At 39.2% G+C, this 513,708-nt stretch overlaps 1 protein-coding gene across 4 annotated transcripts; it reads left to right on the top strand.

The window, feature by feature from the left end:
- The first annotated feature begins 27,456 nt into the window (after positions 1-27,456).
- LOC149211835 (uncharacterized) lies at positions 27,457-326,696 on the top strand. Of its 4 annotated transcripts, XM_089391597.1 has the most exons (9): positions 27,457-27,801; positions 71,392-71,556; positions 71,916-72,113; positions 73,045-73,123; positions 73,283-73,425; positions 99,153-99,234; positions 167,845-167,944; positions 279,361-279,461; positions 325,755-326,696. In XM_089391597.1, the coding sequence occupies exons 1-9, from the start codon at positions 27,727-27,729 to the stop codon at positions 326,363-326,365; spliced, it is 1,554 nt and encodes a 517-aa protein (XP_089247723.1). In that variant the 5' UTR covers positions 27,457-27,726; the 3' UTR covers positions 326,366-326,696. The 4 variants fall into 4 exon arrangements, with proteins under 4 accessions (XP_089247723.1, XP_089247721.1, XP_089247720.1 ...); XM_089391595.1 differs by lacking the exons at positions 27,457-27,801; positions 71,392-71,556; positions 71,916-72,113; ... (1 more) ...; positions 73,283-73,425; positions 99,153-99,234 and adding an exon at positions 219,639-221,439 and having other exon boundaries at positions 167,845-167,921; XM_089391594.1 differs by lacking the exons at positions 27,457-27,801; positions 71,392-71,556; positions 71,916-72,113; ... (1 more) ...; positions 73,283-73,425; positions 99,153-99,234 and adding an exon at positions 219,639-221,439.
- The last annotated feature ends 187,012 nt before the right edge of the window (positions 326,697-513,708 follow it).

Raw genomic sequence — 513,708 nt, 5'->3', positions numbered from 1 at the left:
ACAAGTTCCCCTTCCTTTGATTCCTTTTGTGATTCTTTAATAAGAGAACAAGAAAAACTCTTACACCTTGGTCTTCTTAAAACTTGGAAACTCTTCTAAGAAAGCGTTAGCCGCCCAGCAGCAACCAATCCAAAGAATCCTAAGAAGTTGTATCCTAAAAATAATGGTCCTAAACCAAAAAAGGGTCCTAAGAAATTTCAGCCTCAAAATAAAAATCATTTCAACAAAATGATAAGACAAATAAAAACAAAGGGAAGAAGACTGATAAGCATTGCAACTTTTGTAATCGAGATGGCCACTTAGAATCCAAATGCTTTAAGAAGATGGAAGCCTTGGAAGCAGCAATGAAGAAGCATAACATCCATTTGGAGCAATCTTCAACTTCAACTTCATCTTCAGGAATGGCACTTTCTGCATGTGGTTGTCAAGCATCTCGGTCTGGCTATGCACTAAATGTATCTTCTTCTTCATTCTCATGAGTGGCTCATTGATTCTGGAGCTTCTTATCACATGGCCAAAAACAAAGCCATGTTTTCTTCTTTAAATGATTGTAACACCAAAAATATATATGTTGGTGATGATAGATCTCTTAGTGTTGTAGGGACTGAAACTGTTCATCTAGACAATGGTTAGTTTAATGATGTATTATGTGTTCCAACCTTATCCTGCAGCCTTCTATCTGTATATCAGATAACTCATTCAGGTGAAGGTAAAATTGTTGAATTCTCACCTCACGATGTTGTAATTAAGGACCTAAGAGATCCTAGACAGATTTTAGCTACTGGCATTGCTGATGATTCTACAAGGTTGTATAAGTTTCACAACTTTGGATCATCAAATCTTCCCTCGGTATTTGTTGCTCATAATGATGAAGTGAGAAAACTTTGGCATGAGCGATTTGGTCACTTAAACTATCGCTCTCTTCAGAATCTATGTAAAGAAAATATGGTGACAGGTCTTCCAATGGTATCTTGCAGAGATGGTGTTTGTTCCGGATGTGTGCTCGGAAAACATCATCGGGACCGTTTTGAAAAACGTGCCTCTTGGCACGCCTCAGCCCCTTTACAGCTCGTGCATAGTGATTTATGTGGTCCACTTCCAGTTGCTTCATTCTCTGGCTACAAGTATTTCTTAACTTTCATTGATGATTTCTCCAGACGCACTTGGGTATACTTCTTAAAACTCAAGAGTGAAGTATTTAACATGTTCTTGGCCTTTAAGGCCTTTGTTGAAAAACAATCTGGACATCAAATTCTTAAGCTAAGATCTGATAATGGCGGAGAATATGTAAAAAACACATTCATCAACTTTTGCACTGAGAATGGAATTCAAATGCAACATACTGTTCCATATACTCCACAACAAAATGGTATAGCTGAAAGGAAGAATCGCACCTTAAAGGAAATGGCTAATTGTATGCTTCAATCTAAAGGACTTAGTCTTAATTATTGGGCAGAAGCAATTAACTGTGCAAATTACATAATAAATCGCACTCCTACTAAGGTTTTAAAGAATATCACTCCAGAAGAAGCATGGAGCTCAATCAAACTAGATGTAAGTCACTTTCGTGTCTTTGGAAGTGAAGCATGGGCCCATATTCCAGATGAGAAACATAAAGCTTTAGAACCTAAGAGTGAAAAATGTATTTTTGTTGGATAATTTGAAGATGTCAAAGGATATAGACTTATTCCACTTAAGTCCAAAAATGTTATCATTAGAAGAGATGTAAAGTTTGCTGAAAATGTATCGGCCTGCGAGCCTAGTTCGGCGGATGTGCCACCTCTCCCTATATCTTCTACTTTTGAAAATATTTCTTCTTCAGATGATGAAAGCGAGGATGAAAATCCTCCCCCACCTTCTCAGGATCCTCCTTCAGCTCCTCAGCTTCCAAAATGGGTCCGTGCTACTCGGGATGCAGCATGTGATCTTGCCGGTGATCCTATAGATCAGCGACGTACACGTTCTCAGTTCAAGAGAGCCTCTTCTTTACTGGCTCAAGCTTCAGTGAATTATGAATCGGACACCTTTGCAGAAGCTTCAGGCCATCCAGATTGGGAAGCAGCTATGAATGAAGAATATCATTCATTATTGGCAAATGATACATGGGATCTTGTTCCTCTACCAATGGGACGAATGTTAGATGAAAATGGGTTTACAAAACCAAGTATGGACCAGATGGGAAAGTTGATAAACATAAAGCTCGTCTTGTTGCTAAGGGTTTTTCACAAGTTGAAGGCATTGACTATACTGAAACCTTCTCCCCTGTTGCCAAAATGAACTCTATCCGCCTTGTTCTTTCCCTTGCTGCCTCTTTCAAATGGGAAGTCCATCAGATGGATGTTAAATCCACCTTCTTGCATGGGGACTTGCATGAAGAAATCTATATGGAACAACCTATTGGCTTTATACAAACAGACTCCAGCCTTGTATGTCGGCTTAAGAAATTGCTTTATGGTCTCAAGCAAGCTCCTCGAGCTTGGTATGCCAAAATGGATAACTTTCTTTTAGAAAATGGCTTTTCTAGGTGTCATTCTGACAATACTGTCTACACCAAGAAAGTGGGCAAGTCTCTTATCATTCTTGTTCTTTATGTTGATGATCTTATCCTAACTGGTAGTGATCCCAACCTTATAAACCATGTGAAGTCTATCCTTAAAAGGAAGTTTGAAATGACAGACTTAGGACACTTACATTATTTTCTTGGTCTTCAAGTATTGCAATCCAAGGAAGGTATTTCCCTTTCCCAATCCAAGTATGCCTGTGATATTCTATGCCATTTTCACATGGAAGACTGTAAGCCAGCCCCTTCTCCCTTTCAGTCTGGAGTCAAACTTTCAGTCACTTGTACTTCTCCTGAAGTTGATGCCACCTTATACCGTCAACTTGTAGGAAAACTTTTGTATCTAACCCATACTCGTCCTGACCTTTCCTTTGTCATTGGCCTTGTTGCTCGATTTATGCAAAACCCACATGAAAGTCATTGGAAAGCAGCTAAAAGAATACTTCGTTATGTTCGAGGTACAGTTCAGTTTGGGATTCATTACAGTGCCGAAGCAGCTCCTCTATTGGTTGGTTTCACTGATTCCGATTGGGCTGGTGACCCTGATGATCGGAAGTCTACTACAGGTTATGTGTTCACTCTTGGTTCAGGACCTATTACATGGGCTTGCAAGAAACAAGGTGCCATTTCTCTTTCTTCAGCAGAAGCAGAGTATCGTGGTGCCATAGAAGCTAGTAAGGAAGCCTTGTGGCTTCGTCAGATCCTGTCAGAGTTTGGCTTTCAGCAGCAGCATCCGACTACACTTTGATGTGATAATCAAAGTGCCATTCAACTATACAAAGATCCAGTCCAACATCAGCGCAACAAACACATTGAACTGCACATGCACTTCATCAGAAAGCTCATTCATGACCATGTTCTTGAAGTGCAATATTGTTCAACAGATGATCAAGTTGCAGACATCTTTAGAAAGGCTCTCACAGAGGCGAAGTTCACTAAACTTCGATTTATGGTTGGAGTTCAGGAAGTTGTCACTAAGGGGGGATAGGCTCTAGTGTCTCCTTCCTTCTCCTATTGTGTCATATTTGTAAATCCTTCAATCCTATCCCAAGTTGTTCTTAAGGGGGGATGTTAGGATATTCCGACACATAGGAAATAGTTAAGTACGACTTGGTCTAGTATAGAGTTAGGTATAGAGTTAGGTAAAGTGTGTTTCTTTACTATGTACATTTTGTAACTTACAATCCCACGGTCACGATATGTAGTGATCCGACGGTTCATTCTCTCCTCGGTATTACCGACACTTGATCCGTGGCTTAACACTCGATTGGTCCATGATCTCTATTTAAAGATCATGGAGGGTCATTTGTAGGGTAATCCGTCTATGAGAGAAGCATATGTAAATTTTCATTCTTTTATTAATAAATTGCCTGAAGTGGCCGCATTGGCTCAGGCCGTGGACTGTTTCCCTCTTTGAGGGTTTTAACCATGTCAAAAGTACTGGTGTATTGATCTGCGATCTGTTTGTGAGCGGTGTCCTTTGGTGTTCTGTCTAAGGAACTTACCCTGTAAATTCCTACAAAATAAATATTCTAGAAAATTGAATATTAACTCTAAATAATTAAACTATAGTTTATGTATTTTGGATCATCTAACATATTACATGTAGAATAATTTCTTCTCACCACACTTGTACCCTTATTGTACTTGCTATCACAATTGAAACATAGTCCTTTGCTCTTTCATCCACTTGTTGATTGTGTACCTGTGGTTGAGGAGAGGGGTTAGTGAATACTCTAGTGATTTAGGTTCAAAGAGACACACCTCGTGTTGGATGCTTTCCTTTAAAGTACCCATAAATAGGTCTTAAAAACTATACATTAAAATATTCTCTACCCTAAGACTCAACTTTTGGAATTGTTGAATGTGCTCTGTAACCAGATCGACCAATTGATTAAAAAATGTATTGCTAATAATATCCCCATAATGTGTTGTCAATTCCCTGTAAAAATGGACCAAGATATAACATAATCCTTTATCCTTTCACTAAGTCATTCATACTATACATTTTGGTAAATATAGATGCAATATTTACATTTTGTAAGGCTACCACTTGGTGTAGATCAAAGTATTGGTCCATCTAGAATACCCATGTTATAAGATCATCACCATAAAACTTCCTCATGTAGATCTTAAAAAAAAAGGTAGTTCCATGATGCTAATTTTAAACCCTAATGATATGGATCTTGGATTAAAAATTCATGATTATGGTCTTTGTGATTCAATGTTTGTGCTCTCTAACTGTAATAAATAACTCCCCATAGATGATTGAGTTCCAACATAATTGTTCTCCATATTGTCATGATTTTCTTGGATCTCAATATGCCTTTTAAGAAGCCTCTCCAAGAGACGATTTCCCATGGTATTCATGGATTTTTGTATTTCTTCTTTATTTTTGTTCATCTTCTTTTCCATTTCATCCATAAGTTCTCTTTTAATGTTTTCTTCACAACTTGATAAATCCTCTTTTTTCAACATACTACCATCCATTTCATTATTTTTCTTCTCTAATTGGAATAACTTAAATTCTAAGTCTTCACTTTCTTCATGAATCTAGGATGAGCCTCCATGAGGTGTAATTGGTGTAGTAGCTTTCTTTAGAGGCATATTTGAAAATAATAACAATACTCCTTCTTATTACAACTTCTGACCACAAAAAAAATGGATCTTCTAATCAAAAGTTATGTCACTTGTAAGTTATGTACCTTTAGAACCTAATTTGGAGAATATGTGAATGGTCGAACTTTTTCTTGACATACCTTTGAGATTTGAGCCCTTCCGAATCTAAATTTTTGTTTTATAATACTCTAATATGTATTCTTTGCAATTCCAAAAGTCTGACCAAAATTTGATGTGTCAAGTTAAAGTTATGGTATCTTTCCCAAAACTTGTTAGATTTGGCCTTTTCCGAAGAGCAAACTTGTATGGTGTGCCATATGTCCAACTCTTCAAATATAATTCTATAAATTTACTTGAGACACTTCTTTATGTCTCTTAATATCTTTGAAATCTCTATAATATTAAAAATCCTAGAAAAGAAGGTATAGCAAAAATACCAAGCTGACATGTTTGAAGCTGATTTCAGGACCATTTAGAAACCCTTACTTACATAGGGCATATGTTTAAAAGTATAGAAAATAAAGGTCTAAATTTTTTACCACATGTACCCAGATGTCTCTCCTCTATCTCCTCAAAATTTCGCAATCTTAAACATCCTTGAAAATAAGTTATAATGAACATTTCAATCTGACATGTTTGAAATTGATTTCAAGAGCATTCAAAAACATCAACGTCCTCATAACATATCTATAAAAGTACAATGAACCAAAGTCTGAATTTTTATCATAGGTATCTAATAATCTCGACTTTTTCCTCTCAAAATTTCGTGGTCTGAAACATCCCTGAGAAAAAGCTATAGTGAAAATTCCAAACTGACATGTTTAAAACTAATTTAAGGAGCATTTAAGAACCCTAAATTCCTTGGAGCAGATCTCTAAAAGTATAGTGAATTAAGATCTAAACTTTTAACCAAAAGTTTCTTGAGATTCTCCTCAATGTGCTTCAAATTTCACCATCCAAAGCATGCTAGAAAAATTTGTATTGCTAAAATGCCAAGATGACTTATTTAAAGCAAAGAAACTCTAGGGTCATAAGCTTTGATGCCAAATGTTTTGAACCTTTAACCTTAAAATCGATAATAAACCAATAATTACAGTCCTCTTCGAGGAGGAATCTTCATTTTACAATGAATACAATATTTGATGATCGTATGACTAGGTCTCCTTGGTGTGTAATATATATATATATATATGATAGAATTATAATAAAATGGGACCATGATGTTGAGAAACCAAGTATAATGAAGATGGTGCTTGATTTCTCTTAACTTGATAATTACTTGTGAGTGTTTGTTGGCTTCTTATTAAATTTTATGTTCTCTTTATTAAGAAATTACCAAAACACAAGATCACAAATAGAGAAAGAACATAAGAAATTAGGCTCCAAGCTAGGGCAAAACCCCAACAAGGGTAACCCAAAAATTCTTCTTTTATAGAATCAGATAAAAATGGTATTTCCAGCACCCAAGACCAAGACTGTCACAAAGAACCCAATCCCTCCTTCAAGTCACCTCCAAAAAGTCAAATTTAACATTGGTCAAACCCATCTAAAATTTGGTCAAATCACAGAAAATCTCGGACCTATAGTGGAGGCCGAATTTTTGCCCTATAGTAGCCTCAGAAAACCGCAAAATTTTCATGTGTCTGAGCAAAATTAGGGCATGAATCACACTTTTCTCTATGCTTTGACTTCAATTAATTTTTCTTCTTGTTCTTTCATAAAAATCAATGTAATGAGTTGATGAATGAATAAGTAACCAAAAGGTTGAGTTGACTTTATATATACATGTTTAGGAGGGTCAAATAACTACCTCTTAGGGCGACTTGGTCTTGTGTTGACTCTTTGACTAAAAAAAACCTTTTATTTTTCTTTCAAAAGTCCAAATGGGACTTAACTCAAATACATTTATTTTGACTCATTATAAATTCTTCTTTGACTCTTTTGACTCTATAAGCATGAAGAACGTGCTTTGACCAAATAAAAGTAAAAAAAATAATGATTATAATAATAAGTATATTAATGATAAAAATTACATTTTATTACATTATGAAGACTGGCACTCGTTACATTTTCAACACTCTCTTTTAACTAGGGAGGTATTCATAATGACACAACATGATACTCTCAAGTTGAAATATTCATATAAGAAAGGATCCAGATTGATAAGCATCAATGATGACTTTTACATCATCATAACCAACATTTTCAAAATAGCAAGGCCTTGACTAACAAGCTCTATCTCTCCACTAGACCAGAGCACAATGTTGGGAGGCATAAATTTGGACACCACCGCCTCTCAGGCACATGCCCCACCTAGGTGTTCAAAAAGTATGTCCCCATAGGACTATTTCCTAATCCATTATCACAATATTTGATACTAGAAAATACTGGTCCTTAGGACTATTCTAATCTTGGATTAATGTACTTGACTTACGACAGTTAGTCTTGGTCAAAGTATAAATCCTCCAAGAATATTGGTCCCAGATGCTTATCCAACCCACCATTCTCCCTTCCACTGCCTTTACCAGGATTGTGATTGTTAGTCTTGGCCATAGTACATGACACATGGAGAATACGGTGTCCACCCTCACTAACTCTCAACCAGGGAGGAGATCCTCACTCCCTCTCAACCAGAGAGGAGACAGCCACAAGCCTAAGCTTGTCTCAAGAATGTTGATTCCCATAAAAAGGAACATCATCAATTCATCAACTACCTATTTTGTTAATGGAGACATATTGGTTCTTCACGACTTAAACCTGCATCATATCATGAATGATAAAGCACTTTGAACTTCCTAGCTCTCTGTCACCCTTCATGTGGCCTTGATCAATACAAAAATCAAATATGACATGTCATCAAGTAGCTCATCAAATATTATATTTCACAACTCATTGTACCAACTGCCACATCTTCTGCCTCTATGGTGCTTAGGAATCTGCTAGGTATCTTTCTATAAACCCATACCATATCTCAATCATTAATAATGTCTCTTCTTATTAGCAAACCAATTGATGTATCCTTAAGTGATGAGGTGCTCAAAATTCAAAGTTTTCAGATAAGTGTAGAACCTGAACGACCATGTAGTGCTCATCATCCTGAATCTAGCACAACTTATTTCGCGTGAAACAGAATCCATATGCTCCCAGAAACATGTTTTGTTTGTTTTCCTAAACAAGCGATCTTTAAAAAAAATATGCATGCAACCCAATTAGCAGTTCATACTGTTGACGTGGCGCTTACTGGGCATGCCTATGTGGCAGGGTGACTGTGCATATGATTGTTTTCCTCTGGTGAATTAGATGGTGCCAAGTGGCACGATTTTATTGGTGCTGATTTGGGTGATTTTGATTGGTTGGTTGGTGGCCAACCACAGGCTGCCACGTGGCCCAGCCAGGGGCCACCATGTGGTAGCTTGAGGGCCACCAAAAATTAGGTTAAGGTCTAGGAAGCATCAGCAGGGGTCAAACCTGACCTCTAAACTGTAAACTCCAAGGGCCAAGTCTAATATATATTATTACTTTATTTCTTATAATTATGTATGTCGCATGTATTTAAATTGTAAGTTGTCTGCCATCTAGAAAAGGGGCCAGCCCTTGGGCATGTGCCACCCAATAGGACTACAGGTGGAGCAGAGTGGGGGCCTGTCCGGCCGGGACGAGTCGTTGGCCTTAGCCTCAGGAACGTGCCCCCCCCCCCACGTGGCTTGATTTTCAATATTAAGGCCTCATTGGCCATTTAATCCATCTGACAAATTCGCCCAAAATTAGGCAAAATCAACGCTTGTTTAGAGGAATTAGAGGCGAAATTGTAGGATGGTGCGAGATTTTGGGGAAATTGAGGTGCGATTAGAAAGACTTGGGGAAGCCATAACTTCTTTAGTTTTTAACCAAATCAGGAGCAAAAAGAGGCTAGACAGGCATTTTTGGGCATTCTGGAGCCATTGGAACATGTTTTAGAGTTGTCTGAGCATTGTAAATTGATGTATTCACACTTTTGAGCATAATAAAGAGGGCTAATCCATTGGAAGTTGTATCAAGGAGACGTAGATCAGGCGGGTTTCACTCCTTCATCATGTGTTGTTGTGATATTTTTTTGGTGATGTTCATGTCTGTTATAGGTTGTTGTTCAGTCATTTGTTTATGTTAATTTGTACATGAAATTTACATAAAAAACACTCAAAAACTCATGTTAAAACTTGCAATTAACCTCATAATCCTTAAGCACTTTTACATATTCTGAAGAGGAATTTAGCACAACAAAACTAATTTTGCCTTTCAAATCAAGTTTGGTATCATAGCTCTTGTTTTTCTTTGTGCAAGGAGGATTTAATTGTTTGCAAGTGAATGTGATGCTTACAGGGTTGAATCTCAAGAGAGGAGAAGGAAAGTTGGTTGAAGGTACTGAAGTTGGGTAAAGGAGAAGGAGATCAAGTTTGCTACAATCTACAACACCAATTTTACCTCAAATTGTAGTTGAAGCTTAAATAAGCATGTCACATGAAGGAGAACCTGCAAATATGTGAGAGGACGAAAAGGTTTTTAGGAAGGATTTCTTTGACATGACAAAGATGGTGAAAGTCCTCTAGGAAGAGAGGAATACAAGACTGCACGGTGAAAGCTCCAAACCTCCAAAAGAAGAAGGTTCTTCAGGAGGAGGAGGTAATGGAAATGGAGGTAAACCTCCACCATCACCCATCATCTTCATCTTCATCTTCATAGCATCTTCATCCTCTTCCACTGATACAACCCTTTCTCATACTCATTAACATACCTCAAAAGGAATTGGTAAAACACCCCTGTTAAAACTTGATATTAAATTTGAGCTACATACGTATAATGGAGAAGTGAATGCAAAGAAGCTTGGCAATTGGGTTCATCAGTTGGAGGTCTATTGCAGAATTCAAAACCTTCGAGATGATGACACAAAGATTCAGCTAGCTTCCTTGAGACTGGAGGGTGCAACACTAGTATGGTGGGAATCCAAGACATAAGAAGAGTTAGAAAAACATGGTAAGATCTCAATCTCTTGGTCTCATTCATTGCTGTAATTAAAAGACAATTTTACCCTCTAGCATATATGTAGAAAGGCATCATGAATTGGCAAAATTTTAGACAACTTGAAGGTCAAAATGTGCAAGATTACACCTAAGAATTTAGAAGAAGGTCTCTAATGTTAGGTGTAGATTCACAATCACAAGACAAGTTGATGATGTATATAGGGAGTTTACACAGTTACCTTAGGCATACTATTCTTTTGTTTAATCCCAATAGTCTAGATGAGGTTTGTGTGCAAGCCACTCATCTTGAGGCGAGAGGGAAAAATATTCTAGAAGAGGGTAGCAAAAAGCCATTTAAGGGTAAAGAAAAAGAAAAGGGTTTCAAAGGAAAGAAAAATGCATCCATTAAAAAGGAAGGAGAGAAAAAAATATGTAAACATTGTTCCAAAGAGGGTCATGATGAAGACCATTGTTGGAAGCTTCATCCAAAGATGAGGCCTAAGAAACTCAACAACAAAGGAAAAGAAAAGACAATTGCAATCATTCAAGAGGATTTGGGATCCGATTCGGGTGATGAAACTAAATTACAGCCATGGGTATAAAAGGAAAAGAATCCATTGCTAGCACTAGTACATCAAATTGTCACACTAGCACTCCAAATGAAGAAACAAGGATTGAATTATTTCATGTGAGGGTTATTGCAAAACATACAAAAATCGACACACTATTTGATAGTGGGTCTCAAGCCAACTTGATATCTGAAGACTTAGTCAAGAAACTTAATCTTGAAACCATTCCACATCCCAAGCCATATCCATTGGGTTGGATATGCAAGGACACAAACTTACAGGTTACAAGAAAATGTATTCTTCGGTTTGCAATCACAACAAACTTCATTGACGAAGTTGAATTAGATGTTGTACCACTTGATATTTCAGGAATTGTTTTGGGTAGTCCTTACCTCTATGATAGAAAATCAATCTTCTATCGCCATGAAAACAAGTACCACTTGTTCAAAGATGGTATGGAGTATATTGTGAGAAATCATCGCAAGAAACTAAATCTTTCATTAAGTAATGCAGGGCAAATGAAAAGACTAGTGAATTCAAGCAAGAATTTAGTGTTTCTTATGATCAAACCAAAGAATGACATTGATTATGAATCATTTGAAGGTTGTGATACAAAATTGAAATCTGATTTGATTGAGGTGATTAATCAAAATGATGAGATGTTTCAGGAACCAAAGGGATTGCGTCCCAAGAGGAAAATCCAACATGAAATACCATTGCAGCAATATTGTCATCTTTCTAACATTGGCATGTACAGGATGTCAATAATGGAAAATGCAGAAATACAAAAGCAAACCCAAGAGTTGTTGAACAAAGGGATCATCCGACCATCTCCTTCGCCATACAGGTCACCTATTGTTTTGGTGCCCAAGAAGAATGGAAAGCATGTCACTAAGTGGAACTTAAGGAGTGGCTATCATCAAAGTAGAATTGTTGAAGGAGACACATGGAAGATGACATTCAAAACAAAGCAAGGTTTGTTTGAATGGCTAGTTATGCTTTTTGGTCTTTGCCATGCTCCTTCTACTTTCATGCATATGATGAATGATGTATTGGATCCATTTCTAGATGAGATAGTCTATTTAGATGACATCTTAGTTTTCAGAAAATCTCTTGATGAACATGTCATGCATGTGAGAAAAGTACTTGATGTCTTGAAGAAAGAAAAAATGTTTTTGAAGATGTCAAAGTGTGAATTCGTTAAAACTTCTTTGGTGTGCTTGAGGCATATTGCTGAAGGAGGTGAGTTGAAGATAGACCCCTCCAAGTTCGATGTCATGATGAATTGGCCAACGCCCAAGACAATCACTGGAGTAAGAAGTTTTTTGGGAGCAACCCAATATTGGAGAAAGTTTATTGCTAAATTTTCTTCTATCACAGCTCATTTTTATGCATTGACTATTGTGGAAAAGGTCTTCCAGTGGGGATGCAAGCAAGAAAAGGCATTTGATGTCTTGAAAGAAAAGATCAATCTAGCTCATGTACTTGCAAGCGACTATGCCATGGTCTCAATCCTCATGCAATATGGTAAGCCCATTTCATGTCATTCAGAAACTTTTAATGGTGCAGTGACAAAGTTGCAAAAGTCAAGGCACTTTCGACGGATGGGACCCTTACAACAATTCCACTTGGTCAACGAGTATAAGAAAGGTATATACAACAAGGTTGATGATATGCGTTCTAGGCCTATTGTTAATACAACTACTTTACTCAAGCGTAATATTATTTTGCATGAAAGTTATGTTCAACAATATGCATACTTTCAAAATGTACATTTAAGCTTGAGTCAAGAGAACCAAGTAGGGGAATTTGATTACCATTTGCGTCATAATTTATTGTATCATCTTGGTAAGAAGGATGTTGCTATTGATGGTGACATGGACAAGCCAAGAAGTTTATTGAGTGATTCCAAATGGTACCACAAACAGTTCAAGATCAACTTGAAAAGATCCAACGCAAGTACAAAGCAAGGCACGACAAGCATCATGTAGATCACAAATTCCAAGTTGGTAATGAAGTTTGGTTTCACATTAAAAAATAGAGGCTTCAAGGAGAAGGTAAAACACTGAAACCAATTCGACATGGTCCATCCAGAATTCTGGAAAAGATTGGTGACAATGCCTTCAGGTTGGATTTGCCTTCATATATGCAAATTTATGTTGTTGTTAATGTGAAAAATTTAAGGTTGTATGAGCTTCCTTTGATTGAAGATCAAGGAGAGAATGTTCAAATTCCTTCCATTGAGGATTTTTCTCCTGAATACTTTGAAGAACTACAACAATACACCATTCTTGACAGAAGAACAAGGTCTTCAAAATGAGGGAGTGTGTACTACCTTAGAGTGGGGCTCAAAAGAACAAATCCTTCTAAGGCCAAATGGACCGAGAATGGAAAGGTGAGGGAACTATACCCTCACCTGCTGAACAAATGAAAGTGATATTTTAGGGTCCAAAAGCTTGCAGTGGGGAGGAATGATTAGGTGCTCAAAATTCAAAGTTTTCGGATTGGTGTGGAACCTAAACGACCATGTAGTGCTCATCATCCTTAATATGGCACAACTCATTTCGCCCAAAACAGACTCTGTATGCTCCCAGAAACATGTTTTATTCGTTTTCCTAAATAGGCGATTTTTAAAAAAAATATGCAGGCAACCCAGTCAGTAGTCCATACTGCTGACGTGGCGTTTACTGGGCATGCCTATGTGGCAGGGTGATTGTGCATATGATTGTTTTCCTCCACCGAATTAGATGGTGCCAAGTGGTATGATTTTATTGGTGCTGATTTGGGTGATTTTGATTGGTTGGTTGGTGGCCAACCACATGCTACCAGGTGGCCCAGCCAGCGGCCGCAATGTGGCAGCCCAAGGGCCACAAAAAATTAGGTTAATGTCTAGGCAGTAGCGGCGGGGGTCGAACCCGCGACCTCCAAACTTCAAGCACCAAGTCTAACCAACACACCATACTTTATTGCTTATTGTATTATGGTATGTCACGTGTATTTAAATTGTAAGTTGTGCGCAATCCAAGAAAGGGACCAACCCTTGGGCGTGTGCCACCCAACAAGACCACGGGCGAAGCGGAGTGGGGTCCCGATCAGCAGGGGCAGGTCGTTGGCCTTAGCCCCAAGCACGTGCCCCCCCTTCCCCCCCCCTTGTGACTTGATTTTCAGGATTGAGGCCTCATTGGGCATTTAATCCATCCAACAAATTTGCCCAGAATTAGGCGAAATCGACGCTCTATTAGTGGAATTGGAGTCGAAATTATAGGATGGTTCTAGATTTTGGGGGAATTTGAGGTGCAATTAGCATAAAGACTTGGGGAAGCCATAATTTCTTCAGTTTTTGACCAAATCAAGAGTAGTAAGAGGCTAGACAAACATTTTTGGGCATTCTGGAGCCATTGGAATAGGCTTCTGAGTCGTTTGAGCATTGTAAATTGATGTATTCACACTTTTGAGCATAATAGAGAGGGTCAAGCCATTGGAAGCTGGACCAAGGAGACGTAGCCCAGGCAGGGTGAACTCCTTCATCATGTGTTGTTGTGATACTGTTTTGGCGATGTTCATGTCTATTATATGTTGTTGTTCAGTCATTTGTTTATTTTAATTTGTACATGAAATTTACATAAAAACACTCAAAAACTCATGTTAAAGTTTGCAATTAACCTCGTGAATCCTTAAGCACTTTTACATATTCTGAAGAGGAATTTAGCACAAAAAAACTAATTTTCCCATTCAAATCATTAAGTCTCAAGTTGTAAGATCCTTCTTGTCTAATTTTGTTTCCTACTTCCTCTGAAGTCAATATCACTACCTTTAGTTCATGAATCCTTCTTTTTCAAGGTCCTCTTTAATCATAATATTTACTCAAAATCTTGGAATATTTATTCTAATTGAAGAAATAGTCTTTACTTGATCCTTTTTCCTCTTATCGAGAGAACCTTTAAAATGCATTTATTTATTGCAATCGTACCTTTCCATAGTTATGCCAACATGGCATTCAAATTTTGAGCTAATCAACCACTAGATTGAAAACTCTTCAGTGATGTTTCCATAAACTTGTAGATTTCCAATTAACCTTCTTAAAATAATTTTAATAATAAGCATCTTTTAACTTTTTTCCCATGTGTATATTTGAATCTTTATGTATCATATTTGTTATCACTCAAAAATTTCCCCGGCTGTGGAAGGAAATAATTAAGGTAACCTCTAACCAATCTCTTGAATTGAAAGCTAGCCCTTTCAATCCGAAGGGGGGTCCCTTCTATAACTTAGTCAAAATGACTGGTTATGTATTCAACACATTGACTAGATCATATGTAGAGCGAGGGAATTGAAAAAAAGGAGTTTATTTGGGAAATAAAGGCAATCCATTGGGCGATGGAGTGAGTCACATGAAATAACAGAGATATGCAAGATGTTGGTTATATGGTCAATGATTGGTAAAGGCAAGGTAGACAACAATTTCTTAGACATCAATTTATCATTGTAGCCAAAAGTTGAAGGAAGGAAACCATCGACTACAATTGGGCATACAAGATAAATCCAAAAACAACTTTAGAGGACAAGGGTGATAAATATTTGAGTACTATTGAAACATAGCAATGAAGAATTTTGATTCATTTGTTTCTCTCAAATACTGAAGCTAAAACATTAAATGAATTAACAGAGAAAGGAAAAAAATCACATAGAAAAAAAACAGAGAGGAAATTACTAGCACAAGAATATTTGCATCAAAGAATAAATATGTATGATCTTACAGTCTTAATTAATCAAAATATGAAGAATACAAAGCCCAAAAGTCTTCAGAACCCAACCTCTGTTACATTACATAGGCTTGCTTTATAATAAAATTACAAACTAACAGTTTTCTCCTTCCTACTTAATTACAAATTGCTAAAAAAAAAAAAAGATGAAGTGTATCTATCAAATACATGCACATAAAAAAATTTCCAAGCCTATATGTATCTAAAGATCAAGTTTTTCCTGGAGTCATGGCTGGAGATAAGGATCAACAATTCGAATTTGATGAGGTGGCATTCAAGTCTACAACTGTCCGTGAGCTTTTTCCTCACGAATTCCTGAAAAAATGGTCGAATGATCCCTTCAAAAATCCAAAACCATGATAGATGTTAGAAAATAGAGAGAGGTTTTTTAAATGGGTCAGTTCTGGACAAAAACCTCTTTCAGTTTTGAAAAATTCATTCTCATTTCTTTGGAAACTGTGTCCAAAATTACTGTGTTGAACGAGTTTTTGTCAAGTAAACAAAAAATATGCTTTGGCTTGTTTAATGAAAACCGTAAACAATTTTTATCTGAAATTAAACATGGTTATTCATTCTACCCTGATGCATCTCCACTCAAAATTTCATGGCAAACATGCACATGATTTGAGAGATGGCTAAAATAGTTTTTGCATCAACATTTTTGCAACAAAGCCCTGTTCCAGCACTTTCGTTGTGAAATCTCAGTTTTCAAACTGTCTTGGAATTATGACCTTGTTTTAGCTATGTGTAGGCTATATAATGGTTTTAGCCTTTGCAAAATAAAAATACTTCCATCATCCATAGCACATGAGATCAAATTGTGTTATTCAATCAGTCATACATAGAAATGATGAATCACTCGACTCATTTACCATAATGAGTACTCTTCAGTGGTGAAAATATCCTCATGTAAAATTATGAAATGATATGTTACCATTTGAATTTTGGATTTGGTGTTGATTTTTCAGCTCTCAAAGTTTAATTGTCTATCTTCAAAAATTCACACTGCTACTCTAGTTGTCAATGCAACTTAAAATTTTCAAAACTGCAATAGCGTTGACACTGTCATTGTCAGCGCTTTAACCCTATTTATTACAAATTCACGCTAACACTCGTGTTGTCATCACTTTTAAAAAAAATTAGACTGAACAATTTGATAACAATATTCTTCCTCCAACTCACTCTGAAGATATCGTCTTTGATCCATAAGTCCCTTTTGATTGCAAGGTGTTCATGAAACTCTTTCTTCATTTGAATTAAGTGTGCTTCTTCATTCCATGCTACCATTCAATTGACTGTCTACAATCTATTAAATTGCCTGGGTTCCTCTTATAGAAATACTCTTGCTTTGTCCTTCTAGTTATTCTATCTGACATGCTTCCAAAATGCCTTGTACTAATCTTATCTTCATTGAAATTGAAATGAATATCATGTCGAAGAAAAGTTGCATATTGACCTAGACTTTATTGTTGTTATGCTTCTATCTGTAGCTCTTTCTTGCTAAATGACATGATGTCTGCTTTTAAATATTCATGATGAAATTAATATCTTAATTGTTTCACTGACTGTAGAATATTGTGACTATGGAATACCATGACTATGGAATAGTGTGTAGACAAATTTTGATAACCCAATCTCTTCTAAATTATATGCTTCTTCTAAAAGTAAACCTTCATGACTTCAAACTTGTGAATTCCAAAAGAAACTTTTCATCCTTCAAATGTAACTATAACTGCTACTATAACTGCCATCTTCAAATAAGAAATGAAAACAAACTTGCTTGCAAATCTGGTACTTGCCAAATTCTTCAATAATAAAGGTCCTTTTTGTCTTCAGTCTTGGGTTTCTTTTCGACTCCTTCATCTTCTGCTATATGTGCTTCATTGATTTCCTTCCTTTTATTGTTCTTAGGGTCCTTGGCACAATCTCTCTTATAATGTCCATATTCATTGTAACCAAAACATTGAACTTTAGACATGTCCCTATTTCCACGAGCCTTATTGTTGTTGTACTTGTGATGAGATCCAAATATTCCAAGCTTTCTAAACTTCTTCTTCGATTTAGTGACAAATGCTTGAGGATTTTCAATATGAAGTTTTGTATCATATTTAGTCTTCAATATTATTTCTTCTAAAACACATAAAATCCCAAAGTTCTTCAAAAGATGGAGTAACTTTTCTTTCATAGATTCCACTTGCAAAACCATTCCAAGTTGGAGATAAGGAAATAAGTGTTAGGTCCCTATAATACTAGTGATTCTCCCATTACTATAGTTGTTGTAGCCCTTATTGTTATTGTTGTGCCCCTATTGTCCCCATATTGTTATTATTGTGCCCCATAGAATCCCTCTATTGTTATTTTTGTGCCTTTATATTATTATTGTTAGGTCGGCTTGGCTATATTGTGACCCCTTAGACTCCTATATATAAAAAGGAGGTTTTGTCATTTGAATCATCCAATATTTGTTCATTTGTGTAATGTAAATGAGGTTGCCTCCTCGAAGAGGTTGAATTCTAAGGCGTTGATCTATCTTTTCTATTTTTTGTGAGTAGGTTTCATAACATTTGGTATCAGAGCTTTGGATTTTAGGGTTTTGCTACTTCAAACAGATCATCGTGGAATTTTTGCTATAACTTCTTTTCTGCGAAATTTCAAAAGATAAAAAAAAAACCCATTTCAGACTAAATCTCGTTGAACCTCCAGTCTGAATTTCAGATTTTTCCTCACTATATTTTCGGAAATATGATCTGAGGAAGTTAGGGTTTTTGCAAGCTCCAGAATTTCATCTAAAACAGGTTATCGTGGAATGTTCACTATAACTCTTTCGCTACGAAGTTTCAGAAGCTAACAAAAACCCATTTGAGAAGAAAGCGGTCTGAACCTTGGTTCCAAATTTCAGATCCTGTCTCGCTATATGAGCGGAGATATAATATGAGGAAGTTATGGTTTTTGCAGACTCTCGAATTACATTCCAAACATGTCACCTTGGGAAAAGCGTCATAACTTTCGCTTTGAGCATCAGATTGAATTTTCGTAAGAAGTTACAAAAAGAGGATGGATTGTATCTTGTTTGGGTATCATTTTCAGAACCTAAGGTTGAAACAATGACCCACAGTATTTTGTACAAGTTCACCCTACTGAACTAGTCTATACTCAGGTCATCGTGGGAGATTTGTCATAACTCTTCATTGGAGAATCCAATCTTGATCAGAATTGCGGGGTTAGAAAGATTACTCAGAGGGTAACCGTAGGAAGTAATTTCAAACCTGGGAGATCCAAAATTATAGAGGTACATCAGATTTAATATTGAGCCCCTACAAAATGAAAAAAAGGTGTGTAGTTTTTTTTAAATTTTTGTATAAGCGTGGTTTGAAAAATTAATTTGAAGGAATTCAAAGGGCACGGTGAAGCATTATTATTGGTAATTGATGCCCTGGAGAAAGAAAATGGAAACACTTAGTAAGCAACCTGGAAGCTCTAGCATGACTCATGACGAAGAGGAAGAAATGCAACATGATATATCAAAATTACGAGACCCACTGCAGTAAATTTCACTCGCACAAAAAGTAACAGAAAATAAGATGGATGGTTTAAAGAAAGGTGTAGAAGCTAAGATGGATGGTTTACAGAAAGGCATGGAAGCTAAGATGGATGGTTTACAGAAAGGCATGGAAGCTAAGATGGATGGTTTAAAGAAAGGCGTAGAAACTAAGATGAATGACGTGGAAGCTAAGATGGACGACGTGGAAGCTAAGATGGATGGCGTGGAAGCTAAGATGGATGATTTAAAGAAAGCCATGGAAGATTTGCAGACAAATTTGAAGACAGATTTGACAAATTTTCTACAAGAAATGCTTACTAATGGTGAAAGGGCAGTAAAGGAAACTCATGATGAGAACAAAATAAATGTTAATCATAATTTCATAGACTCTAACGTTGGATCAAAGAACACCATGTTCCAAAGATCGATATGACGAAGTTTGATGGCAAGGATCCCGGAACATGGATACTTCGATGGAGCAATTTTTCGATCTCCATAATGTGCAAAACACACAAAAGTACGCATTGCAACTTTATATTTGGAACCAAATCAGTTTGTATGGTATCGATGGCTTTGCTCTCGTAAACAAATTGTCACTTGGGCCATTTTTTATTGATGAAATGATAGCACATTATGAGGATACAAAAAGCAACACTTTTTTTAGCCAATTGATAAATCTCAAACAAAAGGGTTCAAAGATGGAGCACATTGAGGACTTCCAAAAATTGAATATAAGGGTAAAAGATATTCCAGAGGAGCATAGGATTGATGTGTTCATAGGGACTTTAAAAGATAACATCCAACATGAGGTTCACCTTTGGGAACGAGATTCCTTAGAGAAGGCATTCAGGTTGGCAAGAAAAATGGAAAGCAAAATTATGGCAACAAGGAAGCCTACCACTCACAATCATAAAGATGGAAGTGTTACTGCCCCTAGCCATCCACAACCTACAAGGTTGACACCACAATAATTGGAAGAAAAAAGAGCAAAAGGTCTTTGTTACAGTTGTGATAGCAATTACACTAAAGGTCATAAGTGTACCGAGAAGAAATTATTTTACATAGATTGTGAAGAGGAGGAACAAAAGGAACAAGAAATGTCAAAAGAAGAGGATATGCACTAGGAACAAACCCTATAAAAAGAAGAAATGAATCCGACCATATTTTGTAATGCATTGGCTGGAATTACCACTCCTCAAACTATCAATAAGAAAAAGGTAATAGTGTTGATTGATTCGGGAAGTACCCATAATTTTATTCATTGTAAGACAGCCAAATAATTGAATTGCTTCCTATATCCAGCACCAAAATGTCAAGTGATGGTTGCAAGTGGAGGAACCATAAATTGCTCAGGAAAGTGCCATAATTTAAAGCTATCCATGGGAGAATATGTATTGAATAGCCCAATGCTTTCCATTCCAATGGGTGGTGCTGATGTTGTATTAGGAGTCCAATGGCTATAATCCTTGGGTACAATAGCTTTTAATTTTCAAGAACTTTTCATGAAATTCTCTTCAGAAGGAAAGGAAGTTGAATTAAGGGGTATCGCAGGGAAACCAGGAAAGATAATTAGCTCTAATGTAATAACAAAGCTTCTAAAGAAGAACAACGAGACATAATTGCACAATTATGTTCACTGGAGGTTCCCACATCGAAATCATCCATTTCTCCAGATCTCCAAAAAGTCTTGGACAATCATTCCAAGGTATTTGAGACTCCCAAAGGCTTCCCACCTATTCGTGATCATGATCATGCTATTAATTTGATTCCATGAAGTGTTCCTCCAAACATCAGGCCTTACAAATATCCCTATGTCAAAAAGAGTGAAATTGAACGTATGGTTGCAGAAATGCTAGGGGCTGGTATAATTCAACCTAGTCAAAGTTCTTTCTCTGCTCCAGTAGTATTGGTCACAAGAAGGATGGATCATGGGCATGTGTCCAGATTATAGGGAGCTCAACAAGCTCACTATTAAAGATAATTTCCCATTCCTATCATTGATCGATTATTGGATAAATTGCATGGATCAATTTACTTCACCAAGTTGGATCTTCGTTTAGGATATCATCAAATCAGAATGAAGACTAAAGACATTCCAAAAATAGCATTTAGAACTTATGAGGGTCATTATGAATTTTTGGTCATGCCTTTTGGCCTTACTAATGCACCTTCTACATTTCAAGGTTTGATGAATTCCATTTTCAAACCCTTCCTTAGAAAATTTGTGTTAGTATTTTTTGATGATATACTAATCTACAACAAGTCTTGGAAGGATCATGTCCAACATGTTGACATGGTGTTCAAACTATTGGAGGAGAAACAATTATATGCAAAAATCTCCAAATGTTTCTTTGGAGTACAAGAGGTGGAATATCTGGGTCATATTGTATCTCATGAAGGTGTTAAGGTAGAGCCTAGCAAAATTAAAACCATTAAGGAATGGAAAATCCCTACATCCATAAAGCATCTACGAGGATTTCTTGGGTTGAGAGGGTATTATCGCAAGTTTTTTAAGAATTATGGGAGAATAGCAGCACCTCTAACAACATTATTGAAGAAAGATGCATTTTCATGGACTCCATAAGCAACGAAGGCCTTTGAACATCTTAAAGAGGCAATGTGCCAAGCACCAGTATTAGCTACACCGGACTTCACAAAAACCTTTATTGTGGAATGTGATGCCTTAGGAAATGGAATTGATGTTGTTTTAATGCAAGAAGAAAGACCCATTGCTTTCGAAAGTCATCCAATCAAAGGAAAGTATTTACACAAAGCTATTTATGAGAAGGAAATGCTGGCAATACTACATGCACTTAAGCAATGGCGACCCTACCTAATGGGAAGACACTTCAAGGTAAAAACAGATCATGACAGTCTTAAATACTTTTTAGAACAAAGATTATCTTCAGAAGAGTAGCAAAAATCAGTCACAAAGATGTTGGGTTATGACTTTGAAATCATCAACAAAAAAGGGAAGCAAAATGTTGTGGCAGATGCACTCTCAATAAAGGATGAGGATGTGGAAGCATTTCTTTGCACCATTTCTATTATCCAACCAGATTGGATAAAAGAAGAAAGGGATGAATGGAAGAATGACGAGGAAGTGTGGGCACTCATTCAAAAGATACAACAAGATCCCAGTACATTTGATACATTTAGCTGAAAAATGATTCGTTATGGTACAAGGATCGGTTATACCTATGTAAGAATTCCCAACTCAAACAAAAGATTCTTAGGGAATTGCACACCTCTCCCTTAGGAGGGCACTTAGGATTTCTAAAAACCTACCATAGGGTTAAGAAGGATTTTTTTTGGGATGGCCTTAAATCGGATATTCAAAAGTTTGTGGCAGAATGTTTGGTTTGCCAACAAAATAAAGTTGAAACAATTAAAACCCCAAGACTATTACAACCTTTATCCATTCCAAGCCAACATTGGGAGGAGGTTTCAATGGATTTTATCACAGGTTTACCTAAGTACAAAGGAAAGAATGTTATCATGGTGGTAATTGACAGACTTACCAAGTATGCACACTTTTGTGCATTATCTCATCCATTTAAAGCGAGCAGTTTCTAATGCATTTATGGAAACAATTCAAAAGCTACATGGAAACCCAAAGATTATTGTAAGTGACAGAGATCCCATTTTCACTGGAAATTTTTGGACATAATTATTTTCTTGTCTTGGTACTCAGTTAGCTCATAGCTCATCTTATCATCCTCAATCTGATGGGCAATCTGAGATAGTAAACAAATGTTTGGAAGGATATCTTTGTTGCTTTGTATCAGATAAATAGACACAATGGGTCAAATGGTTGCCTCTGACTTAATGGTGGTATAACACTTTAACGCTTCCTTCCATACTGCAACAAAAATGACCCCATTTATGGCACTTTATGGATATCATCCACCATCCATCACATCATATTTAAGAAAAAATTCTAACGTTCAAGCAGTGGAAGATACATCGAGCATCAGTAACAAGTTCTCCAATTCTTAAAGGATAACCTCACCTTGGCACATAATAGAATGAAACAACACGGAGATCAATATCGCAGCGAAATAAGTTCTAATGTAGGTGATTAGGTATTCCTACGGCTACAACCATATAAACAAATATCCCTCAAGTAAGCTAAGAAGGATAATGAATTATCACCAAAGTATTATGGTCCGTACAAGGTGTTGCAAAAGATAGGTACTATGGCGTGCACCTAGTTTTCCATGTTTCATGCTTAAAGAAGGTTATAGGTGACAAGCTTCCAATTCAAACAATATTGCGAAAACTTGATGAGGAAGGAAAAATCATATTGGAACCTGAAGCAGTCAAAGAAACAAGAACTCGACAGCTACGAAATCGATCAATTTCATAGTATCTCATCAAGTGGAAGAACTGACCCGTTGAAGATTCCACATGGGAGGATGAGAATTTTATACAGAAGCATCCAAAACTACTCAAGCGTTGAGGACAATACTTTTTTTACGGAGAGGGGCATGTTAGGTCCCTATAATACTAGTGATTCCCCCATTACTATTGTCCTTGTCACCCTTATTGTTATTGTTGTTCCCCTATTGTCCCCATATTGTTATTATTGTGCCCCACATAATCCCTCTATTGTTATTTTTGTGCCTTTATATTATTATTGTTAGGTCGACCTAGTTATATTGTGACCCCTTAGACTCCTATATATAGAAAGGAGGTTTTGTCATTTGAATCATCCAAGAATTGTTCATTTGTGTAATGTAAAGGAGGTTTCCCCTCGAAGAGGTTGAATTCTAAGGAGTTGATCTATCTTTTCTATTTTTTTGCGAGCTGGTTTCATAATAATAAGCATGAAAGTTATTAATTCAAAATCAAATATGGTTTCTCCAAGTCCTTGATGTTGATCCTTTATTTTTGATATTTTCATAAAATATGAGGCCACATCTTATTCCTTTGATATTCATGTTCCATAAAGTTGATTCCTTAGAGATATCCTTTGACCTGTAGTACTGACTGAATATAGTTTGACCAATTTGATATATACTTATTTGGATGTGGAAAAATATGAAACAAAAGTGATGAGATGATCTTTAATAGATTCAAAGAGGATTCTTTGAGCCCTAATTTCTCCCTTGTGTACTTGGCTACTTCTTGAGCATTATTTATGTCTGGTACTAGACTGCCTTCAACAAATTGCATGACTTCATTTTCTTTGAGAACTAGATCAATTCTCTTCTTCCAAGCGTTTTAGTTAGAATCTCCATCAAGCTTGTTGCCTTACAAATAAATGTCATTTGGATGGGAGGATTAGACATAGAGTATATTAGAGTACTTACATGTCAAAGAAGGAGAAGTTATTGTAAGAGTGTCTTCAAGAATGCTGATGAGGGGACAAAAGTGTTGATGAGTAAGCGAGAACTTGATGATTTTTCAAAAGCATTTAATAATGTCCTTAAGAGAGAGATGACTGCTATGAGGATGTTTTTAACAAAAAGATCTTCAAGCCTTATTTCTTTGGAGAGATGATTGTTGTGATAATGTCTTCAAATAAGCCAATAAGTAGTGATCTTCAAGCCGCCTTCCCTTCACCTTAGCTGTGAAATCATGTTGGGATACCAAGTATAATGAAGATGATGCTTGATTTCTCTTAACTTGATAATTACCTATGAGTGTTTATTGGCTTCTTGTTAAATATTTTATGTTCTCTTCATCAAGCAATTACCAAAACATAAAGATCACAAAGAGATAAAGAACATAAGAAATTAGGCTCCAAGCCAGGGAAAAACCCCATAAGGGGGAAAACCCAAAGATCCTTCTCTTATAAAATCAGATCAAAATGAGATTTTCAAGACTCAAGACGAGAACCAAGACTGTCATAAAGAACCCAAGTCAACCCTCCTCTAAGTCACCTCCAATAAGTCAAAGTCAACAAAAGTCAATGCTGGTCAAACCTTTTTGAAATTTGGTCAAATCACAGAAAATCTCGGACCTGTAGTGGAGGCTGAATTTTGACATTGTAGTAGCCTAAAAAAACCACATATTTTTTTGCATGTGTGAATATAATTAGGGCAAAAATCACATTTTTCTCTCTCCTTTGACTTCGACTGATTTTCCTTCTTGTTTCTGCATAAAAATTAATGTGGTGAGTTGATGAATGAATATGTCACCAAGAGGCCAAATTGACTCTATATATACATGTCTAGGAGGGTCAAATAATACGCTGACTTGTTCAAGGAGGGTCAACTTGATCTTGTGTTGACACTTTGACTCAAAAATAATTTGTTTTTCTTTTTATTTCAAAAGTCCAAATGACACTTGACTCAAATACATTCTTTTGACTCTTAATAAATTCTTCTTTGACTCTATAAGCATGAAAAATATGCTTCGACCGAAATAAAAATAATAATATGAATATAATAATAAACATATCAACGATAGAAATTACATTTTATTACATTATGAAGATCGACACTAGTTACATATTTCAACACATGAAAGGTGCCTACATAACAATATAATAATAGAAATGTAATCACTCAATATTTAAGGCTTAATAAGGGGTTTTAGGATTAACATGAGGCTTAAATAGGACTTAACATACATGATGTTTCTTCTAGTACTTCCTTTTTGCATGGGTAGTTTAGTATTGCAGTCCCTCAAATGATAAGTAGTTTGGTGACAATATTCTTTTAGTAGTTTATTGGGCCCACTTTTGTATGGAGATGGGTCATCACAAATCCACTTTCTTTTCTTCCCACAACGAGTGACTCTTCATTTAGTTGGTTATGCCATCTTTCTCTTGTATTTATGGCTCTCTACACCACTTCTTTATCAAATGAACAGATCAAAGATTATATTTCCCCACATGATACACAATTTAGTGGTGGCATTTCATGAGGACTTGTCACTTGGGTATTTCTATGTTGATAATGGTTAGGTATTCATAAATTCTTTGACATTTATATTGAGTTGGATCCTTACAAACCCCTTGTGTCTTATTACAAATATGATTCTCCCACTATTGAGTTGGGTATGCTTTCTCCCTTTGTAATTTATCATATTTGTTTATTATCCTAGCTATGTGTTTTGGAAATGGAAATGCTTGGAACATGAAGCCCCAAAATAATCGCTACATTGGGGGAAAATTTGATCTCTCTCTCTCTCTCTCTATATATATATATAATTTTCCATGAGAAATATCTTTATATTCCATATGAAAAATATAATTTTTATATCCTTGAAGGACTACTCAGACAACAATGTTTGAGGCCATTCCACGAAATATTCATCATCAACTTGACATGTCACATGCAAGATTTGAAGGGCTGATTGACATCATGCTTGCTTTGGGAGTTGTTCAAGGTATGCCTTGTTTAACAAGCTTCTTCCTTTTATCTCTTTGCCATTGCTCCTATTTTTCTTGCTTGGGTTGCAAGATTTTTTAGTATTTTTTGCAATCCTTCACAAAATCACCATATTTGTGGTAACTTTTGCACTTAAAGGTAATTGCCTGACTCTAATTACCTAATTAGGAGGACTGTGCATGGGAGCCCCATTTCAAGATCTACTTCCATGCATATTATGGCATAGGAAAACATACTATCTTTTAGTTTAGATATATTTATATAGCAACAAAGAGAATCCCAAATACTTCCATTGTGTCTTCATTTCAACAAAGAAGAGGGTTGTATGGCTAATAGACCGAGATAAGGATGACTAAAGAGACACCTTGCTCAATATTGAAATCATGTGTCCAATGATTTAAATACATGAATATTGGTGCTCAAGAATATGATTTTCTCCTAAAAATTAAGTCTTTATCTTCTTATTTTCCAAATAAAAAAGCATAAAACTCATAGCTACAAAAACACTGGATCTAACTTACCCTTAATCAAAACCTACCATTATTTTTTAATCTAAATTGCTATAATTATTAGAGAAAGCCAGATATTAATAAATTAACCTATTAACCCAAAATTTACCAACGCTAACACCATATATCTTCGAGTCAAAATAGAGAAAAAGAGTAACAATTTCCATCCTCCTTATTTAAAAAAAAAGAAAAGGAAATGGATTAAGTCTTCATCAATATCCCGAATACAATGACAAACTTCTAAAATACTATCTCAAAATAAAGACTTAGGAGAGGAATCCATAACCACAACCAATCCCAAAAACACTCATAACGAGGTTTTCTCAACTAGAGGATCTTAACATTTCCATGGAGGGGACGCTCAATAACCACTAAAAAGCAACCACACTCAAGCATAAGATTAACCACGGTCAAGCCAAAAATTAACCATGCTCAAGTCAAAAATTGAATTTATCATGCATTGAATTGTCGTTTAGTAGTTACTATGAGGGGCCATTTGTGATGTGGGATATTACAACTGCAATAGCCTTATTAGACTAAGTTCAAAAACTCATTAAACACTTTTGAATGTAAATTCCTCAAAATAATTAAATTGGAAAAGTCGAGATTGAAGTACTTCCGTGGCTGGAGAAGTTTCAAGAGTACAGGCACCAACGGAACCAAAAAGTTCATTTTCATGGTATATTCCCACTGCGGAAGCAGTTTTCTTCGGGGCCTGTCAAATCCTGTCATGATGGGGATTGGTTTAAGCCACTGCAAGATCGATTAAAGGCTTAAAAGAATTTTTTAAAACCCGAAAAAACATCTAATCTCTGCAGTCCCGCGATGGATAATAGCTCCTTGATCGCGGCATTCAAAGAAGCAACTAAATCTGGATGGTCTCTGCAATCCGATGTCCAGGTAACTCTCCCAATTCCGTAATTTTACTGCCAGTTTTCATATAGATGATTCTCTTTCTAAAATTTTGCCGTGAATTTCGAAAACCATCTTTCGGCCGTTAATGTATAGTTATCCTCCAGCAAACCCTAAATGGCCACTTCACTGTATCATAACTCCATCGTTAAATTTACTCCCACGAAATGACGAGTTTGATATTTTGTGGATTTATGTGGCCGAACACGATTGTACAGCTGCCGGTGCCTACCTCTTACTTTCCAACAGATTCGGAATTTATCTCTTGGTCCAATTTTACCGCTTAAGCACATTGATCGGCACCATTTAACATGTCGAAAACATCTGCAAAATGTAGAATCTGGTTCTTTTGAGTTGGCGAAGCGCATAACTCAAAGTTGAGGTGCACGGGTTTTCATCTGACTTGGGATGTTTTCACCGACAGTAGTTCTTTTACTTTATGACTTCGCTTATAACGGTCCCAGTTCAGATTAACGACTTCCGAAAAATATTTGAATTTCACCGAATCTCCAGTTTTAGTGGGGAATTTAATCGGCCAGACATTTTTCAAAATTGCTAAGAATTTGTTAAGCCGTGTTCTTTTTCTGAGATTAAAAAATCTCGAGAATACAAACCACGCATGTCTATATATGTATAAAACCTTGTCCTTGAGTAGATGTTTTTGCATATTTTCATGGCATATATTTAGTCTCTCTGTCTCAGTCATATGTATCTCTCCCTCTCTCCCTCCTCCCTGAGTCTCTCCTTCCTTCCTCTCTATCACTCTCTCACCCCTTCTATCCCTTGTCTCTCCGGTCCACCCCCCCTCTCTCTATACCTTACCCACGTTCTCTTTCTTTCTCACTTGCTCTCTCCCTTTCTCTACAACTCTCAATCCCTCTCTCTTTTTCTCTTTTTCTTTTCCCATCTTTCCCTCTACATCCCCATCCATCCATCCCTCCCTCACTACTTCTCTCTCTGTTCCCCTCCCTTACCTTCTCTCCCTCCCTCCTCTACCACTCTATCAACCTCCCTCTCTCCCCTCCGCACCTCCCTCCCACTATCTCTCATGTTCTCTTTATCTCCTCCCCTCCCTCCCTTCCACCATCTCTCTCACTCTCTACCCCCCACTCACGTCCCTCTCCCCCTCTATAACATTGTTTCTCTCACCTCTATCTCCTTTCCCCTCCACCACCTCCCTTCGCTCACTTCAACTAACTCTTTCTCTACCTTGTTATGACTAGCAATATTGAATCCTACTGATTCTTGTTTTGGGTGATTCATCTCTTGATAAATCTAGCCACCCTACACTTATTTGATTTGGTAGAACCCTAGACTTGTTCTGGAAAACCCTAACTGAAGGGTAAGTTGTTGTGAATGTTTGAAACCCTAAACTAATTAGGGATATTGTGAAATGCTAGTTGAAGTCTTTATTGATGATTTCATGTTTGGGATTTTGGTATGATCGAGAAATCCTAACTTGTTAAGATGGAATGATAAGATCTAAAATCCCAAAACCTTTGAAGTTTCCACATTGGAACCCTAGCTCATTGGGGTTTGGTGGAATGTGTGTTCTACATTGGAACCAAAACTCATTAGGGTTTGGTGGAATGTGTGAGCAAGACCCTATTGTCTTAGAATTGATTTACTTGGCATGTGTGTGTTAATCCTACTATAATCAATATGTTTGTATGTCTAACTCTTATTGATATTTGTGAAGTTGGGTTTGACTATCTCATGACATGAAATGTATTTGAATGGTGATAAAATCTAGGCATATAGAGATATGTCCTTTTGATTGAATCCCTAGCTTGGTCTAGGTCAGATGTATTAATGTTATTGGACATATGATATGCTTATGAATTCCTAGATATGTGTGTTGACCTAGTCATTGATGGTCATGAGTCTTAGGATTTAATGAAGTCCTTGTTTGAGATTCTAGGATGTTGATGTTTGGAAATATAGGGTGTTATCAATGTTTTAAAACTCCGACTCCGGTTCGGAAACTGCTGAGGGTCGGCTCCGACTCAGACTCCGACTCAGTATCAACTCGATTGGTTTGATTTCAATGACTCGGTCGTTGTGAAAAATACATTAAATATTTATTTTTTTATAAAAATCGTAATTTTAAAGATTTTCATTCATGTTTCCAAACAAAAAGCTTTAGAATATAGAGAGAAGACAACATATGATCAAAGTAGGCTCATGAATATCCATTATATCAAAATGGCACCCAGTGCACTGTCCAATACAAAGTTCATACTTAGTCACCAATGCCAGGATTCTTTTCTGCCTCAACCTAAGGACAATCACTAGACTACAACAACAATAATACCAATTCTTTGCCCCCAATGAAGTCTCAAAACCCTTGATTTAATTCTGGTCAAGCTCCAGAACAATCAAAGGTAAATGTGTATTTATTAGTCCATTCCCAGAACGTTTGCCTTTTAAAAACATTGTATGGCTCAATGCATTGTTTCAGTTTTCTAATTCATGCCACTAGGATAACCTTGTAATTTTCAAAAGTTTCTCATAGTGATAGATTACTTTAGGGCTATAAATATGCAATAAACAACAACCCAACCATTGATATGTAAGAGGCAGAACAACTTTTAACAAATGTGCTTCAGGATTTTTGTCAAAGAGTCGAGCCGACCGAGTTGTTACCGAGCCAACCGAGTCATTACCGAGTCGGCCGAGTTGTTATCGAGTCGACCGAATCAATGACTGGCTCGGTAACAATTCGGCCAACCGTTTTGTTTCGGCCACCCAGCCGACCAGGCCAGGCATTGGATCGTTCTGACTCGGCCTAGTCGGAGTCGACTCGATCGTTTTTTAAAACAATGGGTGTTATAGCGAGACCCAAGTGGGGTTAAAAGTTGTTTAGTATGTGTGATATAACAATTTGAAATCTATTAGATGATTGTTGAAAAAATGAAAATCTAGGGTTTGGCAGTGAAACCCTAGTAGTGACATTGTCTAGTGTGAAATATAACAATCTGAGATTTATGCATGAAATGATTGTTGAGATTGGAAATCTAAGGATTTTGAATTAAACCTCAGTCAAAGTAAAATCTCTGGAATATGATGATTTGAGATTTATATAAGATTGTTGAATTTGTGAAAATGGAATTCTAGGGTTTTAGAGTTGAACCTTAGTCGAAGTATAAATCTCCGATGAATGTTGATTATATGACAATTTGAGATTTGTGAAGAAATTGTTGAAATTTGAACTTTTGGTTGAGTATGATGATTGCTCGGAAATCTAGGGTTTTCAAGTAACCTTTCAAGTAATCTAGGATTGGTCATGTTAGTGACTGATTGATGGTTGATTGAAAATCTAGGGGTTTGGAACTAACCCTAGTGGAAGCTAGTCAGGTTAATGACTAAGCTGTGATTGACTTTGATTAATTCTTTTGTATGAAATCTAGGATTTGTATGAATCCCTAGTGAGGAGTCTAACACATGTATTTTGGAAGGTTGTTAGATAATTTGTAGATCCATATTTGTGTGAATCGTTTAGGGTTTACTATATGTTGTAGTAAGGTATGTCATACCTTTGGAAGACATATTGAAACCCTAGATGGAATGAGTGTTGTTATGAAATAGTCTAGTGTGTATGACAAAGTCCCTAGTAAGATGTTGAAGAGTATATATTTCTTGTTTATAATTAAGTCTGGGTATATGATATGAATAAATTTTAAATGCTTATGTGTTTTTGATATGGCTAACATCATGCTTTTATAGATTTGGTTGTACTTGTTATCTAAGTTGTGCAGGTACACAATCTTCAACTTGGTGAAGATGCTCGATGTAACAAGCAAGCTGTGCAGGTAGTAGGTACACAATCTTCAACTTGGTGAAGATGTTTGATGTAGCAAGCAAGTTATGCAGGTACACAATCTTCAACTTAGTGAAGATGCTCGATGTGACAAGCACGCTGTGCTGGAGCCTGGTACACAATCTTCAACTTGGTGAAGATGCTCGATGTGACAAGCATGATGAGGATGATAATAACTCTGATGAAATGGTTGGAAGGCACAAAAGATTCTCCTGTGTCGAATAAGAAGAAGCTGATCTCCTAGAGGAAGCATGAATAGAAGAGATCTCCCTAAGATTAAGAGGGAGTCCGGATAAAGAGGTGCTTCCTGGTTGAGAGGGAGTGACAGATAGGGTTCTTTGCTTCATGTGTCATGCACTAGCCCAGGACTAACAACCGTAAGTTTGAGTGAAGGCAATGCATTTTGAAGTGTTGCTGAAAGAAGATAAACAGGATTTGATTGAAGAATATGTTGCTTCATATGAAGTAGGAAGAAAAATGTATGATTGAGGAATCTTTTGTCAAAGATTCGGTTGATAATCCTACTATGGAAAATTGAGAAGCAACATCTGTTGTCAGTAAGACCTCGGAAGTTTGTATTTGATTATGTACATGTGAAATATTGGGGTTGTGTTTGTACAGGTGAATCTCGATGTGACAAGTAAGCTGTGTTGGAGCTTGGTACACAATCTTCAACTTGGTGAAGATGCTCGATGTGACAAGCATGATGAGGATGATAATAACTTTGATGAAATGGTTGGAAGGCACAAAAGATTCTCCTATGTCGAAAAAGAAGAAGTTGATATCCTAGAGGAAGCATGAATAACAGAGATCTCCCTAAGATTAAGAGGAAGTCCGGATAAAGAGGTGCTTCCTGGTTGAGAGGGAGTGACAGATATGGTTCTTTGCTTCATGTGTCATGCACTAGCCCAGGACTAACAACTGTAAGTTTGAGTGAAGGCCATGAACAGGAAAAGGAAATTGGAGAATGCATTTTGAAGTGTTGTTAAAAGAAGAAAAACAGGATTTGATTGAAGAATATGTTGCTACATATGAAGTAGGAAGAAAAATGTATGATTGAGGAATCTTCTGTCAAAGATTCGGTTGATAATCCTACTATAGAAATTTGAGAAGCAACATCTGTTGTCTGTAAGACCCCGGAAGTTTGTATTTGATTCTGTACATGTGAAATATTGGGGTTGTGTTTGTACAGGGGAATCTCGATGTGACAAGCAAGTTGTGCTGGAGCCTGTACACAATCTTCAACTTGGTGAAGATGCTCGATGTGACAAGCATGATGAGGATGATAATAACTCTGATGAAATGGTTGGAAGGCACAAAAGATTCTCCTATGTTGAAAAAGAAGAAGTTGATATCCTAGAGGAAGCATGAATAACAGAGATCTCCCTAAGATTAAGAGGGAGTCCGGATAAAGAGGTGCTTCCTGGTTGAGGGGAGTGACAGATATGGTTCTCTGCTTCATGTGTCATGCACTAGCCCAGGACTAACAACTGTAAGTTTGAGTGGAGGCCATGAATAGGAAAAGGAAATTGGAGAATGCATTTTGAAGTGTTGTTAAAAGAAGAAAAACAGGATTTGATTGAAGAATATGTTGCTACATATGAAGTAGGAAGAAAAATGTATGATTGAGGAATCTTCTGTCAAAGATTCGATTGATAATCCTACTATGGAAATTTGAGAAGCAACATCTGTTGTCTGTAAGACCCTGGAAGTTTGTATTTGATTATGTACATGTGAAATATTGGGGTTGTGTTTGTACAGGGGAATCTCGATGTGACAAGCAAGCTGTGCTGGAGCCTGTACACAATCTTCAACTTGGTGAAGATGCTCGATGTGACAAGCATGATGAGGATGATAATAACTCTGATGAAATGGTTGGAAGGCACAAAAGATTCTCCTATGTTGAAAAAGAAGAAGCTGATCTCCCAGAGGAAGCATGAATTGAAGAGATCTCCCTAGGATTAAGAGCGAGTCCAGATAAAGAGGTGCTTCCTAGTTGAGAGGGAGTGACAAATATGGTTCTCTGCTTCATGTGTGTTATGAAACCAGCTCAAGAAAAGATAGATCAACGCCTTAGAATTCAGCCTCTTCGAGGGGGCAACCTCCTTTACATTACATAAATGAACAATTCTTGGATGATTCAAATGACAAAACCTCCTTTCTATATATAGGAGTCTAAGGAGTCACAATATAATCCAGCCGACCTAACAATAATAATATAAAGCCACAAAAATAACAATAGAGGGATTCTATGGGGCACAGTAATAACAATATGGGGGCAATAGGGGCACAACAATATTAATAAGGGGTATAACTACAATAGTAATGGGGTAATCACTAGTATTATAGGGACCCAACATGCCCCTCTCCTTCAAAAAAGTGTTGTCCTCAACGCTTGAGTAGTTCTGGATACTTCTGCATAAAATTCTCATCCTCCCATGTGGAATCTTCAGCGGATAAGTTCTTCCACTTGATAAGATACTCTGAAATTGATCGATTTCGTAGCTGTCGAGTTCTTGTTTCTGTGACTGCTTCCGGTTCCAATATAATTTTTCCTTCCTCGTCAAGTTCTGGCAATATTGTTTGAACTGGGAGCTTGTCGCCTATAACCTTCTTTAAACATGAAACATGGAAAACTGGGTGCAATCGAGAAGCTGCAGGAAGCTCCAATTTGTATGCCATAGTACCAATCTTTTGCAACACCTTGTACGGACCATAATACTTTGGTGATAATTTATTATCCTTCTTAGCTTGCTTGAGGGACATTTGCTTATATGGTTGTAGCCGTAGGAATACCCAATCACCTACATCAAAACTTCTTTCACTGCGATGTTGATCTGCCTGTTGTTTCATTCTATTCTGTGCCAACACGAGGTTATCCTTTAAGAGTTGGAGGACTTGTTGTTGATGTTCGATGTGATGTTCCACTGCCTGAACCTTAGAATTTTCTCTTAAATATGATGTGATGGATGGTGGTTGATACCCATAAAGTGCCATAAATGGGGTCATTTTTGTTGCTGTATGGAAGGAAGTGTTATACCACCATTCAGCCAGAGGCAACCATTTGACCCATTGTGTCTGTTTATCAGATACAAAGCAACGAAGATATCCTTCCAAACATTTGTTTACTATCTCAGTTTGCCCATCAGATTGAGGATGATAAGATGAGCTATGAGCTAACTGAGTACCAAGACAAGAAAATAATTCTGTCCAAAAATTTCCAGTGAAAATGGGATCTCTGTCACTTACAATAATCTTTGGGTTTCCATGTAGCTTTTGAATTGTTTCCATAAATGCAGTAGAAACTGTACTGGCTTTAAATGGATGTGATAATGCACAAAAGTGTGCATACTTGGTAAGTCTGTCAACTACCACCATGATGACACTCTTTCCCTCAGACTTGGGTAAACCTGTGATAAAATCCATTGAAACCTCCTCCCAACGTTGGCTTGGAATGGATAAAGGTTGTAATAGACCCGGTGTCTTAATTGTTTCAACTTTATTTTGTTGGCAAACCAAACATTCCGCCACAAACTTTTGAATATCTGATTTAAGGCCATCCCAAAAAAATTCCTTCTTAACCCTGTGGTAAGTTTTTAAAAATCCTGAGTGCCCTCCTAAGGGAGAAGTGTGCAATTCCATAAGAATCTTTTGTTTTAGCTGGGAATTCTTACAGAGGTATAAGCGATCTTTGTACCATAACGAATCATTTTGCCAGCTAAATGTATCAGACGTACTGGAATCTTGTTGTAACTTTCGAATAAGTGCCCACACTTCTTCGTCATTCTTCCATTCCTCCCTTGCTTCGTTTATCCAATCTGGTTGGATAATAGAAATGGCGCACAACAATGCTTCCACATCCTCATCCTTTCTTGAGAGTGCATCTGCCACCACATTTTGCTTCCCTTTTTTGTAGATGATTTCAAAGTCATAACCCAACATCTTTGTGACCCACTTTTGTTGCTCTTCAGAGGATAATCTTTGTTCTAAAAAGTATTTAAGGCTATCATGATCCGTTTTTACCTTGAAGTGTCTTCCCATTAGGTAGGGTCGCCATTTCTTAAGTGCATGGAGTATTGCCAACATTTCCTTCTCATAAATAGCTTTGCTTAAAAACTTTCCCTTGATTGGACGACTTTCAAAAGCAATGGGTCTTTCATCTTGCATTAGAACAGCACCAATTCCATTTCCTGAAGCATCACATTCCACAATAAAGGTTTTTGTGAAGTCCGGTGTAGCTAAGACCGGTGCTTGGCACATTGCCTCTTTAAGATGTTCAAAGGCCTTTGTTGCTTCTGGAGTCCATGAAAATGCATCTTTCTTCAATAATGTTGTTAGAGGTGCTGCTATTCTCCCATAATTCTTAACAAACTTGCGATAATACCCTGTCAACCCGAGAAATCCTCGCAGATGCTTTATGGATGTGGGGATTTTCCATTCCTTAATGGCTTTAATTTTGCTAGGGTCTACCTTAACTCCTTCATGAGATACAATATGACCCAGATATTCCACCTCCTGGACTCCAAAGAAACATTTGGATCTTTTTGCATATAATTGTTTCTCCTCCAATAGTTGTAGCACCCTGTCAACATGTTCAACATGATCCTTCCAAGACTTGCTGTAGATTAGTATATCATCAAAAAATACTAACACAAATTTTCTAAGGAATGGTTTGAAAATTGAATTCATCAAACCTTGAAATGTTGAAGGTGCATTGGTAAGGCCAAAAGGCATGACCAAAAATTCATAATGACCCTCATGAGTTCTAAATGCTGTTTTCGGAATGTCTTCAATCTTCATTCTGATTTGATGATATCCTGAACGAAGATCCAACTTGGTGAAGTAAATTGATCCATGCAATTCATCCAGTAATTCATCAATGACAGGAATGGGGAACTTATCTTTAATAGTGAGCTTGTTGAGCTCCCTATAATCTGGACACATGCGCCATGATCCATCCTTCTTGTGCACCAATACTACTGGAGCAGAGAAAGAACTTTGACTCGGTTGAATTATACCAGCCTCTAGCATTTCTGCAACCATACGTTCAATTTCACTCTTTTGGACATAGGGATATCTGTACGGCCTGATGTTTGGAGGAACACTTCCTGGAATCAGATGAATAGCATGATCATGATCACGCATAGGTGGGAGACCTTTGGGAGTCTCAAATACCTTGGAATGATTGTCCAGGACTTTTTGGAGATCTGGAGAAATAGATGATTCCGATGTGGAAACATCTAGCGAACATAATTGTGCAATTACACCTCTTTGCTCCTTTTTTAGAAGCTTTGTCATACCATTAGAGCTGATTATCTTTCCTGGTTTCCCTGCAATACCCCTTAATTCAACTTCCTTTCCTTCCGTAGAAAATTTGATGAAAAGTTCTTGAAAATTAAAAGCTATTGTACCCAAGGATTGTAGCCATTGGACTCCTAGTACAACATCAGCACCTCCCATTGGAATGGAAAGCATTGGGCTAGTCAATACATATTCTCCCATGGATAGCTTGATATTATGGCACTTTCCAGAGCAATTTATTGTTCCTCCATTTGCAATCATCACTTGACACTCTGGTGCTGGATATAGGAAGCAATTCAATTCTTTTGCTACCTTACAATGAATAAAATTGTGGGTGCTTCCTGAATCAATCAACACTATTACCTTTTTCTTCTTGATTTGTCCTTCTATCTTGATGGTTTGAGGAGTGGTAATTCCTGCCAATGCATTACAAGATATGGTCGGATTTATTTGTTCTTCATCTAGGCTTTGTTCCTGGAGTATATCCTCTTCTTTTGACCTTTCTTGCTCCTTTTCTTCTTCCTCTTCACAATCTATGTAGAATAATTTCTTCTCAGCACACTTATGACCTTTAGTGTATTTGCTATCACAACTGTAACAAAGCCCTTTTGCTCTTTTTTCTTCCAATTGTTGTGGTGTCAACCTTATAGGTTGTGGAAGACTAGGGGCAACAACACTTCCGTCTTTATAGTTGTGAGTGGTATGCTTCCTGGTTGCCATAATTTTGCTTTCCATTTTTCTTGCTAACCTGAATGCCTTCTCTAATGAATCAGGTTCCCAAAGGCGAACATCATGTTGGATATTATCCTTTAAAGACCCTATGAACACATCAATCCTATGCTCCTCTGGAATATCTTTTACCCTTATGTTCAATTTTTGGAACTCCTCAATGTGCTCCATTATTGAACCCTTTTGTTTGAGACTTATCAATTGGCTAAAAAAAGTGTTGCTTTTTGTATCCTCATAATGTGCTATCAATTCTTCCGTAAAAATTGCCCAAGTGATAAATTGTTTACGAGAGCAAAGCCATTGATACCATACAAACTGATTTGGTTCCAAATATAAAGTTGCCATACGTACCTTTTGTGTGTTTTGCACATTATTGAGATCGAAGAATTGCTCCATCTGTAATATCCATGTGGCGGGATCCTTGCCATCAAACTTCCTCATATCGATTTTTGGAACATGGTGAGTCTTTGATCCAACATTAGAGTCTATGGAATCATGATTAACATTTCTTTTGTTCTCATCATGAGTTTCCTTTAGTACCCTTTCACCCTTAGTGACCATTTCTTGTAGCAACTTATTCATATTTATCTTCAATTCTTCCATCTTATCATCCATGCCATCAATTTTAGCGTCCATGCCATTCACCTTAGCTTCCATGCCATCCATCTTAGCTTCTACACCTTTCTTTAAACCATCCATCTTAGCTTCTACATCTTTCCTTAAACCATCCATTTTAGATTCTGTTGCTTTTTGTGCAAGTGACACACGTTGCACTTGTTCTTGTAATTTTGATATATCATATAGCATTTCTTCTTCTTCTTCATGAGTCATGCTAGAGCTTTCAGGTTCCTTACTAGGTGTTTGCATTTTCTTTCCTCGGGGCATCAGTTACCGATAATAATGCTCTATTATGCCCTTTGAATTCCTTCAAAATAAATTTTCAAACCAAGCTTAAGCAAAAATTTAAGAAAATCTACACACCTTTTTTCACTTTATAGAAGCCTGATATTGAATCTGATGTATCTCTGTAATTTCGGATCATCTAGTTCTGAAATTGCGACATGTAGTAGCCTTCTGCGTCCTCTTTCCAATGCCACAAGTCTGACCCAAATTGGATTCTCCAATGAAGAGTTATGTGAAATCTCCCATAGTGACTTGCTTTTAGACTAGTTCAGTAGAGCGAACTTGTACGACGTGCCATGAGTCACTGTTTCAACCTTTGGATCTGAAACACGCATACAAGAAACTACAGTCCGTCCTCTTTCTGTACCTTCTTACGAAATTTCAATCCGATCCCCAGAGAGAGTTATGATGATTTTTCCCAGGTCACCTGTTCTGAATGTGATTCAGGAGTCTGCAAAAAGACCAACTTCCTCAGATCATATCTCCACAAATATCGCGCAAAAAGCTCTGAAATTCGGACCCAAGGTTCAGCGTGATTTCTTCTCAAATGGGTTTTTTTTGCGACTTCTGAAACGTCACAGAAAAAAAGTTATAGTGAAAATGCCACGATGACCTGTTTGGAGCAGCGAAACCCTAGAATCCAAAGCTCTGATACCAAATGTTATGAAACCAGCTCAAGAAAAGATAGAAAAGATAGATCAACGCCTTAGAATTCAACCTCTTCAAGGGGGAAACCTCCTTTACATTACATAAATGAACAATTCTTGGATGATTCAAATGACAAAACCTCCTTTCTATATATAGGAGTCTAAGGAGTCACAATATAATCCAATCGACCTAACAATAATAATATAAAGCCACAAAAATAACAATAGAGGGATTCTATGGGGCACAGTAATAATAGTATGGGGGCAATAGGGGCACAACAATATTAATAAGGGGTATAAATACAATAGTAATGGGGTAATCACTTGTATTATAGGGACCCAACAATGTGTCATGCACTAGCCCAGGACTAACAACCTTAAGTCTGAGTGAAGGCCATGAGCAGGAAAAGGAAATTGGAGAATGCATTTTGAAGTGTTCCTGAAAGAAGAAAAGCAGGATTCGATTGAAGAATATGTTGCTGCATATGAAGTAGGAAGAAAAATGTATGATTGAGGAATCTTCTGTCAAATATTTGGTTGATAATCCTACTATGGAAAATTGAGAAGCAACATCTGTTGTCTGTAAGACCCCGAAAGTTTGTATTTGATTATGTACATGTGAAAGATTGGGGTTATGTTTGTACAGGTGAATCTCTCGAAGGATTTGATAGCATGCTGGTTACCAATCAATTTGATTGGGAGAGATTGGTTATTCTTGATCTCCTGGATCAAAGGGTGTTGAGGCTTTTTGAGTGAAGCATTGCCTGAGAAGACATCTGGTTGGCACTTAGTGCTGATGTCTGGGTCCCGAAGTTGGAAATGTGGTGGTTATTATTGAGCTCTGTTTTAGAAACACACTTGGATTTTTGGGTTGGTGGTTAGCAAGTAAGCTTGATGCTACCTAGAGGGTTTTGAAAGCTTGAGTCCACCTTAGTCCCACCTGGATAGATTGCCTTGGTTAGGAATCTAGTCCGTGGCATTGTGGTGCCTAAACTGTTGAGTCACTAGTTGGATAGATTGCTCAGGTCAGGAATCTAATCCATGGCATTGCGGTGACTAAATTATTGAGTGATTGGTTGGATAGATGCCTTGGTCAGGTATCTAGTCCATGGTATTGCGGTGCCTAAAAGTTCTTCATGGTTCATATAGTTTGAGACCTTCCATTGTATATGTACATTATGAATACTTCCCTAGTTAAGACGCAGTGATGGAAAAAGTAACTATGTTCAGTCTCAATAATGTACTTGAGTCATTATGTAATGTTCTTGTCAAAAAAATAAAGAAAAAAATTACTATTATTACTATTGTGACTTATTAAAGCATGGGTTACATGCTTGGGTCACCATGGGGACTTCAAGGATTTATTCCGAGTCTACAGAATTATTGTACATTTAAAGAGACCCTTCTTGGGCTTTTGAATCATGTAAAAAGGTTAAGTATCGAGTCAAATATGAATTATGTAATCTCCACACCATGTTGGCCTAAGAGAAGATCAAGTCGGCCTAAGGACCCATTCGACCCCACAAGAAGCTTATAAAAGGAAGGATTTCAAATTCATTTGGTGCATCACTTCTCATTCTCTCTCTTGTGGGTAGAAGTGCGAAAATTTGTTTGTTGGGCAGAAGTGCGAAATAGGAAGTTGGGGAAGTCTGTTACCGGGAAGCCGAAGTGAATACGAGTTTGAGGGAGTCTAAGGAGTCAAGGAAAATCGAAATTTTGGTGGTGGTCTCTCTCTGTTTCATGCTCTAGATTGGGAGAATGAAGTCTCCCAAGTTGGACTGCTGCCAGAAGCTGTTAGCTGCTGCAAGTTGTTGCATAGTCGAAGTTGCTGGGAAGAGATCAATCTTCTGGAGGCTGACTTGGTGTGGAGGGAAGCTCTGGTCAAGGTCTAGGGTGAAGAGTCTCAAAGAATACTATTGAAAGGAAAAATTACTTTGACTGGGTTGTCCCCTTGAGGGGGGGTTTTGCCCCGGCATGTGCCTACATCTTGTGTTCATTGTTTTATGTGCTACTGCTTTTGGTAATTGCTTGATGAACTAAAGAAAGAAGATATAAATAATCGTAATAATAAGTAACATCACAAGTAATTATCAAGTTCGAGAAAATCTTCACTGCCTTTCTGATTTTCCAACACTTCAGACCTGAGTTTATTCCAACTCACTTGCATACATTTAAATATATAGATGGCTTAAAACATAGTTTATTTGAAATTCAGTTTTACATTTCCTAATGTAATAGTCCTTTTATAATCCCTATATTGATAACTAAAGTGTTCAATCACCACAAGTGGTTTTAAATTTATATGTTTAAACATTTTTCTTGGGATACTATTCACACATGCTTCAGACCTGAGTTTATTCCAACTCACTTGCATACATTTAAATATATATATATATGGCTTAAAGCATAGTTTATTTAAAATTCGGTTTTCCATTTCCTAATATAATAGTTCTTTTATAATCCCTATATTTATAACTAAAGTGTTCAATCAGCAGTAGGAAACCCTAAAAAGCTGAACATTTTAATCACAATTTTTGTTAAAATCTTATTAAATTCTACCCTTGATTTTGGTTCTAAGAAAGAGGTCCTATAGACAAGACTGGTCAAAAAGTATATTAAGAATGAAAATGAAAACAAAAACTAAACAGTTAGGTGCCCATTTTTTAGCATGGTTTGATGATGACAAGTGCGTTGGCCACTGAGATCACTCTATTTAGCCCCAGTTATTAGTGTCACGGGAGTCTGGCACCATATGGACTGTAAAGATGATACTCCAATCTCTGCATCCAAACTTCCAAAGAGAAGACATCTTCTACATGTACAGCTATTGGTTAATATTTACTGTTTGGAGCCAAGGACCAAAACATTCAAATAAATGCAGGAATGATGCCCATATATGACGTAAGTATTTCCACGAAAACTCAGTATCATTTAGCTTTTAGAAACCTAGTGTTTTTTTTTGATTGAAATGTTGTCAATGAACTCCAACAGGAGACATGTGAGATATCACAATATGGTAGGAGCATCTCACAAATTATGAAAGCACCACTTCGGCTTAGTATCTGTGCATGGGGGATATTTATCTTGCCAATGTCACCTGGAACTTGTACCTGACTCAATCTGCAGTAAATAGTACTTTTGTAGAGGTGGACCAGGCTACCACCCCACTAGAAGAAAACATGTCAGTTGGGGAGTAAAACCCTGCTGGGGGCAAAAACAACATCACACTTTCACTGACCAGGGAAGCCCCTGTCGGAAAGAAACATAATTTTGCAAATGAAAGGGAATGCATTATTTTTTTTGTGAATTTGATCTGTATATATATTAATTCTTATATCAAGGAATGGGATCTCTAGTTTCTTTGTAGAGACCAGAATGTTTTTTTCAAGACTCCAGTCATTCATTTTTTTCTTAGCTGGAAGTAGTTGTGGTATGATTGACCTTGTGAACAACAGTGGATTTGGAAAGCTTGATAAGACTGGATGCCAAGAAATTATTGTAGTCTTAGCTATCCTGCCTTTGACTTCATTGTAGTTACTGCCTGGGTTGCATCTTAATCAAGAGGCATTTGATTGCTAATTACTATTGAAATCACTTCAATTTCTATTTTCCCATGCATCTATTTTTCATTTCAAGCTTTTGAGTGTTGAGATGTGTGGTCTTCATTAACCTTCTCACTTTGGTTGACCATGTTTTTGAGTTGGTTATCCAGACACCAACTTTCACTTGTATTTTAGTGGCCTATGTTTTATATCTTGTCCATGGCCAGTATTTTTGAGGAGTTGGGTATTTATAAGTCCACTCTAATCTTATATTTGAGCTTCCTTTCTGGCCGCACTCTCTTAGGTGCATATGTTGGGTTTTAAGTATGTACGCAACCACACCATTTGATTTCTCTCAGTTGTGTTCAAGCTCTCAGATTATATTCAAAATTTTAAGCTTTCTTCTCAACTATGCTTTATCAGGTGTATCCGTGTTGGGGATTTACGCAACTGCTCCTTTGTTGTGTTTGAGCATTCCTAGTTGTGTTCGATTTCTCTTAGATATATGGAGTTGGCTCTTCCTGCTATCTTTTCAGCTACCACTGATATTATTAGAGGCATCTACTTCCATATCTTCTCTCTTATTGGATGTTCCTTCCGACATTTGGATAGATTAGTGGCTCTGTTCTTCTAGTAGATGTGTGGCATGGCTGGGGTATATCTTCCATCCCTTGTCCATTTGATCAATAGGGTAGTGATAGTGTTTTCAAGCAGATGAGCAGTTTTGGTGGCAGCCTTCTTTCAGCGAATGAACAATTTAATGATCACTTTCCTTCATGGGTTGAGTAGATCAGAATTAATTTTTATACACGATGTTTCTTCTGGCATTTCTTTTTCACATGGTAGTTTATTATTGTAGTCCCCTAGATGATGAGCAGTTTGGTGATGATATTCTTCTAGTATTTTTTTTAGTTAGCTAGACCCATAGGGTTTTGGACCAATGACCTTCACACAATGGGTGCCTTAACAATGCAATCTATCACCAACTGCTCTACACCCCATGGGCTTTTTCTAGTAGTTTATTGGGTCCCCTTTTGCATTGAGCTAGGTCATGACAAATCCATTCCTTCCAACTATGGGCATCTCTTCATTGAGTTGGGTATGCCGACTCACTTTATGCCCTCTCCCTTTTGTATATATGGTTCTCTCCATCACTTCTTTATCATAGGGACAGATCAAAGTTCATATTCCATTAGATGATAAGTAGTTCAATGGTGGCAGTTCATGAGGACTTGAGTATTTCTGTGTTGATAATGGTTGGGCATTCATAAGCCCTTTGACATTTGTATTGAGTCGGGTCCTTACAAACCCCTTGCGTCTTATCACAAATATGATTCTTCCTCTATTGAGTTGGGTATGCCCTCTCCCTTGTGGTTACTTGACAATATGGATAAGCACTTAAGCTGCATGAAACTTGGAAACAGGTATGGAATTTGGAAATGGGAATGCTTAGAATGTGACCTCCTCCCCCCACTCGTCCTTTAAAAAAAAGAAAGAAAAGGGCTACATTGAGGAAAATTTAATACTGTATATATATATATATAGAGAGAGAGAGAGAGAGAGAGAGAGAGAGAGCTTATTATATATAACACATTATCTTGTAGGGGATAAGAATGATACATATAAATGGTATTTACTATTTAGTGGAAACCCCATGTCTATATTAACTCCCACAAATGTTTACATTATTAAAAACACAAAAGCAACATATATAGATGAGGCTATCCATCCAAAATCAACCTTTATATATGAGACTATATATACCAAAATAAAACATAAGCCAAATCCTAATACATATCCATACCATCTTCATCCTCATCAACAAAATAGAGTATTATTCTTGTTCAATAGAATTTGAATGTGGATTGGAAGAGGATGGAACTCCACTTCCACTTGCATCACGCTCAATCTTAAAAGTAGTAAGAGATGGTTTCAAGTCTGAGGATTTTGGATCCACATCCCAATCTTTATGAGGTCCACTTGTATATTTTTCACCCCTACTAGACATAAGGTGTAGGTTCGAATGTGCATATACAAGATAATCAACCTTATTTGATCCCAAATTGTTGTGCTTCACGAAATGAATGAAACCATTGGTGCTTCAATTCCTTCCTAATTATGAAGAGATTACCACTTGTAAGAGAATGTGAGTGGCAAGGTTTTGCAAATCTACACCATTTTCCCCATAATAAGTCCACCATTTAACTGGGTCCATGGTCTTCCTCTCATCCAGAGATAATATGTTTGAAAAGTCTTCCAATCCAACAAAAAAACAACCAATTTTTTCTCTCATGTTAGTTTGTATAGAAGTTGAAAACAACCTCCGGAAAGATTTTTCTTCAATCCATTGGTCACCTCCCTTTCGTTATGCAGGGTCTTCATCTTCCCATTGCTTTGAGAAATGAGGATTTCAGTTTTCTTTTTTTGGATTCAAAAGCACGTGGCAAAGAGTGCAATGGGATGTTGGATCCATTCTACCATTGAACAATGATGGACTCACAAACTCTATAAGATTGACATCAACAATAAGAAGAGAGGGAGCCTTTTATGAAATAGTTTCTATGAATTTCTCAACTATGGTATCCATGGGGTCATAAAGCTCTTCAAAGAAATTTTTTCTTGTCTCTACCTGTTGGAGAAGCTCAAATGTAGGGAATGTGAACTTAAGGAATAGAGTTATCTTGCTCCACCAATCCTCATCAATCAACAACCTATGCCCCATACCTCCCCACTTTCATTCTAGGCATCTTTAGTCAGCCGAAGTCATACCCACCTCACTAGTGTAGTTTTGACCTCAAATAAGGTGGTGCAACATGATGGAGTTTGAGGCATATCTTTTCTCAAGAACTCTAATTTGGAGTGTTCTTAGTGTATTACTTAAAAGTTAATATTGGTGGTGGTTGGTGATGAATTTTTTGATGCCCCTAGTTTATCCTATCTCGTGATCTCCTTAATCCATGGAGTTTTGGCCTCAAACTCTTCCAACATAATTTTAATTATGGGAAATGCAAGGATTCCAAAAGCTATGATTATATCTAAATTTAACAATCAAGTCAACAACTTTGTAAAAATGTGTATTGGTTGAGCCTACATGCTGAATAACAACAATTAATATTTCAACAATGAAATTGCTATCTTTAACCTCACTTGAACATTCTCCTGCTTTCAAGAACATTGCTTCTTTTGGTGGTTGCACTGAGATTGATTGATGGCCTATGCATTGTATTAATCTATGAGCTACTCCATGAGCAATGAATTGGTCTTAAAACATCTTTAAGAAGTTGCCTCTCTTTCTTGATCAAAATTGTTGGAACTTTTTTTGTAGTTTGGTCCCTTGAGACTTCGAGCGGCTATGTTAATTTCCCTCACTAGTCCTTCCAATAGGGAGATCGAACCACATCAAAAGGGTTACCACAAATGTAGATAACTCTTTCCACTCTTGTCTTGGCTTCTTTCTTGTCTTGAACATTTAATATTTTCACCAGTTTGCTCTATTGATGTGTGGTTGGGGCTTTTGATGACCCTTTTCAACTTGTGCCGCCATAATATTCCTAATGGAAAAATTAATAGTAATACCAAAACAATGTACAACGAATAGTGAAATAAATAAAGGACACAACCACAAATTAGAACACTAGAGATACTAGCCAAATATTCTGAGCCATTTTATTAATGAACAGGGAACGGGTACATAAAATGCACTGAAATGATAGAACCTGGGCTTTCCAAGCTAGCTATGCAAAATGCAGGTGATATATCTCAGACCTAGATGAGGAATGATCCATGACAAGAAATGCGCATTGCTCTAAAATAATTTGTTGTTGGTTTCTGGCTCAAATAATGATCTCAGGGTCAAATACTCCTTAGAATGCTTTGAAAATTTAGCCCTGGACTCCTCTTCCAAAACCCACAAAAACCAGAAGGGGTTTAACTCCACTCCAAGCAGCAAGGAAGCCCTCCAACAAGTGCATCGGACCCAAACAATCAACTGTGTGCGCCCTACAAGAAATTTGCTTGTTGGAAATACTTCTAAACTCTTGGTCCAAAAAACTCCTTCCAATTAGAAAATTAGCCTCCAAAGGCCTCACTCCTTGACGACTTAGCTCCCCTAACAACTCTACTCCAAGGCCTGTGCAACCTTTGCTCAAGTGGTGTTGAGAAATGAATGCTTATAGGAATTAGGGTTTGATTCCTCTTTCTTGATAATTACTTGTGAATTATGTTGGCTTCTTTTACTTCTTTATTAGTTATCTTTCATCAAGTAGTTACTAAATTATGTGTATATGAAGAACACAAGAACTTGAGACACAAGATGTAGGCGCCTAGCCAGGGCAAAACACCCCTACAAGGGGAAAATCCAGTCAAACTCTTCCTTCAGTAGATTCAAATCGAGATGAGACTTATGAACTTCGTAGACCTAGTCAAAGACCTTCTCCAACCACCAAGTCAGCCCTTCCCTTCAATAGATGATCCCTGTCAAAGTCTCCAAGTGACAATTCCCCAACAACATCTCCAGTCCAGAATTTCGGTTATGAGCAGCAGAACTTTGACCCCTAGCAACAAAATTTCAGACCTGCAATAGACACAAAATTTCGGCCCTAGCAACAGAATTTCACACTTGTAGTAGACACAAAATTTCGGCACCAACAACTGCCCAGAAACTTCACATGTGTGAGAGATAGATAGCCCAGAAACTCAAATTAGGTCTTCCCAACAAATTTCATCCTTCTCCAGCTACATCATTATCTTTTCTGCCTCTCTTCCTCGAAGATCAAACTTGTTGAGTGAATGCTCCAAATAGGCTGAATTTCCTCTCTTTATATAGCCTTTTTGCTGGGTCAAATTGCTCTAATGTAGGTTGACTTCATGGGGATAGGGCCGACTTGGTGTGGAGGTGACAAATAACCTTTTTGACTAAAAAGTAATTATTTTTACATGATATGCCCAAGATGGGTCTTGTTGACCACTTTGTGTCAACGACCCCATAACAGTACACCCCTTTTTTCGCAAAAGGGATCCATCATGTTCGAGTGTCTATGCCATTTAGAGTTCATCATCAACTAACAATTTTATGAATATGTCAGCCAATTCTTCATATGTAAAATGTAAATACTCTTAATATGACTGTGCCTGTATGTAACAACCTAGGTAAACCTATGGTTTTGGTGACGATCTCCATTCTAGGAGGCTTTTTGTCTCACTGACTCATTTGTGTTTCTAGACACAAATGATCAGCAAAGTTTTTCCCTCCACTCTTACCCGAAAGCTAGAGTGGATTTTGTTGCTAAGATTTTAGGCAAGTCTTAATTTTTTCGATCGAGTCTATGTAAAAGTGATTTGAGAATAATCCTAGCTAATTGGCTAGATTATTTTATTACAAGTCACTTGGTCTACTGGATTATATTTTGTGTCGCAGAAATGGGTATTTTTTGAGGGTCTATAATGAACGGGTTTTCCCCCTTCATGTATTAAAATGTAAAATCTTGATGTAAAAAATATTTAGTGCATGGTCCCTCATAATTAGACACCATGGCTAAGTATTAGAGGGTTGGAAAAATAATTAATCCCCTCATAAGTCAATTAATTAAATTTTTTGGCCAAATTAAATTAAAAATCCTAAGCCAGAAATTTAATTAATTTTATGTCCTAGGTAAATTTAAATTCTCCAAAGGCAAAATTCGTGGGTCTTAAAAAAATAATATTTTAAAGGTCCCGGGCCAAGGGAATATTGAAAATTTTAAGAAATCTTGGACCCTTGGACCTTGGTAGTTAAGTCAAAGTCAATTTTTTGAGGTAATTAACTCAAAATTATTATTTTTGAGTTAATTAAAAATGAATTAAATGAAAAATTCGAAATTCCCAAAAAAATAAAAAAATTTCGGCGAATGAGATTAAAAGATAATCAAATATTTTTCAACGGTCGAGATTACTTTGACGGGGATCAAGCGAACTAGTTGTTGGAGAATTTATCTATAAATTAGAGGTCGGTGTTAGTCTAATTTTCATCCGATCTTTGAATTGTGTACTAAGCTCTCAAGTTCTCTTGTATATTTTCTGGAATTAATGCAAAAGTCTTTGGGTCACAACTTGCGGTGGTGTTCCTCTTCATGAATCTATGGTAGTATCGTTTTAATTTCTGCAAATATTATTTGAAAATCACAAATCAATAGCTCTCTTAGAATAATCTGAATACAAATATCTTATTCAGTTTGTTGGATCTAGGGTAACATTTTTAATTTTGATTGAATTAGCAGGTATCTCTATTTCTTCAGAATTTTATTGTTATTCTATTTCTCTACTTGGTTTGATGGTTGATCTAGTGTTTGCAGAAGATCTCTAAGGTTTTCATTGAGCGTTTGGGGATAGTCCTCGGTTGGACCAACCAACTCTCAACATATATTTTCTGAAGAGCCTACCTCATACTAACTTCAAGATTTATCTAAAGATTAAATTTTTATGCATGAAGTTTTTGGGCTAGTACCTCTCTAAAAAACCAAAATCTTTTAAATATTTTGTGGAAAAATTGATAGATCTGGCTAGTAAGAGCCTTAGATCTTTAGATTTGGGAGCGAAGTTGGACTCATACTCCTAAGATCTGATAGATCCACAACCCTTGTGCATAGATCTGTAGATATTTTGTATAGATTTGTAATTATCTTGTATAGATCTGAGATTTTTTTTATTTGGGTCTTATGGTTTTATTTATTCTTTGTATATTTTGGGATTTGGGTATTTTTTGCTTTTGTTTTGCAGTTGTAGACCTGAAAGAAGAATTTGATTTAAAGCCAAATCTAGACCCTAGAAGGCCTGAAGGCAGCCTCCGCTCAGCTCTTAGCCTTCTCCAAGCCACGACTGCTACTCTTCAAATCTGCTGTATCCTTCCACGCAGTCCCTCCTCTTCTTCGGCAGCTGCATCCTAACCCTCATCCGCTGCCTTCTTTGCTTGCGGCCCCTTATTTTTAGCCCTCCTTTGGCCTGCGGCAAGCCTATCTTAGGCTTGCGTTACCCTTGCATAGGCAGGTTTCCTCACAGCCTTTCCCTCTCCTTGCCGTGGCTTCCCTCAAGCCCGCAGGCTCACCTTATCCCTCCGCTCCACCTTTCTGCTAGACTTACCTGGGCTGCGACATCCTTTTTCTCCCTCTTCTCTCCTTCCTCTCCTCGCTGCCTTCTTCCTATATCAATCTCCTCTCCTTGCCAAGCCTGCCCTTTACCTTACCTACAGGCCTTGCGGCCTTCCTACCTACATCTACCTCACATTTCCCTAGCATATCCTCCCATCCGCTGCTACAGCAGCCTCCCTTCAGGCCTTACTGCCTTCCCTTTCTTGCTGCCATCTCCCTGCTCGCCTCCTTGCTGTGCTTCCCTTTCCCTCAAGCTGTCTGTTAGCCCTCCTCTTCACAAGCCTCTTTTGAGGCCTCTGCCCCAAGCACAGTGGCACTTTTTTTGAAAAGGATAGAGCAGTCTTCCTTGGGGCTCTTCTCCACCAAAACATTAAGGTAAGAGATATTGCAACAGGATTTTCTAAGATACAAGGCACTCTAAACCTTGGTGGCATTGACATATAAGTTGGGCATGCATTGCAATCTAAATTTATGATTGTTGCAAAATTCTGTGAACACATATTAAAATCTGATTCATTATCCCATCAAGTACAAAGGAGGGAAGATAAGTAAATCTGAAAATCATTGGTTCAACAGTTACACATGTTCCCACACCAAATTTATACTTAAAAAGTTGATTGTCATTAACATTGCATTCAGATTTAATTTTTAAGGTTCATCATAACAATGATTGCATTGTTTATTTGGGCATAAGTTATTGAGCTTATTTCATGACTGTTGTATCTCTTTTAAGACTACATTATCTTTAAAAAATCTTTTGAGTAAGTGCTTGTTCCATTGCATCTTACATCTCATTTTCATCATACTAGCATCCCTCTGCAACATTGTTATTTTGTAGCTTGATATCATTTCCTAGCAAGTACTTCTATTTATCATTAAGTATTGTTGTATAAAGGCACTGGTCTAATATTTCTATTTTGTGGTTTGCCTAATCATGCTTAATTGATCTATCTTAACATTACTTATATCATAAATACTTCCCTTAATTAACCAAGTTACATCATTAGCAAATTGCCTTGCCATAGAATCTAGATCTCCTAGACCTTGTTGTTTTACAAGTCTCTCATCATCCATTTGCCTATAGGGACTGTTGACCACTACCGGTCAACTACCCATGCAGTACATTCCCCTTTTCTTCGCAAAAAGGGGCAGCATCTGATCGACACGTCCGTGCCATCCTTCAGTCATCAACAACTTAATCCTTTTTGTAAACCCAGTCTGCATGTATGAATTGTAAATAATCTTAGCAGATATGTGTCGTTTATGTAAATTTGCCTAGGTGGACCTAACTTTCTAATGATGATCTTTGTCCCGGAAGGTTTTTCGTCTCACCGATCCATGATCGGCAGAGTTTTCCTTCAAACCTGACCCCAAAGCCGGGATGGATTTCGTCATTAGAACTTTAGGAGAATCCTAGTGTGTTAATCTGCTAGATTATAGTTGTGTCGCAGAACTGGGTGGTTTATGAGGGTCTATGTTAAAGTGGGTTTGTCCCCTTAAGATGTAAATTGTAAAAGTCATGACATAATGTGTCTTGAGGGTTGAAAAGTGTTTTAAATCCCCTCATGAGTCCTAAGTCCTAGGTCCTAGGTGATGTTTCCAAAGGTTTAGTTCAAATGATCCATTTCATAAAATAAATAAAAAAAAAAAAAAAAAAATTTTTAAAAATGAAATAAATAAAAAATTCATAAAATAAAGCAAAAACCCTAAATAATAAAATAATAATATTTTTGTTAATGCATGCAAATTATCATTTTTTAATAAAATCGACGGATGAGATTAAGAGATGTCTTGATCCTCATCGACGGTCGAGATCGCTTCAACATGGATCATTCGAACTAGCCGTTGGGATCATTTCCTTTATATAGGGTCTTAGGGGGTCATTTCAGATCATTCGATCTGTGAGTCTATACTGAAAAAGCTCTCTTGTAATCTGATTTCTAGTTAATAAAAGAAGACTTTGGGGTCCAAATCTTGTTGGTGTTACTCTCTGGAATTGCTGTGAGATGTTTATTTTTCTGCATATTTCAGTTTTCAGCCATTAATAATAGCTTGTTTTCAGAGTATTGTGAGCACAGGTATCTTGTTCACTTGCTAGGGTTTGAGTGTTGTTAGGGTTTCTGAAATAATGGCAGGTATCTCCATTATTTCCTGAGACCTAGCAGCATTCTTGCTCTCTTTATTGATGGTTGCTTGAGTTGTGCAGGAAATCTTTAGGTGAAGGATATTGGTGGGCGTTTGGGGAAGTTCTAGGCTGAACCAACCGACTCCCACAGGCTTTTCTTTGCAGAGCCCAGCTGATTTTGGCCCTGGGTTAATCATTTAAAGTTTATTTCCTGTTTTACATGAGAGATTTTATTCCTGTTCACAGCATAATTCAAGTCTTATGATATTTCGAAAGCGTCACTGCAATTATTGTTAAATCTGGCTATCCTAGAGCTGTAAATTTTGTGATTTTAGGTTAATTTTGAAGGGTTTTACTTTGAAGTTTTGCATATATCTGCCGGGCTCTTGTTTTCTGCTCTCCAGGGTTATCATTGCACTGACTAGGGTTTTGCAGGCTCAGGCACTTCTGATCCGAGGTTGTTAAAAAATATGTTGAAACTGTGATGGGCATCATTTCATGCATCAGTTCATTAGCTGGATGAAGGAGAACACATCTAATCAGCAAACTAAAGCCACGAAAACTGTCCATAAAAAATTTCCGACATCTGATATCAGACATCTCAATCCCAGTGACAAAATGAAGATTTTTTATTTTTGAGGGTTATCACAGTTTTGGGATACGCCTGTATTTTTCACTAAGGAATAAGCTCCTAAAGGGGATCTGCGTGAGAGATCTCGACGTCCTGCAATCGCTGCCGATTTTCTGTTGGTTATGCAAATAAATCGCACCCAGTGGCTTCAACATTTATCCACGTACGGTAGCAGAATCTCATTATCGGCTCTGTGTATCATTGTCCAATTCCTCCACGCCTGCGTTAAGTCTCATTGCCGCCGTCGACTGTGGGAGGTTTTTCAAGCGCTGTTGATAACGCTTTCAAGCTGTCTAACGAGCCAGGTCTATACCCACATCAAAACCAAGGGAGAATGCGGTAAATGCACAGTTCGCCCATCCCGTGCCTAAACCTTCCGAATCGAGCTGCGTCCTCCAGGAATTCTCTGCGTGATTTTTTGGGTGGTATTCGATCCCATTCACCGCCGGTTTCTCATCACAGCAATTCGTTTTCAGATCAATGCCCAGTTCTACGATTCACATTTTCATTTCCGGGCCAGGTTTGTCAGATTTAAGATAGATCGAGCTTCGTTTGGTCACGCAATACGTATTACGGTTTGGGTTTCAGGTATAATTTTAATTTCGTTTTTCATATCAAATTTTAATTTCAAGTTTTTTTTGATTTAGACTTTAGATATTTTAAAATCTCGACTTCAGTTTTATGTTAGGTTTAAAATTTTATTAGTTTTGTTTTATATTTGAAATAGATTTTAATTAGTTTTAGATTTAACTTTTGTTTGATTTTAATTTTTAGGTTTTAGATTAATTTTTAATTCTTAGGCTTTTGTTAGATTAGTTTTAATTTTAGATTTTAATATTTTAGATCTTAGTTAGAATTAGATCTTAAAATTTTAGTTTTATTTTTATTTTTTAATTTTTTAGCTAAGTCTCATTTTAGATTATTTTCTTTTAAATTTATTTATAAAAAAAAAAAAAAACTTTTGGAAAATTTTCTTGCTTGCAGAAATTTTCATGTTCAGATTCAAAAGTTACTGATGTGGAATGAATATTTACTCGTACATGAATGTTAGCTGCATATGGTATCTAGTCAATGACTGTGTGATTGATTAAAGCATTTATTTCTTTTTAGTCGCTGGATATCGTTATTTGAGGAACTTTGTGGTTTTACTGGATATTTAAAGCATTGTTCTCATTATTTGATGATAAATGATTGCTGTTTATGGTTCATGTTCTTATATCATCTAGCAAGTAATCATTTAAGCAATAATCTCTTAAGGCACTGGTCTGCTAATTTAATCAAATCATTTTAGTGCTTATCTTAGTCGTGTCTCGTGTCTCCCAACCAACTGGTCGACAGTTGGTCTCATCATCTCACAGGGACTACCCCCCTTAGCCGCGGGAGACAGGCTTAAACGGAGGGATCGGGGATCAGAGTGACAGCCCCCGGTCTGAGCGTTGTCGTGTCAATCTGCGCGACAACATTTTTTGGCGCCGTTGCCGGGGATAGAGTTTTTCTGTCCTTGGTTCTTACATTTCAAGCTTTTCTGTGTTTAACTTCTTGTTCAAGTGGCGACTCCACTTCCTATATTATCTGCAAGAGTGTACACTAGAAGACATCCAAGCAGTCTGTGCAACCCCACTCCTGATCCTGAAAAGGTTTACAGGGTGCGATCACACAAACTCGCTTCTCGTACACTCCTTGCAAATCTTGGACAAGAAGCCCTTTCCGATATTCATTTGCTCTTTAAAGGTCAAGTTAGGCGCAGCACCATGAGTCTGTATGCCCCTTGTGATTTTTCTAACATTCCTGGATACCCCAATGCTATTCCATCTGTTGGGATAGACAAATTGCCTAATTTTCAAGGAGATAATGCCATTACTGTTAATTCCCATTTGCGAGATTTCAACATATGGATGGCTAAGTATGCTAGATCTCCTGATTTTGATCATGAAGATGTCAGGATGACTCTTTTTATCTTGACTCTAGGAGGTGATGCTTATGACTGGTTTACAGAAAAACCTCCAAATTCATTTGACTCTTTACAATCAATCATTAATTCATTTAGAGAAAAATATGGAGATAAGAGAGAGGGAAGACATCTTGTAAGAGCTCTTACTCTGATGAAAAAGAGAGAGGATGAAACTGTTGAAGAATTTAATAGAAGGTTTAATGGTATTATTAGAGAATTACCTCAAGACTATAAACCTACAGATAAAACTCTCCAAGATTTTTACATTGATGCCTTTGGTCCTGAACCATCTTATGAGTTAAGGCGTGCTAAACTTACTGATTATCGAGATTGGCAAGCCTTAGCTGTAGAACTTGAAAAGGACAAGGCAGCTTCTGGGAAGTCTGAAATCCCAGGTTTTGATAGCGCTGCTACAAAACTAAAGGAACCTAAGGGAAAAGCAGTCCAAGAGCCAGAAAGTGAGCTTGTTCTTAAATTGCTTCAAAAAATTGAAACTATGGAAACTAATCATAATAAGGAGATAAACACTTTGCAGAATAGATTGATTCAGATGGAAAGAACGCAATCGCAAAATTTTCAGCCTCGAAATAATAATAGCAAAAATAATAATTGGCAAAGAAGGGGTCAATCTAGTGAGCAGAGACCCCCTAATCCGCTTACTAATCTGGTAGATAATGCTCCTCCTTACTGTCGTGCTTGCGATGCTTTTCACGAAGAGTCCTCTTGTCCCATTATCAGAAGACTCTTGGATAATGGAATGTTTGGGACAGGTGAGCAAATAAACGTAGTAGGGAGCAAGTTTCCTTTGCCTATGAATGATTGGATAGAGGTTAAGGAAAGGAGCTATGATGTTATGAATCCTTCATCTGCTTTTAGTATAAATAACCTTGAAAATGAAGATGACATTTTAGCTAGGTTATATGGTGAGAAACCCTCTCCTGAGAAAATTTTAGAAATTGCTAGAGATAAGGGTTTGACATACCAAAGAAGGGATAAAGATCAGAGCGGGAATCAGATTCCCTCTCGAACTTTAAACCCTGGCATAAATTCTGGAATAGATGTCGATTTGGGAAGTTGGTTTAACAATGCAAAAATCTGGGTTCCTGTATCTGAGATTGCTAAGATCCCTTCCCAAAGAGACAAGTTACTAAAAGCAATTCAGGGTCCTCAAGTCAGCGCTTCTCAACAGAAGACTCGTGAGGTTGACTATCATGATGCTCCCATATATTTGCAAAGCGTAGATGGTGATAACAAAGATCATCAACCCTTCTTTATCACGTTATTGGTCAATGGGTATAAATTGAATAACTGCATCTTGCATTCAGGCGCATCTGCTTGCGTTATGACTAAAAGGGTCATGGAACAACTTAACTTAAGAGTTTCTAGACCCTACTATAATATATGTGCCATGGATTCTAAGAAAATCGAAGTACATGGTTTAATCAAGGATTTACAAGTTCATCTTTCAGTTTACCCAGACATCATGGTTGTTATGGATATTGTTGTCGTTGATGTACCTGATGCTTGGGGTATGCTGTTATCTAGAAAGTGGGCCTCTGATCTAGGAGGAAGCATTCAAATGAATTGGTCATATGCTATGATCCCTTCTCCTAGCGGTGATGGTTTTGTTAGACTAAATAGAGAGCCCGAGAGGAAGTTTCATGTTGAAGATCCTAAGAAGCCTCATAACGAAATAATTAGAGAACAATCTGATATCGGGAACTACTCTATCATGTCCAATTTCATAATTCCTCCCGATGATAAGATTAAAAATCTTAAAGATGAAATCTGGTATATGTACTTCGATGGTGCGTCCTCTAGTCATGGTAAGGGTGCTGGAATAGTGCTTAAATCTCCCCTTGGTCATATTTTCAAGTTTGCCTATCGTTTAGAATTCGAAGCAACCAACAATGTTGCTGAGTACGAAGCTATATTATTGGGACTTGAATTGGCCAAGGCTTTGAGGATTAAATTACTTAACATCAAGGGGGATTCCGATCTGGTTATCATGCAGCTTAAAAACAAATTCACATGTAGAAATCAAAGATTAAGAAACTATCGAAATGCTGTGTGGGATACTATGGAGCACTTCGATGCCCTTAACCTTGAAGCAATTCCTAGAGAGCTAAATAGTTTGGTAGATGAACTTGCCGTAGTTGCTACCACTTTCCAGTTGTCTGACGAGTTGATTAACGATAAAATTAAAATGGAAGTAATATTCAGACCATCTGTTCCAGACAACTCAGAGCATTGGCAAGTTTTTAATGATGAAAAACAAGTCGTTCGTTTTCTCAATAGTTTGGATGAGTTTGAGGATTTCCGGATAGTTTCTGGCGAGGATGGTTCTTTAGATCATAGACATATCATAAATCCTACTCCCAGAAATGTAGTTGCCTTAGAGCAACATTTTGATCGGCATGATGCTACGAAGCTGAGAGAAGAAAACAAGTTGGACCCAGGCGAGTACCTTGAAGTTAACATTGGTACTTCTGAAAATCCGAAAATGGTTAAAATCGGTAAAGGTACTAGTTTGGAGGAAAGGAAAAAGTTAACTGATTTACTTCATGAATATCGAGATGTTTTAGCTTTTTCCTATGATGAGTTGAAGGGCTATAGGGAAGATATTATGGAGCATACTATTCCCTTAAAAGACGAAAATGCTAAACCCTTTCGGCAGAAACTTAGGCAGATAAATCCTAAGTTAGCCCCCCCGGTCCAGAAAGAGCTTGCGAAGATGCTTGCGGCGAGAATCATCGCTCAAACTAGGCATTCGACATGGTGTTCGAATTTGGTGATTGTCAGGAAAAAGAATGGTACAATAAGACTTTGTGTCGATTTTAGAAACCTTAATCTAGCATGCAAAAAGGATAATTACCCTTTGCCAAACATGGAAACTTTGTTGGAAAGAGTAACTGGGTCTGGAATGATGTCATTGCTAGATGGCTTTTCTGGGTACAATCAAGTTTGGGTTAAAAAGGAAGATCGACACAAGACCACATTTACAACACCATGGGGTACTTTTGAATACATCAGAATGCCATTTGGGTTAACAAATGCTGGGGCTACATTCCAGAGGGCCATGGATTATGCCTTCAAAGGGTTAATCGGGAAAATTATCGAAATCTATCAAGATGATCTTACTGTTTTCTCTAAAGATGGTATCAGTCATATAGATCATCTTAGGCAAGTTTTCGATAGATGTAGAGAATATGGAATTTCTTTGAATCCGGCTAAGTCTGTTTTTGGGGTAACAGAAGGGAAATTACTCGGTCATATCATTTCTAAGGAAGGAATCAAAATCGATCCCGAACGAGTTGAAGCAATTCAAAAGATTCCTCTCCCGCATAATCTTAAATCCCTTCAGTCTTTCCTTGGAAAGATAAATTTTATTAGAAGATTCATCCCAAATTATGCAGAAATAGCTAAGCCCATTCAAAGTCTTCTGAAGAAAGATGCAAAATTTGTCTGGCAAGAAGAGGGCAAAAAGGCTTTCCAAGAAATCAAGTCCGCTATTGCAAAAGCTCCTGTCCTGGTTAGTCCTAATTACTCCAAGGATTTCATGATTTTTTCTTTCGCTTCTGAAGATACCATTGTCGGTGTCTTGCTTCAAAAGAATCGAGATGGTCACGAGCAGCCTATTGCTTTCATGAGTAGAGCACTTCAAAACTCCGAATTGAAGTACAATACCATGGAAAAGCAGGCTTATGCCCTGGTCAAGTCTCTTAAGCATTTTAAATTTTATGTGGGTTATTCTAAGATCATTGCTTTCGTCCCACATTCTGCTGTTAAAGACATATTAACTCAAACCGATTGCTTAGGGACTCGTGCTAGGTGGGTTACTAAGATACAGGAGTATGATTTGGAAATCAGACCCACCAAGCTAATCAAAGGCCAAGGTTTAGCTCAAATGTTAACTGAAAGTAATGAAAAGACTCTTGGTTTGTTCTGCCTTAACGATTTATCTTCGCCAGAATTGAAAAGATTAGCAGAGCATGAATGGTATAAGGACATAGTTTACTACTTAACCAATCTTGCATGTCCTAACCATTTAGTCGCTCATAAGAGAAGGGCTCTTAGACTAAAAGCCACTAAGTACTGCCTTATGAAGGATGGCCTTGGATGGAGAAATCCTGAGGGCATAGTGCTTAGGTGTGTTGACGATGTTGAGTCCAAAAGATTAATCTCCGAATTTCATTCAGGATTTTGTGGTGGTCATTATGCCGCTAGAACTACCGCCCACAAAATCCTGAGAGCTGGCTATTATTGGCCTTCGATTTTTTCTGATGTGCACAAGTATGTTAGAACGTGTCAAGCCTGTCAGCTGTTCACTGGGAAGCAGAAGCTTGCTGCCCTTCCTCTACAACCTGTTATTGTGGAGGCACCTTTTCAGCATTGGGGTCTGGACTTCATAGGGAAGTTCCATGAAAATTCTAGCAATGGCTACTCATGGATTTTGACTGCTACAGATTATTTCACTAAATGGGTCGAAGCCATTCCTGCTAAGAATGCCACTGAAAAGGTGATTATGGATTTCATTGAGAATAACATCATTACTAGATTTGGTGTCCCCGCTAAGATCACTACGGAGTCACGGACAATGCCAAGGCTTTTAGTTCTTCAAAGTTTACATCTTTTTGTTTCAAATATGGCATTGTCTTATCTCATTCGTCGAATTACTATCCTCAGGGTAATGGTTTGGCTGAATCAAGTAATAAAAATCTCATAACCATTATCAAGAAGATAGTAGGAGATAACAAGAAGTCTTGGGACAGCAAAATCAAGTATGCTGTGTGGGCAGACAGAATTACTAAGAAGAAGTCTACTGGTAAATCTCCCTTTGAATTAGTTTATGGCTTGGATGTTACCTTACCTGTGCACCTAAAATTGCCAGCCTATCAGCTTCTCCAAAATTTTTCCACTAATAAAGATGTTGTTCAGAATAGGATAGATCAGATTGTGGAATTAGATGAGGCTCGTCGGACAGCTTTTGAGGCTATATGTAAAAATCAATCTAATATTAAGAAAAGCTTTGATAAATGCTGTCGATCTAGATCTTTGCAGGTTGGAGATATGGTTTTACTTTGGGATCGCAAGAATGAAAAGCCGGGAAAACTTAAGAAGTTTGATAGTTTGTGGCTGGGACCATACATCATTAAAGATATAGCGGGGCCAAACTCATTCTACTTGAGCAGATTGGATGGCGAACCACTTGATCTACCAGTGAACGGCCAAATCCTCAAGCTGTTCTTCAGAGATGATATTTGATGCCATGGGGCATCTTCTGTATTGTATTTCTATCCCTACTCCTTGTCTTTTCAGCATTTCATTTCTGTTTTTAGGATTAGATTTACTTTTCATGTTGTTAGTTAGTCAATAAATGAAGAGCTTTTATCTTTCCTGTGCTTAATGTATATGATGATTTTGGAATGGACGCTACTTATTTTTATCTGTGTGTTGTATGGGTGCAGATTCTGGATTCTATCATTCCTACAGTGCAGCAACGTGTCCCCAAGTAGAGCCAGATGTTGACCACTACCGGTCAACTACCCATGCAGTACATTCCCCTTTTCTTCGCAAAAAGGGGCAGCATCTGATCAACACGTCCGTGCCATCCTTCAGTCATCAGCAGCTTAATCCTTTTTGTAAACCCAGTCTGCATGTATGAATTGTAAATAATCTTAGCAGATATGTGTCGTTTATGTAAATTTGCCTAGGTGGACCTAACTTTCTAATGATGATCTTTGTCCCGGAAGGTTTTTCGTCTCACCGATCTATGATCGGCAGAGTTTTCCTTCAAACCTGACCCCAAAGCCGGGATGGATTTCGTCATTAGAACTTTAGGAGAATCCTAGTGTGCTAATTTGCTAGATTATAGTTGTGTCGCAGAACTGGGTGGTTTATGAGGGTCTATGTTAAAGTGGGTTTGTAACTTTGTCCCCTTAAGATGTAAATTGTAAAAGTCATGACATAATGTGTCTTGAGGGTTGAAAAGTGTTTTAAATCCCCTCATGAGTCCTAAGTCCTAGGTCCTAGTTGATGTTTCCAAAGGTTTAGTTCAAATGATCCATTTCATAAAATAACTAAAAAAAAAAAAAAAAAAAATAAATTTAAAAAATGAAATAAATAAAAAATAATAAAAAATTCATAAAATAAAGCAAAAACCCTAAATAATAAAATAATAATATTTTTGTTAATGCATGCAAATTATTTTTTTTAATAAAATCGACGGATGAGATTAAGAGATGTCTTGATCCTCATCGACGGTCGAGATCGCTTCAACATGGATCATTCAAACTAGCCGTTGGGATCATTTCCTTTATATAGGGTCTTAGGGGGTCATTTCAGATCATTCGATCTGTGAGTCTGTACTGAAAAAGCTCTCTTGTAATCTGATTTCTGGTTAATAAAAGAAGACTTTGGGGTCCAAATCTTGTTGGTGTTACTCTCTGGAATTGCTGTGAGATGTTTATTTTTCTGCATATTTCAGTTTTCAGCCATTAATAGTAGCTTGTTTTCAGAGTATTGTGAGCACAGGTATCTTGTTCACTTGCTAGGGTTTGAGTGTTGTTAGGGTTTCTGAAATAATGGCAGGTATCTCCATTATTTCCTGAGACCTAGTAGCATTCTTGCTCTCTTTATTGATGGTTGCTTGAGTTGTGCAGGAAATCTTTAGGTGAAGGATATTGGTGGGCGTTTGGGGAAGTTCTAGGCTGAACCAGCCGACTCCCACAGGCTTTTCTTTGCAGAGCCCAGCTGATTTTGGCCCTGGGTTAATCATTTAAAGTTTATTTCCTGTTTTACATGAGAGATTTTATTCCTGTTCACAGCATAATTCAAGTCTTCTGATATTTCGAAAGCGTCACTGCAATTATTGTTAAATCTGGCTATCCTAGAGCTGTAAATTTTGTGATTTTAGGTTAATTTTGAAGGGTTTTACTTTGAAGTTTTGCATATATCTGCCGGGCTCTTGTTTTCTGCTCTCCAGGGTTATCATTGCACTGACTAGGGTTTTGCAGGCTCAGGCACTTCTGATCCGAGGCTGTTAAAAAATATGTTGAAACTGTGATGGGCATCATTTCATGCATCAGTTCATTAGCTGGATGAAGGAGAACGCATCTAATCAGCAAACTAAAGCCACGAAAACTGTCAATAAAAAATTTCCGACATCTGATATCAGACATCTCAATCCCAGTGACAAAATGAAGATTTTTTTATTTTTGAGGGTTATCACAGTTTTGGGATACGCTTGTATTTTTCACTGAGGAATAAGCTCCTAAAGGGGATCTGCGTGAGAGATCTCGACGTCATGCAATCGCTGCCGATTTTCTGTTGGTTATGCAAACAAAATCGCACCCAGTGGCTTCAGCATTTATCCACGTACGGTAGCAGAATCTCATTACCGGCTCTGCGTATCATTGTCCAATTCCTCCACGCCTGCGTTAAGTCTCATTGCCGCCGTCGACTGTGGGAGGTTTTTCAAGCGCTGTTGATAACACTTTCAAGCTGTCTATCGGGCCAGGTCTATACCCACATCAAAACCAGGGAGAATGCGGTAAATGCACAGTTCGCCCATCTCGTGCCTAAACCTTCCGAATCGAGCTGCGTCCTCCAGGAATTCTCTGCGTGATTTTTTGGGTGGTATTCGATCCCATTCACCGCCGGTTTCTCATCACAGCAATTCGTTTTCAGATCAATGCCCAGTTCTACCATTCACATTTTCATTTCCGGGCCAGGTTTGTCAGATTTAAGATAGATCGAGCTTCGTTTGGTCACGCAATACGTATTACGGTTTGGGTTTCAGGTATAATTTTAATTTCGTTTTTCATATCAAATTTTAATTTCAAGTTTTTTTTGATTTAGACTTTAGATATTTTAAAATCTCGACTTCAGTTTTATGTTAGATTTAAAATTTTATTAGTTTTGTTTTATATTTGAAATAGATTTTAATTAGTTTTAGATTTAACTTTTGTTTGATTTTAATTTTTAGGTTTTAGATTAATTTTTAATTCTTAGGCTTTTGTTAGATTAGTTTTAATTTTAGATTTTAATATTTTAGATCTTAGTTAGAATTAGATCTTAAAATTTTAGTTTTATTTTTATTTTTTATTTTTTTAGCTAAGTCTCATTTTAGATTATTTTCTTTTAAATTTATTTATAAAAAAAAAAAAAAACTTTCGGAAAATTTTCTTGCTTGCAGAAATTTTCATGTTCAGATTCAAAAGTTACTGATGTGGAATGAATATTTACTCGTACATGAATGTTAGCTGCATATGGTATCTAGTCAATGACTGTGTGATTGATTAAAGCATTTATTTCTTTTTAGTCGCTGGATATCGTTATTTGAGGAACTTTGTGGTTTTACTGGATATTTAAAGCATTGTTCTCATTATTTGATGATAAATGATTGCTGTTTATGGTTCATGTTCTTATATCGTCTAGCAAGTAATCATTTAAGCAATAATATCTTAAGGCACTGGTCTGCTAATTTAATCAAATCATTTTAGTGCTTATCTTAGTCGTGTCTCGTATCTCCCAACCAACTGGTCGACAGTTGGTCTCATCATCTCACAGGGACTACCCCCCTTAGCCGCGGGAGACATGCTTAAACGGAGGGATCGGGGATCAGAGTGACAGCCCCCGGTCTGAGCGTTGTTGTGTCAATCTACGCGATAACAGGGACTACCCCCCTTGACTTAGCTAGGTGAGAGTCTAAACAGAGTGAGTAGGGATTAGAGTGGTAATCCATACACTGAGCGTTGTCGCAGTCCGTAGACACTTTGTGCGAGAATAAATCTAATAAAGTGACAATGACTCTAATGACTCAAGATAAAACCTAGAAGCCTTCAATGGAGGCTTTGACCTAGAAAATATTGACCCAAGCACGAAACCTATGCTTTAATAAGTCATTTTCTTTAGTAATGAATCTTCTTTTGACAAGTACAATTATGAAGACTGACACTAGTTACATTCTTCAACAGGAAGGCTCACGTATTGCCTAGAAAGGGAAAACTTGGCCCTCAAGTATTGTCTGGAACTACCATTGCAAAATTTCACTGAAATCTCGCTCCTTTAACAAGAGAAAATCCCTACAAGATTTATCTCTCAATCTCCTCTTTGGCTTGCGTAAATGACCAAGTCGATTTTTCTTCTTTGCCTAGGAAATGCGCTTTGCTGATCCAACTGGTGAAGGTTAAGCTCTGTAGAAGCCTTGCAATGGACTCCTTGAATTTCCAGCTAGGGAGACACTCGAAGTTCTCTGAAACCGGATTGGAATCTCGCCTGAGGCTCCTTCTGCTAAACAACTCCAAGAGGTTAATTTATGAAATGTAATGGTCAAAAAATGCCAAGAAATGCTTCCTTGTTGCCTTCTTTATCACGGGCCCCTTGTCTCCACTTGGTGGCCCACACAATCCACCAACTCGCCCCCCTTCCTTGATGTTCAAATTGCCTCCTTTGGTGCCCCCCGCATTCCACTAGGAATTCGATTTTTCCCTCTTGTGCATATTACCTCCTTGGTGGCAGTCACCTTGCCTCCTAAAGTTGCACTTCTCCCTCCATTGGTGCTGATGGCCTCCTCGTGGCCCTTACTTGAGCGTGAGACCCACTTCACCCATCTGTTGGCGCAACCCGAGTCTCTGCTAACCTCCTCAAACAGTGAATAAAAAATATGGGACATTACTGTCCTCCTTTCCCAAAATTGCTTGTCCTCAAGCAATGCTCGAACAAGCGCTCTTTCTATCTGCTGACCCAAACTGTTAGTACAAGTAATACTGTGAGGCGACATCTCTACCTATGGGGGCGAGGAGAGTTCTCAAAAGCCAATCCATATAAACACGATCCTTAAACTCAATAGATTTACGGAGGCTCCTCCTTTTGCGCCATTCTTGTACATGGTCATAAAGGGGAGTGGCAAAAGTTTGCGAAACTAAGTCAATAGTTCGATAATGATGTCATATCGAAGAGGTAACTGGAAATATGAAAGAAATGCCTTGGCAAGAATTGCAAAGGTGGAATGAGAGGCATTTGGTTGATCGACATACCACTTCGCAGGTACTCCAGTTAGAGTGCGCTGGAAAGGACGAAGATGAATGGAGTCCTTGGTGATGGAATTTGATGAACACCACGTTGAAAGAGCGAACCTTATTGGTGGGGTCTTCTCCAAGATTACCTTCAAACTTGGGGATATCTGAGGGAAGTTTGGTTGGCATGGGAGGCCAATTTTGGTCATGGTGAAGGGGATCATTAATGAGTTGGCTTAAGTCGGGGAGGCTCAAACCAACCATGTAGGGAAGAAGAGATTGATTAGTGGCCATACTTGAAGAGGTCCCGATATTGTCTCCTTGAGGGTTACCTTGGTTGGGACCAGTGTTACCACCTGGGTTTCTGCCACCCGAATTAGCTCCTGACATGGTAGCAGTGTAGGGTTGGGAGGATGTGGAATTAGAGGAAGAGCTAGAAGAATCAAAAGAACTAAAGTTTGTATGCGGACTCAATGGAGGACTAGGAGGATGGATCCTAACTTGACGAGGAGGAGTGAGAGGATGTCCTAAAGGAAATTGGGGGTGAAGGCCATGGAGTGTCCACGACAAACACCTAGGGGGCGCAATGGTGTAAGGACAAAATGATGACACTAAAGGCTAAAGGGTAATGATGAAGGAAGAGAGTAACAGACAATAAGCAACATCCTAGTGCAGTGGTGCCAAGTGTAAACTAACTATAATGATATGTTACTCTAATCCAAGCAAACACGTCCTATCAAAATAAAAATGACCTCTAGCCTAAAGGTAGTCTAAATCCTCAAACAAGTCCTAGTTCTACTGTTTCAGATGGCCTTCCAAAAGACTTCTTACTTGACGGGGTCCGATCTTCGCAAGCAGAGTTGTCTAGGGGAAGGTAGGGTAGAGGAGCGACTGCTTTGCCCACAGCCACTGCCTATAGGGTGTTTTCCTAAGATTGGCCAATAAGGTTAACTTCATCCCACAAGGGCGGTCGAGTCTTGGGCTTCTTGGTAGTCAATGAACAATGTGGAACCTTGGACGAACGAGTCAGGCTAGCCTCGTGGAGAGTCATGCACAGTGGGACCTAGGCCTGACCCCCTTTCAAATGGGTCTTTGGCGTGCACTGGCTTTGGATCGTGGGATTGTGAAGGATTTTAAGCTCCCTAGAATGTCAACTTTCTATGTCTTGATGTAAGTGATCAATGGGTGTTTTTGGAATCCTATCCTACCGATCCTAAACCTAACTACAAAGATTGTTTGTCCTACTGCCCAAGTGGGCTTAATCTATGTGAGTTAAGTTATTATTAATGTGGAGTGTTTCAAGTCTTGGCTTGGCAGTTGTAACCAAGCTCATGTTCGCTTAAGGTGTGAGTGTGTGAGTAATGTATTAGTGGATGAGTTAATTGAGCATGTTTTATGATGCCAATGTTGCTGAAAATAAAGTGCATAAATTGTAAATAATATTGAAAATGAACAGTAAAATAAACAACAAGCTCAAGCACAAAATTCCCCACCCAAAAAGGCTATGAAGTAGCAAGAAAAATGATGGCAAAACAAGCAACTCAAAGACACAAAATGACCAAAAGATCTAATGTCTAAAGGGACTGGGATCTTAAGGCAAAAATCTGCTGAAATGATGCAGAAAAACCAACAAAAAACAGAAAGCAAAGTGCTGGAAAATTTTAGAAAACAAGCTGCAAAAAGAAGGATGCTCAAGGGGATCCTAGAGAAGAAACACAACACAAGTCTCAAAGGGAAACAAGGTGCTGTAAAATGGCCTAAAAAGGACTGGAAAATGATGGACGAAATGCTGGAAAACAGTGGCTGAAAGTTCTACAAACATGACTTGCAATAGAATCTGTTAAAGCATAATAAAAGGAATCTTCATCATTATTAGAAACTTTCTCCCTAGGCCTCCACATGAATGAACATTCTTTGAGATCATCTATAGAAGCATGTTGCTTCCCTTTTCTTTTTTGGTCATCATTTCTTTGAGGATACCTATTTTGATAGTGACCATATGCTTGGCAACGAAAACATTGAATAGTTGACAGGTCCCTTCTTTATTGAGAGGGAGGAGGATGTCTTCTTTGTGGAGCGGGTCCTCCTGGAGTAGGTCTAGGAGCAGGCCTTGAAGTAGGTCTTCTAATTGTACTTCTTTGAAATCTTCCAAAATTTATTTTTCCCTTGCTATTCTTTGAGTGGGCTGCAAAAGCTTGAGAATCTTCACCTGGATTTGGCATTTTCCCCTTAGACATGAGCCTAAATTCTTCTTGAGTGCAAGTAGCCCATAGTTTATCAAAGGTAGGAGTGTTTTCTCTACCACTAATGCTTGATGGAAAACAATCCCAAGTGTCTGGCAGAGCATTGATTCCTATAACTACTAGTTCCTTATCAGGTACATTTTCGTCAATAACTTTGAGTTGATCTCTCAATTGAGAGATCCTTACGAAGTATGATGCCATTGTATCATTCTTTTGTCATCTTCACATCATGAAGCTGATTCCTTAGACTTATAGATTGACTAATGTTGTTGATGGTGTATAATCCAATGAGAGCATCATACATTTCTTTGGAAGACTTAAGATCAACAATATAAGGAATTAGATGATCTTTAACAAACAACACAATGATGCTCATGGCAATGATGTCATCTTCTTGGAACTTGTCTTTTCCTGCTTGATCAGCTGGTTCAGTAACCTTTCCCTTCACAATACCCAAGACCTTATGTCTTGTAAGAACAAGGTCAATTCTGGTCTTCTATGCTCTGAAGTTTGTAGCTCCGTCAAGCTTGTTTTTTGACTTCATGAAGGAATTCAGGATGAAGATGATCAATCAAAACAAAAGATATAGGATCTCAATGCGCTTTAAGTTGCTCTTGTTGAGAAATCAAAGGGGCAATGATTATACATATTTCTCTTTACTTGATAACTGCTTGTGATGTTCTTTTACTTATTAGCTTTGTTACTTATTAGTATAGTGTGAATCATCAAACAAATACCAAAGCAAGAATAAGAACACAAAATATAGGGTGCAAGCCAGGGCCAAAACCTCTCCACTTGAGAGGAAAACCCACAAATCTCTTCTCTTATAGATTCTTCAATTGACGAATTCCAAAACCTTAAGACTAACTTCAGAACCCTCCAAGACCAAGATCAACCTCTCTGCATGATGTGCTAACCTTGATCCTGTCAAACCTAGTCAAATCTCTTCCAGTAGCACTTCTTTGACCTCCAGTAGCAGAAATTGCGGCCTCCACTGTAGATCTAAAATTTCACCCCCCTAGTAGTTGCTACTTCTACACGTGTGAGCTTTGATTTGCCTTTTGAGCTCTCCTTTGACCTTCACTTGACTTTCCCTCACTTCAGGAGCATGAGGATTTCTCTTGGTGATCTTTGCTTGACCTACTTGTCTCCTTTTTTTCAAGATCGAACTTGAAGGTAGAAACCCTAGGCCTTTTTGTAGAAACCCTAGTTCTCCTTAGCACATGTGAGAGAAAATTAGCCCAAACACAAATCTCCTTCGTCCTCCTTCCCCTTTGCTGCCTCTTCCTTCTCTAGAATGAGTGGTGAGTGAATGTGCTTGAAGTAGGACGAGTTCTCTTCTATTTATAGGCTCTTCAACGATGGATGTGGCTCTTCCTTTAGGTCGACTTGCCAACTGCCAGACTGACTTGGTCTTGGAGGATATCTGGACATTTTTTAAGACAAATAATTTTCTTTACAAGTTACAATGTGCCTAATGGGGTTTTCAACTTATGACAATGACTCTTTTGACTTCTTGACCTAGGACAAACCCTAGAAGCACTTAATGGGTGTTTGACCTATAAAATAAAAGCCCTTGAGCGTGAAACCCATGCTCAAATAATAATAATAATATTTTTTCTTTCATTTTACACTTTACAAGAATCAAAAGTACATTTCATCTATATGAAGACTGGACCTAGTTACACATTTTTCAACAGCTTTCAATGCTCTTCAAGGTGATCTCAATGCTCTTTTTCTTCACCAAAGCTCTGATTCCATGTTGATTTTCTAGTTGCAAACAAGACGAGCAATTTTCAAATTGACAACTACTTCCAATGATACAATACGAGTTGTTTAGAACATTCCAATCATTAAGCAGTTATACTTGAAAATTTCAACCATAAACTTCAATAGAGCAATAGATATCACAGTGAAACAATGAAACAAGAGACACCAAAATTTCTCGTGACAAAACTCCACAAGGGGAAAACCCGTAATCTTTCCTTATGATAGAGAGAGTTCAATTCATCAAAATGTACATCAGAATATTCCATTAAAGGTCATCTATTGACCACATTATATTTTAAGTCAAACAAAGTCAAAAGAGAGAGAAAGTCTGCACTTCTGCTTACTAGTCAAAGTCAGGTTAAAGGGCCAAATTTGGGCCTGCAGTATATCTTTCAAAGGGCTGAAATTCGGTCTGAGATGCCTCAGTCAAAGTTTAGTCAAACTGCAGGGTTTGACATGCGGTCAACCCATGGTCAATGGCCCAGAACAGGAACAAAATCTCGGTCAATGAACAGTCAATGAATCAGAGAATATTTAGCCTCCAAGTTCAATAAAAACTTGGTCAAACAGCAGCAAGAAGATCCAAGGCAACGCTGGTCAAAGCAGAGATAAGAGATGTCAAACTTCGTTGGAAACTTTTGTCTTCTTTCTCCTTTGCACGCGTGAACAGAAATCCTTGTGATTGGTCGAATGGATGAGTGTGATGTGACGCCAAATGTGATCCAATGAATGCCAATATATATGTGAGTCAAGAGGTGGGTTTTGACCTTAAAGTCAAACCCCTTAAAGTGGTGGGGCTGAATTGTCCATTTGAGGCCGACTTGGACAGCTGGAAAATACATAATTTCTCCTTCAATTTTGACCATGAAAAGACCGACCGAAGCTACCAATTTCCAACAGCTGCTGGCTTGTAGGCAATGGATACAAGGCTAAACATAGCAAAGACAGCTGTGAATGGGACTTAGTGTAATGCCCTCTTCTGCCATTAAAGGCTGATAAATACAACGTTATTTTCAAAATGACAACATCCTTCCCTAAGTATACCCAGCTATCTTGTGGCAAAAGAAAACTTTGTTTTTGTTATGAATGAATGCAGCTCCAGTAATGTTTGATTTCTGTTTCTGTTATGAGTGAAGGGTACTTCAGGATTATATCTAAAGAGGGTGTTTAACTCCAGATTAGCTATGATATTGGTAAGCCATTAGAGACCTCTCTTGGGACTGGTTATTTATCTCAAAAACCTTACTCTCAAAGTGCTCTAAACTCCACACTTCTTTGACAGGTTGTGAGTAGTGACAGGCTGTGGTGCTACACCCAAAATTTCAGGCCTGTATGTCGAAACTTCACTTTTCGTCTGATTCCGTCGGCAGTGATGAATATCCAGTTCGATCTTCATCTGCTAAATTTTGAAAACACTGAAACATGGTGATGAATGTGCTATTCCCTTCGTCATGGCACATTGATTACAAAGTTTCCATGCAAAGCTATGTTCCTTGAAGATGTTTTTTTGTTTAGATCATGAACATAAGTGCGCCCTAAAGGTTGTGACAGTTGGACCAATCTAATGGTGGTTCTCATATACACCTTGCCCCACCATGGAGGATTTCTTGTGCTTTGTTCTTAATCTTCATCGAGGGGCAGGATGAAGTGATGTGCCTGTAAGCAAAATATGATTGGACATTTAAGGCTAGATGCTTGTAGTCTAACTTTTGTTTCCTAGTAAACTGTGCTATCTTTAACTAGATTTACTTTGGTAGGTCTTTGGTAAGGTCCATTTCAATGCTATTGTGAGTAAGATGCCTTCTTCCTATCTCACAGGAAATGAAATGAATTCTTTTCTAGGGCATCACTAATGGTTTCCAAAGATTCAGGAGCCTAAAAATGCAAGGACAGAGGAGAACATGTTTGTGGAGGCATCAACAAAGACTAGCTTAGCCCATGAATTTGGAACCATATCAATAAATTTGATCCTTTTTGTTTGCTGAATTGAATTCCACCATAAAGAATACCCATGCATAGGTGTGGATGTAAGCCTCCTGCTCTATTAAGGGTTTGCAAGGCTGGGAGATCAACTTATGTAAATCCAAATGATGTTGCTAAAGCCCATTAAGCTTGCAAATATACCATGATCCTGATAGAATTTGAAGTTCGAGGGTGCCTTGATGTCAAGCCTCAAGGGAGATCATCTGAGAATTTGAAGCTTTTTCAATAATGTGACCACTGAAATTTGGATGGCAAGGATCTCTAGATCCTGAAGCTACTGCCTGTTTTAAGGTTCTATCAGCAGATAAAGCTTCTTGAGAAGCGATAAAATAGAAACAACCCTTCAGCAAAGAGTGCATGATTGGAATGGCTCAGAAAAAAGAAAGCTTGCCCCCAAGCCCAGGGAATAAGAATCGGAGAATTGGAGCAGTTCTGCCTTGAAGATTGGTAGCAAAATGACCCAAGACATCACCACATATATCACTGAACCTTGAAATGGCTTGGGATGACACTAATAGAACAATTATTGACGACATCAAATGCATCTCCTATATGCAAGTTATTTTGACAAAAGAAGGGACAATGCATCTTGTAATTTGCTTTTTTATCAGTCTGACAAATGTATCCTTTAGTCCTAATTTTATCATTTGATAGCTATACTTTCCCTTTGGATGGCTTCTGTTTCAATTTATAAAGTACCTGGCAAATTATCCTCTGAAGTATATTCAATATCTTTGTTAGTTTTCAGAGAAAATGAACCATTTGTTTACCCATAGAAAAATGATTTATGCAGGTGCTAAACTGGCTGGAGGATTTTATGGAAAGGTTGCAAAAGAGGGCAAATAATGTTACTGAGGAAATGCATAAATTGTTAGAGCAGACTGAAGCTGTTGAACAAGATCTGTATAATACATTCAATTCTTTCAGAGGGCTCTCAAATACTCAGTTCATTGAAAATGTAAGAATTTAGTAATATGGAATTTAGTTTCTCAAATATTAGTTGACTGTTTGCAATGAAGCATATTGTTTTGGAGAGATTAGTTGACAAGGTAGGTGAGGAGGATTTTAAGGACATAACTAGTGATGATTACCCACAGCAGTTGGGGATGTTTGAACTTTGATTCCTTTGGACAACTGCAATGCTGTGTCTGAGTATTGCTGCTTTCACAAAGCTTTTCACTTAGCACTACTTGTTGATTATTGATAAGGTTTGGCATGTTTTGTGTAATGTTGGCATGTTGTTGGAATAACATGATCAACTTCAGTATGTGATTGATACTAAATTACTTTTTTTCTTGTGGTACTTCCTGTATTCAGTGTGTATGTGAAGGTGATGAGATGACTGCCCTAAATTCAGATTCCACAATCCAGCTTTCAGAAGTTTGTGTACCCACTCAAAGATATGAAGAGGATATAGTTCCAAGATACAAAGAAGCATTATTGAGTGGCTTGAATGGCTACAAGCAATACATTCAGAGAAGTTATAGAAATACTTCCGAAGCGATTCCTCACAAAGTAAGTTGTCAAATACATTATGTATCAAAGACATTCACAATGGTGTGGTTACAAACTCTTCACGGGTGATTTAGTGTGATTGCTTTATTAATCTTGGTGCAATTACTTGAAATACCCAGATTTCCTGAACAAACATGTTTCAAGCAGGAAGTTTAGTTTATCTAAACTACATTTCAAAATGAAAATCTGTATTGTCTGTCTACCTGAGACATTTCAAAATGAAAATCTGTATTGTCTGTTTACCTGAGACATTTCAAAATGTAAATGTAGTTTAGTTTATCTAAACTACATTTCAATTCATTGCCATCTACTTCGCATATCTCGGCATTTGAAGTTCACATTGAAATTATGTTTCCTTGTCTGTTAAACTTTAGGTTCCCGGAGATGTTTTATACATCTGGAACTTGCCTCTATGCCAAGAAAGTAGAATATGCTTTTTCATGCCTTTGAATCCCTGATCTTATTTGGCCTTAAAAGGAGATGCTTATCTGTCCTTTTCTGTACGAAAGAACAGTCTGTAATTCTTTGAGTTGCTAGGTTACCATTTACTTAAACTTTCCTTGCTGAATATTATTTTCAGGTGATTAGATGTGTTAAGTTTTTAATATATGCTTCTGTATAACTTTCTTCCCTATATATATATATATATATGATCATTACTTCCAACACTTCTGCTAGATTTTTGCTCATGAATATCCTAATCTCGATTGTTTCAATGTTTCTTCATTCAACTTGTTTAGTCTTCATGTCATTGAGTTTGGAAACTTAAATGATCTCATTCGAGACTAAGCTGCCAAAAGGCATTGGCTATCATTTTCCAATGTTCAAAGCCAGATGTCTCCTCTCCAGGCATTTGTGAAAAAGAGAGAAGAAGAGTTTATGTAGATTTTATTGGTTACAATAAATTCTTTGTTGTCCTTATATGTTGAAGGTTGGGTGGAGCAATGGACAGCTTCCTCATATTATTGGCACAGAAGAATTTATGCGGGATAACAGTTGTGGGCTAACAGGTTCTCTTCCTCCTTTTTATTTTGGCTGACATTATCAGTCACAGAACTCTAAGATATCTGTTACATAGGGGACATTTGAAGCATTGGAATTTGGAAGAGTAAAATATATGTTTTGGTATATCACATCTTGAAAACTAATGCTTCGTTTAATCATTTTAGAGGATAGGATTTTTGGTATGGATCCTCTGGAATTAGATGCTGACGCGGAGGGGGAAGGGATATGTTTGGCTTCAGAAATGGCTGGGACCAGAAGTCTTTTAGAGGCTGATTGGTCTGGAACAGAATCAGATAAAGACGACCAGGTGAATCGAACTAAGATTGTGGAAATTTCTTTTTATAGCTTACCTTTAATGAATTAATGAATAATAATTATAGAGCATTGCTTTATTCTTTGATTACACTGATGTTCCATGGTTTTAGTAACTGAAACAAAAGCAATTTACACAATGTTAAAGTAGTAAAGTAACTAATCAAATCCTTTGCTATATGTATTCTGGAGAAATGAATGATGAAATGATGGACTCCTTTAAGGCTTCATATTTATCATGGCAACAAAATTTGTTTTGGGTTCTACTCTACTCAGATAACAATTCATTCCTTTGTTATTTACCCGTTAAGGAACTCTAATAACAGAATCTACATTGTAGGTTTTGAGTATATTTTATCCAACATCCTAATAATTGTTGTGCTGTGTTTGAACTCCGTTTTTTTGCTGTGAAGATTATAAAACTGCAATGAATTGCTTCTCGATTATAAAACTGCAATGAATTGCTTCTCCATTTTATGTACTTTATTCTCTTTTTGATCTAAGAACATTGACTTTTGCTGGTTCACAACAGTTGAGAAACTGCACGATTTTAATAATTTAGCTAAAAGTCCTCATTATACAAATTTCAAGGTGCTCATTCTAGACAAGCATTGATTCAAATGCACTTGCTGGGGAAGTAAGATGTGTGTATACCCATTGTTAGAACTTAGAAGTCAGTCATAATGTTCACATTTGTAAGTACATAGTTTCTTGTTTTCATAATAACGGTCACAGATGCCTTGAGATACAAGTAACAAAAAAGGCTAGCCATGGTGGGTGAGCTCAAAGCTCATTTCCCAAGCCCCAAGCCTTGCAGTTTTGCCACAAATTAGCTTTCTTTCTTGTCTTCCTATGCCTAGTGGAGTGTGGACTTTTAAACTGTTTTTCAAATTGCTTGCAGAGCAAAACACATTGAAAGAACATACCTAAACATCATTTGGGGGTCTTGGGTGTATATTTGGTTAGCATGGATTCAGATCTAGAGCTTTATTTATGTTTGCTTCTCTCTCCTGCAGCTCTTTCTTTAATTTTCATCCTCATGTGAGCCAAGTGGAGCTGAATGAGGGAGACAGCTTTCGATGGAGGACACATGTGAAAGGACTCTTCAAGGCCAGTTCTGCTTCCTCTTCTTTTGTTGCAACCTATTTTTTGTGGGGTCTCTTGTTGGGTCATATCCCTTTGGTTCTTGCCCTTATACCTGCAGAATGGGATACTTATCTTCTTTTGGTTTTGAGTTTTATTTTGAGCATCCTCATTGTTTTTTTCTTTACTTGTGTCTTGTTACCACAATTTCTGTCATCATCCAAGTGTAAAAGCCCCCAGCCAGTGAATGATAGATTTGTGTGGCTAGTAGGTTGGCCACTATCACCTCATCAACTCTCCTTGTTTTTTAGGTTGGCTCTCCTGTTGGACACCTAATCCTAAATGGGTTAGTGTGGAAGTCTAATGGACAAAAGCAGTCCAAGAGACCTTGGGATCTGAAACCCAAGAGTCATATGTTGTACTATAAATGTATATCTCATGTTAATAAAAAATGAACTCACATGATTTATCTTTCCTATTCTATGTTTCCATGTGTGTTTAACATGGTATCGGAGCCAGCTTATTCCTGCCCTGCATAATTAATGTGAGCCATTTGTTTTATGGCCTTTCTGTGCAGTCATTTCTGCCATCAATTCTGCATCTTAGGAATATTTTCTCACGAATATTTCTTCAGCTAAATGTTAACTGCTCCTGGCGCTGTCCAGCGCTGTCCAAGCGATTCTTCTGACATGTCTGTCTGCCATATTTTTACCTGCGCTCTCTGTCCATAAGCGTTTCATGCTCTCTCACTGATTCATAAAACGTCTCTGACTGTTCAGCTCTCTCACTCATAAATGTTTCTGACATAAATGCCTCTGTCCTGCGTCTCAATGATGTTGATTCTCTGCGCCCTCTGTCCTGAGCGCCTCTGTCCTGAGACTGCGCACTGCCTGGTTTGAACGCCTGCGCTATTTGATATTTTTCTGTCCCATTCCTTGTAAAACTATACAGAGACTGCGCATGAGTGAGGTTCTTCTCTACGGCCAAAACTTTGAAGCGAAGACATTCGACAATACATTTGCCCATTTGAGAAAGTCGTTTTCTCTACAATAAACTCTGAGTGGGTTGAACATTAAATGAAGGGCAGATCTTTGATTATTTTGCTTGGGGTTCGCTATTTTCATTGGTACATGGATTGGTTTTTGTTTGAGAAATCCCAGGCTCTTTTACACCAGCCCAGGAGAGACATTACCGTTCTGTGTTAGAGCACAGTTCTGTGCCATTTCGGACTGGCGAAATCTGTCTGCAATCTTTTAGGGCACAATGTCGGTCTTAGAACCAACGAAGTAACAATTTCTTGTGCATTGACTGTGCACAGTTTTTGTGATAAGTCTGCTGTCTATACACTAGCGAAGAAGCTCTGTTTCGAAGACTAGAAATCATGCGGTCTTGTTCTGTATATATATAAAACCGTTCACTGCCGTTGCTTGAAATACCATTGAACGCTGGCAACTCCGCATCAGAAGTGAATACGTTGAATAGTTGAAGCCGTGAATGTGTTTGAGCAGAGAGTGTGTTGAATAGTTCGAGCTCCAAATTTTCTTGCTGGATAGGTTTAGCAGTTGAGTCGAGTTAAATTTGAGAAGAGAAGGGAGTTGAGTCATCTCTTTGCTGATAACTAGAGGGTTCATCACTTGCTGGAATATCACAGTCACCAGAGGACAAGTTTTGGGAAAGAAGGGAACGTGTTTCCATCAGGCTGTGAATTATATTTGAATGTTGGACACGTTTTTCTCCCATAAAAAGCTGCCTCTTTATATTGACATTTAGATGTCATTTGTTGGAGTTGTTCAACCGCTGAAACGAGCATTGCCAGGCGATGAAGAGCAGTGACTGTTGTTGTGATGTGTTTCTTTGCAAAATCTAGCTTTTTTATATCACGACATATTTCTTGGACCATAGTTTCACTTTGCTCTGCCTTGACCTTGATTTCTCTAATCTTATTCATCAGTTCCTTGATAGCTTGTGTAGCAGCTGCAAGATCTTCTTTGGCTTTTGACCCTGAATTGCTCTGTTGGCGAACTGCTGCCAATATTTGTGCATCAACATGTCGAATCTCACTTCGGATCTTTTGCATCATAGGCTCTACACCCGATAAAGATGCTTCCGTGGGAAACATTTGATTGATATACTCCAAAGTATTAGATTTATCCATTGTTGACATTATTGCACTTCCCGCTTAAAATTCTTAATCTAGCAAGCTGACAATCTCTACTGGACTGTGAGAATCTTCAGAACAACTAACGTTTCGTTTCCTCTAAACGGGACGCCAACCAGGATGTCTAATTGTAGTAGATCTACCTGATCTGCAAAGACAATTGGATGCCCTCTCCGCTCAGCGCTTGAACGTCAATCTAGCTATTGAGAAACATTTCTGTAAAATTGAGATCGAACTGGTTAAAATCAGATCAGTGGGTGCTGCCATCTCTTTCGATGCAGTGACGGTTATGATAAGCCAAAGTAGTAGTCCGCGGGCGGGTCCCGACCACCATTATAGCATCTATGTAATTTCTGGCCACTGTGCCACCGACATTTTTCCATCGCCGGCTCCTGTGTCTGCTCTGGATTCAGCAGATCCACATAACTGAAGTGCATATGGTATCAGAAATTTTATTCAGTTGTTTTGAATTCGAATTGAGAATTGGGGATTATAAATTCTGTCTAGCAGAATTGCAGTTGATTTGAATTCGAATTGAGAATTGAACAGTCTGTTCGGCCATCCTGCTCATGTAAATTCTGTGTAGCAGAATTCTCACTCTAAGTGCTTTACACCCATCACCAAAATATCATAATATTTTCTTTTCTGTGTCCGGCAAAGGTAAATAGTTGCTTCTTGTAGTCAACTTGTTCAGAAAGCAAAGAGTAAATGGTTTGTGTAAAGATGAAACGAAAGACAGTTTGGTGAAATACTCGAGTCATTGTTCAAAGCTCAGATGTATATAAGACTACAATGGTTTAATTGCTTGTGCCAAAAATGTATTGAGGCCTTCTAAATCGAATCACTCTGAATATATACTCTTGGTTGTTTCCTTCAAGATATTGCTGTGTACTTACAATTGTTCAGAAGACTCTGTGCTGATTAGTCTGTTGGCATTTTGGGTCAGTTTCTACCATACCAGAATAAGTTTGTCACAATTTGAATGCCATTTAGAGGCTGTTTGTGTGGCTGTATATTCTTCTCACTAGCTGATATTGAAGTGTTGATATACGTTGAAGAGTGAACGAGTATTTGAAGGATCCAAGCAAGTTTGCAGTTGCTGCTGCTCCAGTGTAGCATTGTATTTAAAACTCATTATAGTGCATTAATTCCTTGATTCCGCTGCTGCGTAAAGATTTTGGTGAGCTGATTGTAATATTTTATATTGCACACTGATCATTTGCTGACATTTATAAAGGATATTGCTGTGTACGGTTACTTTTCTGCACTAAGTAATAATTGTGATAAGGTGTAAACCTGACATTGAAGAAAAATGGCCAGAATCAGTGAAGTATTAGAGTTCATGAAAACTCTTATACAATCTACTGTTGATGACACATTACAAATCAGCAAAGGATCTCTCTCAGAAATTCAGACATGCTTATATAATGCACAGGAAAAGATTGATTTTTTACAGCTTGAATCTCAGCTTCAGCAAGAAGAATTAAAACAAAGGAGTCATCATTCTGAACCTGTTTTTGTTCAGAACAGTGAAATAGACTCCCATAAGCAGCAAGTTCATTCAGATCCAATGCCCAATAAAGCAGCAGTTGAACATGCAGATGCAGAAACTCAATCTGCACTTCCCAAGCCCATCATCAGACCTTGGGAACAACTTGTCCACAACAAGCACATAACTGGTCTTGGATATGACAAGGACTTGTCCTTTCATATTCCAGACTATGCCAAGCCCATTCAGTTTTAGAGTGCTGGATTCATTCATGACAGTTCACCTGCTCTTCATGACAGTTCAGCTTCAGCTGTTCCAGACTCTGCCCCTCTTCCACAGCAACAACAACAACAAAAACAACAGATCGTGAAATGCCAACACTGTGACCGAGTTGGCCATCTGAAAGATCACTGTTTTGATCTTCATCCATGTAAGCACTGCATAAAACCAGCCATTCTTCACACAGATGCTTTAGAAATAAACATCCTGCAAGAACAAAGATTCATCTTGGATGGATCGCTTCTTGGCAATGGGCATCAACAGCCAAGAAGATATTCCAAACACATGTCAGAACTTGTTCTAGAATATTGAACAGTCTTGCAGTTGAGTTTTCTCCATCTTCTCACCTTGTATCTGACAGGGGGGGAAATGATGGTCATCTACAAGCTTCAAAGTCACATCAAGCGAGCCTGAGCCACAACCTGCCACACCAGTTTCAAAGTTGTAGCCAGAGACAAAGATGCCCATAAACATGCCGTCAGTTGGCAATCTGGGACACTTCCTCTAGCAGAAGACATCAGCTTCTTGCCAGTTTTGGAAGAGTTCCGGGAACACAATTGAGAACACTTCCTCTAGCAGAAGACACTAGCTTCTTGCCAGTTTTGGAAGAGTTCCAGGAATTGCATTAAGCATTCCAGAGTTGTTGGTTATCCTTAAACCATCACAGGTTGAGACTTCCCTTTTCAGGTTGAAGTTTTACCTTTTATGCGGGGTGAGACCTCCCTTTTATGGTTGAAGGTTTCCCTCTTTAAAACAATAGGATCACTTCCTCTAGCAGAAAACTTCAGTTTCTTGCCAGTTTTTGAAGAGTTCCGGGAACTGCACTAAGCGTTCCAGTGTTGGTGGTCATCCTTAAACCACTGCCCTTTTTACCAACATTTCATAGAGCACATTCAGCCTAGTGCTGCCATGCATTTTTTGCACATTTTGTATTACAGCTCTCTTCTTGGACTCATACATAACCCTTCGGATTAAGGGGGGGAATGTTGGACACCTAATCCTAAATGGGTTAGTGTGGAAGTCTTCTTGGACTCATACATAACCCTTCGGATTAAGGGGGGGAATGTTGGACACCTAATCCTAAATGAGTTAGTGTGGAAGTCTAATGGACAAAAGCAGTCCAAGAGACCTTGGGATCTGAAACCCAAGAGTCATATGTTGTACTATAAATGTATATCTCATGTTAATAAAAAATGAACTCACATGATTTATCTTTCCTATTCTATGTTTCCATGTGTGTTTAACATCTCCTTTGGCTCAAAGGAGGCTTCCCTAATTAGGGTTGCTGGAATTCAAAGGTGATGGAGTGCAACAATGGTTTAGAGAGTAAATTCCAGCAAAACAGACGTAAAATTTGAAAGAAAAAGGAAGGGATGATGGACTAGATATTAGTGCCCTAATCTATTGGGTGAATGAGTCCACACAAAGGCACAAATGGGAGGCTGTTTTAAAGATGAGAAAGAGGTAATTGTTGAAATATTGAGGGCGGGGTGGGTGAATGAGTGTTTCTGTCAATTGTTATATTATGCCAGTTAAGATTTTTATCACAAAATAAACCAAAACACAAGAGAGAACAAAAATAATTTTATTGATAAAAAATAGTGAGGACTCCAATCCTCTTTTACAACAATTTCAGGCTCCAACCTGTACAAAAAAATCTCTGACTTTTTCAAGGCTCCAACCTTGAACAAATCCAAGCTCCTACTTGGTCAAAATGAGGACTCCAATCCTCTCAACAACTCCAAGCTCCAACTTGGTAAAAAATGAGGACTCCAATCCTTTCAACAACTCCAAGCTCCAACTTGGTCAAACCAAAACTTTACAAGAAATACTTCAAAATTTCTCCAAAATGTCTTCAATAATGCTCCAAAAATGTCTTCAATAATGCTCCAAGTATAGACAAGGATGTCTGCTCCAACAAGAGACCTATATCAGCTCAACAAGTCTTCAATAAAGCTGCTTCAACAAGGGCCAACAAGTCTACTCAAACTCTGTCTTCAAGTCTGCACAAAAAATTCTTCAACAACTACTCCAATGATGGCTTCAATACTGCTCCAATGAGGTTTCAAGGATGTCGTCTTCTAGAAGCTGCTACAACAAGGTTGTGAGGATTTGTACAAGTCTGAGATAAGGCACAGGTCTGAGGTCTGTTTGGCCTTGTTACTGAGCCACAGGTCTGAGGTGTGTTAGCCCACAAGGCAAGCCACAGGTCTGAGGTAATAAGTCGAAATTCTGATCAAAAAAGGGCTTGAATATGTCTGTTCCAAGGTCCAATAAGTATGCTCCACAAGCCTGGAATGTATGCTTAAAATTTGATCCAAACAGAGGTCTGTAGACTGCTCCAATAGAGGGACGAAAACTGCCTTGTTACAGGTCTCCACAGGGCTGAAAAATTATTTGTCACAGGATTGCACTTTCGGGTTGAAATCATAGAGGAGACTGAACCAAGGTAGAGGGAGTCTTTGTCTTATCAGATTTCTTGCCAAAGAAATCTAGATCCGGTTTGCTGAGCAACAGCAAAGGAGGATTGGAGAGGGGTGATTCGACATTATTTGGTGGAAGGATTTCCATGAAGGAAATCAGGACTCAGAGGGAACTTGTTCCTTAGAGGATTTCTAGCACCAAAGAAATCCAGATCCGAGTTTTGCCTAGCAGCGAAAGGAGAAGAGAACCTGTTCAACACTCATTTGAGCAGAGATCGCAGTAAATGGACTGAGGGATCAGGACAGATTGGATGGAGCATCCAACTTTGTTACCTGGAAGGCCAGGATCTTTGCAACCTTGGAAAAGAATTACATCAAGGACTATGCCTTGAGGACAGTTGCTGTTCTGGTCGATTCTTATCCTCTCAAGAAATACGAGGAGGCTCAAGCAACGGCGAAGTGCATGATTTTGGACATGGTCAAGGATCATGTGGTCCCACATATTGTTGAAAAGGACACAACAAGGGAAATGTGGGAGGCATTGACCACTTTGTATGAGGGAACTTTTATTCAACGGAAGATGTTGTTTGAGAACCAGCTGAGACAATATCAGATGCAGAAGGGAGAAGAAATCGATCCCTTCCTTCTTAGGTTGCAAGGGATCCAAGACTAGCAAACTTCCATAGGGTCTACACCAAATCCTGAATTCATGGTCAGGACTGCCCTGAATGCAGTCACTGAAGACTGGGAGACCTTTGTCCAGAGCATTTTGGGCAGGGATTCTCTCCCCAGTTGGGAGGAGATATGGGTAGCTCTTCGATAGGAAGAGATCAGACGGTTAACCAAGGCGTGGAGTAGTGGCAAAGGAATCAGAGTCAAGAAGGAGGAAGAGGAGGATGTAACTCTTGCGTCAGTGAGACAACAAGGGCAACAAAAGAGGAAAAAGAAAGACATATCCAAAGTTAGATGCTTTAGATGTGGGGAACTGGGACATTTCGCCACTCAGTGCCCTCGAAAGAAGGGCAAGGAAGAGAAGTCTGACTCAAAGGCTGCTCCAACGAAAGCTAACAAGGAGGATGATGATGAGAATTGCGCCATGAGTGCTCATGCACCTCTAGAGAAGAGGTGGGGCGATATTGACCTGTAGTCGGGAGGACTACACGAGGGCAGGATCATTGAGGTGCCTAAAGTCGTGGATCACATACGGCTACAGGAGCCCTTAAGGATAGTAGCAGAATGATGGGAGTCAGTGGGTGCGAGGGATGATGGAGCGATAGTGGCAAAGCTAGAGTGCCAAAGTCTGAAGCAACGCAGTAGAGTGTTGAGCAGTGTGGGAGGCACAGAGCAGATACAACAACAACACAGTAACACCAGAGGGTCAGCACAGATTAGTAGTAGAGGTAGCTTCAACATCACGGGGAATCCAGACTGACCAACATGTTAGTTTTGGGTGATTTTTTTAGTTGCTTGCTTCTCCGCAACTGAGTTGCAATGCAATAGTTAGCAGCGGCAGTGCTATGGGTAGCATGATGCAACATATTGAGAGGGAGCTATGATATAGATGCAACAGTGGCAGGGGCAGTGTCATAGGAAACAATACAGGTTGCAGCAGTACAGTGGATGAAGGGTAGCAGGTCGAGCATCAACAACACAAGGGATCGATGCCATGGATCAGTGTGATACTTTGTTATATAAAAAATTTAGTTAATTAGTAATTATTAGGCAAAGGGCATGATCAAAGATCATGCCCATTCACCAAGAGGCACCCAAGGCAGTATAAAGCCTAGGGCCTCCACAAAGTGTAATCATCTTCTATCTTTTCTAATAATAATAAATATGAATTTTTCGAATATTTAAGCTCTCTGTGCCATTTGTTATTAGAGAAGTTTTCTCCCAGGACGCCGTTGCTGTTGGGCCATTAGGTACCATTGCTGCACCTGTTCATCGCTGCTCCACAGTGAACACAGCCACTCACACTTGCGTTCTATTCCGCTGTTCGACTATGTCATGCCGCCAATTCTTCTGCATGTCATAAATAGCCGCCGCACCCAACCAGTCGTAATCCTTGTCCCTATCTATAGTCCGTTCCACTGGTCACTTACCGACATCCACACCATCCAACCATCATCCCCAACAACCTTTGCCACAGGATCGTCCGCTTCTGCGCTCTCTGTCTGTCGACCCCTCCAGATCATTGGCTTGTTTTTTCCATTCGCCGTTCCGCTGTGATGTGCGTTGAGCTGCATCCTATCAACCAGTGTCACAGGGTTCGTCGAACCTAAAGGTTGAGGTCCGAAATTCGGCGAATTTCAAAAAAAAATCTTAAAGTTCGATTAGGTTCGCGCAGGTTCGCCTTTATCTTAGTTCCTGGCACCAATTAAATTACATTGATGTTTAACCTTAAATTACTTTAACGTTATTTGACATCGACATTTAAATTAAATTGCTTTAACCTTACAAAACATTATTTAATCGAAAATATCGATGTTTAAATTAAATTAAACATCGATATACTTCAAGTTAAATTACATACATTGATGTTTAACCTTAAATTACGTTAACCTTATTTGAGATCGACATTTAAATTAAATTGCTTTAACCTTACAAAACATTATTTAACCAATTTCGATTAAATCAAATTACGGTATGCAGTATTAGACGCGATTTATTATTATCAAGACTATAATTATTAATAATTATTACCTTGGTAGCCTGCAACGGTTAAGGCCGGGACCCACATTACAAACGACGACCTGCCGCAAGCCGATAGGGAGATGTGGGGGAATAAAAGTTAATGTCACAGGTCACGCTTGAAAAACAACAAATTAAATCTCATAATAAATTATATACAAACCTTATGGCAATGCCTTTAAGACTTTAATACAGGCCATTTGAATTCCCTAAGGCATCATTTCAAATCTTTTAATTTCAAATCACTGGAACTTAGAAAAGAAATACGTTGGACCGGGCCGCTCAGAGTCTTAAATATTTTACGAGAATTATTTTTAATATATTTTAAATTATATTACATTAACGAAATTAGGGTATTGTTATTTTAAATATTATAAATTAATATAACTTATATTTCTGGAAAATTATAAATATTATAAATTTATTGGTATAGTATATGAAAAATTATAAATATATATTAATTAAATGAATATAAAAGATTTATGTAATTTTAATTATTTTATATATATTTTTAAAATTATATACATGAACGAACCTAATGGTGAACCTCATACGAACCTCATCAAAAAATTCGAACTCGAATCGAACTTAATTGTACTCGAATTCGAATTCGAACCCGAACCATGTGACATTGCTATCAACAACTATTCCGACCATTGACTGCCTTTGTCTTCTCTGCCGTCCTTGATTTCTTACATTGCCCTTGTCTTCTCTGTCGTCCTCCATCTTCCTTCTCCATTTCATTGCATCCTCCATCTTCCTTCTCCACGTCGTCCGTCATCTTCCGTCCACCATCGCCTTTTTACCATTTACGTGAGTCACTCTATAACTATATTATATAGTTATAAAAAGTGATATATAAAATTTAATTAAAAAAATATCAGTCAAATTAAGGAAGAAAGTTAAGCTGGCGGACAAATATACACCCCCACAAACCCGTTCATTTTCGTCGATGACAATGACCAATTTCAGCAAAAAATTGATTGATAGCCACTCCTATGATTTTAACCAAAAATTAGTCGATCTCGAGAGTAAGGTTACCGAACATTCCAACGATATCAAGAAGCTTCAGGATACGACAAATCAAATAGAACAACAATTTGGGCATAACCATATCAAATCCGAAATGAATCATAATCAGATAATGACAATGTTGAGCATTTTGTGTGACAAGTTGAAGATTACACCGGAACAACTACCCCAAGATGATGGAGGTAATCAACCGCACAATTCATCAGATTCAACAAATTCAACAGATTCTCATGAAAAAACCGAGTCTCCAAAAAAAGCATCCACAGACCACCAAGGAAATAGTAACACGACATTTTCAAATAAGCATCTATGGAATTCAGTCACCAATCAATACCCTCTTTTCGTTCCATCGTTAGTGACGTATCAATGAAGAGCAAAAATCGAGTTACCCAAGTTCGACGGTAACGAAAAATGCAGCATTCCGTGGCTGAATAAAGCAGAAGAATATTTCGAGATTTACGATATTGACAATGATGACGAAAAGATTAGGCACGCTTCCATGGAAATGGAAGGCAAAGCATATAATTGGTATATGTGGTGGAAGAAGACAACACTCGTTATCAGTTGGAGAAAATTTAAGGATGCATTCTTTAAAAGATTCCAAGGTGTAAAGGAAGAAGAGTTTTTTTCAACATGCACGTATAACTGCACCTCTAACAAACCTTTTGAAGAAGAATTCATTTCAATGGAATGAGGAAGCAGGAAGGTGTTTTGAAAAACTGAAGGAAGTTATGTCTAATGCCCCGATATTGGCAACTCCAGATTTCTTTAAACCATTTATCATCGAGTGTGATGCTTCTGGATTTGGTATAGGCGCAGTGTTAATGCAAGAAGGGCATCCAATAGCTTTTGAAAGCAGGAAGCTCAATAAACGAGAACGTCTTAAGTCCACATACAACAAGGAAATGCTCGCTATTATGCACGCACTGGCCAAGTGGAGACAATATCTTTCGGGAAGTAAGTTTTCCATTCGAATAGACCATAACAGTCTCCAACACCTCCTTCAACAAAAACGCTTTCCGAAGAACAACAAAAATGGATTGAAAAAATGCCGCTTTTGACATGGAGATACTACATAAAAAGGGAAAAGACAATGTAGCAACAGATGCCCTGTCTAGGAAGGCTGAAGAACCAACATTACTTGCAATCTCGGTTGTTGTTCCTCAATGGCTTAATGAGATTCAAAGTGAGTATGCCAAGGATCCAGAAATAACTGCAATAATCAATAACCTTCCAGGCAACACAAAATTTGAATGGAAGAATGATATTCTATGGTACAAAGGAAGAATCTATTTGAATTCAAACGCCCAAGTTTAAATCCAAGGTACTCAAGGAGTCACATGATTCACTGTTAGCCGGACGTGTAGGATTCTTTAAAACTTACTACAATGCATGACAATCATTCTTTTGGAAGGGGATGAGTTGCGATATTCAGAAATATGTAGCAGAATGAGACAAATGTCAAAGAAATAAAAGTGAAAATATTATGATACCTGAATTACTTCACCCCTTAAACATTCCGAATCGGAAATGGTAAGAAATATCGATGGACTTTATTGAGGGATTACCTGTTTATGAAGGCAAGGATAAGATTTTCGTAGTAGTCGACATACTCACCAAATATGCTCACTTTATTGCAATGAAGAAATCAGAGTCAGCTAAACAAATTGCTGAGACATTTTGCAAAAATATTTATAAATTACATGACTTTCCGAAAGTCATTGTGAGTGATAGAAACGCCAAATTTAAGGGTAATTTTTGGAAGGAATTGTTCAACCATATAGGAACCTACCTAAATATGAGTTCCGCTTACCACCCTCAAACAGATGGACAAATGGGGGGTTGTCAGTAAATGTTTGGAAGCCTACCTACGTTGTTATCCTACAGAAAAACAAAATAAGTGGGCTCAGTGGTTGCATCTCGGTGAATGGTGGTATAATTCTACTTACCATACGTCAGCAAAAATGACTCCATTCCAAGCTTTGTATGGGTACGAACCTCCAAAATGGAAGGATCTAGCTACCATCCAAACAAATCTACCAGCTGTTAAAAATCAACTAGAAGAAACCCAAAAAATCGTCCAAACCCTAAAAGAAAATTTAAATAATGCAAGAAACCATATGAAGCAACAAGCTGATTGAAACAAAACCGAAAGAGGATTTGAAGTTGGAGAATGGGTATTTGTCGAGCTCCAACCATACAAACAGTTGTCCTTGAAACAAAAAGGGAAGAAAATTGGCACCAAAGTTCTATGGACCATACCAGATCAACAAAAAGATCAGCCAAGTTGCATATAGTTTAAGCCTTCCAGATATAAGTCGTGTTCACAACGTCTTCCATGTTTCCTGCCTAAAAAGGGCACTAGGCTACCATCAATCAACACAAACCACGCTTCCATCCTTAGATGATGAAGGGTGGGTCATTTTAGAACCAGAGGATATCATATCCACCTGAGAAAAGAAGCTTCGTTCTCGTGTAATCAAGGAATACTTGATCAAATGGAAGGACTTACTAGAAGAAGAAGCTTTTTGGGAGACTGAAGCATTTCGTCAACAACATCCGTTGTTACATATGCTTTGAGGACAAAGTTTTTTTTTTGGAGGAAGGCAATGTTATATAAAAAAATTAGTTAATTAGTAATTATTAGGCAAAGGGCATGATCAAAGATCATGCCCATTCACCAAGAGGTACCCAAGGTAGTATAAATCCAGGGGCCTCCACAAATTGTAATCATCTTCTATCTCTTCTAATAATTATAAATATGAATTTGCTGAATATTTTAGTTGTTTGTGCCATACTTTTGTTGGGAAGTATTGCTAGAGCACGTTCCTCGCTAAGAGGGAGTGTTGATTTTGGGTAGCATCTGATGTGCTCTAGCTTCGCAATTTTGTGGAGGGGCTAGAACACATGAGATATCAAAACCCAGAAATCGTTTGGTGAAATTCTACCAGGATTGTGTTTTATTAAAATAATTAATATTTTAAATGGGGTTGCTAAGTCTAAACTTAGGAAAATAAAAATATTAATGGGTATTAGTGAAAGAATGGGTGGGAAGCTTCTAAGTGACGAAGATCAAGTTTAATATAATTTTAGCCGTTGATTAGGGACTTAATCTCGGCCGTTGATTCATCAACAGGAAAAGTATAAGAGGAGGCTGAGGGTCAGTTGGAGATACACCAAGTTGATCAGTCAGCTCGATTTTTTTGTGGCGTGGTTTGCTGAGAAAATCGAACAAGTGATCTGAGTTGCAGTGAGGGGCAAAAGTAGAGATATGGATCGGAGAGGAAGTTCTGAGCCAAAGAGTACGTAGTAAAGAGGCATCTTGAGCATCAGGGAGGCAGTGCAGAGGCCTCGCAGCGCAAAAGGGGCTCACGCAGTCTAGAGGGGCTCTTGCAGTGGAAGTGCGTTGTTATCCTACAGAAAAACAAAATAAGTGGGCTCAGTGGTTGCATCTCGCTGAATGGTGGTATAATTCTACTTATCATACGTCAGCAAAAATGACTCCATTCCAAGCTTTGTATGGGTACGAACCTCCAAAATGGAAGGATCTAGCTACCATCCAAACAAATCTACCAGCTGTTAAAAACCAACTAGAAGAAACCCAAAAAATCGTCCAAACCCTAAAAGAAAATTTAAATAATGCAAGAAACCATATGAAGCAACAAGCTGACTGAAACAAAACCGAAAGAGAATTTGAAGTTGGAGAATGGGTATTTGTCAAGCTCCAACCATACAAACAGTTGTCCTTGAAACAAAAAGGAGAAAAAATTGGCACCAAAGTTCTATGGACCATACCAGATCAACAAAAAGATCAGCCAAGTTGCATATAGTTTAAGCCTTCCAGATATAAGTCGTGTTCACACCGTCTTCCATGTTTCCTGCCTAAAAAGGGCACTAAGCTACCATCAATCAACACAAACCACGCTTCCATCCTTAGATGATGATGGGTCATTTTAGAACTAGAGGATATCATATCCACCTGAGAAAAGAAGCTTCGTTCTCGTGTAATCAAGGAATACTTGATCAAATGGAAGGACTTACTAGAAGAAGAGGCTTTTTGGGAGACTGAAGCATTTCGTCAACAACATCTGTCGTTACATATGCTTTGAGGACAAAGCTTTTTTTTTGGAGGAAGGCAATGTTATATAAAAAAATTAGTTAATTAGTAATTATTAGGGAAAGGGCATGATCAAAGATCATGCCCATTCACCAAGAGGTACCCAAGGTAGTATAAATCCAGGGGCCTCCACAAATTGTAATCATCTTCTATCTCTTCTAATAATTATAAATATGAATTTGCTGAATATTTTAGTTGTTTGTGCCATACTTTTGTTGGGAAGTATTGCTAGAGCACGTTCCTCGCTAAGAGGGAGTGTTGATTTTGGGTAGCATCTGATGTGCTCTAGCTTCGCAATTTTGTGGAGGGGCTAGAACACATGAGATATCAAAACCCATAAATCGTTTGGTGAAATTCTACCAGGATTGTGTTTTATTAAAATAATTAATATTTTAAATGGGGTTGCTAAGTCTAAACTTAGGAAAATAAAAATATTAATGGGTATTAGTGAAAGAATGGGTGGGAAGCTTCTAAGTGACGAAGATCAAGTCTAATATAATTTTAGCCGTTGATTAGGGACTTAATCTCGGCCATTGATTCATCAACAGGAAAAGTATAAGAGGAGGCTGAGGGTCAGTTGGAGATACACCAAGTTGATCAGTCAGTTCGATTTTTTTGTGGCGTGGTTTGCTGAGAAAATCGAACAAGTGATCTGAGTTGCAGTGAGGGGCAAAAGTAGAGATTTGGATCGGAGAGGAAGTTCTGAGCCAAATAGTACGTAGTAAAGAGGCATCTTGAGCATCAGGGAGGCAGCGCAGAGGCCTCGCAGCACAAAAGGGGCTCACGCAGTCCAGAGGGGCTCTTGCAGTGGCAGTGCAGAGTATTCGTTAGTAGTTCGAGTTTTCGCTGGAGAAGTGAGGTTCTGGACCGGGAGGCCTGAACAACAGTCTTCATTCAGCAAATCGATTCAGATGAAGGGGTGACATAGTCTTCTAGAGGCAAGACGTAGAGGCAAGACGCTGGCCCATGCAGTGATTGCATAGGGACTTCGCATTGTTTGCTTGGAGGGTCAGATCATTGTTGGATCAGCTTTGACTTGGGGAATGAGGTAAACCCTCGCATATATTTCTTGCTGCCGTGATACATTTGTAAGGTTAGGCAGTGTGAGAGGCAATTTGTTGTACTCAGATTCTGCTTGCTTAATAATACAAACCCTCTATCTACTGCACCGGTTTTCCCGCATTGGGTTTTTCCGAGGACGTGTTGTCCAAAAATAACAGTGTCCCTTGTGTGTTTGTCTCATCTATTATTTTAGTTTATGATGTATGTTAGTGTAGTTTGCAATAGTGTTTACATCACTGTTTATCTAATTAAATAACTTGTAGAATGAAATAACAAGTAGGAGATGTTAAACCAATAACTGCAGTAGGTTTTCTGTTTGTAAAGATTCATAAATTTTCACATCTCTAATTTATAGATAAATCCTCCAAATGGAAAAATAATGGCTAGTTTCTTTGATCCTTGTCAAAATAATCTTGGATATTGATAAACACTTCAAGATCTTTTAATATCAGCGCTTGATTTTTTTATTTTTGAGGAATTTTCGAATTTATCATTTAATTCCATTTTAATTAGCTCAAAATTAATTAGTTTGAGCTAATTTCCTCAAAAATTTGAAGTTGACTTAACCACCAAGGTCCAAGGGTTCAAATTTTCTTGAAATATACAATATTACCTTGGTGGAGGAGCTTTAAAAATTGACTCTTTTAAGACCACGAATTTTCCTAAGACAATTTAAATTTGACTCTAATTAATTAAGTTTTTGGTTTAGGATTTAATTTTATTTTGCCATAAAAATTAATTAATTTACACATGAGGGGGTTTAATTATTTTTCCAACCCTCTAATACATAAGGTTTTTCATTTACAAGACTCAAAGAGGGAATACACATTTGGCTTAGACCCCCAAGACACACAACCCATTTGCGACACAATATGATCTAGTAAAGCAAGTGATTTGTAATAAAATAGTTAAATCCAACTAGCTTAAATTATTCCCAAACCATTTTGCATCAGACTCGACTAAAACACTAAGACTCACCTAATAATTCGACAATAAATTTCACCCTAGCTTTGGGGTTTAAGCTGGAGGAAAAAAGCTCTTCTAATTAGCCGTGTCTAGAAGCACAGGTAATCAACGAGGTTAAAAAACCTCCTATAATAAAATTCATTATTAAAATTATAGGCATACCTAGGTGGTTACATAGACTCAAGGTTTTACTAAGATCATTTACATTACATAACTTGCAGAATGGGATAACCATGACACATGTATTGCTTATATGTGATCTGATCTTTGTTGAAAAAATTGGTACTTTCGCTTCCCTGGATCTTTGGCAATTTGAGTGCAATAGGAGGAATTGATTGGTTTAATTCATTATGTCAGTTAGGAATACAGAGTGATGCTGCTACAATAAGTATGCCAGATTGACATCATTGTTAGAACTAATGTTACTAGTGGACTTTATAGAATTTGAACCTTGGGCACATTATAGATAGAGCTTAGCATGACTGAGATTTGTAAATTGAATATTAAGTAGTGTTGATGTGATGAGCAAAGCTAGTCTTGTTAAGGCAGGTGCAGTAGCTATATGACTTTGGTTATGAGAGTAAGATATTGTTGATGAGCTGTTGGACCAAAGTTTCAAGTTTATGTTGAGACTAACAACAACGATATATGCGCTAGGGTTTGAGTAGGTTTGTTTCATAAGTTGAGATGATGACTAGTTACGGTTTAAGCAGAGCATGTGTCAGAGCTTATATTTGATGATAGGCCAATATGATTTGAGTATAGCATTTGTGGTATGACAGGTGGCGAAGTCTTTTATCAAAGACAAAACAATAGTATTGTAATAGTCTCATTGGCTGGTTGATGTAAGAAAAAGTTTTGTGAAGCTAGGATTGATGCATAGAAGCAGATTTGATCGAGATTGTGTCACAATTTATTTTGTATTGCTATCGAACACAGGTGGCAGGGTGGTGCAGGGAAGGAGAGTGGAGTCTCCTTCAGGTTGGAGCCTAAGAATACTTGAAGGCGACAGGGTGGTGCGAGGGCAGGTTAGAGTTTGCATAGGGCATTGGAATGTCCTTCTGATTGCTGCTGGTAAACAGGGTTTTGGAGCATCCTTCAGGTTGGATCCTGTAAACTAGGGCGTTGGAGGGTCCTTTTGGTTGCAGTTGGTTAACAGGGCGTTGGAGTGTTCTACAAGTTGGATTCTATAAACTAGGGGGTTGGAGCCTCCCTCAGTTGGAGCATAAAATATTGATGTACATTTTATTGAAGACAAATATTAAGAAGAGTTTAGTGGTTTTGCTCCTAGAAGGGTTTCCACCTAAAAATCTGTTGTCCACTGTCTTGATGTTTGCACATTGTTGAATGGTGTTGTTTACAGTTTATTTATGTTATATCTGATGATAATGTTAATTAATGCCCCGTGAAGTTAAAAATATACTATTTAAAGAGAAATATTGATTCAACCCTGTCTCAGTATTTCCAACACTGGTAGCTAGGGCAAAACTCATAAGGGGAAGATGTAACATAAAAACTATGCTGAATCACAAAAGACTGATAGCTTGTAGAACTGAAACACGAAGACTGGTAGCTTGAAAGCTTTAATATAAAAATACACAAGGTATTTAATAATAATAATTTATTTACATATAAAATGTATAAGATGATATAAGATACAATGAGGCCCTGCTTTTATACCTCAGCAGGTGACCTTTTGTGAACGAGCATGTCTTTTAGACATGCATGTTCACTTAATTAATGATTTATTTAACCTGACCAATATTTAATTATTTAATATTAATATTTATTTTATTTATCTAATTGATATGAATTATATTCATAACATAGCCTCTCCCTTTGGAAGCTTTGTCCTCAAAGCTATATTGCTGGGGGTTTTCTTTATTTAGTGTCTGTCGTCTCATCATTGATTCGTCATGTAGCTTATTAGTACTATTTCGTTGTATATATATATATATATTTCCTTTTTTTTTTTGTTTTTTTTTGAAGTCTAATATAATATATATATATATATATATATATATATATTTCATTTATTTATTTATTTATTTTAACTCTATATATATATATTTTTATAACTTCATTTTTTTTTGTTATCTATAAATATATATATTTAATTATAAACTATATATATTATAAAGTTATAATATATAAGTTATAATTAATATGTAATTATATAATTTATATATCATTTTTTTATAACCTTGTACTCACCCAACCAACGTCGTTCAACGGTAACGCTACATCGTTGACCTTTTTATGGATTTCGGAAAAACTTTGTTCTCCATTTTGAAGCTAGTCAGAGACCGTTGGTAATGCACAACAAGAAGCAGCATATCACGTTCATTTACCTCCCACAAATTGAACCACCCCCGTGATAATGGAGGCGCTACGAAGAGATCACCATGACTCTGAGCGTATTCACTTTTGACGAGATCAATAATGCTCCATCCACTCATCAAATCATCCATAGCGTAAACCTCAAGGGATGTGTTGTCATCCAGCCCATCTCTGTAAACTGCATACAGTGTTCCGGACCTCGACGATTTTATACAGAGTTGCCTTTCAAACTTTCCAAAGTAACCTAAGTAACTTCCAGGAACAGACAACTCCATTAAATGCTTAGCAAAATTGATGTTCACATCATCCCTTTCAGTTATAGTATTTGCCACTGATTTCCACATGTTAGTCTCGAAATCAAAGTGCAATGGGACGATATCATCCAAAGGGCGGCGTTCCTGGAGGAACTGAAAATCCACCAAATACAACTTTCGTTTCCATGAGATGGGGATACACGATTTGGTTATGGCTCTAGGACATTCTGGAAGAACTGTCAATTTTTCAGTGTTTGCATCTAACGCCAGCATGTGCGTAGGCCCTATCTCTAGTGGGCCGCCCACATGTTTCAGCGGTAGCAAAACAACCAAGCGATGGCCAACTACTACTGTCACTATCAAATTCACATCGTTTACTCTATTGACTGACCTTTCATATTCACGTTTGTCAATTTCCCCGAAAATCGCTGATGTATGCAAAGTCGTGAAATTCCAGGCACGATTATGATCAACATTTAGTATGTGAACGAAGGATCTTCTGGGATGGTACAATGCCCAATACACCACTTTTTGTCCAACTGCTTCCATGAAGGGTTGTTGTCCCCATGTATATTCATGATTGGGTAGCGCTACCACATCGGGTAATCTTACATTTCTTTCCTGTAACTGGTTAGGTAACCGCGGTAGCCTCGTGTCTTGGATGGCACAGTCGTAAAGCTTGATTTTCCTGTTGGTAAGTGCTCCATGGAACAAAAGGGAAGGGTAAGAAAATTTTGATTGGAATTTTGCTTGGAATTGAGGTGCAATATTGGTGATTAAATCTCGAAGCCTATTCCTAACTGGTCTAGGCTTGGCCATGGCTACTGAATTTGTATTGATCTCTCTGAATCTGCGAGGAAGATATTGCAGAACCTCTCCATATTCATTTTTGTCTCTGGCCATCTCGAAGGCTCTCCTCTTATTCGCCATAAATAGCCACTTCAATCCTCTCAGCGCTATAAATCGATCCTCTGTAAAATGTAGTGATTCTTCATCATTATTAATGTCTTCTTTAGCATCTTCCTCGTTGTTATGACATTGTTCATCTTCTTGTATTTCGCGATAGTCCTTATCCACATCATCTTTATCCGGATCATTTTCATTGCCATTAAGATCAACATTTTGATCGAATTCTTCTTCTTTTTCTTCTTCCACATTTTCCTCTCGACATGCTTTAACTTTTGCAATTGATTTTTTCAAACGCTGAAATGCTTCTTGAATTTCACTAAAATGTTCGACACGTTCACGACGTGAATGTAATGGCACATTGTGCGGTGAACTACGTTCAAAGGCCTGCATGATTATATCGTGTGCCATGGCTCTGATTCCACTGTAACATAAAAACTATGTTGAATCACAAAAGACTGATAGCTTGTAGAACTGAAACACGAAGACTGGTAGCTTGAAAGCTTTAATATAAAAATACACAAGGTATTTAATAATAATAATTTATTTATATATAAAATGTATAAGATGATATAAGATACAATGAGGCCTTGCTTTTATTCCGCAGCAGGTGACCTTTCATGAACAGGCATGTCTTTTAGACATGCCTGTTCACTTAATTAATGATTTATTTAACCTAACCAATATTTAATTGTTTAATATTAATATTTATTTTATTTATTTAATTGTTATGAATTATATAATGAACCACATCAAATTTGTCCTTGAGAGAATATGCAGTCTCCTTAGCGAAGCTTCAGCAGCAATGGAAGGTGGAGGAATGGCCTTCGACCCCCTCAGTATGACTGCTAAAACTCGTGGTCATGCACAGGAATAGAATACGACCACTTGAGAATCAGTTTCATGCCCACACATATAATACGACCTGCCTGTAACAATGCTTCACCCCTACAATCCATACGCCCAACCCATCAAATGATATGTAGGCTAGGAAGAAGGAAAACTTGGCCAGAAGTGAAATATACTCTTAGCCTTGACTTGGTATTTTAACTGCCCCTCCAAAGAGTAAATCGAACCACCAGCACCTTCAGATATTCTTCACACTGGGAGCAGCCTTAAAGAAACAAACTCGACCTTTGGTTTGGCTATAAAAATCAATTTCCAAAGCTCAGATTTGTGCTTGTGTGCTCATACTTTCATGGAGTTCTTCAACCTGCCAAAATGATATAGGAAACACCAAATAAGCTCCTAAAATCAACTGAAACATGGGTACCTCATTGTTCAATATTTCTTGTAAATTGTTCTCTGTTGAAGCACGATGGTGAAATCTGTGTGATTTCACTCCTTGACTGGCTAGAGTGTCTCGTTTCAGCACTGAAACCAACGATGGCGGCTAGGGTTTCCGAACCATAAGCTTCTCCTCAAGAAAACTCTCCAAGAACTTCTTTTTCCAGAAACTCAAATGCACGAATGAGGAGAGTCTCCTCATTTTCCTTTTTTTATAAACTTGTGGCCATTTTTGCCACCACTTTACCAATTTAATTTTTATAGTCACTTTGTAGTATTTCACTTTATAAAGTTAAAGTGACTTTTCACTTGCCTAGGAAATGTCCCCCTTTTTCCCTTTTAGGCTTTTATAATGTTTCCTTAGGCAAATTAAGTCTTACTTATTAAATATTTTCCGCTTTAGTCTATGGGAACCATATTAGGCTAGCGGACTCCATCATGCTCTTCCTAAATGGTCGGGGACATTACAGTCCTCCTCGCCCAAGATTGCTTGTCCTCAAGCAATTTCAACCCAGGATGTTTGAGCACATTTTCACCTTCCCAGGTGGCATTTTCCATAGGCAAATCTTTCCACTTTACCAGGCACTCCTTGATTGTCCTATTCGGCAACTTCCTCTCCCTTGTTTCTAGGATTTTTTCTGGGACCAAGATTAACTCTCCTTCCTCGTCCATCGGTGGGAGTTCTGTGGAAGTAACAACATGGTGCCCCAGGGCCTTTTCAAGGCATGAGACATGAAAGGTGTTATGAATTTTACATCCTTCAGGAAGCTCGAGTTCATGGGCCACTTCTCCTACGCGTCTCAAAATTCTGAATGGTCCATAGAACCTGGGTTTTAGCTTTTCCACCCTTTTTGTTTTCAGTGATGATTGTTTGTAGCACTGTAGACAGAGGTACAACATATCCCCCACTTCAATGCTGCGCTCCACTCTATTCCTGTCTGCATACAATTTTTGCTAATTCTGAGCCATGTGTAAATTGTCCTTGAGGACTTTAAAATATCCTAGCTCTCCTGAATCCATTCCCTGGCTAGAGGTGCCCATTTATCCCCAAATATCCCGTCCGCGAATGTTGGGGCATCATACCCATATAATGTTCTAAAGGGTGTCATGCTAATGGACATGTGGAATGTGGTATTGTAGCAATGCTTCCCCAAGTGGAACCACTTTACCCATACCTTTTGTTGGCCTGTTACATAATTCCAGAGATAGCCTTCCAACCACTTGTTGACTATCTTGGCTTGCCCATCAGTCTGTGGGTGGTCGCTGGTGCTCGGAATTAGCTCAGTCCCCACAAGTCTGAAAAGCTCCTGCCAGAGGCCTCCCATGAACTTGCTCTCTCTATCACCGATCTTCAATAATCCATGCAATCTGAAGACCTCCTTGAAAAGCAACTCGACCACCTGCGAAGCATAATATTTTGATGATATGGCAAAGAAATGAGCAAATTTTGTAAGCCGACCTACCACCACATATATGTAATCTTTTCCCTGCAGTGGAGGTAAGCCAGTGATAAAGTCCATGGAAACGCTCTCCCACTTTTGCTTTGGTATGGGGAGGGGTTGCAATAGACCCGTTGGATGAGTGTGCTCTGTCTTGTTTTGCTGGCAAGTGTTGCACTCCCTCATGAATCTCAACATATCCACCTTAAGGCCTTTCTAGGTGAACCTCTCCCTAATCTTCTTGTAGGTCTTTATATATCCGGATGTCCTGCTAAGGGTGAGCTGTGAGTTGCCTGCATAATTCTCTCTTTGAGATTTTATTTCGGCACTAGATTTGGTACTTACAGTAAATAATGTCATTCATAACCCGATACCTGTCATCACGGATCAACCCCTCCAAAATCTCACAAGCAAATTTATTCTTCGAATACTCCACCAGCAACAATGACTTCCAATCTTCTGTCATCTCTATGAGTGAGAAAGTGGGTGGCATCCTCGAAAGAGTATTAACCACTATGTTGTTCTTGCCCTTGACGTACTCTATCTCAAAGTCATAGGCCTGCAACTTATTCACTTTTGTTGCCTCTCACTCAGTTCTTTTTGCTCCATGAGGAACCTTAGACGGTTCTCGTATATTTTTATTGCAGCTCATAATCTCTTTCGAATGCTATGGTGTGCTAATTCTGCATGAGAATTGCTCCTATCTTTGTCCCTGAAGCGTCACATTCCAACACAAATGATTGGGTGAAATATGGTAATGCTAACACAGGGCACGTACTCATCACCTTGCTCATCACCTCCTTCATCCTCTCAAACATCTCCTGTGCTTTTTCTGACCAGCTGAAGGCTCCCTTCTTGGTGAGGTCTGTAAGAGGAGTTGTTAATTGTGAGAACCCCTTAACAAACTTCTTGTAGTAAGTGCAAACATCAAGGAAGCTCTTTAGTTCTGTAACATTCTTTGGGGTGGGCCATTCAATAATTGCCCAAATTTTCTCATGGTGTACCTGAACCCTATCATGTTGAATTACATGCCCTAGGTAGAACATCTCCGTCATGCCAAATTCACACTTGGACTCCTTCGCATATAATTACTTCTCCTTCGGAATTCCCAACACCTCATCAATGTGCCTCAAATGGTCTTCCCACATCTCGCTGTAGGCCAATATGTCATTGAAGAAGACCAACAAATGCTTCCGCAACTGCTTATTGAACACATGGTTCATACAAGATTACAAAGTCGTGGGAGAGTTGGTCAGCCCAAATGGCATAACCAAAAACTTGTAGTGGCCATAGTGACACCTGAAAGCTATCTTTGGGGATATCTTGCTCCTGAACCCAAATCTGATGATAGCTAGAATGAAGATTAATCTTCGAAAAATATTTGGCCCCTTTCAATTCATCCATCAACTCATCGACCTTGGGAATAGGATACCAGTTCTTGATTGTCCTTTTATTGAGAGCCCGGTAAAATATGCACATCTGCAATGTGCCATCCTTCTTCTTAACCATCACTACTGAAGAAGCGAACGGACCGGAGCTAGGTCTAATGTGGCTTGTTGCACTCAAATCGTCAAAGTTCCAGGGAAGCGGAAGTGCAACTTTTCAACAAGGATTGGATTACATATCAGCAGTCTGTGTGTCATGGTCATCCCATTCTGCAAGCTATATATTGTAAATGATCTTAGTAAAACCTTGAGTCTATCTAACAACCTAGGTAAGCCTAGAATTTGATGACGAATTCCATCCTAGGAGGTTTTTTAACCTTGCTGATTACCTATGTTTTTAGACATGGCTAATCAGAAGAGTTTTTTCCCTCCAGCTTAAACCCCAAAGCTAGGGAGACCACACCGAGGGTGGAATCCTGGTGAAAGACTCAGCACTCTGTCAATCTCAATAGTGAATCAAGGCGTCATGGCCACAATTATGTTAAACTTGAAAAGCTCTATCTATGATGCCTTTTGTTATTTATAAAAGGTAATAAATGGTTATAAATGCATGTCTGTATTTTTTTTTGAATTAGCATTATGTCAGTTTGTTTATTAATCTTTTCTTTCTTTAGTATTATGGAATTTTGTTTATCTGCCTTCTTTTCATTTATATTAACCTTTTCCATACAGTTGATGATGGACAGGGAGAAGGGAATTTTGGTATTTCAGTCTTGCACTTATTAATATTTTGTCAGTGGTGATTCCACAGTTTGGAATGGAGCCTGCGGTTTCAGCTGCTCTAGATTTCAAAGCTATGCTCGAGGCTGCACTTCGTAGTCCATACATACCTTGTAAGTTTAATCGCTACATGTGGGCCTTTGTTATAAGTTACAATTGGTCTATCTCAATTCTCTGCAAATTTTATGCATATCAGTAATTGAAAAACTATAGCTGCCTTTCTTTCTTAGTTGACAACTAGTTTTACCATTGTTTTGCAAGTTGGTAAATAGATTTACCTCGCTAGAAGATTCCAGGCCCTCAGTTTGTTGGAATTTTGAGAGCGCTATGTCTTTGTGTCCAAGTGGTTTGTTGCCAAAGCTTTCCCTTGCCTTGTGTCCAAGTGGTTTGTTGCCAAAGCTTTCCTTTGCCTAACTTTTTTCCATTGTTTGACTGAGTTTGATTTTTTGATTTGAATGAATACATTTCTATGCATGTTTCATTATAGTCATGCCTAAGGTTTAGATTTTTCATTTTTGGGGGTCTTCAATCCAACTCAGTCACCTTTGTTAGCCATTTCAAGTTTCATGTATGGATCTTGCTTCTGTTGTTTGGAGTGTGTAATGAATATAATTTAATAATAATAATAATAAGCTATGGGACACAACCCTTAACATTTGTGACGAGTCAATGCATATAAGTATACCGTCACAAGGCTCGTTGTATATATCATCCCACTTGTTCATTTATCATTTATATATAAGTAATATCCTTTATGTATTTCAACTATTTTTCATTCCCATGTTGATATTTTTTCATATTTGAACTAATTGTTCATTACATTGGGTCAAAGCTCCTTCCAGCACACTTCTGCTGTTTTCATCCTTTAGCCATGTACATTTTTCAGAATTTCTCTAGTTGAAGGCTTTGACCACTAGTTTTCCTTTTGCCACTTCAACTATTCCATGCCTTGTGGCTGTATTTTTTCATCAACTTATCAACGGGATAAAAAACAGAAAACAATAGCAAACAGGGGAGATTCATCTGCGGAGTATATCGCTGAGTGGGTCCGTCGATTAGGGATTCATTAACAAAGAACAGTAATAGTGCTGACCTCTAGGTTGGAACCTGTTCGTCTGTGGCTGTTGATGTTGATTTGTTTCTATCCTTATAATCCTATTCTGCATTGTCGATTGACTTTATAATTACTTGCAATTTTTAAAACTGTTTAGCATGGTCTGGTGGATCTGATGAAGTGGAAGGTTTGGGTTTGGGCTCCAGTTTGGATTTGATTTGAGTCAGAATGTCTGGTTTCTAGACAGTGTCCAACTCGTATCTATACTCTTTGCATTAGCTTTAGCTTTTGTTATATTGTTGTGTTTAAACTGGTTTAAGAAAAAACTAAAGGAACCTTGAAAAGCATTCATGTAATATGTTAAAGTAGCTTGTCGTGTAGATTGATGAATCTGAGGAATCTTCTTATGAACATAAATAGCATAAAATAATGTAAATAATAAATAATAAGTAGTATTAAGGAAAGGGCATGTCTCAGAGGGCGACTTTTTATGAACGGGCATGTCTCAAAGGGTGACTTTTTATGAAAAGGCAGACCAGCCTAGGTATATATACAGTGTCCTCATTTGTAATCTTCACCATATCAAAATTCGTTCATGCAGTTTATAAATACATTATTACTCCTATAAATGGTTTTTTCTACTATATTCCAAGTTTTTTGGATTATTTAACTCCCAAGTTCCAAAAAAAATATAAAAGCCAATTAAGAAGCATTTAATAATTTTTTTTGAAATTTGTGAGTAAAATATTAAGTTACTTTTTATTAAAAGTAATAAACTATTAAAAAAATCAGATAGAAAAGTACATTATTATATTCTTAAGCTCATACAAAGGGGTTACTTTGAGTCTTTTTTGGCAAATAAGTCGTTGAAGAACTTTAATATTAAGGCAAAATGGAGTCAATCATTGAGGGGAAAGAAATGAAGGAAGGAAGATTTTCCTATAAAAGTTTTTGAATTGCAGATTGCAGATTGTTTATGTGATGTTCCAATTTTGTGCATGCAAAAATCAGTAGAGAGTTTTACTAACTTTTGATAATATTAAAAAGGGGAAAATATTATTTTGTGAGAGAAGGCAGAAATTGTTATCCTAATGGAATGGCGGCAAATAATATTTGATTGATAAAGGAGACAAATTATTATTTTATTTAAAATGGCAGCAAAAAGACTCCTAGTGGAAAATGGGCCCCACCAATAAAATAATAGGGAAAAAAGAGGACCCAGTGTTGAGAAATCTAAAGGGCAATAGTTAGGATAATTTCTCTTTACTTGATAATTGCTTGTGATATCTTTTTACCTTTTCTTATTTATTAGCTTCTTCTCTTATTATTATGTTTGTTCTTATCATCAAACAACTACCCAAACAAGAAGAACAATAGTACACATGAACATAGGATATAGGCTGCAAACCAAGGCCAAAACCTCTCCACCTGAGAGGAAAACTCGTAAATCTCTTCTCTTCTTATAGATTCTTCAATTGCCGAATTCAAATCCAGTTAAATCTCTTCCAACAACACAAATTTGACCCGCAACTACAGAAATTCGGCATCTATTGCAGGTCTGAAATTTTCGGTCCCCTGCAGCATCAAATGCATCCATATGTGTGAGCGAAATTTAGCTTTCCAAGGCCTCTCGACAACTTCACTTGGCTTGCTTCCTTGTATAGGGCTAGAAGGTGACCTAATAGGATCTTCTTCTAGCAACTTCAATCTTCTTCAACAACTTGAGAATTTCAGCCTTGAAGCAGCAAACCCTAGCTCTTCTTCTTCGCACATGTGAGAGAGAATTAGCCCAAAAAATTCTTTCTTCGTCCTTCTCCTTCTTCACTAGCCTTCTTGCTCTTCTCCTTCGCTTAGATGATGAGAAGTGAATGTGTGTCCAAGGGAGGTCGAGTTCCTTCCTTTATATAGGCTTCTAAGGTGGACAAGGCTCCTCAAAATAGGTCAACTTCTTAGCTGGCAGGCCGACTTGGTCTTGGAGGGTATTCTGACACTTTTAAATACAAAAATAATTCTTTTTACAAGTTACAATGTGCCCGATGGGGTCTTCAACATATGACAATGACTCTTTTGACTTCTTGACCTAGGACAAACCCTAGAAGCACTCAATGGGTGCTTGACCTCTAAAATAAAAGACCTTGAGCATGAAACCCATGCTCCAAAAATAATAATAATAATTTTTCTTTCATTTTACAATATACAAGAATCAAAAGTACATTTCATATTTATGAAGATTGAACCTAGTTACACATTTTTCAACACTCCCTCTTAACTAGGGAGGTATTCATAAATGGTACATGGAAATTCTTAATTTGAAGAGATCTCATAAGAAGAGTCGGATTGATAACCCATATGTTCAGCATCATAACAACCAACTTTACCACATAGCAAGGCCTTGACTAACAACTCTAACTCTATCTCTCCACTAGATCAGAGCACAATGCTGGCGAGACCAATGATTTATAGACATCTTCATCATTGTGTCTCAAGGTACATACCCCACTCGTGCGTTCACAGGGTATGACCTTCCAGGACTATTCTTATCTTGGAATCCTAGTCCTCAAAGAATATTAGTCCTCTACGACTACTCTTATCTTAGATGCCCTACCTCATCCTCAAAGAGTATCGGATGCCAGTTGCTTACCCAATCCTCCATTATTTCTTCCCAAGTGAAGACAAGAATGATGTGTCTATCTCTCCCTCTCAATTAGGGAGGATATATCAACTAATCCAAGCTTGTCTCTCAAAAACACAAGCTTCTTATTAGGAAGAGATTTTGTCAAGATGTCAGCTACTTGTTCACTAGTGGAGATATACCATAGCTGCAACACACTATCTTGTACCAACTTTCGAATGTAGTGATAATTGTTGTTTATATGCTTTGTCTTTCCATGAAACACAAGGTCTTCAGACAACCTTATACAACTGGTGTTGTCACAATGTATCATAGTAGGGTCCATTGGTCCTTCAAACAAGTCGGATAGCAACTTCCTCAACCAGACAACTTCTCTGCTTACTTCACAAGCTGCAATATATTCAGCCTCAACACTACTCAAAGCAACCGATTCTTGCTTTCTGCTCATCCATGAGACCATGGAGGATCCTAAACTAAAACATCCTCTTGTAGTGCTTCTTCCATCCTGCTCATTACCTCCCCAGTCGGAATCTGTATATCCAATAAAGTGGACATCATTCCTCCTATCATACTTCAGGAAGTAGTGGATTGTTCCTTGCAGATTTCTCAGTATCTACCCAATGATCATGCTTTGGCTCAACTTGATATTTACTAAGAACATTCACTGCAAAACATATGTTTGGTCAAGTATTCACCAAGTGCATCAATGAGCCAATCAATTGTCTATACCTGGTTGGATCCACTGGGCTCGATTCAAAATTCCTTAGCCTTTTTCAAGTTTGTGATCATGGCGGTTGTCATAGGTTTGAAATCCATCATGTCAAACCTCTTCAATATCTCGATCACATACTTTCCTTGACCTAGATAAATCTCATCAAGTCCTTGCCAAACTTCCAGGCCTAGAACCTTCATGTCAAATTTCGCTGCTAGTTGCTTCTTGTACTTTTGGATTCGACCTTCGACACCTGTCAAGAGAAGATCATCCACATATAGAAGAATGATTACAGGCTCATTCTTCACAACCTTGATATAGAGATTTGGATCAACATAACTCTTTGTGAAGCCCAATCTTTGTAGGTATGTATCCATCCTTGCATACCATGCCCTTGGTGCTTGCTTAAGGCCATATAATGCCTTTTTCAACCTGCAAACATAAGCCTCTCTATCTTTGACTTCAAATCCCAAGGGTTTCTCTATATAGACTTCTTCATCAATCGTGCCATTCAGGAATGCAGTCTTGACATCCATTTGATGAATGTTCCATCCCATCGATGTTGCCAAAGAGACCAGTGAACGTATAGTTGTATACCTTGCTGTAGGAGCAAATGTCTCTTCATAATCGATGCCTTCTTGTTGAGAGAAGCCCCTAGCCACAAATCTTGCCTTATACTTATCAATACTTCCATCTGCCGCATGTTTAATCTTGTAGAGCCATTTGGAAGTTACCACAGATTTGTCTTCAGGCCTAGGTACGATCTCCCAAACTCCATTTTTCATTATCGATTGATACTCTTCATTCATGGCATCCTTCCATTCTTGATGTTTGACAACCTCTTCAAAGGTGGATGGCTTTGCTTCTATCAACTTCGTCATGTATGCTGCATATCCAAAATATCTTTTGGGTTTCTTACTTTCTTTGAATTTGCCCTTGGCTGCTCCATGTCCTTCTGCATCTAGTAGAGTAGACTTCAACCAGTTAAGTCTCTTTCTACTTTCGGGGATGACCATCGGTTGCATTGGTTAACAGGGACCTTCATCTTCATAATTTGGTTCTTCTTCCTCCCTTGTACCTTCCTCTTCAAATATAGGAAGTTCTTCATCATTAGAGTCCATCGGGATATCCTTTGATTTCTTGAATGCTATACTTTCATCAAATATCACATGTCGTGGAATATTGACAATTGCACTGAAGCAGAAGTCATGTCAGTTTTGCATTCAATGCTAGTCTGTTACAGGATGTATCTTGCTGATGACATTGGTCCTGTGAATGCCTGTCGAAGGATAATTGGTGGGTTTGAAGGCACTCTTGACTCTTGGTTAAAAGCTGAAACTTTAAAAGAGCCAAACCTTCTTCCTTCTTGGGAACAATCTATAATGCTAAATGAAGATGGAACCACCTACATGGATCCTGTTACCCATCTTCCTGTGAATAACATGATAGGACGTCTGCTCTATGGTATTACAGTAAATTTCATTGGATTTCCTCAAATAACCAATGAAATCACTACAATTACTCTGCTAGCCATGAAGTTGCATAACATGCAACATTTTGATGAATATTTTAATGAGTTTCTCCACAGGTTGCATACTCTATCTCCAGATTTGATTCTTGAACCTAAATGGAAAGAGATTTTTGTTGCTTCTCTTCCTCAATGGGTTTCATTAGCAATAGTGAATAAACTTCCAGGAAAAGTTGGAGATTATAAATTTGGAGTCATCAGGCAAGCAGTCAAAGCTGTTATTGTTGAGCTTTGCTCCCAGATGAAAATTGCCCGTGCTGCAACTAACCCAAAGAAGCCACATAGCTACCAACAACTTTGCAAACAATGGCACCTTGGAAAAGCTGGCAATTCTGAGGGGCGAAGAAGAAGGCACAAGCATACAAAGAAGAATTTCCAGCCTTCCAAAAGCACATCTAAGAGACATTTCAAAAAGAAACCCTACAAACATACTGAAATGTTTTCAAAAGAAAAAGAAATAATATGCTACAACTGCAACAAGAAAGGGCATACAACAAATAGATGTCCTGAGAAGAAAAAAGAATCTTCAAAGAAGAAGATTACATACAGAAACAAGAAAGGAAAGATCAACTTCTTTGATCTTCTGAGCAGTTGTGATGAAATGATATCTTCTGAGTCTGAATCAGAAGATAATTTAAATCTTTTGTACTCTGATTATTCCTCATCATTTGACGAAGAACTATGCAGAGATCCACATTGCTTAGAATGCAAAGATTGCAGTTGCAGTGATCCAGATGTATGTAACTGCAATACTATCAGGATGATGAAAACAGATCATGAAGAAACCAGTAGAAATTTTTTCACACAAATGATGGCAGCAACAGATCCTCAGCTAAAAGAAATGTACAAATCATTATTGATGGATCATCTTAAGCAAGTACCCTTGGGTTCAAAGAACTTGCCACATAAAGGGTATGTTCCTCCTGCCTCCTTATTCTCAGTCGAAGCCTTGACCAGACAGTTTAAAAATGAAGACTTTGGAGAAAATTTGCCACAACCACTCCCGAGTATACATCAGGCTATAAAGGAATTGAGAAGAACAGTAAAAGAAAACAGGAGGCTATGTATAGAAAATCACAGAGATTTGTCTATCAGACTGATGAATTCTCAAGAAGCCTCGACTTCTAAGAATCCTCCTTTATCAGGTAAGATAGAAAATTGGACACTCCATCAAAGTCCAATAACGCAAGACATGCATGAAGAAGAAGAAGAATCTGATAGGATAGAATTAAGATGCAATATTGTGAACAGAGATGTTATGTATTGCATTAAGATGAAAGTTAAAATTGGAAACCAGTATGAAGATTGGAAAGTGCTGATGGATACTGGTTCCAGATTGAATATTGTAAGCGACACAGTGGTCAGTGCACATTTGAGGAGACCAACTGCCTGTCCCAGAGTCACCACAGCTAGTGGAGACATTATTACAAAAAAAAAAGCAGAAATAGATGTATTTCTGACTGAAGACATTGGAGTACGACTTGTATGTCCAATAGTTCCAGGAATGGACTGTGCTATGTATCTTGGAACTCCTTTTTTCCAAAATTTTGACAAGCATGGAGCCAAGCTTGACACTGCTACTCAGAGGTATGGATATTTTGTCAGCTTGAATAACAAAGAGATATTTTTTCCATTTATAAATTCAAATTCTCCTAATAGACTAAAGAGGATAGAAAGATTAGAAGGACTAAAAATGGAATTAAAGAAAGAATCTTTAAAAACAGACGAGCTCCTAGATAACGGGAAATATGCCAAGGAAATAGCAGATATCATTGCTAAATTTAAAGAATGTTGCTCAGATGATCCAAATGCATTCTGGCATATTCACAAGCATGAAGTTGAACTTCCACTAAAATCAGATTTTAGTGGAAAACTTAGAAGATCTAAGGCGATAGCTATGAATCAAGAACAACTAAAGATGTGCAAGGAAGAAATAAAAGATCTTCTAAAGAAAGGTTTGATAAGGAAAAGCAAGAGCCCCATTGCGTGCTTTGCTTTCTATGTCAACAAAAATGCTGAGATTGCTAGAGGAAAACCTAGGCTAGTTGTCAACTAAAAGCCTCTCAATAGCGTTCTTGACTATGATGCCTATCCTCTGCCGAAACCATCTACTATTCTGGCACAGATATCTAAATCAAAGGTTTTGTCAAAATTTGATCTTAAGTCAGGTTTCTCGCAGGATGGGATAAAGGAGACTGATAAATGGAAAACAACTTTTTCGGTACCAGAGGGCCATTATGAATGGAACATCATGCCTTTCGGCCCGATAAATGCACCCCCTGCATTCCAGAGGATCATGGATGAAACCTTCGAAGGAATGGATGATTTTTTGAAGTACATTGATGATTTACTAACCCATTCTGATAGCATTCCAGATCACATTAAACATCTGAAGATTTTCTTAAGAGGAGTTAAAGAAATGGGAATTGTTTTGTCAACATCAAAAATGAAACTCTTCAAAACCATGATAGATTTCCTGGGGTATAACATTCAGTTTGGTTCATATAGTGTCATCCAGAGAAGTTTAAATTTTGTAGATCACTTCCCAGATGAAATAACTGATAAAAATCAGTTGCAGAGATTTCTTGGGAGTTTAAACTACATTTCTAAATTCTTGAAACATTGTGCCCAAGAAAGAAAATTGTTAAATAAAAGACTCCAAAAGGTACCAATACCCTGGAATGAAGACTGTACTCAGGCAGTCAGAAGAATAAAGGATAGAGTCAAGAATATCCAGCCTCTGTCTCCTATAAGAGAAGAATGGAAAAAGATTATAATGACCGATGCCAGCCAAGCAGGATGGGGAGCAGTACTATGTCAAGAAAATCCCAACAACAAGAAAGAGATAGAAATATGCCAATATGCATAAGGTCTCTGGGCCAAAAACCAGCTGAACTGGTCCAGCTTGAAGAAGGAATTGAGAGCAGTCTGCCTTGGAATTGCAAAATTCAAAGACTTTGTTATTTATACAAAATTCACAGTTAGAACAGACTGCCAGGCCTTGAAATATGCAATCCACAAATGTGACTTCGAAGATGCAGCAATGGTAAGATGGGTGATGCAGTTGAGCCAATACATCTTCGATATAGAATATGTCTCTGGTGATAAAAATAGTTTTGCTGATATGCTGAGCAGAGAATTTTTGTCTGAACATTCTATCCTTGCGCTATCCTGCAACTATATAAGAAGGAATGAAGACTCAGTACAAATTGAGACACCTAATGGATGGGTCAGTTATGATCTAAATACTCCTTTACTAGATCATGATTCAAACTGGTTCCCTGTAAAACAAATAAGGCACAGAATGGGAATCCCATATCTGTGGACAGAAAGGATGCAGGATGAAATGAACCAAGAGGCTCTTGAGGCTCTAGACTATCTGGTGCATATAGGAAGCATAACATTTATCTTGGATAGAAGTGAAAATGATGATGATAGGATAGAAAGCTGCCATATTGCATTCTGGAAATTCAATAACCATCTCCGAAGAAACAATTTTGATGAAGACTGGCAAAGAGAAGCCTTCTACTCAGGTATGAACTTACAAAAATATGCTTCTAACTTGTTTTACTCTTTGCAATTTACTTTCATGTATGAAGGCTGGTCAGTTGAAGCAATGGAAGCTGAAGACCCTATACCAGAATGGTTTCACGAATGGTGGAAAATCTATGGATTATCCGCTTTAGTAACAAAACCATATTCTTTACACCTGTTGAAGATCTATGGATTCAGCGAACCTGCAGCTCATCAGTCAGGAATCTTGTACAAATCAGTAGAAAATATTGCCGACATTGAAGACATCCACTTCCTGAATGGAGTACGAAGATGCGACCACGTTAGATGGTTTGTCACAAATCATTACAAAGTAAGGACGCTCGACGATAGTAGCAATTATGAAGATTTCCATGATCAAATAAGTCCGGACACAAATCCTTTTGAGAACATCAACTTTTTAGAACCACCGGACAACCATCCATCACAATTATGGGAATCTGAAAAAGAAGTCCGAGTCCAGTACTTTTCAAATCATCTGATCGAAAGATTCCGATATCAACACTATTCTCATCCTCAGATCAGACATTATGTGATTTGATTGTGTTGTCTTTCCAACCAACTTTGGTGTTGGACGAGCTTTTGTGGGTTCACTCGTTCATGAACCTCCACTGTGTAAAATCTAGAGTACAATAATTGGAGATCATATGTCTTGATTCTCTACTTCACTTTAAATCTAATCTATGTCCTAGATTCGGTTCCCATATGCCAGTTGGCTTTTCGAAAGGAAAAGGGACGAGATAACACGAGTAGTCTGCTCATGCTCGAATCTAGTTTAGTACGCATCTACTTTCGGTGTTACACGAATGTTTGTCCCCCTGAAGTTCTATAAATATGATGAAATGTAAGGTAAGGCTCATTTGGGGGAGAGAGGTCTAGAGGTCTAGAGTCTGTGAGTTTAAGATTGAATTCCTTGCTTTGCATCTGTGAGAAGTTTTCTCGATTTGCTTGCATCACGGAGTTTGAATCTTAAAGTCTGTAAGCCTGTTTTCTGGTCTCAGCCTGCATGCATGCCAGGTAGCCTATGGATCTCTTATGCTTCGGCTAAGACATATCTGTGAAATGTTGCTGCAGTCAATCTGAGAAGGAAGACTCTGTAATCGAGTTCATATGTATACCCTTTTGTGATAAATAAAATCTTATCTTTTGCACAAAATCTCTGTATAATTGTGATATCTGTGAAGATCCTATATAATGGTATTAGAGCCAAGTTATTGTCTGAGTGGATTTTGCTTGTGATATATTGTTTGAGTGGATCGTGAGTTTGTTTGAAGTCGTGAATAGCATTTGTAGCCCGTGTTGGCGTTGGAAGGGTGTTGAAGACGTTCAACTAGAGCTCATTCGAGGAAGCCGCAATTTATCCAGCAAAAGGAAGCCACAATCCTTCTTGATATCGTTCTGCAAAATCTGATCGGGTATTTCTCTAAGTCATCTTATTTTTATAATGCACTCTTCCAGTAGTTCAAGCTCCATGGGTCGTTTCGGTTCCAAACATTTTGATTCTCTGCAAACAGAAGAAGAATTAAGGTCTAGATTAAATAATCTTTGTAAAACAGAAGAAACTTCTGAAAATTTTGCTTGTTTAGATGTAGAAGAGCCAAACCCCACTGTAAATTGGAAATTGCCGCCTGTTTCTCCCTCTGAGGTGTATAAAGGTGTTTCTCCGTTTCATTTCTGAGCCCTCAGCCAGATAAAGATAAAAGAAAAATCAGTTAAGACTGAGTTGAATTTAAATGTCATGATGACAATACCCGTTCTTGAGAAACGACATATTCAAGCCGCCATTAAATCTGGCTACCAATACGTCCATCTGGGGATGGTGAGAGTAGGCCTCAATGCTCTACACAGAAAAGGTCAGCAAGCCTTTGTATTTTCGGCCTTACTTGATAATCGATGGACAATGTTTACTAAAGCTTTGATTGGTAGAATTGAGACCAGTCTTTCTGATGGTCTGGTCCAGTATGATGTATTTCCTGATTTTTCAGTTGCTTTTGATGACCTCCACATCCTGCAGTGTCTAACCTTGGGAGTACAAACCCAGGGTTATGAAAATTTTAAATCAAAAGCCAAAAATTTGACAATCTTTTATATTACTTGTGTACGTTTCTATAACACTACCATTCCAGCTGTATTACATTCTCCTGATAAAGAGTTTGGTAGAGTCACTCTTATTCAATATGACTCCGCATGTAATCTAGTAGCTCCTGTCTCTGTTTCTCGGAACAAACTTTGTCCTCTTGACGACTGGGTTACCAACTGGAGAAAACCAGCCCGCAAATCTATAGCTGCAGCCCAGTCCATCATCACAGAAACAGAAGACCAAGTTATAACACGTTTTCCCAGAACACAGTCAGCCCAACATGGTGGACCTTCTGTCACCACAGTACCTACTTCTGTCTCCTTGAATCAATTACATCCAGTACAGTCTCCACAACAAATTGTAATTGATCCAGCAGTGTATGAGTCATTTAGAAAGCTATTTACGCAACCAAGCTCATCTCAGGGTTTTAGTTCTGTTTGTGACCACCCACACTGTTCAAAAACATTTTGTTAGTTTTCTTCTGATCCTCCTACTCCGCATGGAGAATCCTCCAGTAATCATCGTGTAAACATGATTAAATTTGTATTATCTTTTGATGATTCTTCTGAACAAAGTTACAAATTTCTCTTTACTTGATAACTGCTTGTGATATCTTTTTACTTTTTTCTTACTTATTAGCTTCTTCTTTTATTATTATGTTTGTTCTTATCATCAAATAAGTACCAAAACAAGAAGAACAATAGTACACATGAACATAGGATATAGGCTGCAAGCCAGGGCCAAAACCTCTCCACTCGAGAAGAAAACTCGTAAATCTCTTCTCTTCTTAAAGATTCTTCAATTGACGGATTCCAAGACCTCTAGACCAAGACCAATACACTTCCAAGACCAAGTTTGACCTTCTTGATGTTGTGCTTCACTTGTCCAAGTCAAACCTAATCAAATCTCTTCCAACAACACAACTTTGACGTCCAACTACAAAATTTCAGCCTCTATTGCAGGTTTGAAATTTTCGGCCCCTTGTAGTAGCTACTGCATCCACACATGTGAGCGAAATTCAGCCTTCCAAGGCCTCCCAACAACTTCGCTTGGCTTGCTACCTTGTCTAGGGCTAGAAGGTGACCTAATAGTCTCTTCTTCCAGCAACTTCAATATTCTTCAACAACTTGAGAATTTCGGCCTTGAAGTAGCAAACCCTAGCTCTTCTTCTTCGCATGTGTGAGAGAGAATTAGCCCAAAAAAATCTTCCTTCATCCTTCTCCTTTTTCGCTAGCCTTCTTGCTCTTCTCCTTCGCTTAGATGATGAGAAGTGAATGTGTGTCCAAGGGAGGTCGAGTTCCTTTATACAGGCTTCTAAGGTAGACAAGGCTCCTCAAAATAGGTCGACTTCTTAGCCAGCAGGGCCAGTTGGCCTTGGAGGGTATTCTGACACTTTTAAATACAAAAACAATTCTTTTTACAAGTTACAATGTGCCTGATGGGGTCTTCAACATATGACAATGACACATTTGAATTCTTGACCTAGGACAAACCATAGAAGCACTCAATGGGTGCTTGACCTCTAAAATAAAAGACCTTGAGCATGAAACTGATGCTCCAAAAATAATAATAATAATTTTTCTTTCATTTTACAATAGACAAGAATCAAAAGTACATTTCATATTTATGAAGACTGAAGCTAGTTACACATTTTTTCAAAATCTAGAAGCTAGAAGGAGGTTCAATGGTTGGACTCAATTGGAAGGCATTCATTTCTTTTTGACATTGTGAAGAAGCTCAAGCGAGTTTCAAGCGAAACTCAATAGCTAATTTCGGTGGACTTCGAGTGCCACCCTAGGTAGCTCGTTGGGAAGAATATTTCATATCTTCCATTGTGTTTGATTGACTTGGTTGCTTGCTTCATCTCCTGAAGTTCTGAAGATATTTTTTTATGGCAGAAGATTATTGATTTAATTTGCAGGGCTGATCTCCCTACACCAAGAGGCTGAGTGCAATTGTGTTTATAGGTGAGCCACGCACAAGGATTGGAGGGCCAATTTTGAATTATTTTTCCTTGTCCAAATGCCAAAACCTTCAAGGTTGAGGTTTATTCTTAGAAAAGGGATGAAATGCCAAGGGTTTAGACGGCCTAGTATCACGTTGTAGCTCCAAGGAAGGTACGCATCAGATTGTTCAGAATTAGAGGGTTTAAGTACCATTTGTCCCTAAGTTTCTTAAGGGATTCCCTCAACAGGAGGCCAAAAAATTCGCTGGAGACTAGCTAAACCATTTGGGCATCAAGGCTGAATTATTTTGTGCATCCACAATAGATTCAAGTGGCTGAAATATTGCATCGTCTTGGAGGACTGAATGCTTATAGTCTGCTCTAGGATTGAAGACTTATTATTGTGCTGTAGCAGACCTGTCAAGTTGCCATCATTCAATGTTGTAGCAGTCTTGTATATCTCTGGTTATATGGGGGGGAAATCATTGAATTATTCAATATTATTCTTGGAGGGGCTGTGTAACATTGATCAAGGAAATTTGTGCCAGGGAGAACAAATTTCAAGCTAAGGATTGCTTGTTTTTCCCAGGTTTGAAGTTTCCTCTAGGAATCACATCTCTTGTGCTTGTAGCCACATTTTCAAGAAGGACGAATTGGCATATTTCCTGTAGCAGCTTATTGGTAAAGAGCCAAGTTGGTGTCAAAGTAACATCAAGACAAGTCAGGTTGAGTTTTGCATGTTTTGTGTGCCATTTCTGCAATGACATTGTGATCTTATCATCGTCTCCCAAGTAAGATTCAGAAACTCCATTAGGCCAAAATTTTACTCTTATAGCAGCTGGATTGGTGAGGGCCGAGTTCATCAATGCAAATGGTCCAATCATCTTCAAACTTGAAGGAATTCTCGGGTGTTACTCTCCAAATTGTACCTCTGGAAATTGCTTCACTAAAGATCATAATTTGCCTCTTCAAATTTATATGCCAAATTGTTTGATAAACTGGTGTGTGTTTCCTTGCTGTGTATTTTCCAAATTTCACACACTAACTGTTTGTAAAAAGGAGTCGAGGAACTTTCATAATATTTTTCGAAACATTTTCTCGAAAGGGTTATTAGTGTGCTCTAAATTGATTTGAAGAATTGCTTGGTTGAAAATATGAACGTTGTAGCCCAGTGCATATTGAAGAAAAGTGTAACTAGGTTCGGTATTTGTAAATGTAATTTTGATCTTTGTACTTGTCAAGAAAAAGAAATATTATTTTTGTAAAATTATTCGAATGATTTTCTTGCTCATTCCATAGGTCTAAGAAAGTCAAAGAATCGAAGTCATGTTAAAGAGCTCTTCTTGAGCATGAATATGGGTCAACCTAGTGTCAGGTAGCCCTCCAAGACAAGCACCATCCTCCAAAGAAGAAGTCTGCAAGCAAAGCGAGGTAAAAGACAGTCATGTCGGCCTAAAAGAATTAGATTCACTCATGTCGGCTCAAAGAAATAGACACAACTCTTCATGGATACACATCGGCTTAATACGAAGGACTAACCACTATATATACCCAGTTAGGGTCAGCGTAAAAGGACAGGAATAATTCGGATTCTCTTTGTGATTTTTGGATGGTTTAGCAAGTGAAGGATCTCAGATATTGCGGATGGAGTACAGGGCACAATATCTCGGACAAGGTACAGGATTACAGTGTTTCGGTTGAGCACATACAATATTTTGATGGGCACAATATCTTTGTGTTTTCAGATGATCATCATGATCACAATCTCGGTATACAAGGACAGTCTTGGCATATCTATCATGATAAGGATCCTGGTGCAAGAAATTCTCAGCTATACACACTAGACATCATTCTCCAGATAAAGTCAGTGTTGGCATGATTATGATCTCACTGTTATACACTCTTGGTATGCCAAAACATAGTCATAATCTCGGCACAGTGAGAACTATGATGGAAGATCGTAATGAAGACTTTGGTGAAGCGTTCACATATATATCTCAGTATGGAAGCCTCATCAACATGATGATGATCTCAGTGAGAAGTGCTTTAATGATCTAACAGAAGATGGAGATATGGTGCAGCAGTTATGTTCTCATTATTGTGATGAATATCTCAGTGAAGGTGCATGAATGATGACCTCGGTGAAGCAGCAGTGTTGATGATGATCTCAATAGTAAGAAGGGGATTGGTGACTTGGTCTTGGAGTGGCCTAGTAGGTCAAGGGTTATGGTCTTGGTATTCATCAATGGAATCTCTATAAGAATAATTTTGTGCGGGTTTTCGTCTCCAAGAGGGAGAGGTTTTGGCCCTGGCAGAATGCCAACATCTTGTGTTCTTGTCTCTTTGTTTTGGTAGCTAATTGATCAAGTAAGAAATACACACTAATGATATCAAGTAAAAGTTAAAATACCTCACAAATAGTTATCAAGCCAAGAAGAATCTAATCAACTCTCACTGCCCTAGATTCTTCAACATGGTATCAGAGCTATGGTTACAGTCAAAGGAAGGGCAAAAAAGAGACATTTCAAGGATCAAGCTTCTAGCAGGGCATCAAAGCAAGCTGAAGGACATCAAGATTTGCATTAAAGAAACAAACCCTGATCTTGATCAAACCCTAGAAATCTACAACAATAGTCTACATCAGCAAGTTTGTCTATACAATCAAGGAGACAGTCTACAACAGCAAGAACTTGTGTCTCCACAATCCTCATCAAAAGGCCACCAAGACCCTCATCAATATGTCTACAAAACAAGACAACTCGAAGGATTTGAAAATGAAGATCACATCAACTTGGAGAAAGTTGAAACCCTAGCAACAATCCTGATCTACAAAATAAGGAAAATCATATTGAAGGCACTATCATCTCCAAGGTTATGAAATCAAGCAAGGATCATCTCCTTTCCCTAGAAGAAGACCATCCGAGGAAGCAACTAATCATCCTCATCAAAAGGAAGCAACCTTTTCCATTTAAGGAAAGGCTTTCTCACTTGAAAGAAGATCATCCAAGAAGAATCCCTCATACATCTTCTTCAACCTTCACCAACATGATCAAGGTGAATATTTCATCTTCACATGACAAGTAAGAATCTTTTCAATTTATAAATTTTGTTAAATGACTTCATGAATTGCAAGGACATCTATAAGTTGATGGGTCATCAAGATCCCTTGCATGGAGAAGAAGGATAGTGATAGTCCTCTAAGAAGCTGAAGTCACTAAAAGGTCTGCTCTAAATTTATGGAAATGGATACTTATAAGATCCCCTCATATAGCAATATTGGAGACATCAAAGAAAATGTATAAGATAGACTCATTCTCTGAATGTGCAATGAAGAAGGTCACATGAAATTTTATCTACATGGAAGCAAAGGTATCAAAGGATGTAGGATATCTTCATAAGGTCCCATCTACAAGATCGAGGAAGGAAGATAACCATCATTGATCTATAATGCACTAATAGATAATCAAGGTAACAAATATCCATGAGTTACCTCATTCGACAACTTATGGTCTCTATGCTAAATAGAGAAAGACAAGTCGATGACAAAAGTATTGAAGGTTAAAAGGACTCAAACATGTGCAAGAAGGAAAGGCAAGTTTGAAATAAGTATAGCTAAGATTCAATGCTATGGAAAGTTTATAGAAAGAAGCACATATCATTGGAAAGATGGAGGAAGCTGAAGAAAGGGACCAAGGAAAGAGGGAGTAACAAATCTCTCCTAGGAGTAAGATGGTATCCCTCACAAAAGGGTTTGATCATAAGCTTCTGTTATAAGATATGACAAGGATGATAAGATGCATCGTGGCATCATAGAAGCATTAGAAACAAGAGCTTGTGACATCACCATGGGAATCATGAAGGACAAAATCCATGACAGACAAAACATGAAGGATATAGCTCTTGGAAACCTTAGTGGACATTGAAGGAAAGGAACAAGTCATCTAGTACAAGGCTTATCATGCATCAAGTCAAAAAGGAAACATCTGCCAGTTGGGGATATACAAGATCCTCAGAATTCTTTGATGGAATCCTCATCATAGGGTTCACTAATCTAGAGACGAAGCAAGTGTTTCAACATAACTCCAACTTATGGAATCCATGAGACAATGATGTGATGACATAAAGCAGATCGAGAGATTGAAGATCTCGGATATACAAGATCCTCAGAATTCTTTGATGGAATCCTCATCATAGGGTTCACTAATCTAGAGACGAAGCAAGTGTTTCAACATGAACTCCAACTTATGGAATCCATGAGACAATGACGTGATGACATAAAGCAGATCAAGAGATTGAAGATCTCTTCAATCAAGGAAGCTGCTGGAAGAAGCCTCGATGACCTGAAGGTAAAAATAAGGTATGTATGCTTGTGTTTAATATTATAATGACATGTCATATGGTTGTAGGTAACATAGATCATTACTTCTATCTTGAGAAGCATGATCAAGAGAAAAATGATCTCCTCCTTTGAAAGGATGCAAGAATACATAGGACACACTCGATGAAATCAACATAATATGTCCTCATATGAAGTATGAGGTGGCTGATCACAACTAAGAAACTCTGATTAAAAGGCACCTGGGAATGGAATGTGTAATGAAGGAAGAGATCGTGAGATATGCAACCCTGATGAAGGTAATCAACATGCAAAAGATCAAGAAGACTTGACTAGAAAATCTCTTGGAAAGATATGAAGACTCTAATGAAAAAGATGTAGACCCTTGACAATGGATATCTTTGGGAGGTGTGTCAATATGAATGCAGAATGCTGATACATACAGAAAGATATCATGATGAAGAGCCACCTAGTTAGGTACGATTTGATTTCTTGAATAATATCTGGATAAGTTCACGCAGGGCTACTTAGAAGTACAACTAGCATTCATGTGATGAATGGAAGAAGCATGATAAGAAAGAAGTAGTCATATGACAAAGGTTCCAGATATGAAGAAGGCCACTTTCCATGAAGAAAGGAATGACATGACAAACTAAGGAAGAAAGTGATCAATGACTATTGCCCTACAAGAAAGAAGCTCAACTAATTTTCATGACATCAAGGAGAGAAGTTGATCAAGCAGCTGAAGGACCCACGAAGAAGAAGTCGCTGATCTAGAGAAGAGTCTCTAGCTAAGAGGAAGATCTGACAGGTCCCTGATCAAGAGGGAGTTTGAATTAGATCGCCCCTGATTACAAAGAAGTGACAATTGTGTTTTTCTATTTCATGTGTCATGCACTAGACCAAGACTAACAACCGTGAGTCTAGGTGAAGGCCATGAATGGAAATGTAGACACATGATAGACACAACATTCTTGTCTTCACCTAGGAAGAAAGAATGAAGGGTTGGGTAATCATATGACATCTGATGTTCTTTGAAGATATGTAGGGCATCCAATATAAGAGTAGGCAAGAGGACCGATATTCATGGAGGGCTTGGAACCCAAGATAAGAATAGTGCTAGAAGCTAAGTTACACGAAATGGCGAAATGTTTCGGCGTTTTCGAAACGGGTATGTTTAGAAACGTCACCTCCCAAAAATGGAAACGTTGGATGAAACGCTATATATGTTTATATATATAATTTATTTTTTATAAATAAGTGAATAACAGGTTATCTTCCAAGAAAAAAGGGAATAAGACCCATAGATGACAATTTAGAAGGAAAACCAAGTCTATATTAAGTCTCATAGGTGATTACATAATGGTCGAGTTTCGGTAAAGTTTCGGCCGAGTTTCGGAGTTTCAGGTACTGGTACGTCCCGAAACGTCAGGGTCCTAGAAGTTTCGTGCAACATAGGCTAGAAGGTAATACTCAGTGAACACCTAGGTGGGTATGTACCTTAAGAGATAATGATAAAGGTGTCTATAAATCATTGGTCTCACCAACATTTTGCTTTGATCTTATGAGAGGTAGAGTTGTTAGTGAAGGCCTTGCTATAAAAAACGTTGGTTACTATGATGTTATAACATATGGGTTACCAATCCTTCTTATGAGAAATTATTTAAATTGAGAATGACCAAGTGCCATTGTAAATACCTCCCTAGTTAAGAGGGAGTGTTGAAGAGAAGTGTAACTTGGTTCAGTATTTGTAAATGTAATTTTGATCTTTGTACTTGTCAAGAAAAAGGTATATTATTTTTGTAAAATTATTAGAATGAGTTTCTTGCTCATTCCATAGGTCTAGGAAAGTCAAAGAATCAAAGTCATGTTAAAGAGCTCTTCTTGAGCATGAACATGGGTCAACCTAGTGTTAAGTAGCCCTCCAAGACAAGCACCATCCTACAAAGAACAAGTCTGCAAGCAAAGCGAGGTAAAAGACAGTGATGTCGGCCTAAAAGAATTAGATTCACACATGTAGGCTCAAAGAAATGGACACAACTCTTCATGGACACATGTCGGCTTAATACGAAGGACTAATGACTATATATACTCAGTTAGGGTCAGCGTAAAAGCACATGAATAATTCAGATTCTCTATTTGTTTTATGGATGGTTTAGCAAGTGAAGGAGATGTTGGCCATAAAGCATGCGATGGCCAAATTCCGGCAACACTTGGTGGGTAACAGGTTCAAGGTGAACACTGATCGCAACATTGTTTGATTCTTTTTGGAGCAGAAGCAGCTTCCGGGGAGGCAACAAAAGTGGGTCAGTAAGATCGAAGCCTATGATTTTGAGATAGAGTATGTCAATGGCAAGCAAAATATAGTGGCTGATGCTTTATCGAGGAGACCCGGGACACTTTCATTGTTGGACATCACTCAAAACTGGAAGGTGCGGTTACTAGTGGAATACTTGAAGGATTAACATGCATGTGGGATCTTGGATGGCACTACAGAGGGTGATAGGTCCAAAGTGATTTATGAGGTGATTTATTATAAGGACAAGAGCTACTTGGTGTCAAGCTCCCATTTGTGGGAAAAGATCCTACAGGCAACTCATGGTTCACCTTTGGCTAGACAGTAGGGGTTTTTCAAAACCTACAGGACCATTAGGGAGCATTTCACTTGGAGGGGCCTCAAGGAGGACATTTTGAGGCGTGTTCGGGAGTGTGATGTTTGTCAGAGGAACAAGGGGGAGCAAACACATCCAACTAGTTTACTTCAACCCCTTCTGATCCTAAAGAGGAATTGGGAGAGCGTATCTATGGATTTTATCACTGGGCTTCCAGTTGTACATGGGTGTGATTGCATATATGTAGTAGTGGACAAATTGACCAAGTTTTCTCACTTCTTCGCTTTTGTATCTAGATCTTCAACCTCATATATAACTGAGCTTTTTTTCAGGGAGGTATTCAGGTTGCACGGTCTCCCCAAGACCATCATTAGTGACCGAGATCCTAGGTTTATGGGTGCATTTTGGCAGGAGTTATTAAGATTGGTAGGCACTGAGCTCACTCCTAGTACTAGCTATTACCCACAGACAGATGTGTAGACAAATATTGTGAACAAATGGCTGGAGGGGTATCTGCTACAACACCACCCACCAGATGTCTATCAGTATGTCACCTTTCAATGCTCTTGATGGTTATGATGCATTGACATTCGCTGACATGTTTTTTGGAGATAACTGATCCCTTGGAGCAAAGGATTGGATACAAGAGATTCAGGAGATCTTGAGGGCTCTCAAGGATAACTTGCAGTTTGTGCAGAATCAACATAAGATGTACGCACACTGACACTGTGTGGAGAGGCATTTCGAGGTTGGAGACTTAGTTTTCTTGCGTCTCCAACCATACAGGAAGTCAACACTAAAGCAGAAGGGTGCTGAGAAGCTCAAACCGCGTTTCTATGGGGCTTTACTATGAAAATTCCTAGACTTGAAGGAACCCCCCTACTGCAACAAATCTGAATTTACTTCACCTACTTGATTTTTAAATTACATTCATCAAGTTATTCTTCTGTATACTGAAGCAAATTACTTCTGCAACCTACACTTAATTAAATAGTTGATCTCCCTGAAACAAAAAACATAGCAAAGGACAAGATACATAGGACACTTAATTTTGGACACAAGTCCTCGGAAAAACCCAACGCGGGAAAACTGGTGCAACAGTTTTGAGGGTTTATTATTATGCAGGAGAAATATCTGAATACAAATCTAGGATGCTCATCCAACAATCCTTTACATAGAAAATACTGGAGGAAAATCTGAGTGAGTTTTACCTCACTTCGCCCGGAAGAATTCCCGCTGATCCAACACTAGACTGGCTAACCCCAGTTATTTCTAACTGGCTCTGTATTAGCCTTGCGTCACCTTCTCTGCCCTCTGCGTCAGGCAGTTCCCAGCAGTTCCGGTAGTTCTCGACAGTTCCGACAGTTCTCGATAGTTTCGGTTGTTCCGACAGTTCCGATAGTTTCGGTAGTTTTCTACGTCAGCTCTCTCAGCTATTGTGCTACCTCTATGTCAGCTCTCCTGGCTACTCCTGCAATTCCCGACAGTTCTGGCAGTTCCCGACAGTTCTGGTAGTTCCTGACAGTTTTGGCTGTTCTAGCAGTTTTGGATTCTGCATGACATGCAACTTTTCTGCGTTAGCTCTCCTGGCTACTGTGCTGCCTCTCTGCAAGCTCTCTTCGCCTCTCTGTCAGTATTCTCCAGAAAGTCGTTCTCCCAGATTCTCACTGCCACTCTGTTGCAAGATCTCCCCAATCGATTTTCGTCCGGAGAACTTCTCACCCAGAAAATTGTTTTCCTCAATCTCTCTGTGTGTGTTTCCAAATGAACCCCAAGCCTCCATTTTATACTTTTCATGTTGAGTCTTCAACGGCCGAGATTAAGTCTCTAATCAACGGCTAAGATTAAAACATGACTTGATCTGCCTTCTAGATCCTTCTCACCCATATTTTGATTAATACCCATTAATATTCTAATTTCCCTAAGTTTAGACTTAGGAACCCCATTAAAAATATTAATTATTTTAATAAAATACAATCCGGGTGGAATTTCACCAACCGGTTTCTGGGTTCTTTAGAACTCATGAGCCTTAGGCTCTCCACCAATTTTCAAGGCTAGAGCATTTCCGATGCTATCAAAATCTAACACTTACAGGGTGATTTGGCGAGTTGGAGAGATGGCTTATGAGCTAGAGCTTCTGCTAGGGAGAAAGGTGCATAATGTGTTCCATGTGTCTTGCTTGAAAAAGGCCTTGGGACAACAGATTGCAACTGCTATGGAGCTACCACCCTTGGATGATGAGGGACATTTGATTTTAATACCTGAAGTCATCTTGTAGGAGAGGAAGAGGAGGCTTAGGATAAGGATTATCATAGAGCCATTGTCAAATGGAAGGACCTGCCAGACGAGGATGCTACATGGGAAAGAGAGCAAGTTCTACAATATCAAGCATTACAATTGCTTGAGGACAAGCATCATTTGGGAGGGGAGGACTGCCATGCCCCCAATTAAAATTTTGCTAAGGGAAATACTCAATTTTGCAATTTTGGCAATTAATAAATAATTTTGGCATAATAACTTAGGAAAAGTGGGTTGTGGAGGCTTAATTTAATTTCTGGTGAAAAAGGTGTTGAAATATGTAACTAGGTTCGGTCTTCATAATGACATGTGTAGCAATGATTTTATGTATATAATGTAATGAGAAAAATAAATTTATTTTTATTGAACTTGAGGCATGGGTTTTATGTTCAAGGAAAATTTATTTTTAGGTCTATCCCCCATGGTGAGCTCTTAGGATTGGCCATTGAGTCATAAATTCAATTGAGTCATTGTCATGTATTGAAGACCCATTTGGGCATGTTACATATTGTAAAAAAGAATTTATTTGAGTCATTGTAAGAGTCAAAAGACCCTCCAAGGCCAACCCCAAGTGCTACTAACAAGTCAACTTTAAAATGAAACAATCAACCTACACCAAGATGACATTTCGGCCTAGGATCAAGACAATTCGGCTTACAAGCATGGAAAGGAAGCCTATATATTGGGCACTAGGCCTCATTCAAGAAAACATTCACTGAAGCGCAAGAAGTTCGATCTAGACAAGAAGAGGAAGACTAATAACCTGCGAAGGAAGGAAGCGAAAGAGTGAAGTTTTTCTGATCTATTTTTGGGCCACTTTCTGTTCACACGTGTGAGGAGATTAGGGTTTTGTATCTCTGCAGCAAGTCCGGATTACAATTGTCATAAGAGGGCCGGAATAAGGGAAGGAAGAGACCTATATAAAAGGTTGAAGTCACGAGGAAGCTAGCTCCAAGTCAAGCAATGGAAAAGGAGGGCTGAAGTAGCCCTAATTCAGTCACATGTGGGAGAATTGTAGTCACCTACAGGAGGCTGAAAATTGCAGAGAGAGAGGCCGAGAACTTCAAACTTGAATTGCAGGATCGAGGGTGAGGAAAGAAGGAGAAGTTGCAACATCTTCAAGAAGAAATTAACTTTGACTTGAACCAAGGATTGACTTGGTCTTGGAGTGGTTGTTAGTCAAGGGTCTAGGTCTTGGAATTCGTCAATTGAAGATTCTATTAGAAGAAGAATTCGGTGGGTTTTCCTCTCAAGCTTGGAGAAGTTTTGGCCCTGGCTGATAGCCTATATATTGTGTCCTTTGTCTCTTTTCTCTTTATGGTTTGGTAGCCGTTTGTTGAAGAACAACACATAATAATAAACAAGTAAGAGAAGAACCTGATTAAGAAACAAAAAAAGTCTTTACAAGCAGTTATCATTGCTAGAGAAATCATCTCATCTCTCTTCCCTAGATTTATCAACATGGTATCAAAGCTAAGGTGACAAGTTAAGGAAGGGAAGCTCAACAAGTTAAGGAAGGGAAGCTCAACAAAGGACACTCAAGCATTCAAGAATGAAAGTTCTAGGAGGTGTTAAGTTATGGTCTGTTCTATGCTTAGAGCAGTTTACTTTTCTTTCTTATTATTATCCACAGATTAGCAATCACATGTACATTAAGTAAAGTGCAGATAGAACATTAAATGATCGACAGAAAACATTCCAAGACAAGAGACACAAGATGTGGCGACTAGCCAAGGACAAACCCCAATATGGGGAAACCCTTTGATCAAATCTTCTTTTATCTTCAATAATTCAACAGAGAGAAATAGTACAAAAATCTGATTTACATCAACAACAACAAACCCTAGATCAGCCCTAAACTAGGGCAGTCAATATCTTGCAAATCGACGTCGGATCACCTTGATTCCTTCACTAAAAAATGTGGCCTTCCAAGGAGAGTTAGGTTCACCTACTGCGCAGTCCAGAGAGAGAATGATGGTCAACGCTGGTCAAACTTCCGATATGCAGTTGCAGCCCTAAATCTGCGTCCTTCCTTCCACACGTGTGAGAGAAGAGTCCTTTCTGCGTAGGAGAGAGAAGAGTCTCTTTTCTGCGCAGGAGAGAGAGATGTGGGATGAGAGTGAAGTGTGCAAATGAGGAGAATACTCCTTGTATTTATATGCAAAATGTTGGGGTTGAATAGATGCGACTGTTGGGCTTTTGAGCCTACATAAGTTGCTGGCCAACTTTGACAATTAGTCGATAATATAAATAAACTCATATCTCCACAAATACTTATCAGAATTTGATGATCTTTAGATCTCCTACACCTCTCGACAAGAGGAATTCATGAAAATAATCAACCATGAATAAGGTGACCCACATGAAGTTTGGCCCTAGTTGCCAATTTTAACACTCCCTCTCAACGAGGGAGAACTTCATTTGCAATCTGTCGGACCGTCAGTACTGTCCATCCATCAAATGCACTGTCCTGTATGGATTGACCCTTCTTGCTTTGCTCTGCTTGGTTCTGCTCTGCTTTGCGTTGCTCGAATTATGAAGAAGAAGAAATGATCGAGGATGTATCATACCATCCTCCACTGACCCGAAGTTAGTCTCAGAGTGTGTACCACTCTCACTAGTCCCAGACCAGTATCATTGATCCTAGATCGATGAAGGTCATCCTAGCATAGGGAGTATGGTAGATACAATGATGCGTCCATCGGTACTACTATGGTCCCTATCTTCGTTTCCCTGCTCATTGATCAGATGAGAGGTACTTCCCATGATTCCCAGACTGCATGGGTAGGATGCCTCGACAGGAGAACTAATCATCCTGTCCACAGGAGAGAGAATCATCCTGTCCCACAAGAGAGCGAATCATCTTGTCCACAGGAGAACTAATCATCCTGTCCACAAGAGAGCGAATCATCCTGTCCCACAAGAGAGCGAATCATCCTGTCCACAGGAGAGCGAATCATCCTGTCCATAGGAGAGGGAATCATCCTGTCCACAATCGCCATGGAGAACACATCATCCAGGCCCACAGGAGAACTAATCATCCTGTTCCATAGTTGCCACGGGGTGTCACAGGAGAAGGTTGAACCTTTTACCCTGTACCAAGTGCATAAACAGGGGATGGTGAGTCACCCTGTGGTCATGTGTTGCTCCAAGAAGTACCTTGCACCCCCCTGGAGCTCCCAGAGCTCAGTACATCATACTTGACCCTCATCGGAGGGTCTCTGAACGACACCAAATCGTTCTTGGAAAGTTAGGAATTTGACCTTTCCTAGGGGCTTTGTCAGAATGTCGGCGACTTGTTCATCTGTACCAATATGTTGGAGCCTTATTGCTCCTCGCTGCACCATATCTCGAATATAGTGGTACCTGATATCGATATGCTTGGAGCGATCATGAAATACGAGATTTTCTGATAAAGGGATCCCGCTCTAGTTGTCACATAGAATCACGGTGGTATCCAATGTAAATCCAAATAGCTCACTAAAAAGCTTTCGCAACCAGACTGCATCACAGGAGGCCATGCTATCGGCAATATACTCTGCCTCGGCGGCGCTCAAAGCCACCGACTTCTGCTTCCTGCTCATCCAGGATATCAAAGCAGGTCCCAAGTAGAAACAACACCTGGAAGTGCTCTTACGGTCCACCAGACTGGCTGCCCAATCAACATCAGTATATCCAAGTAGTGTCACATCTCCGGTAGTGTATCTTAACCCATAAGTAATTGTGCCATGAAGATATCTCAACAGATTCATGGCACCAATCCAATGTATGTGGTGAGGTTCAACCATATGTTGACTCAATGTGTTGACTGCAAAGCATATGTCTGGACGGGAGTTCACTAAGAACATTAATGCTCCAATGAGTTGACGATACTTGGTGGCATTTCGTAAAACAGGTCCAACAGCACTACCGCTAAACTTTTTGAAGTCAAGCTCCATCGTGGTAGTTGCGGGCTTGCAGTCCACCATACCGAATCTTTCCAATATCTTCACCACATATTTTCCCTGAGATAGGAAAATTTCCCCTAGCTTCTGCTAGACTTCGAGTCTTAGGAAATAGTGCATAAGTCCTAGGTATTTGTTGGGTCCCTATAATACTAGTGATTACCCCATTACTATTGTAGTTATACCCCTTATTTATATTGATGTACCCATGTAGTGCCCATATTGTTACTATTGTGCCACATAGAAGCCCACTATTGTTATTGTTGTGCCCTACAATATTATTGTTATGTAGGCTTTGATTGTATTGGGACCACTTAGACTCCTATATATAGAAAGGAGGTATTTTCATTTGTATCATCCAAGAATTGTTCATTTATGTAATGTAAAGGAGGTTGCCCCCTCGAAGAGGCTGAATTCTAAGGCGTGGATCTCTCTTTTCTATCTTTTTGTGAGCTGGTTTCATAACATTTGGTATCAGTGCTTTGGATTCTAGGGTTTCGCTGCTCCAAATAGGTCATCGTGGCATTTTCGCTATAACTTTTTTTCTGTGACGTTTCAGAAGTCGCAAAAAAAACCCATTTGAGAAGAAATCGCGCTGAACCTTGGGTCCGAATTTCAGAACTTTTTGCGCGATATTTGCGGAGATATGATCTGAGGAAGTTGGTCTTTTTGCAGACTCCTGAATTACATTCAAAACAGGTGACCTGGGGAAAATCGTCATAACTTTCTCTCTGGGGATCGGATTGAAATTTCGTAAGAAGGTACAGAAAGAGGACGGACTGTTGTTTTTTTTTGTGTGTTTCAGATTCAAAGGTTGAAACAGGGACTCGTGGCAAGTCGTACAAGTTCGCTGTACTGAACCAGTCTAAAAGCTAGTCACTGTGGGAGATTTCACATAACTCTTCCTTGGAGAATCCAATTTGGCTCAGACGTGTGGCATTGGAAAGAGGACACAGAAGGCTACTACAGGTAGCAATTTCAAAATTGGATGATCCGAAATTACAGAGATACATCAGATTCAATATCAGGCTTCTATAAAGTGAAAAAAGGTGTGTAGTTTTTTTTTTAAATTTTTGTGTAAGCTTGGTTTAACGGAATTCAAAGGGCATAGTAAAACATTATTATTGGTAACTGATGCCCCGAGGAAAGAAAATGCAAACACCTAGTAAGGAACCTGAAAGCTCTAGCATGACTCATGAAGAAGAGGAAGAAATGCTACATGATATATCAAAATTACAAGAACAAGTGCAACAAATGTCACACTCACAAAAGCTAACAGAAGCTAAGATAAGTGGCGTGGAATCTAAGGTAAATGGCGTGGAATCTAAGATAAAGGGCATGGAAGCTAAGATGGATGGCATGGAAGCTAAGATGGATGGCATGGACGCTAAAATTGATGGCATGGATGATAAGATGGATGAATTGAAGAAGTTGCTACAAGAAAGGGTCACTAATGGTGAAAAGGTAGTAAAGGAAACTCATGATGAGAACAAAAGAAATGTTAATCATGATTCCATAGACTCTAATGTTGGATCAAAGACTCACCATGTTCCAAAAATCGATATGAGGAAGTTTGATGGCAAGGATCCCGCCACATGGATATTACAGATGGAGCAATTCTTCGATCTCAATAATGTGCAAAACACACAAAAGGTACGTATGGCAACTTTATATTTGGAACCAAATCAGTTTGTATGGTATCAATGGCTTTGTTCTCGTAAACAATTTATCACTTGGGCAATTTTTACGGAAGAATTGATAGCACATTATGAGGATACAAAAAGCAACACTTTTTTTAGCCAATTGATAAGTCTCAAACAAAAGGGTTCAATAATGGAGCACATTGAGGAGTTCCAAAAATTGAACATAAGGGTAAAAGATATTCCAGAGGAGCATAGGATTGATGTGTTCATAGGGTCTTTAAAGGATAATATCCAACATGATGTGCGCCTTTGGGAACCTGATTCATTAGAGAAGGCATTCAGGTTAGCAAGAAAAATGGAAAGCAAAATTATGGCAACTAGGAAGCATACCCTTCACAACTATAAAGACGGAAGTGTTGTTGCCCATAGTCTTCCACAACCTACAAGGTTGACACCACAACAATTGGAAGAAAAAAGAGCAAAAGGGCTTTGTTACAATTGTGATAGCAAATACACAAAAGGTCATAAGTGTGCTGAGAAGAAATTATTCTACATAGATTGTGAAGAGGAAGAAGAAAAGGAGCAAGAAAGGTCAAAAGAAGAGGATATATTCCAGGAACAAAGCCTAGATGAAGAACAAATAAATCCGACCATATCTTGTAATGCATTGGCGGGAATTACCACTCCTCAAACCATCAAGATAGAAGGACAAATCAAGAAGAAAAAGGTAATAGTGTTGATTGATTCAGGAAGCACCCACAATTTTATTCATTGTAGGGTAGCAAAAGAATTGAATTGCTTCCTATATCCAGCACCAGAGTGTCAAGTGATGATTGCAAATGGAGGAACAATAAATTGTTCTGGAAAGTGCCATAATATCAAGCTATCCATGGGAGAATATGTATTGACTAGCCCAATGCTTTCCATTCCAATGGGAGGTGCTGATGTTGTACTAGGAGTCCAATGGCTACAATCCTTGGGTACAATAGCTTTTAATTTTCAAGAACTTTTCATGAAATTTTCTGTGGAAGGAAAGGAAGTTGAATTAAGGGGTATTGCAGGGAAACCAGGAAAGATAATCAGCTCTAATGGCATGACAAAGCTTCTAAAAAAGGAGCAAAGAGGTGTAATTGCACAATTATGTTCGCTAGATGTTTCCACATTGGAATCATCTATTTCTCCAGATCTCCAAAAAGTCCTGGACAATCATTCCAAGGTATTTGAGACTCCCAAAGGTCTCCCACCTATATGATCATGATCATGCTATTCATCTGATTCCAGGAAGTGTTCCTCCAAACATCAGGCCGTACAGATATCCATATGTCCAAAAAAGTGAAATTGAACGTATGGTTGCAGAAATGCTAGAGGCTGGTATAATTCAACCGAGTCAAAGTTCTTTCTCAGCTCCAGTAGTATTGGTGCACAAGAAGGATGGATCATGGCGCATGTGTCCAGATTATAGGGAGCTCAACAAGCTCACTATTAAAGATAAGTTCCCCATTCCTGTTATTGATGAATTACTGGATGAATTGCATGGATCAATTTACTTCACCAAGTTGGATCTTCGTTCGGGATATCATCAAATCAGAATGAAGATTGAAGACATTCCGAAAACAGCATTTAGAACTCATGAGGGTCATTATGAATTTTTGGTCATGCCTTTTGGCCTTACCAATGCACCTTCAACATTTCAAGGTTTGATGAATTCAATTTTCAAACCATTCCTTAGAAAATTTGTGTTAGTATTTTTTGATGATATACTAATCTACAGCAAGTCTTGGAAGGATCATGTTGAACATGTTGACAGGGTGTTACAACTATTGGAGGAGAAACAATTATATGCAAAAAGATCCAAATGTTTCTTTGGAGTCCAGGAGGTGGAATATTTGGGTCATATTGTATCTCATGAAGGAGTTAAGGTAGACCCTAGCAAAATTAAAGCCATTAAGGAATGGAAAATCCCCACATCCATAAAGCATCTGCGAGGATTTCTTGGGTTGACAGGGTATTATCGCAAGTTTGTTAAGAATTATGGGAGAATAGCAGCACCTCTAACAACATTATTGAAGAAAGATTCATTTTCATGGACTTCGGAAGCAACAAAGGCCTTTGAACATCTTAAAGAGGCAATGTGCCAAGCACCGGTCTTAGCTACGCCGGACTTCACAAAAACCTTTATTGTGGAATGTGATGCTTCAGGAAATGGAATTGGTGCTGTTCTAATGCAAGATGAAAGACCCATTGCTTTTGAAAGTCGTCCAATCAAGGGAAAGTTTTTAAACAAAGCTATTTATGAGAAGGAAATGTTGGCAATACTCCATGCACTTAAGAAATGGCGACCCTACCTAATGGGAAGACACTTCAAGGTAAAAGCAGATCATGATAGCCTTAAATACTTTTTAGAACAAAGATTATCCTCTGAAGAGCAACAAAAGTGGGTCACAAAGATGTTGGGTTATGACTTTGAAATCATCTACAAAAAAGGGAAGCAAAATGTGGTGGCAGATGCACTCTCAAGAAAGGATGAGGATGTGGAAGCATTGTTGTGTGCCATTTCTATTATCCAACCAAATTGGATAAACGAAGCAAGGGAGGAATGGAAGAATGACGAAGAAGTGTGGGCACTTATTCAAAAGCTACAACAAGATTCCAGTACTTCTGATACATTTAGCTGGAAAAATGATTCGTTATGGTACAAAGATCGCTTATACCTCTGTAAGAATTCCCAGCTAAAACAAAAGATTCTTATGGAATTGCACACTTCTCCCTTAGGAGGGCACTCAGGATTTTTAAAAACTTACCACAGGGTTAAGAAGGAATTTTTTTGGGATGGCCTTAAATCAGATATTCAAAAGTTTGTGGCGGAATGTTTGGTTTGCCAGCAAAATAAAGTTGAAACAATTAAGACACCAGGTCTATTACAACCTTTATCCATTCCAAGCCAACTTTGGGAGGAGGTTTCAATGGATTTTATCACAGGTTTACCCAAGTCTGAGGGAAAGAGTGTCATCATGGTGGTAGTTGACAGACTTACCAAGTATGCACACTTTTGTGCATTATCACATCCATTTAAAGCCAGTACAGTTTCTACTGCATTTATGGAAACAGTTCAAAAGCTACATGGAAACCCAAAGATTATTGTAAGTGACAGAGATCCCATTTTCACTATAGCCCTTAGTATTTTCACTAGCCCTTAGTATTTTCACTATAGCCCACGAAGATTCCTTTCTTTCCAGATGCCTCCAATTTGTTCCTTTTCTCTTTCGGCACATGAAAATATATAGGGCTGCCAAAAATTCTAAAATGAGATACATCAGGTTTCTTGTCGGTGAACATTTCTTCGGGAGTCTTGGATCCCAATGCTTGATGGGGGCATCGGTTTTGTACATATACGACGGTGTTTGCAGCTTCGGCACATAGAAACTTCGGAAGTATTTGATCATGGAGCATAGCATGAACAACTTCCACAATCGTACGGTTCTTCCTTTCTGCCACACCATTCTGTTCAGGAGTGTATGATGTAGTGGTCTCCCTCTTAATGCCGGCCTCTTTACAAAAGTCATGAAACTCATTAGATTCATATTTAGTCCCATTATCAGTCCTTAAGGTTTTGTTCTTCTTTTCAGTTTGATTCTCGATCAAGGCTTTGAAGTGTCGAAACCAGGAGAACACTTCATCCTTCCTTTTCAAGAAGTATAACCAAGTCTTGCAAGAATAGTCATTTGTAAAATTGAGGTAATATGAATATCCTCCCAAGGAGTTCACAGGCATCATACCAGATATGTCTAAGTGAACTAACTGTAATATATCGGAGGTCTTGCTTTGGCTTGAGGGGAATGGTCCCCTTTCCTTCAACACATCTGGGACATACACCTTCTTGCTCTAATCTGAACTTGGGCATCCCGGTCACCATTTTTCTTACATCAGGTAGAGCTTTATAATGAAGGTGAGCAAACCTCCGATGCTATAGTTTGGACTGAAGAGATGTGTCACAAGACATGACACCTAGCGGACTTCCTTCGACCTGATATAATGAATCAACTCGAAACCCAAGACTGAAGGCATATTTAATATTGTTTTTCCATACACATACCTTGCCATTGCTGAAAGCCACCTTGTAGCCTTTGTCTTCCATAGATGAAATGGACACCAGGATCTTTTTGAGATCAGGTACATATAATACATCCTGTAGGTGGATTGTATTACCTTGATTCAATTTAAGAGAGACATTGCCTACACCTTTTACGAGATATTTCATATTATCTCCAAGGATAGTTTTCAGGTTGGTTTCTTTCTCTTTCAGATTATGGAGAACTTCTTTATAGCCAGTGAAGTGCCTTGAGGCACCACTATCAATAAGCCAATTTCCCAGCGAGCCCGGAGGAATAGAGGTAGATAGAGCAGCTGGTAGATAATATTCATCCTGCTTATTGTTAATAGTGTTAGATTCATTCGTGGAATTTCTTGCCTTCTTCCTTGATTTCCAGCACTCCTTTTACCTCGGCCATTTGACCTGCCATTTCTTTGATTGCCTTGAGAGGGATTTTGATCATCATCGCGGTGTGAGTTCCTTTTATCAGGACACTCCCTTGCATAATGACCTGGTTTATTGCAATGGTAACATCGCCCTTTTCCACCCTTTGGTCCAGTCTTCCTTTTGAAATTGCTTCTTCTTTTAGCATGAGAAGAAAAGGCAGCGGGATGACCTTTAAGTGTGGGCATTTCCTGTTCTTCCATTCTTGCTTCTTCTTGAATGCATCATGCCATTAATTCCTCAAATCCAGGAATTACATTATTGTTGAGGAGAGTAATCCTGAATACATACCATTCAGATGGTAGTCCTCCAAGAGTTGTGAGTGCCATTTCCTTGTCAGGAATTACTTCCCCAATAGATAGGAGATCATTCTTGATCTTGATGATTCTTAAGAAATATGCTTGCATATTTTCATCTTTGCCCTTCTTAATTTCCTTCAGCTTATTTCTAAGAAACAGAACTTGATTTGCATCATTAACTTTAAATAAACTCACCAGTCTATCGTAGATTTCCTTGGAGGTGTTCAGCTCATAAACATAGGCCACCAAGCGCTTGTTAATAGAGTCCCGGATGATCTTCTTTGCTTTGACTTCTCCGGATTTCCATTTGTTCGTGGCAGCAGTGGGTGCATTTGATGGAGGCTCAAGAATATTACCTCTCATATGGTCCAACACTCCTTGATCTTCTAAAGTCAGATCGAGAGACATCTTCCATCCATGATAGTCAGATTTCTCACGGAGCATATCTTCGGTAGGGAAGAGTGTTGAGGACCCCATAGTTCTTTTAGGATAACCTTGCCAATCTTCTCTTCGGTGATTGCTCTTGCTCTTGGTCGGGCTTTGTCTTCACCTCAGCTCTGATACCATGTTAAGTTATGGTATGTTCTATACTTAGAGCAGTTTACTTTTCTTTCTTATTATTATCCACAAATTAGCAATCACATGTACATTAAGTAAAGCGCAGATAGAACATTAAACGATCGACAGAAAACAAGCCAAGACAAGAGACACAAGATGTGGTGGCTAGCCAGGGACAAACCCCAATATGGGGAAACCCTTTGATCAAATCTTCTTTTATCTTCAATAATTCAAATAGAGAGAAATAGTACAAAAATCTGATTTACATCAGCAACAACAAACCCTAGATTAGCCCTAAACTAGGGCAGTCAATATCTTGCAAATCGACTGTCGGATCACCTTGATTCCTTCACCAAAAAATGCGGCCTTCCAAGGAGAGTCAGGTTCACCTACTGTGTAGTCCAGAGAGAGAGAATGATGGTCAATGTTGGTCAAACTTTTGATCTACGGTTGCAGCCCTAAATCTGCTCCTTCCTTCCGCACGTGTGAGAGAAGAGTCCTTTCTGTGTAGGAGAGAGAAGAGACTCTTTTCCATGCAGGAGAGAGAGATATTTGATGAGAGTGAAGTGTGCAAATGAAGAGAATACTCCTTGTATTTATATGCAAAATGTTGGGGTTGAATAGATGCGATTGTTGGGCTTCTGAGCCTACATAAGTCGCTGGCCGACTTTGACAATTAGTCCATAATATAAATAAATTCATATCTCCATAAATACTTATCGGAATCGGATGATCATTAGATCAATCCTACACCTCTCGACGAGAGGAATCCAAGAAAAATATAATCAGCCATGAATAAGGTGACCCACATGAAGACTGGCACCAAGGGTATCAAAACATCAAGAAGATCCTTTCCACTCCAAGGCATTTTGAAGGAAATATCAATACCCTAGCTTGCTCAACAAAAGAGTCTACACTTGAAGCATTTTTGAAACTTCGCTTAAATCTTCATCTCAGGAAAGAAGACCTCAATAGATCCTACCTTTTCCAAATTCAAGAAGGCCGACATGTGAGGCATCTTGAAGTCTACTCATCCAAGGAAAGCTAGAAGAAAGGAGTTGTCATCATCATCGAAGATTCAAGGTGATCTCCCTCAACTTGGGTCAAGGATCATTTTGAAGGAAGGCATCTTCAAGGAGAAATATTCTATAACCACATCATCAAAGATCAAGAGGGAAACAAATTGAAGATATTGCCATCAAGGAGTTTCTTCTCAAGTAAGTAATTTTATGTCTACATATGAATCATTCAAAATGTCTTTTTGCAAGGAGAGCAACAAGTTGGTTGGCTCAGTTAACTTTCTAGCATGGAAGAAGAGGACTGATTTGATGCTCATAGAAAATGAAGTTGCGAAACATGTTATGGGCTCAATAACTAAACCTCCAAGGGAAGAAGCTCAAGCTCTTGTTAAACCTCCAAATGAAGAAGCTCAAGTACTTGCAAAATACATGAAAGGGGAAGTAAGCGCTGAAAGGATTCTCATTGAATCCATCAATGATCCCCTCATACCCTATATATCAAATTTGGAATGACTAAAGAGATATATGACAAGCTGGTGGAACTATTCTCCGTGAGTACTGCTAGAGAAGTAATATCACTAAGACAAGACCTCTATGAAATGAAGATATCCAAGGAAGAAGGAATAGCCTCATATTTTGTGAGGGTGTCAGAAATAAGAAACCAACACCAAGAATTGGGAGAAATAATGTCAATGCTCTAGAAGAGGAATGGGGTAACTTCACATCCAACATCTATGGAAAGAATGAAGCTACTCCGTTCAATGAACTATGGTCATTATGCAAAATCGAAGAAACTAGGCTGAAGGCAAAAATCGATGTAGGATCAAGTGAACAAGCACAAGCATTTGCTACCATGACTAAAAGAAAAGGGAAGTCTGAGAAGGTTGGTCCTTAGAAAAAGAAGAAGAATATGGCCATGGTTCATTGTTATGGCTGTCATGAGTATGGGGACTATAAACGAGATTGTCCAAAATTCAAGAAGGATAACAACAAAAGACTAAGGGGAGAAGCCCATATCACTAAAGAAGTAGAAGAAAATGAAAAGAAGTCCAAAAAGGAAGAAGTAAGAGATCTCTACTATGACTAAGATGATCTTCTTCACCAAGTTCTTTTCAAGTCTTTGTTCTTCAGTTCTTTTAATAACTATCATGGTAGGAATCATTAGAGGCATATAACATGCATCATGTTAGGGGACGACATCATAAGAAGCATACAATATGAAGGAAGAGCTAGGGACATAATAAAAAGCTTGCAAAAGAGCTGAGGTAGAAGTCTATGGCAATCACCTATAGTGAAAAGGAGCTCTTGGTAACCTCATTAGAAGCATAAGTAGTACTTATGGATAGAAGAAAGTCATCTAATATACTGTTTGTCATACACCATAAGAAGCATTTGCAGGATGAGGATAATCAAGATCCTTTGTTGGAATCTTCATTGGAAGATTCGCCTATTGAAAAAGGCAAATGCCTCGCCAGGAATTCCACCTTGTAAGGGATTCATGGGATGATGGTATGATGACAAGAGAGTGAAGTAGGTTAAGATGATTGAAGAAATTTCAATCTAGGAAGTGTAACCGCTCAAACCAGCAGGGGTCCTAAAAGGGGATCCTTGAAGGGCTACTACTAGGCTAAGGGCAACAATGGAGCAACAGCCACTGTCACTTTGGCTAAGGCTCCCTATCCTCTACAAACTTTCATCGATGGGAGGAGACCCAATATGGTAAGGATCACAAAATGGATGGAGCAATGATAGGGTGAGGGGTGATCCTAAAAGCCTATTCATAAGAGAGTCTCAACTATGTGGCTTGCTTGCTTTGGAAGGCAAGGTTGAAAGCTCTCAAGGAAGGGCTTAAGGGGAATTTCAAGGTTTAGGTTTAGGGTATGTATTTTATAATGGAGGTCCTCGGGCCATTAAATTCTTACGAAAGCTTGGATTCCAAGTGATCCTTGAAGAATTATCCTTAATAGTGTATGGGACCACACATGACCAAGTGGACCCGTGGTTAGGTCAAGGGGGTAGGGTTTAGAAACCAAGGATATGCTTGACCTATTTCGTAGGGAGAAAGGGATCAAAGGAAGAATTTTTAATGCAAGACAATGTGAGGATCCCAGTGAGGTTTCTAGCCTAATGAAACCAAGGGGTAAGAGTCGGTCTTCAAGCTAGGGCTTTGCGATATCTTAAGATCCCAACGTTGGAATCTGATGAAATTTGGAGGGCTTCTTGAGAACACACCAACGCTGTTGTGGATTAACGCTTCTTGTGGATAGTTAGGTTGTGAGATAATTGATGCCCTAGGTGACCTATGTATGTTAGGCCTAGAAAAGAGAGGAAGGTGAAAGAAATAAGCTTTGAGGTTATCACCTATGGAGGACCAGTGCCTAATCCTTTTGGGGAGATTGGAGTCAAGTAGAATTATGACTATGGACTTTGTATTTTCTATGTCAAGGAGGCCTGAAAGACAACTTCGCTTAGCATTAGTGCAACAACAAAAGCAACTTTGAGAGCTTTATACTTCATTTTGCAAAATAGATGGCTTATCAAGATGAATTTCAATGATGAAGCATCTCTAGGAACATTCACTCATCATACATGGCCCCTATATGAAGCATCACTATCTAGAAACAAAAATTTCCATAACTTTTCATAAATGGATGCAGTAAAGTAGCCCTAGTATAGCGAATTCCTAGCAACAATGTATGTGACAAAATAGAAAGAAAGAATAGCATTAAATTGCACTTACATGTATTAAGAGTATATCCAACCATCAAAACTTTGCCAATCAAGGAGCTCCAAGACAAGAGAAAATGATCCAATCATCAAAATTCATTCCATGCTCCAAAAATTCGTCCTCCAAGAAGGATAGTGAAATTCTCCAAAGATATACAAGTCTAATCCAAGTGATGACGCTAAAATGAATTCACATCAATTGTATTTATACACTTCTAATGAGTTCGCTTTAGCTAATTAGGCCTACATAAGCCCCTAGAATAAAATAATGTGCAAAATAACTAAATTTTGGTGACAAGCCCACGACACTAGCTCATAAACAAAAGAATAAACCTCTCAAGGGGTCGAATGATACATAATGCATGTCGTTGGGCCTTCTAATAAGCCTAATGAAGTCCATGAGTGCCACATTGATGAATAGGACTCCCAATAATAAACCTGTGGTGCTCCCAATGGGTGTGGGGGCACACAAGTAACCTCATGGGTCTCCATGTAGATCGAAGATGCCTGTAGATCATCTGTAAGGGCTTAGATGATGGTGTAACTAGTGCCACATCAACATACAAGTCTTGGGTCATTTGGCAAGTGCATGGTACAAATGTGGGGTCCATTGGGCATGGTGAATTAGGTGTATCTCCCTCGCCACATAAGTGAATCTCGAGCAATCTCTAAACATCTCTGCAGATCCATGGAGTGCTGTCTATTGCTGCGGAGGCCCATGGCTTTCGACACACACCCTACATGTGCCAATGCAATCCCTTTGGAGGGTTAGGACGCCGTATAAGGAGACCAAACCCAAAATGGAGACCATCTGCAATCCTGCATAAGATCCAATGCGTACCCTAGCCTTCCAATACAACAAGTCATTTAAAGAAATCGAGTTAAAAAGCTTACACACCATGGACAACAGGTGGGCACTTCATAATGGCATGCCCTTCCATAGTGGGCTTTGGCATGTGCTAATGTCTCCAAGCTCCAAGGGGGGCTAACCAAGTACCCTATTAAGTGGTTTTTACTTTTAAAGGGGATGATCTGTTCAAGGTACATCCTTCAAATGGTGGTGGCATGTGATAAAGTGATGGAATAGAATAGAGGATGAGGGGGGCAAATCCTGGGTTGCATGCCAAGTTACAAGGGTAGCTAATAAAGCAGAAGCCCACATTTGGGTATATAATGTATAAGAGGGAGCAATCATTGTACATGAGTTACCCCAACCTTGATTTTTCCACCCTTCTTTATATTCCTTTTGTCTTTTAAGATTTTTCTTTGGTTAATTGCTCGGGGCTCAAGGAATAATAAGCATGATGTGTAAAGTATAACAGAGGATACCCCTTTGAGGTGGGGCTGTTCATCGCCCACTAGGGGTTGGGACAATTATGGGTTCCTAAATGTTAGAGGAGGCTCATCTAGGGCCTATAGGATCTAGGGTGATGGCCATGGGCATGGGGTATAGCTCATGCATTGGCTTTTTCCCACGTGCTAAATGTGTATGTGCTGACCACCTATTGCATTTTGTGGTACATTTTCCTGTTGAGTGTGGCCAATTATGCTTTTACTTTTCTTTTTAGCTGCATCAACCTCCGAGGCGTTCGAAGCCTGACCCAAGGTGTGGGCAAGGGTAAGGGGAGGCAAACTCAATGTGGATGCAGTGGAGGAATGTGGACCCAGGTGAGAGAAATGATGGATGGGGCTATAATGCATGGAGGGGGGGATATATATGTGGATGAGGAAGCAGGTCCACACAACCAAAATCAGGGTTTCTCATGAAGTACCATCCCTAGAGCCCAAAGGTCAATAAAAGAGCTCCCACGGGACTAAGATCCAAGGGTGACATCCAAAAGAGATCTAGGGAACAGAAGCACACACCTATCCCACTCTTTCTACCGAATCCCCCCATTAATCCATGCCCAGAATTGTCCATGATAAGTAAGCTACAATACTCAATTACCAATTGACAAGGCATACCTTTAGGTTCAGGAGGCCCACCTTCAAACATGCGATCATGGCAGATGGGTGAGGGACCACATGGCTGGCTCAGGTGGTGGAGAAATTGCATGAAGAGCTAGTTGGTGGCTGCTGGTTGCCATCTGAGGACTATCTTGGAGAAAATTTTCTCCTAGGGATATCACCCACAAAATGGTGGGTAACATCTGGGTCCAACTGGGACTTGATCTCTTGAAAATTCGACAAAGCTACTGGAACGGGAGGTCACTAGACCTCCAACAATCTTTTGGTACATCGCAGACTTGTTACCTATACATATCATAGATGAAAAACTACGGACAATATGCTTTCGCGACGTCTCATGATCGCACATGCTCAGATTAGAATTTAGATCCATAAAATTGACTCATAAAAATAAACTTTTCAATATATATATATATATATATATATATTATTTTTATAAATTTGAATGCAACAAATATACTATGAGAAATATCATATGACATTAGTTCTAATGATCTCATGGATGAGTAGAAAGCAAGACATAGTTGCTTTAAGTAGTGGTGAGCTGAGTATGTTGCGGCCTATGAAATAAGCAGAGCAGCGGTCTGGTTAAGGAAGTTGCTATCCGACCTATTCGAAGGACCGTTAGACCCTGTTACCGCTCAAACTAGCAGGGGACCTAAGGGGGATCCCGAAAGGGAAAATGTTAGGCCAAGGGCAACAAATGAAAGACTTAGCCCACTGTCACCTCTGTTAAGGCTCCCTTCTATTTACGAACTTTTACCGATGGGAGGAGACCCGGTATGTATGGAGTCACTAATGAAGGATAAGTCAATAGATATGAGTGACCCGAATGGACCGTTTCCCAGAAGAGTTTGAAGGATGGAGCTTGCTTGCTTTCTAAGCAAGGTACTATGTATTCTAGGGAAAGGAAGAGAGGATTTGAGGGTTAGGCATATAGGATAAGATATCCTTGTTAGAATTGATATCCTGGATGGTTCTTGAAGAATGATTTTTCAAAGGAGCAGGACCATGCGGGGCCAAGTGGACCCGATCTCGGGTATGAGGAAAGTATGTAACAACTAATGATATCCTTAACCTAAACAAGGTGGGGGAAAGTATCAAAGGAAGAATTTGACTTGAAGATGTTGTTTTGACCCTATGAGATACTAGCCTTGGGGATGACAGGGAAAGTTTTGATTTCGGAGCTAGGGCTTGGCTTTTCTCCCAACTCCATTGTCGGAATGGCTTCAAAATTGGAGGAGAGCTTGAGGAAAGGCCAACGTAGGAGACCCTAGGAGATCGAATTTTTTGGAGGGCTAGCTTGTCAGGAAATTGATGCCCTAGGTACCCCAACTTGGCTAGACCTGGAAGGAGGTGAAAGAATATGATTTTTAGTGACCACCCTTGGTAGATCAATGCCTTAATCTTTGGGAGAATGGAGTCTATGATGAATATGAGTAGGATTTCTTGGTTCCCAGTCAAGGAGGCCTCAAGATCACTTCACTAGCCTTCTAGGTCAAGGAGAAGCAACCTTGCAGCTTTTATACTTTGATGTGCAAAGGAAATGGCTTATCAAGGTCAAATTATTTGATAGAATTACCCCTAGGAGATTTTTCTCATATTACATGGCCCATACATTGAGAGATGCTATAATAGAGACAAATTCCACAATTTTAAGCAGTAATTGCATGCGACAATTAGCCCTAAAACAACGAAAATCCCAATCCAACGCATATCACAAAAGTAAACAAGAATAACATCAAAAAGCATGTACTTACTGTCACAAAGTATATCCAACCATTAAGAATTGACAAGAGAGAAGCTCCAAGAGAATTTAGACCAATATCCACACATCAAAATTCATCCATAAAACTCCAATTCATCCACTAAGAAAAAGTGTGAAATTCTCAAGAGAGAGAAGACATTCAATCCAAAATGATGATGAACAAATGAGCTCATATCACTTATATTTATACACCAATTAGGAGTTCGAATTAGCCTCCTTGGCCTACATAAGCCCCAAAAATAAAATAATGTTCTAATAATTCAACTTTTGGTGACAAACCCACCAAACTAACTCATAAGTGAAAAAGTAAGCCTCTCAAGAGGTCAATTAATAACCTATGCATGTCATAGGGCCCTCTGAGATGCCTCATGAGGTCCATGAGTGCCACAATGAAGAATAGGACTCTCAAAAGCAGTGGAGAAGGCGTTGGCCCCTTGTAATAACTTGTGGTGTTCCAAATGAAATGTGGGGGCACACAAGTGTCCTCATGGGTCTCCAAACAAATCGAAGATGCCTGTAAATTGCCTGCAAGGGATAGGATGATGGTGTAGGTGATGCCTCATCATTGTGCAAGCCCTGGATCATCTCCCAAGTGTATAGTGTAAATCTGGGGCCAGCTAGGCGTGATGGATCAGGTGCACCCCCCTCATCCAACAAGTGAACCACAAGCAATATCTAAACAACTATGGGGATCCATGGAGTGCAATTTGCTGCAGTGGAGGGCCATGGCTGTCATTGCTCACCCTACATGTGCCAATGTAGCCCTCTGGAGGATTAGGATCCCCTATAGGGAGACCAAACCCAAGATGGAAACCATCTGCAATCCTGCATAAGATCCAATGCAACCCCTAGCCTTCCAGTACATCAAGTCATTAGAGAAGTTAAGTAAATGAGCTTACATAATCATGGACCATAGGTGGGGACTTCATAATGGTCTGCCCTTCCATAATAGATCTCGGGATGTGCCAATGTCTCCTAAACACCAAATGGGGTTAACCAATAATCCTCTTAGGTGGTTTCTATATCTAAAGGGGATAATATGGTCAAGGTATTTCCTTCAAAAGGTGGTGGCATGTGAGAGATAGGTGAATGAATTAGGGAATGAGAATGGGCAGCCTTGGGTCACGTGATGGGGTACAAATGTAGCCAATAAGAGGGAAGCCCTCACTTGGGTTCATAATGTGTAGGAGGGAGCAATTGTGGTACATGAGGTGCCCCAACCATGATTTTTCCACCCTTCCTTTTATGCCTTTTGCCTTTTTATGATTTTCTTTGATTAACTGCTCGAGGCTCAAGGGGTTAGAGCATGATGTATAAGATATAACAGTGAATTCCCCATTTTAAGGTGGGGTGGTTCACTGCCCACTAGTGGTTGGGACAATCATGGGTTCCTATATGATGAGGAAGGGTCATAGAAACTGTAGGAACTAGGGAGAAGGCCATGATGATGGGGTAGAGCTCATGTCATGTATTGGATTTTGCCCATGTGCTAAATGTATTTGTCCCGACCATCTTTTGCATTTTTTGGTACATTTTCCTATTGAATGTGGCCATATATGCTTTTATCTTTCTTTTCAGCTGCATCAACCTCCCGGCTTCATTCCAAGACATGAGCTAAGGTGTGGGAAAGGGGAAGGGGCAAGCCAACCCTATGTGGACCCAATGGAGGAATGTGGACCCAGGTGGGAGAAATGATTAATGGGTAATAATGAATGGAAAGAGGGTAATATAAACGGATAAGGGAGCGGGACCACACACCCAAAATTGGGGTTTCCCGTGAAATACCATCCCTGGAACCAAATAGTTAGTAAAAGAGATTTGGCGTAACTAAAATCCAAGCTTAATTCCTAAACGGGGTCTAGGGGACAAAAGCATCAACCTAGCCAATTTTTTCCGCCGAATCCCCCCATCAACCCATGCCCAGAAGTGTCCATGATAAGCAAACTACAATACTCAATTTCCAAATGACAAGGCATGCCTTTAGATTCAGGAGGCCCACCTTCAAACATACGATCATTGAAGATGGGCAAGGGATCACATGGCTGGCTCAGGTGGCGAAGAAAATGGTGCAATGAGCTAGCTGGTGGCTGTGAGAGGCTGCTGGCTGCCCCGACTGAGGACCATCTTGGAGAAAAAATTTCTCGTAGGGATGTTACCCACAAAATGGTGGGTAACAGACCCTACAGTGATACATTGTGACAACACCAGTTGTATACGATTGTTTGAGGACCCAATATTTTATGGAAAGAAAAAGCATATAAACAAGTATCACCATATTTGGGAGCTAGTACAAAATGGTATGTTGCAGCTACAATATATCTCCACCGATGAGCAGGTGGAGGGTTAGGATCCCGTATACGAAGACCAAACCCAAAATGGAGACCATTTGCAATCCTGAATAAGATTCGTTGTGTCCCCTAACCTTATAGTACAACAAGTCATTTAGAAAATTCGAGTTAAAGAGCTTACATACCATGGACAACAGGTGGGCACCTTGTAATGGCATGCCCTTCCATAACGGGCTTTGGCATGTGCTAATGTCTCCAAGCTCCAAGGGGGGTTAACCAAGTACCCGATTAGGTGGTTTCTACTTTTAAAGGGGATGATATGTTCAAGGTACATTCTTCAAATGATGGTGGCATGTGATAAAGTGATGGAACAGAGCAGGGGATGAAGGGGCCAAATCTTGGGTCACATGCCAAGGTACAAGGGTAGCTAATAAGGGAAGCCTGTGAAAATTTGGAAACTCGAATCCTATTGCAGCAACTGGAAATAAGTCTCCTAATTGTTAAATTAATTCTTAACAATTTATTTATTGTTTGCTACAACAAATACTAAGTCAATCACACTACAACCTACACAAATAAACCGCGGAAGAAATATTAGCACACATATTAAATGACCCAGTTATTTTTTGACCAATGTCCTTGGAAAAATGCAACTTAGGAAAGCCGGTGCAGCATCTGAGGGTTTTAATATTAAGTAGCTGTGAAATAGTCTAAGTACAACTGGATGCCAAAATTGGAAATCCTACATAGAAAAGGCTGGCAAAAATATCTTGAGGGAAATTACACCCACTTCGAGCAATCCCGACACTTGACAACTTAATGGAAATCAAGTCGTCCTCCTAGCTCTGCACAGCTACTATGTCACCTTTGCACAGTTTGCTACACTCTCAACTTGGAACAACTGAAGATCAAGTCGTCTTGCCTTTTGCTGACTGGTAAACTGGTCCTCTGACACTCTGGAAACACTTTTCGGCTTCTGGAACTGAAAACCAGCTTCACCGCATAAAAATCGAACTTGCTCATTGAAGCTTTGGCGTTGCCTCTGCGCAGCTCCTTGGAGAAATCTCGACCTTTCTCTACAATGCACTTCACCGGACCTGGAATCCTTCCTCTGGCTTCATTATCTTTGCCCCTCTCTCACTGCTCCGATTTCATAGGCTCTCTCTCCGGCAACTGACTGCTGCTACTTTGGAAATCGATTTGCTCATGAAATCGAACCTCTCAAGTGATTTCTCCAAGCCCCATTGACTTCTTATAATCTTTTGTTGAGACTTCAATGACTAAGATTAGATCTTAATCAATGGCTAGGATTAACTTGAAGTCGATTCGTTTGAGTTTCTAGAACATTCACACCATAACTTAATTATTTTTGATTAATTAGTCATATTTCCTAAGTTTAGACTTAGGAAATATTTAAAAACTGACTAATAATCTAATTAAAACTGACTAATAATCTAATTAAGTCATTTTTAGGTGGAATTTCCAGAACGATTTATGGGTTTTGGAGATCTCATGCATTCTACACATCCCATGCTACAAAAATTAATACTCCCTCTTAGCGAGGAATGTGTTCTAGAGTTGCTGCCCCCTGTAGCAATACCCTGTCTCTGTATGATCTCTTGTCACACTGCTGATCTCTGGCTGTTGTTGCCCACCAACTACTGCCCAACTTTGATATCTGTTGTATCTGTGCTGCTGCTGACCTTGTTGAATTGATGTCAACTCTGCAACTCCCTCTTCATCTGTTGTGTTGAAGAATCTAGGGCAAAGTAGTGTAGTGTGATTCTTCATTACTTGATAACAATTTGTGGAGTCTTTGTACTTTTCTTGTTAGCTTATGCTTCTTCTTCTTATTAGTGCATATGTATGTACTTCATCAAACTGCCACCAAAATAAAATAACAAGAACACAAAGTTTGGCTCTCTGTCAGGGACAAAACCTCTCCACTCTTGAGAGGAAAACCCTTTGTAAGTTTTCTCTTATTGAAGCTTCTTATTTGGACAACTGCCAAACCTAAGTTGCAGGAAACGTGGCCCTAGGGGGCGTTTCGCCAGGGGAAACGAAACGAAACGCGTTTCCCCGTACCGTACGGCCTGGAAACGCGTTTCCGGCCGTACGGCCACGTTTCCCGAAACGGAAACGTGGCCGTACGGCCGGAAACGCGTTTCCAGGCCGTACGGGCCACGTTTCCCCCAAAAAAACATTTGTTTTTTAATTTTTTTTTTTTCTAATGTAGATCTCTTACATTTGTTTGCCCTAGTGTTGATATGCAGTTCATGGTAATGTTAAATTCTTAAAGTAAAAGTGATATTCTCCTTTATTTTTCATTTTCATCCTTTTACTTAAATTTTTAACATTACCATGAAATGACTCAGGATGTTTGAGAGTGGTTTCGCCGTCATTGGATTTCATATGGAGAAAGAAGAATTTTAGATCTTACTCAAAATCCAGCAGACTTATCTGTTTTTCAGGATTTCAGGATTGGGGGGATTTCAATGTTTCCATTGGATTTTATCATGTACTAGGGTATGGAACTTGTATTTAATCGAGAGAACAAAGCCCTCTATGCAGGGGAGACTCCCAATAATCAAGAGAATGTAGGGTACTAGGGTATGAAACTTGTATTTAATCAAGAGCACTAAGGTCATTCGACTATGTAGGAGGAGACTCCCAATCAACCACGAGACAAAAAATTAGAAATTTCTCGTGGCTGATTTTGGATATTTCTATTTTCATTATGTGATTATTCATGAGTAAATGTGATGTAAATTTAGATACTTATAGTCTATGCATTGACAATTGACAATTTTATCATAATGTAATAAATTAGAATGTATCATATATGCTTTATGATTGCACATATTTCTTAAATTCCTAATATATATATATATATATATATTCGCGTTTCCCCGTTTCCAAAATTTGGGGAGGTCGCGTTTCGTTTCGCTTCCCGTTTCGAAAACTCGTTTCCGTTTCCCCGTTTCGTGCAACTTAGTGCCAAACCCTAGACCCTTGACTAGGATATCCTCCAAGCATAAGTCAAATCCTTCCTCTTTTTGTACTATAACTTCCGGCACATGGACCTCAACACTTTGTCCTCCTTCCGGTACTTCGTTCTTCTTTCAACTTGTTAGTAACCTTGTTGAACTTGCTCTAGTGAGGACACTATTGATGAGACCTTTCTTCTTTATAATGGTTCCTTTATTCTTTCCACCAATCAACGGACTTGGATGTAGGCCTGCTATGACTGTATAAAGAGATTTGATTCTTGCACATGTGACTGTTTTCTACCATAGAAAACAATCCCTTCAACTTCGAACTTGGTCCTTCTTCCTTCTTTTATGAGGGCTTCTCCTTCGCTTGTAGAGAGAGGCCTTGTAGATCTTGTTTGCAACCAAAACAGTGAGAGAGGATGACCTTTAATTTTTTGCTGCTATGGCCGCAAGCAGACCTTCCTTAACCTCACACGTGTGGCTGTAGTTGCTCTAGACACTGTCATCTTACCCTCGCTATTCTGTCTCCTTATCACGTTGCCCTTGTAACCTTTTTCCTTGGCTTTTCTTCGTCCTTCGAGGTCCTCTTTCTTGCTTGCGGATTTCAGAGTAAAGTGATCTCAAATGAGGAGTGGACAACCTCTATAAATAGAGGTCTGTCCCTCCTCTTTAGGCCGACTTGACTGTCCATTAGGTTGACTTGATAATTCATCTTTTATTTATCATTTTGTTGCTTGGAGACTTCGTTGTGGCTAGGAGAGGATTTGACTATGCTTGGAGGTGTTCCCATGACCTTGTATGTTGACATATATGATGTAACATGCCCTCAAAGGGTCTCATCATAATTACATTTTGACTTTGACTTTCTAGAAGCACTTTAAAATGTGCTTGACCTATTTTCAATGACCAAAGAAACTCATTGGCAAATAATATACAAATAATTTCTCTTTTCTTGAATAAATACAAATATCAAAATTACATTTATGAAGACTGAACCTAGTTACATTTCCTTCAACATGTTGCTGCTGCAACTACAACATCTGCAATTGAAAAGCATCCTAAATACTGAATCAACTGTGATCATTATGATGTATCTGTCACCCGAGTCTCTAACTGCTAATAGTATCTGCACTGTCACTGAAGAAATTGCGCTGTTGCTGCACTGTGTCAATTGCATTGCTGCCAACTCTGCACTGTGCTCCTTGACATCTGACTGCTACTAGACTCTGCATTTGTCACTCTGGCATTTGACTGCAACAATTGACACTTATCCATCCTGCTACTGAACACTGTGGGCTCCCATAGCAAGTTACTAATTCAAGAGGTGGACCTCCTTAAGAATCCTGCCCAACTATAACACTCTTGGGCTAGAAAGCCAAATCTCCCCACCTCACTCCTGGAGGTATATTGACAAACATGGTGAAGTCTTCGTCCAGCGTGGAGGACAACCTATCAATCTTTGCTGATGCTGATTGCTGGTCCTGTTTCTCCTCCTTGACCTTCTTTTTGAGAGGACAATGGGTACTGTAGTAACCAAGCTCACCACATTTGAAGCACTTTACCTTTAGTGGGTCCTTCTTCTTTCTCTTCTCCCCTTGTCCCTGATTGGCACCCTTCGATGCGAGGGCCACATTCTTCTGTTCCTTCACCTACTTCGATCCGCTGCAGCTGCCACTGATGGAGCTCTTTAGAAGAGCTCGCCTCAATTCCTCTTGCTGCAAGACAACCCACATCCTGTTCCACTCTGATAGCTTGTCTCTGCTCAATATGCTTTGGACAAACACTTGCCACTCCTCAGAGACGTTGTTGAGTGCCAATCTCACAAGCTCTGTGGGTTGAGGCACTGCCCCAACAGCTGACAACTGATCTCGGACTTCCTAAATCCTGGTGAGGAAGGGGTTTATGCTTTCCCCCTTCTGCATCCTAGTGCATCTGAGCTTCTCTTCTAAGTACATCTTTCACTGCTCAGAAGTGCCTTGGTATAGCGTGGAAAGTGTATCCCACATCTACTTGGCAGTACTTTTGCCAGCTATGTGAGAAATAATGTGATCCCAAACACCATCAACGATTAACCTCTTTGCCCGTGCCATCTCCTTTATGTGCTCCTTTAGCTGATCTGCATCCGTGGGGATAGCTACCATTGCATCTATGAATGGTTTCAAGCCATATTCATCCAGAAGGAAGGACATCCTTGCCTTCCAGATGACATAGTTCATAGTTGGAAGCACCATCCAACTTGTCTTGATCTCGAAGTCCAATAGTGCGTTGAGTTGGGGTAGCATTGGATGTGCTCTAGCCACGAAATTTGGTGGAGACGTTAGGGCACATGAGGTCTCCAATACCCAGAAAGGGTTTGGGCAGATTCTAAACAGTTCAGGAGATATTAAAATAATTAATATTTTTAATGGTGTCCCTAAGTCTAAACTTAGGGAAATCAAAATATTAATGTGAATTAATATAAAATTGTGTTAGAATGGTCCAAAAGACATGGATCAAGCCAGATCTAATCTTAGTCGTCGATTAGGGACTTAATCTCGACCATTGATATGTCAACGAGAAAAGTATAAGAGGGAGCTTGAGGGTCACTTGGAGAACACACTAGAGTGATCAACCATTCTATTCTCTAAAGCGGGGTTTGCTAAGAGAGATAGAATCAGTGATCGGAGTTGCCGCTGGGGGGCATTGAGTACAGAGAGACAAAGAGGCAGAGATAGTGTCGGGAGTGCAGCACAGTAGCCGGGGAGAGTGACGCAGTAGCAGCCAGAGCTCACACAAAGGTAGCCGGAGCTATGCAGAGCTTCAGAGAGGCCAGCGTTGTTGACGCAGAGGGCTAGAAGGCTGACGCAGGGACTCCTAAGGCTGATGTAAACCCGTCCGGGGTGACACAGTGCTAGCGTTGGGTAGAGAGGCGCTAACACAGTCCAGAAAGGCAGACACTGGGGCTTCTGGGGCAGATTGGAGCTGAGGAGCTACTGGAAGGATTATCCGGGGTTTTAGCCAGGAGACTTGTTTCAAATTGAGAGGTATTACTGCCAAGGAAATTCTCTGTTGGGTAGGCTAGTTTCGACACCCAGATTGTTCGTTGATATTGCTTAATAAGAAAACCCTTAGATAGCTGCACCAGTTTTCCCACATTGGGTTTTTCCGGGGACATTGGTCCAAAAATAATGGTGTCGTTTGGTGTGATTGTTTCTGTTTCCTTCAGTTGCTGATATGTAATATGTTGAGCATGCACTAGTGTTTATTTTCAGTATTTACATTGTAAATAACTTGTTAAGTAATAGAAGAAGTAGGAAGGAATAAATTAGATAAAGTGCATGGAGGGTTTCTAACTAAGTAGACTTAGAAACTTCAACATGGTATCAGAGCATGATTGCAAATCACAGGAGGATTGGGGACATCAGCCAAGCGGAGCAATAGTAGCAGAAAACAGCTGTCCCAAGGGGACAGAAGCTGTTTCTCGCAGGGCAACGACAAGGGAAGGTTGACGCAGTGCCTGCGTCATCAAAGGTGAGCCAGGAAGAGGTAACGCAGAAGCTAAGGAAGGCAAAGGGAGCCTCACGCAGAGCCACGCAGAAGCAAGGAAGTGTAACGTAGTTCGCTGAGGAGGCCAGCTTGCTGGTGTCGGGATTGCACAGAGCCTAGGAGCTATCACCTTCAGGTTGCTGGGGTTTAGAAGGCTGTGGGAATATTGCAGAGTGGTGCTGGTGAGGTACTGTAGTTAGAACAACACCTAACAGGGCAAGGCCAAGAGGAGGGGGTTGCTATCGAGGGTTTCTAGTCGAGAAACTCAGATCAGTGGTGCGGTTGCACAAACGATCAGAGTAGGGGGCATCTCGACATCGACAGGAGGATTTCCACGAGGGAAATCAAGGCTCAGAGGGAGTCAGATCGAGAACTTCCAAGAGGGAAGTAGAAGAGCATCATGGCACTACACAGAGTGAGAAACCAGGATAGACTAGACGGAGCGTCGAACTTCGCGGTCTGGAAGGCTAGAATCTTATCCATACTAGACAAAAGTCGTGTCAAGAACTTCGCCTTAAAGGTTATAGTTATCACAATCGACTGCAATGATAACGACAAGTATGAGGAGGCAATGGCGAGGGCAAAGAGCATCATCCTTGACGGGGTCAAGGACCATGTAATACCACACATTACTGAGAAGGAAACGACATATGAGATGTGGGAGGCCCTCAAGAAACTATACCAGCATACTTCTATGTAGAGAAGAATGTTACTAGAGAATCAGTTGAGGTCGTATCAGATGAAGAAGGGAGAACCAATTGACACCTTCCTTGGAGGACTAAACGAGATCCGAGATCAGTTGACTGCTATAGAAGCCACGCCGAATCATGAATTGATGGTGAGGATGGCCCTGAATGCAGTCTCAGAAGACTGTGAGGTATTTGTCTAGATTATACTGGGTAGAGGGACACTTCCACCTTGGGATTAGATGTGGGCTGCGCTTTGCCAAGAAGAGATCAGACGGCAGTCAAAGACGAGCAGCAGCAGCAAGGGGATCAAAGTCAAGCAGGAGGAGGAAGATGTTGCCCTAGCATCTGAGGGAAAGCAGGAGAAGCGAAAGAAGAAGGATCTCTCCAAGATCAAGTGCTTCCACTATGGGGAGCTGGGTCATTATGCGACCCAGTGTCCAAGGAAGAAGAATAAGGGAGAGTCTTCCGAGACTATGGCAGCGCCAACAAGGGCAAAGAAGGAAGTGTTGACAGACGATGACTGTGCCATGAGTGCACACACACCACTTGAGCGGAAGTGGGGCGACATTGAGCTGTAGTCAGACGGACTACAAGCGATGAGGGGCAGGATCCTCGAGGTACCCAACCTCTTGGATTAAACCTTGCTACGGGTGCCCCGAAGAGGAGTATCAGGATTGGCTGAGCTGGGTAGAGATGGATGCGAATGAAGCGATAGAGAGAGTTACAGTGCAGGAGTCCTGAGACAACGCGAGGCTAGCAGGCTGCAACAGTGCGAGAGGCACGAGAGTGTTGCACCAGTGCAGGATGGCATAGAGAGGTGTGCAACGGTGCGAGATGCAGGGAGTTGTTGCAGTAGTCCAGAGGTCAGAGAGGGAGCACTTGTTAGCGACAGAGGGAGCTTCAGCATCAGGAGCGTCTCTAGCCCAATAGAGAGGTCAAAGTTGAGAGATCAGTTACTTACTTCTCAGTCACTGAGTTGCAGTGCAGCAGTTGGCAGCACGATGCAACATGATGAGAGGAGTTGCAGTGCGGATGCAGTGTTGGGAGAAAGGAGCAACAACAACACGGATGCAGAGGGAGATGTTGTGATGCAGTAGTAGCACTGGCAGAGCCATAGGTAGCAGGATAGGATGCAACAGTGCAGAGGATGATCGGCAATAGGCCTAGCATCAACACAAGGACTGATGCCGGATGATCAGGGTGATACTAAGTGAGTAGTATTACTAGAGCACACTCCTCGTTAAGAGGGAGTGTTGATTTGGGGTAGCATCGGATGTGCTCTAGCCACGAAATTTGGTGGAGAGGTTAGGGCACATGAGATCTCCAATACCCAAAAAGGGTTTGGGTAGATTCTAAACAGTTCAGGAGATATTAAAATAATTAATATTTTTAATGGAGTCCCCAAGTCTAAACTTAGGGAAATTAAAATATTACTGTGAATTAATATAAAATTGTGTTAGAATGGTCCAAAAGACATGGATCAAGCCAGATGTAATCTTAGTCGTTGATTAGGGACTTAATCTCGGCCGTTGATATGTCAACGAGAAAATTATAAGAGGGGGCTTGAGGGTCACTTGGAGAACACACCAGAGTGATCAGTCATTCTATTCTCTAGAGCGGGGTTTGCTAAGAGAGATAGAATCAGTGATCGGAGTTGTAGCTGAGGGGCATTGAGTACAGAGAAACAGAGAGGCAGATATAGTGCCGAGAGAGCAACCTAGTAGTCGGGTAGAGTGACGCAGTAGCAGCTAGAGCTCATGTAGGGCCACGTAGAGGTAGCTGGGATCTGCACAGAGCTTCAGAGAAGCCAGCGTTGCTGATGCAAAGGGCCAGAAGGCTGACGCAGGGCCTCCTAAGGCTGACACAGACCCATCTGGGGTGATGCAGTGCCAGATCTGGGTAGAGAGCGCCTGACGCAGTCCAGAAAGGTAGACGCTGGGGTTTTTGGGGAAGATTGGAGCTGAGGAGCTGCCAGAAGGATTATCCAGGGTTTCAGCCAGGAGATTTGTCTCAAACTAAGAGGTATTATGCCAAGGAAATTCTCTGTTGGGTAGGCCAGTTTCGGCACCCAGATTGTACTCTGATATTGCTTAATAAGAAAACCCTTAGATAACTGCATCAATTTTCCCACATTGGGTTTTTCCGGGGACATTGGTCCAGAAATAACAGTGTCATTTGGTGTGATTGTTTCTGTTTCCTTTAATTGTTGATTTGTAATATGTTGAACATGCACTAGTGTTTATTTTCAGTATTTACATTGTAAATAACTTGTTAAGTAACAGAACAAGTAGGTAGGAATAAATTAGATAAAGTGCATGGAGGGTTTCTAACTAAGTAGACTTAGAAACTTCAACACAGTGGCCTTCTCAAACAGTGTCGAAAACCTTCTCTAACCTTTTGCTAAGCTTCTAATAGGCTATTTACACTCCCTTCTGGAGTGAGTAACTCTGCTCACAACGACTGCTGATTTGTAAGGGAAATTGAACTTCTTGAGACTAGAAGTTGCCTGAGAAATTTTTTCCCTTAGTGTGTGTTCTTCTTCCACCTGAAGCTAGTTCTGTTCTAGCAAACTGCTGCAAAACTATTGCGTCTAGCTAGAGATCTACTCTATGAAAATACTGGGCTGCTCCCTCTGCCTCTGGAATTCCCCGATCTGGAGAGATCGAATTTTTCTCCCTAAAACTTAGAAAAAATCAAGTCTCCTCAAGAAGTTCGACCTCTTGGCCAAGGTGACTACGCTGTCGCTGGGGTTTCGATCTATTGCCCCTCAATGCACAACGAAACTCCCTCTTCCTTCGCTACTAAGCTCTCTTGTTGAACATATGTGCTTTGATACCTTGTGAAAATTCAAAAATTCGAATCCTATTGCAACAACTGAAAATAATTCTCCTAATTGTCAAATTAGTCATAACGATTTATTTACTGCTTGCTACAACAAATACTGAATCAATCACACTGCAACCTACACAAATAAACTGTGGAAGAAATAAATGCTGGAAAAGAATACTAGCACACACATAAAATGACAGTTATTTTTGGACTGGTGTCTCGAAAAAACCCAACTTGGGAAAACTGGTGCAGCAGTTGAGGGTTTTAATAGTAAACAACAATGAAATAATCTGAGTACAACTGGATATCGAAACTGGCAATCGTACAAAGAAAAGGTTGGCAAAAATATGTTGAGGGAATTTACCCTCACTTCGAGCAAACCTGACACTTAACAACTTACTGAAAATCAAGCCGTCCTCTTAGCTCTCTGCAGCCACTGTGTCACCTCTACGCAGTTTGTTACACTCTTAGCTTGGAACAGCTGAAGATGAAGCTGCCCTTCCTTCTTGTTGAATGGGAAACTGGCCCTTCGACACTCTGGAAATACTTTCCAACCTCTGGAACTAAAAACCAACTTCACCCCAACGAAATCGAATTTTGTCACTGAAGCTTTGCACTGCCTCTGCACAACACCCTGGAGAAATCTCAGCCTTTCTTTGCAATGCACTTCACCAGATATGGAATCCTTCCTCCGACTTCATTGCCTCTGCCCCTATCTCACTGCTCTGATCTCATAGACTCTCTCTCGGGCAACTAACAACTGCTACTCTGGAAATTGACTTGCTCATGAATTGAACCTCTCAAGTGATTTCCCCAAGCCCCATCGAGTTCTTCTTATAATCCTCTTTTGAGACTTGAACAACCAATATTAGATCTTAATCGATGGCTAGGATTAACTTGAAGTCGATCCGTGTGAGTTTCTAGAACATTCACATTATAACTTAATTAATTATGATTAATTATTCATATTCCCTAAGTTTAGATTGAGGAATTATTTAAAAACCGACTAATAATCTAATTAAGTCATTTCTAGGTGGAATTTCCAGAAATGATTTCTTGGTTTTGGAGATCTCATGCATTCTAGCCTCTCCACAAAATTTAAAGGCTAGAATACATCCAATGCTACAAAATATAACAAAGCCCACACTTGGGTATATAATGTATAGGAAGGAGCAACCATGGTACATGAGTTACCTCGACCTTGATTTTTCCACCCTTCTTTATATATCTTTTGCCTTTTATGATTTTTCTTTGGTTAACTGTTCGAGGCTCAAGGAATAATGAGCATGATGTGTAAAGTATAGCAGTGGATATGACCTTTGAGGTGGAGCGGCTCACTTCCCACCAGGTGTTGGGAGAATCATGGGTTCCTGAATGATAGAGGAGGCTCATCTAGGGCCTATAGGAACCAGGGTGATGGCATTGGGCATGGAGTAGAGCTCATGCATTGGCTATTTTGCCCACATGCTAAATGTGTTTGTCTCGGTCATGTTTTGCGTGTTGTGGTACATTTCCCTGTTGAATGTGGCCAATTATGCTTTTACTTTTCTTTTCAGCTGCATCAACCTTTGAGGCATTGTTCCAAGCCTGACCCAAGGTGTGGGAAAGGGAAGGGGAGGCTAACCCTATGTGGACCCAGTGGAGGAATGTGGACCCAAGTGGGAGAAATGATGGATGGGGCTATAATGAATGGAGGGTGAGAGATATATGTGGATGAGGGAGACCACGCAACCAAAATCAGGGTTTCTCATGAAATACCATCCCTAGATTCTAAAGGTTAGTAAAAGAGATCCCACGGGACTAAGATCTCTAAGGGTAACATCCAAAACAAATATAGGGGATAGAAGCACAGACCTAACCCACTCTTTCCACCAAATCCCCCCATTAATCCATGCCCAAAAGTGTTCGTGATATGTAAACTACAATACTCAATTACCAAATGACAAGGCATATCTTTAGGTTTGAGAGGCCCACCTTCAAACATACGATCATGACAGATATGTGAGGGATCACATGGCTGGCTCAGGTGGTGGAGAAATGGCACGACAATCTAGTTGGTGGCTTTAAGGGGCTGCTGGCTCCTGATTGAGGACTATCTTGGAGAAAATTTTCTTGTAGGGATATCACCCACAAAAAGGTGGGTAATAGTAAGCTACTGAAGGAAGACCAGATGATCAAAAAGGAAGAAATGAGGTATGTATGCATGCGTTTAATGTATTGAGTCATGTCATCATATAGGTGTAGGAAGCATGGATGTATACTCTACCTCATGAGTATGATAAAAGGAAAGGGATCTCTTTCGTTGAAAAAGATGCATGAAGGCATGATTCACATATTGACAAAGATGAAATCAACATAATATGTCCTCATATGGAGTATGAGGTGGTTGATTATGAAGATGGAACTAAGGATGAAAGTTCTTGGGGTCAATATGTGAATAAAGGAGGAAGAGGTCGTGAAAATCGCAAATTGATTGCATGAATCAACATCCGATGACTAGAAGGATTGACCGTGACATCTCCATGGAAAAAGTATGAAGACTCTGATGAAGTCTGGAAAAGGAGACCCCTGGCATTTAATATCTTTTTGGAGACATGTCAACCAAGGTGATGGTGTTGGGCATGGAGTAGAGCTCATGCATTGACTTTTACCCACATGCTTAATGTGTTTGTCCTGGTCATGTTTTGCATGTTGTGGAAGAGGTCGTGAAAAACGTAAAATGATTGCATGAAAAAGAAAATCGACATCCGATGACTAGAAGAATTGACTGTGACATCTCAATGGAAAAGTTATGAAGATTCTTATGAACTCTGGAAAAGAAGACCCCTGACATTTAATATCTTTTTGGAGACATGTGAATTTGTATGCAGGATGTTGATGATGTAATCAAACAAATGTCATGATGAAAAGACCATCACAAAGGCAATGCTAATTTGATGTTCATTTTTGAACAATATCTGTATGGGCTAATGAAGGGCCACCAAAGGAAGAGTTGTATATGTTATCAACAACTCATACTCATGCGGTGGGATGATAAGATCCGAAGTAAAACATGGTGCGAAGAAGGTAGCTGTATGAATGAAAGCCAAATATGGATTAGTGAATCACTTTCATTGAAAGAAAGGATGACATGAATTACATGATTCATGAATGGAAGTGATGGATGGCCGATGCCTTACGAAGAAGTCCCAAAAGATGTAGGCTCCATAACAAAGAAGAAATTCATGACATTGAAAGAGGGAGTCCTACATGCAATTGGTTGTCCCATGATCTCAACCTAGAAAGTTGCGGGAAGCAAGTCGCTGGTTAAGGGGAGCTTGGTCAAGTTCCTAGTTAAGAGGGAGCTTGGGTTCATTCCTTCATAGGAATTGGTACATTCCTTCATTGGAATGGGTGCATCCTCCCCAGTTGAGAAGCAGAGGTAGACACATCATTCTTGTCTTCACTTGGGAAGAAAGGATGGAGGATTGAATGCATCTGGCATCCGATACTCTTTGAGGATGTGGTAGGTATCCAAGATAAGAGTAGTCGTAGAGGACCAATATTTTTTGAGGACTGGGAATCCAAGACAAGAATAGTCCTGGTGGAACATACTTTGAGAGAACCCGCGTGGGCTATGTTCTGAGAGAGACAATGATGAGGGTGTATACAAATCATTGGTCTCACCAGCATTGTGTGCTCTGATCTTGTGGAGAGATAGAGTGATTAGTCAAGGCCTTGCTATGTCTCAATGCTGGATGGTATGATGCTATACAAATGGGTTACCAATCCAACGCTTCTTATGAATTCTTCAGGTTGAGAATGTCCAAGTACCTTTTATGGATTATGAATACCTCCCTAGTTAAGAGGGAGTGTTGAAATATGTAACTAGTTTTGGTTTTCATAATGTCATGTGTAATCAAGATTTTATGTAATGAGAAAATTAAATTTGTTATTATTGATCTTGAGACATGGGTTTCATGGTCAAGAAAAATTTATTTTTAGGTCTAGCTCCCATTGTGAGCTCTTAGGATTGGTCATTGAGTAGTAAAGTCAATTGAGTCATTGTCATGTGTTGAAGACCCATTTGAGCATGTTACATATTGTAAAAGAGAATTTATTTGAGTCATTGTAAGAGTCAAAAGACCCTCCTAGACCAAGTCCAAGTGCTATTAACAAGGCGGCTTTAAAATGAAGCAATCAACCTACACCAAGATGACATACTAGCCTAGGATCAAGACAAGTTGACTTACAAGCATGGGAAGGAAGCCTATATACATGGCACTCAACCTCATTCAAGAAAACATTCACTTAAGCACAAGAAATTCGATCTAGACAAGAAGAGGAAGACTAATAACCAACGAAGGAAGGAAGAGGAAGAGCGAAGTTTGTCTGATCTATTTTTGGGCCACTTTCTATTCACACGTGCGAGGAGATTAGGGATTTGTATCTATGCAACAAGTCCGAATTACGGTCATTATAGGAGTGCCGAAACAAGGCAATGAAGAGACCTATATTAAAGGTTGAAGTCACAAGGAAGCTAGCCCCAACTCAATCGAAGGAGAAGGAGGGCTGAAGTAGCCCTAATTCAGTCACACGTGGGAGAATTGTAGTCACCTATAGGAGGCTGAAAATTGCAGAGAGAGAGGTTGATAACTTCAGACTTGAATTGCAGGATCAAGGGTGAGGAAAGAAGGAGAAGTTGCAGCATCTTCAAGAAGAAATTAACTTTCACTTGAAGCAAGGATTGACTTGGTCTTGGAGGGGTTGTTGGTCAAGGGTCTAGGTCTTGGAATTCACTAATTGAGGATTCTATTAGAAGAAGAATTTGGTGGGTTTTCCTCTCAAGGTTGGAGAGGTTTTGGCCCTGACTAATAGGCTATATCTTGTTGTGAAACTTCCTTAAACCTTAATCCCCACTGCAACAATTGATAATATTTATTCTACTTGTTAGATTTACATGAACAAGTTATTTGCAATTTCCTACGGCAAACATCGAAATACATACACTACAGGCTACGCCATTAAAATAATATGCCGAAATAGGAAACTGAACAATAGAGAAAGATACAACACAAATGATAGTTATCTTTGGACAAATGTCCCCGAAAAAACCCAATGCAGGAAAACTGGTGCAACATATTTGAGGGTTTTTATTATTAAGCAGAAGTTATTTCTAAATATCACTCGGTAGAAGAAATTAGTGAGATTACCTCACTCTACATTGCAAGTCCCGACTGATCCAGTAGCTGAACCAACGAGTTGTCAACTACTTCTACACTTCCCATGCGTGGGCATGCGTCAGCCTCTAAGGCACTGCATCATGTCTACTGGAAATCGATTTGCTCTCTGGAGCTGATTCCAGCCCTTTCGACTCAGAACGTCCAACTCTCCATCAAATTCAGACCTCTGCGTGGAAGGCTTCTGCGCTGCTCCGCGTGGGGCCTGCGTGAGCCCTTCCTGGCTCTGCGTCACCCTCTCTGGCCTCTGCGCTGCCTCCTCAGTGTGTCTCTTTGCCTCTCTGCTGAGTATTCCTAGGTCTAGAGAAGATCCTCTAGCGAAAAATCCTTCTGCCCCTCTTTGCGTGATCACTACAAATCACTGCGTTGCCTCTAGCTTTAGGTATTTGATATGACTGATAAAATCTCTATGTGTCTTCCAAATGACCCTCAAACTTCCTCAAATAATCTTCTCGCTGACATTCAATGGCCCAAATTAGAAGCTAATCAATGGCTAAGATCATTTCTGAGTGATCCTCGTCTTCTTCTATAAGTTACACCCATAGTGAGATTAATACCCAGTAATTATTTTTATTTCTTAAATTTAGACTTAGGGACCCATTAAAAATAATTAATCATTTTAATAAAACTGCCTCAGAGTGGAATTTCACAAAACGCTTTCTGGGTTCTTTGGAATACATGTCGCCAAGTCTCATTGCAGAATTTGAGACTTAGAGCACATCCAATGCTACCAAAAATCAACACTCCCTCTTCGCAAAGAATGTGCTCTAGCAATGCCTCCCACTGAAGCATCACCCTGACTTCATAACATCGTCCTCTGCGCTGCTGATGTCTGACATGCTGTCCGCCAACCACTGCACTGCTGTTGAAACTTGACACTGCCACTGTCAACATTGCATTCATACTACAACTTCCTTTGAATTTTTGCATCCGTGCTGCTGCTGGCAATGCCACTGCCAATTGCCCCTGCACTACAAACTGTTGCTGCTCCTTCATCAACAACGAAAAAACATCCCAAATTACTGAACAAGTGTTCAATAGAGATAGATCTCAATGCTGAAGATCTGACTACTACTAGTCCCACGCTATCCCTCTGAAGCCACTGTGCTGCTGCTACTACTTCACTATGCCTCCTTGCACTGCTGCAACTCTGCACTATGCTGCTTAGTCTTGGCGTTCTAGCCACCACATTTGTCGCTCCAACACTCCTGTGCACCATCTGACACTTAGTCGGGACTCCATCTCGCTACTATTGATTTGGCTTCCCGTAGCAAGAAATTGATCCGAGAGGTGGTCTCCTCAAGGATCCTGCCCATTTGTAGCTCTTTCGACCTACAACTCTAAATCAACCCACCTCAGTCCTGGAGGTATCTTAGCTGTCATGGCGAACTCCTCGTCCTCAATCTTCACGGGTGCAGCATTAAGATCATTCTTCTCATCTTTTTCCTTCTTGAGAGGACATTGTGTTGCAAAGTGACCAATTACACCACGCCTGAAGCATTTTATCTTCGAGACGTCCTTCTTCTGCCTTTGCTGCTCCTGTGGCCCCTTGGATGCGAGGTTTTCTTTCTCTTCCTCCTCCTTGGGCTTCGACCCACTGTTGCTGCTTTCGTCGAGCTTACACTTGACCAAGTCTCTCCTTACGTCCTCTTGCTTAAGAGCTGCCCACATCTCTTACCAATTTGGCAAAGTCGCCCTGCCAAGGATACCTTAGACAAAGACTTGCCAGTCTTCAGAGACAGAATTTAGGGCCAGTCTTACCAACTCAGACCCTTGAGGTGTAGACCCCACAACTGCTAACTCATCCTAGGTCTCCTGAAGCTTCGTGAGGAACAGATCTATGCGCTCCCCCTTCTGCATTTGCGCAGATCTCAATTTTTGCTCTAAGGACATCTTCCACTGCTCGAAAGATCCTTGATACAGCGTTGCCAAGGCATCCCACATCTTCTTAGCAGTCCCTCTCCTAGTGACGTGTCAAACCACGTGATCCTTTATTCCATTTAGGATCATCCTCTTAGTGCCATTTTTGGTCAGTACTTCTTTAGCGGATCTGAATTTGCAGGCACAATCACCATGCTGCTGGCATATGTCTTGAGAGAATGCTCATCTAGAAGGAATGGCATGCTTTCCTTCCAGATGACGTAGTTGGATGCCTCATCCAACCTGTCCTGATCTCTTAGCCCACTTGTTACCATCTCTTCCACGAAAAATGTCGCACTGCTCCTCTCTGCTTCATACTGCTTCTCCTCAGCGAATAAGAAAACAAACTTCTTGCTGGGAAGTCTACTGAGGAATAATTCCCTCACTATGCTTCTCCTCTCCCTTCTTATGTCTTTTAGCCCAACAATCTGCTTGCTGAAGAACTGCGTCCCACTAACTCTTCCTCATGCTGAGACTCAGCACTGCTTCCTCTGCCATGACAAGATTTCGATTTGGAAGCCCTTCCTCTTTGTCGACTCACTCAGAGAGAAACTTTCCTCAAAACTTCAGCCCTCTTGGCTTGGACAACGCAATCCCTTTGGGATTCGAATTGTTGCCTTCTGCAACTATTTCGATCTCCCCCTTTGCTCAATGCTGGGTTCTCTAGCACTATTGTTCTTGCTTCACCCGCACTTCTCTGATACCATGTGAAAATTCCTTAAACCATAACCCCTACTACAACAACTGATGATATTTCTTCTACTGGTTAGATTTACATGAACAAGTTATTTGCAATTTCCACTGACAAACATCGAAATACATACACTACAACCTACATCATTGCCAAAACAAGAAATTGAACAATAGAGAAAGATACAACACAAATGACAAAGTTATTTTTGGACAAATGTCCTTGGGAAATGCGAGAAAACTGGTGCAACAGATCTGAGGGTTTTTATTATTAAGCAGAAGTTATTTTGAATACAACCTCTGGATGCCTTGCTAGCAATCCAGTACAGAGAATATCACTCGACAGAGGAAATTAGTGAGATTACCTCACTTTACATTGCAAGACCTGATGGATCCACTCGCTGAACCAACGAGTCCCTGACTACTTCTGCGCTGTCTCTGCATGGGCTTGCGTCAGTGTATAAGGCACTGTGTCACCTTTGCTGGGAATCGATTTGCTCTCTGGAGTTGATACCAGGCCTCCCAGCTCAGAACGTCCAACTCTCTAGCAATTTTGGATCTCTGTGTGGAAGGCTTCTGTGCTGCTTTGGGTGGGGCTTGTGTCAGCCCTTCCTGGCTTTGCGTCACCCCCTCTGATCACTGTGCTGCCTCCTTTGTGTGCTTGTCTGCCTCTCTGCTGAGTATTCTTGGCTTCAGAGAAGATCTTCCAACCAATAATCCCTCTGATCCTCTCTGCGTGATCACTACAAATCACTGCGTTGCCTCTAGCTTCAACAATTTGATCTCACTGATCAACTCTTTTTGTGTCTTCCAAATGACCCTCAAGCGTCCTTAAATAATCTTCTTGTTGACATTCAACGGCCCAGTTTTGAAGCTAATCGGTGGCTAAGTTCATTTTTGCTTGAACCTCGTCTTCTTCTAGAAGTTACACTCATAGTTAGATTAATACCTATTAATTATTTTAATTTCTTAAGTTTAGACTTAGGGACTCATTAAAAATAATTAATTATTTTAATAAAACTATCTCTGGGTGGAATTTCCCAAAATGCTTCTTTGGAATACATGTGCCCAAGCCTCCCTGCAAAATTTGAGACTAAGAGCACATCCGATGTTACTAGAAATCAACATTTGTGTCCTTTGTCTCCTTGTTCTTTATGGTTTGGTAGTTGTTTGATGAAAAATAACACATAATAATAAACAAGTCAAAGAAGAACCTAATTAAGAAAAGCAAAACGTATTCACAAGCAGTTATCATTGCTAGAGAAATTATCTCATCTCTTTGCTTTAGATTTCTCAACAAAAGGAAGGCTCAACTTAGGAAAAGAAAATTAAAGTGGCATTCAGTTGTGGGGGTCACTCAAGAAAGGGAAATCGAACTCCCTAGGAAAATTGAACCACAAGGAAAAAGGGGATGAAAAAGGGGGTCAAATTGGTGGAGCCCACAAGGAAGGGGTGAACAACAATTATAAAAGGAAGGGAAGAGCCTCATTTTTGCATCTTTTGGCTTTTCATTTTCAAAACTTGAGAGTGTGCTTGAGCTGCTTAGCCAAGTCAATCGGTGCTGTTTAGCACAAGGAATTTCCAAGCGGGAATTCCAACTCTTCTTCAGTGAACTTCGAGTGTCACTCTAGAAGATAATTTGTGAGTGGAGTTTGGTATTTGGAGGGCCGATTTTCAAAGGTCTTTCAGCTTGTGCGAGTTCCAAGAGAACTTAGTTGCGGAATTCGTGGTATTTGGAGGGCAGACATTTGGAGGTTTCCAAAGCTGGGAATTTGCAGGAAATTTCTTTAGTTGAGGGCAAGTTTTCTTGGAGATTTTTAGATGTTGAGAACACTGCTATCAAGAGGGTCGAATTTCTTTCACTAGGGCCTGCACATGGGTTTTTCTGGGTCATCTACAGTGTAGATGTTAAAGTGGAGATTTTGTGCAGGAGTTGAGTTTAGATTTCTTGTTCATTCCCGGAGAAATTTTGCAGAGGAAATTCTAGTAGCTGAGGGATGGAATTGGAGCTAATTTGTATCAGATATTCTTGGTGGGACGTAGAACCCATTTGCTAAGAATTTCACCCAAATTTAGTTGTTACGGGTCAGCTGGAATCAGACAAACAATTTCTGGGTTTTGTTGGATTGTGGGTGAGGAGCCTTCTCCTAATTTTTCAGAATTTTTGGAGTAGTTTTGAGGGGTCATTTTACAGTTTGCCTCCAACAGCAGCAACAACAACAAAAAATTTCTGGGCGGTGTGTTTGAACTTTTGACAGATTGAGCTATTTCAGTTCAAGTTTTGCTTAGATCTTCACCTAGATGTTGAATGCTTGCATTAGGAAGCCCAAGTTCTATCATTCCACTCTATTGTACTTAGCTCCAATTGAAAAATTAATAAAATGGGTCAGATTTATGGCTACAATTTCATGGCTCACTGATTTATAATTTTATACCTGCTTATGTAAGTTTGTGCTTCCATGTTTGGATTTCTTTGTTGTAGCTTAGTGCATGTTTTTGATATTCATTGTATTTCCTAGTTTGGAACATTACGAAATCTAGCCCTTCCTTCAATGGAAATTGCCTAATTAGGGCTAATGTCACAATCCTAGGCAATTTAGGTTTCTTAAAATGATATTTCAGCAAAAGTGCTTCAACTTAGGGTAAATTGAGTGTTTGTCATTCCATTTGTTGATCACATCTTTCAAAGAAGACCTTTTCTCTGTACTTCTATGCCTTGATGTACTATTGTTGAATTACATTTTGAAATCTTATGCTCCAAGTGCTATTTCCTAAGCTTCTTCATAGGTATACTGTTCCTTTATACAAAGAATTGTGCCTTGTTCCAAGTGAGAAGTACTTACCTTGATCAAGCCTTCTTTACATCATCTTGATCGTGTTCACTTAGAATACCCTTAGGTTATATATATGCTGGGAAGCCTCCTGTGTAGAGAAATTCCACTAAAGAGTAGGGGGTGGAGTGTTAAGGTGACAGTGGCAGCCTTCTCATTGTTGCATTAGGGTTTAGTCGTTGTCTTGTGAGGCCTCTCAGAAGGCTTCCTAGATTTGGTGCAACACTTACCAAAGGGAGATCATAAACTATGAAAATACCTTAAGTAGAAGGCTGAATTCGACCTCTGAGTTGCTGTCAAACACTTTCCGAGATGCAAAATGTAGTTGATACACAGAAAAACAGCAAGCCATGTTCTAATTTAAACCACATAAGTGTAAAATTGTATATAAATGGGTAATTAATGGATTGGAAAAATCTGGGCAGCAGGTAATAAGAACTAATAACAGCCCAAATTCTTCAATTTCCTTGCAGATAATGTAATTTCCAGTTATCAGAAAATTGCCTGTAACAGGTAAGGGTTCAATCCCCTTGGGGTGTAATACCCAGAAAATTCTAGGAAGCAAATTATGAATAAAATCAGGCTGGAAATGACGCTTTTAGTTCATCAGTTTATTAAATAACACTTGAGTAATGGTTACCAAAGAATACTTAGTTGGAAACCCTCGAGTAAGGGTGTGATATATTACCGTTGGGATATGGTTGTTAGTGTCCTGGCAGTGCCATAAGACCCCTATTGCAGCTTGAATCCTCTCTGAAAATTTAATCTCTGTGCACACTCAAGAAGCGACACTTTTCTTGGGCCTAATGGATAAAGGTTTTAGCATAAACCCTAGTAATGTAAATCATACCAGACAAAATCACTAAACTAATTTAATGAAATATTTTGGGTTTTTTGTTTTTTATAAAAAGAGAAGAAAATATAACAGAGAAAAAACAATTAAGTAAATGGCTACTTGTTAAAATTTACCTCCAGTCTGCTCTAATACCTTTCTTTGTGCTGGGTTTGCGATCACAAGATTCCTTAGGTTGGTTCCGCAATTTGGATCAGCTAGAGGGATTGGAATCTTGAGATTATCACTGCCTGAACCAATCTGTAATAACTACCAGATCCTCCAATTTCACCAGTAGAGATCCCCTCTATTGGGATGTCTTTAATCACTGGATTAGCTGTGGCAAAGAGTGTGACATTTATGCCCTAGAGGATTTGTTGAACAAGTTGGATCAATCAACACTTGTCAAGCAGCAATGGAGAGATGAGGATGCCATATATCTCCCCTTCCAAGTGGCTCGTTGCCCTTCAATGGGCTGGCACAGTATCCTTGTGGTGATCTTCAAACCTGCAGTTTCAACAAGAACACATAAACAGCAAAAATCAAGAAAAAGACTATATAGAAAAATCAATCCGACAAGATGTCTGCATAGTAAAAGCTTTGTGAATCAAGATTTTGGCATTATCTCAATAGTTCAACAACCAAAACGAGAGGAGATAGCCTTTGTAAATTTTTTCTAATAGCTAGTTAATGGCTAATTCCCTTTCTTAGTAAACTAATAATTTGTTGGCTAACTTGGCTTGTCTTCCACAAAATCGTTGGAGAATAAGTCACTTTTACAATTAAAATAACATTTTCTGCAGTAAGTATTTGCCCGTGAGGTGGATTGAATTGAATTGAATGGGGTGAATTCAAGTCACGTGGGCTCAATCCATAAAGGAAAAGTTCAATGCTCATTTGTTTAACTCTCCCAACTATGCTTTGAGGACCCCACTTTTTTGGCCCAAGTGAATGCTGTATGGCAGGCTTAGAAAAGTAGCTGCTGAGTCAATTAAATGGATAAATTCCTTATGGTGGCCCAGGGCTTCCTTTTGAGACTTCGGCTGAATTAAGCAAAAATAAAGGTTGGTACAACTGCTCTTTTCATGGCAGTAATTGGTGCAAATTTGATTGATTACGGCCTCCTTTTGGATCACGGCTCCCTTTCTAAGACGTGGAATGGCCTCATGGCTGGTACAGCTGACCAGTAGACTTAGTGCCTGCTTTACATTATGGCCGGGCTTAGAGGGGTGCCTGTTTTAACTTTTATGCCATTTCTTTGCTTGGGTGGACTTCAAGTCCCACCTTTGGATATCCAATTGCTCGCATGGGATTGTTGACTGCTGCATAAAAATATTCACGGCCGACTTATTGGTGAATTGCTGCGTCCAAATAGAAAACTTGTTAGTTTATCATCAGCCCATGGCTGGGTTTAGTTACTGTGGCCAACATAAGTGACCTCGTGTTCACCTTTTATGCCCACGAGTTGCTGTTTGGCTGTCGCTTACCCTTTTTTGACCTCACGGCTTTGCATTGGATCAACTGGATCTTCCATTTGAACTTCACTGCATACCGGACTTTTGATATGCTACTCTTCACGTGTTAGTAATTCTGCCATGAAAGGCCAAGATATAAGTTGTAGATATGAAAGACTATACTGGTAAACAAGGATTGCCATCAGCTACAGACGTTTGAGTTAGTTCTGGTTCTTCAGTGATTGGTTCACAGTTATGATCCAGAATTTTTGTTCTGGTTCTTCAGTGATTGGTTCACAGTTATGATCCAGAAGTTTTGATTCCACTCGCTGCAGCATCCTTTTCTATGCTCATATTTTGCTGTATAGTTGGCAAAGGTAGTGCAGTGCTTTTTCAATGTCATCAGTTCTGCATAACAAGCCCCAACAGGCTTGATATATTTCAGCATTTTTTTCATGCATAAACTTCTCCTACAGATCTTCAGGTGTTCTATATTTGTGATGACAATAAATGGACTTTGAACTCAATAGTTTCTAGGCATCCACACACATCAAATTTTGCTGTAAGATGGAATACATACTCATTCAAAACATGCTCTATAGATTGGGAAATATCCCTACTCTGTGTGCTGGTACAACTTAGAACTTTGTCCGAGTCAAGCTTCATCAAAGGCCTTACCCCATACAATCAAAATTCCATGTATATTATGCTGGTAACCAATACACGAGACATCTTGTCAAAATTTTGAGTCATGGAGAAAACAAGCCCGCAATTAATTCTGCCCTCCACAAAGATTTTGTTGGACTCTTGTCAGGCTGCAAATGGTCATAAGAGCATTCTCTTCGATGCTTCCACTGACCCAATTTTTTTTTTTGAAGAATACGTGCTAAAAGTAGGGGTAGCAGGTCCCAAGTTGAGTGAAACACAAGAAATGTCCAACACTCCTTTCCAGAGGTCTCCAACATTCCAACACTCCAACATTCATTCCTAGGCCATGCACACCCCTGGGTCTACCACATCTCCATGAGCACTCGTCAACCAAAGCATCCTAAAGTAAAGCACATATGTCTGTGTAAGCAGCCAAGAATCCCTATGCTACCTAGGGTTCAATGCCCTCCTCCTAGATAACCAATGCTTCTTCTTCAAGTAGGTCCTCCTCCCAAGCAAGCAACCGAGACCTCCATGTGCTTGTCATGAAGAATGTCGCCATGTCACATAGGAAAACAATATCCTAAGGAAGTTTGCCACATAAGCATTATGTGAAGGTCTAATAATCCATTATTAAGCTATTTTCAATGTATATGACCTCTAAGGTACAACCATAGCAAGCACTTTCAGAGCAACCTCAAAATCTAGCATAACTCTTGCATGACCTGTTGCTATTGCTGATTTTTCCTTCCATGATCCCATCGATGACTTGATGAGAAGCCATTTTCTGGATATCCTAGGAATGCCCCTTTAGGATTCTAAACATATTTGATAATCTAAAGGCAAGATGAGCTTTCAATGCAACTACATAAACATGTCATAGTTTGCATGATGTTGTGAATAAAATGTAAGATTGATGTTGTGAATAAAATGTAAGATTAAGGAATGCCCCTCTAGGATTCTAAACATATTTGATAATCTAAAGGCAAGATGAGCTTTCAATGAAACTACATAAACATGTCATTGTTTGCATGATGTTGTGAATAAAATGTAAGATTAAGGAATGCCCCTCTAGGATTCTAAACATATTTGATAATCTAAAGGCAAGATGAGCTTTCAATGCAACTACATAAACATGTCATAGTTTGCATGATGTTGTGAATAAAGTGTAAGATTGTGAAATGTCAATGACACTAACAGGATTCAAGGCCTCCAGAGTTCTTAACATATTTGACAATCTAAATGTAGTATGAGCTTTTGATGTAACTACCTAATCATTTTTCAGTGTAAGAAATGCATATTGTACTATTTTTTCTCATTTTTTATGTCTACTTCATTAAATATTATCCCCTGTTGGCACCACCGTGCTCCCGTTGGTGCAAACGTGCTTTGTTATTTGATATTTTTGTTGGGAAAAATGGATGACAATTAATGTTTGCTACCTTTTTAAGACATCTTGCGAATGCAGGTTTAGTGTACTTAATTTTTAAATCACATATATTATGCGATTTTCCTGTGTTTGAGACATCTCAGCCATGCTAGTGAAATGTTTTCTCAATGACTTGATTATTTTGATTTTTTTTTTGAATTTTGCAGATGATGATATTTTGTCCAATTCCAAGATCATTTCTGGTTATGACAACAACATTGGCATTGACGCTGCTGCTTCACAGGTTGTTACCCTCGATAGTCTCAGGTATAGGCAGTATGATTTATTTTTAGATCACCTTCCAATCTTATTTCCATGGTATATTTATTACTGAAGAAAGGAATTTTTGTTGGTTTTGGTGTTTTTGGGAAAGAGGTATAGCATGATTTTTGATATAGGAAGACATTAAAAGATATCCATATAGTTTTAAGAAATATTCATAAAATGCAACCTTGATTCTGTGTTATAATGCCAATTTTTCATTTTTTATTACACAATATTTCCCTATGTTCCCCAAGTTCTTTTAGATGCAGGAGTGGAGAAACACATGTTGGGAACTGTTACTCTGCATGTTAGTAGGGGTACGTATGAACACTTCACAGTACTTATCGCTGCCATTTTAAGCCCAAGGTAACAAGTCAAAAGCAATGTAACAACCATGTGAGGCCCTGTATTAGGTATCCTAGGCCTTGTGGGTTGTTATTGAATCTATATCATGTTGTTTTGGTTGGACCATGGCTGGTCGCTTGAAGTTCATTTCGGGTTCCTTTTGTCTTGTACAGGATTGGAGGGCCTTAGGTGAGCTTTCTTGAGGACTCGTGGTTTTAAACTTTTATGGGAGTTTATAGCAGATAGTTGGTGTAAAAGTTACTCCATCCCACGTTAAGATGCACCTATGTCTTACCACATGGTTATGGTCTATAGTGTTTGTAGGTGGCCTTGGCTTTGGTGAAATACTTCTCATATAGCTCTCATGCATGGCAGTCTCATATTGATAATTTTTCATGTTTTTTGAGGTAGTTCATGGTTCCCAATGCAAAGTAGTCATTGTGGTCAAAAAGTCAACTTGGTGTCAGATTCTTTTGTTTGATGAGAGGAATCCATGCCATGTAGATTTTTTCCAATTGAAAAAGGCGATGGCTAGTTACAACTTGGTAAAACTTGGTCAACAAGTCAAAGCAAGTTTTATGATGGGAGAATGGGAGGGCATTGGGTAGAATCACATATGCATCACATAAAAAATGGTTAGCAAAACGAGAGAAAAAAAACCTAGGTTCCAAATTTAAGAGATTCAGTAAGGTGTTATAGAACCAATATAGGGGTCAAATGACGTGGAAGAGCAGGTGATGATGTGGTAACACCTTGTAGGATATGGAGATTCCCATAAAGACCTAATTCACATCCAATCCGATATAGCCCATACCCATATTCCAAAATTGTCAAATGATCAAGGGTGCTGGAGATCTTGCTTCCGTGTGGCTAAGTCGAATTATTAAAGTGAAAAGTGAAAATTCAAAAATAGTTGTTGGTAAGTCGAATAGCCATTGGAGACCCGATGAATCAATTATTTGAGGAATGGACCAAGAAAGTGTTGATTTTTGTGTAGCTTGGAGGTACCCGAAGCCCTAGGGTTCGGGGATTGGAGGGAAAAGCGCCACAAGTAGGCTTATGGCCTTGAAACCCAGGCGTGGGGGTTTTGCACCCATCAGGATTTGGGCCAAAACCCACTAGCACATTTCGGCATGTGACAGATGAGGATGATAGCTCTCGGCTAGACGATTCTAACGCAACGAGAATCATTCGATTCCGAGTTGTAGAAATGGAGTTATGAATTTTTAAAGTTATGTTTGGGTTTTGCACATGAGGTGTCAAGGTCAGCCTAAGGTTAAGAAGGCCTAGTGACAGCTGTTCAGGCCCTATTATGACGTCCATTGAAGCCCTCCTTTAGTGTATAAAAAGGAGGTGAGTCTGAGATCATTATTGAGCAATCTAAGTGCATCAAAGGTCAAGATATCTCTGCGATTTGGAGTGCGAAGTCGAGGGTAGAAAAGGAGTAAAGGGCTGCCATGTTTGGAGGGTATCTGTGCGTTTTAGTGCGGGTATCTCTGCTGAACTTTGAAGAACATAAAAGAAGAATTGATCAAGGGTTTCCCCACATTGGGGTTTGTCTCTGGCTAGCACCACATCTTGTGTCCTCGTCTTGGCTTGTCTTCTGCGATTTATATGTATGTTCTATCTGCAGTTTACTTTAATGCTGATGTGATTGCTAATCTGGAAAAGATATGAAGCTAACTGTGAAAATTGAAATAAATTACTCTAAGCATAGAACATACCTAAAATTAACATGGTATCAGACCTGAGGTGAAGACAATGCCCAAGCAAGAGTGAAAGACCAATCACCAAAGACAGTTGGGAAAGGACAAAAAGATCAATGGGTTCCTCATCCCTCTTCAAATTCACCGAGGTTGAAGTGGAAGCAAAGAATATTATCAGAATGGCACAACGGAAGTTTCTGATAGCCTACCTAAAGATCACTTCATTGGGAAGTTCGGACCTAAGGGTGGAAGGAAAGGCGGATGCCTTGAGTTCGACCATTATGCGAAGGAGTGTCCGAATGGCAGAGACACATCTCTTGACGAAGATAACAATCATTCCAGGGACATCTTCAATGATCAAAGGAATCACTGGTAATGTAGGTCATCAAATGGTCGACTCTTCAACGAAAGCAAGGAACCCAGGTATGAAGAATCAAATGTTGTTTCTGATAAGATAAAGAAGCGTTATCTTGCATTGGCCCTTTCCTTAAGATTCTTTGGGAATTTGGCTTATTGATTGTAGTGCTTCAAGGCACTTCATCGCACTCTCTAATTTGGTAGAGATGGAAACAATCGTGGAATTATACTTGGAGCCAATGCCACCTATCTTGGAAAGGGTGTAGGGAATGTTATCTCTCAATTGAATAACGGTAACTCGATTCATTTACAGAATCTCTTTTATGTACTTGATCGCAAGAAGAACCTAGTGTCCATTTCAGCAATGGAAGTCAAAGGTTTTAGGGTGGCACTCATCAATGGAAGGATCCACAGGTTTGGAACAACTCGAGGGTTTTGAGATTCATGATCAGGGATCTCATGTATACAGGTGGAAGACAACCCTCTATGGCTTGAAGCAAAACACCCCAGTTATAGTATGAGAGGACTGATAACTGTCTGATGGAGCTGAGATTCACTAGGAGTGAAACCGATCCGAGCCATTACTCGAAGGTTGTGGATGATAGACCTCTCATATTGGCACCTTATGAGGACGACCTATTTTTGACAGGTGCAGACCCTCTCATTTGCAGAAGTAAGAGCGAGTTGGATTTCGAATATGGAATGATAAACTGCAAGCCCATGACTCCCTCGAGGATCTTAACTTTCAGAAGATATATGGTGATGATGTCGGACTAGATTTGGGAAATGCCTTTGAGTCTCATAAACTCATTCGTGTTGATGTTCTTGGTGAACTTCCCTCCGGACATATGTTTTGCAGTTAGCATGGTGAGCTCATATTTGGTTGAGCCTCACTAGGTTGGTGCCAAGAATCCTCTGAGATATCTTCGGGGCACAATCTCTCATGGATTGAGATACACTATCGGAAATATGAAACTGCATGATTATTCGAATGTTGATTGGGCAGGCAGTGTGGAGGATCATTAGAGCACTTCTTAGTGGTGTTTCTCTTTGGATTCTGCTTCGATATCATGGATGAGCAAGAAGCAGAAGTCAGTTGTTATAAGCACCACCGAGACTGGATACATATCTACGAGTATGATCTTGTATGAAGATGCCTGGTTGAGGAAGCTCTTCAGTGAGTTGTTTGTACACATGATGAATACCACGTGATTCTATGTGACAACCAGAGGTGGGATTCGATTATTGAGGAATCCCGTATTCGATGATCATCAGATACTACCTTATCTGGGATATGGTAAGTCAATGAACAAGGAAGCTTCATCGCTGTGAGATGATGTGCAAGTCGCTACACTTTGTCAAAGCCTCGAGGGAAAGATCAAATCTGTGATTTTCCCGAACGACTTGGAGTCGTCAAGAGACCCTTGTACAAGGGTCCTGCATGTTGCATACATTGAGCTCTAGGAGCTTTAGGGGCTTGGGGTTCTTACTGGAGCAACATACGACCACATGGTGACTCACCCTCCCTTGGTGGTGCGCTCTGAACAAGATGATTGGTTCTCCTGTGGGCCTGGATGATTTGATCTCCATCGCGATTGAGGACATGATGATTCGCTCTCCTGTGGACAAGATGGTTCGCTCTCTTGTGGGATAGGATGATTTGTTCTCCTATGGACAGGATGATTCGCTCTCCTGTGGACAGGATGATTCACTCTCCTGTGGACAATATGATTCGCTTTCTTGTGGGACAAGATGATTCGCTCTCCTGTGGACAGGATGATTAGTTCTCTTGTCGAGGCATCCTACCCATGCAGTCCAGGACTCATGGGAAGTATCTCTCATCTAATCAACGAGTAGGGAAACGAGGATAGGGACCATAGTAGTATCGATGGACGCATCGTTGTATCTACCGTACTCCCTATGCTAGGATGACCTTCATTGATCTGAGATCAATGGTACTGGTCTGGGACCAATGAGAGTGGTACATACTATGACACTGACTTCGGGTTAGTAGAGGACTGGTCTGGGACCAGTGGTACACACTCTAAAACTGACTTTGGGTCAATAGAGGACTAGTCTGGGACTAGTGGTACACACTCTGAAACTGACTTCGGGTCAGTAGAGGATTGGTTTGGGACCAGTGGTACACACTCTAAAACTGACTTCGGGTCAATAGAGGATTGGTTTGGGACCAGTGGGAGTGGTACATACTATGACACTGACTTCAGGTCAGTTGAGGACTTGGTTGGGACCAGTGGTACACACTCTAAGACTGACTTCGGGTCAGTGGAGAATGGTATGACACATCCTCGATCAATTCTTCTTCTTCATGGTTCAACAGAGCTGAGCAGAGCAGAGCAGTGCAGGGCACTGATGGCAAAGATAGTACAGTTGGATATATGGATCAACGGATGGAGTTCTCCCTAGTTGAGAGGGAGTGCTAAAATTGGCAACTAGGGCCAAACTCCATGTGGGTCATCTTATTTATGGCAGCCGATATTTTTATTGGATCCCTCTCACCGAGAGGTGTAGGATTGATCTAAAGATCATCTGATTTCAATAAGTATTTATGAAGTTATGAATTTATTTATGTTATAAAACAAATTGTCAAGTCGGCTAGCAACTTGAGTAGGCTCAGAAGCCCAATAGACATGTCTATTCATCATCTATGTTTTAGTATAAATAGAAGAGGACTTGAAGTCATTTTGACATCCTCTTCATGTGATCTCCTCCTCTCCACGTCTTTGGGTTTTTGGTGAAGGAGAGACACAAAAGAGCATATGTTGGTCTAGCATGAAGTCCTAACCGCAAATGATGCCCTAGTTGATCCAATGCAGTTCTTGAAGATACTTATACGATGTTCATGGTGAGACCTTATACACTGTACATGGAGACCTTATACTCAATACACGGGGACCTTATTCGCTGTTCATATACGTTGTTCTTGAAGACATTTATACGTAGGGCAGAAAGACTCCATACACAAAGTTCATGAAGACATATATACGCAGTCATGGTGACATTTTATACGATGTTCATGTGATACCTTTAAACGATGTTCATATGACCCTTTATATGCTGTTCTTAAAGACATTTATACGCAGAGCACAAATATATTTATACGCAGTCATAACCGCAGTGAAGCATAGCCGCAGACTCAACATACCTGTGTTCTAATGGAAGTATCCTCAGATGAAGAAAGCAGAGAAGAATGTATGTGATTTGGGCACATCTATCTCGGATAAACGACGCATAATTAACTTTGGGTAAGGACACAGTGAATGAATCATCCTCGGCTTGTCAAGACTCAATAAAGATCACATTCGTAGGATCATTACAACAATGTAGATCTATGCTAATTTAGTAAGTCTACATGATAACAGAAACCCTTGGCATACTTGTAGCAATCTTGATGTGCTATGATCACAACAGCTATAAACGTTGGTTTTGGTTTCGGTTGGATGAAGAAGATCTCTGTGACATACATCTTGTACAGCAGTGACTTGAAGTATTAGATGATGTACCTATATGCAGTGATAGTGATCACCTTTGTGAAGAGTGTCAGTCTCATCAAAGGTAAGAGACAAGGATCATAACCTTACAGTACAGTAAGGTATAGTTATGATCTCAAGGTACAAAGAAGCCTCTAGGAACAGTCATGGTGTATAATCCTCTCATCAAAGCGGTGATGAATGATGATGAATGAAGCAACATGATGATGAAAGATGCAGCACATTGGGCATGATAAGTAAGGAGCAACATGATGATGAATAGGGCTGCATAATGATAGAAGATGTAGCACAATGGGCATGATAAATAATGAGCAGCATGATGATGAGAGCAAATGAGAGCAGCTCTGTCATCAAGGTTCAACACTGTGTCACATGGTTATGTGCAACGAATGGACGAGAGGTAGCACTATGATAGGTGAAGGAGTCACCTTGGAGAATCAGTTGAAGCAATATGTCTTCAACTGATCTCATGCAGAGATCAAAAGTCAAAATGTTGACTTCTATTGTAAAATGTACTATCTCTCTCTCTTTCTCTGCTAAACTTTGAAGAACATAAAAGAAGAATTGATTAAGGGTTTCCCCACATTGGGGTTTGTCCTTGGTTAACGCCACATCTTGTGTCCTCTTGTCTTGGCTTGTCTTCTGCGATTTATATTTATGTTCTATCTGCAGTTTACTTTAATGTTGACATGATTACTAATCTGGAAAAGATATGAAGCTAATTGTGAAAATTGAAATAAATTGCTCTAAGCAGAGAACATACCTAAAACTAACAAGCCCTAACCAATGGGCAGTTTCACATTGATGTTTGGAGCCTAGATTTATGCAATAGCTCCTCTATTGCAGAGCAGAGGGAAGATGTGGAGAAGTTTGTTGGCAGCCGTGTGTAAGGGTCTCCTAGGTGCGGGGATGCCCTAACTAGGTGCAGATGCTACAACGTGGACTTGGTCACTCGTGCACTGTTGGAGGGCAGCGTGAGAGTGGACCAAGTGTGAACGTGGATTGGGCACTTATAGTGTTGAATTTTCACGACCTTGGGTCTAGGTTAGAGTTTTAAAATCATTGATGCTACCAAACCAAGAATCTCAACCATAAACTACTTTGCACAATGGAAATATAAAGCAGTAAATCACATATGCACAAATATACACACTTTTTAACAAAATTGCACAATACTATACAATCTAGTGTGGAAAAAGTCTGCAAAAAATCGCAATTTAATCCTAGAAACGTGATTTTTTCAACTAAACGATTTAATCCCCCGAATTTTTGGCGACTTTTTTTAGAAAGGAAATAATTGCGGTTTAATCGTTAAATCGGGAGTCTACCAAAAAAGTTGCCCTCCCTTCCTAGGCCGTGGATAAAGAGGCCGCAAAGGCGAAAATGATATAATTTTTTGCTGTTTTCTCTCCCATTCGGCGCTGTGGAGATTCATAGGGGTTTGCCATTGCCCTAGAGGAGAATATTTGTGAGTTTGGTGGTGGAGATTTGGAGATTTTTTCACTGCTCTGTTGGAAATACTGAGAGGGGGGTGAATCAGTATTTCTTTTTCTCACTATTGTTTTACTAGTTAAAACATATATGTGTAGAAACACAAAATGAACAGCAGGAATAAATGCTTTTATTAATATAACTGTGCAGTAAAAATCAATACAATAAATAGATTGTCACAATTGGTTGCCAAGCTCCAACTTGGACTTTGGTGAGGCTCCAACCTCCTGAGCACCAACTCCATTTTGCCAAGACACCAATCTTGGACTTAGGAGCACCAACTCCCAAGGACTTCAATCCTGTTCAATTCTGAGGCTCCAACCTCTTTGGTATACATTGGTGTGCTGCTGCGCTCTTTTCAGCTTCCACTGCTGCTGCTGCCCCCTTTTCTTTTGCTGCTTCCACTATCTCATCCTCAGGTTATCCCGTCCCCGAACAACAACAACTACTCTCACTGTTTTCTGCTGCTTTTTTTTTTTCATATGCTCCATGCCTCTGTCCCTTCATTTCTTCTTTCTCATTGGCTCTTTGACTTCCTTTCTTCACAGGCTCTTCAACTTCCTTACTCCGTAGGCTCTTCGGTTTCCTCAACGCTTGCTTGCCCTGTCAGTTACCTCTGTTTATCCAACCGTTCCAATAATCATAGGATACATACATCAAAATTATAACAACACTCCTGTTTTGCTCATGATCGCAGGCATACACTGGAGCCGCTTGACACTTCGGCTTCCATTTTTTTTTTTGGTCTTACAGGCTTTATCGGTGCTTTTAGTCACCCATCGGAAGCCTTATATCATATACAATATATGGCCAACACTATAAAAACCCCGCAGCCACATATATTTTAACACACAGGAAAATAACGTAATTCCTGTTCTCATTCAACAGATGCGGATCTCAATTCTTATCCGTCCGCCTTTATAATTATCGGTGGATCCGGATTTCGGCGATCACTACAAAACTGTTAAGGCCTGACCTCCGATGAGGTGCGGACCCGACACACCTTTAGGCTGCCTTTTATTATGATTTCGGTCCCGATGGATTTCGGCGACTTCCCTTCTGGCAGTTTCAAAGTCTAACGGACCTTGTGGACCCGACGACCCATTAAACCATCCTCAATATAATACTTCGGCTCCGAATTTCGGAGCTCGTCAATTAACCGCGCTGAGGTTCCTTTCGGACCCGAAAAGGTTTAGATGCCGCGCTATATATATTTCAGCGGATTCGCTTATCGGCGGTCGCCACAGACAATAACACTCCCTCCTCTGAACACGATGGACCCGACGCTTTATAGGGAGCGCTGAATAATATTTCGGCTCCGATATATATCGAAGCTTTCACATGATAGTTCCAAGCCACTCCTCCGATGCGATATTTGGGTTCGGACCTGATATGGGTCTGGACCAATCTAAATAAGAATTCGCGTCCGCTTTCATCCCTAAGGGTTCCGGGGTCTAGACCAATCTGAATAAGAATTCGCGTCCGCTCTCATCCCTAAGGGTTCCGATACGATATCGCTGCGATTTGCCTCCACTCCCGATAATTGTTAATACATGCATATGTGGGTTTTCATTGCCCGAACAACGCCCAATAGTATTAATAAAGGCATATATGGCTCCTCTTGCGCTGGCACTCCTCCGATATGGCTCCTCTTGCTCTGATATATGTGGCTCCTCCGATTTGGTTCCTCTGGCTCCTTTTGATCCTCTCGACTTCGATATGCTCTGTCTCCTCCTCTTGAATATTGCCATATTGACATCAATGACAATCTGTGTCCAACATGCTCATCGTGGGAGATTCAAAGTGTTGAATTGCTGCTGTCAGGTATGTATTTTAATTTCTCTCTTAGTTTTTTTTACACAAATGATTTCTTAAATCTTTCTATACTTCTCTAAAATTCTATTAGTTTGTTTATGTCTTATTTTTGCCTAGAATTTTGAAAGGGAAACATTGTTTAGAATCTAGATTGAAGCAAAACTTCAACTTTCAAGAATAAAATGACAAAAATTCAAACCCTTGTGTACTGAATTTGAGTGTTTTCAAGTGACTGAGAAGAGGCATTTAAAATATAAAATCAACTATTGCATTTGTGTTTGCTTTTTATGTGATGGGAAATTTTTAATTTGTTTCAAATTTTTTTGTGCCCAGGTTTAAATTCAAGTTCAAAGTTTAAAACAAAATGCCAAGGCTTTTGGACGCTATGTGGGAATATGGTGAACCTGATACTATACACGAATCTTGGGGATCGATAGAATCTATTTGGCTTGCAAGTTGTGTGGTAAGCATATGTTAGGAGGTATCAACATATTAAAAACCATTTGGGGCAAATTCCGGGCCAAATTGTTGACCTTTGCCCAAATACAACTCTAGAAATCATCCGACGGGCCATTTAATCATTGATGGATAGAGAGGAGGGAAAAGACACCAGGGCAGCACTAAAATTCCAACTTGTAGGGGCCTCAAGAGTAGGGGGAATTGAGAGTGGTAGTGCTTCTTCAGCATCACCCTCCTCACCCATATGTCCCAACCCCTCATCTATCTCATCTTTTTTGCTCTTAGAACCACAACTGGTGCACAACCTGGCATCAACTCAGCACTTGAAAAAAAGGAAAAGGTAGAAGCTGACAGGTTGGTCAGTAAGTGTCTTCTATGGAGTGATGTTCCTTTCAACATTGCCAAGACAAACCCATTCTACCAGCCTATGTTTGATGTTGTTGCTGTCGTTGGTCTGAGGTACAAAGCCCCCACCTTTGCGAAATTGAGAGGTCCTCTTCTTCAAGATGAAAACACTGATTGCACTTCTAGATTGGAGAAGTTTAGGGCATCATGGGAACAAATTGGATGCACAGTCATGTCAAATGGTTGGATTGACTAGAAGGGTAGGACCCTTCTTAATTTCTTTGTTAGTTGTCCCAAGGGGACAACGTTTATGAAATCTGTTGATGCATCTGCACACATTAAAGATGCACGTACATTATGTGAGTTGTTGGACATCTTCGTTTAGGAAGTAGGCCCAAGCAATGTTGTCCAAGTCATAACGAACAACGCTGCAAATTATGTTGCAGCTGGAAAGTTTCTTTTGGAGAGTTATCCTAACTTGTTTTGGACACCTTGTTCTGCTCATTGCATTGACTTGATTTTGGAGGATATAGGTAAGATTCCTATTGTGAGGGATATTGTTGAATCATCTAGCAACGTAACAAAATTTATATATAATCATGCATCTGTGCTTAGCTTGATGAGAAAATACACCAAAAACAAAGAGTTGGTGCATCCTGCCATTACACGATTTGCTACTATCATATCTATTCAGTCTTTGTTGAATTTTGTCAGACCAGGAGGTAACTCCTCAAAACAATTCATGATATTCATTCAGGTTGGTCTTTATTATATACATGGGGGAGAGACTGTTCGTTTCATCTCTTGGTGACTCTTCATATTTTCTATTATTTATTTATATCAATTACAGTTATTCACCCAATCCTGATGATTAGATGTCAACATTCCCCCTGTTAATCTGAAGGGATGTTGGTGAGTCCAAGCATCATTTTGAATCTTTCAAGCTTTTCTCTTCCAAGCACTTTGGTGAAGATGTCTGCAATTTGCTCATTAGTGGAACAATGGCGAAGATGGATTGTTTTGGCCTCAACATGATGTCGAATCAGATGATATTTAGTATTGTTGTGCTTCGTTCGATTATGGAACTTTGGGTTGTTGGCCAACTTTATTGCTGAGGTATTGTCAATCATGAGTGGAGTCGATTGTACTTGTTTTACCTGCAAATCTTCAAGAATATTCATGAGCCACACAATTTCTTTTGTTGCCTCAACTGTTGCCACATATTCTGCGTCTGTTGTGGAATTTGTTGGAACTGATTATTTGCGTGATCTCTAGGAGACAACTCTTGATCCAAGACTCATAGCATAACCTGAAGTAGATACCTCAGTTTCTTTGTCTCCATCAAAGTCTGAATTAGAGTATCCAATCAAGCTGAAGTCGTCCACCTGTGTATACTTGATTCCAAAGTCTTGAGTTCCCTTCAAGTACCTTAGAACTCTTTTTGCAGTAGACCAATGTCCCTCACAAGGCTTTTGCATAAACCTGGAGAGGATTCCAATAACAAACGAAATGTCTGGTTTGGTAGTAGTTAGGTAGTTGAGACTTCCTACAAGCTGTCTATACTTTGTTGCATCCTCAAATTATTTTCCTTCAATGGATGTGAGCTTTATGTTTTGTTCCATTGGAGTAGTAAAAGGATTGCATTCTGTCATGCCAAACTTGTTCAACAGATCTCCAATGTACTTCTTTTGAGAAAGGAATATGGACTTCGGATGTTGAGTTACTTCAATACCAATATAGTAATGAACATAGCCCAAATCAGTCATTTCAAAGCCTTTCCTCAATTCCTTCTTTATGGATGCAATGTAGCTTTCATTGTTCCCTGTCATCAAAAGATCATGTACATATACCACAAGATATACAATTGTTTTGCCAACCTTCTTGACAAACAAAGTTGCATCATCAAGATCATAATGTTTGAAATTGAGTTTCAGAAGATGCTTAGTTAGTTTTTCATACCAGGCTCGCGGTGCTTGTTTGAGGCGATACAAGGATTTCACAAGTTTGCATACTTTATGTTCATGTCCTTTCATAGCAAATCCTTCAGGCTGGGACATAAAAACATTCTCTTTTAGATCTCCATTCAAGAAAGCGGTTTTTACATCCATTTGATGGACTTTCCAACCATTCTGAGTTGCTAGGGCAAAGAGTGTCCAGATGGTAGCCCATTTGGTTGTGGGGGCAAAAGTCTCCTCATAATCGACCCCTTCCTTCTGTGCAAAACCTTTTGCAACATGCTTGGCTTTGTGCTTGTCAAGTGAGCCATCAACTTTATGCTTGTTCTTGTAGACCCACTTGTAGCCAATTGGTTTGGTTCCTAATGGAGGATCAACCAGCTTCCAAGTGCCATTCTTTATAAGGGCATCATACTCTTTTTGCATTGCTTCTTTCCATTCATTATGAGAAGCAACTTTTTTGAAGGAAGTTGGTTCGAAATCTGTAGACAAATTCAATTCACAATCATAAGAAACATCCATATCAACAGGTGAATCAGAGTCATTTACATCACCTCCATTTTGCCAGTTTGAATTTCTAGTTTCTGTCTTTCCAACCTCATCAGGATGAAGACTCTCAAGTTTCTTTGTCAGCCACTTTGGGGGACCTTTCTCAGATGGTCCAGGCTGCCCCGTTGATTGAGTTGGCACCGAATCAAGATTGAGTCTCCCAATTCTATCAATCACATCACTTAAAGTATCATCCATTGTTGGAGTTTCATGCAGGGGATAGAGTGCTTCAGAAGAAGATTCCACAGGTTGATCTAGTATAGGAATCCCCCCTTCAAGATGTGGAATCTGATTATCAAATTCTTGAAATGATTTTGCATTTGCGAATCTATCCATGCGATCAAGTTGCCGCTCAACAACATTGTCAGTTTTGGATGTTTCAAGAAAGATTACATCTCTAGATACAACACATTTTTTATTGACTTCATCATAGAGACAGTATGCTTTGGAGGTGTTTGAATACCCCAGAAAGATACACTTACGACTTCTTGCACCGAGTTTGTCACTTCAAGCTTGTATGAGAAGAAGGAAGAAGCCTGATTGTGCCAAGTTCTGATGGCTTGAGTTTTGATTGGTCTGCAAAGTATACTGCTCCATCAACATTGTCAGTAAATTCTTCAAAAAAATCTTTTCTATGAGTCATGTGGCAAGTTGCTCCTGAATCAAGCAATCAATCATTTTTCCAAGAAGCAAGTGAAGCTTTAAATAAATCTTCATTTACTCCAATATTACATTGTGCCACAACATAATGAGTGAATTCAGGTGCTTTACCTTTGTTTGTGTCATTAGTTTTACCTTTGGGTTGGTTTCTTTGCTGCTCAATTTTGTCCCAAGGTAACTTGCATGCGGAGGCATCATGCGATCCATTTCTTTTGCAGCGTATGCAGTGCAAATATGACTTTTCTCCTTGAGAGTGTCTGCCCCCCCTGCCTCTGAAATATCTTCCTCTTCCTTTTCGACCGCTTCTTCCTCTTAAAGAATCTTGGGCAAGATTCTTTTCTTTATGAGCAAGGCACACAACCTCTTCAGAAGATTCAGGGGCTGTCTTCTTTCCAAAAGCTTTCTCTCTTTCAGTAAATTTTTTCACAAGAGTGTCAAAGGTAATATCTTTGAGATTTCCATTTGCTTGCAATGACTCAAGATAATTGGAGTAATTAGGATAAATTGCCTTGAGAAAAGCGACAAGAGGAATATCCAATTGAACCTTAGTGGCTTTGTTATCATGCATTATAGATTTTACTTCGGATGCGAGAGCAAGAGGATCATTATTTTGTAATTCAAGAGTGAAGAGTTTAATCATGAGTTGAACAACTTCAAGTGCAGAGTGAGTCATAGAGTTCCTTCAATTTTGTAAGGCTTCGAAAGCATTTGAAAATGGCGAAATATGGCGACTCACCTCTTCACTTACGGATGCTGCAATTAATGCATAGGCTTTGCTATTCTTATTTTCCCAAATGGCGAACACTTTGTCTGAGGTAGGCTGTTCTGGCTCTTTGTCTCTGTTTCCAACACACACTCCTTTCCACAACTCATTGAAAATGAGGGTGTGTTTTATCTTTCGGGACCACTCAGGATAGTTCTCCTTGCCAGTGAGAACTACTCCCACAATAGATATGATTGAATGCATTGTAAAATCTGAGTGCTGTAAAAATACTTCTGCTGGCAAAAAAAAATGTGCTTTTGTGGAGAAAAAAAACTTCTGCTGCTAAAAAAAATTGATTCTGATATATGGAGACAGAGGTATCACTGTACAAAATGTAATACCATACACCACAAGGTAATAACATTCACCATTCATTGACTCTAAAATTCAATGCCATATACAATGCAACAGCTCACAGTCACTAAAAAAAATCATACCATTCACATAGGAGAGGAGGCTCTCACGCATAGGCTCTGGACAAAAATAGCATTGAAGCAGCGTATATGTATATGAAACACTGTATATGAAAACAGACAATGAAACAATATGTGTTGGACAACGTTGTTACATCTCTACCAACAACGTTAACTCTGTGGTAATGAAGAGGCACAACATACGCGTGGGGGAGCGACGGTGTGGGAGAAGCACGTGCGCTATGGGAGGAGGCTAGTATGGTATTTACAGGGAGGCCGATATCATGGATGTGGGGAGTATTATGACAGCGTCGATGGAGTGATACCATAAAAGAAACCGAACGGATTATGATAGCAGCGGTCGAGGCCCCACGGTTATGAAATAAGTGGTAATACAAAAACTGTAACAAAAAACTGTGTATTAACCAAACAACGTATAGAGGTCAGTGTAATATGGAGTAATAATAGCTATATTCAAACTTCGTTGGCAAGTTGGAGCCTTCTCGCTTGGGGTGTGATAGCAGGAGTGGGGACAAATGCCCTTGTGTCCAGCGAAATGGAGGTGAAGAACAGCGTATCAACCATAGGCCACCACTACTAGAGTGGAGAGGGCCGAGATCGCCAAGATAGTGCACAGAGTGAGTGAAGTGAACAAAGTTCCTTATACAAATTAATTACTCCAAAGAGTTGGAATATAAAGATATCCATGAGGATACAAATATTATATATTAAAAATGAATATGAATAAGAATGATTTACAATGAGAACGAGAGGCTTGCTTATATATCAAGAAAGTGTCTCTTCATGGAGAGTCATGTCCTATTTAGACATGCCTCTTCAACCTAACTACTGATTATTATTAGCTACTCATTATTACAATTATCCTTGTTACTTATATTTATATTATTTATATATATCTTATTCATAACATTGCCTTCTTCCTCAAAAAAGCTTTGTCCTCAAAGCTTGTTAATGAAAAAGGCTTGATCTCTTTTTCAGCTTTGAATGTCTCTCTCTTGGAACAATCATCTTTGTGTATACAAGTTGATATGATCTTCTAAGTAACAAACAAAATTGTCAGACTGAGAAGGGATCCGACCATCTTAGATTAATCTTCTGTGTAGTATTCTGATCACTGGAATTTTGTAACGACTTGTCAGTGTAAGACGAAATTGATGTTACGTCATTATTCTCTGGAACATCAATTTGTTTTTTTTGGTCTGAATGGTCCCGATACGTAGCTTGGTTGATTTGTCTAATATCGTGATTCGGATGTCGATATGGAACTTTATTGGTTTGACATTCCCTTATTAAATGTGTGGAAATTTTTTGAGTTACTTCAGGGGATGATGTTGATTTCGTTACCAAACCTTCACTTGGGGTGTTTATCATCTGAACTGCAACATCCAAGCGTGTGGCTTCTTCAACTGACTTGTCTTCTTGAATAGTCATATTCACTGGATCGATATTTGTTCCCTTATTTTCAACTTGAACTGTTGCGACTGTAGATTTCGACACTTCTTCTTGAGTGAATTATTCTAACTTATCTTTTAATTCTTTCTTATCATCCTTAAGTTTCTTAATTTGAGTGAGTAGACTTTGATTATGGTTTTTCAATTGTAAAAGTTCTTTGATTTTTGATTTATCAATCTTATTTTGAGTGTTTTGAATTTTAAGATTTTCATCTTTTAGATCTCTGACTTGTTCTAATAAATTTTTATTAAGGTTCTTTAAATGCAAGATTTCCTTTTCTTGTTCTGATAAGTGCTTCTAGAGTTTTTTCTTTGTGACCTTAGTGTTCTTCACTTGCGCCAGTGATTTTTCGACGTGGTCCTTGAGACGCGAAATTGCTTCGTCCTTTTCCATTATTTCTTTGTAATGCATATCCACAAGATTTTTATGTTCGTGTTCTAACACCTTCTTGTTTTGCTGAATTTTGGCTATTTTGCCATTCTCTTGATCTTTTAGCTGCACTTCCTCGGTACAATGGATTACATCATTTTGTGGGAGTGATGATGGACGTTCAACTTGGAATAGGGATTCCATTTTCTTTCTCTTTTTAGCATGTTGTCACTCAAGTATTGTGATTAATTGTTCTATATCTCTTGTGAATTGTTTTTGTTTATTACTTAGAGATTCCATATTTTTTAAAGATTGTATGGATTTTTTTTTTTTTTTTTTTGACTCTATTTGTATTAATTAATATTTTCGTCAATGATACTTAACTAGAAAGCTTATATATTCTTCCTCCAAAATGTAACTATTTGCCTGCTTTACTTTATAAAATATAACTTCAATATATATATATATATATATATTGCTTCCTTTCTTTTTTTGTTATTATACCTTCAATTTTATTAACTTTTATCTTTTTTATTTTTATTTTTATTTTTATATTATTAATATAAAACTTTTCTTTATATTTTTTAATTTATAATATTTTCTTTTATTCTTTTTCTATAATTTTCTCACTTTTTTTTTTTAATTTACTTCTCTCTTTTTTTTTTTTAATAATAAATTGGTCCTTTCTTTATACTTAGTTACTCCCTTGATAACTTTTTTAATGTCACCCCACTTAATATAAAAGTCCCACTTATTATAAATTTTTATGTCGTCACCGCACTTAATATAAACTTTTTGATGTCACCACACTTAATAAATATAAAGGTCACATCCACTTAATATAATCTTTTATTTGTATCTCTTTTTTTCTTTTTCTTTTTTAATTAATAGTAATCTCCCAAATTTTTAATATAATCTCTTCCCTTACTCTAAAGTACCTTCTATCAAAATTATGCACCCGTGGTACCAATTTGTTTATCACTTAAAATTATAATGAAGCTATGAAATAAAATCAAACAGAAGTCGTGATGGTTGACCTTGGTTACGACTTCTCACAGAGGACTCTTCAAAAATCTTTTGCGATATGGATGATGAGAGGCGGGGAACAGTAGGTCTCGTAGAGGACTTGAATGTGTGTAGAGGGATTGATGGTTAGGAGTGGCAATAGCAGGTGGAACTTGGCACTGATCAAGATCCTGTTGCGGCAAGATTTCGCTGGACCGATGTTGGCTGCGGTGTGGAGGCAATGACTAGAGGAGGAATCGTTGGGTGATGGCGTCTAACAATGGTCGTATAGCACGTAAGTGTATGTTGTGTAGTATGCTACAAATGGTGGTCTCCAAGCGGCACCACAAGACGTCGGGGCAAGTAGGAATTTCGCGGGACGATAGGAATTTCGACGGTAATGGTGGATGGCAGTGTGGCTTGGATGCATGGTACTTCTAATTGACAGCGACAACAATCAACATAGGAAGGGCAGCATAGTTAGTGTTTTTGTTGGCGTCGTTAGTGGTGGATCAATGGAAATCTCGACAGTGGGTTGTTGGGAGGCCAACGAAGTTCGTTGCTTGTCGTCGGATGCGTCAGCTACAACAGCAGTGAGACTCGACAATTCGTGGTTGCGACAATGTGAGTCGGGTAAGTTTTTTTCTTTTTTCTTATTACTTTTTTATTTAAATTATTATTATTATTATTTTTAACAAGTGGCCAAAGACCTGAAATATGGAGAATCTCCCAGTGTGTAGCAAAACGCTTTAATTATGACAACAACAAGGTTGATGACGATTGAAGACCAAGGGCCGGTGACCGGAGAACGAGCTCTGTGCAACAGTAAAGCAGCCAAAGGATCGACTGCTTGGATACCAAATGAAGTGAACAAAGTTCCTTCTACAAATTAATTACTCCAAAGACTTGGAATATAAAGATATCCATGAGGATACAAATATTATATATTAAAAATGAATAGAATAAGAATGATTTACAATGAGAACGAGAGGCTTGCTTATATATCAAGCAAGTGTCTCTTCATGGAGAGCCATGTCCTATTTAGACATGCCTCTTCAACCTAACTATTGATTATTATTAACTAATCATTATTACAATTATCCTCGTTACTTATATTTGTATTATTTATATATATTTTATTCGTAACAATGAGAGCCAAGGTATGTGTGACAGTGGGAGAGGAGGCTAGGGTTGTATGCATGGAAAATTTGAAAAGACAACCACTTCCTGCACCTTCAAGCACATGGCTTCCCTCATACACGGCGACTACAATTGCATCCTCCGACGCAGGCTGCAAACCACCGGAGCAGCTTATGAAAAAAATGCTTCAAAACGCTTCATAAGTTATTACTCTGATATGGGAGTGCCAGAGAGCAGCATTATTAGACCACACCATGTCAGACCACACCAATGCAATATTCTAGGAAAAGAACGCGGTAGAGCATGAAAGTGGAGGAGTGTGGGAGGCTATACCAGGAAAATTGGCAGAGGGATAGAGTCAGACCACTAGGAAAATTGGCAGGAAAGTGCAGGACAAACTTTTGAAGAAATGGCAGAAGGGAGTTACAAAATGTAGTTGGAAGCCAAAAATGGCGCTGGCTTTGATACCATGTCAGACCAGGAAGTAACTCCTCAAAACAATTCATGATATTCATTCAGGTTGGTCTTTATTATATACATGAGGGAGAGACTGTTCATTTCATCTCCCGGTGACTCTTCATATTTTCTTTTATTTATTTACATCAATTACAGTTATTCACCCAATCCTGATGACTAGGTGTCAACAAATTTTATGTGGGATGTGAAGAGTATGTTTCTTTTAGCGGATTGGTGTGCTTTGGGAAACCAGAGCGAGAGGGCATATGCAAACTATTTTCATATGATCAGAGCTTTTGGGCAGGAGTAGAGGTGTGTGCCATTTCAAAACCCTTGGTAAGGGTTCTTTGGTTGGTTGATGGAGACAAGCCCGCAATTGGCTACTTGTATGAGGCCATGGATAGGGCCAAAGAAGCCATTCATGCTTATTATGAAGATATGCGATCATGAGCGATGGAAAAATACCCTCGATCACCCCATTCATACTACAGGTATCTACCTCAACCTCGCATTTTCTTATCCCTGTGGTTTCAGATTTGATGCCGAGGTGATGGATGGATTCTTCACTTGTGTCAAGAGGATGGTGTCATCTGAGCAAGAACGTGAAGATATTTCTAAAGAGATGGAGGTCTATAGGATGGGAGGTGGCATATTTGGTTTTACCATGGCTAGCTATTAAGAATAGGACGACCAAAATGACAGGTAAGCTTCAGTTTGTTTCAAACTTTCAAGTTTAGAATTTCAATGCTTTTTTATGTTTCTCATTTTTCTTTAACTTGTAGATGCTTGGTGGACAAGCTATGGTGCTAGAGTACCCCATCTCCAAAAGCCTGCCATTCGAGTGCTCAGCCAAACATGTTGGGTGTGAGCGCAACTGGAGTGTATTTGACAAAATACACAACAAAAAGCGCAATAGGTAAAAAAATTTCAAATTAATTTTTTTGAATTCATTTGATTATTTTTAATGTTTAAATTTTCTAAGTACTAATTTACAATCTATGACCCTAATACAGATTGGAGTCCCAACGCCTCAATGACATGGTCTACGTCTACTACAATCTTCGATTGTGGGTGAGACAACTTCAGACACCTACTGATGTGGAAGCCATCTCATTGGACAATATTGATACCATCGCTGCATGGAGGTTGAGACTGAGAGGCCGATCATGGACTCGATCCCGGATTGGTTAGATGTGGATCTAGAGGATGTAGCAGTTGCAGGGGAGGGAGAGCTAGAGGTAGAGGAGGAGGAGCAATATCAGGGTCAGGAGGCAGAGCTGGTTGAGGATGATGAGGAGGTGACACCATCTAGGATGGGCAGTAGTAGCATAGGACAGAGGCCACCTTTTCCATCGGCTTCTAGAGGACGATTGAGTCCATTTGTATCCCCAAGGACAAGGCCTTCTTCCTCTAGAGGAAAAGGCAAAGCCATTCCCTATTCCCGTAAAAGGGGAAGAGGATCTCAGTGACTGATTACTTCATGACTTTTAGATGACTCATGATATACATCTATTATATTTTTTGTTGTTGATATTTTGACTCTTGAGACTTAGACAGGACTCAAGATTCAGTAGTTGATTCACTATTTTGATATGTGATGTAGCACTAGACTTCATATACATATTATATATTAGCTTTCTTTACATGTTTACGTGGAAATGCATTTATTTGATGTTGTGATACTCTAGATGTTAAAAAAAATAAAAAAAAAATGAATAATTTTGTGTGTGTGTGTGTTTTTTTTTTAAATTTTGCCGACTTTTAAAAAAAACTCCAGACTTTAACTAGTTTTTCAACTTTTGGACCCTTGTCGAATTAATCCCGACTTCGACTTTTCCACATTGGTACAATCACCAATCTTCGTCATATTAAACCAAATATGAATAATACAACAGTTTATGACATACAAGATACAATGGCAAACTTCGCTGCAACTTCTTTGTTGTATCTTGTTCTGCCGGTCCTTCGCTTACGTACTACTCACTAGTAGTGCCTTAGTCCATGAAGGCCACTACACATCGAGACTCTAGGAGGGTTGCCACCTAGCAATGCCGCATGTACACGGGCTCATAAATCTGCTCTCTGGGTAGGCCTAATTCCTGAGCTTCATTCTGCCTTCTAGTAGCCTCTTTCGTCCATCAAAGAGCTACTCATTAGGCTGCAAACTTCACCCAATCACACACCAAACAACATCCTTCTTGTATGTTGCTCTAGGGCTACTTTGGGTAGTCAACTCATTGCCCTCCAATCAGATCAACGACACCCAATCGAATCACTGAGGAATCTGCACCGATGAAGACACATGATCATCCAATCTCGCCTCCAAATTGGCTCCCACAGGCTGCAAGTCGATCTGATCCAAACTGTCACCTCTTGACCCAACGTTCCTCCACAAAACACTGTTGTCATTTATGTTTGCATATTGCTGTTTGCTGCAGGCTTGGTTAGGGTACTTACTACAGCCCTAAACATACCCCATAGTCAACAAACCAACCCTTTAAGAACTGTGGCCCACCTTGGAAGGCCTCCTCTACACCCACACTGCCTCCTTAAGGGACTTGTCACGTCTTGACACCCTTAACGAGACCTAGCACAACAATGTTGCTATAGCTTCAGCCTCCACAAAATGTGCCCAAACAGTCATAGAAAACATCGTACTGCCCTACTAAGACTTGACCTAGTAGCCTGCTCTCTCAACCCTTGAAACAACAAAATTCCAGCCCAAAACATATCCTCAAACAATCCGCACTTGCCTCAGCTACTCGGCCTCCTGTAGCAGACTTCGAACCCTTGCTTCTACGCTCTCCAAGACCCCTCTCATGCTTGCGACTAGGTTGTCCCAATTTTAGAGCTATTAGTTTGAGGACGTTGCACACTTGGATGATGAAATAACCAATGTTGCGAAAATCATTTTCGGGATAATATCGACGAGGGAAATAATTGGGAAAAAATTGAAAAAAATTGTAAAAGTCGGGAAATAATCATAAAATACAAAAATATTCATTTTTTTTAATATTTAAATTATCTACAACATAAAATAAATACATTGACACATAAATACGATAAAAGAACTAATACATAAGATGTGTAATATCATTTCTAGTGCTACATCACACATAACAGTGAATCATGTCTTGAATAGTAAGTCCTGACTCCTGAGTCCCAACTCAGCCTCAAGATATCAACAAAAAATATAATAATGTATCTCATATCATGAGTCATAATGTCATATACAATGAAATGAACCAAATAACTAAAGTCTAATACTACTGATTTCATCTGCCCATCTTGCGAGAAAATGCAATAGCTTTCCCTTTCCCTCTAGATGTAGATGCCATTGGAGTTGGTAGTGGACTCTACTGTGCTCTAGAACCTGAAGAAATAGGAGCTAGAGGAGGTAGACCACGTCCTCTACTGTTGGCAGGGGTAGCCCGGGTAGGTGGTGTCACCTCCTCCTCCTCCTCCTCTACGCCTTCCACTACCTCCTGCTCTAACCAATCATCGACAGACTCCATGAGAGGCCTCTCGACCTCAACCCTCCATGCAACAGTGGTGTCAATCCCATCCAATGAGATGGCCTCCATATCAGGTATCCTCTCAAGTTGCCTCACCCACAATCGAAGATTGTAGTAGACGTAGACCATGTCGTTAAGTCGCTGGGACTCCAACCTGTACAAAGATCATAAAATAATAATTATAAAAAAATATTGTTTAATGAATTCAAAAATTAATTGGAAATTTGCAATATTTTAAGTTTTAAGTTTAACCTGTTGCACTTCTTATTGTGTATTTTTTCAAATACACTCCTGTTGCGCTCGCATCCTGAGGAGTTACATGTTTGGCTGAGGATTCAAATGACAAGATTTTGCAGATGGGGTACTCTGACACCATAGATTCTCCACCATGCATCTACAACAAAATTACAAATAAAATAAACATAAGAAAAAAATGAAATTTGAAAGTTGAAGCAAACTATGAAGTTATGAATTTGAAGAGAATGAAATTTGAAACAAACTAAAAAATACCTGGCATTTTAGTTGTTTTATTAGTCACAACCATTTCAAAGCCAAATGTGCCACCTGCCATCTTGTATATCTCCATTTCTTTGGAGATTTCTGCACGTTCTGTTGGAGATCGCACCATCCTCTGAACACAGGTTAAGAATCCATCCATGATTTCAGCATCAAATACGAACCTACATGGGTTAGAAAATGCGAGTTTTAGGTAGAACCCTGCAGCATGAATTAGACGATGGAGTGTGTTGTTCCATCGTTCATTAATCACTTCCCATAGCAGGAGTTGTTTCTGAAACCCCTCATCTCCCTTATCATCATAGTAGGCCTGAATAGATTTTTCGGCCCTGTCCATGGCCTCATACAAATAGCCCATTGCGGGCTTCTCACCATCAACTAATCGAAGAACCTTTACCAAAGGTTCAGTAACGGTGCACACTTCCTGCACTCCCGCCCAAAAGTCTTCTTGGTATGAAACTAATCTGCGTACAACCTCTCTCTCTGGTTTGCGGCTTACTGTCAAATCACGCCACTGATCTGAAAGAAACATTCTCTTCACATCCCACATAGAATTCAAGAGGGATTGAAGAGATATGAAACTGGTGGCAAACCGTGTAATGGCGGGGCGCTCCAGCGCCTTGTTGTTGGTGAATTTTCTCATCAAGCTAAGCACAGATGCATGATTATATATAAATTTTGTAATGCTTTTTGATGAGTCAACAATATCTTTGACAAAGGAAAATTTTCATATGTCCTCAAACATCAAATCAATACAATGTGCAGCACAAGGTGTCCAAAATAAAGTAGGATGCCTCTCCATAAGCATCCTGCTAACAACAACATAATTTGCAGCATTGCCCATTATGACTTGGACAACATGTTCTGCACCCACCTCCAAAATAAACACATCCAACAAATCACATAAAGTTTTTGCATCTTTGATATGTGAAGATGCATGAACAGATTTCATAAACATTGTCCCCTTGGGACAACTAACTAAGAAGTTTATAAGGGTTCTCCCCTTTTGGTCGGTCCAACTATCTGACATCACAGTGCATCTTGTTTGTGCCCACGATACGCTAAACTCCTCCAATCTTTTGGTGCAGTCAACCTTTTTATCTTGAAGAATGATGCCTCTAAAGTCATCATAAGAAGGGATTTTATACCCTGGGCCAACAGTTGCAATAACATCAACAGCAGGCTGGAAAAATGGATTATTCCTTGCAATGCTGAAAGGAATATCACTCCAAAGGAGAAACTTGCCCAACAACTTGTCAGCTTGTTCTTTCTCATTCTTTTTAAGCATTGAAGTGATAGATGGTTGTGAACCAGGCGTGGTTCTAGCCTCTAGGAACAAAAAATGATGAGGCAGTTACATGGTTGGTTGTAGACATCAGTGTTGAAAATATCGGTATCGGCAAAATATCGGCGAGGGTCCAAAAAACATCTTATCGGCAACACTGGCGAAAATATCGGCAAGCATAAAAAATGTAAACATATAAAGCAATAACAACATAAAATAAACACATTGGCACATAAATACGAAGAAAGCACTGATATATATGATGTCAAATAGAAATGATACACCAAAGGCGATACCAAATCCTGGTGATCCCTGATAATTGTCCATTTACTTACCTTTGGGTGTGGGCAACCTTATTTCATGTTGGTGGTTGAGTTACTAGTATCCCAAACACTCCCTATATATTAGAATATATTAGAATATTCCTATTTAGCATTTAATGCTCATTCCTTTTAGCTGTTGCTATTTATATTCTTTTAGCAGTTTCTTTGATGAAACTTAGTGTTTCTATATTCTACATAGAAACCGGATGTTTCTGTTATTGTAAATATCTTTGTATTATGATTGAGCTGTTTGCTCATTCTAAACGAATTCAACATTCTTTTATGGTATCAGAGCAAGGTTAAGAGATTTCTTGAACAGTAATTCTCTCTGCATCGTAATCTCTTGAGTCCTTTCTAAGGTCGAGCCCTCTGTAAGCCAGGCAGCCTTCACTGAGTCTTAGCCTCGGCTTTGCTCGCTGTGATAAAAGCTTACAGTCGTCCATCTCGATACAGAAATGGATTCTTCCCTTGCATGATCATTTTATTAAGGAAATAACTTTGTGGCGGTGACTGTTTTCGTGGGAGCGGAATTTTTTTTTGGCTGGCCAGTTTGCTTGGAATCGTGAATCCGGCTATCTTCTTCTTCGCCTGGCGGCTACTCGACCACAACGTGGAATTCCTCAGCATTTGTGATCCAGGTGTTTTCTCTCAAATCTCATTTGTTTTTTTTTGAAAGTCGGACTCGTGGTTTGAAAATTTTGATCTGCAGGCAAATTCGTGGTTTTATTTTCAAAAGCTGTCAAACCCGTGGATATATATTTCAGACATGGTTCAATATATTTCAAACGCTGATATATTTCAAAGCCCGAGGATATATATTTGAAACCCGTGGTTCATATATACAGTTGAAACCCGTGGCAGTTGAAACCCGTGGATATATATTTCAGACGTGGTTCAGTATATTTCAAACGTTGATATATTTCAGTCATACGCGTGTGTTATCAAACCCGTGTATATATATAAAGTGTATACACCTGTGGATCTATACCTCTGAGACGTATATAGCTGAGACGTATACAGCTGAGACGTGACGTGAAGCTTGCCGGCCAATTCCAATTTGTTTAGATCTTCGTATTTGATTTATCAGCGTTCCCAATCCGTGGTGCTTGCCGGCAGTGTGTTACTAATCAGCAGAAACGTGAAGCTGAGACAGCACACGTGGGTCCATTTTTCAATCTTTGTATTTGCTGTATTTGTGGTTCTGGTTGCCGGCAGTGTGTTACCCATCAGCGGAATTTTTTTTTCTCTTGTGATCCTGACAGCCTCCTTTACAAACTCAGACCTGTGACATCTGTTTATTGCATCAGTATACACTTGTGGTAGAATTGCATTCTCCTGTGGGAAACTGTATTCTCAGAAATATATTTTGTGCTAGCAGTATTACCATTGTTTTAGACTGGAGAGATATTTTTGCTGGGTAAAATTTTTTTTAGCAAGACAAAGTCTGTTCTTTAATTTACACCAGGATAAACAGTCAGCTACATTGTTCTTGTGTGACATACTTCTGTATTTTCTTTGTGAAAATGGCCACACTTACCAATCTGATGTTAGAAGGAAATCAACGCTTTAATGGCAGCAACTATAACATTTGGAAACAAAGAATGTTGACCATTTTTGAGTACAGGCGTCTTGATCAACTCATTTTGGGAAAAGAGCTTCGTCCAGGTACAGCCGGGACCGATCAAGATAAATTTGATGATCGAAATCGAGAGGCTGTTATGCTTCTCAAGCTCTCTGTCGCTGATGATCAGTTACCACAGATCCCTTCTAGCAAGACAGCTGCTGAAATCTGGCAACAGTTGAAAGAATTGCATGAGACATCTGATAAAAGCAAAGCTTTTTTTCTCAAAAATCAGTTGTTCTCCATCATGATGGACGAACATATGTCTTTACAGGAACATCTCAACAAAATTAAAGACATTCGAGATCAGCTCGAAGCCATTGGTCGGACCATGGAGGAGGAAGATATGGTAGTCATTACTTTGAAAAGTCTACCGAAATCTTATGAACACTTCATTGAAACGCTCAACATTACCACCACAAATGTTGATCTGAAGTTTCCAGATTTATGTACCAAACTTCTGCAGCAGGATCGGTGGAAACAACAGTTTGGTAGTAGTGCTTCATCAGTGTCCTCGGAAAATGCATTTTCTGCAAAATATCAGTCCTCTCAGTCCTTTCAGCAGAAAGGCTCCTCTTAGCCTTTTGATCCTGCTCGGAAGAAAAGTGTGCAGTGTAATTACTGTCACAGGTTCGGTCACATGAAGAAAGATTGCCGACAGAGGATTTCTTCTGAACAGAGGAAACAGGGAGGGCCACATCAGACAGCAAATGTTGCAGAACATTCCGAGCAGACAGAGTCTGCCTTTTACGCCTTTATGGCTAAAAGGTCTTCAGACCATGTTCCTTCCTCTGCATGGTACATTGATTCTGGCGCATCACGTCATTTTTCTCACAGGTGTGACTGGTTTATTGACTTCTCACCTTTCAGTGATTCTGTGGTATTTGGCGGAGGTGAAAAGTACACAGTAGCTGGCAGAGGTACAGTTCAAATTCAGTTTGGTGGGCGCACTCTTATATTTCTGAATGTATACTATGTTCCTGGTATGGAAATTAATCTGCTATCTGTCAGCCAGATTATGAGGAATTCTCCTCAACTTGATGTAGTGTTCAGTGCCCACAAGTGCTCCATTATTGACAGGGAGTCTAGTTTAACAGTTGCTGTTGGCCTAGAAGATCATGGTTTATACAGGCTACTTGACACCGGTGACTCTCCAGAAGTGGCTCTAGCAGCACGTATTTCTCCTATCAGCACTCTATGGCATCAGCGATATGGGCATCTCAATATGCAGTATCTCTCTCAGCTCTCTAGGGAGGGACTTGTGTCTGGATTACCTGATATTCAGACTCAGCAGTTGGGGGTATGCAGCGCCTGTCAAGCGGGAAAGCAACATCGGTCTTCATTCAAAAATGGAGAATCTTGGCGCGCATCTAAGGTACTTCAGTTACTTCATGCTGATATTTGCGGACCTATGAATACAGCCTCTATCACTGCTTGCAAATATTTTTTAGTTATTGTAGATGATTTCAGTAGAAAGATGTGGGTATATTTTTAAAAAAATAAATCTGATGTTCTTAGTACCTTTCAGAAGTTTAAAACATTAGTGGAGAAAGAATCTGGTTGTAACATCATGACCCTTAGGACCGACAATGGGGGGGAATTTTGTTCTTCGGCGTTTGCCAACTTCTGTGATATTCATGGCATCAAACGTCAATTAACCACTCCTTACACTCCTCAGCAAAACAATGTTGTCGAGCGTCGCAATCGCACGGTTGTTGAAATGGCTCGTTCCATGCTACAACACAGGAGTGTTCCAAACAAATTCTGGGCTGAAGCAGTATTTACTGCTGTTTATCTTCTTAACAGATCACCCACTCAGGCTGTTACAGGGAAGACTCCTGAAGAGGTTTGGTCTGGCCGAAAGCCTAAGATCAGTCATCTCAAAGTATTTGGCTCAGTTGCATATGTTTGGATTCCAGCTGCTAAGCGATCTAAGTTGGATTCCAAAAGCCAGAAACTCATGATGACAGGGTACAGTGATCATCACAAAGCCTATAGGCTAATAGATATAGCCACTGGTCGTCTTAGCTTCAGTCGGGATGTAGTATTTGATGAAGACAGAGGATTTTTCAGTCTTCTTCTTCTAAGCAATGTTCTGAGGATCAACCTCACAGTGTACTTCTTCCGGTCGGTCCACCTGATGGGAGGGATGATGTAGCATCAGTATTTGATCATACTCTATCTGAGCTTCCTCCAGAAAATAACCCTCCTCTTGCCGCCCCTATTGCTCTTGAGTCTCCTCCACCTCCTCCTGATATTGGTTCCTCTACTTCTGCTATTGCTTCTTCTACTCTTCGGCCAAAATGGTGGGCTAAAACCATTGGTGATCTCCGGGATGATGAGCTCCTTGAAGGCAGAACTTCTAGACATAAGAACAGACAACAGTCTACAGTCAATTTTGCTCTTATGGCTAACCTGCACAATACTTTTGAGCCTCAAACCTATTCAGAGGCTAAGGGTACATCTGAGTGAGAACAGGCTATGGAAGCCGAATTCCAGAGTCTTCAGAAGAATCACACATGGACACTTTCTGATCTTCCTGCAGACAAAGAGCCCATAGGCTGCAAATGGGTGTATAAAGTGAAATACAAAGCTGATGGAACCATAGACAAGTATAAAGCTCGGCTTGTGGCTCGAGGATTTTCACAGAAGGAAGGCATCGACTATGAGGAGACTTTTGCTCCTACAACCAAGATGAGTACCATAAGGCTTGTTCTTGCCCTAGCAGCTCAGTTCAATTGGAAAGTTCATCAGATGGATGTAAAAAGTGCTTTCCTAAATGGTGATCTCCAAGAAGAAGTCTACATGACGCAGCCTCCAGGATTCAAGGTTGCTGGTCAAGAACAGAAAGTGTGTCGGTTAGCTAAAGCAATCTATGGATTGAAACAAGCTCCTCGGGCTTGGTACATGAAAATTGATCAGTACCTGACAGATCAGGGTTTTCAGCGGAGCCCTTCTGATGCAAACCTGTACATCAAGCATACTGGTGATGATATCTTGTTTGTGGTTGTCTATGTGGATGATCTTATCATTACTGGCAGCTCTGCACATTTGATCCATGGGATCAAACAAGATTTATGCAGAACTTTTGAGATGACAGACTTGGGGCTTCTTCATTATTGTCTGGGGGTTGAAGTTTGGCAGACTGAAAATCAGATCTTTCTCTCTCAGTCCAAGTATGCCAAAAATCTTGTGGACAGATTCAGAATGCAGGATTGCAAACCGGCCACGACTCCTATGGAACCAGGGCTCAAACTTTCAGCCCAGTCATCCTCTCCCCTTGTGGATGAAACTTTATTCAGGCAATTAGTGGGCAGTCTCATCTATCTTACTGCTACCAGACCTGACATCAGTTTTGCAGTAAGCTACATTTCTCGCTTCATGTCTGCTCCTAAAGCTGATCATTGGCAAGCAGCAAAGCGTGTGCTACGATATGTGCGTGGCACTTCTGATTATGGCCTCCTATACACTCGAAGTTCCCATCCTATTCTCAGTGGTTACACTGATTCTGACTGGGCCGGTTCGGTTGATGACCGTAAATCTACAGCTGGGTATGTGTTTAATCTAGGATCCGGTGCTGTTACTTGGACTAGTAAGAAGCAACAGGCAGTGGCTCTCTCCTCAACAGAAGCCGAGTATCGGGGAGCAGTTAAGGCATCCTGTGAGGCAGTTTGGCTTCGACGTATGCTGGCAGATATGCATGTTTCCCAGACAGGGCCTACTTCTTTGTTTTGTGATAATCAGGGAGTGCTCAAACTTGCCAAGAATCCTGTCTTTCATGAACGAACAAAGCATGTGGAAACTCATTGCCACTACATTCGCCAGCTTGTTGAAGACGGCTCAGTTCAGTTGCAATATGTTCCCACAACAGAGCAGCCCGCCGACATCTTCACCAAGCCTCTTGGTCCTGATAAATTTGTAAAATTCAGAGGGTCTATTGGTGTTGTAAATAGATTGAGCATTAAGGGAGGGTATTAGAATATATTAGAATATTCCTATTTAGCATTTAATGCTCATTCCTTTTAGCTGTTGCTATTTATATTCTTTTAGCAGTTTCTTTGATGAAACTGAGTGTTTCTATATTCTACATAGAAACTGGATGTTTCTATTATTGTAAATATCTCTGTATTATGATTGAGCTGTTTGCTCATTCTAAACGAATTCAGCATTCTTTTACTATACAGAAGGTTCTAATACGGTCATAATGACTGTCATTGCAAAATGCATAACAAAGAAGGAAAAAGTTTATGGAGGTGTGTAGCAAGGAGGTTCAATTAGCTATAGCCTATACAGAAGCTTTGAAACAAAGTCAAATGTACAGTGCTGTCAGTTATGTGTTCTCACACAGGTTTATCTTATCTGAGAAATGAAAACCAAGCCATAAGGTTCAAAACAAATGAAAACCACCACTGAAGGACCTAATTGACAAATGAAAACCAGCACTGAAGGATCTAATAAATCAATTCATTGTCGTAAGCAGCATTGAAAAGGGAAGGAAACGAGTTTTATGTTTAATCTGGATTCATTTGTCCACTAGCCACACTTGCATCTGCGTTTGGGCATCCTCTTTAGTCTCTCAATCCCCTCTTTAGTCTTCCAACCATGTAGGTTGGAAATTGTGCTACCTTACAATGTAGCAACATGACATCAGCACAATTAGGATAAATAGAGGCAAAAGTTAAACATTTTCACGAAGGACAAATGCCTTGAATCTAGATATGGGTTCTTATCCTGATTAAGCCCAAGGGTTAGCTCAGACAGTTATAGCCCATACCCAAGGCATATTTCCAATGGGGAAGCGATAGGTCATAGGTTCAAATCAGGTAAGTCCCTCAGGGCTACCAGCCACTATTGTGACTGACAGTTGAGCCACCCTCCATCCAGATATCACAGGGAAGAGTGAGGGATTCTGCAGGGTTTCCCTTGAAAAAGAAAAGGTCCTTACCCCCATTTCCCAGCAATCTTTGAAGACAAAAACAATTATACAGTTCCATGACAACAATACCTCAAAGGTAAAATTGAAAAATAAAATCATGTTTTGTGAACCTAACAACCTTTAACAGCAGGAGAAATGAAAGTGTGAGACAAATTATTGGACAAATGCAACAGAAATTAGTTTTCCCTGGTTAAAAGATCTGCATTGTTTGTTTTCCTTTCAAATTTAAGCTGGTGAGACTGAGGGCTCAAACACAAGTCCACACTTACCGGGTGCTCTCTATGGTATGAGAGGACTGCACTACTCGTTGTGTGGAGACACAAGGCATGTGCTAATGTCAGCTATTGTGCCATTAATCCCAAATGTCAATACTTATACTATCACAACATTCCATAGAATCATCAGAGCGTTCAATATCATCACAATTGTACTTTCTCATCTTGTTTGGAAAGCACAATTCAGTTTATTCCAGAAAAATATTTGGCTATATTTTCTGAGATATTCATTCTTTCAATATATGCTTCTATTGATAGCATCCATCGAGCAGCTGATGGTTCTCAAATTCTCCTTAAATCTAAATTCTAGATACCTATTACTTCCTTCCAGACGAGAAAAATACCAGTAATAAAGCAAAAGGATAAAATTATAATACCAATCAGCATTTAATCATCTTTATGAAAAAAATAGAAATGATATAGAGCATGTAAGACGCAAGTTCTGGATATGGATTGAAACTCCAATTAATATGCATTGAAGCAAACTCATTGCTTTTGATTTTGACATTATCAATTAAAGATAGGTAGAAAGAACCATAGAACTAAGAACAGAGAATATTAAATTCAAAATTTTTGAGTTTGTCATGTGACCAAGGGAAAACAGTTAGAGGATGCCAGGGCATCACCCAGGGTAATGAAATTTAAGTTACGACATGTTTCTCTGTCTCCCGACGATATTTTAGCTTGTCACGCGATATTTCCCCGAGATATCGCTGATATTTCGGAAATATCGTGATATGGAGTTGGGGAGACAAAATATCGCAATATTTTTGGGGAGACAAATTATTGCGATATTTTCTCGGCGATATCTCGTCTCCCTGAAAATATCGCGATATTTCCGAATATCGACGATATTATATACACTGATAGACATTGATGCTAAAGTAGAACCAATGCCATACTCATCTGAGTCTAACACTCTCCTTGCTAGTTGCTTCTTCATTTCTGCTTTGGCCACTCTCTCTTGCTCTAATTCCTCTAATGATCTCATGGCTCTTTGGATGACTTCTGCATTTGTATTTTCGCAAGGTCTTACATCATGTCCAGGGATTTGTGCAAGGTGATACTTCAATCTATAAACCCCCCTTGACATATGCTGCCCACACAACTTGCAAGACAAGTTCAATCTATCAAACCCTCCATCAGGTTCATCAAATTCCCATAGAGGTCCAATTTCGTTGGCATGTTTGTAACTTTGTTGAACTCTTGAGTTTTAACGTAAGATGAAGTTTGAACTTTGAAGTTGAACCTATGGCACAATAGGAATTGCAAGTTACAAAAATTAAAAAAGAATTACATACATGACACAACACATTGAATTTTTGACAATTTAACAAACAAGAAAACCTCAACTAATCCAAAATGAACTCTCTCATGCAACAAAAATGAAAAAAACACCATCAAATCCACTCAAAAAACTTTGATAAACAATGGGTTATAGAAACCCAAGCAAAAACAATAAAAAAACCAAAACAAAATGGCCAAATTTGGTTCCCATACCTAGAAACCACGGTTTGTTGGAGAAATTTGATCCAAAGATGAAGTTCTCTTGTTTGGGATGCTAAAATCTCTAAGCTTCCTCCTCCTCTGCCCTAGTAGATGCCTTCAGGGTTCCTCTCCTCCTCAGCTCTCAATCCATGCCGCTATCTGTTCAAAATGACAAAAAAAATCGTGTTTTCTCTTATAAAAATGCGCTGTCTGCCACTCCCACAATAACTTCTCATCGAATCGCAATAACTTCGAAATTTTCGGGATTTTTTGAAGTTAGCGCGATTTTTTCACTGATTTTTTGGGAAAAAACCGCGTAGTAATCGGGCGATAATATCGAGATTTTGAAAAACTCGCGATTTTTTATTGTTATCGTGATAATATCGCGATTTTCGCAATACTGGAAATAACCTCTACTTCAACTTGTACGTATACACATAAACAAGGGCTCCACGAATTGATGAAGAGACATGTCCCTTGGACCAAGCCTGCATGACTTGACTGTCCATAATTAATTGTCATCTTCAAAAATTCATATCTTTGTTTCTAGAGCTTTGATTTGAGTGATCTTTGGAGCGTTGGAATCGACACGCCAATCTCTATTACCTAAAATTTTCTCGTGCTCAAATTGATCATGGTTTTGGCCCAAATCCTAATGGGTGCAAAACCCCATGCTTAGGTTCCAAGCCCAAAAGTGACCCTTGTGGTGCTTTGCCCTCCAAACCCCAAACCCTAGGGCTTGGAGTACCTCCCAAGCTACACAAATCAACATATGGTTTGCTAGAGGACAACGTGATAGTGTCCAAGTTGGAGCCCGGTGTGCAACACCTTGATGGAAAAAGGAAGTTGCTAGAGTGGCAGTTGTTGAGCTCAAGGGTTGATGAACTAGTGGAGCAGTTGTGGAGTCCAAGACTTGTGTGTGGAGAAGGACTTCTACAACAGATGATGGTAAGTCCTCCTAGCTCATGTTCATTGTGGGAGATGAACATCTTGTAGTGATAGGTGGCAACCCTTTGTGCCCTATGTTGGTCTTCATCGGTGTAGCACAGGAAGACCATAGTGGGCTGAAGGCCCTGAGTAACTGAGGAGTAGCAGTGGGCAGTTGAGAGTTGTTCACAAGTGGAGCTATAAACAACTCGACATGAGTCTTGATGTGTTGTGCCTTTGATGGACTAAGGCAGAATTAGTGAGTAGATTGGATAGTTGAGGTTTAGTGGCCAGATGGACTTGGAGCATTGATAGAGGCAGGAGTTGCAGAGTGGGAGCCCAAGGATCAGGTAGGTACAAGGCACGACCGAGAGGAGCTAAGACAGTGCGCTACATTAGGGAGATGGTTAAAGTATCTTATTGAGGACAGATTGGTTGTCGATGTACTGACACCAAGACCTAGTTTTGTGTCTTGTATCAGTGGATGTACGAGGGTCATTATCCCTAGTACGAGAGCCCTATATTGTTGTATTATATTTTGATTAATATAATGAAGTTGGGTTAAAAATTGTAAAAAATTGTCTATATTCTGTGCACTAGTAGATTTACTGATGTTTATATTCTGCTGTGCAAAGTAGTACCATTGTGATTCTTGGTTTTGTAGCGTCAGAGATTTTAAGATTCTATCCTAGACCCAAGGTCGTGGAAATTCAACATAAAGTAGCCATTTGAAGATGAAATACACCTCTAAGGACTAGGTCAGCCTCCTCTTTCCAAGTCAATAATTGTTGTAGCAAATAAATTGTTAAATTAATTAACAATTAGGAGAAATAATACTAGTTGTTGCAATAGGATTTTAGTTTGTGGAATTTTCACATGGAGGTCCTCCACCAAGGGAATATTGAATATTTCAAGAAAAATTGGACCTTTGGATCATGGCGGTTAAGCCAAAGTCAAATTTTTTAGTAAAGTAGCTCAAAATAATTAATTTTGAGCTAATAAAAATGGAATTAAATGATAAGTTCGAAAATTCCTCAAAAATAAAAATTCAACGACTTATATTAGAAGATGAACAAGTATTTTTCGACGACCGAGATTATTTTGACAAGGATCAAGCAAACTAGCCGTTATTTTTCACTTGGAGGATTTATCTATAAATTAGAGAGTCATTTGAGTCTTCAGGGATCTGATTTCTTGCTAAGAAATTGCTGCTGAAGCATTCATGTAAAGTATTGTTTTGTTGGGAACTATTTTTTGTATCATAATAAAGACTTTGGGGTGCACTTCAAGGTGTTCCATGTTCATTGATTTGTGGTATGTACTGACTATGAGCTTTTCTATGTTGTGCTGATAAATGTTAAGGTTTGTTTTTCATTAGATGGAGATAAAATCATTTTATTGATAGTTTTGGGCTAATATTAGGTGATTTGATTCGCCATATGATTAACAGATTGCCTTGAGATAAATACATAGTGTTTGCAGGTACTTCAGCCCTTGGTCTCCAAGTTCACAAACTGTGACCAGGAACCAACTTTGCTTGGATCACAAATATAGTGTGCATGGGGCTTCTAAAGTATTCTTAGCCATTTATAAAAAAATAGCCATATTTTTTTTATTTTATTTCTCAATTTTTTTTTCAAAACCCTTGTATATTTGTATATTATTGTAAATTATTTTTGCTAATTTGGGTTTTGGGGTTTTAAGATTTAATATATATTTGGGGTTAGGGTTTTTTATTTTCATTTTTGCATGTGAAATCAAGATAAGAGGTTGAAGCAGAGCTATATCTAGACCCTTGAGGGTAGGATCTAGTGTCTAGAATTTTTTTGTAGGGCCAACCATTGAGAAATTTGCAGCAAAATTTAAATCTGGAACAATATATATATATATATATATATATATAAAGTTAATTTTATTTTATTTTCTGAAACAAGGGTTTCATTTTTTTTTAGGCCCCCCGGGCCTGGATCTAGCCTTCCTAGGGCCAACGTCTCGCTTCCTTGGCCTGCGTCAGCCTTTTTCAGCCTCTTTGTCATCCTTTAAGTCCTCCAAAGGGCCAACGCCAACCTTTTAGGGCTTTAGCCTTCCCTTGTGGGCCCAACGTCATGGTTTTAAGGCCTTCTAGGCCTGGCTGTGAGGCCTAGAGGCATCGGCCTCCTTCTGCGCCCTCTTTCCTCAGGACTTGGCCCTTGTGGGGTCCACGACAACCCTTTGAAGGCTTTTTTCCCTAGCCGTCCAGCACTCTAGGGCTTCCTTCCTCTTGCATTAGCCTTTTCTTGGCCTCTTCTGCCTTCCTTTGCCTTTTCCGCAACCTCCTAGCTTCCTTTGTCCTCAATGGTAGCCCTATTAGGCCTAGTGTTGGCCCTCCTTAGCCTTAAGTTGCCCTAAATTTATCTCTGATTTTTTTGGACTGAATACTCGGTGGTTTTGCATGTTTTGAGCCTCAAAGAATCTATTGTTCAGGTAGCAACTTGATCCCAAAGTTTTAGCTAATTTTGACCACGGGACCTTCAAGGCCTTGGGCCTAGGGTTTGCTCTCTAGACGCTCGTTGTCTCACTGTTTTACTTATGCTGTGAATTTTATCTTATAAGAGTGACATAAGTGCTCTAAAACACATTTAAATTGATCAAAATAACTTGAAATTACAAAATTTGAGTTTTCCTAAATTTTTGCCACTTGAGCATTCATCATCTAACCTAGATCTGATTTTTTGATTGCTGGAAATCAGACCTGAAATTTTCTGAATATCACATCTAAAAGGGCTCAAAAAGTTAAGTTTTCAGTTTTGGCAAACATTTCCAAGTTTTGACCATGTTTTGGCAGCTTGTTGTAGCATAGATAGTTCACCGTTTTCATCTTTTCCTACTGCTGTAAGAAATAGATCAGATCTGGAATTTTGCTGAATACTGCATCTTAATTTGGGCTAAAAATCACTATTTTACTTTGGCAAGTTGTTGGGCATTTCACTGATCCTATCTAGTCACTTTTGGCTTATTATCTCTTGGATCTAAGGTGTTTTCTTTATTTCTGTCATAACTTTCTTACTGCTGTCATGATAGTCACCTATTGCTCATAAAAGGATCATTGGAACATAAAGTGCATAAGTGTTTTCATAGCTCTATATTTTGTTGTTACTTGTTCCTAGCATTTTCATTGCAAAAGTGGCTAACATTGTGTTTTTTCTTGTGAGTTTATGTGTTAACATTGAACCTTAGTCCCATGGGATCTCTTTTACTGACCTTTGGGGTTTAGGGATGGTGCTACATGGGAAACCCTGATTTTGGTTGCGTGGTCCCACTTCCTGATGCAGATATATAACTCCCCTTCTACTCATTTCAACCCCGTTCATCTATCCTCCCACCTGGGTTCACATTCCTTCACTAGGTCAAAATAGGGTTAACCTTCCCCTCCCTTCTCTTTGCCCACACCTTGGGTTGGGCCTGGAATGATGCCCAAAGGTTGATGCAACTAAAAAGAAAAGAAAAAGCATAATTGACCACATTCAAAAGGAAATTGTACTGCAAAATGTAAAAAATAGCCGGGACAAGCACATTTAACAGGTGGGAAAAATCCATTATATGAGCTCTACCCCCTTCCATGACCATCACTTTGGTTTCTTTAGGCCCTAGATGAGCCTCCTTTATCATTTAGGAACCCATGGTTGTCCCAACCCCTCGTGGGCAATGAACTGCCCTACCTTAAAAGGGGTATCCTTTGCTACATTTCATGCATTATGCTCTTATCCCTTAAGCCCCGAGCAGTTAATTAAAGAAAAATCATAAAAGACAAAAGACATATAAAGAAGGGTGGAAAAATTAAGGCCGAGGCACCTCATGTACCATGATTGCTCCCTCCTATACATTAGATACATAAGTGTGGACTTCCCTTTTACTAGCTACCTTTGTACCGCAACATGTGGCCCAGGGCTGCCCCATTTCATTCCCTACTCCGTTCATCTCTTTATCACATGCCACCACCTTTTGAAGGATGTACCTTGGACATATTATCCCCTTTAGAAGCAGAAACCACCTAATGGGATACTTGGTTAACCCCATTTGGAGCTTGGAGACATTAGCACAAGTTAAAGCCCATTATGGAAGGGCATGCCATTCTGAAGTTCCCACCTATTGTCTATGGCTTGTAAGCTTTTTTACGCGATTTCCTTGATGACTTGTTGTACTAGAAGGCTAGGGGACACTTTGGATCTTATGTAAGATTGCAAAGGGGTCTCCGTCTTGGGTTCAGTCTCCTTATATGGGGCCCTAACCCTCCAAAGGGCTACATTGCCACATGTAAAGTGTGTGTTGAGAGCCATGGACCTCCATAGTAGTAGACAACACTCCATGGATCCTTAGAGATGTTCAAAGATTGCTCGAGATTCACCTATTGGACGAGGAAGATGCACCTGGTTCACCTTTGTCTAACCAGCCCCATAGTTGTACCATGCACTTGGCAGATGACCCAAGACTTGTATGCTGATGTGGCATCACTTACACCATCATCTAAGCCCTTACAGCTGGTCTACAAGTGTCTTCGACTTTCTTGGAGACCCATGAGGTCACTTGCGTGCCCTCGCAGTCTTTGAGAGCACCACATGTTTATTATGTGGAGAATAAGGGTCCAACCCCTTGTCCATTTCTTTTTGAAGTCCAATTCATCATTTTGGCACTTACGGACTTCATCAAGCCTTTTAGAGAGCCCAACAACATGCATTATTGATTATTCTACTTGGAATTAATGTACAACTAAAATGTAGAGGTAACATTTGAACGAGGAATAAAGAAAGAGCGCACAACTTCCGTTGGTTTGCAAGAACAAGTCTAAGTGGGACCATGAAACTGACAGAGAGTGTTAGAGCGTTGCATTGGTAGAGAGGGACAAGTCTGGCAATATTCCTCTTTGCAGTTGTAGGGGCAGGTCTGCTCACAACAGAGGAATGGCAGAGCTGATAGAGGTAACAACCTCTATTCTAACAAATGCTTAGAAAGACATAATCAAGAGGAGAGCATTGGTTTACAAAGACCACAAAAATAGGTGGCTCACACTAGAGCAGGGCAGGAGATCGTCTGCTCTGATACCATGTCAAACACACACATGGCACCAACAAAATATTAAAGATAAGCAGGAGAGTACATCTATTATTTGACAATGATATACATTTATAATACATTCGTGTGACCATTGGGTTCCACATCCTAAGGTCTCTTGGACTTCCTTAGTCTATTTGGCTTCAACACCAACCCTTAGAGGATTAGGTGTCCAACACTCGATTTTTTTATCTTCGTTGATACATCACTATGTTGATTTGGGGTAGCATCGGGTGTGCTCTAGCCACGAAAATTGGTGGAGAGGCTATAAGGCACATGAGATCTCTAATACCCAAAAAGGGTTTGGGCAGATTATAAACAGTTTGGGAGATATTAAAACAATTTCACATGCTGCTTCCCATGCTGAAATGTACTCTGCTTCTCCTGAAGAAGTGGCCACTGTAGCTTATTTCTTACAACTCCAAGACATTGCTGCTGACCCCATGCTCATTAAATAACCTGATGTTGATGCTCGATCATCAATACTTCTAGCAAAGTCAGCATCTCAAAATGCACCAAGTACAAAGTTTTTAGTCTTTGTGTAAAGAAGACCAAAATCTTTTCTTCCTTGGATATATCGAAGAACTCTTTTCGTTGTATTCCAGTGGTTGTCTTGTGGTTCCTGCATAAAACGTGAAAGAACACTGATTGCATAAGATAGATCAGGGCAAGTGTTTGTCAAATAAGTCAAGCTGCCAATCAACTGTCTATAAGTAGTGCTGTCCACCATTCCCCCCCTCAAATTTTGAAAGTTTCAAGTTTTGCTCCATGCCGGTAAGAATAGGTTTGCAATCCTGCATTCCAAATTGTTGAAGAACCTCTACTGCATACTTACTTTGAGAAATGAAAATATGATGTGGATGTTGGAAGACTTCAACTCCAAGATAGTAGTGAAGTAATCCCAAATCTGTCATCTTAAAACTTGCATGTAACTCCGTTTTCACTTGTGCAATATGATCATCATTGTTTCCAGTAATGATCAAACCATCTACATATATAACAAGGATCACCAAATATTTACCTTGTTGTCGCACGTACAAAGTATTGTCAGTTTCACTTCGTTGAAAAACAACTTTCCTAAGGTATGCATCCATTTTTGCATACCAAGCTTGGGGAGCTTGTTTTAACCCATATGAAGCTTTGATCAATTTGCAGACTTTATGTTCCTGCCCTTCAATTTCAAAACCTGGTGGTTGTGTCATATATACTTCTTCCTATAAATCCCCGTTGAGAAAAGCACTTTTTACATCCATTTGATGAACTTTCCATCCTTTTTGAGCAGCCAATGCAAGTGTTAATTGGATGATGTTCCATTTAGCTGTAGGAGCAAAAGTTTCCTCATAATCAATGCCTTCCTGCTGCGCAAAACCTTTAGCAACTAGTCTTGCTTTATACTTTTCAAGTGCTCCATTTTGGTTGTACTTAATTCTGTAAACCCATTTGCATCCGATGGGTTTAACATTTTGAGGACAATCAACAAGTTTCCAAGTGTTGTTATCAATTACTGCTCGATATTCTTCAATCATAGCCTATTGCCATTCTTTATGTTTTACTGCTTCTTTGTATGTGGAAGGTTCAGTAAAATCATTTGCTAGCAAGGCAAAATTTCCTTCACTTTTGTGTGACTTCCTTGTTCCTGTTTTATTCTGCTCATCAGGCCTTACATCTTTCAAAAGTTGAACTGCCCATTTTGGTAGTTGATGCTCACTTGTTTGAGATTTTGAAAAGTCACCATCATTGTAAAGAGGATTAATGTAAACTGATGTTCGTCGATCAGTTGAAGATTCTGGAGGTGGAGAATCACTGTTTGAAGAACTGCTGCTGCTTGGAGATGCAGATGAACTGCTAGAAGATCCAGATGGTGTTGTTGAAGTAGATGGACTGGATGAATCATCTTCAGATGAAGGAAAATCAAGTTCATACCAATTTGGTGAATTTGGTTGACTTTGCATATTTCCTTTTCTTTGACTGCCTTTAGTTTCTAACTTTTGAAGAAGACTTTCTATTTATTCAGCACTCTTACTCTTTGTTCATCAAATATTACATCCTTGCTCACAATAAATTTTCCACTGGTCAAAAGACGGTACCCTTTCTTCTCATCTGAATATCCAATCATGGTGCATTTCAAACTTCTTGAGGAAAGCTCAATTCTTTTTTCTTTCGGAACTAAGGCATAGCATACTGATCCAAAAACCCTAAGATGTTTAACTCAAGGTTTAAAACCAAACCAAGCTTCATAAGGTGTGATTCTGTCTAAAGAGGCAGTAGGAGATTTGTTTCTTAAGTAGATAGTTGTATGAATTGCTTATGCCCAATATGTTGGACTTAACTTTTTGAAAGTTAACATAGATCTCGCCGTTCATAATAAGGTGTGATTCATTCTTTCTACTACATTTTGTTGTGGAGTGTAAACATTTGTAAGATGTCTTCTTATGCCATTATCACTGCAATAAGTTTTGAATACATTTGAAGTCAATTCTCCCCCATTATTTGTCCTCAGAGTGCCTATCTTTTCTTTGGCTTAAAATTTTAAACTTTTCAAATGCTTCTGACTTTTGCTTCAAGAAATAAACCCAAGTCATTCTACTGAAATCATCAATGAATTGTAAGAAATATTTGCAACCACTGAATGAAGTTTGTAGTGGTCCACAAACATCACTGTGAACTAGTTGCAGCATCCTCTTTTGCACGCCATGAACTTGTTGGAAAACCTTCTCGACTTTGTTTTCCATAAATGCAAGCTTCACATTTTGCATTTTCCTTTTTGAAAGTTGGAAGTCCCTTAACCATCCCTTGCTTTTGCAATTGAGAAAGACTATCAAAATTTAAATGTCCATATCTTACATGCCACAATCTTATAGGTGAAATTCTTGTAGTCACTGCCCCTGCACAGTCAAAATGCCTTGGAATAATTGTTCCTTTCATCCTTAACAATTTTCCATCTTTATAACCTGTCATCACAGTTTGCAAGCTTTGTTTGACTGAATTAATCTTAACTAAGCCATCTTCCATAATTACTTGATGTCGTGCTTGTCGAATCGTGACTAAAGATAACAAATTTTTCTTAAAGGTTGGTACATACCATACATTTGAAATCATTTTTTTTCCAACGCTAGGGAGAGAAACTTTAACTGCACCTTTTCCATAAGGAGTATGTTTTGTATCATTTGCAAGAAAGATGGAATTAAGTTGGCAATCTTGAAAATTCCAAAAGAAGTCACGTCGACAAGTCATGTGCTGAGTTTCCCCTGAATCCAAGATCCAAGCATCTTCATAATCACTTTTAAGATGGGAGGAAAGTTGTAATGCCGACGAAGAAGTAAAGACATATTTTGAACTATCATCATCTTGATCATTTGCAAATTGTGCTGTGCTGATGAAACTTGGGGATTTTATCAATAGAAGTTCGGCAATCTTCAACATAATATCCAACTTTGTTACATCTTCGACACACAATTTGAATTAAGTATCTTCCTCTTCTTGGAGACTATCCTCTGCCTCTTCTTTGACTTCTGTTTTGAGGTTGTCCTCTACCTTGATTATTATTTCCTCTTCCTTGAAACTAGCCTCTTCCTTGACTGTTTCCTCTGCCTTGAAAATTACTCCTGCCTGAACTGTTGCCACTATTAAAGTTGTTTCCTCGGCTTTGGCTTCGACCACGACTTTGTACATTATGTGCTACTTGATTCTGATTGAAATTCCCTCTAGCTCTGCTTCTAGAACTGTCAGTTGATGACTTACTAGTGTTGGCCTTTGTGAAAAAAACATCTTCACCAACTTTCTTCTTCTTCCCAAAGGTTATGTTGGGTCAACATTTCTCGGAGCTCATCAAACTTTAGCTTCTCTAACTTTCCAGTTAATTGTAGAGTTTCCAAAAAATATGTGTAGGAAATAGGACGTCCAACAATTAAAATTGTGACCATAAAACTATCATCTACTGCTTGAAAACCAACATTAATGATTTCCTGCTTAATATTCTTAAGTCTGGAGATGTATTCAAGGACATCACCTCCTTCAGTCAATTTTTGTTGCAACAATTTTAATTGTAGATCAAATTTCTTTGATTTAGGCTGAGTATCAAAGAAGTCTTTAAAAATTTGCAAAGCAGACCATGCATCTGTAGCATTTTCTATATGGACATACATTTCATCATTAACATGAGATTTAATGAGAGCTAATGCTTTGGCATTCTTAACTTCCCATTTTGCTAGTGCAGCTGCATCTGTGGGTTTATTGGGCTTAATGTCACCATCACATATATCATGCCAAAGTTCATTATAAATGAGAGTGCTTTCGATGAGGCGTTGCCATGTTTTGTAAGATTTTGTGCCTTAAAGTTTGTTGGAATCAGAAAACAAATTAATCAACTTTGACATTGTAGTGTTGAAGCTTCACACCAAGAATCAAGCTCAGAAAAAAATATCAAGATGGGAAACACAACATGCAACACACTACGCAAAAACAATCTATTGGGGCTTGGCCTTGACCCTCGTATAGTTGTTGGAACAGGAGAAAAATCACTGAGCTTTGCACTTGGCTCTAGTCAATTTCTCAAATATTTACAAAGAAATCTTTCAGAATTTGACTAATTTACAATCTTTGCAACATTTGATGCAAAATTGTACTCTACCCCCCCTCAAAGTAAAAAATTACCTTGAGTTACAATGTCACTCTTCTCTCCCAAAATAAAAAGCTACAAATGGAATCTCCTTATTACTTCAAAAAATTACAAAAGACCTTAGTACTCCACAAATATTACAAAATATATATACCTTATCTCTCCATTTAATTGCAAAATTGAAAATTACTCTATAAGAGTGATTAAAAAAAAACTTTACTTTACCAACTTTTCAAATAAAAACATTTTACTTTCCCAACGCTGTAAACATGAGGTTGTATGCATGAAGGCCATTGGTGGCGAGGTAGCGGTGTGAATCCTAGACCTCTTCTACTCTGTATAGGGCCTTTGGTCCTTATTCTTCATGCATTCTCTCTCGAGATGAAGCTGCCAATTTTGGAAGATTCGAACTCCAAATCCCGAAATTATTTTTGGTATATTTGTGTTGCGTTTGATTGCAATTAGTATCTGTAGGAGCAAGGGGCAACGACCATGGAAATTGTTGGAGGATTATGCGATGTGAAAGATTTTCAGAATTCAATAGAGACGCTCGAGCTTGCGTGCTTTGCGGGCTTCACGCTGGCTTTGCGGTATAGTTGCTCAATAATTTTTGACATCCCTCTCTTGTTTGAAATAATAATTTGTTTGTCCATACCTTTGACAATCTGAAAAGATAAACAAAAGGCTAAGATCTATGCAGGGACGGTAGAGATCACTTCTCTATACATCTCATCTCTGTCCATCACCAATAAAAGCGGGTGCAGGTTGGGGCTTCATTCTCAAAGGACATTTACAGGAACATTGATAAATGTCATGAAGAGTATGCTTTGAGTTAGACGATATGGAGGAATCAATTCAGCCTTATGGCCTTGTCTTGAAGAGCAATCTTGCCATTCGGGAGTTTTTGGAATTGGCAGTGTCACTGGCAAATACAGATTCTACCAAAATTCTCTCATCTGCAGGAAAATATGTCTTTTTCGACGAAGTTCCTTACACGACAATCAGAGGTATATGGTTTCAAATAGAACCTTCTCGAAGACCAAAGTTTTCTCATCTGCTGGCCGGTGCCAGCTTTGTACTTCCAAGCCCAAAGTCGAGGGAGAAGAGTAAAGAACTTAAGGATTGCCTAGAAAGGCTTCAGGAAGGAATATGATGCACTAATTAGAGATGTTAGCTTAAAGAAGCAAGATCAACAATATTTTTCCTCTTTCAAAGACCAACTTGGATATGGTTTTTTTCATGTTGGGGGACACCCCAATCTCCCTTGTAGTTCCTGTCACCAATGCAATTACTTTTGCAGCAACATCAGTTGCAGGCTTAGTTTTGTTGGGTGAGGATATACTTATCAAGGCCAAAAAGCGTGTTGAAGCAGAGCATATAATGTAAATTTATGACACAGGAGCAAATTTGGATAATAATTTTCAGATTTAAAAATCTAAAATCGATAAAATAATAATTTCTTTTCCTTTTGGACAAAAACAGGACAATTTTCATACCAATCATTTGCTGGTCAATTCAATGGAGTTTTCCAAAAACTTGTAGAGCTAGAATCTTCTCCTCACATCAACTGCATTACTGGAGCTCTGATACCACAATAATTGCAAAAGTGTCCTTAGACACACAATTTTATTAATCAGAAAAGAAATTACATAATAATTTTGCAAGAGTTTACACTCTAACAACAAAACACTCTTGCAATGAGCTATTTATAAGCTCAATGTCCTAACTACCTTTAATTATGGATCACTTATAAAATAACAAGTGTCCATTTACAATAAAAGCTATTCAACCAACTTACTAACAATTCTCCTAAATTAGAGCCTAAGATACGACACATTTGTAGAGTCATATCTTTTTACAACAATATTCTAATTCTAAATGTCTCCATTTAATAATTAAATATTCTAGATTAATAATTAATAATTTAATATCTTAAGTTAATAATTATTTTATTCTAACTTTATAACCTATAATAATATTTTATTTTGGATCATCTAACAAGCTGGGCTGACGCTAAGATTGGGAGAAGAGTTGGAGAATTATTTCTCTCTGTGGGTAAGCCAGTTTGGCACCCTGTTGTACTGAAGAATTGCTGAATAATAAAATCCTCCCTTGCTGCACCGGTTTTCCCACATTGGGTTTTTTCGCGGACTGTTGTCCAAAATATCTGTGTCAACGTGTTAATGCTTGTGCATATGCTTGTTTCTGTATTACAGTGTGATATCTGCAACAATATTTATTTTAATGTTTATTGAAGTAATTTTATAAATAACTTATTGTGGAATAAGTAGGAAAATTAAATTAGTTGCTGCAGTGATAGAATTTTTACACGCTAACGGTGGAGCGAAAAGAGGGTATTGATTGGTGAATAAATTCCAGAGCTGCTTATTTGAAAAAGTCGCATTACTATTTCCTTGATGGTGCGTGGATGATTTTTTTGGAGACTCAATTTTTTCATGAGAATCTGCTGAATTTGTTGAATTTGATGAATTGTGCGGTTGATTACCTCCATCATTTTGGAGTAGTTGTTCGGGTGTAATCTTCATTTTGTCACACAAAATGCTCAGCATTGTCATTGTTTGATTATGATTCATTTCGGATTTGATATGGTTATGCCTAAGCTATTGTTCTATCCTATTTGTCGTATCCTGAAGCTTCTTGATATCGTCGGAATGTTCGGTAACCTTACTCTCGAGATCGACTAATTTTTCGTTGAAATCATCAGAGTGGCTAGTAAGCCTATTCTCAAGATCAATCAATTTTTTTTCTGAAATTGGTCATTGTCATCGATGACATTGAACGGGTTTGTGGGGGTGTATATTTGTCCGCTAGCTTAACCTTTCTTTAATTTGAACTATTTTTTTTAAATAATAATAATAATTTTTTTTATTAAATAATAATAATATTTATTATTATTTTGTTAAATTTAAACTATGTAGTTATATAATTATGAAGGGGTATAACTATAAAACTATTAACTATACACTATGTAAGTGTACACAACGTTATAATTAAGACTAACGAACATTATCATTATATAACCAAGGATAATCTATAGGGCAGAAGGTACGGACGTGAACGGTCGGTAGGGTTTGACTACGGAATGAATTATGTTTGCGGCTAGTTAATACGAACAATGACTACATCGTCTGACAGGGGGGACAAGGGAGAAGATACCAGATGGAGCACGATGAAGCAGTAGGGATGTCATGTTAGAAAATTATATATTACGGAGCAATGGAACACATAAAATATTGCAGAAATATAAACACAGAAAACGCACAAAACAAGAGAGACACAAATATACGTGGTTCACCCAGTTTGGGCTACGTCCACCCCGAACAGCCAGTCCTTCCTTTCTATTATCCAGCAAAATGAAGAGACACAACCTACAACAAATCCGCTGTAATATCCTCTGTTTTCTCTCACAGTCTCACCTCTCCGTTTCTCGCTCTCACTGAATACACATCTATCACACAGCTTCAAATACAATACCGTCATACAAAGAGAGGGGTTGCCTTCTAGGGCAAAAAACCCTAAACAAACATAAGTTCTACCATCAGATCATCCGCCTAATGAACGGCCCAGATTGACTAGAAATTACTATACTTTTTACAAGGCAATTTTACATTTATTTTTGGCTTCGGGGGCGCTGCCCCCGAGCCCCCGCGAGGGGACTGCTGGCCCCCGGACCCCTGCGGGGGGGACAAGCCCCCCCCGCACCCCCCCGCGTGGAGGGGTGTACAAAACATCCTGGAGTATACATCCGGTTGAAACAAAGACCTCTGAACAATCATGCTCCACACACAACATGTCAGATTGGTGGTAGGGAATAAAGGAACAGGGAGTCGTGGGTATACAGCGGAATCGCTGGTGTCGATGGCTTTGAAGGGTGAGTTAGAGAATGCAGGGACAATAAATTTTATGAGTAACAAATGCGGTTGAGATAGTAAGCGCAATAATGGCTCTCTGATACCAAATGGAGCAGTTTAACTCAACGAATTAGCGAATACATCTTTATTATTATTAAAAACAGATAGATGATTACAATTTGTGGGAGGCCCCTAGCTTATAAACTGCTTTGGGTGCTAACTATTAATTAATTAATATTTTATAAACATATGATGGAAAAGATGTTGTTAACTGATCGCGCTACTGTTAGAGAGCCTCAAGTTGGTCCCTAGATGCAGAATCCAAATTTTCAGGGACAACCAAAAATGTAAAACAAGCAAAGGGAGTAGAAAGGTCTAGACTCTAGAGCAATCACAACAACAAGTAAGACCACCTTTTCACCAGAACTATGCCGAAGAACAGGCTGAAGAGGATGAACAATCACAATAGGAGCAAATTCTTTGCTTTGGCGATGGGCAGGAGACTGTTTATGTGACCGAGTAAGAGGAAGAACAAGAGCAATGTGGAAATCTTATGACAGAAGAGGAAGAAATGTTGCTTGCTCGGTCCTACAATGACATGATAATGGCTAGATACGAAAAGTACAGAAAGGGGTATCAAAATGCCATTATGTAGGTCCAAAGACAGTACAATCTAAGGAGTAGAAATGTGGGAAGTAGTGCAAAGAAAGATGCGGGAAATAATACAACAAATAAAGATGTGCCAACTGGTAATGTGAAGAAAGATATGCCAAGCACCAACAGCCAAAAGAAAGACCCTCCGATCACAATTTTGCAAAGGAAAGAGAATCCTTCAAAGGAGACTGCAGATAAGAGAGATGTTGTTCCTAAGGAGGCAAAGAAAGCACCAAATCCTTTTAATTTTGAGACTGAGCTTGCAAAGTTGAAAATCTCCATTCCCCTTGGTGAATTGTTGAGAAATGATCAATACAAAGCTCAAATTTTAAAGGCACTGAGAATTGATAAAGCTTCTGATACTGTCAACATAGCTGATGATCATCCAACTATCATTTTTGGGCTGAAGATTGATGACAAAAGCCAGGATGGGGATGTGCCTCCTTTTTATGTTAGTCTGAATGTGCATGATCAGATATTGCACAATGTTATGCTGGATTCCGCGGCTTCACACAATTTGATGTCAAAAGTGATTATGGAGAGGTTGGGACTTGATATCACTAGAGCTTACAAGGACCTTTATTCTTTTGATTCCAACAAAGGGAAGTGCTTGGGATTGATCAAGGATTTGGCAGCCGTTGATTCCTTGATGAACATGTCTAGCTCTACGCTCAGGAGTATTGTGGGTTTAATACAAAGGAGGAAATCAACCCAATTAGCAGAAATTCAGCCCTAAATCAAGCATTTCGACCAACATATTAGTGTGGGAATTCGACAGGCATTTCCCTTGAGGAATTCATCCCACAATATCATTCCTTCTAGTGTTTGGACCAGGGAACTCGTGCTAGCCTCTTTCCTCAAACTCGAGCTCCACCATGGTAAGAAATCTTGACTTTAGGGCAGAGGAACTTGTTTTTTCCTTGGGTCTGGTGTCTGTAGTCTTTAATGGCTTCTCTCGCGGTATGAAAATCTTCCAGATTTGTCCATGGTTCTCACCTGTAAAGATGATTTGTAGAGAACACAATATCAGTGAATAAAATCACCTGATATCGCCTTAATAACTCAATATTCATTGAAAATCTTTTACTCCATTGAAGCTAAGTTGTGAAATCTGGGTGTTTTCACTTTCAAATCCAAACTAGGGTGTCTAATTTCAACATCGAAGTCTGCTATGGCAGCTAGGGGTCCAAAACCCAAAGCTTCTCCTTCAACTCTCTCCAAGAGCTTTTTCGCCAAACTCACAAATGGACGAATGAATGAGGAGAGACCCGCTCATTTCCCTTTTTTATAATTCACCTTTTCCCTCTAATTAAATATTTAAAAGCACATTCCTTTTCTTTATTTAAGAAAATGACTTTTATAAACTAATTAAAGTCACTTTTAATGCCAAAAAATTGTTAATTCGCCTTTGTGGTCACGTCGGCCACCCAAACCTCCTTTTTATCATTTTGCGTTGTAGATTTTTTCACCCCGATTCCAACGAGCTATTACACTAAGTTGTTTCTCCAAGTAATCTGCCCGAATAAACACCTTAAGCATAATTAATTAAAATATACCTGTTAGCAATGCCATTTTATGGAAATTGTCAAAATGCAATGAAACCAAGAGCAAACCTTGCAGAATTGATCCCAATGATTAAATATGGTAAGCGATCCCAGTCGGACCCATAAACTCCTCTAAAACCCTTTGGGCCCACCAATGGAGTAATCTTGCTCCTATGACTGGGTTGACATAAGCTCTAGAAAGCCCTCCTAACCACCTCTCTAGGTAATCCAAAATTTGGGGACATTACAGATTGTGCCACATGGCATTACTCAAACTTCGCATGGTTCCATAGAGTGAGGTGCCTCAGACCTTTGCATAGTTCCATAGATACATGGCCTCAGACTTCGCATCATTTCATAGCGAAATGTTCCTCATGTAGAGAGAATTCGTTCATCTTTCTTCTTGCAAGTGATGACACCTTTCTCAATAAACATTCAACCTTCATCAATCTCAATAAATGACATTCAGCCTTTCACAGTGAATCTTTGAACTAGGACATCTTTAGGCCTACTTAGGGTTTTCAGAGATCAAGGCTGCTAGTTGGATAGGTGATCTTAATGCTCTTTCCTTCATGATAGCCATGCTCTTTCCTTGAAGATAGCTCTGATACCATGTCAATTTTCTAGTGCAATCAAGACTAGTACAATTTTTCAAATTGATAACTACTTCCAATGATACAACATTACTTCTTTACACCATTCCAATTATCAAGCAGTTATACATGAAAAATTTCAACCATTCATTTCTACCATAGAGCATTAAAGGTCACAATGAGACAAGAGACAAGAGACACCAGAAATTAAGCTAGCAGCCATGGCAAAACCCAGAAGGGGAAAACCCAATAATCTTTCCTTATTAGAGAGTTCAGTTCATCAATTGTGCATCAGTCAAGATCATCTCTTTGTCCTCATCCTCAGTCACATAGATAAGGAGCCACAGAACTTTTCTTTACTCCAGAGATGGGCCATAGAAAAGCTCTCATACTACCTAATAATAAGTGACAGAGAAGCTTGCTTACCATAGAAGAATGTGCCGCAGAGAAGTTTGCATGAACCACAGAAAACAGTGCCACAAAGAAGCTCGCATGAACAGAGAATAGTGCCTCAAATTGCTCGCATATCACAGAGAGACAGTGCCTCAAGTAGCTTGCATAAACCACAGAAAACAGTGCTACAGATAGCTCGTATCACAAAGAGACAGTGCTGCACATAGTTCACATCAACCCACAGAAAACACTGCTATAGATAGCTGGTATCACAGAGAGATAGTGCCACAGGTAGCTGGCATCAAGCACACTAAACAGTGCCACAGATCGTCCGCATCACAGAGAGAGAGTGCCACAGGTAGCTCGCATCAATCCACAGATATGTGTTGCCTCAGGTCTTCAAGATACAGAGCCTCATATCTGCACCAAAACAGAGGTGCAAGATATGATCTGAATCTGCTTTGAAGGAGAGTGAATAGGCTTAATATATATAGTTGTTTGCCCAGTCGAATAGATGTGACTTTTTGGCAGGCCGACTTGATCTTGGTGGGGCCAACTTGACATTCGTGGATTCATTAATTCAAATCTAAAATTTTCTTTTCTTTTGATGAAAATACTGACCATGGCTACCAAAATTGCCAACACCTTTTTGATTGAATTGGACAATTTCTCCTAAGAAAATATTTGCTGGGTTTATCCCAGGATAAATTTTGTGTCTCTTGTGCATCATTGTTTTACTGTGATCTCTTCTGCCCCACTGTGTTTATGGTTGAGGTTTTCTGAAGTGTAATTGCTTAATGTTCTGGAATGTGCTAAAGATATAAATTGTATCATTGGAAGTAATTATCTGGCGAAAAGTTGTGCTTGTCTTAATTGCACCTTAAAATATCAAGAACTTTTCCCTACTTTTGCTCTACTTGTTTGTGTTTTGAGTTTGATACTATTGGATTTTTGTGTTCATTAAAAACCAATTGGCGTTTGAGTAAAGTCTGAAAGGAGCTGTTTATACTGAAATGTTTTATCTTGTCTCTCATTAACAGTCCTTTCTTTATTAAAAAGATGAATAAGACAGTAATCACTGAAAAAAAGACATGTAAAGATTAGTTGTTTACCATTTTAGACAAATTTGACAATCACACAAAGAAAGGCAGAAAATGATGATATGAGTGCATGCATCAACTGGAAGAAATTAATTTTCATATTTGTCCCTACTAAATGAAAAACATTTTGGTGCAGGTATCGGGAGTTCCCAATTCCCAGTCCATTGTTGGTAATGAGGAACCTCAGTCACTCCTATACATGCAAGCATAACTAGCAAATCAATGGAAGCAACTGCACACCAGGTTGTTTCAAGTAGTTTTAACAGAAAACTTCATCCAGATACGGTTGCAGGAGGCCTCTTTGATAGTGAAGCTGCACTATCTACCTCTATAATAAATGAATACCTTAGTTTGCACTCACAGCCTGTGGATGGTTCTCACAATGTCAAAGGTGGTAGTTTCAATGAAAAAGCAAAACTAAAAAGCTCAACACATCCTGAAGAAATAAACTCTTTTGTGGAAGGTCAACAAGATCCATGTCAATCTGGTTCAAATTACATGAGCAGCAAAGTCAATGTAACAGAAATTTCTCAAGCCTTTTTGGATAATAAGGAAGTTTCAACTTCTTCTAGATTCAATGAATCTACTCCTGTGTTGTCACTGCCTACTGCTCAAATTTCTAAACAGACAATTGATTCTGAGAAAATGAACTCTCGGAGTATTGGCAGCAAGAGAGAAGGCATAGCTAGTCAGGAACCCGGTAAGGATCTTTTTGGTTCAAGCAATTTCATCAGGAAATTTGAAGGGGCATTATTTTCAGGTGGACTCTTTGATGATGAAGATGAATTAGTTTCCTCTAGTCCATTGGAATCTACTCATGTCTGGTCACAACCATCTGTTCCAGAGAGATTATATGGTTCTAATTCAAATGAAAATAAAAATGAACTAAGTCCATCTAGCAGCATTAGCAGTACTCTGGATCGAACTGCATCTAATTCATCAGATAAATTAATCACAACTGATACTCAAGTCTCTACAGAAAGTAGATCTCAATTTTCAGGTACAGAACAACTTGAAAAGACATTGGGTTTAAATAATGAGTTTGCCACTGGTGCACCTCAATTTCCAAAAGCAAATAATGGCAGGCAATCTCTGAAGGAAAGGCTATCACTATTGCAGAAAGGTCTCTTTGACAGTGGAGAAAATGATGAAGATGATGATCCTAGTGATCCTTTTAGGGCACCATCTTCCATGGGGCAGAAACTGAGATTAAATGATAGGGCCCTTGACAGTGAAAGTAATATTCTGCAAGAGTCATCTAATGATGGAGTTGAGTTTAATATTCAAAATACAATTCTTACAGATTCTTCGGACCCACATAAGGTTGAGCAATTGCATAGTACAGGAGCATCTGGAAGAATTCAAGGCACGTTAACCATTGGTGATTATCATTCAAATATAAGTGGAGTAAAAAAAACAGGAGTTGAAGGAAGCAGATTTAATTCAGATGACAGCAAAAAGTTTGGAACACCTGTGAATTTGACTGTCAAAGATGAATTGGATCCAAAAAAGGGTCCTTTTAGCTCACCTGTAACGCCATTCCGTAAAGAAGATCTGCTTAATCACTTTCTAACTGCAGTGCCCAGAAAAGATCACTCAGATTATGATTCAGATTCCTGGTCAAGCTCCAGTAGTGAGAAAACTATCAAAAGTTCTCTGCTAGATGTAAAATCCAACACAATCAATAGTAGTTCTTGTGAAAACATGGTTTTAGAGGCCAAAGGCATCTCAGATCCAGCAGGAGACTCTACTTCTGTGCTACAGGAGGAAGGGTCTGTAAATTCAACTCAAGATGGCTTACTTTTGGAACCTACTTATGGTGGCACAGAGTACTTTTCAAAGAAACAAGAATATTCTGGGAAAGATGACTCCTCTCTTCCTGTTAGCCTAGCGGAATTTGAAACTCTTCCAATTGATCAGCATGTGGATGTAAGAAGGTTTGTAACACAAACTGAAGAAGCCTTTGCTATTCTTGTCATTGATGTTTCTAATTGATTTTGTGGTTCTCATTTTAGTTTTAAATCTTGGTTTAATATGCTTTTAAAGAGAATTTAGGTGATGTTTATTTGCAATTCATGACGTTTTCTGAATTCTGATTCAGGCTGTTTGGCTTCCAATAACTCTTTTTAGCTGGCATACATCTGATATGGAAATAATGTTTCAGCTGTCCTCAATCCAAGGCTAGATATGTTTTTCAATATGCCTATATTTTCTTGTTGAGCTTGAGAATCTCTTCATCTATTAATAATTCTGCAATAGCAGAAATTGAATTGACTGATGAATCATGATACTTTGTTTCATCTGCTGACAATTTTAGATGATTGTGAAAGGGCATTATCAAATTTAGATAGAAGCCGAACTGTCTCACGACATTCTAAACCCAACTCACATACCACTTTCATCATTGAACAACTAACCCTTGGGACCTTCTTCAACCCCAAGATGCGATGATTTGACATCGAGGTGCCAAATGACTCCATCAATAAGTGCTCTTGGGAGTCATCAGCTTGTTATCCCTGGCGTAGCTTTGATCCAGTGGTGTTTATTTGCAATTCATGATGCATTCTGAATTCTGATTCAGGCGTTTGGCTTCCAATAACTCTTTTTAGCTGGCATACGTCTGATATGGAAATAATGTTTCAGCTGTCCTCAATCCAAGACTAGATATGGTTTTCAATATGCCTGTATTTTCTTGTCAAGTTTGAGCTTCTCTTCATCTATAAATAATTCTGCAATAGCAGAAATAAAATTGACCGATGAATCAGGATGCTTCGTTTCATCTGCCGACAACTTTAGATGATTGTAAAAGGGCATTATCAAGTTTGTTGTGGCCAATGATTTAGTTGCTCGTTAATTTTCTGATATTTTATGTTCAATGTAATGACATATATCATTCTGATTAACGTACTAATAATTGAGTTCTTGTTCAGTAGGTTGACCTTTGGACTACAGAGTAATCCCTATATAGTATGTGTCTGAAAGTCTTTGTGAAAAGTATTATGCTTGCCAAACTCTGTATGCAATACCCTATATTGGGTCAATCTATTAGTATTTGTAGCATCAGACAAGTGTCCGAGTTTTGACTTTGGTTAGAGACGCTAATAAATACAAGATCTCCAAAACCTAGGAAAGGTTCCAGGAGAAAACACCTAGAGACAATTCATTTAAGTTAATTGATCAATAATTAAATATTTTGCTCTAGAAACTCACACAGATTGAGTTTGAGATGATCTTAGCCATTGATGGGGATCTAATCATAGCCGTTGGTTCACTAAGGAGAGATTATAAGAGCAAGATGCCAGGATGGAGATAGATACATCAAGTGGGTGATTGATCTAGGCAGATCAAATTTTGTAGAGAGCAGAGATTCAACCGGGAAGAGAATTCGAACCAAGAGGTCACTAGTCAGTAGCAGAGGCAGAGGAGCAGTAGTAGGGATTTCAGAGGAAATTTCAGTGTTGGAAGAGTCAGGTAGAGGAGGTCGAGTTATTCCATAGGAGGTTGCTCAAGGATTGCGCAGGCAGGTTTAGTTTGATTTTGTTGAGGAGGAGGTTGATTCAATTGTTGGAGGTTGGGCTAATTTTCCTAGGGGCCGGAGAATCACTTCCAGTGGTAGTAGCACGTAGGATGTCTTAATCATAGGCATATTTAGGCAATGCGAGTTACACTCTGCACAACATCTACGTAGGGGCCTACGTAGGGGTCGTGGATAGCTAGTTTGAGTGGCCAGATTGTTGCTGGATTGCTTGTGGAGAAGGGAAAAGTTCCCTTAATAATTTTGCTAGTGCTTCCTTTCGAGAGGATTGCCAGTTTGGCATCCAGATTGTACTCATAAATTTCGCTGTTGAAGAAGAATAATAAAACCCTCATCTGCTGCACTGGTTTTCCCACATTGGGTTTTTTTTAGGACATTTGTCCAAAACTAATGGTGTCTGTTTTATTGTATGTGCTTTATATTTCTCAGTTCCAGTTTTTATTTTCTGCAGTATTTTTTTGGTGAAGAAATTGTAGTGTGATTTATTTGTTATTTTGCTGGAACAAAATAAACAACATAATTAATAAGTTAGAAGAATAACTTCCAGTTGCTGCATTTCAAGGAATTTTTCACATGTTATCAGAGTAGTGTTGTTGAATAGATCAGGAGCTCAGTAGCGAAGTGGGAGAAATTTCACAGTTCATATGGAGTTTGAGCAAGTTTCTTCTAGGTCTGTGCAGAGGGTCAGCAAAGTAGTTCGAATTGTTGGGCAAAAGTGTTTGATTTCTAGTTGCAGGTGTAGGAAAAGTTCGAATAGCCCAGTAGTAGTTCCAGTAGGCAGTGGTGTTGTTGGAAAGCAATTCCAGTGAGTAGATCAGAGAGTTCGTTGAGCAGATCTAGGCACCGTTGGTTTGTAGCTAGACCAACAATAGCAGATCAGCATAGGTTTGTTCACCACCAAAAGTGGGTGACCCATAGGAAAATAAATTCTCCTATCATCTCTTCTAGCTAGCAGCTAGTAGCCCTTGATGACCACTAGTCGACGATGACGATGTGCCATTTATATCTCTGCCAACTGCATAAGTCATTATGTTTCGTTGCCCAATTAGCGAGAGTGCACATTGGAAGGTGGGTTTCCGATCAAAAGGTACTTTATTCATTTTGCAATCGGGTGCTTATGCTTGTTTGTACTTAGGCATTTGACATGGATTATGGGGTAACTTGGAAGAAAGAATGGTCTTGGTCGTGATCTTGTTCCCTCACCTTAAATGTGGGGTTAATTTTCAATCCTAGTCTTGTGCGACATCCTATAATGTCCCAACGGGTATGGGGGGGCACTACTTGGGAAGCCATGATTGAGATAACATAGCCCCATCTCTCCCTATCCCATACTTACCACTTTCTATCTTACATTACAAGCCCATATTGCACCTCCATTCTTTAGGTTGAACTTACCACTCGCTTATTGGGATTTGACACTCACACATCCTCATGCTTGGGTAGGGCTTGGAAGTTTTCCTTAGGAAGTTGATGCAGCTAAAAGAAACAGAAAAACATATGATGGCCACAAGCAAAACAAAAGGAAAATGAAAATGCAAAAGATGGTTGGGACATTCAAATTAGCACGTGCGCAAAATCCAAGCATGATCTCTACGCCACTCATATGGCCATCACCCAGTTCTTGGGACAGTGTTTCCCTATCTTATAAAAGACAAGAAACCCTTGCATGACCCAACCCCTGGTGGGCGATGAATTGCCCCATCCTTAAAGGGGTAATAATTGCTATGCATCATACAAAGAAAGCTCTAACCCTTTGAGCTATGAGCAGTAATACAAAGAAAAATCAATAAAAATTATAAGGCATAAGAGAGGTGGAAAAATAAAGGCTGTATTAGTAATTTACACATCTGCGATTGCTCCCTCCTCACATCTATACACCTAGCATGATGATCCCCATCAGGCTAGTCCCTTTGCCAATGGCACTTGGCCATGAAGCCTTTTTCCCTTTGGTCAATCATTACTCACATGGTACTTATCAATTGAGGGGTGGACCGAGGTCAAATCGCTTCCCCATTGGGGGTTGAGAACACCTAATAAGGTCATCTATTAATCGCTCCTACATAAGGAGGTAACATCATTACGAGAATCCATGTATGAAGTGTTAATTTTCCCATTACTTTCAAGCTTGGTTCATTTTGATGCAAAAATTATTAAATGTACTTGATGGTGAAAGTTTTAGCATTGGATGTTGTGTGTAATTGTTAAGTGTTTTCGTGTATTGCTCTCAACAACTTAACTGGGGTCTAGGTTCTTTAAGGGACATATTATAATTAAACCCATAGGTGAAGCATTAAGAGTCGTGGAACTCTAGATAGTTGTTGACTTGTATGGGATGATGCACCTAGACTAGTACACCCCAACCGACTTAACACTGATAAAATGGGACGATAGCTAATGTGTTGATTTGTGGTAGCATCAGATGTGCTTTAGCCATGAAAATTGGTGTAGAGGCTAAGGCACATAAGATCTCCATGACCCAGAAATCGTTTGGGGAAATTCCAATCGGTTTGAGAGATATTAAAGTAATTAATATTTTTAATGGGGTTCCTAAGTCTAAACTTAGGAAAATTAACATATTAATGGGTATTAATATAAAACTGGTTGAGAATGTTCTAAATGACATGGATCAAGCCAAATCTAATCCTAGCCGTTGATTAGGGACTTAATCTCGACTGTTGAAGACTCAACAGGAAAAGTATAAGAGGAGGCTAGAGGGTTAGTTAAAGACACACCATATTGATTGGTCAGTTCGATTTTCTGGAGCAAGGTTTTGTTGAGAGAATTGAACTAGTGATCTGTTGCAGCAATGGGTAGTTCGACACGAGGCCGAGAATACAGAGCAGAGAGGCAAAGATAGTGCTAGAGAGACAACGCAGAGCTTAGAGAGGCTGACGCAAAGGCAGCTAGGACTTACACGGAGGTTGAGGAGGCTAGTGTGAGTGATGCAGAGGACCAGAGGGCTCCACAGAGAGCCAAGTGGCTGACACAGAGGCTTGCAGAGGTGACGCATGGCCAAGAGGAAACATTGGGTGATTTTCGTGGGGCAAACTGAGTGCTGGTGAGCTGAGAGGGTGACGCAGTTCCTAATAGAGTGACGCAAAGCAATGGAGAAGCTTGGAGTAGCTTTCACTGTCCAGCTAAGGCGCTGCCACAGTTGTTGTGGGATCGATCATCTGGTGACCGATCTGCCAAAATATCTGTCTCCGAGGAGAGGTACTTCTGTTGAGGGCATTCTCAGTTGGGTGAGCCATTTCTGGCACCCTAGTTGTATTCAAAAACTGTATAATAATAAAATCCTCATATTTGGTGCACCAGTTTTCCCGCATTGGGTTTTAACGGGGACGATTGTCCAAAAATAACGGTGTCCCTTGTGTGTTTGTCTCAGTTATTTTAGTTGTTGATAATGCAATAAGGATTTCTGAGATGTCAGACTTAGAAATTTCAGCACAATGCAGGGCCTAGTAGCATCACCTTGAGAGCCCTCAACAATGGAGTAGAGAGGCATTTTGGCAACATGGAGACCCATGAGACCACCTTTTGTGCTCCAAAGCCAAAATTGGAGTCTATAGAGGGATTATGTTAGAGAACTAGGGGCCAACCCCTAGAGGTTGATTTTAGAGGGCTTCTACACATATTATGGCACCTATTGCCCTCATTGTCTGCCTTAGAAGGGTCTATGCTCACATGATGTCAACACCCTCTTCTATTTCGGCTCACATGTGTGGAGAGTTATATATTTTTCGAAGGCTACTCGGTTGGCTTGTGACCTCGGATGTTTCATACACATAATTTTATGATTTTAAGGGGCTAATAGGCTAATTAGGCATTCAAATTCCTCATATAATAGGGGAACCTCTCATTATGATTTCTCATCAACACACACCTAGAGATTTCAGTCTCTCTCTCTAGAAATTTCAGCCCTTTTTTCTTGTGGTAGAGATTGGATCTATAAGTTTGCTTTGATAAGCTGATTTTGGTTATCTTTGGAGCTATTCTTTGGACAAATGGATGGAATCTTTGAATGTTATCTTGTAACTACACCTAATTGTTGAATATCTATTTTCATATTTAATGTATGGAATAATGCTGATTCTAGGTTGTGCTAGTTGTGCCCTGATTTGTTAAAGATATACTCAATGCTATCTAGATGATTAATTGCATGCATTACTTATATAACATGTGAATGAATTGTCCTATTTGTTGAGAAATATAGAGCATCAAGTATTAAGTGATTTCTCTTCAATTAGCAACTGCTTGTGAGTGCTTTTTACAACATTAGATTAGGATCTTCTTTTACTTAAGTTATTAGTGTTCTTCGTCAAACAACTACCAATGCATGAAAATAAATAGACAAGAGACACAAATGTAGGCTATGAGCGAGGGCCAAAACCTCTCACTCTTTGAGAGGAAAACCCACAAATTCTTCTTATAGAGTCTTTAATTGACGAATACCAAGACAAAGACCTTGACCTATTAGCCACTCCAAGACTAAGGCACTAGTTCTCTTGACTGTATTTTGCTCTTTTCTTATTCTTGAGTCCTTTTCTACTTCGACCTTCTTAGCATCGAGATATAGTTACCACTGAGACAAAGATGGAGACCCTCTTTCTTGGTTCCTTCTACTGTGCTTAAGCTTCAAATTTCTTATTGTATAAGATCACTTGAGGTCACTGTACCAAATCCTGTGGTCACTTGTAATGACACTGAACTTCTCCTTCTGCAATGAGACCGAAACTGAATACACAATTCTTTGTGGTAGCACTGAGACTTCTTCTTGAGCTAGTACCGAGACCTTTTTCCTGAGATAGCACTGATATCTTTTCTTTAAGATAGCACCGAGACCTTTTATGAGATTCCACCGAGATTGTATCACTGTGTGTATATTGCAAACTCTTGCTGTAGTAGTAGCAAAGATAAGATCACCTATCCAAGTTCTTTTTCCGAAATGCTTGTCACTGTAATTGATATCCAAACTTGTCTCTTTACTTGTCATTGTAACTATGATCTGAATTTCAAAGATATCCTTACTTGTTGACTGTGGAAATGTGAAGACCCTACACATATATATAGTGGTTTCCCCATATAAATGAGCCGACATGTGTATTCGAATAATGTTGTCTCCATTAGGTGAAGCCGACATAAGTTCTTTGCTTTATCTTGAGGCTGACTTGAAGAGGATTGACTAGTGGTTGTCTTGGAGGGCTATTTGACAATCATGTAGACTTATATATGTTTGTAACATGCCCAAGAAGGGTTCTTTATACATGACATTGACTCTTTTTTGACAAATCCGAAATGATCACAATGGGAGCCAACTAAAAATAAAATCTCTTGCTCATGAAACCGATGAAGCAAGCATTACAATAATAATTTTATTTTTCTTCTTTACATCATTTACAAAATTCACAATTACATGTCATTATGAAGACCGAACCTAGTTGCACTTTTCAACACTATTGGTGAACTCCTAGTAGCTATGCAATGAAAAATCCATTATCCATTGCATAGGTAAATTTTTGAAACTCTCGTTGTTAGGTGATAAAAAATTCGGCCTCCTTGGAAACTTAAGGCCAAGCGACCAAGCGAGCATAAATTTTCTCCTTTTCTTTGCTCTAATTTGACCCTTTTAAGGCCAAGCGACCAAGCTAGGGCTTGGTGCAAATTTCTAGGGAATGGGAATTTTCGGAGTTGGAGAGTCTAAATGCCAAGAGGATTGTGGTTGTCACAAAATTTGTCCTTTTGGTAGGGACTCACGTGAATTTTGTCCATAAAATTTCTTAGCCCTAGTTACCAACCCTAAACTAACCCTAGTTTTAGATTTAGATTCAACTTGGGGGCTTCTTGAGGGTTTCATGTTCCTTGTTCATTTTGAAAATCATCATTTGAAATTCCCCTCTCTTGGACCTTTGGCTGTCCCAACTATCAATAGATTACTCAAACCCTAGGTCTTGTGACTATAACCCTTGGTCTCTCTAAGGAAAGTGTGAAATTTCCTTTAAAGCACCAACTGAAAACTATTCTCCTAATTGATTAGCAGTTTATTTGTTTACAACAAATATCAAATAACTCACTAATGTGTGCTTCACAAATAAAATACGTTGCGGAAGTAACATAAGGAATTGACAAATAGATGCACATGCATAAAGATAGACACCAATACTTTTGGACTAAAAGTCCTCGGAAAAACCCTAAAGGAAAATCAATGTAGCACATAAGGGTTTATTTTATTATTATGTAGCAAATTTGAGAGTACAATAATTTGGATGCCCAACTGGCAATCGACGACAAATATCTGGCTAAAATAATCTGAAGATCCCAGATCTCCTCTGCTAAACAAATCAACCTTCTTTTTCCTGTTCGAACCCCACATTGGCTACTTACATTGCAGCCTGGAATTCGCACTACTTGTCCTGGGTAACTCGCACTTCCTGGAAATTGACTCTAATTGAGTCGTCCTGTCTCTGACTGCCTCTGGAAGTGACTTGCTTTGCCTCCTAGAAGCTGAACCTACTTCTGGCAATTGAATCCTCTCTCTTTCGACAACTCGCACTGGGTTTTCTAGCTATTCACACTGGCTTCTATGGACCTCTTTGCAGATAATATAGCCTCTTGTCTCCTGCCTCTTCGACACTGGATACATACTGGAAAACTCTTCGGAATCATGCTCTCTGATTTTTTGTTGTCCCTCCCTAGCCCTGCGTCCCCTCTATGGCTCAAACTCGACTGCTGGCTAACTTGAAGTGCCCAAAGAATTCACATTGTTGGCTCTCTATTGTGTGTATCTCCATCTACCGATCGATCTCTTCTTATAATCTCCAGTTGGGACTCCAACGACGAGGTTTAAATCTTGATTGATGGTTGAGATCATCTACAAGTTGATGCATGCGAGTTTCTAGATAATTCTTACCTTTCTTAATTAATTACTATTAATTAATCAATTTTTCTAAGTTAGACTTAGGGGTTTTTAATTATCGTTCAATTAATTTAGTTGAGCCATCTCTAGGTGGAATTTCCAGAAACGATTTTTGGGTTTTGGAGAACTCGTCTTTTAGCCTTTCCACAAAGTCTCAAGACTACAAGACCATATACCTCTGGGAGTGATGTGGGGTGACTTGGTGTTGTAGCCCTAGAGCGCTACAAAAGGGCAAGATCCTTGAGGATTCCACCTCTTGGATCAATACCTTGCTACGAAAGGCCCACAATATTCAATAGCAGGATTGATTAGTGATAGTTGGTGCAATTAGATGCCAGAGTGACAGTTGCAGAGATTATTATCAGTCAGATGCTGGGGAGCACAGTTAAGAGTTGGCAACAATGCAGTTGGCACAATCTAGAGTCAACAACAACGCAAATTCTTCAGTGATAGTGCAGATTCTAGTAGCAGTCAACGACTCGAGAGACAAATGCATCATATTGATCACAATTGATTCAGTATTTTGGATGCTTTTAGGTTGTAGATGTTGCAGTTGTAGCAACAACAAATGAGAGGGAGTTGCAGTGCAGATGCAGTGTTGGTAGCAATTCAGCAACACAAATGCAGCATACATCAGAGTTGTGCAGTAGTTTGTGGACAGTATGGCTAGACATCAACAACGTGACATGAGATGATGCAGAGACAGGGTGTTGCTACAGGGTGTGCGGTAGCACTAGAACACATTCCTCGCTAAGAGCGATCGTTAGTTTTTGTAGCATTGTATGTGCTCTAGTCTTGAAATTTTGTGGAGGCTAGAATACATGAGATCTCCAAAACCCATAAATCGTTTCTAGAAATTCTGCCTAGAAATGTCTCAATTAGATTATTAACCAATTTTTATATATTTCCAAGTCTAAACTTAGGGAATATGATTAATTAATCAGTATTAGTTAAGTTAAGGTGTAAATGATCTAGAAACTCACACAGATTGATCTAGAGATGATCCTAACCATTTATTAAGTTTTAATCTTGGCCGTTGGTGCTCCAACAAAGGATTATAAGAGGAGGTCGATGTGGTGATGGAGAAGACACTTGAGAGGTTCAATTTATGAGCAGATCTATTTCTAGAGTAGATTCAGTCAGTAGCTAGAGAGAGAGCTAGAGATCGAAGCATTGAGAGAGGGGAAGAGACAACAAAACTGAAGGAAGATTTCGGGATCCAATGAGTGCATTTGTAGAGAGGTAGAAGAGCCACAGAGAGGTTGACATTGGGGCAACGCAGTAGCCTAGAGGTAGTTTCGATTTTGCTGGGGAAAAGCCGAGTTTCAGTGCCAGTGGCTGGACAGAGATTCCGGGGGCCAGAAGAAACATTTTTCCCATACAACAGTAGACTAGACGACTTGAGGAGAGGTTGATCCAGATTGAGCGCAAAAAGGGACTGCGCTAAGGTTACGTAGAGCCAGCGCAGAGCCAGTTTGGATGGCTCACCTGGAGCTGCAGTTAGAGCCTGGATTTGCATGTGGGTGAGGAAAATTCCTCACTAGATTTTTTCTAGTATTTTCTCTGTAGGATTGCTAGTATTCAGCATCCAGATTGTACACATATTATTTCATTGTTGCTTAATAATAAAACCCTGAGCTGCTGCACCGGTTTTTCCAAGTTGGGTTTTTTCTGGGGACATTTGTCAAAAAATAACTGTGTTATTTTTATGTGTGCGCTAGCATTTCTTCCAATGTTTATTCTTCTGCAGTTTTATTTTTGTAGATTGCAGTGTAATTTATTCAGTATTTGCCGTAGCAAACAACAAATAAATTGCTAAATAAAATTAATAATTAGGAGAATAATTTCCAGTTGCTGCAATAGGATTCAAGTTTGGAATTTTCACACATAGGGGGAGGTATTGTTAATCAACCCTTCACTTGCTTCCTATTGGCTTCCATCCCACAACTGTAGAGAAATCTAGGGCATTAGCATTAGGTGATTTCTCATTGATTAGTGACTGCTTGTGAATGCTTTTTACTTCTTTAGATTATTAGTGTTCTTCTTCATCAAACAGTAACCAATGCATGAACATAAATAGACAAGAGACACAGAATGTAGACTATCAGCAAGGGCGAAAACCTCTCACTATTTGAGAGGAAAACTCGCACAAATTCTTCTTATGAAGATTCCAATTGATGAATACCAAGACCAAAACTGTTGACCTATTAGCTACTCCAAGACCAAGACACCAAGACACCAATTGTCTTTTTTGTCACTGCTGAGATCATCATCATTGCTGCACCATTGAGGCAATCACTACTACACCAGCAAGATCCTTACTGCGTGCATCACTGAGGCCACCACTAAGATTACTGCTGCAACATTGTTGCACCTCCATCAAGATCATTGCTGCTCCTTCACATGACACTCACTGCCCCGTCACTATAACAACGAGATATGTATATATACATATGAGAGCATAGTTTTCAAAACCGGTCTTGCTAACCGGTTATCGATCTAACTGGCCAGTTAGCAGACCCACTGGTTGAAACCGGCAAAAAAAACTGTTTAGCAGGCCCGTTTCACCTTTTTTTGACAAAAACCAATCCTAATCGGCCGGTTTAGGATGGAACCGGCCGGTTTATAGCCATGCCCACCGTGTGCTAGAAAAGTGACTTGCTGAGTGTGTTTTAGGGGTTTTGGGGGGAAACTAAGGGTGCTTTCCCTCCAAAAACACCCTCTCCAAGCCTTTAAGAGGCCCCTCTCCCTCTCATTTGTCTCACACATCTCATTTGGAGTGTTTGTGAGTTTGCTTGGGAGCTTGGAGAGTGCTGAGTTTTTGCTAGAGTAGTGGAACAACAGAGTTTAAGCTAAGTAGTAGTCATCATGCCTCCAAAAGCCAGAGATACTACATGGGCTCATTGTGATATGATTGATGGCAAAATGATCTGCAAATATTGCCAAAAATCCATTCAAGGAGGGGGTATTAATAGGTTGAAGCAACACTTGGCTGGGATAGGAGGCCATGTAAAGCCACGTGGAGCACCAAATGAAATAATAGGGCATATTAGGGCAGAATACCTTCAGAAGTTTGAGACTCAAGTCGCTGAACCAATAGAGAAGTTTGTGACTGCAAAGTTTGGGAGTCGAGACTCAACCAAATGAGTTTGATCATGATGACTCATGAGAAGTTTCAAGTGATAATGTTGATCACTATTATAGTATTATCATATATGTAGACTTGAGTCTTGTAGTAGGCCACTGGCCCTATAGTTTGTAGGCTTTGTTTTTGCACTCTAGAGGCCATTTAGAGCCTCATTGCTTATGTATTTTGTCGATGATATGTATTGCACTCGGTGCGATTTTGATATATTCACCTTTACATGGTATATAAATGAGCAATCTTTGCATATGTTGTCTCTATTGGCTTGGAATCATGGTTTTAAATCTTAAAAATAGTTTTTTTCATTAAAAATTAATCATTTAATGTATTTTTCTAAAACTGGTTTGTTTAGACCAAACCAGTCCCGGTTAGAGCGGTTCTGGTCGGTAAATCGGTTCATTAGGTGGACCAGTCTGGTCACCGGTTCTGGTTTTAGAAACACTGTATGAGAGTTGCACTGAGATCTTCTAATTGTGTCCTTATCAATATCATGACTGAGATCGTGATTATCATTATGCCGAGATGATGACTGCGTCAGAATGAACGCCGAGATAGTGTGTGTTAGTGAGGGATCACCGAGATCCTTATCATTACAATTATGCCGAGAACTTGACTGTGTTTTCTTCCTGCATGGAGATCTTTAATATCATAGATATGCCAAGACTACACCTCTGTGGAACCCATCCTAAAGCACAAAGATGCTTATTCGAAATTGAGCAACTTGTCCGAAAATCCTGAACCACTATGCTTGTTTTATGTGTTTTCTTTGGTGACCCTAGCTGGGTATTTATACTGGTTACGTCTCCATAATAAGTTGACATGAGTGTGGGAACTGTTGTGTCTTTTAGTTGAGCCGACATGACTGCTTTTACATTGTTTTGCTGGCCAACTTCAAGAGGATTGTGCTTGTCTTGGAGGGCTGATCTAGACACAGGTTGACCCATATACATTTTATATATGCTCAAGAAGAGCTCTTCAACATTTTTCTTTGACTCTTTGACTTTCCTATAGCACTTTAGTACGTGCTAGACCTATGCAATGAGCAAGAAACTCATTTTATAATTTACAAAAATAATATTTCTTTTCTTTTACAAGTACAAAGATCAAAATTAGATTTATGAAAACCGAACCTAGTTACACTTTCTTCAACACTCCCTCTTAACTAGGGATGTAAACATAACAATGTTTTAAAACTCTGCCTCCGACACCGACTCGGGCGAGTGTCGACTCCGACTCCGACTCCGTATTGACTAGGCCAGCTCGATTTCAATGACTCGGTCGTTGTAAAAAATACATTAAAAAAACATAATTTTAAAGATTTTCATTCATGTTTCCAAACACACAGCATCAGAATATAGATGGAAGACAACATATGATCAAAGTAGGCTCATGAATATATCCATTATATCAAAATGGCTCCCAGTGCACTGTCCAATACATACATGATCAAAGATTCAAAACAAAAACACATAACCAAGGAGGCTAGAAATGGCCTCTACAACAAAAGTAAACTGTGACCAGTACTACTGGGCCACTGGCTAGTAGCTACTGCCAAAAGAGCCAAGATCATGTGGATCAATCTCTGGATCATCATCAGAGTCAAATAGGGGGCCCCATGGCTCCTCCTCATCATCATCTCCAACTGCAACTGTATAAGTGGTAGCATTAGCAGGCTGTGCAGCAGATGCAAGCTGAGATAGAGAAGATATGCGGCTGCGCTTCTGTCGTGGCTAAGCAGAGGAAGCGCCTGCAATTGGAGTCCTTGCTTGCTGTGAGGCTGATGCTGGTAGTACAAGTGGATCGGTATCTGCATTCAACTGAACATCATGTTCGAGTGATTCCTCCCAGAATCAAACTCTGTTGGATGACTCTCCACTACCCAATCTAATGTTTGGATCAATGTCTTCCAACACAATGAGATTTGAATCAGGTCTTTTGTTCAGTAATTGGTTGCATCTGATCCGGAGGTTGTATTGGACATAGACTAGATCATTTAACCGTTTTTGATCCAAACGGTTTCTCTTCTTTGTGTGAATCCTCTCAAAGATAGACCAATTGCACTCACACCCAGTAGCACTGCAAGTTTGACTCAAAATACGAATTGCAAACTTCTGCAATTTAGGACAATGGCCACCAAAAGGCTCCCACCATTTTGCTGCAAAAAACATAGGAGTGTAATGAGTTATCTCAACAAAATTACAAATTATATCCAACTTTCAAATTATAAACGATTGAACAAAATTTAAAAAAACTATTAAGAATTTGAAAATTGAAATTTTTGTTTACTTGGCTTATCTGCTTCTCTTGCAATCTTTGCTAGGTTCTTCCCAAAGGTACCCAAGGCATTGCTGAAGGTCGTGACCTGTCGGTGTATCTCCAGCTGATCAGACTCCAATGGGATCTTGCGATCAATGCAGTCAATCAGTCCATCGCTAACCTCCCCCCTCAAAGCTCCTAACTCCTTAGCTTTATAATGATACCATGGGTTCAAAAAATACCCAGCTGCATGTATAGGGCGATGGAGTTGATTGTTCCATCTTTCATCAATGATTGCCCAAATGGCCCCATACTTAGCCACTTTATCCTTGTATGCCCTCTTTATTTGCTCCTTTGCTTGATCCATAGCCTCATAAATGAAGCCCTAAGCCAATCTTTCCCCATCCACCAACCGCAACACCTTAACCAGTGGCTCAGCGTGCTTCACAATCTCTGTTGCCTTTCTCCAAAAACTTTCTTCATTAACTTTCTTTTTCAATTCTTTGCCTTCTAGTTTGTGAGACCAATTGCTTTGATTCCATTCATCACTGGAAAACAACTTTTGCAAGTTTCTATTTTGGGAAAGAATAGATTGCAATGTCAAAAAATGAGTAGCAAATCTAGTGATGGCAGGCCTAATAATATCCCTGTCCCCAGTGTGTTTCCTCATGAGGCTCAAAATCCATGAATTATTGTAGATAAATCTTGTTATGCTTTGGCATGATCTACAGTGTTTTTAACCCATTCTAATTTTCCAATATTCTCAAGCATGAGGTCTATGCAATGTGCAACACATGGGGTCCAAAAGATGGTCTTGTGTTTTTTCTTTAATAGTTTACCAACAAGAACATAGTTAGAGGCATTATCTGTGATGACTTGAACAACATTAGCCACCCCTACCTCCTCAACAACCTCATCCAATAGTTGAAACAACAATGGGCAGAGGATAAAAAAGTTTATGATGGTACGGTTTCTTTGATCAGTCCGTCCATTTGACATGATGGTACAACCTGTTCTTGCCCATGAGTCCTTGAAATCTTTCAAATACTCATTAATGGATGAAATTTCTTTCTGCAAACGATACCCCCTTAGCCTCATGCATAGTAGGGCCTTGGAAGCCTTTTCCAGCAGCATGTATGGCATCAAACATAGGCTCATAATATGGTGAATGGGAAGCATTGAAGGGGATATCAACATCATACCACCATCTAGCTATGTAATCACAAGCAGTCTCCCTCAATTCTTTCTTCCAATGGTCATCTAAAGTGGGCTACATTTGACTTTTACTAGTTTGAGGACCATGTGCATCTGATGGAGAGGAAGGAGTGAAATAACTTTTGATTTTCATATCACCCTTTTTCATTCTACCCTTTCCCTTTTCTTGAATAGAATCAAAAGAGGGAGGAACATATCGAAAAGGGTTGGATGCATCAGTATGAGGGATAGAGGAAGAACCCTCAAAATCATAATGGGGGTTGGTAGCCATCATTTTCTGTATCTCCCTCTTCCTCCCAATTTCAGCCTCTAACTCTTTTTGCCTAGCCTTATCTTCTTTAAACTTCTCAAAGCTGGCTAACAATTCCCTCCTAATCTCCCCAATTTTTGGTGAGGTACATGGAGTAATTTGGCCTCTATTCCCCGCTAAGTGTTGTTTTAGCCTATTAATGCCCCCAGGACCTTCCTCAATTTTCCTATGGCAAAATTTGCATTGCATTTGACTATCAACCATTTCAACATATGTCCAAGCAACATCTTTCACTCTAGGTGCCATTTTTTGACTTGGAAATGAAAACAAACAATCTGAAAATGAGAAAAAAACATTGATTCAATGTTCATTTCTTTCATAAAAAACACTCTTTAGGATTTCTAGATATGCATCTAAAATTTAATAAGCAAAAACAGATTTGTACAAGTAAAAAAAAATACCTCTAGGCACAAACTGCCTCATCAAGCTTGCGCCAAGAAACCAACTCCTCAATGCTGCTCCAAATGGCTGCCCAAGAAGCTCCTCACTCCAGCGACAATGCTTGCCCAAGACTCCTCATTGTTGCTCCAAAAAAAAATTCAACAACTCCTCACAAACTCTCATTGAAATTCTCACTCAAAGGCATGAGATGGCTGTGAGAGAATGAGAGGGTTTGAGTGGGTTAAATAGGGTTTGGGAGAGGGGAATGGACCCCAAAGACCATCAAAACAATTAATAAAACCATTTGGAGTCCCCCACACTCAGAAAAAAAACATAAAAAGAATGTGTTTTTGGGGGTTCATTGGCCGCTGTCCGTGACCCGGCCGGGTTGATACAGACTCGGCCGAGCCGGCCAGGTTAATACCGAGCCGACTGTGTTGTGTAAAAAAAAAATGTGTTTTTGGGGGTTCACTGCACTGTTTTAAGAAATCCGTTTCAATAGCAAAATTAGTGACCCGAACATGGAAACGGTCTGGTTCGCCGAGTCACCCATGACTCGGCCAACCCGGCCGTTTCCGTTATGACTCGGCCGAGTCACAAAGGAACGGCCCAGGCACACGTAAACAACAAAAAATATAATTTTTTAATGGATTTTTTAATTGTTTTTTGTTTGGTTTGGACCCCAAACAGTTATATGAATATGCTAAATGATTTTTGGGGTCCATTTCCCCCTCCCAAACCCTATTTAACACACCCAAGTGCTCTCATTCACTCACAACAGTCTTATGCATTTGAGTGAGAGTTTTCTTTGAGAGTTAGTGAGCAGTTCTTGAGCTTGTTTTGGAGCAGCAGTGAGGAGTCTTGGAGGAGCATTGTAGCTGGAGTGAGGAGCTTCTTGGGCAGCCATTTGGAGCAGCATTGAGGAGCTGATTCTTGGAGCAAGCTTGAGGAGGCAGTTTGTACCTGGAGGTATTTTTTTCCACCTCTATAAATCTGTTTTTGCTTAGTAAATTTTAGGTGCATATCTAGAAAGCTTAGAGAGTGTTTTTTGTCAAATAAATGAACATTGAATCAATGTTTTTTTTTTTTTTTTTCATTTTCAAATTGTTTGCTTTCATTTCCTAGTAAAAAAATGGCACCTAGAGCAAGAGATCCTGCTTGGGCATATGTTGAAATGGTTGATAGTCAAATGCAATGCAAATTTTGCCATTGGAAAATTAAGGAAGGTCCTGGGGGCATTCATAGGCTGAAACAACACTTGGCAGGGATTAGAGGCCAAATTACCCCATGTACCTCACCAGAAATTGGGGAGATTAGAAAGAATTTGTTGGCCAGCTTTGAGAAATTTAAAGAAGATAAGGCTAGGCAAAAAGACATACAGGCTGAAATTGGGAGGAAGAGGGAGATACAAAAAATGATGGCTACCAACCCCCACTATGATTTTGAGGGTTCTTCCTCTATCCCTCAAACTGAGGCATCCAACCCTTTCCGATATGTTCCTCCCTCTTTTGGTTCTGTTCAAGATAAGGGAAAGGGTAGAATGTCAATGAAAAAGGGTGATGTGACTATCAAAAGTTATTTCACTCCCTCCTCTCCATCAGATGCACATGGTCCTGAAGTTAGTAAAACTCAAATGCAGCCCACTTTAGATGACCATTGGAAGAAAGAATTGAGGGAGACTGCTTGTGATTACATAGCTAGATGGTGGTATGATGCTGATATCCCCTTTAATCCCTGCTCGTTCACCATATTATGAGCCTATGTTTGATGCCATACATGCTGCTGGAAAAGGCTTCAAAGGCCCTACTATGCATGAGCTAAGGGGGGTTCGTTTGCAGAAAGAAATTCAATCCATTAATGAGTATTTGCAAGAGTTCAAGGACTCATGGGCAAGAACAGGGTGTACCATCATGTCAGATGGATGGACTGATCAAAGAAACCGTACCACCATAAACTTTCTTGTCTTCTGCCCACAGGGAACCATGTTTTTAAAATCAGTTGATGCATCTAATAAGATAAAAGATGGCCACTTGTTGTTTAAGCTATTGGATCAGGTTGTTGAGGAGGTGGGAGTGGCTAATGTTGTTCAAATCATCACAGATAATGCCTCTAACTATGTTCTTGCTGGTAAACTGTTAGAGGAAAAACACAAGACCATCTTTTGGACCCCATGCGCTGCACATTGCATAGACCTCATGCTTGAGGATATTGGAAAATTAGATTGGGTCAAAAACACTATAGATCATGCTAAAAGCATAACAAAATTTATCTACAATCATACATTGGTTTTGAGCCTCATGAGGAAACACACTGGGGGCAAGGATATTATTAGGCTTGCCATCACTAGATTTGCTACACATTCTTTGACATTGCAATCTATGCTTTCCCAACATAGAAACTTGCAAAAGATGTTTTCCAGTGATGAATGGAATCAAAGCAATTGGTCTAACAAACCAGAAGGCAAAGAATTGAAAAGGAAAGTCCATGAAGAAAATTTTTGGAGAAAGGCAGCAGAGATTGTGAAGCTTGCTGAGCCACTAGTTAAGGTGTTGCGGTTGGTGGATGGGGAAAGGTTGGCTATGGGCTTCATTTATGAGGCTATGGATCAAGCAAAGGAGCAAATAAAGACGGTATACAAGGATAGAGTGGCAAAGTATGGGCCCATTTGGGCAATCATTGATGAAAGATGGAACAATCAACTCCATCGCCCTATACATACAGCTGGGTATTTTTTGAACCCACGGTATCATTATAAAGCTAAGGAGTTAGGAGCTTTGAGGGGGGAGGTCAGAGATGGACTGGTTGATTGCATTGAACGCATGATCCCATTGGAGTCTGATCAGCTGGAGATACACCGACAGGCCAATATCTTCAGCAATGCAGCAGGTACCTTTGGGAAGAACCTAGCAAAGATTGAGAGAAGCAGATGAGCCAGGTAAACAAAAATTTCAATTTTCAAATTCTTAATCTTGGTTCTATTACAATCTCGACATATATATATACCATCTCCTTCATGTTGAGGAAATTTCGGTAATGGTAGTAACTATCACAATCTCAGAATAATAAGATGGAGAAGTAACCTCGACATAATTATTATGATCTCAGTTTCAGTATATAAGATCACAATGATCTCACAGTAAGCTCATAATCCTATCGACATACTCACAGTCATTGTTGTGATGATATTGATGTTCAAGATAGATGCAACATGTGATGACTTATCCTTGGTGATCATTGTATATATATTGATGAAAAGGAATGATCTTTGTGATATGTTCTTATATATAGTCTTATGATAGTTATAGGATCATGATTCTTGATCTCAATATAACTCGCATAACTTAGAGAATGATGGTATAGAAGATGATCTCACAAACTTGATCTCGGTGGCACTGATGTGAAAGTACATCAATGACGATCTTAGCAGTAAGGGATTGATGTCTTGGTTTTGGAGAGGTAGAATGTGTCAAGGGTCATGGTCTTGGTATTCATCAATTGGAATCTCTATAAGAAGAATTTTGTGCGGGTTTTCCTCTCGAAGAGGGATATGTTTTGGCCTTGGCAGAAAGCCAAATATATTGTGTTCTTGTCTCTTTTGTTTTGATAGCAGTTTGATGAAGCAAACACACTCTAATAATAATATGAAGATCAAGCTAAGATACAATTATAAAAGAACTTCACAATTTGTTATCATGATAAGAGGAATCTCACTAATAATAACATGCCCTAGATTCTTCAATATGGTATCAGAGCGATTGGGTTTAGAAATCAAAGGAAGGGCAACAAAGAGACATTCAGAAGTCAAGTTTAATACAAGGTATCAAACTAGCTAAAGGAATCAAGATCTACACTCCAAGAACAAGACCAAGATCTAAGAGGCAACCTACATCAACAAGTCTACAACAAGAAGGGGTTTGAAAGACAACAATCAGAGGATGAAGTAGTTAGATCTCAATATGCATAGCAACAACTTTGGTGACTCCCACAATTTTGATCCACAGTGATCTCAATCATCTCACAATGGCATGATCTCAACGAACTAGTGATTGGATCCCTTTAATAAAGAGAACAATTTTGACAACTCAGATTCTTACTCAAAGAAGCAAATCATCTATAGCATAGTGTTCAAGAATGGACCTCTCTACACTAAAGCCATAATTTGTATAAACTATACTCGAGTCAATGCTGTATGCTACAAGGTTGCTTATGTAGCCTAATTACATAAATCAAGATAACTCGAAGGCAAAGGAGACAATCTGCATATCAAAGATCTCAGTCGAAGGAAGCACCAATATGTCTACTCCAACTACTGCCAACATGATCAAGGTGAAGATTTAATCTTCCTATCTCAAGTAAGTATTTTCATTAATCATTTTTGAAATGTCTTCATGATTGCAAGAAGATCTATCGGCTGTATGAGTCGTCAAATGTTCTTGCATGGAATAAGAAGGATTGTCACAATCCTTATGAAGAAGAGAAGTCAATGAAGATACCAGAAGTCTCCTTTGAATTCATGAGAAGGAACTCTTAAAAGTTCTCTAATCTTTATAGGAGATAAATAAGAAATACATGAAATGCTAGAAGAGGTACTCTCTGAACTGCAGAAATATCTTCCTAAGATCTCGATTGCGAGATCTGGGAAATATGATGAAAGAATAATCATCATTGATATTGATATTGATAAGCAAGGTAAGAGTTGTCCATGAAAAATAAGGTTACTTCGATCAACAGTTTGTGGTCTCTATGTCAAATAGAGAAAGACAAGTTGAAAGGACTCAAATAAGTGCAGAAAAGAAAAGGAAGGTTGTCAAGACAAAATAGTACTATGGAAGAAGAGCTTATATCGACGAAAGGGTGGAAGCTAAAGAAAAGGACCAAGGAAAGAGGGAGTAACAAACCTCTACTATAAGTGAGATGGTGTCCCTCATAAAAGGATCCTATCATAGGCTTCAAAATCCCTTGCAGATATGATAAGATGCATTATGGCATCATGGAAGCATTGGGAACAAGAGCTCATAATATCACTGTGGGAATCATGAAGGACAAAAATCCATGGCAGTTGAACATGAAAGACATAGTTCTTGGGAATCTCATTGGACATTAAAAGAAAGGAAGAAATCATCCAGGTCAAAAGAAACATTTGCCAGATGGGGATATGCAAGATCTTGAAGGTTCTCTGATAGAAACCTCAACAGAGGATCCCCTAGTCTGGGAGAGGAACAAATGCGTTATCAGGAATTCCAACTTATGGAATTCATGAGATGAAGGACTGATGACATGAAAAAGCAGATCAAGGGATTGAAGATCTTTTCAATCAAGGAAGTTGCTGGAAATAGCAAAAGTAAAATAAGGTATGTATGCTTGTATTGGTATTTAATATCATAATGTCATGTTATATGGTTGCAGGTAACATGGATCGAGCATGATAAAAAAGGAAGGGATCTCCTCCTTTGAAAGGATGTAGAAAGACATAAGTCACATTAGATGAAATCAACATAATATGTCCTTATATGAAGTATGAGGTGGTTGACTACAATTGAAGAACTCTGATTGAAAGCTCCTAGAAATGAAAGACATGAGGATGGAAGAGATCGTGAAATATGCAACCATGATGAAGGCAGTCAACATCCAAAAGATCAGGAAGATTTGACCAGGAAATCTCCCAGAAAGATGTGAAGACTCTGATGGAAGTCAGAAAAGATGAATACCCTTGACAACAGATATCTTTGGGAGATGTGTCAACATGTATGCAGAGTGTTGATACTTACAAGAAGATGTCACTGGGTAAAGGCCATCACCAAAAGGTAATATGTGAATTGCTTTTGGTGTCTGACCTCTTGGAGAAACTTTGGGAATGTGTGCAGGGCCATGGTAAGAAGCGTTGTGAAGAATGTCACAACTATGTACCTCGTGATCTAGAGCAATCACCCGAAGGAAAGGTGAAGTTAGATGGCCCTATGAAGGAAGCCCTGTTGAAGTTTCTAAGTTTACTTAGTTTAGAAACCCTTCATGCACTTTTTTTGATTTATTCCTACCTACTTGTTATTTTTCTTTAACAAGTTATTTACAAATTAAATACTAAAAATGAACACCAGTGCATGCTCAACATATTACAGATCAACAACTAAAAAGAAACAAGAACAAACACACCACATGACACCATTATTTTTGGATCAATGTCCCGGGAAAAACCCAATGTGGGAATACCGGTGTGGCTATCTGAGGGTTTTATTATTAAGCAATATCAGAGTACAATCTGGGTGCCGAAACTAGCCTACCCAACAGAGAATTTCCTTAGCAGCTATACCTCACAGTTTGAGAGAAATCTCCTGGCTAAAACCTCAGAAAATCCTTTCGGCAGCTCCTCAGCACAAAACTGCTTTGCAACCTCAGTGTCTGCCCAATTTGGACTGCGTCAGCCCCTCTCTGTCTCACGTTGGTCCTGCGTTAGCCTTTCTCGGCCTGCGTTAGCCCCACGAGGCCCTGCGTTAGCTTTCTGGGCCTCTGCGTTAGACACGCTGGCCTCTTTGATGCTCTGCGCAGCACTTGGCGGCCTCTGCGTCAGACACGGTGGCCTCTCTGATGCTCTGTGCAGCACTTGGCGGCCTCTGTGTGGCCCTGCGTGAGCCCTTGTTGGCTCTGCGTTACTCTCCTTGGCTGTTGCACTGCTCCCCCGACACAATCTCTGCCTTCTCTGTTTCTTTGTACTCAATGCCCCTCAGTTTCTCTCCCGATCACTAATTCTATCTCTCTTAGCAAACCCCGCTCTAAAGAATAGAATGACTGATCACTTTGGTGTGTTCTCCAAGTGACCCTCAAGCCTCCTCTTATAATTTTCCTGTTGACATCTCAACGACCGAGATTAATTCCCTAATCAACGACTAAGATTAGATCTGGCTTGATCCATGTCTTTTGGACCATTCTAACACAGATTCATATTAATACACATTAATATTTTATTTTCCCTAAGTTTAGACTTAGGGACTCCATTAAAAATACTAACTATTTTAATATCTCCGGATCTGTTTAGAATCTGCCCAAATCCCTTTCTGGGTATTGGAGATCTCATGTGCCCCAACCTCTCCACCAAATTTCGTGGCTAGAGAACATCCGATGCTACCCCAAATCAACACTCCCTCTTAGCAAGGACTGTGCTCTAGCAATACTCCTCATTGAGTATTACTTTGATCATCCGGCATTGGTACTTGTGCTGATGCTGGGCCTTCTCGCCCAACATCTTCTGCAGTGCTACCTCTTGTACTGCTGCCCATGGTTCTGCCACTGCCACTGTTGCATCTATACGACAACTCCCTCTGCATCTGTGCTGTTGCTGGTCCTTCCTCCCAGCACTGCATCTATACTGCACCTCCTCTCATCGTGTTGCATCGTGCTGCCCACTGCTGCACTGCAACTCAGTTACTAAGAAGTAAGTAACTGATCTCCCAATTGACCTCCCTGTTGGGCTAGAAACACCCTCTGATGTTGAAGCTCCCTTTGCCCTGACGAGTGCTCCCTCTCTCTGACCTCTGCGTTGCTGCAACAACTCATTACATCTCGCACCGTTGCACACCTCGCTGTGCCTTCCTGCACTGGTGCAACATTCCTGCCTCTCCCACTGCTGCAGCCTGCTAGCTCTACATTGTCTTGGGACTCCTGCACTGTAGCTCTCTCTACCGCTCCATCTGCATTCGTCTCTCCCCACTCAGCCAGTCCTGCTACTCCTCGTCGGGGCTCCCGTAGCAAGGTCTAATACAAGAGGTTGGATACCTCAAGGATCCTGCCCCTCATCGCGTGTAGTCCACCTGACTACAGCTCGATGTCTCCCCACTTCCGCTCAAGTGGCGCGTGTGCACTCATGGCATAGTCATTGTTTGTCAAAACGTCCTTCTTTGTTCGTGTTGGCGCTGCCTTAGTCTCAGAAGACTTTCCCTTACTCTTCTTCCTTGGGCACTAGGTCGCATAATGACCCATCTCCCCACAGTGGAAGCACTTGATCTTGGAGAGAGCTTTCTTCTTCTGCTTCTCTTGCTTTCTCGCAGATGCTAGGGCCACATCCTCCTCCTCTTGCTTGACCTTGTTCCCTTTGCTACTGCTACCTGTCTTCGGCTGCCGTATGATCTCTTCTTGGCGAAGAGCTGCCCACATCTTGTCCCAAGGTGGGAGAGTCCCTGTGCCCATGATACTCTAGACAAACACTTCCCAATCTTCTAAGACAACATTTAGCGCTGTCCTCACCATATGTTCCTGATCCAGTGTCGCTCCTAGAGCTGTCAACTGGTCTCGAATCTCATTCAGTCCTCTGAGGAAGGTGTTAATCGATTGACCCTTCGTCATCTGATACGACCTCATCTGGTTCTCAAGCAACATTCTTCTCTGCACAAAAGTATGCTGGTACAGGTTTTTGAGAGCCTCCCACATATCAACTGCCATTTCCTTCTTAGCTATATGTGGTACCACATGATCCTTGACCTCGTCAAGGATAATGCACTTGGTCCTCGCCATCGCCTCTTCGTACTACTCGTTATCATTGGGGTTGACTAGGATAGCTATAACCTTCAAGGTGAAGTTCTTGACATGATTCCTGAAGCACTGATAAGATTCTGGCCTTATAGACTGTGGAGTTTGATGCTCTGTCCAGTCTATACAGGTCTCTTACCCCGTGTAGTTCCATGATGCTCCTCTACTTCCCTCCTGGAAGTTTTCTGTTCGACTCCTTTGAGTCTCTACTTCTCGTCTGGAAGTTCTCTTCTGGACTCCCTCTCAATCTTGATTTCCCTCCTGGAAATCCTTCTGCCGCTTGTTGAGATTCCCCCTACTCTGATTGTCTTGTGCAATTGCACTGTTGATCTAGGTTCCTCGGCTAGAAACCCTCGGTAACAACTCCTCTGGTCCTGCTCTGTCAGGTATTGTTCTGATTATAGTACCTCACCAGCTCTACTCTGTAATATTTCTGCAGCCTTCTAGACTCCAACAACTGCCTCCCTGTGAATTGCATCAGCCTCTCTCTGCCTCACGCTGGCTCTGCCTCACCTCAGACGGGTCTGCGTCAACCTTGGGATGCCCTATGTCAGCCCTCTGGCCCTCTGCATCAGCAACACTGGCCTCTCTGAGGCTTTGCAGAACTCCTGGCTTCTTTTGCGTGGCTCTCGCTGGCTTTGCATCACACTTCTTGGCCTTTGCGCTACTAGAAACAAATTCTGTCACCGTGGGACAATTGTTTTATGCTACTATTGCTCCGCTCGGCTGATGTCTCTTAGTTCTCCCGTGATCTGCAATCACGCTCTGATACCATGTTGAAGTTTATAAGTTTATTTAGTTTAGAAACCCTTCATGCACTTTTTCTGATTTAATCCTACCTACTTGTTATTTTTCTTTAACAAGTTATTTACAAAGTAAATATTGAAAATAAACACCAGTGCATGCTCAACGTATTACAGATCAACAACTAAAAGACATGACACCATTATTTTTGGACCAATGTCCCTAGAAAAACCCAATGTGGGAAAACCGGTGCAGTTATCTGAGGGTTTTCTTATTAACCAATATCAGAGTACAATCTGGGTGTCGAAATGGGCCTACCCAACAGAGAATTTCCTTAGCAGCTATACCTCACAGTTTCAGAGAAATATCCCGGCTGAAACCCCGGAAAATCCTTCCGTCAACTCCTTAGCACAAAACTGTTCCGTAACCCCAGCGTCTGCCCAATCTGGACTGTGTCAGTCCCTCTCTGTCTCATGCTGGCCCTACGTCTGTAGGAATTTACAGGGTAAGTTCCTCAGAAAGAATACCAAAAGGACACCGCTCACAACCAGATCTCAAATCAATACACCAGTATTTTTGACGTGGTTAAAACCCTCAAAGTGCAAGGAGGGAAACAGTCCACGGCCTGTCCCAACGTGGGTACTACAGGCAATTTATTAATCAAAGAATGAAAATTTTACATAAGCTTCTCTCATGCACGGATTACCCGAACAATGACCCTCCATGCGCTTTAAATAGAACTCATGGACCAATCGGGTGTCAAGCCACGGATCAAGTGTCGGTAATACCGAGGTGAGAGTGAACTGTCGGATCACTACATATCGTGACCGTCAGATTGTAAGTTACAAAATGTACAACGGTAAAGAAACACACTTTACCTAACTCTAGCCTAACTCTATACTAGACCAAGTTGAACTTAACTATATCTTATGTGTCGGAATATCCTAACATCCCCCCTTAAGAACAACTTGGGATAGGATTGAAGGATTTACAAATATGACACAATAGGAGAAGGAAGGAGGCACTAGGGCCTATCCCCCCTTAGTGACAACTTCCTGAACTCCAAGCATGTATAGAAGTTTAGTGAACTTCGCCTCTGTGAGAGCCTTTGTGAAGATGTCTGCAACCTGATCATCTGTTGGACAATATTGCACTTCAAGAATATGGTCATGAATGAGCTTTCTGATGAAGTGCATGTGTAGTTCAATGTGTTTGCTGCGCTGATGCTGGACTGGATCTTTGCATAGCTGAATGGCACTTTGATTATCACACCAAAGTGTGGTTGGATGCTGCTGCTCAAAGCCAAACTCTGATAGGATCTGACGAAGCCACAAGGCTTCCTTACTAGCTTCCACGGCACCACGATACTTTGCTTCTGCTGACGAAAGAGAAATGGCAGCCTGTTTCTTACAAGCCCATGTAATAGGTCCTGAACCAAGAGTGAAGACATAACCGACAGTAGACTTCCGATCATCAGGGTCACCAGCCCAATCAGAATCAGTGAAACCAACTAACAGAGGAGCTGCTTTGGCACTGTAATGAATCCCAAACTGTACTGTACCGCGAACATAACGAAGTATTCTTTTAGCTGCTTTCCAATGACTTTCACGGGGGTTTTGCATAAAACGAGCAACAAGGCCAACAACAAAGGAAAGATCAGGACGAGTATGGGTTAAATACAAGAGTTTTCCGACAAGTTGACGGTATAAGGTAGCATCAACTTCAGGAGAAGTACAAGAGACTGAAAGTTTGACTCTAGACTCAAAGGGAGAAGGGGCTGGCTTACAGTCTTCCATGTGAAAATGACGAAGAATATCACAAGCATACTTGGACTGGGAAAGGAAAATACCCTCTTGGGATTGCAAGACTTGAAGACCGAGAAAATAGTGTAAGTGTCCTAAGTCTGTCATTTCAAATTTCTTTTTAAGGCTGGACTTCACATGGTTTATAAGGTTGGGATCACTACCAGTAAGAATAAGATCATCAACATAAAGAACAAGGATGATAAGAGAGTTGCCCACTTTCTTGGTGTAGACAGTATTGTCAGAATGACACCTAGAAAAGCCAGATTCTAAAAGAAAGCTATCCATTTTGGCATACCAAGCCCGAGGAGCTTGCTTGAGGCCATAAAGGGATTTCTTAAGTCGACAAACAAGGCTGGAGTCTGTTTGTATGAAGCCAATGGGTTGTTCCATATAGATTTCTTCCTGCAAGTCCCCATGCAAGAAGGCAGATTTAACATCCATCTGATGGACTTCCCATTTTAAAGAGGCAGCAAGGGAAAGAACAAGGCGGATAGAGTTCATTTTGGCAACAGGGGAGAAGGTTTTAGTGTAGTCAATGCCTTCAACCTGTGAAAAGCCCTTAGCAACGAGACGAGCTTTATGTTTATCAACTTTCCCATCTGGTCCATACTTGGTTCTGTAAACCCATTTACATCTAACAAGTTTGCGTCCCTTTGGTAGAGGAACAAGATCCCATGTATCATTTGTCATCAATGAATGATATTCTTCATTCATAGCTGCTTCCCAATGTGGATGGCCTGAAGCTTCTGCAAAAGTGTCAGGATCATGATTTACTGGAGCTTGAGCCAGTAAAGAAGAGGCTCTTTCAAACTGAGAACGTGTACGTCGCTGATCTGTAGGATCACCGGCAAGATCACCTGCTGCATCCCGAGTAGCACGGACCCATCTTGGAAGTTGAGGATCCTGAGAAGGTGGGGGAGGATTATCATCCTCGCTTTCATCATCTGAAGAAGAAATGTTTTCAAAAGTAGAAGAGATAGGAAGAGGTGGCACATCCGCCGGACTAGGCTCGCAGGCCGATTTATTTTCATCAAATTTTACATCTCTTCTAATGATAACATTTTTGGACTTAAATGGAATAAGTCTATAACCTTTTACATCTTCAGAATATCCAACAAAAGTACATTTCTCACTCTTAGGTTCTAAAGCTTTATGCTTTTCATCTGGAATATGGGCCCATGCTTCACTTCCAAACACACGAAAGTGACTTACATCTGGTTTAATGGAACTCCAAGCTTCTTCTGGAGTGATATTCTCTAGAACCTTAGTAGGAGTGCGATTGATTATATAATTTGCACAATTAATTGCTTCGGCCCAAAAACTAAGACTGAGTCCTTTAGATTGCAGCATACAATTAGCCATTTCCTTTAAGGTGCGATTTTTCCTTTCAGCTACACCATTTTGTTGTGGAGTGTATGGAACAGTATGTTGCATTTGAATTCCATTTTCGGTGCAAAAGTTGATGAATGTGTTTTTAACATATTCTCCACCATTATCAGTTCTTAGCTTAAGAATTTGATGTCCAGATTGTTTTTCAACAAAGGCTTTGAAGGCCAAAAAAGTGTTAAATACTTCGCTCTTGAGTTTTAAGAAGTATACCCAAGTGCGTCTGGAGAAATCATCAATGAAAGTTAAGAAGTACTTGCAGCCAGAGAATGAAGCAACAGGAAGAGGACCACATAAATCACTGTGCACAAGCTGTAAAGGGGCTGAGGCGTGCCAAGAGGCACGTTTGTCAAAACTGTCCCGATGATGTTTTCCGAGTACACATCCGGAACAAACACCATCTCTGCAAGATACCATAGGAAGACCTGTCACCATATTTTCTTTACATAGATGCTGAAGGGAGCGATAGTTTAAGTGACCAAATCGCTCATGCCAAAGTTTGCTCACTTCATCATTATGAGCAATAAATACTGAGGGAAGATTTGATGACCCAAAGTTGTGAAACTTATACAACCTTTTGGAATCATCAGCAAGACCAGTAGCTAGAATTTGTTTAGGATCTTTTAGATCCTTGATTACAACATCATGAGGTGAAAATTCAACAATTTTACCTTCACCTGAATGAGTTATCTGATAGACAGATAGAAGGTTGCAGGATAAGGTTGGAACACATAATACATCATTAAACTGACCATTGTCTAGATGAACAGTTCCAGTCCCTACAACATTAAGAGATCTATCATCACCAATATATATATTTTTGGTGTTACAATCATTTAAAGAAGAAAACATGGCTTGGTTTTTGGCCATGTGACAAGAGGCTCCAGAATCAATGAGCCACTCATGAGAATGAGAAGAAGAAGAAGATACATTTAATGCATAACCAGACTGAGATGATTGACAATGACATGCAGAAAGTGCCATTCCGGAAGTTGAAGTTGAAGTAGGCTCCACATGGATGTTATGTTTCTTCATTGCGGCTTCCAAGGCTTCCATCTTCTTAAAGCATTTAGATTCTAAGTGGCCATCTCGATTACAAAAGTTACAATGTCTATCAGTCTTCTTCCATTTGTTTTTATTGGTCTTATCATTTTGCTGAAATGATCTTTCATTTTGAGGCTGAGATGGTTTAGGACCATTCTTTTGAGGATATGACTTCTTAGGATTCTTTGAATTTGGTTGCTGCTGGGCGGCTAACGCTTTCGTGGAAGAGTTTCCAAGATTAAGAAGACCAAGGTGTAAGAGTTTTTCTTGTTCTCTTATTAAGGAATCACAAAAGGAGTCAAAGGAAGGGGCCTTGTAGTCTTGTCCTTGACAAATGAAAGCTTCCCTTGTAGAATGGAAAGTGGAAACAAATACAGAGTAGGCTGGTCCCAACTTAGTAAGGATGGAATAAATAAGGTTACCATCTTCTTTCTTAACTTTAACACCTTCCAAGAGATATCTAAGGGTCTTGAATTTGGACAAGAAATCTTCAATGCAAGAAAAATTATTAGGATCCAAAGTAAGCAGCTCATTTTCAAGTTGATGGGCTCTAATTTCATTTTTAATCCCAAAGACTTTAGCCAGTTTTTCTAATGCTTCATGAGGAGTCTCAAGTTCTGCAATGTGGAATCTAAGATCAGGAGAAATAGACATCCCTATCAAACCACGTGCTTGATCTTGTCTATTTTCCCATTTTGCCGCCTTGTCTTCATCTTTTGGTTTCTTCTCTTGGTCTGTGGCTATTCTGAAGAGACCTTTACTTCTAAGTAAATCTTCGATGTAGGCTACCCATTGGAAGTAGTTAGTGCTGTCAAGAATGACTTGGCATGGACTTTCCATTTAAAAAAAAAACTGAAGCTGAAGATGCTGAAAGTAAGTGTTCCAATGGATAGATCTCGAAAAAATAGGCGGTTTTAAAAAAAACGGCTCTGAAAAAGGCTTCCGGATGAAGAAGTTATGGCTTTTTGAAAAAAAATTGTTGACGTTGCCGGCAAAGTGCGCGAATGTGCGGGAATGAAAAAAATCCGCCCCCACAAAATGGAGACTTGAACCCAAGACCTCTACTCTCTTAAAATAGCTTTGAACCAATTGATCTATACAAAAAATTTGAGAGAGAGAGAGAGAGAGAGAGGGGGGGGCTTTGGTTTGCGTGCTTGCCTTGAGAAAGCTCTTTTTCCCTACAAAACACAAAACACAAAACCCAACACGAATATGCAAAAAAAACGAACCTTGCGGCTCGAAGTTAGCTTTAGCCAAAAAACTAGAAATTTAAAAAAAAAATCTCAAAGTTAGCTTTAGCCGAAAAACTAAATATTTTTCTCAATGTTTCTGATTTTCCGAGATCACACTAAGGTGCAGGGAAAAGAGCATACGCATGAGAAAAATCCTTCCTTTCTGTTTCTGATTTGCCCAATCGCACAGAGTCGCAGGGCAAAGAGCATACGCAGAAATGAAAGGTATAGATCCAGTTAAAAAAAAAGGCTAAATAAACTGAGACCGAAATAAGCAGAGAGAAAATAACAGTAAACTGCAAAAAACACTGTATACCTCCCGATCTGAAAAATGATGCAACTAGGGCTACCGGAAACCTTTTCACGTGAAACGAAAGGGGTTCCTCACTGGAACAGATGCTCTGAACGCAATAGAGCAGTCCTCTCGGCCCGAAAGCAGTCAGAAACAACAGATCTAGGAAACGACAGCTGCATGCAGTTCTACCGGCTTCAGATTTGGATCACCAACGGACGCGGCCCTCAAATAGCTCTGATACCATGTAGGAATTTACAGGATAAGTTCCTGAGAAAGAATACCAAAAGGACACCGCTCACAACCAGATCTCAAATCAATACACCAGTATTTTTGACGTGGTTAAAACCCTCAAAGTGCAAGGAGGGAAACAGTGCACGGCCTGTCCCAACGTGGGTACTACAGGCAATTTATTAATCAAAGAATGAAAATTTTACATAAGCTTCTCTCATGCACGGATTACCCGAACAATGACCCTCCATGCGCTTTAAATAGAACTCATGGACCAATCGGGTGTCAAGCCACGGATCAAGTGTCGGTAATACCGAGGTGAGAGTGAACCGTCGGATCACTACATATCGTGACCGTCGGATTGTAAGTTACAAAATGTACAACGGTAAAGAAACACACTTTACCTAACTCTAACCTAACTCTATACTAGACCAAGTTGAACTTAACTATATCCAATGTGTCGGAATATCCTAACAACGTCAACCTTTCTCGGCCTACGTCAGCCCCAGGAGGCCCTGTGTTAGCTTTCTGGGCCTCTGCGTTAGACACGCTAGCCTCTCTGGTGCTCTGCGCAGCACTTAGCTGCCTCTACATGGTCTTGCGTGAGCCCTTGCTGGATCTGCATCACTCTCCTTAGTTGCTGTGCCGCTCTCCCGACACAATCTCTGCCTTCTCCGTTTCTCTGTACTTAATTCCCCTCCACTGGTCTTCCGATCACTAACTCTTAGCAAACCCTGCTCTAGAGAATAGAATGATTGATCACTCTGGTGTGTTCTCCAAGTGACCCTCAAGCATTCTCTTATACTTTTCCTGTTGACATCTCAACGACCGAGATTGATTCTCTATTCAATGGCTAAGATTAGATCTGGTTTGATCCATGTTCTTTGGACCATTCTAACACAGATTCATATTAATACACATTAATATTTTATTTTCCCTAAGTTTAGACTTTGGGACACCATTGAAAATATTAATTATTTTAATATCTCCTGATCTGTTTAGAATTTGCCCAAACCCTTTCTGGGTATTGGAGATCTCATGTGCCCCAAGCTCTCCACCAAATTTCCTGGCTAGAGCACATCCGATGCTACCCCGAATCAACAAGCCCCAAATGTAAAGCCAAGGAGGATACTTTGTGGAATGACATGATGGAGGGAAGTGATGGATGGCTGAACCCTACATGTGAAGAAATTAACGACATCAAAGTCTTGGATCGTCAGTTAAATAGAAGACCCTATAAAGTACTGATGATAGAGTCCCTGGGTAAAAGGGAGCTTTAAGAGGTTCCTATGAGTAAAGGAACTCGAGCAAGTTTCTGATTAAAGAGAAACTTGGAACTCATCCCTAGTTGAGAGGGAGAGTTAGACACGACATTCTTGTCTTCAATTTGGAAGAAAGAATGGAGGATTGTGTAATCATCTAGAATCTGACACTCTTTGAGGATGTGGTAGGGCATCCAAGACAAGAGTGGGCAAGAGTACCGATATTTTTTAGGGCTGGGAACCCAAGATGAGAATAGTCCTAGTAGCGCATTCTCGGAGAACACCCAGGTGGGTATGACCCTAAGAGAGACAATGATGATGTGTGTCTATCAATTATTGGTCTTGCCAACGTTGTGTGCTCTGATCTAAGTAAGAGAGGGCTGTTAGTCAAGGCCTTGTTATATGAAACAATGTTGGTTGAAATGATGCTATAACAGATGGATTGCAAATCCGATTCTTCTTATGAGAAATTATTCATATTGAGAATGACCAAGTACCATTATGAATACCTCCCAGTTAAGAGGGAGTGTTGAAGAAAGTGTGTTAAAATTGGCAACTAGGGCCAAACTCCATTGGGTCATCTTATTAATGGCAAATGACATTTTTCTTGGATCCCTCTCGAGAGGTGTAGGATTGATCTAAAGATCACCTGATTAGGATAAGTATTCATGGAGGTATGAATTTATTTGTGTTATGGGACAATTCGTCAAGGTCGGCCAACAACCAAATAAACCCCTCATGTGCTCCACATTTTTGTATAAATAAAGGTGCCTTGAATCATTTGAGAACACAACTCTCATGATCTCCCTCTCTCCACTTGTTTTGGGTTTGTCTTCTCTCAAGGAAGACGCAGTGGAGAGGGTCATCTAAAAGAGGCCTAGATGCAGTCATCTAGGAGAGCCCTAGCCGCAGTCTTGGAGGAGATCTGGTTGTAGATCTAGAAGCCCTAGCTGCAGTCTTGGAGGAGATCTGGCTGTAGATCTAGAAGCCCTAGCTGTAGTCAATAGGAGTTCTAATGCACAACAAGGGGAGCCCTAAATCGCAGCAAAGGGAAGGTCCTTATCCGTAGCTACTGGGAGCCCTAAACCACTGTCAAGAGGAAGCCCTAAACTGCTCTCAAGAGGAGCCCTGAGTCAAGGCCTTAGCCACAACATAAGAAGGACTTCATCCACAACAGAAGGGACCTTATCATAGCATGAAGGAATGTGGGCTTGGATAGCAGCAAGACAAAGGGAAGCCACAATCACAGGGAGAAGAGATTCAGGGTTGTATATGTATGCGTTTGAGTGTAGGTAAGTGTTGTCAGCTTGCCCGAGTTCATGAGGAAAGAAACGCTGCTGTTTGGGTATCATTTGGGAAGGTGGAGTGCTACAACTAGCTATTGTGCTAGGCTACAAGCCAGAGCACATAACTGAGGTTGTGTCAAGGACTATCAAGGGTGGATAGCACCTTCAAAGGGCAACGTGGCATGAGGGAAAGCTCTTCAAGATAAACTGCAGTCCTAAAAGGACTTATCTCTTGACTATGTGGTAGTCCTAACCTGAACATGGTCATTACAACAATGGGCAACAGTACATATGATCAGTATTGCTAGACATAGGTGCTGCAATGGGACAACATGGCAATGATGACGTATTATAGCATGCATGGTAAAACATGATGCACATGGGACAACTGCAAGCGTGAAGGATCATGGACAACAACAGTATGGTAAAGCATGGACAACTGCAAGTAGAGTGCTGTATGGGACAACAATATAGTACTTGATGCAGTTAGGACACAAAGCAGCAATGGTGCAACAAGCACATGGGCATTACATGGTGCGACTGTGGCACTAGGTAAACACTGGGATAGCAGCAACATGAGGTCTAGTATTGTGATGATGGGTGCAGCATGGTGTAGCACGGTGAGGTGCAGCATATGGACGAGATGCAGCACATGATAGGTGAATGAGTCACCTTGGAGAATCAGTTGAGGCAACATGTCTTCAACTGATCTCATGTAGAGATAATATATTTGTCGAAGTATTGACATATGTTGTAAATATACTATCTCTTTCTCTCTCTTTGCTGAACTATTGAAGAACAAATAAGAAGAATTTATCAAGGGTTCCCCACATTGGGGTTTGTCCCTGGCTAGCGTCACATCTTGTGTCCTTTTTTCTTGGCTTGTCTTCTGCGTTTTATGTTTATGTTCTATTTGTAGTTTGTATCGTGAAACTGTTAAGTTATGGTATGTTTCTATTGTGAAACTGTTAAGTTATGGTATGTTCTATGCTTAGAGCAGTTTACTTCTTTTTCTTATTATTATCCACATATTAGCAATCATATGTACATTAAGTAAAGTGCAGATAGAACATTAAACGATCGACAAAAAAACAAGCCAAGACAAGAGACACAAGATGTGGCAGCTAGTCAGGGACAAACCCCAATATGGGGAAACCCTTTGATCAAATTTTCCTTTATCTTCAACAATTCAACAGAGAGAAATAGTACATAAATCTGATTTACATTAGCGACAACAAACCCTAGATCAACCCTAAACTAGGGTAGACAATATCTTGCAAACCGACCGTCGGATTGGCTTGATTCCTTCACCAAAAATGCAACGCTCTGAGGAGAGTCAGTTCCACCTACAACGCAATTCTGAGAGAGAGTCTGATGGTCAACGCTGGTCAAACTTCCAATGCAATTGCAGCCCAAAATTCTGTGTCTTCCTTCCACATGTGTGAGAGAAGAGTCCCTTTCTGCGCAGTAGGAGAAGAGCCTCTTTTCTGCGCAGGAGAGAGAGAGAAAATGTTGATGATGAATAGATGTGTCTATTAGGCTTTTGAGCCTACATGAGTTGCTGGTCGGCTTGATAATTATTCCATAATCAAAATAAATTCATATCTCCATAAATACTTATCAGAATCGGATGATCTTTATATCAATCCTACACCTCTCGACGAGAGGAATCTAATAAAAATATTATCAACCATGAATAAGATGACCCACATGGAGTTTGGCCCTAGTTGCCAATTTTGACACTCTCTCTCAACTAGGGAGAACTCCATCTGCAATTCGTCTGTCGGTCGCTACTATTCATCCATCAAATGCACTGCCCTGTACAACTTGACCCCTGCTCTGCTCTGCTCTATTATGCCTACTTTGCTCTGTTCTGTTCTTACCCGTTCTGATCTGCTCTGCTTTTTCTGAATTATGAAGAGGAGGAAATGATCGAGGATGTATCATACCATGCTCCACTGACTCAAACTCAGTCTCAGAGTGTGTACCATTGGTCCCAGACCAGTCCTCAACTGACCCGAAGTCAGTGTCATAGTGGGTACAACTCCTACCACTGGTCCTAGACCAGTATCATTGATCCTAGATCAATGAAAGTCATCCTAGCATAGGGAGTACGGTAGATACAACGATGCGTCCATCGGTATTACTATGGTCCCTATCCTCATTTCCCTACTCATTGATCAGATGAGAGGTACTTCCCATGAGTCCTAGACTGCGTGGGTAGGATGCCTTGACAGGAGAACTAAGCAATCCTGTCCATAAGAGAGCGAATCTTCCTGTCCCATAGGAGAGCGAATCATCTTGTCCACAATCGCCATAGAGAACACATCATCCAGGCCTCACAGGAGAACTAATCATCCTGCTACACAATCGTCATGGAGAACACATGATCCAGGACTCACAGGAGAACTAATCGTCCTGCTACACAATCGTCATGGAGAACACATCATCTAGACCTCACAGGAGAACTAATCATCCTGCTACACAATCGTCATAGAGAACACATCATCCAGATCTCACAGTAGAACTAATCATCCTGCTACATAGTCTCCATGGGGTGTCACAGGGAAAGTTTTTGATTCTTTTACCCTGTACACGTACAGCACCAGGGGATGGTGAGTCACCCTGTGGTCATATGTTGCTCCAAGTACCCCGCGGCCCCCCTCAGAGCTCCCAGAGCTCAATACATCATATAGGACCCTCATCAGAGGGTCTTTGAACGATAACAAGTCGTTCTCAGAAAGTCAAGAATTTGACCTTCCCTAGGGGCTTTGTCAGAATGTCAGCGACCTGTTCATCTGTACCGATATGTTGGAGCCTTATTGCTCCTCACTGCACCATATCTCAAATATAGTGGTACCTGATATCGATATGCTTGGAGCGATCATGAAATACAAGATTCTCTGACAAACGAATCCCACTTTGGTTGTCACATAGGATCATAGTGGTATCCAATGTAAATCCAAACAGCTCACTGAAGAGTTTTCACGACCAGACTGCCTCACAAGAGGCCATGCTGGCAGCAATATACTCTGCTTTGGCGGTGCTCAAAGCCACCGACTTTTGCTTCCTGCTCATCTAGGATATCGAAGCAGATCCCAAGGAGAAACAACACCCGAATGTGCTTATACGGTCCACCACATTGCCAGCCCAATCAACATTAGTGTATCCAAGGAGTCTCACATCTTTGGTAGTGTATCTTAACCCATAAGTAATTGTGCCACGTAGATATCTTAACAGATTCTTGGCACCAATCCAATGTATGTGGTGAGGTTCAACCATATGTTGACTCAACGTGTTGACTACGAAGCATATATCTGGATGGGAGATCACTAAGAAGTTAGAACATTAATGCTCTGACGAGTTGACGATACTCGGTGGCATTTCGTTAAACAGGTCCAGCAGCGCTACCGCTTAACTTCTTAGAGTCAAGCTCCATCGGGGTAGTAACAGGCTTGCAGTCCACCATACTGAATCTTTCCAATATCTTCACCACATATTTTCCTTGAGATAGGAAAATTTCCCTTGGCTTTTGCCAGGCTTCAAGTCCTAGGAAATAGTGCATTAGTCCTAGGTCCTTCATTTCAAATTCAGAAGCCAACTCCCTCTTACATTTGTTAATGAGAGGGTCTGCACCTGTTAGAAAGAGGTCATCCACATACAACACCAGTATGAGAGGTTTGTCATCTTCAATCTTAAAGTAAAGGTTAGGATTGACTTCACTCTTAGTGAATCCCAGCTTCATCAAGTAGCTATCGATCCTCTCATACCATGTTTGGGGTGCTTGGTTCAACCCATAGAGAGCCTTCTTCAACTTGCATACATGAGATTTTCGATCATAAATCTCAAATCCTTGGGGTTGCTCTAGGTAGGCCTCTTCTTTGATCGAACCATGCAAGAACGCGGTCTTGACATCCATCTGATGTAGGTTCCATCCTTGTGAAGTCGCAAGGGCTATGATCGAGTGGATGGTGGTATATCTGGAAACAGGTGCAAATATCTCGTCATAGTCTATACCTTCCTTCTGGGAGAAGCCACGAGCGACAAAACGAGCCTTATACTTTTCCGTACTTCCATCTGCTACATGCTTTATCTTGTAAAGCCATTTAGAAGTGACAACTGTCTTGTCCTGAGGTTTGGGAACCACTTCTCAGACATCATTCTTCATAATAGACTCATATTCTTTGGTCATAGCATCCTTCCAAGCTTGACGACATCTGAGAATGATGGAGGCTCATTTTGTATGATCGTGCTCATGATGGTTAGGTATTATTGATACCTGTTAGGTTTCTTACTTTCACAGAAGGTTCCTCGGGGTGCAGTGTGTCCTTCAACATCATCGAGTAGCCCCCTAAGCCAAGAGGGCCTCTTCCTGGAAGAGGAACGCTCAGGTGGATCAATGGGATCCATGGGTTCATCCACATGGGCATTGTTCACCATAGCCCACGAAGATTCCTTTCTTTCCTGATGCACCCAATTTATTCCTTTTCTCTTTCAGCACATGAAAATATACAGGGCTTTCAAAAATTCTAAAATGAGATACGTCAGGTTTCTTACCGGTGAACATTTCTTCAGGAGTCTTGGAACCCACTGCTTGATGAGGGCATCGGTTTTGTACATATACGGCGGTGTTTGTAGCTTTGGCCCATAGAAACTTCGAAAGTCTTTGATCATGGAGCATGGCACGGACAACTTCCACAATCGTATGGTTCTTCCTTTCCGCCACACCATTCTGTTCAGGAGTATATGGTGTAGTAGTATCCCTCTTAATGCCAGCCTCTTTACAAAAGTCATGAAACTCGTTAGATTCATATTCAGTCCCATTATCAGTCCTTAAGATCTTGATCTTCTTTTCGGTTTGATTCTCGATCAAGGTTTTGAAGTGTCGAAACCAAGAGAACACTTCATCCTTCTTTTTCAAGAAGTATATCCAAGTCTTTCGAGAATAGTCATCTGTAAAAGTAAGGTACTATAAATATCCTCCCAAGGAGTTCACAGGCATCATACCATATATGTCTGAGTGAGCCGACTGTAATATATTAGAGGTCTTGCTTTGGCTTGAGGGGAATGGTCCCCTTTTGAGCTTTCCTTTGGCACATCCCGAACATACACCTTCTTTCTCTATTCGGAATTCAGGCATCCCTGTCACCATTTGTCTTACATCGGGTAGAGCTTTTTAATGAAGGTGGGCAAACCTCCGATGCCAAAGTTTGGACTGAATAGATGTGTCACAAGACATGGAACCTAGCGGACTTCCACTGACCTGATATAATGAATCAACTCGAAACCCAAAAGTGAAGGCATCTTTAACATTGTTTTTCCATACACGTACCTTGCCATTGCTGAAGGTCACCTTGTAGCCTTTGTCTTCCATTGCCGAGATGGACACCAGGTTCTTTTTGAGGCCAGGTACATATAGTACATCCTGTAAGTGGATCGTATTACCTTGATTCAATTTAAGAGAGTCATTGCCTACACCTTTCATGAGATATTTCAAATTATCTCCAAGGACAATTTCTAGGTTAGTTTCTTTCTCTATCAGATTATGGAGAACTTCTTTGTAACCAGTGAAGTGCCTTGAGGCACCACTATCAATAAGCCAGTTTCCTAGCGAGTTCGGAGGAGCAAAGGTAGATAGAGCAGCTGGTAGATAATATTCATCCTACTTATTGTCAACAGTGTTATATTCATACTTGGAATTTCTTGCCTTCTTGAATGGTTATCCTCTTCCTTGATTTCAGCACTCCTTTTACCTCTGCCATTAGATTTGCCATTCCTTTGATTGCCATGAGAGGGATTTTGATCGTCGTGCTGGTGAGAGTTCCTTCTATCAGAACATTCCCTTGCATAGTGACCTGCTTTATCGCAAATTTAACATCGTCCTTTTCTCCCACCCTTAGGTCCAACCTTTCTTTTTGATTTAGTCCCGAAATTATTTCTTTTCTTAGCATGAGAAGAAAAGGTAGCAGGAGGACCTTTAGGCATGGACATTTCTTGCTCCAAGAGTCGTGAGTGCCATTTCCCTATTAGTAATAATCTCCCCAATAGATAGGAGAACGTTCTTGATCTCAGTGATTCTTAAGAAGTATGCTTGCTTACTCTCATCGTTGCCCTTCTTAATTTCTTTCAACTTATTTCTAAGAAACAAGAGTTGATTTGCATCATTAACTTTAAAAAAATTCACCAGTCTATCGTAGATTTCCTTGGAGGTGTTGAGGTCAGAGATGTAGGCCACCAAGCGCTTGTCGATAGAGTCCCAGATGATCTTCTTTGTTTTGACTTCACTGGTTTTCCATTTGTTCCTGGCAGCAGCGGGTGCATTTGATGGAGGCTCAACAATATTGCCTCTCACATGGTCCAACACTCCTTGATCTTCTAAGGTTAGATCAAGAGACATCTTCCATCCGTGATAGTTAGACTTCCCATGGAGCTTGTCTTCGGTAGGGAAGAGTGTTGAAAACCCCGTAGTTCTTTTAGGATAGCCTTGCCAATCTTCTCTTCGGTGATTGCTCTTGCTTTTGCTCGGGCTTTGTCTTCACCTCAGCTCTGATACCATGTTAAGTTATGGTATGTTCTATGCTTAGAGCAGTTTACTTCTTTTTCTTATTATTATCCACAGATTAGCAATCACGTGTACATTAAGTAAAGTGCCAATAGAACATTAAACGATCGACAGAAAAACAAGCCAAGACAAGAGACACAAGATGTGGCGGCTAGCTAGGGACAAACCCCAATATGGGGAAACCCTTTGATCAAATCTTCCTTTATCTTCAATAATTCAGTGGAGAGAAATAGTACATAAATCCGATTTACATCAGCAACAGCGAACCCTAGATCAGCCCTAAACTAGGGTAGACAATATCTTGCAATCCATATGTCGGATCGGCCTGATTCCTTCACCAAAAAATGCAGCCTTGTGAGGAGAGTCAGTTCCACCTACAACGCAGTTCTGAGAGAGAGTCTGATGGTCAACGCTGGTCAAACTTCCGATCTTCAGTTGCAGCCCTAAATTCTGCGTCTTCCTTCCACACGTGTGAGAGAAGAGTCTCTTTCTGCGTAGTAGGAGAAGAGCCTCTTTTCTGCGCAGGGGAGAGAGAGAGAGATGTGATGAGAGTGTGTGTCCAAATGAGGAAAATACCTCTTGTATTTATACACAAATGTTGATGATGTATAGATGCGTCTATTGGGCTTTTGAGCCTACATGAGTTGTTCGTCGGCTTGATAATTATTCCATAATCAAAATAAATTCATATCTCCATAAATACTTATCGGAATCGGATGATCTTTAGATAAATCCTACACCTATCGATGAGGGGAATCTAATAAAAATATTATCAGCCATGAATAAGATGACCCACATGGAGTTTGGCCCTAGTTGCCAATTTTAACAAAAGCACTGCGAGACCACATTCCTCGCTAAGAGGGAGTGTTGATTTTTGGTAGTATTAGATGTGCTCTAGCCATGAAATTTGGTGGAGAGGCTAAGGCACATGAGATCTCCAAGACCCAGGAATAGTTTGGAAAAGTTCCACCTAGATGAGGAGTTTTTAAAATAATTAATATTTTTAATGGGTTCTATGTCTAAACTTAGGAAAATAAAAATATTAATGTGTATTAATAAAATATGGGTGAGAAAGTTCTAAGTGACGAGGGTCAAGCTAGTTGTAATCGTAGCCGTTGATTAGGGACTTAATTTCGACCATTGATTCATCAACAAAAAAAGTATAAGAGGAGGCTTGAGGGTCAGTTGGAGAGACACGAAGTGATCAAAAATTCGATTTTCTGGGGCGAGGTTTGCTGAGGAAATCAAGTTAGTGATCAGAGTTGCAGCAAGGGGCAGAGTTTAGCGAGGGATTTTCATCCGAGGCTGAAGAATACATAACAGAGAGGCAACGTAGTGCTGGGAGAGACAGCGCAGGCCCTAGAAGGGTTGACACAGAGGCTGTAAAGCTGACGCAGAGGGTTGACGCAGTGAGTCGCAGAAGCTGCAGAGGTTGATGCTGGGCCTCAGAGGTAGTTGTGGGGAGATTTTGTGGAGCAAACTGGGAGAAGATTAGTAGATTTTGAGCTGGGAGAGGGTGACGCAGCTCTTGGAGGATTGACGCAATTCCAGAGCAGTGCTTGGAGCAACTTTTGCTGTCTAGCATAGGGAACAACCCGAGTTGCTGTGGGGTTTGGTCATCCGCTTGCTGATTTGCGGAATATCTGTCTCTGGATAGAGGTACTACTGTTGAGGATATTTTCTGTTGGGTGAGCCATTTCTGGAACCCTAGTTGTATTCATGAAATCTTCTTAACAAATACAAACCCTCTATAGGCTGCATCGGCTTTCTCGAATTGGGTTTTTCCGGGGATAATTGTCCAAAAATAACGGTGTCCCTTGTGTTATTGTCTCAATTTATTTCAGTGCGTAATTTGTATATTTGTGAAGGTTTAATAGTGTTTACTTCAATGTTTATGAAAATTAAATAACTTGTTAATGTAAAGAACATGTAGGAGATTGTAAACCAGTAATTGCAGTAGGGGTTTCTGATGTGTTAGATTAAGGTTCATTTCACTTCAACCTCCTCTCTAGCCCTAGATGTGGGCTTCTAAGACCATTTTTGGCATGGTTGTGAGCCCCTAGGGCCTTGGCCTCCTCCTTGAGCTTGGACGACAGCCCTTTAGGGTTTGTCGTGGGCCGTTAAGGATTCTTAAGGCCTAGCCGCAACCCTTTTAGGTCCTTCTGTAGTCTCAACATTTTCCCTCCTTGGCCCGTGTGTGAGCCCTTTGAGGGCCTGCGGCAGCCTTTTTCTAGCCCTAGAAGGCTAGCCACAGGCCTAAAGAGGCCTCAACCTCCTCTCCAACCCTAGTAGTGGGCTTCTAAGGCCATTTTTGGCTTGGCCGTGAGCCCCTATGGCCTTGATCTGCCTACTTGAGCTTGGATGACAGCCCTTTAGGGCTTGGCGTGGGCTGTTAAGGCCTCTTAAGGCTTGGCCGCAACCGTTTTAGGGCCTCCTCCTCCTTTCAGCCCTCCCTTTCGTCCTCCTAACCGCTCACTCTCCCTCTCGGCCTCCCCTCTGAGCCTTTTGCTACCTCCTTTAGCCTTTGTGTCGACTTCTCTGGCCTCTGTCCCTAGCCGCTAGACCTTTTATGCGTCCTTCACCCCAACGCTAGCCCTAATAAGTCTAGCATTAGCCTTTCTCGACCCTAGTTTGCCTTTCCTCCGCCTTTGGTCTCTGAAATTTCCGGACTGAATATTGGTGGGTTTTGCAGGGAGAAATTGGCTCAAGTTTGGTGTTTTTAGGTGCCAAGTCCATTGAATTTTTTTGGCAACTTGGGCAAACGTTCTCCAAGGCCTTGGGCCTAGGGTTTGAGCTCTAAACGCTCATCTGTTTGCTACAACTCTCTGAATACATTGATAACAGTGATAAAATTCATATTTAAGTGCCCTAAAATCACATCCAAATTGCCTAAATACAGTAAGAGATTCATGGTAAAAGTTTACTAGTCATTTGGGGAATTTGGCTTTGTTTCTTGGGCATAATCCTTAATAATTTCATCACTGATATCTCTGCATAAAAGTGTGATCAGATCTGATACAGTCTGAATACATCTTAAGAGGGCTAAAAATCTCATAATTTCATATTGGCAAACTTGTTTTGGCATTTGAAAACTTTTGGGCACATTTTGACACAAGTTATTGCACTAATAGTTCACTGTTTGCTTACTTTTTTTCTTCTCTAATAAGGGATTTCAGTTCTGATATAACACTAAATAATTCATCATAAGAATGTTGGATAGCTTGTGTTTCCACTTGGCAAGTCATTTAATGTCTCATTGATTATTTTTTGGTTTTTACATGCTTGTCATTTCTTGGATCTAGAGTATTTTACTTGCTGCTATCCTAAAGATTAATAGGTGCTCATTTCATTGGTGTTTCTACGTGCTATTGTGAAGAAGCTTGTCTTAACATAGGCTAACGTTTGTTTGTTTACTTTTAAGCTAATTCATAACCTCTAAAAATCATTAATTTTGCACTAAGAACTCGCACATCATAGCTCTAATATTCCAATCTTGTTGAATGGTTCATGTTTGTTTGGGCATTGAAATTTCATTGGCATTGGAGTTGCTCTCTCTTTCTTAAGTGTCTTAGCATCTAATTGTTTAAGGAACATTGCTAAGGAGATAATTGGATAGTGGCTAAACAATTTGTATTGTCTGTCTTAAGCATTGGCTTTTTTAGTGGTGAGCATCTCTTAATATTGGCATAAGATCATGATTGAAGTTTTTTTTTTTAATTATTTCAAGTAATTGTCATCATTGGATAAGTGGTTAAGCATCTTGTGAAGATAAGTTTATCTTTGGATTGATCTATTGTTTAATATTGACACTTGATAATTGACACATTCATAGTAATAAGATTGTCTTTCCATTCATTGTTAAGTACTCTCGTCATTGAGGATCAATCATAACTTAAGTACTTAAACATTAAACAATCTTAACCCAAGAATCACTCATACACCTTGCATAAGCATTATAAGTCTAGTTGCATTAATAAACATACCTCCAATCATAAGCTTGGTTGATAGACTTCTAGGGCCACCCTTTCTCAATTTAGCTTGAGTGATTGAACACCTTTCTAGTGGTTAACACAGTGACCTTGTAGTCGTTAGAGCCATAGTCTCTGCATTGCTGGAGGCATCAGGTGGTTGCAACACAGAGGGAGGTATCGTTAATCAAACCTTTTACTTGCTTCTCGTTGGCTTTCATTCCACAACCTACTCTAAAGACTGATTCCAAAACAATTAAGAGGAAGGTCATACTTAGAATAGACATCTAACAAAAAGTAATCAAGATTCTTGCATCCCACCTATATCTTAGGATTTGCATAACATATAGGTTAGTAAGTCATCTAAGAAGCAATAATCCATTCGGTTACTTGGTCTCTAATTAATAATAAGCAAGAAGTTTACTCCATAATGCACTGGTGTCACATTCGAATTCAATCTAATCCTTAAATCTTGCTAAAATTAACCAAGTAGCTAGGCCACGCAATTGTGTCTCCCGGACTCATTGGTTGCCAACTTGTCCTTTGTCTTCACATTTCCATAGGGGCTACCCCCCATAGCTTTCTATTTGGACACAACTAGAACGGAGAGGTTAGGGATTAGAGTGACAACCACGGGCCTGAGTTGTTGTCGCATTGCCTCTACAATGTGAGCGATAACACTTCCAAAGCATGTAAGCCTATTATCTGAGCCTGTCTTGAATAAGATTTAGAAATCACTCTTTATTCTATTGTTGATCCATATATCCTAGTGGTTCCTCCCATATCAGGACTCCTCCCATCGGTGAAAGTCTATAAAGAGTAGAGAGCTTTAGTTGAGGGTACAATGGGGTATTTCTCCATTGTTTCCACTTGACCTACCAGTTGCTCCATTGGAACCCCTCTTAGGACCCCTGCTAGTTTGAGCGGTAACATGGCTCTTGCATCAAAGGGTCCTAGTCAGGGATAGTGGGAGAAGAAGAAGAAGAAGAAGGACCTATCTAAGGTCAAGTGCTTCAGGTGTGGCGAGTTTGGCCACTATAGTACTTAGTGTCCTCAAAGGAAGAAGGACAAGCAGGAGAAGCAGGATTAGGCAACAACATCTGTAGAGATAGACAAATTGTCCTCCAGGTTGGAGGAGGACTTCTCTATGTTTGTAGCTATACCTCTAGGAGTGAGGTGGGGTGATATGGAACTATAGTCCCAAAATAGCGCAAAGGATGGGGCATGGTCCATTGAGGTGTCGTCCTCATGGATCATTACCTTGCTACAGAGGCCCACAATATTCAGTACCAGGATGGATCAATGTCAGTTGAGGTAGTCAGATTCCAGAGTGACAGTGGTAGACTAGTAGCAGTCAGATGTTGAGGAGCGCAGAGCAATGTTGACAACACAACAGGAGGCTCGGTAGTAGAGTCAACAACGATACATATTCCCCAGTGGACAATGTAGAGGCTAGTAGCAATCAAATGCTCAGGAGACAAATGCAACACAAAGACACAGTTGATTCGGTATTTCAGATGCTTCTCACTTGTAGTAGTTGGAGTAGCAACAACAACAATTGAGAGGGAGTTGCAGTGTAGATGCAGAGTTGGCAGCAATATCGCAATGTAAGCAACAACACAAATGCAATATCAGAGTTGCGCAGTGGTTGGTGGGTAGTGGTATGTAGTCACAGTGGCCAGACATCAACAATGTATGGAAGATGATGCAGAGAAAGGGTGTTGGAAGCAGTTCAACACTACAACACCTTCCTTGGTAAGAGGGAGTGTTAGTTTTTGTACCATCAGATGGTGTGCTAGTCTCGACAGTTGTCAGAGAGGCTAAGAAGCACTAGGATTCCAAAACCTAGAAAAGGTTTTAGGAAAATCCACCTAGAAATGGCTTAATTAAGTTAGTTAATCAGTAATTAAATTTTTCCTAAGTCTAAATTAAGGAAAATGAGTAATTAACAGGAATTAATTGAGGAATGTTAGATTTCTCTAGAAACTCACGTGGATCGACTAGGAAATAATCGCAACCATTGATTAAGATTTAATCCTGGCCTTTGGAGTCTGTTGACCACTACGTGTCAACTACCCTTAGGAGTACACCCCCTTTTTTCGCAAAAGGGATAGCGCTTAATCGACATGTCTGTGCCACTCAATAGTCATCGTCGACCTGATCATGTTATATTGTAAACCCAGTTTGCATGTGTAAATTGTAAATAATCTTAGCAGATCTGTGTCATGCATGTATTTGCCTAGGCAAACCTAATTTTCTAGTAATAATCTACGTTTTGGAAGGGTTTTTGTCTCACTGATCCATGATCGGCAGAGTTTTCCTTCAGCCTAACCCCAAAGCCAGAATGGATTTTGTCATTAGAATCTTAGGGGAATCCTAGTGTGCTAGGTCGAGTCTATGTAAAAGTGATTTGGAAATAGACCTAATTACTTGTCTAGGCTATTTTATTACAAATTGCTTGATCTGCTAGATTATGTTTGTGTCGCAGGACTGGGTAATCTATGAGGGTTTATGCCAAATGGGTTTTCCCCCTGGAGATGTAAAATTGTAAAAGTCATGATGTAAAGTGTCTTGAGGGTTAATGTTTTAATCCCCTCATAAGTCCTAAGTCCTAGGTCCTAGGTGATTTTTCCAAAGGCTAAGTTCAAGGATCCAAAAATAAAAAATAAAAAACAATAAAAAATAAAAGATATAAATAATAAAAAATAAAATAAAAAAATAAAAACAAAAAATAACTAAAAAAATAAAAAATAAAATAAAATATAATTTAAAAACAAATTAAAAAAATAAAAATTTGAAAAATAAAATAAAATAATAAAATAATAATAAGTCAAAGTTTTGAGAAAATAAATACAAAGTTTTATTTTTTAATATATTAAAATGCATTTAAAATTTCGACGGATGAGATTAAAAGGGTTTTTGATCCTCGTCGATAGTCGAGATCATTTTGAAATGGATCACTTGAACTCGCCGTTGGAAAATTTTCCTTTAAATAGGGTGTCAAGGGTCATTTGAGATCAGATTGGATTTGAGAGTCTGGTGCTAAAGAAAGCTCTCTTGTAGTCATTTTTGTGCAATAAAGAAAGACTTTGGGGTTAAAAATCTTGCTGGCGTTACTCTTCTGGAAATGCTTTAAGATCTTTTATTTTTCTGCATAATTTTATTTTCAGTCATTGATAATAGCTTGATGAAGATTGATTCAGGCACAGGTATCTTGTTTGATCTCCGGGGTTTGAATGATGGTTTAGATTCTGAAATATAATGGCATGTATCTCCATTTGATCTGGATTTCACTATTGTTTTTTCCCTCTATGTTAATGGTTGATTTTTAGGCTGCACAGGAAATCTTAGTTTTGATTTTACCGGGCGTTAGGGGAAGTTCTCGGCTGAACTAGCCAACTCCCGGATTGTGTTTTTCTGAAAGAGCCCAGCCAGTTCTTGATCCCGGGCTTATCATTTGAAATTTTTTATGAATACATGAAGGGTTTTCTGAAATATTTCACATTGAAATTAAATTCTGAAAATATTACTGTGGATTATTGACAAATCTGGCTGCTTAAGAGTCGAAAATCTGTAAATATTGTAATTTTTAGCTGGTTTTAGGGTTTTCAGTTTTGTTTTTGGAACATTTTACTGCTGAGTTTTCTGTTTTTGCCATTGCAGATTGCAAGAATAGATTTTAAAAGTTTTTCAGGGTTTCCAGCAAGGATAATCTTCAACAGATTTTCTAGTTTTCTGAGGGAATTTGATGGTTTATTAAAATTGTTTTGCTGCTTGGGGTTTATTTTTATTTGCAGAGAAATTTTGAAATTTTTTAGGAGGCTGCAGCCTTGCCTTACATCCTCTGCTCCAACATTCTGCCAGCAACACCAAAATTTGCAGCTCTCTCCTTCTTCGCTGCTTATCTCACCCATTCCCACACACTCCTCCATTAACCTCCACGCCTTACCATCGAAAAACGTTGCACCCTCTTCGTCATACGCATTCATCACCTGCACACTGCCCCTAAAACCTGCAATCGCTGTGGCATTCCTCCATCGATTTGCCTGCGTTTTTCCTTTCCTATGCAATTTCAGCTCCATCTCATCTTCGATTTAGTCTCTTCTTCAACGCAGAAAACCGCTCCCTGCTCCCACGCTGGCTACTCATCTTCTTCGACTCTCTTCTGCGACATTTTCTAAAACCTTCACCTACAAGCTCAATTCTCTGCCTACCTGCTATCCATGCATCCTTCTCCTCTTAAACCTGCAAGCAAAAAATAAAAAATAAAAAACGTGGCTTTCTGCGTTGAATTGCCCCATGCTGCTGTCAAACTACCTGTTTTTTTTTTAAATTTAAAAAATAAAAAGATTAGATTTTAGTTTTATTAGGATTTTAATTTTGTTTACTTTTTTTAGACTGAAAATTTTATTAAAAAAATATAAAGAAACATAAAAGTTAAAAATTTTGAGAAGGGCTAATTAAAAATTGGAAATTCTTTTTAAAGTCTTTTTTCTGTTGTGGTGAAGTTAAATGTGCTTAAAATGTTTATATCTAGAGATTAACTATTTGAAATCTGGTCAGCGTTTAAATTTTGTGGTTGCTTAAAGCTTTTTATCTTTTAAAATTTAATTGTTGGATCATTATCAAGGCGTTGTGCGTTTATTGAATATCTTACATCACTTGGGTTATTTGATGATAAATGGTTGTTTTTACTTCTGCAACATTTAATAAATAATCATTTAATCATTAACTCCATAAGGCACTGGTACTTTAATTTCCAAAAATCAATCAGGTGCTAAATCGCCTTGTTGTGTCTCCCAACCCAATTGGTCCACAGTTGGTCTTCTTTCATCCCATAGGGTCTACCCCCCTTAGCCTCGGGAGACGGCTTAAATGGAGAGATCGGGGATCAAGGTGATAGCCCTCGGTCTGAGCATTGTTGTGACAATCTGTGCGACAACAGTCCCACAAAGATATTATAAGAAGTCGATGGGTAGATGGAGGAACACACTTGAGATCGATTTTTCTTGAGCAGTTCGATTTTCCAGAGAGCATCAGCAGTTTGCCAGAAGAGTTCAAGCCAGAGAAGGGAAGAAGAAACAAAGAGGGGCAGAGACAGTGAGGTTGGAGGAATTCTCCCAGTTTCAAGGAGTAGCTTGTAGAGAGGCATAGATAGCCACAAAGAGGCTGATGAAAGGGTTGCGCAAAGGTCTCTAGATGTCAATTCGATTTTGCTAGAGAGAAGCTCGTTTTTAGTTCCAGGGGCCGGGAAGATTTCCCAGAGTGCCAGAGAAGCAGTTTCTCGGTCAGCAGCAGATAAGACGACTTGAGTAGCAACTGTTTCAGGCAGTGTGTGTTCCAGTTTTATGCTAGGGTGATGCAGGGTCTACACAGGCCAGTTTGGATGGCTCACTTGGAGCTAGCAGTTACAGATTGAATTGCTTGTGGGGTGAGAAAAATTCCTCATAATATTTTTGCCAGTGTTTTCTCTGTAGGATTCTCAGATTTCATCATCTAGTTGTACATAGATTTTTCTCACTGTCGCTTAATAATAAAAGCCCTCAACTGTTGCCTTGGTTTTCCCACATTGGGTTTTTCCTAGGACAATGGTCCAAAAATAACGGTGTTATACTTTTGTGTATATGTATCAATATTTTCTCAGTTTCCAGTTTAAATTTTGCAATATTTTTATTTGTGAAGATTGCAATGTGATTAATTTGTTGTTGTCCTAGCAATAAACTGCATAATTAATTTATAGTTAGAAGAATTAATTCCATTTGCTGCAATAGAATTTCAGTAGTTGAAATTTTCACAATGGGAAAGATGAAACAACGACTGTTGGATTCATAACTGAACGAGGAGTCCAAATGTGTAATCAGACTCGACATATGACCACTGTTGAAAATAGAAAATCCTTAGAAACTCATGAAATCTTATTCATTGGATTCATCTTTCAGTAAGGAATCCAAATCCACGATCAAAATTGACATGCATAGCTCATTGGTTTCTAAATATTTCAAGGATTTTAAATAACCATTATCTCTGAAATGTGAGTCCTCGGATGAATCCTGCTAAAAATAGTAAGTGCCATGCATGTCACCTGAATCCTCAGTTCATAAGGACTATCAATATGCGATCAATATTGCTATACAATTGCTGGAACTGTCTCCTACAAAGCAGGGATTCGTTAAAAAATGGACTCTATAAAATAGGAGTCCAGGTTGTGCAAAACTGTGTTTGAATCATCATTCAATCAATCCTGCAACTAGTCTCCCTAGGAACCAACCCCCAGCCTGTATCTGCATCTGCCTTTGAAACTCCAACCTAATGAAGTCTGCTGGCCATTAACCATCCAAATTTGAAAGGGGGAAATTTAGGGTTAACACATTAGTTGGCATTGTATAATCTCATATCTCATTCACTATTCTATTATATAGTAATTGTCCTGTATGGATTTCAAACCATTGTCCTTTTTTATGTTGGATATGTGAACATGTTGGGTTGTGTTATATTCTTTCCACGACTAGCCCACATAGTTAACCCGGGGGTTAGAGGGGGGGCAAAGACCCCCCTTCGTTGTGCTGATTGCATAGCGGGGGGGTCATAAGGAGTTTGAGGGGTGCAGGTAATCCCCTTCTATATTAGGTTGGGCGGACCTACCTATGGTTTTGTGCATGTTTTTCGCACATGGTTTTGGATGCAATGGTTTTCGGTCCATGGTTTTGGACGCAATGGTTTTCGGTCCATGGTATTGGATGCTTCAGCATGTATAAATATGTATTGTAACATTGAAAGGAAAATAATGAAAAATCAAGTTGGTAGTCCCGGTTTTGGGATCCAAGGGAAAATCTCTGTGTATATGTGTTTTATGTGAAATGCTTTCGCATTGTTTATTTTTTGTGTTTTAGCATTCATATGCAGGTAATTTCTGTACGGGGTTAAAACCTACAAAAAATTCTATTACTGCAACAACTGATTTATTTTACCTACTTATTTTCTAATAAGTTATTTGCGAAAAACCCTTCAGTAAATATTAAAACAAACTCAACTGCAGATATCACACCATAAGAATCAAACACATCAACACAGATATGTTTGAAAAATTGTCCCCGGAAAAACCCAATGTGGGAAACCGTTGCAGCAGAGGAGGATTTTATTATTAAGCTTTTCTCTAGACAAATCCTCTGGCCCCTCCCCTAGGCTCACCGTCTAGCTTCTGCGCAGCTCCTAAACCCTCTCCGTCAACATTTACCTCACTGCGTCAGCACTTGGGCTCTTTGTGTCACCCATGCTAGCCCTCTAGTGACTGCGCAGTCCAACTGCCTCTGCGTGTTCCTAAGTAACTCTGCGTTTGCCTCTCTAAACTCTGCGCTGGTCCTTTGGCACTGTTTCTACCTCTCTGTTATGTACTCGGTACCTCTTGCTGCAATCCAGACCTCTAGTTCGAATTTCTCTGCAAGTCCCTTTCCAGAAATTGAACTGACTGGTCTCCCTCAATTTATCTCCAACTGACCCTCAAGCCTTCTCTTATACTTTTCCTGTTGATGAATCAATGGTGGAGATTAAGTGCCTAATCAATGACTAAGATTAGAATAGACTTGGTCTTTGTATCTTAGAAGATTCTCATCCTTATCTTTATTAATACCCATTAATATTTTTATTTTCCTAAGTTTAGACTCAGGAACTCATTAAAAATATTAATTATTTTAATAACTCTTCATCTGGATGGAATTTTCCAAAACGATTTCTGGGTGTTAGAGATGTCATCTGCATTAGCCTCTCCACCAAGTTTCGTGGCTAGAGAACATTTGATGCTACCCCAAATCAACACTCCCTCTTAGCGAGGAATGTGCTCTAGTAATACTCCACAACTGAGCATCACTCTGATCATCCGACACCAGTAGCTGTGTTGGTGTTTGGCCTCCTTGCCCAACATCATCTGCACTACTGCATCCTATAGTGCTGCCCATGGCTCTACCACTGCCACTGCTACATCTGTACTGCAACTCCCTCTGCATCCATGCTGCTGCTGTTCCTTCCTCCCAACACTGCATTTGCACTGCAATTCCCTCTGCATCCGTGTTGCTGCCAGTCCTTCCTCCCAACACTGCATCTGCATTGCAACATCATATCCATTTCTACTACTGAAATGGATTCTTTATCATCCCCATATTTTCCCTGAAACAATCAAACTTTGTTCTTCCAAGGGCCCTGGTAAGGATGTCTGCCACCTGTTCTCCAATAGGAGTGTTGCTCAGCTATACGGCTCCTAGTTAGACACTGTCTTTGACAAAGTGACTGAATATCACTGTGCTTTGATAGATCATGAAACACTGGATTCTCAAAGAGCTTGATGCAACTCTAATTATCACACATGATCCTGGTCGCTTCCATCCTTCTTCTGAATAGGTTCACAAGCAGTTTTCTAAGCCATATGGCTTCACACAAAGTTGTGCTAGCGACCATATATTCTGCTTCAGCTGAGCTTAGAGCTACAGATTTCGGTTTCCTATTGCACCAAGAGTTCATTTCCGATCCAATGCTGAAACAATATCCAAAGGTACTTTTCCGATCCACTGAACTTCCAACCCATTCTACATCATTAAACACACTCAATTTGATATCCTTACTTCTGGTGTACAAGAGTCCATAATCGACTGTTCCCTGTAAATATCTGAGAACATGTTTGGCTGCTGCCCAATGAGCCCTCTTTGGTTTCACCATGAACTGACTAAGGGTGTTGGTAGCATAACAAATGTCTGGCCTGGTATTGACTAGATACATCAGGGACCCTATGAACTGCCTGTATACGGTGGGATCCACATCTTTGTCTTCTAATGCATCAATTTTCTTCTAGTTGGTGATCATTGGAGTAGCCATCGACCTATTGTCTTGCATCCTAAATCTCTTCAAGATCTTTGTCGCATATCTCCCTTGTCCAAGGAAGATTTTATCCTTCTGCTGCCAAACTTCCAACCCTAGGAAATAATGCATGTGTCCCAAATCCTTCATGTCAAATTCTGTGGCTAGATTCTTTTTGCAGTCCTCGATGAGCCTGAATGAACCTATCAAAAAGAGATCATCCACATATAATACTAGTATTAGAGGCTCACCTTCTACATCTAGATAGTAGAGTTTGGGATCAACATCACTCTTGATGAACCCCATTTTCTACAAGTAGCCATCAATTCGACCATACCACGCTCTAAGTGCCTGTTTGAGCCCATACAAGGCTTTCTTCAATCTGCATACATGGGACTTCTTCAAATGTGTCTCAAAGTCTTCTGGTTGTTCAATGTATAGTTCCTTTTCTATTACCCCGTTCAAGAATGCAGTTTTGACATCCATTTGATGAATCTCCCATCCCATCTAAGCTGCAAGAGATATCACGGTTTTAATAGATGTATACCTGGCTACTGGGGCAAAGGTCTATTTGTAATCAATTCGTTCCTTTTGAGCATACCCCTTAGCCACAAACCTGGCTTTGTATTTTTCCACACTGTCGTCTGCAATGTATTTAATCTTGTAGATCCATCTCAAACCTACCATTGATCTGTCTTGAGGCCTAGGCACTACTTACCAGACATCATTCACCATTATAGAGTTGTATTCCTCTACCATCACATCCAAACTTGATGTTGAGTGACCTCCTGAAACCTGGAAGGTTCCCTATCCTGAGCTACTAATACCTGATATCCATCTGGCTGTTTTCACACTCTTCTATTGTTTCTTGGTGCACCGATGAAATCTTCATTGTCCCGCAAAATCTGTCGAAGTTCCCTGCTAGTTCCTCCTCTGGTAGCATGTGCTTATGTTAGCTCCTCTTCCCATGATTCTTCCTGTTCCGAGGAAGAATTTTGGCTTCCGCTGGTTGAAGTGGTTTGACCAATGGTTCATCTTTTGACTGCTCTTCGGAAGGCATTTCTTGAGATTTTCTGAAGGCCCTATCTTCCATGAACTTCACATCTCGTCGAACTAGTACCTTCTTGCTCCTTGGAAGATAGATTCTATATGCCTTAGTGTTCTCACTATATCCCACTAGATATCCTTTCTCTGCAGTTTGATCTAACTTCTTCCTTTTCTGCTCACATATACGACGATATGTCGAACTCCAAAATATCCTGAAATCGCTGACTTTAGGAGTCTTTCTGGTGAAGACTTTCTGTGGTGTAATCTTGCCCAATGCCCGATGAGGAGTCCTGTTGTAAACATAGATTGGTGTGTTGCATGCTTCCGCCCACAAGAATTTTGGCATATCCTGATCATACATCATGGCCCTAGCTACTTCTACAGTAGTCCTGTTCTTTCTTTTTGCTACTCCATTTTGCTTCGGATTGTAGGGAGCTGTCCACTCTCTTATGATGCCCTCCTTAGCGTAAAAATCAGTGAAGTCTTTATCGACATATTCTCCACCATTATCTGAGTGCAAAACTTTTAATTATCTTCCCAGTCAGATTCTCCGCTAGAGCTTTGAACTCCTTGAATCGACAAAAAACCTCATCCTTGGTTTTGAGAAAATAAATCCAAGTTTTCCTTGAGTGGTCATCAATGAAGGTATGGAAATACTTGGCACCATTGAGAACTTTGATGGAAATAGGTCTGCAGATATTTGAGTGTATCAATCCTAGTACACTCTTGGCCGTGTGTTTGCTCTTAGGAAATGCTGCCTTGGCATACTTTCCTAGAGCACATCCCCTGCATACATCATCTCGTTCCATACTCAGATCTGAAACTCCTGTTACAGTGCTCATGAGAATTCTCAGAGCTCCATGCTGCAAGTGACCCATTCTTCTGTGCCATAGTTTGTTCAAGTCCTTGTCTCCATGACTGCCTATTAATGGCATTGGTGATTCTAGTTGTAATCTATACAATCGATTACTTTTGATCCCGATCTGCACTCTCTTTTTCCAACTCGAGTGTTTGACGTAGACGTTCTCCTTGATGAAGTAGACGTCATAGCCCTTGCCTTGTAATTGTGATATGGAAAGTAAGTTCATCCCCAATCCTGGTACATGCAACACATTTGTAACATGGAACTGTTCTCCTGATTCTGTTTGAAAGACTATGGTACCCTTCCCTACTGGAGTACACTTTGCCTTATTCCCCATGGTGATATTAAAATTCATCCTTTCCTCCTGATAATCTGAGAAACATTCTGGGATTCCTGTCATATGCCAGGAGGCTCCACTGTGTATATACCATACCTCTGATGATGCAGAGCTTGTCACACAATCAACTTCTTCTTCCAATTTGGAAGCCAACATAGAGAAATCGAAATTATTGTCTCTTGTGTAATTTTTTGAAAATCTGCACGAATCTCTTGACGTAGATGCCTCTACATCATGATCTCGACCTGTAATTGATTTTCCCTTCTTGTCTCTGATTACTTGCTCTAATATCATGTGAAAATTCTATTACTGCAACAATTGATTTATTTTACTTATTTTCCAATAAGATATTTACGAAAAACCCTTTAGTAAATATTAAAAATAAATTCAACTGCAGATATCACACCATAATACAAAACAATACATGCACAAGAATCAAACACATCAACACAGATATTTTTGAACAATTGTCCCCGGAAAAACCCAATGCGGTAAAACTAGTGCAGTAGAGGAGGATTTTATTATTAAGCTTTCTCGAGTACAACTAGGGTGCCAATCTGGCTCACTCAATAGAGACAAATCCTTTGGCGCCTCCCCTACGCTCAGCGTCTAGCCTTTGCGTGTAGTAGAGGAGGATTTTATTATTAAGCTTTCTTGAGTACAACTAGGGTGCCAATCTGGCTCACTCAATAGAGACAAATCCTTTGGCGCCTCCCCTACGCTCAGCGTCTAGCCTTTGCGCAACTCCTAGGCCCTCTGCGTCAGCACTTGGGCCCTTTGCGTCACCGTTGTAGGCCCTCCAGTGACTGCATAGTCCAACTGCCTCTGCGTGTTCCTAAGAAGCTCTGTGTCTGCCTCTCTGAACCCTGCGCTAGTCCTTTGGCATTGTTCCCGCCTCTTTGTTATGTAATTGCTACCTCTTGTTGAAATCCAGACCTCTAGTTCGAATTTCTCAGCTAGCCCCGCTCCAGAAATCGAACTGATTGGTCTCCCTCAGTGTATCTCCAATTGACCCTCAAGCCTTCTCTTATACTTTTCTTGTTGATGAATCAATGGGCGAGATTAAGTCCCTAATCAATGGCTAAGATTAGAATAGACTTGATCTTCGCCTCTTAGAAGCTTCTCATCCTTATCTTTATTAATACCCATTAATATTTTTATTTTCCTAAGTTTATATTTAGGAACTCATTAAAAATATTAATTATTTTAATAACTCTTCATCTGGATGGAATTTTCCAAAATGATTTCTGGGTCTTGGAGATCTCATGTGCTTTAGCCTCTCCACCAAGTTTTATGGCTAGAGCACATCCGATGCTATCCCAAATCAACATGATATTCTGTTAATTAAGTATTGTTCATTACAAACCCCAAAACTGAACTTTGAATTAGCAAAATAACAGTTCTAAAATAGCAGGAGAAAAACTCCAAAACAATGAAGAGAAAAGTTCCAAATGAGCTCAACAAATTCTCCAACTCAGCCCTTTGACTCAGGCCAAGAAACTCTCCGATTCAACTCTCCAAATCAGCCCATGAAATTGTCTAATTCGACACTCCAAATTAGGCCAACAAGCCATCCAAACCAACCAGAAGAATGATGCTGAATGAAAGTGAACACTTGCTACAAAATTCATAAGCCCAAAATTCCAAACTGATCAAAGAAGGGTGTGAGCCAAATGGAGGTTGGGGCAGGGGCCATGTGCACTGAATAGAAAGGGGGAAGGGTGATTAGGTTTAGGGTTTAGTTTTTTTTTTTTTTTTTTTTTGTTATAACTTTTGAGTAGTCCAAGTGGGACCTGAGTGCCTCTGTATAACCTTGTATGGAACAGACCAGTTCAGACCAGAGAGGTTGGTTCCATAATGGCCATTTATAGTTGGAACCACTAGTTCCACCTGGATCCAGTCCAGATGGCTGGTATCACTAGTTCTAGGCTAGTTCTGATAAGGTTGATTACAAGCAAGAATAGAGACATAACCTTTTTCTGCTTTGAGTCCAAAGCATCCTCGATGGGGGATGCAAAGTAATAAACATATACTAGTTCTAATACTGATACTCAAAGGGTATGCGTTAAAAAAGACATGCTTATTCACATATGTGACCATTAAATGTATACTTATACTCAGCATCACATGTTATTGAATTCAGTCATTCACATATTCATTATTAAATATTTTTAATTTATCCATATGGATTTTTTGTGTTATCCTTCTTATGTTGGATATCTTCCAATAAATAAACCATTGCTCATTACATAGACTCAGCTAGCATTCAAAAGGCTCCAAGAATCTTGTAACTATGCCATGGAGGGAAAGGACTGTTAGTTTTGTAGAAACCCTCCGGCCTTTGTTTCGGATTCTATTCTTGTTCCCACTTTAGTTTCTAATGTCTATTTTCTGGTAAGATAGCTTTTATCTGGATATAAGCTTTTGTTAGAGAGTGTGGGGAGATTGGCTTGTAGCAATTTCATTATGTTTTTGTTTTTTTACTTTTATTTTTCCTTGTTTCCACTTGGTCTTCACTTACATAGTTCCTCTTAATATCCCTTCAATCTTGCTTTTATATTTTGTAAAATTAGTGATTTTAAGTACGATTTATATGTTTCTCATGAACTTGCATAATTACACTTGCAAGCTACATAGGATTGTTGTTTCTTTTCTTTGTGGATGACTGGGTAATGTGCTTGCAGGGTGGAAGCATCGATGATACTTAACCAACCAATTGAGTTCTTGAACACATCTGTATTGCATGAAAATCAAAACAAAGGCATACAAAGACTAGAAGATAAAGGTATTGTTAAAAGAGTAATCATTAATAAGAATATTATTCCTATTGCAGTGAATTTTTAGTTTTAGCTTCCAGAAATTTACTTCCTGTTGATTGTTATTTTTGGTTTATCACTACTTCCCTCACTATGTATACTTTCATCTATATCTTTGGAATATGACAAATGGTAAATGTGATTTTGATATTGAAAAAGGCTTCCTACCTAAAAATCAAATAGTAACAGTCTACTCTTTAGAAGTCAGATTGACTACATCTATATCCTGTTAGATACAACTGAATTTTTTTTACATGGTAGCAGTAATCAGTGTTATATAAAGCTTGGATGATTCATAACGAATATATTGGAGAAAGCGAATTTCTCAAACCATGAGAAGTGCTGAATATGGGCCACAACACAGCCTAAAAAATAATCTATTTTACCATGGTTCCTAATACCTATTACTCACTAAAATGGGTAACCCTATAGGAGAAAACTTTCCTCCTATTCTTCACATCCATCTGCCCAGCCCGCAGCCCCTGACAACCACCCGTAGCTGATGACATGCCACTTTATCTCGGCCACCTGCTTCAGCCATATGTTTTTCACCCATCCGCCAAGAGCACATGGATGAAGGTGGGCTTCCGATTAAAGGGTAATTGGCTCATTTTGCAATTGGGTGCTTATGCTTGCTTGTATTTGTTGGAAATACTGAGGGGTGGGGGGGAGGGGGTGAATCAATATTTCTTAGCAATTAGCACTTTAAATCTATTCAGAGCATTAGTTAATTTTCAATTATTATTGATGTTTATGCAGTGATAACAGTAAATAAAAAAACACAGTAGACAGGTATTTTAGGTGGAAAACTCCCTCTGGGTCAAAAATCACTGAATGCTTTTCTAATAAATTTTTTAATCGTCAGCTTCAACTGAAATGAAAGCAACAACTTCCTAGAATTCTAGAAAAACATTCTTTTCCAGCTCCCACTGGAAGGACGCCCCAATGCCCTGGTTTCTTCAGTAGTCAACTGAATGGATGCCCCAACATCTTAGACCAACCTACCACCCTGAAGTGTTCATAGGCTCCAACCTGTAGGCGACTTCATGCCTTTGCCTAGCACCTCCTTGCCACCCTGTAATTACTGAAATAAGAAAAAAATGTGGATTCCCGTACCAGGGACAACGATCCACGATACAATATGTTTACAATGATTTTGATTGTACACTCAATCACACTATAACCTGCACCCAATCATGACATCATCCCAACAGAGACTCCGATACCTCCCAATAATGCCTTTTCGACTCTAGGCAAATTGACTCTTCCAATGATGACACTTTTACAAATGACTCTTTTACAACTTTATAATGATGACTCTTTGACTTGACACTTCACAATATATGGATGACTGTCATGTCTTCAAAGGATGTCCTGCTGCAATGCTTTATTTGATTTGATACTTCTGCTCTTGATTTCTTGCTTGAAGTTGTACTTAAATCTTCTTCTAATTGCATGCAAAATTTTCCCGGCAAAACCAATGCCAAAACAAAACAAAACAAAATACCCTTCAACTTACCTCTGCCTACAAAACACATGTAAGTTCATAATAATGAATAAATACAAAATAAAATTACAATGCATACCTGATGTGTGCTTGTCACTTTTGTTGTTGACTTGTTGCAGTAGTAGACAAGACTCCCACTCTTGATATAGGCTTGGACTCTATGCAAGACTATATCCAAAATTGACCTAAAAATATATAATAAAAATTGATGACAGATCGTAGACTTGTGATGGACCAAGTTCTAAGTACAACAATGGAGACCATTCTATTAACTATGAACTTACAACATCATATAGATTTAGTGAACTTGGTGTAGCATCAAGACATTCAACTTACCTCTGCTTGCAAAACACATGTAAGTTCATAATAATGAATAAATACAAATTAAAGTTACAATGCATACCTGAAGTGTGCTTGTCACTTTTGTTGTTGACTTGTTGCAACAGTAGACAAAGACTCCCACTCTTGATATAGGATTGGACTCTATGCAAGACTATATCCAAAACTGACCTAAAATATATATAATAAAAACTGATGATAGACCCTAGACTTGTGATGGTCCAAGTTCTAGGTACAACAACAGAGACCATTCTATCAACTATGAACTTACAACATCATATAGATTTAGCAAACTTGGTGTAGCATACAATGTGTAGTATCAAGAATAGGACATCTGAAAAACTAATTGTGACATATAGAGACATAGAGATATAGCTGAGAAACTATATATACTTACGTTGTCCTGCAAAAACATATGTCAGAGATGATACTGAAAATTCAAATGTAAACACTAATTATACATACTTTGCTGTAGGAGACTTACCCTTGATTGTTGATGTGTGGTCCTTACTGCAGTGATCCTTAAACATGTTCTCGATATTGAATATGTTGTATCTATGTAATTTTAGATCTCCAGGGTCTGAAATTTCGTCCTGTGGTAGCCCTTTGAGTCCTCTTTCCGACCCCACTAGTCTGATCAAGATTGGATTCTTCAAGAAAGAGATGCCCAATCTCCCACGATGACATGATTATAGACTAGTTTAGTAGAGAGAACTTGTACGAAGTGCCACGTGTCACTGTTGCGACCTTTGACTCTAAAAACGCTACTCAACAAACTATAGTCCGACCTCTTTCTGTGACTATTTATGAAATTTGAATCTAATGCTCAGAGAGAAAGTTATGACGATTTTCGCAACGTCACCTGTTTGTCATGGAACCCAGGAGCATGCAAAAACCCTAACTTCCTCTGATCATATCTCCGACAATATAGCGAAACAAGATCTGAAATTCGGTCACAAGGTTCATGAAGATTTCGTCTCAAATGGGTTTTAATTTCAGCTTTGCAGAAAAACAGTTATAGCGAAAATGCCACGATGACCTGTTTGAAGCCACAACATCCCTACTAGAGGAGGATATGAGAGTCATTATTTATATGAATGTCTTGAGTTGAGAGGGTCCTCAACAAGTGAACGTTGGAGGGATTTTAGGAGCAAAAACATTTATTAATTATTGAATATTCAATGACCACAACCAATTATGAGTGCCATGCCACAACCCCATAGGGTTTGTCCTACTAACTGGGGTTACTAACTTCAAACATGAATATTTCTCAAACCGTGAAGAATTACTTGGCGTGCCATATATCCACGGAAACATCTCGACGAGTAGAATCCATCTAGAAGATCCTTGACTTAGAATAGAGTAATTTGTTAAGTCAAAATTCCCATGCAAGATCGGGGTAGCCCTTGGTGCTGCTTGGGTTGACAACCAATGATCAACATTATTTGGGCATTTGACATGGATTATGGAGTGCGTTGTCGCACAAAATGTCTAGGCACCGCAACAACGACTCAGATCGGGGGCTGTCACCCTGATCCCTAATCTCTCTGTTTAAGCTGTCTCCCTACAGCAGGCTAAGAGGGGTAGACCCTATGGAAAAGTGGAATGAAGAAGAACTAGTTGGGAACCAACCAGTTCGGGGGACACAGTGAAGCAATCAAGTACTTGATTAGATTTAGCAAGACTTATAGGATTTGATTAGATTTTAAAAGATTGATACTAGTGCCTTATGGAGTCAACAATCTTGCTAGGGAAATTAAGACCAAGTAATCAATTAGCAACAACTGCTTAGATGAATGACTATTTTATATGAAATGCAGATCATAAAACTAAAGTGAGATGCAAAAATTTTGGTTAATTTTAGTTACATGCCTATTTAAATGTGAACTTTTCAATCTTTTCTGTGTTGAGCCTGATTTCGTAGTAATTGGCAGAGAGAAGATCAGGAGAAGCACACTAAGGTGTGATTAATGATACCTCTCCTGAACTTCTAACATACCTGGTGCCTTTAGCGCTGCAGAGAGCTGTGGCTCTGGCGACTGCATGATCACCGTTTTAAGTATTATTAAAATAGGCTTCCCAAGAAAAGACAGATAGAGATCTATCTGTCTATCGACCAAGCTTATGCTTGGAAGTAAATTTTATTTATGCAAAGTTAACTTATATGCAAATGCACTGGAAGGTGAGATGAAGTTAGAGTCGAGAATGGGAAAACACTTATGCCGCAAAAGCTCTCAATTACCCAAATGAAATGCTTGCCTTTTTTTAGATGAAGACTTCGAAAATAAATCTTGAAGATACTATAGTTAAAACACTAGTGTATTTCAAATCTTCTTGATACAATTTAGCTTAAAGAGAACAAAAACAACTTTGCAATTTGATATCAATGTCAACAGATGCTCAAAAAAATATTCAGTTTATGAAACAAAGGATATGCATTTTATCACAATTCCATGACAGAGTACTTAATTTTCAGAAATTAATTTTTAGGACAATAGTAAGAAAAACTTTATGACAACAAAAATATGACAATGAAAACATTAAGCTATCAATGATATCTTTATTCCAAAAATTTACCGAATTTTTTTTCCAAACTTGCCCACATGAACTATCAGAAATTTTCACCCTGTTATGATGTGATTTCTGGATTATATCAGATCTGATATACTTATTACGACCAGCGATTAAAATATGAAATAAGCCTAATGATGAATGCCCAACTCAAGAAATTAATTCCTTAATGTATTAGACAACTTAAGAACTGATTTTAGGCTAACCCACATGAAATTTTTCCACTGTTATATTTCAGACTTTAGAAATAGAATTATTCAGAGATAATAGTGACCCAAAATGTAGATCTAGGCCAAATTCTTGATACACATCAAACATAAATGACTTATTAATGTATTTATCAATTTTTTAGTGAATTTCAAACCACTTAGATGTGTTTTTCACCACTATTAGAAAGGTATAGGACTGCTGTAGCAAATAGTGAGGAAAAAGGTGGTTTAGAGATCAAACCCTTAGGCCCTAGGCCTTGAAGATCACTTGCCCAAGTTGACCAAAATTTTTATATGCTTGAAACACAAATTTTTATCAAATTTTCTGCAAAATCCCACCAATGATTAGCTTCAGAAAATCAAATATTCAAATTAGAAATGGAGCAAGGGGAATCTAGGCCCAATAGAACTAGCATTGGGCTAGGAAAAGGTAGCTCTGGGCTTAGGAGCCCCAAAACTTGAAACCCTTGTTCTAAAAAAAGTTATTTTGCTTCAGACCTTCAAATTTATGCAAAATCTTTAATGGATGACCTTGTAAAAAGATTTGGGATAAGATATTGCCTTCCAGGGCCTAGATTTGTCTCAAAACCCCTAGATCTTCTTGAAAAATCTCAGATCTGAAGATTTAATTGGCTGATTTCTCAGATCTATTTCTGCAAACAATTTTTGAGCCCAGATCTTGCCCCTCTAGGTTCTAGATCTAGCTCAAATCTGAGGATTTACTTGGCTGATTTCTCAGATCTATTCTTGCAAACAATCTTTGAGCCAGATCTTGCCCTCCAGGGTCTAGATCTAGCTCAGATCTAAATATTTTCTCGGCTGATTTCTCAGAGCTATTCTTGCACAAATTAAAAGAGAAAAACCCAATACCCAATATGTACACAAATAGAAAAAATCCAAAAAACCCAAGTGTTAAAATTCAAAATTATGTTACAAAATTTCAGATCTACACAAGTAAATAATAGATCTACACAATTAATTTACAGATCTATACAAATAATTGACAAATCTATTAGATCTGAGGAGTATGAGTCCAACTCCCGCTCCCAGATATGATAATCTAAGACTCTTAATAGCCAGATCTATCAAAATTTCCACAAAATATTTAAAAGATTTTGAAATTTTAGAGAGGTACTAGCCCAAAAACACCATGTAGAAAAAAGATTATCGTTAGATAAATCCTGTGGCTTATATGAAGTAGGCTCTTCAGAAAATATGTGTTGAGAGTTGGCTGGTCAAACCAAGAACTATCCCCAAACGCTTAATGAGAACCTGAGAGATATTTTGCAAACACTAGATCAACCATCAAATCAAGTAGAGAAATAGAACACCAATAAAATTCTGAAGAAATAGAGATACCTGCTACCACTGTTTTAAAAACCAGCCGTTTCGACTCCGATTCGGCCGAGTTGGTCTGAGTCGTAGCCCAATTGGGTCGACTCAGCCTTTGAACCGTACCGCCGGCCGGGTTGTTACCGAGCCGACCAAGTTTGCTAATGACTCGACTGGCTCGATAACAGTGGACGGTCAAGTCACTTCAGCCACATTTTTTTTTGAAATTTCATTTTTGGGGACTCCCTGGGTTTCCCTAGGCATAAGGTTAGAAATACAATACAAAGATGCCCCATGGCATCATATGCGTTCAATATAGTGTACACTGAGCATTTGCCTGCATTCAACCAAATTTGTTGTTTCTCGAATGTGCCATGTCCAATTCTGCCTACGGTAGGACTTTTTTCTATCTGAAAATCAAGCTATTCGCGACCATCTAAAGCATCAAATTGCTTTCTCATTCTCTTTCTCTTGTGCTTTTTCTTTGTGGCACGCTGTATCACTAATGATGTGGCACATTCTGTTTCAAAACTCTTAGATGAAGTATGTAAGATATGCATGACATGTCTTTCTTCAGTTTGCATCTGCTCTGTCAAAAATGATGGATCAGTCAAATAGGTGTCATGAGTAATAACTTGACCTTCTTTAATTTCTTCTTTGACAATGTCATTCTTAGTTAAATCTTTGTTAATGGAGTTAGCCTCTTTCTCGGGATATTCACAATAAGATGGGACCTATGATTTCCTCTCTTCCAACCTCTTATGTAATGAACGCATTTCTCTGGCATGTCTAACTATTAACTTCGCTTGATTGAGTTCAGTTTTCACGAATCTTTCTTGTAGAGTGACATGATTAGCTTGCATAGCCTTTATTTGATTCTGAATAATGGACCTCTGATTAGAATGATTAACTTCCATTATTTTTAATCTGTTCTTGATGATATGTATTTCATTTGTATTTATGACACATGGTACCTGCTTTTCTTCTATGGCCAATAATCTATTCTGAAGAGATATTTGACCAACTTCCATGTCTTTTATAATTTTATCATTTTTTTCTTTCATGCCCATGAAATGGTTTTGCATATCGTTTATCTCTTTCTTATGATTTCCCTGCTGATTATTATAATCAAATCTCATGATGGTCATTTCTTCATCCATAGTTGACAACTTGTTCTGAATCGAACTTATTTTTTCCTGATAACTTGCTTCCATGGTAGTCACTTGATTTGAATGATTGAATTCCATGATTGTCATATTTTCCTCTAGGGCTAATAACTTGTTTTGCATAGAATTAATTTCCCTGTCATGATTAGCTTTCATGGTTTCCATTTCCTTAGCATGCTGACTTTGCATGCCGGTTACGTGATCAAAGTGTTTAATTTTCATGGTTTCCATATCTTTATCATGTTTTTCTAGTCAGGTGTATAAAGTTTTCATATCCTTGACGTAATCAATTACAAATTTTTCTTGATTAAGCTCCATATTTTTTACCAGCCGCATTAGTTCTTCTATAATTTGCTTATCATTTTCCTTTCATTGTCTACACTGATTTTACAACTTGTGCCTGTTTTCCCATTGTCATGGATTTGATCTGCAATGGTACAATTGGATGGCACATTCTGATATGGAGAATTGTCTTGAAATCTTTCATCGATCGCTGGATACTTCACAAGATCACTTTCATTCTATTGCATGATTTTAGGGTCACAAGGCGAGCTTGACAATGTCTTGTAAAGAAGCGAAAGAGTCTTCAGGACAATTTTTAAACCAATTCAAAGCATCACCCTTTAAAGGAAAGGCAAATAGACGCATTTTGACATCTTCATGATCATATTGGGGAGAACTACAATATATGAGCATTGTATGAGTAAACCTGCATAGATGCTTTCTAACAGCGACTGAATCACCACCCGAGAACAAAGACAATTTGTGAATGGCCACTTTCGGAATATCATGGAGAACATCAGTAAAATGACACGGGGTAAACGAATCATCCATGAGGAATTCCCTGAAGGAATAATGAGGGATCAAATGGATGATAGAGAGAGACCCTTGTTCAAGAAAATCAAGAGATCCACAAGAAGCGAGCTTCTATAGAAATTCTTGTAAGAAATGAAAGAAGTGGAGTTGCCACTTGAACATGAATGTAACTCTAAGATACAAAAGGCAAAAAACAACCAGATATAAGGGAGAGCTTCTTGTCTAAGAAATAATAAATGGAAGAAGTGGAGTTGCCACCCAAACAAGGAACGAAACGAAATGTCTAGGTGCTAAAGGTGCAGATGCAACAACTAATGAGATGGCGAAACATAGGGCGATGAAAAGATCAAATGACGCTATGAGTTAATCTTCGGATTCTAGTCCAGTGAGACCTCCCCTAATGCCCTAATGGGTATAAGAGGGGAACTAATCGAGAAGCCCTGATTGACATAATTTAGTTCCATGTATCCCTATTCCATGCTTACCACTTTCCATCATACGTTACAAGCCCTTAGCTCGAATCCACTCTTTGGGTTCAACTGACCATTGGTTCTATAGGATTTGGCACCCATACATCCTCATATCTTGGTAGGGCTTGGAACTTTGCCTTGGGAGGTTGATGTAGCTAAAAGAAAAGGGAAGAGCATATCATGACCACAAAACAAAATCAAAAGAATATGAAAATGCAAAAGATGGATACAAATTAGTGTGTGGGCAAAAGCACAAAATGAGCTTTACCTCACTCATTATGGCCATCACCTAGTTCTCGAGCACATGTTGCTCCTCCACATCATGAAAAGGAACCGTTGCATGTCCCAACCCTAATGGGCAATGGGATGCCTCATCATTAAGGGATAATACAACTGCTATACATCATACTATGGTTGTGGGGGAGAGCTCCCCCTCCCCCCCACGTCCCCTCTTCGAATTCACGCTTTGGTTGGGATCTATTCTGGGGCTAGTCGGGAGCACTCTCTTGAAGAGGGAGCGATTTTGGGAGTGCGTTGCCTGCAAAAAAAAATGCTACCTAGTTTTCGAGAGCGTTTAGGGAGCGGTTGGGAGTGTTACGTACGCTCCGGGACCAATTTTTAAGAAGAGGGAGCGGTCGGGGAGCAATCGTTGCTGATTGCTCCCCCCTCTTAAAAAGCTCTCCCATCCAGCGCTGAAAAAAAGGCTGCGCGATCAAGAGGGAGGTGCGATAACTGGTGACAAAGAGGGAAAGGAAAGGGAGGGAAAGGGGAGGGCGAGAAGGACAAATAGACCCTTTCCCCTCCCATTATTCATTTCATCCATTGGAGAGCAAGAGGAGAAAGAGAGTTTGGAGCTTGGAGAGAGGAGCTTGGTGAGTGGAAGAGAGAGGAGCTTGGAGGAGCTTGCAAGGGGAGATTGGAGCTTGGGATTGAAGGCCAAAGAGGTAAGATATACACTCTACTCTAGCATTTTTTTTTTTTTTTTTTTTTATGTTCATTGCTAAATAAATGTTTTTTTTCTCTATTTCCCATTCCCATTCCCATTCCTCCATTTTGTTGCATATTCAAAACTTCAAAGTTCAAACATCATGGTTATATGGCTTGACATTTTCTTCTTTTTGGTTCCTTTTTTGGTTATTATGGTGTTGGAGAGTAGGAGGGTTGATAATGAAGAAGATGATGAAGAAGAGGGTTATAATCGATTTGATGAAAACCCTAGAGAGGAGTACCTTGGTGAGGAGGAAGTGAGTGAACATGATTCAACCAAAAAAATTAAACACGACCAAACCCCATTGTGGAAATATGTTTCTAGGCTTGAACGATGGAAAGGGGGTGGAACCACTAAATTTGAATGCCCCCATTGCAACAAAACTTACACAAGTTCATACACCTGTGCGACAAGGCACCTTTGCAGGAAAAGGCCATGGGATGAAGATAAACAATAGGAATCAAAACTTGTGCAAGTGTTTCAGCAATAGATAGAGGAAAATACATAAGGGAAGAGGAGGAAGGCCAATACAAATCTAAGAATCAAAGGGTTTCTTTGAACATAGCTCACAATCACATGAACATGCACAAAGAACTCCTTCAACATCCTTCCATGGTAGTGGATATGGAGACACAGGACCAAACATCTCTTTAGGGCATAGAACCATATCACATTTCCTTGATGAAGGGTGTAGGAATGATGTGGATCAATGTTACTTGGGAGCGGGAGCGACCATTTTCAGAAGCTCCCGATTTGGGAGCGAATCTCGGAGCGATTTTTTAAAAATATATATATTTTTTATATTTTCTAATTTTTGATACATATATGTCAACAAAAACATGTAGAATGATGAATTAGATATAAAAAAACATAAAAAAACATAGATTGATCATTGAACCATATCACATCAATCATCTAGAAATTATAATCTTCATCAACCATGTCCACAAGTTAGTAAAACACATTACAACTGCAACATATTGAGTCTCATGAATCATGATTCATCAAATTCAATCTTAAAGTTTCAACTTCAAGCTTTCAAAATTGAAAATTCAATATATAACATTTATCATCATTGATCACCAAAGTTGTACTTGTAAGCTAAGTTTAACCATTACAAGAAGTAATATCTTAGATATTTCTAAGTCCTAACTTCTAACTGTTAACATGAAATGAAATGTTATAAAATGAAACATGAATAATGAAATGAAATGAAACAACTTTAGTCTTTCACGAAGCATCATATTCATAATTCACAATCATTACCAATGAGTTATAATTGCCAACTTCAAACTTCGAATTTTCATTGTCACAGTGATATATTGTTTACAAAAAATATCATTATGATATGAAAGAGTCAAGAGTCAAGAGTCAAGGACTCAAGACTCAACAGTTATGAAAACTAATAGAAACTAAAAAAGACAAGTAAATCTACATGTGGCCCTTGCCACGAGAGTCTGCAGGAGTATAAGCAGGTCGTGGTGGTCTTCTAGGAGTCTCCCGCACAGACCAACGACTAGAACTAGAAGGGACATGCCCTCCACATGAGGGTGTAGATGGAGGTGGCGACAACAAATGAACAAGACTCGGACCTCGAGCACTGCTATTGGATGGTGGAGGTGGAGGTGGCATGGCTGCTGCAGCTGCAGCTGCTTCATCTTCATCCCTTATAAGTTCCTCTTCCAGTTCTTCAAGATGCACTATACCATTCTCCAAATTGTTATCCTCTGGGTGATTATCCCAAATTTTATATGTGGGATCCTCATAAGCCCGATCACAGTAATGACTCAACAACCTCAAGTTGTAGTGCACATAAACCAAGCTTTTTGCTCGGTTTTCATTGAGTCTGTTTCTTTTCACATTGTGTATGAAGCTGTAGGTGCTCCAACACCTCTTTGCAGAAGAAGTATTCACAACCTGTGATAGAACTTTTTTTGCCAATTTTGGCAAAAGTCCATGGCCCCCATATGTTTCCCACCATGTGAGAGCATCAAATCTGTCTCTGTCTTCCATTGCATGGAAGGTACCAAACAAACCAGTGCCACTGAAGTATTTGCCTATTTCAAGGCGCACAACTGCACATTCCTCCTTGTCAGGTATCAACTTTTCTAATGCTTGAAAATATCCACTAGTTACCTCTGCATCTAAATGGGGTTTGGTCCTAATCCCACCCATTAGTGTAGGTTGGCCCAACCAAGATGTAGAGTAGTATTTTGGCGTAAGGATATACGCCAAGCAATGTAGTGGAAGATTAAGTCTATTCCACCGTTCACACACACAATCATGAATCAGTTTGTACAAGTCGAGATCTCTGTTATGAACAATATCTTTTATTTGCCCCAACATGGTATCCATCTGCTCATACACCTCGCCAATCACTGGTTTGTCTGTATCTGTAAACTGAATCATGTGATAAATGGGCTTGGTGAAATCCAATACTTGCCTCACAGTTGTCCAAAACTGACCATCAAGAGCGCCCTCCTCCACCAGTTCAAAACCTCGCCTGTCAGCTGCATTTGTAGTCCTTTCCTTTAATACCTGCCAATGTGGATTTGATACCATGCTAGCCAATGACTCTCTTACCTTCAAAAGGTGCCTGAAGGTGAGGTAATAGCTACCAAATCTGGTCTTCGCAATCTTCAACAACTTTAATCTCGAGTGATTGCGGAAAAGGCCATGGGTATTGCTATGATTTGTAATAAATTTTATCATTTGTTTTCCTTTCTTGTACAAATCACCAATCCATTTGTATTGTGCATTTTTGTTCTTGACAACATCATGCATCAGAAGGTTCAATGTGTGAACCAAACATCCAGACCAAAATATGTTGGGGTACTTATCCTCAATAATTGCTCCCGCTGCCTTACAATTAGGAGCATTATCAGTGATGACTTGGATGACATTGTATGGCCCAATACGGTCAATTGTTTCAAGTAATGCTTATGCAATGTTGATGGCGGTCCTGAATAATCATGTGCAGTTAGAAAGATGGCACCACTAACAGACACAGCAAGAACACTTATCAATGACTTGCCTTTTACATTTGTCCATCTATCAAATACAATGGACACCCCATGGTCAGTCCAAGAACTTGTCATTCTATTCAAAAATGTGATATTTTTGCTTTTTCATGATCAAGTCCAACGGTTCTTGCCTTGTCATACCCAGGGCTCTTGTATCCTTTAGGGGCATCATTTATGGCAGAAACCATTTTGTGCCAATAAGGTGAGCGAAGAACATTGAATGGTATCCCACATGCATAGAGAAACCTATAAACCTTTGAATCCACATCGTTCCTACACCCCTCATCAAGGAAATCTGATATGGTTCTACGCCTTAAAGCTGATGACCCTGTGCCTCCATATCCACTACCTTGGGAGGATGCTGAAGGAGTTCTTTGTGCTTGTGATTGTGAGGTTGGTTCAAAGAAACGCCTTCATTTTTTTGATTTGTATTGGGCTTCCTCCTCTTCCCTTATGTATTTGGCTCTATCCACTGCTGACACCACTGGACAAGTTTTGATTCCTATTTGTTTGTCTCCATCCCATGGCCTTTTCCCGCATAGGTGTTTTCTGGCACGGGTATATGAACTTGTGTAATCATTGTTGCAATGGGGGCAATGAAATTTAGTGGTTCCACCCCGTCACCCTGCTTCAGGCCTGTTAACATATCTCCACAATGGGGTTTGGTCTTGTTTAGTTTTTTGAGAGTCATGTTCACCCTCCTCCAGCTCCTCCTCACCGGGTTTTCATCAAATCCACTTTCTCCAACTTCTTCATCCCCCTCTTCATTTTGGCCCCTCCATTTCCTACTCTCCAGCACCATAATAACCATAAAAGGGACCAAGAAGAGGAAAATGCCAAGAAATATAGCGAGGTCCATGATGTTTGATATTTGTAGGCTTTTGAATCTGCAAATTAATTTAATTTAGTTAGATTAATTAATTTAATTTATTAATTTAATTTAGATTTACGATTTTTTTACTAAATATAGTTAATAAACTAAATAAACTAAATTACTACCTAATTAAATTAAACTAAGTAAACTAACTAAATTACTAAGTTACTTACCTTTTTGCACTATTGCTCCTTGCTCGGCGCTTGCTCCTCGCTTCTCCTCGCTCCTTTGCTCTTGCTCTCCTTTGCTCTTGTTCTCATTCAAGTGATAATGAAATATTTTTGGCCCCATTGTGTTTTTAAAACATAAATTTTTTTTTTTAAATTTGATTTTTTTTTTGGCGTCCGCGATTTTTTTTTTTTTTTTTTTCCGTCGGATCACTCCCGTCGTCGCCCGAATCGCTCTCGGAGCGAAAATTTAAAGCTTGGGAGCGATTAGGAGCGATCGCTCCCCGATCGCTCCCGAGCTGTAATTTTCGCTCCTGGAGCGACGGGAGCGACGCTCTCGATATTGCTCCCGATTTTGGCAGGGAGCGGAAATTTTTTTATTGGGAGCGCGCTCCCGACCCGCTCCCGCCTGGAGCGCGGATTGGGAGCGGGAGCGGGGGGGAGCTCTCCTCCGCAACTCTGATGTGGATTCAAAAATTTACTGGTTTCTCTATGCATGTGGGATGCCATTCAATGTTCTTTGCTCACTTTATTGGCATGAAATGATTTCTGCCGTAAATGAAGCCCCTAAAGGATACAAGAGCCCTGGGTATGACAAGGCTAGAACCGTTGGACTTGATTATGAAAAAGCAAAAATATCACTTTCTTTGAGTAGAATGACAAATTCTTGGATTGATTACTTAGATAAGCTCAAGACCGACATCAACATTGCAGAACCATTACTTGAAACAATTGAACATATTGGGCCATATAATGTCATACAAGTCATCACTGATAATGCTACTAATTGTAAGGCAACATGAGAAATTATTGAGGATAAATAGCCCAACATATTTTGGTCTAGGTGTTTGGTTCACACAATGAACCTTTTGATGCATGATATTATTAAGAACAAAAACCAACAATACAAATGGATTTGTGCTTTGTATCAGAGAGGCAAACAAATGATAAAATTTATTAGAAATCATAGCAATACGCATGGGCTTTTCTGCAGTCACTCAAGATTGGAACTTTTGAAGATTGCGAAGACTAGATTTGCTAGCTATTACCTCACCTTCAGGTGCCTTTTGAAGGTAAGAGAGTCATTGGCTAGAATGGTATCAAGTCCACATTGGCAGGTATTAAAGGAAAGGGCTACAAATGCTGCTGACAAGAAAGGTTTTGAACAAGTGGAGGAGACCACTCTTGATGGTTTGTTTTGGGCACTAGTGAGGCAAGTATTGGAATTCACCAAGCCCATTTATAACATGTTTCGTTTTGCAGATACAGATAAACCAGTGATTGGGGAGGTGTATGAGCATATTGATACCATGTTGGGGCAAATAAAAGATATTTTTCAGAAAGATGATTCCAACTTGTATACACTGATTCACAATTGTGTGTGTACATGGTGGAATAAACTTAATGTTCCACTACATGCCTTGGCATGTATCCTTATGCAAAAATACTACTCTCCATCTTGGTTAGGCCAACCTGTACCTGGGGTGGAGTTAGGGTCAAAACCCATACAAATCCAGAGGTATCTATAGGATATATGCAAGTATTAGTCATGTTGGTACCTGACAGGGAAGAGTGTGCTAATCCGGGTCTTGAATTAGGCAGATACTTCAATTGCACTGTTTTGTTTGGTTCTTTCCATGCAATGGAAGATAGAGACAAATTTAATGCTTTCACATGGTGGGAAGCATATGGCGGCATGGAACTTTTGCCAAAATTGGCAAAAAAGGTTCTCTCATAGGTTGTAAATACTTATTCTGCAGAAAGGTGTTGGAGCACCTACAACTTCATACATAATGTGAGAAGAAACAAACTGAATGAAAATCGTGCATAAAGCTTGGTTTATGTGCACTACAAGTTGAGGTTGTTGAGTCATTATTGTGATCGGGCTTATGAGGATCCAACATATAAAATTTGGGGCTACCACCCAGAGGATGATGATTTGGAGGATGGCACTATACATCTTGAAGAACTGGAAGCAAAACTTACGAGAGATGAAGATGAAGCAACAACAACCATACCACCCCCACCATCCAGTAGCAGTGCCAATGCTTTAGTTCCAAGTATTGTTCCTTTGCTATCGCCATCTCCATGTACATCCTCACGTGGAGGGCATGTGCCTTTTGGTTCCAGTCATGCGACTGTGCAGGAGGAGACTCCTAGAAGACCACCAGGGCCTACTCAGAAATTAGACATTTCTCGTGGGGGCAAGAGGAAGCTGTAGATAATATATTTACTTGTCATTTCTAGTTTCAAGTAGTTTTAATAATTGTTGACTCTTTCATATTTATTATGATATTTTTTATAAACAATATATGACAATTTAAGTTTGAAGTTTAAAGTTGGCAATTATAACTCATTGGTAATGAATTATGAATATGATGCTTCGTGAAGGTTGAAAGTTGTTTCATCTCATTTCATTTCACGTTAGATATTCATTGTTGTAATGGTTACACTTAGCTTACAAGTACAACTTTGGTGATCAATTATGATTAATGTTATATATTGAATTTTGAAAGCTTGAAACTTTAAGATTGATGAATTATGAGACTCAATATGTTGTATTTTACTAACTTGTGGATGTGGTTGATGAAGATTATAACTCTTAGATGATTGTTGTTATATGGTTCAATCTATGTTTTTTATGCTTTTTATATCTAATTCATCATTCTACATGCTTTTGTTGACATATATGCATCAAAATATAAAAAAATATATGTTATATAAAAAATCACTCTCAGAATTGCTCCCAAATCAAGAGCTTCTGAAAATGATGCTCCCGCTCCTGCTCCCAAGTAACCTTGCATCATACAAAACAAACTCTAACCCTTTGAGCCACGAGTAGTGATACATGGAAAAATGAAGAAAAAGTAAAAGGCACACAAGAGGGGTGGAAAAAGAAAAGATGAGCTTGTAACCCATGCACCCACGATTGCTCCCTCTTCATATCTTTATAGTCAAGATGAGGAGGTCCATCATGCTGGTCCCTTTGACCATGGCACTTGGCCATGGAGTCTTCTCCATTAAGTTATTACTATTCACTAACACCTATTAATTGAAGGGTGGACTGAGGAAATTTTACTTCCCCTTAGGGGGTTGTAAATAGTTGTTGGAATTTCCATGCACTCTAGGTCTGGTCTTATGCCCTGGCTACGAACACAACCACACTAGAGATGCCCAACTTTAAAGTACTTTTTGCAACAGAACATAACAATAGAGAAATCAATAACAATATACAAGAATTTATGGCCTAAACACGTTCCTTATTTGTCCATTAAAAGGAAAACCATAGGGCTCTCGTACCAGGGATTATGGTCGTTTAAATCCCTATACAAATGCCAAATATAATACAAAATACAATACAAAGTACCTAGGATGAGGGTAAGTCCTTTTTGTTGAAGAATGAAGGGCATTGGTGTTTGTTAGGATTCTTCACTGCTTGATAACAATTTGTGATGCACTTTTACTGTTATCTTAGCATGATCTTCTTCTTATTATTATAGTGTGTGTTTCATCAAACTACTATCAAGATAAAAAAGACAATAACACAAATGTTGGCTCTCTGCGAGGGCCAAAACCTGTCTTTCTTAGAGAGGAAAACCCTTCGGTAAGTTTCTCTTATTGAAGCTTCTTTATTGACTAATGCCAAACCCTAGACCCTTGACTAGGATGTCGTCCAAGCACAAGTCAAGTCCTTCCTCTTTTCTGCAATATGTTCCCTGCACATAAACTTCCTTTTTCTGACACTTTGCTCCCCAATACTTCGTCCTCCTTCTTTGTTGCTTTTCTAGAGATAGACCTTCCTTATGTGAACTTTTTGATGAGATATGTTTCTTCTTCTCTTAGAGATGTTCTCTACTTAAGGAGACACCCTTCTCTTGATTCAACGAGATACTTCTTAAGATATGTCTTCACACTGAAGTGACTGTACAACAACCCTAATTTTCCCATGTGTGGATGGTTGCCTTTGAGAATAAGTATCTTTTTATCTTCGATAGAGAGAGGGACTTCTTCGCTTGACTTGAGAGGCCTTGTAAGCCTAGTAACTAGCCCAAACACCAACGGAACTTGAATTGTGATACTACTGTTGTTGTACCCGTAATATGTCCTACTTCTCTTCATACGTGTGACTGTTTCTAGCCCTAGAAACAGGCCTCTACCGTCGATGATCTTCCTCCTTCCTTCGCTGCACTTTTGGGGACCCTTTTTGGCTTGCTTCTCCTTCCTTTTCTCGGCTTACCTCTTCGCTAATTTCAGAGCTTGCTTCTTTGACTTTATGAGGGAGTGGACAACCTCTATATATAGAGGACTGTACCTCCTCTAGGCTGACATTAGGCCGACATTTTGCCTTTAGGCCGACTTGATCATATCTTCATTATTTTCATCATTTTGCTTCTTTTGGAGGACATTGCTACATCGAGAGGACTTGCACTTGTCTTGGAGGTATTCCTTTGACCTTATACATAGTGTAACATGCCCTCTAAGGGTCTTACATAAATACATTGACCTTTTGACTTCCTAGAAGCACTTAACCATGTGCTTGACCTACTTCAATGAGCAAGAAACTCATTGACAAATAATATAAAAATAATTTCTCTTTTCTTGAATAAATACAAAATGTCAAAATTACATTTATGAAGACCAAACCTAGTTACACTTTCTGCAACACTTTTAGCCCACATCTACCCTTGATCCTGGCTATCGTTTGCCACCAAACTCTTCAACTGTTTGCTGCAACACAAAGTAAACCCCTTGCCCTCCTTCTATTGCTCAAATAACTCTCTTTTGTTTCATACTCAACCTGACAGACTTAGCACAACCTCCACCAGCAACTCCTTGCCTTGGGATGCTCCTTTAGCCCTCAATCCACTAATGTTAAGCCCTTATATACCTTAGCCAATCTTCCTTGATGTCTTGTTCAGCCATCAGTCAGGTTGTTCTAGGCCTGCAACCTCCACAACAGCCTTAACCAACCTCTCTCTAAGTTTTGTTCAGCCCCTAGTCAGCTCTGAATTGTGGAATGTCCACGAATGCAATTAATTGGAGATTTATCTTCTAACTGTTAACAATTTATTTGTCTTCTGAATTAATATTCAACAAATATAGATAAATTCACAATTGCATTGTTCACAATAAAAAACTTTGTGGAGATATAAAATACAAAACTGAGAAATAGATGCACACACACAAAAATTGACACCATTGTTTTTGGACAATTGTCCCTGGAAAAACCATGAAGGGAAAACCAATGCAACAGATGAGGGTTTTATTATTATCTTCAACAAATTCAAGAGTATAATGAATCTTCCTGTTAAATTGGCAAGGCTCTGCAATTGATTTGGCCTCTCCCAGCCTGCGCGCACCCTCCTTGGCCACTCGCATTGCAGCCCAGAATTGCGAACTTACTGGTTGAATAAATCCGTACAACCTTGGAAATGCCTCCAGGTGAGACGTCTAGCCTCCCTCTGCCTCTGTAACCGACTTGCTCTGTCTCCGGGACCCTAATCTGACAACTAGCAACTGAAACGTTGTTCCTTCTGCAACTCACACTAGGGTTTCTGGCTAAGTCACACTGTTGTATTCGACCTCCTCAGCAGGCAATTTGACATCCCTCTTTCATGTCTCTCGGACATTGGAAATCATGATGAAATTTTCCTCTCGAATCTCTGCTCCCAAATCTCTGTTGATCCCTCGCTCTAATGCTTCCCTATCTTCCACTGTGCCCTTGTTGAATACCTGCAACTGGGTAGTCAAATTGCTCAACTCATACCTGATGCCATCTCCAAGCCCTTTGACTTGCTCTTATGATCTCTTGTTGGAGTCTCAATGGTCACAATTACATCTCAATTTGTTGATTTGGGGTGGCATCTGATGTGCTCTAGCCATGAAAATTGGTGGAGAGGCTAAAGCACATGAGATCTCCAAGGCTCAGAAATGGTTTGGGGAAATTCCACTCAATTAGAGAGATATTAAAATAATTAATATTTTTAATGGGTTCCTAAGTCTAAACTTAGGAAAAAAAATATTAATGGGTATTAATATAAAACTGGGTGAGAAGGTTCTAAATGACACGGATTAAGCCAAATCTAATTTTAGCCGTTGATTAGTGTTAAAATTGGAAACTAGGGCCAAACTCCATGTGTGTCATCCTATTTATGGCAGCTGATATTTTTCTTGGATCCCTCTCATCGAGAGGTGTAGGATTGATCTAAAGATCATCTGATTTTGATAAGTATTCATGGAGTTATGAATTTATTTGTGTTATAAGACAATTCGTCAAGGTCGGGCAACAACCAAATAAACTCCACATGTGCTCAACGTTTTAGTATAAAAGGAGATGACTTGAGAGTCATTTCACACACACTTCACTCTTGATTTCTCTCCACTTGTTCTGGGTTTTACTGTGAGAGAAATCTAGGAGGAAGTAGCCCTAAGACGCAGGAGGGAAGGAGGCCTACACGCTGCCCTCTACAAGCCCTAGATGCAGTCCTAGATGATCTACACAGTCCTAAGAACGATGCCCTAATACTGTCCTAACCTAGAGGACGCAGTCATGAAGAGATGCCCTATCCTCCACGCTGTCTCAAGGGTAACCTAACCGTAGTCAAGAAAAGGATATACGCTGCCTAAATAGATCCTAGCCACAACAAAGTCATGGGTCTTTTGGAGGACCGAGCTGCTGTTAGGAGGGTCGAGGAGCTGGCTAGAAGGCCACAATACAAGGTCTACTTCAGCAAAGGAGAGGGGATGTTAAGGTCACCCCTGTGACTGTTTGAAGAGGTAGCAAGGTCTGTGTGAAGGGATGATTAAAACGCAGGCATGTAAGTATTGTTTTGATGGTCAAAACAACCCTATACATGGAGCTGTAGGTGTCCTCAAACAACGAGGTTACTTACCTTTTAAAGAAAGGGAGGCCGCATAATTCAGGGTGGATTATGGCATGATCGTTGGGCTGCTGTAGGTTATAGGAGGATGCCCTAACCAGTGACCGAACTCTGTCCATGAACATCAATACATAGGTATGTGTGTTCTCCATTAATGACTTGTGTTGGGTCCATGATTTTGGATCATTTTGGATGGGATGTCCTTGCAACCTGTAGTAACCAAAGTGGAGGGGCAGACTTGGTGGTTAGATGCCTTAACCAGTGGCAACATCTACAGTAATTTATTAGACACTTTGGAGAATCTGTTAGTAGCCATGTGGAGGGGTTTCTTAGGTGTTGGATATTGCCACATAGGAGCAACAATGTCATTGACAATGGGACAACAGTGCTAATAGTATGATGGCATGATGCAATGGGATAGCAGCCAACATGGTGCTGCAAACCCATTAGGACAACAACAAGGTACAACATGCCAAGTAGGACAACAACAATGTACAACATGCCAACAAGACAGCTAGGCAAGTGTGCTTAGTACAACATGGTAAATGGGACAACTAGGCAATGGTGCTTGGTGCAACAAGCTAATGGGACAACATGGCTATGATGTTTGTTGGAGCATAGAAAATGGGACAGTAGTATGCAAAATATGGAATGGCAATGTCACTAACAGTGGGACAGTAGCAATGGCACATGGAACAACTGTGGTAGCATGATGCAGCAATGGCACATGGGACAATAGTGGCAGCATAAGTTGCAACAATATGATGTGTGCAGCATGGTCATGAGGTCCAACATAGTGATGATGGGTGCAACATGGTGCAACACGGTGAGGTGCAACATGATGACGAGATGCAACACAATGATAGGTGAAGGAGTCACCTTGGAGAATCAGTTGAAGCAACATGTCTTCAACTGAGTTCAACCATATCATGTATCATATTCTCAGAGATGATCTATGCTCTTATTTAGATAAGTCAAAGTGTCGACTTCTTTTGTAAATGTACTATCTCTCTCTCTTTGCTGAACTATTGAAGAACATATAAGAATAATTGCTCAAGGGTTTCCCCACATTGGGGTTTGTCCTTGGCTTGCGCCACATCTTGTGTCCTCTTGTCTTGGCTTGTCTTCTGTGATCTATGTTTATGTTTTTTCTGCAATTTACTTAAATTTTGATGTGATTGCTAATCTAGAAAAGATATTGAGCTAACTGTGAAAATTGAAATAAATTGCTCTAAGCATAGAGCAATCATAAAATTAACAATTAGAGATTTAATATAGTCCGTTGAAGACTCAACAGAAAAAGTAGAAGAGGAGGCTTGAGGGTTAGTTGGAGATACACTTAGTTGATCCGTCAGTTCGATTTTCTGGAGCGGGGTTTGTTGAGAGAAATCGAACCAATGATTAGAGTTGCAGCGAGGGGCAGTGAGTGCATAGTAGAGAGGCAGAGATATTGCCGAAGGATCAACGCTGAGGCAGAGGAGGCTATGTAGAGGCAATAGGAGCCATGCAGAGGGCCAGAGGGATTGCACAAAGGCTACCAGGGTCTGTGTGAGTGACGTAGAGGGCCAGAGAGACTGCGCAGAGCATCAGAAGGTTGACACAGAGGGTTCCAGGCTAACACAAAGGCCAGGAGGGTTGACGTAGAGCCTGAGAGAGGCGTTGGAGAGTTTTTCGTTTAGTAGACTTGCCGCCTATGTTGCAGGAAACGTGGCATAGAGGTCCGTTTCCGTACGGAAACGGGTACGAAACGCGGAAACGCGTTTGGTACGGCCGTGAAACGCGTTTCCGGCCGTACTGCCACGTTTCCCGAAACGGAAACGTGGCCAGTACGGCCGGAAACGCGTTTCAGGGCCGTACGACCCACGTTTCCTCATTAACTTGTGTTTTTTTTTTTTTTTTAAAAAATTAATTTGTTTTTTAATTTACTTTTAGGGTATGTTAGTGACTTCTAGATGTGTGTCTAGAGTTATAAAAGTGAATTTTTGCCCTAGTGTTGATATGCAGTTCATCAGGAAGTTTGAGGCATATGCAGTTCATGGTAATGTTAAATTCTTAAAGTAAAAGTGATATTCTCCTTTATTTTTCATTTTCATCCTTTTACTTAAATTTTTAACATTACCATGAAATGACTCAGGATGTTTGAGAGTGGTTTCGCCCTCATTGGATTTCATATGGAGAAAGTAGAATTTTAGATCTCACTCAAAATCCAGCAGACTTATTTGTTTTTCAAGATTTCAAGATTGGGGGGATTGCAATGTTTCCATTGGATTTTATCATGTACTAAGGTATGGAACTTGTATTTAATCAAGAGAATCAAGCCCTCTATGTAGGGGAAACTCCCAATAATCAAGATCACGTGGGGTACTAGGGTATGAAACATGTATTTAATCAAGAGCACTAAGGTCGTTCGACTATGTAGGAGGAGACTCCTAATACAACAGTGGTCCTTCTAAAGAATGGGATGTGGATGCAGAAAATCCTGATTTGGATCTCTCTCTTGCAGCCTTATAGTCTTTATTGTACTTGCAGCCTCATATATTAATATAAATAAATGCTGATTTTGAGATTTGGATATATAATAAACGTTGCTTTTGGATATTCCGATATTTTTATTTTCATTATGTGATCATTCATGAGTAAATGTGATGTAAATTGAATCTTTATGTTTAAGTGTAATAAATTATAATGTATCATTTATGCTTTATGATTGCACATATATATATATATATATATATATATATATATATATTTAAATATTTTCAATATATATATATATATATATATATATATATATATTCGCGTTTCCCCGTTTCCAAAATTTGGGGAGGTCGCTTTTCGTATTGCTTCCCGTTTCGGAAACTCGTACTCGTTTCCCCGTTTCGTGCAACTTAGCTTGCCGCATATCTGCTTCCGAGGAGAGGTATTACTGCCAGATTGATTTCTTTGTCGGGTGAGCCAGTTTTTCACCCAATTGTACTCAAGAAAGCTGCTTAATAATAAAACCCTCAGAACTGCTGCACCGATTTTCCCAAGTTGTGTTTTTCCGGGGACGATTGTCTAAACATAACGGTGTCCCTTGTGTGTTTGTCTATTCTTTCAGTTAATGATCTGTAGATGGTTGAGACTGCGTTTGTGTTTATTTTCAGTATTTATATGGTTAAATAACTTGTTAAGAAATTAAACAAGTGGTGAAATAAACCAGATAGTGCAGGAAGAATTTCTAATGGGATAGACTTGGAAATTTCAACACATTTGATGTTGATCTGAAATGATCATAAACTAAATATTGATGTAGAATTGATTAACCATTAATGATTTGAATGTTAGCTGAAGCACACAAACCAAGGAAAAAAAACTGTTTGAAAAGAACACTTTACGACAGCTGATTAAACATAAAATTGATGCATAATAGAAGTGAAAACAGTAAAAACATAGCGATACTAGACAACAAATTGATGATGGAGTTTGTCCCTGATGGTCTACGTCTCTGGGTTTGCTTTCAAGATGGGCAACCGTTTTTATTAGGGATGAGAAGAAGGTGTTGATTACACATAGAAAAGGCCAGACTGAATGTGCATGCAGGCACTTTTGATCACTGTCATCAGATAGTCCTTTGAACCAGCGTTCCAACACTGCTTACGGTTTCCAAAACCGACCCCGAATGCTCCTGAAACTCTGAAAACAAAATCGCCTATGTCCTCCAGAATTTGCATACAAAAGTAAAAAACCACTCCTAATGTATTCAAAGAAGCAAATCTGCCTCTTATAGGCCTGCAAATACATTCAAACCCCTTCACTGAGTTTAGGGATGAATTTGGCCTAATTTGGGTTTAAAAGCTTCGGTCTAGTTGCAATTTGCTACATAGGCTAGGGTTTCATGGTCACCAAATTAGTTTCTCACAAAACTTAATTCAAAAAACCCAAAAATAACATTTTGTTAAAACTCTGAATTGCTGACGGTTATCAGACAACGTGCTAGCTAATCGTTTCCATGTGAACATGCCTTATTTCCTGGCGGTTGACTACAAACCTGCCACCTAGCGGCTTATCCGATGGTTCCGACGATGGCTTCATTAACCACCGCATGTGACAACTGCCCAACAATTGCATTTGTCGGCTAATCTTCGACGCAGTTGCGGTTGCGATCAAGGCCTGTGGTCCATTCACATGTTACATTCCTCTGACAGTCCCGACGCGGCTTCCAATTGATGGTTTAGATAACTGCGGTTGCTCTGACCTCCGCTTGTTCACATGTTAACAGTCCAGCTGCGATTTGAGTACACGGTTAGGGACTGTGTATTGTAATTTGCAATGTTTTTTAATGTTTTAATAATGAAAATAGGCCAAGAGTTGATAGGTTAGGGTTCTAGGTCATAAAACTTAGGTTTTAGTATTAATACATGGTGTTTGGTGTTGTGATAGGTTAGGACTTAGGTGATAGGTTTGTAGCATGGTTTAAATGTAGTTTTAGGGTTTTAGATTTTACATTAGGCGTAAAAACACCTTTTTTCAATTTTTGTCACAAAGTGACATAAAACCACATATGAGTTGTCGACAAAACAACGTTTGTGACGACACCTGTGATGAAATATCAAACCTCTACGATGGACGACACAACCATGTCGACACCAAATCCTGCTTGTCGAACAACAAAAACACATGTCGTCGACCATTCCTAGCGGAACTGTCGATGAACTCAAGTCGACAGCTAGGTACAACCCATATCAACTGAGCGCCATGAAAACTATGAACATTACCTGAACAACCTGATCCCTAACAAACACTGTCGATCTGTCGAAGTTGAACTTAAGCGACGACGACACTGAACACTGATGACGACACTTGAACACTTATACAACTGAATCAACGGAATCCTCCTGGATCATTCCTCTCCACTTGAAAGCTTTTGGACCACAAAAGTTTGACTAAACAAAGAGTCAATGAGGGTAGAACTCCCTCTCTTTCCACCTTGTCTTGATGATGTACCAATACATTTGATCAATCACCTGCAAGTGATGACCTTGATGACGCTGACCATGGCACTTTTCAATTCGGTGACCTGTTTATCCCATTTGCAGTATGAATAGCTTGCGATGATGGGTAAACAACCTGTTATCAACATGGCAATTGAATTCTTTCCATGAAGAATCATGAGTTAGTGATTCAGAATCTTTGAAAACAGTCTCTACTGGATGTTGTTTAATACCATCAACTTGTATAAACAATCTATTTTGTGGAATAACAGAGACAATCAAAGATACTTTCGACATCAAACCAGCTACTTGATTTAACATACTTTCCGGATTCCCGTTTACTAAGTGAACTTGTTGCATTGAACCTATCCAACTGTAAGGTGAAATTTGTTGCAACTTAGTTTGTCTTTGAAAGTATTGAGTTAGCTGTTGATTTGTTTGAATCACTTTTCCTTTATTTATTACATGATGTTTCCATTGATTAGCACTTTCCTCTGATGCATATGTTCCCATTAAACACTTTGACACTGCTTTGGAAAAGGCTTTGATATGAAAACAAATAGGTTTCCTCTCCACTTGAAAAGAGGTTTCTAAACTGTTCGAGATAGGACATGGAAACACAATACAAGAGAAATTGAACACTGACTTTCCCCAATAATGACCTGTATCCCTGCAACTGTTAAGTTCTAAACTTAAACTGAATTAATTCATTCTGACATTAGGAAGAGGAGATTTAGACACAAACTGTAATTCATGTTGTAATCCCTGCTTATGGAAAAGATGTTTGGTTTCACATAGAACTAGAATTGTTTCTATCTCTTTAAGCAAACCATCTTTATGCTGAGCTGCATAACTTAAACAAGAATCATGTTGATTGTTATGTTGATTCTTTATACACATGATTACAAACCGCTTGTTTGAACTTATCAATCGCTTCATTTGATTAACATTAACTGAATTCAAGTGATTTTTGTTTTGATGTGCGCTGACAATAAATTCAACCCCATCTTTCTTAAGGTGACATTTATGTTCTCTCCTTTAAAATACTGCATTGCGATCATAAAGATAAGGACTTCCTAAGACAACTCCACATATGTCTATTGGAACCACATCTAATTCCACTTCATCAATGTAATTCACTGTTATGGCAAATCTTAATCGACACTGTTTGATGACTTTTATCTGAGTTGATTTATTTAGCCATCCTAATGGGTAAGGTCTTGGATGATTCAGTGTTTCCAAACCCAAAATTTTAACTAAATATTCAGATATTAGATTTGCCTGTGATCCACAGTCAAACATTGTGTCTATCTTTGTATGCTTAGAAGTTATCCTTATGTTAAACAATTAAACTCTTTTATCCTCATGGGAAGGTTTTATGTTTGAAGAAGATGCAATAGTTTTCGAACTTGAACCAGTTTCAGAAGTTTTACCTGTCGTAACCATGGCGGTTATCCTCCTTTCATCACTTGAAATTGAACCTAGATCTTGTTGGACTGTTGCAATGGCCTTTTTTTCATCATTCTCCTTGAGGAACATTTTTGGGCGTAAGTTCTGGATGAAGTTTTCAGCACTTCGATTCATCATGACCGATTCTTTGGCAATGAGAACAAGTAGGTCTTACCTTCTAAACGATCACTGATTTCTTTCTCTTCGAATTGTTCTTCCCCTTAGTGTCACTGGAATCTTTAGTTTCCAACTCTTTGGATGACTAAGATGAAAACTTGAATGGTCTGCCACCTGATTCAATATGTATGGCCCAAACACATACCTCATCAAAATCATCAGGATTAAACATCAATAAAGTATGCTGCAAATATGAATATAAATTGACGATGTATTTTAACAAAGTTTCACGTGTATCCAATGAAATACCAAGCGCCAATGCTTTTTTTTTAAACTCCTAAGTAAACTCCTGAACACTCTGCCCTTTACCTTGCCTCTGGTGCTGCTAATCAATAACATCTTGCTGCATGTATCCTAAAGGATAGAACCATTTCCTAAGAGCTTTTAAAAACTTACACCATGACGAGATGACTTTTCCTTTACGCTTTACATCTATCTGAGTTTTACTTTCCCACCAGATTAAAGCTGTTCCCCCCATTCTAAGCGTAGCTAACTGAATTTTAGTTTTATCGCTAGAAATGTTCTGAATGCGAAAATACACTTCTAACTGCTTTTTCTAGTTATCTAACTTTTTAGGATTCTCGCCATCATAAACAGGGAACTCAAATTTAACATCAAGTTTCAAAAGAGATGTTTTCTTAGGTTTCTTTTCCATTTTAGATTCTGCACTGGAAGAAGAAGAAGAAGAAGAGGATGATGGAGATGATGGAGGTGAAGGTGGTTTATCAATCTTCCCTTTACCTTTGTCCTTCTTCGATGGCTTGGAAGAAGAAGCTGCATCTCTTGCCTTCTTGTCTTCGTACAATTCTCCCAACATCTGCTGCATGCTTAGGAATGCTTGCTGAAACTATTCTTCACTCATCTTAGTTTCAGTGTTTTCACCTGCATCAGGTCTTGACATGGTCGATTTATGAACGACTCGTTGCTTTCCAATCTCTGGATCGATCTTCTCGAAGATTCCTTCTCCTCATTGCGACTTTGACCTAGTTAACATTCAATGGCACATTCTACAAACGCAACCTGCTCTGATACCAAATTATATGATCTGAAATGATCATAAACTAAATACTGATGTAGAATTGATTAACCATTAATGATTTGAATGTTAGCTGAAGCACGCAAATCGAGGAAAAACTGCTTGAAAAGAACACTTTACAATAGTTGATTAAACATAAAATCGATGCATAACAGAAGTGTAAACAATAAGAACACAACGATACCAGACAACAAATTGATGATGGAGTTCGTCCTTGACGGACTATGTCTCCGGGTTCGCTTTCAAGATGGGTGATCGTTTTTTATTAGGAATGAGAAGAAGGTGTTGATTACACAGAGAAAAGACCAGGCTGAATGTGCACGCAGGCACTTCTGATCACAGTGATCAGATAGCCTTCTGAAGTAGCTTTCCAACGATGCTTATGGTTTCCAAAACCGACCCCAGATTCTCCCAAAAATCTGAGAACAAAATCACCTATGTCCTCCAAAATCTGCATACAAAAGTCAAAAACCACTCCTAATGTCTTTAAAGAAGCAAATCAACGTCTTATAGGCCTGCAAATACATTCAAACTCCCTTCATTGAGCTTAGGGATGAATTTGGCCTAATTTGGTTTTAGGAGCGTCGGTCAAGTTGCAATTTGCCACATAGGCTAGGGTTTCATGGTCGTCGAATTAATTTGTAACAAAACTTAATTCAAAAAACCCAAAAATAACTTTATGTTAAAACCTCGAATTGCTGACGGTTATCAGACGGCGCGCTGGCTAATCGTTTGCATGTGAACATGCCTTATTTCCCGGTGGTTGACTACAAACCTGCCACCTAGCGGCTTATCCGATGGTTCTGGCAACGACTTCGTTAACCACCGCATCTGACCACTGCCCTGCAGTTACATCTGGCGGCTAACCTTCGACGCGGTTGCGGTCAAGGCTTGTGGTCCATTCACATGATACATCCCTCTGACGGTCTCGACGCGACTTCCAACTAATGGTTTAGATAACTATTGTTTCTATGACCTTCACTTATTCACATGTTAACAGTCCCACTATAGTTTGAGTACGCGGTTAGGGACTATGTATTGTAATTTGCAATGTTTTTTAATGTTTTAACAATGAAAATAGGCCGAGAGTTGATAGGTTAGGGTTTTAGGTTATAAAACTTAGGTTTTAGCTTAGGTTTCAGGATCAATACATGGTGTTCGGTGTTGTGATAGGTTAAGAGTTAGGTGATAGGTTTGTAGCATGGTTTAAATGTAGTTTTAGGGTTTTAGATTTTATATTAGGTGTAAAAACACTTTTTTCAATTTTTGTCACAAAGCGACGTAAAACCACATATGAATCGTTGACAAAACAACTTTTGTGACGACACCCCTGATGAAATATCAAACCTCCACGATGGACGACACAAGCATGTTGACACCAAATCCTACTTGTCGAACGACAAAAACACGTCGTCGACCATTCTTGGAAGAATTGTCGATGAACTCAAGTCGATAGCTAGGTACAACCCATATCAACACAACACCATGAAAACTATGAACATTACTTGAACAACCTGATCCCTAACCAACACTGTTGATCTTCGAAGTAGAACTGAAGCAACGACGACAATGAACAGTGATGAGGACACTTGAACACTTGTACAATTGAATCAACGAAATCGTCCTGGATCAATGTGTAAGATCAATTTGACTTCATCAATAGAAGCCTCCTATGAAAATGGATTCATGCCAAAGTTCCGTCGTGTCCTGAATCGGGCGAATCGGACACGATTCAGTTGGATTCATGTTGTTCCGAACATGTCCGATTGTGTCCGATCGAATCCGGATCATGTCCCGATCAGACATGACGTGTCTTGATTTTCTGGTTCGAATTCGGAATTTAGCAACCTGTGCGACGTTAGAAAGGCAATTTTTGCCATTCTATTTTCACATTGACTTCTTTAGTTTGTTGTGGGTGTTTCGGAGCAAGGAGCAAAGGGTGTGGTAGCATTTTCAAGGAGATTCAAGTAACATGTAAGTGTATTTTTTCTCTATTTTTTTTTTTTTTTGCATTTTTATTAGAACAATTTGCATGTGCATTTCTTTTACAAATTTGTGCATTTTTTGTTTATTTTTTTACAGCATTCATGGCTCAATCAAGGGTAGCAGGGAAGGGGCAAAGGAAGGGGAAGAATGTCTCCATTGGAGATGCCACTCCTCTCCCAATTTCATCAAGGTATGTTGCAATGTTCCCTCTATTGCTAGTGGGGCTGCAACAACAACTTCAAATGTTGAGGGAAGACTTCCTCCTCAAGATAACAAATATCTCTTGTGGAAATATGTCACAAGAGAGTAAGGGCCAAGAAGCAAGGTGAAGGGAGGAGGCAATGTGAGTTGGAAATGTAGCAATTTCTACACTACTTTCACAAGCACATATTTTTGTGTGAAAGGTCATTTGTTGGCTTTACAAAGTTGCAGAATTGCAGCTTGAACAAAAGTGCCTTTATCAAAGAGGAAAGAAATGGAAAGAGCGTTCAATGTTGGTATGACAAATGTGGCTGCAAAATCTCAAGAAACCAAGAATGATGGCGGTTGGTATTGGGTAGCATCAGATGTGCTAGCCTTGAAAATTGGTGGAGAGGCTAAGGTACATGAGATCTCCAAGACCCAAAAATTGTTTGGAGAAACTCCACCCGGATGAAGGGTTATTAAAATAATTAATATTTTTAATGGGTTCCTAAGTCTAAACTTAGGAAAATAAAGTTATTAATGTGTATTAATAAAATATGGGTGAGAAAGTTCTAGGTGATGAGTATCAAGCTAGTTCTAATCTTAGCCGTTGATTAGGGATTTAATCTCGGGCGAGGTTTGCTGAGGAAATGGAGTTAGTGATCAAAGTTGCAGTGTGGGGCAATTCAGCGAGGGATTTTCATCTGAAGCTGAAGAATACATAGCAGAGAGGCAGCGCAATCCTGGGAGAGACAACACAAGCTCTAGAAGGGCTGACGCAGAAGGTTAACCCAGGTGACACAAAAGTTGTAGAGGCTGACGCTAGGCCTTAGAGGCAGCGTTGGGGAGATTTTGTGGCGCAAACTAGGAGCAGATCAACAAGTTCTGCGCTGGGAGAGGGTGATGCAACTCATAGAGGAGTGACGCAGTTCCAGAGTAGTGCTTGGAGCAGTTTTCACTGTCCAGTATAGGAAAAGCCAACGTCACTCTGGGGTTTGATCATCTGCTTGCTGATTTGTCGGAATATCTGTCTTTGGATAAAGGTACTACTACTAAGGATATTCTCTGTTGGATGAGCCATTTTTGGCACCTTATTTGTATTCACGAAATTTGCTCAATAATACACACCCTTTATATGCTGCACCAATTTTCCCGATTTGGCTTTTTCTGGGGATGATTGGCGAAAAATAACGGTGTCCCTTGTGTTATTGTCTCAATTTATGTAAGTACATGATTTGTATATTTGTGAAGGCTACAATAGTGTTTACTTCTATGTTTATGGAATTAAACAGTGTTCCATGAGGACATGTCCCCCAGGGTTGGGTGCGCGCACCCCTGGCACCCCACGCACCTGGGATGGGGGAACGTCTGGGGAAACGTTTCCCCACGTCTCCCAAGGGGGGACGTTTCCCCAGTGTGGGGGACGCGACTCCCCAAAAGGGGGACGCCTGGGCATGCCCCCTCAAAATGGGCTATGCGTCCGCCCTTAAATTTGCTTGTAAACAATGATTAATGACAGGGGAAACCTAGTATTTGATCATATTGCCTACTAATGCTATGCAATTCATGGTAATGTTAAATTCTTAAAGTAAAAGTGACATTCTCCTTTATCTTTCATTTTCATCCTTTTACTTAAATTTTTAACATTACCATGAAATAAATTAGGATGTTTGAGCGTGGTTTTGACCTCATTGGATTTCATATGGAGAAAGTAGAATTTTAGATCTCACTCAAAATCCAACAAACTTAACAATTTTTCAGGAATTCAAGATTCGATTGATTGCAATGTTTCCATTGCATTTTATCATGTACAAGGGTATGGAATTAGGATTTAATCAAGAGCACCAAGCCCTCTGTGTACTTTAGAGTGACTTTTAGACTCATCATTCCACTGTTTTTGAGTTTAGTTATATCAGTTTACTATTCCAATCTTTAGATTTCAGTGTCTATTATAGTCTATTTTGCTTAGTACTAATTAGATTCTATAATGATGAATGATCAATTTTAACTTTAAATCAATTTAGAATCTAGAGTGATGAATGATGACTTTAATTTTTAAATCAATGTAGCTTCTGGAATGGTGAATAATGAATGATGAATATGTATCAGAGTATTTCATTTTTGAATCTCATGGTCTATGGATGAATCATGTATGTATTAGCAAGGATGATGAGTATGGATCAATGTATTCAATTACTTAATTCAATTGTGTATGTATCATTGTATTTATGCTTTCATTATTGAATATGAATTTGATATATATATATATATATATATATATATATATATATATATTAAAAAAAATTATATACCTCGACATCCCCCGTCCCCCCTAAATTTCTCTAAAATTTGAGGGTACTCCCACATGTCCCGCTTGTGCGTCTCCCCGCACCTGCGTCTCCCCGTCCCAGAGTCTTGGTGGAACATTGGAATTAAATAACTTGTTAATGTAAAGAACAAGTAGGAGATTTCAAACTAGTGATTGTAGTAGGGGTTTCCGATGTGTTAGATTCAGGAATTTTCACATGGTATCAGAGCGATTGTAGATCATAGGCAACTGAAGACACCAACCAAGAAATCTGAGAGTTTGTAGTAGAGAAGTTTTCTCGAGAGATAGCATTGTTCCAAAGCTGGAGAGGCAGAAGGAGGATTGATGTAGTGTAGAAGAGGTGACACAGAGGCTTGCACAGTGCCTGTGTCAGCGTTTTTTGCCGGCAGAGGAAGACGCAGTCGCTGGGAAGAGCCCACACAGTAGTTGTTTTAGCCATCAGGGCCAACACAGCGGCAGAGTAGGGCAGATTAGGCTCACGCAGAGGCACGCCATCTTTCTGAGCCAAGAAGGATTGACACAGTTTGTCGGGAGGAGCAAATTCAGTGTTGTTCCAGAGCTGGAGAGGCAGAAGGAGGATTGATGCAGTGCAAAAGAGGTGACGCAGAGGCTTGCACAGTGCCTGTGTTAGCATTTTGTGCCGGCAGAGGAAGACGCAGTAGTTGGGAGGAGCCCACACAGTAGTTGTTTTAGCCATTAGGGCCAACATAGAGGCAGAGAAGGGTAGATTAGGCTCACGTAGAGCCGCGCCATCTTTCTGAGCCAGGAAGGATTGACACAGTTGGTCAGGAGGAGCAGATTCAACCCACATAGAAATTGCACAGAGCTTGAAGCGTTGAGATTCTTCGAGTTGCTAGGGCTAAGGAAGCTGTGCAAATTTTGATTTGAGGAGCTGGTGGGATGCTGTTTCTGTCAGTGCAGAACAATGTCTAAGGAGATTGAACCAAGGTAGAGGGAAGTATTACCTCGACAGATTTCTAGCCAAGAAATCTAGATCCGGGTTGCAGCGACAAAGGAGGATTGGAGAGGAGTGATTCAACAGTTGGTCGAAGGATTTCCGAGAGGGAAATCAAGACTCAGAGGAGTCTAGAGAAGAGGAGGAAAGATGGCAATGAATGGGTTGAGGGATCAGGACAGATTGGACAGAGCATCCAATTTTTTCATCTGGAAGGCTAAGATCTTGGCAATCCTAGACAAACATCGCATCAAGGACTATGCCTTGAAGGTTGTTGTTGAAACGGTTGATGCTGATCTATTGAAGAAATACAAGGAGGCCCGGGCTAAGGCCAAGTGCATGATCCTAGACGTGGTCAAAGATCATGTAGTACCACACATTGCTGAAAAGAACACAACAAGGGAGATGTGGGAGACCTTGAGAACCTTGCATCAGGACTCTTTCGTGCAACGGAAGATGATATTAGAAAATCAGCTGAGACAATATCAGATGCAGAAAGCATAGGAGATAGATCCCTTCCTTCTTAGGTTGCAAGGGATTCGTGACTAGCTTAATTCCGTGGGGTTTACACCAGATCCAGAGTTCATGGTCATGACTGCCCTGAATGGAGTCTCTGAGGAGTGGGAAGCATTTGTCCAAAGCATTTTGGGTAGAGAAACACTCCCCAGTTGGGAGGAGATGTGGGCAGCTTTTTGACAGGAAGAGCTCAGGTGATTGACCAAGGTAGGGAGTAGCGGTAAGGGAGGTTGAATCAAGGAGGAGGAGGATGCAACTCTCACATCAATGGGACAGCAGGGGCTACAGAAGAGGAAGAAAAAAGACATCTCCAAGGTCAAGTGCTTCAAATGTGGGGAACTGGGAAATTATGCCTCTCAGTGCCCCAAGAAGAAAGTGCAGGGAGAAGCTTCCGATTCAAAGGCTGCTCTAGGAAAGGCAGAGAAGTATGTCGAGATTGGTGACGATTGTGCCACAAGTGCTCATGTGCCTCTAGAGAAGAGGTGGGGCGATATTGAGTTGTAGTTAGGAGGACTACATGGGGGCATGATTCTTGAGGTGCCCAAACTCTTGGATCACATATGGCTACGGGAGTGCTTAACGACAGTAGCATGATGATAGGTGTTGGGTGGAGCAAGGCGTGATGGAGCGGCAAGGCAATGCTAGAGTGCAAAAGTCTGTAATAGCGTAGTGGAGGTTGCATCATTGCGAGAGGCACAAAAGAGGTTGCAGCAGCGCAGTGGCAGCAGAGGGAGCACAAGATAGCGGCAGAGGTGGCTTCAGCATCACGAGGCTTCCAGATTGACCAGGATGTCAGTGCCCCTTGTGTTATTCTCTTAGTTTATTTCAGTACATGATTTGTATATTTGTGAAGGTTGCAATAGTGTTTGCTTCGATGTTTGTGCAATTAAATAACTTGTTAATGTAAAGAACAAGTAGGATTGTAAACGAGTAATTGTAGTAGGGGTTTTTGATGTGTTAGATTCAAGAATTTTCACATGGTATCAGAGCGATTGTAGATCATAGGCGACTGAAGACACTGGTAAGAAATATGAGAGTTTGCAGCAAAGAAGCAACTGTCCCGAGAGACAATGCTGTTCTAGAGCCGCAGAGGCAGAAGGAGTGACACAGTGTATAAGAGGTTACATAAAGGCTCATGCAGTGCTTGCGTCAACATTTTGAGTTGGGAGAGGAAGACGCAGTAGTTGGGAGGAGCTCACGCAATCACTGCGTCAACCATCAAGGCCAGTGCAGAGGCAGAGAAGGGCAGATCAGGCTCACACAGAGCCATGTCATCTTTTTGAGCCAGGAAGGATTGACAGAATTGGGCGGGAGGAGCAGATTCAAGCCACACAGAGATTGCGCAGAGCCTAAAGGGCTAAGATTCTTGGAGTTGCTAGGGCTAAGGGAGCTGTTCAAATTTTGATTTGAGGAGCTAGTGGGACGCTGTTTCTGTCGGTGCATAACAGTGTCTAAGGAGATTGAACCAAGGTAGAGGGAAGTAATACCTCGACATATTTCTAGCCAAGAAATCTAGATACGGGTTGCAGCAACAAAGGAGGATTGAAGAGGAGTGATTTGACGGTTGGCCAGAGGGTTTCTGAGAGGGAAATCAAGACTCAAAGGGAGTCTAGAGAAGAGGAGTGGAGATGTCAATGAATGGGTTGAGGGATCAGGACAGATTGGACAAAGCATCCAATTTTGTCATCTGGAAGGCAAGGATCTTGGAAATCCTAGACAAACATTACATCAAGGACTGTGCCTTGAAGGTTGTTGTTGAACCGGTTGACGCTGATCCATTGAAGAAATACAAGGAGGCCCATGCTAAGGCCAAGTGCATGATCCTAGACGGGGTCAAAGATCATGTAGTACCAGACATTGCTGAAAAGACAAGGGAGATGTGGGAGACCTTGACCACCTTGTATCAAGGCTCTTCTGTGCAATGGAAGATGCTATTAGAAAATCAGTTGAGACAGTATCAGATGTAGAACGAGAAGAGATAGATCCCTTCCTTCTCAGGTTTCAAGGGATTCATGACGAATTTACTTCTGTGGGGTCTACACCAGATCCAGAGTTCATGGTCAAGAATGTAGTCTTCGAGGAGTGGGAGATGTTTGTCCAAAGCCTTTTGGGCAGAGCAACTCTCCCCAGTTGGGAGGAGATGTAGGCAACTCTTCGTTAGGAAGAGCTCAGGAGATTGACCAAGGAAAGGAGTACTGGTAAGGGAGTTCGAATCAAGGAGGAGGAGGAGGATGCAACTCTCGCATCTGCGGGACAACAAGGGCTACAGAAGAGGAAGAAGAAAGACATCTCTAAGGTCAAGTGCTTCAACTGTGGGGAACTGGGACATTATGCCTCTTAGTGCCCCAGGAAGAAAGGCAAGGGAGAAGCTTCCGACTCAAAGGCTGCTCCAACAAAGGTGGAGAAGGATGTCGAGACTGATGATGACTGTGCCATGAGTGCTCATGTGCCTCTAGAGAAGAGGTGGGGTGACTTGGAGCTATAGTCGAGAGGACTACAGAAGTAGGGAAGGATCCTTGAGGTGCCCAAACACTTGGATCACATATGGCTAGGGGAGCTGTTAATGACAGTAGCATGATGACAGGTGTCGGGTGGAGCAAGGTTTGACTGAACCAATAGTGGCAGTGATAGAGTGCCGAAATCTGAGGCAACCTAGTAGAGGTTGCAACAGTGCGAGAGGCACAGAGGTGTTTGCAGCATCGTAGTGGCAGCAGAGGGAGCGCATGATAACAACTGAGGTAGCTTCAGCATCATGAGGCTTCTAGACTGACTAGGATGTCAGTGATTGGGTGAATTCAATTACTTCTCGGTAACTGAGCTACATTGCAACAGTGAGCAGCGACATTGCTATGGGTAGCATGAGCAACATTTTTGAGAGGGAGTTGCAATATAGATGTAGCAATGGCAGTGTCATGGGAAGTAGTATAGGAAGCAACAATGCAGTGGATGTAGGACAACAGGCCAAGCATCAACACAGAGGACCAATGTGGAGGATCAGTGTGATGCTTCTATAGCTAAAGAATTGCTAGAGCACATTCCTCGCTAAGAGGGAGTGCTGATTTTTGGTAGCATAAGATGTGCTCTAGCCTTGAAAATTTGTGGAGAGGCTAAGGCACATGAGATCTCCAAGACCCAGAAATCGTTTGGAAAAATTCTACCCGGATGAAAAGTTATTAAAATAATTAATATTTTTAATGGGTTTCTAAGTCTAAACTTAGAAAAATAAAAACATTAATGTGTATTAATAAAATATGGGTGAGAAAGTTCTAAGTGACAAGGATCAAGCTAGTTCTAATCTTAGCTATTGATTAGGGACTTAATATTGGCCGTTGATTCGTTAACAGGAAAAGTATAAGAGGGGGATTGAGGGTCAGTTGGAGAGACGCCTAGTGATCAAAGAATTTGATTTTTTGGGGCGAGGTTTGCTAAGGAAATCGAGTTAGTGATCAGAGTTGCAGTGGGGCAGAGTTCAGCACGGGATTTTCATCCAAGGCTGAAGAATACATAGCAGAGAGGCAGCATCGTGCTGGGAGAGACAACGCAAGCCCTAGAAGGGGTGATGCAGAGGCCAAAGAGTTGATGCAGAAGGCTGATGCAGGTGACACAGAAGCCGTAGAGGCTGATGCTGGGGAGATTATGTGGGGCAGATTGGGAGCAAATTGTTGAAATTTGGTACCGGAGGACAGGTGGTTCCTTAAGGCTTTGATCTTTGGCCTAGGGAAAAGTGTCCAAAAGAATTTAATTTTTCTCCTAAAGTAACTTTATAATTTTTATAAAGTTAAATCTAATTTAAAAGTGACTTTAAGTGATAAAGTTACTAAGTCTAATTTTAAAGTGACTTTTATAAAGTCAATGAAAAATTAGAAAGGAAAAGTGACTTTGGAAATAAATGACTAAGTGGGTCTTTATTAAAGTGGGGTGAATTAAAAAATAGAAAGTGAGATTTAAATGAGTATTTAATCTTAGCCATAGATCTAAATCTATTTCAGCCATTGGATTTAGGGATCACCCTAAAGTCACTTAGGGTTGGATTAAGGGAGGAAAAGAAGGAAAAGATCATTCATTTTTTCATGAGCAGAGTGGGAGAAGGAGAGCAAGAGAGTAAGGGAGATTTCTGGACAGGAAGGAGGAGCTCAGGAGGCAGCAGCTTGGCACACATTCCGAGGCAGCACTTCAACAAATCCGTACAGCTGAAAGAACAAGCAGTAAAAGGTAGATTTTTGCTGAGCAAACAGAGAAAGACTTATTTTTGGGCATGAATTTCAAGGAGGCAATTTTCTGCACGAAAACTGAGGTCTGTCCGCTCATCCGTACGGTCCGTACAACGATTTCCAGATTGTCTGTGAGGCTGAAAAACAGATAAGTTTGCTTGTTGGAAAAAATTTGTTTTGCTGAAATTTTGTTGAAAATTCTCACTGTAAAAGGCATTTTTCAGAAATAAAGAAGAGCTCTCAAACTGGTTTTCCCCAAGAGTTGTAGGGGGTTTTTCCAGGGTCATATTGACCAAAAATCTCTGTGTTTAAATGTGTTTTAATGGCTGTTTGCTACTGCTAATTTTTATTTCTGCAATTTCCAGCATTCTGTAAAATTTCCAGAATTTGTGTTTTCAACAAAAAAATTATTTTTCAGTTGTTAAATGTATGGTTATGGGAAAGGGCATTTAACTATATGGGAGAAATAAGGAGAAACTGAAAACCGGGGTGGGAAAACAGAAATTTCTACATGGTATCAGAGCTTGAGTGCTAAAGGGCAGTTTGGGATAGCAAAAGGAAAAATTACCGCTGCTGATTTTTCACTCAGAAAATTCCAGCAAGCTGATTTTTTCATAAACAGCAGTTTTATCTTTACTACAACAGTATTATTTTTCAGTTTTAGGATAACAGGATGTCATTGGGATTGAGGGTGGAGGATAGGTTGGATGGGCATACAAATTACAGCATTTGGAAGGAGAGAATGCAGAGTATCTTTGAGGAGGCAGAAGTCTGGGATATCATGGTGCATACCGCACAAAACCCCGTTGTTGTGCCTATTGATGCCACTCAGTTGGCTTCTTATAATAGAAAAAAACAACAAGGGTAAGAGACTGATTCTAGACGGAATCAAAGACCATTGCATTCCTCATGTGAGAGGAAAGAGCAATGCCCATGAGATGTGGACAGCATTGTCCAATCTCTACCAAAGTACCAATGAGAATCGGAAGATGGTCCTGAAGGAGAAGCTGAAGAACATTAAGATGGGTAATGATAGTGCAGCTGGATATCTCACAAAGATTACTAATGTGAGAGATGAGTTGGCAGCGATTGGAGAGGCCATTCCACCCACTGAGTTGGTGCCGATTGCAGTGAATGGTCTCCCCCGTTCATGGATGAACTTTGCTGATGGGGTTTGTGCACGTGAGACCCTTCCCACATGGGAGAGGTTTTGGGATGATTGCATTCAGACAGAGATCATGAAAGGTCAGCTTGGGGCAGCCAAGCCAGTTGAGCAGGATGAGGATGTAGGACTGGTGGCAGGAGGCAAGAAAGGCAAAGGGAAGAAGCAGGCTTCCAGAAGCAATGGTGGGGGCAAAGGCAAAGGTAAAGGTAAACATGGTAACACACAGAAGGACTATTCCAAGGTGAAGTGTTGGAATTGTCAAAAGATGGGACACTATGCAGTTGTGTGTCCGGAGAAGAAGAAGAAGAAGGGGAAGGAACAGAGTTTGGCAGCTTCAGCAGAGGTTGATGACTTTGCAGGTCGTTTTGACCGAGAGTTTGCATTCACTACGTGTGAGTCCTCTAGTGCAGGATCACCTGCCACACAGGTTCAGAGGGAGCATGCTTTTCCCTCGATTAGCGGAGCATCTTCGGGTACCTGGTATGTGGACAGTGGGGCTTCACGTCACATGACAGGAGTCCGTGAGTACTTCTCAGAGCTTTCAGAGAGTGGCACTGATATAGAGGTAGTACTCGGTGATGATAGAGTTGTTAGAGCAGTCCGGGTGGGGACACTGACATTTCAGAGGGAGTCCAAACCTCCCTTGAAGGTGTCAGATGTTCTTTATGTGCCAGGGATGAGGAAGAACCTCATATCCGTCTCAGCTTTGGAGGACAGAGGATATGAGGTACTGTTCAGGGGAGGACAGGTGTTGATGTATCCCAGGGGCACTCCAACTGATTCAGCTAGAGTGATAGGTGTACGCCATGCAAAGGTGTACAAGTTTGCATTCCAACCCCTTTTGGCATTGAGCAGTAGTATCGACAGCAGAGCTAGCAGTTCTGAGCTGTGTGAGATTTGGCACTGCAGGATGGGACATATGTATCATGGAGCCTTGAGGACATTGCGGGAGATCACTACAGGTGTGCCAGATTTCAGTACTGATCACCCTGATACTTGCAGAGGATGTGCGATGGGCAAGTTTGCCAAATCCCCTTTTCCCAACAGTGACAGCAGAGCGACTGGGATACTTGATTTGATTCATTCCGATGTGAGCGGTCGAATGTCTCATGTTTCCTTGAGTGGATATGAGTACTATGTTTTATTCATTGATGATCACTCCAGGAGGACCTGGATTTATTTCTTGAAGACCAAGAGTGAGGTCTTCAAGCGGTTTCAGGAGTTCAGAGCTCTTGTGGAGACACAGACAGGTCGGAAGATCAAGTCCCTGAGGTCGGACAATGGGGGAGACTACACCCTTGGAGAGTTTGTTGACTATTGTGCGGAGGCAGGCATTAGGAGGGAGTTCACTGTTCCTTACAACCCCCAGCAGAACAAGGTTGCGGAGAGGAAGAACAGATCCATCACAAGGGCTGCCAAAGCCATGTTACATGATCAGGGGTTGCCATTGTTCTTGTGGGCAGAGGCTTGCAACACAGCTGTTTACTTGCAGAACAGGAGTCCACATCGTGCCTTGGGGCACATGACTCCGGAGGAGGCTTTCTCTAGGAAGAAGCCTGATGTTGGTCATCTTCATATCTTTGGATGCATCACATACTCCTACATACCCAAGGAGAAGAGGACCAAAATAGAGCCCACCGCAGAGAAGGGTATCTTTGTGGGCTGTAGTGAGACCTCAAAGGCCTTTCGGATTTACATTCCTGCTTAGAGGAGAGTTGTTGTCAGACGGGATGTGAAGTTCGAGGAGGACAGGGCCTTTAGGAGGTCACAGGATTTAGAGTATCTGGATCAACCAGACCCTCAGCAGCAGTTGAGTCAGTCGCAGGGATCCAGTGGGCAGGGATCAGGAGGATCCGGAGGTACATCTATGAGGATGTCATGTCCGTCAGTGAGCAGTGGCTCACCGAGTCAGAGGGGTGGTGCTCCGGGAAGCATGCAGAGTAGTTCACGATGCAGTTCACTAGGGAGTCCACTGATGGACAGTTCACACGGTACCTCAGCTTCTACAGGTTCAGGTGCAGGTAGGAGGACTACAGACAGACAGTCAAGAGTTCAGGCTACTGATGGTGATGAGGAGGAGGAGTTTCATTCTCCTATGGGAGAAGCATGCTTAGGGAAGAGGAAGCCCAAGTGGCTTCAGGATACCTTGAGAGATGCCTCATCTGTTGCTGAGCCGAAGAGACCGGTTAGAGAGAGTAGACCCCCTTGACTCTGACTCTTCTAGCTATGAGGAGGCAGCTAGCCAGTAGGTCTGGAGAGAGGCCATGCAGGAGGAGTATTCTTCTATCATGAAGAATGATGTTTGGGAGGTGGTGTCGAGGCCTGAGGGCAAATCCGTGGTTACTTCCAGATGGCTTTACAAGGTAAAGCATGCTGCAGATGGCAGGATTGAGAAATTCAAAGCGAGGTTTATGGCTAGAGGGTTCTCCCAGGTAGAGGGAGTTGATTATGAGGAGACCTTCGCTCCCGTGGCTCGATATACTTCGATCCGCTCCATTATATCGATAGCAGCAGAGATGGGTTGGAAGATCCACCAGATGGATGTGAAGACTGCATTTCTCAATGGCTTCATACAGGAGGAGGTGTACATTGAGCAACCACAGGGCTTTGAGGTGCATGGGAAGGAGTCCCATGTGTGCAGACTGAAGAAGGCCCTTTATGGCCTGAAGCAAGCTCCCAGAGCTTGGTACTCCAGGATAGATACATACTTACAGGGGATGGGTTTCACAAAGAGTGAGGCAGATCCGAACCTTTACTTTATTGTGATTGGTGAGGAGCCTCTCATTCTGGTGCTGTATGTGGATGACTTGGTCATTACAGGTGCAGAGAGACTCATAGAGAACTACAAGAGAGATCTTGCGGCGGAGTTTGAGATGAAGGACATCGGCTTGATGCATTACTTTTTGGGTTTGGAGGTGTGGCAGGAGGAGGGGCATTTCTTCCTGGGGCAGGGGAAGTATATTGTGGACATCCTTAGCAGATTGCACATGGAGGATTGTAGACCCATGTCGACACCGATGATTACCAATTGGAAGAAGCTTCATGCTTCGGATTCCGAGTTGGTGGATCCCACATTGTACATGCAGTTGATTGGTTCCTTGATGTATTTGGTCAACACTAGACCAGATATCTGTTTTGCAGTCAACATGATGAGTCAGTTTATGTGTGAGCCTAGGAAGGTTCACTGGGTGGCTGCAAAACACATTTTGTGGTACTTGCAGGATACAGTGGATTATGGTTTGGACTATAGGCAGGGAGATGGGGTGAGATTGGCAGGATACACTGATTCTAATTGGGCAGGTTGTGCTTCTGATAGGAAGAGCACTTCAGGGTGCTGTTTTGGGTTGGGTTCAGCAGTAGTATCATGGTTCAGCCGGATGCAGCAGTCAGTAGCACTGAGTTCAGCGGAAGCAGAGTATATGGCAGCGAGACTAGCTAGTTGTGAGGCCATCTGGCTTCGCAAGATGTTGTTTGGCTTATTTGGTCAGCCGTTGAGACCTTCAGTGATTTACTGTGATAATCAGAGTTGCATTAAACTCACGGAGAATCCAGTATTTCATGACAGGTCAAAGCATATCAGGATCAGATATCATTTCATCAGAGACTATGTTCAGAAGGGAGCTGTGAAGCTTGAATATATTTCCACTGATGAGCAGGTTGCAGATATTCTTACCAAAGCCTTACCACGGGGCAAGCATGTCTACTTCAGAGACAAGATGGGTGTGGTGAGGAACACCTTCCTCGGTAAGAGGGAGTGTTGAAATTTGGTACCGGAGGACAGGTGGTTCCTTAAGGCTTTGATCTTTGGCCTAGTGAAAAGTGTTGAAAAGAATTTAATTTTTCTCCTAAAGTAACTTTATAATTTTTATAAAGTTAAATCTAATTTAAAAGTGACTTTAAGTGATAAAGTTACTAAGTATAATTTTAAAGTGACTTTTCCAAGATGAAGAAGACCAAGGTGTAAGAGTTTTTCTTGTTCTCTTATTAAAGAGTCACAAAAGGAATCAAATGAAGGGGACTTGTAGGCTTGTCCTTGAGAAATGAAGGCTTCTCTTGTAGAATGGAAGGTGGAAACAAACACAGAATAGGCTGGTCCTAACTTAGTAAGAATGGAGTAGATAAGGCTACTATCTTTTTTCTTAACCTTAACACCTTCCAAGAGAAGTCTAAGAGTCTTGAACTTGGACAAAAAATCTTCAATGCAAGAAAAATTATTGGGGTCCAATGTAAACAATTCATTTTCAAGGGTATGGGCTTTAAGTTCATTTTTCATTCCAAAGACTTTAGTAATCTGTTTCATTGCTTCATCAGGAGTATCAAGTTCTGCAATATGGAATCTAAGATCTGGAGAAATAGACATCCCTTTCAACCCACGTGCTTGGTCTTGCCTATTTTCCCATTTAGCTGCCTTGTGTTCATCTTTCGGTTTGGTTTCTTGGCCTGTGGCTATTCTGTAAAGAGCTTTACTTCTAAGTAAATCCACAATGTAGGACCACCATTGGAAGTAGTTGGTGTTGTCAAGAATAACTTGGCATGGACTTTCCATTTTTTTTAAAAAACTGAAGCTATAGATGTTGAAACTAAGTGTTTCAATGGAAAGATCTTGAAAAATTAGGCTGTTTAAAAATAAAAAAAACGGTTCTGGAAACGACTTCCGGATGAAAAAGTTATGGCTTTTTGAAGAAAATTTGATGAAGTCGCCGACGAAGTGCGGGAATGTGCGGAAATGAAAAATCCGCCCCCACAAAATGGAGACTTGAACCCAAGACCTCTACTCTCATAATTTAGCTTTGCACCAAGTGAGCTATACAAAAAGTTTGAGAGAGAGAGAGAGAGAGAGAGAGGGAGAGAGGGGGGTTGATGCTTTGGGTTGTGTGCTTGCTTTGAGAAAACTCTTTTTCCCTACAAAACAAAAAACACAAAACCCAACACAGACATACAAAAAAACGAACCTTGTGGCTCGAAGTTAGCTTTAGCCGGAAACTAAATATTTTCAAAAATGAACCTTGCAGCTCGAAGTTAGCTTTCGCCGGAAACTAAATATTTTCCTCAATGTTTCTGATTTTCCGAGATCTAAGGCACAGAGGAAAAGAGCATACGCATGAGAAAAATCCTTCCTTTCTGTTTCTGATTTGCCCAGATCGCATAGAGTTGCAGGGCAAAGAGCATATGCAGAAATGAAAGGTATAGATCCGGTAATAAAAAAAAGCTAAATAAACCGAAAAACCGAAATAAACAGAGAGAAAATAACTGTAAACTGCAAATAAACACTGTATACCTCCAGATCTTAAAAATGACGCAGCTAGGGCTACCGGAAACCTTTTCGCGTGAAACGAAAGGGGTTCCTCACTGGAACAGATGCTCCCAACACAACAGAGCAGTCCTCTCGGCCTGAAAGCAGTCAGAAACAGTAGATCTAGGAAACGGTAGTCGGATGCAGTTCTACCGGCTTCAGATTTGGATCACCAACGGACGCGGCCCTCAAATAGCTCTGATACCATGTAAGAATTTACAGGGTAAGTTCCTCAGACAGAACACCAAAGGACACCGCTCACAAACAGATCGCAGATCAATACACCAATACTTTTGACGTGGTTAAAATCCTCCAAGAGGGAAACAGTGCACGACCTGAGCCAACGCGGCCACTTCAGGCAATTTATTAATAAAAGAATGAAAATTTACATAAGCTTCTCTCATGAACGGTTAACCTACAAATGACCCTCCATGCTCTTTAAATAGAGATCATGGACCAATCGGGTGTTAAGCCACGGATCAAGTGTCGGTAATAGCGAGGAGAGAATGCACCGTCATATCACTATATATCATGACCGTCGGATTGTAAGTTACAAAATGTACATAGTAAAGAAACACACTTTACCTAACTCTATACCTAACTCTATACTAGACCAAGTTGTACTTAACTATTTCCTATGTGTCAGAATATCCTAACAACTTGAAGTTAAAAAAGCTAAGGTCACAAAGAAGGAACTCAAGAAGCACTTATCAAAATAAGAAGAGGAAAATTTATGTTTAAAGAACTTTAATCAAACATTATTAAACAAATCCAAAGTTTAAAAGATGACGAAGATACTAAGAATAAAGTCAGCAATCCAGAAAACGAAGAGCTTTTACGTTTGAGGAATCATAACCAAAACCTTCTTACGCAAATAAAGAACTTTTTTCGTTGCTGTTAGGCACATCTTGTCCAACACATTTTCTCTATTTCTTGAGGATTTCTGCGAAAGGTTTACTAATCACAAAATATCATTAGTGATTATTATTGCAATGACAATGTGGTTATTCACCTAAGAGCCTTTTTGAGTTATCACTATATTGTTTCGAAAAATATTGACATCACTTTTGATTTTAGTTTGTCAAAAATAAGTCTGCTAATAAGGTTAATAGCAAATCTTGATAAAACCTACTGCTAGACTAAATTATTGAGTCAAAAACTCGTGATGTATAGGAGCTATGTCTATGGTATTGCATGTCATGGCACATTTATGTCCACTCATCAAAATTTAAATTCTAACTTGTTTGAAAGAGGATGTTAAATTCAAATTACCTTGACAGTAAGAAAATAGTTGACCATGATGGTGAAATTCCATTCCCCATGGAAGTTTCCTTCAAGGATTTTAGTATCTATCTGCATGGCATTCTCAAATGAAGCAAAGAAACATTGTAGAAATATGCGAAGAATGAAGTTTCCTGTTCTTGAAAAGAATTGACTTGTACATTTCCTCAATATTTCTCCATATCATAGCATTGAGAATTCCCTTCATCTTATATTTTAAACTATAGCTTTAAATTTTAAAATGATTTGGTGTTTACCCGAATCTATGCACTATAGACTGTTACTCCTGATTTTCTCTTTGTTAAACATTACCAATGAATTTCCCCCTATGTTTGACACGTGATCTCATTTTCTGTTTGGAACAGCTGATGTTGATGCAGCACACTCTCGTCAATTGTCCTCATCATCATCAATGGAGAGAAATTTGGAAGGTAGTGATCTCACCTTTGTTTCGGGTGGTGCTTCTCTATTTAAGAATGAAGAATTTGTGACTGCATCAGCAGAAAGTGTTGCTATAGATGCCCCAAAGAAAACAGATCCCTTATGGAGCAGTGATGATCAATTAAAGGATTCGTCTCAATATGTACTGGCTGAGCTAGATGATGAAACCAAAGATGGTCAGACAGTGCTTGCAAATCGTGTGCAGCTGTCTGAAGGTACTCCTGGGAATTTTACTAAGAATATTCAGAAGGAACCAAATAGCATGTCATCATTTTCTGTGGCGCCAAAAGAGGTTGAAAAGGAAATACTTCTAAGCCCATCTGACACATCTCAGCCTGAGGGCTTTCCCAAGACTTCATTATCATCCCCGCTTGAAGAAACAAAAGTGCCGTCCATTTATTCTCAGCTTTTTGATGATGAAGATGAAGAGGAAACCAACCTTTTTGGAGCTCTTCCAAATACAAATCCAGTAATTGCATCCCTCCTAAAAACTCCAGGGAAGCGCCTTTCGTTATTTGATAGTGATGAGGAGTAGGACTATCTTGCTAAATCTACTGGTTACTCATTGATTCTTTGTTAGTGAGTTCTGCATTATTTTCAATATGTTGGGCTTCTCTCATTCTAATTCTGTACCATAAAAATGGATCAATGAAGCAATTTTTTGGCTTCCTGTATTACAATGAGCTCAGGCCATATCTGTGCTTTGTCATTCATGTCTCTATATCTGCAGGTTCAACTTGAAGTTTGATTTCTGCTGATTTTGTTTCATTTAGTTGTACCCAATTGTGCTTTCAGATGCTAATTTATTCAGTTCTCTGTGGTTCTATGTAAGAAACGAATTCAAATTCAATCTCATATTTATTGGATCTGGCTTAGCAATGTATGTCATATTGAGTGCTAAATAAAGATCATGTTTGAAGTACAAATATGATTAGATTTAAGTGAAATTTCATGTTAGTACTAACTAGAATGAATTGCTCTCGATATCTGTATTTTATGCTACCTGGGAAAAATAAAGCGTACATTCTTTTTGATTTTTATAAAAGAAAGTTGCCAGCGTATGTCGTTAGAAATTAGATGCTGGATTATGCTATTTCACTAACATAAGACCTAGTAGAAATGTGAAATCTAAATTCTGCTTTGCAGCTCCTCTATTGTGTCTCATAAGTTATATGAAGTTTCACATGTCTGATCTATATCAGTAAAGGTACATTCCATGATTGTACTTGTTTGTCATATATGAATGTTGCTCTATTCAACCTGGAAGGTCACGTGTTTACATATTTTTGACAGACCTAAAATAATGGTTGCAAAATACTTTTGATCCTTTTCCTATAAAAAGTCATGTTAATACTCTTTACAAATTGACATGGAACAAATTGTGTGACATAAAAATCAATTTGTGCAAACAAAATTTTATGCAGATTAGTGGCTGAATTTCTGTGAATCCATCGAACCATCACTTTTTAAAACTTAGCAATTCCAATTTGTGAAATTCTATGTAATTGATATTTGATGAATGTTGCATTCAGAATACTTATCCAATCATGCATTTCCAATGTTCAAATCTTAAGTCATTTCTTAAAGGTTTTTAGCATTTGTGTTGCCAAAGTCTTGTAGGTTCTAAAAGGCAAATTAGAAAAGTGGAGATCCCAAAGCCTTGTGAGTTGTATAAATGTGTGTTCTTTCATGTCAAGTGTGTTCTTTATTGTTAAAATTGGCAACTAGGGCCAAACTCCATGTGGGTCATCTTATTTATGGCAGCTGATATTTTTCTTGGATCCCTCTCATTAAGAGGTGTAGGATTGATCTTAAGATCATCTGATTCCGACTAGTATTTATGAAGTTATGAATTTATTTGTGTTATAAGACAAATTGTCAAGTCGGTCAGCAACTTATGTAGGCTTAGAAGCCCAATAGTCATGTCTATTCATCATCTACGTCTTAGTATAAATAGGAGAGGACTTGAAGTCATTTGAGGTACACACTCTTCATGTGATCTCCTCCTCTCCACGTCTTTGGGTTTTTGGTGAAGGAGAGACACTAAGAGTACGCTGGGTTAAGTAGATGATGCTCTAGTAGCAGTAGATGATGCCCTAGCCACAGTAGCTGATGCCCTAGCCACAGTGATGCCCTAGCCACAGTAAGCTGCAGACTTATGAGGAGACCTACACGCAGAAAAGAGGAGACTTATGTGCAGCATGAATAAGCCCCTATACACTGTCTCAAGAGGCTCAATCCGCAGATGAAAGGAGGGCTAATATAGGCCCTAAATGAAGGCCTGAATCCGCTGTCTATTGAGCCTATGCACAGCTCCTTATCCACAGTCATAATCTGCCTTATCTGCAGTCAAAGAAGGAGGTTCCCGCCACTGAAAATGGAGGTCTCAAGCAGCGGTCAAAGTGTGCCTTAAACCGCAGTCCAAACAAGGAGTTTACGCTGCAGTTCAGGTGTGCCCTAATCCGTTGTCAAGGAGGGCTAGTGCTGCCCTAGTCACAGTCCAAAAGGAGGTCATAATCAGCAGCAAATGAAGGAGGAAGGCTGTAGTTAAAGGAGACCTTATCACAATATGAAAGAACCCTTAGACACAGCAGGAAAGTGAATCTAAAACGCAGCAAGGTTAACTATATTACAGCATGAAGGATCAATGATAATGTCACATTGCTGTAGTTGACAGCAAGGCTGTTTGGGCATGTTAGTATTGCTCCTAAGCTCGATTTAAAGGGAAGGAGAATCTGCTATAAGGAGGAGATTGAGGCTGCTATGTAAGGGCTGTTTGAATCACTGTTTGAAGGAACCTAGTTGCAGTCCACTGCTGGGCTAGGCCACAGGCCATAACCAGCAGTTGGAGACCTTTTTAGGAGCTGTGTTCATAAGGTAAGCAGTCCTATAATGCAGCAAATCATTGGAGGATTGTATGAAGGCTAGCTGCAGTAAACAGGTGAACTGTGGGGTATGTTTAAGGTGTTGTGGCTCTCAGAGTTTGTGCCCTAACCAATGTCCAGGTCTGCCATGAAATGCACCAGTCCTTGCTGCATATGAAAGGTACCAGATTAGCAGCCTTGACATGATCAGTGAAGCAGCAAAGGAAGGAGAGTCTCATGGAAGGAAAGCTTCAGTAATCTGGGTAATTGATTGAGCTGTTCATCTGCTGCATATCTTCAGTCCTTGGTATCAGATCTGCAACCTCATTGTGTCATCTTCATGGTGAAGATCTCTGATGTCTGATCTCCTATTTGGCAAGTCAAGTATTGACTTAAAATCATTGTACTCTATCTCTCTCTTTGCTGAACTATTGAAGAACATAGAAGAAGAATTTATCAAGGGTTTCCCCACATTGGGGTTTGTCCCTGGCTAGCGCCACATCTTGTGTCCTCTTGTCTTGGCTTGTCTTCTGCGATTTATGTTTATGTTCTATCTGCAGTTTACTTTCATACTGATATGATTGCTTATTCAGAAAAGATATTGTGCTAATTGAGAAAATTGAAATAAATTTCTCTAGCATAGGACATACCTAAACATTTATTATCTACTGGCATATTCCCTTACACATGCTCTTCACAAGTGACATTCATCAATGATTCCTCTGCTTGTCGTTGCTGGCACTGTTACATCTTAGATATTATCAACATTGTTTAGAACTCATCATAGAGGACTTGTTGACTTACTTAAAACTAAAAATACACCTTTGTCATAGAACTATAACCTTTGTGCATTTAATGTGATTCACAACATCTTATCCAAATGGTAACTCTTGGAAAGACTAAGAGGTGGGTGAATGAGTATTTCTCGTCAATTAGTTAATTTTAATCTTCAAATCATTCAAATTAGCATTAACATTAGTTCAAACATAAATCAGCATCCCATCATTAAACAATGCCATTCAACAATGGATGACATCATGACATTATACCAAGTTTTTTAGGTGGAAACCCTTCCGAGAGAATAGAACGAATAAAGATTGATCTTCAAGTTAAATACTCTAGAAGACTTGGAAAATGTAAATCTCCATTGAGATACAAAAATATATATTATATGTATGAATAAGACTGATGATAGAATTGAAAGTAAGGGGCCTGCTTATATACCACGCAGGGTGCATGGGCCACTAGGGTATTTAGAAATAACCCTAAATGCAATAGGTTGTCCATTTTAATATCTACTAAACATAATGGTTCTTGCGATTGAACCGAATCAATGTACTACTGTATCAATCCATACTTAAATCTATACCAAAAGTAAAATATACTATTGTATTAGGGTGATAGTATGGATTTGAGTTACACTTTTTGGCGAAACGAGGGCATGTTTTGATGAAAAAATTGTGAAAATTCTATCACTGCAGCAACTGATTTACTTTTCCTACTTATTCCACAATAAGTTATTCATGAAATTACTTGAATAAACATTAAAATAAATATTGTTGCAGATATCACACCGTAATATAGAAACAAACATATGCAGAAGAATCAACACATTGACACTGTTATTTTGGACAACAGCCCTTGGAAAAACCCAATGCGGAAAGACCGGTGTAGCAATGGAGGTTTTTATTATTAAGCAATTCTTCAGTACAACAGTGTGCCAAACTGGTTTACCCACAGAGAGAAATAATTCTCCAGCACTTCTCCCAATCCCAGCGTCAGCCTGGCTAACCTCTGCGTGGCTCTCCAACCCTCTGCGTCAGCCCTTGCTTGACTGCGTTAGCCTTGGGCCTTTGCGTCACCCACGCGGGCCCAATTAGTGACTGCACAATCTTCTGCTGCCCTGCATCTGTCTCTCCTGCCTCAACGCTGATCGTCAGTGGCTGATCCCGCCTCTCTGCTCCGTACTTGCTGCCTCCTGACTACTCAGCGAACCATTAGTTCAATTTCTCAGCTAACCCTACTCCAGAAATTGAATTGACTGGTCTCCCTCAATGTGTTCTCAAAGTGACCCTCAAGCCTCTTATACTTTTCTTGTTGACACATCAACGACCGAGATTAAGTCCTAATCAACATCTAAGATTATATCTGGCTTGATACCATTCTAACACAATTTTATATTATTTCACATTAATATTTTATTTTCCCCAAGTTTAGACTTAAGGACTCCATTAAAAATATTAATTATTTTAATATCTCCCAAATTGTTTAGAATCTGCCCAAACCTTTTCTGGGTATTGGAAATCTCATGTGCATTAGCCTCTCCACCAACTTTCGTGGCTAGAGCACATCCGATGCTACCCCAAATCAACACTTTAGCAAGGACTGTGCTCTAGTAATACTCCTTACTGAGCATCACTCTGATCATCCGACATCGGTCCTTGTGCTAATGCTAGGCCTGTTGCCCAACATTCTCTGCACTACTGCATATTGTACTGCTACCCATGGCCTTGCCACTGCCACTACTACATCCGTACTGCAACTCCCTCTGCATCTGTGTTGTTGCTGGTCCTTTTCTCCCAACACTGCATCCACACTACAACTCCCTCTACATCCTGGCTGTTATTACTCCCATTTCTGCCACTAAAATGGGTTCTTTACCATCCCCATCTTTTCCCTGAATTAGTCAAACTTAGTCCTTCCAAGGGCCTTCGTGAGGATGTCTGCCACTTGTTCTCCTGTAGGAGTGTAGCGCAATTGTACAGTGCCTCGTTGGACACAGTCCCTGATGAAGTGACATCGGATATCAATATGCTTTGACCTATCATGAAACACTGGATTCTTAGAGTGCTTGATGCAACTCTGATTATCACACATGATCCTGGTCGCCTCCATATTCCTTCTGAATAGGTTCACAAGCAATTCTCTAAGCCATATGGCCTCACATGAGGCTATGCTTGCCGCCATATATTCTGCCCCAGATGAACTTAGAGCCATAGACTTCTGTTTCCTACTGCACCAGGAGGTCATTCCCGTTCCAATGTTGAAACAGTACTCAGAGGTACTTTTATGATCTACTAAACTTCCTGCTCAATATGCATTAGTAAATCCACTCAATTTGATATCCTTACTCCTGGTGTACAAGAGTCCATAATCGACTGTTCCCTGTAAGTACTTGAGAACATGTTTGGCTGCTACCCAGTGCAACATCTTCAGTTCCACCATGAACTGACTGAGGGAGTTGACAGCGTAGCTAATGTCTAGCCTGGTATTGACCAAATACATCAGGGACCCTATGAGCTGCCTGTATAGGGTGGGATCGACATCCTTGTCTTTTGATGCATCAATCTTCTTCCAGTTGGTGATCATTGGCGTAGCCATAGGTCTATAGTCCTCCATCCCGGATCTTTTAAGGATTTCTGTAGCATACCTCCCTTGCTCAAGGAAGATTTCTCCCTTTTGCTGTCAAGCTTCCAACGCTAGGAAGTAGTGCATTTGTCCCAAATCCTTCATATCGAATTCTGTGGCTAGATTCTTCCTGCAGTCCCCAATGAGTCTAGATGATCCTACCAGAAAGAGATCATCCACATACAATACTAAGATTCATAGCTCGTTCTCTACAACTAGATAGTAGAGATTTGGATCCGCGTCACTCTTGACAAACCCCATCTTCTATAAGTAGCCATCTATTTGACCATACCATGCTCTTGGTGCCTTTTCAGCCCATACAAGGCTTTCTTCAATCTGCATACATGAGACTTCTTTTCATGAGTTTCAAAGCCCTTTGGTTGTTCAATGTATACCTCCTCTTCTATTACCCTGTTCAGAGTTTTTTCATTCATCTGATGGATTTCTCATTCCATCTGGGCTGTAAGAGATATCACGGTTCTAATAGATGTATACTTGGCTATTGGGGCGAAGGTCTCCTCATATGTAGAAATTTCTGTTTTCCCACCCCGCTTTTCAGTTTCTCCTTATTTCTCCCATATAGTTAAATGCCCTTTCCCATAACCATACATTTTACAAGCTGAAAAAAATAAATTTGCTGAAAACACAAATTCTGGAAATTTTACAGAATGCTGGAAATTGCAGAAATAAAAATCAGCGGTAATAAACAGCCATTAAAACACATTTAAACACCGAGATTTTTGGTCAATATGACCCTGGAAAAACCCCCTACAACTCTTGGGGAAAACCAGTTTGAGAGCTCTTCTTTATTTCTGAAAATTGCCTTTTACAGTGAGAAATTTTCAGCAAAAAATCAGCAAGCAAATTTACAACTTATCTCTTTTCCCATGCTTCACAGCAAACTGGAAATTACAGCAAACAGGACAGCAATAAATGCTGTACGGTCTCCTCGATTTTCGTGCCCACTTTCAGCATTAAATGCTGTTGTATGGCCCTTGTTTTGCGTGCAGAAAAACCAACAAACTACTCGATTTTTGTGCAAACCTCTCCTCGAAAATCGTGCCAAAATGTGCCTTTCACTGTGCGCTGAATTAGCTGTAAAAATCTGCTCAACTGCTGCCTTGGAATGTGTGTCAAGCTGCTGTCTCCTTCTCCTCCCTGCTCAGAAATCTCTCTTGCTCTCCTTCTCCCAATCTGCTCAGGAAAGGATTGAATCGAATGTGATCTTTTCCTCATTTTCTTCCCTTAATATAACTCCAAATGACTTTTGGGTGACCCAAGTGACTTTTGGGTGTTCTCTAAATCCAATGGCTAAAATAGATTTAGATCAATGGCTAAGATTAAATGTTCATTTAAATCTCACTTTTTATTTTTTTAATTCACCCCACTTTAATAATGACCCACTTAGTCATTTATTTCCAAAGTCACTTTTCCTTTCTAATTTTTCATTAACTTTATAAAAGTCACTTAAAATTAGACTCACTAATTTTATCACTTAAAGTCACTTTTAAATTAGATTTAACTTTATAAAACTATAAAGTCACTTTAGGAGAAAAATTAAATTCTTTTGGACACTTTTCCCTAGGCGAAAGATCAAAGCCTAAGGGAACCACCTGTCCTCCGGTACCAAATTTCAACACTCCCTCTTACCGAGGAAGGTGTTCCTCACCACACCCATCTTGTCTCTGAAGTAGACATGCTTGCCCCGTGGTAAGGCTTTGGTAAGGATATCTGCAACCTGCTCATCAGTGGAAATATACTCAAGCTTCACAACTCCCTTATGAACATAGTCTCTGATGAAATGATATCTGATCCCGATATGCTTTGACCTGTCATGAAATATTGGATTCTCCGTGAGTTTAATGCAACTCTGATTATCATAGTAAATCACTGAAGGTCTCAACGGCTGACCAAATAAGCCAAACAACATCTTGCGAAGCCAGATAGCCTCACAACTAGCTAGACTGGCTGCCATATACTCTGCTTCCGCTGAACTCAGTGCTACTGACTGCTGCTCCCTGCTGAACCATGACACTACTGTTGAACCCAACCCAAAACAACACCCTGAAGTGCTCTTCTTATCAGAAGCACAACCTGTCCAATCAAAATCAGTGTATCCTGCCAATCTCACTCCATCTCCCTGCCTGTAGTCCAGACCATAATCCACTGTCCCCTGCAAGTATCGCAAAATGTGTTTTGCAGCCACCCAGTGAACCTTCCTAGGCTCACACATAAACTGACTCATCGTGTTGACTGCAAAACAGATATCTGGTCTAGTGTTGACCAAATACATCAAGGAACCAATCAGCCGCCTGTACAATGTGGGATCCACCAACTCGGAATCCGAAACATGAAGCTTCTTCCAGTTGGTGATCATCGGTGTCGACATGGGTCTACAATCCTCCATGTGGAATCTGCTAAGGATGTCCACAATATACTTCCCCTGCCCCAGGAAGAAATGCCCCTCCTCCTGCCACACCTCCAAACCCAAAAAGTAATGCATCAAGCCGATGTCCTTCATCTCAAACTCCGTCGCAAGATCTCTCTTGCAGTGCTCTATGAGTCTCTCTGCACCTATAATGATCAAGTCATCCATATACAACACCAGAATGAGAGGCTCCTCACCAATCACAATAAAGTAAAGGTTCGGATCTGCCTCACTCTTTGTGAAACCCATCCCCTGCAAATATGTATCTATCCTGGAGTACCAAGCTCTGGGAGCTTGCTTCAGGCCATAAAGGGCCTTCTTCAGTCTGCACACATTGGACTCCTTCCCATGCACCTCAAAGCCCTGTGGCTGCTCAATGTACACCTCCTCCTGTATGAAGTCATTGAGAAATGCGGTCTTCACATCCATCTGATGGATCTTCCAACCCATCTCTGCTGCTATCGATATAATGGAGCGGATCGAAGTATATCGAGCCACGGGAGCGAAGGTCTCTTCATAATCAACTCCCTCTACTTGGGAGAACCCTCTAGCCACAAACCTCGCTTTGAATTTCTCAATGCTGCCATCTGCAACATGCTTTACCTTGTAAAGCCATCTGGAAGTAACCACGGATTTGCCCTAAGGTCTCGGCACCACCTCCCAAACATCATTCTTCATGATAGAAGAATACTCCTCCTGCATGGCCTCTCTCCAGACCTGCTGGCTCGCTGCCTCCTCATAGCTAGAAGGCTCAGAGTCAAGGATGCTGGTAACCATCGCCATATAGCTACAAAACCTCTCGGGTGGTCTACTCTCTCTGACCGGCCTCTTCGGCTCAGCAACAGATGTGGCATCTCTCAAGGTGTCCTGAAGCCACTTGGGCGTTCTTGTCAGGCCAGGGTAAGTCCAGAATGAATGAGCGCAAGAAAAAACTGATTGATTTATTCATTAGCTAACTATCAGTTATATACATAAATATGACGGATCAGTTCATCTTCTTGATGACTGTCCAGTTCACCCATCCGTTGAGGATTAGGTGTCAACATTCCCCCCCTTAATCTGAAGGGATTTTGGTGAGTCCAAGCATCGTTCTGAATCTTTCAAGCTTTTCTCTTCCAAGCGCTTTGGTGAAAATGTCTGCAATTTGCTCGTTTGTGGAACAATGACGGAGATGGATTGTTTTGGCCTCAACATGATGTCGGATCAGATGATATTTAGTATTGATGTGCTTAGTACGATCATGGAACTTTGGGTTCTTGGCCAACTTTATTGCAGAGGTGTTATCAATCATGAGTGGAGTTGATTGTATTTGTTTTACTTGCAAATCTTCAAGAATTTTCCTAAGCCACACAATTTCTTTCGTTGCTTCAGCTGTTGCCACATATTCTGCTTCTGTTGTGGAATCTGCTGGAATTGATTGTTTTCGTGATCTCCAGGAGACAGCGCCTGATCCAAGACTCATAGCATATCCTGAAGTAGATACCCCAGTTTCTCTGTCTCCATCGAAGTCTGAATCAGAGTATCCAATCAAGTTGAAGTCATCCACCTATGTATACTCGATTCCAAGGTCTTGAATTCCCTTCAAGTACCTTAGAACTCTTTTTGCAGCAGGCCAATGTCCCTCACAAGGCTTTTGCATAAACCTGGAGAGGATTCCAACAGCAAATGAAATGTCTGGTCTAGTAGTAGTGAGGTAGATGAGACTTCCTACAAGCTGTCTATACTTTGTTGCATCCTCAAATTCCTTTCCTTCAATAGATGTGAGCTTCAAGTTTTGTTCCATTGGAGTAGAAAGAGGATTACACTTGGTCATGCCAAATCTGTTTAACAAATCTCCAATGTATTTCTTTTGAGAAAGAAATATGGACTTTGGATGTTGGGTTACTTCAATGCCAAGATAGTAATGAACATAGCCCAAAACAGTCATTTCAAAATTTTTTCCTAATTCTTTCTTTATGGATGCAATATAGCTTTCATTGTTCCCTGTCATTAAAAGATCATCTACATATACCATAAGATATACAACTGTTTTGCCAACTTTCTTGACAAATAAAGTTGCATCATCAAGATCAAAATGATTGAAGTTGAGTTTTAGAAGATGCTCTGTTAGTTTTTCATACCAGGCTCGTGGTGCTTGTTTGAGGCCATACAAGGACTTCACAAGTTTGCATACTTTATGTTCATGTCCTTTCACAGCAAATCCTTTAGGCTGAGACATAAAAACATTCTCTTTTAGATCTCCATTCAAGAATGCAGTTTTTACATCCATTTGATGGACTTTCCAACCGTTCTGAGCAGCTAGTGCAAAGAGTGTCCGGATGGTGGCCCATTTTGCTGTGGGGGCAAAAGTTTCCTCATAATCGACCCCTTCCTTCTGTGCAAAACCTTTTGCTACAAGCCTAGCTTTGTGCTTGTCAAGTGAGCCATCAACTTTGTACTTGTTCTTGTAGACCCACTTGCAGCCAATTGGTTTGGTTCCAAATGGAGGATCAACCAGCTTCTAAGTGCCATTCTTTATGAGGGCATCATACTCCTTCTGCATCGCTTCTTTCCATTCATCATGAGAAGCAGCTTCTTTGAAGGAAGTTGGTTCAAAATCTGTAGACAAGTTCAATTCACAATCATAAGTAACATCCATATCAACAGGTGAATTAGAGTTATCTACATCACCTCCATCTTGTCGGTTTGTATTTCTGGTTCCTGTTTTTCCAATTTCATCAGGATGAACACTTTCAAGTGTCTTTGTCAGCCACTTTGGGGGACCTTTCTGAGATGGTCCAGGCTGCTCTGTTGATTGAGTTGGGTCTGAATCAAGATTGAGTCTCCCAATTCTATCAATTACATCACTTAAAGCATCATTCGTTGTTGGAGTGTCATGCATGGGAGATTGTTCTTCAGAAGAAGATTCCACATGTTGATCTAGTATAGGAATCTCCCCTTCAAGATGTGGAATCTGATTATCAAACTTTTGGAATGATTTCGGTTTTGTGAATCTATCCAAGCGATCAAGTTGCCGTTCAACAACACTGTCAGATTTGGATGATTCAAGAAAAATGACATCTCTAGATAAAACAAACTTTTTATTTACTTCATCATAGAGGCGGTATGCTTTAGATGTGTTTGAATACCCCAGGAAGATACACTTACGACTTCTAGCACCAAGTTTGTTTCTATGTACCTTTGGTATTAAAGCATAACAGGTGGAATAAAAAATCCTGAGATGTTTTACCGAAGGAACATGTCCATACCACAATTCATAAGGAGTCTTGTTTCTTATAGCATTAGATGGACATATATTTTTTATATATGCAACACATAGAACAACATCAGCCCAAAACATTGTCTTTACATTTTTGAAGAAAAGCATGGATCGTACCATATTCAAAATTGTTCTATTCATTCTTTCAGCTACACCATTCTGTTGAGGATTATAAGGCACAGTTGTTTGATGTTTAATCCCATGTTGGCGAAGATAGTGTTCAAATTCATTTGATGTATATTCTTTTCCATTATCAGTGCGAATAGACCCAATATGAGATTGTGCATCATTTTCAATCCATTTATGAAAATTCTTGAATGTTTGAAAAGCAACAGATTTGTTCTTCAATAAATAAACCCAACACATTCTGGTGTAATCATCAATAAATGTCATGATATATTTATTTCCATTTGCAGAAGGAACAGGCATTGGACCACATAAATCTGAATGAATAAGTTCAAGCTTCCTATGTGCTCTTGAATGTGAATCATGAAAAGACTGTTTGCTATGCTTTCCTAGAATGCAAGCATCACATTGCTTATGTTTTCTAGGAATTGTAGGCAAACCAGCAACACCATTTTTCTTCAACAAGCGGAGACTATCATAGTTTAAATGTCCAAATCTAGCATGCCATAATAAACTTGATGGAATTGTACCTTCTTCATGATGAGAAATATATGAGAAATGTTGTGCATGAGCAGAAGTTCCTTGCAGTTTACGAAGTCTTTCTTCTTCTATACCCCTCATGACAAGTGAGTGGTTAGATGCCTTTCTTACCTCAAGCTTGCCATCAAACATATGAATGGAGTGACCTTGCTGGCGGATGTGGACCAAGGACAACAAGTTTCTCTTGAGGTGTGGGAGATATAGAACATGATCCAGAAGAAAGTCTGGAAGACCAGGCAGTTTAACCCTGATTGTGCCAAGCCCTGATAGCTTGATTTTTGACTGATCTGCAAAGTATACTGCTCCATCAACATTGTCAGTGAAATCTTCAAAAAAATATTTCCTATGAGTCATATGACAGGTTGCTCCTGAATCAAGCAACCAATCATTTTTCGAAGAAGCAAGTGAAGCATTAAACAAATCTTCATTTACTCCAATGTTACATTGTGCCTCAATATAGTGAGCGGATTCAGGTGCTTTACCTTTGTCTGTGTCATCAGTTTTACCTTTCTGCTGATTTCTTCTTTGCTCAATTTTGTCCCATGGTAGCTTGCATGTAGAAGCATCATGTGATCCATTTCGTTTGCAGCGAATGCAATGCAGATCTGTCTTTTCTGCTTGAGAATGTCTGCCCCCCCTGCCTCTGAAGTATCTTCCTCTTCCTCTTTGTCCACCTTTTCCTCTTGTAGAATCTTGAGCAGGATGTTTTTCTTTATGAGCAAGGCAAACAGTCTCTTCAGAAGATTCAGGGACTGTTTTCTTTCCAAAGGCTTTCTCTCTTTCAGCAAACTTTTTCACAAGAGACTCAAAGGTTATGTCTTTAAGATTTCCATTTGCTTGTAAAGACTCAAGATAATTAGAGTAGGTAGGATAGAGTGCTTTGAGAAAGGCAAGAGAGATATCCAGCTCAACCTTAGTGGATTTAATATCATGCATTATAGACTTTATTTCAGATGTAAGAGCAAGAGGATCATTATTTTTCAGTTCAAGAGTGAAGAGTTTAATCATGAGCTGAACAACTTCAAGTGCAATATGTGAATCATAGAGTTCTTTCAGCTTTTGTAAAGCTTCAAAAGCAGTGGAATAGGATGAAATATGACGACTTACTTCTTCATTTACAGATACTGCGATTAATGCATAGGCTTTGTTGTTCTTGTTTTCCCAAATGACAAGTTCTTTATCTGATGTAGGCTGCACAGGGTCTTTGTCTTCTTCTCCGACACACACTCCCTTCCACAACTCATTGTAGATGAGAGTGTGTTTTACCATCCGGGACCATTCAAAATAGTTCTCCTTGCCAGTGAGAACTATTCCTACCATAGAAATGATTGAATGCATTCTGTAAAAAAATATCTCTGCTAGAAAAAACTTCTGTTGATAAAAAAACTTCTGCTGAAAAAAAAAAAAAAATCCTTATGCCACAGCCTTATGCACTTTATTTTCTTCTAACGTTTGCATCAGCATTTCTTATATCACTGCAATATTACTATGTTTTGAGAAAAAAAAAAAAAAACTCTCAAGGATCACTTCAATATATATCAATATATCAAATATATATGTAATGCTGGAAACACTGCAATATTTTGAACGCTTTGAATCATATAAACTGCATATATCATGAATTTAACAAGCTGCTCAACGATATATAGAGACCGCCATACTGAAGTTTTTTTAAAAATTAACTGCATAATACCAACGCCCTTGCAGTCTTTGTAATACCCAGCGTTAAAGTGCAATGTTTGTTTCTAACTCGTCGATTACGCCCATTCATAGTTCCTTTGCCAACTCCATACAATGCTTCCGCCACAGATACAGAATAAGGGAGCACCAAAGAAGGAAAACGAGTTCTCTCTGATAGTCTGAGATACTAATTTAATGCAACCAAATTACAAGTTTAGTCAAGGAGATTCTGCTTGTAAATGGAGCCTTTCACATTGATTGGGAGACAAAGTAAGTCGAGAAATCCAGATTAAGTATAGAATCAATGACCTTGAAGAATTTAAAAGTTCTTTCAAGAAAGTTCCCATGAGTCGAGGGGGCTTTCTTACCAAACAAGTTTCTGCGACAAGTCGAGGGGGCTTTCTTACCAAACGATGATACCAAACAAGTTTCTGCGACAAGTCGAGGGGGATTTCTTACCAAACGATGATACCAAACAAGTTTCTGCGACAAGTCGGCTTTCCGTGCAGGATCTTTCCGTCGTTTTTCACCAACTCAATTCAATTTTCATCAATTCCCTCTGACCCGAAATGGCCACCCAACAATGTATTCAGGATTGTTGTGGCTTCAAACAAAATCGGAAAAGTTATTGGGAAACAAGGCAGCAAGATTGCAGAATCCAGCGAAAGTGGGAGTGAAGACCATCAAAACATATGTGGAACGTATGAAATCTGAGGGTGTGTCAGGCAAACGCTCAGGCAGCGCTGGTGCACCAGAGAGCAGAGAGCGTTATGTCAGGCAAACGCTCAGGCAGATGCAGCGCTGATGCGCCAGAGAGCAGAGGAGTTATGTCAGGCAAACGCTCAGGCAGATGCAGCGCTAAGGACAACAGGAGTTACAACTATTTCTGGGACCTGTGCTCTGATACCATGTCAGGCCACGGTAACTCCAGAATGAATGAGCGCAAGAAAAAACTGATTGATTTATTCATTAGCTAATTATCAGTTATATACATAAATATGATGGATCAGTTCATCTTCTTGATGACTGTCCAGTTCACCCATCCGTTGAGGATTAGGTGTCAACAGTTCTCTTCCCTGAGCATGCTTCTCCCATAGGAGAATGAAACTCCTTCTCCTCATCACCATCAGTAGCCTGAACTCCTGATTGTCTGTCTGCTGTCCTCCTGCCTGCATCTGAACCTGTAGAAGCTGAGGCACCGTGTGAACTGTCCATCAATGGACTCTCTAGTGAACTGCTCTGTGAACTGCTCTGCATGCTGCCCGGAGCACCACCCCTCTGGCTCGGCGAGCCACTGCTCACTGACGGACCTGACATCCTCATAGATGTACCTCCGGATCCTCCTGATCCCTGCCCACTGGATCCCTGCGACTGACTCAACTGCTGCTGAGGGTCTGGCTGATCCAGATACTCTAACTTCCGTGACCTCCTAAAGGCCCTGTCCTCCTCGAACTTCACATCCAGTCTGACAACAACTCTCCTCTATGCAGGAATGTAAATCCGAAAGGCCTTTGAGGTCTCACTGTACCCCACAAAGATACCCTTCTCTGCGGTGGGCTCTAGTTTGGTCCTCTTCTCCTTGGGTATATAGGAGTATGTAATGCATCCAAAGATATGAAGATGACCAATATCAGGCTTCTTCCCAGAGAAAGCCTCCTCCGGAGTGATGTGCCCCAAGGCATGATGCAGACTCCTGTTCTGCAAGTAAACAGCTGTGTTGCAGGCCTCTGCCCACAAGAATAATGGCAACCCCTGATCATGTAACATGGCTTTGGCAGCCCCTATGATGGATCTGTTCTTCCTCTCCGCAACCCTGTTCTGCTGGGGGTTGTAAGGAACAGTGAACTCCCTCCTAATGCCTGCCTCCGCACAATAGTCAACAAACTCTCCAAGGGTGTACTCTCCTCCATTGTCCGACCTCAAGGACTTGATCTTTCGACCTGTCTGAGTCTCCACAAGAGCTCTGAACTCCTGAAACCGCTTGAAGACCTCACTCTTGGTCTTCAAAAAATAAATCCAGGTCCTCCTGGAGTGATCATCAATGAATAAAACATAGTACTCATATCCACTCAAGGAAACATGAGACATCCGACCGCTCACATCAGAATGAATCAAATCAAGTATCCCCGTCGCTCTGCTGTCACTGCTGGGAAAAGGGGATTTGGCAAATTTGCCCATCGCACAACCTCTGCAAGTATCAAAGTGATCAGTACTGAAATCTGGCACACCTGTAGTGATCTCCTGCAATGTCCTCAAGGCTCCATGATACATATGTCCCATTATGCGGTGCCAAATCTCACACAGCTCAGAACTGCTAGCTCTGCTGTCGGTACTACTGCTCAATGCCAAAAGGGGCTGGAATGCAAACTTGTACACCTTTGCATGGCGTACACCAATCACTCTAGCTGAATCAGCTGGACTGCCCCTGGGATACATCAACACCTGTCCTCCCCTGAACAATACCTCATATCCTTTGTCCTCCAAAGCTGAGACGGATATGACGTTCTTCCTCATCCCTGGCACATAAAGAACCTCTGACACCTTCAAGGGAGGTTTGGACTCCCTCTGAAATGTCAGTGTCCCCACCCCGACTGCTCTAACAACTCTGTCATCACCGAGTACTACCTCAATACAGTGCCACTCTCTGAAAGCTCTGAGAAGTACTCACAGACTCCTGTCATATGACGTGAAGCCCCACTGTCCACATACCAGATACCTGAAGATGCTCCGCTAATCGAGGGAAAAACATGCTCCCTCTGAACCTGTGTGGCAGGTGATCCTGCACTAGACGACTCACATGTAGTGAACGCAAACTCTCGGTCAAAATGACCAGCAAAGTCCTCAATCTCTGCTGAAGCTGCCATGTCCTGGTTCTGCCCCTTCTTCTTCTTCTTCTCCGGACACACAACTGCGTAGTGTCCCATCTTTTGACAATTCCAACACTTCACCTTGGAATAGTCCTTCTGTGTGTTCCCCTATTTACCTTTACCTTTGCCTTTGCCCAGCCTGCTTCTTCCCTTTGCCTTTCTTGCCTCCTGCCACCAGTGCTACATCCTCATCCTGCTCAACTGGCTTGGCTTGGCTACCCCAAGCTGACCTTTCCTGATCTCTGTCTGAATGCAATCATCCCAAAACCTCTCCCATGTGGGAAGGGTCTCACGTGCACAAACCCCATCAGCAAAGTTCAACCATGAACGAGGGAGGTCATTCACTGCAATCCACACCAACTCAGTGGGTGGAATGGCCTCTCCAATCACTGCCAACTCATCTCTCACATTAGTAATCTTTGTGAGATATTCAGCTGCACTATTATTACCCATCTTAATGTTCTTCAGCTTCTCCTTCAGGACCATCTTTCGGTTCTCATTGGTACTCCGGTAGAGATTGGACAATGCTGTCCACATCTCATGGGCATTGCTCTTTCCTCTCACATGAGGAATGCAATGGTCTTTGATTCTGTCTAGAATCAGCCTCTTAGCCTTGTTCTTTTTATTATAAGCTGTCAACAGAGTAGCATCAGTAGGCACAACAACAGGGTTCTGTGTGGTATGCACCATGATATCCCAGACTTCTGCCTCCTCAAAGATACTCTGCATTCTCTTCTTCCAAACGCTGTAATTTATATGCCCATCCAGCCTATCCTCCACCCTCAATCCCAATGACATCCTGCTGTCCTAAAACTGAAAAATAGCACTGCTGTAGTAAAGATAAAACTACTGTTTATGAAAAAATCAGCTTGCTGGAATTTTCTAAGTGAAAAATCAGCAACTGTAATTTTTCTTTTTGCTGTCCCAAACTGCCCTTCAGCACTCAAGCTCTGATACCATGTAGAAATTTCTGTTTTCCCACCCCGGTTTTCAGTTTCTCCTTATTTCTCCCATATAGTTAAATGCGCTTTTCCATAACCATACATTTAATAAGCTGAAAAAAATAAATTTGCTGAAAACACAAATTCTGGAAATTTTACAGAATACTGGAAATTGCAGAAATAAAAATCAGCAGTAATAAACAGCCATTAAAACACATTTAAACACTGAGGTTTTTTGTCAATGTGAACCTGGAAAAACCCCCTACAACTCTTGGGGAAAACCAGTTTGAGAGCTCTTCTTTATTTCTGAAAATTGCCTTTTACAGTGAAAAATTTTCAGCAAAAAAATCAGCAAGCAAATTTACAACTTATCTCTTTTCCCATGTTTCACAGCAAACTGGAAATTACAGCAAACAGGACAACAATAAATGTTGTACGGTCTCCTCGATTTTCGTGCCCACTTTCAGCATTAAATGCTGCTGTATGGCCCTTGTTTTGCGTGCAGGAAAAACAACAAACTGCTCCTCGATTTTTGTGCAAACCTCTCCTCGAAAATCGTGCCAAAATCTGCCTTTCACTGTGTGCTGAATCAGCTGTACAAATCTGCTCAACTGCTGCCTTGGAATGTGTGCCAAGCTGTTGTCTCCTTCTCCTCCCTGCTCAGAAATCTCTCTTGCTCTCTTGCTCTCCTTCTCCCAATCTGCTCATGAAAGAATTGAATCGAATGTGATCTTTTCCTCCTTTTCCTCTCTTAATATAACTCCAAATGACTTTTGGGTGACCCAAGTGACTTTTGGGTGATCTCTAAATCCAATGGCTGAAATAGATTTAGATCAATGGCTGAGATTAAATGCTCATTTAAATCTTACTTTTTATTTTTTTAATTCACCCCACTTTAAGAAAGACCCACTTAGTCATTTATTTCCAAAGTCACTTTTCCTTTCTAATTTTTCATTAACTTTATAAAAGTCACTTTAAAATTAGACTTAGTAACTTTATCACTTAAAGTCACTTTTAAATTAGATTTAACTTTATAAAATTATAAAGTCACTTTAGGAGAAAAATTAAATTCTTTTGGACACTTTTCCCTAGGCCAAAGATCAAATCCTAAGGGAACCACCTGTCCTCCGTTACCAAATTTCAACATCATAGTGAATCCCTTCCTTTTGAGCATACCCCTTAGCCACAAACCTGGCCTTGTATTTCTCAACACTGTCATTTGCAGTGTATTTGATCTTGTAGATGCATCTTGAACCTACCACTAATCTTGGCACCACCTCCCAGACATCATTTACCATTATGGAGTTGTATTCCTCCACCATTGCATCAAGCCAAACCTGATGTTGAGCTTCCTCCTTGAAACTGGTAGGGTCTCCATCTTGAGCTACTAATGCCTGATACCTATCTGGCTGTTTTCGCTCCCTCTTATTGTTTCTTAGCGCACCGATGAAGTCCTCTGCATCTTGTAGAATTTGACGAAATTCCCTGCTAGTTCTTCCTCTGCCAGTAGGTGCTTTTGTTTGCTCCTCCTCCTCATCCTGAGAATCTTCCTGTCCTGAGGAAGAATTCTTTACTTCTGTTGGTTGAATAGGCTTAACCAATGGCTCCTCTTTCGACTGCTCCTCAGAAGGCATCTCGCGAGATCTTCTGAAAGCACTGTCCTCCATGAACTTTACATCTCGTCATACTACTACCTTCCTGATCCCTAGAAGATAGGTTCTGTATGCCTTAGCATTTTTGCTATATCCCATTAGATATCCCTTTTCCACAGTCTGATCCGGCTTCTTCCTCTTTTCTTCGGGTATGTGGAAATATGTTAAACTCCCAAATATCCTGAAATGATAGACTTCAGGTGTCTTCCCTGTGAACACTTTCTCTGGAGTAATCTTGCCCAATGCCCGATGAGGATTTCTGTTTTGAACATAGATTGTTGTGTTGCATGCTTTTGCCCACAGGAATTGTAGCGTATCCTGATCATACATCATGGCCATAGCTGCTTCTACAATAGTCCTGTTCTTTCTTTCTGCTACCCCATTTTGCTCTGGATTGTAGGGAGTTGTGCACTTTCTTCTGATGCCCTCCTTAGCACAAAAATCAATGAAGTTTTTATCGACATATTCTCCACCATTATCTAAGCGAAAACTTTTATTTTCTTCCTAGTCAGAGTCTCCATTAGAGCCTTGAACTCCTTGAATTGACAGAAAACCTCATCCTTGGTTTTTAGAAAATAAATCCAAGTTTTCCTTGAGTGGTCATCAATGAAGGTATGGAAATACTCGGCACCACTGAAAGCTTTGACGGACATAGGTCCGCAGATATTTGAGTGTATCAATCCTAGTACACTCTTGGCCCTGTGTTTGTTCTTAGGAGATGTTGTCTTGGCATACTTTCCAAGAGCACATCCCTTGCATACATCATTTCGTTCCGTACTTAGATCTGAAACTCCTGTTATAGTGCTCCTAAGAATTCTCAGAGCTCCATGGTGCAAGTGACCCATTCTTCTGTGCCATAGTTCGTCCAAGTCCTTGTCTCCATGACTGCCTATTAATGCCATTGGTGATTCTAGTTGTAATCTATATAACCGATTACTTTTGATCCTGATCTGCACTTTCTTTTTCCAGCTCGGGTGTTTAACGTATACATTCTCCTTGATGAAGTAGACGTAATAGCCCTTGCCTTGTAGTTGCGATATAGAAAGTAGGTTCATCCCCAATCCTGGTACATGCAGCACATTTGTAACACGGAACCATTCTCCTGATTCTGTCTGAAAGACTATGGTACCCTTCCTTACTGGAATACACTTTGCCTTGTTCCCCATGGTGATCTGAAAGTTCATTTTCTCTTTTCAATATTTTGAGAAACACTCCCTGATTCCCGTCATATTCCACAAAGCTCCACTATCTATATACCATACTTCTGATGATGCAGCACTAGTCATACACGCCACTTTTTCCAACTTGGAAGCTAACATAGAGAAATCGACATCTCTTTCTCTTGTGCAATCTTCTGAAAATCTATGTGAGTCCCCTGACGTGGATACCTCTGCATCGTGGTCTCGACCGATAACTCATTTTACCTTCCTGTCTCTGATAACTTGCTCTGATACCATGTGAAAATTCTATGACTGCAACAACTGAATTACTTTTCCTACTTATTCCACCATAAGTTATTCATGAAATTACTTCAATAAACATTAAAATAAATATTGCTACAGATATCACACCGTAATACAAAAACAAACATATGCATAAGAATCAACACATTAACACAGTTATTTTGGACAACAGTCCCTGGAAAAGCCCAATGTGGGAAATTCGGTGCAGCAAGGGAGGTTTTTATCATTCAACAATTCTTCAGTACAACAAGGTGCCAAACTGGCTTATCCATAGAGAGAAATAATTCTCTAGCACTTGTCCCAATCCTAGCATCGGCCCAGCTGACCTTTGCGTTGCTCTCCAACCCTCTGCGTTAGCCCTGGGCCACCTAATGACTGTGCAGTCTTATTACCTCTGCGTGGCTCTCCAACCCTCTGTGTCAGCGCCTGCTTGATTGCATCAGCCCTAGGCTAGCTAGTGACTACGTAGTCTTTTGCTACCTCTGCATCTGCCTAAAAAGCCCTGCGTCTGCCTCTCCTGCGTCAATGTTGATCTTCAGTGGCTGATCCCGCCTCTCTGCTCCGTACTTGCTGCTTTCTGACTGCTCACCAGACCACTAGTTCAATTTCTCAGCTAACCCTACTCCAAAAATTGAACTGACTGGTCTACCTCAGTGTGTTCTCCAAGTGACCCTCAAGCCTTCTCTTATACTTTTCTTGTTGACACATCAACAACCGAGATGAAGTCCCTAATCAACGGCTAAGATTAGATCTAGCTTGATCCATGAGTTTTGGACCATTCTAACATAGTTTTATATTAATTCACATTAATATTTTATTCTCCCTAAGTTTAGACTTAGGGACTTCTTTAAAAATATTAATTCTTTTAATATTTCCCAAATTGTTTAGAATATGTCCAAACTAAACTTAGGGACTTCTTTAAAAATATTAATTCTTTTAATATTTCCCAAATTGTTTAGAATATGTCCAAACCCTTTCTAAGTATTGGAAATCTCATGTGCCTTAGCCTCTCCACCAATTTTCGTGGCTAGAGCATATCCGATGCTACCCCAAATCAACAAAAATGATGCTCGATTGAACAATTTTAATTGCTCAATCGAGCAATTTTTAAGCGCTCGACCAAGTTGTTGAGACACTTAAAAATAGTTCAATCGAGCATTTAAACAAACCATCGATCGAGCTTTGTGTAACCACGGGTTAGGCTCGATCGAGCCCTAAAGCTCAATCAAGCCTTAAGGCTAGAAATTTTAAAATAAACCCATGAATTAAAAATGATATCATTTTATTCAAGGTTAAAAGCACATCCTCTTGGATAGTTAACATAGAGTGGAAGTCCAAAGGACCTTAGAGCATGATTAGGCTTTGTTGAAGACAAGTGACTAGGGCTTGATTTAGAATTTGTAATATCAATGAAATGAGGAGAGTTGTGCTCCCTCATTCTACAATGTTATGGCTAGAGAAGCATGCCAAATCTCAATGGAAAACACTAATCAAGGTAAAAATGTTGACGAGTACCCTTCTTAAATGGGAGGGGTAGGAAACCATAACATAGTAGCAACTATTGTGTAGGATATAGAGAAAACCAATCCAAATAATTCACTCCCATATTGAGTAGGTAAATGCATTCGAAAGACACCAAAAATCCTGAAATATGAGATCACATCAACGAGAATTAGTGAATATATCTAATATATGTAATATCATGCCATCATGAGGAAGTTTATGTGTAAGGACTAACAGAGTTTGATGTAAGGACTATACAGAAATTTAACAACCATTGTAAAGACAATAAAGGATTTCTTAAAATCATCATGAACCTGTGATAAAATTACATAAAATTTTATAAATCTAATTGACAAAATTGATGAGAGTACCTACCTGTTTTCCTGTGGATGAAGAGGCTTCAGAATTTCCCAGCTCGCTCCTGTTACCAAAAGACCATAACCTCCTAGCCAAACCAAGTATAACCTGGGTACTCAGTCCAAATTGCTCTTCAATTTCTGCAATCTATTGCCCCGTGCCCAAAAACTTCAGAACAAGCAAGGTTCCTTCCCACTGTGCTTCTTCATTCTTCCTCCTTTTTCCCCTGTTTTGTTTTCCCTGGTTCAGATACCCTTAAAAACTCTTTCTACCTCTATATGTATCCTTCCTTGGCGGTGACCGCTCTCTCCACCAACGATCCCACCGCTTCCATTCGTAGTGACACCTTTTCCCTCTGTGTAACGTGAGTCATATTCCTTTAAAGGTGTGGTTATATTATATTTAGGATTTTTGTTTGTTTAATATATATACCCTAGGTTCATACTAGATACTTTATTTTGATTTACTTTATCATTTTAATAATCTATTAATATAATTTATTAATATTTTAGGATATATATTCATATAACCATAGGTAAAAATTAACTTAATTTTTACATCTATTTCTTTATAACCTTTTTTACTTTATACTTTTTAAATTTATATCATTGGTATTTGCTCATTAATTATGATGCATTAAGCAATATGCATGTTGAAGGGTGAAGGTAACTTCTATTTGAAGGAGTGTCATGATATTCAACATTTATAATAAATTTTAGAATATAAATACTAGTGCAGTGCATGCGATACATGCAAATGTAGCTATCATATGCATGCATCGTATGCATGCTAATATTCTTGCGCTCTCTATATTAAAGATGGGTCATTACATTATGGGTATTTGGGCAAAAGGAGATATCTCTTTATGAACAACCATGTCTCCTTAGACATGATTCTTTGTTTAACTAATTATTATTTATTTACATATTAGTATGTTTATTATTTATTATCTATATTTATTACTTTTACATAAATTATATTCATAACATTGCTTTCCTTTTCAAAAAGATTTGTCCTCAAAGCTTGCTTATGAAAAAGCTTGATCTCTTTTTTTGTTTCAAATGTCTTGTCGTCTCAGAACTATCAACTTCTTTGATACAAGTTGATGTAATCCTTGGAGTGATAAATAAAATTGTTGGACTGAGAAAGGATCTGACCATCCTAAATTAATCTTTTGTGGAATCTTTCAATTACTAGAAACTTGTGATGAATTGTTATCACTAGATTGGATTGAGCTTACTTCAATATTCTTCGGAACATCAGTTTGTTGTTTCTGTTATGGATGATACATATACGTAGCTTGATTGAATTGTCTACTCATGATTCAGAGGGTGATAGGGAATTATTTTGGTTTGACTTTCCCTTATTAAGTGTGGCAATTTTTTGCTTTTCTTTTGGTACTGTGGTTGTTGAGTTGGGTACAAAAACTTCACTTGGGATGTTTATCATCTGAACTGCGACATCTAAGTGTGTTTTTTCTTCAACTGACTTGTCTTCTTCTTGAGTTGTGATATTCACTGGCTCAATGTTAAATCCTTTCTCTTCAACTTGGACTTCTACATTCGATGCTTCCTTCTCGATACACTGTTGTACTTTGTTTTCCAATGACTTGTTGTCCTTCTTAAGCTTTTTAATTTGCATCAATAATTCTATGATCTTGAAGCCGAGAAACTTCTCCATTTTTGTTAGTGGTGATCTTGTCAATTTCTCTTTGCATATTTTGTAGTACTATTTTACCTTCTTGAAAAATTATTTTTTAAATATCTTGTATGTCTTCTGGTGTTACTGAATTTGGCTTTAGTGTAACATCCCAGATTGTTATTTTCTTCTTCCTTTAGGAAAATGTTAAAAACTTCTTTTTCGTATTATGATGAAGGATCCTAGAATTTCCATCTAGGGTGAACCCAAAATAATGTCAGCTTGATTGCTTCATAGGGTTTGAACTAATAATTGCAATATAAATGTATAATCTTCAATGTTTAACTGTAAATTGGTTATGCCATATTTTTTGTTGCCAAAGCAGTCTATTTTTTAATTATATTTGACTCCTGAATCATTAATTGGTTTGCGATTTTAGGCATTTTATCTTCGGCAGGTGAAATAGAGCGGTGAGCAGTGGTTGATTGGCGGCTGCAACGGTGTTCGAAGGTTGAAGTTACGATTGTGGTTGCAATAGTGTTGGTTGACTGTTGTGTCATATGATTTTGGTGGCGGTTGTTTTATAGCTCTGTGGCTCCAATGTAGCGTGCAATGTAGGTAGGTAAGTTGTATTCTATTTGTTTTCCCCCTTTTTTTTATCAATTATTATTGACTTTATTTTTCAATTTTTTTAATATTTTTCTTTCTAACACTTTTTTTTTTATATTTTTTTCTATTGATTTTTTTAATTTTCTTTTTTAATATATATATATATATATATTCTTTTAAATGGCCAAGGTCTTGATAGTGAAAATGGAGAACTCCAACTTGTGCAGCAAATGCTATAGCCAAGACGACAACAAAGTTGACGATTTTTATGGCCAAGGACCTGGATCGGATAACACACTTTGTGTAGCGGTTGAATGGCCAAAGGATCGAACGACTGTGATACCAAATAGAACGAACAGAGTTTGACCTTCAAGTTAAATGCTCCAGAAGACTTGGAATATGTATATCTCCATTGAGATACAAAAATATATATTATATGTATGAATAAGAATGATGATACAATTGAAAGTAAGGGGCCTGCTTATATACTAAGTAGGTGTCCTTTATGAACGATCATGTCTCCTTAGACATGACTCTTTGTTTAACTCAGTGTAGATAATATTGGCGAATAACGTAAATATCGCGATATTTTCGGTGAGCTGAAATATCGCCGAGAAAATATCGCGATATTTTCGGCTCCCGAAAATATCACGATATTTCCGAGATATCGGCGATATATCAACAAAATATCACGCAACTATAGAAAATATCGCTGGGAGTGTTTTGTCGCGGCTAGAAAATGGGAAACTTGGTTTTTTTTTTCATTTTTGTTTGTGAGTGTTGGAGAAGGAAGGAAAAGAGTTTTGTGGTGGTTGTCAAGGAGGGTTTGAGGATCAAACAATGATTATCACCACCAACTAAGATTTTTTTGTGGATCAAAGATTGGAGAATAGTGAGACAAACTTCATTTCTTCCATTAACAGGTATGTTCTTAAAAACCCCTATGTTAATGATTTTTTCATAGATTTAGGGTTATGCTTGCTTGCTTTTTTGCCTACCAACATTTTGTTTCTTTGTTTTTTTTCCATTTGCTATGATTTTCATGCCCATGAGCCAATGCAAGGGTTTTCTCCATATTTGGACAGCAAGCATCATTTTTTTTTTTTCAACTTTCTTATGCACCCTCTTATTGCCATTTTTCATTCACATTGCAAAATGCAAATAATGTAGTAATTTTTTTTGAATGAGGTGGTTATTACTTATTATTTTTTCATTTTGTGATGGAGGGTTTAATGCCAATTTTTTTTTTTTTTTTTTTTTTTTGTGCCCTAGGTTTGAATTAGTTCACTACAAATATCAAATATGCCAAAAGCCTTGGACCCATTTTGGGAGTATGGGGAGGCTGTTGGTGGGGCAAATTAGGCATATATATCATGCAACTTGTGTGGGACCAAGTTGTTAGGAGGGGTTACACGATTGAAATACCATCTGGCTAGACTCTCTGCATATGATGCAGATGTAATGCCTTGTATGGTTTCTAGTGCAGAGGTTACACAAAAAGCTCATGAAGCAATTGCTGAACAAGATAGAAAAAAGCTGCTAGGGAGAGGCCAATGGTCTCAGATAGATAGCTGCTAGTTTTATTTGTTTTGCAACTTTTGCTACATATAAGTTTATAACACGTGATGATGAAATACTTTTAAAGTTTTATATATGTGAACTTATTTTGTTTGAGTCCTTGATTGGACAATTATCAGCGATCAGCAGGATTTGGTATCGCCTTTGAAGTTTGATGTATCATTTCTATGTGACATCATATATATCAGTGCCTTCTTCATATTTATGTGCCAATGTGTTTAGTTCATGTTGTTATTGCTATATACGTTTAGAAATCTGAAAGAAAATGAATATGTTATGCATTTTTTATGCTTGCTGATATTTGTCGATATTTTGCCAATATTGCCGATAAGATATTTTTTGGACCCTCGCTGATATTTTGCCGATACCGATATTTCCAACACTGGTTTAACTAATTATTATTTATTTACATATTATTATGTTTATTATTTATTTAACTATATTTATTACTTTTACATAAATTATATTCATAATAGAGAAACACCATCGAACGCTTTGTAATAATTGTCTTCAATAATTTAGCTCCAACCCCCTAGTTTACAGGCTTCACTCTGAAGGATGCTCTAATGCCCTAGTTTTACAGGGTCCGCCCTGAAGGATGCTCCAACACTCTGTTTACCAGCTGCAACTGGAACAACACTCTAATGCCCTATGCAGACTTCAACCTGCCCTAGGACCTCCTTGTCACCCTAATTAGTTGGTGGACCACGTTTCACAATTTTTAGACTAGTTCCAACTCTGCTTAATAAGATAAATGCTACCAAAACAAACTGTTGACTTTGTTTATCTATAACACTAGCACAATGTCATCAATAAAAACATCTCAACAGATCAAATCAATTCTGCTCAAGCATGGAATATAACCAACAAAACTTGAATGTCTTTATACAATCATCAATGACAAGTCTAGGCTCACAACATTCAATCTGTTCTCCAAACTGCTACATAATAATGCCATCGTCAAACCCTAGCAGGGATTCATAAGTGAAGATGCAAACTCAAGGGTCATCCTCACCGCTGCATGTATGCTTCAAGTGTGCAAGATGTCGCAACTTCAAACTTAGCCACAACAAGCCAAGCTCAACTTCTACAACCTGTCTAGACCAACACTGTTAGTGTTCACTTACACCAGACTTATTCAACACAACTGCAAAAAGATGTAGCATTATAATAATGGGTTTCGCTATCAACATGAACAAATTGATTGTGAAGATCATGCATGGACCTATCTTTGCTATTATTTTTCTCTTGTTATTTTGTTATCACAATTATTGTATAACTGCCACTGCTAACACTATTGACATATGCTCACAAATACAATGTCCTAAATCTGTCCTATGTCCCACTGTAAGTTATCTCAACCTTCGTCTAAATGAACATGAGCTAATTCAACACATTCCACTCTTGAGTCTTGATGAAGAGCACATAATCATGCCAAACCTCAAACCAATGAAACTATCCAATTTCAAACTGTTGGAGGGTACAATGTCACACAACATACCTCATTTTTCTGTCGATGTAGAAACATTGTCATTAACATGTATGCAAAGTGATGCTTTTGTCCCTTAACTGATGGAAGGTCACTATCAATTAATGGTCTTCAATGTGATGCCTCTGTCTATTGATTACTTCCCTTCAATTCAACACATTTCACTCTTGAGTCTTGATGAAGAGCACATAATCATGCCAAACCTCAAACCAATGAAACTATCCAATTTCAAACTGTTGGAGGATACAATGTCACACAACATACCACAGTTTTTCTGTTGATGTAGAAACATTGTCATTAACATGTATGCAAAATGATGCTTTTGTCCCTTAACTGATGAAAGGTCATTATCAATTAATGGTCTTCAATGTGATGCCTCTGTCCCTATATTACTTCCCTTCAATTCTTTTCAAAAGATCCAAGTTGCAACTCATGCAAAACAAGAAGAAGGTTGCAAGTTTGTACACATGAGAATGCTCAGTACTTTAAGTTACAATAGCCAACCCCTTAGCCACTCCAATGCTCTATGCAGGTTCCGACCTGCCCTAGCACCACCCTATCACCCTAATTAGCTGGCGGACCACGTTTCACCATTTTTAGACTAGCTCCACCTGTGCTCAATAAGATAAGTGTTTCCAAAACAAACTGCTGACTTTCTCTATCTATAACACTGGCACAATGTTGTCAACAGAAACATCTCAAAAGATCAAGTCAATTCTGCTGAAGCATGGAATATAACTGATAAAACTTCAACATCTGTATACAATCATCAGTGACAAGTCTAGGCTCACAAACATTCAATCTGTTCTCCAAACTGCTACATAATAATGCCATTGTCATCCTCACCGCTGCACATATGCTTCAGGTGTGCAAGATGTCCCAACTTCAAACTCAGCCACAACAAGCCAAGCTCAACTTCTACAAATTGTCTAGACCAACATTGTTCACTTACACCAGACTTCTTCAACACAGCTGCAAAAAGATGTAGCATTATAATAATGGGTTTTGCCATCAACATGAACAACATTGATTGTCAAGATCATGCATGTACCTATCTTTGCTATTGTTTTGCTCTTGTTATATTGTTATCACAATTATTGTATAACTGCCACTACTAACACTATTGACTTATCCCCACAAATATAATATGTCATAAATCTTCCTTATGTCCCACTGTAAGTTATCTCAACCTTCGTCTAAATAAACATGAGCTAATTCAACACATTCCACTCTTGAATCTTGCTGAAGAGCACATAATCATGCCAAACCTCAAACCAATGAAACTATCCAATTTCAAACTGTTGGAGGAGACACTGTCACACAACATACCTCAGCTTTTCTGCCGATGTAGAAGCATTGTCATAAATATGTCTGCAAAGTGATGCTTTTGTCCCTTAACCGATGAAAGGTCACTATCAATTAATGGTCCACCACTGCACTCCTCTGCCACTGCTTCTACTGCTGCTATCACTACTGCCACTACTGCTACAACCTCTACAACAACTGCTACCTCACTTGCTACCAACAATCTGCTTCACAACTGTTGCCTTATACTTTTGCTGCTACTAATCACATTGCCTCTGCTACTGCTACCACCCTTATTGATCACTGTTGCCAATTCACTTCTATCCTGCTGCACAATGTCACTTCTGCCATAGAGACACTGTCATATCAGTCATGAAGCATTATCATCACTATCATACAAGATCACTGGTTCATGCTGTAAATACTCTGCTTCTCACTGTTATTGCTTTCACATAAGATGTCAACGATCACTGTAAGAACACTTGATGATGCAAAGGACGTTGTTATAGTCAGCTTGGTACTGCTACGATTATAAAGAGGCTTGCATTGCAATCTTTCTTGAATGAGATCACTGGTACTGCCACTATTGTATAGATCATCACTACCGCCACACCTCAAAGTTTCATCAAGCAAACACGAGTCTTAGTATCACAGGCATATGTTCGGGCTCATTAATTTGTGGATGCACAACAGTAAGTGTATGTATATATGCCAGAAGAGCTACTATGCCTGGTCTTTCTTCTGCACTGTCATCATCACTATTACATCATAGTTGCTGCTATCACCAAGGGGTTCTTTGTTTGTGTTGTCTCTGTGAGTTTCAATGAGCTACCAAATTCTGATGCATCAGTACACAGATATCATGTCCAATATGAGTCCCAACATGGATAGTGATGGTTGTCATAAATCAATTATTTTTACTGTCAAACTACCATGTCAAGGGTTCTGATCACAACAGGGTTAAATCCATTGTCTTAATTGTCTAGGCATGCTCACCATTCGGTAGTGACTTGAACATAACACATTACTCAACCCATGGTCATACATCTAAACATATTTTCGAGTTCTTCCAGTAGAACATATACAAGAGTTCTACAGGCATCACCCTCCAAGTAAATGAGTTCAATAGAACAACTACAACGGATTCTTCACAACATCTTCTGCAAAAAGGCAAGTCAATTATTTGTTGAAATTTGGTACCGGAGGATAGGTGGTTCCCTAAGGCTTTGATCTTTGGCCTCGGGAAAAGTGTCCAAAATAATTTAATTTTTCTCCTAAAGTAACTTTATAATTTTTTATAAAGTTAAATCTAATTTGAAAGTGACTTTAAGTGATAAAGTTACTAAGTCTAATTTTAAAGTGACTTTTATAAAGTCAATGAAAAATTAGAAAGAAAAAGTGACTTTGGAAATAAATGACTAAGTGGGTCTTTATTAAAGTGGGGTGAATTAAAAAATAGAAAATGAGATTTAAATGAGCATTTAATCTCAGCCATTGATCTAAATCTATTTCAACCATTGGATTTAGAGATCACCCAAAAGTCACTTGGATCACCCAAAAGTCACTTGGAGTTATATTAAAGGAGGAAAATGAGGAAAATGCCATTCATTCTTTCATGAGCAGATTGGGAGGAGAGCAAGAGAGCAAGAGAGATTTCTGAGCAGGGAGGAGAAGGAGACAGCAGCTTGGCACACATTCCAAGGCAGCAGTTGAGCAGATTTGTACAACTGATTCAGCACATAGTGAAAGGCAGATTTTTGCAACAAAATCGAGGAGCAGTTTGCTGATTTTTCTGCACACAAAACGGAGGCCGTACAACATTTATTGCTGTCCCATTTGCTGTAATTTCCAGATTGCTGTGAGGCACGGGAAAGGAGATAAGTTGTAAATTTGCTTGCTGATTTTTTGCTGAATAATTCTCACTGTAAAAAGGCAATTTTCAGAAATAAAGAAGAGCTCTCAAACTGGTTTTCCCCAAGAGTTGTAGGGGGTTTTTCCAGGGTCACATTGACCAAAAATCTCAGTGTTTAAATGTGTTTTAATGGCTGTTTATTACTGCTGATTTTTATTTCTGCAATTTCCAGCATTCTGTAAAATTTCCAGAATTTGTGTTTTTAGCAAATTTATTTTTTTCAGCTTGTTAAATGTATGGTTATGGGAAAGGGCATTTAACTACATGGAAGAAATAAGGAGAAACTGAAAACCGGGGTGGGAAAACAGAAATTTCTACATGGTATCAGAGCTTGAGTGTTGAAGGGCAGTTTGGGACAGCAAAAGGAAAAATTACAGTTGCTGATTTTTCACTCAGAAAATTCCAACAAGCTGATTTTTTCATAAACAACAGTTTTATCTTTACTACAATAGTGCTATTTTTCAGTTTTAGGACAACAGGATGTCATTGGGATTGAGGGTGGAGGATAGGCTGGATGGGCATATAAATTACAGCGTTTGGAAGGAGAGAATGCAGAGTATCTTTGAGGAGGCAGAAGTCTGGGATATCATGGTGCATACAGCACAACACCCTGTTATTGTGTCTACTGATGCAACTCAGTTGACAGCTTATAATAGAAAGAACAACAAGGGTAAGAGGCTGATTCTAGACGGAATCAAAGACCATTGCATTCCTCATGTGAGAGGAAAGAGCAATGCCCATGAGATGTGGATAGCATTGTCCAATCTCTACCAGAGTACCAATGAGAACCGGAAGATGGTCCTGAAGGAGAAGCTGAAGAACATTAAGATGGGTAATGATAGTGCAGCTGGATATCTCACAAAGATTACCAATGTGAGAGATGAGTTGGCAGCGATTGGAGAGGCCATTCCACCCACTGAGTTGGTGCGGATTGCAGTGAATGGCCTCCCCCGTTCATGGTTGAACTTTGCTGATAGGGTTTGTGCACGTGAGACCCTTCCCACATGGGAGAGGTTTTGGGATGATTGCATTCAGACAGAGATCAGGAAAAGTCAACTTGGGGCAGCCAAGCCAGTTGAGCAGGATGAGGATGTAGCACTGGTGGCAGGAGGCAAGAAAGGCAAAGGGAAGAAGTAGGCTTCCACAAGTAGTGGTGGGGACAAAGGCAAAGGTAAAGGTAAACAGGGGAACACACAGAAGGACTATTCCAAGGTGAAGTGTTGGAATTGTCAAAAGATGGGACACTATGCAGTTGTGTGTCCGGAGAAGAAGAAGAAGAAGGGGAAGAACCAGGACGTGGCAGCTTCAGCTGAGATTGAGGACTTTGCTGGTCGTTTTGACCGAGAGTTTGCGTTCACTACGTGTGAATCCTCTAGTGCAGGATCACCTGCCACACAGGTTCAGAGGGAGCATGCTTTTCCCTCGATTAGCGGAACATCTTCAGGTATCTGGTATGTGGACAGTGGGGCTTCACGTCACATGACATGAGTCTGTGAGTACTTCTCAGAGCTTTCAGAGAGTGGCACTGATATTGAGGTAGTACTCGGTGATGACAGAGTTGTTAGAGCAGTCGGGGTGGGGACAGTGACATTTCAGAGGGAGTCCAAACCTCCCTTGAAGGTGTCAGAGGTTCTTTATGTGCCAGGGATGAGGAAGAACCTCATATCCGTCTCAGCTTTGGAGGACAGAGGATATGAGGTACTGTTCAAGGGAGGACAGGTGTTGATGTATCCTAGGGGCACTCCAGCTGATTCAGCTAGAGTGATAGGTGTACGCCATGCAAAGGTGTACAAGTTTGCATTCCAACCCGTTTTGGCATTGAGCAGTAGTACCGACAGCAGAGCTAGCAATTCTGAGCTGTGTGAGATTTGACACCGCAGGATGGGACATATGTATCATGGAGCCTTGAGGACATTGCGGGAGATCACTACAGGTGTGCCAGATTTCAGTACTGATCACTTTGATACTTGCAGAGGTTGTGCGATGGGCAAGTTTGCCAAATCCCCTTTTCCCAGCAGTGACAGCAGAGCGACAGGGATACTTGATTTGAGTCATTCCGATGTGAGCGGTCGGATGTCTCATGTTTCCTTGAGTGGATATGAGTACTATGTGTTATTCATTGATGATCACTCCAGGAGGACCTGGATTTATTTTTTGAAGACCAAGAGTGAGGTCTTCAAGCGGTTTCAGGAGTTCAGAGCTCTTGTGGAGACTCAGACAGGTCGAAAGATCAAGTCCTTGAAGTCGGACAATGGAGGAAAGTACACCCTTGGAGAGTTTGTTGACTATTGTGTGGAGGCAGACATTAGGAGGGAGTTCACTGTTCTTTACAACCCTCAGCAGAACGGGGTTGCAGAGAGGAAGAACAGATCCATCATAGGGGCTGCCAAAGCCATGTTACATGATCAGGGGTTGCCATTGTTCTTGTGGGCAGAAGCCTGCAACACAGTTGTTTACTTGCAGAACAGGAGTCCGCATCGTGCCTTGGGGCACATGACTCCGGAGGAGGCTTTCTCTGGGAAGAAGCCTGATATTGGTCATCTTCATATCTTTGGATGCATTACATACTCCTATATACCCAAGGAGAAGAGGACTAAACTAGAGCCCACCGCAGAGAAGGGTATCTTTGTGGGCTACAGTGAGACCTCAAAGGCCTTTCGGATTTACATCCCTGCACAGAAGAGAGTTGTTGTCAGACGGGATGTGAAGTTCGAGGAGGACAGGGCCTTTAGGAGGTCACGAGAATTAGAGTATCTGGATCAGCCAGACCCTCAGCAGCAGTTGAGTCAGTCGCAGGGATCCAGTGGGCAAGGATCAGAAGGATCAGGAGGTACATCTATGAGGATGTCAGGTCCGTCAATGAGCAGTGGCTCATCGAGCCAGAGGGGTGGTGCTCCGGGCAGCATGCAGAGCAGTTCACAGAGCAGTTCACTAGGGAGTCCACTGATGGACAGTTCACACGGTACCTCAGCTTCTACAAGTTCAGGTGCAGGCAGGAGGACAGCAGACAGAGAGTCAGGAGTTCAGGCTACTGATGGTGATGAGGAGGAGGAGTTTCATTCTCCTATGGGAGAAGCATGCTCAGGGAAGAGGAAGCCCAAGTGGCTTCAAGACACCTTGAGAGATGCCACATCTGTTGCTGAGCCGAAGAGGCCGGTCAGAGAGAGTAGACCACCTGAGAGGTTTTGTAGCTATATGGCGATGGTTACCAGCATCCTTGACTCTGAGCCTTCTAGCTATGAGGAGGCAGCTAGCCAGCAGGTCTAGAGAGAGGCCATGCAGGAGGAGTATTCTTCTATCATGAAGAATGATGTTTGGGAGGTGGTGCCGAGGCCTGAGGGCAAATTCGTGGTTACTTCCAGATGGCTTTACAAGGTAAAGAATGCTGCAGATGGCAGCATTGAGAAATTCAAAGCAAGGTTTGTGGCTGGAGGGTTCTCCCAGGTAGAGGGAGTTGATTATGAGGAGACCTTCGCTCCCGTGGCTCGATATACTTCGATCCGCTCCATTATATCGATAGCAACAGAGATGGGTTGGAAGATCCACCAGATGGATGTGAAGACCGCATTTCTCAATGGCTTCATACAGGAGGAGGTGTACATTGAGCAGCCACAGGGCTTTGAGGTGCATGGGAAGGAGTCCCATGTGTGCAGACTGAAGAAGGCCCTTTATGGCCTGAAGCAAGCTCCCAGAGCTTGGTACTCCAGGATAGATACATACTTGCAGGGGATGGGTTTCACAAAGAGTGAGGCAGATCCGAACCTTTACTTTATTGTGATTGGTGAGGAGCCTCTCATTCTGGTGCTGTATGTGGATGACTTGATCATTACAGGTGCAAAGAGACTCATAGAGCACAGCAAGAGAGATCTTGCGACGGAGTTTGAGATGAAGGACATCGGCTTGATGCATTACTTTTTGGGCTTGGAGGTGTGGCAAGAGGAGGGGCATTTCTTCCTGGGGCAGGGGAAGTATATTGTGGACATCCTTAGCAGATTCCACATGGAGGATTGTAGACCCATGTCGACACCGATGATCACCAACTGGAAGAAGCTTCATGCTTCGGATTCCGAGTTGGTGGAACCCACATTGTACAGGCAGCTGATTGGTTCCTTGATGTATTTGGTCAACACTAGACCAGATATCTGTTTTGCAGTCAACACGATGAGTCAGTTTATGTGTGAGCCTAGGAAGGTTCACTGGGTGGCTGCAAAACACATTTTGCGGTACTTGCAGGGGACAGTGGATTATGGTCTGGACTACAGGCAGGGAGATGGAGTGAGATTGGCAGGATACACTGATTCTGATTGGGCAGGTTGTGCTTCTGATAGGAAGAGCACTTCAGGGTGTTGTTTTGGGTTGGGTTCAACAGTAGTGTCATGGTTCAGCCGGAAGCAGCAGTCAGTAGCACTGAGTTCAGCGGAAGCAGAGTATATGGCAGCCAGTCTAGCTAGTTGTGAGGCTATCTGACTTCGCAAGATGTTGTTTGGCTTATTTGGTCAGCCGTTGAGACCTTCAGTGATTTACTGTGATAATCATAGTTGCATTAAACTCACGGAGAATCCAGTCTTTCATAACAGGTCAAAGCATATCGAGATCAGATATCATTTCATCAGAGATTATGTTCAGAAGGGAGCTGTGAAGCTTGAATATATTTCCACTGATGAGCAGGTTGCAGATATCCTTACCAAAGCCTTACCACGGGGCAAGCATGTCTACTTCAGGGACAAGATGGGTGTGGTGAGGAACACCTTCCTCGGTAAGAGGGAGTGTTGAAATTTGGTACCGGAGGACAGGTGGTTCCCTAAGGCTTTGATCTTTGGCCTAGGGAAAAGTGTCCAAAAGAATTTAATTTTTCTCCTAAAGTAACTTTATAATTTTTTATAAAGTTAAATCTAATTTGAAAGTGACTTTAAGTGATAAAGTTACTAAGTCTAATTTTAAAGTGACTTTTATAAAGTCAATGAAAAATTAGAAAGGAAAAGTGACTTTGGAAATAAATGACTAAGTGGGTCTTTATTAAAGTGGGGTGAATTAAAAAATAGAAAGTGAGATTTAAATGAGCATTTAATCTCAGCCATTGATCTAAATCTATTTCAGCCATTGGATTTAGAGATCACCCAAAAGTCACTTGGATCACCCAAAAGTCACTTGGAGTTATATTAAAGGAGGAAAAGGAGGAAAAGGTCATTCATTCTTTCATGAGCAGATTGGGAGAAGGAGAGCAAGAGAGCAAGAGAGATTTCTGAGCAGGGAGGAGAAGGAGACAACAGCTTGGCACACATTCCAAGGCAGCAGTTGAGCAGATTTGTACAGCTGATTCAGCACATAGTGAAAGGCAGATTTTTGCACAAAAATCGAGGAGCAGTTTGCTGATTTTTTTGCACACAAAACAGAGGCCGTACAACATTTATTTCTGTCCTATTTGCTGTAATTTCCAGATTGCTGTGAGGCACGGGAAAGGAGATAAGTTGTAAATTTGCTTGCTGATTTTTTGCTGAATAATTCTCACTGTAAAAAGGCAATTTTCAGAAATAAAGAAGAGCTCTCAAACTGGTTTTCCCCAAGAGTTGTAGGGGGTTTTTCCAGGGTCACATTGACCAAAAATCTCAGTGTTTAAATGTGTTTTAATGGCTGTTTATTACTGCTGATTTTTATTTCTGCAATTTCCAGCATTCTGTAAAATTTCCAGAATTTGTGTTTTCAGCAAATTTATTTTTTTCAGCTTGTTAAATGTATGGTTATGGGAAAGGGCATTTAACTACATGGGAGAAATAAGGAGAAACTGAAAACCGGGGTGGGAAAACAGAAATTTCTACATTATTGTCATAGCCTATGTTACAAACTCTATCACTGTCAACCATCTTTGTTAATCATATTGTTTTGAAACCTTTTGAGATAGTGGAAGAAAGAGACTCTTTACTGTATATAACCACAGCCTTAGAAAACCAAAGTTATACTGCTCAAGGTTTTGTTTCTATTTACGCATAAAACTTGTTAAGGATTTTACTACAATTTGACCAACAAAATCCACAACATTACAGTCAGCATATGGTAAGTTTCACTTGGGTTTGTTCAAGGTCACATCAGGTTGTTGCAATTCAGAGGGTAGAGGTTCACTTCTATTTGTGATTTTTACAAGAACATGTGCTTCAATTTGGCAGCTTCCAGACGAAACAAGAGACTTTATGGTGCCGTTCATATTATTGCAACTTGTTTTAGTGTATCCACTAATTTGAAATACTGGCAATGATGCTTCTTAGAGGATGACAGGACTAGTGGATCTTCAAGCCTCAAATTCCAAGACTTCATGCCATAAAATAGTGAAGAGAAACATGAGTGTAAACTTTCAGATGTGTTGCAAAATAGAACCTGCAATGCTTCTTGGATATGTATTCCTTCTGTACCATATACCCAGAGTTTGCATGAAATTTTTTGGTTCAGATCTGAGTAGAAGACAACTTAATAATTTATGTCTTTAATTGACCCTTCTTGCCAGTTGTGTGCACAAAACCTTGCAATAAGGGAGGGCCGAAAGTGCCTCAGGTATTTGTTCTTGCGGGTTTCTCCAGATTTGCAAGGAGGACAAATTCTATGAACCCCAAAGGCAACAAAGCATAACCCAAACGAAGACTACCAAAATAAAAGATTTAACCCCAACCAACAAAAGGAGACTTTCCAGAAATTCTTCGAGGCCACATAGCTTTTCGAACTCTGCACATAACATACTTCACAGAACCATTTCAAAATGTATGAATAAGTAGAACTGTGATGTAAATCTGAACATACAACATACTTCAGAAATATGTGACTCCTTTATATTCACTTGCAAAAACAAACTTCCTGTGAGTAGTTAGGGCTAAGATATGTTCGCAGTCATAAGTCCTTGTTTTGGAACAATCTTTAAAGTGTTTTTGTGCTACTTTAGTCAACGTCCATCATTCTGAAATATAAGCTTAAATCCCCAGCTAGACCCTAAAGATTCACATGCTAGAATTCTTCAAAGAACCAACGAATCACCGAGATCGATTGCCTTGCAAAAAAAATAAAAAAATTCTAAGCACAAGCAATCTCAGAGGTAATTTTGTCTGGAAGATTATTCAAGACCTTCCACCCCTCTATATTGCAGATATATCACTAAACCATTTCACATTTTTTTTGTTTCATTATGAGCGAGTTCAAAATAAAACATTTGGTATCTTATGATATAATGTTGAGTGAAACATGTTCAATTCCTATCGAAGCAATTGCTATGGTGTGGCTCATAAAATATCTAAACAGAATTGAGCAAATGGGAGTACGTAGATGGCCTAATGTTATCTTCAAAGAAAGCTGGACTAGAAGAAAGAAAACATGGATGAGACAAAACTGCACATGGATGCAAAAATGGAATATCTACCTCAATGCCTGTCCCACAAATAGCAAGGAACTAAAGAATTTTGTTATGGAGAAGTTTCATAAACAAGTATGGGGAAAAGAGTTCGGTAGAAAGAAAAAGTACTACATTGAGGAATTCAACCCTACGTGTGATCTACAACAAAAAGAGTTCATTGGAGCTAGCATTATGTGGAGGGAAAATATTCTTATTGTTCAATTAAGAACCAACTCACATCAACTTCGGTGTGAAATAGGATGGTGGAAAAGGCCTAAAGAAGCTTGGGAAGAATGGGTTTGTACATTTTGCATGTCTGGGGTAGTGGTATTGGAAAAACATTTCATTTTGGAATGTGATGCATTCAAAGACATCAGAGAAAGTTATAGGAATATGTTAGCATCGATTTCTTAGTATTGTCTTTTCAGCAAGGGGATCGTTGGAAGGTTGGGTCAGTTCATCATCAATTTGAATAAGAAAATGATTGAATTGCAAAAAGCGAAAAGTAGGGCACTGATGGTCACATAGACTATTTTTAGTCTCTTGGACATCAAAATATCATTTCATTATGGAAGAATGAATGTCTCTATATAGATTGTAGGGACCTCTCATGTGAGCTAATTAACATAAGAGGGAATTGAATTTAAATTTAAATTTAAAATTTAAATTTTAATTTTTGACCTCAATATTTGAACGAACTTGTAAAGCCCTTTTGAAATATTTTTTTTATTGGCCCATTTTCAAATTAAAATTTGAAGTCCAACTTTGATACCCAATGAACCCTTTAATAATAAAAATTGCACTTTATGATTTTAAAAATTTGCCATATCAACAAGTGCTTTTTAATCACCAATTGCATCCCATCATTCAACCAATTCTACCACATCATCAACCTTGGAATTGCCACATCATTCATCCAACTATATGATGTCAATTCAACAACCGTTAGGGTTGGAGCCAAAAATTGGGTGCACAACTTTGACCAAGCATATCTCGCAAACCATGAGGGTCTATGAGACGCTCAAGATATCAACAGAATCAACAAGACAACGATAATCTGATGGCAAGGGTCTCCAGGACAAATTCAACAATCTGTTGCTTCAAAATCCTCAACAATTACGGGGTGTGTCCATCATCCAGGAATCAAAACCTAGAGCTAGGGTTTTGTCAAGTTGCACCATCTAGTTGCCTTAGCCCCTACATACTTGCTCCTTCTCCTACTTTCACATCAAGAATAACATGCTCAATAGATCATAACTAAGCTATGATATTTGGATCAGAACAATGATTAGCCTCTTGGATCAGAACAATAGTGCCCTCAAGATTTGTGTGTGTATGTTGATAAAGGCCAAATAGGGATATAGTGCCCCATGAAAAATCAAACTAGAGAAACGAAGAAGAAACCCCCAACACCAATGCCTCCTTGAGATGAATGTGACTATGTTAGGTCGAAAGTTTATAGAGAAGTGCAAATTTTTCTTGGTTCCTCTTATGAGATAGATAGCCATATATTTATAGTGAAAATAGGTCTCTTAGAAGTGCCGACTTCATCAAGGAGGGAAAAATTTAAAATTTAAATCTTGGAGCCAAATTTTTCCCTCTTATTTTGGACCACACAAATTTGAGATTTACTTTCTTTTGACTTTCCCTCCAAGATTTGGACCATGGTAAGAATAAAATTTCATTTGCCTTTAAAAATTAAATTTCAATCCGTTCAGCTAAGCATCCTTCTATTCCTCGTGAAATGTGCCATAGTCTTAGCCAATAATATACTACCACATGATCATCTCTTTTGGGATTTTGATGACAAGATGGGGGTTTCAACTTTAAGAGGCCATATCTCCCAAACTGTGAGGAGTCTCATGATGCGTCATATATCGTTGTAATCGGCTCGACGAGGAGCATCCGTTGATGATGGCTTCCAAAGCAAATTCATTGATCCACATCTTTGAAATCTTTAACAAGTACAAGGATTATAGGGATTTCAGAGCATTTAAACTTCAATTGATGCAATCCAGACAAATATTAAGAGCGTTCAAGAATCAACATTTGGGATCAATGGCAATACCATTGAATAATATCCCCCTTATTCATTGATGGCAACACATACTCCCCCTGTGATCACTGCACCCCCTAACTTCATGTTTCTAATCTTCATTTCCTAATTTATCTCCCCCTTTGACATCAATGGCAAGGTGTTACACCCCCTAATGAAATTCCTTCCTCTGTCTTCCTATAATATACCGTGATTCTTCCTTTAATTGCTTCTCTCCCCCTGGCCTATTATGCCTCACATGACTTGTCACAATTGACCATCTGCAAATTTGTCCATGACTTTGCTTTTCATACATACTGACTAATTTTCTCATTTTCCATCCATCAATTTACTGAAAGATAGATCTTCAAATCTGCAACTACTGCTACATAGACTCCCCCTCTTCAACATTCATAGGGAGTCATCATGTTAGATTCTTCAGAATAATGTTTGAGCCAACACTTCAACGGTATCATCTTGATGCTTGACATCTTTCATTGTAAATTAATCATGATCTTTCGATTTTACAAAACTTGAAAGCATGATTGCAGAGACTCTTCATCCACTTGGTCTTCTTACTTCTGTTTTCTTCTCCAGTCCTTCTTGTACCTGGTGTTAGGACTATCTTTCAAGGAAGATTCCATCTTGTATCTGCAATCAGGAGCTATATGCCCATAGTTATGGCATTTGTAACATTCAATGTTGGCCCTGAATTATGGAGGAAATGAGAAATACTTTTTGCTGGCAAAGTCATTTTGAAATATGTCTTGTGTTCCTACAAACTTGCTTCTAGGGTTTAGATAATGTCTTTGATAATCACACTTGTCATACATTTTGCAATCCATAACCATATGCTCGAAGTTAGAACATGAGAAACAATAACCATTAAACATGCTAGGATACTTGGATGGTCTTCTATAGAATTTCTTCCTTGGAGGAAGTAAAACCTTTTGTTGATCCTTGTCCTTGAATCCTTCAACATTACTTCTTGAAGTCGTAACATTTTTTACCTTCTTTTGTCCTTCATTTTGATTTGGCCTTTGAGGGATCCTGTTGTTAGCCTTTTCATCAATCTTGCTCTGCGGGACTTGGAGCTTGTGTCGTCACATGTAGCTTTACCTTCTTCTTTTGTCCTTATTTTCAATTGAGGCATTTCTTGATCTTTCCTTTCAATATCTTGCAAATGTTCATTTTGTCATTCCTTGAGCCTATTGATTTCATTTAGAGCTACACCAAGTTCCTTTTGCTTTTGATTGACTTCTTCCCCATGCTTTTGAATAGATTCTTCTAATTGGCTTGTCAAAAATTTCTCTTCCTTTTCTGCTTCCTACACTTGAAGCCTTAGAAGGGAAATTTCTTCCTCAAATATCCGATTTGGATCATATCTGAGGTATGATATTTGGATCAGAACAATGATTGGCCTCGTGGATCAAAACAACATTGTCGTCAAGATCTGCGTGTATATGTTGATCAAGCCTTAATAAGGCTACAATGCCCCACAAAAAATTAAACTAGAAAAACAAAGAAGAAACACCAAAGCATCGATGCCTTGACATTTCCTTGAGATGAACGTGACTATGCTAGGTCGAAAATTCAAAGAGAAACACAATTTTTTCTTAGTTCTGTTGGGAATCGTGATTTCCTTTAGAACAAAATGCACAAGTGTTAGTCAACAATCACACCGCCAGAGCTAATGATCCACGAGAGGCAGTTAGTCCATGTCACAAAACACACAGGGAGTGTTGATTTATCGAATGTCCAACAATCTCCCCCCAACGCGAGGCAGGTGTGTATTGAACTCGTGACCTATGCTCTGATACCACTTGTTGGGAATCACCATTGTCGTTAGACCAAAACCCACAGGTGTAGTCAACGATCACATCGCTAGAGATAAAGATCCACGAGATGAAGTTAGTCCATGTCACGAAACACATGGGGAGCGTTGATTTTTCCAATGTCTAATAGGTTCCACTTATGAGAGAGATAACCGCATATTTATAGTGAAAAAGGTCTCTTAGCAGGGTTGACTTCATTAAGGAGGGGGAGATTTAAAATTTAATTCTTGGAGCCAAATTTTTCCCTCTTATTTTTGGACTACACAAATTTGAGATTTACTTTCTTTTGGATTTCCCTCTAGGATTTGGACCATGGTAAAAATAAAATTTCATTTGTCTTCAAAAATTAAATTTTAATCCCTTCAACTATGCATCCTTTGTTTCCTCATGAAATGTGCCATAGTCTTAGCCAATAATATACCACCACATTGTCACCCTTTTGGGTATTTTGACCATAAGATGGGGGTTTCAACTTCGAGAGACCATATCTTGCAAAACTATGAGGAGTCTCGTGACGTCCCATACACAATTGGAATGGGCTCAACGATGAACATCCAATGACGATGGTCTTCAAAGAAAATTCATTGATATGCATCTTCAAAATCTTCAACAAATATAAGGTTTCTATAGATTTCTGATCATTGGAGCTTCAATTGATGCAATCTAAAAATTATTACAAGTGTTCAAGAACCAACCTTGGCATCAATGACAGCACCATTAAAAAATGAATCACAATTGTCATTAGACCAAAACTTGCAGCGATTAGTCTTCAGTACAATCTCCAAAGTTAGGATCGATGAGAGGCAGTGAGTCCATGTCGCGAAACACATAGGAAGCATTGAACCAATATATAGTAGTCACCACATCCAACACTTTGGAAATAACAAGAACCTTCAAGTGAATCATTGGACTTTCAGTTTCTTCAAGAAATTGGACTATCATTAGAGGAAAGGGGTTGTCTATATGTGAGACTTTTTGGAGTTTCTTGTGGATTTTTGGCCAAAATCCGACAAAACAAATTGAGGTGAAATGTTGATTTGTGTTGTTTAAATGAGTGTTTTGAATGCATATATGGATTCAACACCCTAAAAAACCCCTAGGGCACTTCAATTGTGAAGAGTTCATCTGTTAAACTTGTGATTTCAATGAATGCCTATCAAATTTTAGACAAATTAGATTGGAAAATAAACCAGAAAAATTTTCAAAAGTCTCACTTATAGACAATGGCTTAGAGGAAATTTCAGCCTAAAAGTGCCCATGAAATTTTCATGTAATTTCCATGTCATAATGTGTAAATCAAAATCCTTTAAATATAAAAAGATGCACATGTCTTAAATAATTTTAAATTGTTTAATTTGGGTATCTATGAAATGTTTTACTATTAATTTGGGTATCCGTGAAATATTTTGTTATTAATTTAGGTATTTGTGAAATATTATATTAATATTATTTACCTAGCTAACTGATATGAATTAGAATATAAAAAATGTTATTAATGCAATGCAAATCTTAATATTAGTGAAAAAATATAAATTAAAAATGTGGGCTCATTTGACATTAATAACTATGGCCCAATAAAACATCAAAATAATCATTGAATATATATATATAGTTAAAAATAATTAAATTTAAAATATATAGCTAAATAGAAATAGTTAAATATAAAATAGTTAAATAGTTGTATATAAAAGGAGTAGTCTTTAAGTGCAAAGTGAATTTCTGATTAGAATTTGGTGATTTTTTTTTCTCAAATCTTGATTTGTGTTGTTTAAACTAGAGTTTTCACCACATATATGGATTAGACACCCTCAAAAACTGATGCATGAGCATTCTTCAAAACTTATAAGACCTATGAGTCTTAGTTCACATTTACTAAAGGAAGTGGGTTCCCTTAATCATTTTATTTATTTTCCTAAGTTTAGTTGAATTGAGGAGATTTTAATTGTAAATCTATTTATTGAGAATATGTCATGAATTTAGAGATCTTAGAGACAGTTGAGTAATCCTAGGGAAAGTGAGGATTTGAGGAATTTAAGTGATTAATTTGGTTTTTTGTTTGAGAAAAGAGTGGAGCTGGAGAGATACTTTAGGAGAGAGTGAGAGATTGTTGATCTGAACTAAATTGATTAATGAATGTGTTTTTGTATAAATTGTGATCTTTTGAATAATTCGAGTGGTTAGCTAGAGGTTAGCTAGGATTAGAGAGCTAAAGGATAGTAAGAGTAAGAGTGAGGAGTTAGGAAGAGCAGTAGATGGATTTTATGGAAAAGAACTGAAACAATCAAATGTGACTGTTTTTTTTGTAAATATTTTATTAAAATACTAAAACAGTGTGGATTTTTATATATCATGTGTGGGAGTTTGTGTCTATATGTGTCTTAATAACCTTATGGTGCATTGACTATGAATCTGAGAAATACTGTGAATTTTTTGTGTTGAATAGCATGAATGACTGATGGAATTTCCTTTACGGGATTAATATTTAATTGTCTAATAAAACCTGTGTATAGGCATGTAGAAATCAAGATTTCCCTTTTGAATGGACAGAGGGATCAACCGGAAGCGAGCGCAATTGGTTTTCACAGTAGACAGAGGAAGATTGAGAACTATCTTCTATAGCGGAGGACGCAGGCTTTTCCCCAACTTCCTAAAGGATTGTAAAGAGATAGTGAAGGGCGAAAGAATGGTGGAGATTAAGTCGCATCATTGAAAATGGAAGATCGACAACATATAGAGAATTAAAACGGCAAAGAACGGGAACCGTTGGATCGGCCAGATCGACGGATAATAACGATAGAAGAGGAATGGTGGAGGAAACATCGTAGCCGTTTGATGGAAGAAGATCCATGGTGATCATGTTAAAACTTGCGAGTAGGTTATCCCGGCTAGTTGACCCGAGAAAATCATCCAAAGGAGTTTAAAATTAAAAGAGATCGGACCGTCCGTTTAAAGGCAATCAGACACATATCGCGTGCTAACAAGCATTGACGTTAATTCAGAAAATGGACGTGATGAGGATTTATACAACAAGGTTAAAACCTCATTGAGTTCTGGCCATATAGACCATTCGTAGGTTGGTTGGTCGGATGGTAATCACGCTCGAATGTGCGCGTGGGTTAACATTTCAGGCGGACCCGATGAATTATTAAAAGAAGTTTAACTTCTTTGAGTTCTGGCAGGAGATGGGTTAAAGTTGGTTTTCACGCGATAGCCATTGATTTGGAGTGAAATCGACGATGTGGATTGAAGCGCTTGACAAAAGGAAAGGGCAAAGGAGGACCAACGATGATTGTTTGGCTTTCTTTGTGTTTCCGCCAATTATAAAGGTTTCCAATATATACGTGGGCCCATAACCCACAGGGCCACGCACGAGAATTATGTAAAGTGATAGCTTTTTTGTATCAAAGTGGCTATGCTATCATAATTTTGGTATCAGAGCTAGACTAATGCTCTGTGGAGTTTGTTTAGAGGTTAAATTTTATTCTCAACATATATATAATTTGCATTGTAATGGATCTGATACAGAGGGAGAATAGGACACAATAATTTATGCATAAAGGAAACTTGAGATGTTTCAGATAATGAGGACTTCAACATTTCATCAAAGACAGGATCAGGTAAAGGTTTTACAAATTTTTAAAATCTTTAATGATATGTGTAGGTGAATGCAAGTAGCAGGTAATGAAGTTCCAGTAAGTCTCTGTGACAAAGGAGCAACTCAAGGAATTGCAGCAAAGATAATGTAAGGAAATAAAGTGAATATGGATGTACTCAGTAAGAACAGTAATTCATTTGAAAGAAGCACTGAAGTGAAGACAATGAAAAGTGAAGCAGCATGTGTATTTCCAAGCCAGTGAAAGGTTAAAGGGATAGATCATCAGGTATGAGTTGTATTTTGATGTGATTCATTTGAATTGTTTTTATAGGGAAAGAGAATGATAGCAACATCACACAATAGAAGAATGTGTAAATAAAGAGAGGAGTTGTGTTAGTGGCAGTGAACCTAAATATTCTAGTTGAAAGTTGGACATGGAGGACAGTTAAACTGTTCTCAAGAGAAGGTGAGTTGAGGATACAAGCCTAAAGAGAGCATAAGAGAGTGCTCAAGAGGTTCCAGAGATAGAGAACCAGTGCTTGCCAAAAGACTGAGTCCAGAGAGGGGATTGGTGAGGTAAGTGACAACAGGGAGGACTTGCTGTTGCAGAGGCTTAGTGCAACTCATAGTGAGTGAGGAGCTCATAGAGATAACGAGGAAATGACTATTGATAGTCATAGCAGGGGTTTAGAGAGAAGCCACAACAGAAGAAAGAAAGATGCCAAGGAAAATGGAAAAGGAGAGGAGATGAGTCAAGAGATATTTAACAGAGAAATTACAAAATTGAAAGCAAGTATGGATGCCATAAAATGTTGCTAGAAAAATGTGAGAAAGACCAAAGGTATGGTTGGACTATGAAAATAAAGAAGATAAAGTGGAAGTTGTTGCAGAAACAGATAAAGAGGAGAATGTATATCAAATTAAGAGAAGAACTTAGAGCAGCTGAGTTAGAGGTGAAAGAAAGCTATTATAGACCTGAGCAAGAGGATTACCTTGCTGAAGAAGGAACCATTGATGATTTTCTGAACTGTTGGACAAGTTCAGATCAACAGAGAGATGTGATGATTGAAACATCAAAGAAAGAGGAGCCTAGTATTTTTGAAACTGATGATTTGTGTATGTATGCAGGTGATGAACAACCTCTAGAAGATATGTCTATGCAGGGTGCTGAAGAAATGAAACTGTTAGAAGACATGAATGTAATATAATAGTTCTTGATTGAAAATGTATTCAAAGACACTAAAGATAGACAAATGTTGAAGACTACTATGGAGCCTGAGGATGATGAATCTAGTAAGACTTGGCAAAAATATAGTAGACAATCTGAAGACAAAAGGAAACTGCAGATTGCCAAAGGAGAAGTAGAAAAGAGGTATGAAGATAACCTTATGATAGGAGAAAACAGGAGTATATGTGCAATACAAACACTTGAGGTAATGGAATTATCTCTTCAATTTTTATTCAAGAATTATGAACTTGTATTGATAGTTAATGGACAAGAAATTGTCTTGGAAGGACATAGTGGAACATTAATGGAAAGGAATCTTACTGAAGGGTGTACTATGGAAGATAGTAAAATAGAAATTTGTAAGGAGAATTTAGTCCAAGGAGGTAAAGTTAATCCATTAAAGGCTATGAAGAGGAAAGGAAAAGAGTGTTGGAAACATTGAGAGGGGGGGTGAATCAATGTTCCTTTTCAATTGCTATTTTTACTAGTTAAATCATTTATATTTAGAACACAAAATGAACAATAGGAATAAGTTATTTTATTAATAAATTTTTTACAATAAATTAGGTACAATGTATATAATGCTCCAACTTGTTGCCAAGCACCAACTTGGTCTTTTGTGAGGCTCCAACCTCTAGGGCACCAACCCTATCTTCTCAAGGCACCAACCTTGTGTTTAGGAGCACCAACTCCAAGGACATCAATCCTTCCAATTCTGAGGCACCAACCCCAAGGGCTTTGACCCTATCTTGTCAAGGCACCAACCTTGGATTTAGGAGGACGAACTCCAAGGAAACCCATCCTTCCAATTTTGAGGCATCAACCCCAAGGGCTCCAACCCTTTGCTATATATTGTCTAGATATGTTTGGTAGTAATTCTTTGCTTCCAAAATCTTCTTCACTGAATTCTATCAATCTACAGCTTCACTATAGTCTCCATGCTACATCATTAATGACAACCTGTCTTCATATGAAGGAGTCTTTATAACTCTTCATATTGTCCACACAGAGTCTGCAAAGTTACTTCATGATGATTTCAAATAGCCATCATGATCTCTAATAATGTCTCCAAGATTTGCTGATGCTTTTCAACAAGATATCTTTGATAAGTTGCGCTAAGCCTTAATGTTTGCACAAAAAACAATTCTCTGTTTCAGCCCGTTGTTCTATCTGTTGTAGTAAGTGCTTCAGGAGTGACTGCTTCTCACTGTTCTTAGTGTCGCGATATCTTACTTCCAAGGATCATACTCACAAATACTTCAATACTGGTGTAGACTATTGCTCCCTTCAAACGATGGCAGATCAAACCTTATTTCGCTTCATTGAATTTTTCTTCGGAGTTACGATTTGTACTTCTATTTAATTCATCACAGGTTCAAGCCTTTCAAAGATTAACCCATTCAACAAAGTTCCTTGACCTTCGGCTTCCTTCTTTCTCGTTTGATCTTTCGGCTTCCACTTTTGTTTGCTTGACCTTTGGCTTCCTTTTTCACTCGCTTGACCTTCGACTTCCTTTTTCATTTGCTCGACCTTCGGCTTCCACTTTGGTTCGCTCGACCTTTGGCTTCCTTTTTCGTATGCTAATTCACGTTCACGAGTTGTGAATTGTCCTTCTTCTTTGTGATAGATGCCTGAAATCCTTTACCTGAAGTGAAGCGTTTCAACTTTTATACATATGATTTTCACCAATAACTAAAGGACACATCTATTAGAGGGAGGTCGACTTGTATATTAGAAATATATATCAGAGAGTCTTTTATCCATAGACTTGATTACTCACGGAAACCATATAAGTGCTGCTATACCCACATGGAGGTCCCACATGCCACGTCATCACCTTTAAACCTGCAATTGCAATTTCATGAGAATCAGAGTCATTCCTTTAATCCCGCAATTGCAGCTTTCGGAGGTTTGCACATAACATAGTCGATTCCCCTACTACCGACAGAGCGGATGCGATATGATATTAAATAGTTGTTGATAAATCCATCAGGTCCATAGCCTTATCGCAATCGACGATTTGACATCCTTAGAAACTAGCAATACTGCAGATGTGATATTGTATAAAGTCATGTTATAATGGTGTAGCGGGTCTGCAATATTATATCGCAATTGGAGGTTTTACCATGACCTTTATGACTAGCAATATGAAAGTTCATACGACAGATGTGATATTGTATTAAGGTGTATTATAATGGAACCATCGGGTCCGCAGTGCATATCGCAATCGACGTTTTAATGTGACAAGCCTTCATAACTTGCGACGCGAAGGTTCCAATACGGTGGATGCAATATTAATTTAAGGTGAATTGTAATGGTCCCGTGGGTCTGTATATATATATATATATATATATATATATATATATATATATATATATATATATATATATATATATATATATATATATATATCGCAATTGCAGATTTTGAGTGTGACATTCCTTTGCATTACATAACTTCTGATGTGGCAGTTTTGGTATGGCAAATGCGATATAACAATAGAGCGTGTTCTATTGGAGCAGTCAGGTCCGCAACTCAAATCACAATTGGGGAATTCGAGTGGTAACAGATAATAAAGCCGCCAATATAATTCCTCTGATAACACTGTTAACTCCTCCATTATGTTAGCTCCTTCGATATTCCATGCGATATCTCTGATATGGCTCTTACTCTTGAGAATATGCAATATTTCAATAAAAACAGTTTGTAACAGACTCTTACTCTTAGCTTGGCTTTCCTGTGGCTTCTTTGTGATTTTCGATGGCTACTCTTTGATGGCTCTTGTTCTTGTCTTCCAATGGATTTCCTCCTTGGATTCTTTCTCCTATTACTTCACGGATCTGTTTCTCCTTGGCTTTCCTCCTTGGGTCTATTGCTTATATATATATATATATATTCATTCCAGATGTTGTATTCAGTCCTTGGGTCCTTCATGGGCAACATTATGATCACAAGAATTTGCCATCACAAACACTGCCATATTGACATCAATGACAACCTTGATTAACGAAGAGGACAACCAAGAACTTAAAGAGAGTTTGGTAGAGGCTGATGCATAACAAAAAATTGAAGACAATGTTATTTATACAAATTTCAAAAAGAGTAAGGGTGAAGGTAATCAACAACTTGGGAATAGACAGGCAATCTCAGAGGATGAAGACAAGGATGCTTTCATGAACTATGCATATGTAGTGAGCAACAAAGGAGTTCAGTGGAATGTGATATTCATGGTGTTGACAGTAATTTTTACTGTTGTAAAAGGGACTTTACAGTGGAATGAAAAATCTATTGTATATGGTGATCTTGTTTCTTGTATAGAAACAAAGAGAACTTTAGGTTCTAAGATCAAAGATTGGTAGATTTTGATTGAGAAGAAAGAGGAATGGAAAAGACAACTTAGTGGCTTACAAATTTGTAGGGAAGAAATAGGAAGAATGAAAAGAAGTGTGAAAGGAAGGAAGGCCAAAGAGAAGAGCAGAGAACAAAATTCAAAAATTAGACAACATTAAGGGCAAAGTAGAAACAAAGAATACTTTTTCAAGACAAGACAATATGGAGGAGGATATGACAAGTTTGACATGTCATATGTACATCAAGAGGATGAAAAATCAGAGAAATTATGGAGCAGAATTAATGGAAGATGTATTGTATTTTCTGATTTTGAATTATTAATTGTTGAATGTGGTTTTCAGGATGAAGGACAAACTACTCTTGGAGATATGTTTGCACAAGTAAACATAAATAATTATGTAAGTTCTGGAAATGCAGAAAGACAGTTTTCCTTATGGAAACAAGAAGATGAGAATAAGAAACTAGTTGACTCAGAAGTTTGGGAAGAAGGAAGGAGAGTTGGCATAGCTCTTTACCAAGATTTTGTAGAAGGGAAAGAAAACTGTAGAGGATGTGAAATTACAGTCCATGAACAAATTTTATTTTTGATACAAAGAATATTTGAATGTCAAGAGTCTATCTTGAGTTTGCAATTGGAAAATTGGGTGAACAGTTCAATTAAATTTAATAGGAATATGGAGACAGTTGAACAAGGTTCAATAACTAAATTTTTTGCAGCTGGTGGATAGTATGTGATTGAAAGGTTATATGTTCTTGTATCAAACAAGAAATCAGAATATACATTCAGGTACAAGATAATGGAAAATACATAAATTTGGAGCTCAATTCTATTTAGATGATGAAAAGAAAACAACAGACAGAGGAGCATAAAATTATATTGTTTGAGGATTTGTTTATGCAGGATATCAGCGCCAAAACATTATGCAAAGGAGATGCTTAAGAAAGCATAGAAAAAGGACATCCACAACACAAAGTTTGGCATCCAGGAGAAGGTGAGAAGGCAGTTAATGCACTTGCAATTGAAAGAGGTCAGGCAACCAATTGGAAGATGAAATCTGATGAAGTTTACAATAGAGAAAGTGGAAAGACCCATGAACAGGAGTCCATGAATTATTTCAACTTGGGGAGTCTAATGCAGGAGCATTCTTCAAAATTTATAAGACCTATGAGTCTTAGTTCACATTTACTAAAGGGAGTGGGTTCCTTTAATCATTTTATTTATTTTCCTAAGTTTATTTGAGTTGAGGGGATTTTAATTGCAAAATTATTTATGGAGAATATGTCGTGAATGTAGAGATCTTAGAGACAACTGAGTAATCCTAGGGAGAGTGAGGATTTGAAGCATTTAAGTGATTAATTTGGGTTTTTTTTTGAAAAATGAGTGGAGCTAGAGAGATACTTTAGGATAGAGTGAGAGATTGTTGGATCTGAACTGAATTGTTTCATGAATCCATTTTTGTATAAATTGTAATCTTTTGAATAATTTTAGAGGTTAGCTAGAGGTTAGCTAGGATTAGAGGGCTAGAGGATAGTAAGAGGAGTTAGGAAGAGTAGTAGATGGATTTTATGGAAAAGAACTGAAACAATTGAATGTGATTGTTTTCCTTGTAAATATTTTATAAAAATACTAAAACAATGTGGATTTGTATATATCATGTGTGGGAGTTTGTGTCTATATGTGTCTTAATAACCTTATGGTGAATTGACTGTGAGTCTGAGAAATATTGTGGAATTTTTGTGTTGAATAGCATGAATAACTGACAGAATTTCATTTACAGGATTAGTATTTAATTGTCTAATAAAACCTATGTATATGCATGTAGAAATTTGGATTTCCCTTTTAAATGGATGGAGGAATCAAATGGATGTGAGCGCAATTGGTTTTCAAAGTTGGCTAAGGAAAATTGAGAACTGTCTTCTATAGCGGAGGATGTAGAATTTTCACCAACTTCCTAAAGGATTGTAAAGAGACAGTGAAGGGTGAAAGAATGGTGGAGATTAAGTCGCATCTTTGAAAATGGAAGATCGATGGCATATAAAGAATTAAAACGACAAAGAACGTGAACCGTCGGATCGGCCAGATCAATGGATAATAACAATAGAAGAGGAGTGGTGGAGGAAACATCGTAGCCATTCAATGGAAGAAGATCCACGGTGATCGTGTGGAAACTTGCGAGTAGGTTATCCCGGCTAGCAGACCCGAGAAAATCATCCAAAGGAGTTTAAAATTAAGAGAGATTGGACCATCCGTTTAAAGGCAATCAGACGCATATCGCGTGCTAACAAGCACGAATGTTAATTTAGAAAACGGACGCAATGAAGGTTTATACAACAAGGTTAAAACCTCATTGAGTTCCAGCCATCCAAATCGTTCGTAGGTTGGTTGATCAGACGGTAATCGCGCTCAAATGTGTGCGTGCATTAACATTTTAGGCAGACCCGATGAATTATTAAAAGAAGTTTAACTTCTTTGAGTTCCGGTGGGAGATGGGTTAAGGTTGGTTTTCGCGCAATAACTGTTGATCTGACGGAGTGAAATCGACAGCATGGATTGAAGCACCTGACAAAAGGAAAGGTCAAAGGAGGACCGGTGGTAATTGGTCGGGTTTCTTTGTGTTTCCACCAATTATATAGGCTTCCGATATATACGTGGGACCATAACCCACAGGTCCACGCACGAGAATTATGTTATTGATAGCTTTTTTGTATCAAAGCGGCTGAGCTGTCATCAAAAACACCTCAAGCACTTTGATTGCGAAGAGTTCACCTATCAAGCTTGTGATTTCAATGAATCCCTTCTGGATTCTAGACAAATTAGATCGGAAAATAAACAAGAAAACTTTCCAAAAAGTCACACTTAAACTACTCGAATATAAAATAATTAACACAAGTTAAATATAAAATAGTTAAAAAAGAGTTAAATAATTTTAAAAAGTATTCCATAAATGAAAAATTACCATATTACAGCCAAAAAAATATTCTGAGAGAAATTTTGGCCTCAATAAACAATGTCTTTAAAAAACACCAAAAAAATAGTTAAATATAAAATATATATAGACCGTCAAATATTTTTTTTGTAAGTTTGGTAGGACTACATCTTCATCATGTCCAGCTTCTCACCCCGATTAGGGGAGGGCGGGATAGCACAAGATTTGAACGCAAGACTTCCGGTTCAATGACACTTCATTTCCACATTCGTTGCCAATTGAGCTACCCCAGCCTGACATATATATATATATATATATATATATATATATATATATATATATATATATATATATAAAGGTGTCATATATTAAGGGGTTTTGATAAAAGTAAAAAAATAGAAATAGTATATTAAATTCTTTTATTAAATCAATTGGTCGAGTTCCCATTGCTAAGTACCTTCCCAATTGCGAGTTCACAGGGTCAAATCTCTGTGACGCCTTTGGGGTTAGGTCCGACTAGATAAGTCGACGGGTAGCTCCTTCAGGTGGATCTGCCTAGATTATTACCCATGGATGTAGCGGCTACTTAGTGACGATGAACCACAATTGGAAAAAAATATGTGGAACATAGATAAAAGTAAACTAGTATAAAAAATGTCTACAGGAAATTCTTCATGCTTATATAAACAAAAGAAAGAAAAACATTATTATGAGTAAAAAAGAAATGTATTTGAATCAAATCTCATTTGGATTTTTTGTTAGAGATGAAAAAGAATTTTTATTTTGAGTGAAAGAGTCAACACCAAATCGACCCTCCTTACAAGTCAACCTATGTGGCAAGCATTCAACCCTCCTAGGCAACTATAAATACAAGTCAAATCGACCTCTTAGAAGATCATTTGATCATTACATCACATTTATTTCTATGCCAAGACAAGAAGAAAAGACAACTAAAGTCAAAGGAGAGAGAATAAAGTCAAAGGAGAGAGAGAAGATGAAATTTATGCCCTAGTTCTGCTCACATGTGCAAAGTTTTATATGATTTTCTAAGGCTATTACAGGGCCGTAATTCAGGCTCTATTGTAGGGCCATTTTTTTGTGGTTTGACCAATTTCAGAGAGTTTGACTAGTGTTGACTTTTGTTGAATTTGACTTGATTGGAGGAGACTTGGAGAAGGGTTGACTTAGATCTTTGTGGTAGTGTTTGGTCTTGGTCTTGGGTATTTGATATGTCATTTTGATCCAATTTTATACGAGAAGGATTATTGGGTTTTCCCCCTTGTGGGGTCTTGCCCTAACTTGGAGCCCAAGTTTTGGTGTTCTTTTGTCTCTTTGTGATTTTTATGCTTGAAGTTTTGTATACTTTTTTGTTGAAGATACATACAATTAATTAGAAGACAACTAACATTCACAAGTAATTATCAAGAAAGAGGAATGGAACATTAAACTATCTAGTACTTGGTTTCTTAACAAGAAGGAGAGTTATAGATATAAGGAGTGCTACAATATTGTTGCAAAATCGACTAATGGTTGCCATAAATAAAAAAGGGGCAAATTGTTGGAAATATTTTTGTGATTTATGTCAAATACAAGGGGATACTACAAATGTGCATAATAAATATTGAAAATTGAAGATTGTTGGAAATTGCAATATTCCCACCCTTCCCCTGCCTCTTAGTATAAATGTGTGCTAAACGTTGAGATCATGTTGTTGTATGTAAGAGCCAATTGAATTACAAACTTTGGTGTATAACATGACTCATTCAAATTTATGGCTACTAGTAAATTTTCCATTCTCACAACATTGGGGTAATAGGTTGTAGTGTGTGATTCAACAAACTAAACAATTCATCCATTTAAAAATAGTGCCAATTGATGTTATAATTGAGGATGTAAGCCATGATTCAACAAATCAATAATTAATGTGTTAGTTGATTAATGAATGAACAACACAATTGAAATTATTACTATAGCTTCACAAGCGTCAACTCAATTCAAAATGGAATCGATTCAAATGACGAGAGAAGTCATGGGGAAATTTAAGGTAGATTCAGTGACATCATTACAAGGTAATACATACAACAAATTAATGGAAGGACATAAACATGCAGATCAACCAAACAATAAATAAATGCACCATATACAATAGATTTTTACATTGGAAACCCAAATGATGAAATGAACATATGATGGGCTCTTATTCTTTCTTACGAAGGGTGAGCTATACAATCTAACAAAGGAATTTTGTATATTCTTACTCATTAGTTGTATATTTGATCCATAAAATGTTGTGGATATTCCATTGGATAGTTCATCACAACATATCTAATAATATTATATCAAAAATATGAGATTCTACACTATTACAATTTTATTGAACTTTAAGATATGTAGATTTAACTGTAATTAGTGCATGCATGCGAATGGAAATTATGCAGAAAAGTAGAGAATGACAAAATAAGTTCACACACACACATAGGACACAAGATATGCTCTAGGAAACCTTTTCAAGAGAAACCTAGCTGGAAGGTGAGATTGCTTCGTTCTCCTTCTCTGTTTGGAAATATGTCTGCATGTACAAAGAAGTAATGTATGTGGCTCATTGGATGCTACAATGCACAAATATTCTCTATGTGCTCTACCTCCTATCTCTCTTGTTTATCTTTACTCATCTATGGAAAAAAATGCTCTCGAAAGAATGGAATGCCTCTTACTCCTAGTGGCTTGGTTATAACACATCCCGATAGCCTACTAGTGGTTAATTTTGACTACATCAACTCTTAAATATGTAGGAATTTACAGGGTAAGTTCCTCAGAAAGAACACCAAAAGGACACCGCTCACAACCAGATCTCAAATCAATACACCAGTATTTTTGACGTGGTTAAAACCCTCAAAGTGCAAGGAGGGAAACAGTCCACGGCCTGTCCCAACGTGGGTACTACAGGCAATTTATTAATCAAAGAATGAAAATTTACATAAGCTTCTCTCATGCACGGATTACCCGAACAATGACCCTCCATGCGCTTTAAATAGAACTCATGGACCAATCGGGTGTCAAGCCACGGATCAAGTGTCGGTAATACCGAGGTGAGAGTGAACCGTCGGATCACTACATATCGTGACCGTCGGATTGTAAGTTACAAAATGTACAACGGTAAAGAAACACACTTTACCTAACTCTAACCTAACTCTATACTAGACCAAGTTGAACTTAACTATATCCTATGTGTCGGAATATCCTAACATCCCCCCTTAAGAACAACTTGGGATAGGATTGAAGGATTTACAAATATGACACAATAGGAGAAGGAAGGAGGCACTAGAGCCTATCCCCCCTTAGTGACAACTTCCTGAACTCCAAGCATATATCGAAGTTTAGTGAACTTCGCCTCTGTGAGAGCCTTTGTGAAGATGTCTGCAACCTGATCATCTGTTGGACAATATTGCACTTCAAGAACATGGTCATGAATGAGCTTTCTGATGAAGTGCATGTGTAGTTCAATGTGTTTGCTGCGCTGATGCTGGACTGGATCTTTGCATAGCTGAATGGCACTTTGATTATCACACCAAAGTGTGGTTGGATGCTGCTGCTCAAAGCCAAACTCTGATAGGATCTGACGAAGCCACAAGGCTTCCTTACTAGCTTCCACGGCACCACGATACTCTGCTTCTGCTGACGAAAGAGAAATGGCAGCCTGTTTCTTACAAGCCCATGTAATAGGTCCTGAACCAAGAGTGAAGACATAACCGGCAGTAGACTTCCGATCATCAGGGTCACCAGCCCAATCAGAATCAGTGAAACCAACTAACAGAGGAGCTGCTTTGGCACTGTAATGAATCCCAAACTGTACTGTACCTCGAACATAACGAAGTATTCTTTTAGCTGCTTTCCAATGACTTTCACGGGGGTTTTGCATAAAACGAGCAACAAGGCCAACAGCAAAGGAAAGATCAGGACGAGTATGGGTTAAATACAAGAGTTTTCCGACAAGTTGACGGTATAAGGTAGCATCAACTTCAGGAGAAGTACAAGAGACTGAAAGTTTGACTCCAGACTGAAAGGGAGAAGGGGCTGGCTTACAGTCTTCCATGTGAAAATGACGAAGAATATCACAAGCATACTTGGACTGGGAAACCCTCCTGGGATTGCAAGACTTGAAGACCGAGAAAATAGTGTAAGTGTCCTAAGTCTGTCATTTCAAATTTCTTTTTAAGGCTAGACTTCACATGGTTTATAAGGTTGGGATCACTACCAGTAAGAATAAGATCATCAACATAAAGAACAAGGATGATAAGAGAGTTGCCCACTTTCTTGGTGTAGACAGTATTGTCAGAATGACACCTAGAAAAGCCAGATTCTAAAAGAAAGCTATCCATTTTGGCATACCAAGCCCGAGGAGCTTGCTTGAGGCCATAAAGGGATTTCTTAAGTCGACAAACAAGGCTGGAGTCTGTTTGTATGAAGCCAATGGGTTGTTCCATATAGATTTCTTCCTGCAAGTCCCCATGCAAGAAGGCAGATTTAACATCCATCTGATGGACTTCCCATTTTAAAGAGGCAGCAAGGGAAAGAACAAGGCGGATAGAGTTCATTTTGGCAACAGGGGAGAAGGTTTCAGTGTAGTCAATGCCTTCAACCTGTGAAAAGCCCTTAGCAACGAGACGAGCTTTATGTTTATCAACTTTCCCATCTGGTCCATACTTGGTTCTGTAAACCCATTTACATCTAACAAGTTTGCGTCCCTTTGGTAGAGGAACAAGATCCCATGTATCATTTGTCATCAATGAATGATATTCTTCATTCATAGCTGCTTCCCAATGTGGATGGCCTGAAGCTTCTGCAAAAGTGTCAGGATCATGATTTACTGGAGCTTGAGCCAGTAAAGAAGAGGCTCTTTCAAACTGAGAACGTGTACGTCGCTGATCTGTAGGATCACCGGCAAGATCACCTGCTGCATCCCGAGTAGCACGGACCCATCTTGGAAGTTGAGGATCCTGAGAAGGTGGGGGAGGATTATCATCCTCACTTTCATCATCTGAAGAAGAAATGTTTTCAAAAGTAGAAGAGATAGGAAGAGGTGGCACATCCGCCGGACTAGGCTCGCAGGCCGATTTATTTTCATCAAATTTTACATCTCTTCTAATGATAACATTTTTGGACTTAAATGGAATAAGTCCAACAAAAGTACATTTCTCACTCTTAGGTTCTAAAGCTTTATGCTTTTCATCTGGAATATGGGCCCATGCTTCACTTCCAAACACACGAAAGTGACTTACATCTGGTTTAATGGAACTCCAAGCTTCTTCTGGAGTGATATTCTCTAGAACCTTAGTAGGAGTGCGATTGATTATATAATTTGCACAATTAATTGCTTCGGCCCAAAAACTAAGACTGAGTCCTTTAGATTGCAGCATACAATTAGCCATTTCCTTTAAGGTGCGATTTTTCCTTTCAGCTACACCATTTTGTTGTGGAGTGTATGGAACAGTATGTTGCATTTGAATTCCATTTTCGGTGCAAAAGTTGATGAATGTGTTTTTAACATATTCTCCACCATTATCAGTTCTTAGCTTAAGAATTTGATGTCCAGATTGTTTTTCAACAAAGGCTTTGAAGGCCAAAAAGGTGTTAAATACTTCGCTCTTGAGTTTTAAGAAGTATACCCAAGTGCGTCTGGAGAAATCATCAATGAAAGTTAAGAAGTACTTGCAGCCAGAGAATGAAGCAACAGGAAGAGGACCACATAAATCACTGTGCACAAGCTGTAAAGGGGCTGAGGCGTGCCAAGAGGCACGTTTGTCAAAACTGTCCCGATGATGTTTTCCGAGTACACATCCGGAACAAACACCATCTCTGCAAGATACCATAGGAAGACCTGTCACCATATTTTCTTTACATAGATGCTGAAGGGAGCGATAGTTTAAGTGACCAAATCGCTCATGCCAAAGTTTGCTCACTTCATCATTATGAGCAACAAATACTGAGGGAAGATTTGATGACCCAAAGTTGTGAAACTTATACAACCTTTTGGAATCATCAGCAAGACCAGTAGCTAGAATCTGTTTAGGATCTTTTAGATCCTTGATTACAACATCATGAGGTGAAAATTCAACAATTTTACCTTCACCTGAATGAGTTATCTGATAGACAGATAGAAGGTTGCAGGATAAGGTTGGAACACATAATACATCATTAAACTGACCATTGTCTAGATGAACAGTTCCAGTCCCTACAACATTAAGAGATCTATCATCACCAACATATATATTTTTGGTGTTACAATCATTTAAAGAAGAAAACATGGCTTGGTTTTTGGCCATGTGACAAGAGGCTCCAGAATCAATGAGCCACTCATGAGAATGAGAAGAAGAAGAAGATACATTTAATGCATAACCAGACTGAGATGATTGACAATGACATGCAGAAAGTGCCATTCCGGAAGTTGAAGTTGAAGTAGGCTCCACATGGATGTTATGTTTCTTCATTGCGGCTTCCAAGGCTTCCATCTTCTTAAAGCATTTAGATTCTAAGTGGCCATCTCGATTACAAAAGTTACAATGTCTATCAGTCTTCTTCCATTTGTTTTTATTGGTCTTATCATTTTGCTGAAATGATCTTTCATTTTGAGGCTGAGATGGTTTAGGACCATTCTTTTGAGGATATGACTTCTTAGGATTCTTTGAATTTGGTTGCTGCTGGGCGGCTAACGCTTTCGTGGAAGAGTTTCCAAGATTAAGAAGACCAAGGTGTAAGAGTTTTTCTTGTTCTCTTATTAAGGAATCACAAAAGGAGTCAAAGGAAGGGGCCTTGTAGTCTTTTCCTTGACAAATGAAAGCTTCCCTTGTAGAATGGAAAGTGGAAACAAATACAGAGTAGGCTGGTCCCAACTTAGTAAGGATGGAATAAATAAGGTTACCATCTTCTTTCTTAACTTTAACACCTTCCAAGAGATATCTAAGGGTCTTGAATTTGGACAAGAAATCTTCAATGCAAGAAAAATTATTAGGATCCAAAGTAAGCAACTCATTTTCAAGTTGATGGGCTCTAATTTCATTTTTAATCCCAAAAACTTTAGCGAGTTTTTCTAATGCTTCATGAGGAGTCTCAAGGTCTGCAATGTGGAATCTAAGATCAGGAGAAATAGACATCCCTATCAAACCACGTGCTTGATCTTGTCTATTTTCCCATTTTGCAACCTTGTCTTCATCTTTTGGTTTCTTCTCTTGGTCTGTGGCTATTCTAAAGAGACCTTTACTTCTAAGTAAATCTTCCATGTAGGCTACCCATTGGAAGTAGTTAGTGCTGTCAAGAATGACTTGGCATGGACTTTCCATTTTAAAAAAACCTGAAGCTGAAGATGCTCAAAGTAAACATTCCAATGGATAGATCTCGAAAAAATAGGCGGTTTTAAAAAAAAACGGCTCTGAAAAAGGCTTCCGGATGAAGAAGTTATGGCTTTTTGAAAAAAAAATTGTTGAAGTTGCTGGCAAAGTGCGCGAATGTGCGTGAATGAAAAAATCCGCCCCCCACAAAATGGAGACTTGAACCCAAGACCTCTACTCTCTTAAAATAGCTTTTAACCAATTGATCTATACAAAAAATTTGAGAGAGAGAGAGAGAGAGAGAGAGAGAGAGAGGGGGGGCCTCGGTTTGCGTGCTTGCCTTGAGAAAGCTCTTTTTCCCTACAAAACACAAAACACAAAACCCAACACGAATATGCAAAGAAAAACGAACCTTGCGGCTCGAAGTTAGCTTTAGCCAAAAAACTAGAAATTTAAAAAAAAAACTCAAAGTTAGCTTTAGCTGAAAAACTAAATATTTTTCTCAATGTTTCTGATTTTCCGAGATCACACTAAGGTGCAGGGAAAAGAGCATACGCATGAGAAAAATCCTTCGTTTCTGTTTCTGATTTGCCCAGATCGCACAGAGTCGCAGGGCAAAGAGCATACGCCAGAATGAAAGGTATAGATCTGGTTAAAAAAAAAGCTAAATAAACTGAGATCGAAATAAGTAGAGAGAAAATAACAGTAAACTGCAAAAAAAACACTGTATACCTCCCGATCTGAAAAATGACGCAGCTAGGGCTACCGGAAACCTTTTCGCGTGAAACGAAAGGGGTTCCTCACTGGAACAGATGCTCCGAACGCAACAGAGCAGTCCTCTCGGCCCGAAAGCAGTCAGAAACAACAGATCTAGGAAACGACAACCGCATGCAGTTCTACCGGCTTCAGATTTGGATCACCAACGGACGCAGCCCTCAAATCGCTCTGATACCATGTTGGAATTTACAGGGTAAGTTCCTCAGAAAGAACACCAAAAGGACACCGCTCACAACCAGATCTCAAATCAATACACCAGTATTTTTGACGTGGTTAAAACCCTCAAAGTGCAAGGAGGGAAACAGTCCACGGCCTGTCCCAACGTGGGTACTACAGGCAATTTATTAATCAAAGAATGAAAATTTACATAAGCTTCTCTCATGCACGGATTACAGGAACAATGACCCTCCATGCGCTTTAAATAGAACTCATGGACCAATCGGGTGTCAAGCCATGGATCAAGTGTCGGTAATACCGAGGTGAGAGTGAACCGTCGGATCACTACATATCGTGACCGTCGGATTGTAAGTTACAAAATGTACAATGGTAAAGAAACACACTTTACCTAACTCTAACCTAACTCTATACTAGACCAAGTTGAACTTAACTATATCCTATGTGTCGGAATATCCTAACAAAATAGAGTTACAATATAGACCCTTCTAGATTCTTTTACATCATAATCATGTGGCTAGCCCCTTTTCCATGAATAATGGGGGCTGACGCGACAATCCTCCCAAACTATAGCTGTAAAATGGGAATGCCAACTTTTGAGTGGCATAAATTTTGCATACGGACTTCGATTGATCCACTTCTTGCATCGTTGGAGATATCTATGTGTGTAGAATAACATGAAATGGTTGAAACTAAAGCGACAAAGTTTTATCCCCAAAAAATGTCATTTGTTGCTTCAAAATGCTCCGGAAAGGTTTCAGACCCCTTTTTGCGAAACTGGGTCTCGCTAGTAAAAACGGTCCCGTGAGATGATTCCTCCACTTTTTTCACTCTAAATGTATCGAGAAGGATGAAAAAAAATATAATTATCTAATATGGATCACACCTCCCCATTTTGGGGAGATTTTTGCCCCCAAAAGCTTTTGTTGAACGAGGTGAGGAAAATTTTCCTCCACCTTCTCTTAGGTGTACCATTTATCTTTGCCTAGAAGTTGTCCCTTTAATCCAATTTGCCAAAGGTCATGCTACCATGTCTTGTAATTTTGGACTTCCTCTGCAAAACTGTATCTTTTTTCAATTCTTCTTGAGCATCTAGTGCCAAATACTCCATAGAAAGTAGGACCTGTTCCTCTTCCTGATCTAGGATGGAAGGCTCATAGAGTTTCAAATTCTACACATTCATAACTGATTAAATGTGCATATATGGTGGTGAACTGAGATGGTAGGCATTATCACCCATATTTTCTAGTATCTCAAAGGGACCATACCTCATAGCCTTGATTTTCTTACTAGGCCCCTGTAGCCTCTCCTTGCTCAACTGTAACCATACTCTGTCTCCCACCTTAAATGACTTCTCTATTCTGTGTTGATCATGCTTGGCCTTATACTTCTACCGTGACTTCTGCAGTGTTTCTTGTACCTGTAGATGGATCTACCTGATCTTCTATATAATTTTTTCAACCCTCAAAGCATCTCTTGTAAGATATTCCTTCACTCGTCCTTGTTGCCCATATGTAATATCCAAAGGTGAAGGTGGAAATTATCCAAAACAAGTCTCAAATGGGGACTTTCCTGTAGAAGTGTGGACTGCTTTGTGTTATAGACATTTTTGTGCCCTACAACTCCAAATATGAAATATCCATAAACCAAGGGCTCCTAAGTCCCTAAAAGTGTTGTTCTAACCCCTAAAAGAACAAGGTCAACAGATTACAGCTTCTCCCAGAAGTTCTCCACCAGAAACTGCTCAGAATTGGTCAAAACAGGATCATTGCAGCTGCTCCACTGGCTAGGTGCGTTGCATCTCACCCAAATGCACTGTGAGGGTGCGTTGCATTTCAAAACTCCCTTCTGTAGGGTGCGATGGGCGAGAAATGACAAATGGCAGTGTCATTCCGCGAGGTGGAGAGGCAATGGAAGCTTCCAGAATCTTCTCCTGTGACAATTGCCTCACTAAATTCGACCAAGGATGAGTAAGAGGCCCTCAGTCTCCAAGTGGAACTGACAGAGAGAAGACACTAATCAAATCACAAGCTGACTCATCCTCCTTACATATATCTATATATGGATCCCTCATCCTAGAGATCCAGAGGCTGGAATTTTGCATATTGTAAGGAATTGTTGTTGGTTTCTAGAGACAAACATCAGATTGTTGGGTGATTTATGCTTTGTTTGAGGTGAAGAGGGGATTCTTTGCTGGGAGGTTGATGCTAGGTCAGAACCACTGGTTGTAACTCCTCTTGGATCTTTTCTTGTTTATCAATAAAAACTATTTGAGTTCTCCTCCATGCTTTTGTATCATTGATGTTTGCTACATTTGTATGGTTAACTTAAATCTGATCCTAAGTTGTTTATGAATATAGATCCATGTCTTTGTATAATGCTCTTCTTCTGTGATCTTACAGGTACTTTGTGAAGCTGGGCATGCAAGGGAGCAGGTAGCTGGAGACTATCAAAGAAGAGAGGGATTGGATCAAAGGATTAGTGCAAGACACAGGTTGGTTCTTTCTATTCCTCTCTATCTATAATTCATAAAGGAAATACAAAAGTAGTTTTTCTCTGTTTGTTTCTAAGGCAGCTGTCACACCTTAGTGGGATAAAGCAGTTCTAAATAGACACTTTTCCCTGTAACAAAATGGTGACTCTACTGGGGAATGTCTAATTAGTTTGTTTGGGTATCATTCTTTGTTGTTTGTTTCATAAACTTATAAGTAGCTTTCGAACTGCGTTTGCCATAACAAATGCAAAGTAGATAACTGCTCCTTCAATCCATTCACTGGATCTGTTTATGATTTAAACGGCTGATTCACAAACTATCTGATTGCCCCTGTGATAGCTCTTATATCCTCCTTAGATCTACCCCTGATTGTTGCATTACTGATTGCTTTTTACTCGGCCAAAAACCAAGGACTGAACTGCAAATTGTGACCCGGAACCCAGACAGAGTCTCGTTTCTGGCCCAGTGCAGGTACTGTTCAGAGGTCCTGAATTTCAGCGCACTTCCTGAAGGGGCAACTTGCGCTGCATTTCAGATTCTCTGTGTTACAGGTGCGCTGATCAGACTAGCTCTGTGCAACTGTGGTTCCCGTGCTTCATTCTTTCCAGTTCTATCCCTGAATTTTGCTGCCTGTGATAAATATATGTCTATTTGAAACCTCTTTTCCTTGCTGTTATTCACCTCCTTTGTACAAAAGAACTGTAGATGTTTTTGTGTGTTTGTTGAGTCCTTTACAGTTTTCCTTTGCAAAAGTAGCATAGTCATACTGTCGTCTTTTGATTTGAATCTGTCGCAAGTGTCGATTTCGATCATAGGAGAAAGTTTGATTGCTGTTGATGGTCGATTATCCTGTTACTATTGCCTTTGGTCTGAATTTGTAATTTTCTAGTGTCAAGAACAAGTGTTCATTTCAAAATCGTAAGGTGTCGTAATCATCTCTATTTTTGATTTCAAAAAGAGCTTGTTTATATTTGTCGCTTGAAAAGAAATTCAGATTTGTACATCAAATTTCTTTTTAGCATCAATACTAAGAAAGTCGAAAACAAATACATGCATGTGCATTTGCATATAGACAGTCTGTTTGGCTTGATTTAGGAAAGTGCATTTACAGTGTGCTCTTTGCTCTTTGTGAAAAGATTCTGTGTTTCTTTTCCCCTAGTAGCTAGGATTTTCATTGCACAAAAGAGATAAAAGTTTGTTTATCATCTTTAGATTACATTTTAGGAATTACATCTACATCTCGTGGTGAACCCGAAAGGCAAACTTCATAAACAAGATCAACTTAAAATAAATTCAATGAATCTAACAACGCTTTGGAACTTAACGCACAACATTTAGAGGTCTAGGCTAGAGACATATTCCAACGTCGTAAAGCCTGGTAACTGTTGTCCTCACTGATGGTTGGGTGATTCCTCCACTTTGAGATGATAAGTGCCAGTACAGACTTGTGCTCCCACGTACCGTCGAGTATATTTTGGGAGACCCCTATAGGCTTAAATCCTTTATCCATAGGAAGCCGTGTCTGCCGCCCTATCGATCGCAATGCACTGAACACAACATTCGGGAAGATTGACTGCCGTACCGTAAAAAGTATTCAGCAGTTTTGTGATTGGTTTGGTACTCCCTCTACCTAGATCTCCAAAGTAGTCCCTTTCGTTCCTTTTCAGACTCCTTAATGGAAAAGGTCCATCTGAGCACTTGTCACTTTAGGCTCATTAAAAATCGAAGGAGACTAGAGTCATCTTTTGTTTTTTCTTGGCTCTTAAAAACTGAAAAAACAAGTTGTGTCAAAGCGTCTAAAAATTTATTTTAAACGGAATATTCATTACCCCTTTCCTACGTTGGTCTTGGGTTGAGAAAATGGAGTCCACCAACCAAGGAATTCCCCTTGGAGGAAATCCTAGTCCCTTCGCCTCTTGGGGAGATGTTGGTGAACCCCATATGGCCACATTGTTGCTTCCAGGACTGACAATTGGTTTACCTGTATGGCTCTTCTCAACCTCTGTCGTTCAGAACACCACTATTCCTGAACAATCGAATCGGCAATTAGACGAGTCTAGAGTTACCCACCAACCTTCTACTTCCTCTAATTCTTCCTCTCCTCCTTCCTCTTCGCTTGATGGGGCTGGTAAAGCCAAAAGTCAAGTTCCTAAAAAGAAGAAGGGAAAGAAGAAGAAAGAGAAGAAGAACAAGGAGCCGAAAGCGAATGGGGGCAAATGAGTGTCATCTAACGAAAATCCACACACTGCACCGACCAGGCCTAAATCGCCATGTGTCATTTGCAAAGGAGACCACTTTCACAGAGATTGTCCTTGCATCCCTCGGATCTTAAGGGACTGGTCTCCTCGTTTGCACAACCTGGTGTCGTCAACCTCTGATGATCATGTTGAAAACACACCGTCAACTAGTGAAAGTGAAGCCCGGGGACAAAAAGAAAAATATATATTTCCTTGTAAACTGTGCGAAGGCGATCATGTTGTCCACCGTTGTCCCTTCTTAGACGAAGCTAAAAGAGTTTTGGATGATCGTCCGGTTTCACCGTTACGACTTCCTCCTGGATATAAAATTCTTGCCGAGTCCGTCACTAGTTGAAAATCCGGCTGACCTGCTCAGGTGGTCGGCCCATGCATCTGTCATTGAAGATGAACCATCTGAATCCATACCAGACGAAAGTCAAAAGGTCGAGGCGGCAGTTGACCTGGTCTTGCCTTCAGAGGTTCCATCTTCAGATGATACAATCACTGAAGAGAACAAGGATGAGACCGTCCAAATTCTTTTCATAAGCACAGAATCCAACGGACATGGGCACAATTCACCCATTCCTTTACTGCAGGAAGGAAGTTCGTCAGAGTCATACCCGGCCGTCTATTCGGTCCCACCTCCAAGCAACTTAGTTGTCTCCTTCGACTGGAATCAACTAGGCAGACCCTGTTTACCAGCTAGTGTACCATTCCGAATTATTGTTCAAATATATAGAATGGTTATGGCTGGTACCATCATAGATGGGGCTTCTGTGAGTATCCTTTTCTCAACTGCTTGGAAAGCGCTTGCCTCACCATCGCTTTTGCCTGAAATGAGAAATCTAACAGGCTTTGATAAAGGAACCAGTCGGCCGTTAGGGATCCTTCCCGATGTGCCCATAACATTGAGAGGGAAAACCGTTCACATGAACGCAGTGGTAGTTCAAGGACCCCTGGATTACAATCTACTCCTTGGACGAGACTATATTTATTGCATGGGAGCAATTGTCTCCTCACTCTTTAGAGTAATGTGTTTTCCGCACGAAGGAAGAGTGGTCAAGCTCGTGGACCAGCTTTCATTTCCTGGATCATGCAGAGCAAATAGTCATATACCATCCCTGAATGGTCTTTTCACGCAAGAAATGTCTCAATCTCCAGTCCGTCCTCCCGATGAGCACGAGTGATTCGGAGGGATATGACTGAAACCCAGGGGGCATGCACCCTGGTCTGCCTCGGCAGGAAAAATTCGGGTATAGGGTAGGTTTCCGCAGGAGAATATGACTAGTCTGTACCCCCGTCCGTGATTTGAATAGGGGGTTATTCTAGAACAAGATTCTCTTGTCAAAGTTATGTGAGTTGGCGGGCATCGCCGCTCACCTTTTTTTATTTTGGTAGACATCGCCGAAGAAGTGTTTTGTTTATGCCGTGAATAGAAAAATCTTTGGTAACCTGTAAGAGGTAGGCCTCTCTCGGTAAAACAAATGTTTTAACGGACTGAAGAAGTGGTAACCTTGAAACTTTGTTTTATACCTGGGGGCATGCAAACCTTTTGGAGTACAAACAAAGAGCGATCATTTATCTATTTTTTGGATTGGTCGTTTCCTAACTTGCATAAAGAAAGGATGTGGGGCAAAACTCTAAAAGTTGCCATTTTTATGGGATATCCTTATCACAAGACTGGATTAATCGAGCAGTTTTAGCACATAGTTCAAGCTTGTTAAAAAATAAACATAAGACATGAGCAAATGTTTCCACCCGCGTTCAAGTTCATTAAAAAATGAACTATTCCCCGGTAAATAACCATCGTGAATGTAGTACTTCACCCGTTAAAGCCTTGGTCGTGTTTGCACCGTCACCTCCACTTTTCGTTGGCCGATCATTCACCTCCATTTGATTGTTTACCCATTTTGTGGAACAACTGCGAAGAGTGATTTCACTAGCCATCCTTGTGACATTGCCGTGATTGGAAAATTCCAAACCTTACCTAGAATCAGCTGCTACCCGTTTTATCACTTGTTCCTCAAAAGACGAGTCTCCTTTAAGCTCTTTTCAACTAACTCGTAAAATATGAAAAGATTGCCGAGCCATTGGCCTCTCCAGCTCGTTAAAGGGACAGGAAGTGCTATCCCTCCTCTAGATTTTAATCTTTTTGGACCTGAGGGATTATTACACAAAAAGATTGAGCGCTTGTTTTGTTCGGCTCGTTAAAACTATCGAAAATTCATCCCTTCTGTATTGTTTTATAATTTTTCGGACTTAAGGGATTAGATGACGAAAAAGGAATTTTGGAGTTACCTTTACGTTCCTTTTCAGACTCTCTAAAATTGAAAAGGACCGAGTTATCTTTGTCGTTAAACTCGTTAAAAAGATTAATAGCGACAAACTTGTCTTTAGACGAGAACGAGTTTCACTATCGCTAGGCTCGTTAAAACATAGCGATGGGTTTGCCCCAAGGGAAAATTATAGAACAAGCATATGTTATCCTCCTCAAGCTTGACAAAAATAAAGAGGTACTGGTCAGCAATGACTGGGGAAAAATTGGGAAGAAAACTCAAAGAAACTTTGTTGGTAGCAAGTCGCTCTTGAACATGACACTTCCACTCCGTGTCCGAGTCGGGTTGGGTTGTTTCATTCACCAGTCACATCACTATGGTCACGCCATACCATCCACATTTGGGGTTAATGCTACCAATCCATCACATCAGTGTTGCCAATATGTTCAAGAGAAGTCATCCAGAGAAGTCACCTGTGTCTCGCCCACTACCATACATTATACTCCATTATTTCATGACCGCCACCCTGAACCTTATATCACCAGATCGTTTTCACCTCCATCAAAATCATTTGCTCCGTTCCATGTCATTGATGTGGGATTCATTAAGCCCCTCCTGTGACGGATCACTTCTTGTCGACATCAGCTCATTATCCAAGAAGTTGATCTAGGAACACCCCATTCAGTACTTTGAAGCTTGCATGACTCAATGGCAAGTTTCTCACTTCCGGCGACAAGTTTACATCAATGGCCTTCGACCGAAAGATTTTGCGTTGTGTTCGACGCCAAGTCCTTTATTCACATCACGTGAATTGTACTACAGTACCTTGAGGGTCATTATCATTATCAGTGATTCCTCTCACACTTGTTAACAATTTACATCATTGACTGGTAATCAAGCGATGTCTTTCCATGTTCGACTTCAGAGCATTTCTCACATGGATCGACTTGTACTTCGAGTGAAGATTGGACGAGATTGAAGACCCCGGATCTAGTTTCATCCATCCGGGCTGCGATATATATTCAGGGAAATAAAGACATTAAATGTACAACATTGCAGCACAGATAATCGTCCTACCAAAAGGATGATGGCTCTATCAGAATCATTAGTCTACACTCGGACAATTGTCTGTCCTATGTACATGAAAATGAATTTCTAAAGATGAGCATGGGAATGCTCGCCTCAGCTAGATCATGAAAACAGTATGAAGATAATGTATTGTATTGTATCTTATTACAGGTCTCCTCCCAGCATTGAAAGAACTTCGGATCCTCATAATAAAGCATTTCACCCAACATCAAAAGGTTAACGGCCTCATACTTTAGGGGGCAACTGTTATAGACATTTTTGTGCCCTACAAATCCAAGCATGAAATGTCCATAAACCAAGGGCTCCTAAGTCCCTAAAAGTGTTTTTCTAACCCCTAAAAGAACAAGGTCAACAGATTACAGCTTCTCCCAGAAGTTCTCCACCAGAAACTGCTCAGAATTGGTCAAAACAGGATCATTGCAGCTGCTCCACTGGCTAGGTGCGTTGCATCTCACCCAAATGCACTGTGAGGGTGCATTTCATTTCAAAACTCCCTTTTGTAGGGTGCGATGGGCGAGAAATGACAAATGGCAGTGTCATTCCGCGAGGTGGAGAGGCAATGGAAGCTTCCAGAATCTTCTCCTGTGACACTTGCCTCACTAAATTCGACCAAGGATGAGTAAGAGGCCCTCAGTCTCCAATTGGAAGCAAGAACTGACAGAGAGAAGACACAAATCAAATCACAAGCTGACTCATCCTCCTTACAGATATCTATATATGGATCCCTCATCCTAGAGATCCAGAGGCTGGAATTTTGCATATTGTAAGGAATTGCTGTTGGTTTCTAGAGACAAACATCATATTGTTGGGTGATTTATGCTTTGTTTGAGGTGAAGAGGGGCTTCTTTGCTGGGAGGTTGATGCTGGGTCGGAACCACTGGTTGTAACTCCTCCCGGATCTTTTCTTGTTTATCAATAAAAACTATTTGAGTTCTCCTCCATGCTTTTGTATCATTGATGCTTGTTACATTTGTATGGTTAACTTAAATCTGATCCTAAGTTGTTTATGAATATAGATCCATGTCTTTGTATAGTGCTCTTCTTCTGTGATCTTACAGGTACTTTGTGAAGTTGGGCATGCAAGGGAGCAGGTAGCTGGAGACTATCAAAGAAGAGAGGGATTGGATCAAAGTATTAGTGCAAGACACAGGTTGGTTCTTTCTATTCCTCTCTATCTATAGTTCATAAAGGAAATACAAAAGTAGTTTTTCTCTTTTTGTTTCTAAGGCAGCTGTCACACCTTAGTGGGATAGAGCAGTTCTAAATAGACACTTTTCCCTGTAACACTTTGTTGTAATAATGTTGTATATATACCATATTTTCATCCGAGGTTTTCAGATTCTTATGTTTGTATCCCCTCAAAAGCTACAACAAAGTCCTATTTATTGCTTCTCTCTTCCCATTTGTCTGTGGATGGAATGTTGTAGATCTCGTCAACTTTGTGTCCATCTTCTCCCACAATGTAGTCCATAATTCACTGATAAATCTTGTATCCATGTCTGAAATGATGCTCCTTGGTATCCCAAAGTGCACCCAGACTTATCCAAAGAACAAGTTTGTTGCTTATTTCTCGTTGATGGTCTTTTTACTGGTCATTAGAACACACATCCTGTTGAACATGTCAACAACCACAAATAGGTAGTCATGTTCCTTCCTGGTTGTTGTTAAACCTCCCACGAAGTCCATGGAAATGATTTCCTAAGGACGAGTAGGTACATGTAAGGGATGATATAGACCCTGTTTCCTGTTGCTAGGCTTGCTGGTACAATAAAGCATGTATCCCCTTATGAACCTAGCTAACTTCTCTTACATCTTGGGCCAATACACATACCTATTCAAGTTAGCCACACTATTCCCTACACCAAATTGACTTGCAACCTTGGAGGTGTGAGCCTCTTTGATCAGCTGCAATCGTTCACCTTTAGGAACACATAGCTTATCCAAAATGTAGAGTAACCCATCCTGGATATGGTAGTCAACCGTGCTATCGCCATCGTCCACATGAATCTGACTCTGCAACTACTGATACACCTCCTTGACGTCCTCATCTTATGAATATGCCTCTTTGTATGCATCATGGGTGAATGGATCCATGTGCATAAGAGTCCCAACATTGTGATGTTTGATGTGGGTGGCCTTGAAAGCATGTCAACCAATTTGCTTGTGCTTCCCTTCTTATACTTGAACACCAAATGATTTTTTTTTAAAACCCCATCCACTTGTAATGCCTGGTCCATTGTAGCTTACTATGGGCCTGCAGGTACTGTAACGACTAGTGATCTAGGTGGATTATTGTCTCCTTTCCCATCAAATAGTTCTTCCACTTCTTCACAACTTGCACCATGTCATAGAGCTCCTTGTCGTAGGTAGGGTAGTTAAGGACTGCCCCATGAAATATTTCAGAATGGTAGTATGCATGCCTTCCTCTATTAATTTTTGAAACTAGGGTCAAATTCCACAATGGACAACTCAAATGACCGAGATTATGCTTGCATTAAATTCCTCTTTTTGAGAGGACCAAAATCGACGTAAAGATCACCCAATTTGGTCAAGCGGAAGTTAAATTTTGAATTATTTTATTCATACATACATTATGGAGTGGGTTGGCCCTAACCACATGGGTAATTTCTTAGGTCAGCCTTAACCCTAGGTAAACTCTCAGGAAATCCTATAAATAGAAGTGATCTCAAGATAATTTTATCACAATGATCAAGCCATCTTCTTTTCTTCTCCTTTGTCTTGGTTCGCACAGGTTCGTCGAAAGGAGTTCTCACAAGGGTCTGAAATCATAAGCGTGAGGTTTGCTTTCCCTTAGGATTTTATGATTCCCGGATGATGGCATAGAACTGGGTAGTTTAGTCCTTAGAAGCTAGCACACAGGCGTATGAGAGAGTCTAGAGAGCCCTAGATGCTCACATAAACGCTTAAGGGAGTGTCCAAGGGTTCAAAGGCAGATCTGAAGGTGTCGGTCCCCAGCCGCTCACATAGAGTAGTCCTTAGAGTGTTTAGGCCATCCCAGATGCACACATAGCAACTAGAAGAGAGTGCCTGAGGGCTTTTTAGTAGACCTTATGGGTTTGACCCCAGATGCACATAGAGGGTCTTCCTGAGAGCACTCGAGAAGCTACAGACGCCCTTACATAGTGGCAGAGAGAGCGTCTAGAGAGTTTCAGATGCACGCAGACAATTTTTCTGAGTGCATACAGGGTTTTGATATTGGGTTTCTTAGTTGGCTTCTATTGGCTTCAGTGATCTGGTAGATATGTGTTTATGTATGCTATTATAAATATTTGTATATCTATAAATCTGATTTATTAGTATCCGTTGCAAACATATGTATTGGGCTCATTGTACTCTCTGCTGAATTTTTTTTATGACGATCTATTAAAGAAGAAGATTTGAAAGGGTTTCCCCCTTGTGGGGTTTTCCCCTGGTCTTGGACCAATTTGCTGTCTCTTATGGTTGTGTTGTTTTCTTCTTTATCACTACATATATTGTTCTTTCTTCAGTTACGTTTATAATTGATTATACTACTAATAATTGGATGCATTGTTAATGAAAAAGTAAATTGGGCTAAAGTAACTAATATAACATAGAACAATGATAAAATTCAAAATTGTATGGGAACTAAGGTGAAGGACAAGCCCAAAAGAAGACAAGCATTGAAACCCTCATTTTCAGAAAGAAGATTGCCTAGTCAAGGACAAGATGTCGTCCTCTAGCTTCAAGGAGCATGAAAAGTTGGGTGATGCATCAAATTTTTTTGCATGGAAAGTCATATTGGAGATCATAGCTGACAACAATGATGTGTTGGAATACATCCAAGGAAGGATGCTCGAGCCTCCAGAAAATTCTTCTGCTTCCCTCAAGAACAGGTACAAGAAAGGTGAGTCAAAAGAAAAGCAAATTATAGTTGATGGTTTACAAGATCATTTACTTGCATATGTTGGGAATTTATGATCCAGGTAACTCCAGAGACACACATAAGACAAAGAGGACTCAAGAAAGCTAAAAAATCGAAGTGTTTGGATTATGCTTGAACCAGGACCAGAGCGTAGATCTCGTCATCCTTATCGTGGTGGTGTGAACGGTTTGTCAATCCGAGTCTAGATGATGAAGTTAGAAGTAGTCCAAGTTGGGTTGTCTTTTTGCTAATTGGGCAGGCTTAAGGAGGCCACAATTTGGACAGAACTCGGCCACCGGATGCCAGCCAACTCTGGCTAGATTCCAAGCGAAATTGTGTCCTAATTAAAAAGACTCCTACGGATAAAAACGAAAGTTCAAAAAAATGCATAATGTTGTTATTATAACAAAAATAAAAATAAAAAAGGGGGTGGGGGCCACCAACCCCGCCACCCCAAAACCTTCATAATCACATATATAAATATGCTGGAGGGGAGGGCCATGACCGCCAACCCCCTCCCATGGAACTGTCATAACACATTATGGGTGGTGGGCGAGCCCTTGGGGCACGGACCCAACCACCCCACTCTTTAAACATAGTTGTTACATGGAGGAGGGCCGACCTTGGGGCACAGACCCTCCACCTCATCAAAACTCACCATTAACGCGAAGTGAAACTATGGGAGAAGGTACGGGGGTAGGCTACCCAAGGCGGGCCCAACCACCCGAATATTAATAATTGTAAGTGGTTAACCCGCAATTAATGGCAGGACCACAGTTAGTTGCAAATGGGCCGTAGTATTAGATAGATGGTATTAATAAAACCCATGGTATTGATCCTTGGTATTGCATGTATGAGTCATATATAAAGGATAGAGACTCCCTGCCAGGAGCATCATGTCTTATTTTTGAATCGAGCTCTGCTCTATTGGAGGTTGCCCCCTCGAAGAGGCCAGTGAACATTTCTTTCTGAATAATAAAATATTTGCTGTTGTCTCTAATTAATCTATGTTTTGGTTATCTTTCTTCTCATATTCTGTATTTGGGTATCTTTTTGCAGGTTAAGAGCATAACAAGTGGTATCAGAGCACTTTCCAGGGCCGGTGGGATCTCCATTTCGTAGCAATTTTTTTTTTTGGCTAGAGACGTGTTCCAGCGTCTTTAAACCACATGATCTATCATTGAGCGCATAAACCTGCAGATTTGGGGAGGCATGCACGCAGGAAATACAAGAGGTGGTCACGCTTGTTGGATTCCCTTGTAACCCCCGTGGGTACCCCTTCGAGTAGTAGCGCATTAAACAGAACCACGTACGGACTGTCTTCCAAGTACCTTCTGGGTATATCAGAAGCCCATTAGCTCCTATGTAACCTCGCCATAGATAAATCGTCGGTCGTCTTGCTGCTACAGTACACCGAGAACACCACTCGGAGAGATTACTCGCCCGTATGATAGGGTAGTCGGGTTGAACGACTAAGGGTACAGATGATCCTCCTTAGTTAGAGCCCTGAAACATTGGGCCGAGTACTACTGCCAGACCCTTATGTATATTGCGATCTATATCACCTGACACTCATCGAGACCGTAGTTCCCTTTTCTATCTTGGGATCACGCATCATCTTTGCCAGATCCGCTCGTGCAAAGGGGTACAATAGCAGCAGACATTTGTCCCGCAGTTCCGGGTTAGCAGACCAGCCATTCCGATCTATTCAATCCATCAGATCCACAACAACAGTCTGTTCTGCCACCCAGAGCTATCCGATCCGCCATTCAGATCTCTAAGATCCACCAGATCTGAGTATGGGAGTTTGAGATCTCCCGGGGCGCTTATTGGTGATCTAGCCCATCAGAATCAGGACGACGAGCTGAGCACGATGGTACCATTCAATTCTTACTGAAATTTCTTTTTTGGCGGTCCCAAATCTCAAGAACATTTGATCGGTGCATGGTAGAAACTAGAGCTCAAGCTATGGCCAATGAGAAGATTGAAAAACTTGAACAAACCTTGCAATCCATCCAGAGTCAACTTGACAGACTATCTCTCCTAATCCCGAAGGGCAAGGAGGAAGCCCATGAGGAGGCGTATAATGGCAATGGACACAGTGAGGGTGAGTCTAGCCACTCTCCTCACGTCTCGCGCACCCACCAACAATCCTGTCAGCAACCTCCCAAGTTGGATATGCATAAATTTGACGGTTCTCACCCGGTAGCATGGATAACACAAATGGAGCAGTATTTCAATCTGAATAACATCTTAGATGATGAGACTCAGCGTATGGTGGGGAGCATGTACTTGGACAATGAAAGGTGGCAATGGTGGGAATGGCATCAACATTGCAATGGAACTTTTCGAGCTTGGACCAAATTCAAAAAAGCTCTTACAGATCACTTTGACCAGGAATCTTCTTTTTTGGGTCGTCTTACTAAGCTCCAACAGACTGGCACAGTGGATGAATATATGATAGCCTTTGAAGCCTTAGCCTTCTGCACTTGGGGTCTCTCAGATGTGTTCTACATGGAATGTTTTATCAGCTGTCCTAAAGAAGCCATCAAAGCCCAAGTCCTACTGCACCACCCTCCCACATGGACGGAGGCTTGCAAGGCAGCTCATAACATGGAACGTGCATTAGCAGCCCAGTACAGTTACCCAAATTTCTCCGCTAAAGGTCGCCCCCCACAGGCTCACAACACAACTCAAACACTTAAGGTCCAAAAGGTGTCACCTGTGGAAATGGCCAAAAGAAGAAAGCAAGGATTATGTTACTACTGTGATGAAAAATACTCCCTAGGTCATAAATGCAAGGAGCCCAAATTTTTTCAAATTGATGCCATTGACTACAGCTCAATAGAGGAAGATCCACCACTTGAGGAACATGAGGCGCTAGAAGAGGACAACCAAAAGGACAATGTCTCTGACAAACCAATTATTTCGCTGCATGCTTTGGTAGGGATTTCTTCACCTCAAACTCTCAAAATCAGAGGTTTTATTAAACATCGCCCAGTAGTAGTCTTGATTGATAGTGGAAGTACACATAATTTCATCCATCAAAAAGTCGCGGAAGCATTGCATTGTTTTGTACGAGCAGTTTCTAACTTCCAAGTCCAAATTGCAGATGGGGGCACAATGAAATGTGAAGGCCACTGTGAAAATGTCAAACCTCAAATGGGGAATTATCGGTTGAAAACCCACATGTTTGCCATACACATGGGAGGATGCGACATTGTCCTCGGCGCTGAATGGCTCCACACTCTTGGGCCAATCACAATGGATTTCCAGGAGTTATATATGAGTTTTAAGTAGAACAACTCCACACATACCCTCCGTGGACTCCAGGCGGGAGCTCCCTCTATCATCAGCTCGCATAGGATGGAAAAATTGCTAAAAAAGGGCCATCATGGAGTTATAGCTCAATTTAATGCCATCCAGGCAGTCGAAACCAAGTCTTTGCCGATTCATCCTGAGATGCAATAGCTTTTAAATAACCATCTGCTGGTATTTGACAAGCCTCATGAGCTTCCACCCTCGAGAGGGGAACATGATCATAGCATCACCTTGGTTCCAGGGGCCCAACCCCCAAATGTGCGCCCATACAGATATCCATTCACCCAAAAGAATGAAATAGAAAAAATAATCAAGGAACTTTTGGAAGCAGGTGTCATTCGTCCCAGCATTAGTCCTTATTCATCACCGGTAGTCATGGTGCTCAAGAAATATGGGGAGTGGTGGATGTGTCCAGACTTCAGGGCCCTCAATAAGTTGACAATCAAAGATAATTTCCCATCCCAGTGGTTGACGATTTGCTGGATGAACTCAATGGGGCTCAATTCTTCACTAAGCTAGATCTTCACTCAGGCTACCACCAAATTCACATGAAGGAAGTCGACATTCCAAATACTGCTTTCAGAACTCATGAAGGCCATTATGAGTTCCTGGTCATGCCATTCGGTCTTTGTAATGCCCCCTCTACTTTTCAGAGCCTTATGAACCACATTCTCAAACCATATCTCAGGAAATTTTTCCTTGTCTTCTTCAATGACATCCTCATCTATAGTTACAATTGGGCTACACATCTTCAGCATGTAGATCTACTCTTGCAACTGCTCTGCAAGCATAAATTATTTGTCAAGATGTCCAAGTGTTCGTTTGGCATGGAAGAAGTTGAGTATTTGGGCCACATTGTGGGGCGTGAAGGTGGACCCCAAAAAGATCTAGGCAATGCAGGATTGGCCTCAACCTAAGACCTTGAAGAGCTTGAGAGGATTTTTGGGTCTCACAGGCTATTATCGTAAATTTGTCCGCAACTATGGTTGCATAGCGAAGCCCCTCACTCAACTCCTGAAGAAAAATTCATTCTTTTGGAATGAGGAAGCACAACAGGCATTTACAGCTCTCAAAAATGCCATGTGTTCCACTCGAATCTTAGCACTACCTGACTTCACCAAATCTTTTGTCATTGAATGTGATGCTTCAGGTACAGGTATTGGGGCGGTCTTAATGCAGGAAGGGCTACCTTTGGCCTTCACAAGCCAACAACTAAGTGGGAAGAATCTGGGCCAATCTACCTACGAGAAGGAAATGATGACCATATTACACGCAGTAGAGACCTGGCGACCTTACTTATTGGGGCAACGTTTCCAAATCCGCACAGATCATCACAGTCTTAAATATTTTTGAGAGCAACGCCTATCCTCCCCACAACAAAATAAATGGCTCACCAAAATGCTGGGATATGATTATGATATCATTTACAAGAAAGGGAAAGACAATAGTGTAGCAGATGCATTATCTCACCAATTTGAGGAGGAAAGTACTCTGCTAGCAATTTCCCTCCCCATTCCAGAATGTATTGACGAGGCTCGTAAGGAATGGTTTTCACATCTCGGGCTCTCCCAACTCATTTCTCAATTGCAGGTAGATCCAAATTCCACCAAGGGATACTCATGGCAGGATGATATTCTTCGCTACAGGGACAGAGTCGTAATATCACCAACATCCACCCTCAAAAGTCGCATTTTCGCAGAATTGCACTCATCCCCCATTACAGGACATTCAGGCTTTTAGAAGACGTATGCTCGCACCAGAAGATCATTTTTTTGGATAGGCATGAAAAAGGACATCCTTACTTTCGTAGCAGAATGCGATGTCTGTCAATGCCACAAAGGGAAGACCGTCAACACACCAGGCACATTACAATCGTTGCCCAACCCGACATCAATTTGGACGGAGGTTTCTATGGATTTCATTACAGGTCTTCCAAAGTCAGGAAACAAGTCAGTCATCATGGTGGTTGTGGACAGACTTTCGAAGTATGCTCATTTCTGCGCCCTACCCCACCTGTTTACACCAACTTTGGTCGCTCAATCTTTCATGGATCAGATCTTCAAATTGCATGGCATGCCCACTTCTATTGTGTCCGATCGCGACCCAATATTCACCAGTAATTTTTGGCAGGAACTCTTTAGGATACAAGGCACTCAACTAAAACTCATTACTTCCTATCATCCGCAAACGGATGGTCAAACTGAAGCCGTCAACAAATGTCTGGAAACCTACCCTAGGTGTTTCACTTTAGAAAAGCAACATCTTTGGGTACGATGGTTACCTCTGGCTGAATGGTGGTATAACACCAACTATCATGCCACCACCAAAATGACTCCCTATGAAGCAGTATATGGTCAACTCCCTCCTTCCCCTACTTCTTATATCAAGGGGTGCTTAAAAGTACAAGTAGTGGATCAACTCCTACAACACCACGCAACCATGCTCGCCCATCTTAGAGAGAATCTTCATCAAGCTCAAAACCGCATGAAGCAACAGGTAGACCAGCATCACTCAGAGCGCCAATTTCAAGAAGGGGATTAGGTCTTTTTGAGGCTGCAACCATATAAGCAAACATCACTCAAAGATAAGGGTTGTCAAAAACTATCTCCAAAATTCTACGGACCATATCAAGTACTTCAACGCATTGGAGAAGTGGCTTACAAGTTGGCTTTGCCACCTACTGCAAAAATCCATCCAGTTTTCCATGTCTCATGCCTCAAGAAAGTGATTGGGAACAATTGCAAAATTCAAACCAATATACCTGAATTGGACGAAGAAGGGTCAATCTGGCTCCAACATGAACATGTCCTAGACACACGAGACAGGCGCCTGCGGGGCCACATGATTAGGGAAGTCCTCGTCAAGTGGAAAGAAACCTCTTCGGAAGATGCAACTTGGGAACCAGCCACTATTCTTCAGCAGTTTCCGTAGCTTCAGCCTTGAGGACAAGGCTAGTCTTAAGGGGGAGGGCATGTTAGGGTCCCACCCTAACCCCCTTATTTATGTAATGGGATCGAGTCATAGTCAAGAGTCAATAAAGCCCATATTAATAATTGTAAGTGGTTAACCCGCAATTAATGACGGGACCGCAGTTAGTTGCAAATGGGCCGTAGTATTAGATAGATGGTATTAATAAAACCCATGGTATTGATCCTTGGTATTGCATGTATGAGTCATATATAAAGGATAGAGACTCCCTGCGAGGAGCATCGTGTCTTATTTTTGAATCGAGCTCTGGTCTATTGGAGGTTGCCCCCTCGAAGAGGCCAGTGAACATTACTTTCTGAATAATAAAATATTTGCTGTTGTCTCTCATTAATCTATGTTCTGGGTATCTTTCTTTGCATATTCTGTATTTGGGTATCTTTTTGCAGGTTAAGAGCATAACAAATAACCAAAGCATAACTCAACCACTAGAGGATGGGTAGAGACCTCAATTTGTAGGCTCGAGATACACCAAGGGAGAATGGTCAAAGGTGTCGTATGCTTTTGAGACATCGTTGAGGAAAGAGAATGATGGGAACCCAACCCCATCATCCCATGGAAGTTTCCATGGCAAGAAAAGAGCCAAGGCAAGCTCTCATCACCATAATTACACCAGAGACATCAAGGGATGGTATAACCACTCTCGACATTCGAATGTTCATTTCGATTATGATCATGATGAACGAAGAACATGGCATAAAAAAACATGTACCTTTTTTGGATTACATAACCATACATTTTCTAAGTGTTGGAAAAGAATGGAAACGCACAATAATGATGAGGCGTGAAAGACCCTCTCAACAATAGGTAAAGAAACATGTTAAGTAGGTCTGGAGGAAGAAAACATATTATAGTCATTGCGACAAAAGTGGCCATCAAAGAGCCACTTGTTGGAGGCTCCATCTAAAGCAACACCTTAAAGACAAAGTGTCAATGCATGAACTAGGTGAAGCAATTGTTCGACAAGCAAAATCGCCACAAGGGGGTGACCCATTCTCATTGATAAGTGAAAAATGGTTTCTAGAAATGTTGTCATTTCATGGTCGTGCTTTTTTAAATCATTTGTTGCAATTTAAAATGTAAAAGTGATGATGTGTTTCCATCACTTGTTTTGGAACAATAATGTCTGGTCTTATTTTGTGTCGCATGTTGCACTGTGAAAGTGATGTCATGTTTCCATCACTTTACAAAACAAAATGGTGTTTGGCATTATTGTTGTAAATCATGTGTTGCAATGATGATGTGTTTGCCATCACTTGTTGAAGCAACAATGATATGTTGGTCTTGTTTACGTAGCTGGAGTATTGTGTCCATCTTGTTGTAAACTTGACCACGAAGTATGTGTTGTAAATTCATGGCAAGTGTGGGACGTTTGGGTCATTAGTTGGTCATGAAATTCAAGCATGTAATTTGCAAAACAATGTACTACAGGTTGCAGAGATAGCAAGTGTCGGCTCGTCGCTTAAGGCTTCGAAGAACAAAGGTGAAGGAGATGGAAGTGAGACGTTTTCAAGACGCTTGTGATGCAGATAGGGTACAGAGAAGTTTCAGATTATTGTTTATGCTTTTGGAGGACCAAAAGCTCCTCAGTGGGGAGGATTGGTCCAGGTGGCTCCAGAGACACACATAGGACAAAGAGGACTTAATATAGCTCAAAAATCAAAGTGTTTGGATTATGCTCGAACCAGGACTAGAACGTAGATCTCGTCGTCTTGATCGTGGTGGTGTGAACGGTTTTTCATTCTGAGTCCGGATGAGGAAGTTAGAAGAAGTCAAAGTTGGGTTGACTTTTTGCTAACTGGGCAGGCTTAAGGAGGCCACAATTTGGATAGAACCCGACGACCGGATTCTGGCCAACTCTAGCTAGATTCTAGGTGAAATTGTGGCCTAATTAAAGAGACTCCTACAACTAAAAATTGAATTTCAAAAAAATGCATAATGTTGTTATTAAAACAAAAAAAATATAAAAAAAGGGGGTGGGGGCCACCAACCCCGCCACCCCCCAACCTTCATAACCGCATATATAAATATGGTGGAGGGGCAGGCCACGACTGCCAACCCACTCCCACGAAATTGTCACAACACATTATGGGTGGTGGGTCGGCCCTTGGGGCACAAACCCTCCACCTCATCAAACCTCACCATTAACGTGAAGTGAAACGATAGAAGAAGGTACGGGGATGGGCCCAGCCACCCGAATATTGTTTTAAAAACAAACAAAAAAAATTGTGTAAAAAAGGAGGAGGCGGGGTTTGACCGCCCGACCTCCTCCCTACTAAATTGGATTTTAACCAACTTAGCTAACCACATTATTGAGAAATCCGCCCACGATTTTTTATTTAAACATAGTGTGTCAGTGCGCTCAAGAAGAAAGACAATGCACATAGTTTGAGGCAACATTTTGCAGGAGGGCTGAATTTTCACTTTGTCAAATTTTGATAAATTCTATATGGTTTCAGCATGCATTTTCGACCATTTTTCAGTATGCAGGTGGAACCATGATTGCTTCAGAAGCAAGGAGCGGATCCGTGATCCTTGCAATTTTCCTGAGGAGGTAATTTTTATCCATGTTGGTATATAGTCAAGTTTACGGTCGTTTTTCATGGTTTTCCACAGGGATCACAATGGCGAAGGCAGATTCACCTTTTGAATTTCAGATATCTAGTCCACCCATGGAGCAGAATCTTTGAGGAATCTAGGAGAAATCTAAAAGATTCCTTGAGCCCCAGATTCTCAATTTCTTAGAATTTAGAAATTTGGCAGTCGATTTTGCCCTATTTGATGCCACAAATCTGATGGCGTGTTCAGATTTCTCATTCTCTTATTCTGTTATTCAACCACTTTTCTAAGTGGGATGTATGTGTCACCATTCATGTGCGAGCAGCCATTTCCATGTGATTCAATGCCATGAGATCGATGACATGAACAACTTCAGTAGCTTGACATCTGCTTCTTTAGATGGCCCTTGGTTGTGAGGTATATGCAATGTTCATGTACTTATTTTGCTATGCATTGTGTTGCATAGGTCCTTGCTTGATGTTTGATGTGTGATCCTATTTCTTACTTGTTTTTACTATTCCTTGCTTGATGTGATGTAGAATCGTCCATGTGATGTACTTGTTGTCATGATTCGTCATGTTGTGTTTTGAGATCCCTTTGTTTTATGTTTTTGGGATACTCTTGTTGTCGTCATGCATGTTTTCTTTGAGATCCATTTTATGGCATGTTAGCGGGATGCTCATCGTGCATGAGTTTTGTGTCATACTGGTAGGAGTCTTTTGACTGGGAGTTCCTGTAGTGGAACACCTTTTGGAGCCACTCCTGCATGAGGCCATTTTTCCTTGTATGATAGCGACATCACCTCTTATGTACATCATCACTATTGACAATAGTTAATGCAACGACCTACACCATCTTGACACCGGGGCCCAGAGACATAGTCCCTCCTAGACGAACTCCGTTATCAACGCTTATGTTTTTATGTTGCTGATGATTGACATGTTCCTCTTCTTTACAACATGCACATGTATTCATTTATGTTCTTTTAAAAATGCAATTTAACACATCATAAAAGTAAAAGGTCTTGGAAGGGTCCTTCGTCACACCCGGACCTGGATCAGTTTAAGTCTAAATATATGTATGACTAGATACATGGCATGTATGAAATCAACAAATTGAATGAGATCATCACCTTCAAAGATCAACTCAAGGAAACTAATATGAATAAAGGATAAGTTGTTCAATCCTACATTATGAGGGTCTCTCACCTTAGAGATCAATTGCAGAGAGTTGGAGAAAATGTGCCTGATAGGGAGCTAGTAGTTTTGGCTCTTAGAGGTCTCCCTCCTATTTGGGAAACCTTCATTACTACAATCAGCAACAACAATGTCCTTTCGTCACTTGATGAAATTGTTGGGAAGCTCACTTAATAAGAATCGAGGATGATAGCAAGAGGAAGGATTCAAAAGCATGAAAAGGGAGAGCCTGTTGCATATATCTCTCATGAGAAAAGGAAGATGGAAAAAGGAGGTCCATCAAGGAAGCCTCCTTCTCAAAATACAAAAGGAAGGAATGAAAAATTGTTATCTCATATTGAATGCTTCAATTGTCACAAGACAGGTCATTATGCTCGTGATTAGCCTGAGAGGAGGAAAAGACCACGTTACAATACTAGAGGCAACTACAATAACAAAATAAGAAAAGACAATCAAAGAAAGAACCATGATAGAAAATATGAAATGAGAATTAGAGACTCCTCAAGAAATCGTGAAGAAGATCATCCTCCTCAAAAGAAGTCAAGGGCTTCCAGGTATGAAAGTAATGATGTAAATAAATTTGAATACATTCTTATTTCTGCTCCTACTCGTTCTTCTCCACCAGATTCGTGGGATAGTTAGTCGGTTGATAGTGGGGCCGATCATCATTTCTCTGGATACAAGGAATTCCTCTCTATTCTGGTAGAGAGGGAGACTATGCTGAAGATCATTATTGGAGACAACTCCACTCATCTCGTGAAAGGGTTTGGGTCCATCAAATTTCAGCAAAATTCTACGGAATCAGTTTTGTTGCATGATGTTATGTATGTATCAAGATTAATAAAGAATCTAGTATCTATATCCACATTGGAAGATAAACGGATGAGGGTTTCCTTCATTAAAGGAAAAGTTTTGACTTGGCCTGTTGATTCACCTATGAGAGATGCATTCACATTAGGATCAATATTTGAAGGACTCTATAGAGTCATTGGAAGACCTCTTCTAGCATTGGTTCATAATATCAATCATCAGAGCGAGTTATGGCATCGCATGATGGCTCATCTACACTATGATGCAGTTCCGAAGTTGAATAAATTGGTATCAAGTATTCCTGATGTTCAAGCTCATCATGATGGAGTTTTTCCAGGTTGGCGAGTGGAAATAAAACAAGGGGGCCATTTCCCTCTAGTAAGAACAAGACAAATGACATCCTCCATCTCTTTCATTCTGATATATGTGGTTCGATGCCTGTAAATTTTGTTGGTGGTCACCTCTATTACATCAACTTTATTGACGAATTCTCAAGAAAGACATGGATATACTATGTTTAGCACAAGGATGAAGCCTTTGAAATATTCGAGGAATTCAAAGCCTTGATGGAAAATCAATCAAGAAACAGAATCAAAGTCTTCAGATCTGACAATGGAGGGGAATACATGTCAAAATAATTCATCTCATTTTGCAAGAAAGAAGGGATCAAGAAAGAAACAATTGTGCCATATACTCCTAGAAAAAATGGTCTAGTTGATAGGACGAACAAGAATATATTAGAAGTTTCCCGTGTTATACTCCATGATCAAAAGGTGCCAAAGTTCCTTTGGGACGAAGCTACATTTACTAATGTGTATGTTCAAAACAGGGTGCCTTGTCAAGCATTAGAAAAAAAGACCCCTAAAGAAATATTCACAAGTATCAAGCATGATATTAGCCATATTTGTGTATTTGGATGCCACATATACTTTCATGTGCCGAAGGATAAAAGAACAGATTGGAAGCTACAAGAAGGAAAGGTATGTTTGTGGGTTATTGTGAAAATTCCAAAGCATATATAATATATATTCTTGGTCTAAGGAAGATCAAAATTAGCAAGGACGTAACATTTGATGAAGATGCAGCTCTTGGAAAAGAAACAGATCTTCCTTCACCTCCTCCTCCCAAGGAAGAGAATAATGACTGGGATATTCTAGATGGTCCTTCTGTACCCGAGTTTGATACTAATGATGATCCCATGGAGCCTATGGATCTATTAGATCCTCCTCCAAGTGATCCTCTTACTAGGAAGATACCACTTTGGCTCCGCTATACTTTACATAATGCTAAGATAAATGTTCCCATTTGTAGATCATTCAAAGAAAGGAAGAAACCATGCAAGTATCAGGGATATGTTGCAACTATGAGAACTATGATTCAAGCCTAATTGTTCTCATTTTAAGAAACTGTAAAAGAACAAGTTTGGAAGGATGCTATGGATGAGGAATATGAATTGATTGTGAAAAATGATGTATGGGATGTTGTACCTAGACCGAATGGGAAGTCTGTTGTGACTTCAAAGTGGTTATTCAAGATCAAACATGGAATTGATGGCAGCATTGATAAATAAAAACCAAGGTTCGTAGCTCGAGGATTCTCTCAGAAAGAGGGAGAATATTCTAATGACATATTTTCTCCCGTGGCTCAATATACAACGATCTGTTCTATAATTTCCCTTGTTGTGAGTCAGGGATGGCCTCTTCATCAGATGGATGTAAAGACTGCATTCCTTCATGGCATGTTACAGGAAGAAGTATATGTTTAACAACCACAAGGATTTGAAGTGGAAGATCAAAGAACACATGTTTGCAGGTTGAAGAAGGCATTGTATGGTTTGAAGCAAGCTCCCTGAGATTGGTATGCACGCATTGAGAGTTACTTGGTGAAGCTGGGATTCACAAGAAGCAATGTCAATTTATATGCCATTGATTTTGGTTTTATATGTTGACGATATATTCTTAACAAGTAGTGATCCTCTGATGATTGAGTGTAAGAGAATGTTAGCCTTTGAATCTAAGATGAAAGACCTTGGACTTATGCACTATTTTTTAGGCCTTGAGGTATGTCAAAGGCCTGGTGATATTTTAGTTTCACAAGAAAATACATTGTGAAGTTGCTGGAAAGATTTGGAATGACTGAATGCAAATCCATGGTTACACCAATGAAATGAACTTCAAGAAGTTATGTGGAGAAGTTGTAGGACTAGACTTGTAAAATCCATCCAAGTATAGACAACTGATTGGGGCCCTGATGTTGCTTATGAACACCCATCCATACATATGTTATGCAGTAAAAACATTGACTCAATTCATGCCCAAGCCTCTCCAAGCACATTAGATAGCTGCCAAACAAATATTGAGATATTTCCATCCATCAATCGCACTTGGCCTGAGATATTCTACCGGAAATGTTCAACTTCATGGATACACTGATGTTGACTGGGTCGGTAATTTTTTTAACAGAAAGAGTACACCTGGATGTTGTTTTAGACTTGGATCTTCCATGATATCCTGGATGAGCAGGAAACAAAATTTTGTAGCACTGAGCATAGTCGAAGCATAATACATTACGCTAGCATGGCTAGTTGCGAGGCAGTTTGGTTGTGAAAGCTCTTTGGAGAGATATTTGACAACAAGAGTGGAATTCATCTGGCAGAAAATCCCATGTTCCATGACAAGTCCAAACATATTGAGATTTGATATCACTTTATTCAAGACATGGTGCAAAGAGGAGATGTCAAGCTCGATCACATATCGACAAATGAAAAAATTATAGATATTCTCACCAAGGCATTACCAAAGGGAAAGTTTTTGGTCTTCAGAGAGTATCTTGGACTGATGGATGTGGCCCCTCCGAATAAGGGGAATCGTTGATCGAGGACACTGAGCCAACTCTTCCTACCCTATTTGAGCTCCCAAGGTGAGGAATTGAGATAAAGGGCTCCTAGGGTTGAGGGATCTCTGGACAATAGGGTACTTCCCTTTCTATTACCCATATGGTTGAGGATGTTGCTCCCTTATCTTTATAGGGTCAGAGAATGATTCTCCCCTGTCTGGTACTTGCAGAGTATACCCCAATTGGAACCATACCCACAAGAAGGGCTTGTTAGGAATACCACTCCTCGTTTGGCCAACGAGTTGAAACTTGAGAGTGTACTTGAGGGTATCCAACTCAAGGCGATTATGATACAGGAGTTCTACCACATGACTGCTGAGAGTCATTTTTGGGAAGATTAGTAGGCAATAGGATTGGGTTGATGTTTAGTCCTTTTTTGAGATTTCGGGTTGAGGGTAAGCTCCCCGATGAGATTACAGGGTCCAAGATTTTCTCCCTTGTATGATGAGTTATCATATTGCTCGGTATGGGTGGAAGATATTTCTCCCAGATTCTTCTTCTTTTAGATTCATGAAAGTTTCAACAGATATAGTTCAACATAGATAGTCAAAGCATTACTTGATGATGTGAAGATCAACTGACAGATATTGGCAGGTGGAATTCTTCTTAGTTGAGAGGGAGTGTTAATTATTTCAACTAGGGTAAAATTCCACAATGGATAACTTATATGACTGAGATGATTCTTTAATTAAATTCCTCCTTTCGAGAGGACCAAATTCGACCTAAAGATCACCCAATTTGGTCAAGTAGAAGTTAAGTTTTGAATTATTTTATTCATACATGCATTATGTAGTGGGTCGGCCCTAACCAAATTGCTAACTTATTATGTTAGCGTTAACCCAAAGTAAACCCTCAAAATAGCCTATAAACATAAGCGACCTCAATCTCATTTTATCACAATGATCAAGCCATCTTCTTTTCTTCTCTTTTGTCTTGGTTCACAAAGGTTTGATGGAAGGAGTTCACACAAGGGTCTAAAATCATAGATGTGAGGTTTGCTCTGACTTAGGGTTTTCTGCTCCCCGAATGCTGGAACACAAGCTTATGAGAGCATCCAAAGAGCCCTAGAAGCTAACACAGAGGCTTAAGGGAGCGTCCAAGGGTTCAGAGACAAATCTAAAGGTGTCGGTCCCCAGATGCTCGTGTAGAGTAGTCCTGAGAGCATCCAAGCTGTCGCAGACGCACATATAACAACTAGAGGAGAGCGCCCGAGGGTTTTTGAGCAAATCTGATGGTTTTGACCCTGGATGCATGCACAGAGTCTTCCTGAGAGTGCTCGAGCATCTACAGTCGCCCTCACACAGTGGTAGAGAGAGCATCCATAGAGTTTCATATGCATGCATACAGTTTTTCTAAGAGCATCTAGGGTTTTGATCTTGGGTTTATCAGTTGGCTTCAATGATCTGGTAAATCTGGGTTTATCTCTGCTATTATATAGATATGTAGATTTCTAGATCTGATTTATTAATATCGGCTGAAAATATATGTATTGGGATCATTGTACTCTATGCTGAAAACTTTTTATGACGATCTATTAAAGAAGAAAATTTGAAAGGGTTTCCCCATTATAGGGTTTTCCTTGGTCTTAGACCTATCTGCTGTCTCTTATGGTTTTGTTGTTGTCTTCTTTGTCACCGCATATATTGTTCTTTCTTCTGTTACATTTATGATTGATTATAATACTAATAATTGGATGCATTGTTAATAAAAAAATAAATTTGGTTAAAGTAACTGATACAACATAAAACAATCAAAAAATTTAACATCCTCCCTGCATCAAGACAACGCCCATAATATACTCACTCACATCTGTCTCCACTTCAAAGGGTCGTTGCAAGTTTGGTAATGCCAGAACTTGTGCTTGGCTGATATTCTTCTTTAGCTCTTCGAAAGCCCTTTGCTGACCTTTTCCTCACTAGAAACTCTTGCCACTTGCTATTATGGTGTGAAGCAGTGTTGCTACTACTGAAAATGAGGCTATGAACTTCCTTAGGTACTATGTTGCCCCAATGAAACTCCTGACCTCAAAAACATTAGTAGGCACCATCCATTTCATGATGGCCTCCATCTTGGAAGGATCCATCTTCACTTCTCCTCCATTGATCACATACCCAGGATACACTAAAGACTATTTCGTAAACCCACACTTCTTGAGAATTTCTAGCAACTGGCACTTCTTCAATTTTTTGAGCACCTATGTCAAATGTGACATATGCTCCTCCCAGGTAGCATTATATACTAGTATATCATTGAAATAGAAAATAACAAATGAACCTATAAAAGGGTGAAGTACATCATTCATTGATCTCACAAACGTAGTTGGTGCATTACATAGGCCAAATGGCATTAATAACCACTCATATAAACCTTACCTAGTTTTGAAGTCAGTCTTCCATGTATCTTCTTCTTTGACTCGAACTTGGTGATATCCTAACTTCAAGTCCAACTTAGTGAAGTACTTTGGTTGTTGGAACTAATCTAGAAGATCATCTATCTTGGGTGGGGGTATTTGTTCTTGAGCGTAATTTTTTTCAACACCCTGTAATATATACACACCCACCAAGTCCCATCTTTCTTCAACATAATGATGATGGGTAACCCACATGGTGATGTACTCAGTCGAATGACACCCTGTTCCAGCAGCTATTGTAACTATTTCTTCACCTCACTTGCTGTTATAATAGACTACTTGTACAACCCAATATTTGGCAATGGGGAGCTTGGAAATAGTTGGATCTCATGCTCCACCTCTCTCTTATATGGTAACTCTTTAGGTTCTTAGAACACATCCTTGTATGCCTGTAAAATATCCTCTAATTGTTGTTTTTGTTTCTTACTATATCCCTCTAGGGATGCCTTACCCGTTATTGACTCCTCTTTAGATTGAATTTCTCTTAAAGACAATAAAACATACTTCGTGCTAGAACTGATCAATTTCTTGGCTTGGTTGACACTTACCAATTAGATTTTCGACTTTCCTTTGTGCGTGTTGATCATGAACAATTTCCATTCTTGATGAGCGAATACTGGTTGGCTCTTTCATGAATATTACATCATGCATGTACATGTATAGGCTCCCAAACATAACTCCATATATGTTAAGGGGAACCACATCTAGGTCTACTTCATCAATAAAATTAGCACTAATAGGAAACCTAATTTTACATTGTTTTGTTACCTTCAACTATGCATCCTTATTTACCCATCCCAAAGGATATGGCTTTGGATGATCACGAACTTCCAACCCCAATTTCTTGATCATCTCTGCTACAATGATATTTACCTATGATCCCGAGTCAAATATCTTTGTCTTGTTGACCTGTATCTTTATATTTAAGAGTTTGTTCATTTCTTTCTCTTCTTATTGCTGAAGGCTACTCAGATTCACCTCCTTCTGTACTGACACACAAATGATCTTCTCATCCACATCCAAGTTGTTTCAAATTGGTTTCTCGAATCAATGTCCATGAGATTATTCTTCTTGTTATCTTTATTCTTGTTCTTTGGGTTTAGCTTTGGATGCAACTTCCAACTTTTTTGCCCTGTATGACCATCGATGTTGCAGTGGTTTCTAGGATATTTTCACTAGTTTTTTGTGGCTGCCATCTTCTTATCTTTTTCCCCTTTTTGCTTCTTCTTCCCCTCCTTAGGAGCTTCTAGTTTCTCCTTCTACTTCGATCCACTTGATTACGCTCTCTTTATGCATATTTTCTACAGGTATTGTGCCTATACACAAGCCTTGTCCACTGATTTGGGCTTGTAGAACATCACTTTCTCATGCAAATGGTGGTGCAGACCCCCTAAATACTTGGCGAGTACATCTGGGCTCTTTGGAGAGATACCAAACACTATAGCCATCTTCCTAAATTCCGTGGTGTACTCCTACAAGCTTTGACCCGACTTTTGCCTAAAGTAATACTACCAGATACATTGGTCCTCCACCTACACAATGGGATAAATCCATGAATTAATGAGGGTTTTTAAATCCTCCCACTTAGGCACTAGAGGTTCTCCCTCCAACATTATGGTTCCGTGTGGATCTCCTACCAGGTCAGTGCATGACCCTCTAATTTTAGGAGCGTGAATGAGATCTTTTGCCCTTCTTCATTCTGATAGACATCGAAATAAAATTTTAGTTGTTGCAACCAGTGGTTCTGCTTCAGAGATTTGATCTCGTCGTGACACAACTTGATATCGATTTTTTCTTCCATTTTAAGCAAGGACTGTGATTGCTTCACGACACTCGAACTGGGTTGATCTTTCTTGGGTCCTTTCTTTGACTAGTTCTTTGTTTCTCCTCAATATTTCGATCCCCGTTCTAATTTGTCCTCTACATTCAAACCCCCATCTTATCCAAATATCCCCAAATTTATATTTAAGGCATCCATGAGGAGACGTACATTTTGGTTGATATCTGTGACTTGTTGTGCCAAACGTGTAAATCTCACCTTTGCAGGATCACGATGTTCATTTATAGATTCGTCAACCATGATTAGGGTTTTACGAGTCTGGTCTCACTAATATAGATCCTTGCAATCTCCACAAAATACCCAAAGAAACTTTCTCTAATACCAAATGATCTGTAAATTTTTGTAGACATTCCACTGGAGAGTTCATCACAACAAATATGATGATATTATATTAAAAATACGAGATTCTACATTTTTACAGTTTTATTAAACTTTAAGATCTGTAGATTTAACTGAATTAGTGCATGCATGTGAATGGAAATTATGTAGAAAAGTAGAGAATGAAAAAATAAGCTCACACACACACAGGATACAATATATGCTATCTAGGAAACCCTTTCAGGAGAAAACCCAGCTAGAAGGTGAGGTTGTTTCACTCTCTTTCTCTGTCTAGAAATATGGCTGCAGGTACAAAAAAGTAATATCTGTGGCTTGTGAGCTACTATAGTGCACAAATCCTATCTGTGTGCTCTACCTCCTATCTCTCCTTACTATATTTGCTTATCTATGGAACAAAATGCTCTCAAAAAAATGGAATGCCTCTTCCTCCTAGTGGCCTAGTTATAACACAACCCGATAGCCTACTAGTGGTTAGTTTTGACTACATCAACTCTTAACTAGAGATACAATATAGACTATTCTAGAGTCATTTACATCATAATCATATGGCTATCCCATTTTCCATGAATAATAGGTGTGAAAACAAGAAGGTCAACTTCTGAGTGAAATGGCTTTTGCATACATACCTTGATTGCAAGGATAATTTTAGGGGCGAATGTTCGCCCTTCGGCGAAATTAAGGGGTTTTAAATTTTTAGTGGGCGAATATTTTGTATCATAGTACATTTTTACAAATCACCTCAAATAGCCCACCTTATTTTAAGGGAGCGGGTAAAAAAGGTAAATTTAGCCCTTGAAATTAGGACTTACAACCTTCCATTCGCCCATTTTCAAGAATAGGTTTTATTTAAGTGAATCCTATGGGCCAAATACTATATTTATAAAAGAGGTATGGTAAATTAATAAAAATATAAATAAATGAGAGGTATGGTAAATAAATAAAACATTTTTTATATTTACTCCATAAGTCACCTTACATACATGTAAGGGTGTAAACAAATAAAAATATAAGTAAAGTGGAGGTATGGTAAATAAATAAAACGTCTTTTTATACTTACTCAAAAGGTATGGTAAATAAATAAAAATATAAATAAACTAGACGTATCGTAAATAAATAAAACCTCTTTTTATATTTAGTCCATAACCCTCGTTCTATTTATGAAGGCTCAAGAAAGAGGTTTTATTTAAGTGAATCCTATGGGCCAAATACCATATTTGTAAAAGAGGTATGGTAAATTAATAAAAATATAAATAAACGAGAGGTATGGTAAACAAATAAAACATTTTTTTATATTTACTCCATAACTCACCTTATATTTACGAACACTCAAAAAATGGGTTATATTTAGGTGAAACCTATGGCCAAAATACTACAGGACAAATACCATGGACTAGATTGTTATTAATACCAAGCAAAAAACCATTATTAACCCTAATATTAGTATTAATAAAAATAAAAATGGCACATGTTATTGACCCATGGTATTCACCAAAATGGCACATGGTATTGACCCATGGTATTCACCTGGAATGTAGCCTATTTAAATGGGGGAATTAAACCAGCATGTAGCCTATGCTAAGATTCACTAGGACTTTACAAAGTTTTATTATTTAGTGAAAGACTCGCCAAGATCTTACAAGATTTTATAATTGAGTAAAATATTCGCCATGCCTGGTGAGAGATTCGCCAAAAAATTATATATACATATTATATTATTGATAAAATCGCCTTCCATTTTTCCTATATACCATGGAGATTCGCCCATTTATTATATTTATAAATTTAGGGGGGGTTCTTAAAATTTTCCCTGCTTGATTGACACACTTCTTGTGTCGTTGGAAATAGTTGTGTTTGTAGAATAGCATGAAATGGTGTGGTGTTAAAGTGACAAATTTTAACCCCCAAAAAATGTCATTTGATGCCTCAAAACACTCCTGGATGGTTTTAGACCCTGTTTTTCCAAACTAGGTATCATTGGTGAAAATGGTCTCGTGAGTTGGTTCTTCCAATTTTTCTACTCAAAATACATTGAGATATATGAAAAAAATATAATGATCCAATTCAGATAAATCTTGCATATTACTTTGGCTTAGGGACAGTCTTTTCTCTTCATGGACAAGCTCAACTGGTCATATTTCAGTCCTTCATAATTATATAAGTTCCCTTCTTCTTTACAAGATTCTTTTTCTCCATCTCTCTTGTTTTGTGATTGCATTCCCATCAAGCTAGGCCCTCCCCTGTTGTATAGATCTCCCTTGGAAGGCTAACCATCATGATTATTTGTTTCATCTTCTCATGGATTTTGGTTGTTAGGCCATTAATTCAAACTCTGAAAAATTAATTTGTTATTAATTTTTTTGAGATGAGAGTATATTATTTGGTATCCATTGTATATCTATTACAAGCTTTAAGTTATTGAATTATAGTTTAAAAATAAAAATAAAAATCCTATTGTTCAAATAATGCTATGTGAAAAATTAGTTTTATAGGTTTGAAAGCTATTTAACAAAGAACCCCATTCTAAAAATATCATAGTAAAAGTCTTGTAGGGTGCATTTTACATTGAGTTAGAAATTTGAACAGAAATGAAGGGAATAAATTGGAATGTATCAATTATAGGGAACAAATAGGAATGTATCATATTCTTTCTGATTTGTCCTGATGATGGACCCCCTTTGGGGTTTGAAACGTTGGCAAAATGAACTGAAAACTGTGGATAATCCGGATCATGAAACTACAAAAAACTTCCACTGAAGCTTAAAATCTAACAAATTGTCTATCAAATTTTGTCTTCTCTATCTCTGGTTCATTGTCTTTACCTTCAGCCTCCTTTGTTGGCTTAATGTTCTTTGTCTCTGCAGGAAAAGCCACATGGGGAGAGGGAAAAATTTTCATTTCTCTAATTCTTGCACTCCTTTTTGTATAAACCCTTGATAATTCAGGAACTAAACGAGGAATATATTCTTCACTTTTTGGGCTTCTGGTTTGAATGGATAATGTCCCCTATTATTGGTTTTTGGGTTGTTTAAAAATTTTCTTAGTTCCTTTCTTTTTTCCTCCCTTTGGTTTAACAGTCTCTACAAACCCCCCCCACCCCCCAAAAGAGAAACTATTCCCAAGTTCTATTGATGTTTCTTAGATTATTTTCAATCAACAGCTTAATCAAACCCATTTGATAAATAAAATGAGAGGGAACATGGGTTTTTCCCTAACCCTTGTAGACATTTGTTTTGCACTCATTAATAGAAAATAAGGGGCATTCATTCTGACCTATCCCAAAATATGGGCAAGGAAACGAAATGATATAAATTAACGCTATTGAAGCATCCCTCACATTTGAAATACAACTGTGCAATCCACAGGAGAACATGCCATTCATCCTTCAACCGACTTCTCTAGATATCTAAACACCAAGGCCTATCCTTGTATTCATCTTTAAAGAAGAATCACACATAAATTCTGCCCAGAATATGGCTCTTGAACCACTGTTTTCCATCATTTTCTTGACTAGAGATTTTTGTTGATGCTCCTTTTCAGTGAAGATCATGAAGTTTATCCCATATGCCTTTTGCTGAAGAACATTTTTCAAAATTGGCCTTCATAGAATCAGGTAGCTGATTCAAGATTTCTTCCGTTACTCTTGTATTATGTTCCTTGGATTCTCCATCCATCATGCTATCAGTAATCACTGATTTCCAGACTTCAATGCCTTGAGTCTTTAATAAATTCCTCATTCTTTCCTCCCGTATATCAAAGTTTTCATTGAACAATGGAGCTTTCACAAATTGATTGACTTCAATTTCGGTGGTTGAGGGAGACACATCTTTAGGAGGATTGGAGACTTTCTTCCTTGGCTTCACCATTTGTGTTCTAGTCATCAACCTTCAAGTTGTTAGGCTTTGAGTGAACGTATTGGCTCTGATTCCAATTGTTGGAAATACTAAGAGGGGGGGTGACTAGTATTTATTTTCAATTGTTACTTTTACTAATTATATCACTTATATTTAGAACACAAAATGAACAATAGGAATAAATTACTTTTTTAATATAATATTTACAATGAATCAAGTACATTTTATATAGAGCTCCAACCCTAGATGAAGACACCGATCTTCAATCTCCCAGGCTCCAACCTGTTTCCAAGTAGCAACTTGGACTTTAGTGAGGCTCTGACCTCTAGGGCTTCGACCATATATTATCCAAGGCACCAAACTTGAGTTTAGGAGCACCAACTCCAAGGACACCAATCCTATGGCTTCGGTTTGTCAAGATATGTTTAGTTTCACAACTCCCAAAGTCTTCTTCACTGAGCCCTGTCAACCTTCAATTATCCCTTGACTTAATCTCCATGTCACATCATCAATGAAAACCTTAACTTAAAAGGTGTCATCACTGTTCCTCATGGTACCTAATCAAAATCTACAAGGTCACCTCATGATGAAATCGGTGATGCATTATGATATTCAATACAACACTTCAATGTGTCTTCAATGAACTGCACCAAGTTTTGCACCAGCTCTATTAATAGTTCTACACCTTCTTCAAATCTGGTCTAAGGTCAGTCCCAAAGATTACTCCAGGTTACCTCCAAAGGTCTGCACCAAAGTTTGCACCAAGATGTTGTGACTGTTAAGGATGCTAGAGGTTCTTTGTTATAGGTTTGAGCCTTCAAAGGCTAACGCCTCCACAAGTTCATCTCTACCCTTCTTTCCTCAAGTTTGAATTATCAGAGATCGAAATATAGCACTAAGGGTCCATCAGTGATTGTAGCATAGATCCTCACATATAGGAGCTATAAATTCAAGCCAAGAAACATATTACTTTCCCCTATCCAAGATATTATTCTTCTTTGAGCTGTAATGATAATTGTCTAAGAATGCTACTGAACTAAGGTACGGTCTTCTTTTATAGATAAATGTCTGAGCTCATTGTCTTCTTCTTAGTTCCAAAGTTTATACAAGATATAGGGGCACAATTCTAAGCCTAATATCTATCCTCCAACAAATCTGATCTTTAGGCATTGTAACAAGTCTGAGTTATTAATTAGAAATTCAAGTGTCACAATTTTCTCCAAGTTGTTTGTGATCACAATTCACCCATAAATCCAAGCACTGTGCTACAAATCGTGACTAAGTCCGAGCTGAGGTCTAAGTTATATATATATATATATATATATATATATATATATATATATATATATATATATATACATACACACACACACACACACACACACTTCTTACACAAGTTGTTGTAGCCTTTGGTCTATCACAGATGCTAATACCCTTTAAGCAGATATATACTTGGTCTCTAGTTGCATTCAAGAGGTGTCACTGCATTGTTATTCCTAATCCACACTCAAAACACAACCAACCCACAGTATGGAGTCTAGGCCATTTTGCAGCCTATGTAGGCTAGTTCGTAGCTCCCATAGATCCTATACTAAACTCCTCACCCCTAGAGTACCTTCTGTATCAATGTGAAAGTTTTATGTGTTAAATGAAGTTGCTTCCACCCTTAATTTATGAGTTCATGAGTTGTGAAGTCCCTTTTCCTTGTTCTCTCTGTGTCTCGGATCTCTTGTGTTATCTTCACCGAGTTCGTGATTAAAAATAGAGGTCTAACCTCTTATATACACACCTATTCATCCTCACAATGAACAACCACGTTCACATTCAAGCCAACATGAGTTATGGAGGTAAGGCCGAATCAATAACCATAATTAATTTCTTTATCTTTAAAAATTTATATCTCTTAGAATATTTGGAGTTTCAGGGCATGTGATAGCTCATTAGAAAGATAAAAATATGCTCTAAAATATGGCATAGGTATCATGTTCATATGCTTCCTCTTAAGAGTGAGAAATATTTTCTTATGAGGCTATTCAATAGATGGTGCATAAAAATAGAGGACAGTGGAAATTCTTCATGGATGGGCTTCATGTCATCAAGGAAATATTTCATCATTAGGATCATCAAGTCTGGTCATCAAGGTAAGGTAAGGACATGTCATTAATCAAGTATAGTCATTAAGGTGATCATATTGTCTTCAACAAGTGTGGTCATTCATCATGGTGCATGGTTGACACTTCTTCAATGTAGGGACACCATCATGTCCTTGATTGCCTTCTTCATCTCCTTGTCTCCTTCAACATTATTGGAGGTTTGTCATGTCATCATCAAATCATCATTGGAGGTAGGGCATGTCATCATGTTTATGTCATATAGGCAATCTTCCAAGTGTAATCCTCTTCTGACGTCTTCAAGAATATTTTCCATCCAGTCATTGTTATATCAACGATTAACTATTTACATCAATGACAACCTAGACTAACAAAATGTCGTAATATTTACTTGAAACATGACCTTGACCCATCAAAAGAGGAAATAGGTACTTAACTCCTTCATTTAGGGCTACCTCGTCTCCAAGCTTGTTATGCAACCAACTCACAAAATAGAAGAATAGATATATCAACGACTTCAAAATAGGTAAACCTCCTTTAGATTGCACAAATGAACAATTCTTAGATGATACAAATGACAATACCTCCTTTTTATATAAGGGGTCACAATATAATCAGAGGCTACATAACAATAATAATGTCAGGGCACAATAATAACAATATTGGGATTTTATGGGGCACAACAATAACAATATGGGGACTACATGGGCACAACAATACAATAAGGGGGTTACACTAATAACAATGAGGGGATACACTAGTATTATAGGGACCTAACATGCCCCTCTCCTTCAAACAGTGTTGTCCTCAACGCTTGAGTAGTTATGTATGCTTATGTATAAAATTCTCATCCTCCCATGCAAAATCTTTAGCGGTTAAGTTCTTCCACTTGATGAGATAGTCTGAAATTGATCAATTTTGTAGTTGTCAGGTTCTTATTTCCATGAATGCTTCAGGTTCCTATATGAATTTTCCTTTCTCATCAAGTTCCAACAATATTGCTTGAACTGGGAGCTTGTCACCTATAACCTTCTTTAAGCATGAAAGATGGAAAACTGGGTGCACTTGGGAAGATGCAGGAAGCTCCAATTTGTATGCCATAGTACAAATCTTTTACAACACCTTGTAAGGACCATAATACTTTGGTGATCATTTATTATCCTTCTTAGCTTGCTTTATAGACATTTTCTTGTATGGTTGTAGCCGTAAAAATACCCAGTCGCCTACATCAGAAGTTCTTTCGATGCGATGTTGATTTGCCTGTTGTTTCACTTGATTCTGCGCCAAAGTGAGGTTATCCTTTAAGAGTTGGAGAACTTGTTGTTGATGCTTGATGTGATATTCTATTGCTTAAACCTTATAATTTATTCTTAAAGATGATGTTATGGGTGGTGTATGATATCCATAAAGTGCCATAAATGGGGTCATTTTTGCCGAAGCATTATACCACCATTCAAACAAAGGTAACCACTTGACCCATTGTGTTTGTTTATCAGATACAAAGCATGGAAGATATCCTTACAAACATTTGTTCACAATCTCTGTTTGTCCATCTATCTTGAGAGTATGAGGAGTGGTAATTCTTGGCAATTTTGGCCAAAATATGGCTCTTGAACCATCGTTCTCCATCCATAGGGAGTCTAGAGGCTTCTACAATCACCTCCTCAGTGACAAGAAAAGAAACCTCTCCAACATTAACTCTTTGGCCATCAAAACCTTCAACGAAGGTCCTGGCGACACCGTCATGGTAATTTGTACACTGCAAGAAAACTCATCCCATCTCGCCTTTCGAAAATGCCGTTGAATTTTTGGATACGCCTCAAGCAAGTCAGGTCCTTTGGGCTCTCCTCTATGTAATTTTCCACTCTTCCCCATAATTTCCACCGTCAAAGACACTTTCACTGAACATGGGAGTGGGATTCGATCTCATATTTCAGGATAATCACTGATTTGCTTTCGGGGAATGAAACATACAAAGGATTAACCGCACACTAAACTAACTTTCACCATTTAGAACAAATAAGTTTAAAGCATGACCAATAAATTACATAATGAAATTATTATTCACATGACTGGTGGTTACGAAAAATTCTTCTACGAAATCATGATTTTTATCGTAATATTACCTCTTAGCGGTGTTGAAATTTGGTACCGGAGGACAGGTGGTTCCCTTAGGCTTTGATCTTTGGCCTAGGGAAAAGTGTCCAAAATAATTTAATTTTTCTCCTAAAGTGACTTTATAATTTTATAAAGTTAAATCTAATTTAAAAGTGACTTTAAGTGATAAAGTTACTAAGTCTAATTTTAAAGTGACTTTTATAAAGTCAATGAAAAATTAGAAAGGAAAAGTGACTTTGGAAATAAATGACTAAGTGGGTCTTTATTAAAGTGGGGTGAATTAAAAAATAAAAAGTGAGATTTAAATGAGCATTTAATCTCAGCCATTGATCTAAATCTATTTCAGCCATTGGATTTAGAGATCACCCAAAAGTCACTTGGATCACCCAAAAGTCACTTGGAGTTATATTAAGGGAGGAAAAGGAGGAAAAGAACACATTCGATTCAATTCTTTCATGAGCTGATTGAGAGAAGGAGAGCAAGAGAGCAAGGGAGATTTCTGGGCGGTGTATCAGCAACAGCTGCGGTGTATCAGCAGCGGTGTATCAGCAACAACTGCGGTGTATCAGCAACAACTACGGTGTATCAGCAGCAGCTGCAGTGTATCAGCAGCGGTGTATCAGCAACAGCAGTGGTGTATCAGCAGCGGTGTATCAGCAACGGTGTATCAGCAGCCGAGTATCAGCAAGGCTGAGATAAGTTGTAAAGTCTGTTTGTTGATTTTTGCTGAACATTTCTCTTATTGTAAAAAGGCATTTTCCAGAAATAAAGAAGAGCTCTCAAACTGGTTTTCCCCAAGAGTTGTAGGGGGTTTTTCCAGGGTCACATTGACCAAAAATCTCAGTGTTTAAATGTGTTTTAATGGCTGTTTATTACTGCTGATTTTTATTTATGCAATTTCCAGCATTCTGTAAAATTTCCAGAATTTGTGTTTTCAGCAATTTTTTTTTTTTTTTTTCAGCTTGTTAAATGTATGGTTATGGGAAAGGGCATTTAACTATATGGGAGAAATAAGGAGAAGCTGAAAACTGGGGTGGGAAATGAGAAATTTCTACATGGTATTAGAGGTTGAGTGCTAAAGGGCAGCTTGGGACAGCAAAAGGAAAAATTACAGCTGCTGATTTTTCACTCAGAAAATTCTAGCAAGCTGATTTTTCATAAACAACAGTTTTATCTTTACTATAGCAGTGCTATTTTTTAGTTTTAGAACAGCAGGATGTCATTGGGATTGAGGGTGGAGGATAGGCTGGATGGGCATATAAATTACAGCGTTTGGAAGGAGAGAATGCAGAGTATCTTTGAGGAGGCAGAAGTCTGGGATATCATGGTGCATACCACACAGAACCCTGTTGTTGTGCCTACTGATGCTACTCAGTTGACAGCTTATAATAAAAAGAACAACAAGGGTAAGAGGCTGATTCTAGATGGAATCAAAGACCATTGCATTCCTCATGTGAGAGGAAAGAGCAATGCCCATGAGATGTGGACAGCATTGTCCAATCTCTACCAGAGTACCAATGAGAACCGGAAGATGGTCCTGAAGGAGAAGCTGAAGAACATTAAGATGGGTAATGATAGTGCAGCTGGATATCTCACAAAGATTACTAATGTGAGAGATGAGTTGGCAGCGATTGGAGAGGCCATTCCACCCACTGAGTTGGTGCGGATTGCAGTGAATGGCCTCCCCCGTTCATGGTTGAACTTTGCTGATGGGGTTTGTGCACGTGAGACCCTTCCCACATGGGAAAGGTCTTGGGATGATTGCATTCGGACAGAGATTAGGAAAGGTCAGCTTGGGGCAGCCAAGCCAGTTGAGCAGGATGGGGATGTAGCACTGGTGGCAGGAGGCAAGAAAGGCAAAGGGAAGAAGCGGGCTTCCACAAGCAGTGGTGGGGGCAAAGGCAAAGGTAAAGGTAAACAGGGGAACACACAGAAGGACTATTCCAAGGTGAAGTGTTGGAATTGTCAAAAGATGGGACACTATGCAGTTGTGTGTCCGGAGAAGAAGAAGAAGAAGGGGAAGAACTAGGATGTGGCAGCGTCAGCAGAGATTGAGGACTTTGCAGGTCATTTTGACCGGGAGTTTGCATTCACTACATGTGAGTCCTCTAGTGCAGGATCATCTGCCACACAGGTTCAGAGAGAGCATGCTTTTCCCTCGATTAGCGGAGCATCTTCAGATATCTGGTATGTGGACAGTGGGGCTTCACGTCATATGACAGGAGTTCGTGAGTACTTCTCAGAGCTTTCAGAGAGCGGCACTGATATTGAGGTAGTACTCGGTGATGACAGAGTTGTTAGAGCAGTCAGGGTGGGGACAATGACATTTCAGAGGGAGTCCAAACCTCCCTTGAAGGTGTCAGAGGTTCTTTATGTGCCAGGAATAAGGAAGAACCTCATATCCGTCTCAGCTTTGGAGGACAGAGGATATGAGGTACTATTCAGGGGAGGACAGGTGTTGATGTATCCGAGAGTCACTCCAGCTGATTCAGCTAGAGTGATAGGTGTACGCCATGCAAAGGTGTACAAGTTTGCATTCCAGCCCCTTTTGGCATTGAGTAGTAGTACCGACAGCAGAGCTAGCAGTTCTGAGCTGTATGAGATTTGGCACCGTAGGATGGGACATATGTATCATGGAGCCTTGAGGACATTGCGGGAGATCACTACAGGTGTGCCAGATTTCAGTACTGATCACTTTGATACTTGCAGAGGTTGTGCGATGGGCAAGTTTTCCAAATGCCCTTTTCCCAGCAGTGACAGCAGAGCATTTGATTCATTCTAATGTGAGCGGTCGGATGTCTCATGTTTCCTTGAGTGGATATGAGTACTATGTTTTATTCATTGATGATCACTCCAGGAGGACCTGGATTTATTTTTTGAAGACCAAGAGTGAGGTCTTCAAGTGGTTTTAGGAGTTCAGAGCTCTTGTGGAGACACAGACAGGTCGAAAGATCAAGTCCCTGAGGTCGGACAATGGAGGAGAGTACACCCTTGGAGAGTTTGTTGACTATTGTACGGAGGCAGGAATTAGGAGGGAGTTCAATGTTCCTTACAACCCCCAACAGAACGGGGTTGCGGAGAGGAAGAACAGATCCATCATAGGGGCTGCCAAAGCCATGTTACATGATCAGGGGTTGCCATTGTTCTTGTGGGTAGAGGCCTGCAACACAGCTGTTTACTTGCAGAACAGGAGTCCGCATCATGCCTTGGGGCACATGACTCCGGAGGAGGCTTTCTCTGGGAAGAAGCCTGATATTGGTCATCTTCATATCTTTGGATGCATTACATACTCCTATATACCCAAGGAGAAGAGGACCAAACTAGAACCCACCGCAGAGAAGGGTATCTTTGTGGGCTACAATGAGACCTCAAAGGTCTTTCGGATTTACATTCCTGCACAGAGGAGAGTTGTTGTCAGACGGGATGTGAAGTTTGAGGAGGACAGGGCTTTTAGGAGGTCACGGGAGTTAGAGTATCTGGATCAACCAGACCCTTAGCAGCAGTTGAGTTAGTCGCAGGGATCCAGTGGGCAGGGATCATGAGGATCCGAAGGTACATCTATGAGGATGTCAGGTCCGTCAGTGAGCAGTGGCTTGCCAAGCCAGAGGGGTGGTGCTCTGGGCAGCATGCAGATCAGTTCACTAGGGAGTCCACTGATGGACAGTTCACACGGTGCCTCAGCTTCTACAGGTTCAGGTGCAGGCAGGAGGACAACAGACAGAGAGTCAGGAGTTTAGGCTACTGATGGTGATGAGGAGGAGGAGTTTCATTCTCCTATGGGAGAAGCATGCTCAGGGAAGAGAAAGCCAAAGTGGCTTCAGGACACCTTGAGAGATGCCACATCTGTTGCTGAGCCGAAGAGGCCGGTCAGAGAGAGTAGACCACATGAGAGGTTTTGTAGCTATATGGCGATGGTTACCAACATCCTTGACTCTGAGCCTTCTAGCTATGAGGAGGCAGCTAGCCAGCAGGTTTGGAGAGAGGCCATTCAGGAGGAGTATTCTTCTATCATGAAGAATGATGTTTGGGAGGTGGTGTCGAGGCCTGAGGGCAAATCCGTGGTTACTTCCATATGGCTTTACAAGGTAAAGCATGTTGCAGATGGCAGCATTGAAAAATTCAAAGCGAGGTTTGTGGCTAGAGGGTTCTCCCAGGTAGAGGGAGTTGATTATGAGGAGACCTTCACTCCCGTGGCTTGATATACTTCGATTCGATCCATTATATTGATAGCAACAGAGATGGGTTGGAATATCCACCAGATGGATGTGAAGACCGCATTTCTCAATGGCTTCATACAGGAGGAGGTGTACATTGAGTAGCCACAGGGCTTTGAGGTGCATGGGAAGGAGTCCCATGTGTGCAGATTGAAGAAGGCCCTTTATGGCCTGAAGCAAGCTCCCAGAGCTTGGTACTCCAGGATAGATACATATTTGCAGGGGATGGGTTTCACAAAGAGTGAGGCAGATCCAAACCTTTACTTTATTGTGATTGGTGAGGAGGCTCTCATTCTGGTGCTGTATGTGGATGACTTGATCATTACAGGTGCAGAGAGACTCATAGAGCAATGTAAGAGAGATCTTGCGACGGAGTTTGAGATGAAGGACATCGGCTTGATGCATTACTTTTAGGGTTTGGAGGTGTGGCAGGAGGAGGGGCATTTCTTCCTGGGGCAGGGGAAGTATATTGTGGACATCCTTAGAAGATTCCACTTGGAGGATTGTAGACCCATGTCGACACCGATGATCACCAACTAGGAGAAGCTTCATGCTTCAGATTCCGAGTTGGTGGATCCCACATTGTACAGGCAGTTGATTGGTCCCTTGATGTATTTGGTCAACACTAGACCAGATATATGTTTTGCAGTCAACACGATGAGTCAGTTTATGTGTGAGCCTAGGAAGGTTCACTGGGTGGCTGCAAAACACATTTTGCGGTACTTGCAGGGGACAGTGGATTATGGTCTGGACTACAGGCAGGGAGATGGAGTGAGATTGGCAGGATACACTGATTCTGATTGGGCAGGTTGTGCTTCTGATAGGAAGAGCACTTCAGGGTGTTGTTTTGGGTTGGGTTCAGCAGTAGTGTCATGGTTCAGCCGGAAGCAGCAGTCAGTAACACTGAGTTCAGCGGAAGCAGAGTATATGGCAGCCAATCTAGCTAGTTGTGAGGCTATCTGGCTTCGCAAGATGTTGTTTGGCTTATTTGGTCAGCCGTTGAGACCTTCAGTGATTTAATGTGATAATCAGAGTTGCATTAAACTCATGGAGAATCCAGTATTTCATGACAGGTCAAAGCATATCAGGATCAGATATCATTTCATCAGAGACTATGTTCAGAAGGGAGCTGTGAAGCTTGAGTATATTTACACTGATGAGCAAGTTGCAGATATTCTTACCAAAGCCTTACCACGGGGCAAGCATGTCTACTTCAGAGACAAGATGGGTGTGGTGAGGAACACCTTCCTCGGTAAGAGAGAGTGTTGAAATTTGGTACCGGAGGACAGGTGGTTTCCTTAGGCTTTGATCTTTGGCCTAGGGAAAAGTGTCCAAAAGAATTTAATTTTTCTCCTAAAGTGACTTTATAATTTTATAAAGTTAAATCTAATTTAAAAGTGACTTTAAGTGATAAAGTTACTAAGTCTAATTTTAAAGTGACTTTTATAAAGTCAATGAAAAATTAGAAAGGAAAAATGACTTTGGAAATAAATGGCTAAGTGGGTCTTTATTAAAGTGGGGTGAATTAAAAAATAAAAAGTGAGATTCAAATGAGCATTTAATCTCAGCCATTGATCTAAATCTATTTCAGCCATTGGATTTAGAGATCACCCAAAAGTCACTTGGATCACCCAAAAGTCACTTTGAGTTATATTAAGGGAGGAAAAGGAGGAAAATGACACATTTGATTCAATTCTTTCATGAGCTGATTGAGAGAAGGAGAGCAAGAGAGCAAGGGATATTTCTGGGCGGTGTATCAGCAACAACTGCGGTGTATCAGCAGCGGTGTATCAGCAACAGCTGCGGTGTATCAGCAACAGCCGCGGTGTATCAACAGCGGTGTATCAGCAATAGCTGCGGTGTATCAGCAGCGGTGTATCAGCAACAGCTGCGGTGTATCAGCAACAACCGCGGTGTATCAACAGCGGTGTATCAACAGCGGTGTATCAGCAATAGCTGCGGTGTATCAGCAGCGGTGTATCAGCAAGGCTGAGTTTTAGCAAGGCTGAGATAAGTTGTAAAGTCTGTTTGTTGATTTTTGCTGAACATTTCTCTTACTGTGAAAAGGCATTTTCCAGAAATAAAGAAGAGCTCTCAAACTGGTTTTCCCCAAGAGTTGTAGGGGGTTTTTCCAGGGTCACATTGACCAAAAATCTCAGTGTTTAAATGTGTTTTAATGGCTGTTTATTACTGCTGATTTTTATTTCTGCAATTTCCAGCGTTCTATAAAATTTCCAGAATTTGTGTTTTCAGCAATTTTTTTTTTTTTTTTCAGCTTGTTAAATGTATGGTTATGGGAAAGGGCATTTAACTATATGGGAGAAATAAGGAGAAACTGAAAACCGGGGTGGGAAATGAGAAATTTCTACAAGCGGCATAAAAATGTCATGTGAAATCATAATATGTCATGTCACGCTCTGCTTAGTCAGTGCTTGCTTGATCGATTACTGCTCCTCTCCTGACGTATGCCCTATCAATGACTTTTGATATTGACCTCCAAACCTTAAAATTCAAATGGGTGTCGATGCTCTAATTGTCAGTTTTAAACTTCAAAATTTAAAAGTAGCGCTGATACTCTAGTTGTTAGTGCATTTTATTTTACAAATCTACAATAGGCACTGATATTCTATCTGTCAGCATTTTTATTTAACTTTTTACAATTGGTGCTGACAATCCCACTGTTAGTGCCTAAAAACTTTTGAATAATAAAAATTACATTGCTGAAATTAAACCAATGAAGCAAAACTGAGATAACATAGTCTACCTTTGTCATACTATATGAATTCAAAATTTAATATCTCTTATAATTGATGGCCCATGATAATGCACGAAAAAGGATGATAAATAATCCCACCTAATGAATGTAAGGAAGAATTTGGATATTTATGTAGACATTGTTGTTGGGTAATTTAATTGTGATTTAAATTAGTTTACATTAAATTGTCAATCCAGGTACATAGACTTGTGAAGTATATGGCACAATACATGTTACGAGTTTAGCCTTCAATTCTAATGGAAATAAAATGAAATGAAAGAAATTTCTAATCTATGAAAGCGAATAAAATGACATGAAATGAAATAATAATCTAGAAAATCATTGAAGAATTAATCTAGGAAAACATTGACAAATTAATCTAGGAAATCATGATAACTTAATATATATGAAGGCAAGGAATGCAAAAGATGACATTTTGGTAAACTTCTTTCAACCCTGGTAACGATGGGAAATCTTTCATAGCATGTGATTCTACACAAATGACACAAATATCAATGTTATCAAGTGGAAATTCACACAAAGCATATTTGTTTATAAATTTAGGGAAAAATATAAATGAAGCATCATTCTCAACTTTTTGCTTGTTTTCGATTCTTAGCATATCAATCCGTTCACTTAAATTTCTAATAATGTCGAGCAAATTGCTAAGTTCAACTTAACTTACCAACCATGCTGCGAACTTATTCTTGTGATAACTAAATCTCTTGGGGATCTTCCATATTTTTCTTTTCCTCTTGATATGTGCTTAAATAATTCACAAATCTCTTCAAATGATAATTGAAAAACATCTCCTTTACTCATGATATTAAGGAGATCAATCCACTCATCTCTAATTTCTCTAAGTAAGAGGGTTTTTAATGTATCAAATCTTGAATTGTGCAAATTTACCCTCTTAAAGTTATACATAAATATCTCGATTAAATCCTCAATGCTCTCATCTTCTTTTTTAACTCATTTTAAATATTTTCTCTTTAAGATCATGATGTATACAATAGTCCTTATATTTTTCTAGAAATTTCATTTTCATATCATCCCATGATCTTATTGAATTAGTACCTAAATACATGAACCATTTAAGAGCTATATCTTTCAATGTTGTCCAAAACAATTTTAAATTTTTAGCATTTAATAATTAACCATAAGATCTATAAATTATTTCAAATTCAAAAAGAAATATTTATGGGTCTTTTGATCTTATACCATTGAAGTTGAAAAATACAGATAGAGAGATGTTTTTCATTTTAACATTTATATCAGTATCCTGAATAGGAAATGCAAAAGGATCTTCTTCATTTTCATCATTTCCATCCATTTCTTCTACCTCCTCTGCCACCTATTCCACCACCAGGAGGAAATATTCTTCTACTTAAAAAAAATAGGAATTTATAATGTGGATGGTGATGTGATTCTTACTGCACCATGTGATCCAATGGGTATGGTAGGTGATTATGGAATTGAATTTCTTGAAGTTTTTCCTCTAATGAATCTACTTCTAGAATGCACTCTAAAATGAATGAAACTAAACTTATGCAACTGAAAATGGATGTAGCTAAAATTGAGATGCAATTTAACAACCAAGGTTAGGAGAAACTTCGCAATGTGTTGCATAGGTTCTTACCTCTCATCTTACCACTTCTCCTTTCCAAATTTACGTAAATTAAGGAGTAATCTAAATTGAAAGTTGAATCCTATGTATACTTCCCCTGCAATGATGCCAAAAATGGGTAATTTCATTATGCTTCAAATTAATTTACATTAAATTGTGAATCCAGGTATGTAGCCTTGTGAAGTATATGACACAGTATATTCTAAGATTTTAGATTTCAATTATAATGGACATAAATTTATGTGAAAGAAAGTTCTACTCTATGAAAGTGAATAAAATGACATGAAATTAAATACTAATATAGAAAAGCATTGAATAATTAATCTATGAAAGAATTGAAAAAATAATCTAGGAAAGAATGTAAACTTAATTTATGAAGGCATGGTATATTAATCTATGAAAGTACTAAACTTAATATATTAAAGCATGAAATATCTAATTTATAAAGGCAAGTAAATTCAATTTATGAAAGCTTGTAAATTTAATCTAGAAAGCATTTATAATCTACTTTTATGAAAGTAAACATTCTTAGTCTATGAAAGCAAGCAACTCTAATCAAAATTGAGAATGTTTTAGAATTTTCATCTCTTTGTATTTTTATATTTCTCAAGTGCTTGATTGCAATATGGAAAAGAATGGTGTGACAATTAGAAACCTTGAAATAAAGTATTTATAACAGGGAAATAAATCAAATCCTAAAATAAGTGATAATTGTAATGTAATTTATTTCTTAATTAAAAAGATTAGAATTGTTAGAGAATTGTCATGACTTCAGAAGCTAGATTTATTTAGGTTTACAATGAGTGATATTTTTCTTAATTTTATTGAAAATTCAAATTATTTCTTCTATTGTTACATTTGATGGCCGTAACATAAAATATGAAAAATTCCATTTGAAAATTCCATGAATATCTCCAAAAAAGTTCAATTTTTGAAGAAATTCACGTCTGCCAACTAAATTGGCTCATTTTGTAGAAAACCCATGTTTTATTTTTCAAGATCTGTATTAATTTTCCCAAAAACCGCATTAAAAATTGACTAGTCGAAAATTGCTACTAATCTAGATCACTATCTTCAATTCATTGAAGGCTCACACTTGCAATACTAAGCAAAGGGCTAATGCTAATATGCAAAAGAAACTAATTTAAAACATAAAAAAACTTATATAAGCAACATATATTGTAAAACTAAATGAATTATAAAATAACCAATTACATCAAAACTAGAATATAAACTATAAACTAAATAACGCAAGAACTTATTAACTCTGTTTTAGTCCATCATATTTTGGAATTATTCTCCAATATTTCCTCCCTTTGAAAGGAGAAGAAACTCCTATTTATAAAAAAACTAAGATAACTAATTAAAAAATGTAGATCCAAATATCTCTCATAGATCCACAAATCTCTCCTAGATCCACAAATATCTCTTGTGATTACAACTATGTGTTAACATTTATCAAGTAACATCTCTACATATCCTCTCATAACTATCTAAAATATTTCATAAGAAATCTCATCAAAGCTTCCATGATTCCTCCCCATCAAATGTGCCTGAATTATTATCTCAAATCTTCAAGGGTTGAAGATGAAATTCGAATTTGATACTAAATTATCAAATATTACATTGTTAAAATCTTCAAAAAAACCTACAAACATCACAAAACTCATCCAATGTTTAGATATAAGTGAAAAAATGTTATTTTTCTAATATTTAATCATAATTTCACCAAAAATACTAAAACAAATTATTCGAAAAATAATAAGTTTAAACCCATATATAATCTTAAATTGGCCTTAATGTAAGGTTACAAGATAGAGGAATATTGTTAAAAGTGAATGAAAAGAGGAAGAAAATGACATTTTGGAGACCCAACATTTCCCCCCAACTGAAGATGTTGCATGTCCTCATGCAACCTTGCATTAATTCTCATGAATTGAAGTTATCTCATTTTTTGTAGCTCTTTGGAGTGAAAGATTATGTTTTATCAACAACTCATTTTGCGACTTGAGATGCTTCTCCAAGATTTGCATATTTTGCAAAGTCTTCTTCAATTGTTTCTTTTTATCAAGAGCTTTCTATTATGGAATCTTCCTTGAAATATATCTAAGTGGTATCTCTTGTGGTTGGTTCTTGTGTGGCAACCAAAAGTATTGCAGGTGTTGTTTCTTGTGTGGCAACATTTTTTTTTACTCTTCTTCTTGCTGCAATAAAGGATAATTTGAAATGTATTTAAAATGAATATCCATTTATATACATATCAGTTGATGTTTTCTCATAATCTAAATCATTCAAAAACATATTCATCCTTGAATCAAAGAGAAACAACAATCATTTGGGAGAAACATGTTGCTCAAAATAAAGGAGGTGTGGAATATGGAATGGTAGTGAATATCCCCCCAATTGAAGGTGTTTTCTGTCTTTGGAAAATGGGGAAAGCAATGTCACATGGGAAATTTTCTAAAGACATATCGTTTAAAATTAAAGGAATTATTGATTAAAGATTGGAACACAACATAACTTCATTTGCCTGAAAATTCCATAAGCTATGCTTCTGGGAGATCTTGGTTGTTACGACTAGATCATGGATTATGAAGTGAAAAAATTTGATCTATTTTTTTTTCTCTTGCATGTACCTTCTTATTGCTAGAAATAGGAATTGAATCATGATTTATTGGAACACTACTGCAAATTGTTGTTGATAACATAAACCATATAGTCTTCACATATAACCTCGATTAGTGCAATTCAATCTATGTGAATGGATTTAGTTGAAGTTGAGCATAAAAAAATCATTGGATTACCAACCACTAATGTCATTAGTTAACCGATGTGAGACAACTCACTAATAATGTAAATAAGTGTTAAGGTACAATAGTGTATCTTGACAAATACGAATGAATGTGTTGAAATCGAGTCATGATCAAGCTCTGAGAATCAAGATACATTGTTGTATTCTCATTGTTGTCTACGAGGAGGCTTGTAATTAATGTATGCAAGATCTTAGGTAAAATGTTGAAGTCGATGAGACAATATCTGTTGGAAGGTGGCCTTAAGGAATCCCACATCAGCCAACTCGAGCTTAGACCCAAAACAATTTGAAGAACCATAATGAAAGATTGAAACCTACATGAAATTAGATAACTTATTGTGAACTTTACTTGCTAGTTGCCTAGTTTTCAAGGAAAACTCGTGTCCAATTGTGCACGTAAACTATTTTTCACAACAAGGCTTTTTCTTTTTTCTTTTTTTAATATCTATATATATATATATATATTTTCATTTTTTTATTTTGTCCTTCTCTACTTGAAAAATAAAATCCCTTTCAAGCATAAAAATACTTCCAATAGAGCCATGTGAGTAAAAAGATGACTAATAAACTCATATGTAGGTTTGAAAGATTTTCTTTGATATATACCAAAATATTAGGGACCAACTACTTTGATTGAGATGACGCCAAGAATTGTTCAAGAAGAGAGCGGTGCTCCAGCTTAATGATTGTGTGGAACCAAAGTTTAATATAATTGTGATTCTCTTGGTTCACTTGCTCATCTTGATCATTTTATATGTCTTCTTTTGCCATGCTATTCAAATCTTCTACTATGGGGTGATCAATCTCTTGGATGCATAAAGGATCTGATGATAGGCATAATAGAAATTACTCAATCTCAAGTTCCAATGGCTTCTCTCCATCACATGTGGTCCGTGTTCTTTAGTCTTATCTATATATTCTTCTTCTAGATGTTTTTCTTTAGTGGCAATAGGATAATATTTTTTGTGCAATACTCTTCCTGATCTAAGATGAGTATCATTTAGATCAATATGAGTTATTTGAAAATTTTGTACCTTAGAAGTATAAGTGGGATGAGGTATTTTATTGTTGGGGTTGGGAAATGGTTATTCAGGTAGTTGAGTGCGAATGGGTCTTTGGAGTGGTTGAGTAGGCGGTAATGGGAAAGGTTGAATTGAATCTAATTGAGGGTGAAGTATAGGTTGAGGTGGAGATGAATAGTATGGACAACATTGATATCGATGTTGATGATAGTGAAGAAAAGTTTGAGGATATGGTGGATTTATTCCATAAGGTCCTTTCAAACATTGTTTCCATGATTGGTTTTGAGGTTGGAATTGAGATGGCCAAGATTTCCAAGGAAAAGATGTGTTCCAATTACTTTGAGATTGTTGTGCATAAGCTTGAAATTTTGAATATAATCTTGCATCATACCAAGATGATGAGACTGCCATGGTCTAAGTTTGCAACTACATAACATAATTGTTCTAGTGTTGGACTTTCTCTACTCTTTTCTTGGTAAATTGTTTTCAACCATGGTAATGATGGGTAACATTTTGTAGAATGTGATTTTTCACAAATGGCACAAATTTCAATGTTATCAAGTGGACATTCACGCAAAGCCTGTTTCTTTATACATTTAGGGAAAAATATAAATGAAGCAACATTTTCAACTTTTCGGTTGTTTTGAATTCTTAGCATATCAATATGTTAACTTAAATTTCCAAGAATTCCTAATGAATTGTGAAGTTCAGCTTAGCTTACCAACCCTAATGTCGACTTACTGACTCTTACCATAATTGGCCCTCAAGAGGATCTTCCATACTTTTCTTTTCCTCTTGATATGTGCTTACATAATTCATAAATACCTTCAAATGATAATTGAGAAACATCTCCTGTACTCATGAGATTAAGGAGATTAATCCACTTGTCTTTAATTTCTATAAGTAAGAAGGTTTTTAATGTATCAAATCCTAAATTATGCAAATTTTCCATCTTAACATTAAACATAAATCACTCTACCAGATCCTCAAGGCTCTCATCTTCTTTTTAAGTCATTTTAAATATATCCTCTTTAGGATCATGATCTATACAATAGTCCTTACATTTTTCTAGAAATATCCTTTTCATATCATCCCATGATCTTATTGAATTAGTCCCTAAATACATGAACCATTTAAAAGTTCTATCCTTCAATGTTGATGGAAATAATTTCAAATTTTGAGCATTTAACAAGTAACCATAATATCTACAAAGTATTTCAAATTCAAAAAGAAATATTTTTGGGTCTTATAATCTCTTACATGGAAAATCATAAAGACAATAAATATTTTCTTGATCTTGATAATTACTTGTGATGTTTCTTATTATTATGATTATTTATATCTTTTTTATTTAGTTCATCAAGCAATTGCCAAAAGAAACAACACATAAAACAATGGACACAAGATGTAAGCACATGCCAGGGCAAAACCCCCTTCGACGAGAAAACCTAGTCAAAGTAATTCTCCCTTTCAATAGTATTCTTTGAGACTCTTCACCCTATACCAACACCATACCTTCCCTCCACACCAAGTCAGCCTCCAGAAGATTGACCTCATCCCAAAAACTTTGACTATGTAGCAACTTGTAGCAGCTAACAACTTCTAGTAGCATTCTAACTTGGAAGACTTCTATATCCCAATATAGATCACGTAACAGAGAGAGACTACCACCAAAATTTCAATTTTCCTTGACTCCTTAGACTCACCAAAACTCGCATTCACTTCGACTTCCCGACAATAGACTTTCCCAACTACCCACTATGCACTTCTGCCTAGCAACAAGATTTTTGCACTTTTTCCCAATAGAGAGAATTCGAACTTGATGAGAAGTGATGCTCCAAATGAATTCGATTTCCTTCCTTTTATAGACTTCTTGTGGGTTTGAATAGGGTCTCAGGCCGACTTGATCTTCCCTTAGGCCGACATTATGTGGAGGTTACATAATTCATATTTGACTCAATACTTAACCTTTTTACATAATTCAAAAGCCCAAGAAGGGTGTCTTTAAATTTACACTAATTCTATAGACCCAAAATAAATCCTAGAAGTCCTCAATGGGTAATTTGACCTAAAACATGGTGACCCAAGAATGAAACTGATGCTTTAATAAGTCATAATAATAATAATAATTAATTATCTTTATTCTTTTGACAAGTACATTACATAATGACTCAAGCACATTATTGAAGATTGAACATAGTTAATTTTTCCAACACTCTCTCTTAACTAGGGAGGTATTCATATTGTACATATACAATGGAAGATCTAAAACTATATGAACCATGAAGAAATTTAGGCACCACAATGCCATGGACTAGATTCCTGATGAGGGAAATATATCCAAACAGTCACACAATCATTTAGGCACTGCAATGTCATGGACTAGATTCGTAACTAGGGCAATCTATCCAAGTCGGACTAAGGTGGACTCAAGCTTTCAGCCCCTCTTGGAACCATCAAGCTTACTTTCTAACCACCAACCCAAAATCTAGGTGTGTGTTACAACTCAATGACTAACACCACCTTTCCAACTTTAGGACCCAGAAATCAACACAAAGTGTCAACCATATGTCTACCCGGAAAATGATTCACTCGGAAAGCCTCAATACCCATTGATCCAATGGGTCAAGAATGTCTAGTCTCTCCCAATCAAACTGATTGGTAACTAGCATGCTATCAAATCCTTCAAGAGATTCACCTGTACAAACGAAACCCAAACCAATAATATAGTTTCACATGTACATAATCAAATACAAAACTCAAAGGTCTTTTAAACAACAAATGTTGCTTCTCAACTTTCCATAGTAGGACTTTCAACATAATATTTGATAGAAGATTCCTTTTTCTTCCTACTTCATATGCAACAACATATTCTTCAATCATATATGGCTTTCCTTCTTTCAACAACACCTCAAAAATTCATTCTCCAATTTCCTTTTCCTGTTCATGGCCTTCATTCAGACTTATGGTTGTTAGTCCTTGTATAGTGCATGACACATGAAGTAGAGAACCATATATGTCACTCCCTCTCAACTAGGAAGCACTTCTTTATTCACACTCCCGCTTAATCTTAGAGAGATCTCTTCTATGCATGCTTCCTCTGGCAGATCAAATTCTTCTTTTGGACATCAGAGAATCCTTCGTGGCTTCCAACCATTTCATCAGAGTTATTATCATCCCCATCATTCTTATCACATCACTGAACATCCTCACCAAGTTGAATATTGTGTACCTGCACAATTTCAATAGCAAGTAAAACTAAATCTATAGAATCACGATGTTAGCCATATCAGAATCATGAAATCAAATCAAATCTTTATACATATCAAATACCAAAACTCAATTATAAACAAGAGACATATACTCTTCATAATAACTTTCATTCCATCTAGGTTTTTAATGTTCCTTCCAAAGGTATGACATACCTTCCTTCAACATCTAGCAAACCATAGAAACAATTCAAACAAATATAGATCTATAAAGCATCTAACAACCTTTCAAAATACATATTTTATACTTCTCACTAGGGATTCATATAAATCCTATATTTCATACAAACAAATTAATCAAAGTCAATCACAACTTAGTCATTAACTTGACCAACTTCCACTAGGGTTAGTTCTAACCTCTAGATTTCAATCAACCATCAATCAATCACTAAAATGACTAGATAGCACTAGGGTTAGTTTCAAACCCTAGATTTCCATTCAATCATCAATCTCAACCAAAGACACAAATTTCAACAATATCTTCACAAATCTCAAATCATCATATTTAAGAGATTTTACTTTGAATAAGGTTTAACTACAAAACCATAGAATTCCACAATCTCAACAATCATTAATTACATAGATCTCTGATTGTTACATTTCAAACGTACTAGACAATGAACTCCACTAGGGTTTAGCTATAATACCCTAGATTCTAGATATTTTCATCCTAGAATCTTAGACAAGGACTTCCATTAAGTCATAAGAATTGTGACCATCAATGACTAGGTAAACACATATCTAGGAAATCATAACCATACATAGGCATATCATATGTCCAATATCATAAATACATTTGACCTAGACCAACCTATGCCTTCACCCAAAAGACACACACACACACACACACACACACACACACACACATGCCTAGATTTTATCATCATGCAAATATATATCATATCATGTGTTAATCAAATCCAACTTCACAAATATCAGTAAGAATTAGACACACAACCATCTTGATTACATTAGGGTTTGATCAGACAAACACACATACCAAGGAAATCATTTCTAATACAGTATAAGGGTCTTGCTCACACATTCCACCAAACCTTAATGAGTTAGGGTTCCAATGTAGAAGCATAGAAAACCCAACATAACCAAAACTTTAAAGGTTCTGGGATTTTAGACCTTATCATTTCATCCTAACAAGTTAAGATTTCCCGATCATACCAAAATCCCAAATATGACATCATCAATAAAGACTTCAACTAAAATTTCACAATATCCCTAATCAGCTTAGGGTTTCAGACATTCACACTAGCATACCCTTCGGTTATGGTTTTCCAGAAGTTGTCTAGGGTTCTACAAGAACAGATAAGAGTGGGCTGGGTAGATTTATCAAGAGATGAATCACCCAAACAAGAATTACTAAGGTTCATTACAACTAGTCGTAACAGGTTTAGTAATAGATCACTAAATGAATAATCCTTTCAATCAATTCATTCAAAGCATACCTTTGTTTCTTTACTAACCTTGTCTTGAGAGATCCTCCTTCTTACAAATTTTTTCCCTAGTCAAGACAACATAGGGAGAGAGGTGATTAGTATTTCATATAACCAACACTAAGTGAGTATAAGAATCCAAAACTAAAAAGAAATGAGATACTTATCTTTGAGAGTTAATGGGAGCTCCCTTCAAAGCTTCAGGGAAACCTATAAAATACAAAAATGTCTTTTCCAAATATGTTAAAAACCTCTCAATTCTAAAACATATAAAACAAGACATATAAAACTAAAAGCAAAGGACTTAATAATGTAAGTCCCTAATGCCAAATTCTTCAGGCTTGAATTTCTTTGAGTCTCTTTCTTCATCAAAGTTGGCTTGATCTCTTCCTCTCTTCTTATTCCTTGGATTCTTGGGATAGTCATTTTTGTACTAACCCTTCTTATGGTATTGATAGCACTCTATCTTAGACATGTCAACTTTATTCCTTGGTAGCTTTGATATGTTTCCTTTATGATGATCTACATAAGAATTTGATACTCCTTCAAGATTGGAAACCATTGAGATCCTTAATTATTCTTAACTACATGCGGTCCATAATTCTTCAAAGGTGGGAGCTACCTTCCAATTATTGAGACCTGAAGCAAATTCTAGCATAAAAACTTATGCTGAAGTATGAACACAAAGACAAATAGATTGTAGACTTGGTGTAAAAAATACACACAGGTATTTAATAATAATTTATTAATATATAAAATGTATAAGATGATTTGAAAGTTACAATGAGACCCTGCTTTTATACATCAGCAGGTGACCTTTCGTGAAAGGGCATGTCTTTTAGACATGCCTTTTCACTTAATTAATGACTTATTTAACCTAAATAATATTTAATTATTTAATATTTATATTTTATTTTATTTAGCTAATTGTTATGAATTATATTCATAACATAGCCTCTCCCTTCAGAAGCTTTGTCCTCAAAGCTTTAATACTGGGGTTTTCTTCACTTAGTCATTGTTGATGTGTACAACTTGGTCATTGATTTTTCATGTAGCTTAATAGTACTATTTTTTTTTTAATATATCTATATATATATATATATCTATATATATATATATATATATATATATATATATATATATATATATATATATATATATATATATATATATATATATATATATTATCTATAAATTATATATATACTATATAATTATAAGATATAGACGGAGTTCTCGGATGTCGGCGATCCTGCTACTCGCTTATGCCTGCCTCTGCTTGAAGGGAATGGCTCGCCTCTGCTCGAAGGGAACGACGATTCTAGGCGTGAGCTCGCCCAGCTCTCCCCTCACGTGGATCTGGTACCGGCTAGTAGATCTGTGTAGGAATTTACAGGGTAAGTTCCTCAGACAGAACACCAAAGGACACCGCTCACAAACAGATCGCAGATCAATACACCAGTAGTTTTGACGTGGTTAAAACCCTCAAAGAGGGAAACAGTCCACGGCCTGAGCCAACGCGGCCACTTTAGGCAATTTATTAATAAAAGAATGAAAATTTACATAAGCTTCTCTCATGAATAGTTAACTTACAAATGACCCTCCATGCTCTTTAAATAGAGATCATGGACCAATCGGGTGTTAAGCCATGAATCAAGTGTCAGTAATACCGAGGAGAAAATGAACCGTCGGATCACTACATATTGTGACCGTCAGATTGTAAGTTACAAAATGTTCATAGTAAAGAAACACACTTCACCTAACTCTATACCTAACTTTATACTAGACCAAGTTGTACTTAACTATTTCCTATGTGTTGGAATATCCTAACATCCCCCCTTAAGAACAACTTGGGATAGGATTGAAGGATTTCCAAATATGACACAATAGGAGAAGGAAGGAGGCACTAGAGCCTATCCCCCCTTAGTGACAACTTCCTGAACTCCAACCATAAATCGAAGTTTAGTGAACTTCGCCTTTGTGAGAGCCTTTGTAAAGATGTCTGCAACTTGATCATCTGTTGAACAATATTGCACTTCAAGAACATGGTCATGAATGAGCTTTCTGATGAAGTGCATGTGCAGTTCAATGTGTTTGTTGCGCTGATGTTGGACTGGATCTTTGCATAGTTGAATGACACTTTGATTATCACACCAAAGTGTAGTCAAATGCTGCTGCTGAAAGCCAAACTCTGACAGGCTCTGACGAAGCCACAAGGCTTCCTTACTAGCTTCTACGGCACCACGATACTCTGCTTCTACTGAAGAAAGAGAAATGGCACCTTGTTTCTTGCAAGGCCATATAATAGGTCCTGAACCAAGAGTGAACACATAACCTGCAGTAGACTTCCAATCATCAGGGTCACCAGCCCAATCGGAATCAGTGAAACCAACCAATAGAGGAGATGCTTCAGCACTGTAATGAATCCCAAACTGAACTGTACCTCGAACATAACGAAGTATTCTTTTAGCTGGTTTCCAATGACTTTCACGTGGGTTTTGCATAAACCGAGCAACAAGGCCAACAACAAAGGAAAGTTCAGGACGAGTATGGGTTAGATACAAAAGTTTTCCTACAAGTTGATGGTATAAGGTAGCATCAACCTCAGGAGAAGTACAAGTGACTGAAATTTTGACTCCAGACTGAAAGAGAGAAGGGGTTGGCTTACAGTCTTCCATGTGAAAATGGCGTAGAATATGACAGGCATACTTGGATTGGGAAAGGGAAATACCTTCCTTGGATTGCAAGACTTGAAGACCAAGAAAATAATGTAAGTGTCCTAAGTCTGTCATTTCAAACTTCCTTTTAAGGCTATACTTCACATGGTTTATAAGGTTGGGATCGCTACCAGTCAGGATAAGATCATCAACATAAAGAACAAGAATGATAAGAGACTTGCCCACTTTCTTGGTGTAGATAGTATTATCAGAATGACACCTAGAAAAGCCATTTTCTAAAAGAAAGCTATCCATTTTGGCATACCAGGCTCGAGGAGCTTTCTTGAGACCATAAAGGGATTTCTTAAGTCGATATACAAGGCTGGAGTCTATTTGTATAAAGCCAATAGGTTGTTCCATATATATTTCTTCATGCAAGTCCCCATGCAAGAAGGCGGATTTAACATCCATCTGATGGACTTCCCATTTGAAAGAGGCAGCAAGGGAAAGAACGAGGCGGATAGAGTTAATTTTTGCAACAGGGGAGAAGGTTTCAGTATAGTCAATGCCTTCAACTTGTGAAAAACCCCTGGCAACAAGACGAGCTTTATGTTTATCAACTTTCCCATCTAGTCCATACTTGGTTCTGTAAACCCATTTGCATCTAACAAGTTTTCGTCCCTTTGGTAGAGGAACAAGATCCCATGTATCATTTGCCAATAATGAATGATATTCTTCATTCATAGCTGCTTCCCAATCTGGATGGCCTGAAGCTTCTGCAAAGGTGTCAGGATCATAATTCACTGAAGCTTGAGCCAGTAAAGAAGAGGCTCTCTCAAACTGAGAACGTGTGCGTCGCTGATCTGTAGGATCACCGGCAGGATCACCTGCTGCATCCCGAGTAGCACGGACCCATTTTGGAAGCTGGGGAGCTGAAGGAGGATCCTGAGAAGGTGGGGGAGGATTTTCATCCTCGCTTTCATCATCTGAAGAAGAATATTTTCAAAAGTAGAAGAGATAGGGAGAGGTGGCACATCCGCCGAACTAGGCTCGCAGGCCGATATATTTTCAGCAAACTTTACATCTCTTCTAATGATAACATTTTTGGACTTAAGTGGAATAAGTCTATATCCTTTGACATCTTCAGAATATCCAACAAAAATACATTTTTCACTCTTAGGTTCTAAAGCTTTATGTTTCTCATCTGGAATATGGGCCCATGCTTCACTTCCAAAAAAACGAAAGTGACTTACATCTGGTTTGATTGAGCTCCATGCTTCTTCTGGAGTGATATTCTTTAAAACCTTAGTAGGAGTGCGATTTATTATGTAATTTGTACAGTTAATTTCTTCTGCCCAATTATTAAGACTAAGTCCTTTAGATTGAAGCATACAATTAGCCATTTCCTTTAAGGTGCAATTCTTCCTTTCAGCTACACCATTTTGTTGTGGAGTATATGGAACAATATGTTGCATTTGAATTCCATTCTCAGTGCAAAATTTGATGAATGTGTTTTTAACATATTCTCCACCATTATCAGATCTTAGCTTAAGAATTTGATGTCCAGATTGTTTTTCAGCAAAGGCCTTAAAGGCCAAGAACATGTTAAATACTTCACTCTTGAGTTTTAAGAAGTATACCCAAGTGAATCTGGAGAAATCATCAATGAAATTTAAGAAATACTTGTAGCCAGAGAATGAAGCAACTGGAAGTGGACCACATAAATCACTATGCATGAGCTATAAAGGGGTTGAGGCGTGCCAAGAGGCACATTTTTCAAAACTGTCCCAATGATGTTTTCCGAGTACACATCCAGAACAAACACCATCTCTGCAAGATACCATTGGAAGACCTGTCACCATATGTTCTTTACATAGATTCTGAAGAGAGCGATAGTTTAAGTGACCAAATCGCTCATGCCAAAGTTTTCTCACTTCATCATTATGAGCAACAAATACTGAGGGAAGATTTGATGACCCAAAGTTGTGAAACTTATACAACCTTGTAGAATCATCAGCAATGCCAGTAGCTAAAATCTATCTAAGATCTCTTAGGTCCTTAATTACAACATCGTGAGGTGAAAATTTAATGATTTTACCTTCACCTGAATGGGTTATTTGATATACAGATAGAAGGTTGCAAGATAAGGTTGGAACACATAATACATTATTAAACTGACCATTGTCTAGATGAATAGTTCCAGTCCCTACAACACTAAGAGATCTATCATCACCAACATATATATTTTTGGTGTTACAATCATTTAAAGAAGAAAACATGGCTTTGTTTTTGGCCATGTGATAAGAAGCTCCAGAATCAATGAGCCACTCATGAGAATGAGAAGAAGAAGATACATTTAGTGCATAGCCAGACCGAGATGCTTGACAACCACATGTACAAAGTGCCATTCCTGAAGATGAAGTTGAAGTTGAAGATTGCTCCAAATGGATGTTATGCTTCTTCATTGTTGCTTCCAAGGCTTCCATCTTCTTAAAGCATTTGGATTCTAAGTGGCCATCTCGATAACAAAAGTTGCAATGTCTATCAGTCTTCTTCCATTTGTTTTTACTTGTCTTATCATTTTGTTGAAATGATTTTTCATTTTGAGGTGGAAATTGCTTAGGACCTTTTTTTGGTTTAGGACCATTCCTTTTAGGATACGACTTCTTAGGATTCTTTGAATTTGGTTGCTGCTGGGTGGCTAACGCTTTCTTAGATGAGTTTCCAAGATGAAGAAGACCAAGGTGTAAGAGTTTTTCTTGTTCTCTTATTAAAGAATCACAAAAGGAATCAAAGGAAGGGGATTTGTAGGCTTGTACTTGAGAAATGAAGGCTTCTCTTGTAGAATGGAAGGTGGAAACAAACACAGAATAGGCTGGTCCCAACTTAGTAAGAATGGAGTAGATAAGGCTACTATCTCCTTTCTTAACCTTAACACCTTCCAAGAGAAGTCAAAGGGTCTTGAACTTGGACAAAAAATCTTCAATGCAAGAAAAATTATGTTGGGTCCCTATAATACTAGTGATTACCCCATTAATATTGCAGTTATACCCCTTATTTATATTGTTGTGCCCCTATTACCCCCATTTTGTTATTTCTGTGCCCCATAGAATCCCTCTATTGTTATTTTTGTGGCTTTATATTATTATTGTTAGGTCGGCTGGATTATATTGTGACTCCTTAGACTCCTATATATAGAAAGGAGGTTTTGTCATTTGTATCATCCAATAATTGTTCATTTATGTAATGTAAAGGAGGTTTCCCCTTTGAAGAGGCTGAATTCTAAGGCGTTGATCTATCTTTTCTTGAGCTGGTTTCATAACATTTGGTATCAGAGCTTTGGATTCTAGGGTTTCGCTGCTCCAAACAAGTCATCGTGGAATTTTCGCTATAAATTTTTTTCTGTGACGTTTCAGAAGTCGCAAAAAAAACCCATTTGAGAAGAAATCGCGTTTAACCTTGGGTCTAAATTTCAGAGCTTTTCGCGCGATATTTGCGGAGATATGATCTGAGGAAGTTGGTCTTTTGCAGACTCCTGAATTACATTCAAAACAGGTGACCTGGGGAAAATCATCATAACTTTCTCTCTGGGAATCAGATTGAAATTTTGTAAGAAGGTACAGAAAGAGGACGGACTGTAGTTTCTTGTATATCGTTTTAGAACCAAATATTGAAAATTGTACACATGGCACTTCATACAAGTTCACTCTTCTGGAAAGGGCTATAATCAGGTCATCTTGGGAGATTGTGCATAACTCTTTCTTGGAGAATCCAATTTGGATCAGACTGGTGGCATTGGAAAGAGGACACAGAGAGCTACTATAGGTCACAAATTCAGAACTAGATGATTGGAAAGTACATAGATACATCAGAGGCAATATCAAGCTCCTATAAAGTGAAAAAAGGTGTGTAGATTTTTTTTTAAATTTTTGCTTAAGCTTGGTTTGAAAATTTATTTTGAAGGAATTCAAAGGGAATAGTAGAGCATTATTATCGGTAACTGATGCCACGAGGAAAGAAAATGCAAACACCTAGTAAGGAACCTGAAAGCTCTAGCATGACTCATGAAGAAGAGGAAGAAATGCTACATGATATATCAAAATTACAAGAACAAGTGCAACAAATGTCACGCTCACAAAAGTTAATAGAAGCTAAGATTAATGGCGTGGAAGCTAAGATGAATGGTATGGAAGCTAAGATGGACAATTTGAAGATAGATTTGAACACAAATTTGAAGACAGGCATGGCAGATTTGAAGACAGATTTGACAAATTTTCTACAAGAAATACTTACTAATGGTGAAAAGGTAGTAAAGGAAACTCATGATGAGAACAAAAGAAATGTTAATCATGATTCCATAGATGCTAATGTTGGATCGAAGAATCACCATATTCCAAAAATTGATATGAGGAATTTTGATGGCAAGGATCCCGCCACATGGATATTACAGATGGAGAAATTCTTCGATCTCAATAATGTGCAAAACGCACAAAAGGTACGTATGACAACTGTATATTTGGAACCAAATCAGTTTGTATGGTATCAATGGCTTTGTTCTCATAAACAATTTATCACTTGGGCAATTTTTACGGAAGAATTGATAGCACATTATGAGGATACAAAAAGAAACACTTTTTTTAGCCAATTGATAAGTCTCAAACAAAAGGGTTCAATAATGGAGCACATTGAGGAGTTCCAAAAATTGAACATAAGGGTAAAAGATATTCCAGAGGAGCATAGGATTGATGTGTTCATAGGGTCTTTAAAGGATAATATCCAACATGATGTTCACCTTTGGGAACCTGATTCATTAGAGAAGGCATTCAGGTTAGCAAGAAAAATGGAAAGCAAAATTATGGCAACTAGGAAGCATACCATTCACAACTATAAAGACGGAAGTGTTGTTGCCCCTAGTCTTCCACAACCTACAAGGTTGACACCACAACAATTGGAAGAAAAAAGAGCAAAAGGGCTTTGTTACAATTGTGATAGCAAATACAGAAAAGGTCATAAGTGTGCTGAGAAGAAATTATTCTACATAGATTGTGAAGAGGAAGAAGAAAAGGAGCAAGAAAGGTCAAAAGAAGAGGATATACTCTAGGAAAAAAGCCTAGATGAAGAACAAATAAATCCGACCATATCTTGTAATGCATTGGCGGGAATTACCACTCCTCAAACCATCAAGATAGAAGGACAAATCAAGAAGAAAAAGGTAATAGTGTTGATTGATTCAGGAAGCACCCACAATTTTATTCATTGTAGGGTAGCAAAAGAATTGAATTGCTTCCTATATCCAGCACCAGAGTGTCAAGTGATGATTGCAAATGGAGGAACAATAAATTGCTCTGGAAAGTGCCATAATATCAAGCTATCCATGGGAGAATATGTATTGACTAGCCCAATGCTTTCCATTCCAATGGGAGGTGCTGATGTTGTACTAGGAGTCCAATGGCTACAATCCTTGGGTACAATAGCTTTTAATTTTCAAGAACTTTTCATCAAATTTTCTACGGAAGGAAAGGAAGTTGAATTAAGGGGTATTGCAGGGAAACCAGGAAAGATAATCAGCTCTAATGGCATGACAAAGCTTCTAAAAAAGGAGCAAAGAGGTGTAATTGCACAATTATGTTCGCTAGATGTTTCCACATTGGAATCATCTATTTCTCCAGATCTCCAAAAAGTCCTGGACAATCATTCCAAGGTATTTGAGACTCCCAAAGGTCTCCCACCTATGCGTGATCATGATCATGCTATTCATCTGATTCCAGGAAGTTTTCCTCCAAACATCAGGCCGTACAGATATCCCTATGTCCAAAAAAGTGAAATTGAACGTATGGTTGCAGAAATGCTAGAGGCTGGTATAATTCAACCGAGTCAAAGTTCTTTCTCAGCTCCAGTAGTATTGGTGCACAAGAAGGATGGATCATGGCGCATGTGTCCAGATTATAGGGAGCTCAACAAGCTCACTATTAAAGATAAGTTCCCCATTCCTGTCATTGATGAATTACTGGATGAATTGCATGGATCAATTTACTTCACCAAGTTGGATCTTCGTTCGGGATATCATCAAATCAGAATGAAGATTGAAGACATTCTGAAAACGGCATTTAGAACTCATGAGGGTCATTATGAATTTTTGGTCATGCCTTTTGGCCTTACCAATGCACCTTCAACATTTCAAGGTTTGATGAATTCAATTTTCAAACCATTCCTTAGAAAATTTGTGTTAGTATTTTTTGATGATATACTAATCTACAGCAAGTCTTGGAAGGATCATGTTGAACATGTTGACAGGGTGCTACAACTATTGGAGGAGAAACAATTATATGCAAAAAGATCCAAATGTTTCTTTGGAGTCCAGGAGGTGGAATATTTGGGTCATATTGTATCTCATGAAGGAGTTAAGGTAGACCCTAGCAAAATTAAAGCCATTAAGGAATGGAAAATCCCCACATCCATAAAGCATCTGCGAGGATTTCTTGGGTTGACAGGGTATTATCGCAAGTTTGTTAAGAATTATGGGAGAATAGCAGCACCTCTAACAACATTATTGAAGAAAGATTCATTTTCATGGACTCCGGAAGCAACAAAGGAGGCAATGTGCCAAGCACCGGTCTTAGCTACACCGGACTTCACAAAAACCTTTATTGTGGAATGTGATGCTTCAGGAAATGGAATTGGTGTTGTTCTAATGCAAGATGAAAGACCCATTGCTTTTGAAAGTCGTCCAATCAAGGGAAAGTTTTTAAGCAAAGCTATTTATGAGAAGGAAATGTTGGCAATACTCCATGCACTTAAGAAATGGCGACCCTACCTAATGGGAAGACACTTCAAGGTAAAAACGGATCATGATAGCCTTAAATACTTTTTAGAACAAAGATTATCCTCTGAAGAGCAACAAAAGTGGGTCACAAAGATGTTGGGTTATGACTTTGAAATCATCTACAAAAAAGGGAAGCAAAATGTGGTGGCAGATGCACTCTCAAGAAAGGATGAGGATGTGGAAGCATTGTTGTGTGCCATTTCTATTATCCAACCAGATTGGATAAACGAAGCAAGGGAGGAATGGAAGAATGATGAAGAAGTGTGGGCACTTATTCAAAAGCTACAACAAGATTCCAGTACTTCTGATACATTTAGCTGGAAAAATGATTCGTTATGGTACAAAGATCGCTTATACCTCTGTAAGAATTCCCAGCTAAAACAAAAGATTCTTATGGAATTGCACACTTCTCCCTTAGGAGGGCACTCAGGATTTTTAAAAACTTACCACAGGGTTAAGAAGGAATTTTTTTGGGATGGCCTTAAATCAGATATTCAAAAGTTTGTGGCGGAATGTTTGGTTTGCCAACAAAATAAAGTTGAAACAATTAAGACACCGGGTCTATTACAACCTTTATCCATTCCAAGCCAACGTTGGGAGGAGGTTTCAATGGATTTTATCACAGGTTTACCCAAGTCTGAGGGAAAGAGTGTCATCATGGTGGTAGTTGACAGACTTACCAAGTATGCACACTTTTGTGCATTATCACATCCATTTAAAGCCAGTACAGTTTCTACTGCATTTATGGAAACAATTCAAAAGCTACATGGAAACCCAAAGATTATTGTAAGTGACAGAGATCCCATTTTCACTGGAAATTTTTGGACAAAATTATTTTCTTGTCTTGGTACTCAGTTAGCTCATAGCTCATCTTATCATCCTCAATCTGATGGGCAAACTGAGATAGTAAACAAATGTTTGGAAGGATATCTTCGTTGCTTTGTATCTGATAAACAGACACAATGGGTCAAATGGTTGCCCTGGCTGAATGGTGGTATAACACTTCCTTCCATACAACAACAAAAATGACCCCATTTATGGCACTTTATGGGTATCAACCACCATCCATCACATCATATTTAAGAGAAAATTCTAAGGTTCAGGCAGTGGAACATCACATCGAACATCAACAACAAGTCCTCCAACTCTTAAAGGATAACCTCGTGTTGGCACAAAATAGAATGAAACAACAGGCAGATCAACATCGCAGTGAAAGAAGTTTTGATGTAGGTGATTGGGTATTCCTACGGCTACAAACATATAAGCAAATGTCCCTAAAGCAAGCTAAGAAGGATAATAAATTATCACCAAAGTATTATGGTCCGTACAAGGTGTTGCAAAAGATTGGTACTATGGCATACAAATTGGAGCTTCCTGCAGCTTCTCGATTGCACCCATTTTTCCATGTTTCATGTTTAAAGAAGGTTATAGGCGACAAGCTCCCAATTCAAACAATATTGCCAGAACTTGACAAGGAAGGAAAAATTATATTGGAACCGGAAGCAGTCACAGAAACAAGAACTCGACAGCTACGAAATCGATCAATTTCAGAGTATCTTATCAAGTGGAAGAACTTATCCATTGAAGATTCCACATGGGAGGATGAGAATTTTATGCAAAAGTATCCAGAACTACTCAAGCGTTGAGGACAACACTTTTTTGAAGGAGAGGGGCATGTTGGGTCCCTATAATACTAGTGATTACCCCATTACTATTGTAGTTATACCCCTTATTTATATTGTTGTGCCCCTATTACCCCCATATTGTTATTTCTGTGCCCCATAGAATCCCTCTATTGTTATTTTTGTGGCTTTATATTATTATTGTTAGGTCGACTGGATTATATTGTGACTCCTTAGACTCCTATATATAGAAAGGAGGTTTTGTCATTTGTATCATCCAATAATTGTTCATTTATGTAATGTAAAGGAGGTTGCCCCCTCGAAGAGGCTGAATTCTAAGGCGTTGATTTATCTTTTCTATCTTTTCTTGAGCTGGTTTCATAACAAATTATTGGGGTCCAATGTAAGCAATTCATTTTCAAGTTGATGGGCTTTAAGTTCATTTTTAATTCCAAAGACTTTAATAATTTGTTTCATTGCTTCATTAGGAGTATCAAGTTCTGCAATATGGAATCTAAGATCTGGAGAAATAGACATCTCTATAACCCCCCGTGCATGGTCTTGCCTATTTTCCCATTTAGTTGCCTTGTCTTCATCTTTCAGTTTGGTCTCTTGGCCTGTGGCTATTCTGTAAAGACCTTTACTTCTAAGTAAATCCACAATGTAGGACCACCATTGGAAGTAGTTGGTGCTGTCAAGAATAACTTGGCATGGACTTTCCATTTAAAAAAAAAATTGAAGTTATAGATGCTAAACTAAGTGTTTCAATGGAAAGATCTCGAAAAATTAGGCTGTTTAAAAAAAAATGGTTCTGAAAACAACTTCCGGATGAAGAAGTTATGGCTTTTTGAAGAAAATTTGATGAAGTCGCCGACAAAGTGCGGGAATGTGCGGAAATCAAAAAATCCGCCCCCACAAAATAGAGATTTGAACCTGTTGTGCTCTACAACAACCCCCCATTTCATATCATTTTTACTTACAAAATTATCATATGAAATGGGTCCCTTTAGAAGTTAATTGGTATCAATATTGTATTGTTCAAAAAGGTCCGATAACCAAATGAAAACATTATATATAAAAACCTTTTGAAAAACCCATTTTGATCAAATTAAACAATCTTTTATCATTGGGATAAAGCGATCGCAAGATCGCATATCACAATGACATAGAGAACACAAAAAAGTGACATATTGGTTTCCGTCGATGCGATATCGCTATCGGCTATCGGCAATACTCTATACGCAGTCTTAAAGCACCCCAAGCCTTTCACCCCGATGCGATGCGATATCACAATCAGAAATAGGCAATGTCCTATGCACAATAATAAGGCGCCCAGGTGATGCAGCCCGATGCGATGCGATATCGCAATCGGCAAATCGGCGATATGTTGTCCATGTCATATATAATCCCTATTCTCCCGACGCGATGCGATATCGGCTATCGGCGATCGGGGGTTTTAAATGGTGTCAATACAAGAGGTTAAAGCTCTCCCCGATGGCCAATTGCGATAAAGCGCAGTTTTCAAAAAGCCATTAAATGGAGGGATATTATGATCGAATCATATTTAAAGCTTAATCTGTTAAGCAATGATGCACCTGCGCCCAACCGCCAAAATATCCATAGCACGCTTAAGTGGGCCATTCGGCCGAATAATGATATAATGGGCATTTAATATTGGCAGGTTTTAAATGGCCATTTAATGTGATCGTAAGTCCTAAAATCCTCCCATGGATTGTATACGCGCCCATTTTAAAAGCTAATCCCTGATTACGCATCAGTCACCATAGCTCATTACTTTGAAGTTTTCATTACAATTCTCCGTGTTACGTTTATTTTCGCCTCTGTGTAGAATTCATCCCAAGGAGAAAGCTTAAACAAAATGGGGAAGAAATCCAAGAAGACCACAGGCACTGCCGCTGTGCCAGTTGCAGGACAAGCTGCCACTGACAAAAAGAAGGGATTGATATCTGATACTACATGTTCGGGTCTCGTCAGAACTACTTGGCAAGGTACCTACAACCTGATTGAAGCCAAAGAACCAGTAGTGACAACAGTAGAAGCTACTGCAGATTCTACTCGGAAATCTGAGGGTACTCTCAAGGACTTAGCTGACTCCTTCCTTCACCAGATAGCAGCTAGAGAACAAATTCTCCCATATACTGACGTAGTGCGGTGGGCAATTGAGGAAATCCCAGTCCTGGATAGAACCTTCAGCACCAGAGACGGGAGAATTTTCGGGTCATTTAGGGCGGATGATCTAAGGCAAATGTATCATTTGCCTGAGCTAGAGAAGATATACAATAAGGCGTTCCTGGAGAAATTCGCAAATGAAAATGAAGTTGAATCCGAACCCATCCGGGATTGGAGACAAAATCCGGCAAAGCACAAACATGAGTCTTCTGGTAAGTACTCAGTCGATTCCCTGGCTTCTCCTTATTGCTATGCTGGAATAATGATGTGTAGATTGTGGGGATTGCATGACTCTGCTAATATTACCATAGAAATGGTTCCCCTAATGGAAGCAGCATGCAACATTGTAATTATGGATTGGGCCACTATTCTCTCAGATAAACTAGCCTCAGCTCTTCTTGAATTTAGGAGTAAGACCCGCGTTTCTGAAAGGATAATTCCCCCATTCTATTACAGTGCCTTTATCTTAGATACCTTGTGTTTTAATTCTGAATTTCCTGTGCTCGGCTGGAGGTGGAAACCAGAAGACCCCATGCCTATTCACATATACCATCAGAAATTATGGAAGTCCTCTTATAAACACCATTTGTATCAAGTCTGCAATGGTTTTATGTTACCTGTTCATTATTCTATTTTTGATAAACCTGCTCCCAAGATTTCTTATCAAGCCGGAATTGACTTAACCTCAATAGGAAGATGGTTCGGGGAGGAAAACTTCACTTATATAAGAATTTTTGGTAGTCAAGCCGAACCTCATGTCCTCCCTTTATACATACCGGATAAACTGTTGGCAAGAGAAATCTCTTACCAGATTATGGCTGAGAGTGTTACACAGACTCTCAAGAAAAATAAGAAGCAGGGTTGGCCCTCTTTTCCCTTGAGATGTGGTGTCTATACTCTGCATGACCTCAAACATGCAGAAAAAGAAGCCACGAAGATTAAATCATTGACTCTCGCGACTCTCTCAAATAGGCAGTTTGATCCAAACAAAGTTGCCTATACTGCACTAGAACAGGCCAAATTGACAAAATTTGACCATAAGGAAGATATGTTTGATGACCTATTCTCTTCAGCTGAGACAATAAATCAGGTTAGAGCCTTGGCCAAAATAAAGTATAATGACGAGGGGCTGACTGAATTTAATAAACTTAGAGAACAGAGGTTGCAAACTCTGCCTCTAGATTTATTAGCGACAACCCCAGCGACATCATCAAGCGAGCCTGATCGACAACAGTCAAAGGAACCTCCGATTATAATAAAGGATCATAAGAAGGAACAGGAGGAAAAGCAGAAGAGAGAACAGGAAGAAAAGCAGAGAAAAGAAAAAGAAGAGAGCCAGAAGAAAGCACAGGAAGAAAAACAGAGAAGAGAGAAAGAGGAAAAGCAACAGAAATAACAGGAGGAAAGACAAAAGAAAGAGCAAGAGGAAAAGCAGAAGAGAGAGCTGGAAAAAGTGCGGAAGGAGTCCCAAGCTGAAAAACAAAGAGAAACCACCATTGATGTCAATATAGATACTCATATTGACCCTAAATTGCTCCAGGAATGGAAGCAATTTGATTCCATCATCAGTGGGTTGGAATGTTCAAAGGATACAGACACTTCCAAGACAACAGACACACCGGACATCACTTCATCACAGGTTCAGAGTGGAACCAGCGGCCCACCCATTTCCAAAGAAGTTGAGATAATACCAAAAGACCCCTCCGACCAAATCATTTTGTAGGTAGAAGATATTCCTCGCCTGGATGTCTTCTACAGCCCAAGGCATAAAGCAGTGGTTAAACGACAAAGGAAAAGAAGAAGAACTGATCAACCTTCCCTTTTCCGAGAGCAAACTGTTACGGGAAATGTGGTTTGGAAGGAGGAATTTGACCCCTCCGATGACCTGACAAAACTGTCGCAGTATGCAGGAGCCTATTCGGCAGCGACAATTGATAAGGCATCGGAGGTAAGTCTTCTACTGAAAACCAAGGATCAAGAGATTTTCTCATTACAGGTAGAGTTAGCTGAGACAAAGCAAAAGGCAGAGCAGCAATTGTTGACACAACAGCAAGTGAACAGTCAACTAACTCAACAATTGAAGGCAGAGAAACAAAGGATTGACCAAAGCACAATCCAGAAGCAGAAAGAATTATCAGAGGCATTGGCACAATTAAAGGCAGCAAATGAGCAAATAATGAAAACAAAAGATGAGCAAATTGCTCAATTGTCATCGCAGCTCGAAAAAATAAAGGGTGTTCCACAAGTGGCTGAATTTAGAGCAGAAGCATTGCAAATAAAAATTGCATTAATATCCCAAATTAAGCTTCTGTGTCAACAAATCGCCCAGGCAGAGCCACTGTGTGAATTAATGGCATCCATAAATCAGCAGGTAGAGAAGGCCAGAACTGAATTGGATCAAGCCGAAGAAACCATAGCTGCATTTCTTGACTGGCAAGATTCTGATCAAGGACAAGCGGCGAATTTGCCCAGGATCCTAGAAACGCATAAAGATATACTCTTCACAGAATGGCAGTCCCAGTTATTGAAAGCAGAGAGGGCGGCTTCAAGATGTAAATTAACTTCTAGCAATCTAGTTGAGCTAGTTAATAACACTCTCTACTTATCAAATATGATTTCCCAATGTACACCAGGAAAGTTGACAACTATGAATACATTGGAGCAATCATGTTATCCAGATCTAGAAGAAAAGAGGAGGTTAATCGCTGGGATTAACAGTTTAACCTGGGACACATATTGGTTCTTCCTGGTAAAGCCGCATTCACAGAGAGCCGCCCTTAAATGCCTAACAGATGCAATCGGGTATATTATTCCCGATATTGAGGATGCCACCTATGCCGCCCATCTCAGCTCGCGCCTCAACAAACCACCTGAAGTAGAGCCAATGCTTGCGATAAGTCAGCTCAGATATAAAGGCAAGCAGCCTACCTGATGAATCATGCCGCCGACTGCCAGATCACTAAAGAAAATCAGATCAAGATTGATTGATACCAATTAAATAGGATTTCTGTTTTATAGATAGATAGATTAGTTAAGTATTTATAGACCCTTTCATTGTTTTGGAAAGGGTCGTAAAGTTTTGTACCAGACTTAAAGACTGAAGTTTGCACTATTGTGCTTCAGTCAATATTCTTTTATGAAACTGGACCAGTTGTTCTTAATTCGACAAGGAAGCTTTTTATGCAATTGTGCATTATTGTCTTTGTTGAGAATGTTTCTGTGTTGAAGGAAGAATTACAAGTAGCGATTGATATTGGGAGTGTCAAGCAGCTCATATGGTATTTCTATCTATGTCTGAATTCATTCCTTTCATATGAATTGTTATGTGATTATCTTTGCTATTATTGATTATATGCATGCGTTGTAACAACAGATCTATATTTCTTCCACTATTGGATGTTTTATGATGTGCCTTTCTTTTAATCATGTATATGTCAATGATATAAATGATAAGTGTGGTAATATTGCTTCAATCGCTTTGCTTAACTATTTAAGCATAGTAATCATGAATGAAATAATGTCTATGTCTGTTAAATGGAGTCATCTATATGCCTGTTTATAGACACGGATCATCAAGTGCTACACTTTAAATCTCAATAAGTTCCCGGGATAGGTCATAATTCATGTATTCTTGTTAATAGTTTTAGTTATTCGCTTACTGCTAGCTTAGTTTATAAATCACCCATTCATCCCGTTTATCCACTTTTGGGAAACTGGTCCCATTATCCCCAGTCGGAGCCACTATTCCAAATGGAAAAGGAGCTGTACTAAGGTCTGGACCGGGTGGTTATCCCCAATGTTGTTGCAGCGATTTTTGAGGCCTCAACATTTTTGGCACTAGAAGGAGGGCCTGACTGTGAATGGCACATAAACCAAAATCTATAAGCCATTCTAACAACAATTCTCCCTCCGAATCCCCTCAAGCTTCTCATTCGCATGATGGTTCTCCAGTATCCAAACAAGAAGAAGAGGAATCAACTACCACTGCTCAAAACCATCATACTCCAGAACAATTAAGTCTTGAATCACCTGAAGTCCAGTCTCTCATCCATAAACTTCAGAGCTTCTCGATTTCACCACATAAATCTGAGGTATCACAAAGTAGTGCGACTTCGCAGTTCAATTTACCTCACCCTCTCACCAGACTTCAGAGCGAAAAGCTTGGAATTGAACCCACTGAGTTCCCTTTACCCAAAAGGAAAAAGGCGAAGAAATTTACTGAAGGATCTGACAGTGAAGAGCTTTCATCCACATCCTCCATTGCATCTTCTCCTCTGCAAAGTCAACCATCCACTTCCCCATTACATATTTTTGTTCACCAGGGATTAGGCGCTTCAGCATCCCAACCTGCTCACTCCTCAAAATTATTTCCTTCCCAGACATCTGTAGTCCCAACAGTAGTATCAACCACTACTGCTATTATAATGGCAGATCCATGGACCAGACCTAGTGCAGTCAATATGCCTGCACCATTGCATCCATTACCAGATGCTCCTGAAAAATGGCCACCCAAGTTTAATCCAGATGATGGGACCCAAGATGAGGAACACATCAATAATTTCATGTTGGCAGTCAACTTGAAAGGAGTAACAGAACAGGATGTTGTTGTTAGAATTTTTCCTTACACCTTGCAAGGATCAGTAGGATCCTGGTATTTTTCTCTACCATCTGGTTCCATTACCAGTTGGAACCCTTGCCAAGAACAGTTTCTTACCAAATATGGAGATGATAGGTCTCTGGCTACCCTAATAAACGACCTCTCCAATCTTAGGATAGAGCACAGGGAACCAATTAAGGAATTTAATGCTCGATTCAATAAACTCCTGAATAAAATCCCGACAACCTCCAAACCAAGTGAACAAATTCGAAGTGAATGGTATATCACCGCCCTACCTGCCAATATAGCCATTTTTGTAGATAGAGCTGGGAAACCTACATTAGCCGAAAACATGAAAGAAGCGCTTGTTGTGGAGAAACGTATCAATGCTCTAGAAAAGAAAGCTGCCCTGGAAGACAGAAAAGCCAAAAAAAGTCTCTTTTAAAGATGACTCAAGAAAGAAAATCTCAAAAGACCCCTATGACATGGAGGGTTTGCAAAAAGTCCTCAAAACTTTATCAAATGAAATGGTTGAAATAAAGAAACAGGTAGCCGAGACCTCAACCAAAAGACCCTTTAGGACTTATAAGAAAAATGAATCAAAGCCACCAAATGTCATATCTAATGTTGATTCAGAGCAAGAAGAAGAGGAAGAGGAGACGATTTCACCATCTAGTGATGAAGAAGAAGTGGTAGAATGTCATGGAATGTGGGATTTTATACTCCCCAACTCCGATACCGATAATGAAGAGGAAGCATTCCCGGTCACTACTAGGAGTAAAAGTACTTCCGAACCTGTTCAGGTAACATCAAAGAAAAGGAGTGCTGGTGCCGCTACAACCAAAGAAAAAATACCTGCAAAGAAATCACCTGCAGCAGTTCCCCAAAACCAGCCTTCAACTTCTAATATTCCCTCAACATCTAAAACATTGGTGGTATCCGATTCAATGGAATACAATATTGTTGATGACATGAAGAAAACTAAAGCAAACATTACTATGTTTGAACTTAGTAAATTAAAGCATCAGCAGAAATTGCTTCTCAAGGAATTGAATGTTGTTCCCTCTGCACCTCTTCCCAGTGCTAAAGCTGCTAATGATTCAGGCCAACCCCCTCCCGGTATGGTCGAAGCTACCGATTCAGTTCTGATTGGCGATAGATCAAATTCTCATACCCCACCTTTCCTATTGACTTATGAGATTTACAACAGAAACCTGCACAGCTGTTTAATTGACTCAGGGGCATCGTCTAACATAATGCCAGCTTCAGTTTGTTCTAAACTGAACATTGAACCCCAGAAGTCTGCTATTCATATTGTACAGTTGGACAGGACCAAAGTACAGGTTTTAGGAGAAATTAATTCCGTAACTATTAGGTTATCTGCTGATCCCAGAATAGTACAGAGGATTGATATTCTGATAGCCAATATACCTGAGTTTTACGGTTTAGTTTTGAGTAGGGATTGGTCTGAGAAATTGCATGGGTATATTTCCACTGATTGGTCACATATGTGGCTTCCCTACAAGGGTAAGCCAAATCAAATAAGGATCGATCGGGAAAAACATATGACCCATACAGTTACAGAATTCGAACAAGAAAACCAGCCGATAGCATTCAACAACAACATTTTGGGGAATTATTCATCAGAGTCATTCTTTGGCAACTTCGTTGCCCAACCCTCTCCGTTCTCAGTAAACCATTCTACATCTCAGATCGAAAATTTTTCACAAACAGATCGATCAAGATGTTTCAATGATACTGAGAAGTCTGTAAATAAAATCGTTAATACTTCTTTATTTTGGTCTTTATATTTCGATGGGTCCAAGTCTAGTGAGGGCTCAGGAGCAGGATGTATTTTGATTAGTCCACAAGGAGAAAAGACAATGCTGTCCTGTAGGCTAGAATTTGAATGCACTAACAATACAACTGAATATGAAGCCTTAGTCCAGGGACTATATAAAGCAATCGGCCTTAAAGTGCAATATCTAAAAGTATTCGGCGATTCTGAAATTATTGTTAAACAGGTGAGGAATGCAATCCATTGTCTTTCAAATCACCTCAAGCACTATCAGTCGCTCGTACAAGAACTTACCTCGCACTTTTCCGCATTCAACATTGCCTCCATCCCTAGGTCTCAAAACTCGGCAGCCGATCTCCTAGCCAATGTAGCTTCCAAGCTCCTACCTTCTGAAGACTACATCCCAGATAGATTTTCCGTAGAATTGCTTTTTAGACCCTCAATTCCTGACAATGTCACTAATTGGAGAGTATTCAACCACGATGAGTATATTTTACAATTTCTAGCTTCTGAAAAGTCCTATGACGATCAAATTATTGAGGAAAATGACCATGATCTACAAATGAAAGAAACTTCTCAGGAAAATTCAATCCCTAAGCCAGTGGTAAAGCTCGAGGATCTTTATGATATAAAAGACAGGTTTAAACCTGTAACTAATGCAAAGCTCCAAAGTTCTACCCTTAGGTTTGAATTGATAAACCTTGGCACCGAGCAAACTCCTCAAAACATTAACTTAGTGCTAGGACTTTCCTTGGAAGAGAAGGAGGCATTCATTAGATTGTAAAGGAAAAATAAACAGGTCTTTGCTTGGAAATACGATGATTTGAAGACATATGATACATCCATTATCCAACATACCATCCCAATGCTTCCCGATCAGAAACCGATTCAGTAGAAGTTAAGAAAAATACATCCAAACTTAGAGAGCTAGATAAAATCATAACTTAACAAACTCTTGAAAGCCAAGATTATTTTTCCTGTCCGACACTCAAACTGGGTCTCTAATATGGTGCCAGTCAGAAAGAAAAATGGCGACATTCGAATTTGTATTGATTTCAGAAATTTGAATAAAGCGAGCTTGAAATACAATTTCCCATTACCTACTATGGAGCAAATACTTCAATCAGTAGCAGGCTCTGAATTGATGTCCTTTCTAGATGGTTTCTCAGGATATAACCAAGTCCTGGTTCATCCTGATGACCAGCTTAAAACCACATTCAGAACAAAATGGGGAACATATGCATATGAGAAAATGCCTTTTGGACTTATAAATGCAGGAGCGACATTCCAAAGAGATATGGATATAGCTTTTAAAGGGTTGATTAATAGAATAGTAGTCGTCTATCTAGACAATATTATTGTATTCTCTAAGGAGAGGTACAATCATTTGCATGATCTAAATCAAATTTTTCAGCGTTGCAAAAGATATGGTATTTCTCTTAACCCTAAAAATTCTTTCTTTGCTCTTGATCAAGGGAAGCTCTTAGGCTTTATTGTGTCTAAAGATGGAATTTATATTGATCCTGATCAGATCAAAGAAATCTCTGAAATCCCTTTCCCACACAATAAAAAATCAATGCAGTCATTTTTAGGCCAGATCAATTTTGTTAAAATATTTGTTCCAGATTTTTCTCAAATTATTTTGCCACTTCAAACAATGATTAAGAAAAATTCAGTCTTTAAGTGGGGATCAGCAGAAAAAGAAGCTTTTGATCTAATCAAGCAATCAATAATCAATGCCCCAGCCTTAAATACTCCAAATTTTTCTAATCATTTTACATTGTATACCATCGCATCCAACTTGTCTTATGCTGCAGTACTCACGCAACTAAATGATCACAATCTTGAAGCACCCATTTCATTTTTTAGCTCAAATCTTCAGGGTGCTGAATTGAATTACTCTGAAGTAGAAAAACAAGCCTTTGCTGTATTTAAAGCAGTCAAACATTATAGACCCTTCCTTTTGAAAGCCCACACAAAAGTTATAGTTCCTTTCCCTGCAGTTAGGCAACTATTAATCCAAAAAGAACTGGGTGAAAAAAAGGGCAAATTGGGTCACAGCGCTTCAAGAATATGACTTAGAAATTAAGCCAACAAAGATTGTTAGGGGCCAAGCTTTTTGCAGGATATTGGCAGGAGCATCCAACATTCCAGAATCAAGCGATACAGATCAAACTGAAGAAATCAACCAGATAAGTGTTACTGATTCTGAATCTCAATATGTAGATTTAATCTTTTATTTAAAGAATGGTTATGCACCTCCAAACATGTCTTACAAAAACAAAAGGGCCATTAGGTTAAAAGCAAAGAATTTTACAATTATTGATGATGTGCTTTTTAAGCAGAATTACGATTCTATTTTATTAAGATGCCTTGAGAAACCTGAAGCACAAAAGGTTTTTCAGGAGTTACATGATGGAACAGCAGGAGGACATTTTGGAGCTGACACAACAGCTCACAAAATTATCCATGCTGGATACTATTGGCCCACTCTGTTTAGAGATGCCCACGAATATGTAAGGAAATGCCTCAATTGTCAAACTTCTAGTGGAAGACAACGTAAATCAGCTTTCCCTCTGCAACCAGTCAACATTGAACAACCATTTGAGCAATGGGGATTGGACATCATTGGGGAAATTACTCCACCATCTTCCAAACAGCATAAGTATATCCTTACTGCTACCGATTATTTTACTAAGTGGGTGGAGGCAATTCCTTTGAAGACAACAAACTCTGAAGCAATCATTGAGTTCATAGATCAATTCATCATTACCAGGTTTGGTGTCCCAAATGCTCTTGTTTTTGATAATGCATCTTATTTCTCAGGTAATGCTATGTTTGATTTCGCTATTAAAAGAGGATTTAAATTGAAATATTCTGCTAATTACTATCCCCAGGGTAATGGTTTAGCAGAGTCTACTAATAAGAATCTGATCAAAATCATTAAGCGAACTATCGAACAGAATCATAAAAACTGGCATAAATCCTTAATATTTGCATTATGGGCTGATAGGATAACACATAAAGCTTCTATAGGATCTTCCCCATTCAACCTTTTGTATGGAAAAGAAGCAGTGCTTCCCACAAATCTTGTTCTTCCTTCTCTAGCCCTAATTCAGTTCATTGAGGAAAGTCCTTCCTCTTCTATTCAGTTTAGACATGATCAAATTCTAAAATTAGAAGAGGAAAGAGAAAAAGCCAAGAATATTCATGCCAAACATCAGCAAATCATCAAGGCAGCTTTTGATTCAGTCTCATCCGGTTCAAAACAATTTCAAGTTGGTGATTTAGTTCTGAAATGGGACAAAACCCATGAGGACAAGGGAAAACACACCAAGTTCCAGAAGATGTGGCTTGGACCATTTCAGATTTGTGAGAAGATGGGCCATTCAACCTTCATGTTACAAGATTTATCAGGTTTGAGAGATTCTCTCCATGATAATGGCCTTATCTTGAAGAAATTCTTTAATTGAGGAGGTAACCCCTTCTCATTTTAGCTTGATAGAATTTTGTAGTTTGTAGAACCTTTAGGAAATAAAGTTGTAAGATATCTTCCATTGACCTTTTGCTGCGTTTGAAAAATTGTCCCACAGAAGTAGTATGGATACTTGCTTTTAAATAATAGAGCTCACAACCAAAAGAGATAATTTCTAGGAAATTAGGTATCATTGTATTTTGAAACCACATTTCAAGTTTTGTGAACTCCTCTCAAAGTTTAGAAGTATTGTAAATCATTTTCTGTTTTCAAATTGGTCTCAAAAGGTTATCAATATCAAGATAGAAGCTAATCCAATTTCAGCATCTTCAACTCTTACCCTGTCATCCATTTACTCTTAAAAGAGAAAATTGTCCATCCCATTCACTAAAGTTTATGATTACTCAGAGTGTAATTCTAAAATATTTGATACAAAAGATAAGAGGTCTTATTACAAGCCTGCTTACCATGATCATAGGGAAATAGTTTAACCGACATTACCAATACTGCACACCATAACAGGGTAATGGCTTAGCAATTTTAAGACAAGGGGTCTCATCACGAGCCAGCTTGTTCGGTTAGATTACTACCAGTGAATGGCATTGTCAATAACTGGCCACCAAACCAGGACAATGGCTTTTTATCTTATCAATAACAGGAAAAGAAAGAAATACAAAATATGAAAACATGTTTTGAATTCATTCTGTTAATCACACTCTTAATTGGATGGAACAATGGACAATAACATGGCTAAAAGGTATCCCTGTCGAAACTATGAACGTTTGCTGGCAGCAGAGGCTCTACCTATGACAGAAGAGTTCATTTTAAACGCTGATTTGGAAAGGTTTTTTGTTTTATCATTTTAAACCAATAGAGGCCTATTTAAAACTTAGAATGTATCTATTTTCATAAAAAGAGAGGAAATTAGCAAAAATAGATTCATTTTATTTGGAATACATATATACCTAGTTATATTAGAATTTTCCCTTTTTATTAGAACTCTATTTTGAAAAAGTTTAAGTATTTCTATGCTTTTCAGAGATAACTGGTTCTTCCAGCGAATCGCCAATTGTTGTGCTCTACAACAACCCCCCATTTCATATCATTTTTATTTACAAAATTATCATATGAAATGGGTCCCTTTAGAAGTTAATTGGTATCAATATTGTATTGTTCAAAAAGGTCCGATAACCAAATGAAAACATTATATATAAAAACCTTTTGAAAAACCCATTTTGATCAAATTAAACAATCTTTTATCATTGCGATAAAGCGATCGCAAGATCGCATATCGCAATGACATAGAGAACACAAATAAGTGACATATTGGTTTCCGCCGATGCGATATCGCTATCGGCTATCGGCAATACTCTATACGCAGTCTTAAAGCACCCCAAGCCTTTCACCCCGATGCGATGCGATATCGCAATCGGCAATCGGCAATATCCTATGCACAATAATAAGGCGCCCAGGTGATGCAGCCCGATGCGATGCGATATCGCAATTGGCAAATCGGCGATATGTTGTCCATGTCATATATAATCCCTATTCTCCCGACGCGATGCGATATCGGCTATCGGCGATCGGGGATTTTAAATGGTGTCAATACAAGAGGTTAAATCTCTCCCCGATGGCCGATTGCGATAAAGCGCAGTTTTCAAAAAGCCATTAAATGGAGGGATATTATGATCGAACCATATTTAAAGCTTAACCTGTTAAGCAATGATGCACCTGCGCCCAACCACCAAAATATCCATAGCACGCTTAAGCGGGCCATTCGGCCGAATAATGATATAATGGGCATTTAAGATTGGCAGGTTTTAAACGGCCATTTAATGTGATCTTAAGTCCTAAAATCCTCCCATGGATTGTATACGTGCCCATTTTAAAAGCTAATCCCTGATTATGCATCAGTCACCATAGCTCATTACTTTGAAGTTTTCATTACAATATTCCGTGTTACATTTATTTTCGCCTCTGTGTAGAATTCATCCCAAGGAGAAAGCTTAAACAAAATGGGGAAGAAATCCAAGAAGACCACAGGCACTTCCGCTGCGCCAGCTGCAGGACAAGCTGCCACTGACAAAAAGAAGGGATTGATATCTGATACTACATGTTCGGGTCTCGTCAGAACTACTTGGCAAGGTACCTACAACCTGATTGAAGCCGAAGAACCAGTAGTGACAACAGTAGAAGCTACTGCAGATTCTACTCGGAAATCTGAGGGTACTCTCAAGGACTTAGCTGACTCCTTCCTTCACCGGATAGCAGCTAGAGAACAAATTCTCCCATATACTGATGTAGTGCGGTGGGCAATTGAGGAAATCCCAGTCCTGGATAGAACCTTCAGCACCAGAGACGGGAGAATTTTCGGGTCATTCAGGGCGGATGATCTAAGGCAAATGTATCATTTGCCTGAGCCAGAGAAGATATACAATAAGGCGTTCCTGGAGAAATTCGCAAACGAAAATGAAGTTGAATCCGAACCCATCCGGGATTGGAGACAAAATCCGGCAAAGCACAAACATGAGTCTTCTGGTAAGTACTCAGTCGATTCCCTGGCTTCTCCTTATTGCTATGCTGGAATAATGATGTGTAGATTGTGGGGATTGCATGACTCTGCTAATATTACCATAGAAATGGTTCCCCTAATGGAAGCAGCATGCAAAAGTGTAATTATGGATTGGGCCACTATTCTCTCAGATAAACTAGCCTCAACTCTTCTTGAATTTAGGAGTAAGACCCGCGTTTCTGAAAGGATAATTCCCCCATTCTATTACAGTGCCTTTATCTTAGATACCTTGTGTTTTAATTCTGAATTTCCTGTGCTCGGCTGGAGGTGGAAACCACAAGACCCCATGCCTATTCACATATACCATCAGAAATTATGGAAGTCCTCTTATAAACACCATTTGTATCAAGTCTGCAATGGTTTTATGTTACCTGTTCATTACTCTATTTTTGATAAACTTACTCCCAAGATTTCTTATCAAGCCGGAATTGACTTAACCTCAATAGGAAGATGGTTCGGGGAGGAAAACTTCACTTATATAAGAATTTTTGGTAGTCAAGCCGAACCTCATGTCCTCCCTTTATACATACCGGATAAACTGTTGGCAAGAGAAATCTCTTACCAGATTATGGCTGAGAGTGTTACACAGACTCTCAAGAAAAATAAGAAGTAGGGCTGGCCCTCTTTTCCCTTGAGATGTGGTGTCTATACTCTACATGATCTCAAACATGCAGAAAAAGAAGCCACGAAGATTAAATCATTGACTCTCGCGACTCTCTCAAATAGGCAGTTTGATCCAAACAAAGTTGCCTATATTGCACTAAAACAGGCCAAATTGACAAAATTTGACCATAAGGAAGATATGTTTGACGACCTGTTCTCTTCAGCTGAGACAAAAAATCAGGTTAGAGCCTTGGCCAAAATAAAGTATAATGACAAGGGGCTGACTGAATTTAATAAACTTAGAGAACAGAGGTTGCAAACTCTTCCTCTAGATTTATTAGCGACAACCCCAGAGACATCATCAAGCGAGCCTGATCGACAACAGTCAAAGGAACCTTCGATTATAATAAAGGATCATAAGAAGGAACAAGAGGAAAAGCATAAGAGAGAATAGGAAGAAAAGCAGAGAAAAGAAAAAGAAGAGAGCCAGAAGAAAGCACAGGAAGAAAAACAGAGAAGAGAGAAAGAGGAAAAGCAACAGAAAGAACAGGAGGAAAGACAAAAGAAAGAGCAAGAGGAAAAGCAGAAGAGAGAGCTGGAAAAAGTGCAGAAGGAGTCCCAAGCTGAAAAACAAAGACAAACCACCATTGATGTCAATATAGATACTCATATTGACCCTAAATTGCTCCAGGAATGGAAGCAATTTGATTCCATCATCAGTGGGTTGGAATGTTCAAAGGATACAGACACTTCCAAGACAATGGACACACCGGACATCACTTCATCACAGGTTCAGAGTGGAAACAGCGGCCCACCCATTTCCAAAGAAGTTGAGATAATACCAAAAGACCCCTCCGACCAAATCATTTTGCAGGTAGAATATATTCCTCCCCTGGATGTCTTCTACAGCCCAAGGCATAAAGCAGTGGTTAAACGACAAAGGAAAAGACGAAGAACTGATCAACCTTCCCTTTTCCCAGAGCAAACTATTACGGGCAATGTGGTTTGGAAGGAGGAATTTGACCCCTCCGATGACCTGACAAAACTGTCGCAGTATGCAGGAGCCTATTCGGCAGCGACAATTGATAAGGCATCGGAGGTCAGTCTTCTACTGAAAACCAAGGATCAAGAGATTTTCTCATTACAGGCAGAGTTAGCTGAGACAAAGCAAAAGGCAGAGCAGCAATTGTTGACACAACAACAAGTGAACAGTCAACTAACTCAACAATTGCAGGCAGAGAAACAAAGGATTGACCAAAGCGCAATCCAGAAGCAGAAAGAATTATCAGAGGCATTGGCATAATTAAAGGCAGCAAATGAGCAAATAATGAAAACAAAAGATGAGCAAATTGCTCAATTGTCATCGCAACTCGAAAAAATAAAGGGTGTTCCACAAGTGGTTGAATTTAGAGCAGAAGCATTGCAAATAAACACTGCATTAATATCCCAAATTAAGCTTCTGTGTGAACAAATCGCCCAGGCAGAGCCACTATGTGAATTAACGGAATCCATAAATCAGCAGGTAGAGAAGGCCAGAACTGAATTGGATCAAGCCGAAGAAACCATAGCTGCATTTCTTGACTGGCAAGATTCTGATCAAGGACAAGCGGCGAATTTGCCCAGGATCCTAGAAACGCATAAAGATATACTCTTCACAGAATGGCAGTCCCAGTTATTGAAAGCAGAGAGGGCGGCTTCAAGATGTAAATCAACTTCTAGCAATCTAGTTGAGCTAGTTAATAACACTCTCTACTTATCAAATATGATTTCCCAATGTACACCAGGAAAGTTGACAACTATGAGTACATTGGAGCAATCATGTTATCCATATCTAGAAGAAAAGAGGAGGTTAATCACTGGGATTAACAGTTTAACCTGGGACACATATTGGTTCTTCCTGGTAAAGCCGCATTCACAGAGAGCCGCCCTTAAGTGCCTAACAGATGCAATCGGGTATATTATTCCCGATATTGAGGATGCCACCTATGTCGCCCAGCTCAGCTCGCGCCTCAACAAACCACCTGAAGTAGAGCTAATGCTTGCAATAAGTCAGCTCAGATATAAAGGCAAGTAGCCTACCTGATGAATCATGCCGCCGACTGCCAGATCACTGAAGAAAATCAGATCAAGATTGATTGATACCAATTAAATAAGATTTCTGTTTTATAGATAGATAGATTAGTTAAGTATTTATAGACCCTTTCATTGTTTTGGAAAGGGTCGCAAATTTTTGTACTGGACTTAAAGACTGAAGTTTGCACTATTGTGCTTCAGTCAATATTCTTTTATGAAACTGGACCAGTTGTTCTTAATTCGACAAGGGAGCCTTTTATGCAATTGTGCACCATTGTCTTTGTTGAGAATGTTTCTGTGTTGAAGGAAGAATTGTTTGTGTTGAAGGAAGAATTACAAGTAGCGATTGATATTGGGAGTGTCAAGCAGCTCATATGGTATTTCTATCTATGTCTGAATTCATTCCTTTCATATGAATTGTTATGTGATTATCTTTGCTATTATTGATTATATGCATGCGTTGTAACAACATATCTATATTTCTTCCACTATTGGATGTTTTATGATGTGCCTTTCTTTTAATCATGTATATGTCAATGATATAAATGATAAGTGTGGTAATATCGCTTCAATCGCTTTGCTTAACTATTTAAGCATAGTAATCATGAATGAAATAATGTCTATGTCTGTTAAATAGAGTCATCTATATGCCTGTTTATAGACACGGATCATCAAGCGCTACACTTTAAAGCTCAATAAGTTCTCGGGATAGGTCATAGTTCATGTATTCTTGTTAATAGTTTTAGTTATTCGATTACCGCTAGCTTAGTTTATAAATCACCCATTCATCCCGTTTATCCAATTTTGGGAAACTGGTCCCATTATCCCCAGTCGGAGCCACTATTCCAAACGGAAAAGGAGCTGTACTAAGGTCCGGACCGGGTGATTATCCCCAATGTTGTTGCAGCGATTTTCGAGGCCTCAACAGAACCCAAGACCTCTACTCTCATAAGAGAAAGAGAGAGAGAGAGAGAAAGAGAGGTTGATGCTTTGGGTTGCGTGCTTGCTTTGAGAAAGCTATTTTTCCCTACAAAACAAAAAACACAAAACCCAACACGGACATACAAAAAAAACAAACCTTGCGGCTCGAAGTTAGCTTTAGCCAGAAACTAAATATTTTCAAAAACGAACCTTGCAGCTCGAAGTTAGCTTTAGCCGGAAACTAAATATTTTCCTCAATGTTTCTGATTTTCCGAGATCACACTAAGGCGCAGCGGAAAAGAGCATACACATGAGAAAAATCCTTCCTTTCTGTTTCTGATTTGCCCAGATCACACAGAGTCGCAGGGCAAAGAGCATATGCAAAAATGAAAGGTATAGATCCGGTAATTAAAAAAAAGCTAAATAAACTGAAAACCGAAATAAACAGAGAGAAAATAACTGTAAACTGCAAATAAACATTGTATACCTCCAGATCATAAAAATGACGCAACTAGGGCTACCGGAAACATTTTCACGTGAAACGAAAGGGGTTCCTCACTGGAACAGATGCTCCCAACATAACAGAGCAGTCCTCTCGGCCCAAAAGCAGTCAGAAACAGTAGATCTAGGAAACGGTAGTCGGATGCAGTTCTACCGGCTTCAGATTTGGATCACCAATGGACGCGGCCCTCAAATAGCTCTGACCATGTAGGAATTTACAGGGTAAGTTCCTCAGACAGAACACCAAAGGACACCACTCACAAACAGATCACAGATCAATACACCAGTGCTTTTGACGTGGTTAAAACCCTCAAAGAGGGAAACAGTCCACGGCCTGAGCCAACGCGGCCACTTCAGGCAATTTATTAATAAAAGAATGAAAATTTACATAAGCTTCTCTCATGAATGGTTAACCTACAAATTAACCTCCATGCTCTTTAAATAGAGATCATGGACCAATCGGGTGTTAAGCCATGGATCAAGTGTCGGTAATACCCAGGAGAGAATGAACCGTCGGATCACTACATATCGTGACCGTCGGATTGTAAGTTACAAAATGTACATAGTAAAGAAACACACTTTACCTAACTCTATACTATACCAAGTTGTACTTAACTATTTCCTATGTGTCGGAATATCCTAACAATTTGTGTGTACCCAAGATCTCCGGTAGCCCAAGCCGGGCAGAAGCAGTGCTCGCTACTCATGTCTATGCCAGGAATCCCACAGTTGTAATGACTCACGGTTATGGAGGAGGGGAGGGCTTGAAACAAGGATTAAAAGAAGTTGCAGAACACATGAACATTGCTGAAGGGGCTACAACAAGCGACCTACAACGAGCAGAAACACCGACACCTCAGAGCAATAAGAGATGGGGAAATAGGTCAATTGATGTCGAATGTGTTGGATCTACCGGACTACACAGTGGATCTACTGCGGCAGTACTTGGAAGATTGTTGATAGGAGCCAAGCAGCTCATTCTCATAGTGGAAATGCATATATACCCTAGATCTGCCATCGATCCGACCGATTTGGCTTACAATAACCAGATATGCTGTTTGGTCAATTTAGTGTGTCCTAAATTGCTATTTAAAATGTCAATCCAAGAGTCGTAAACTGCTTAAGTGAAGTGAATTGTATATGCAAGATAATCGATTTCTTAGTTCTTTGTCGTTTTTGAGTTTTTTTGGTTTGTTTTTGGGTTTATCTTTTGTTGATTCCCTAATGTGAGATGGCAGAATTGAAAGTCAAGTATGGATGGCAATGGTGATTTCTACAATGATTTTCCAAACTTTAAAGTTCTTAAAAAGGCTGCAAAACTTGCTGTAATGAAATCAATTCCCAAAAGAAAAATAAAAATGTACCAAAACAGTGAACTAGTGACAATGAAGCCCAGTATCCTTACTGCTGTATAAAAAGAAAATAAAAACTGAACTCAAAGCAATTCAAAGACTGTAAGCAAAGTAAACTAAATCACACTACTTCAACTCATATTCTGACCCCTCACCTTTTGACTCACTTTGGCTATAGGAGGTAATCATAAATAAATTGAGTAATCTGATATCTAAGTTGCAGGAAATGAAATTGCATAAAATGAAACTAAGATTAAACTACACATTCATATTTCAATTCCTGAAAATGACATGAGTAATCTAATCACTAATCTTGCAGAAAAGGAAACTAAATCATACTACATCAAATAATATTCTGATTCCTCACTATTTGAGTCGCTTGGCTATAGGAAGGTAACCATAAACAAATGGAGTAATATGATATCTAAATTACATGAAAGTAAATGGGCAAAACAGAACCGAAAAAAATGACAATGCTGGAATTAAAACTTCAGAAAATAAATCAGCAGAAAGGACAAGATGATCTCATGTCATTAGTCATTAAAACTATGTAAATTGCTGAGGCTGCCTACAAGAACCTGAAAGAAAGACATTGATCAGTTAACAGTCATGAAAAAACATAAAAGAAAATATGGACAACAGTTAACATGAATATGAGAACAATGTAATATATACAAGCAAATGATTATAAATGCAGTGACATAATGAAAGAAAGCGAGAAACTTTACAGTAGATACAGAGCCTTGGTGTACAGGGGCCCTCTACAACCTCGACCAATCAATACTCAGTCACAAATTGAACTTAAGAACACTATCTTCTCATATATTAAAGTGCAGTAAAAAACATAAAGACAAAGAACGACACAGTGGGCTTATAAAAACAGTCGAGATTACATATAAAAAGCTAGCTATCAAGCGTATGACAACGCGTTATTTATAACTGAAGATGCTATAACTGATTCCTAAATTCTACGCTGCCAAACAGACACGTAAATATCCACGTCCTGAGATCTAGCAATATGGTAGCCGTGACAAATAAATCTATGGAGTGGTGGCTGTTTGATTTGGGTCACGGATTGATCCACAGGTGTTAGCACACTTCCAGGGATTGAGGAACTTGCCACACAAAACTTCACGTGGTAAAAACAGAGTCGTGCCACCGCAAAACTCTTGGTTTGACCACTCCTTTGACCATCCTTGACCATGGTTGTTTGTGAGTGATTCGGCTGAACCAAGGGGACACGCTCCATGTACATGTCATTTGCAGCTTTCCCATGTGGCTGGATTCTCCATTGGACACCTGTAACATAGTCTTCAACAAAATGGTTGCAGAAACTTGAGTTGGCTGCAGAGAGTGACAAGTTTCCGCAGCTGATTGAACAAAAATCTAAATCAAACAGCAGTCACAAGGCATAGTTAGGAAACCATTTTATAAGCTCTTTTTAGACTAATATGTGATGATTTGACAGCTTGGTGGGTCAAGTAAATGGAAAAGAAGGTTGAAAAGGTGTATAGGGAAGATGCAAGTTTGGGACTCAACATACCCCCACTGTGAAGGTGTTGCATGTCCTCATGCAACCAAAATTTTAGTCATTCCCCTTTAATCCATATGTTCTGAAGCCTCTGCTAGGACATCTAGTCCTCTTCTCTTCTTTCTTGGTGCTACCACCATCCTGGGTTTCCTTATCAGACATCTGAATTTGAGATTGATCAATTCTCTGCTCAACTTTCTGCACTTTTTCTTTAGTTTCTTGTTCTTCTTTTGCCATAGTCCCAAATGAAGCATAGTATTATCATGAATAATTTTTTCCACTTTGCTCTGCTCCTTAAGTGCTTCATTTTCTTGCTTAATGTGCTTGTTTAGAACCTCTAATTCAAACACTTCTTGCTTTAAGGATTGGACTTGTGCATCTGGTGTCATGTGGGGCAGAGTGGTACTCGGGCTCGCAGCTATCCTTTCTAAAGATTCAAGGTAATCATATACCTCCTGTTGACTTGGATCTATTTCGGGAGTTTTTCTTGGACTGACTTCAAATTCTTGCTGAGGAGGACTGCTTTCTAGCTCTGGCCGAGAAGGGCTTTCATCAAGATGTGGAGAACTAGTTTCAATACTTGGCTGAGGACGAGGTGAACTACGGCCAGCTGGAGGTTTCTTGGGTGTTTCCCCACCCAAGTCAATGAAGTGGGGCTGTTTTACTTGTGTTTTACTCCCCCTTCCTCTAAGCCTATTGCTTCTTCTTAAATACGGTGGACTAGTACTCCCTTCTTCTATGCTCTGTTTTCCTTTTTCCTTCTTCTTTGCTGTAGCAGCTTGTTATTGAAGATGCACTAATCTCTCAGAAAATGTTTGATAGTCCTCCTCTATAGATGGCTATGGTAATTGGTAGACTTCTTCTATGTTTCTTTTGCCTTTCAATTTTTTTCTGTTTTCTGTTCTTAGTTCTTTTCTTCTTTTATTTTTGACCAACTTCTTGAGTTTTGGTAGTAGGAGAGTCTTGGACTATGGCACTCTTTTCTTTTCTCCTACTCCTTCTCGGTGTCTTTGGTGTACTACTTTCAGGTGCCTCAGATGGCTCTTGAAAGTAATTTCTTACTAAGAATTGTTCCCAGGTATCTTTGTTTTTCTTCAATTGGTCTTCAATGAGAATCCTTACAAGTCCATGATGATATAGATGAGGTTCTATATTTCCTATGTGCTTTTGGACTGTGGTACTCATCTTTTTCAAACTCAGCAGTAAGAAATAAGGCAAATTAAGAGTTTGACTCTCTAAGAAGTTCATCAATAACCTAGCATGGTACATGTACGTTGAACCAAAGCGTCCTTCGCAAGTGATAAACTTTTGGATAATTAACAGTAGGCTGGCCCATTCTTCCTTCAATGCATGAACAGGAATTCCTTTTGTAAACACAGTAACATCCATACCTGGGTTATGTAGCATAATTCTCCATGCCTGCTCGTCCACGCTTTTGTTTTTAAACCATCGCTCACCTTCTTGGGGTAAGCTTGTGGCAGCTGCTACTGTTGTTTCAGTGACCGTGAGCTTTAAGTCTCCAATTTCCACCATCTGGCCATCGAAAGACCGTGCAAAGGCTTTGGTTACCTTTTTATTATGGCCCTTAAATTTTTGGATGAAGCGTAACCATTTTGCTTTCTTCAAAAAATCTTTTGCTTGAGGGTAACCTTCTAAATATTTAGGTCCTTCTAGTTCTGCCCTTAGTAATCGTCCCATTCCTTCATTTGTTTTGAAATTCAACTGAAAATTCAGTTGCGTGTGAGGGTTTAGCAGAGGGAAGGTGGCTCGGCTGCAGGGTTTATGGCAAAAATACAGTGGCTGCAATCGGTAGATGGATAGAAGGCAACGTGAGTGTTTCGGAATAACAAGTGGAACAGAGGATGAGCAGCCGTGGTGAGTTCACAAGATGAAGTGCAGACGTATGTGAAGAATATGGTCTTAATAGAATGGTAAGGAAATGGAGTGAAGTCGGGATTTTGAATTAAACGGCTGCGTGCGAAATGTTACACGTTTAATGAATGGCTGTGAAAAATGCGGTGGAGAGGAGCCGTAATGAGATAGGTCACATCTCATGATTACAGATGGTGTATGAAAGTGCAGTTGACTATAAGTTTAAACCTGAAAATAAATCATGAGACCGTTAAGAAATAAATGCATGGTGTGCAGAATAATATCGCGGGATGGTAATGAGTAATGGAGCTATCGTGACGATCATTGCACATAGTAGAGCTTTTATGGTTTGACAACTATGCAAAATCGTGACTTTAGTTTCTATTTGAAAGAAATTTTTGCTCATACCTTTGGAAACCTTGTCATTTGTTGTCCATTAGCCTTTAACCAACTGCTCTTTATTGATATCTGGAGATGCTCCATGTCTTCATAGCATATGCTCAGTCACACATGTATTTTCATGATTATTGTACTAACATTTTGACTGTAAATTTTGAAAAACATAGTGGTGGCTACGGAAATTGCTTCTGGCTGCGGAAACTGCCTCCAGCTGCGGAAACTGCTTCCAGCTACGGAAACTGACACAACACCCACTTGGCTTGAACAAAGATAGTTAGAAAATAACTAACTGAGTGAAAATGGTCCTAAAGGAGACATTTATTAATGAAATGGAATGAAATGAATGAGATGGAGTGAGATGAAGAGAAATGAAAATGAAATGGAGATGGAGTGGAATGGCAAATGAAGTGAAGTGAAAATGAGAAAGAAGGAATTTTTTTTTTTGGAAAATATAGTGTCAGGTGTACTTGATTTTCACTCTACATTTTCTATATAAGACTGCCAATCAGGGATTGGTTTTCAGGCTTATAATAATTTTTTATTTATTTTTTAACTGAAAGAAACAAAGGTTAGGCTGGTGGGGAAGAAGGATTCTTCTTCACCAGCCTTATTGCAGAATTCTCTTGAAATATTTTGACAAATTCCTCTTTTGAGAGTGGCTTATGATAAATTTTCAATCTATGACCATTCACAATAAGAGGAGTTTGAAATTCATCAATGGTCTTGATTCTTACCGCTCCATTGCTAAAGACTTTGTCAATCTCATATGGCCCAAGCCAATGGGTCTGACTTGGAATCAAACAGTAGTGCCCAATCTCCCTCTTGAAACTTTTTCTCTTTGATGTATCTGTCATGCCACTTAGCTCTTTGATATTGAACTAGATCAATTCTTAAGATTGCTTCTTGTCTGATCTCATCTAGCTCATTCAACTGCTCCATTTTGTGCTTTTGTGCTTCTGATAGATTCATCCCCAACTGAACTGCCATCTTGAAAGTCTTGACTTGAAACTCAATGGGGAGCAGGACTTCTTTCCCATAAACAAGTTAATAGGGAGAATGTCTTGTTGTATTCCTCCATGTAGTTTTGTAGGCCCACAAGGCTTCAGCAAGCCTTTCTGCCCAATCTCTTCTGTGTAGATGGACAGTTTTGGTGATGATGCTCTTAAGAACTTTGTTTGTAGACTCCACTTGGCCATTTGCTTGCGAATGGTAAGGAGTAGATTTTCTGTGCTTGATTTTGTATTCTTCCATTAGCTTCTCCATCAAGTTAGATACAAATTGACTTCCCTGATCTGTCACAATTTCTCTTGGGACACAAAAACGAGTAAAAATATCCTCATAAAGAAAATTAACAACTGAATTTTCAGTGGCAGAAGGAAATGCTTTGGCTTCTACCCATTTAGTGACATAATCAGTGCATACCAATATATACTTCTTCTGTTTAGATGGTGGATTAATGGGTCCAATGAAATATAAAGCCCATTTTTCAAAGGGTTCGATGAGTACCTGTGGGTGTAATGGAATTTCATTTGAAAGAGTCGGTCTCCCAACTCTTTGGCAGCTGTCACACCTTCTGACATATTGTTTTGTATCTTTGAAGAGGGAAGGCCAATAATATTCTAAAGAAAGGATTTTATAGGCCGTCCTTTTGTCAACAAATTGTCCCCCGCATGGTTCATCATGACATGCCTTGAGGATGTTAGGCATTTTATCTTCTCGAACACATCTTATGATCACACAATCTAGCCCTGTTTTAAACAATTCGTTAGAAATCCATGAATAATTTGAACTCTCTTGAATAATTCTTCTTTTTTCATTAGGAAATAAATGTGGAGGTAGCTTCCCTGTAACCAAATAGTTAGCAATATCTGCATACCAAGGAGTCTTAGTAGTTACTGCAAATAAATATTCATCTGGAAACTTATCCTCTACAGGAGAATCTTCGTTAGTATTTTGGATCCTAGACAAGAAATTAGCTACTGTATTTTGTTTCCCTGGTCTATCCAACACAGTAATATTGAATTCTTGTAAAAGTAAGAAACATCTTGTAACTCTGCCATTAGTAACAGGTTTGTTCATTAGATATCTAATTGCAGAATGATCAGTGTGGACAAAAGTTTCATAGCCAATTATATAATGTCTAAACTTATTGATTGCATGAACAACAGCTAAGAACTCTTTTTCAATCACAATATAGTTCAACTCGGTGGGAGTCAAATTTTTACTGGTGTAGTAAATGGCATAAGGAACTAAATATTTTTGACCAAACACAACTCCTAGAGCTGTATCTGAAGCATCTGTAGAAATATGGAAAGGAAGTTTCCAATTTGGCCCTCTCAAAATGGGTGCTTCAGATATTCTTGTTTTCAAAGTTTCAAATGCAGATTGACAATCATGATCCCATCTGAATTCACAGTATTTTGTAAGTAATTTGAAGAGTGGAGATGCTATTTTGGTGAAGTTTTCTATAAATCTTCTATAGTATCTAGTAAATCCCAAAAAACTTCTAACATCATTTTGACAATTTGGAATAGGCAACTTGGAGATGACTTCAACTTTTGATCTATCAACTTTAATCCCATCCCCTGAAATATCATGTCCCAAAACAATCCCTTAAGTAAAAATCATCAAGCATTTTTCATGACTTAATGAAAGGTTTGTTTCTTTACATCTTATAAGGGTTTTTTCCAAATTCTCTAATGCCTCTTCAAATGAATCACCATAAACTATAAAATCATCCATATAAACCTCTACACAATCATGGATTAGATCATAAAAGATTCCTAGCACTGCCCTTTGAAATGTAGCGGATGCATTGCATAATCCAAAAAGAAGCACTCAGTAGGCAAAAGTTCCCCATGGACAGGTAAATGTGGTCTTATCTTGATCTTCAGGTGCTACCTGAATCTGATTATAGCCACTAAACCCATCCAAAAATGAAAAGTACTTCTTGCCTGCTAGAGTGTCTAATACATGATCGATAAAGGGTAAAGGAAAGTGATCCTTCAAAGTTTCTTTGTTCAATTCCCTGTAATCAATGCATACCCTCCATTTACCATTCTTTTTAGGTACTATAACCAAAGGAGAAACCCATCGGCTATCTGAAATTGGATAAATGAAGTTTACATTGAGTAGTTTTTGGAGTTCTTCTTTCACTATCTCCCTAAGGTTTGGATTCCTCCTTCTCTGAGGTTGTCTGATTGGTATACTATTTTCCTCAATGTAGATGTGATGAATGCAAGTCTTAGGGTCAATACCTTTCATATCAGTGTACTCCCATGCAAATGCAGTAGAATGTTTTTGCAAGATTTTGGTTAGCTCTCCCTGTTGTGATTTTTCCAAGTTTGTGTTGATATTCAATGTTTTACCTGGAAAGATCTCAATGGTGGAACTACCAAACTCTTCCATAGAGTAAAGAGACATTTGTCTAGATGATAGATACTCAATGTCAGAATCTAATTGAAATTGTGTGTGGTCATATTCTGAAGTTGTTTCAAAGTTTTCTAATGTGTTCAGAATTTCACTATCTTCACTGATTTCAGAAATGGTAAAGACAGGTTGTATAGTATCCTCATCATCGACCCATTCATTATCTCCTACTTCTATAATTGCTTTTTCTGGAGGATACAGATTGAATTTCTTTGTCGAATTACCATCAGAAATATACATATCCCTAGATCTACAACTGATAAAAGCATCAACTGTGGCTAGCCAAGGTCTTCCTAATATGAGAGGGTGTCCTCCTAGATTACTCTTGGGAGTTAGAATCATGAAATCTACTGGATATTCCCAAGAATCTAAGGAGACCGAAATGTCTTCTAATACACCATCTGGTTTGATAATTGATCGATCTGCAAGTTGTAGTAAAGTAGGTGTAAAAAGAAGATTAGGAAGTTTTAGCTGTTCCATAGTCTGTCTACTCGTAATGTTGATAGCGGCCCCTAAATCAATCAAAGTATTTGGAATTTCTACCCCATTGATATGTGTTTTGACAATTGGACTACCGGGATCTACATAATTCTGCATAGTAATTTTTCCCATCATGATATCTGCAATTTTTCCTACCAGGTGGATTCTTCTTGTATCTCTTGGTTTCCTTCCTGGTATTTTAAGACTCAACTCCTTTATTGTTTTTGCTAGAATAGGAATCTCTCTAATGGCTTGTAACAAGGGAATCTTGATACAGACATTCTTTAATTCATCTAGAAAATCATAGTCAGGCAACAAGATTTGTTTTTCCACCCCTTTGTCAATTTGTAATCTTTCAAGAAAAGGAGGTGTAGATGAAGATGCAGGTTGCTCAACTATAGGAGTTGTGGGGGTTAACTCTTTTTCTTTTTCTTTTTGAGTGCTTGGGTTTTGAAGAGATGCTTTAGAACCTTTATTGGCTTCAAGAGAATCTTCCTCAGAAATGCTTTGCTTTTGGGCATCTATAGAAGGCTTGTCTAAAACTCTACCAGATCTGAGTTGTACATCATTAAGCGGAACAATCATATAGGTAGGAAATTGTTGTCCTTCTACCATGTAAGCATTTTGAGGGTTTTTATTGTTGGGGTTCAGCAATGGCTGGGAAGGTAGTTGATTTGTCTTCTGTTGGAATGGAAGCAAGAGTTGAGAATTTAGATTCTATTGAGAAGGTTGTTGTTGTTGTGGAAATGGAAATGATAGTTGTGGATTTTGATTTGGAAGTTGTGGAGCTTTTTGATTTTGAAAAGATGGAGGATATTGATAAAATTGAGCAAATCTCCCATAAGGATTTTGCATACCTTGTACCCATGATTGAAATGGATTTTGAGGTTGGGACCAAGGTTGCTGCCAAGGATTCCAATTTGGTGGGGGTTGAAAGTTCATAGAGTTGTTAAACCCTTGATTTTGTTGCCCCTGCCAAGGTCTCCTTGCAACAAAACAGAGAGACTCGATTGAATTTGGATCTTCTTGAAAGACAGATTTGATCCCAGGAATTAAAGGACAATCCTTGGTCTCATGGTTTTCTGAACAAATCACACATGTTTCTACAACTTTTGCATCCAAGGGACATTCCCTTAGAGCATGTTTCTTTCTACATTTTGGACAAAAGATGGCCAAAGCTTCAGCTTCTGCTTTCTGCTTGCTTTGTATCTTAAGGGTGTCTAGTTGCTCACTAAGACTCCCTAAAATACCAGTTTTGAATTCATCAAGCATGTTGCCAATTTCATCCCTACTTACTGATCCAGTTGCAGATTTGTTTGCTCTAATGAGAGAAGGATCTTTAGGCCCTTTTCCAGTTTTAGGTTTTCCCCTTGAGAGATGGACACATAGCTCTGCTATATCATGAAGTTGAAGTTGAGATATATCTCCCTTTCCCATCATGTTCAAAATATCTATCCATTCATCTCTAATGGCTTCTAATAGAAGGGCTTTCAAGGTTTCCTCATCTAAGTTATTCATTTTTTCTCTTTTCAGGTTGTATTGAAATCTTTCAAGTAAATCCTCCAAGTTTTCATCTTCTTTTTGCACCATTTTGAATACCTCATCCTTGTGATTGGTGGGCATACAATAGTCCAGGTATCTATCCAAAAATGTTTGTTTCATATCATTCCAAGTCTTAATGGATTGAGTGACTAATCCCATGAACCATTTCAAAGCAGCTCCCTTCAATGTTGAAGGAAACAATTTGAGTTTTTGAAAGTCTTCCAGATAATCATAAGTTTGACACACGACTTCAAACTCAAATAGAAATGTTTCAGGATCCTCATTTCTTAACCCATGAAAGTTGGGGAGGGCAGATGGTGAGATGTTTTTCATTGTTGCTCGAGAATCCTCATCAACTATAGGAAATCCGAATGAGTTATCTCCATCCCTATTTCCCCCATTGTTACCTCTACCTCCTGCATTGTTTCCTCCTCCTCCTCTACCTCTACCTCTACCAAATCCGTTTACTACTTCCTCTGTCATGATAGTTTCCTCAGAGACTTCAGAGTCCTCTGGTTCTTCTACTAATGGCGAACGAGGAGGAATTTCTCCCTCTTCTTCTTCAAGTGATTCTACTTCTTCAATTACAATGTGTTTTCCTGTAGAAGTAAAGAAAGGGTCTTTTCCTAACTTAGATTCGGTGGATAGTGTGGGAGAGTCTCCTAATTCAACTACTGCCTCTTGAACTCCAGGAATCCTAAGGCTAGGAGTGTGAGTTGGAGATGATGGAGGTGTTTCTTGTCTATTCCTTGAAGTAGATGGAGTTGTAAAAATCAAACTCTTGGCCCTAGCTAAAAACCTTCCCCTAGAATCTCTTGCTCTATGCATGTCATTTTTTTTTTATTTTTCTTCAAGTCGGGCTAATAATTCTCTTTCTGATCTTCCAGGTCACTCTAGGTGCAAGAAGAGATCATACTCAAGAAATTATTAAACCAATAACTCTCTTTTCTAATCCTCCAGATCACACTAGGTGCAAGAGGAGAGCATACTTTGAGAAGTTTATCAATTTTACCTTCCTTGAAATTTTCTTGTTTTTTGTTTTTTTCTAAGAAATTGGCTACCTAGTTTCACTTCCCCAGCAACGGCGCCAAAATGTTTGGTTAATTTAGTGTGTCCTAAATTTCTATTTAAAATGTCAATCCGAGAGTCATAAACTGCTGAAGTGAAGTGCACTATATATGTAAGATAACTGATTTCTTAGTTCTTTGTCGTTTTTGAGTTTTTTTTGGTTTGTTTTTGGGTTTATCTTCTGTTGATTCCCTAATGTGAGATGGCAGAATTGAAAGTCAAGTATGGATGGCAATGGTGATTTCTACAATGATTTTCCAAACTAAAGTTCTCAAAAAGGCTGCAAAACTTGCTGTAATGAAATCAATTCCCAAAAGAAAAATAAAAATGTACCAAAACAGTGAACTAGTGACAATGAAACCCAGTATCCTTACTGTTTTATAAAAATAAAATAAAAACTGAACTCAAAGCAATTCAAAGACTGTAAGCAAAGTAAACTAAATCACACTACTTCAACTCATATTCTGACCCCTCACCTTTCGACTCGCTCTGGCTATAGGAGGTAATCATAAATAAATTGAGTAATCTGATATCTAAGTTGCAGGAAATGAAATTGCATAAAATGAAACTAAGATTAAACTACACATTCATATTTCAATTCTTGAAAATGACATGAGTAATCTAATCACTAATATTGCAGAAAAGGAAACTAAATCACACTACATCAAATAATATTTTGATTCCTCACTATTTGAGTCGCTTGGCTATAGGAAGGTAACCATAAACAAATGGAGTAATATGATATCTAAATTACATGAAAGTAAATGAGAAAAACAGAACTGAAAGAAATGACAATGCTGGAATTAAAATTTCAGAAAATAAATCAGCAGAAAGGACAAGATGATCTCATGTCATTAGTCATTAAAAATATGTAAATTTCCCGGGCTGCCTACAAGAACCCGAAAGAAAGACACTGATCAGTTAACAATCATGAAAAATCATAAAAGAAAAGATGGACAACAGTTAACATGAATATGAGAACAATGTAATATATACAAGCAAATGATTATAAAATCAGTGACATAATGAAAGAAAGTGAGAAAATATACAGTAGATATAGAGCCTTGGTGTACAGGGGCCCTCTGCAACCTCGGCCAATCAATACTTAGTCACAAATTGAACTTAAGAACGCTGTCTTCTCATATATTAAAGTGCAGCCGAAAACATAAAGACAAAGCATGGCACAATGGGCTTATAGAAATAGTCGAGATTACATATGAAAAGCTAGCTATCAAGTTTATGACAACACGTTATTTATAACTGAAGATGCTATAAATGATTCCTAAATTCTACGTTGCCAAACAGACACGTAAATATCCACGTCCTGAGATCTAGCAGTATGGTAGCTGTGACAAATAAATCTATGGAGTGGTGGCTGTTTGATTTGGGTCATGGATTGATCCATAGGTGTTAGCACACTTCCGAGGATTGAGGAACTTGCCACACAAAACTTCACGTGGTAAAAACATAGACGTGCCACCGCAAAACTCTTGGTTTGACCACCCCTTTGACCATCCTTGACCATGGTTGTTTGTGAGTGATTCGGCTGAACCAAGGGGACACGCTCCATGTACATGTCATTTGCAGCTTTCCCATGTGGCTGGATTCTCCATTGGACACCTGTAATATAATCTTCAACAAAATGGCTGCGGAAACTTGAGCTGGCTGCAGAAAGTGACAAGTTTCCACAGCTGATTGAACAAAAATCTAAATCAAACAACAGTCACAAGGCATAGTTAGGAAACCATTTTATAAGCTCTTTTTAGACTAATATGCAATGATTTGACAGCTTGGTGGGTCAAGTAAATGGAAAAGAAGGCTGAAAAGGTGTATAGGGAAGATGCAAATTTGGGACTCAACATATGCCACGATCCAACAGCTTGAAAACCCTGGACTAAAAACGCAAAAGGTTTAGGGACGAGACAGGGTACTATAGCAGGTCGCCTCGGGTGACAGAAAGAGGTCAGACATAGGTGGAGACAGATCCTATAACTACGGACCTTACACAGATCTTTATCAAATCACCGGACGACAGACACCACTGCCTAAGACTATGGCAGGGTTGTAGGATCCGGGATCTGCGAGTTAAAATACAAAGCTTCCTTGGCATACCAGCTCATGCACAAAATTTGATCTATAAGGGACACAATTTACAGGACAATCATACCCTCCAGGACTAAAACATAATATCTGATACAACCATCACCATCAACCTCCGTTTGCGGGGCGGATGCTTGGGAACTAGCTCAAAGAACACAAGGACCTTCAAGGATGCAATCAAGGGCAAAGGGAAGGTACAGACCAATCCCACAGCTGCCACTTCATCTCCAGGGCCCTACATTGTAGAACAAAGACCTGAGAGCCCATCCCTCACCATCGATATACCATAGGTAAATGCAATACACTTAGATCTACAAATATATGCAGTAATATGCAGGTTTAATGGTTTATGGCCCAGATCTGTCTTATTGCATCAATGGATCCATACTGTTTGGACAAAAAACTGTGAAATCTACTTATGCCCTAAGGGGTTCTTCATAGTTAGACTTAACACAAAAGAGGAAAGGGATTTTGTTCTCAACCAGGGGCCATGGTTCTGGGGCAGCACCAGACTGTTCATCACTCCATGGTTTCCAGAATTTGATGCCAACACAATGGTGGTATCAAAGATGCCAGTCTGGGTTAGGTTGCATAACCTCCCTTTACATTTCTGGCATCACAAGGCATTAAATGCTATTGGAAATACTCTTGGGAAATTCATAAAGACCGACTCAGAGAGATGCATAAAGGGAATATTTACTTTCACCAGAATATGCATTGAAGTAGACCTTAGCCAAGGTCTACCAGAAAGCATAATCCTGAATTTCAACAATACACAGTGGATACAACCCTTGGACTACGAAAACACAACATTCTGATGCCGTGGATGTAAACAAATGGGTCATTTGCTTAGCGCATATACACACGTCAGAAACATCCCCAATAGGAGCAAGCAACAACAGAGGAAGCCGAAAGGATGGAAAAATACAGAACCTTTGGTGATGGTCATAGGCACTGTAGAGAATGTAGAACAAGATGTAGAAGAAGAAGAACAAATTGTTCAGGACAACACACAAAAAGAAGAGGAAGTCCCCAACAATCCCATGCAACAACAAGGTTTCCAGCTAACATGAAAGGAAACACTCGGCAATGAGAGAACTCACAGATCAGAAGGATCGGAGTCGGACAAGGATTCTACCACAGTTATAACATAAAATCAGCTATCCATTGTAATTGTTACCCCCAACACGGGTGGATGGCTCAAGGTGGAGAAGAATAAAGGGAGGAAACAATAGCTACTCCAATTTTATTATTTTTATTTTTTTTCTCTTATTGGTTTCAGTGAAAACAGGAACAGAACCTCAGCATATGCTTTTTAGCATCTACAAAATGTAATTTTGTCTTATGAATAAAATTACGACTTTTTCCACGGGAAAATAATAATTATAAGATATATATATAATATAATTATATATATATATATATATATAATATAATTATATATATATATATATATATATATATATATATATATATATATATATATATATATATATATATATATATATATATATATATATATATATATATAGATATATATATATATATATATATATATATATAATTGTCCAAACGGCACGACCGAAATCCAAATGGCATGACCACATGTAAATTGATTTGTCGTGTTGTATGATCCAACGTACACAAGTAAACTGATCCTGTATGGCCTAGCGTTTGACCAGTGACACACCTAACGGAAATATTTTCCTCTCGTTTTCGAAGGCCTTAGGACTTATATCTAACCGGTTAGACTGGGATAACAGTAAACAGACCCTCTGCTCTTAGCCCCAGTTGTCTCTGAAGACCAAATCTAGGTCATCAGGGCAGATGACATTTTGGCAATAGACATAAAATTAATCAAACTGCGCCAACATATTATCGTCAAATCCAACCCAAACCATGGAACATCCATGACTTGCGATATGGTAATCTGCATATTAGGGTTAGGGTCCAGCATTGAAATAACAACAAACTCATTTCCTCCCCAAACGATTCCAGTGGAAACCTGAAGTTTTTACTACACATTTTCTTATATAAGGGAATCAGATCAAATTCAGAAAATGGATGATACCCCAATAAGAGAATGTAGAGAATCACTCTGCACGACCATACGTCTGCCTTCACACCATTGTAACCTGAACCATTTACAATCTCTGGTGCGAAGTACCCAGGAGTTCCACAACGAGTGTGAAGTAACACGTCGTTCCCCACATTTTCTATCATGGCGCTGAGCCCAAAATCCACTATCTTAATATTCCCCTTATCATCTAAAAGAAAATTGTCATGCTTCAGATCTTTGTGGTAAACATCTCTACTGTGACAGAAGTGCACGACGCTGATCAACTGTTGGAAATATTTTCTTGCTCTAACTTCGTCCAACTTTTTCCCTTCCTTATGGAGTTTTAGAAGCATCTGTAACAGTTTTCCTCTGGTGACATATTCCATCACAAAATATATTTTTTTCTTGTTGGCCATGACTTCGTACAACTGCACGATATTGGGATGCGTCAGTGTTTTCATCACAGATATTTCTATCTTGATACGGTGTACCCTACTCGTTTTAGCCAGAATTTCTTCCTTTTTTATGACCTTGATGGCCATGCTCTCCCTCGTTTTTAGGTTTCTAGCACTGTATACCTTTGAGGATCCACCATGTCCCAAGAGTTTGTTCAAGTAATATTTGTCCATCAGGGTGCCCTCCTTTACAGAACCATGGGACTCCATTGTAATAAAATTATTTTCTGTATGATCTCTGCATTGTAATGTGAATTCGATTTTCGAAAATATTTTGGAATTAGACAAACTAGATAAACTGAAGCCCTTTACCTTTGCGATGTGACCAAAATAGTTTCCTAAACTCTGCGACAAAATTACTACTTGCTCGATCCATATCCAAATGAGTCTCGCTCCTATGCTCGTACTATATTCAAATGAATTTTGTTTGTTTGTGTTCAAAAAACTGATATTATAAAATTATATAAAACCATAACCTTTTCTTGAACCTTTTACATTGTCCTTGATGACTTTGGCTTCAACATGATTATGTTCAAAATGAGGTCCTAAACATAGATGGAAAATGTAAGGACTGTCAAAACTAGATTCCAGACCCACATGTGAAAAGTTGGGGCTGTATCCCTGCAATTGAAAACCTTGTACAAAAGAGGTCCCATTTTCATGACCCTTTCTTATGTCTAGTCTTATTCCAGCATTTCCATTTTGTTGGTTTATTTCAGATTCTTCTCCATCCCAATCCTTGTTGATATTTCTCTTTCTTATACTTCTGAGGGTTTCCATTACATTGCTGCTCTACAGTGGGGTTAATTATGGTGTCCTAATTAATGCCATAATCTCCCTCATGGCTCTGCGCTTGTATGCCTAGCTTATTGTCTTGATCCAAGGGGAAGTCATCAATGGAAATGGAATCCATTAGTTTCAATTTTTGCCTTTCTGCTTCTTCAGTCAGCACTCTTTTCTCCAATGTTATAATACATATTTATACATGCTTAAGCATCCAATACCATGGACTGAAAACCATCACGTCCAAAACCATGGACCAAAAACCATTGCGTCCAAAGAACTTGTGTGAAAATCATGCACAAAACCATAGGTGGGTCCGCCCAACCTAACATAGGTTCCAAAAAAAAAAAAATCCGAGGCGCTGCCCTAGACCCCATAGAGTGGGGTTACTTGCACCCCTCAAACACCCTGTGACCCCCTTGCTACACAATCAACGCAATGAAAGGGGGGCTCTGCCACCCCTCTAACCACCTGGTTAACTATGTCGGTTAGTCGTGGAAAGAGTATAACACAACCCAACATTCTCCCACTTGTTGTTTTCTTTCCACAGGGGGCCACAAGAGATCTTAGTTATTTTCCAGCATTGCAACGCCCATTTTTTCTCTACACCAAGGGAACTTCTCAGAGCTCACAGATTTTGTCAATGCATCTGCAGTATTCTTCAAAGTGTCCACCTTTACCAGCGAGACCTTTTTGTATTCTATCATATCCCTCACAAAGTGATATTGAACATCAATTTGCTTTGTCTTTGAATGATATGTAGGGTTCTTTTCCAAGAAAATTGCACTTTGGCTATCACAATCTATCCTTATAGCTCCCTGTACTAACCCCATACTTGAACACAATCTCTGCAACCAAACTGCTTCCTTGCTTGCATGAGTGGCTGCCATGTATTTTGCCTCTGTAATTAATAGTACCACTACAGATTTTTTCTTACTCATCCAACTGACTACACCTCCAAATAGGTTAAACACATACCCACTTGTAGATCTTCTCTGATCCATATCTCCAGCTCATTTTGCATCAACAAAGCCACGAATATCCAACACTCTGTCCAATCTTGGTCTTCCTTGGTAGCACAAACCATAATCACTAGCGCCATGCAAATATCTGAAAACCCACTTCACTGTTGTCCAATGCTCCTTTCCTGCTTTTGACATAAACCTGCTCAATACTCCCACTGCATGTGCAATGTCTGGTCTAGTACAAACCATTACATACATCAGGCTACCAATTGCACTTTCATATGGAACATGGGACATGTCCTCTTCCTCTTCTTATGTCTTGGGACACTGTTCAGCAGATAACTTTACACCTATCGGAATAGGAACCTTCACCAGTTTACTATCCTGCATATTAAATCTCTAAAATATTGTCTCGACATACTTCCTCTGGTTTAACCAGATCTTCCTCTTTTCCTGATCTCTTTTAATTTCTATGCCCAAAATATAGTTTGCAGCACCAAGATCTTTCATGTCGAATTTGGAGGACAATTGGGTCTTCAAATCCTGGATAATTTCTTTGTCATTTCCAACCAGTAATATATCATCCACATACAAGACCAAATAAATAACATGGTCACCAATTAATTTAAAATACACACAGTGATCTGCTTTGCTTCTGGTGAAGCCATGTCCCCATATAAATGTATCAAATTTCTGATACCACATCCTTGGTGACTGTTTTAACCCATATAGAGACTTCTTTAACTTGCATACCAGTTCTTTCTTACCCTTCACCGCAAAGCTTCAGGTTGCTTCATGTAGATTTCCTCTTCCAAATCCCCATGAAGAAATGTTATCTTCACATCCATATGTTCTACCTCAAAATCAAAAGCAGCAACAATAGATAAAAGTAATATAATAGAAGTTACCTTGGCAACAGGAGAAAAAATATCACCAAAATCAATTCCTGGCACCTAGGAACAGCCTTTTTCTACCAACCGAGCTTTGTATTTCTCCACCTTTTGCATTTGTCTTCTTCTTGAACACCCATTTTCTGCCAATGGGTTTCCTTCCAGACGGCAACTCCACCAGATCCCAAGCCTCAGTTTTGTGTAAAGATGCCATTTCATCAACCATGGCCTCTTTCCAGAGTTTTCCATCCTCTGAATCCACTGCTTCCTTCACAGTTCTGGGATCATCATTAGTAATAGATAAAGCAAAATTTGAACAAAAAGCAGATGGACTATACCTTTCTGGCTACCTTCTTTCTCAAACTGATCTTCTCACACCCTGAGTTTGTGGCTCTTCATCTTCTGATTCGTCCTCTATTGTAGAGTCTGATTCTTCCTCCTTTAGCTAAAACTCTATCTTCTCAGGTTCCTTTGGTTGGACTTCATGTTTAATAACATCTTTAACCTCTCTAAACACCACATCTCGGTTGTACACAACCTACCTTTTTAATGGGTTCCAAAGCTTATAACCCTTTAAACCATCCTTATACCCAATAAAGATGCACTTTTCAGATTTACTATCCAACTTGGTTCATTTCTCCTTTGGAACATGTACATATGCATCACATCCAAATACCCTCAGATGTGAAAGAGAGGGTTTCTTACCAGTCCATACCTCTTGTGGAGTTTTATCCTCCAACGCTGATGAAGGTGATCTGTTGACCAGGTAACATGATGTCTCCACTGCCTCTGCCCAAAATTCCTGTCCTAACCCGACACCACTGAACATGCTTCTTTCCCTTTCCATCAACGTCTTGTTCATTCTTTCTGCAACTCCATTTTGTTGAGGTGTATATGGAGTAGTCTTCTATCGTGCTATGCCACACTTCTTACAGAATTCTTCAAATTCCTTACTGCAAAACTCTCCACCATTATCTGTCCTCAGCACCTTTATCTTCTTCTCTGTCTGGTTTTCCACCAGAGCCTTGAATTCTTTAAACCTATCAAAGACTTCAGATTTCTTCTTAAGGAAATATACCCATGTATTCCTTGAGAAGTCATCTATAAATGATACATAGTACACATACTTACCCAGTGATGGAACCTTCATAGGTCCAAACACATCACTATTCCCAAACTCTAATATATGTTTCACCCTCTTACCACCAGAGGGGAAACTCACCCAATTTTGCTTCCCATATACACAATTTTCACAGAAATCAAAATCTAGAGAGCTATTACTCATACCTTCTACCATACCTTTACCATGAAGTATTCGAAGGCCCTTCTCTTCAATATGTCCAAGCCTTTGATGCCACAGTATGGTCTTCTCTCTAGAGACCACTAGATTTTCTGCTCCACTTTCAAGAACCACATAATTGTTGCACCCATCAACAACCTTGCTGCCTTGCAACTTGTACAGAGTTCCAATCCGAACTCCCCGCATCAATACTAGTGCTCCCTAAACCATCTTGTAGGTATCCTTCTCAAACACTGTTTTTACACCTGCATCATCCAACTTGCTTACAGAAATCGGATTTCTGGCCAATGCCGGAATATGCAGAACACCCAGAAGTGTTCTAACTCTTCCACCTTGCAACTTAAACTTTACTTTTCCATGACCAACGATTCTAGTCTTCCTATCATCCCCTAAGAAGACATCATGAAGACATCACCACCATCGTATTTCTCATACTCGCAGAACCACTCTCTATGGGGAGTGAACTGAAAGGATGCACCTAAGTCAATCAACCATGCCTCATGATCTACATGTGTACTTGAAGAAGCCAAGTACAAATCCTCACCTTCATCTGAGGTTGTTTTCGCCTCTACAGAAGGAGCATCATCAGATCCCTTCCCTTTATCAGGAGCTTTAGATTTACAATCCCTTTTGTAGTGCCCTTCCTTTCTGCATTTCCAACACACCACCTTTACAGGTTTTCCTAGAGATTTAGATCTCCCACTCGATGACTTATTTTTGTTTCTGTTCTGGGACCGTTCTCATATAGACAAGGCACCACCATTCGGACTCTCCATATGTTTTTTTGTCTCATATCCTCTGTCAGCAAGGATGAGACTATTTCATCAAACTACAAGGCAGTTGCATTACTACCTATTGCAATAACCAGACTATCCCACAAATCTGGTGGAGAACACAACAAACTGATGCACTTATCTTCATCTGAAATTTTAATATTAATATATGCTAACTAACTTACCACAGTATTAAATGCATTCAGATGCTTTGTCACCAAGTCTCCATCTTTCATCCTTATGTTATATAGCTTTTTCCACAGGAACAGTTTATTCACCAGAGACTTAGATTGGTACAAAGTCCCTAACTTGTCCCACAAAGCCTTTGCCTTAACTTCCCCTTATACATTCAGCAATACTAAATCTGAGACACATAATCGTATTGTACTCTTTGCTTTCCGATCCAACTTCTTCCATTCTTCATCGGACACTCTCATTGGTTTAGTACCCAGATCTACCATGATCCACTGATCTTTATCCACCAACAGATCCTCCATCTTGAGTTTCCACAACTCAAAACTCTGACCATTAAATTTCTTGATCTCTATCTTTCCACTTCTCGCCATCTTCTTTCACCACCAGAATCGATCTCACAGATCTCCCACTGAATAGGGTCTACCACAGGCCCGAGCAAAACCCCTCAGCAACAAAGGCATCCCCTTGAAGCCAAAAACAACTCTGATACCAAATGTAGGTTTTAACCCTGTACAGAAATTACCTGCATACGAATTCTAAAACACATAAAATAAACAATGCGAGAGCATAACACATAAAACACATATACACAAAGATTTTCCCCTGAATCCCAAAACTGAGACTACCAGCTTGATTTTTCATTATTTTCCTTTCAATGTTATAATACATATTTATACATTCCAAAGCATCCAATACCATGGACTGAAAACCATTGCGTCCAAAAACATGGACCGGAAACCATTGCGTCCAAAAAACATGTGTCAAAATCATGCACAAAACCATAGCTGGGTTTGCCCAACCTAACATAGGTTCCAAAACCAAAATTTTCCTGGGCTCTGCCCTGGACCCCATAGAGTGGGGTTAACTTCACCCCTCAAACCCCCTGTGACTCTGCCCTGGACCCCATAGAGTGGGGTTACCTTCACCCCTCTAACCCCTTGGTTAACTATGTGCACTAGTCATGGAAAGAATATAACACAACCCAACACAATAGCCTCCCCCTTCACCAAAATATATAATTACGGACAAAATAGACTCAAAATCCCATTCATGAACTACCTGATGACTCCTATATGACTTCCTTTTATAGCTTTTACATTACATTATCATGGTTCGTGAACCATGGGTGGAGCTCATTACTTAATCAAAACATCCCATCCCTTTAGAAAATAAGGGTCTTTGACTTGCCTAAAAGCTCCTTTGACTCTTAACGTTCTATATTATTCGTGCTTCACTCCTCAAAATGCAGAGGATTTACAATATTACATCAATTTTTATTCCAAATTTAGACAAAACTTAGATCTGGGGGACCCCATCTCAACAATTAGATACTTTAATTATCTTTTAATCTACTTAGAACACCAAAAAAAATTTAAAAATATATGCCATATGGTGAAAATTAGGTCAAAAATATTAAAAATATATTAAAATATTAACTAATTGACCATAAATAGTGAAAACTAAAAACATTTATTTACCATTTTCGTTTTACCTCTTGTTAATGAGCTTTGATTACATTTTACCCTCAAACTTCAACAGGTGATTACAGTCAATCCAATAGACCATTTTCAAAACCGTTAGTTCTAGGTAGGAGATCTATCCTTTCTCTCCTTTTTCATTGTTTCTATTTTTCATTTGATCTAATTTTTTGAAACTTCTCAGCGTTTTAGGTTTTGAATTTTCGCACTAGGCCCATCACACCCTATCTGTATCGAAGTTTGTGCAAGTTCTGCCTGATCTACACTAGGAAGAGCATAACAACTCACTTTCCAGGAAGGAAAAGTGCGATGGCTTGCTTTGTCCCTTTAAAGGCAGGTTTGATGGACATCATTGGAGAAAAAAGTTTATTTTTTTTTAGTTAGATTTGTCTCAAAGTTTCGCACAAGGTTGATTATAAGTGTTTTTCTTGTGATTTTACAGTTATTCACTATAGCAAAAATGGTTTTAATCTGGAGAGAAAGAGAAAATGAATCTCAACATTTGGATGTTGCAAATGACCCGACAATAATATGAGTCTTAAGGAACTATGACCTCCTTAATATTTTCTGGATTCCAGGCATGAGAGGTCAACTTGATTTGATGGAATATTTGGTCGGGGCATGGGATATTCAGGGACAACTCTTCAAGGACAGAGCATATACTATCATAATAGAGGAGGAGGATATCTATTTTCTAACAGCATTATCTTGCAGAAGAGCTCTTATCTCACTATCTGGTATGAGAATAGGTGGTGAAACATTGAAGGACTACATAACTGCTCACTATAGGCCTCACTCTCAAGCAACAAAGGATGGAAAGATATAAATCAAGGATGTCATTCAACTGCCTCTCAAGATGATCCTCTTTAATATTGCTTGATTGTTAGGAAACCAACTCACAAAAATATAGAAAATATAGATCAACGCCTTAGAATTTAGCCTCTTCGAGGGGGAAACCTCCTTTGCATTACACAAATGAACAATTCTTGGTTGATACAAATGACTAAACCTCCCTTCTATATATAGGAGTATAAGGGGTCACAATGTAATCAAGCCGACATAACAATAATAACATAAGGTCACAAAAATAACAGTAGTGGGTTTCTATGGGGAATACTAATAACAATAAGGGATATAATGACAATAGTAATGGGGGAACCACTAGTATTTAGGGGCCTAACATGCCCCTCTCCTTCCAAAAAGCGTTTTCCTCAACGCTTGAGTAGTTCTGGATGCTTCTGTATAAAATTCTCATCCTCCCATGTGGAATCTTTAGTGGATAAGTTCTTCCACTTAATGAGAGACTTCGAGTTTGATTGATTTCATAGCTATTGAGTTCTTATTTCTCTGACTACTTCCAGCTCCAATATGATTTTTCCTTCCTCTTCAAGTTCTAGCAATATTGTTTGAACTGGGAGCTTATCACCTATAACCCTCTTTAAACATGAAACATGGAAAACTGGGTGCACTCAAGAAGCTACAGGAAGCTCAATTTGTATGCCATAGTACCAATATTTTGCAACACCTTGTACGAACCATAATACTTTGGTGATAATTTATTATCCTTATTAGCTTTCTTGAGGGACATTTGTTTATATGGTTGTAGCCGTAGGAATACCTAGTCGCCTACATAAAAACTTATTTTTCTGTGATGTTGATCTGCCTGTTGTTTCATTCTATTATGCACCAACGTGAGGTTATCCTTTGAGAGTTGCAGAACTTGTTGTTGATGCTTGATGTGATGTTCCACTGCTTGAACCATAGAATTTTCTCTTAAATATGATGTGATGGATGGGGGATGATATCCATAAAGTGCCATAAATGGGGTCATTTTTGTTGTTGTATGGAAGGAAGTGTTATACCACCATTCAGCTAGAGGCAACCATTTGACCCATTGTGTCTATTTATCAGATACAAGCAACGAATATATCCTTCCAAACATTTGTTTATTATCTCAGTTTTCCCATCAGATTGAGGATGATAAGATGAGCTATGAGCTAACTAAGTACCGAGACAAGAAAATAATTTTGTCCAAACATTTCCAGTGAAAATGGGATCTCTATCGCTTACAATAATATTTGGGTTTCCATGTATCTTTTGAATTGTTTCCATAAATGCAGTAGAAATTGTACTAGATTTAAATGGATGTGATAATGCACAAAAGTGTGCATGCTTGGTAAGTCTGTCAACTACCACCATGTTGAAACTTTTTCCTTCAGACTTGGGTAAACCTGTGATAAAATCCATTGAAACCTCCTCCCAACGTTGGCTTTGAATGGATAAAGGTTGTAATAGACCTGGGGTCTTAATTGTTTCAACTTTATTTTCTTGGAAAACCAAACATTCCACCACAAACCTTTGAATATCCAATTTAAGGTCATCCCAAAAAAATTCATTCTTAACCTTGTGGTAAATTTTTAAAAATCCTAAGTGCCCTCCTAAGGGAGAAGTGTGCAATTCCATAAGAATCTTTTGTTTGAGTTGGGAATTCTTACATAGGTGTAAGCGATCTTTGTACCATAACGAATCATTTTTCCAGCTAAATGTATCAGATGTACTGGGATCTTGTAACTTTCGAATGAGTGCCCACACTTCTTCGTCATTCTTCCATTCCTCCCTTGCTTCGTTTATACAATATGGTTGGATAATAGAAATGGCGCACAACAATTCTTCCACATCCTCATCCTTTCTTGAGAGTGCATCTGCCACAACATTCCGCTTCCCTTTTTTGTAGATGATTTCAAAGTCATAACCCAAAATCTTTGTGACCCATTTTTGTTTCTCTTCAGAGGATAATCTTTGTTCTAAAAATTATTTAAGACTATCATGATCCGTTTTTACCTTGAAGTGTCTTCCCATTAGGTAGGGTTGCCATTTCTTAAGTGCATGTAGTATTGCCAACATTTCCTTCTCATAAATAGCTTTGTGTAAATACTTTCCCTTGATTGGATGACTTTCGAAAGCAATGGGTCTTTCATCTTCCATTAAAAAAACACCAATTCCATTTCCTGAAGCATCACATTCGACAATAAAGGTCTTTGTGAAGTCCAGCATAGCTAAGACCGATGCTTGGCACATTTCCTCTTTAAGATGTTCGAAGGCCTTTGTTGCTTCTATAGTCCATGAAAATGCATCTTTCTTCAATAATGTTGTTAGAGGTGCTACTATTCTCCCATAATTCTTAACAAAATTGCGATAATACCTTGTCAACCTGAGAAATCCTCGCAGATGCTTTATGGATGTGGGGATTTTCCATTCCTTAATGGCTTTAATTTTGCTAGAATCTACCTTAACACCTTCATGAGATACAATATGACCTAGATATTCCACCTCTTTTACTCCAAAGAAACATTTGGAGCTTTTTTCATATAATTTTTTCTCATTCAATAGTTTGAGCACCCTATCAACATGTTCAACATGATCCTTCCAAGACTTGTTGTAGATTAGTATATCATAAAAAAATACTGACACAAATTTTCTAAGGGAGGGTTTGAAAATGGAATTCATCAAACCTTGAAATGTAGAAGGTGCATTAGTAAGGCCAAAATGCATGACCGAAAATTCATAATGAACCTCATGAGTTCTAAATGTTGTTTCAGAATGTCTTCAGTTTTCATTCTGATTTGATGATATCCTAAACGAAGATCCAACTTGGTGAAGTAAATTGATCCATGCAATTCATCCAATAATTCATCAATGACAGGAATGGGAAATTTATCCTTAATAGTGATCTTCTTGAGCTCCCTATAATCCGGACACATGCGCCATGATCCATCCTTCTTGTGCACCAATACTACTAGAGCAGATAAAGAACTTTGACTAGGTTGAATTATACCAGCCTCTAGTATTTCTACAACCATACATTCAATTTCATGCTTTTGGGCATAAGGATATCTGTACAGCCTAATGTTTGGAGGAAAAATTCCTGGAATCAAATGAATAGAATGATCATGATCATGAATAGGTGGGAGACCTTTAGGAGTCTCAAATACCTTGGAATGATTGTCCAAGACTTTTTTGATATCTAGAGAAATAGATGATTTCGATGTGGGAACCTCTAGCGAACATAATTGTGAAATTACACCTCGTTGTTCCTTCTTTATAAGCTTTCTCATACCGTTAGAGCTAATTATATTTCTCGGTTTCCCTGTAATACCCCTTAATTCAACTTCCTTTCCTTCCACACAAAAGTTCATGAAAAGTTCTTGAAAATTAAAAGCTATTGTACCCAAGGATTATAGCCATTGGACACCTAGTACAACATCAACACCACCCATTGGAATGGAAAGCATTAGGCTATTCAATACATATTCTTCCATGGATAGCTTGATATTATGGCACTTTCCAAAGAAATTTATGGTTCCTCCACTTGCAACCATCACTTGACACTCTGGTTCTGGATATAGGAAGCAATTCAATTCCTTTGCTATCTTACAATGAATAAAATTATGGGTACTTCCCGAATCAATCAACATTATTACCTTTTTATTCTTGATATGTCCTTCTATCTTGATAGTTTGAGGAGTGGTAATTCCAACCAATGCATTACAAGATATGGTTGGATTCATTTCTACTTTATCTAGGGTTTGTTCCTGGAGTATATCCTCTTCTTTTGACATTACTTATTCCTTTTCTTCCTCCTCTTCACAATCTATGTAGAATAATTTTTTCTCAGCACACTTATGACCTTTAGTGTATTTGCTATCACAACTGTAACAAAGCCCTTTTGTACTTTTTTCTTCCAATTGTTGTGGTGGCAACCTTGTAGGTTGTGGAAGGCTAGGGGCTTCCATCTTTATAGTTGTGAATGGTAGGCTTCCTCGTTGCCATAATTTTGCTTTCCATTTCTCTTGCTAACCTGAATGCCTTCTCCAATGAATCAGGTTCCCAAAGGCGAATCTCATGTTGGATATTATCCTTTAAAGTCCCTATGAACACATCAATCCTATGCTCCTCTGAAATATATGTTACCCTTATGTTCAATTTTTGGAAGTCCTTAATGTGCTCCATCATTGAACCCTTTTGTTTGAGATTTATCAATTGGCTAAAAAAGGTGTTGCTTTCTATATCCTCATAATGTGCTATCATTTCTTCAATAAAAATTTCCCAAGTGACAATTTGTTTACGAGAGAAAAGCCATCCATACCATACAAAATGATTTGGTTCCAAATATAAAGTTGCAATAAGTACCTTTTGTGTGTTTTGCACATTATGGAGATCGAAAAATTGCTCCATCTGTAGTATCCATGTTCCAGGATCCTTGCCATCAAACTTCCTCATATCGATTTTTGGAACATGGTGTGTCTTCAATCCAACATTAGAGTCTATGAAATCATGATTAACATTTCATTTGTTCTCATCATGAGTTTCCTTTACTACCCTTTCACCATTAGTGACCATTTCTTGTAGCAACTTATTCAAATTTATCTTCAATTCTTCCATCTTATCTTCCATGCCATTCATCTTAGCATCCATGCCATTCATATTAGCTTCTATGCCTTTTCATCAAGCCATCCATCTTAGCTTCCATTCCATCCATCTTAACTTTCAATCCATTCATATTACCTTCCATGCCACTCATCTTGGCTTCATTTACCTATAGTGAGAGTGAAATTTGTTGTACTTGGTCTTGTAATTTTGATATATCATGTTGCATTTCTTCCTCTTCTTCACGAGTCATGCTAGATATTTCAGGTTGCTTACTAGGTGTTTCTATTTTTTTTCTTCGGGGAATTAATTAATGCTAATAATTCTTCACTATTCCCTTTGAATTCCTTCAAACTAATTTTTCAAACCTGTCTTATGCAAAATTCAAAAAAACTACACACCTTTTTTTCACTTTGTAAGAGCTCGATATTGAATCTGTTCTATCTTTGTAACTGTGGATCTGAAATATCTGAAATCTCTTCCTATAGTAGCCCTTTTATTCCTCTTTCTAACCCCGCAATTCAGATCAAGATTGGATTCTCCAAGGAAGATTTATGCCAAATCTCCCACGGTGACCTGATTGTAGAATTGTTCAGTAGAGCGAACTTGTATGATGTTCCATGTGTCACTGTTTTGATCTTAGTATCAAAACTTGATACAAAGGATACTACAAACCATCCTCTTTCTGAAACTTCTTACGAAAGTTCAATCTGATTCTCAAAACAGAAGTTATGACGATTTTCCCCAGGTCACCTGTTTGGAGTGTAATTCGAGATTCTGCGAAAATGCCAAATTCCTTAGATCATATCTCTGCAAATATAGCAAGAAAAGCTCTGAAATTTGGACCTGAAGTTTAGAACACTTTCGGCCCAAATGGGTTTTTTTTTTTTTTAGCTTCTGAAACATTGCATAAAGAATGTTATAGCAAAAATTCCACGATGACCTGTTTGTAGTAGCGAAGCCCTAGAATCGAAAGCTCCGATACTAAATGTTAGGAAACCAACTCACAAAAAGATAGATCAATGCCTTAGAATTCAGCCTCTTCGAGGGGGAAACCTCCTTTGCATTACACAAATGAACAATTCTTGGATGATACAAATGACTAAACCTCCCTTCTATATATAGGAGTCTAAGGAGTCATAATGTAATCAAGTTGACATAACAGTAATAACTAAGGGCACAAAAATTACAGTAGTGGGTTTCTATGGGGCATACTAATAAAAACATGGGGACAATAGGGGCACAATAATAACAATAAGGGATACAATGACAATAGTAATGGTGGAATCACTAGTATTATAGAGGCCTAACATCGATTGGCTCCCAGTGCCACTTTGCATTTTCCTACCAAGTCCAAAATGCAATATGCATTGGAATGCATAGAACATATTGTCTTCAATTGGAGTGAAGGGGTATTGGCTAACTTGAAGGAACATCTCAATAGAGAAAATGATGCCCACTTGAATAATTTTGGGTATGGTTTTATTCTGATATCTTTCACTCTGGAGAGGATACCATTACTTCATCCTCAGTAGATTTCTTGCGGGCTTCTAGAACCTAGGTTTCCACAGATGAGGCAATGGGTAGATCTCATGTATCATCATGGGGGTTCACCTACTATGAACTTTACCCCTAATTTATTTCAATTTTTTTGGGTACAAATTATCATGCTCAAGAAAAGTTGGGGTTGATTTCGGAGGAGGCCAAGAGCTCGTTTTACCTTAAGGCAAGTAGTGTGGTGATATACGTAAAACAATGTCATTTTTAATTGTGTTTTATTTTTTGGATTTTACTATATTTTGTTTTATGTTTTTAATGGATTAGGGACTAAATATTGGTTCACATGCATATATTGGACTTGTATGACCATTAGGCTTGTCGTATCTTCAACGATGGGAACAACCACAACTTGCACAAATTGGAGTTGTTGCAGGGTAGAGGTGGAGATAGAGGATTTCAACATAGGTGAGACTCTTTCCGAGTTCAAGTGTCATGTTGAGGGTTTGACCCATGGCATAACAGAGACTAGGTTCAATGATATCCCTATGTGACTATAGTGATACACTATTAGAGTGTCAAATCACATCAATCGTCTGTTGTGCAAAGTTTCCCATTCGATTGTGTGTTATCACGATCATCACTGGGACTAGTTGACTAGGAGGCTTTTGAGCCATTTTTTGCCTACTTGTATTTTGATATTATAGGTTGTGTGGCTACATGTGTCTTAGACACTTTTTTTGTAAAACCAAACTCTATATACAGTTATCTATCGATTTTTCCTAGTTTCTCTATTCTCTTGTTCAATGTGTGATGTTGATTGAATTATTTACACTTGTCACAATTGTTTGTCTAAAGCATAATTGGCTAATGCATCAGTTAATGTATTTAGAATTATAGGAATACATTGAAATTAAATGTAATCAAAATGTCAGTTTAGAAGGCGAACCCTTAAAAACACGCATAAGATAGTTGGACTTCATACTGAATATACGTTGTTCAGATGTAGTACTACGAGTTGTGAATCAATCTTGACTATAAAATAGTGAATTCCATGAGAAATAACATCAGATAATAGTTTGATCATTGTGCTATACTCAATGATATTATTAGTTGAGAAACCAATACGAATTCCTTGTAGAATCGCTAACTCACCATTTGGAGCACAAATAGTCCATGTTGTGGAGGAAAGATTTCAAGTACTACAAGTGGCTCCATTAGCGTAACCAACATATGGCTGAGGCAATGTCAACATCACCAAATCAAATGAAATTCAAGATTAAGAGAAGCGGTAGGAAACTCCAAAAGAAACATATCATAAAAGCACTAACACACCTATACAATATGTACAAAATAATTATGCAAAGGTAACCTAGGCATAGTATTTTTTCAGGTACAACCCATTTTTGGGTTGCACCAAAGGGATTCCATCAAAATCAATGAGCTCATAATCCCCTTTTGTAATTAAATGTTTGACTATATATGGGCCTAGCCACATTGGTTCGATCTTTCTATCCCCTAATTTATCAGCTTCCTAATCTTATAAAAGGACCAGGTCACCTTCCAATAAGGCACGAGGTTTAACACTTTTTTCATACTATGCTTGGATTCTTTTCTTGTGGGCCTCATTGGCCATTGTGGCATTGCATCGGGTCTTGTCTAAGTGGGCTAGATATAAAAAATTCTCTTCTTCTGTGGAAGCTGTGAGAATAAGCTTAATTGCAAGCTTTAGATATGGAATATTACATTCAAAGAGAAGGAGTGCTTCCAGACCATACACCAACTAAAAGGGTGGGAATCTAGTCACAGTTTGTACAGTTGTTTGGTATGCCTACAAAGTGGAAAAAAGAATGAGGTGCCAATTCATCTTATGAATCCCTATCATGCATTGTAGAATTGTTTCCAGAACCTTGTTAATGGCTTCTACTTTCCCATTGGCTTTTGGGTACTATGGGGTCGATATATCATGTTGAAGGCCCAACTTGGTGGTAATTTCGAACATCATGTAATTTTGAAAATGCTTACCATGGTCTGTAACGATGGCTTGTAGCACACCAAATCTAGTAATGAAATGATTGAAAATAAATAATATAATTGTTTCACCATTGTTATTGTATGTAGGCATCGCTTTGACCCATTTGGTAAAATAGTCTATAGCCACAATAATGTAACCATGCCCCCCAATTGAATGAGGATTACAGGTCATGAAGTCAATGCCCCATTTCACAAAGGGTCCAACAACGATAACATGATGCATAGGAGTAGGTGGAGCACATACTTTACGATTATAAATTTGGTAAGTGTGACACTTTCGAATTGCAAGGATGCAATCTCGAAACATGGTAGGCCAAAATTAATGGCTCACAATTTTTTTGGGTGGTCGCATAGCTAGACATATGTCTACCACATGCTCCAACGTGACATTCGTTCAAATATTTCTCAGACACCTCATGAGTAAGGCACCATATGGATATTGTATCGACATCACGACGATATAGAGTGTTGCCAAGTACAATGTAGTTTTAAGCCTAGTATCGAATGAGTCATTGATCAAATCAAGAGGTGTTATGACGAAAGCTTGGGTTTGGATATTGATAATAATATCTCCATACCAGGGATGAATCAATTAGGAACAACGAATCATCGGGGATAGAATCATTAAATTTAGATTCATTTTTAGATGAGGGAAGGTCTCATATCAGTTCAAAGAAGACTAAGGACTTCTTAGATTTTGGTCTGATGAATTCTGAATCAAAATCCTAGAGAATAGCTATCCATTTAGAGTATTTCCCCCCCATTAATTGACGTGACACAATGTAAGTAATCGAGTTGGAATAAAAGACTACCATAGTCTTCTGAAGTAGAATGTTGTGGCAAAATCTCTGGACAACTGCCAAAGCTAACTTTTCAACGTGAGTGTATTTGATTTCAGTGTCGTTCACATTTCTACTCAAATAATAGATAGGATGTCCATCCCCTAGGTCATATTCTTAGACCAACACGATGTTAATGGTGGTAACAAGTGCAGCGAGATACAGGAAATAATCGCATTGATAGTCTTGGGGATACAATAATGATTCTCTATTGGCTTGAGGGGGCTTGGACCAAGGTTCAGAGTTAGTTGCGCTAACCAACAAAACTCTACACTACCAGCCCTTTCAAAAATGACCCGCGTAGCACAAGTTGCAGCCTCAACCGAGGCAGTATTAAGGGATGCTAGAACCAAGCTTCTGCATCCAGAAGGCTATGTGATGTGGTTAAGGGGTTTTCTACAGTTTCAAGTAATGATTTGACCTCTGACCTTCACGAACCCTTATTCATGAAACTAAGTGATTTTCAGTTAAAGAGAGTTATAAACTTTGCGTAAACATCTAATCATGCATAAAATCATATATAATTATCGATCCAGATCTTTTCAGGGCAGTAAATTCGGAAATACGAATAACTATCATTTAATTGCGTAAATACAGAAAATACCCAAGTATAAAAAAATAGACACATAATTGCTTCAAATATTCCTTATTACTTCAAATCTTCTCTATACAAATGTTCCAGACCCTACACACACAGTTGCAAGGGCCCATGCACTCAGCTATAGGAGCCTTCCCCTTCGCCCAAATATAGAAAGATCTGCAATTACAGACTCATAGATATCTCATCCATTAATTGATTGATTCCCTTAGACTCACTAAGACACCTTAATATACTCTTTTCTATTACAATACCATGGTCCACAAACCATGGGAGGATCTCAAAAAAATACCAAAATGTAAAGGGTTTTGACCTTCCTAAAACCCCTTGACTCCTATTTAACCTGCGTGCTCTGCTCCTAAAATTGCAGATACTTACAATATTTTAACAAAACTTGACCCAAGGGACCCCATCCCAATAGGCCCCCAACAAAAATATGTGACTCGTCCTCGAGTCACTCCGATGGTATGCTTTGGATATTTTCTTTCAGGCTGGTGAACGAAGACTTCATTAGGTGAAGCGCCTCCATGCATTGAACAACAGCCTATCGAAATTCTTCGACCAAATTTTCCATAGATAGCCCTTCTGCTGCTAAGCCAATGGTTTGGTGTGGACCTGATAATATCTCCAATTTCATCAAGGTCCCCCTCAATAAGGACCATGGCCTCTGCATCAGAGGACTTATCATATTTGTGCTTCTTATGTGCGCCTCCCGCACTTGACTTTTGTCGCCGCTTAACAACAAAGGGAGAATCAACGTCCTCCAGGTCTACATAGGGGTCTTCCGTACCTTGGTCAAGTTCTTTTATAGTTTTCTCTTAGTTTTGTTCACACTCTAGCTCCTGCATGTTATTGTTCTCTAGGTCGATGGTCACCGTCTTCCTTTACTTATGTGCCTGCCTCTTTATTAGTTCCTGTTGTGCTTTCTGTACTAGTGCCTATTATACCTTCTACAATATATGTTGGAAGGAGCCAGTTAGTCAGCCACTAAAGTACTAGATTTGTGATATCGTCTTTAGTGACTATAAATGGAAACGACATCCATTTCTTCATCAAACCGTGATTCACGCGGATGTGTACATGGTGGAAACCAGCCTTAAAATAGGCAATGCACCGATATTATGTGAAAAAAATTGGTGATAATTGTGGCTTCTAGTTAATCACCATTCATAATTCCATTTCAAACATTACCTAGAACATCTTATTTTCAATGATATGGGCAGAGTCCTTAGTTGCCCACAACGAGGAAAATTTGGCAACCTCGCACAAATTTGAATTTGTTATTGGGAACTGGGAACCCTCTAGCGTCCTCCAAGCTATCAGAGTGATCAACAATAGTAGCCATGATTTATTGGCTTGAGGGGGCTTGGACCCAAATTCAGAGTTAGCTACGCTAACCAACAAAATGCTACACTACCAGCCCTTTCGGAAACAACATGCGTAGTGCAAGTTGCAGTCTCACCTGAGGAAGTATTGGGGGATGCTAGAACTAGGATTTGGTATCTTGAAGGCTATGTGATGTGGTTAATGAATTTTCTGGAGTTTTTGGTCTGATCTGACCTTCATGAACCCTTATTGATGAACTTAAGTGATTTTCATTAAAGAGAGTTATAAACTTCACGTAAATATCGAATGATGCATAAAATCATATATAATAATGGATCTAGATCTTCATGGAGTGGTAAATTCGAAAATACAGATAACTATCATTTAAGTGCATAAATAAAGAAAATATCCAAGTATATAAATATAGACACAGAATTGCTTCAAATATTATTTATTACTTCATATCTTCTTTATACAAACTTTCCATACCCTGTGCACATAGCTGCAGGGGCCCACACACTCAGCTGTGGACTTACCAAGGTCTCCACGCACTCAGCTGTGGACATACCAAGGTCTCCGCACACTCAGATGCAGAAGCCTTCACCTTCACTTGAATATGGAAAGATCTACAATTGCAAACTAAAATTTATCTCATCCATCAATTGATTGATTCCCTTATACTCGTTAAGACACCTTCTTATACTCTTTTCTATTACAATACCATGGTCAACAAACCATGGGAAGATCTCAAAACAATACCAAAATGTGAGTTTTGACCCTCCTAAAACCCCTTGACTCCTATTTGACCTATGCGTTTCACACTCCGCTCCTCGAAGTGTGGAGAATTACAATATTTTAACAAAACTTGACCCAAGGGACCCTGTCCCAACATGCTCGAACTAGGATATCTTTCAAGGCATCAAAATCATTTTGGGTTGTATCATCCCAATGGAAGGAAACCCCTTTTTTCTATAGGGAAGTAAATCCTTTCTTAAGTTCTGTGTAATTTGGGATGAATCTCCATAGAAAGATAGCCTTCCCTTGGAGGAATTGTAACTGAACTAGTGAGGAAGGTGCAGGAAAATCAAGAATCTCATGTATGTTGAGTGGATCAATGCATATTCCTTATTTGGACACAACAAACTTGAGAAGTCTACCAGATTGAACAATTTGTGTGGATTTAATATTATGTTATAATGTCAAAAAATGTAGGAAAATTTACCTGAGATGCATTGGGTGACCCTCATGATGTTTCAAGTGGGAAGGTAAATCATCCAAATAATGTTATACAATGTGCTCGATATCTTGGAAGGCATAATTCATAGCCCTTTGGGAAGTTCCACCAATTTTATTCAAACTATAAGGTATTTTACAATAGGAAAAATTGCACCATGGACAAATAAATGTAGTCTTATGTTTTTCAAATGGGAGAATGTTGATTTGATTGTAACCAGGAAAACTATCCATAAACGAAAACAAATCGCTTCGAGCACAGTCATCAACAATTTGGTCAATGAATGAGGTTGGGTAGTTATATTTGGGACAAGCATGGTTATATCTAGATATTCAACACATACTTGAATCATTACTTATTTTTTCATCACAGGGACTATGTTTGAAACCCAATCAGTGAGAGGAATTGGGTAAATAAAACCAACATGCAAAAGTTTTTCAAATTCACTCTTGATCATAGAAACTTTCTTAGGGTGAACCGGGCATAGGTGTTATCAAACTAGATTAGCATCTAGATAATTTTTAATCTCACGCACCATGATATTCAGATCAACACCTGGCATCTCTTCGTATGTCCAAGCGAAAACTTCATCAAATTCTTGAAAAAGGGTGTAATAAATATTCATATGATCGAGAGAACAAGATGCACCAATATGGAAATTTTATATAACTTCGAGTTTAATTGAAATATCAAGAGGAATGGTCTCTTCAATATTTGCTAAGTTCTTCTAGAAATAGACACTGTGAATGAATACAGAATCCTTAAATGTATCAGTAATATTGCGTGAGTAAATATCGCTAAGATTATTCTCAAGGGTTTCAAGTAATGAGGAACAATGATGATGATCATCCCATGGTGCATCATCTAACATCATGATTTCCATGATGGTTTCATTGGTAAAGAATGTACTGGTGAAAGGGTTAGAAGATGAACCGAAATCATGGGAATTATTAACCCAGATTATTTAGGAATTGAAATCGGAATTTTTCGAACAAGCTGAATAAATTGCTTCATATTCAATCTCAATGGGACTAAGTGGCATAGAACCACATTAGAAATGTCAAGTACTCTCCAGGGATCATATGGAATAGTACAAGAGGAAATCATATTAATAAAGGCTCACCAGATTTGGAATTTCAGGAGGAGGGAGAGACAAAGTTCCCCTCAAGGAGGAATCCTTAAGCAATCCTACCTCGACATGTTGATAAGGTCATGGGGATTCACCCACAAGTGGAATGATTCTAGTAGTTTGATAATTACAAGAAAAGAAAATGTAATTTCATCAATCACCATGATGCACCCCTGTTAAGGGAAACAAATTATCCTAAAATAGGTCAAAACCATAGTTTCCATGGCATAAATACATGTTCAACCTATTACAAGAATGATTCCAAAGGTGGAGATGAATGATGGAGGGATAGTAGGTAAGCTTCAGGTAAAGTTAATGGTGCCTTTTTCTCTTATTTTCGTTTTTTTTTTCAAAACTGAAAAACTGTTTTTCTATGTTTTCGCTTGGGAAGGAAAATAATAATAATGATGCTTTGGAGTGTGATGCAGGCATGGAAATGATGGCAAAGAGGTTTGAATATGGTAAGAGGGATTATAGGTTCCTCATGAAGCTTTCCTTGTCCCACAAACTGCCTCCTATAGACACTTTTGGCTCTCTGTAATTCCTACAGGAGCTTCCTATAGAAAAAAACAGAGCCTCCTGTAGAAAACACAGTTTTGGAAGAAGAGGTACAATGGGGTGAAAGAGATGCCAAAAATGATGGAGGAAGGTGTGGAGAAGATGAGATGGATGCTAGTATGAATGTCAGGGTCCCCTTGGCACCTTCTTCTGCTCCCTGTAGTCCTCCTGCAAACCTTCAATGCAATAAAAATTCATTTTTTCTTTCTCTCTTTTTTTTTTGAAAACAAATAGGGCACCTCAAAAAGGTTTTCACCTTAATTACTTGTCCTGGGCACCTCCAAGGGAGGTTTTCACCCAGGGATCTTATTCCCCCCCCCCCCCCCCCCCCCCCCTTTTTTTTTTTGGCATCACTGGGTTGCCTTAGAAGAGGTTTTCAACCCAATGATGGGACTCAAGCGCCTCATGGAGGTTTTCACTTGAGTCCTTATTTTTTCTCTTGTTTCTTCAGTGAGTGGGTGAAGTGGAAGCTAAGGCATGCTCCACTACCATCACTATTTTATTCAAATATTCAATAAACTCTCACTTGGAGAGGGGTTTCTTATAGACTTTCAACCACTGTCCATTAACAAACATGGGGATGGCTTCATCATCAATGGTTCTGATCAGAATTGAACCATTGTCATTGCATTTCTCCACATTGTAGGGTCCTAGCCATCTTATCCTCAACTTGCCTTTGAAATCCTTTTATCTTGAATCATAAAGTAGTGCCCAATCTCCCTCTTGGAATTGCTTCTCCCTGATATTTCTATCATGCCATATCTTTCTTTGAAGTTGAACTGCCTCTGTATGGAGAAGGGCTTGCAATCTGTATTCATCCAATCCATTGAGCTAAAGTAATCTCTCCTTCTGTGCATGGTTGAGGTCTAGGTCCAACTGAGCTACCATCCTTGGGGTATTGAATTCAAACTCTATTGATAAAAAAGCCTTCTTCCCACAGACCAGTTCATAGGGTGTGAACCCGGTGGTGGTCTTCCATGTTGTGTTGTAGGCCCAAGTGGCCTCAACTAATCTGTTCACTAAGTATTTTTTGCTGCTGCTCACTACCTTGGTTAGGATCCCTTCCAATGCTTTGTTAGTGACCTCCACTTGCCCATTGGCTTGTGGATGGTAAGGGGTGGAAGTCCTGTGCTTGATCTTATGACGTGTGAGTAGGTCTTCAATCAGGTTAGAAGTGAACTGACTGCCTTGGTCTTTGACCAACTCTCTCAGATACCCAAACTTGTAGAATATGTTTTCCCTCAAAAACTCAGCTACTTTTTCCTCTGTCGTTGCTTTGATTGCTTTTGTCTCCACCCACTTTGTCAGGTAGTCGGTGCACACAATGATGTACTGCTTCTACTTTGAATGGGGGTTGATAGGACCCACAAAGTCCATGCCTCACTTCTCAAATGGCTCAAAGGTCACTTGTGATTGCATGGGAATTTCATCCCTTCGAGTGGGTTTCCCCATCCTTTGACACTGATCACACTAGCTCATGTATCTCCTCACATCTTGATGAAGAGTAAGCCAGTAGTAGCCTACTTGCAATATCTTGAAGGCGATTCTTTTTGCTGCAAAATGACCTCCACAAGGCCCGTCATGACAGGTCAGGAGGATGTCAAAGACTTCCTCCTCCCTAACACATCTTCTCAAGATCTGATTTGGGCCAATTTTGAAGAGATTGCCTCCAACCCAGGTGAAAGGGGCGCTTTTCCTTACTATCTTGCTATTCTCTTTTGAGGATAGGTGTGGTGGGAACTGTGTTGAAACCAAGTAGTTTGCTATATTAGCAAACCATGGAGAGAGTATTGATATAGCAAATAGGTGTTCATCTGGCATTTGGTCATCTACCATTCCTTCTTCACCTGCAGGAAAATTTACTCTAGACAAAAAGTCAGCAACAACATTCTCTTTACCAGGCATATCAATAATGGTCAGATCAAACTGCTGCAGTAAAAGCAACCATCTAATAATCCGAGAATTTACATCTGGTTTGTTCATTAAATATCTAATTGCAACATGATCAGTGTGCACAAAGGTTTGATAGCCTGTGATATAATGTCTGAATTTGTTTAAGGAATGCACGATAGCTAGGAGTTCCTTCTCAGTCACTGTATAGTTTAACTCTACCTTTGACAAGTTTTTGCTTATAAAGTATATGGCATAAGGTAAATTTTCATTAATTTGCCCTAAGGCTACTCCTATTGCTTTGTTCGATGCATTTGTGTGAATGTGAAAGGGTAGGGCCCAATTTGGGCCTCTAAGAATTGGGGTAGTCACTAGCTTGCTCTTCAAGGTATCTAGGGCTTCTTGACAGTTTTCCAACAATATGAACTCAACATCTTTGCCTAGGAGGCCAAACAAAGGAGAGGTTAACTTGCTGAAGTATTTAATGAATCTCCTGTAATATCCACCTAAGCCTATGAAGCTTCTAACATCTCTCACCTTTTGAGGAGGTGGGACCCTTTGGATGATGGCGGTTTTGTTGGGGTCCACCTACAGTCCTTGTTGAGATATTGCATGACTTAGCACGGTCCCTTCAGTCATAAAAAAATCACATTTTTCCGGACAGAGGGATAGGTTCATCTCAATACACTTATCTAGAACTTTTCCTAGGTTAGATAAAGCTTCCTGAAAGTCAGATCCATAAGGAGTAAAATCATCCATATATATTTCTACTGCATCATTAACCAGTTTAGAAAATATACTCAATACTGCTCTTTGGAAAGTGGCTGGAGCATTGCACAAACCAAAAGGAAGGACTTGCTATGCAAAGGTACCCCAAGTACAAGTGAAAGTGGTCTTATCTTGGTCTTCCGACCTGATTTGAATCTGATTGTACCCGCTAAACCCATCTAGGAAGGAGAAAAACTTTTTCCCTGCCAGACTTTCTAACACTTGATCTATGAAAGGTAAAGGAAAATGGTCCTTTTT

The sequence above is a fragment of the Pinus tabuliformis genome, chromosome 1_1, assembly GCF_031772625.1.
Source record: "Pinus tabuliformis cultivar Carrire ecotype Pingquan chromosome 1_1, CPIR1, whole genome shotgun sequence".
In the NCBI taxonomy this organism is placed as follows: domain Eukaryota; kingdom Viridiplantae; phylum Streptophyta; class Pinopsida; order Pinales; family Pinaceae; genus Pinus; species Pinus tabuliformis.
This window is presented reverse-complemented; position numbering and strand designations above follow the sequence as displayed.

What these genes read in the sequence shown, in the direction of transcription:
- LOC149211835 (XM_089391595.1), top strand. Translation starts at nt 219,725, where the DNA reads ATGGAAGCAACTGCACACCAGGTTGTTTCAAGTAGTTTTAACAGAAAA. An exon ending in CAGCATGTGGATGTAAGAAG is followed by an intron (nt 221,440 to 279,360) that starts GTTTGTAACACA and finishes ATGTGCTTGCAG; the next exon opens with GGTGGAAGCATCGATGATAC. An exon ending in ACAAAGACTAGAAGATAAAG is followed by an intron (nt 279,462 to 325,754) that starts GTATTGTTAAAA and finishes TGTTTGGAACAG; the next exon opens with CTGATGTTGATGCAGCACAC.